At 42.1% G+C, this 576,716-nt stretch overlaps 9 protein-coding genes, 2 long non-coding RNA genes, 1 other non-coding gene and 1 pseudogene across 22 annotated transcripts; 9 read left to right on the top strand and 4 right to left on the bottom strand.

Moving 5' to 3' along the window:
* The first annotated feature begins 4,687 nt into the window (after nucleotides 1–4,687).
* Nucleotides 4,688–24,596, top strand: SAMD7 (sterile alpha motif domain containing 7). Its single transcript, XM_048865357.2, has 8 exons — nucleotides 4,688–4,988; nucleotides 9,085–9,211; nucleotides 10,618–10,754; nucleotides 12,044–12,122; nucleotides 13,662–14,344; nucleotides 22,212–22,333; nucleotides 23,102–23,212; nucleotides 24,276–24,596. The coding sequence occupies exons 1-8, from the start codon at nucleotides 4,886–4,888 to the stop codon at nucleotides 24,546–24,548; spliced, it is 1,635 nt and encodes a 544-aa protein (XP_048721314.1). The 5' UTR covers nucleotides 4,688–4,885; the 3' UTR covers nucleotides 24,549–24,596.
* A 16,690-nt stretch (nucleotides 24,597–41,286) lies between these two features.
* Nucleotides 41,287–80,211, top strand: SEC62 (SEC62 preprotein translocation factor). 2 transcript variants are annotated; one of them, XM_048865359.2, is made up of 8 exons: nucleotides 41,287–41,410; nucleotides 54,383–54,491; nucleotides 60,614–60,719; nucleotides 66,099–66,309; nucleotides 68,446–68,538; nucleotides 73,341–73,401; nucleotides 74,715–74,834; nucleotides 76,616–80,211. In XM_048865359.2, the coding sequence occupies exons 1-8, from the start codon at nucleotides 41,375–41,377 to the stop codon at nucleotides 77,086–77,088; spliced, it is 1,209 nt and encodes a 402-aa protein (XP_048721316.1). In that variant the 5' UTR covers nucleotides 41,287–41,374; the 3' UTR covers nucleotides 77,089–80,211. The 2 variants fall into 2 exon arrangements, with proteins under 2 accessions (XP_048721316.1, XP_074988221.1); XM_075132120.1 differs by lacking the exons at nucleotides 41,287–41,410; nucleotides 54,383–54,491; nucleotides 60,614–60,719 and adding an exon at nucleotides 61,870–64,955.
* A 37,025-nt stretch (nucleotides 80,212–117,236) lies between these two features.
* On the top strand, nucleotides 117,237–127,813 carry GPR160 (G protein-coupled receptor 160). Of its 2 annotated transcripts, XM_075132121.1 has the most exons (5): nucleotides 117,237–117,473; nucleotides 124,162–124,212; nucleotides 124,715–124,882; nucleotides 125,692–125,803; nucleotides 126,447–127,813. In XM_075132121.1, exon 5 carries the CDS (start codon nucleotides 126,501–126,503, stop codon nucleotides 127,506–127,508), a length of 1,008 nt encoding a protein of 335 aa, XP_074988222.1. In that variant the 5' UTR covers nucleotides 117,237–117,473; nucleotides 124,162–124,212; nucleotides 124,715–124,882; nucleotides 125,692–125,803; nucleotides 126,447–126,500; the 3' UTR covers nucleotides 127,509–127,813. The 2 variants fall into 2 exon arrangements, with proteins under 2 accessions (XP_074988222.1, XP_048721313.1); XM_048865356.2 differs by lacking the exon at nucleotides 124,715–124,882.
* Nucleotides 127,814–134,652: 6,839 nt separating this feature from the next.
* Nucleotides 134,653–241,936, bottom strand: PHC3 (polyhomeotic homolog 3). Of its 5 annotated transcripts, XM_048863771.2 has the most exons (16): nucleotides 241,576–241,935; nucleotides 237,989–238,181; nucleotides 234,892–235,050; nucleotides 232,318–232,395; nucleotides 229,082–229,240; nucleotides 224,360–224,458; nucleotides 175,220–175,460; nucleotides 172,842–173,716; nucleotides 166,591–166,741; nucleotides 163,047–163,300; nucleotides 161,905–162,064; nucleotides 153,801–153,915; nucleotides 147,028–147,178; nucleotides 146,705–146,936; nucleotides 146,386–146,503; nucleotides 141,961–142,094 (listed from the first exon to the last, which is right to left on the bottom strand). In XM_048863771.2, the coding sequence occupies exons 1-16, from the start codon at nucleotides 241,929–241,931 to the stop codon at nucleotides 142,073–142,075; spliced, it is 3,363 nt and encodes a 1,120-aa protein (XP_048719728.2). In that variant the 5' UTR covers nucleotides 241,932–241,935; the 3' UTR covers nucleotides 141,961–142,072. The 5 variants fall into 5 exon arrangements, with proteins under 5 accessions (XP_048719727.2, XP_048719729.2, XP_048719730.2 ...); XM_048863770.2 differs by lacking the exon at nucleotides 146,386–146,503 and having other exon boundaries at nucleotides 134,653–142,094; nucleotides 241,576–241,932; XM_048863772.2 differs by lacking the exon at nucleotides 146,386–146,503 and having other exon boundaries at nucleotides 134,653–142,094; nucleotides 237,989–238,136; nucleotides 241,576–241,930.
* On the top strand, nucleotides 184,752–187,118 carry LOC125642419 (A-kinase anchor protein 4-like). The gene has a single exon (XM_048863777.2). It carries the CDS (start codon nucleotides 184,752–184,754, stop codon nucleotides 187,116–187,118), a length of 2,367 nt encoding a protein of 788 aa, XP_048719734.1.
* LOC125642418 (A-kinase anchor protein 4 pseudogene) lies at nucleotides 213,762–216,247 on the top strand (annotated as a pseudogene).
* Nucleotides 241,937–249,299: 7,363 nt separating the features above from the next.
* Nucleotides 249,300–295,422, top strand: PRKCI (protein kinase C iota). Its single transcript, XM_048863906.2, has 18 exons — nucleotides 249,300–250,292; nucleotides 260,239–260,360; nucleotides 264,101–264,190; nucleotides 268,062–268,112; nucleotides 270,055–270,140; nucleotides 274,170–274,310; nucleotides 275,516–275,570; nucleotides 278,157–278,215; nucleotides 278,610–278,786; nucleotides 279,081–279,178; nucleotides 280,457–280,543; nucleotides 282,318–282,453; nucleotides 285,295–285,382; nucleotides 287,079–287,204; nucleotides 288,041–288,120; nucleotides 290,035–290,124; nucleotides 290,433–290,548; nucleotides 292,464–295,422. Exons 1-18 carry the CDS (start codon nucleotides 250,165–250,167, stop codon nucleotides 292,549–292,551), a joined length of 1,818 nt encoding a protein of 605 aa, XP_048719863.1. The 5' UTR covers nucleotides 249,300–250,164; the 3' UTR covers nucleotides 292,552–295,422.
* Nucleotides 295,423–300,491: 5,069 nt separating this feature from the next.
* Nucleotides 300,492–300,564, bottom strand: TRNAV-AAC (transfer RNA valine (anticodon AAC)). The gene has a single exon. It is a non-coding gene; the product is annotated as a tRNA-Val (tRNA).
* A 3,838-nt stretch (nucleotides 300,565–304,402) lies between these two features.
* On the bottom strand, nucleotides 304,403–310,913 carry LOC125642545 (uncharacterized). The gene is made up of 2 exons (XR_007358432.2): nucleotides 310,090–310,913; nucleotides 304,403–306,285 (listed from the first exon to the last, which is right to left on the bottom strand). It is a non-coding gene; the product is annotated as an uncharacterized LOC125642545 (long non-coding RNA).
* A 400-nt stretch (nucleotides 310,914–311,313) lies between these two features.
* On the top strand, nucleotides 311,314–346,138 carry SKIL (SKI like proto-oncogene). Of its 3 annotated transcripts, XM_048864165.2 has the most exons (8): nucleotides 311,314–311,420; nucleotides 312,995–313,386; nucleotides 313,866–314,979; nucleotides 321,369–321,466; nucleotides 330,376–330,614; nucleotides 330,855–331,096; nucleotides 335,910–336,134; nucleotides 340,691–346,138. In XM_048864165.2, the coding sequence occupies exons 3-8, from the start codon at nucleotides 313,873–313,875 to the stop codon at nucleotides 340,850–340,852; spliced, it is 2,073 nt and encodes a 690-aa protein (XP_048720122.1). In that variant the 5' UTR covers nucleotides 311,314–311,420; nucleotides 312,995–313,386; nucleotides 313,866–313,872; the 3' UTR covers nucleotides 340,853–346,138. The 3 variants fall into 3 exon arrangements, with proteins under 3 accessions (XP_048720122.1, XP_048720121.1, XP_048720124.1); XM_048864164.2 differs by having other exon boundaries at nucleotides 312,995–314,979; XM_048864167.2 differs by lacking the exon at nucleotides 312,995–313,386 and having other exon boundaries at nucleotides 311,316–311,420.
* A 5,792-nt stretch (nucleotides 346,139–351,930) lies between these two features.
* CLDN11 (claudin 11) lies at nucleotides 351,931–394,503 on the top strand. Of its 2 annotated transcripts, none has more exons than XM_048863430.2 (3): nucleotides 351,931–352,371; nucleotides 355,319–355,483; nucleotides 391,590–394,503. In XM_048863430.2, the coding sequence occupies exons 1-3, from the start codon at nucleotides 352,146–352,148 to the stop codon at nucleotides 391,739–391,741; spliced, it is 543 nt and encodes a 180-aa protein (XP_048719387.1). In that variant the 5' UTR covers nucleotides 351,931–352,145; the 3' UTR covers nucleotides 391,742–394,503. The 2 variants fall into 2 exon arrangements, with proteins under 2 accessions (XP_048719387.1, XP_048719386.1); XM_048863429.2 differs by lacking the exon at nucleotides 391,590–394,503 and adding an exon at nucleotides 366,669–368,014 and having other exon boundaries at nucleotides 351,939–352,371.
* Nucleotides 384,506–449,187, bottom strand: SLC7A14 (solute carrier family 7 member 14). 2 transcript variants are annotated; one of them, XM_048863427.2, is made up of 8 exons: nucleotides 449,094–449,187; nucleotides 423,700–424,156; nucleotides 405,013–405,249; nucleotides 401,320–401,537; nucleotides 397,589–397,735; nucleotides 396,433–396,641; nucleotides 395,188–396,065; nucleotides 384,506–387,929 (listed from the first exon to the last, which is right to left on the bottom strand). In XM_048863427.2, exons 2-8 carry the CDS (start codon nucleotides 423,998–424,000, stop codon nucleotides 387,607–387,609), a joined length of 2,313 nt encoding a protein of 770 aa, XP_048719384.1. In that variant the 5' UTR covers nucleotides 424,001–424,156; nucleotides 449,094–449,187; the 3' UTR covers nucleotides 384,506–387,606. The 2 variants fall into 2 exon arrangements, with proteins under 2 accessions (XP_048719384.1, XP_048719383.1); XM_048863426.2 differs by having other exon boundaries at nucleotides 448,712–449,163.
* LOC125642620 (uncharacterized) lies at nucleotides 448,578–531,898 on the top strand. The gene is made up of 6 exons (XR_007358452.2): nucleotides 448,578–448,680; nucleotides 477,061–477,137; nucleotides 478,090–478,280; nucleotides 527,575–527,735; nucleotides 527,917–528,027; nucleotides 528,516–531,898. It is a non-coding gene; the product is annotated as an uncharacterized LOC125642620 (long non-coding RNA).
* Nucleotides 531,899–576,716: the final 44,818 nt, after the last annotated feature.

Raw genomic sequence — 576,716 nt, 5'->3', positions numbered from 1 at the left:
ACGAGTGTGTTTTTTTTCTCTTTCTAATCTTCACTGGCCTCTGGGAAGGAGAAGATCCTGTGATCATTGAAACACATGCAGCTGGTGAAGAAAAAAAAAGGGACAGTGGTATTTAAAAAGACACATTTTATAGAACAATGGGTACACTCTTTCACGGTAAACCTTGCTGTTAACATTACATACATAGCACATGTGCTTTCGTTCCCATGTCGCATTTTGCCTCCCCCCACCGCGTGGCTAACCCCTCCACCCTCCCCGTGGCTAACAGCAGGGAACACTTCTGTTCAGCCACAGGCAAACAGCCCAGCAGGAATGGGCACCTCTGAGTGTCCCCTGAAGAAAAGCACCCTATTTCAACCAGGTGACCATGAATGATATCTCACTCTCCTGAGGATAACACAGAGAGATAAAGAACAGATGTTGTTTGAACGCCAGCAAACATACACTGCAATGCTTTGTTGTACAATGATTCCCGAGTACGTGCTACTGCCCTGGAGTGGTAAAGTGTCCTACCATGGAGGACGCAATAAGGCTGCCCTCCCCAGAAACCTTTTGCAAAGGCTTTGGGAGTACATCCAGGAGAGCCACGAATGCCAGGGCAAATTAATCATTACACATGCTTGCTTTTAAACCATGTATAGTATTTTAAAAGGTACACTCACCGGAGGTCCCTTCTCCACCTGCCCAGTCCAGAAGGCAGCCTTGGGTGGTTTGGGGGGTAATTGGCTCCAGGTCCAGGGTGAGAAACAGTTCCTGGCTGTCGGGAAAACTGGTTTCTCCACTTGCTTGCTGTGAGCTATCTACAACCTCATCATCATCACCTTCCTCGTCCCCCTCGTAGTGGTGGCTGAACCCCCTAAAATGGCATGCAGCTCATCATAGAAGCAGCATGTTTGGGGCTCTGACCCGGAGCGGCCTTTCGCCTCTCTGGTTTTCTGGTAGGCTTGCCTCAGCTCCTTAAGTTTCATGTGGCACTGCTTTGGGTCTCTGTTATGGCCTCTGTCCTTCATGCCCTGGGAGATTTTGACAAATGTTTTGGCATTTCGAAAACTGGAACGGAGTTCTGATAGCACGGATTCCTCTCCCCATACAGCGATCAGATCCGTACCTCTCATTCAGTCCATGCTGGAGCTCTTTTGCGATTCTGGGACTCCATCATGCTCATCTCTGCTGGTGAGCTCTGCATGGTCACCTGCAGCTTGCCACGCTGGCCAAACAGGAAACTGAAATTCAAAAGTTCGCGGGCCTTTTCCTGTCTACCTGGCCAGTGCATCTGAATTGAGAGTGCTGTCCAGAGCAGTCACAATGGAGCACTCTGGGATAGCTCCCAGAGGCCAATACCGTCTAATTGTGTCCACAGTACCCCAAATTCGACCCGGTAAGGCCAATTTAAGTGCTAATCCACTTGTCAGGGGTGGAATAAGGAAATCGATTTTAAGGGCCCTTTAAGTCAAAAAAAAAAGGGCTTCATCGTGTGGACGGGTGCAGGTTGACATCGATTTAACGCTGCTAAATTCGACCTAAACTCCTAGTGTAGACCAGGGCTAAGCCCATAATGAGTAAGAGCCATCATCTCTTTTGTAAAGGGACTGCTCAGTGCAACAAAAGCAAGTCTACTCACAGGATTGCAGGGTGGGAACTTGCCGCTTTATTTAACTATATCAGAAGGGGGAGGAAGGGCAGGGAATAAGGGAGAAGTGAAGTATTGTTCCATCCCATAATTCTCTAGATAACCCAGTTAACCCTATCATGACCACTTTACTGCAGTCTCATACCTTAGATTTTTAATTTAAAAAGATGATGTTAAAATAAAAAAAATGGTACAGAGTTTAAGCATAGAAGTTTCTGGTTATCAGGGTATAAGGTACAGATTATCAAGGGGTGCAAAGTTTGGTTTAGGATTCAATGGCGTAAGGAATACATAATCTGCAATATCCCCGATTGGAGGTAAAAGGTTAATGGGTCAAAGTACAGACATTGAGGTATGGGGCTATTTTGTTCATATAATGGCTATGTTCAGGTGTGGAGTATAATGAGTGGAAACAATGATGAGGATGGATTTACCCTCATTTGGTGAGATTTAATGTTCAGTGAGTTTATGGTTCCAGTTCATATGGTCCAATGGAAAAAGTCTCTCAGTCCCTTTCTTGTAGTTGATGCATAATGTCGTTCCGGCTCACACTTCCTGGTACTGTCAGCAGGCGGAAGGCGTGGGTGATCACCACGATGTCACACAGGTTCCCCATGCAGGGGATGTTGGCACCACCATGCCTGTGGGCGATGTAGACCAGCTCATTGCTGGCTCTCTGGGGAAGGAACAGCACTTCTTCACCAGCTGCCAGACGATCTTGTCTGCCTTGTTGAGGGGTACCTTTGCCACAGCGGCTCCCCTTAGGACGAACGAGATGCGGGGGATCAGGAAGGTGTTCAGGGCATTTATCTACTGCCACAGTGCTAGCAGGGAGGCATCGATCTTGGCGGCATCCTGCAAGATCTCCTGGATGGTGTCCTCAGGTGTCTGCCGGACACGGAAACCCATCAGCGTGCTGAGGTGCTGGTACACGTGCCCCTCTGCCAGGGAGATGACGGGCTTGCCCTGGGTCTGGAACCCCGTCGTCTGCACCGAGTCCCTTTTGCTGCCATCGATGTGGAGAGTTGCACACTTCTTTGCATTGAAGCGGAACCCCTTCCAGTCAGCAGCTCGACTGGTGGCATCTAGCATATATTGGAGGTTCTCTGGGTCGTCCGTGGTCAGGACCAGGTCATCCGCGTAAGCCAGGACACTCACCCTCTCACCGTGGAGGTTGAAGCCATCTGTGCCATTGGCGATCGCTCACAGCAACGGCTCCATGGCAAGGTTAAAGATGATGGGTCTGAGGGGACAGCCCTGTTTAACTCCACTCCGGATTGGGATCTCAGCGGTCTCCCCTTGACCGAGCGAATGGTGATGCTGCATCCCTCGTACACCTCTCGGATCACACGAAGGAAGTTCTCTGGCATCCCAAACTCCTGGAGGGTGGCAAAGAGGTGGTGGTGAGGCATGGACCCAAAGGCGTTAGCCAGATCAAGCCATGCTACTGTGCACTGCCTCCGTGCCCTTCTGGCCATTTTGATGGTGGTTTGGAGGACGAAGTTCTGTTCATAGCAGCCCTCACAGGACATGAAGCCTTTCTGGATGGAGCTGATGGCTCCCCCGCTCACCGACCACGCCGTGATCCTCGACACCAGGCAGCTGGCATAAAGCTTGTACATCGTGGAGCAGAGGGAGATGGGCCTCCAGTTACTGGGGTCATCCCGCTTGCCCTTCTTGTACACCAGTACAGTCAGAATTTAATTCTACAACCATTACTTACCCCACTGAAACTAATGGGAGGTTTGTCTGCATCAAAGCTGCAGGATTTGGTCCAGGGACACTTGTATTTTACCTTGTTTCCTTCCGCATGATTTGTTCAGCAAAGCTTTTAAGTTAATTGTGTTTTTGAACTCCTATCTATCCTCTAGTCTCTGTTCATTGCTGAAAGCAGGCTTTATGCTCCTTTAGAGGGAAAAAGTTAGCCTGAGCTATTGCTACTGACCATGAGACTGATGTCTCTGGATATCCAGACCTGTTATCTCTTGAGGAAAAAACAGCTAATATTTAGTATCTACCAATGTTTTGTTGATATTGCTTAGATGCAATCATCACATTCTTGAGTAACAGTTAAAATAGTCATTAAAATGGCTAAATAAATAGTAATAGTGGGTCCAAATCATAGGTATAGTTTGATTTCCATATCTGGAGGGCAGCTCCAGTCAGGCCAATGGGGCTGTGCATAGAGGCAAATTCCATGCCTGCCCGAGGCCTGCAGTTTGGGGAGGCAATATCCCCCCACATTTCCCCCCAAACTGTGCCCATGAGCCCAATCCTATTCCAGTAGTAGTTATAGCAAAACTCACAGTGAATTCATATGGGAGCCGGATCATGCCTAATATGAATAGTACAGCATGGACTTAACTTGCTAACTTTGGGCTCTATTCCCCAAGGGACGGTTGTGAAGAGCCTTGAGCTGAGAACTGCTGATTTAGAATGAAGTTAGTATAGTCTTGTGTTCAGAGATGAGAGCTCGGTCTGCCGAGTTTTGAGTCAGCACTCGTACAAACATTTTCTGTCTTGTTTGTCTCCTAACAATAAAGCAGAAAACATCTGATAGTTCTGAAGACCCAGACAGTAAAAAAAAAGCTTGTGGCAGCCCAGCAACAGGTAGGCACCTTAGAGTTATTTTTAAAGATAGCTTATTAAAAGTGTAGCCTAAATTTAGTTGTTTTTGTTTTGTTTTTTTACAAAGAACAGCAACTGTTGTGCTACTAGAGGCTTAGACTCTGGGACAGATTCTGATCTAATTAACACTGGTATAATTCTGGGGCACCTTCCTTCACTGAACCTGATGGGGATGGACTAGCTTTACCCCTGTCTCTGTGTGTGTTTCTTTGCTTTATTACCTATATAAATTTCATGGTGTTTTGGTTCACTTAAAAAAAAATCAAGGGGCTTTTGGAACACACAGGAAAATTAGTGTTGGTTTAAGTTGAATTTTTAAAAGTCTCAAAGATTTTTTTTTAACTTTGGAAGGAAATAGTAGCACTAGAATTCTGGCACCTTTGATATGGCTTCTAGTTGTGAAAAGATTCAGAAAGGCAAAATCCCACTTCAGATCCCACTTCTGTCATATGCCCTGTGGTACCTACAAGCACTGCATGCCGGCCTTGCAGGTCTATCTGTTTACCAGAAACACTGTATGTGGGACCTGATCTCTTTTAAACTGTTGAATATTTTATTATCTTCTTGGGCCCTTCTGACTTCATTCTTTACATTGGAAAAGGGAGGTCTGCTGCATCACCTCATAACATGACTCCCCGAGATCACATGAGAAAGATGTCTATACTTGGGGAACAAGGGACGTTGGACGAAAAGCACTTATACCGATTAGCAAGTGGCATGGCAGCAGGAGGTAAGCTAGAACTAGAACTTTCCAAGACCGTGTTTATAGTATTCACAATATGTATACAATATGTGAGGAATAATGTCCGACAGGTCTAATGTCCTGGAAAGATTCCCTCCAGATTCCTGACCAGGACTTGGGAAAAACTGAATAAATGACTTACAAAAAGTTCACACCACATTTTATATGGAGCCCAGTTTATGTTGGAGTGGGTCTTTGGGAGTTTAAAGTTTGATTCTGAGAGTTGCGCTAGCACCTGGGAGGGCACTGCTCCTGTAACTCCCATAGATCTAGGGCTCAATCCTGGAAGATGCTGGGTACTGAATGGAGCCCTGACCTTGCACCATTCAGTGGCAGCTTTGACACTGACTTCAATGACTGTAGGATTGTCTCTTACAGGAAGAAAAGGAGGACTTGTGGCACCTTAGAGACTAACCAATTTATTTGAGCATAAGCTTTCTCACGAAAGCTTATGCTCAAATAAATTGGTTAGTCTCTAAGGTGCCACAAGTCCTCCTTTTCTTTTTTGCGAATACAGACTAACACGGCTGTTACTCTGAAACCTCTCTTACAGGAGGCACTTATTACTTTGCAGGATCAAGTCTTTAGTCAACTATGAGCAAAACTGATCGTTATGTTCCCCAAGGCACAGTCTTTAATTTGATTCAAGAAACTCCCAGAACTCTGGGACATTATAACAGGGCATGCACAAGCTGTGTGATACAAACTTAGCAGCACACAATGTGCACCTATCTAACAACTTATGGTCATACAGGTTTTTTTTTTATAATAAATATGCTATTAAATAACGTTATGTTACTAAGATATTTTTGTTGGTTAATTTGCAGGGGGTAATAATTTTCCAGGGATATTAATCATATAATCTGAGGGGCAAATTTTCAAGGAATTGATGTCTCCTATAGGTACACATTGTACTACACTCTGGGAATGGTGCCCATTTTCAAAAGCTCTGTGGAAAAACAGGCTGCTTACTGGTGAGCCCTATAAATGAAAAGACCAAGTCCTGGATATGTACAGATGAGAGAATTTTCAAAGGAGGGTCTGTGACTGTGCCTTTGCAGCCCCATCCTGGCAGACCTAAGAGCAGCAGAAGTGTCACTAAGCTGGCCCTGTTCTCATCCTTGATTCTCTTTTGTTCCCAGAGTGCTGGTGGGGAGCTTGAAGCTTACATCTGTTGGAACATGCCCCAAATGATACTCTGTATATAGTGCATTTGAACCAAATCAAACATTAATGGTCCCACTTTATATTGGGGGTTCTGTTTATAAGGGGTTAACAAATCATTAATAGATGTACATATACAATGATGGGGTCTAAATTAGCTGTTACAACTCAAGAAAGAGATCTTGGAGTCATTGTTGATAGTTCTCTGAAATCATCCACTCAATGTGCAGTGGCAGTCAAAACATTGAACAGAATGTTGGGAATCATCAAGAAAAGGGTAGATAATACGACAGAAAATATCATATTGCCTCTATATAAATCCATGGTACGCCCACACCTTGAATACTGCGTGCAGATGTGGTCACCCCATCTCAAAAGAGATATACTGGAGTTAGAAAAGGTTCAGAAAAGGGCAACAAAAATTATTAGGGGTATAGAACGGCTTCCGTATGAGGCGAGATTAATAAGACTGGGACTTTTCAGCTTGGGAAAAGAGGCAACTAAGGGGGGATATGATAGAGGTCTATAAAATCATGAGTAGTATAGAGAAAGTAAATAAAGAAGTGTTATTTACTCCTTCTCATAATACAAGAACAAGGGGCCACCAAATGAAATTAACAGGTAGCAGGTTTAAAACAAACACAAGAAAGTATTTTTTCACGCAACACACTGTCAACCTCTGGAACTCCTTGCCAGCGGGTGTTGTGAAGGCCAGTGCTATAATGGGGTTCAAAAGGGAGCTAGACAGATTCATGGAAGATAGGTCCATCAATGGCTATTAGCCAGGATGGGCAGGAATGGTGTCCCTAGCCTCTGTTTGCCAGAAGCTGGGATTGGGTGACAGGGCATGGATCACCTGATGATAACCTGTCTGTTCATTCCCTTTGGGGCACCTGGCACTGGTCTCTGTCAGAAGACAGGATACTGGGCTTGCTGGACTTTTGGTCTGACCCAGGATGGTTGTTATTATGTTCTTATGTTATAAGCATGTCATAGACATGAGCAGTATATTATAGATGGTTATAAGCACATCGGTAGAAAGTGTGGAAGGTTTATAAGCCATGGTTATAAACAGCCTTTGGACTTGTTGGACTCTATAACAATTGATAACCATTTATTAAAACATCTATTAATAATTTACTAAACTTTTATAAACTATTACTCCAATGAAAGTGTGACCACTTTAATAGCACACTTCAATAGCTAGCACATTCTCAGGGTCTAAGGATGTTAAAGGTCCTTGGACCTGTGGAACTTTTAATTCATTCAAAATTTAAAAATAATTAAAAACAATCAAAACAAATAGTAAAATATATATTTCTCTTTTACCTCACTTCAGTGGAAGCCAAGGGTGCGCTGAAAATCAAGTACTTATGTCCTAATCCAAAACCCATTGAAACACACTGAAGCACAGAGAATCTTTCCATTGACTTCACTGAACTTTGGATCAGACTCTTATGAGATGCTCATATAAGGAATTCTGTATTTAGCTTTCGACACCCAAATCTGAAATAATTCCTGACTCATGCTCATTCCATTAGATTATGCTGTTTCATATCAGGACAGGATGGCATTTTTCTTAGATAATTAGAGTCTTCCATTTTTTCATAGAACTTCCCTATCACTAAAAATACAAATTTCCACAAACAGAGCACTTCCTATATGTCACTACTCCTTCACACTTTCATAGTGGTGAGGTATGCATCAATATGGACTGTATAAACTGTCACTGTGTTTACATGAGGCTCTGCACGTCTTGTTTATTTCTGGTGCAATTAAAGATTGTATAATATTAGGGCTGTCAGTTAATTGCAATTAACTCATGTGATTAACTCAAAAAATGAATTGCAATTAAAAAAATTAATCACGATTAATCGCCGTTTTAATCACACTGTTAAACAATAGAACACCCAGTGGAATTTATTAAATATTTGTAGATGTTTTTCTACATTTTTCCAATATATTGATTTTAATTACAACACAGAATACAAAGTGTACAGTGCTCACTTTATATTATCATTTTGATTGCAAATATTTGCACTGTAAAAATGACAAATAAAAGAAATAGTATTTTTCAATTCACCTCATACAAGTACTGTGGTATAATCTCTTTATCATGAAATTTGAACTTACAAATGTAGAATTATGTAAAAAAAACCTGCATTCAAAAATAAAACAATGTAAAACTTTAGAGCCTATAAGTCCAGATCAGTCCTACTTCTTGTTCAGCCAATTGCTAAGAGAAACAAGTTTGTTTACATTTGCGGAAAATAATGCTGCCTGCTTCTTGTTTACAAGTAGGATTGAGTGGACTAGCAGACTCTAAAGTTTTACAGTGTTTTATTTTTGAATGCAGGTTTTTTTGTACATAATTCTACATTTGTAAGTTCAACTTTCATGATTAAGAGATTACTCTACAGTACTTGTATTAGGTGAATTGAAAAATACTATTTCTTTTGGTTTTTACAGTGCAAATATTTGTAATAAAAATGATAATATAAAGTGAGCACTATACACTTTGTATTTTGTGTTGTAATTAAAATCAATATATTTGAAAAATGTAGAACACATCCAAAAATATTTAAATAAACGGTATTCTCTTATTGTTAACAGCGTGATTAATCGCATGATTAATCACAATTAATTTTTTAATTGTCCAATTGTGATTAATTTTTTTAATTACTCGCCAGTCCTATTATAATATGCTATATTGATCAATGAGATGCTCAGTGTAACTAAGGGGGGATATAAGGCTACATTTTTTTAAGTGGCAAGTACTTTGTGTCTTATTTTCCTTTTTAACAGGTAGAATATAAAGAAAGATTATATGCTAACTAATTATTATATTTCTGGTAAGGTTCATACTAGATATAGAATCACTTACTGAACTTACAATAGAATTTTATATGCTTTGTGTTAGAACTGCGACAGCGACAAGAAGTGCTAATGAGAAACCAGATGATGGCAGTAAACCCTCAGTTAATGGGAGCAGGCCAGCAGAGAATGCAGGCAATTCCTTCACAGTTTGAACCTCGCTTTGTAGACAGGTATTTCTCTCCACTTCTCCATTGCATTTAAAGAACAGCAGATCACCTTATATTTGTGAATATGTAGAGTTTTAAGATTTGAGATTATTTTTAACACTTTGGTCTCTAGTCTTTAAAATAGCCTTAATAACTAAGCTTATTAATAATAATGAATAATGAACTTAATAATGAAGCTGTGTGTATCTCCTTAGCTCGCCCCTATATATAAATTTAATATCCCTGTCTTTGGATACAGAATACTACATTGTTCCTGCTATGCTCCTATCCACCTTTGCACACAGCGCTAAGTTCCACACGGACAATTGCTGAGTCAGCTGTCTAATACCAGTTACTCTGCTCTGGAACATATTTATTAAGTCCCCTCAAATCCTAAGGTGAACATAGAACATTTTCTGACATAACTGATGTCCTATTCCATCAGTACCCAGAAAGACCAATATTGAAAAGACATGCAATTACTGACTCCTACTGCCAAGGACAGGAACGTTTAAGTTACTTCCCTAGGACATAATGCCCTTTCTGACCACTGCTGGTACAGACCAATCTGCCAGGAGAGATGTCCAAAGAGCCAATGGGCATCTAAACATTAAACAAACAATATAAACCAAACAGGGCATTAATTTCTTTGACAAATGTCTGCAGCCACTAGTACCTTAGGCTGTGATCTATTCTAAGGAGACTTGTGGTATGTCTACATTGAGATAAAAAAACACCCTGGCACCAAGTCTCAGAGCCCAGGTCAGCTGATTTGGGCTTGCAAAGCTCAGGCTGCAGGGCTCTAAAATTGCACTGTAGGTGTTCTGGCTCAGGCTGGAGTCTGGACTCACCTAAGCCCAAATATCTACATTGACATTTTATAGCTCCGCAGCCCAATCCCTGTGGGCCTAAGTCAGCTGACCCTGGCCAGCTGTGGCTATCCCACGGGTCTTTCATTGCAGTGTAGACATACCTTTTTGAGACTCTAAAGAGAGTTGTGGCTAGTCAGTACTTGCATGGGAGACCATGAAGAAATGCAGAGTGTTGCTATATGTGGCATGAATGATTCAGTAGATCTTTCCTCTGAGTCACTTAAGAATCTGTGCTCGAGGGCAGGGTTCGGACACGGTGTTATTGGTGGTGCTGTTTTTCAGCTGAAAGGTAAAATTGAATGTGACCATTTGGGCTTGTAAAATACTCCAAGGCCTTTTACATAAGAATTTAGGTGTTAATCTGAATTATTTTATTACTTCATTACTTTTTAGCAAAATTTTTTGAGCAAATTCTGCAAATAGCATCCCAGTTCTGCCTCAGTCAAATGTGCCAGTCCTGTTAAAGTCAAAGGGAGTTGTAAGTGAGTGTAGAACATGACACGTTAAGTTAGAGCATATACTTTACATATCTAACTGTAATTTTCTGTCTTTCCCTAGAGATTTGTTGCCTTCTACTGAAATGATGGCACCAGCTGACCCAAGACAGATCCATGTAGCTTCCCACCTTGGACCTTCGGTCCCACAGCATGCAAACATGCCAAACATACTGTCCAATCGGGTTTACCCTGGTCCAGGTAACAGCCAGTTGAATGATCCTGTGAAGTAATAAGGTACTACTGAAAAAGTGGATACTCCTAGCTTTTCATCAGGTTTGTCACTGATGGCAGTAAATAAGTTTTATTGTATTTACCTTTGTAAAATAGCCGTGAGAAAGGGAGCAGCCTGCCTAGCAGAAATCCCAATCTGCACAAATATGAGACTTCAGACATGCAAATTAGAATTTATTAGGTACACTGGGCTTTCAAGATCCCTGTCCATCCTATATGCTCCCTCCCCTTGCTTTTGCATTTTCCAAATAGTATGGTATTGTCCATCTCTCTCCATGTAAACAGAATGTTTTAGCCAGCAACATTTATCTGACTGGCAATGTTCTTTGTATTACACACATTTAACTCTCTGTAATAGGATGTTTTTTCGTCCTAGCTGTTTTAAGGAGCTGTTTCACTGATCACTTTATTTGATCCTGTTGCCGGGACACATGCTACCTGGATATAAATTTATTCCCATATAGGATGGCTACATATTTGTTTTAATAAAGTTTACATTTTGGAGCTCAGTCCTAAAGCAAGGGGTGGATACAGTAGCAAATTTCATGGCTGCGGAATTGTGCAACACATGTCATGCTGGGAATACGAAGTTAATAATGGATCATTTCTTGAGGTTCTTACTCAGGTCTGAGTGAAAGCTGAGCAAGGACCCCATATTTGGTCTAAGATGAATAAAAGGGCACTCAAAGCCACGAAGATTCAGAAACAGGAACTTTTAGTTTCAGCTTCTCTCCCTTCTCTGGGTCTCTGCCTTTGATTTACATTTGGGTCTGAAACGGGTCTCAGAGAGGAAATGCTATTAAAAAATTACATGTAAGACCATGGCAGCCAGGCTGTAAATAGACTTTTAAGGAGTATACTTACATTTCTTTCCCTTTTTTAAACTATCAGTTATTATGTACTCAGTTGGCCCTGCATGTACTTCAAAGACAGAAGTCATCTCATAAATGTCACTGCTCTGCCTTGCCTTAGAAGTATCAATGGCACGTGTTCCTGACTAAGGTCCTGATCCTACAAACACTTGTTACTGGGCTTAGTTATTACTACTGTTAATCCCGTTGAAAAGAGAAATGTTTGCAGCATCTGTCTTGAAGTTATACCAGTGACTCTGAAAAATATTCCACAGGGTACATTTTCAACAGGCCTTTTAACTGTTAACTTTTAACAATACTTTTAGGAGCATCCTACTTTAGGGCATGTGTGACGTGTGAGTGCAATTCTAAGCCTTTCTAACCATATATATTTATTTTTTCTAGGATATAGTTTTCTCCAGCCAGAATCCATTGAAGCTGTGGCCAGAAGGCAGGAGTTGGTTCAAAAACAAAATATTGCCAGGTACCTGAATATAAATTTGCACTGAGGTGAAGGCCTGGAGTGGAGAGAAAGGAGGCTGACTGGGATGCTTAAGCTGCAGATTTTGTAATACATAAATTTTGGTACCCCGTTAAAAGTAATTGCAGTACTTGTTCAAACCATCCAGATCTGTAAAAAATCCTCTATGTTTCAGGAAGCCAGGGACACAGAAAAACTTTCTGCTTGTCTCACTCATTCTGCTTTTAGCTTTAAATAGCAGATTTAAGAGAGGTTTCAGGCCAAAGCTGGAACATCCAGAACTTGGTTAAAGATTGGATATGGATCTAGACTTTGCAGCTTGGAACTCTGGATTCAAATACCATTGACCTTGGGAAAACTCAGAACCAGATCTGAACTTGGCAGCTTGGACCCATCACTCATAGTATTTTAAATTCTACAGCTGGAGTTCTGGGGAGGATTGGAAATCCCTACACCATGAACAGGATGACCAGATGTCCTGGTTTAGTGAAGCAGTTTTGGTGTCATAGATGATTATCTGGAAATCTGGTGATTTGTCCCAGTTTCAATGTAATCAGCTGGATTCCTTTTCCCATGTAGTGAACCCCTCACCCTAATCTTCAAAGAGGAACTTGAATCCAAACTAGGGTTACCATATTTCAAGTTCCCAAAAAGAGGACACTGCTGGAGAGGGGAGGGGAAACTGGGAGGGTTACAACTGGAGATGCTGGATGGAGTACCTGTAGTGGGAGTACTCACTAGAGGTGGGAGGGGAGCCAGTCACAGCTTCCTGCTTCTGCACTGGCCTGTCCCTAAAGGATCTAATGCCAGGAGAGGACTGGCATCGCAGAGTGGAGCTCTACCTCACCTTCAATATCTCCCTCCTTTCTCCGGCAAGCCACCCTATGCCAGATACAGTGAGGGGGAAGCTGGCACAGGAATCTGTTCCATTGGCTTTAGGTCAGTGGGTAGTTCCCTCCACAAAGGTAATTCTCAGAATGTCATTTACTGCCAGAATACAGCCCTTTGCACCATCTAAGCATTAGACAGAGACCAAGATGCATTGGAGAGTTGACACAAGATCTTTACTTTCTGATGTTAACTGGCTCCGGCAGTATAATCAAGGCCCCATGTACAATACGATTATATTGCTGCATCAATTGCCACATAAGTGCCCTTCTTCAAGGTGGTACATAATTTTCTGCTTGGAATCTAAGCTTTTTAAGTCTCTAGCCCTTGTGGTTGTGACTTGAGTGTAACTGATGCAGGGATGCCTGTGTTATCAACTTACAAATCATGCTTTTGTCGGAAAATATTTCATCCCTTATTGTGACAAGCATAATATTTTTCTGGGGGTTTTCTTTTGTGCATTTGACAGCACTTTGTCTATAGTCACTTTCTCTGTTTCCTCTGTTGTTCATATGGATCTTTCACACACAGCAACATGGGAAAGAAACATTTTTCAATTTGTGTATTATATCATTCTAGTTTAATCTGTCATTGAAAAAGAAATGACTAGAGAACTGATCAGTCCTCACTGCTAATGCTCTGTTTACCTCTTAGGATGGAAATGGAAATGAGTGCTATTTTTCAACAAAAAGAAATTGAGAAAGCTCATCGTAAAGGGCTACTAAGTTTGGAGGCACCTTTCCTTTATCATGGAATCCCAGCTAGCCCAGTTGCTTTCCGTGGCAGGAACAGACTTCCCGAAGGTCACCTTCCTAGCGACCTATATGTTCATCGAACCACCCTTGATGACCTTCATGGCAACACCATGCTCATGGCAACCAGCCCGTATCCTCCTATCAGCAGTCTGCAAAGGGAGAGAGGCCGCCGGCCAGGGAGAAGAGCTGGGAATCACAAAACTAGTGATTGCAATGCCAGTGGCGCCAAAAGCCAAGCTGAAGACAAAAATGCAGACTCTGCTTCCACCACTGCCGATGATGAGAAAGAGGACAAGAAAGAAACAGAGCTTGAGATGCTAAACAAACACGAGCAAAGCAAAACCCATGTTGAGCCATCTGCTACAGCTGTGAAAAGCTGTAAAGAGTATGAACACAGCCTGAGAAAAAGTTGTGCTACTCATGAAATTCCCACTGAAACAAATGGCTGCAGCAGTGCAAATGAGAAGGATCCCAGTAATGCTTGCACAGCCTTTGATGACAAGTACATGTATCCTCCTGCAATCCCATTCTCAGCACTGCCATATAGCTTCCCAGTACCCAGCAATCCATTACTGCCTCCAGGTTTGTCAAGTTGGCCTCTATTTTTTTTTTTATTGATTAGCTTTCTCATCATCCTCTCCTTATTTAAACCCCACTTACAATGATAGAGTCAGGGTTTCAAAATGTGGACTTCATTAATCAGGGCATGTGCTACAGCTAACATAACCTGATAAGTACACATCAGTGATGGCAAACATAGTTATTTCTCCCATTTATAGAGATCTTCACATGTTATTTGCTGGCATATGAAGGTTTCATTCTCTAAGGCAGTGATGTTCAATCTTGGAGAACCACATGGGAAGTAGATGGAGTTACAGAGGAGCAAAGTCACAAAGTAACCTCCTGATGCAAACATCACAATAGTGTGTCATGCCATTATGTTGTTGCAAAATGATCTCATCACATGCTGATGGGATGCTAACACATGTATCGTGTCAGGATAATGTTGTGGTTCTCTGCAACCCCATTTGATGCTTTCTATCCTCCCATCTCCTCCAGGCTCCCTTGTGGGATCCTGGCAGCAACTGCCCATTTGAGCAACACTCCTATGCGTGTGTTGGGCAGCACAGGGAGTCCTCACATCAGCTGCCCTCTGCTTGAGACCAATCCATGCCTCAGATTTGCTATGTACACACTACAGCTTACATCGGTAGAAATTATGTCACTCAGGGGTGTGAATAAGGTCTTATCTACACTACACAGTTTTGTTGACAAAAGTCAGCTTTTGTCAACAAAACAATGGAAGTTTACACACTGAAATGTTTCTCTCACCAATGTAACTCCACTGTTATGCCAACATAATAAAACCATCTCAACAAGTGGCATAGAGCTTTTTGCAACGTAGTTAGAGTGACACAGCGGCAGTGTAGACACCTCACTTGGTTATGTCACCCTAACTCACCTCCAGGAGGTGTTCCACAATGCCCATCATGACCACTCTGATCAGCAGTTCAAACTCTGCTACCTGAAGGTACACAGGTATGCAACCCTCCTCCGTTTAAAGGCCCGGGATTTTTTTAAATTCCTCTTCCTGTTTGCTCGGCATGAACAATTCACATAGCATCTTTCCAGCAGACCATTTTGGCTTTATGCAACAGACGTGCTTCCATGTGGAGTACACCAGAGCTGTTGGATCTGCTGAGTATATGGAGAGAGGAGGCTGTGCAGTTGCAGCTTCACACAAGCCATAGGAATTTCGATAGCTATGGACTGATTGCTGGTGGCATGCAGGAGAAGGGGCACGAAATGGACACACAGCAGTGTTGTGCTAAAATCAAGGAGCTGAGGCAGGTGTACCAGGAGGCCAACCATTGCTCTGGTGTGATGCCGAAGACATGCTGCTTCTATAAGGTGCTGCACGCCATCCTCAGTGGCGACCCCACCTTCACTGTCAACAGTCCCATGGATACTTCGAGGGGAATAGAGTCAGTGGCCAGCAGACTCAACTCCAATGAGGAAGTGGTGAATGAGGAGATGGAGATGGAGAACTATGTGGAGCACACGGTGGCGTTGTCTGGTGGTGTGGTGTGTCAGGACCTCTTTTCCACTCCAGAGGGGTCTAGCAGGTCCCAGCACTCCAGCTCTGGAATGAAGGATGCAGGAGATGGGAGCTCGGGAAAGTGCTCATTTTGCTTTCATGCTTCATAGTGAGAGGAGATTGAGCTCTTATGTACTTTGTTATATGGTAGAGGAGGGATAAGGGACAGAAATTAACACCAGAGCTTGTCCATCTACACAGTGGGGCCGTGGTGGAAAAGTTTGTTAATATACACGGGGATGTTTCTGGAATCCTCCATAGTGATCTTTAGGAATATTTCCTGTAGGTATTCTGCAATCCTCTGCCAAAGGTTCTTTGGGAGGGCTGCCTTGTTTCTCCCCACATTGCAGGAAACTTTCCCATGCCACCCGGCAATTATTTCTGCGAGGACCAATGCGGCACACAGACCAGCAGCATATGAAGCCAATCTGAAGCGACACGAATACAGGAGATACTCCCTGGCATCCTAGATTACCCTTAAGAGTGAGATATCAGGTTTGATTGCCCTTGCCTGTGGAAGAGTACCAAAATTCAGATTAGGTTCCTTACCACCTTATAATAATCCCCTTCACAAACCACCCTTTGTCCTTTCTTGCCCTTTCCGCCTTTCCCATCCCACCTCCCCGGGAACTCACCATAATTGGGACTTGCAGCAACCTGTGTGCTAGCCAAGGGGCTGTGAGAAAGAGGTGTGTGCGACTTTTTTGATTCAGAGGTGTGAGCGCACTCACAATACTGTCTTTCTTCACTGTTTCTTTGAGATCTGAAGATGTGCCCTTGAGAACACACTCCTCCACACCAGTAGAGTGCCTCCATCAGATAAGACAGCAACCCAGGAGGAGTAAGGAGGATATGTTTCGTGAAATACTGCAGTCAACAGATGCAGCACACAGCCAAATAAGAGCATTGAGGGAGACAGTGAAAGACTGAGGCTGAAGAATAGCCAGGAAAGGACACAGGGGCAGGATCAGATGATAAAGCTCATGGAGGACCAGATGGAGATGTTGAAGTCCCTCATTAGCCTGCACTCAAAGCTATCCCACTCAGTTCCCACTCCAGCCACTACAGAACTCTGATCCATGCCCTCCCTAAACTCCTGCACCGCATTCATCGTGTGTTCCTGGTCCCCCACAGTACCCCGTGCACTCCATGTCTGGGGACTGGTTTCCAATGAAAATGGGAATTTCACCCAGCTGTGAGAGCCGTAACCGTGAGATGTTCCTCATTTTTGTCCCCTGTTTGTCCAAAAGTTTGTGTTTTATTTCTATATTAAACTTGAGTCTTTGAAATACAATGAGTCTTTATTTGTGAAATACATATATCACTCAGTGCTTTAACATTGAAACACAGTGGCTATATGTAGGAATATTTGCTCCTTGCAATTAACGCTCAAGAAGCAAGCACTACAGGAGTAATTCATGGCAGCAAGTAAGCATTGCTTGGTCAAATGCATCACATACAGACACATTACTATGAATCATTGTTGATACATGGCTGTATTTTAAAGAATCCTTATTGAGGTCACAGGGACAAACCATCCCGATGTGTAGAAAGAATAGTAAATATGGCAGGCGACCAGCTTGGCTTAACAGTGAAATCCTTGCTGATCTTAAATACAAAGAAGAAGCTTACAAGAAGTGGAAGATTGGACAAATGACCAGGGATGAGTATAAAAATATTGCTTGGGCATGCAGGAGTGAAATCAGTAAGGCCAAATCACACCTGGAGTTGAAGCTAGCAAGAGATGTTAAGAGTAACAAGAAGGGTTTCTTCAGGTATGTTAGCAACAAGAAGAAAGTCAAGGAAAGTGTGGGCCCCTTACTGAATGAGGGAGGCAACCTAGTGACAGAGGATGTGGAAAAAGCTAATGTACTCAATGCTTTTTTTGTCTCTGTCTTCACGAACAAGGTCAGCTCCCAGACTACTGCACTGGGCAGCACAGCATGGGGAGGAGGTGACCAGCCCTCTGTGGAGAAAGAAGTGGTTTGGGACTATTTAGAAAAGCTGGACGTGCACAAGTCCATGGGGCTGGATGCGTTGCATCCGAGAGTGCTAAAGGAGTTGGCGGCTGTGATTGCAGAGCCATTGGCCATTATCTTTGAAAACTCATGGCAATCGGGGGAAGTCCCGGACGACTGGAAAAAGGCTAATGTAGTGCCCATCTTTAAAAAAGGGAAGAAGGAGGATCCCGGGAACTACAGGCCAGTCAGCCTCACCTCAGTCCCTGGAAAAATCATGGAGCAGGTCCTCAAGGAATCAATTCTAAAGCACTTAGAGGAGAGGAAAGTGATCTGGAACAGTCAGCATGGATTCACCAAGGGCAAGTCACGCCTGACTAATCTAATTGCCTTCTATGATGAGATAACTGGTTCTGTGGATGAAGGGAAAGCAGTGGACGTGTTGTTCCTTGACTTTAGCAAAGCTTTTGACACTGTCTCCCACAGTATTCTTGCCAGCAAGTTAAAGAAGTATGGGCTGGATGAATGGACTATAAGGTGGATAGAAAGTTGGCTAGATTGTCGGGCTCAACGGGTAGTGATCAATGGCTACATGTCTAGTTGGCAGCCGGTATCAAGAGGAGTGCCCCAAGGGTCGGTCCTGGGGCCGGTTTTGTTCAATATCTTCATAAATGATCTGGAGAATGGTGTGCATTGCACCGTCAGTAAGTTTGCAGATGACACTAAACTGGGAAGAGAGGTAGATACGCTGGAGGGTAGGGATAGGTTACAGAGGGACCTAGACAAATTGGAGGATTGGGCCAAAAGAAATCTGATGAGGTTCAGCAAGGACAAGTGCAGAGTCCTGCACTTAGGACGGAAGAATCCAATGCACCGCTACAGACTAGGGACCGAATGGCTCGGTAGCAGTTCTGCAGAAAAGGACCTAGGGGTTACAGTGGATGAGAAGCTGGATATGAGTCAACAGTGTGCCCTTGTTGCCAAGAAGGCCAATGGCATTTTGGGGTGTATAAGTAGGGGCATTGCCAGCAGATCGAGGGACGTGATCGTTCCCCTCTATTCGACACTGGTGAGGCCTCATCTGGAGTACTGTGTCCAGTTTTGGGCCCCACACTACAAGAAGGATGTGGAAAATTTGGAAAGAGTCCAGTGGAGGGCAACAAAAATGATTAGGGGACTGGAACACATGAGTTATGAGGAGAGGCTGAGGGAACTGGGGATGTTTAGTCTACGGAAGAGAAGAATGAGGGGGGATTTGATAGCTACTTTCAACTATCTGAAAGGGAGTTCCAAAGAAGATGGCTCTAGACTGTTCTCAGTGGTAGCAGATTACAGAACAAGGAGTAATGGTCTCAAGTTGCAGTGGGGGAGATTTATGTTGGATATTAGGAAAAACTTTTTCACTAGGAGGGTGGTGAAACACTGGAATGCGTTACCTAGGGAGGTGGTGGAATCTCCTTCCTTAGAAGTTTTTAAGGTCCGGCTTGACAAAGCCCTGTCTGGGATGATTTAATTGGGGATCGGTCCTGCTTTGAGCAGGGAGTTGGACTAGATGACCTCCTGAGGTCCCTTCCAACCCTGATATTCTATGATTCTATGATTGTCAAACTGCTCCTTCAAAGCCTCCACAATTTGAATTGCCTCCTGCTGTGTCCCTCTAATTGCCCTTGTATCTGGCTGCTCAAAATCAGCTCTGCCAATCAGCCTCAGCAGCCCATCCCTTGGGAAACTTTTCCCCTTTTGATTCACAAATATTATGGAGAGTACAGCAGGCCGCAATGACCATTGGAATATTTTCCTCATTGAGGTCTAACCGGCCAAAAAGACAGCCCCAGTGACCTTTTAATCGACCAAAGGCACATTCAATGGTCATTCAGCACCTGCTGAGCCTGTTGTTACAGTGCTCCTTGCTGCTGTGTATTCCCAGTGTAAAGCTTCATGAGCCATAGGAGCAAGGGGTATGCAGGGTCTCCAAGGATCACTATGATCATTTGCATATCCCCCATTGGAATCTTCTGGTTTGGAAAGAAAATCCCAGTGTGCTGCTTTCTACACAGTCCAATGTTCTGAAAGATGCGTGCATCACCTGACCACCCCTCACTGACATCAGTGAAAGGCCCTGGTGATCCACCAGTGCCTGCAAGAGAATTAGCACTTTTGGTTGATGTACTCTGTCGCAAGATGTTCGGGGGCCAAAATTGGGATATACATTCCATCTATTGCCCTGCAGCAGTTAGGGAATCCCATTGCCTCAAAGCCATCAATTATTTCCTAGACGACAGACCAGTAGCAGTCTGGAGTTGCCAGCTTCCACACACTGATTGCCACTCGCTCTTGCACAGTGAGGGCAGCTCTCACTCTGGTATCCTTGCACTTCAGTACTGGCGCAAGCTCCATACACAGTTCCAGGAAGGTGGCTTTGTGCATCTAAAAGTTCTGTAGCCCCTGCTCGTCATCCCATACATGCATCACGATGCGATTCCCCACTCAGCGCTTGTTTCCCGAGCCCAATAACGATGGTCCACCATGGCAACCTGGTCCGTGAATGCCAGCAGCAATGTTGAATTGTTTCCATGGCAGACAGAAAGGCAGGCATCGCCGATTCACTGTCTGTTTTGCAGCTCATGAAATACTGCAGGACCAACCGTATTGTGTTCATAATGCTCATCACCAGAATGGTCAGCAGCTCAAGATCCATGTTGTCAGGCAGAGATGGCGGGCACACATTTTACAAGGGCTGCTGAAAAAAGGCACAAAACGAAGTAGGAAGCCCATGGAATGGTGGGATGGAAAGTACTGCATCACAGGATTACGAGCAAGTCCCCATGATGCACCGCAATCCGTTCCCAGAGCTCCCAGCAGCAGAGGGCGACAGAGATTGGCGAGTTTCACTGTGGGATAGCTACCCTTGATGCAATGCTCTCTCTATTGATGCAAGAGCAACGACTGTGGATGTGCTCAGCTGACACAAGGACCATTGTGTAGACGTCCTCCAATGATGTTATTAAAGAGACTTATGATTGTTGACAAAACTTAAGTCGACTTAACTCTGTAGTGTACACCACCTAAGCGCTGGCATGGACAGCGCTATGTTGGCGGGAGAGCTTCACAGGATCACTGTTCTAAAGTTTTGCAGCCATTGCTAAGTGCTCTAACAGCAATGGGTCCAATCCTAATAAAACTTCCATTCACTTAAATGGCAGCCAGTTCAGGTCTTTATACTAAAACATCCAGAAATGCCAGTTTGTATTGCTGGAAAATGAATTAATTAGCTTGCAGACTTGCCTTACATGTTTGTTTCCTGTCTGCAAAATTAATGCAATGCCAAACAAAACAATACAAAAATTGTTGAAGTCTCTGAACTAGCCTCTCTCTTCTGCCCATACCCTTTCTGCATGCCTTTATAGCAGATACTAGTTGTGATGGGCTGAATTTTGGTGTGTAAATAATCTGTGTATAACAGCGGTTCTCAAACTTTGGGTCGGGACCCCAAAGTGGGTCATGACCCTGTTTTAATGGGGTTGCCAGAGCTGGTTTAGACTTGCTGGGACCCAGGCCAAAGCCAAAGCCTGAGGGCTTCAGCCCTGGGTGGCAGGGCTCAGGTTACAGGTTCCCTGCCTGGGGTTGAAGCCCTTGGGCTTCGGCCTTGGCCCCCCGGCCTGGGCAGAGGGGCTTTGGCCCCCTCCATCCGGGGTGCTGTGGCTTGGGCAGGCTCAGGCTTTGGTCCCCACTCCGGGGGTCCTGTAGCAATTTTTGTCAGAAGGGGGTTGCGGCGGAATAAAGTTTGAGAATCCCTGGTGTATAACATGCATTCTGACTTTGTTATATTTTTTTATGAAGTGCTATTTTGTCATTTTACAGATGTCCCTAGTACAGTGCTTTACCTAGAGACTGATGTGCCTTCAAACAGTATAGAAGATGTTGCCTTTTAGTATTTACCTGGAGACTGACACACATCATGCAGTTCATGCTTCATCAGTACTATGATATGAATGAGTGTGACACAGAGCACTCTTATCGGCTTGTCTGTTTGTTCACTTGAAATATTAGTCAGTCAAGTTAAAATAGTGGTAAGGTATAACAAACTGAAAGCATCAGATAATGTAGTCTTTAGAGAAAATGCTGCGGTGTGGTAGGCATGTACAGTACCATCAGCAGAGAAAATAAAAGTAATTGAATAAAAGAAAAAACAAAACTCTTCAGAATTAGAAAGTGATGAGTGATTATTTAGTATGTTGCTTAGGACTATGCTATACATACATGACCACATAGTATTGTTAGTATATGAAGTAGGTCCTGTAGATGTGTATAAACTCTTACTTTTAATAAGGTTTTCCTATTGTTATGCCTGTTGAGGTCATACAAACACAACATTTTTGTTTCCTTCTCAAAGGAGCGCATGGCCTGATTCTGAGTGGAGAAGATATTTCTTCCATTGAAGATATTCGCAAATGGACTGTTGATGATGTATACAATTTTATTATTAGCCTTCCAGGTTGTTCAGACTATGCACAGGTGACCATAAGTATTAATCATACTTACATTTTTAGATGTTTAAAGATACATGCCCTGGATTTAAAGTTCTGCTAACATTATTTTATCTACTGAAATTAAATTATTATTACTATTTATTATTTGCATTAGAGTAGTATCATGAGGCCCCTTTGTGCTAGCTAGGCAATGTACAACCGTGCAGTAAAAGACAGCATACAATGTAGGTTAATGCTTGTTTGTGGTTGTATGCTGCAATACAGAGTGTTCTATCATGGCGTAATCTGAAAATGTTAATAGGAAAGAAACTGTATAAGGAAGTGTTTTAATCGCCCACACTCTGCCAGTAGAGCACTTGTGCAACTTTCACACACGCAGAAGCAATTGCATGTTGTTGTGATGTTAAGCAATGTTTTAAGCAATAGTGAAATTACTTCATTCAATTTCATGAAAAATCATAAGCAGTGTAAACAGGAGGCTGAAAATCTGCATATTCATGGATAAAGAATGAATGACTCAGATGTGAGCCTCCCTTTCATTGATCACTTTTGTTAAAATAATAAAACTAAATAATGTTGCAACATTAAACAGCTGGAACTCTCTGAGAGCAACTGGATGTGCTGCAGGCACAGATGATGACAGCCACATCCATCTGCTCTCAGATTAAAATAAAGCTGAATTACTTCCATGTTACTGTTTCCTGCCTTTATTGTCTGGGTATTAGGATTAAAATAGAAGACATAAAATAGTCTGTTTTAACAAGCCATTGTGTGCATTTTATTGTTTGACAAGATATTTAAAGATCATGCTATTGATGGAGAAACCCTGCCACTACTCACAGAAGAACACCTGTTGGACACAATGGGATTAAAACTTGGACCAGCACTAAAAATTCGATCTCAGGTACTGAAATGCTAAATGGAGAGAGAATGAAAGATTTGTGTTTCATGGGAAAGTGACAAAATTTTGTTGATTTTCTTTGAAGTTTCACCCATAAAATATCTGAAATAGTATTGTGACAGGGTGCACTATCTAGTCCCAGTGGATAGCACATTAACTCCAATTCAGCTTCCCTTTGCTTTTCAATAGTGCCCCGGGGAAGAACTATGAACAGCTGCTTGAGAGACAGTGATGGAAGGGAATGCCTTTGGGAAGGTTGGGATCCATAGCCAGGGTCATAAGATTGGGTTGAAATTAGAAATGAGGAAGACTTGTCTGGTCAATTAGTCCATCTCCCCTATTTCCCTCCCTCCCCTGAGCAATGGAGGATTGTTCTGTCCTGTAAATTCTCCAGTACTTTGACTTTTCCTTTAAAATAACGCAAGTGATGAAGCTTCCATCACTTTCCTTGGGACAGTATTCCACAGTGTTACAGGTCTCACTGACAAGAACGTTTTCCTGCCCATCAGTTACAAATGTCCTGTTCTTAATTTCATCCACTGACTTCAAATTTGTTCTCATTTCTATTTGTCTCATCTATCTTTCTCCTAACCCATGTTCCTTTCCTTCTTCTTAACCCTTGTATATCTCTCATTCTCTTCTTATTAAACCTGTTTCTCTCTTCTCTTAATCATTTGTCTTATGTACCACCAATAGCCTGCATTATGCAGGCTAAAGCGCACCACCTACTGGGAAAGAAGGAATTTGTTGTCTAGATTCAACAGGGTGCTTGCTCCCCTTCCTCCACAGATTTTGCTGAGCACAGCCAAACCAATTCTGCAGAAGTTGGTAGTAGCTGAAACTGAGAGGCAGGGGCAGTGGAGGCCATTTCTGAACTTTTGCTAAACATCCTTAGATCTGGCCCTATGAGATGGCTGGAGGCCATACAACCTGAAGGCTCTGAGGCCATGTCCCCATCAGCCCTGTGAATAATCTGGACCCTACATTCAAATGTAAGGTTAAGATGAGCAATTAGTTAAATTGACATTATTTGAAGTAATTACTGTAATTGCTTATGTCTTTAAAGGTGAGTCGGCGGCTGGGCAATGTGTTCTACATGATGAATCTTCCTCTGCCCATGCCTCTTCCTTCTGCTACAAGCAAACCATCAGATCAGCCCACCAACATGGCCTCCCCTATGCACTGCAATAGCAGTGGTGATACACTGGGCAGTCCCTGCTCCCAGGACCCAGAAACTTCAAAAATAGTGGAGCAGACTGTTTCGGAAAACAGGGAAAATCCATGTGACACAGCTGGAGCCCAGGCTGACTTTCAGATGATCAATTTTCAGAAGAGCTGAGCTGGGTCCAACCTGCATAATGTTTTCAGTAATACAGTAGAACCCCTATGTTACAAATGGTTTCAAGGGACATCTGAAACCTTCATAAAACCAGGGATAGTGAAATAACCTCCAAATGCAGCAGGACTTAGTAAGGTATTTTTAAAAGCATTTTTTAAAAAGTGCAAATACACAGCAGTGCAATTAATTTCAAGTGCAATTCATACAAGTGAATATTAATGCAATTAAAGCCTAAATTTAAATCAAAACTCCAAAATTATCATTCGGAACTGTTAGGATTCAAAGAATACTGTCTTAGGGCTTGATCCCGCAGGCTGCTGAGTGCTGAGGAACAAGGTGTGAGAGGGAAAGGGATAGCACTGAACAATTGGCTTTTGCTCAGCATCTCTGTTGAGAGCCCAATTCTGTTTCCACAGAAGTCAATGGCAAAATTCATATGGAATTTAATGGGAGTATATGGGAACAATTTCAAACTATAGAGAACTTTGCCTAGTGCTCTGCAATTTGAGGAAATTTCAATGCCCTCCCTGAACTGAGCATTTTTGTGTAGTGGAGAAGTGGATGCAGGGTGTGGGTAGGGCAAACTGGTTAAATTCTGGACATTAAAATGATGCATACAACTGTCATATTCATTATTCTGGGATACTCCTGCTGCTGCCCTTGAGTTGTGTTTTGCCTGATTGCACATATGAGCTGAGTTTAGGAGAAAGTGAGAGCAGAGTCTGTCATGAAGATGAGCCAAGAAAGAAATGTTTCCTAGTTCTTGCATTGCCTGGCTCAATGCCTCACAGTCACAACCAATGATGGGCTCAGAATTCCTGCTGGCCTATTGACCTGCAGCAGCACCCATTCCCCAAGTCTTAATTTACCTTATTAGACCACTTATTAAAAAGCACCTATGCTCAGCAGCATACCTTTTGAGTATAACACATTTCAAGGGCGGTCACTCATTTTAATGCCAAAGTTATCTATGTTCTGCACTAATTTGGTGTCCCCTCACTTTTTCTGTTGAAAATGATTGACAACAGAACAAACAAGGATCATGAAACTGAGGTTTTAGAAAGGGATACATCTCACAGCATTTTGTGATGTTTCCTGCATTAATTATTTTGTGTGTTCCTCACTGTAGGTTTTTGTCACACACTTTGTCCCACGTTCAGGTCTTGGCAGGCTGAGAGGTACAGTCATTTGCCTTAATGGTGCTCTGCAATGCTCTTTCCCAGTCTCATCTGCATCCCTGAAGGACTGAGCCCTTATGCCAGGAAACACACACATTTTTTGGATAAAATGGAGTTTTGTAAATTGAGTGTTGATAAATTGGGGTTCTACTGTATGTCATTAACAGAGAGTCTCTTTCCCCTACTCTAGTTGATATGGCCTTGAGTAATTAAACAAAAGGAAAACTGATGCTTAGGACACCTCTAAGTGTCTAAGTATGTTTTTAATTTACCATGGTTGTGGGGGGAAAGTAATTTAACATTTTAAATTATGGGCACCTGTTCTTTTGTTTTATCTTTAAGTAAATTATGTTACGTCTTTGGTCTTGTAGATCACACCTTTGTGCATTAGATAATGTGTGACAAGATGCTAACAGCAGCAACTAAATGAAGATGCTTATCTTACTGTATTGTACTGTTCATATTGTGTGGCCTTTAGGAGTATTCTCTTTCTGAAACAGCGAAGTTTTGGGCTAAAAATTGTATGGGCCTGATTCTGCTTTCAATGGGAGTTCTGTTATTGACTTCTGTTGGAACAGGATTGGACTCTAATACTTTTGATATATTTGTGTATTTCTCTACATACTATAACTAGGGTTTCCGGTTTTAGGGCTGAATCAGTAAAACCCAATAAACCCTACTTATGCATATGTCTGATATATATATAACAAAACACCCCAAATTTGCCATTTTTGCAGTATTTAAAACTATTTATAGTGCCGAAGGACCCTAAAGTCCTCTCTCACAAGAGCCCCAATCCTAATCCTGTTGAAGTAAATGGGAGTCTTTCTATTGATTTAGGGTTTTAGATCAGCTCTTTGGAGATCATCCCTGGGAGTAAAGGGCTACAAAGGGGAACAATATTTGATATAATTCAAAGAAAACAATTTTTTAAACTGAGATAAAAAACCCCTCATATTGTTTACTCCTAAAATATGAGTCAAAAATTTCCTAAAAATAAACACCTATAATCAGAAAAAAAAACAAAATAAAAACCTGAAGCCGGAAAACCTAAGTATAACTCCGTAAGGTTCTCTAAAAAACAAAACAAAACAAAACAAACTAAGTAAGTGTTATTAAACTTAGAATGGCAATTAGTTTGCTGTTCAATTTTTCTTAGATAACTTTAGCAAGTAGTGACCTCTACCCTTTTCATTAACTTTTCTGTATTTTTCACAGCTAAAAACTTTCTAAGAAAGGATTTTGGGTGTTTTTGTAAAATAATCAAAATTTACTTTTAAAACTTTTAGATAAATGGCCACTGTCAACTTAAAAATCACATTCTTCATTCTTTCATTTGTGCTCTTGACAGCTGTTTATTTGTAGTAAGTTTCACTGTAGTCACTTTCTCTTTTGTTTGTGTAGGTTTTCAACACAGCAACAGGGGAGACAATTTTTTTAAAAAAAACAACAACAAAATTCAATTGTAAAACCACAAAAATTGTCAGGGAGACTCAGGGATAGGTGTAGTACCTGAAGTTTTTTTTTTTTTTTTTTTTTTTGTAAAATTGACTACATTTCCAGTTGGCAGTGTCCCTTTGTCTTATTAAAAACAATTAATGCAATGGTCTTCCAATTGCTCCCTTTCCTCTCATTGTATGGAACATTCCGTTTGTGACTTAATTTTAAGTTGCAAGACTTTCAAACTTGTACCTTCATGAAAGCCTTGCTGTTTTTCTTTTTATATAAAAAGCGTTTACACAGTCCCCATGAAATTCTCCTCCACATGGGAGGGTAGAGTTCTGCTATTCTCTCAGGTCAACTGGTCACAAGATGTCACTGCAAAGCTAAAAGAGGCTAAGGTGACATCTCTTTGCAGCTCAGCAGCACCTTTGCAGTATCTATTAAGGATAGGGATAGAAAGGAAGCCAGATTTATTTTTAAAGAAACCAGAGGGGAACTTAACACAATATATCCCGTACCCTAGAATAAGAAGATTTCAGATCCGGAGTTGAATTTTGTGGTTTAGGCCTATCTTTCTAAATGGGCTCAAATCTGAACAATTCATAGATTCATAGATATTAAGGTCAGAAGGGACCATTATGATCATCTAGTCTGACCTCCTGCACAATGCAGGCCACAGAATCTCACCCACCCACTCCTGCAATAAACCTCTCACCTATGTCTGAGCTACTGAAGTCCTCAAATCATGGTTTAAACACTTCAAGGTGCAGAGAATCCTCCAGCAAGTGACCCGTGCCCCATGCTACAGAGGAAGGTGAAAAACCTCCAGGGCCGCTGCCAATCTGCCCTGGAGGAAAATTCCTTCCCGACCCCAAATATGGCGATCTGCTGAACCCTGACCATGTGGGCAAGATTCGTCAGCCAGATACCCAGGAAAGAATTCTCTGTAGTAACTCAGATCCCACCCCATCTAACATCCCATCACAGGCCATTGGGCCTATTTACCATGAATAGTTAAAGATCAATTAATTACCAAAATCATGTTATCCCATCATACCATCTCCTTCATAAACTTATCGAGTTTAATCTTGAAGCCAGATAGGTTTTTTGCCCCCACTGCTTCCCTTGGAAGGCTGTTTCAGAACTTCATTCCTCTGATGGTTAGAAACCTTCGTCTAATTTCAAGTCTAAACATCCTGATGGCCAGTTTATATCCATTTGTTCTTGTGTCCACATTAGTACTGAGCTTAAATAATTCCTCTCCCTCCCTGGTATTTATCCCTCTGATATATTTATAGAGAGCAATCATATCTCCCCTCAGCCTTCTTTTGGTTAGGCTAAACAAGCCAAGCTCCTTGAGTCTCCTTTCATAAGACAGGTTTTCCATTCCTCGGATCATCCTAGTAGCCCTTTTCTGTATCTGTTCCAGTTCGAATTCATCCTTCTTAAACATGGGAGACCACAACTCCAAAAGGTGGGGAAAATTGGGATCCAAACTTTGCAGCTTGGATTGTGAAAGAAACGTGATCATTTTGCACATATGGGATTATTCTGCCCATAGCTGAAAAAAATAATTATTTATTAGTTTTCTATGCCTGAGAAATTTCACTTAGGGCAGCCAAAATATAATGAACACAGGTTTGCAGTGTGGAAATCCATGGTGGGATGAAGTGGGAAGAAAGAGGATTCATATAAACAGACACATCCATTCTCTTTATATACAAGGAGAAACCTCTAGTGTTGAATGTTCTCTTTCAAGATTTCCCTACCAACTCCAGAAATGAGAATGAAAAGCAAAAAAATTCTTCACAGCACTACTAGACAGGGCCACATATTCAGCCCTTGCTGTGCTTTTCAGATTATTCTTATATATAAACATTAGAGGCCTTATTGATTCTCAATACCTGCATGTTCTTTCTATATTTTTAACAAATATTACATGTTTCAGAGTAACAGCCGTGTTAGTCTGTATTCGCAAAAAGAAAAGGAGTACTTGTGGCACCTTAGAGACTAACCAATTTATTTGAGCATAAGCTTTCGTGAGCTACAGCTCACTTCATCGGATGCATACTGTGGTAAGTGTAGAAGATCTTTTTATACACACAAAGCATGAAAAAATACCTCCCGCCACCCCACTCCCCTGCTGGTAATAGCTTATCTAAAGTGATCACTCTCCTTATCTAAAGTGATCTAAAGTGATCACTCCCCTGCTGGTAATAGCTTATCTAAAGTGATCACTCTCCAAATCCAGGGTTTAACAAGAACGTCTGGGGGGGGAGGGTAGGAAAAAACAAGCGGAAAGAGGTTACCTTGCATAATGACTTAGCCACTCCCAGTCTCTATTCAAGCCTAAGTTAATTGTATCCAATTTACAAATGAATTCCAATTCAGGAGAGTGGGTTTGTGTGTGGGGGGGTAGGGGGGAGAGAGAAAACCTGGATTTGTGCTGGAAATGGCCCAACTTGATTATCATACACATTGTAAGGAGAGTGATCACTTTAGATAAGCTATTACCAGCAGGGGAGTGGGGTGGGGGGAGGTATTTTTGCATGCTTTGTGTGTATAAAAAGATCTTCTACACTTTCCACAGTATGCATCCGATGAAGTGAGCTGTAGCTCACAAAAGCTTATGCTCAATTAAATTGGTTAGTCTCTAAGGTGCCACAAGTACTCCTTTTCTTTTTGCAAATATTACATGCTGCACCAGAGGTGTAACTAGCAGTCTCAAATATGTACCCATATTGGCTGAGCTTTGTTACTTACTGGTGTTCCAGTGTCCATGCCACCTCTGTTCTTTTGTTCTGATGTGCCCCTGAAATCACAGTGGAACACAGATGATGCACCTGAATACATGTGGTGGCACTGGAAATGATTTACTTAATATATCTGCCACATTTGGCAGCAGTGAAGCAGTTAATGAAGGGGAGTATGTATGTCTTATATGTGTCCAAATTATTTTGCCTGTGTCTGCACTAGATGTGTAAGCTGGGGCAGGGACTGTGACTTTTATTTGTACAGAACCAAGCCCAATTACAAGGCTTAATAAATAAAGTTTAATACTGCATGTGTTGAAAATCAGTCTGTGCTAGGAATAATTGAATTAGAAATTCTTCTGACAAGAATTAAAAATAGAAGTTGGAAGGTCCATCAATACCAGTCTTCTCTCACCCCATATTGCAGAATTTTATTATATGAACTATGCCCATATAGTCTTAATAGATATTCTATTCTTAATAGTCCAGAATAAGGTGAAAAATCTCAAAAGGAAACTCAGTATGATCAGTGAGAGGAATTCCCACCTGACCCTGAATCAGATAATTATTGTAATTCAGTGCATCAAAGAAAGAATTGCCAGTTAAGAATCACATACCACTAATGTTTCAGGCCATTCAGTGACCGAACAATTGCCCATTAAAAAAAAAAATCCTAGAATTGTGGAATAGTCTTCACAGGACAGAGAATTCAATATGTTAATTTTTTTGCATGTGGAGGAGAAAATAGCATCTGAACTTTTTAACCTAAATTTATGTTTTTGGGCTGTCCACATATTCTCTTACTATTGCTTAGTTCAAACAGATCCTCACCTAAACTTTTTAGATCTCCTTTAAGTACTGTATTATGATCCCAATAAACTTCTCTACAAACTCTATAGGCTTCTGCTCACCAACCTGTTGTCACAGCTATGATCTAACATAACTTTTATCAGTTGAGCCGCTCTCCTTAGAATCTTCTCCAGAATTTGAGCATTCCCACAAACGTTTTACAGAAGGATACTTAAAACTGGACACAGCACTTCACATGGTACTTCCCTCAAATGCTGTACAATGGTATAATGGCTTCTCTTGTTTTGTTTGTAATATTTCTGATGCAGCTCAGGAACTGACTAGTCTTCTTTGCTGCAACTGAATAACACCTTCCCATACAGCTGACTTGAATCCGCATCAGCATAGGCAGCTGGTGGATCGGGCTAGAGGAGGTCAGTCCCCACAAATTGCTCTCTGCCAGGCACACAGAATCTTGATGCTCCTCATCTCTGCCTCTTACCTGTTTCCCCCTGGACACAGGATCAGTCACAAGGGGCAGAGCCTGGGACTCGGAGCAGGAGTCCATGCACCAGATCGCAGTGTCACCCAAATTTGGTCTGGCTGTCCCTTCATCATGCCAGCAGGGAAGGGGGTCCGCCCTTACACCACTGAGCTCTGGTTACTGCCTCCCCTTGGCAGAGGTATACCTGTCCTGCCCATGATCACGCCCCATTAGTGGAAGTGTGCCCTGCCCTCTGCTGGTAGGGGACCCTGGTCATATTGGCTCAGCTCCCAAACAATCAGCCAATGCGGAGGTGCTAACTGGAGCTGGGTGGCATGGGGCAGAGTTGGACTCAGTGCTGATGGGAAAACAGAGCTTAGCTGAATGGTCTGAGGCAGCAGCAGCTTCACTAAAAGAACGTGCCCCTCAGCACCCCTGCTCAATCTGGGGTTGCGACCCCCACCCCCTTACTTTAAGCACTTTCCTGGTGCTCAGATTTTGCTGGGCCTGGGTGCTAACAGGAATGGGCCATGTGGCTGTGGCTATCCCCTGCTCAGACCCAACCCCAAGAATATTTGCAACAGTCATCTATGCCTGTCAGTATATTCCAGCTCTTTACATGGCATCATACAGGTTGCTTTATGATTCTTAGAATCAAAATGCCTCACTTTATATATGCATACATTAAAATCCACCAATTGTTACTGTTTAAAGCTCTTGGAATATACTACCAGTTTTACCATTGGTTGTATGTAAAATCTCACATATGGGATGTCACCCCCAATTCCTAGTACCTATTTACTGGTTTTTATATGTAAAATATGCCCATCACATTGTGTCCAAGTGCAAATATAAAATGACTAAATTCATACACAATTTATTGACCAATATAAACAAAAGTAGAATAAATTTGCACCTCTACACTGTGAACTGTGTCCATCCCTCAAAATCAGATCCTTGAGATAAAAGCCTATGAAAATCGATCCTAAAATGGTCAAAAAACTGTTTCTGTTAGACCAGCAGAAATATACATAATAGAAACAAAGGCCATGACTCCAGGTTCAAGATGTTTAAAGCTAATGAGGTACCTGGCTCGCCTCAACATTCTAAATTACAAATAGCACAAGGTGTCATCTCAGTTAGGCAGATCCTAAACAGGAGTCATACACAGTTTTATAGATCATTGTCAATAACCTGAATTTCACTTGGAAGGAAATAGGAAGAAAAATCAGTCTGGAAAACTGGTGTTAAATTCTCCTTGCAGTTGGTCAGCTGCTTTCTGCAGCTGTTGTAGCTTCTGAGTTGTTTCTTGAGGGTATCCCCTTAAGTTCATTGCAATAATTAATCTGGGAGAATGGGTAACAGCAGCAAGGTCTACACCACAGAAAATGGTTACAGTTTTAGTTTCCTAACCAGACTTGGATGAAAAAAAGCATTTTCGGCTGTAGATACCACTGAGAATTCAGGAGCAAAGTGGGATCCAAAAGTTTTCTCTGCCCAAACTGCAAACCACATTGACAAAATGTAGTCAATTCTCCTCAATCACGGAGGCAGGCACCACTCCATCTTGCCTTCTGCTAGATGCTGCCCCATCCTACCAGCATCAATAATTTGTCTGGACTGAACTGCAACCATCCCACCCTATCCACATTCAATCCTAGCCAGGCACTGGAAAATCGATATACTACTCCATCTACGCTCAATAAAAATCAGATATAGAGCTGTGTGTCACCTGAACACTGATGGCAACATAGCCCTTCCTACAATGGCCTCACATACTGTACACATTAACTTAAGCAGTGACAGAATAGTACTGGAACAGTGGATCCCATATGAGAGAACTTTTAGGCATTTTGAACAATTCTGCAACCCCACAATTTAGGATGTATTTGAGAAGAATAAAATCTTCCCATTTATCCTAGCCAGTATCTGCAGGTGTGTCAACAGAACTTCCTGGGCACTGGTATCAAAAACTGCTGACAAATCTTTAAAAGAAAAGAAAAAAATGAAAAATCAGCTTCGACATGTACTTTGTCTATTTCTAGGACATCATCAGCCAATGAGACCACTCTTCCTGACATAATCAGGTCCAAAGCCAGACTGAAAGAGATCAAGGGAACTTGACACCAGGGGACACCAAAGTTGCCCAGCTATAACCTTCTTAATAACCTTCCTGGAAAGAGAAGGTTAAAGACTGGGCACGATAGAGTATAATTCACTTGCAGTCATGGTCTTCTCTTTGTATTTGATCTATACTTGTAATGCAATGCACGGTATGCATTTTAAAATATATTTCATGTTTTTTGGCAAATCTGCATTTATCACTTCAATAGCAAATTGCACAAGGATTTTTTGTTTTAATATGGAGCATTACTGTTCATGTTGTCTGGATTCTCTGATTAAAGTCTCCCTTTCTATATATACACTGATGCAATACAGCTTTAAAACAGCTGGTAAGGCTTAAAGTGCCAGTGATCTGCAGATTAAGTTGTCCCAAAGTATGTGTTACATGATGGACCATACTGGTTCCATTCTTTTGTCTGGGCCCTGTAGTGGGTTACTGAGTGACTTCTGAATTGTCCCTTTCAGTCAATTGTGTATTATTTGCCTTAAAGGATACAGAAAGCTGTGCTAGGATTTCCCTTAAAAAGAAAGCAGACCAGTTTGAAAGCAACTATGAAGCCAGGTTTATTTGCAATGTCCAGAGGAAGGAACTCCAGGCCTTATTGGAAATCCACATCTTCAAAGACTCATTGCCATTTTCTAATGGCCCATTAAGGCTGATTGCTTACTGTCTGGTGGGCATTTCCCAAGTATACACACAGATGTAATTGTTATGTAGTCAATATTTCTAACTTTAGATACAGAAATGATACATGCATACAAATTGGATAATCACATTCAGTAAATTATAACCTTTACAATGATACCTTACATGAGCCATCTTGCATAAAATATATCTGTTATGCCATATTCATATCATAACCATATTTTTATGAAGAATATGGGGTGTAATGTCACAATAGCCATCTTGATTTTTAAGAGCAGCATCATTTGTAAAATCAGAGTATGAGAACCCAGTATCAGGGCTTGAAAAGACGTCTGTAAAGACTGGTTCCATAGTTGTGGATGACATTTTACAAAGACATTGTCTGTGCCCCATGCAGCTTACTATCTAAATCAGATAGATACAATAAAGAACAATCTTGACTATTTGAACTTCACGTATCCAAAACCCACTTTGTAAACTGCTTGTATTCCCACTCTACTCCTAACACAATACACAAAATTCAGGACCTAATTCCTGAAGTCTTATGTTGCTGCCAGCAGATCCAGACTCCTCCTTACCTACAACATTTCTCTTACTATGCCCTATTGTCACACTCCAATGGCCCCCTCTCTCAAGTCCCCTGGGGAGGCAGATCAGTACTGTATGTTGCTAACGTTGTTGCAGGCATTGCAAAGTATTTCGGAAACGGTTAAAGGTGTGAGTGTGAGTGAAAGGTTCCTTTGCAGGTTACAAGAGGCCAGAGGGGGAAGGAGGAAGAGAGCAGAGAACGGGTTAACTCGATACCCCAGCTCGCTCAGTCAGGAGATAAGGCACTGACTCCAGTTCAAGGCCACAGCTCACAGCCGACGCTTGGCTTCCTGCTGAAAAAGACGGGGTCTAGAATCCACCGACCAGCTGTGAGAAAGGAAGATGCAGCTGAACAGACCTGTAGAGGCAGTGAAGGCCAGTGTCATAAATATAAAGGGAAGGGTAAACCTCTTTAAAATCCCTCCTGGCCAGAGGAAAACTCCTCTCACCTGTAAAGGGTTAAGAAGCTAAAGGTAACCTCGCTGGCACCTGACCAAAATGACCAATGAGGAGACAAGATACTTTCAAAAGCTGGGAGGAGGGAGAGAAACAAAGGGTCTCTGTCTGTCTATATGCTGCTTTTGTCGGGGATAGACCAGGAATGGAGTCTTAGAACTTTTAGTAAGTAATCTAGCTAGGTCTGTGTTAGATTATGATTTCTTTAAATGGCTGAGAAAAGAATTGTGCTGAATAGAATAACTATTTCTGTCTGTGTATCTTTTTTGTAACTTAAGGTTTTGCCTAGAGGGATTCTCTATGTTTTGAATCTAATTACCCTGTAAGGTATCTACCATCCTAATTTTACAGAGGGGATTTCTTTACTTCTATTTACTCCTATTTCTATTAAAAGTCTTCTTGTAAGAAAACTGAATGCTTTTTCATTGTTCTTAAGATCCAAGGGTCTGGGTCTGTAGTCACCTAGGCAAATTGGTGAGGCTTTTTACCAAACCTTGTCCAGGAAGTGGGGTGCAAGGTTTTGGGAAGTATTTGGGGGGAAAGACGTTTCCAAACAGCTCTTCCCCAGTAACCAGTATTTGTTTGGTGGTGGCAGTGGCCAATCCAAGGACAAAGGGTGGAATATTTTGTACCTTGGGGAAGTTTTGACTTAAGCTGGTAAAGATAAGCTTAGGAGGTTTTCATGTAGGTCCCCACATCTGTACCCTAGCGTTCAGAGTGGGGGAGGAACCTTGACAGCCAGCATGGAGGAAAACAAAGAGGACATCAAAGTCTAGCCGGTGTGTTTTGGGAAAGTTGAGGATACCACAGAAAGCTGGTTTGGACTGGTACAAAGAGCACCAGGAGCAGAGGTCACTGAACAAAAAACCCCCAGTGGATCCCAAGACTTAAAAACCCTCCCGAGAGCTGGAGCAATTCAGAGATTGGCAGCGGACGACCTGTGCACACAGGACAGAACTCCTGTCCACCCCTCCCCCTCTTCTTCTTATGTTACACCCAGGCCAGGCCAGCCTTGGGTGGTGCGTGTGTCAGTATGAAAGTGCGTTAGGGCTTGGGGCACTAATGCTTTCTTCCTTCCTCTGAGTGACGCGGGGAGCACCCATCACTCTCCACTGTTATTTTATTAATCAACCTTTAAAACTTAGACACTTGGTGTGTTCCATCATCTCCTCCCTTAACGATTCTGTGGCCTCAGCCTGATCACCTGACACCTCAGGCAGACTGGTAACAGAAATCTGTCATGCTATTCAAACTCCAGCAAGGCAAGAGCATGATCCCACTCTCCTAAAGACAATAGGTCATTGGAACAAGTGAGATACTCACATTATGAACTGACCCGTCTGACTCTTTTTACTTGTTGGGAGATAATAACTAAGTTATACATCTGGAATCCACATGGACACAGATCACCTTGAAAGGTTCTGCTACCTGCAATCACTCAGTTTTGACTAAGCCCTATCATACTAAAGTCTGGACACACCCCAACTCCATGAAGGTTCATACTACCTCTTTCAGCTGCACTGGCACAGGAGGTCACCTGGCAGCACTAGACTTTGTGACATCTGTAAAACAACGTCTCTCCATGGTCAGGTTCCACCATGGGAAATAATTGTTTTATATGCCACATATCCACCACCATAGAAGGCAATTATAGGGGGAAAGGCCAATAGGTCCCTCCTCGATTCTTGGTATGCATTTCTATTCCTATTTGGTTCATCCCTGGGAGTTCCAAAGTCCCTTCATTCTTCTCTGGGATGTCTCTACCACCTATCCAACTCCCCTTCAGTTCAAGGTTGTGGCCACAACAGTTCCTCTGTTTTGTTGGCCTTCAGGTAATCCTCTGTTTGTTGCATAGCCAAGTTCACCTAAGTCTGCATTCTTCCAGGCAGACTTTCCAAGTGCTGCTCCAATACCATGAATTTCCCAATTATACAGGTTTCAGAAATTGTGTAAGATGCCTTTTAATGAAAGGTCAGTATGTAGATTGAATTAAGAAACTTTGCTGTTCCACTTATTTAAATTCCTAATATGATCATGACTTAGTTAACAAGTCTGCTGTTTTAGCAGCAGAGACATGCTACCTCACACGCACAACAGAGAGGTATGGCACCGGACATAGTTTGCTGTTCCAGGGAGTGAGAGCATTTTCTTCCTAAAGCATTTTGTGTGTGTATGAATATGTCTGTAACCTGAGTAGCCAAAGCTTTCTTGCAGTATTAGCAGAAGGCTTCTCATAAGACAGATTTAAGTATTACATCACATGCCATTTGTCATTATTCTGCATGTCAAGTCATGTTTCCACATCAGTGTCCTGGCATTCCACCACTTCTGTGTCAAGTAAAGTGTTGTTATCCTTGGTCATTCAGGAGATGGGCAAAACCTCTTCCAGAGGTAAGTTAAACCAACAGCCTCAATTTGCACCTGCTGTTTTGTCACTTCAACAGCTAAGCATATTATATAATTATTAAAAGGCTACTGTCAACTTAAAAATCACACTTCTGTCTGACTATACCTTACCCACTATTTTTAGAAGAAACACGTAATTTTACTCTATCTAAAATAGATTAAAACTTTATTTCCCTATATTTTCAGTTTGTGTATAAGTCCCCACTACAGTCTATGATGAGATAACTGGCTCTGTGGATATGGGGAAAGCAGTGGATGTGATATATCTTGACTTTAGCAAAGCTTTTGATACTGTCTCCCACAGTATTCTTGCCAGCAGGTTAAAAAAGTATGGATTGGATGAATGAACTCTAAGGTGGATAGAAAGCTGGCTAGATTGTTGGGCTCAACGGGTAGTGATCAACGGCTTGATGTCTAATTCGCAGCCGGTATCAAGCGGTGCCCCAGGGGTCGGTCCTGGGGCTGGTTTTGTTCAACATTTTTATTAATGATCTGGATGATAGGATTAATTGCATCCTCAGCAAGTTTGTAGATGACACTAAGAAGGGGGGAGAGGTAGGCACGATGGAGGGTAGGAATAGGGTCCAGAGTGACCTAGACAAATTGGAGGATTGGGCCAAAAGATATCTGATGAGGTTCAACAAGGACAAGTGCAGAGTCCTGCACTTAGGAAGGAAGAATCCCATGCACCGCTACAGGCTGGGGACCGGCTGGCTAAGCAGCAGTTCTGCAGAAAAGGACCTGGGGATGACAGTGAACGAGAAGCAGCATATGAGTGTGCCCTTGTTGCCAAGAAGGCCAACGGCATATTGGGCTGTATTAGTAGGAGCAGTGCCAGCAGATCGAGGGAAGTGATTATTCCCCTCTATTCGACATTGGTGAGGCCACACCTGGAGTACTGCATTCAGTTTTGGTCCCCCTACTACACAAGGGATGTGGACAGATTGGAGAGAGTCCAGCGGAGGGCAACAAAAATGATCAGGGGCTGGGGCACATGACTTATGAGGAGAGCCTGAGGGAACTGGGGTTATTTAGTCTGCAGAAGAGTGAGGGGCGATTTGATAGCAGCCTTCGACTACCTGAAGGGTAGGGTTCCAAAGAGGATGGAGCTAGGCTGTTCTCAATGGTGGCAGATGATGGAACAAGAAGCAATGGTCTCAACTTGCAGTGGGGGAGGTGCAGGCTGGATATTAGGAAACATTATTTCACTAGGAGGGTGATGAAGCACTGGAATGGGTTACCTAGGGAGGTGGTGGAATCTCCATCCTTAGAGATTTTTAAGGCCTGGCTTGACAAAGCCTTGGTTGGGATGATTTAGTTGGTGTTGGTCCTGCTTTGAGCAGGGGATTGGACTAGATGACCTCCTGAGGTCTCTTCCAACCCTAATATTCTATGATTTTATGATACAATCAGTCAGATTAACTTGTAGGTTGTGTGGATCCGTTGTCCAGCAACAAGGGAAAGAAAAACATTTTAAAAAAAAAAAGGAAATTGTGATTATAAAATCACAGAAGTGGGCAGGGTGATTCAGGGGCAAGTATAATATCTGAAACTATTTTAAACTTTTTTTTTCTGTCTGGTTTTCAGTTGAGAGTATAATTTTCATTTGCGCAGGAATACAAACTGAGACAGGCTGAGCGCTTCCAGATTAGCAGGAATAACCGCGTACAAGGTTTGGTGTGGGTTGCATATTCTGGCACAGAACTAAACATGCTTTCCTAATATATATGGCCTATTAGTAAAAGCACGTGGTGAAACAATCTCAGATAAAAAGGTATTTGATTTTTATGTAAGATGTATATCTGCACCTATTGCTTAAACTATGGGCAAAGGTCTGACTAACCTAAACAGGTACAATGCCTTCATGACCTATGGACATATCAAAAGGCAACTACAAATAGAGGCACGATGCATCAGCTATCTTTGTTTTGCTCTAATCTCTCATCTAGGAATGCGTAGTCAATTGTCCATCCTAAATGTATGTGCCTATATTAAAAAGGATGGGTTATTACTAATCTAGCTTTGCGGCAGACTTTCAAGAGAGAGAATAACATCTATGGCAATTTACGGATACTTTTTGGTTTGTTTAATCTATTTCCTGGCATAAAATAGTGTACCTGGCAGAATGTACCTGGAGTGCTGCCACACACATTTGGTGCACCGTGATGTGCTTTGTACTGTACATGAATAGAACACATGAACACAGTAGGCAGAGATGAAGAAAAACACCTGAGTAAATATAGATTTAGGAGCTTAACTTTGGACCTTCCGTTTAAAAATTTTGACCAAGGATTTTTAGCCTTTTGTATACAAATTCAGGACCTTTTAAAAACAGGATGCCTCTAGCCAATGTGCAAAAATGGATGCACAATTGGGCACCTACATTTGCGGGCTCATTTCAGGCAATTGTTCTAAATTGTGATAGCTGCATACATCAGTTTGTGTATGCTGACACATAGTCGGAGTTGAAGGCCAGAAGAGACCATCCCATCAGATTCTAGGCTGACCTCCTGTTTATCACGCAGTTATCCCTTGAATTGAACCCAATAATCTGGATTTTAGACTAAAGCATTACAGTTCTCAACAGACTAAACTAGTGTCAGAGTAGCAGCCGTGTTAGTCTGTATCTGCAAAAAGAAAAGGAGTACTTGTGGCACCTTAGAGACTAACCAATTTATTTGAGCATAAGCTTTTGTGAGCTACAGCTCACTTCTTCGGATGCACTCAGTGGAAAATACAGTGGGGAGATTTATATACATAGAGAACATGAAACAATGGGTGTTACCATACACACTGTAACGAGAGTGATCAGGTAAGGTGAGCTATTACCAGCAGCAGAGCGGGGGCCGGGAGAACCTTTTGTAGTGATAATCAAGGTGGGCCATTTCCAGCAGTTGACAAGAACGTTTGAGGAACAGCGGGGGGTGGGGTGGAGGGGAAGGGGACTAAACATGGGGAAATAGTTTTACTTTGTGTAATGACACATCCACTCCCAGTCTTTATTCAAGCCTAAGTTAATTGTATCCAGTTTGCAAATTAATTCCAATTCAGCAGTCTCTCATTGGAGTCTGTTTTTGAAGTTTTTTGGTTGAAGAATTGCAACTTTTAGGTCTGTAATCGAGTGACCAAAGAGACTGAAGTGTTCTCCGACTGGATTTTGAATGTTATAATTCTTGACGTCTGATTTGTGTCCATTTATTCTTTTACGTAGAGACTGTCCAGTTTGACCAATGTACATGGCAGAGGGGCATTGCTGGCACATGATGGCATATATCATATTGGTAGATGTGCAGGTGAACAAGCCTCTGATAGTGTGGCTAATATGATTAGGCCCTATGATGGTGTCCCCTGAATACGTTTGTGGCACAGGTGGAGAATAGGAAGGGTGACGTGCACCAATGTCCCAAACTGGTGGTGACCCTGGGGATCATAGCACACAAGGGTGAGAAAAGAACCCCAAGGATCTAGCCACACTTGAATGGTTAGTTAATTAACGTGTTAACTAACACTACTGTGAGCGCTAGTGTAGACACCGCACTAGCACCTACCATCCCGTCCAGGGGCGCTAGGTAAGATGCAGGGTACATTCCCCTCCCCTCAGGCGGGACAATGAGGGAGCAGGAGCGCGCTACTGAAGGGAGACGCGAGGGAGGCCGCCCAGCGGGCTGCTCGCCCCCGCCGCGCGGGCCAGGGGAAGCGCAGGGCACGTAGCTCGAGCCCCGCTCTCCGCCAGGACCCCGCCAAAACTGCCTCCCCCACCCTAGCCGGCGGAGAGAGGCGCTCTCCGCCCCGTCCCGCGAGCCGGCCCCTAACCCAGCCCCCACAGACCCGTAACCCCTCCCACCAGTCGCGAGCCCCAACTTAACTACCAGCCCGCTCCGCCCCGCTTACATAACGGCTCCCGCAGCCTCTCGCGGGACTCCCGCCTCCACGTCACCGGCAGACCAGACGGCGACAACATGGCGGAGCGGAGGAGACATAGGAAGCGGATCCAGGTATGCAGCTTCCCGCGGGGACTCGTGGCGACCTCCTGCCCTGTCTCTGCTCCCGCTCGAGCACCCTGCGGCCGGCCCCGCTCCCCGCCCCCGACGCCTGGAGGCCCCCGGCCTCCTGCCCACCCTCGGGCCCCCCACCAGCCTCTCGCCTCAGCCCCTGACTCCCTCCCGTAAGGCCCTGCCCGAGTGCCCCTCTCCTCCCTGGAGCACTCCCGCCTGAAGCCTGCGCGCCCCACCGCATACCCCGCTCCCCACCCGCGTGCAAAGCCCAGCCCTGCGCACAGCCCACCTGTCCCACTGGCACCCTGCCTCATGTGACCACACACGGACCACGGCTGCATGCTACCCTTGTTGTGGTACCGTAGCAATACATCACCTCCGTGCTGGCCTGCGTGCCCCCACCCAGCTCCTGTGCATGCTCACATAGCCTCCCCCACCGACACACCTGTGCAGAGGTGCACCCCCAGTGCGCTACACCTGTCGCAAAAGCGCAGCTGTGCGCTGGCCATTGAATTAATGGGAATAACCATTTTCTTCCTTTTGGAGGAGGTGACGGAAGGGGTTTCCACATCCTGGAAACTGTCTGAATTTCTCATACCTTCTTGCAGCTTAAAGACCTATTCAGTTGTAAGCAAAAATATGTGGAAGGGATTTTCTTCATAATATGGCTTAAAACTTTTCATTCTTTTTCTTAAAGAGGCAAGGTGGGTGAGGTAATATCGTTTATTGTACCAGCTTCTGTTGGTGAAAGAGATGAGCTTTTTTTGAAATTTAGACAGATAAATGATTACTTTTGTGAATGGTGGGTGTCTTTTCAGGTACAGTAAATCATCCCTCCTACATCTCCCCCACCCCTCAAAAAATGCTGTCGTCTTTAGATATTAAAAAGTTTATTTAGACAAATACTAACGAAGTGGGGAGGAGCTGTTTTCAGTAAATATTCAAGGGGGGGGAATAAAGCATTTATTACAGCTGGAGCAATAAAGGCATCTGTAGTTCAGGTTGCCAAAACATATTGGGTGGGATCCACAATGCTACTTAGGTTCTTAAATCCCAGTTTTCGTGTCACTGAGATCCATAAAACACCCACTAAATGCTGTAGGTGTCTAAACTCATTTGGCACCTAAGTTTTCAGGGTAAGTTCTCCTTTGTGCCTATGTTTATGTCTCTGAGAGTGTACATGTCTGCCTTTCTCAAGGGGTTGAGACACCATCTCCTGCCTAAACCCCAGAGCAATTCACAAGATCTGGAAAGATAGGCATTTGGCTGCCTATCTCACATACGTGGCCTAAACTGGTAGGTGGCCTCTGAATCTGCTTACCAGATTGGGTCCCATTCAGTATCTGGCCGGAGGAGGAGGTAGTTCCCATCTTATAACTTTAGCCCCCTGGTTAGAGCATTCACCTGGGATGTGGGAGATTCCGGTTCAATTCCCCCTTCTCTAGCAGAGGGAGGATTTGGATGGGGTATCCCACATCTCTCAGGAGAGTGCCCTAATCACTGATGTTAGGTTCCCTCAATGTCTCCTGCTGAAGCTGGTCCACTGTGGATAAATAATAAGTGAGTGGAGCAGAGAGACTGAAGCTGGGGTCTCTGATTTCCCAGGTGGATGCCTTACCCACTGTACTACAGTCATTCTCTCCTCCTGTTTCTGGCCCAATGACGATTTAATGATTTATCCACAGTGGAACAGTCATTGAGCAAGAGAGAGTTTGAGAATTTACAAGTTATTTTGTTAAGTTAGTTTAAGTTAAAAACAAACCTTTAAGAAATTAAGGAGCTATCAGTCTTTTCTTTGTCCAAATGATTTTAACAATGGAATAATGCAGGCATTTCAGACTTCCCATACAGTTAAAATTAATTGAAATCTTGTGCAGGAGCACGGGGGAACCCTGGAAGCACAGAGAGTCTCACCCTCCTTCACATATCACCAGTTTCGCGAATACAACCCTCTCTCTCACTTAATAAGTCAATTGCAAATTAAGGGACATATTCTCCAGTATGCTTAATTCTGCTCTAATGATGCTAAGCAGTTGTAAAACCATCTTAATTAGCTGACGTGCTCTGGCTGTTCTGGTGTACTGGTGAATTTGCCCCTAAATTTCAAATTTCAAAAAAAGATTTGAGGTTGATACTACAGATCTTCAAATAATTAGAGATGATGTATGGTAATCTTCTTCTTAGGTTTCTTGTTTAGTATTCATGTATGAAAAAACCCTAGAGAAATTATGAGAGAACAAACTGCATTAACATGGAATTAAGTTTGAGCATATATATCAAATAATCAGTAACTTCTCAATTGAAAACATTATAGAGAAGTTGTAATTATCCTAAAACCAAGCATTACAAACACAGAAAATGATGCCATGCAGGGAGGGGAATATGTCAAAAAAAAAAAATCTGTCTTTAGAAATAAATTTAATCTGGGATCACAAATACTACATTACTTCAGGGCAGAGATAAGGTTGTTTAAATTTCTTCACCATGTTTTTTTTTTTTTTAACCTGAATATGTTTGGAGTTCTTTTAAATGTAACCTTAACTCTGAATTTCCTGGGTTTGTAATGTATCTTTTGGGAATAATTACACCATCCCTGTAATGTTTTATATTGTTACATTACTGATATATATTCCCTGGCAAAATATACTAAAATGAAGTTAAGGTTGAGTGTGTGTGTGTGTGTGAACTCATGGAGGCAGTGTTCATGTAATGAATTGTAGAGTCGTACAGTTTGTGTGTTTATTCACTTTGATCATCTCACGTGCCCTGTCCCCACTAATCTATCACACTGGGACTCATTCTAGCATGCCATGCCCATGATCAGTGTCAAACGGCTGCCATTAAAAAAAGAAAAAACGGTCAGAGAAATGTTTCTTCTTTCTTCCTCCCAATTTGGAATTTTCTGGGGGAAGAAAATCATACCTGGTTTGGCCCAAGAAGGGCAGGATTCATTCTTGTGCTTGTGACCTGTTCTTTTTTTAAAAACTTTAAAAGAAATTACTATTAAAAAAAGAAAACTGGAAAAAGCATATTTAGAACAAGAAAATAATTAGGTGCTTACAAGTTAGAATTGCATCCATTGCAATAACAATTTAAATATGACATTTAATGTCTGGTGTAATAACAACCTAAGGCTCCAATCCTGCAAAACTCATACGTGTATTTAAAGCATTTAAGAAGTACTCCTGAATTTAACAGGACTACTCACATGCTTAAAGTTAAGTATGTGTATAAGAGTTGGCAGGACCGAGGCCTAAATTTGTAACACAAATATATAGATAAACATATGTTGCCTTCTTAGCAGTTTCTCCATCATATATCAAACAGAATGTAGGAGATGAGTCCACAAAGAGAGTACTCTTTAATTCGCAGAGTTCTTAATTGGCCAAAATGAGTCAGTTGTTTTTCTTAGCTTCTCGGACTGATTTGGCATAGTTCAAAAAGGAACACCAGTTTTCAAAGTAATACTGCAAGCTGCCTCTATTAAGGTAGTCAATTTTTCCATTATAAATGTATATCCGATTTTCTGGAACCAAGGGTGAATCCATGAAGCAATGTAGGCTCCTAACTTCTATTGTAATCGGTGGAAGTTAGGAGCCTTAATATAAGTTAGGAGTCTACGTTGCTTTGTGGACTCCACCCTAACTGTTGATTATAGGCTGGTGTTTAAACTTCCAATCATTTGCCATCACTAAAAGTTTGCAGATGACACACACATTGGGGGAACGGTAAATATTGAGGACAGGTCACTAAAACACAGCAACCTGGATTGCTTGTTAAACTGGGCACAAACAAACAATATGCATTTTAGTATGGCTAACGTAAATGTATTCATCTAGGAACAAAGAATGCAGGCCATACTCACAAGATAGGGGAACTCTATCCTGGAAAGCAGTGACTGAAAAAGATTTGGTATCGTGGTGGATTATCAGCTGAATATGATTTCCTAGTGTGATGCTGTGGCCAAAAGGACTAATACAATCCTTGGATGCATAAACAGGGGAATCTCGAGTAAAAGTAAAGAGGTTATTTTACCGTTGTATCTGGTACTGGTGCAACTGCTCCTGGAATACTGTGTCCAATTCTGGTGTCCACAATTCTAAAAGGATGTTGAAAAATTGAAGAAGGTTCAGAGAAGAACCATGAGAATGATTAAAGGATTAGCAAACCTGCCTCATATTGGTAGACTCCAGGAGCTCAATTTATTTAACTTAACAAAAAGAGATGGTAAAGGGGTGATTTGATTTCAGTCCACAAGTATCTACATGGGGAATACATATTTTTATAGTGGGCTTGTCCATCTAGCAGAGAGGTATAACACAATCCAATGGCTGGAAGTTGAAACTAGACAAATTCACGCTGGAAATAAGGTGTAAATTTTTAACAATGAGAATTATTAACCACTGGTACAATTGATCAATATTCATGGTGGATTCTCAATCACTAGTAATTTTTAAATCAAGATTGGATGTTTTTCTAAACGATACGCTCTAGGAATTATTTTGGGGAAATTGTGTGTCCTGTGCTATACAGGAGGTCAGACTAGATTACTACAGTTGTCGTTCTGGCCTTGGAATCTATGAATCTAGACATAAAACAATGAAGGAGGTTAGCCTCTTGACTTAGGCAAAATAAGAAAAAAACCAAGTTTCTCATATCCCACCAGGATTTATTTCCTTTCCATAGTTATGTAGTCTCTCATTTTCCCCATATCTAAGTTGTGTTGTTTCTCTCCATCTAGAAATCCCACCTTCATCTCTTCCTTTTTACTCTGTTTCCACTCAGTGGTGTTTCCCTGCCACACAGCTCTCTTCTATGTAGTGTCCTGGCAGCAAGGTGAAATTTACTAAAATTTTGGTCTTTGAAGGATCAATAAAAAGGATTTTGGAGGTAAAGATTCTAGTAAATCTTACTTGGGTGGCAGTTTAACTGAGGTAATAGGAAGAGCACTATATTAAACAAAATGTTGAAAAGAGAAAATCCTGAGGGAATCAGATTGCTAAAAATGGTGTGATACTTAGTGATATTGAGGTTTCTGAAGACCCAAGACTTTAATTTCTCGAGAAAGCTGTGTGTGTGTGTGTATGTGTATGTATATATATATATATATAATAATAGGATGTATTTAAAAAAAATTTTCCTTTACAGTCTGCAGATTAACATCTGTTTAAGAAAGTCTAAATACATATGTTCAAAAAAGGTATGGGGGGGGAGTTATTGTGTTTTTCTGTTACCCAAGAAACCTGATCCAAGGTGTTCTTTCATCTCGTTAACAAAACAAACATGTTTTATAACCTACAATGAAAGTATTCACTTAAACACAAAGTTGTCTTAGTCCAGTTCATTTGGACAGGTGTTCAGTTGAACATCACAGCTGGAACTGCACTGGCCAAATTCTAAAGTGGATAATTATATCGTGCCTACCTAAAATTGTGCCTATACTTATTAAATGCCTCTCATCTTAGTGTCACTGTATTTCACAAATATTAGTAAATATGACCACTATTACATAGATGGAGAAACTGGGGCAAAGATTGTGATTGGTCAATGCCTCAGTCCAAGTTGGTGGCAGACTTGGGAATAGAAATCCAGATTTCTTGATTTTTCAGTCAGTTTCTCTAACTGCTATACACAGGCTTTTGGGATTCAACTAGATGAAAGATGTGCTGGTCATTATTTTTATGAAGCCGTTAACTTCATAATCCTACAGTTGGTTCTTCCACATTTGGGTTAGAATCTGTGGGTAGGACATTGTACAACAGCTTGCACCACTGTTTCTGTGGTTTACCCTTTCAGTGGATGAATAAAGGACTGGTTTTCAGAAGTGACAATAGAACACTTTTCACTAAAACTAAACCAACTTTCCCATTTGTTAGGGCTCTTTTCAGTTAGTTTCAGGGTGATTTTTTAAAAAAGGTCAGATGCTGGCTGGAGAGACAGGGAGGGAGAATGGCAAAAGGTAGAGAGGAGTGTACGCACAAGAGATGTCAGATAGTGGAGGAGGAAGAAAAGAAGAACAAGAAAAACAGGAGAAGTAGCAAAACAGGATATGAAGACAAAGATAATTTATTCCATGATAACCGCACTTACTGTCAGTCAGACAAGTAGTATGCTCTTCAAAAACACCAAGTCAGGTGTGGGGAAGGGGCCAAATCACCTGGCATAAGGCTAGGAGAAAAAATTAGGCATGACCTTTGCTTTTAAAATGTTGTCCCCTCCTCCTATTTTGTCATTAATTATTAATTTTGAAATATGATACTTTTAGTTGTTGCACAACAAAATTAAAGCTATGACTGAATATAATAAAGGAAAAAATAGATGATTCTTTTTTAGTGAGAGATATTTATATGGGACACAATGTCAATGAGCAATAGTAGAGAGAGAAGATGGGTGAGGTAATATCTTCAGTTGGACCAATAACAGATATTACCTCACCCACCTTGTCTCTCTATTTACCTGGGACCAATACGGCTACAAGAACACTGCAATGAGCAATATTGTTCATCCTTTTTTCTTAAAGGATGCATTTCTTATGGTTAAAATATAGTACCCAGGTAGTCTGGAGATCTTGCTTCTAGGCCTGGTTCTGCAACAGGCTTCCTTTGAGGGACCTCGGGTAACTCACATATCAGTCACTTAGTCTAGAGCAGGGGTCGTCAATCTATTGTACACGTGCCAAAGATGGCATGTGAGCCGGTTTTTAATGGTACGCTGCTATCTGCCGGGGACAGCAGTATGCAATTAAAAATCCTGCCCGGCCTGGCCTACTCTTCTCCGCCCACTGCTCTCTCCTTGCAGGGCAGGCAAGCTTGCCCCTCCCTGTGGCCGATCAGCTGACAGCCCTTGTTATGGAAGGGGAGAGGGAAAAGCAGAGCCGCAGCAAGCTCTCTGCTCCGGTGATGTTGGGGAAGGGCGTGGAATCGACATATCGCCTCCTGCCGTGAGCCGCTCAGGGCAGGGGGCTGGGAGAACCCCCACGACCCCAGCCCTCTGCCCTGACCCATGAACCCTCCTCACACATACCCAGCCCTCTGCCCTCAGCCCTGCAACCCCCACACACCCCAGCCTCATGCCCTGACCCCTGCACCCCCCCACACCCCGTGCCCTGACTCTTGCACATCCACACCCACATTCCCACCTGCACCCCTTGCACCAAATGGAAGCTGCCCAGGTAAGCGCTCCACACCCAAACCTCCTGCCCCAACCCTGAGCCCCCTCCCTCATTCTAGCTCCTGGCCAGACCGTGCACCCAGCCTGCTCCTTCACCCCCAGCCCTGTTCTCAGTGCACTCCCACCTTCATCTCAGAGAGAGGAAGAGAATGGGCCAGAACCAGGGAGAAAGTAGGTACTTACTCTGTATGGACAGGGCCGGGACCCCAGATGAGCAGCGGGCTGAGGGGGGCCGGCAGCCAGGACCCTGGCTGGAAGGAGCCAGCGGACGGAACCCCAGACCGGCAGCGGGCTGAGCCACTCAGCCCACTGCTGGTCTGGGGTCCTGGCCACCAGCCCCGCTCAGCCCACTGCCAGTCTGGGGTTCTGGCTGCTGCGCTTGCCAGTCGGAGTCCTGGCTGCAGGCCCCGCTCAGCCTGCTGCCGGCCTAGGTGAACGGAACCCCGGGCCGGCAGCGGGCTGAGTGGTATAAAATCAACATTTTAATTTAGTTTTAAATGAAGCTTCTTAAACATTTTGAAAACCTTGTTTACATACAACAATAGTTTAGTTATATTATATATAGACTTATAGAGAGAGACCTTCTAAAAAATGATAAAATATGGTATTGGTATGTGAAACCTTAAATTAAAGTGAATAAATGAAGACTTGGCACACCACTTCTAAAAGGTTGCCGACCCCTGGTCTAGAGTTAGTCTTAGTCTTAGCTTATCACTTAGGGCTAGATTTTCAGGGATATTTAGGTGCTTAAAGGTGGAGAGAGGCAGTTTTGTAAATCCCACTAAATACCTGAAGATGTAAGATAGACACCTAAATAATTCTGAAAATCTGACCCCTAGCCTTTGTACCTGAGTTTCCAATACTGACCTGCCTGATAGTTCTAAACTCTAATTAGATGCCTGTAAAGTGCTTTGAGATCCTTGGATGAGAGGTGTTTTAAAATAGCAAAGGTTTTTTTTTTTGTTTTTTTTTTCAGTGATATTTTTACCTTGACACATTTCTTAAATAAATGCTGAAAATGTTACACAAACCAACAAAGGCAAACAGAAAATAAATGTTCTTTCTCTAGGATACAGTGTAAGCTTTAATTTTTAATTTTGTTATTGTCTCCCATCTTTCATATGATTTAGTCAAGATAATTGAGTTTCACAAGCTTAGACATGTTGTGTGATTGAATTTTGTATAAAAATGTGTCCTGAATGAGTACATAATTTTTTGAAAGTGAAATTAGCTAGTTAATTTTTATTTATTTATATTTAACTCATAAGTGAAGTCTGTCCCAGATTCTAGCACCATTGTCATCCATTAAAAACACTCTGATCAAATACAATCCTTTTCAGACTAAACAGGAACACATTCTTTTCTCCACTAATGTCTCCCACCAGAAAGCAAAACATCTGGACAGGCAAGTGAGTGAAAACTGCAGTTTACCATAAACTCAACAACTCACAACTGTAACCTGAGCCTGTACATCAGAGGTGGGCAAACATCCGGCCCGAGGGACCCTCCTGCCCGGCCCCTGAGCTCCTGGCCCGGGAGGCTAGCCCCTGGCCCCTCCCCTGCTGTTCCCCCTCCCCCACAGCCTCAGCTCACTCTGCCGCCGGCAGCACAGCTGCAGAGCCATGGCCTGACCCTGTGCTCTGCTGCACGGTGGCGTGGCTAGCTCCAGCTGGGCGGCATGGCTGCCTGTCCTGGTGTTCTGGGTGGTGCAGCTATAGCGCCGCCAGCCACCAGTGCTCCAGGCAGCGTGGTAAGGGGGAGGGAACAAGGGGTGGGGGGAGTTGGATAGAGGGCAGGGGAGTTCGGGGTGGTGGTCAGGGGGCAGGGGTGTGGATGGGGTTGGGGCAGTCACAGGGCAGGGAACAGGGGGCATTGAATGGGTGCAGGGATCCCCGGGGGGCAGTCAGGAATGAGAGGAGGGGTTGGATGTGGCAGCGAGGGGCAGTCAGGTCTGGGGCTGGTCAGGGGACGGAGTGGGGGGGAGGGGAGTGGATGAGGCAGGACTTCTGGGTGGGGGGGCTCATCAGGGGGTGAGAACCAGCCCTTCGGACAATTTTGGAAACCCGATGTGGTTTCCAAAAAGTTTGCCCGCCCCTGCTGTACATGCTTACTTACTTTTATAAAATATCCATTACCGTAACTCCTATTAGGAGACCCATCTTGCAATGATTAATAGCTTATCTAAATAAATTTCTTTCAAATTCTTTCAAAATAGTACAGATCCTTAGCCCAAACTAAGTCCTATTTGTGCCACTATACTGAAGGATGCTGTGAAGGTGTAGTTGGGGAATACCCTGGTGACCCAGAACTGGTATAATAGAATGCTTGGAGGACTTTTGGGGGATAGCATGATGCTGTACTCAGGGGTTGTTCTGTTGACATAGGATCACCAGAGGACTGTGGCTGCTTTAATTTATGCCCCCCAAAGTGGGAGGAGGTGTTGGAAAGATAGTATAATGACACCTCTGCCTCCTCCCTAGTATACACTGAATAGAGCTCTGGTGTGCCTTAGGATCCATCCCAATGTTTTGAGTGTAAAAACAGCATTTAACTAAAATAATTTTAACACAGTTGCAGTACTGTAATAATAAGAGAGGAGATGTTAGAACAAGGGACTGAGAGTCAGGCTCTATATCTGACTTCCCAGCTCCATCACTTGCTGTGTAACCTTGGATCAGTCACACAGGGCCTGTTTTTTCAGACTTACTGAACATCCACAAATCCCACTACAGTTAGTGGGACCTTTGAATGTCAAGCAGCTCTGAAAATGAAGCTTGTAAATTCTCTCATTTCCTCATTTGAAAATTGAGTAAAATATTTACTCCACTTCATAGATGTTTTGAAATCCTGAAAAGGTGCTATAGAAGTACAAAGTATTATTACTAAATATTCATATGGATAAATTCAAAGATTATTTAGAAGTGTGATCACTTCTTTAGTGTTAGAAGGGCACCAAGATTCTTAATATTTTGTCTTCACATTAAATATCTTGTTAATGACAGTCCTCATTAGTTCTATTATGTTTTTCCAGAAACTTTGTTTATATTGTGACAGGGAAACATCCTATTTTAGGTCATGTCAATCATCTCACAAATGAGAAGAGCCCCAGTGAACAAGTCACACCTACGTGGGAACAAAAGAGAGAGAAGCTTAAGACCAGTTTAGCATGCACAGGTTTTAAAAACTTCAGAAGTTTTCAATTTGTCAAATATCTATAGCTCCGTTCTGTTTGGGTCCATGCAGAGCCATCATTAGCATCAATGGAAATTACAAATGCATGTTGAGGGGAGATTAGAGTACATAGGGTTAACGGTTTCATCTGGATCTTCACCAGGCCTCCATTTGCAGGAATAGTTTTGAACCTGCAATCATTTGAGGAAATAATTTAGGCTATTTGTGCTTGCAAATTACATAAGTAATCTGTTATTTAGGCATTTAGATGACATAAAATGTGCCTACAAGAAAAGGAATGTGCATAAATGGAAATTAGGGCTGAAATTCTGGCCCTGCTCAAGTTAATGGGAGTTGAAATATTTGTTGTTTTGATATTCTTAGGTCTGAAATAGAGGTCTGTCAAATTGCATCTTTAAAAAGAGCAATATATTTAAGTTTCTGACACGTTCTGTGTTTTGGTGGGTTTTTTTTGTTTTGTTTTTTAAATATATGCCCGTGTACACTTGGTGTCTGTCACTTCAGCTTTTTTCATTCAGAGGTCTGTTTTAACATTGCAGTACAAATCTGGAACTACAAGCAATGGGATGAAACTGAGAGGGAAATATGTAGGCTAATTATCAGGAAAAACTTTCGAAGAGTAAGAGCTATTTAACTCTGGAATGGCCTCCCAAGGGAGAGCCCTATTGCTTAGAACACTGAAAACTAGACTGGACAGAACATTAGAAAATGCACTGTAGGTAGGGAACAATCCTGAACTGGCCGGATAACAGGCAGGGGAAAAACATAAGCAAGACGAGCAGTAAAATTAAGCATTGATGGTAAATGTGAATGATGATGATTTTTCCAAGAGAGCATTTCCATACTCTGCATTGTGAAATAAGGACATTTGTCCTGTAGGGAGCTATTGTACTAAATATAAGTTATTTGATAGGGTGGAAACTCACAAATATTACAAAAACTTTAAGTGAAAATTAACCCATTGTATTTATTCCTCCGTATTTATAACATCAGTATGCATGTCAAAGTATCAACACAATAGAGCGAGTCAGTTCATATCAATTATAGTTGCATTAGTTATGTGTGGTGTTTGGGTATATCTATTTGTGTAGATTTTTTGTTTATGCATTGCTATGGGATAGATTTACAAAGATTTCAAGTGAAGATTCAGAAATCAAGTATGAGCATGGAGAAATGCTTCATTTTGCCTATATAAGGGCTAATGTACAATCATCCACTGTAATACAGTACAGGCATGTGCGTTCAACCTTACGTGTGTTGTATATATATGTGTGTACAAGATACATGCTCCAAAGGATTTAGTCTGGAAGATACTGGCATTCTGAGAATTACCCAGTACGTTCTGTCATTTGGTAAAGTGTGTGTCATATGTTAAGTGTAATTTCCTTTTCAAGTTGTCCATTCAGATAGGAAAGGCAACAGCGTGCTCAGGTGGGATGACCACTCATCAACCAATTTATTTTACAAGCTCTTCCTGTTTGTGTACAAATTGTTTAATTTTGGTAATACCCTCTCACTCTGTCTAAAACTTTTCAGTTTGGTTTTAAAAAAATACTTGATCTTTGCATTTCCATTTAAAGTGTTTATTGCAGAATTAAAATGTATTGCTATAAGTGCAAGACCAGAAGTGGTTCATGACAGGCATGTTATGGATTAAAAATAACTAATACATCTATAGAGCATTCATATTCCATACTGCCATGTAAGTGACCCAGCCTGTTCTAGTGCCGTGCTCTGCAGTCCTGCAAAGCAAGCACAGGCACAGAGATACTTTCAGTTTCATGACATAGCATTATTCTGCAGTGACTGATCTCTGAGTGTTATTTGGGTTGCAGATACACTCTAATATATCACTTTACATTCTTACAAATATGTTAATATTCACACATGCAAAACAGCTAATCCTTCTCCTCAAATGCCCATTTTTGTGAGGATAACTGAGGTTTCTACATCTTAGCCCAGCACATTTTTGTCTTGTTACTTCCTTTCTCCAAACTGGTAGCATCTCTTCAATTGTCTCAATTTCTGCTTGTAAAGTCATTCTTAAGTCATGTGGTATCACCTACAGCTACCAGTCATAAGATTCTGTAAGTGCCTCCCTACCTTTAAAGACTTCATCAGTTTCTACTCCTTTTCCACATTAGGTTCAAGCTTCTCATTGCATTAAAGGTTTTGTGCCACTCAGCTCTGCCAACATGTCTGCACATTTATCATCTGACAGTCTCTGACTCCTGGGTTCTCCATTTTATCTCTTTCCACTCTCAACTTTATAATTTCTTTCATGCGGTCCTATATGCTTAGAACAGCATCCCACCTTCCATGTGCCAAGCGCCTTCCTTCTCCTTCTCAGTTCCTCCTTTAACTCACTCTTGCAAAGCCTTCAAGCTTTGATCTCATGACGTGGTCTTCAAACTATCTCAGAACTGAACTTTTGGCTCAGTTTGTCTTATGCAGACTGAAAGCTCTTTGGAGCAAGGACCATGCTGTTCATTATTTATATATTGCCAAAAAAAACACTTGGTGCTTTTTAAAATAATTGAGATTTAAGTTAAAATGAAACTCTCTTGGCTGTGTTTAAACCAGTATTAATTTTATATTTTTATATTATAGGAAGTTGGTGAGCCGTTCAAAGAGGAGAAAGCTGTAGCCAAATACCTACGTTTCAACTGTCCTACAAAATCTACCAACATGATGGGCCACAGAGTTGATTATTTTATTGGTAAGATTATCTGTAACCAAATAATGATACTGCATATTTACTAATATTGTACTTTTTTTTTAAATTTAGGTTACTAGTATTTTTAATTAGTAAGCTGTGTAAGGTTTATAGCCCAGGAAAATTAACAAGGCACTTACTAGTCAGAAGATTACATTTACCAACCTGAAGCAGATGCAGAAGACACAGTCAGGAAAGCAGAAGTGAGGTCCAGAGTAAGACACCCTGGTGAAAAGCCTGGTCTGTCTTCCACCCCTATCTGCTGGTAAGGGAGGAGGATTGAGATTTCTAACAGGCAGTTGTCCCTGCACCCTGCTTGGGGGCTCTAATGTTCACGTTGGTCACTGAGTAGTAGGTGTCTGATAAATCTGACACCAGATCCCACCTCTAGCTGCTGAAAGGGAGCAGTAGCTTTCTGTCTCTTCCCCATCCTCTTGAGTATCCTGGTTGCTGTGAAAGGGACAGACTCTGCTACTTTACTTCCCCAGAGCCTTCAAGCTGCTGGGGGGAAAGTGGCAGCAAATTTCCACTACACAACCCCTCTCTTCGTCTCCAGTTTTTGGGTCTTTTTTCTCTGTGAATAAAGCCAGAGCTTTGTCAAACAGCAATAGCAGCATTAAATTAATATGATTAAAATTAATATGACCCCTTGAGGGGTCTGAATGGAAGCAGGAAACTAACCTGAATCTTGTTAATTTAATTGTCTTGCTGCCTCTCTGAGCTATGAGAAGTAGCAGAGGTACTATTTGCAGACTTTGCAAGACAATACTACATTGGCTATTCTGTTCTCATCCAGAAACTTATTTGTAATGATAAGGGGTATAAATTATCTTTTTATATGAAATTGATGGCATAGTCTCTCATAATCACTAGGGAAAGCTTCCCATATGCCATGGCCAGTGATTTTTTTTCAAACTCTCTATTTTTAGTTCACTTTTCATTATGAAGTAATGTTACAAAAATTGTGAGGGGTGGCATTAGGACTATGAGACAAGTCGTCCTACTTCTACTTATAACTTCTTACAGACTCCTTTCTGTAGCCTTGGTCGAGCTTCTGAACCTTCCTGCCCTAGTTTCTCCATCTGTAAAATGGAAATGAAGGTAATTACATACCTCAGATGGGTGTAGTGAGGTTCAATTAATCTTCATAGTGTTTTTCAAATATAAAGGGCTATGTAAGAGCTATATACTTGTATTATAACTTTCTTGGTAGTTTGAATGGTTATATTTTTCAATCACTTATTTTCCTTGTAACTTTTGGAGATGACATTGTATTACTGGTAAAATTTTATACAAAAATGGCAGTAATATAACAAATTCCACTCTCATCAAATGAAGGCATTTCTTGCTTGAGTGTTCAGTAAGTCATGCTGGTGTTTAAAATGTTAATCATTTGTTTTATTTTTTGAAGGGCATCCATCACCTCCTTTCTCCACCCCTCTCCCATCCCACCCTTAAAAGCCCCAAGTTAAGGTGACTGTCCTGGCTGAAGGGGTTAAGGATACTACTTTCACTTGTACCCATCCCCTACTGGCTTAGGAGTAAGGCATGTGTGGTGTGGTATCAGGATTACTCCACCTGTATTTGGTATAATGGTGCTGTAATACTATAGTAGTTCAAAGTCTCAGTTTTGCCTGGTTAGAAAAAAAAAGTGCTCTATTGTGTATCCCTCAGTGTTGCAGGGAAACCTCAACATGGGCACCCCCCTGGTGCCGACATTAGTAGCACAGGCATAGCCCACCTCAGTTTCCATTTCAGCTGCCTATGCAAATGAATATTGTCTCTCTCAGCAGCAAATTCAAACCCTTTTATTCATATAAAGTGCCACAATCTTCAGATCCTTCATGGTAACAACAGTTTCTCCCAAAACAGAACACAGCATTCTTCCAGGTTACAACATAGAACTCTTCAATCCCGTTCAGAGGTCACCATTCTCTGGTTGCCCACCTGAGAGTTGTTAACCCTTCAACCCCAGTTTCTTTATCCCTGTTCTAGAATCCTCACTCTCCAGGGCATTCACCTGAGAGTTCCAAGACCAGTTTCTTTCTCACAAGTCGTCTTGTATAGCCCCACATTAGATCCCTGCAGCATTCCACTCCCCAGACCTCCTTACCTATGAGTTTTACCTCTGGTCCTGGGGATTTTCTTCTCCTTGCATCTAGGTCTGGCTTACACTGATCAGACTGGTTCTTTCCCTTGTTCCTAAGGCCTCTGCACAAGCTTTCCTGCAACTCATAAAAGGTTCCCCAGCGCTAGTCAGTCCTCCCAACAGCTTTCCTCAGAACTTGTCTCCAGCAGCTCACAGTTACTGTTTTCCTAGAGTTCTTTCCCTCTAGCCACTCTTTGCTACTCTTCTGTTTCTCCTCTGGGCTCAGGCTGCTCATGCCTCTTCCTGACTCTGACATGCTCATACTCTCTCTTTGTCTCAGTCTCCTCCTTGTGATATGGCCTTGCTCTGAAGCCCAATTGGGAGGCACCTGACCAGTCACAGGTGCAGTGGGCCCCCCTCTGTCTTAAAGGGGCAAGTTTCACTGTGACATCCAGAATACAGCCAAGATGATCAGTGTATTCCTAACTGTTTGTTTTTTTTTCTTCTTCTTTTGCTCAGGTTCTCCTTCTAAACCATTTGTCTTGTGTTGATTAGGAAATAATTTAATTCTTACTGTGGGATATAAAACAGAATTGTAAATAGGATGAAATTCAAAAAGGACAAATGCAAAGTACTCCATTTAGGAAGGAACAATCACTTGCGCACACACACAATGGGAAATGACTGCCTAGGAAGGAGTACTGTGAAAAAAGGATCTGGGGATCATAGTGGACCATAAATTAAGTGAGTCAACAGTGTAACCTTGTTGCAAAAAAAGTGAACATCATTCTGGGATGTATTAGCAGGAGAGTTGTAAGCAAGACACGAGAAGTAATTCTTCCGCTCTACTCTGCACTGATTAGCCTCAGCTGGAGTACAGTGTCCAGTTCTTGGCATCACATTTCAGGAAAGATGTGGACAAATTGGAGAAAGTCCAGAGAAGAGCAACAAAAATGATTAAAGGTCTAGAAAACATGACCTGTGAGGGAAGATAGAAAAAATTGGTTTTGTTTAGTCTGGAAAAGAGAAGACTGAGCTGGGACTTGATGATTTTCAAGTACATAAAAGGTTGTTACAAGGAGGAGGGAGAAAAATTTGTTCTTCTTAACCTCTGAGGATAGGACAAGAAGCAATGGGCTTAAATTTCAGCAAGGGAGGTTTAGATTAGACATTAGGAAAAAATTCCAAACTGTCATGATGGTTAAACAGTGGAATAAATTGCTTAGGAAGGTTGTGGAATCTCCACCTGTCATAAATATGAAGGGAAGTGTAAACACCTTTAAAATCCCTCCTGGCCAGAGGAAAAATCCTTTCACCTGTAAAAGGTTAAGAAGCTAGGATAACCTCGCTGGCACCTGACCAAAATGACCAATGAGGAGACAAGATACTTTCAAAAGCTGAGAGGAGGGAGAAAAACAAAGGGTCTGTGGCTGTGTGATGCTTTTGCCAGGGACAGAACAGGAATGGAGTCTTAGAATTTAGTAAGTAATCTAGCTAGATATGCGTTAGATTATGATTTCTTTAAATGGCTGAGAAATTAAGTTGTGCTGAATAGAATGGATATTCCTGTCTGTGTCTCTTTTTGTAATTTAAGGTTTTGCCTAGAGGGATTCTCTGTTTTTGAATCTAATTACCCTGTAAGGTATTTACCATCCTGATTTTACAGAGGTGATTCTTTTTTACTTTTTACTTCTTCTATTAAAATCCTTTTCAGAAACTGAATGCTTTTTCATTGTTCTTAAGATCCAAGGGTTTGGGTCTGTGGTCACCAATGCAAATTGGTGAGGATTTTTACCAAACCTTCCCCAGGAAGTGGGGTTCAAGGGTTGGGAGGATTTTGGGAGGAAAGATGTTTCCAAACAACGCTTTCCTAATAAATAAACCCAGATAAACGTTGGGTGGTGGCAGTGGAAATCCAAGGGCAAAAGGTAAAATAGTTTGTACCTTGGAGAAGTTTTAACCTAAGCTGGTAAAAGTAAGCTTAGGAGGTTTTCATGCAGGTCCCCACATCTGTACCCTAGGGTTCAGAGTGGGGAAGGAACCTTGACACTATCTTTGGAGATTAAGAGCAGGTTAGACAAACACCTGTCAGGGATGGTCTAGATAATACTTAGTCCTGCCATGAGTGCAAGGGACTGGACCAGATGACCTCTCGAGGTCCCTTCTAGTCCTATGATTCTATGATTGAAAGAATAGTTCAGCAATATATTTTGCCATGAAGCTGTTCTAGAGTTCCAAAATCCAGTTCAATCACATGGAACACAGTTAAGTCCTTACTCCAAATTCAAGTTTGTTGGAAGTGTTTTCATTAAGTTTACACTTTTCTGGTATGATGCTCTGGCATTGTACGGAGCATAGTTATGACATTGTTTTTTTAAAAAAAAACCCTCAGTAATACAGATTGTAAAACAAAAATGTGTAATATGCCTGACTAAAGAGTGAAAAAATCATAACTCTTTTCCTAACTATACACACAAACAGCTGCGTTTGTGTTTTAAATTCATACAACCTCGAAGTGGGAGATCACATGGTATAATGAATACCATTAATAGAATGCTTCAGTAATGATTGGCTGAAAGCAATATAATTGGAGTACAGACTGGCAGACTGTTTGTGCAATAGCTATTGTACAAAGTGTAAATATTAAAAAAGAGGGGGGAAAAGGATGTATCATCAGTTGTGCCAGAGCTCCAGTCCGTGCAGCTGAAGGGTTGGACAAAAATAGTTCTCCTGTAAATTACCTTCTCACTAAACACCTGACTGCAGCGGCCCCCACAGAGCCATTTTGTAGCCAAGGAGTACCAGAGCACAGCAGCACTCCAGCCAGGCCTTGTGTCCCGAAAATGCCCTCTATGATGAGACTGGGAAGCAATGCTGTGGGGCTGGCTACATTATCTTTCCACCACCTGAATATTCCACTATGCCAGAGAAATTCCCATATTCTGGTATCTGGTTAAGATGGCTCGAAGGCTGCATTGTACTACCAGGGCAAAGTAACTTTATTGGGGGCCAGGATCTGTCCTGGAGCCTTTAAACTTCTAAAGTAACTAATTGGATCTCTCAGAGTTCCGTTATGAGAGTTGAGGTTTGGTTTTGTTTGGTTGTTTTAAGCTTTAAAATCTTCATTATGATTTCAGACACTCTTTCTGAGCCTGTGTGCACATGCTTACACCTTCGTACATGTTTGGACATTTGGTGTCTGCAAGCCAGTTTATACAGAAGGTGTGGGACAGCAATTTTGTGGGACAGGTTAATCAGAATTTTCCAGGATAAACAAATACCTCTACGCTTGTTCCTTTGATCTCATCTGCTCCATGATTAGTGTATTGCTGTTACTTTTAGAGCCTGGACATAACAATCCATTTCATATTTTGTGCCAGATTTTTGCTTTACATAGTTACATGGCTCCCTTTCATAGAATTTGGCCAAGAATATTTAAAAATTTAACTGTCACATTAAAAATAAAAAATCATGCCTTGAAATACATTTTTAAAATCTGACTTTTTTTAACTACTTACATGTTTTACTTCCTGTATTTCAGCTTGGCTAGTAAAAATGGACTAATCAGTTTAACTTTTTTGATTTTCATTCACTAGCAGCACAAACTACTGTAGAGGATAATCTTTTTTTTTTTTAAAGGTTTCTTTGGAATTTCTTAAACAGAAAATCCCCACACCTTAGTTTTGGAATTATAACAAAATTCTTATTTAGGATAGGATTTGCTCTTGCAATGTCCTGTTAAAATTGGTTTGTAATATAATATTGTAAAAAGTATGCATCTGAACCTGGATTCTTTATGTAGTCGAAGTTCCCATTTGTATCAGTGGGAGCTCTGTTGCAATAGTGTAGCCCATCTCTCTAAGAGTGGGGTGGGGGAGGGTTGTTTCATTATGCAGGTAGGATTTTTTTCCTGTATTTAGCAAAACTGAGAGAACTAATTACAGATTCTGTTTTTGTAGTATTTGGGTAGATCAGATATTGAAGTGAACTCTTTCTATATTTTATCACAGGTTTGTTTTTCCTTTTTTCCTTTCAGCCTCAAAAGCTGTGGACTGCCTTTTGGATTCTAAGTGGGCAAAAGCCAAGAAGGGAGAAGAAGCCTTATTTACAACTCGAGAGTCTATAGTTGACTATTGCAACAGGTATGGCCTTTTAGTCAAGATAAATAGTCTTAATAACAAGTACAATTTTCAAAAGCGTTAAAGTCCCATTTTCTGAAGGTCCTAAATCACTTGGGCCCTTTTGAAAATGGGACAGCTACTTTCAAAAATTGTTTTCACTATTTTTCTTAACCTTTTGTGTGTACCTTATAGTTACTTCAAAAGAGACTGCTGAAGCAATGTATGTTTATGATTAGAATGTTTGAAAAAATATTTGTGGTGTTGTATCAGTAACATAGAAATAATGTAGTTTAATAATTGTAATTATATCACTGTTAACAATTAGAAGAACTTATTGGGCCCGATCCTGTAATAACTGGTGGCTTTGCCATTGGAGCAGCACCCCTGGAGGAAAAAGGAGACAGTAAAATAATAGCTAAGTGAAAGTATCTTTCTCCCAATTTCACAAACATTGTAATGTTTATCTAGCAGAATAGCTGCTCTTTCAGATGAAGAAAGTATTTCTTCACACAACACACAGTCAATCTGTGGAACTCTTTGCCAGAGGATGTTGTGAAGGTCAAGACTATAACAGGGTTCAGAAAAGAACTAGATAAATTCATAGAGGATAGGTCTATTAATGGCTATTAACCAGGATGGGCAGGGATGGTATCCCTAGCCTCTGTTTGCCAAAAGGTGGGAATGGGCAACAGGATGGATCACTTGATGGTTACCTGTTCTGTTCATTCCCTCTGGGGCACCTGGCATTGGCCACGGTCAAAAGACAGGATACTGGGCTAGATGGACCTTTGGTCTGACCAATATGGTTGTTCTTATGTAAGAATTCTTGTGGGACTGCTGCTCTGAAGGCCTGGGCTCTATAACCGACAAATATCCAGCAGCAGTCGATCAAGAAACTGTCGGCTGCATTGGAGGGCAGCAAAGATAGATTTTAAGTTTCTACTTCATGACTTGTAGGAGCAAAATGAACTTTCCAGTAAAGACTGAAATTGGGAGAAGCTTTAAATGCCTTGTTGTTCTTCAAGTGATTGTCCACATGGATTCCACCTTATGCACACCGGATTGGATTTTTTTGGCCAGCAGTGCTTGTTGGGGGTGGGCCTGTGCTCTAGATGTCCTCCAGCCCCCACACTCAAGGGCATAAGGGCAGAGCGGGCCCAACAGTTCCTACTTATCAGTCACGGCCTTACTGGTGTAAGGTGTATGCAGCCGCATGCCTGGTGTATGCAGCCGTATGCCCTCAAACCAACGTCCTCTGCCCTCACTTCTAAAGTAAGATTGCCTTCCCCTAAGAGGGGGGAGGCTATAACAGGCAGGGGTAGAGGAACAGTTGATCCTGGCAACAATTTCCTCCTCCTCTGATATGGCAGCCAATCTCTCTACGTTGTCCAGCAGATGACTTTAAGGCATTCCAAAACTGAAGAAATGTATCGCCAAGACCCTTGACATCCCACGGAAATTAGTGCAAGAGAAATTGCAAAAGCTGCTAGACATTCTGCATCCTTCCATGTCTGGTAGACTCTATGCTTATTAACAATGGATTATTAGAACCTGCAGTGGACTAATGGCAGGCTCCAGCATCGATACCTGCCACTTCCAAAAACGTGGATAGACAGTATGAAGTTCCTAAGGGCTTCAAGTATTTTTATTTGCTTCTTAATAGGCATCAGGTTTAAAACAAATATAAGGAAGTTCTTCTTCACACAACACACTGTCAACCTGTGGAACTTGTTGCCATGGGACGTGGTGAAGGCTAAAAGTATAACTGGGTTCAAAATAGAATTAGATATGTTCATGGAGGAGGGGTCCATCAATGGCTTTTAGCCAAGATGGTCAGGGATGCAGCCCCATGCTCTGGGTGTCACTAAACCTCCAGCTGCCAGGCACTGGGACTGAATGACAGGAGACTGATCACTCAGAATTGTCCTGTTCTGTTCATTCCCTCTAAAACATCTGGCACTAGTCACTGCCAGAGACAGGTTATTGGGGTAGATGGACCATTGGTCTGACCCACTATGGCCATTCCTATAGTGCCAGATTCACTTGTCATAGTGGCTGTTACAGAACGATCCAAGCAGAAAGGGCCCCCAAAAACATCACCAAGAAAAAGGACCCTAAGAAACTAGATTTGTTCAGCAGAAAAGTTGTCTTCTCTGCCAATCTCCTAACTATGACTATTTGAACTGGGACAGATTCTCTCTGTTTATGGAAAGACTGCTGCAGGAGCATAAGGAAGAATTAAAATCCATCATGCGAGAGAGGCAGCTGATAGCTTTAACTTCCCTGTAGGCTGCTTTGGATGTATCAGATACGTCCGCCTGCACCATGGTCACATTGGTGGTGGTTCAGAATTGGGGAGGTCCAAAACACTCATCAAAAACTGATGAGGCCCTCCCCTTGTTAAAGGACTCCTGAGTCACTTTGCGTTCTCTGGGTTTGTACACCTCAGCCCCAAGAAGAAAGCAAACCAAACCTCAATATTCCTTCAGACATAGTCGCTCTGCTCCATACTGTTACAACTTTCTGAGGATATTGGAGCCAGTAAGGGAGAAGCAGAGCTTCCAGAATAGAGAACCCACTGCCTCTTCCTCTGCTACAATGCACTCAACGTCTTCCTCTCAACAGCAGTTTTCATGCCATAGTTGAGCCCTTTTGGCAACTGCCTGTCTTTTTTCAGGGAAGCCTGGGCTGGGATCATTGTGGACCAGTGGATGTGAGAGATTGCATGCAATACCTGTTGCTGACAGTTCCAGTTGCTTACTACCCTTCAGGTACCTTCCCCATTCCTCTTCTGAGACACTATCACAAGATACTGTTGAAGAAAGGTGGTTTCTCTCCTGCATCTCTGAGCAATGGAACGAGGTGCCCTTTGAGTTCGGGGTGGGAAAGGAGTTCTTATTCACACTATATTTTCATTCCAAAGAAGAAAGGAGGCTGGCATCCCATTCTGGACCTTTGATGTCTCATCAACTTCATCCACCATTTCAGGTTCAGGATGGTGACTCGAGCCTCCATTAGATCCTCAAGACTTTCATGGCTCTAACCTTTCAAGACACCTATTTTCAGATATCCATACATCTGGCTCATAGGAAATACCTCAGATTCCTAGTAGGAACATCTCATTACCAGTACAGTGTCTTGTCTTCTGGTCTTTCCACAGCACTAGTACTGTTCATCAAGGACTTGGCAGATGTAGCAGCTCACGTAAGGAGAGAAGGGATCCAGGTCTACCAATATCCCAGTGATGGGTCGATCCAGGAAAGATCACCGCAGCAAATGACCAACTTGATTAAAGTAGCCTTAAAGTTCTTTGCCACACTGACTCAAAGCAGAGAGTTCATAGAAGTCTTGTTAGATTTCAGGTCAGCAAGAGCCATCTTCTTCCACAAAAAAGATTTTACACTATTTTTGTCCTCAACTCTCATTTCAACGAATTGGACTGTTTACTAGACCTGAAACAACTTTTGGCCTCCTATTATTTCCATAAGGGTTTATCTAGCAATAATATCTGCACATCACCCTGCTATCCAGGACCAAACTGTATTTTTTCCATCCTAGAGTGGCTAGATTTCTTAAAGGCCCTATTCATTAGTTTTATTTTTTTACCCCCTCCAGTTCAGGAGTCACCAGCCTCTTGGGACCTCAATATAGTTTTAACGGGATTGATGGGTCTCCTTTTAGAGTCTTTAGGTGGTGTAGGGAACAGGTTGCTATCAGTGAAGTCTGCCTTTTTAGTTGCCATTACATCAGCTCAAAGGGTTGGGGATTCAGACCCTTATTGTGGGGACCCTTATTCTTTGGCAGAGGCTTCCAGAATGGATGCCTATCTTGGTAGGGCTGTCTTGCCATTTTTGTTTAAGTAGGATACCTACAAGCAAATGAATTGTTTGTTACTCACCAAGTGTAGAATCTGTGTGAACAATCACTGAAAGAAAGAGAGCTTACTTACTTTACAGTAACTGATTCTTTGAGATGTGTTGCCCAGGTGAATTCCACACCCTGCCCTACTTTCTTGCTATTAGAGTCCTATTCCTCTGGGATTCTGTTTTGGCGAAGGACCTGAAGGATGGTTGGGGTCGCTCCACCCTTATGCCTGAGGTGGGGGGTGGATGGGAAGCAAGGAGATCTAGGGCACAGGTGCGGCCCCAATGGACACTGCTGGCCAAAAGAATCCAATCTTACAGGCATGAGGAACGTGTGCACCAAGAGTGGAATCCATGTGGAAAACACATCCCAAAGAACTTCAGTTACTGTAAGGTAAGTAACTTTTTTCTTTTTCTTTTGAATAAAGAATTGAAGACCTGATTCTACTGCCATTTTGCATTAAATATTCCAACTGGCTTTAGTGGGAGTTTGTGTGTATAGGAACTGCAGGGTCAGGCTGAAAGCAATGCAGCTTAGGATCAGATTAGCAGAACTGGACTATTTTTCAAACATTCTTATTAAAATTATTCTGCCTTAAAAAGGAAAGCATGAAACCTTGCTTTTCTTTTTTTATCTGTTTAATTTTTGTTGTGCCTCCAGCTGTGTGTTTTATTTTAATATCATTCTGCATATAGTTTTTCCAATGAAGTAGTTCAGCTGATTTCTTTCCCTGTAAAATATTTAGGTAAATTTACCATAAATAGCTCTGACAAAGACACGTGATCTACAATAATAGATAAATGAAAGGACAAGAATCAGTTACTGGGTGAAGATGGCAATAATTCAAACTAACTAGACCACAATGTAAGAGCCAGATTCTCTGGTGTTTTAATCCCTGCCTCCTGCAGCCCCTACTCTTGTAGTGGCAGAGGCCATGACCACAGTATTCTATGCTGTGGCTATCTCAGTTGGCATATGCTTGATTTCTCAGATGTAAAAGTCTCCCCAACACTTTCCCCCTCACTTGGCACCAAGTTTATGCTTGGGACAGCACCAGAATGTGGTTGTCTAAGTGTGTTACCTTGGTTTCAGTAGTACATTTTGGGTCAACTTACAGCTCTGAACCACATAGCCTGGAAAGTTGTATGTCCACTTCTCATATCTCCTGCTGCTGTGGGAAATGTTGACATGTAACTAAAGAGAAATGTTGAAAGGAAGTGTAAGAAAAATTTAAATAATGGACCTGATTTTCCACTCTCTTGCTCCTGGTGTTGTCATCTACATCTCTGCAAAATGCAACCGAATCAGGAAGCTAGAGGTTTTACTTCCACTTTGCACAGGCTTACAAAGAAGGCACACAGGTGTGAGGCAGAGGAGAATCAGGCCCACTATGTTTATTAATAACCAGTCCTGCTTGGTGTGATATTGTCTTTGCATCATGCTGTCACAGATATCCAATAACATAACTGTGTTCTAAACATATAACCGCACCATTAACTCCGAATTGATTTCGTAATATAACCTTTTTATTGTAAGACTTCTAAAGAAACAGTTCTTTCACCGAGCATTGAAAGTGATGAAAATGAAGCCTGATAAGGACACAAAAAAAGAAAAAGAGAAAGGAAAGACTGAGAGTGGGAAAGAGGATGAGAAAAAGAGCAAGAAGGAAAGTGGCAAAGATGAAAAGACTAAGAAGGAGAAAGAGAAGGAAAAGAGAAAGGATGGTGAGAAAGAAGAGTGCAAGAAGGTAAGTGCAACCCAAAAAGAAAACTGTCAAACCTATTAGCAGATACTACTAACTACTGCGAAAAACCTAGTTTTTAAGAGGGTAAGGTGGTTCGACCCAAAATTTAACCTACCATCTCCTTGCTATTCTATTACTTACTTTAAATATCTGGATCTAAATTTTCCAAGGGAGCCCAACCTGGCCTCCAATTGTGACCTCATCATTTTATCGTAATGACAGAGAAGATGGAATTTACGCTAACAAACAAAACAATTTGTCTTTGGTTGAAACATGCAGTGATCCTTTGTACCAATTGTGATGGGATCCCTGGGGTACAACCTGGAACTGGGGTACCACTGTGCCCCCTTAACTCTCCAGCCTGGGCTAGCTCTCATATTGCTTTGCTAGTGATAAGCAGCAAACCCCTCCAGGCACTATCATCACTTAGCACAACAGCATGTGGAGCCCCACACCCAGCTAATTGCATGAATGCTCCCTGAGCCACTCATGAATCACACCGAGAAAGGCCCAGCAAGTCTCTTGCACCCCCAGAATATACCCTCTTGCCCAAGTCAGAAGCCTGACCAGTGTAAGTTTATTACCCAGTCCACTCCTCCCTCGATGTGGAGAGGACACACGCTAGCCTTTGTAAACTGAGCTGAGGTTTCTCAAGCACTTCAAGCAAAATACATTGTTTTAGGTAAAATGTAAAACAGCTTTATTAACTATAGAAAGATAAATATTAAGTGATAAGTGGTAGGCACAAAAGGTGAGAGATAGTTGTTATTATTATTTTTTGGTAAATGCATGGTCTAAATCTTAAATCTTAATAGACTAGGCAATATTTAGATTAAGCAGTTTTTCTGAACTCACTGGATGTTGCAGGTAGGTCACAGTTCGTAATGCACAGGCCTCTCCTTTAAGCCTGAGACCAGTCTCCTCAGTTCAAGTCTTCGTCTTCACAGCTTTCAGAGTAACAGCCGTGTTAGTCTGTATTCGCAAAAAGAAAAGGAGTACTTGTGGCAATAAATTGGTTAGTCTCTAAGGTGCCACAAGTACTCCTTTTCTTTTTGTCTTCACAGCGTTCTTGTTGCTTCCAGCGTAGGTGGGGGATGAGAGAGGTAGAAGCATGATGCCTCTCTCCCCTATTTGATATCCTCAGTCCATGTGCCTGGAAAACACTAGTCCAGATATGTCCTGGTGGGCTCTGCCGAGTCACAGAGTTGAGCAGTCCCGCATTGTGTGATGCTTGTGTAGCACTCTTACAGCATTGTAAACCCCTTGTTTACCTCTCCCCTGCTGATTAAAGGTCTCTTAACACCCTCCTGGGAGAGGATAACCTCCTTTGTTGTCACTGGAGAACTAGCACTGGACAACTCTCAGGGTATGTCTATACTGCCCACATTACAGTGCGGCCGCAGCAGCGCTGTGACGTGGGCAATATAGACATGTTTTATCGCCGAGGGAGAGTTCTCCTGGCAATGAAAAAACCCACCCCGAATGAGTGGTGGTAGCTTTATCATCAGGAGCGCAGCTCCCGGCAATAAAGCGATGTCTATACTGGCGCTTTTCAGTGCTAAAACTTGTTGCTTAGGGGTGTGTGTTTTCACACCCCTGAACAACTTAGTTTTAGCGCTGAAAGTGGCCATGCAGAGACAGTCTCAAACTTACAACATATTTCAGTAGCAACCATATAGCAAAATTACATAACTTCATACACACTAACAATATACATCCTTTGATAGAACAGTCAGGTTCACCAGATTGTGACCTTTCATATGATATCTTACATGGCATGTTTTGTATGAAATATATCATAATTGATATTCAACCCGGTCATATGAGGGTTCCAGGGTGCTGCGTTGAGGTGCAGAGTGCTACACCTATATTTTAACATTTGTATATATGTAAGACAGTGCACCAAATTTGTGTGTGCTGTTGCATGTGTAGAAATGGAAGTCCTATTTTGAAATGTTGGCTAGTAATAGGGAGTGCTTCTGCAGTAGTTTTCTTGTTCAGCACTCATAAGCAACTTTGTAATGAGGATATATGGATGCAGCCAAAATTTCAAAATGGAACCTATGAATCTGGAGCCTTTTACAGTCTCTAAATTCCTTTTTAATTATTCCTTCTGTTTCATGATTGATATGCTCTTAGGATGAGAGCCCAGGAACACCCAAGAAAAAGGAAACCAAGAGAAAATTTAAACTTGAGCCACATGAAGATCAAGTTTTTCTGGATGGAAATGAGGTGAGGTTTGTGTGTAACTTATATTTCTACACTTCCTACATTTATCGGTGACCAGTACATTGACAATAAAATACTGAGACTGATTGATTTCTCCAGACTTTTTCCTTCTGCCCTTTTGATAGTTACCAGCATGGGTGGAAACCTTGCTGGCCTTTCTTGCTAGTAAAGTCATGCCATATTGAAGTATTTTTAAACAAAAGTTGGAGCTTCAAATTCAGTTACAGGGAAGGGAGTCCAAGGTGGCTGCCATCTAGAAGCCTCGTGGTCTGAACATGGGACTGGGAGTCAGGCACACCTGAATTCTAAACTAGGCTCTGCCACCAAATTTCTGTGTGGCCTTAAATTATTTAATCTCTTCGTGCCTCACTTGCCTCTTCTTTAAATCAGATGATTTACTTCTCTAACGATATCAGACTGGATTCCTGCTCTTGCACTTATATCTTGAGACAAGAGGGAATTCCTGTACTTTTCAGTGATTTTGCCCATTTAAACAGAGGGAAATGTCTCATACGTGGGCCAATGAGACACAGCAGTCTGGAATGTTTCCTTAAATTCCTTTCTGATGGAGGTCAGCAAAGGAGTGTCCCGTTATGACTGGTTCCAGTTCCCTGCCTATCCTACAGACTATACATTGAGAAGAACTTTCTTCACAAAATTGGTGAGCACCTACAGTAGTAGTGGGTTTGTATATGTCTGGTATGCAGTTGATAAGTCACCTTTTCAGCTGTGAAGGTTACCAGTTACTGCTGTCAGGTACTTGGAGTCTTCACTACTAGATGAAGATGCTATCTGGCCTGACATTTATTAATCCTACTAGTTCAAAGTATATATTTTTTTCCCTTTTGGGAACATGAGTTTGTTTTTTACTGAAAGTTATGGCTTCATGGCCAGTACCTCCAAAGCTCCATAAACACTGTGATTTAGTATTATTTCTGACGCTCTTTCATTTCCATGAGTCTGTTACCTAATGTGAACTCCTGGAGAAAACATCTTTCATAAATTATTCTTAGCTAAAGCTTCTTTTAAGTAGTAACGCTTCTAGGAATCCATTCAGGAAAGTGATTTTTATGGCTTAAGAGAAGGGAAAATTATTTACCTGTAATTCTCTGAAGATATCCTTTGTGTTCCTACTTCCTACAGTTGGGAGATGAACCCTTGATGATTTACCTTTTGTCCATTTAGCTATTTTTTTTGCTCACAAATGATTCTCAGAGGTTAGAGAGTTCCATGCTTCCCACTCATTAAAGCATTACAAATGCATGCTCAAGTGGGACATTGAAGCACCACTGATTGGTCAGTAAATGAGACACAACTATCAGCACTGGAAAATGTTAGTCTTTGAGAGCTAGGGAAGTTTATTCCAGTCTCATGCTAAACTTCAAGTAGAAATATACAGCTAAATGGTGTTTTCAGCTAAGCCAGATAAGAGTTACTTTCCTTTCTTTACCTCTGATGGAGCTATGAGGATTAATGTTTGTAAGATGCTGAAAGTGTAAAGGGCTATGTATTATTAATGGAAAATAATATACTCCTGGGGGAATTCTGCGCCACTGCACTTGCGCAGAATTTATATCCCCCTCAGTTTTCTTTGCTTCCCTGCAGCAAAATGACTTTCTGATGGCGAAGCCACAAGAGCGGTCATATGACCCTCCCCAGCAGTATGTTTTGAGTGCCCAGGGCAGCTGGCATAGAGGTAAATCACTGTGGGGCAAAGGGCAGGACTGGGGAAGACCTGGCTGGTGGCTCTTACCCTGCGCTGGGCTCAGCTGCTAGTCCCAGCTGCGCTGGGGAGGACGGGACTTCCTCTTCCCCTGCACGGTATCTGGGGCTGTGTCAGATCCACCCCCAGATTTCTCCCCTGGCTGTAGGAAGCTCTGCAAACTCCCCACTTCCTGCACCCATCACTCCTCAGCTGCAGCGGGAGGGATCACTGTACAAGGAGCTGCTCCCCCATCCACCCAACCCCCATGCATCCAGACCCTCCTGCCAAGCCTCACTCTCCCCACACCCAGAACCCCAGCAGGCAATGCTCCCCCTGCACCCAGATCCCCAACCTGCTGAGCCCCAACCACCTTCACCTGGACCCCCCTGCAGACTCCCATTACTGTTGCACCCAGATCCCACACAGAACCCTCTCAACCCACACCTGGATCCCCCTACACTAAGCCCCTCCACACTTGGATCCTGCCTTGCTGAGACTGCCTGCCTGCACCTGGTGCACGTGGCACTGAGGGGCATGGTCCTGGGCTGTTTCTGGGGCAGGCCCGGTCCTTGAGCTGTGTCAGGGTTGGGTGCAGCCTCACTACTGAGTCACCTACACCTACTACAGGACAGGCCCAACAAAGAAAGTAACAGAACGCCACTAGCAATGACCTTCAGCCCCGAACTAAAACCTCTCCAGCGCATCGTCAAGGATCTACAACCTATCCTGAAGGACGATCCCTCACTCTCACAGATCTTGGGAGACAGGCCAGTCCTCGCTTCCAGACAGCCCCCCAACCTGAAGCAAATACACACCAGCAACCACACAACAAAAACACTAACCCAGGAACCTATCCTTCAAACAAAGCCCATTGCCAACTCTGTCCACATATCTATTCAGGGGACACCATCATAGGACGTAATCACATCAGCCACACTATCAGAGGCTCGTTCACCTGCACATCTACCAATGTGATATGCCATGATGTGCCAACAATGCCCCCCTGCAATGTACATTGGCCAAACTGGACAATCGCTACATAAAAGAATAAGTGGACCCAAATCAGATGTCAAGAATAACATTTTAAAAACCAGTCGGAGAACACTTCAACCTCCCTGGACACTCTATTACAGACCTAAAAGTCGCAATTATTCAACAAAAAAACTTCAAAAACCGACTAATGAGAAACTGCACAACTGCAATTAATTTGCAAACTGGACACCATTAAATTAGGCTTGAATAAAGACTGGGAGTGGATGAGTCACTACACAAACTAAAACCTATTTCCCCATGCTAATTTCCCCCCCCCCCCACTGTTACTCACACCTTCTTGTCAACTGTTTGAAATGGGCCATCCTGATTATCACTACAAAAATTTTTTTTTCCTCCTGCTAATAGCCCACCTTAATCGATTACTCTCATTAGAGTTGGTATGGCAACCCCCATTTTTTTTCATGTTCTCTATATATTGTGACGGGGCAAGGCCAGATGGCTATAGAAAAGTAGTGGGAGATAGATATATTGGCTCCAGGCTAAACAAATCCTTGGTACCAGGATAAGTGAAATGGCAGCTGCTCCAGTTCAATTAAGACACCTGGGGCCAATTAAGAACTTTCGAGAAGGCAGGGAGAATGCTAGGTTGATTGGGACACCTGGAGCCAATCAGGGGCTGGCTGAAACTAGTTAAAAGCCTCCCAGTCAGTCAGGTGGGTGTGCATGTCAGCAGCTGTGGGAGGAAGTTGCGCTGTTGAAGAGACTGAGTAGTACACACCATATCAGGCACAAGGAAGGAGACCTTGAGGTAAGGGTGAAGTGGAGCTTGAGGAAGTGAGGGCTGCTGTGGGGGAAGCAGCCCAGGGAATTGTACGTCATGTTTCTAAAAGGTCAGCTACCATAGCTGAAACTATTAGGGTCCCTGGGCTGGAGCCTGGAGTAGAAGGTGGGCCTGGGCTTCCCCCCCGCACCACCTTTGCCCCCTGATTAATCGCTGAGACTGGGAGACAGAGTCTGTGCAAGGAAGGATAACTTCTCCTTACCTCCCTCACTGGCTTATGATGAAAATGGCTCAGTAGACTGTGCCCCTTCTCTGTTACGTGAAGGGTCACAGTGAGCCTCTGAGGCTAGCGAAATCCGCCAGGAAACGCGGGACCCACGGAGGCAAGGACAGAGTTTTGTCACAATATATATATCTTCCTACTGTATTTTCCACTGCATGCATCTGATGAAGTGAGCTTTAGCCCATGAAAGCTTATGCTCAAATAAATTTGTTAGTGTCTAAGGTGCCACACGTACTCCTCGTTCTTTTTGCTGAAACAGACTAACACGGCTACCACTCTGAAAGACTGCTGAGTTTGTGTCCCTGGGTGGGAGCTGCACAGTGATCTCCCACCTCTGTGCAGCCAGTGGCCTATGCTCCCCAATGCTAAGCTGGAGCCTCCACATTTGACAAAATTTGCAGAATTTTAAAATACTGTGTGCAGAATTTTTAATTTTTTGGCACAGAATGCCCCCAGGAGTAAATAATACTAGTAAGTCGTCAAAATCATTAAAATATTTTAAATAAAGGCACCAACACACACCAGGGTGTGAACAACATATCCTAATAAAAGCATTTATCAGATGCTGGAAGCTCCCAGCCTTCATCCTTGTGCCTGACAAGATATGGCACCAGTGTAATATTTGTATTATACATCCTTCTCCAATAAAAGTATTATGCTTAGGCCTTCTGCTCACTGAGTCAGATTAAGGTCAGTGCATTGCTGAGGCAATTTGTGTAGGTTTAAAGGGGTGGTAGCCACAAGATTATAAATCTGCTTCTGCAGCTACTTCACTGAGCAGAATTGGCATAGACCTTGGCTTCATGTCTTATCCAAAAATACAGAACCTCCAGCAATACAGTGCCCCCTCACCACAATGCTGTATTGTGGTTCAGTGCTGACTTGGAGGACAGAGTGGCACCTGGTGGCGAGTGTAACCTAGTACTAGAGTAATATGGTAATACAGAAACGTGCAGATGAGGAAACTAATCTGAAAGCTCTTACCAAAGATCTTTATTTTGGAATATAATTTGTTAATTTTAACCTGATTATTCTTACTGCAGGTGTATGTGTGGATCTATGACCCAGTTCATTTTAAAACATTTGCCATGGGACTTGTTCTTGGTAAGTAAGAATGGATGTTAATGTGTAGTATAGGCTATAGTACCAAACAGGCACATCTGTTTCTTTCCCATGGACAAACTCCTTTTTGCTCTCTCATATTCAGACACAGAATTAACATTTTTATCAATTTGCACCTCGCTTACAGTTACACCTGCTAACTGCTCTGTAGATTTCAATTGCTTAGCACTAATAGATTGTGTCCTTAATAGGTACTGAACACTCACAATTGATACCCTTTCCCTTCCACCTCCCAGTATTATTTATGTAGATCATTGGCCCGAGCAATTTTTTTTAAGGTCTAGACTAATTTTAATGTTTACACACAGGTCTATTATTCTTCCTTAGATGCTGCTGTGTAAGGGGAAATAGAAAAAGTTAGGGCCTAAAAGGCACCCAACTTCCCTGAGTTTAGAAATCATGGTAGCACCTTTCTAGAGAATCCTGTTACACTTTATGCCTAACCACTATGGTGATGGGCACCTTCGAAATACCTAAGGTAGATGGATAAATATTTTTGATCGGTATGTAAAGGGCCTAACCATGCTACAACTAGTGGGGTTGTAGTGTACAGTATACTTTGTATATTGGGTTCTGTCTACACTTACCGGGGAATACTTACTACTTATATGGTGCTTTTTATCTTGAGAATTATACAGATCATCTTTTCAAACCATCTCTGAGGCAGGTAAATATTGTTTATTCCAATTATAAGATGAGGAAAACTGAGGCAGAGAGGTGAAGTGACTTGCCAAGGCAAGGCCACATGGGTAAGTCAGTGTCAGAGCTGGCATTAGAATGTAGGAGTTGCTGGCTCCCAGTTCCATGTTCATATCACTTCTCCATCAGCACAGTTCTCTAAGGAGATGATATAATTTATATGATCATGATATATTTAGGGCTTTGAAAGGTAATGTGCTTAGCTTCTAAAGTGGTGTTGGGAGCCAGTTATGTGATTACACAATCTTGTAGACTTCAGCAAATAGCAGGAGGACAGAAACTGCACAACTCTATGGAAGACAAGGGGGGTGAGGGTGGGCACTGAAAAACAAGCAAAAAATGAAAGGGTGGGGATATTCACTTGCTTGCTAAACTTAAGCCTGTTCTACTGGGTTTTTATGGCCTAAGCTGGTCGTTTATATATGTGTATTTGTGGGCCAAGAGAAATTGGACTCTGTTTCTGAATGGCACTCAAATAATGGGAATGCCTATTCAAAGTACTGTACAAACATTACTACAGGCAACACCACCAGACTACTATTGCCCTTTAATTGGTAACTTATCCATGTTTCTCAAACTCTTCTCTTCATTTTTAGTGATTGCGGTTATAGCTGCAACTCTCTTCCCACTTTGGCCTGCAGAGATGCGAGTAGGTGTTTATTACCTCAGTGTAGGCGCAGGCTGTTTCGTAGCCAGTATTCTCCTACTTGCTGTTGGTAAGTGTCATTTGTTTATCAATAGAAGTTACCTGAACAGGACAAGTAGGGTAAAATTTTCAGACATGTCTAAGTGACTTAGAACCCTTTCTAATCTATAAAAGTGGAATAAGTACTTAGGCTCCTAAATCTGTCAACTTCACTTTTGAAAATTTTACCCCTATTCTTTAAAATAGCCATAGACCAGTGGTCCCCAGTCTGTGAGACATGCACCCCTTTGGGGAGCATGGAGGAATATCTGGGGGGGCCTTGGCCAGCTCCCATAGGGAAGTAAGTGCCGCCCAGCCCAGCTCTGCCCTCAGCTCTGCTCCCGTCCACAGCTTTGCTCCCGGCCCCAGCTTGACCTCCCCACCACAGCTTCACACACACACACCCCCACTCCTCCCCGCCCACACACACACCCCCACCCACCCCAGCCCTGCTCCTGGCCAGGGGAGCATGAACACATTCCATTACTGGTAAAGGGATGCAGTACGAGAGGAAAAGCTTGGGGACCACTGCCATAGACTTACCTTATGTGAGTAGTTCCTTAATGGCTACTAAATGTCACTACTGTGGCATTGGAAAAAAGTGTTCCGCAGGGTCCATTTCAGGCTGCAGGCTTACACTAGCACGTGCAATCTTGATCTTGCATAGTGGAGATCGTAGTCCTTAGGACAGAACAAGCACTCTCTCCTATCAGAGCTCTCTAGTCCACTGTTCATGTTCGACCTCTCTTGCTACTTCACTCTTGTTTTAGGCACTAGTGCTGCTGCTGCTATCTAATGGGAGATGTGTTAGTAAGATTGGGAGATAAGAGAGGTGCCCAAGGTGGTGGGGTATTTAAAAGAAACAGTGGCTAAGGTGAAGAGAAAAAATCTGAGACAACAGGGAGGGGAAAAGGACCATCATCTACAAATTAGAGGCAGTGCTTCTTGTTGGCCAGAGAATGTGTGCTTCCTCCTGCAAAGCCAGTTCAGGCTTTGGGCAGAGGTGGAATCACCTTACCTAGAAACAGTGTGTTAGTTATAAACTTATGGGCATTGCATGTAGCTAGAATACAAAGGAAAGGAAAACCACTTGAGTCGCATTCAGGTACGTGTTGCATCTTGATATCAGAGGCCTGCGTTTTGGCCACCTGCCTTTCTTCTAGGCAGAATTAGATGCAGTGCCCTTAAGGAATAGCTCAGGACCAACACATAAGCACTTGCAAAAGAAATAAAACTGAGAATGTGGCTCACCTGTTAAGGATCTGGGCCCAAATCCTTAAATCTGAAATCAGTGGAAGTTAGGAGCCTAGCTACCTTTGAGGAGCTGGATGCAGGTAATAAAGCTTTCTTTTTGATTTGTATGGTGTGTAGCTGAGCAAAACAATGCTTAAAATGCAGATGGGAGATCACTGACCCTCCTATTTTTCATGGAGATTTACAAACTGTAATAGAGAAAACTTGGTCTTTGGCTAAGATCAGATGATCATATCCCATTGCAAGAGAATAGACTTTTCTGTCTATTAGCTCTTTACTGTTTCTAACTTTTATCATCAGACTTTTATTTTTGGGAGGGGGTTGAAGGATGGCACCGTTTAATTCTCCCCCTTGCTTACTTCTCCATCACCACCCTTAAGTATCAGAACATGCTGTTAGACCCATCCTTCCAGCCCAGGAATTTGGTTTCATTTGTATTTTGCGTGTTTTGTCTGTCCTCAACTTGATTTTGAGTGCAGCAGGGGAGAGGCAACTAATAAAAACAGTTGTGTTATGTTGTAAATATTTATATACAATATTTGGGCTCTCTCCTCACAGCCCGCTGCATCCTCTTCCTTATTATTTGGCTGATAACTGGAGGAAGGCATCATTTCTGGTTTTTGCCAAATCTGACAGCAGACGTGGGTTTCATTGACTCCTTCAGGCCCTTGTACACACACGAATACAAGGGACCAAAAGCAGACTCAAGGAAAGAGGAGAAATCAGAGACCAAAAAGCAGCTGAAGTCTGACAGTGAGGAGAAATCAGATAGTGAGAAAAAGGAAGATGAGGAAGGAAAAGTCGAAGCAACAGGCAACTCGGGAGCAGAAGGCTCTGGAGGAGAGCGGCATTCAGACACAGACAGTGATAGGCGTGAGGATGACAGATCCCAGCATAGTAGTGGAAATGGAAATGATTTTGAAATGATCACAAAAGAGGAACTTGAACAGCAAACAGATGAAGGAGATTGTGAGGAGGAGGAGGAGGAGGAAGAGGAAGAAGAAACTAGGTCTTTACATGAAAAATCCTAACTCACTGTAGTTTTGAGACTGAATGTGTAAAACAATTGGATTTTCTTCATTGGCTGATCACCAAAATGTAGTTACAGTAACATTCTTTCCATTTGTTTGCTGAAATACATGTTATCCAAACAGTTTTATATCTAGTATCTTCATTTTTAAAAAACTATTAGCTTGATTACTTGGTACAATCTGAATTAATACACCTTTACAAAAGTTTTGTCAATTTGACAAGTTTTCTGTCAGATCCTATGATTTGTCTAGATAGTCCTCAAACATACCGAACATAGTTTCCCTATTGTCATTTTCTGATACTTGCATAACTTTTCAATAAGTATAGCCTACTCAAAATAGCTTTGTAAAATGGTAAAAGTTGAATGACCAAATCTCAGATTATTCCTAGTATATTCATTTAATAGCTAGTTAAGTAAAGCACTTCTTAGCTGATGGCTCTTGACATTCTTCCTGATTTTTATAAAATTGTAAGAGAACTTTAAGACAACTAGTTTTAGCAGAAGGTAATTTTAAAGTATTTTGCTAAAGACCTACAAGCTGGTAGTGCTTATTTGGCTGCAGTGTTTTCAGTTGTGTACAAATTGTGTACCACCAATTTAAGAAATCCAAACTGTTTTGTACATCTGGTTCAGGGAAAGGTGTCATCTCGAGGAGGCAAAGGGAACAGCAGTTTGGAAACTCCAGCTGTCGACTTTTCCCCCTCACTTCCCCTGCCATCATAATTTTAAAATAAAGCAACCCTTTTTATTTTAACTGTTACTTATTATTTAGAAGTTTTATCCAAATTTCAATTTGTATAATTGAAGCCATTTCAGGGTGTGTTTATTAGAGAAATGCAAGATGGAGGACCTCACAGAATCTGTACATGATTGGTAGATTTGTCCCAGGAGCTTTTAGTTTCTTGCCAACATTCCATGTATTTGAGTGAGTAAATTGATCCTTTATTAAACAAAAGCAGATAACACAGCTGTCTGTATGCCTTAATGTTAATCTTAACATTTTCTATATTCAGAAACTGGAGTACTGTATTAACTGAGGAGTAGGCACTGCTTGAGAGTATTCACCTGTTCAGGAGTACAGATAACAAAAAAGCTAATTCAAAAGACAACCAAGATCAAATTGTTTTTAAAACTCCTGAAACAATTTGAATGTTCAGTTTCTCACACATCTCTTATTTGCTAGACTGTTGGAGGACATTTTGTTTAGTTATATAAGCATTTAAAAAGTTAAGATTTAACATTCTGAATTGTTCAGTTTCAGACTGAAATTGAAATAGTGAATACAGATGATATTCCTCCCTGACACCACTGTGAGGAAAGAATACTAGATATTGCTTGAATTTTCAGTAGCTGACAGATTTTTTTCTTGAATTGCTCTTTTCCATCACCAGTGTTTTGAATGAAGATGTTAATTTTTCTGGTTGTGCAAATATATACATTTTACATGTGCATTGATAAGGTCTGATTTGCTTACTACTTCTGAATATTTATTGTATGGGGAACAGAGATTGGATCTGTTATGCATTTTTCTGTTAATATGGAAGAAATTTTTGTTAACCTGTTCCCTGGCAATCTTTGACATTTGTGTGGTGTTGCTGTTTACAGTGACTTGTTTTAACAGATCCGACACTACCATCCACTACCTTATTAAGATGTGCATGTGTAATGGGATAGTACACTGGCTCAGAACTCTTCTCTCCACTCAGTTTAGCAATTATTTTGAACAACACACGGCCTTCAGGCAGAAGCTAAAATCTACCATGCTTGCAGTTCCAATCTCCGTTGCTAGCATTGGGAACTGACTGCAATCCTTTGTGTACAACGCTCTAGCCATTTGGTTCTATGATGTAGCTCAGCACCACCCTAAACACCCAGTATTATATATAAAATGGTAGACATACATCCTCCTTTCAGCTGAGCAGGAACAGCACGGAACCCTTGCTTTTACTGTAAAATGCAGGGTGGTAAAGCCATTTTGTAGTCGACGCTGAAGCTAAATCTTGTCTTTATTCAGGTGAAACTCCCATTGATTTCAGTGAGTTAAAATCAAGTCAGACTGACATTTGGCCTCTCTCTTGTTTTTAAAAACCTGGAGAACAGAACCTGAGGTAGAAAAAAAGTGTGTAATACATAAGCTGAAGATGGTTTAACTAATATTTGAATATAAGGTCCAGCATTTTTCCAAGAAAAAAACAATTAGGCTCCCCCAGTTCGAAGCCTTTAGGGCAATGTATTATAGCTCTAGTTCCCCAGCTAAAATGAAATGACATCTTAATAATCCTATTGAATATTAAGTTTAATCATTCTAAATTGGAATAATATTAAACACCTATTTAGTGAAGCTGTCACCTGCTGTCTGTGCAGTGACCTATTTGAAATGAGCTTGTGGTGGAAGTCCATTTCCTAGTAGACAGGTGTCTAGATCTCAAAACCCGTAACAATCCTGGGGCAGGAGAGTTCATAGCTTAACTAGGCATGGAACTGGAACTATCCTCCAATCCACTGGCTCCTAAACTTTATTGGTTCACATATCACCTTTAAAAAAGAACTTGTGAAGTGGGTGGAACATCCAGCTCATGTACACATTGAACCCCCGATTACCCTTAACCCTAAATTTGCAGTGATCAACTCACACAGTGACAGGGTAACGTGAGAAAGGGTGCACTATTGTTGGGAGCTGTTCTGTGGAGACACAAAGCATTTTGCCCAGTTCTATTAGATATTTCCACAAATACTAAATTCACTGCACTTATAAAAATTATTTTAGGGTTAGATAGGAAATGAGTGGCTACAATTTGATATGCCAGCAACAACTAAAGAAAAAAAGGATCAGTGGACATGTGACATTTTGCATACACACTTCCAAAACAGACACAGGGTCCACATAGAGATATGGACATAATGAAGGTACTGACCAGCATTCAGTTCTCTTAAGATATGTGGCTACTTTTTAAATCAAAGTATTTCAGAGTAAGTTGCTTCTACTCCCCTTACCAGTTTTGATTTAAACTTCATAATTTATATGCCTGTCTAGTAGGATGACTTTAATGGGAACAATTTTATTTATATTAGTGGAACATTTAAACAGTTACTCTATTAAAATTTCCTTATTGCAATACAATTTTAGTGGTCTCATTGATTTTTCTCCCTATAGCTATAACAAGTGTAATAAAGTTATTCTTTTTTGATAAAATGTGATTACCCTTGGTTTAACCAATTTTGAAAAATTATTAAAAATTTTAAACTTAAGCAGAAAACTATGCAGGTCAACATCTAGAGGAGATGTTATACTGAAACCTGTTCTGGGAACAGGGTAGACTAGAATTTTCAACCTAATTTCTCTATCAACTAGTGTACATTAATTTTTTTCAGATCTTTATCTGGTAATGTATACAAGACTCAAATATTCTTCAACTCATTCTCAAATCTGTACTGTATGCATTAGAGAGTATGGCAGTGGGGAGGAGGTTACTAGTAGCTGTGGAAACTGAGCAAATATATAGTTACTAGAAATTTAGTAGAATTTTAATACATATTAGACAAATGGGACCATGACCACCCTGTGATGTGTATCTCAGATTTTCTCTCAAGTATTTTAAATATTAAAAAGTCTTTGTTATTGCCTCATTTGAGGCCTGATCCAACTTCTAGTGAAGTCCATGGGACTTAGATTAGATCCATAGAGTGTAATGTAGCTTCAAGGAGAGACAAAGGGGAAGGGGAATGACTCAAATGACTGGTAAATTACACTTTAGCCAGGAGCCTTTTTTTATGTCTGATTAGGGAAAGAGCCTAATGGCAGAGATGCTGTAGGAATACAACGTGCTGACTCCCTGAACCTATGAGTTCATAATCCAGCTGTCTTGACTTGCCTCCTGAGACAGCTAAGTTACTTATGCATTTTACCATATTATGCTAAAATACAGAAACTTATTGCAAATTTAGTTGTATCTCAGCCACTCTGCCTCCACCTTTGATGAAGGACAGTCAGTGAATGCTGCTTTATAATTGGTCAGATTAGTTCCAAAGCCCATTTCTCTTGGAGGCAGCATGTTCATTTGCTAGTGTGGCTTTTTTAATAAGTCCTAATTACTTGGTTGACTTGAGTTTCATATCTGATGCCTTTTAATACATCTTAACAGCAACCCCAGAAACACTTGCAGAGGTGCTGGAACAATTTTTATAGTATGGTGCTCCATCTCCATTGCTGGCATTGAGAACTGAACTGTAGGCTTTTGTGTTCAACATTTTTTATCCATATGGTACATTATTATTTAAAGCAGTTGTCAAGCCTTTTGAATCCAGAACAAAGAGGGGATCAGTTCTATTCAATGTATAGAACTGGGAACTAGAAACCCCTGTATTCTAATCCCAGCTTTGATACTGACTCATTCTATGGCACCAGTCAAACCCATAGGGCCAAGTTCTTCTCTGTCAACCTAATCCAACACCATTGCAAGTTGGAGGAATGACTTGCAACTCCATTCCAAGTCATATGACTGAAGGAGAATTTGAGTCTTAACCTCTCTGCAACATGAGAGTAATATAGTAGTTATTTACCTGCCATACAGGGGCATTGTGAAGATGTACGAATCATCCTTTGTAAAATACTTGGAAGTCAAAATTCATTTTATTGCTGTGCACATTTTTATTGCAGAATTGGTATGTATGTGCCTTAGTGCTGAACTCAGTTTATCATTGATTTTGATCATGTGCCTTGAAAAGTTTGAGGAGAATTGCATAAAATGGTGCAAGGCTGTATTGTACACTGAGTTAGACTGTAGCTTTCTCATTTACAGACAGAGCAGGACAAAATAACCCAAGCAATGCAAATGAATGCTTGAGTCTGTTTTCAATAGACTTCCTGGTATAATTTCACAGTTGCTTCTTGCTTTGCTTTATAAAAAACATTGGATGATTTTACTCATAATGTAGCAACTGAACAAACCCATGAAAACAAAAAGGTATAGCTCCTGATTGTGTATGCAGTCCATTATTCCATGGGTTGATACAGTGGTCATTAGTGCTGAACTTATGTTTAGTTAGTGGAAAAAAGGGTTTCATAAAACGTTTATTCCCCCTGCAAAGAACTTCAGAAAAAGTGTTAGGGTTGGTGATGAGCATCATGCAAATAATTCCAGTATAAGTCTCAAGTAGAGAGGGGTGGGGAAAAAAAAAAAAGAGTTCTGTGCAATTGTCATGTTTCAGAGCTAGACCAAACCACTTCACAAAAGATAATAAATGTCATTATCCTTATTTCACAAGACGGGGGGAAAGGCACATGGGGCAGATCCTTAGGTATTACCCCATTCAGCATTGCAATGCCTAAATCCTAGGCGACCTGCCACGCAGTGGAATTTTGAGCCCCAAGTGCAGCACCCTGGCTCCCCCATACAATACACAGGAAGAGTTAGGCACCTACAGAAGGGATTTTTCACAAGCCAGCCAGCTGAGTGGGGAGCTACTGAAGTTAACCAGGAGTAAATTGTTGAGAAGAGGGGCTTAGGCACTTATGTTGCTGACAGACCAGAGACAGACACCTCCCTCTATTTGGGGTCTTCATCTGTGAACCCTATCTTAAAATAAGGCACCTAAGCAGCTGAATGGACTTAGAGACCAATGCCCTAACAGCTATTTCTCTCTCTCCTGCTCGCATTCAATACCTCTCTCACACCTGCCCTGTGTTTCCCTGTGCCCCCAGCTGTCTTCTGTGCAGTCCTCTGCTGTCCCTCTACCTATTAGTGGTCTGCCTCCACACGCATTCTCTGAGCATGCCTGCAGGGTCAGGCCCCTCTGGTGAGAAAGGCATTCTCCCACACCAGTTTGTTTGAAGCTATAAGATCTCCTGGCCTTTGGTTTGTGGTTGTTGATATAGCCAGGTGCTTATGACAGACAGCAGAGAAAGGTGCAGAATCATTTATAATGAACCCAGTTTGCTGAATCCCTTATTATATTTCCAAGATATGTGGTGCAAATCAGCCATGTATAATAAAATATAAAGTACACATAGGACATTTCAGCCTATCTGCTATACATGCAAAATTCTCATGTGACGGTATTACTAAAGATTAGAAGACAATTCTCATTTGGATCAACAGACAACCCTGCCTTATACCAGTGAAGCACTGATTCTTTTTTGAGTGCTTGTTCTCGTGGATTCTAATCAGGTGTATGTGTGTGCCGCATGCACAGTTGTCAGAAACTTTTCCCCTTAGCCCCTCCCGTCAGGTTGGCTAGGGAGCCCCCTGGAGTGGCGCCTTCATGGTGTTCAATATACAACCCTGCCGACCTGAGCCCCCTTCAGTTCCTTCTTACTGTCCATGATGGCCGTTGGAACGGTGCTCAGCAAGTTCTCCCTTCGCTTCTCTTGTTAGATCTAGTTGGTGTTTAGTTTTATTAGTAGGTGTGGAACGGGGTACCTCCCCAATCCTTGTCCCTTCCCTGGGCTCCGGGGCATGCTGCAAGCCCAAGGCTTTAAGCCATGCAGCACTTGTAATAAGTCTATGCCAATAAGTGACCACACAACTTTTGCCTAAAGTGTCTGGGGGAGGCATGCCAAACTGAAAGGTGCAGAATTTGTAAAGCTTTTCGGCCAAGAACAAAGAAAGAGAGCATGACTTCCACCTGAAACAGCTTTTAATGGAATCTGCTCTTCGCCTGCAAACGGCCGCAGAGTGCCAGGATCCAGCACCAAGCATGTCGGTACAGAGTGCCCCAGCATCCGTACGCGACATGGGGCTAAGGAAGGACTCTAGCAGAAGAGACCCTCGGCTCTGGCGCCACAACCAGGATCAGCGAGCCAGCACCGCTCAACTTCCCTGGTGCTGCACAAGAAGGCCGAAACAGGGGGCTCACTGGCCCTGAAAGCAGCAAGTCATTCAGGGGAGGCACAAGGGCACCCTAGAAAGGACCCAGTGCCAAGACAGCATGAGTCACTGCCATCAACTTTGGTGCCCCAGACAGGACCACCGGAGTCTAGCACGCAGCGACTCTCCAGTGGGCCAGTGCTAGGTGACAGAGCCACCCTCCACCCCGGATACTTCTGAAGCCACCAGGGACTTGATAGAGATGATGGTGGCACAGCACCCAGCTTTAAGGGACAAGCCTCTGGTGCCAATGAGGCTGGTACCATCTAGAGGCAAGCCAGCTATGATGGGCACTCCCAGTCCCTGGCTCAGCACCATCCTTGGCACTGCTTGACCTCGCTGTGGCGCTGCTCCCTGGCACCAAGCCTGGCAACAGACTCACCAGCATCGGTGATGTGACGCCCCACCTCTCCAACACCGCGGTCAGACTGACATCGATCCCCCACGCCAGGAGATGATCGGCACCGACCTACAGCACCAGGTCTTCGTCCGCCTTCGCTGGCACTGGACACGCATTACCCGTCTCCATCACTGGATTCCAGGCACCAGGCCCAAGCCCTTAAGCTCAGGTTGTGGCCGAGACATCTCCACCACAGGACCAGTCCCAGGTATCTACTGTAGTGGCCACAACAGTCTGTACTGACCAAGAGGAGGTCAGAGACTTAGAGGGACAGGAGGACCCAATACCTCCACTAGCCACCTCGTCTTCTTCCCCAGAGAAAGCTGTAGCGGGGCATCCTTCGGGGCCACCTCCAATAGATCACAGGGTGCACCAAGACCTCCTCAGGCGAATCGCCCGCAACATGGGGTTGCAAGCGGAGGAGATTGTCGAGACCAAGAACCCCATTCTCGCCCCCAAAGGTCCATCACGCGTGGCTCTGCCTCTAATCAAGACAGTGCAGAACAATATAAAAACTCTGTGGCAGACCCCAGCCTTGATCCCGCTGACTGCTAGAGGCGTTGAGTGTAAATACTTCGTCCCTTCCAAGGGATATGAGTATTTGTTCTCGCACCCACAGCCATGCTTGTGAGTTGTGCTGGCGGTCAACAGGAAGGAGCATCAAGGACCGCAAGGGCCAGCACCCAAGTCCAAGGAGGCAAAAAGGATGGACCTCTTCGGCAGAAAGGTCCATGCCACGGGCAGGCTACAACTGAGGATAGCCAATCAGCAGGCTATCCTCAATAGGTACAACTTCAATTCATGGACCGCCATGTTGAAGTTCAAAGACATGATCCCGGCAGACTCCAGAATGGAATTCTCCACTATAGTTGAGGAAGGGAAAGTGGCTGCACGGATCAATCTGCAGGCGTCCCTGGACTTGGCAGATTCGGCCGCCCATACCCTCTCCTCAGGAATAGCCATGCGACAAACACCCTGGTTCCATGCATCTAGGCTACCCCCGGAAGTGCAGCAAACTCTGCAGGACCTTCCCTTTGAGGGTGCAGGGCTTTTTTTGGAGCAGACTGACTCCAAGCTGCACAGCTTGAAAGATTCCAGGGTGACCATTAAGTCATTGGGGATGTACACCCCTGCAACCCAATGCAAACACTTTAAGCAACAGCAACACCATATCATCCTTAGCCGAGGCAGGATTTTTATAGGCAAAGGGGCAGAAATCACAGGCGCAAGCCTTCAAACCCGCCTTCAGCGCAGGATCAAGGCCCAACCACGCCATCGTTGGGCTCCAAACAAAGTTTTTGAAGGGAAGCCCGAGGACAGCGTGCTCGCCAATATCCTGCCCCGTGCTTCCTGAATCATCTGTCCCACTTCTACCGTGCTTGGTCGCAAATAACATTGGACCACCGGGTGCTTCACAAGATAGAAGTGGAATATTCTCTCCAGTTCGCTCCTTCCCTCACTCCCTCCCACCCCCCTTCCCCATCCCTCTTCAGGGACCCTTCTCATGATCAACTCCTTGTTCAGGGGGTTTAATCGCTCCTTGCCATAGGGGTAGTGGAGGAGGTTCCTCAAGAGCAAGGGATTCTACTCCAGATACTTCCTTATCCCCAAGGCGAAGGGAGGTCTCAGACCCATTTTAGACCTAAAAGGACTCAACAAGTTCATGTGAAGTTAAAGTTCCACATGGTCTCACTGAGCACAATCATACCTTCCCTAGATCCGGGAGACTGGTATGCCACCCTTGACATGAAAGATGCATACTTTCATATAGCCATTTGTCTGGGCCACAGACATTTCCTGAGGTTTCTGGTCGGCCACAAACACTACCACTTCATGGTGCTCCCATTTGATCTATTGACAGCCCCCTGAGTGTTCACCAAGTGCATGTTGATGGTTGTGGCCTTTCTCTGAAAGAGGGTATAGGTGTATCCCTACCTCAACGACTGGCTGCCGCAGGGGTGCTCCAGGGAGCAGGTGGAGTCCCAAGTCCGGTTAGTCAGAGACACCTTTGAGACTTGGACTCCTCCTAAAGGTCCACGCTTTCACCAATCCAAAGAATAGAATTAATCGGTACAGGCCAGAGCAATTCTGCCAGAGTCCAGATTTCTAGCAATGACAGGTGGTATACCACCACAACTGAAAGGGGATGCTGGAGTCTCCTCGGTCACATGGCATGCCAGACTGATGCTCAGGGTGCTCCAGGCATGGCTCGCCTCAACTTATTGCCCAGGTTGAGACAGCTTGGACCCAGGAGTGACAGTACCGGAGTGAGCTCTAGAATCCCTTCGCTGGTGGCTAGACCCTCGTGTGGTCCGTGAAGGAGTCCCATTCAGCACCCCTCAACCCTCCATGACCCTAGTAACAGACATGTCGGCTCTGGGTTGCGAGGCCCACCTAGAAGACCTACAGATGCAGGGTCGGTGGTCGCAGGTCGAGCTCTCACTCCACATCAATATCAAGGAGCTCAGAGCTGTGTGTCTAGCCTGCCAGACCTTCCGGGCCAGAATGCAGGGTCAGTGCATGGCGGTGATGACCGACAATACCACCGCCATGTTTTACATAAACAAGCAGGGTAGAGCCTGCTCCTTCCCTCTCTGTCGGGAAGCTCTCAGCTGTGGGATTTTTGTACAGCCCACTCCATTCACCTGGAGGCATCCTATCTCCCTGGAGTACGGAACAAGCCTGCAGACCACCTCAGCAGGTCGTTTCGCAACCATGAGTAGTCCATCCATCCGGACATCAAACATTCCGTCTTCCAAAGGTGGGGGTTCCCCCGGGTAGACCTATTTGCCATGAGGAACAACAAGAAGTGTCCAATGTTTTGCTCTTTCCAAAAACACAGTCCGGGCTCTATCTCGGACGCGTTCATGCTACCCTGGGCAGACCGTCGAATGTATGCCTTCCCACTGATACCACTTGTCCACAAGGTGCTGCTCAAGATCCACAGGGACAAAGTGGAGGTAATTCTGCTGGCCCCAGCATGGTCATGCCAATATTGGTACACGATGCTTCTGGAGCAGTCAGTGGATACCCCGATTACACTGCCGCTCTACCCCGATCTGATCACACAGGACCACGGTCACCTCCTTCACCCGGACCTCCAGTCCCTCCATCTCATGGCTTGGAAGCTTCATGGTTAAACCAACGGAGCTTCAATGCATGGAATTGGTGAGGAAGGTGCTGCTTGGTAGCAGGAGACCTTCCACCAGGGCTACTTACCTAGTTAAGTGGAAAAGGTTCTCATGCTGGTGTGAGCAGCGTCACGTACCTCCACTTCAGGCATCTATACCATTCAATCTGAAGCAATAAGGTTTGGCGGGATCATCCATCAGGGTACACCTTGTGGCCATCTCGGCATTCCACCAAAGAGAGTTGGGGCGCTCGGTATTCACCAGTCCTATGGTGGGCCATTTCCTGAAAGGCATGGAACGGCTATATCCACAGTCCCGACCGCTGGTACTTGCTTGGGATCTCAATCTGGTCTTCTCTGAGCTAATGGGAGGTCCCATTCAAACCACTGGCTACATGCTCCCTTCTTTATCTCTTGTGGAAGGTGGCATTCCTGGTTACCATCACATCAGCCAGGAGGGTGTCCGAGTTAAAAGTGCTAACTTCCGACCCCCACTACACAGTCTTCCATAAGGACAAAGTACAACTCAGGCTGCACCCCGTCTTCCTGCCCAAGGTGGTATCCCAATTTCACATTGGCCAAGACATTTTTCTACTAGTCTTCTATCTCAAGCTGCATGCTAATGCACAGGAACAGAGGCTTCACTCACTAGATGTCCAGAGAGCACTAGCATTCTACATTGAGTGCACAAAGCCTTTCAGGAAGTCGAACTAACTGTTTGTAGCAGTGGCAGACCGGATGAAGGGGCTTCTGATCTCCTTAACACATTTCTTCCTGGGACACGGACTGCATCCGTACCTGCTATGACCTCGACAAGGTCCCAGCCCCGGCTATTACAGCCCACTCAACACTAGCTCAAGCCTCTTCTGCTGCTTTCCTGGCCCAGGTGCCCATCCAGGAGATCTGCAGAGTGGCAAACTGGTCTTCGGTGCACATGCTTACCACCCATTATGCTAGAGAGGACAAAGCTTTCAGCAGAGTGGTTCTCCAATCAGTGATTCCTTAACTCTGACCCCACCTGTGGGGGAAAGCTTGGAAGTCATCTGATTGGAATCAACGTGAACAAGCACTCGCAGAAGAAAAAATGATTACCTTCTTATAACTGTTGTTCTTTGAGATGTGTCGTTCACATCCATTCCAATACCCACCCTCCTTTCCCTCTGTCGGAGTAGCTGGCAATAAGGAACTGAAGCGGGGTTGGGTCGGCAGGGTCATATATTGAGCCCCATGAAGGTGCCACTCCAGGGGGCTCCCTAGCTGCCCCAGTGGGAGCTGTTAAGGGAAAAAGTTTCTGACGACCATGCATATGGCACACACACACCTGCTTGGAATCGATGTGAACACCACATCTAGAAGAGCAACAGTTACAAGAAGGTGAGTAATCATTTTTTCTGCTTGCAGTGGGTATAATGCACTAGATCTCAAACCAGTCTCTCAGTTCATATATAGCACCCATCACCAGACTGAGCAACTTCAGAAACAAACAAGGAGAGAAAAGTTATTGGTAAACAAGTTATTTGAGTTAATGCTCCAGCTGCTGAACAAACAGCATTATAAATAACTGCACCTCTCACTTAGGACTTGTCCGCCTGCTAGCTCCATCTGTGTTTACCAGTATGATTCTCATCGCAGGGGAGGCAGAGACTTACAGTATGTACCTCTGCCTATCCATCTACCAAAGCTGTTACAACCAGATAAAGACAAGCAGAGAAAACTGCAGTGTCATAATATATAGAAGCAGTATTTACACTACAGATGGGGAAACATGCTGCAGTTATAAATGTTAAGGAAACTTGCTAGTTCAGTAAATGAAATACTGATCATGATTCAAGGCTGGATTTAATATCATTTGTGACCTGTGTGAAAGATGAGCTGCAACATGCAGCAGAAGAATACACCGACGTACAGTAGGGTTTACTGGTCTTCAACTGAGTATCTGGAAACAGATTACGACTAAGAGAAGCTTTTTGAATTAAAAGTTGACAAAGGAAATTGTTGAAGTATCTACTTAAGAAAAAACAATCCAGGAACAAATGGGAGGAAATAGGTCTGATCAGGAGCCCTAATTAATAGCAATAAGGAATCCCTTAAGGGACAGATTATAAGAAACAGAAAACACCCCTTTAATGGAACAGTAGTGCAGTATTTTTCTTAGATGTAACAATTTTTTGAACAAACACATGGCTCTTTTTTTCCTCAGTCAAATAAATAGTTTATTAAGTTTCCATTAATCCATTAAAACCTTTATCACCACATACTGTCTCAGCCCAACCACTTTGTTTAAAAAACAAAACATACTAGTTTCTCATACAATTCTCCTGACAGAAGTTCCTGCTACTCTCAGGTCCTTTCATTTCTCCCATACATGCTTACATTATTAATCCCTTTGGAAGTTTGAAGCTTAGATATGCTTCTGATCACCATCTCTTGCTCCCTGACGGTCAGATTATAAAATGTCCAACTGGGGGGAGAAGACTCTGTGAGCCTATGCAGAGGCCAGTCACAACTGCACTCACTGTTCTTTTCTGGGTGCAAGAACTGTTTTCAACTAGCCTCTTGAGCACAAGACACTCCAAAAAGAGGGGATTGGAGAAGATTAGGCAGCTATGAGAAGAAAACAGCTTGCACCTTTCTAAAGCATGGCACTGCAGCTGGGCTCTTTAGGAAGTTTAAGGAGATGTAGGGTCATACTGCATGGAACTATTCATTACCTCCAATATACCCCAGTGCCTAATGAGAATAACCTGGCCTGAACCAGCCAGAGCTAGGGATGATGCAGATGCAGCACACAAACCTCTGATCATGGAAGCAGGGAGTCCATTCTGCTTTTCTGTGCTAGTCCTTCCAAGCAATTTCAGAACAGTCTCAATGAGCTGCAAATGGAATCTCATCAGACCATCTTTTACTGGAAAGTTGGAGTCTGCAGTATAGAGCCTTGTTGGTGGAAGGGTTAAAGGATTGAAGACATGGAGGAGGAGGGTCACTGTTCCAGAGGAGGGGGCTCACTGGATAGACTTAAGTCTGTTTCTTTTCTGGGTGTTTTTCTTCCACTGGGGCTACCTGCTGGTTTGTTATTGTAGGCTTGTTGGCCCTGAAGTGTTTGTTTAGTGGGTGGGGAAGAAGGAAGCAAACAAACTCAAAGGACTGCATGAATAATGCAGAGAAAACCTTTACTGCTTCCAAGACGGAAGGTAGAGTTCCCTGTCCATTCCCCAGCATAATCTCTAGTTCATTCCTGGGAGAGGAAGAAAAAGGAAGGAATCAGCAGTGGTGGGGAAGTAAAGTCTGTTTCTACACACTGGTCAACAGGAAGCTGATCAACCAGCAAACCACAGCTTCTCTTGCAACAGCCTTTTGTGCTCTCTGCACTCATTGCAGGACAATGACGGTTTTTAAACCACACAAATTTGAGGAAGCTGTGACATGAAACACACTAGGACCAGATTCACTGCAGAACCCAGGCTGCGAGCTCCCAGTAGCATGCTGTGCATGCTAACTCCAACCCTGGCTCTATCAGGGCCCTGCCTTGAGCCAGTGCAACAGTACCTGGATGATGCACTGATTCAGCCCATCCCCCACTCTGCAGCTAGAAGGGTATCTGCTATGAAGCTCCAGCCAACATTTAAAGCTGCTCTCCCCTGGCACCACTTCCTGCATGCCAGAGCCCCGGGTGACTTCCCTCACCTGCCCACCTACGCTATCCCTAAGCAAATATAACAGCCACCACCCTAAAATGTTTCCACAGTTGCAAGCAGGTGTAAATGCCAACATCCTAAATCTGGAGGCTCAATCCAGCCCATTATTTACAAAACTTACTGATAGATTCTTAACAAAAAGCTTGTGGGCTTTGTTACATAGTTAAAATCAACATGGTGCTAAAGAAGAGATAGTGAAGAAGGGGCCAATCCTGTGCCGCACTTAGGGCTCTCAGCTCTCACTGCAATCAAAAGAGGCTGGCAGAGCTCAGCTCAGGACTTCACAGGGTAGGGCCTAAAGTGACCTCTCTTCTCAAGTGCAAGGTATTTAATTTTTGAGAAATTTTATTCTACGTGATCTATTTGTTTGTTTTAAGCACTCAGACATGAGACTGCATTTGGAGTGATAGCAATTACCATATTAATTCAGAGGAGATTAAACAAGCAATAAACGAACTTTCAAGCACCTACCACACTGACTGTTGGGGAAAGGGATGGATAGGGAGCCATGGGAAGCAAAGTGGAAGCAGCCTTGAGGCTGCTGTAACCCATGCTTGGGCTATAGCACTACCAAACAGCTCCAGAATACATGGAATGAAAAAGTGGCTTAAAGCCATCTTCCCCACGCCCCCAGCCACCAATCCATTCGTACACTCAGCACAGAGAAAAAACTGGGACCCAAGTCTCTTATGTAAGTTTTATAGCACTCAGATACCATGAGCTATGGTGATGCACACCTTCTAAATACCTATACAGGTCTCATGGATATTTCTAAGGCACCTGACCTTCATAGGCGCTGACTCCATGGGCTGGAGCACTCACAGGGAAAAATTGGTGGGTGCTTGCACCCACTGGCAGCTCTCTGACCTGCCCCCCCACCCCAGCTCACTTCGGCTTCCGCTCCGCCTCCTCCCCTGAGTGCGCCGCCACGTCCTGTTTCTCCCCCTTCCCTCCCAGTGCTTGCACCTCGAAACAGCTGTTTCACGCAGCAAGCACTGGGAGGGAGGGGGGAGGAGGAGGAACGTGGTGTGCTTGGGGAAGAGGCGGGGCTGGGGTGCAGATTTAGGGAGGGGTCCAATAGGGGCAGTGAGGGGGCGGAGTCAGGGTGGGGCCGGGGCGGCACGAGCACCCACTGGTGCCAACGAAAGTTGGTGCCTGTGTCTGTCTCTGCAATACATAAGTGCCAGCTATATATAGTTAGTGCCCACTCAGAAAATCCTCATTTGATTCCCAACTCTGTCAGTCTTCTAGTCCAGGAGCTGTGTCCCTATACCCCTGTGATGCTCTCTACCTCGGGGGAACACCCTGCACCCCCATGTTCATCTTTATAAAATGATTATGTGGTATCCAATGCAAAGTTTGTTATGTTGGGTGTCTTTGGAAGGCTCATAATGCACTGAGCATGGTTGTTATAGTGATGTTATAGTAATTATTACATTAATGTCATACTAAGGTTATAATTTCGTGTATATAGTTATGAGGCTGAAAATGTATCCTCGTGGCTTAAAGCAAGCCCAGGCAAAAACTTTCCAAGAGCAGAGAGGCCGTTCACACCTCGGCAGGGCATGTATGGGACAAACCCAGCCCAGCCTCACAGGAACAATGGACTCTGGCTCAGGTAGCAACAAAAGATTCTGTTAGACCTTCGAGGGAGTCACCCCCTTCCTTTGGGCAGTTTGGGAGTGCAGTGAGGTAATGCTCACCTGACTTTGAAGGGGGGGGGGGGCAAAGCCAAGAGGAAAGAAAGGACATGATAAAAGGGAGAGACATTTTGCCACGCTCTCTCTCTTCCACCTGTATCTGCAGACACCACCACCACCAAGTGACTGAACCACTGATCAAAGGGGGGAGCCTGGCTGAAGAGCCAGCCCATGGTGAGAGGCATCTAAGTTTGTAAGGGCACTGAAGGTATTAAGATTAGCTTAGAATGCATTTTGCTTTTATTTCATTTGACCAAATCTGACTTATTGTGCTTTGACTTATAATCACTTAAAAGTCATCTTTGTAGTTAATAAATCTGTTTGTTTATTCTACCGAAAGCAGTGTGTTTGGTTTGAAGTGTGCCAGAGACTCCCCTTGGGATAACAAGCCAGGTACATATCAATTTCTTTATTAAAGTGACAAACTTATATAAGCTTGCAGCGTCCAGTGGGCACAACTGGACACTGCAAAATGGAGTTTCCTAGGGTTGTCTCTGGGACCGGGGATACTGGCTAGTGTAATTCAATTGCAAATAGCTGGGAGCAGCTTACATGCCAGAGGCTGTGTGTGAACAGCCCAGGAGTGGGGGTTCTGACAGCAGAACAGGGTAAGGCTGGCTCCCAGAGTCAAGGATTGGAGTGACCTAGCAGATCACTGGTCCAGATAACACCAGGGGAATGTGTCAGTCCCCAATATTATATTATCTTCCTTTACACAAATGACTGCAGCCTCTCCTAGCATGTAGGGCCCTACTTCATTCTTATGATGAGGCACCTATGAGCTAGATAGAGGGAGCCCAGCACTTCTGTGTGGTTCCACAGAAATGCTGCCTACCAGAGCTCAGAGCCAGGGTATCAAGCTAGAAGCATTAAACTGTCAGAACACGCTTTGGCTGTGATTTCCCTGAAGATATCACACTTCTGCAAGCTGCCTGTGTAAGACATAGCCTTGAAAAAATTAACCCTTTGAGATGTCACCTATGCCACATCAGACAGATCTAGAGACCCAGGAGAAAGAGGAGAGAGGAAAACAAAATGTCCAATAGAATATTTGGGATTTTCACTTATACAGACAGGGACATTGAAAGGTCTGAATCTTCTCTTGATTCTGCACTGAGAAGAAACAGGTTTTAAAATAGGCTCCTATAAGTAGGGGAAATGTCTTGGTAGCTTCCCTGTTTAGGGAGATAGAGCCATTCACCTCCACTATTTCAGGAGACCTGTAAAAAATCCACATCCAATTTGTATAACATTGTTCCCGAGACATAACACTCAAAAGCTTTAAAGAGAACCCCAGAACCCTTATGAGATCAACAGAGGCTTCTATGGAAGCACATGGCCTACGTGGCGATAACCAGTTCTCACAATGACCTGAGTCTACCCAGTTCAACTCACAATGCATGCATGAATGAGCAGAGAGGATAACTTTTCCAAGAGGTTATCCATTCAGATCTAAAAGGGAGATGGGTCAGTAAGTGATCCTCAAGATTTCTGTCAATACAGGATCAATGCCTGACTGGAGGAGATGAGTAATGAGCCACTATCCAGAGACAAAACTACATTTAATTTTTGTATTTTTCTAGGTCAAAGCCATCTTTCTTAGGTACATTCCTTGATTTCAGTCCTTCAATGACCTGAGCTCTCACCCCACAGCTCAATTAGATGCAAGGGACCCCCCTAAAGAAAAATCCAAAAGAGCCACCCAATCAAAGAAAGAAAATCATTTTTGTTTTAAGTATAAATAAATGCTTAAAAAAAAATCAAACATAAGAAACTAGTGGTTCTCACCTATGCTGCATTTTATTTCCCTAGGATGGGGCAACATCCCACGGTCTGTCCATTTTGAGAGCACAGTTGATCAAATGGGGATAGTAGATCAAGATAGTGAGTCATAGACAATGATAGTAAGACAGAGTGCAATATGAACTTGGTTCTCTTCCTTCACACACCAGTCCACACACATGCACACACCAGTCCAGCCAAGTCACTTGGAAGGAGGCATCTTCACTTGAGATTCTTTTTAAGGCAGGTTTTAAGTGCTTCCTTACTGAGAGGGAGGATTTTGCAACACATTCCAATGAGACAACTAAAATCTCACTCATTCCAGTTGTCACAGTTCAACACAGTGGCACACGGGTCATATTACATAAGAACCTAGTAAGTTATGATAAGATGGAAAATACATGTGGCATATCCATTGATCAGTTACGCTGGAAGGTGCCTTTCCCCTAACTCATTCCTCAGTGTACTGCTTTGTTACGTTTTGAGATTGGTAATAGGAAGCAACAGGAAATGTCACAATGTAAATAAGTCAATGTTTCAGGTGACAACAAGAAAAGCCACACCACTTCATGAAAAGAAAATGTCACCTCACAAACTTCTTATGTAATTTGGTATGTTTTGTGAATTCAAGAATACAGAGAAAAAGAAACCGCGGTGAAGAGGTTTATTTACCTATCAGGGGATTTCAGCAATTTATTTATGTAAGCAGAGTCAGAATGAGCTCTACCCTGACATCTGGTGGTGAGCTGTGGAAAAGGACTTCAGGGGCTGATCTTGTTTGCATGGGCACACCCACCCTGCTTAACATGATGGTCTGCCTGCCCAAATGGTCACTTTGGCTGCTGTGGGATCCCCAGTCTCTTTGTTATTGGGGCAAGAGTAATAAAGGTTGCTATCCTGGTTATGTGAATCAAGGACAGCAGAACTGTACTTGGCATTTTATGACAGAGGGACTTGCCCTCAACTAAGCTGCACTCGCTAGGCAAGGACATGGGTTCCAAAACCCAGTGAATTGAAAGAGGTTGGGGACAGGTATTTATACCTGGTGGTAGGGGTGCTAAACACCAATTTCACCCTCTCCTTGCCCCACCGTGTAATATCAGAGCTAATTTTGATACTATTAGAAGTCTGGTTACAGGCTGCTGAACTGAATTCACTTGGGGAAAATGGTGTACAAGCACTGAGGCTTCCCCTATTATGAGCCGAAATCACTAAAGAGCTAAAATTACTAAGAGTTGAAATCACTGAGTGCTGTTATATGGGGGGCCTGAAGACCAGTCGGTGAGTGGCTAGCAGGACATGGAGCGGAGCAGATAGCACGGAGACTGGTGGCAAGCATAGTGGATAGCACAGCGGCTGGCAGAGAGGAGCGGCAAGCAGGATGGCTGGCGGAGAGGCGCAGCTGGCGGTGAAGACTGCAGCAGAACCCATGGAGAGGCGTGGCACTCAGCCGTTGACCTGAGCAGCAGAGCATGGAAGATGCACCCCCATACCTCCCGCCACTTCCACCCAGGCTGGGAAATGAACTCCGCAGATGAACTCCTGAACTCTGGGGGCTGCACTGACCCAGGTCAGAAACTGTGGGTGGGGTGACTGTTGGGTTGACGGACTTAAGACTCTAGGGGAAAGGGACATTGCCAAACTTACTTGGGGGTGGGTCTTTTGCTCATGGTTTGTGTTATGAATCCTGTTTGTGTTTCCCCAACATAATGCCACATTGTTTCCTTCCTTTATTAAAAGGATTTTTGCTACACTCAGACTCTGTGCTTGCGAGAGGGGAAGTATTGCCTCTTAGAGGGGGGTGGTATGTAACTGTCCCAGGTCACTGGGTGGGATCTCAAGCCGGTTTTGCATTGTGTTATTGAAACGGAACCCCTTGATACTGAACCCAGCCCTCGTTGCTGCCAATTCTGATGGGCAGAAGGGCTACATTTACTTTCAGAGCTCTGATCACTGATGTCATCCAGGTTTGTGCGTGCAGCCAGTTACTTTCTAGCTGCTAACTTCAGGATATATGACTTGCTCTGGTTTGTATCTAATTGCAATTAAACCTGAAGCACAATATTAAACTCTATATCAGGGCCCTATCCTGCAAACTCTTACTTGTGGACAAAATGTTTACTACCTCATAGTGTACAGCAATACCCAGTAGTAAGTGTGCTTGTTGCATGGGTACTTTTTGTAAGAGTCTCATGGAAATGGTGATCAGACACATGACTCTCACTAGGCTAGCTTGTGGCATCTTTCCAAACTACAAGAGTGATCATCTTTTTAAAATAAAGAATTATTGAATTTCTCGTTTTTCACAAGTTTATTTAACCACTGAAATGGAATGAAACAGGAAACAATAAAATTGAGCACTAATTCTTCTGAATTTACCTCCTATGAGTGCCAGAACGTCACTTGCCATTGGTAGGTGCTCTACGGGCATTAAAAACTTTCCACACAGAGTAAAACATGGACTCTCAGTCTAAAGTAATAAAGTCTCCATGAGACAGCAGAGTGTTTCTCCATTCTAATAGGCTACACCAACACTGAGTAGGGTTGCCAGGTGTCCGGTTTTTGATCGGAGTGCCCAGTTGAAAAGGGACCTTGGTAGGACCCCTGCCCCAAGCGCTGGCTCCACAGCTCCCATTGGCCGCGAATGGGAACCGCGGCCAATGGGAGCTGCAGGGGCAGCACCTGCGGACAGCGCACCACGCAGAGCTGCCTAGCCACACCTCTGTGTAGGAGATGGAGTAGGGACATGCCGCTGCTTCTGGGAGCTGCTCGCACCCCTGACCCCTTTCTGTGCCCCAACCCCCTGTTCCAGCCCTGATCCCCCTCCAGCCCTCTGAACCCCTTGGTCCCAGCCCGGAGCACCCTCCTGCACCCCATCCCAGAGCCCGCATCCCCAGCCAGAGCCCTCACCCCCCCCCCCACACCCCAGCCCAACCTCCAAACCCCTCAGTCCCAACCCAGAGCACCTTCCTACACCCCAAGCACCTAGTGGTTAGGGTATCCTGGGGTCAAGTCCCCCTGCTCCAATCAGTCTCATTATTTCTCAACAATGATACAGCTTCAACAGGAGAGACTGAAGGACTGCCATATCAGACTCTCTTAGTTCAGTGGTTAGAGCACTCGCCTGAGAGCTGGGATTTGAACTGGGAACTCCCTTCTCCTGCTACTGCAAGGAGGGGGAAACTGAACCTGGGTCTCCCACATCCTAGGTGAGTGCTCTAACCACTGGGCTAGAAGTTATAAGAGGACTGCCATCTCCTCCTCCTCTTCCTTTAGCTGACTTCTGAATGGGGCCCAATATGGTAGGCATACTCAGAAGGTACCTACCTGATGGGGCCCCAGGGGCAAGACTGGCAGTCGAATGCCTATCTTCTCCTGGTTCATGAATTGCCCTGGGGCTTAGGTGGGGGATAGGCATCCAGACACCTAGAGCAAAGCAGCCGTGCATAAGCCCAGAGGCAAAAACGTAGGCGCCTATGGAATTTTCACTTTGAAAAACTTAGGCAACAAGTGAACTTCAGTGCCTACAGCATTCAACGGGAGTTTTGTGAGTTGCCGTGTGGGACTTAGGCCCCTAAATCCCATTTTTAGATGCTGAAGTATTTTTGTGGCTCCCACCCTGAGTTCTTAGAAATGTAAACCATCAGTACAGAAAAAGAAAAATACATAACAGTGTCATAGCTACATTCAACAGAGGCAACTGTCCCTGGAATTCACCATAAAGGACTGAGAGGGTATGTACATAGTATAGAAACAGCACATCCAAAAATCCATACAGCCTCAGGTGCTTGGACACTGAGTGAAGTCACTTAAGTACAGTAGTTAGGTGTAGCCTATAGACCTAGCTTAAAGGTAATTTATGTATCAGTAATGCAAGAAACCTACAGACCTACATCCTGCTAGCTTGAGCAGTTATCATAAAGCTTTGAGGCCTATGAGCCTTAGCATGAGTGAGTTACCAAACAGTGACCCTGAGTTCTTGGGGAACCGGGACTATTACACTTAGGGGATTTTTTGTATAAAATGGAACCAGGTAAGCAAAGGAATATGAACTGATATAAGCTTTTTGATATTTTAAGATAGGAACATCTGCAGATATCTGATCACAAGAGTGCCATGGCAACTAATGGATGCATATTCTAATAAGCTTGAGGTACAACACCTAGTAACCTATGGAAGAAGGGCACTCCAACATTAGCACAGTGAGGAAAAAACAAACAAGGAAGGGTGGAGAACCCCGCCACTGAATGTGCAGTAGGCATCCTGGTGTCAGCGTAACACATTATAAAAATTGTATTCCAGCCCAGGTGCTTTGGGAGGGAGAGATGTAGCCCTTGGGAGGTGCCAGGATGATGACCACGGTTATGGCAATGAGGAAGGTGATGGTGATGAGAGAGATAATGTCTAACATTTCAGGTTGTTCTGCAAGGGATGGTGTGAGTATACGGATGTTCAAATGTACATTCTGTATTATCTCTATCTATCTTGCTGGTTAGAATGTTGGTGACTTAGCTAACTCTGCTAATACAACCATTACAGATACAGAAGGGTTTTTCTAAGTGTGAATGTTGCAACCGTACACATCGGGGTTCCCAAATGAACATTTATTAATAATTTAATAATACTGGCCCTGATCTTGGGACAAAAACCTATCAAACCTCAGAGTGTTAACTGGAAAATCTTAAAATATCAATGTAATTAATGTACAATCCATATATCAGGCAACATACGTAAAATAACAGATTCAGTGCTGATTGCCAATAGGAAACAATGTGTAAAGTTAACCCCTCCTCCTGTACCACTCTCTACTCTGCCTCCAACCTGTTCCATCCCCAAATAGGAATCCCTATTCTAGTGAAAGGCCCTCTCAGAGGATCAGGGACAAAGGTATGATGTTACAAAGGGAGCCAACTCCCTTATCTACACACTCCTGCTGGTTTTCTTCCTCTTCACAAGCAGAGGGGATAATTTGGCCCATTGTTATTTAAACAGCACAGTAGACAGTGCTATAACACACATAAAAAGACCAGGTCCCAGCCCTATAGCACTTGTACTCTGACAAACATGATGTACCAGACATCTAACAACACACTGTTGTGTGTTATTCTAACAACACACTGCTCTCCTGTACTTAAGGAGAATTCAAAGGGCATTTCAAGCATTAACTATTAGCTATGTAGGTTTCAGAGTAACAGCCGTGTTAGTCTGTATTCGCAAAAAGAAAAGGAGTACTTGTGGCACCTTAGAGACTAACCAATTTATTTGAGCATAAGCTTTCGTGAGCTACAGTGAGCATCACTTTATCGGATGCATACTGTGGAAAATACAGAAGATGTTTTTATACACACAAACCATGAAAAAATGGGTGTTTATCACTATAAAAGGTTTTCTCTCCCCCCACCCTATGTAGCTTCACAACATCACTGTGAGATGAGTAAACATCACTATCCACCTCATGTAGTGGAGGAAATTGAGGAATGGAGTAGACTATTTATGTCCTAGAGGCCAACGTATAAGCATCCTATGATGAAATCAGCACACATTAACATCACAAATGAAGGCCAAGTAGGCAGGCCACCAACAAGAACCAAAACATCGACCACAAGCCCAATAAACCTCCTGCAACCTTCCTAATGACAAAAGTGGAAACTATTCCCAGTTAACGCAAGGACTAGGAAAGGAATGGGATTAATACATTTTTGGGGGGCGGGAGGGATCAGTGGGGAGAGGAAGGAAAAACACATGGGGAATCAAAAGCCAAATAGGGATGAACGTGAAATAGTACATAGGCTTTGCATAGTGCCTTAACATCAACCCTAAACTGAGAAAGCACTGTTGTAGATTTGCTCCTAAGAACCAAAAGCCAGTCCCACCTAGCTGACTGTAACTTCAGGGCAGAGACATAGAACAAGAGACATTACTCAATTACTGAGAGCCTAGATTATGAAAGGTTTCAGAGGAACAGCCGTGTTAGTCTGTATTCGCAAAAAGAAAAGGAGTACTTGTGGCACCTTAGAGACTAACCAATTTATTTGAGCATGAGCTTTCGTGAGCTACAGCTCACTTCATCAGATGTATACTGTGGAAACTGCAGCAGACTTTATATACACACAGAGAATATGAAACAATACCTCCTCCCACCCCACTGTCCTGCTGGTAATAGCTTATCTAAAGTGATCAACAGGTGGGCCATTTCCAGCACAAATCCAGGTTTTCTCACCCTCCACCCCCCCACACAAATTCACTCTCCTGCTGGTGCTAGCCCATCCAAAGTGACAACTCTTTACATAATCAGGTCGGGCTATTTCCTGCATAGATCCAGGTTGTCTCACATCCCCCTCACCCCCATACACACACAAACTCACTCTCCTGCTGGTAATAGCTCATCTAAACTGACCACTCTCCATAGCAGTACCAAAATTGCAAATTAAGTGACTAGAGGCATAAGGAGTACAGCTCCCAGTGAAGTCACAACAGGAGCAAATGTGGTTCACTAGAAAGCAACTCTCTTCCTAGGAGCAGTCAGTGTAGGTAGATTGACATCACCTCACTTTTCTTAATCAAAGGAATAGAACATCAGCATGACAGCTTTCACAACAATGCAAAAATAGACACAGAGCTTAAACTACCTTTCCCATTTGAGTTCAGTGGAAAGATTCCCATTGACTTCAATAGACTTTGGATCAGACACAAACACAACAGGGCATTGCTTGGACCCAATGACAAGAAATTAACTCTAGCTCACCTTGTATAGGTGTCCAAGGAAGATCTTAAACAGTGGCTTCTTGGGAACCAGAAGGGAGAGAATGCCTTGGGAATGTTGGGCTCCACAGCTGGAGGTTACAGGACCAAGCTGAACTCCAGGAAAGGGCACTTTTCTGTTTACTCTGATTAGATTAATCTAATTAACTTCAAGTGCTGAAGTTCATGCTGTAAATCAGTGGCAAAACTGGGACTAGAATACAGTCCTGGCTCTCAATTCCATTTCTTATCCTTCTTCATGTCAGCTAAGTGCTCTCACTGCTAGCCCCTATCTCTCCCTTATCCTCCAACTTAGATAGTGATAGCCACTTGCTGGCCCTAGGTTTTGTAAATCTAACAGGATGATCATCCTCAAACAATTAGAAATTGCTAGTGACACCTGATACACTTGATCTCTGAGGGGTATTTCATTCATTTGAATAGTTCATACTTATGAAGGTCATTTATGAATATAAAACTCCTCAGCTACATCTTACATGCTGTAGTAATGCTTAGTTTGTTCTCCAGAAAAGATCAGAAAAGGCTTTTCAGAATAATGTGGAATTCTTGTGTGACATGCTTAGGGTACAATCACTTGAGGTCATTATACAACTAGAAATTCAGCTTATTCAGTTGCTGACAGTACAGCTATGAGGGAGGCTACAGTAGGATAAACTGAGTTATGACTAGAAGAGATTAAGAAAAAGAAGGGGGTCATGGATAACTTGACATGGGGAGATGGAACCTACTTGGCTCTGACGAGGTCAGTGTTAAACAAAACTGTAATGCTATTTATAAATAGATTCTGTATTGAATTCTTTACTGTCACTTTAACACAGTGAAATCTGAACCAGTGTCTCCATTTGCAGCTGAGAACAACAGGTGGTCAATCTAAAACTTGCAACTTCCTAATAATGGGCCAAATTCTTCCTTTTCTAGGAAGAAACTATACAGGAGAGGAAACTATACAAGGTCAACTACCTGCATCTATTCCAGAGGTGGGCAAACTACAGCCCATGGGACTGTCCTGCCTGGCCCTTGAGCTCCTGGCTGGGGAGGCTAGCCCCCAGACCCTCCTCTGCTGTCCCCCCTTCCCTCACAGCCTCATCTCTCTGTCCTGCCAGTGCTTTAGGCAACAGGGCTGTGAGCTCCTGCCGGGAAGCGTGGCAGGCTCCGGTTGGGAGGTGCAGCTGCCAGTCCTGCTGCTCTGAGTGGCATAGTAAGGGAGCAGGGAGTGTGGGGGGGGGGAGGTTGGATAAGGGGCAGAGGGTTCTGGGGGGCAATCAGGAGACAGGGAGCAGGGGGCAGTTGGATGGGGCAGAGGTTCTGGGGGGGCGGTCAGGGGATGGGGAACGGTGGGTGGGGAGTTGGATAGGCGTGGGAGTCCGGGGGGCTATCAGTGGGCGGGGGTGTGGATAGGGGTCGGGTCAGTCAGGGGACAGGGAGCAGAGGGGATTGGATAGGGGGTGGGATCCCAGGGGGGCAGTTAGGGGCGGGGGGTCCTGGGAGGGGGCGGTGAGGGGACAAGGAGCAGGGGGGGTTGGATGAGTCAGGGATTCTGAGGGGGGTGAGAAGTCAGAGGGGGACAGATAGGGGGCAGGGGGCCAGACTGTTTGAGGAGATACAGCCTTCCTCACCCAGCCCTCCATACAGTTTCAGAACCTTGATGTGGCCCTCAGGTGAAAAAGTTTGCCCACCTCTGATCTATTCCCTTCCAGCTCAGCTGTGTGGTGATGATCTCCCGTTGGCATGAGGAAATGGAAAACAGCATTAGGACTTAAGTGAGTCTATTCTCTGCATCGTAAGATAGTTTAAGGTTTCTATTTTGCAGTGTTGATGTGAAGCCTGCCATACTGATGTTTTTTCCTTAGGTTCAGAAAAATGAGGTAATCTCAGTGCAGCTAAACTGGTTGCTCCCAGGAGAGAGCTAAGAGTGATACCTGTAACTAGAAATCATGAGCCACACCTGCCCCTGCTATAAGCAGGCATAGCTTCCATTGATTTCACTGGGAGCTGTGATCCTTATTCCAGAGATGAATTTGGTCTAGTCTCCATAGTGTAGCAGTTTGAAAATTCACTGAGTATGAGATGTTACAAGAATGTTCCTTGTTTGGTGCCTTATATTTTAGAGTGAAGCTCACTTGTCCCTTTTTATAAGGGATGTCCTTCGATGCCTAACATTTAGCATCAAGAACCAAATCAACTAGTATAGATTGGTGTAGCTCCATTGGCTTCTACATATTTTCTGTATTTTAACAACAATCACGCAAAGGATCACATAATGATACAAATGTATGATTTTCTGCAATGGATAAAACATTGTGTGGGGCTGCCTCTTTACAATTAAGCTTTGTCTCATGTCCCTTTTCCAGCTGTTTTTTATTTCCTTGCGGGGTAAGAAGCTACTGTAGCAAAGAGAGGTAATGTAGCCAAGAATGCGTCAAGAATGGACTCATGCTTGCTTTCTAAAAGGGAAGAAGACCCTAATAAAGCTGGAAAATTCAGGAAGTCAGGTTAACTCAGGGCAAGAAACTTTCCATATTTATTCTACTGAGTTATGGGTATTTACATTAGCTGTGAGACCCAGGAAGAGGCAATCTGGGGCCCCTTATTTTAATGTTGGAAATAATTTTTTCCTCCAAAAATGGGGAATGGAGAATATGGCTATGGGAAAATTTTAAATGGGAATTGGATCAGATGGCTTATAAACCAAATTCTGCTTGTTACGTTGGTGTTCAGTACCTGGGTATTGAAGTCGGTGGGAGAACACATTGGGGTAATTATAACTGGCTTCACTGTGGCTGCACAAGGATGAGGGCAGAATTTGGCCCACAGCCTTTTAGAGATTCATGTGATTTTAGGGGAAGTCCCATCAGAAGGGTTTGAAAGGAGCTACAAAGGTTTCCAGTCTGGCTGTTCACCCAGGGAGGGGTCTCTAACAGCTGTTTATCCTACTGTGACAACATATTTGAACTGAAGAGTTAGATAATTGGTGATCTAGGTCAGTGATTCTCAACCAGGGGTCTGGGAACCCCTGGGGGAGCGTGAGCAGGTTTCAAGGGGTCTGCCAAGCAGGGCCAGCATTAGGTTTGCTGGGGCCTGGGGCAGAAAGATAAAGCACCACCACAAGGGGCTGAAGCCTGGGGCCCCGATTCCTGCCACCTAAGGACGAAGCTGAAGCCTGAGCAACTTAGCTTCGTGGAGCCCCAGGCAGTTGTCCTGCTTGCCACCCCCTAACGCTGGTCCTGGCTTTTATATGCAGAATAACCTAAGGCACAAGTGGAGTTTTATACCATGTTGGGAGGGCCTCAGAAAGAAAAAGGTTGAGAACCCCTGATAGAGGTGACTGTGTCGAGAGTACCCAGGGCTCTCTTTATTTAATGGAATACAAGAAGTGATTGCAAGAGAAACTACCTACTTCAGCTAGATCTACATTCTGGAATGGTGTCAAGTTACTTAGCATCTGTTGAGATCAAGGACAATGCATTGCTGCCCAAGTAGCTTATGTATATAATCACAGACTGATTGTCTAAGTGCAGTGGTATTCCTTGATCAGATATCTGGAAGGATTAGATAGGGGTCTTTCTGGAAGTCTAGCTTTGCAGCCCTTAATTCTAAAATACTTTGTTATTTCTGGTCAGGGGAGGGGGCAGTGCTTCTCCCTGCTATGCAAAAGAACTCCAGCATAACTGTAAAATGCCAGCAGTGATGAACACTGCAAATGAAGCAAAAAGAAAAGGAAGACTTGTGGCACCTTAGAGACTAACAAATTTATTTGAGCATAAGCTTTTGTGAGCTGCAGCTCACTTCATCGGATGCAAATGAAGGTGGGCAGAGACAGACAGTAATGCTATCTACCACTTAGGTCTTCTCTGACTTTGTGTGAGAGAAAGCAGCTAGGACACTTTCTTCACCTGCTTTCCCACCCACCCCACCTCCAGTCCCTTGCTGTGACCACATGCGATCCAACGTGACTCCGTTAATAAACCATCATTGCTTCTCATAAAGCAGGAGTAGAAATGAAACTCTACTTGTGCTATGGAAAGTGAGAGAACCCCCACCCCTGAGACTGAGCACGTTGTAGCTGCTCTGTTCCTAGCTATACCTACCCAGAGAAACAAGAAGCCAGATCTCAGAACAAAAGCCAGAGTTACGAGGGATATTCCATCAGCACGATACAGGCACGGGCAACAGCTCTTGAGGACACTAGTAAATTGGGAAGTCTATTTCAAGTCCTACATAGTTGTCTTTAAGGAAGTTTATTGAATGAAAATGGCTTGATTTGTTGCTAACCCAACAGTGTGGATAGCAGAGTGACTTCAGCAGCTCTCCTCAGCCTGGTATAAAGGTTGGATAGACCACTGGCTCCAAATTGCCCCTCTGCTCCTGCCACTATTGGCCTTGGCGGGCCATTCTGTGTTCCAAAGTAAAACATGCAGATCAGTGTGAAGAGATGTGGGAGATGGAGACCAAACTATGGCAATTAGAATAAGGAAATGTCTCAAAATGCAATTTCCTTCATATCAATGCTTGGTACTTGGAGAATTCTGGTAGGTGGAAGTGCCTCCTCCAGAAAGTGCAACTAAATGCTGCCAGGCAGGAATAAAGGAAATAAGTGGATTGTGCTAGAGATGATTACAGAGCAGCATCCTGAACCAGGGCACTGAAACTGACCACCTTCATAATAGACCAAGAAGTGGCAGCAGAATTTTCCTGAAAATAAACACACATGCATGCACACACAAATTCCAGATTCAAGGAATGCTTGACACAGGAAAAGGGCCGTGGAGTTAGTTAAAGGCATTCTTATACAAGGTCATTTAATGGTTTCACCATGGAAGACACTTTGTCTAGTAGTGAGAGCACATGATTTAAAACTAGGTCCCAAGGATTCTATTCTGAGTGCTGCCACTGATTTGTTAGGTGAATTTAGGCACAGAGAGATGGAGACTTTCCCAGATTTCCCCAACTGCCAACTGGATTTAACAAGACTTGCCTATGTTGGTAAAATGCTTTGAGCTCCACAGGTGAGAGGTGTGACATTACTGACGTGAACTGTGACTGTATAGATCATTGTTGCAACCAAAGTCCTGTAGTTGCACCAAATCTTGTACACAGGAGGTCATGTAAGGTGTCTATGGAAAGGTTGTAATTTGCTGGTTATGATTATGCTGTCTGTATGTGTGTATCATTTTTGTATTTGAAGTTATGAATATTGGCTATGTACTTATATCTCAATGTGTTTGACTCTAAGTAGCATCAGTGAAGCATTTGGTTAGCTTTCTGAGAAAGGACTATTCTGAGTAAGTGCCCAATCAAGAAACACTTAACTGACAATGGACTTTGGGAGATGCCAATCCACATTTGAGCTTTCCGGGGAACATTCAAACTAACATGTAAACTATGGCATTAGCCTGCAAAAAGCTGAATCATTCATGGACATGCGACTTGCCCAGATGGCTACAAACTCCATCTTGTTGCTGTGATTTTGCACAGAAGAACAAAGGGGTTTCCACCCACAAGAGAGAGAATACAAAAGGCCCAGGAAACCTCTCCATTTTGTCTTCAGCTGGCTCAAGAGATGGCCTCTCCACCCCAAAGAGATGCCTGAAAGAAACTGGAACAAAGGACTGTACCAACAGGGGTGTGAGTGATTGCTGGACCCAGGCCATAAGCCACAACGTTGGTCTGAAAAGGAATGGGCCCAGACTAGAAAGGAGTCTAGTCTGTGAAAGAAGCTTATTGGGACATCTCTGAGGCTGAGATTTACCTGTATTCAGTTTCCTACTATATTAGGCTTAGACTTGCATGTTTTGTTTTATTTTGCTTGGTAACTTACTTTATTCTGTCTGTTATTACTTGGAATCACTTAAATCCTACTTTTTATACTTAATAAAATCACTTTTGCTTATTAATTAACCCAGAGTAAGTAATTAATACCTGTGGGGAGCAAACAGCTGTGCATATCTCTCTATATTATAGAGGGTGGACAATTTGAGTTTACTCTGTATAAAGCTTATACAGAGTAAAACAGATTCATTTGGAGTTTAGGCTCCCAGAAAGACTGAATACTGGGTGCTGGGAAAGTCCCTGTTAACTGAGAAGCCCCTGGGCTAAGTGAATCTTAGTTTCTGTGAACTGCAGGGGGCTGGCCCAACCTCTTGGTCTGTGCTGTAGCTGACTGGTGTGTCCAGCTCAACAAGACAGAAGTGGAGGGAAGCCTTCTCTGGCAGGGAAGTTTGTTCTCAGTGGTATCCCAGCACATCTAGTGATAGTCTTGAGGGAGTTTCTGTGACCAAACCCGTCACAAGATGTTCTATAAAAGTGCAAGGAGGTAGCTATAGGCAGCAAATTGACAGGACTTTGTCTTTAAAGGAGTTAAGTATTTGTAAACTTTCTTGAAAAATATTAATGTAATGGGCTAAAGGCTCAGCATTTAGCTATACGAGAGCATGTTAAATAAGAGTTTGTGCTTAAAGAGAAGTCAAGGTTTCCATATGCACCGAAACAATCCCAAAGACTTTTATTTCTGAATTTCTATAGACACAATCGAAAATACCTTAATATCTTTAACATACCATCATCAGCAAGTGGCTTTAAAAAAATACAAAAGTCAATAGCTTGATCTGGAAACAGGAAGAAATTGGTTAAAGGAAATTCTTAACTCCATTTAAAAAAAAACAACAGAAGCTACATATCAAAGGTAAAATGTAATCAAAGTGAACTAGCTTTAAATCTGACACAGTTCCTTCCTGAAGCCATTCCAGAAGCTTTTGTTAATGTTCAAAACAAGCTACAATCTCCTAGCTTCATTACTAAAAGTCCTTAATCTCTCAGAACATCGAGGATGGGAAGAGGCAGCTTGCTTTTTGTTTTTAATGCTAACCATTCCTCTTCTAAAGTTACTGTAAACTGACCTCTGAGTAGTTATTGTGTTATAATTTGAAATACTGTACAGTCGAGGGTCACCCCGTCCCAGAACCATTGACCAAGATTTAATAATGGTCTGTCACAGTGGTGGTATAATTTACTTGGCAGGTGAGAGCTGGGTGGGTGTTATACCGTGAAAAAAGATTTAATGGTAGGTAAGACAATACAATTTTTTTTTTTTAAACAAACCACATACCAGGGATTTTATGTAAACCAGAACAACCAGAACTGGATTCCATCTACCTATAATAACGTTAAATATATTAATAATATATATAATAAAATGATTTCAATACACACACACACTAACTTACTAAGTGTACTTAACTATATATAACCCAGTCCCTCAATATATATCTGTATACACAGGTTATTATCGTATAGATTATTATTAGTTCAAGGTTCCCCTTTTCCCAATCTTTCACTAGGTGCTGTCTAATGCCCAAATGAGTCTTTGAACCTCAAGGGCCTCTCAGAACTTCCTGTAGAGATGGACTTGACTCCAGTGGTGTTTGCTTACGGAGGTACACAGTAGACCAGACCCACGGGATCTGAAGGACCTTTGGTTCTCCTGTTCTGGAAGTCTGGGACAATATGAAGCAGTGATAGGAGATGACTGGATCCAATGCTCAAGGAACATGCCATCAAATATGGGCTGACTTGACCAGACAGCTCTAAAACTAAAGGGCCCCTCTCCTGCCCGTCTGCCTCTCTCCTGCCCAGTCTCAGCCTCTTCATCCACTCTTGGTTTCTCTCAGTCCCGGTTTCCCTCTGTCCATGCCCTCCCTTCACCCTCTTTCTCTCAGCTACTCCCAGACTGTTTCTCTGTGTCTCTCTCAGGCTTCCCCTGCTTGCCTCTGTCCCTCAACAGTCCCCATTTTCCTCCAACTCACTTCCCCTCCCCCTGAGGGGAGGGGCCACCTCCCACTTTCCCAGAGGGAGGGACTACATCCTTTCCACAGAACAATGACATTGAATTTGCCCTGAACACACCCTAAATTGTATCTCCAGATAGAGTTGAATTTCTTTACCATATTTACAATCTGTTCAAAGAAAGATTCCTGAGGGAAATATCTTCTCACTTGTATACACAGTATTGTTACATGAAAGGGGTTACCAGCTCAATATGAAGTTCTCCTGTGAAAGAACAAATATGGTTATGAGATTAGATAACATTTGAGCTGTACTATGGATATGAAAACATTCAATAAAAGCACTACGTAATGTTAATAATTGTAATGCCATTGTAACCAGGACATTAGGCAGAATTCCCAAATTTGTTTCCTGGTTTTCTAATCAGTCTTAAGTGTGGAAACATAGAATATCAGGGTTGGAAGGGACCTCAGGAGGTCATCTAGTCCAACCCCCTACTCAAAGCAGGACCAATCCCCAATTAAATCATCCCAGCCAGGGCTTTGTCAAGCCGGACCTTAAAAACTTCTAAGGAAGGAGATTCTACCACCTCCTTAGGTAACGCATTCCAGTGTTTCACCACCCTCCTAGTGAAAAAGTTTTTCCTAATATCCAACCTAAACCTCCCCCACTGCAACTTGAGACCATTACTCCTTGTCCTGTCATCTTCTACCACTGAGAATAGTCTAGAACCATCCTCTCTGGAACCACCTCTCAGGTAATTGAAAGCAGCTATCAAATCCCCCCGTCATTCTTCTCTTCAGCAGACTAAACAATCCCAGTTCCCTCAGCCTCTCCTCATAACTCATGTGTTCCAGTCCCCTAATCATTTTTGTTGCCCTTCGCTGGACTCTCTCCAATTTTTCCACATCCTTCTTGTAGTGTGGGGCCCAAAACTGGACACAGTACTCCAGATGAGGCCTCACCAATGTCGAATAGAGGGGAACGATCACGTCCCTCGATCTGCTCGCTATGCCCCTACTTATACATCCCAAAATGCCATTGGCCTTCTTGGCAACAAGGGCACACTGCTGACTCATATCCAGCTTCTCGTCCACTGTCACCCCTAGGTCCTTTTCCTCAGAACTGCTGCCTAGCCATTCGGTCCCTAGTCTGTAGCTGTGCATTGGGTTCTTCCGTCCTAAGTGCAGGACCCTGCACTTATCCTTATTGATAAGTGCAGGGTCCTCATCAGATTTCTTTTGGCCCAATCCTCCAATTTGTCTAGGTCCTTCTGTATCCTATCCCTCCCCTCCAGCGTATCTACCACTCCTCCTAGTTTAGTAACATCCGCAAATTTGCTGAGAGTGCAATCCACACCATCCTCCAGATCATTTATGAAGATATTGAACAAAACCGGCCCCAGGACCGACCCTTGGGGCACTCCACTTGATACCGGCTGCCAACTAGACATGGAGCCATTGATCACTACCCACTGAGCCCGACAATCTAGCCAACTTTCTACCCACCTTATAGTGCATTCATCCAGCCCATACTTCTTTAACTTGCTGACAAGAATACTGTGGGAGACCGGGTCAAAAACTTTGCTAAAGTCAAGAAACAATACATCCACTGCTTTCCCTTCATCCACAGAACCAGTTATCTCATCATAGAAGGCGATTAGATTAGTCAGGCATGACCTTCCCTTGGTGAATCCATGCTGACTGTTCCTGATCACTTTCCTCTCGTGTAAGTGCTTCAGGACCGATTCCTTGAGGACCTGCTCCATGATTTTTCCAGGGACTGAGGTGAGGCTGACTGGCCTGTAGTTCCCAGGATCCTCCTTCTTCCCTTTCTTAAAGATGGGCACTACATTAGCCTTTTTCCAGTCGTCCGGGACTTCCCCCGATCGCCATGAGTTTTCAAAGATAATGGCCAATGGCTCTGCAATCACAGCCGCCAACTCCTTTAGCACTCTCGGATGCAACGCATCCGGCCCCATGGACTTGTGCATGTCCAGCTTTTCTAAATAGTCCCTAACCACTTCTTTCTCCACAGAGGGCTGGCCGCCTCCTCCCCATGCTGTTCTGCCCAGTGCAGTAGTCTGGGAGCTGACCTTGTTCGTGAAGACAGAGGCAAAAAAAGCATTGAGTACGTTAGCTTTTTCCACATCCTCTGTCGCTAGGTTGCCTCCCTCATTCAGTAAGGGGCCCACACTTTCCTTGGCTTTCTTCTTGTTGCCAACATACCTGAAGAAACCCTTCTTGTTACTCTTAACATCTCTTGCTAGCTGCAGCTCCAGGTGCGATTTGGCCCTCCTGATTTCATTCCTACATGCCCGAGCAATATTTTTTATACTCTTCCCTGGTCATTTGTCCAATCTTCCACTTCTTGTAAGCTTCTTTTTTATGTTTAAGGTCCGCTAGGATTTCACCGTTAAGCCAAGATGGTCGCCTGCCATATTTCCTATTCTTTCTACACATCGGGATGGTTTGTCCCTGTAACCTCAATAAGGATTCTTTGAAATACAGCCAGCTCTCCTGGACTCCTTTCCCCCTCATGTTATTCCCCCAGGGGATACTACCCATCAGTTCCCTGAGGGAGTCGAAGTCTGCTTTCCTGAAGTCCAGGGTCCGTATTCTGCCGCTTACCTTTCTTCCCTGTGTCAGGATCCTGAACTCGACCAACTCATGGTCACTGCCTCCCAGATTCCCATCCACTTTTGCTTTCCCTACTAATTCTTCCCGGTTTGTGAGCAGCAGGTCAAGCAAAGCTCTCCCCCTAGTTGGCTCCTCCAGCACTTGCACCAGGAAATTGTCCTCTACATTTTCCAAAAACTTCCTGGATTGTCTGTGCACTGCTGTAGTGCTCTACCAGCAGATATCAGGATGATTAAAGTCGCCCATGAGAACCAGGGTGTGCGATCTAGTAGCTTCTGCGAGTTGCCAGAAGAAAGCCTCATCCCCCTGGTCCGGTGGTCTATAGCAGACTCCCATGACTACATCACTCTTGTTGCTCACACTTCTAAACTTAATCCAGAGATATTCAGGTTTTTCTGCAGTTTCATACCGGAGGTCTGAGCAGTCATACTGCTCCCTTACATACAGTGCTACTCCCCCACCTTTTCTGCCCTGCCCTGTCCTTCCTGAACAGTTTATAACCATCCATGACAGTGCTCCAGTCATGTGAGTTATCCCACCAAGTCTCTGTTATTCCAATCACGTCATAATTCCTTGACTTCACCAGGATCTCCAGTTCTCCCTGCTTGTTTCCAAGGCTTTGTGCATTTGTATATTGGCACTTGAGATAACCTGCTGATTGCCCCTCATTCTCAGTATGAGGTAGGAGCCCACCCCTCACAGACATTCCTGCCTGTGCTTCCTCCCGGTATCCTGCTTGCCCACTTACCTCAGGGCTTTGGTCTCCTTCCCCCAGTGAACCTAGTTTAAAGCCCTCCTCACTAGGTTAGCCAGCCTGCTCGCAAAAATGCTCTTCCCTCTCTTCGTTAGGTGGTGCATGGTGCAAAAGGGTTGACTTGTCAAGTATTTGGAGGCTTTGCTCTGTAATGAAGAACAGACTCAGGGCCCAATCCTGCCCTCTAGTCCATGGGTCTAATTCCCATTGATTACACAAGAACGACAACCGTAACAACATCACTATCATGTAGGTCCAAATATATGAGATGGGACCCAGTGTTATGCATTCTGGAACTCTTCAGTTAGATTTAGTTACAATTCCTACCCAACACTCTGTAGTAATAGAAGTCCCTGGCAGTGGAGCTAGTATGGTTCCCCTGTGCTGAGGGCAGGGCGGATGTGGAGGGTTCAAGAATGGGATAACCACCTCATGTGCCAGAAAGCCCAGCTCCGCAGGGCTTTCTGCATGCTGCCGCACAGGAGCTTGGGGTTTGAGCAGGCAGATTAATTGTTAATCACTAAGCAGATCCACTGGCCTTCCCCACTGTATACAGGCACCGGGGTGGAGGTGCCACAGGGCCTACTCCAGTCCTGAGATTGGCGTAGAGGCTGAAGAATAGCTATGCTGCTGCTCTGTAGCTTTCAGGAGATAAGGAGGAATCCTCACATCTGCCACTTGAGTTAGTTGAGTTATTAGCACTACAGTGCTAATAAACTATGGTCACATAAACACCACCCTATACCGGAAACCTACTGACCGCTATTCCTACCTACATGCCTCCAGCTTTCACCCTGACCACACCACACGATCCATCGTCTACAGCCAAGCTCTGCAATACAACCGCATTTGCTCCAACCCCTCAGACAGAGAAAAACAGAGAAAAAAGATCTTTGTCAAGCATTCTTACAACTACAATACCCACCTGCGGAAGTGAAGAAACAGATTGATGGAGCCAGAAGAGTTCCCAGAAGTTACCTACTACAGGACAGGCCTAACAAAGAAAATAACAGAACGCCACTAGCCGTCACCTTCAGCCCCCAACTAAAACCCCTCCAACGCATTATTAAGGATCTACAACCTATCCTGAAGGATGACCCAACACGCTCACAAATCTTGGGAGACAGGCCAGTCCTTGCCTACAGACAGCCCCCCAACCTGAAGCGAATACTCACCAGCAACCACATACCACACAACTGAACCACTAAACCAGGAACCTATCCTTGCAAAAGAGCCCCTTGCCAACTCTGTCCACATATCTATTCAGGGGACACCATCACAGGGCCTAATAACATCAGCCACACTATCAGAGGCTCGTTCACCTGCACATCCACCAATGTGATATATGCCATCATGTGCCAGCAATGCCCCTCTGCCATGTACATTGGTCAAACTGAACAGTCTCTACGTAAAAGAATAAATGGACACAAATCAGATGTCAAGAATTATAACATTCATAAACCAGTGGGAGAACATTTCAATCTCTCTGGTCACACGATTACAGACATGAAAGTTGCGATATTACAACAAAAAAACTTCAAATCCAGACTCCAGCAAGAGACTGCTGAATTGGAATTCATTTGCAAATTGGATACAACTTAGGCTTGAATAGAGACTGGGAGTGGCTAAGTCATTATGCAAGGTAACCTATTTCCCCTTGTTTTTTCCTATCGCCCCCCCACCCCCCTCCGCCCAGATGTTCTTGTTAAACCCTGGATTTGTGCTGGAAATGGCCCACCTTGATTATCATACACATTGAAAGGAGAGTGATCACTTTAGATAAGCTATTACCAGCAGGAGAGTGGGGTGGGGGGAGAGAAAACCTTTTGTAGTGATAAACACCCATTTTTTCATGGTCTGTGTGTATAAAAACATCTTCAGTATTTTCCACAGTATGCATCCGATGAAGTGAGCTGTAGCTCACGAAAGCTTATGCTCAAATAAATTGGTTAGTCTCTAAGGTGCCACAAGTACTCCTTTCCTTTTTAGTGGAAAGACAGTTCTCAATGGCCCTTGCCCTGTTGTTAAAGCTGCTTCATGTCCTGAAAGTGTAATTACTGAAGCGCAGTAGGAACCTGATCCAAAGTCCACTGAAGGCAATGAAAAAAAACTAATTTTAAATCCCACAGTGATTGATCGAAGTGGAGGACATCCCCCCCCGGTAAAATATTAGCACCTAGAGCCCAAAATATTTATGGCAACTTATTTTAAAAAGCACCTATTTTCACTCCTTTTCTTTTTGCGAAAACAGACTAACACGGCTGTTACTCTGAAACCTGTCTTTCCACTGTTTATGGCATTACAAAACTTTGCACTGAATACATAAGCATTGTTTCTTGCACATTCATCTGCTCTTACTACAGTATTTCTTTCCCATTTCAAGTTGGAATATTTTTGTTTCAAGGGAAACACCTAACCATCTGAAAATCATATAATTCTAACATCTGGATTATAAAATGCTTCCTAAAGTGTAAACAAAGAGATTAGATGAAGGCTAATGGACACAGTTGACCTAGAGCAGACCTCACTTTTCTACAGACATGTTTCTAATAATAAATTCAAGATGTGCAGATGCCTACGTTGAGCAATTACAGGATTGTATTGCTTCATGTCTCATGAAGTGGAGCTGCTGGTCTGGTTCTAAGGAACTAGAGAGCTACCACAGGGCTGTTGTGGCTGTCAGGGATTGGCCAGTCCTAATGATTTTCTGACTACATGCCTTATGCTGGAAATCAGGAAAGAAGCAATGGGATTGGAGTTGCTACACTGGCCTTTATCTTCTGGTGATTTACCTGTCTCTACTTACGTCAGCTTGTTTGCTTGCACTGCGAGAGCCAGGCTCTGGTCCCAGCTTTTTATCTGTAAGCAGTATTTGTAGCTTCATCTTTTTCATTCTATGGATCAATTTATAAAATAAATCTTCTCCTGGACCAGCATCCCCATCCCTCACTATCTGGGTCTCAACATGTTTCACTGTCAACTGCTGGCAAGTTGCCTGCAGTTTGCAAGCTAAGGATCACGGTAACACAGTAGGAAATAGTATCCACACTCACCTGGAATTATCTTCTCTATCAGCTGAGTGCCTAGAAAAGGAATATAACAGCACACTAAACATTCAAACTCCAACAAAATCATTTCAAACCAAAATATGTACACTCCATATTCCCAATTTTAAAATTCCCAGAGCCTGATCCTATAGGTTGCTGATTTCACTTGGACTTGACTATTCACCGGCCCCATAACTGTCCCCTAGCTCACTGGTTCCCAAACTTTTTACTAAGGCAACCCCCCAACTGCAGTTTGTCTTTTATTGTGACCCAGCCAGGGTGGCCCAAAATCATAGGTCAGTGTTCTTTGCCTACTCTCGCTCCATGCCCTGTCCAGGGAGCATCCACCACGCACAACAGCACCCTGTGCCCCAGCACTGCAATCCTAATCCCAGCCCAGCACGGAGGGGAGGCCCCTGTATGTGGGGAAGGGCGGGGGAAGAAAGTGAGCTCATCCCAAAGCAGCACTCACTCAAATGTGGCCTGTTTGCCCCTTCATCATCACAGAGGGGCAGTGGTGTAACCTTGTGCTTCAGGTTGTAGTACCTGGAGTGGGGAGCAGGACCCAGACCTCAGGACTGGTGCCACTGCTATGGAATGAGTGCAGGGCAGTCTTATTCTACAACTCAACTCCCTTCCCAGCTCTCACCTCCTCACTGGGCCTCTGACAGGCTGCCTAGAGCCTTCTACAACCCACTGGTGGGTTAGGACCAACCATTTGGGAAACACTGCCCTAGACCATGGGTAGGAGCACTTGGCTCCCATCTCCCACTCAGGGAGCACAAGCACAGTCCCCAGTCACTAACTTCAATCTACCCAATAATCCTTCCATCAGGTTCCCTTCACAATCTTCTCCTCCCCACCCCAGTAGCTCGGACAATGGCTTAGGGTCTCCCACAAAAGACTGCACCTACAGTGAACACCTGTGCTTATTGCCACTGCTCCAATGGCCCTGGCTGGTCGGCAGAGAGAGGGGTCACCTCTACAAGGGGAGTTAAGCTCTAGAAGAGGCTTCCACGGGAGGTTGTGGAATCGCCATCGCTGGAGTTTTGAAGAGCAGGCTGGAGGAAACCCCTGGCGCACGGTTGGCGGAGGTTTAGCTGATTCTGTGGATGACCTCTCCAGGTCCCGGCCAGTCCTACGGGTCTCAGAAACAGGACAGCCCAAACCTCCCTGTTCCCAAAGAACCCCGTGCCCTATGCTCTGACCTTTGGCGCTCGCTGGGCCCTTCTCTGCTCCGGGGCCCTGTAGACGCGCACAACACTGTGAGAAAGTTGGGGGCCTGTTTTCCCACCATGGGGCCCTGGACTGAGGAGGGGAGAAACTAAGCAAATTATCTTTCCAGTCTGGACTCCCGCTCGCTGGGGAACGGCGTGTGCTGGGGCCCCATCGCCGCCCGCGGGTGCAGGGGGCGTGCGGGGCCAGCCACCCCCCCGGGGAGCGGCAGAGGGGCCCCGCGGGGCGGCTGCCCCCTGTCCTCTGCGGACACAACCGGCTCTGCGGTCCCGCCCAGCGCCGGCGGCGCCAGGCAGGGCGGCGGTGTGTGAGCGGCTCCGCCCCAGCAGTCCCCTCCCTGTGAGCGGCTACGCCTCTGCCAGGCCCGTCTCGCTTCCCAGGGCGGAGCCCGGCGGGAGCCCGCCAGCCGCAGCTGCCCCCCAGGGAGGCCGGGGGGAGCAACACGGAGCCCCCCGCGTAGCCAGAGCTGCACGGCGCAGCGCCGCCTGGGGAGCTGTGTGAAGCTGCCCCGTCCGGGGCTGGGGGGGCAGGAGCGCAGCAAGCCACTTCCCCCGGGCTGCCAGGCGAGGAGGCAGCGTCTGCAGCTGCAGGTGGGTTTGGCTCCTCCGAGCTCAGCGAGAGGGGCTTCCCCCTCATCGCCAAACCGCCCGCCCCAGCCTTGGCAGCCCGTCTGCCTTCCCTGCCCCAGCCGGTTGCGGGAGAGACCCCCCCACCCCTCGCTCCGACACCTCTCTTCACCCACTGGGGGAGATGCCCCCCCCAACTCACCTGCTGTGCCCAGACTTCAGGTTATCCACTCTGAGAGGACCCCTATCCCCCCCCCCCAACCCAACTCACCCAGCATGAGATGCTCCCTCCCCCCAGGTCCCAGTACACCCACTGTGAGAGATTCCCTTTCCTCTCTGCCCCCAGAAATTCTACTCTCCAGCTGCAAGAGATGTCCCCCTACCTCTGCCATAGACCTCAACTCACCCTCTGTGGGAGATGCCCCCTACCCTTCTTGCCGCCTAGACTTCAAACTCACGTGGCTGTGGCAGATGCCCCCCTCCACCTCTGTTCCCAGCCCTCAGCTCACCCACTATGAGGGAGGACCCCTACCCCTCCATGCACCTCTGTCCCAGCCCTCAGCTCACCTGCTATGGGGGATGCCCCCCTACCTACCACTTCCCCTCCAGATCCCACTTTCCCACTGTGGGAGATGTCCCCTCCACCCACCTCAACTCACTCCTTGTGGGAGATGCCCACTGTCTCTTCTCCCTACAAACACACTCACCTGCAACTTTCCTCTCTGTGAGCAAAGAGGAAGGAGTGCTCTCTGATCACCCTGGGCTTGGAGAAAGCAGGAGTGTGTCTGTCAGCCCCCAGCTGAGAGGATGGGCACAGGAGGGTGCAGCCTGGCGAGGAGAAGCATTGTGGGGTAGCAGGAGGGAAAACAGTGACACCAGGCAGAGAACAAACCCCCACCCAACACTGAGGCTTGTGGTGCTTCTGGGAACTGAAAGTTCAAGTTTAAGTCAGATATGAAGCTGACTATCTGTGAGAGCAGGATGCCACCACCCTGGAGTTAGGGAACTTCAGAGCATAAACTCTGACCCCTGACCATTAAAGTAATATGGGATTATCAAGAAACACAGTATGTGGGGTAGCCCAGTGGTATAAAGTCTCACAAAATAATGTTTCCTATTCTCAGATCTGAGCTCCAGATTTTGGTCCAGTTTACTTATATAGCATGATAATAGATATATTGTCCCCTCTGTAACCTGTTTGGGTTTCAGAACTCAGTTATGCTGAAGACAGACAAATCCTCCACATTCCAGTCTGGGCTTCTTTCTTACAATGCTGGTTATTCGCTCTGGAAAAATTTCTTTCCTAGAATTGCAGATCCTTTGCCCCTCTTCATTATCCTCTGGCTGCACTTTCAGACACAGTCCATTTGTTTTGTTGTTTAAAGGGCACCTGGCTTTAAAATCACAGATAGAAAAATTTGTTTACCCATTTTATTTATAATACTCTAGATTATTAAAAGCAATTTTATAAATATTTATTTTTTACCATTTCAGCTTAGACATGAAAATAGACTTGTCATTTCATCTACTGGTTCTAGGCTAGATCAAGGATGTCTGAGTGCCCAACTTGGCAGCAGAAAGTTTACAAAGTTTTAATTTAGTATTATGACTTTTTATGCATTAGGACTTATGCATTAGGACTTAAAATATGTAATCTTCTTTGGTGGCACACACTTCAAGGGACTATTTGTTAATAAATTTAAAATTAAACATTTCTAGTGTCAGATTTTGAAAAAGATTCCTTTTACAAAACCTAAAGTTTGGTTGGTACTGGCTACAACATAGCTTAATTTATGTAGTGTAGAAAGGAACTGTTTCCCCACAACTGGCCTAAAACCTTGCTAAGTCATATTTGATAGCCAGGTTTGATTCACACTATGAATTATAACAGTGCTGTAACCTTGTCACCTTAGTTCTATTTGTAGTGTAGATGGGGCCTCAGAGCGTTAAGGTAAGATGACAAGCCAAGCTCCTTGCCTTTGGGCTAAATTGAGAGAGGCCCAGACACATACAGAGACAAGGAAACTCACTATTGTTTCTAACTTCCATCCAATCTTTTTCTTTTGATGCTGATTCCTACCCCCACTCCTCCAAATGTGGCTGCATCTTTCCTAGTAAACTAAGATCTAATTCATCACCAGTACAGCTCCACCAGTGATGGTGTAGCCATGCGTGAAAACGCCTCAAGTCCTGTTGACTCTACAGTTTCTGCTATTGCAGAATTACAGCTACAAAGCTTGCTTGTGTAGAGGCAGCCCTGAAGTCTCTGTCTCTACAGTATAGATGCAATACAAATTTTGTTTTGTACTTGTGCATCTATGCTGGACCACACTTTACAGATAGAGGGTAATTCCATCATCTGTGATTTCTAAGAGAAGGAATGTCAGAGCAGAATATGCAATGGAACTCCTGGGTTTTCCTCCCAGTTTTAATGTTGATTTTCTTCTGTGGCCAGTCACGTACCTATGGGTTGGTTAGTTCACCCATTGTTTCTTCCCTAAACACTTCTCTCTGACCCATTGCTCTCACCACAAGACCAAGAAAAAGAAAAGATGAAGTCTTCCTACTCAGTGCAACCCACTTCCCTTGTGTCTAATATATCTTAACTGCCACCAAAACAAAGTTGTTTTTTATAATACAGTCAGGTTTGTTTTAAAGTGTTTGGAAAACAAAATGTTATGACTTCATGAATTGAGTTTCACCTACAGTGAACCTTTTAGGCCTTTTGAAAATAGTGGTTTATAATAGAAATGCTTACACAACTTAACTACTAGCTGGATAGTTGAAAAGGACAGCAACAACATTTGGGGCAGGGGCTATCAGCAAAAGTTCTCTCTCTTTGAATAAAGGACTCTGGTATTATTGTTCAGGAGTTAATACTACTAACCCCTTTGATGCTGATTGTTCAGCAGGTGGGAGAATTGACGTATGCAGAATAGTATAAATTATTTTTCATCCATTCATAAGTGCTTTAATTTATATTGTATAATGTTTGCTGCTCTTTCCCTACACACACACACCCAAAATTGCTCCTGCCCAACTTGTGCACATGCAACAGCCAGTACACAATTATAGAGGGAACTCTTGCATGATGTGCACTTTTGAAAATGTGAGCCATGTTGAACAGAGTAAATTGAGTTAAAGCCAAAAGCAAAAGGAGTTGTACAGTGAAAGATGCTATGAGATGAGATTAGAAAAGAGGTGGAAAAGTTCATGAGCTGGAATTATAGATCTATTTCAGATACCATGAACTGCAGTAGAAAAATCTCTTGCAACAAGAGCGGCCAAACAGGAAGAAACTGGTACTCAAAGACCAGGGGAAATAGGAAGGGGAATTCAAAAGACAGACTGGGGCAGAACCATAATTCTAGAATCAAGAGCAATATGTTGCACCTGTGGTTCAAAACTGCTGAGCACCTGAAGTTCCCAGTGACTTCAGTGAGATTTATGGGTAATAAATAGGGCTGTCAATTAATCGCAGTTAACGCAAAACAAATTAAGTAGATTAAAAATAATTGTGGTTAATTGCAATTAATTATAACGATAGTTATAATGTTAACAATAGAATACCAATTTATTTATGATAAATTTATGATAAATATTTTGATATTTTTCTACATTTTCAAATATATTGATTTCAATTACAACACAGAATACAAAGTACAGTATTCACTTTATAGTATTTTTATTACAAATATTTGCGCAGTACAAACCAAAAGAAATAGTATTTTTCAGTACACCTCATACAAGTACAGTAGTGCAGTCTCTTTATCATGAAAGTTCAACTTACAATGTAGAATTTTTTTTCTCATAAATGCACTCAAAAACAAAACAATGTAGAACTTTAGAGCCTACAAGTCCACTCAGTCCTACTTCTAATTGCTAAGACAAATAAGTTTGTTTACATTTATGGGAGATAATGCTGCCCGCTTCTTATTTACAACGTCTCTTGAAAGTGAGAATAGATGTTCGCAAGGCACTGTTGTAGCCAGTGGTGCAAGGTATTTATGTGCCAGATATGCTAAACCAGGGGTGGCCAACCTGAGCCTGAGAAGGAGCCAGAATTTACCAATGTACATTGCCAAAGAGCCACAGTAATATGTAAGCAGCCTCCCATCAGCTCCTCTCCCTCCCTCTCTGGCTCCCAGTGCCTCCCACCTACCAGCAGCTCCACCGATCAGCACCTCCCCCTCTCTCCCTCCCTCCCGATCAGCTGTTTCCTGGTGTGCAGGAGGCTGGGGAGGAGGGGGAGGAGCGAGGGCATGGCAGGCTCAGGGGAGGGGGCGGAGTGGGGGAAGAGCCTGTGGCAGAGCCAGGGGTTGAGCAGTGAGCATCCCCTGGCACACTGGAAAGTTGGAGCCTTTAGCTCCAGCCCCGGAGTCAGTGCTTATACAAGGAGCTGCATATTAACTTCTGAAGAGCCACACGTTGGCCATCCCTGTGCTAAACATTCACATGCCTCATCATGCTTCGACTTGTATATTGCGAATATTTGTAATAAAACATAATCTAAAGTGAGCACTGTACACTTTGTATTCTGTGTTTTAATTTAAAGCAATACATTTGACTGTAGAAAAATATTTATAATACATTTAAATTGGTATTCTATTGTTTAACAGTGCAATTAAAACTGTAATTAATTGTGATTTTTTAAAAATCTTGTGATTAATTGCAATTATTTTTTTTAAATCATTTGACAGCCCTAGTAATACAGTTATACTTAGGTGCCAAAGCATGGCTTTAGAGCATAACTTTAAGCACTCATCATTGAAAATTTTGATATGAAGGCTAAATTTTTCAATAGAGCCAGCCCTTCTCCTAATTTTGTGTGTGCAATTCTGAAAACACTATCACTTGTATGCACCAATGACTAAATTTGCACACAACATTTAAGGTGCAAGTGATTGTGCAAACAAAATTAGGAGCCATTTGTTAGGCGTGGACCTTTATTTGCCTCCTTATTTAGCAGCTTTTCCGTTCACCTTTAAAGTATTTTCATTGCTGTTTGATTAAAGGTGGAAAGATCTGTCCAAGTGTAACCAGGTTAAATGTGTCCCAAACTTGACAATATGCTTTCAAATGTACAATTATTTAAAAAATATAGTATAACTGTGTGTATAGTTTTCAGAGTAACAGCCGTGTTAGTCTGTATTCGCAAAAAGAAAAGGAGTACTTGTGGCACCTTAGAGACTAACCAATTTATTTGAGCATGAGCTTTCGTGAGCTACAGCTCACTTCATCGGATGCATACCGTGGAAACTGCAGAAGACATTATATACACACACAGACCATGACACAATACCTCCTCCCACCCCACTGTCTTGCTGGTAATAGCTTATCTAAAGTGATCATCAAGTTGGGCCATTTCCAGCACAAATCCAGGTTTTCTCACCCTCCGCCCCCCCCACCCCCCCACACAAACTCACTCTCCTGCTGGTAATAGCCCATCCAAAGTGACCACTCTCTTCACAATGTGTATGATAATCAAGGTGGGCCATTTCCTGCATAAATCCAGGTTCTCTCACTCCCTCACCCCCCTCCAAAAACCACACAGAGAACCTGGATTTATGCAGGAAATGGCCCACCTTGATTATCATACACATTGTGAAGAGAGTGGTCACTTTGGATGGGCTATTACCAGCAGGAGAGTGAGTTTGTGTGTGTGGGGGGGGGGGGGGGCGGAGGGTGAGAAAACCTGGATTTGTGCTGGAAATGGCCCAACTTGATGATCACTTTAGATAAGCTATTACCAGCAAGACAGTGGGGTGGGAGGAGGTATTGTTTCATGGTCTGTGTGTGTATATAATGTCTTCTGCAGTTTCCACGGTATGCATCCGATGAAGTGAGCTGTAGCTCACGAAAGCTCATGCTCAAATAAATTGGTTAGTCTCTAAGGTGCCACAAGTACTCCTTTTCTTTGTGTGTATAGTATATAGAAAGCCTTAGGGCCACCTTCTAACCTGAGGTATATATCCGCTAGCTGTCATTAAAGTGGGAGACAGTAAAATTTAAGCTCCAGATAACCCTGTCTTCTCTTCCCATTGAGAGTAGTACTTAAATTACACCTAGTTCACAAATATTCTCTATTTATGCAAAATGGTAACAAAATATGGATGGAGATTTAAATACAAATAAATCAGTTATAAAAGAGAATGAAAGAATAATTCTTTCTTTATTTACCTTAATGATCAGGGCTTGAGTTCTGGGCTTTCCCCCTGCAACAGTTGATCACACCACCCTAACACAGAGTGTATGCTGGCAGCTCTCTTTCACCTGAGGCAGGTGAAAAGACTGACAGACAGATCAGTGTTGTAAGAGGAACACAAAACCCTGCCTAAAGTCTTGGCAGGTAAAAAGCTTTTCAGCTCCCCTGGAAAAAAAATTGTTGTTGGACAATAAATTTTTTTAACTTGTTAAAAATAGAATGCTGAAAGCAGAAGTTGGTCTGTAGAAGCTGAAAAAAATTGAGAACTGAAGCAGAAGCCCTTGAGGGGGGAATTGGGATAAGGAAGAAGAAAGGCAAAGTGTAGGGAAGAGGAATGAAAATGTTTAATGAAAATGCCTAGATCTGATATATGAATTTATATTAAGATGATTATAAGTGTTATATTCATAGTATAATAGAGACAGCAAAGATTTTTTTATTTCTGGAAAAATGCAAACTGATCATTCTTACTGAATGAAAAGACAACTTATGTTCTCTCTCTCATAGGGCTGCTATGGACCATGCTTTCAAGAAACAGGAGGCTCTTTAATAATGATGGTAAAGTATTTAAAAAGCCTATTGCAGTTTAGTAATTCAGGATTAAGTTATAAAACTGCATATCACAGTAACTGAAAACATGACAAATTAATGGGATCCTACATAGAATGGAGAATGGGATTGGATTAGTTACAATAGGGAGAATATAAAACAAAACAATCTTGGGAAAGTGGTATTTGATTATTGTGGAAAAGCTGAGAAAGATATGTTTAAAGATGAGTTTAACTATGGAAGTGGTAATATACAAGTTCTCTAAGGAAATAGAACCACTGTTATTAAAGGCCAAATCCTACTTACCTTACTCAAGTGAGTATTATTGAAGCCAATTCAACTAAAGGGCCCAATTCAAAATTAATTGAAATCAGTGGGAGTTTAATTGGAACCTCACTTGGTGAATATGGCAAACAGGATTCGGCATATGCCCACCATCGCTGCCTCAGTTTTTTAACACAGGAAGATGCCCACTTTCAAAATAGCCACAGCCTCCCATTGTTCTCCACAGGAGTGAAACCAAGCTTCCCTCAGAGTGATGGTGGACCCGGACACCCTTGAAGACAGTTGGTGGCTTTAGTCTCTTAGTGAACAAAAGGAGGAGATGGCTGCCATTTTGAAAGAGGGCAGTTCATTGTAGAATTCTCTATAGTGGAATATTACATTATCTCTCATAAATGTAAACAAACTTATTTGTCTTAGCAATTAGCTGAACTAGAAGTAGGACTGAGTGGACTTGTAGGCTCTAAAGTTTTACATTGTTTTGTTTTTGAGTGCATTTCTGAAGAAGAAACTTATGAAGAATAATGGCAAAAAAGTTACCATTCTCCCCAAAATTCTTCAAATGTAGCTGATGCACAAAATTTGAGTTTTAATTATTTGAAATGTCTTACTCTGTTCTGAAACCATTAGACACAAAAAGTCTTGACACCCAATGCTAATATTTTATGGACCCACTTTTGATTACTTAATGGATTTAGTTGTAAATTCTCAGAAAATTAATTCTATATTCAAAGTACTGTAATTTAGGGAAGGATTCTCTTCTCTTGCTCTATTCTTCATATGTAACAAAGTAGTAGAACACTGGCTGAAAGTGAAAAACTTAACTCCACCTTAACTACAACTGGTACTTCCATACTACACATGCCTCTGTGCATAAGGGCCTAAGAGTGCTCTAGACTTGGGCTGCTGCAATCTGCAAGGCTTCCTCAGCAGATCAGGAGGAGCTACTCCTGGGGAAACTGTGGCTTAAAGTACCCCACACCCAATTTTCTGCAAGAGGCAGGCAGAGGAGAAAGAAAACAAGCAGACATCACCCACAGGGTTGTAGTGGCTTCTTTGTAGAAGATTGGATGAGGAGAGAAAGCCACTTTAAAAAAAAATGAAAGTGATAGTTATTAGTTTTGTGGGATTAGGAAACAGATTTAAAAAATTATATTAGGTGGCAATCTAATTCATTTACTCTTATTCACTTCTTTAAACACACAGATAAGAACAGTTGATCTTACCACATCCTGGTTCTCTAGGAAAAATGGAGGAAAGCAAAATGACTTCTTCAAGAGGACAGCATAAGCATGAGGATGTTACCATGCCGATGCAGGTGAAGCAGCCATCCCAGGCTCACTTTGTATAGAAATGAACATATGCAAACAAGTTATAAAAATAAACCCATAAAAATCTGAATGGAAAACAAAAAGTGAAATCACTCAGTAAAAAATAAAATCTAAATCTAAATTATTTAAGATGACAGATCTTTTAATTTACAAAACTAAGAACATTATAGAAGATAAAGGAACTTGCTGTCAATAAAATGGTGTTTCATATAAGCTTTATACACAATCAAAGACTTGTGAAAATTTAAGTAGGAGTTTTATAACTGCTCGACTGACAACAAAGTTATGATTGTATGCAGTGTTGTTATAGCCATGTCGGTCCCAGGAAATTAGAGAGACAAAGTGGGTCAGGTAATATCTTTTTTTGGATGAGTTTCTATTGGTGAGAGAGACAAGCTTTTGAGATTACACAGAGCTCTTCTTCAGGTATGGGAAATGTACTCAAGAGTGGCACAACTAAATACAAAGTGGAACAGATTGTTTCGCATAAGTGGATAACACATTTCAAGGGACCATTGAAAGTGAAGTGGCTCGTTAACATCCCTTCCAGTGGGGAAGTTATGATTGGCAGGAGAGTTACAACAGTAATCAGTTAATATACTTTAAGACTGTCATTAATTCTCTTTTCAGGTATGAACCATTGTGTCCTGTAAGATTTATTTTGCTGGCTCTTATCCTTGAAGAATGGCTGCCATGTCTTGTGAAAATTGTTCCTTTCAATACTACAGCCAACTCAATCAACCTCTTGAAGCTAGCTGTATGCTGCTCCTGATTATGCTTGGAAAAGTGTCCCTCAATCTCTTCATGTTGGGAGTTAGAAGACGGGATGTAAAACAAAGTTTTATGGGATATTTCTGTATTTCACTGGCAGTCCTTGACTTCACACTTCTGGTGAATATAGCTTTCATCTTGTATTTTGAGGACTTTGCACTTTGGGGTATGAGATTTACCAAGTACCACATTTGTCTATTCACTCAGATAATTTCCTTTACGTATGGTGTCTTGCATTACCCAGTTTGTCTTGTGTCTGTTCTAGATTATTACATGACTATAGCTCAAACCCCTAAACCTGCTAGCATAGGTCAAAGGCTATTTTATATACTTGCTGTGGTTTTTATATGGATTTCAGTCCTCTTTTATATTCTGAAAGTTCCAGCTGTCTCTGCAGAATTAGAAATACAGAACCACTTTTTTACATGCCCTTTCTATATCAGTGTTCAGAGCTACTGGCTATCATTAGCCATCGTGTTTGTCATATGTGTGGCTTTTGTGATTTGTTGGTCAGAAGTTATAACTATGGTGCGGTCTGTCAGGATTATTTCCTTTACAAGTGAGACTGTTTTAATCTTTTCATACGCATCTGACTGCAATTGTACAGTCTGTAAAAAGCAGCTTTTGACAAGACTCCTCATCTGCTTTCTTGGTACTTGGGCACCTTTTGTTTTCCTTCAGATGATCATCTTGTTGCTCGGTGCTCAGATTCCAGCCTACATGGAGATGAATGTCCCCTGGCTATACTTCATAAACAGCTTTCTAATCGCAACAGCATTCTGGTTTAGGTGTCATGACATTCGATTGACAGAGGGGACGTGGTCTGCAGATCCATTTGTCAGCTGGAAATTCTGCTTCATCCCATTTAACAATCAAAATACAGAGCAAGCTGAAAAGTCAGGCACAGTAATCATCTGTTAATGAACTGCTGTGTGAAAAGAATGCAAGTAAGTGCTGTGCATCTGAGGTGTCGGACAGTGCTATTTTGGGTCCTCTGTGAACACGTGTAAATGGATTATATAAGGAAATTCCTCAAACTATAATCTGAAGAAAAATTCACAAAATGCTCCAATATATAATGGAATATTGCACTACAATGTGGAATACTGCACTGTTTTCCAAGCTAGACTTCAAACAAAAATGGGTGCTTAATGCACAAAATATTTTAATGGAATTGTGTTATATTTTCAAATATAGTTGAAAAATCTGGGTAAATAAAACTGCCTGATTTTAACATTAAATGCTAATAAACAAAGTTGAGATTGTTTAAAATAAAGCAGGTCTGATGCATGAACTTCCATATTAAAAAAAAGAGAGAGATAGAGAGAGAGGAATAAAATCTTTAGCTAAACTTGAGACTTCTACAGCTGTGGATAGGGTGACCAGATAGCAACTGTGAAAAAATGGGACGGGGGTGGGGGGTAAATAGGCACCTATATAAGAAAAAGTCCCAAAAAATGGGACTGTCCCTATAAAAATGGGACATCTGGTCACCCTAACTATGGACTAGTATTATTTATTGTCAAACGTTTTAGCTTTAACTACCTCCTTTATAACTGATCAGTTCTAAAAAAGTTTAACTATTTCCTATTTAAAATGGAAGTTTCCCTCTTTGCTTAAGGAAAGAGAAACTGTCTAAAAGGAATGGATGTAACTTTTACTACCTTCTCCCCTCAAAAAGTAAATATCATGTAAACTATGTTTAAAACTGTCCACAAAAAAAGGAAAGGTGGGTGAGGTAATATCTTTTACTGGACCAGCTTCTGTTGGTGAGAGACAAGCTTTTGACCCACACAGACCTGAAGAAGAGTGTCTCAAATCTTGTCTCTCTCACCAACAGAAGATGGTCCAATAAAGTATATTACCTCGCTCACCTTGTCTCTCTAATATCTGGGACTGACACGGCTACAACTACACTGCATACACAAAAAAAAGAAAGACCAATAAGATGCACAATTACCAGGGTGACATTAAGTGTGACAGTTTAAACTTTTTGTAAGCACTAAATGTAACTTAGACATTCATAACATACAATTTGTACTGTAGAAGCAAGTGTTATTTATTTGTTACTTCATTGCGGTCTTTACATTCTATATTTAGCGTTACACTAACTTTACCAGTAACATCAGAATGCAGTGGCTTTCCTTAGTGTACAAATAAATGTAAAATTTTACTTTAATGTCAAAGGTTATCTTGTTTTCCATACAGTTATTTGGTACAAATAAATTAAACTGCTGATAGTATCAAAAATGTGAAAGAATGACTTATCAAAATGTACAGAGTAGGTGTGAAAGATCTGCAGCTGTATGTAAATCTGTAGAAAGAATCAGTGGATAAAATATGAGCTTTAGCAGAAAAAAATATTTTTCTGCATATTGTGTTGCTTCAGAAATTAGGTGCCAGTGAGAAAAGATAAAATGGAATATCTTCACAGAACATTAATAAACACAAAATAGTGGTCATTGGATAAAACAAATGATTCACCACTATATTAAAGTAGTGCTTAATGATACCAATGCTGATTGTTCCAGGCACTGTGCAAACACATAGTAGGCACTATGAAGAACATAGTCCAAATAGACTTCATGGACAAAGGAAGAAAGAGAGAAGTGAGTTGGTTACAGTGACACAGTAGACCAATGGCATAGCAGATCCTTAGCTAATGTAAATAGTTAGAGCTCTGTAATTTACATTGGCTGAGGATCTGGCCTCTGGTGTCTTGGCTCCCAGTCTAGTGCTCAACCCACTGGATGTCACTGCTTCTTTGTACTCATGAGTAGAGTTGACATAGGAACTTTATTCTGCCTGTCCTTTACATGCACACTATGTATGTATGTATGGGATGCTGTTCTGGGAAGGAGGAGTGCTGGGAAAAGATGGGGTCCATCTAAGAAGGGGAAGAGCATCTTTGCATGGAGATTCACCAATCTAGTGAGAAGGGATGGTAAATTTCTATAGAGTCATATGAGCAACAGGATGGCATTAAGTGAAGGAATCTGCTCTACATCTTAGATGTATATACACAAATGCAAGGAGTATGGGGAACAAACAGGAAGACCTGGAAGTTTTAGTGCATAAGCTAAATTATGACTTACTTGGCATCACACATTGGTGGGATACATCTCATGAGGGGAATGTTGGTAAACAGGGGTATAGCTTGATCAGGAAGGTCAGGCAGGATAAAAAGGAAGGAGGTGTTGCATTATACATCCCAGAGAGTAGTTATCGTTCCCACAGAGTAGTTATCAGTGGTTCACAGTCATGCTGGAAGGGCATAATGAATGGGGTCCTGCAGGGATCAGTTCTGGTTCTGTCCAATATCTTCATCAATGTTTTAGATAATGGCATAGAGAGTACACTTATAAAGTTTGCAGACGATACCAAGCTGGGAGGGGTGGAAAGTGCTTTGGAAGATAGGATTAAAATTCAAAATGATCCGGACAAACTGGAGAAATGGTCTGAAGTAAATAGGATGAAATTCAATAAGGACAAATGCAAAGTACTCCACTTAGGACGGAACAATCAGTTGCACACATAAAAAATTGGAAATGACTGGCTAGGAAGGAGTACTGCGGAAAGGGATCTGGGGATCATAGTGGATCACAAGCTAAATATGAGTCAACGGTGTAACTCTGTTGCAAAAAAAGCAAACATCATTCTGGGATGCATTAGCAACAGTATTGTAAGCAAGACACGAGAAGTAATTCTTCCACTCTACTCCGCGCTGATTAGGCCTCAACTGGAGTATTGTGCCCACTTCTGGGCACCACATTTCAGGAAAGATGTGGACAAATTGGAGAAAGTCCAGAGAAGAGCAACAAAATCTATTAAAGGTCTAGAAAACATGACCTAGGAGGGAAGATTGAAAAAGTTGAGTTTGTTTAGTCTGGAGAAGAGAAGACAGAGGGGACATGATAACAGTTTTCAAGTACATAAAAGGATGTGTGACAGGGCAAGGCCAGATGGCTACAAAAGTAGTGGGAGATAGATATATTAGCTCCAGGCTAAACATATCCCTAGTACCAGGATAAGTTAAATTAAGACACCTGGGGCCAATTAAGAGCTTTCCACAAGGCAGGGAGGAAGCTAGGTTGATTGGGACACCTGAAGCCAATCAGGGGCTGGCTGAAACTAGTTAAAAGCCTCCCAGTTAGTCAGGTGGGTGTGCATGTCAGGAGCTGTGGGAGGAAGTTGTGCTGTTGGAGAGACTGAGCAGTACACACCATATCAGGTATAAGGAAGGAGGCCCTGAGGTAAGGGTGAAGTGGAGCTTGAGGAAGTGGGGGCTTCTGTGGGGGAAATACCAGGGAATTGTATGTGTCATGTTTCTAAAAGGTCAGCTACCATAGTGGATACTATTAGGGTCCCTGGGCTGGAACCCAGAGTAGAGGGCAGGCCTGGGTTCCCACCCCCACTTTTGTCCCCCTGATTAATCACTGAGACTGGGAGACAACAGAGACTGTGCAAGGGAGGATAGCTTCTCTTCACCTCCCTTGCTGGCTTATGATGAAAATGGTTCCGTAAACTGACCCTTGTCCCTAGAGAGAGAAGGGTTATGTGGAGGGTCACAGTGAGCCTCTGAGGCTAGCAAAATCTGCCAGGAAACATGGAATCCATGGAGGCAAGAACAGAGCTTTGTCACAGATGTTACAAGGAGGAGGGAGAAAAATTATTATTCTTAACCTCTGAGGATAGAACAAGAAGCAATGGGCTCAAGTTGCAGCAAGGGTGGTTTAGGTTGGACATTCGGAAAAACTTACTGTCAGAGTGGATAAGCATTAGAATAAATTGCCTACGGAGATGGTTGAATCCCCATCAGTGGGGATTTTTAAGAGTAGGTTGGACAAACACCTGTCAGGGATGTCTACATAATACTTGGTCCTGCCTTGAGTGCAGGGGATTGGACTAGATGACCTCTTGAGGTCCTTTCCAGGTCTATGATTCTATGAAAACACAGAATTCCCAATAAGTTATTGGAATGTATTGGGGATAACTTTTTGTTTCAGAAACTGGAGGAAGTAACATGGGGGATAGCCATTTTAGAATTGATTCTGACCCACAGGGAAGAATTAGTTGCAAATCTGAAGGTCGAGGATATTTTGGGTGGAAGTGATCATAAAATGATAGATTTAATGATCCTAAGGAAAGGAGGGAGTGAGAGCGGCAGCATAAGGACAAAGGACTTCAAAAAACACTTTGTAAAACTCAAACTGGTAGGTATGATCCCATGTGAAAAAAATCTAAGGGGCAAAGGAGTTCAGGAAAGCTGGCAGTTTCTGAAGGAGACAGTATTCGACATGACTGCAAACTATCCTGATGTGAAGGAAAAACAAGGGAGAATAGTAAGAGGCCAATATGGCTCCATCAGGAGCTCTTTAATGACAAGAAAATCAAAAAGGATCCTACAAAAAGTGGAAACAGAAAATTGCTAAGGAGTAGTGTAAAAGAATAGGACAAGCAGGAAGGGACAAAACCAGAAAGACTAAGGCTCAAAATGAGTTACACCTAGCAAGGGATATAAAAGGCAATAAGAAGAGGTTCTTTAAATGCATTCAGGTCAACAGAAAGATGAAGGAAAGTATAGGTCCTCTATTTTGCAGAGAAGGAGAGTTAATAGCTGATGACATCAAGAAGGATGAGATGGTTAAATGCTCATTTTGCTTCAGTTTTCACTAAAAAGGTAAATGATGACCATATAGTCATATATATAATATTAACAGCAAGGGGGAAGGAATGCAAGCTAAAATAGGGAAATAACATGTTAAATTATATTGCGGTAAGTAAGATGTATTCAAGTTGCCAGGGCCTGAAGAAATTCATCCTGCGGTACTAATTGAAGCCATCTTGGAACTGTTAGCAATTATCCCTGAGAATGCATGGGCAATGGATGAGTGCCCTTCTTCAGTCTCCTGGGACAACATGGTACCTCTCCTTAGAAAGGTGAGCAAGAGGACAAGGGGAACTATAGATCAGTCAACCTAACTTCAATACATGGGGAAAATACTGGGACAAATTTTTAAACAATCAATTTGTAAGTAAGTACCTAGAGGATACCAGCGTTATGAAGAATAGGCAGCATGGATTTGTCAAGAATAAATCATGCCAAACCAACCTAATTTCCTTCTTTGACAGGGTTACTGGACTAGTAGATGGCAGGGAACAATAATTGTGACAACTTGATATTAGTAAGGCTTTTGACGACAGTCCCACATTACATTCTTGTAAGTTAGGGAGGGAAATGTGGTCTACATGATACTACTATAAGGTGGGTTAAAAGACTACAAAGAATAGTTATCAGTGTTCACTGCCAAACTGGGAGGGTGACCCATGGGGGTCAGTACTAGGTCCAGTACTAGTCAATCCGAGACGATCTGCAAATGCTGATAGTCGGGGTGCAGAGTGAGGGCAGCTGGCTTCAGCAGTGTTACTGAAAATGCTCAGTACAACCCACGTAGCAAATCTGTGGGGGCATGTGATCCAGCATGTCCCCACCACCACCCGTCGCTTCTGTAGTCAATATTTTCATTAATGACTTAATAATGGTATGGAGGATATGTTTATAACATTTGCAGATGACACCAAGATGGAAGGGATTGCAAGCACTTTGGAGGACAGGATTAGAATTCAAAATGACCTTGACAAATCAGAGACTGATCTGAAATCACAAACATAAAATTCAATACAGACAAATGCAAAATACTTCACTTAAGAAGGAAACCTCAAATGCACAACTACAAAATGGTGAATAACTGGCTAGGCGGTAGTGCTGCTGAAAAGATCTGGGAGTTATAATGGATCAAAAATTCAATGAGTCAACAATTCTGAAAAAGGCTAGTGTTTTGCGATGTGTTAACAGGAGTGTTGTAGGTAAGACATGGGAGGTAATTGTCCCGCTCTACTCGGCATCAGTGAGGCCTCTCCTGGAGTACTATGTCCAGCTCTGGGTGCCGCATTTTAGGAAAGATGTGGATAAATTGGAGAGGTTCCCGAGGAGAGCCACAAATATGATGAAAGGCTTGGAAAACCTGACCGGTGAAGAAAAGTTTAAAAACAAAACAAAACTGGGCAGGTTGTCTTGAGAAAAGAAGACTGAGTGGGGACCTAACAACAGTTTTATGTTAAGGGCTGTTATAAAGAGGTCAGAGATCAATTGTTCTCCATGTGCACTGAAGGTAGGACAAGAAGTAATTTGGCATAATCTGTGACAAGGGAGATTTAGGTTTGATAGTAGGAAAAGCTTTTGAACTATAAGTGTAGTTAAATTCTGGAATAGGCTTCCAAGAAAGGTTGTGGAATCCCCATCACTGGAGGTTTTTAAATAGGTAGGACAAACACCTGCCAGGGGTGGTCGAGATTTACTTGATCCTGCCTCAGCACAGGGGCTGGACCTGATGACCTCCCAAGGTTTCTTTCAGCCCTATGTATATATGATTTTATATATGTATTTTTTAAATACATCTATAAAATATTTATCAATACAGAATGGGATGCATAAAGGAATTGAACACAAATTAAAAGATTCTAATTAAGAATTAGAATAGGAGATTATTCCACAGTTGGAATGTTGTACATATCTTTAGATATTGATTTTACAGATATGGGGAAGGCAGGCAGGCTGATATATGGATCTTGGTTGTACAGAATGGGTAAAGAAACTAGACCTGTGTTTTGTTATTTAAGCATATTTTTAAAAAAAGATGCTCTCAGTGACATTTTAAAAATGTTTCATGATTTATTTGCCAAGATGTGTAAATATGCTTACTTTATATGCACCAAAAACGATACTGTATATGCAAACATTTTAAAAAAACTAAGTTGCAATCGGACAGCAGTCAGAAAGGACAGTTACTTCCTGGTTAAAGCGAGAGGTTTTTTTATAGTTGGAATATGAAAGCAAATGTTTTAACTAAAAATTATATTCCCTACCTTAGTGGGAAAAATATTAACTTGTAACGGCTAACCCAACTCAAGTGAATAGATGTTGGTTGTTCTTCTCCTGTCCTTAAAGCTTTATGTAGCATTTAATTTCTAATTTTAAAGTGAAAAAATAAAACTGATTAAATAATCAAAGTAAACAAATGGAAGTAGCTTTTATTTTTGAAGCATTGAACTCACAATACAACATAGTATTGAAATATAATGATATAAATAAATGATGCTGTAGGTTGGCTAGTTTTCCACTTAGACCCACAGGGAGCAATGTTATCACACAAGAATGTTCAATAAGAAAAAATGTGCAGATAACAAAAGGTGCAATTACAAGCAAATTTAAGCAGCATAGTATAAGGTGCTTTGATTCAACACTTGTATAATCAGATTATCCATTCACAGACATGTTGTTAAAGGTAAATTTTACTTCACTCTGTTACAGACTAACAAATATGAGAATCTATAATTCATTCACATGCTGGTTAATAGGAAAGTGCTTTTTTCTTTAAAAATGATACACAAAGTGAAGATGATATTTTACATAGTTCACTGTGCTCTTCAACAGTAAAATTTCTTTAACTTAATTTTGGATTAACATTTACATTATTACTTTAATTATAGACACTGATATTACACTTTAATTATAGACATTGATCTAGTTGCTGAATTTGATGCTACATATGCTAAAACTTCTTGATAAAGAAGAATCCAGTATGATATCACTCCATGATAAGAACAAACACATTATTCTCTTTTTTATATATATATATATATATATATATATAAATCCAAATTTTTTTGCAAACAAAAGTTCAATTGTCAGTTTTAATACATGACTTTACCTTGCATAAAGCTTCTCTCATTCACCGCGTGCCACATCTTTCTGAGGTTTCAATAACCAAAGTGTCCTTTTCAAAGATGTAACCAAAAGGAGGAGCAAAAATTTAAACACATGCAAAATGGTTGGGGGAAGTATGGTTAAAAAGCAAGTGAAATGCCTATGGTGTCATTTGCTAAATTACCAATAAACAGTTGAATTTTAAGAACTAGTGCAAACAGGAAAAGGCAATATTTAACAATACGTAGTTTGAAATGTTTGGCACCACAATCACAGGTTCATCCCTTATGCTGGCTTACACAGCATGGAAACGGTATTGTATTTTATGTTAAAAATAGGAAAATAACGAATACCTTCAAGAACAATCCTGAAAAACACCAACCAATAAACTTAATTTCTAGTTACTATTTGAAAAGATATAGGGCAAACCCTGCCCTACCACGTTTCTGAACGCTGTTTCTTCAGCCTATATAAACTGGATACACACCAAAAAGGGCTGATAAAATATTTACAAAAACCCAATGGAATTTAAAAATCAGCATATCTCAAATGTATTCATGCACCAGGCATTTAAAGATAATGAAATAAGTAAAACTTTACCTAATCCACAGGTTTATGTATGAAAATACTTCATTTTAACTTCATATGACAATAGGTGAAGATTATAAGGTTATGTCCTGTCACATCCATTTTAGCAGCTCCTGTTTAATGAGGTTAATCTAATCTCTAGTCCAGTAAGAATTATGATACATCAACTTCTCAAATGGAACATGAACTATAGATGAAATTTTAAAAAGTTAGATAAGGTTACTAACATTGACAAGTCAGATTTGGCTTTTAAAATCTAGATCTAATAGTACTTTACATACTTTATCTGTCCTGAGATGGCAGCATTCTTAATATTTGCTGCAATCATTTTAAAGCGAATGGCAATTTTTACATGGAAATGTGACAAAGCAAATCAATTTCAATTCACAAACTTTATATTACAAAGAATACTTTTAAAGCAAGATTTAGAAAACTTTAAAATAGAATACTTTTTTTTTTTTTTTAACCCACACACTTTGGGAAAAGGTATCAGATAGGATTTCAACCCTCAGGATGTCAATGTGTCCATTGACTAGATAACAGCAGGAAGACCAGCTTCCACATACCATCCTCCTACTGTGCTTTAACCCAGTGTTGGAGGAACCATCTTTAAATATGAAATGGTAGTTTTCTCTTTCTGCTCATTTAATCCTTGTTTTCTTATTTAAAGAAAGCAATTAGCATGTGGAAAAATTGTTCACTAAATCCTAGACTGAGATAATAGACTCATGTCATGTAGGATACCAGCTCGAGGATAACTATTTTTTTTAAAATCATAGTTGAACCCCAGTGACCTATGGTAAAACTATCTGTATCCCATTACCCTTCCACAAGCTATCTTCTCTCTCTACCCCATTTTCTTATCTTAGCTGATACTACAGTGGGAAGCTATAATGCTGCATCTTTGATATAACAATACAACTGCACACCATGATATGATTAACAGGATTACAGATTCACTGCAGAATCTAATATGTTGAGAAGGTGGTAACTGCAAATATTTCAAATACTGGCAAAATAATTATAGAAAAATCACTGCCAAATGTGCTTTGTGCATTAATTTATGTGCATGCTTGTGTCAGCATTAAAGTCCTCCTTTAACAGGCCACATGCCATCCAAATTCTGTATAGTCATCTAGCCATCATTATTATAAACACCCAATAAATTCATGATGTAGGTGCTACCCTTATTAAGAACTTTCTGTATCCATCTCATCTTAGATTCCATTAAGAAACCAATGAATGGACTCAGATGAGACCATGTAAATCTGCTCTTTAATGAGAGATTTTATTTGCTTTTCAGCTCCAAATGGAAATATTAGGTACTTATTAATCTTTTATTTTTCTTACTAATGCTAACTCACATCTCTCCTGGATCAAACTGGTTTCATCTGCAGAGCAGTTGTACCTAATAAACCATTCTATACTTGTGTCAATTATTTTTGTGCTTCTACTTCTACTTCCTCATCAGGAGGCTGAAATATGCTGATTTATTATGTGTGAACAATGCTGTACTTTTCAACTGCAGCTATATAAGAATACAGTACTTTAAAAATGTTCATTAAGTATGAATTAAACATTATACTTATTTAATATTTATTTATCATTGTACTAAGATATTTGTGCTCAAATTATAATTCATATAAAACTCTTCAAAAGGCTCTATTTCTAGATGTCTATTTTATATCTAGATGACATTTTGGATAATTTAGCAGCAAGTAGCTTGCATTGGAAGTCAGTCTGAAATTTTCACTCATCCTCTCAATTTCTCTTGAAATATATTTACCCCACTGATTCTTATGCATGTGCTTTTTAGGAAAAGCTGAATCCACATCTTTGTCAACTCCAAGTGAACTGCAAGCTTATTGAAAAATTTAAATAATATGCTGCTTATATATTACCTTTCTTCTCAGAATTTCACCATTTCAACATTAATTTGCCCCATAATAGTATCTGAGATGTATAAATATTACACAATTTATAGAAGGGTAAAAACTGAAGTGTAGAAAACGTAACCAAAGTTACACTGCGATTTTAACGTAAGAGACTTGAATAGAACTCTGAGAGCCTAGTTATCAGTCTCTTGTTCTAACCACTACACAAGAGGCACTGGTGCACACAGCCTACACTCATGATGTAAAAATCACATTTTAATCTCTATGGTGATGCTTGGGGAGGAAATCTGGCATAGTTTAAAACTTCTCCTTAAGATGTGTGATACGAGAAGACAGCACTATTTCTCTCACTCAGATATTATTATTTGCAATGCAATGAGAACACAAATTAAACAGAGTCAAATTCTTCTCTTCCATAAACAGGTGCAACTCTATAGAGTTGAATTTGCTTATGCCAGCACTAATTCCCTTAATCTTCCAAGACAAATATTAACTTGTCTAATTTTAGACACTTTTTTTCATTAAAAATAGTGAAACTCCCCTCTCTCTTTCAGAATATACTTGGCCATGTTCTCTAAATTACATTTAAAACAAAGAGGGGAAAATGAACTTTTAATCATGTTTACAAAGAAATTTTTGGCAAAACTGATAAAACGTTCTTACCTTGTGGCTCACACTTACCTGATAAGCACACTGCAAAATCTGGCTCAAACTATAACTTATTTCACTATAACTATATCTACACACATCTTCAATAAATAAGAGAAAAGACTTGCAAATACTACCAGTGAGATGTCTTGACTTAATTAAGGTTATTTGGTAGTGCTCAGTTCAGTAGCACTTTCAGATACTTCTCTCTTCAGCTGCACTGAAGACCTGATCCAGCACCCATTGAAGTCAAGGGGAATCAAGCTTCAAAGAGTGCTGGACCAGCCCCTAAATGCCAAAAGCTTCATCCTTTTAGCAAAATAAAGCACAAAACAACTAACTCATAAGTTATTACAATAGTAAAAAACAATGCTTGTAAAAACCCTACTATAATAACTGTACTCACAACTTGAATGTAGGTGTTGACAGGCCCTACTACATAATGAATAAAAATTAATATAAGAGTATGTCCAAAAGTGTATAGAGCCTTTAGAACACAAACATCTCTCCTCCGGTTCCACACAATTATTACACACTTAGGGCTCAATACAACTTCCCTTGTCTCCAGAGATCATCGGATCAGGCCCTCTTACTCTTAAATCATTGGTATTCTAACACTTTAACTGTTTTCTGATGTACAGTGGGAAGGTTTTATTTCATGTGCATCCTACTGCTTTCAATCGAAATAACGGAGTTGACTTTTACAAGGCCTGGCACATGAGAAATCAATGAAGCTTTTCTTAGTATAAAGATGCAACAACACCTCTCAAACATGTGTCTAACATTTCAATGTATAGAAGAATCTGAAAATGATACTGGGATTAAACTTTTTAAATGCCCCCACATTTTCAAAGCAATCTGCAGAGATTTAGCCACACAGTCTACTGGCTCTAATGTAAGTCATCTGACTTACACTGATATTAATTCCTCTGAATATGTAGATGTTTTATTCTATTTTAAATCTCTTTAAAATATTTCCAAACTGAAACTATAGCTCGTTGTGCAAAAGTGACTTTTTAAAAAATTACAATTACTTCTGTAGGAACAATAAATAACATCTAAGACTGAAAAATATGAACTTAGAGCTCTGTTCAGCCCCATATCCCAATCAACATTCAATAGTAATAATTAAAAAAAAAAAAACTCCAAGACCACACACACTAGAAAATCATAAGCTTCTTTTCCTTTTTGATCAACTAGTTTTGAAGCAGCATCAATTTAAAAAGTGATCTTACTGAATAAATTATGCCAGGAAAAGCTCCAGTGTGGATGCAGTTATACCAATATTAATTACTCTAATCCAAGATAGCTTATTTCACTTTGCCAAACCAGAATAAGCTATAATTTTATACTAATATAACTATCTACACTAGCTTTTTTGGTTGCACTGCTTTAATTATGTTAGCATAGTTAAAGCAGCAAAACTTTTAAGTGTGGACCAGGCCTACAATTCCAGTTCTCCAATCCACGATATTTTAAAGCATACATAGTGTTTTGTGGCTCTCCCAGCTCTATAAGGAATTATATATGAAGTGTAGCTCAGCAAAAGAGCCAGAATGAATGTGTACAGCAATCTGGGTTACTTTGAGCTCCTGGCAGTCTGTCAATAATTAGTCAACAAGGATTTATATATATTAAAGGCTAATATATATAAAAAATCCTTGTTGACATGCATATATATATATATATTAGTCTTTATATACATATAACTGCTAACTGTAGAAGTGTTTTTCTGAAAACTGTCCAACAATTCAAGATTAAAACAATAACCAAACTAACATGCATGTAACACTACAAACAACTGTAGATCTAGGCTATAAGCCTCACAATAGAAGATCACACTATCTAACATACTGTAATTCATTATCAATTCACAATTCACGTGTAACACATGTACTTTCTACATTGCCAAACAAAGAATAACACAGTAATCAGACAAAGATTAAAAAATTAGCCAATAGTATTTTTGTATATAAATAATTAACGCTCTCTAGTTTTGACAAATCCAAGAGATAAATATCAACATATCTTTAGTCTTCTACTAGCTTATCAAACAAGCACAGATAAGATAAAAAAAAGAAAAGAAAGAAGCTAAGCAGAACCCAAAGTAGCCATTCTTTTACCACTGAAATGAACACTGCCAACTATCTGCACAGTGCACTTTCAGCTAAGAAGTTTGATTTAACCACACTAGCATTAGCCAGATTAGACTGTCTTCCCCACACCACTGTGTGTACAGAAAAAAATAAATCTAAAAGTGCCTTGCAAAAAACCCCCAGCTTTTGGCTGTGTATTTTTCTAAATCTTTTGTTGCCCCACTGGGTGTTAAGCTCTCACCATACATTTTGCATTAAGTAGGTAACTTTGGGTAATCTTAACTTCCAGCTTCATAGGCTGATAGAAAATATCGGAACAGAATCTTTTGATACAGTCAGTTCAAGAAGTTATAATTCAATGCAGTGGTTCTAATGCTGACCTCTGGTAGATAGAAACAAAGTGTTATGTCTAATGAAGGAAAGGGAACTACACCATTTTCTGCAGGTCCAATTTGCTCTTCAAAGTCATCTGTGAAATAGGAGCCAAATGTCAGCACACCTTTGACTAATTCTTTCCTTTTAACCAGCAACTGTGTGTTGGTCTAGGTTAACTAGCAGCAAGCAAACTAGAAGTATAACAATTTAATGCTGTCTTAGTGCATACCAGCATACAAACAACAAAAGTAATGTATGTGCTTCAGCACTCTCTGGGAAGAGAGTCATGCCATTTGCTTGCCAGTAGTTCTACCACTGCGAATGTTAAGAGTTACGATGAACACCCTACATTTTACAGAATACTTCCAAATGAAGAAAATACTAAAATGGCCAACAGATAAGCTTTAGGCTGTAAGAAGAAGAGGTTTGTTACAAATTCCCTTCAAATGATATGCTCAAGACGAAATGAAACTCAGAGAGTGTCTAAATGCATAGCATTTTACCATAATCAGTGCTTCCACAGACTTTGTGGACTCTTCTGTTATTCCATAGTCTAAAAAATGCTTGTGGGAAAATTTGTTTTTCTGAACATATGAACAAAATTCAAACGATGATCAGATTGTGTTAAAAACCCCTTAACCTTGTATGATACAGACCATGGTTTTGGGTGTTGTTTTTTTTTGGGGGGGGGGGGGGGGGAGGGAGAGAGGGAAGAGACTAGTATCATCTACCACAACATATTACGTTTTATATGTGCCACTCATCCTACCTCACCCTTTGCTTTATTCTAACAATTCCCAAGCATTGCTTATAAATTTGCTAATTACTGGAAGTTTTGGAGGATTATATGATACAGCCGGAGGAGTAAATTTTAAAGTCATTATGTGGGGGGAAAAAAAGATATTTAGCAAAATATCACAGTAATAGGTATGCCATAGTATGTATCAGTCTGTTAGAGAGAAGCTACTGTCTAAAGCTTCCCATTAGGATTCCTTCAATGAGTTGATGCGGGCACAAATTTTCAGTGCAGGTCCCAGCTTAATGTTCATTGCACTCATAAGGTGATCCTCTTTCAACAAGAGAAGGGCCTGTCCATCGATCTCTTGTGCTCTAAATTCATCTGCAATATCTTGACAACCTGCAGTGGAATAAGAAATAGTAGGTTAGAAATAAATGCTGACAGATGCAATGGCCTTGTATACAGTGGAATTTTTCTGATTCATAATTCCCAATGGCTGTATTTTTCATTGGTGGAAGTTGTAGTGTAGATGAGAGTTAGACAACGATTGCAAGAGCTCCTGAATTCAGCTGAGTCCTATCTACATTACCTCATCGACTGGTGCTACCACTGGTGCAACTGTGCCCATTAGAAATTAAAAATCCTAGTGTAAAACAAGGCAATTTTTTCCTATTTTGTTTACAAGAATGATTGCCATGATCTCAGAGTCCTTTGATGCAGACTAAAGAAATACCTATTAAATAAAAACACAGAATCCATCTGGGTTCTCTCCGGCAAGAAAAGATGACATTAATATTCTGCAGGTGTGAACAGCTCAAATCTCAGAGGCTCAGAAAAAAATTACTTACCTATAATTTCTGAAATATCCCCGGTTTTTGGGTTCACATGTGCAACTCTGACTTAAATTTTCAGAATTTTTAGCTATGAAGTTTTATTAGAACTCCCCCAACAAAAATCATTAATATTACAGGCATTGATCGAAAGGCATACTCTATGTCTGAAGAAGGAAAGATAGTAGACTGGCATGTCAATGGAGGTGAGTTAAGGTAGTTGGGTGCCTTGTTTGAGGAGTACCATAATGCTGTGTTTCCCAGGTTTGTTTGTTTTTTTTTCTTTCCTTAACTAACAAGGTAACAAGCATTCAGCTCACTGATACATGGTTGCAACTTTAACACAGAAAATTGGGATGTTCAATGGGAAAGACTGTTTCAAATAACCAACAATCTCTCCCACAGATTGTCATTGGGGGAAAGAAAATGATTCTCTGAGAGATGTCCTGATGAACAGTTTTCCTAATCCCATTAAGTGGGGATTTCTGTTATATTTCAACCTGACCTGCAACATCCTTGCTATTTCAATGCCAGGCCAGGAATCTGTTAAGCAGAAACTGTCAATTATGCCAAATTGTATGGTAGTTGTGTCCTATGGAGAATGTATAAATGTCCTCTAGCACCTAGAAGACCACTCATTTTCAGTTTTGACTTGAAGATTCTCCTTTCCCACTATACCTCATATTTTATATTAATTTAAAAACAATAACTTATTTTCTTAATCCACTTGTCTGGCACATTTCTTTTTATATCCTTTCAGATGTTTTCTCCCTTAACCTTCCACCCCCCATTCCTGATTTTAATTATTACTCAATAAGTTTTACTTTCTTGATTTCATTTAATATTTTTGGCTTTTCCCTTTTATAAAGAATCTGTACAGTTATGGGGAAATCCTCCACATGGAGAAGTCCCTATTTGTGTTCCCAACAGAACCAGGCACCATTGTTCCTAGGATGAGAGCAAGTGACTAATTCTGGATCTCATTGTAACTTCATTCTTTTATAGAATTTAAATATAAATATTGTCCTCTTTTCAGTCTGATTTATAAATGAGCAAAGGACAGGTAAATAGAAAGTGGTGAAGAAGTGTTAGTTCAGCTTTAGTGGAGTGTCACTGCGTATGAAAGCAATAAAATTTATGAGCTGAAACAGGAAGCCCTCCATAAAGAGTAAACCCACTTTCTATTTCCTTTTTAGTATTCTATACACAGATTTGGTTATGTATCAAATCAATTGACAATTTATTAAGGAGATGAACGAGTTACAGTCCAGGGTGATGCAGATTAGAGGACTGTTGAGCTAAATGGCTAGGAAACAGGAACGTCTTGATGGAGAATTCCATAGCATAAACTATGCCTTCAGGAACTTTAAGCTACAACTCAGTAACACATTAATTAACATAGCTACTGTAAAGCAGCAGATTGTCTTCTGTTAACTGTTGGTATAGCACCTACCACAATGGGGCCTTGATACCTGATTGGGGTTCCTGGACACTAACAAGTATAGTGGCATAAAAAGAGGAAAAGAAAAATTAAGCATCTCATAATGATCTATATACTCTGATAACACACCAGAGAAAGGATTACATATTCTATTATCAAAAAGAAAAGGAGTACTTGTGGCACCTTAGAGACTAACCAATTTATTTGAGCATAAGCTTTCGTGAGCTACAGCTCACTTCATTGGATGCATACTGTGGAAAATACAGAAGATGTTTTTATACACATAAACCATGAAAAAATGGGTCTATCACTACAAAAGGTTTTCTCTCCCTCCACCCTACTCTACTGCTGGTAATAGCTTATCTAAAGTAATCACTCTCCTTACAATGTGTATGATAATCAAGGTGGGCCATTTCCAGCACAAATCCAGGTTTTCTCTCTCTCCTCCCCCCCCCCAACCCACTCTCCTGTTGGTAATAGCTTATCTAAAGCGTTTTACTAAGAAACCTGTTTTAAAGTCAGTTTTGGAAAATTGAGGGATTGGAGTTTGGATTATTTCAATTCCCTTACTCAAATATATACTAGCATTCACAACTGCCAAAAGAGTGAGTATACTGTATATACCTTGTATTGCACCCAGTTGGTAATGAGCATTTGGGGTTATATAAAGACCACTAACCTTGGAACAGTATATGTGAAAGTGGAACATCTCTGGAGGAGCATATGCCACAGCAGATCCAACAATTCTTCTTCTTCTCCAGGAGAAATTAGCGGCAGTAAAAATGTCACAGAAACCAATAGACCCTAAAAAAGCTCCCAGGGAATTCAGGAAAAGCTACGTATAGACACCAGATGAGGAGACCCTATTCTGTGCTTAGATTTCAGTTCATGGATTCTATTTAGAAGGCTGTAAATCAAAGGTATCTAATGGATTACCAAAGACAGAAACTGACAAATCAATGTTGTATAACAAGACTGATGGCCTGTACGGCGTGCATTAGATTCATAATCCAAAATAATATATGCAGTCCAATTACTATCCTGATTCTTTTCTGTACAAAGGTCAATCACCTCTGCCAATTCTGTTAGTAATATAGGAGAACATTTTCTAGAATACTGCTTGAAAACATACTGGAGGTATGACGAGAACCTGGAAGTGCCCAAAAAGATAAGAAATGTAGCCATATAGTAATAAGGAAGCTTTTTGGTATGTTGGGGCCCATCATTTGGATATCTAGAAGATAAATAATTTCCAAGGAGGGCAGAAAACAAGACCTTAGACTGGACTGAAACCTAATGTTAACTGTAGAGAAATTTCTGAACAAGTCTCATTTAAATTCAGAAATCAACATGTTTATCAAACATATATGAGGAACAGATTCAGTATCCTGTAGAAACTTCCTCAGGTAATTGTTTCAAAGTAGAGAACTATACATTAGGATTTTAAGAACAGTGTCCTTGTTTAGCACAGTTGCACAGGAATTTCTCATGCCTAGGCTGCTCTGCATGTTTTAAAAACGTACTGTAGGGTGATCCAAGGTAGATAATGCAGCTTAATATACATCCACATATTATAGTCACCAGAAGGAATGTACATCAAGGGTAATTTCTGTGGATTAAAAATTTCTACCTCTTTATAGAAGCATCACTTACTGTCAAATTAAATTCTTCTAAATTTGATTTACTTCATAAAAGACCAGTGGCAAAAAGGCAAGTTTTATCACCCAGGGATGAAGATACTTTCCCACAAAAAATCATCTTACTAAAATGTTTGTGTTTCAAGAGAAATTGTTTGCTATCACTATAAATCCCAGAAGCAAGTAAGCTAATAAGAACAGAGCCAACCTGAGTTTCAATGTGCAGAGATGTAAGAGGCATGTTTTGGTAAGAGAAGAATCTTTGATTGCTTCAGGTAGTGAGGTAGGCCTCATCACCAGAAAAGGGTAAGATATGTGCCTGAGCAAAACTACATTTCCCCAAGGGGGAAGCAGATATGGGAGCTAGTCACAGAAGAAAATGCCAAACAAATGTAAAATCACAACTATGAACACTGAGCTAAAAGAGAAAATATGTACATAACAAGACAGGAGACCCATCCTAGATATTAGAATGGAATATTACAATTGTCTGTACGATTTCCAATACATGCATCCTTAGAGGCTACATAGAAAAGGCTCTCTGTATTTCAGGTCCTCTGAAAAGCCATACAAACTGTGGATTTAATTTTATAAAGGAAAAAAAATGTAAATCAGTCTTTTATATTATAAAAGATCTTTAATGTTAATCTTTCAATAATATATAAGGAAAGAAGAGCCCCTTTCTTGCTTTCTCTTTTAAATGAAGAAAGAGTAAGGAGGGAAGAGATAGAAAGAGAAGCATAAAAGGGAGGAAGTGTGTCTGATTCAATCTCTCTACTGACCTCTTGAGAGAAATCAGACTGAAGGGAGGAACACCTTTACTCTCCATCAGCTGGGATGCCACAGCAGAGGTGGGACTAGTTCTATCGACATGGGGCTTGGAGGGGAAACCCGGTTGTGCTGAGGGAACAAGCAAGAGGAAACAAATCACATTCCAGCCTCTACTACCAATTAACTAGCATCTGAGTGCTGTTACAGTACCTCTCCCTCATAACCATGCTAAAAAAAAGCAAAGAGCTTTAATGTTCCAAAACTGTGTGTGTGTGTGTTTTTTTTTGTTTGTTTTTTGTTTTGTAAAGTGAAAGTATCTACATTACATACCAGGCAAAGAACGTATGAAGGCCCAAACTTCATCAACTGTCCACACTGATGGATCAGCTTGTACAGATGGTGAGAAGTCAATGTTCTCTGGCAGTTTTCTAACTTTTAGTTCCCTAAGTTCACGCTCTCTTTCCCTCTCACTTTGTCTTCGCAGACGAGTGGTCATGGCAGCTGGCACAGCATCATCATGAGAAGCCAAATCATCTTCTGCAGATGGATAAGTAATTGGAAGCTGGAAAATGTAATACAAAGAAACTATGCTATTATATTTCTTTTGCAATTCCTAAAATAGTGCTCTAGTTTTAAGCAAGTATTCCACAGACCTGTCTAAGGAAATGCTCTCGTGATGCCCCATCAGAGCCACTTGGTCGATGCGCACGTCGTCCAAGACTTTGGCTATCTGACTTCCGATTCCAACGACTGTTCTTGTCTGATGTAAACAGCCCAAATTTTTTAGTGCAACTTACGTTGTGCCTAAAGAAACAAAATATATTCAATAGTGTACTGATAACTCAGTAGAATTTTTTTTTAAAATCAATATAAACAACATTTTATGCTTCCTATGGAAATGTAGTCTGCTTGGTGGAACATGTTTGTTCCAATCCTGTTTCCCTAGAAAAGTTGGGGAGCTGTAATAGCGCTTGGCCTGCATGCTAATACTTGTGTACTCCCTGAGCCAGCAGTACCCATTATTCAGATTATTCTTAATTTTTAGTAGGGGCAGAATGCCTATTGAGCCTGTACATATAATTGCTATTATACAGATTACAGGCACGCATGAGCACTGATTTTTGCAGTGTGTACATTTTGGGGATAACTATACCACTTTTCCCTTCCTTATCAGAATTTGGCCATATTAATAAACAAAATATTTTGAACAGGTGGCACACACAAATCATGCCTTGACAAATTATGACCAAAAATGATAGAACAAGGTTACTTACCAGCAACTGAAGATCTCCAATATATTTTCTCTGCAGAGCCACACTGTAGGAGCCACAAACTTACTTTACAGATCATCAAACCATAACCAGCAGTAGCAAAAATCACCAGTGCTCAGTGCATTTCCCACCCAGAGATGTTCTGGCAGGTAAATCTTGTCTACACTGGGAAATTTATAAGATTAACACAAGTGGGAGAAGTCCCAGTATAGACAATCACTGTCTACACTGGGGCTCCAGCTGACACCGCCTTTGGTTTGAAAGGTCCTGCCCGCTAACTGTCCTTCTGTTTCTCTCAATTCAGAAGAGCCTAACACAAATTCTGAAGGTGGAGGGAAAATGTCTGGTATGGAGTGGCAGAGGTAATATAATTGGAGAACTTCTGTTACTATTATGAAATATACTTTTTTTTTCACCCCTCTCATGAAACCAGCTCCACAGAGCCCTATTCTGGAGCAAACAGCGGATCCTCAGAACAAGGGCTACATGGTACTACATGAACAGAGACAAAAGCACTGGTCCCCTCACATGAATATCCAACCTTGTCGCCAAACAGAGACAATTCTTTGTAAAAGCATGAACTGAACTTCAAAGGGCAGCCTTGCCAATTTTCACAAATGACATTAGTTTAGCCAAAGACCAGTAGCTGCCATTCTTCTAGTGAAATGGGCTCTAATGAAAACATTGCCTTTAAGGTATATCTTTCCTGTGGAGGTAACTGAATTAGACTCTCAAGTTGCTTCTCTTGAATTAGTTTAGCTTGAATAAGAGTAGCCAGACGGCAAAATTAATCTCAAGTTGTTGTGTCCATATTAGCATTGCACTCGTTCATGTGTTGCACTAAGATTTGTAGAGGCATATCCTATGGTTCTTTGCACTGCAAAAAGCTGAGCTGCTCTGTGACTTCTTTCCCAAAGAATTGTGGGAGAACATGTCTTTTTTCTGGGCACTGGAGGAAATTATGGGATGCCACTGAGGACTAGTGACACTGAAGTGCAGTATGGACTCAAATAGCTCCAGAATGGTCATATTAGCAGCTGTTGTCCTAACTTGAGCTCTAGCAGGAACCCCTGATGAGCCAGCCAATTCAAGTGAAAAGCAGCACCACACTTGAATTAAGGAGTTTTGTGTTTGCGTGTGGACGGGAAATACTCGAGTTACAACTCAAATTAACGGCAGTGAAGACAAGTCCTAAGTCATTCTGGCACCGGAACACAACAAATCTGAATACATAACTTGATCCATTTTGATGATTTCTAAACTTCAACAGAGACTTTAGGTTTCCTCACCAATGCCACGAACAAATTAGGTGACTTACAGAAAGGTTTATATGTATCTAAATTTAAAAAGAGATACACAGCATCCTTGTAACATCTAACCAATGGATTCTGAATCTGGCCTCTCATCATAAATCACAAGTTCTAGGAAATTAAAGGTTACAAACTAAATAAATGGTTTGGGATGAAATTTCCTGTAAGGTGGCATAAAGAAGGATCAGCCACAAGGGCATGGATTTATTGAGCCTTATAGCCAAAGTAATGGCAATAAAAATGCAAGCTTCAAAGGATAATGGCAAAAGCAGTCACTTATCAGCAGAGCTGGTCAAAATAGTTCAAATTTTGATGAAAAATGGCAAAGAAATGATTAAATGTTTGTGGTTCCTGCCCCCCACTTTTTAAAAATAGCTCAATTTATCAGTACACAAAAGAGTTGGTCGGATCAGATTGAAATCCTGAAGACTTCTACAGTTAAAAATTAATAAATACAAGTGTGACAGCCCCTTAAACAGTTTTTCAGTCTCTTCTCACCCCTTTGTATACTAACCCATAGGTGCATGGTAAACTTAAATGACTGCCAGATGTACCTTAGACAGAAATCATACCATCTTTCTCATAAAGAGACCGTAACCAAAAGTAACTGTGATTGGTCAATTAGCAGGATCAACATTTTCAGGACTTGACTACTCCTTTAAACATTTCCACTTCGAAGTATAACAATGACTAGTGAAATGCTTTCTGGATTTCAAAATAAACTTTTCAACCTCTGTTGAGACCAGAGATGGAATTCTATGCAGACTATGAATGACTAGATTGTAAAGAAAATTTAGCCAAACCCCTAAAGCAGATGCATAAGAAGTCTCATAAATGGCATTATGAAAGTGCATGAAGCCATCAGTCCTACCACTGTAAACAGATGCTTACTGGGAAGTTCTAATACGACTGCCTTTTGTAGAATCAGCCTTGAACCAGACAAGCAGGGATCCTTCTGGAATCCAAAGAAGCTCCTATACATTGTAGCATTTGAGCTGGACTCAATACAGACTTTTTTACATGTATCCTCATTCCAAAAGAGTTGAAGCATGTTATCTTGCTGATGTGACTCACACCTGATCTGACAGAATTCTTATGAACCACTTGTCCAAATAAGGATACATCTGTGAGCCTTAACAACAAGAGCAGACAGCCACAACTGCTCAGATCACTAGGGTGAGGAGCAGAAGGGTTTGGAGCCTCCTCATCATGAGGCATTATCTGAGGTCAGCGGAATCAAGAGATTGACAAATATTCCTCCATATTCCATTGCCTCTGGCTTGGGACATAAAAGCCCAGACAGATTGTAGAGTTATAGTGTGCATGCTCCTCACGCAGACACCAAGGATAGTAGTATGATCTAAACTGACACAAGAGAGAGGTGGAGGTCACATGGCAACTCTTGATGGCAGAAAAAGGAACAGAGGGATGGATGATTAGGAAGCAGGGCCTTTTACCCATACCGCTGTATTTCCAGAAAGTCTGGGGTACGTGTGCCCCTTAGTTTTTTTTCTACTGAAATGATTCTATGGCTTGTAAGACAAAGCAAGGCACTCCTAACAATGGGTATCTGCACAAGTAATTTCAGAAGGAGACCTTTCTGCTAAAATTTTGTTTTTCCTCACTGGCAAAAGCTTAGTGGGGCTCACCTCAGAAGCTTTTTGTGCATGTTCATATGAAGCTTTTATCAGAATCTAAACAGAATGATAGATTTTTCCCATGTCTAATTTCAATCTCCCACCAAGTATAGGACTATTCCCTACAGTACATATTCCAGTGCTTTATTCAATCTATTTTTAAGTAGCTCAAGTACCGGGGCTTCATTCAGACCACCTTGGGAGACTATTCCACAGACCAACAAACCACTCGGTCAGGCTATTTCCCTTGACATTCAAGTTTTCTGTTTTACTTTGATCTCATGGGCCCTAACTATGCCCCCTTGAAGAACATCAAATGACTTGTCTGACTCTTTGGCCTTCAAATATCTGTAACAGTTCTATTATCTTCATAGTCATGGGTTAGTTAGCCAAGCTATACATGTTTAGCTCTTTTAATATTTCATCATTAATCATTCTGGTCCAGCTCCTTAATTTTTGTTGCTCTTCTCTCATTTCTCTCAAATTTATCAATACTTTATCATTTTGGTAATGTGATGCTCAGAGTATCCATTACTGCCTTGTTCCTCTGTGTACACAACCCAAAAAGTGCATGGAACATTTTTCCTGCCACATCACATTTGTGACTCATTTAATTTGGTTAATAAACCAAGTTCTCAATTTAGCCTAAAGGGTTCACCATTGTTCCATTGCTTCAGACGGCAGGTAAATAACGGGGAATGGACTTTTCTACTTTCAGCTCAACTATTAAAAAACAATCACTAACTGGAAAATTTAATTCTGAGTATTTTCATTAAATTCTTAATGCTCTCTACACAAAAAGCAGTTTAAATTCTTAGCATCATGCAAAAAAACCCTGCAGTATTGTAATATCTGTAGTTATAAATGGAAGATATTTAAGATCATCTAACATTTCCCTTACAAGTGAAGGATTGTTCCCTACATTATGGGTCAGATTCTCAGACAGTGTAATTCATGCAGCCTCATTGATTTCAGTTGAGCTACGTTGATTCACATGTACTGAGAATCTGGTCCTATATTTTCTAATCCAACAATCTCATGTTCTTTAGATGTAGGGCTGCCAACTTTCAGCTCACACAAAACCGAATACCCTTGTCCCACCCCTTCTCTGAGGCCCCACCCCCAGTCACTCAATCCCCCACTTCCCTCTGTTGCTCGTGCTCCCCACCCTCACTCATTTTCACCAGGCTGTGGCAGGAGTTGGGGTGCGGGAGCAGGTGAGGGCTCTGGACTGAAGGTGTGGGTTCCAGGGTAGGGCCAGAAATGAGGGGTTCAGGGTGTGGGAGGGGGCTCTGGGCTGAGGCAGGAGGTTGGGGAGTGGGGGGGGTTGAGGGTGAAGTCTCCCGCTGGGGGTGCAGGCTTTGGTGTGGAGCCAGGGATGAGGGATTTGGGGTGTAGGAAGTTGCTCCATGCTGTGGCTGAGAGGTTCAGAGTGTGGGAGGGGGCTCTGGGCTGGGACAGGGGCGTGGGCGGTGTGAGGGCTCCAGCTGGGGGTGTGGCCTCTGGGGATGAGGGATTTGGTGGGTACAGGAGAGTGCTCTAGGCTGCGATTGAGGGGTTCAGAGGGTTGGAGGGGGATCAAGGCTGGGGCAAGGGGTTGGGGTGCAGGGGGTGTGTGAGGGCTCTGGCTGGGGGTGCAGGCTCTGGGGATGAGGGGTTTGGGGTGCAGGAGGGGGCTCCAGGTTTGGCAGAACTCAGGGCTAGGGCAGGGGGTTGGGCCTACCTTGGGTGGCTCCCCGTCAGCGGTGCAGTGGGGCTAAGGCAGGCTCCCTGCCTGTCCTGGCTCTGTGCTGTGCCCTGGAAGTGGCCAGCAGGTCTGGTTCCTGGGTGCGGGAGCCAGGAGGCTCCATGCACTGCTCTCGCCCACAGGCACCGTCCCCCCACAGCTCCCATTGGCTGCAGTTCCTGGCCAATGGGAGTGCGGAGCTAGTGCTTGGGGCAAGAGCAGTGCGCGGAGCCCCGTGGCCTCCCCACCTCGGAGCTAGACCTGCTGGCTGCTTCTGGTGTGCAGCCTGGTGCCAGCACAGGAAGGGATTAGCCTGTCTTAGCACAGCTGACCGGACTTTTAATGGCCCGGTCGGCACTGCTGACCGGAGTTGCCAGGGTCCCTTTCCGACCGGGCGTTCCAGTCTAAAGCCGGACACCTGGCAATCCTATTTAGATACCTCAGTGTCTGGAATCCTGAATTCACCAGAAATCAAAAAGAGTTTAAGTTCTAGTGTGATCACCAACATCAGCTCCGATGCACCTAGGAAAAGCAGAGTCACCAAATCTCATCTCTCCTTGGATCTATGGTACCTATGTCTAGCCTTGAGTTTAATAGATTCTATTTATTTACTCAACCAATTTGTGACAGAAACTGTCTGATGTTTTTACTCATAATTATCTCATTCAGTCTTCAACAATTTCAAAAGAAGATCAAATTAGAGAAAAATGACACATACTTTTCTGTTTTAGAACGGTCAGTTGATAAATCATGCTTTCCTCTCTATGCTCTGGAATTAATGAAAGCAGTTCTATGAAAACTGACAGTAAAATGAATTTAGCTTACTTTTTCATTCTAAATTAAAACTGATTTTAAACATTCAAACAAGCAAAAAACACAAGGTAAAACTTCTACAGCAAAAGACCACTAAAAGATTAATATCTCTAGTTAATTAAGTTAATAGTGTATCTGTAGACTTCAATATTAAATTTCTACCCCAGCAGCACTGACTAAAGAGCTCACAAATAAAAGTTTAATTTGTTTAAAAAACAAAGTCAAATATAATCAGACCACAGAAGGACCTGAAACCACCTGTTACTTTGTTAATTAAGTAAACAGGTAACTGCTGTACAGCTTGGTTTATTTGGAGCATCAGAGCAGCTTTAGAAAACATCAACTTAACTATACTTACTCATTACATTTTTTATTTCTCTTTTATGTATGTAAGTAAAGACTATTCCCACTCAGTCTAATAAAGATCTAACGCCCTACCTATTCTGTGCAGCATTTCAGCTATGCCAGAACACATCACTCTGTTTTCTGAATTGCTTTTTAGTATATTACACTATTCCCTCATCACTGTAGATTGTAAAATCTTTGGGGCAAAGACCCTGTTTGTTATTTAGCATGGGTAGTTTAACTATTTTTCAGGGCAATATACAATTTTAGTGTTATATCCTGATTAATAAATATACATCCATTAATAATAATAATGCAGAATACCTTTTGGCACAGGACATGGAGCAGAATCGCTTTGACCGTAGGAACTTATTAGAATATCCCATTTTTCCACAAAACTCACACTTCAGGAGATCATTTTCCATTTCATCTAGTCCCTCTAAAGGAAGGAGTGACACACACACAAGAAGTCAGTTTGAATGATTTAAACATGATGCCATTTAATTTCTCATCTCTTAAGGAGGTAAAGTAAAATTCAAATATCAATATCAACACATTTAACTGAATGCCTTTAAGAAGGTAAACAGACAACTGATGCCAAACCAGTAGATTATACAAATCATTGTTTGACTAGAGTGAAGTGTTAATTTATCTAATGAATTTAGCCTCTTTTGTTTTGTTTCATTTGCATACTATCCATGAGCAGGTAATGTCCTCAAATGTAATCAACCTTCCCCCCGCCCCTGCCCCCTACCACAGACCGATCACAAACAGTTCACTGTGAGCATTTGACAATCCATATTCAAAATTCAAGCTCTGTCACTTAGCTGTAATATGTCACATCATTACATAGTACTATTTCTCTTCCATGAATGGATAAGAATAACTCTTATAATCAGGAGGAGGGTTGGGGAAGCCACCGAAGCACTGAATCTAAGCTATGGAACAGATAGCAATTAAAGAAGAGAATAAGCCTATAGAAAGGAAATTAATATTATTAAGATATTTTCCTTTCTAAGCCACACAGGCCATGTCCAAGCCAGGATTCCTAGAAATATTAGGCTACTGTAAGATGTATTGCCTATGTTTAGTTTATTTTTTCTTTTCAGACTGCATAATGTAGTGACATGTGTGATCAAATCTTTGTCAGGCTCCTTTGATTGTCTTTGTGCTCTGCCAAGTGGTTCAGGGAATCCTGTCCTCTCCTGTATTAAGCAGTGTTCCCATCTTATATAAAATATACTTCATTTACTGTTTTAATAACATTACTTCACATATTTTATCTCCATAGTCAGTAATGCATACTGATCACCACACTCGGTGATATAATTATATGTGAATGCATGGTCCTGGTTACAAAGGAAGTGGTCAGAGCCACTAAAAATTTAAATATTTTTCAGTACTATACTTTGATTAATTTCAACAGCAAATTTTGCAATTTACTGACACACAAGAAAACTTAAGGCATTGTACCCAACCATATCATATAACCCATAGAAATTATCCTTCAGCCTCCTGCCCTCTCACCTAGGAAACTTAATTCCCCAAAATATTATAAGAGAAATCAGACTATGTATCATTCCTGGAAAGTTAACAAATCCAGATTCTGCTGGAACCAGGAGGGAAGCAACTGCCAAAGATGAGGACCTGTCATGCTGTAGACACTGCTAGGTCGACCCAGCTACTGCCTCTCAAGGGGGTGCGTTTACTTAAGTGATGAAAAAATCCCTTCCATTGCTGTACCACGTGTTGCTGCAGCTGTGTTGCTGTAGCCCTTGTAGTGCAGACATACTTAATGATGCAGTGACATCTGCCTGCTTTTGGAGAACTGGAAACAGCTTTTAGAGGTGCGATCTGCCCCATTCATATCAACAGATGTTAACTTGGATGCCTGTGAGAATATTCTAGATGTCACATTGTTGTTAACTTCAGAGCATGTAAGAAAGGAAAGGAGAAGAGCTGATCATATTATGGATAGCTGAACAATCTATTTTGACAGTTTATTTTGGTGCCACTTCTTCCCAAACAAAGAGGAGCTCAGCAGGGCCTCTGAGCCCCTCAAGGGGGAGCCAAGCTCAGGAAGCCCAGCAGGGCACACAAGCTTCATTGAGGGGAAAATAAGCCTGAGAAGCACAGTAGATCATGTGTTGTGCTGTGCAAATGGGTGTTTCCAAGTCCCACTGAAGAGGAGCCAAGAGCAAGAAGCACAGATAGCATGCCTGGTCATATTTTGACCATCTGCACAAACTACTATGAGCAGCATCTTACCTGGGTAGATCCGGAAAGAGTACCACCAGCTTTTTCCCCCCACTCCCCAGTCTGACCCCTGGCCTCAGACAAGTTATCCTCATGCACAATTATTGAAATATAACACTACTGGTGCTAATGATCAAGAGAGCAAATTTAACATTTATATTCTGTACGCATTCATGTGAGTAAAGCTCAACTGCTTACAAAACGGGTGCAAGCATGTTCAAAAACAAATTCATTTTAAAATGCAAGTGAACATATAAAGAGGGGGTTTTTTGTTTTAGTTTCTGGGCCCCCCCCCGTTATTTAGCTATTCCCCCCCCCAAAAATTAGGCAATTCACTGAATACATCTTACTTCTTGCTCTTTGTCCCTTTTCATTTATATTTAGCAACACAAAATTTCCACTTTGTTTGCAACTATGGTTGCTATTTTTTGGTTCTAGACTGTTCATGGAACTCTAATACTAGCTAACGAAGATTCTGGTATGGCAGTTTAACACAAGGGTCAGGTATCTGAACCTTTAATATTCTGACTGGGTTATATTTACTCATCGAGAATCTTGCCCAATGCTAACTCTGCTACATTGTCAATAGGATAGCAAACTGAAAAGCACTATTTCAACAAGAAGAAATCAAACAATGCTGAATAGATTAATGTGGGGAAAAAACTTTAAGGTCCCAGAATCCTAATATATTATTAAAGCTAAACTCATTTTAAGAATGAAAATATTACCATGTTATATACCAGTTTTATAAACTCATACAGTATTACAACTGCAGTAACAATGGAGAAAGGACCTCAATCTCATCTGATTAAAAACTGGAAAATGCATCAGATCTCATCAACTTTGCAACTGAAGTAATGAAAACCACACAAATGTACCCTCAAAATCAATCTCTCTTCCTACGGGAAAAAGGAATATACTGATACAATTCAACCTAGATCACGCTACCTGCAAAAAGAAGAAGACCCTTAGAAGACTGCCGGGAAAATGGGTAAAAAAGAAACTGTTCTTTTGCATATGAAGCACTTCTTCCTTTTACCCACAGCTTAACTGTTGAACGATAGGAAAAGGGATTAAATTATTTGATCTTGGTGTTTGTGAATGGCTCTCAATGCTGGGTAAACGTTTTCTGACTCATCAACTGAATAACTGCAGAATGTTTATGATACAACAACAAACCGTTAGAAATAATAACTACAATGAAAATGTTTGAACAGTGCTGTAAAATAGATAAACTGTCTGCTTGAAATCTGCTCAGGAACAAATGCTTATGGTTAAGGCTACGATTTAGTCACGGAATCCATGACTTCCAGTGACCTCCATGACTTCAGCGGTCAGGCAGCCCCACAGCTCTTGCCGCCACAGGTGGTGGGGGGAACCCCCATGCTCCACGCGGGGTCGGAGAAACCCTGAGCTCCTGGCCGCAGCAAGCCTCTGGAGCTGCGAGTGGTGGGGGTACCCTGCAGCTCCCAGCTGAGATGGGGGTGGGAGCACCCCAGAGCTCCTGACCCCCAGAGGCAGCGGCGGCCCCCTGGAGCTGAGGTGGCAGGGGTACCTCACAGCCCTCAGCTGCTGCTGGCGGCTCCTAGCCCCTGTGCAGCTGCCTTACTTCAGGTGGTGTGGGGACCCACAGATCCCCATTTTGTCCTGGATATTTTTAGTAAAATCATGGACAGGTCACGACTTCCATAAATTTTTCTTTTTTGCCCATGACCTTTTACTAAAAATATCCATGACAAAATCTTAGCCTTACTTATTTGGAATTGGCGGCTGTGATTGCAGAGCCATTGGCCATTATCTTTGAAAACTCGTGGCAAACGGGGGAAGTCCCGGATGACTGGAAAAAGGCTAATGTAGTGCCAATCTTTAAAAAAGGGAAGAAGGAGGATCCTGGGAACTACAGGCCAGTCAGCCTCACCTCAGTCCCTGGAAAAATCATGGAGCAGGTCCTCAAAGAATCAATCCTGAAGCACTTGCATGAGAGGAAAGTGATCAGGAACAGTCAGCATGGATTCACCAAGGGAAGGTCATGCCTGACTAATCTAATCGCCTTTTATGATGAGATTACTGGTTCTGTGGATGAAGGGAAAGCAGTGGATGTATTGTTTCTTGACTTTAGCAAAGCTTTTAACACGGTCTCCCACAGTATTCTTGTCAGCAAGTTAAGGAAGTATGGGCTGGAAGAATGCACTATAAGGTGGGTAGAAAGCTGGCTAGATTGTCGGGCTCAACGGGTAGTGATCAATGGCTCCATGTCTAGTTGGCAGCCGGTATCAAGTGGAGTGCCCCAAGGGTCGGTCCTGGGGCCGGTTTTGTTCAATATCTTCATAAATGATCTGGAGGATGGTGTGGATTGCACTCTCAGCAAATTTGCGGATGATACTAAACTGGGAGGAGTGGTAGATACGCTGGAGGGGAGGGATAGGATACAGAAGGACCTAGACAAATTGGAGGATTGGGCCAAAAGAAATCTGATGAGGTTCAATAAGGATAAGTGCAGGGTCCTGCACTTAGGACGGAAGAACCCAATGCACAGCTACAGACTAGGGACCGAATGGCTAGGCAGCAGTTCTGCGGAAAAGGACCTAGGGGTGACAGTGGACGAGAAGCTGGATATGAGTCAGCAGTGTGCCCTTGTTGCCAAGAAGGCCAATGGCATTTTGGGATGTATAAGTAGGGGCATAGTGAGCAGATCGAGGGACGTGATCGTTCCCCTCTATTCGACATTGGTGAGGCCTCATCTGGAGTACTGTGTCCAGTTTTGGGCCCCACACTTCAAGAAGGATGTGGATAAATTGGAGAGAGTCCAGCGAAGGGCAACAAAAATGATTAGGGGTCTGGAACACATGACTTATGAGGAGAGGCTGAGGGAGCTGGGATTGTTTAGCCTGCAGAAGAGAAGAATGAGGGGGGATTTCATAGCTGCTTTCAACTACCTGAAAGGGGGTTCCAAAGAGGATGGCTCTAGACTGTTCTCAATGGTAGCAGATGACAGAACGAGGAGTAATGGTCTCAAGTTGCAGTGGGGGAGGTTTAGATTGGATATTAGGAAAAACTTTTTCACTAAGAGGGTGGTGAAACACTGGAATGCGTTACCTAGGGAGGTGGTGGAATCTCCTTCCTTAGAGGTTTTTAAGGTCAGGCTTGACAAAGCCCTGGCTGGGATGATTTAACTGGGAATTGGTCCTGCTTCGAGCAGGGGGTTGGACTAGATGACCTTCTGGGGTCCCTTCCAACCCTTATATTCTATGATTCTATGATTTGTTAGTATACAAAGAACCCTGGAGGGTCCTGTGAAAAATGAAACAGTATTCAGTGTAACTACTAAATTTAAGATGACTTGCTAATTACGCCACTGAAACTGCAAATGCTCTAAAGCATACACCAGAAGTAAAAGTCCTTAATATTTTTAAAATCTCACATGAAGTAAAAAATTAGTAATTACCAATGAGTCAGGCAATTGCCATCTTGGTAGTCTAATAGCTTAATATAAATCAAGAAGTAGAGCGCTCCACACACAAACATGAGGTAGGAGATTTACAAAGCTGTTGCAAGGTAAGTTTTGTCATTTATTAGTCTAGAAAGGTATTGTATATAGTATTGTTAAATTAACAAAAAAAAGTCACAAGTAACAGAACTTACCACACATATAACAACTTTGAAAGCCTCCTGCCTCTCTTATGCTGTTCATGTCATCAGACTGTACTTCCTGCCAGAAGAATCAGTAAAATGGCAGCACTCACTGAGAGACACCAGCATCATTCACAATTATGAAGACAATAAAACAATGATAGATAGTTCTAAAATATTTTGTAAAATATTCTGTCAGTTATCATCTTTTCCTTTACCATACTCCATATCCCTCAAATGTTAAGCAACATGCAAGCCAAGGAGTTAAGTAGCTTTCTCAGGGAAAAAGACAGGGCTCTGAAGAATCTTGCCTACATGCGATACGGAAAGGCCAGGGGCTCAAATCTCATTGGTTGTACACATTATAGAGTACAGAATGTTCCACTGATGACTACCAAATAGCTGAACATGGTGAAATTGCTGTGTTTTTTCATTTTAAAATATGTAGGAAATGTCATTTAAAAAACTGCATTAAAAGAGTGTTACGGTTTCAAAGTGAAATCCTCAAACATCAGGAAATTACTAAGTTAAGGCTGTCCTTGCAAAATCAAAAAAGGTTTTGGAGGACTTTTATGAGCCATATCAGCAGTTGTGATCTCTCAGACTAAAACAAGTCAGAAAACCCTGAACTGGAAGCTTAAAATTAATTTTGTATTTAATTTTTAGCTATCATCTCACATGTTTTGACTTGCAACAGGACTGCAAACTACTATATCCCATTTCAATAAAGTGTTTCCAAGATAAGTAAGTTATCGATGTGTGTCTGTTCCAATGTGTTACTGTAATGAACTACTAAGATGAGAATTTACATCCATTTCAACCTCAAGGCATCAGGCCCCAAATAGCGTTTGAGCGGTGACCTGAATCTCAGCTTTAAATAAAAATCCAATAGTGATTAAATTTTCTATTATGTCAACATCAACAAATATTCCTCTTAGCTTCAGAACCGTTAGAAACACTATGCTTTTTCCCTCCCCAAAAACCTGCAATTCTTCTCTCTTAAGCAGTGGCAAACAATGATAGTAAAAACAATGTTCCAGAAGTTAATAATTAAATAGGTTGAATTCTGAGCTTGTTTGTCATTGAGATATACTATAAATACAGTATGTTTTCCCATCACTTCTATATCAGTTTCACTAGTGGGAGAACCGCAGACGTGAACAATTCCAATTGCTATAGAGGTCTCTGAGGCCCTTATGAGGAAAGATTAGAAAAAGATGTACATATGGTACAGCTTGGATAACAAACAACTCATTTGGGTCAGGGGAGAGGACAAGCTAACAATATATGGATATTTGAAGAACAGAAAGGAATTATGGTACAAGGAGGTATAAACTAGAAGCTGAGGTGGAAAATTAAGAAAATCATAGTACCAGAAACAACTTCCTGACAGCGTCAGCTGTATTAGTCTGTGGAAGAGACCACCAGAGGAGATGATGGAATTTGGGACTTTAAAATTAGACTGAAAATATATTAGAAAATGTAAGGTGGAGAATAATTCACCATTGACTGGGGCCTGGACTAGGAGGTCTAAATCTCTTCTCTCTCTCTGATCTATGATGCTATCCATACTAAGGCTTGAACACAGGATTTTGATAAATTGGAGAAGGTTCAGAGAAGAGCGACAAGATTGGTTAAAGGATTGGAAATCATGCGTCAGTGATAAACTAAATAGATTGAACACCTGGAATCTAACAAAGAGAAGGCTCAAGGCTGATTTAATCACAGGCTACAAATACCTACCATGGGCAACAAATATTTGATAATGGGATCCTCAATGTAGAAGACATAGGTGTAACAGGATCCAATGGTGGGAAGTGGAAGCTATACAAATTCAGAGTGGAAATTCAGACTGGTTATTAATCATCGGAGTAAGTTAGCCAGGGTTGTAGTAGATTCATTCTTGATTTAAAATTTGCCAGTGATGAGGAATGTTTTTTTAAAAGATATGCTCTAATTCAAATAGAGGTTATTTTGTGGAAGTTCTATGGCTTGTGTTATGAAGATCAGACTAGATGATCACAGTGGTCCCGTCTGGCCTTTGAATCTATGAACCATAGTACTAAAATAATCCATGTTAAAAAAATGTTTGAAAACCAGGGTTCTATCAAAACTTTCTGTAACTGTTTTACAATGGAGCTACTGTCAGCATGGTCTCTTTTTTGAGAGCTGTGCTAGCCCAAGCTATGCTATACTACTTAGGTAAGTCACATCTGATGAAGTGAGCTGTAGCTCACGAAAGCTCATGCTCAAATAAATTGGTTAGTCTCTAAGGTGCCACAAGTACTCCTTTTCTTTTTGCGAATACAGACTAACACGGCTGTTCCTCTGAAACCCGTCAACTGCATAGTTTCTTAAAACAGTGTGCATCCACACTGAGCACCATTACAATCTGTGTTTGGCTATAACTGTTTGAAAATGGTTTCAAACATCATCAAAAGTGTCGAAAGGATCTAAGATAGAGAAACAGTACAGATGTACAGACTGCAGTCTATGCCATAGCATCGACTAGAATAATGTGTATTAAATTAAATCTACGAACCTTCTGTAATTATGTCCTCTATCTCTGTGTCTGAGGAGTTCTCTGCATGTTTTGTATTGTTCTGCAGCTCTGACTCAACACACACAACACTCATGACCTGACCCTCCATTAGGAGCCTTTTCTTCGCAGGTTGCTCAACCAGCAGAGATGAACGACTTACCTGTTATAATAAAAACAGAGCAGTATGAAACAACAATTAGAAGAAAATGGCACATGGTATTTAGCACTTGTAGTTGAGCCACTACAACAGTGTTTGCATTCTTTATCCTGTTCATTGTTATGATACATAGTGCCACTCATGCACACATCATTTTATAGACAAATAAAAGGACAGGTTCCTGCCCTATGGATCTTACAATCAAAACTAGACTTAACACAGGAAGACACTATAGTAAGCAAACGGAGATGAGGAAGGTGAATGAGTCCATGAGAGTTATCCAATAAAGTGATCAGCAATGCAGAAGACATCACACTTTTCAAAACTACAGACCCAGTAGTCTGGAACTGGCCATTTCTGGCTTTAAAAGTTTCCAGTGGTTAGCAACAATCTGCTCTTACAGGGCCAACTCCTGTCAGTGTTTTGTCAGTGACTTTAATGGGATCAAAGTTTGTCCAACACATCTTAACACCAAAATCATAGTATATGCAGAGCACCATCTCAGATATCTACATCAAGTAATTTTTCTATAAGATGGATAAAAATAAAACTAAATATTATAAACAATACTACTAAAACTATTTCATCTCACGATATACATGTCCTCACAAAAACATATATACTTTTAAATAGCCCTCTTTCCCGCTCCCCCAGAAAAATTCTCTGCTATGGTTCTATTAAAAACTAGTAACCTGCCATTCAATTATACGGCTGGACGAAAAAAGTAGCATGAATTCGAACTATACACTTAAGATAAACCTGATTCACATATGCTGTAATACATGTAAATATGCAGATATAAAATATGCTGTAAAAGTGCTGTAACAAATTGGCTATAAAACAGAAGGAAAAGAGGGTCAATCCCAAAATTCTGAAAAGTTATTCAGAATACAAAGAACTTATCTATGTAATAGCCACAAATAACTGAACCAGATTTGTTTGCCTTTTAAAACATATATTAATAGCTTTTAACTTTTACACTTACAGGAAATGGCTCTAAACCCTCCTGAATCACAAAGCCCTCAATAACATGGGTCAGGATCTGTGGTTTAACAATAGCCTGTGGAGGTTTGTTTTCTAGGCTAGGAATGCTATTAGGCATTGATGTGATGTTACTCCTTGTGGCAGCTGCTGGAAGCAAAAGAGGAGGTGGTGGAATAGAGGCATGTGAAGGGTCTGATGGAGATTTAATTACTGAGGCACTGACTGATGATGCCATTGCAGGAAGTCCCACTTGTTCTGGAAAAAATAATTTAAAATAATATATTATACTTTTAATCAGTGTCCAGATATTTTCACAGAGTTATAGAAAGCAGAGATGGAAAACACCTACATTACTGCATTCCTGGTCTTGTCAATGCAGATTTTTTCCCTATGGTTTATATTATAAACTTTAAATTATACCAATGATAGGACAACTTTACTTTCCGTGGAACAGTCTTCCAAGGAAAATAAAGTTATTCTAATACCCTGCACCATTAGGACATTTTTCCTGACATTCAACCTAAATCTCCCTTTGTTCAGCATCTCCCAGCTATACCCACCTTTGTCCACAACAAACATCTTTAAAATATTTGTATCATACAATCCTTAGCCATCCATCTAGATTGTAAGTCCACAAGGCAGGAACAGAGACCAACATTTAAAACTTGGGAGTCTACAGCTAGGCTCCTAAAACCATATTGAAGCACTTCACTAGATACGGTCTGTTTTCCAGTGCTCTTATTGGACAAACCCTGTTCCTACTGAGCTGCAAATTCATAAACTCATTAGAAAGCCAGGCCACTTCTATTTAGGTGCCTAAATATGGATACAGGAGCCCAGCTGTAGGCACTCAGATTTGAAAATTTTGGCCTGTGTCTCCTAGTGGCCATCTAAGATGTCATGCACACTGTGATGGGGCAAAGCCAGATGGCTATAGAAAAGCAGTGGGAGATAGATATATTAGCTCCAGGCTAAACAAATCCCTGGTCCCAGGATAAGTGAAATGGCAGCTGCTCCAGCTCAATTAAGACACCTGGGGCCAATTAAGAACTTTCTAGAAGGCAGGGAGAATGCTAGGTAGATCGGGACACCTGAAGCCAATCAGGGGCTGGCTGAAACTAGTTAAAAGCCTCCCAGTTAGTCAGGTGGGTGTGCATGTCAGGAGCTGTGCTGTTGGAGAGACTGAGCAGTACACACCATATCAGGTATAAGGAAGGAGGCCCTGGGGTAAGGGTGAAGTGGAGCTTGAGGAAGTGAGGGCTGCTGTGGGGGAAGTAGCCCAGGGGATTGTACATGTCATGTTTATAAAAGGTCAGCTACCATAGCTGATACTATTAGGGTCCCTGGGCTGGAGCCTGGAGTAGAGGGTGGGCCCAGGCCCCCTCCCCCACCACCTTTTCCCCCTGATTAATCGCTGAGACTGGGAGACAACAGAGACTGTGCAAGGAAGGATAACTTCTCCTCACCTCCCTCGCTGGCTTATGATGAAAATGTCTCAGTAGACTGTGACCCTTGTCTCTAGAGAGAGAGAAGGGTTACGTGGAGGGTCACAGTGAGCCTCTGAGGCTAATGAAATCCGCTAGGAAACACGGGACCCATGGAGGCAAGGACAGAGCTTTGTCACAACACTTATGGTATATAAATAAATTCACTATTATTCTAATCTTCATCTCAGCGGGTTAATTATTTGTTTCAGTGCATCAATAATATTCACTTCTTGTCTCTTATTCTATACAAAAAAACCCTCAAAACCAACAAGGTCTGCATATGCCTTAAACTGAAAAACCACAAGTGTATTGCTGTTTCCTTTGTCCTTCCATGCCCTAGTCCCTCTTTATTTGCTGTCACATACACACATTCAGAGGTGTAATGGTCCCCTTGCCAGATACTTCTCTCATCTTTCCAGCCCAAGAAGCTGATTGGACTGATACAAATCTCTTAAGAAGACTTAATTAAAATAGTAGAATAACTTGCAGTTAAAGAGATTTGTAAATGTGTAATATATATTAGGATTTTTAATTTACTCTTATTCTAAACACAGTGTTTGCTCTGAAGTTTCTCATCAAAACAAATGAAGGCCTGGGATAAGATGGGGTTGAAAGTAACAGGAATTAAGTTAGGCATTCTGTAGTGTAGAATACTGACACCTGCTTTGATACTTTTTGAGGTTCTACAGTGGTTCTATGCTAGAAACAGACCTGTGGCTCTGAGGAAGAACACAAAGAAATAGCTGAAGGGTTGGAACCTTTTGAATGAGTGGCACTGCAGGTTTGCTTATGTAATTAACTCCTCTGTTTGCTGAAACTTGAAAAACACAAATCTGAGACCATTTCTTTTGGACTCCCCCAACAGACTCAGGTATGTCTGGGTTGTTTCATAACAATTACTAATAACAGTTATACAATACACACAAAGGGCGCTCTAGTTGGAGTGGGAGCAAAACAATAGTGGAACCTGTGCAAAATGACTTCTTCAGTCCAGGCAGAATCCCTTCTAGCCTTCCAGGAGGGCATAATACGCTGGCTCCTCCAGGCAGGAGTAAAGTATACTTGTACCTGATGTTGGCTAGTATTTGTTTTTGACTGAGTATAGACGGTAACTGATCCTGATACCAGTCAGCATTCTCTCCTAGCATGTGAAGGCAATAAATAAATCATGTCCTGCTGTCTGAGGGAAGAGACTTTTTTATGCTTTCTTCTCCCTGGTCTATTCCAGGACCTGATCCTACAATGTGCGGAGCACCTCCTGTGATGATGAAAATGCTCTGAACTCCCTCTGATTTAGGGAGGAATTGAAGGTACTCAACACCTCATAGGAGTACTCATCTACCTGCAGGATCAGGACCTAGTGCAACAGAATGGAAGATACAGACAAAGAATATTCTCTATAATTAAACTAAATATATTTACTGGTTCCTTTTGTCTCACAATATGCCATTCTCATGACCTACCAAAAATTGAAGTGAATTGGAATAATTACAATGCAGCTGATATCCTTATAGCATTTTCCAGATCAGCTTGTATGATCAGGGCTGCAGTATGTTGGGGGCAGTTCACAAACCAATGAAGATTACTACTGTTATTAATTAATGAATTAATTGTGGTAGTGCCTATGGGCCCCAGTCAAGACAGGTGTTCCATTTGCTAGGTGCTGTACAAGCAAATATGGAAGCAGAGTTGCTGCCACAGAGACCTTGTGTCTAAGAGGTCAAATGATATACAAGCTGTACGTCATTTATCTTTTTGTTTGTTTTTAATATAAAAATCAATTAAAATTAATCAAAGCATATTCTCTCTATATAAATAGCTTTCTTAAAATTAAAATTCTTTTTCATATATTTCTTTATAACTGAATATATCATTCTACCATCCTGCCTTCTAGTATATTTCATGAAGCTTCATTAACTTAGAGAACTATCTCATCAAACCGTAAAAACAGGTGAAAGTCAGATACTTTTGCTTTAAACATTTCAAGCTAGGAAAGTTACCTGATCAGAAAGAGATTCAGGCTGACCTAATTCCACCAGTCTCTGCACTTGCACTCACCTGACAAAGACTCCTCTGAAGCAAGCTCCTCGCCATTCCCTAAGGTTATGACTGGTGGAGACAAGGTTGGTGGGGTCGGGGTTCTAACCATACGGACGCATTCGGACTCCTCTGGCATCTCTTCCTCACACACGTTCTCCACTTGGTAAATCTGCATTGAACAGATCACTGGTTTAAGAAAGATTTCCATTCTTCCATAGCACCCCAAAACAGATACATGAATGTAATCTTGACAAACAAATTTCCAATTGATTTTTAAAAATATATTATCACCTGTTAATAATATATACTTTCATTTTTCCACACTACAGACATGCCCCTCCCCCCCATCTATCCATGAGTGGATTCTGATGGCATAGTAGTAATGAGAGCAAAACTATCAGCCAAATTCTAAGACATGTATACCATTCTCTTCACAGACAGGTGGTCCAGAGAACTTAACTGGCCCTCCCAATCTCTAATCTCTCTAGTCTTCCATGTTTTATTATATATATTTAAAGACTATCACTAGATTTAAGCAATAAAACAGAATGGCAATCTTGGTAAAGAGGACATGGATTGAAATCGCAACACTTTACATTATAAGATCCCTATTTTCATTGTTTATAATTTTGCCAAACTAACTGTTTCAGCTAAAATTTAATGTGCCAAGTGTGTCTGCCTCATACTGAATGTTTTTGGAAAGTTTCAGCAAACACTGTACACCGATTTCTCAGAATGAGTTTAGGGGAAAATGCAATGTTTTGCCCATGTTAAAAAAAAAATCTTATAACTGTTTCATTGAGAAGTTCTATCATCCCCATGCTTTGGACCAGAAGTACTTGAAATTTGGCAGGTGGGGTCACCTGGGAATGAGGGATGTGACTTTTAACATCCTCATGAAAGTCCACCCACATTTGGTCAGGTTATAAACCTCTGAAAATTGCAGTTTGCACATGGCCAGTGGAGATTTGTTAGAGTTAGGCAGCTAAATTCTCTGAAGATTCTGTCTGTACTGAGCATGCGCCATCCTGGGTGTGCAGGGTCTGAGTGAGACCTTCCCATCAATTTCTCCTCCCAGCTCTTGGGGCACCAGGCACAGGAACTGAGAGCACGATAACTATCTCTCCTGTGCTCACAATGCTCGCCCTGCTGGCGTTCAGGATGCATAGAAAAGGAGGGGTCCTACGGGAAAAATGTGAGATCATTCCATTAAACACTATCATAATGCATACGCACAAGGGGGTCAAATTAAAGATGGCACAGGCAACCTTAATTCTGCCATTTCCTAACTTTTGAGTGTTTGACTTTGCAAACTTAACATTCTTTTAATGTCATTTTTTTATACAATCTTAGGTAAAGAGTTTACAAATTATACCTTTTCATTAAAAATACAGAGATTCACAGTATCCAACAAAAAAGGCTTCATGTTAATAGGGGAAGTTATATTTTACAATCAATATTTCTGAACTGAGAGCAAGAATCAATTCAGTTAGGAGTCTTTAATGTACAAGGTCTCCAAAATTATGTGCAAACACCAGAGTGCTTTCCTTCTCATACAGCTGCATACTACAGTAAGCAAAACAAGGATTTCAAGAGAACATGCCAAGTTTGTCAGCTAAAGTTGTTATAAATGATTTTCTCCAACACTATAATGTACATTGAAGTGATTTACTGACAGTCAACTCAGGAGATTAGGGAGTTCAACTCCAAGCTGTCAAGAGACACCTTGCTTCCATCCCCAGGCCTTGTCCCTGCCTAAACTAACAGGTGACTGGGATTAACATTACCTTCCAAATGCAGATCAAACAATAACTACAGTAGTATTTTCCTCAGTCTGGTGATAGCCTGAAACAAAGCCTATGAAAGGTGTGAATTCCCCTGCACCATTAATCTCATTGGGGTGTTATGTCTAAAGCCTAATGATGATGCTTTAAATGTCAGCATTAGCTATTTCACAACTGATCATTTTAGTAGATGGTGAGAGTGAAGATCATGAGGGTAGAAGAGAGCTGCTGCAGAGATGAAATCCAGAAGGAAGAAAGAGAGACAGAGTTGCAGATGGAGAAGAGAGAAAGAACAAAAAAAAAAAAAGGAGGATAGAGAAGATAGAGAAACAAAAAGGAATGAACACCTGGGGTCCTGAATACATAATACTAAATAACATAATAAATAATGATAATTGGTAGCCATCCTCTGATAACATCCTTAGAACAGGACCTTACTCTATAAGTAGTCCTGTTAAAATCAGTGGGACTGCTCATCATGAGAAAGGGCACCAAAATCCAGTCCTAAAAGTTTACTGCTATATAAAGGTCATATTCTACACTTGATATTTGTGCAAACCTCCCATTCACATCAGGGAGTTCCACTGAGGGTAGTATACAGTCCTAAATGTATACTCTGACCCACAGATTATAATTAAAAATGGAATTCAGTCCTCCACATGGAAAGAGTTTGATACCCCTGTTCTGCTTCAGGAATATTAAGCACGGTCATACAGACAGACAATAGTCCTTTTCCACATAAAAGGTCTGTAAGAAAAATGCATATAGTTTCCAAGTATTTGTGCTCAGGGAAGAGGGGAAGAATTTAGAAGAAGTCCACTGTATAAATAATACATGTCTGAATACATCAGAATAAAAGATCAGAAGCAAATAATACATAATCTTGTTCACATTACAGTTAGAACTGTTGATTAATCGCAGTTAACTCATGTGATTAACTTAAAAAAATTAATCACAATTAATCGCAGTTAAACAATAGAATACCAATTGAAATTTATTAAATATTTTTGGATGTTATTCTACATTTTCAAATATATTGATTTCTATTACAACACAGAAAAGCAAGTGTACAGTGCTCACTTTGTATTATTTTTTATTACGAATATTTGCACTGTAAAAATGATAAACAAAAGAGTATTTTCCAATTCACTTCATACAAGTACTATAGTGCAATCTCTTTATCATGAAAGTGTACCTTACAAATATAGATTTTTTTTGTTACATAACTGCACTCAAAACTAAAACAACGTAAAACTTTAGAGCCTACAAGTCCACTCAGTCCTACTTCTTGTTCAGGCAATCGCTAAGACAAACAAGTTGTTTATATTTACAGGAGATACTTCTGCCTGCTTCTTATTTACAATGTCACCTGAAAGTGAGAACAGGCGTTTGCATGGCACTTTTGGAGCTGGCGTTGCAAGGTATTTACGTGCCAGATATGCTAAACATTGGTATGACCCTTCATGCTTCAGCCACCATTCCAGAGGACATGCTTCCATGCTGATGATGCTCGTTAAAAAAAAATGCGTTAATTAAATTTGTGACTGAACTCCTTGGGCGGGGGGGGGGGGGGGGGAAATTATGTCTCTCCTGTTCTGTTTTACCAGCATTCTGTCATATATTTCATGTTATAGCAGTCTTGGATGATGACCCAACACATGTTTGTTTTAAGAACACTTTCACAGCAGATTTGACAAAACGCAAAGAAGGTACCAATGTGAGATTTCTAAAAATAGCTACAGCACTTGACCCAAGGTTTAAGAATCTGAAGTGCCATCCAAAATCTGAGATGGACAAGGTGTGGAGCATGCTTTCAGAAGTCTTAAAACAGCAACCCGTCTATGCAGAAACTACAGAATCCGAACCACCAAAAAAGAAAATCAAACTTCTGCTGGTGGCATCTGACTCAGATGATGAAAATGAACATGTGATGGTCCACTCTGCTTTGGATCGTAATCGAGCACAACCTGTCATCAGCAATGGACAAATGTCCGCTGGAATGATGGTTGAAGCATCAAGGGACATATGAATATTTAGCACATCTGGCATGTAAATATCTTGTGACTCCTGCTACAACAGTGCCATGCCAACACCTGTTCTCACTTTCAGGTGACATTGTGAACAAGAAGCAAACAGCATTATCTTCTGCATATTGTAACTAAACTTGTTTGTCTGAGTGATTGGCTGAAGTAGGACTGAGTGGACTTGTAGGCTCTAAAGTTTTACACTGTTTTATTTTTGAATGCAGGTTTTTTTGGTACATAACTCAACATTTGTAAATTCAACTTTCATGATAAAGAGATTGCACTACAGTACTTGTATTATGTGAATTGAAAAATACTATTTCTTTTGTTTTTTACAGTGCAAATATCTGTAATAAAAATAAAGTGAGCATTGTACACTTTGTATTCTGTGTTGTAACTGAAATGAATATATTTGAAAATGTAGAAAACAACCAAAAATATTTAAATAAATGGTATTCTATTATTGTTTAACAGCGCAATTAATTTTTGTAATCGCTTGACATCCCTAATTATAGTAGCACTAACTCTCTTTGGAAATGTTCTTTGGAACAGATACAGTTAAATTGCTGGCCCATCAGAACTCAAGCTGTGACGGATACAAGAGACCCCTACTGAGCTTATGAAAAACAGCTGGTCACAGAATAGGAAACTGGGGCGGGGGCAGGGGAAGGACATCTTATTTTTGTATGTATATTGAAATATAATCCTGTACAATCCAAAGAAATTAAACACACTTCTGGTTCAAGTCAAATATTTTTCACAAGCTCATTGGGGATGATCCCAGCTGGCTGGCTGAACAGTGATTTATACTCTGCCTCTCTTACATATAATATTTAAAAGGTAATGAAGATGTCACAGTGTTTCCCTTATGTATTTTCACCATTTTTTTCAAGTCTAAATAAGCTTAGGCGCACTATTTATCTAATAAACCTTCTCTAAATTATCTTCCCTCCTCCACCATTATGTGAGCATAGAGGGCTTATTCATTTTCCTTGTGTGTACTGATAAGTATAGATGTTTGATTTCCATTCTTAGTTTTTCACCTTTGATGCTCTTTTCGGTGTAAATTCTCGCCTGTTTAATATTTCTTTAATTTTAATATTTCTAAATGTTTCTAATATTTCCAGTTTGAAACATAACACCACCCTTTCAATATTTAATAGATGGACACATGCAACACCACAAAGAACATATAGTGTGTGAGGAAATAAATGTATTTATGAATATATAAGAAAATATGCCTGAATGAAAAATAATATTTTGTCAGTGTGAATGAGTGAAAAAAATCAATGGAAATGCATAGGTGGATGGTGTGTGAATGAGTAAGTGCTTTAATTATGACAGCAATAGGAGCTGTCAAGTAGGCGCACATCAGGAAAACCAGATGACAAAGGTTCTAATCCAGCAAAACACTTAAGCATAGTCTTATCTTTAAACATATGAGTAATTCCACTGTCTTAAATGTGACTACTCATGCTTGCTGTTAAGCACCTTCTTAAGTGCTTTGCCGAATCAAGGTCAAAATGACTGAGCCACAACTGAAAACAACAACTAAAAAATAATAAGAGCTAAGACTAGCAAAGAACAACTTGATTAGGGCAGTGGCTGTGAACACAAAGTGGGCATAAACGTTCCCTAAATCTCTCTTGGTGGAGAGGCTTTTCAGTTACAGTACCAACTGAACTATCCAAAATTCAGTTACCCATAACTTGCTTTTATGTTCCCTGATGTCTATTATATTGAAAATTCCCAAAGCCTTGATTAGACAAATGTATCTGAATATTAAAATTGCACTGTATTTAATATAGAGGGCCAAAATTTCATAGTCCAGAGGGGAACTTTCCACTGGCATAAACCTGGTGCAGACAGCTCTTGCACCAACTGTTCCCCACTCCGGCATAAGGGGAAGAAGGGATTATGTTAATGACATTCCACGGGTATGGGGGAGCTATTAATTCCCTGAGGGACCTTATGACAGTGGTGTAAGTTACAGCTGCTCCTGTGCAGTTCTCTGTGAACCTCCATCTCCTTCAAATGAACTCAAGTAGAACTTGTGGTAGGATGCAGAATATGCCCTAAAAGGCTGTCTGGCATTTGGCTCATATTCCTGGGCTTCACTCAATTTTCACTTGGTTTTGAACAACAACAAAACATTTTCTTCAAAGGATATGGTTTCAAAATGGAAAAGTCAGTTCTGCAAAGAGAGTAATATAACTTGCTTATACAGCAATAAAATGAGTGTCAGACTGGGAGCCAGCTTTTCAACACACCACTTTGTTCAGGTGCCATGCAGTAATGCCAGTTTTACCAAACCTGTAAATGATTTTGAGAACAGATTCTTCTTTCCTTACACACACAAGAGATTTTTGTCATCTATGGCCATAATAGAATGTTGTTGGAAAAAGGGTTTTTCACTTTCAGTTAAACATCAAAACCAAAAAGAAAATTTCTGAGGGCTTACCACAGGGGTTTCAACAGGTACCGATGGTTGTACTTGAAGGTTTACTGCAACAGTCTGTGGTGGTGGAAGAGTCTGAAATGGCAGCTGGACCAAAGCTTCTGCAGCAGGAAGCTCCTCCTCAGAAACCAAAGTATTTTGCACCAAAACCTGGCCTTGGGATAGAATTTCAGGCTGCATTTGTAAAGACTGCACAGATTGCAAGGGCAGTTGCTGAATCTGGGTTGGAGATGTTGACAGATGTGGAGGGGTTGCAACTGGGATTGGCACGGACTGTAAGGTTGGATATTGCTGGTGTGGTGTTGGAGACACTATCTGCTGGCCTGGGGACATCAAGTTCGGCTGATCTACTGGTCCAATGTGTACTACTGGGGAAGGTGGAACTGTAAGATGGGATGGAAGATTAAGGTGTTGTGCTACTGGTCGTACCGGACTAGTAGTGGGCTGCTGTGGGTTTTGCTCTGACTGTAGAGCTGATGGCATAAGAGGATGTGGTTGTGACTGAATAAGTGCTTGTGGATGAATAATTATGGTGGGTGACTGACTAGGTGAGTGTGCAGGTGTAGGAGACACCACTACTGACTGCTGAGCTGACTGGGACGGAGTAGGAGATATTGTTAAAGGAGGAGGATGTATGTGAACAGGTGAGCAGTGTTGTGACTGGACACTATTGGGAACCGGAGGAAGACCATGGCTTTGGAGTGGAACATAGTGCTGTGATGGAGATGGTTCCTGATTGGGAGGAGTCTGAAGTGTGATTGGCTGAACTTGCTGCTGTTGTAATATCAGCTGATGATGGGAAATCTTTGGAGGTGGTGAATGAAGAGGTATCTGCTGATGTTTTATTAGAGAATGAGGTTGAATTGCAGAATATGAAGCTGTGAGGGGGAAAAAATGACCATTAGTATTTGTTTACTTAAGTTCCAAGAACATTACAATAAATATTTAAATGAGGAAAATTTTCACATCAGATGACTAAAGTCAGCACAGAACTTGACCAAGCCTTTCAGATGAGCACAACTTAGAAATACATTAGAAGATATCCTCTTCAATCATATACTGTGTCTCAAATATAACACGTGAACATAATGCATTTATTTTGGTAAATTCCAAAGTGAAATACAGCAATGAACAATTAAACAACATGTTTTAGATACATTAATGCTTTTATAGAAAGACATCTATCTTTCTGCCACCAGTTCTAAGACTATTGTTAATAAGACTTTTAGTTAAAAAATACCATCCTCAACTTTGAAAAGAACAGCGTTTACCTGCTTTAAAATAATTATAATATAAAAGAGGTAAGTACTTTAGAGTCAATAAGGTTTGATTAAAATTGCTAACTTAATGTCGGTCAGTGCTATTTAAAAATAGGTTTTTAAAAATATTGGACTGAAAGAGTTTTAATTTAGAACATTTAGACTAAGCCTGTAAAAACTAAGTGCCTAAGGTTATGCAACTAATTAATAATTAGGAACCTAAAAAGTGGCCTCATTTTCAGAGATGTACTTCCCTTCCTCACAAAGGAGCCAGTGACTCCTTGTCATAACTGCCTACCCTGGGAAATTGAAATGCCTGAGATTTTCCTCTGGGGCATACCCTTCCTTTTCTCCATACCTCTTCCCAGCCCTACCTGTTTTCTCTTTCATTTAAAAAATAAATTTTAAAAAAATTAGATATCAAATGATAAAGTAGGGGATAGGTTACTTTCCTGACTGACAACAATGGGGGTCAAAAATTCAAGAGCTGTCTGCCTTGCAGCCTCTCTCTCTCTCTCTCTCAAGAAGCCTGAAATTAAGCAGGTCTGGCTCACCAGCCCCACTCAGCCCACTTACCATGGCAAAATTTCTACTCTTTGAACCAGCCGGAATTATTAAATTATGCAATAGCCAACCTAAGTGCATAGTCTTAGCTTGGTTAACCTCATCCTCTAGCTCCCCACTTTTTTTCGTCATGCTCATTTTCTTGACTTCTTGTAAACTAGATTATAAACTCTCTGAGGCAGGCACAGATCTACCTATGAAGTTTATGCATTGTTGAGCACAATGGTGTCCTGATGATTGGGCCTTTGGGTGCTAATGCAACAGAAATATCGTAACTACCACCACCCTGGATAATACACGCACACACACACACACACACACACACACAATCATGCTCCTTTTTGAATTCTTTTTCTCTCTCTCCTGCCCTTCTCTGTGAAGGCATAGAGAATTCTAAGATAAATTTTTTTAAGCACCACTGAAAGTAATTATTCATCTCCAAGTGATTTAAGACCTCAAACATTCAATGAATATTTGAGACATTAGACACTTGCTTGTGGGCTCTAAATGACAGGGTGAACTTTTAACAACCTTTTAAAAGCTAAAGCTTAATCACACCTGGTGTTATTAATTGATGTATACTTGATGTCCGTGTGACAGATGTACTTCGACACTCAGAAGTTGGGCTCTCTCCTTTTCTGTTGCTGTCTGGAGAATCCAGTTGGCTGGCCTTGGTACCAGTTACAGTTTTATTAGTACACAGAGCCAATGACTGAGCTTGACTATTGCTCTTTGGTGGGCCATTCTGTGAACCACACAATACACCCAACTTCTGACTGCGCAATGTTAAGTTCTGAACCTGAGAAAAGAACCAAATATGAAAAGTATAGCTACAAATCTAATACATTAAAGACAAAGACGACAATAGTTATTTACTTTATCTGATGCATTTCATCAAATGATACCAAGATATCTGTAAAAAAAAAAAAACTACACAAAAGTTAGTATCAGGGCATTTTACAAATCACATAATTTCAGGTAAGACAGAAGACTACCATTCAATTCAGCTTTAAACTGATGACAAAGGAAATATCTTCCAAGTGCTGATCTTTACAAGCTTTATGGCAAAGGCCTCCATTCTTTCCAGTCTTTTGAAAAGAAACTGTAATGGTTGGAAAACAACTTTTCTCTGATTTGATTTGGAGTCTGACAAATTGCTCCAATATTGCTGTTTCTTTACAATTTAAAGAGATACATTATTGCATTTTTTCAATACTGTAAAGACACAATCACCAACATGTGTATATTAAGAGAGGTTGTTTAACTTTAGTCAGGGTCCTGTGTCACAAAACAGGACCATATTCTTCTGAAAGCATCCTTAAATTCAGTGGCGAGCCCTCTAATTGTGCAACGTTAATTTATTCTGTCACAATGAAACACCCTTTATTCCCACCTTGATGCACAATATACATAACTATGTCTCATGGAACATAATATTAGTCAATGATTACTTTCAAAAATGATTATTTTTGACAATGGATTTTTCTGTTATGTTCTTTAGGTGGCCCGGTCTCTACCCAGATCTCAGCTCCCACAATGTTATCCAGGCAATCTAGCTCAGAAGCTCTTTCTCTGCAATTCGTGCTGGAGAAAGGAGAGTTGGCAGCCAGTTTCAGTAACTCACATCTCCAGCTCTCCAGTTGTTGGCTGCTGTGCTATTCTCCAGGCAACCCAGCCTAATGCTCCCTGATTGTAAACTGGACTAACCTGTTTCCTCTATCCCTGGCTGCCTGGATACATGCAACAATGCAAGGAGTGTATTCTGTAATCCAGAGGGAAAGCTGGAAATCAAGAGGTAACTACAGGAAGGTCTAGGAATGGCTGCGAGAGAACAATACATGAGGCACATGGCTGCAACAAAGTGGCCAATTCCATGACAAAAATGCCAAATTTTGTGGCATCTTGGAAAAATATCTGACTCTAAGGCTACAAAATTAGGTCGAATTTATAGAAGTCGGCTTTGTAGAAAGCATTTTTACACAGTCGATTGTGTGTGTCCCCACACATATGCTCTAAATGCATTTAGTCAGCAGAGTGTGTCCACAGTACCGAGGCAACCGTCGACTTCCAGAGCGTTGCACTGTGGGTAGCTATCCCACAGTTCCCACAGTCTCTGCCGCCCATTTGAATTCCATGAAGAAATCTCAATGCCTGATGGGGCAAAAACATTGTTGCGGATGGTTCTGGGTACATACTGTCAGGCCCCCCTCTTCCCTCCCTCTCTCCGTGAAAGCAACGGCAGACAATTGTTTCGTGCCTTTTTTCCTGTGTTACACGTGCAGACGACATACCATGGCAAGCATGGAGCCCGCTCAGCTCACCATCACCGTATGTCTCCTGGGTGCTGGCAGACGTGGTACTGCATTGCTACACAGCAGCAGCTCATTGCCTTTTGGCAGCAGACAGTGCAGTATGACTGGTAGCCATTGTCACCATAATCCAGGGTGCTCTTTTAGCCGACCTCAGTGAGGTCGGTCAGGGGCACCTGGGCAAACGTGGGAGTGACTCAGTCAGGTCATTTCCCTTTTAAGTTTCATGGCGATTCAGTCCTGACAGCAGTCATACTACACCGTATTCTAATGAGCAGCCAGAAGATGACGATGGCCAGCAGTCATACTGCACCGTTTTCTGCCGAGCACCCAGGAGATGACCATGGCTAGCAGTCGTACTGCACCGTCTGCTGCCAGCAAGATCTATAAAGATAGATGAAGTGGATCAAAACAAGAAATAGACCAGATTTGTTTTGTATTCATTTTCTCCCCCTTTCCTCCCTCCCTCCGTGAAATCAACGGCCTCCTAAACCCAGGGTTTTGAGTTCTATCCTTGAGGGGGCCATTCTGTTTCTCCTTGATGCAAAGCCACCCCCTTTGTTGATTTTAATTCCCTGGAAGCCAATCCTGGAAGCCGTGTTGTCAGTCACCCCTCCCTCCATCAGAGCAATGGCAGACAATCGTTTCATGCCTTTTTTCAGTGCTGACGCCATAGCACTGGGAACACGGAGCCTGCTCAGATCACCGCGGCAATTATGAGCACTATAAACACCGCGCGCATTATCCAGCATGATATGTAGAATCATAACCTGCAAGAAAAGCAAAACCAGGTGAGGAGGAGGCGACTGCAGCGCGGTGATGAGAGTGATGAGGACATGGACATCGACTTCTCACAAAGTACAGGCCCCGGCAATGTGCACATCATGGTGTCAATTGGGCAGATTCATGGCATGGAACGCCGATTCTGGGCCCGGGAAACAAGCACAGACTGGTGGGACTGCATAGCGTTGCAGGTCTGGGACGATTCCCAGTGGCTGCAAAACTTTTGCATGAGTCAGGGCACTTTCATGGAACTTTGTGACTTGCTTTCCCCTGCCCTGAGGCGCAAGAATACCAAGATGAGAGCAGCCCTCACAGTTGAGAAGCGAGTGGCAATAGCCCTGTGGAAGCTTGCAATGCCAGACAGCTACCGGTCAGTCGGGAATCAATTTGGAGTGGGCAAATCTACTGTGGGGGCTGCTGTGATGCAAGTAGCCAACGCAATCACTGAGCTGCTGATATCAAGAGTAGTGACTCTGGGAAATGTGCAGGTCATAGTGGATGGCTTTGCTGCAAAGGGATTCCCTAACTGTGGTGGAGCGATAGACGGAACCCATATCCCTATCTTGGCACCGGAGCACCAAGGCAGAGAGTACATAAACCGCAAGGGGTACTTTTCAATGGTGCTGCAAGCACTGGTGGATCATAAGGGACGTTTCACCAATATCAAAGTGGGATGGCTGGGAAAGGTACATGACGCTCGCATCTTCAGGAATTCTGGTCTGTTTCAACAGCTGCAGCAAGGGACTTACTTTCCAGACCAGAAAATAACCATTGGGGATGTTGAAATGCCTATAGTTATCCTTGGGGACTGGCCTACCCCTTAATGCCATGGCTCATGAAGCCATACACAGGCAGCCTGGACAGTAGTCAGGAGCTGTTCAACTATAGGCTGAGCAAGTGCAGAATGGTGGTAGAATTTGGGTGTTTAAAAGCACGCTGGCGCAGTTTACTGAGTCATTTAGACCTTAGCAAAACCAATATTCCCACTGTTATTACTGTTTGCTGTGCGCTCCACAATATCTGTGAGAGTAAGGGGGAAACGTTTATGGCGGGGTGGAAGGTTGAGGCAAATCGCCTGGCTGCTGGCTACGTGCAGCCAGACACCCGGGCGGTTAGAAGAGTACAGGAGGATGCGGTGCGCATCAGAGAACCTTTGAAAGCTAGTTTCAGGAATGGTCAGGCTATGGTGTGAAAGTTCTGTTTGTTTCTCCTTGATGGAGTCCCCTCCCCCACCAGGTTCACTCTACTTTCCTGTACACTAAGCACCCTCCCCTCCCCCCTTCGATCTTGCACAGGCAATTACGCCAGTGTTGCTTCACATTCATGCATTATTTGTTTATTCATCACACAAACAGGGGGATAACTGCCAAGGTAGCCCGGGGAGGGCTAATGGAGGAGGGAAGCACCGGATGGGATGGTGGAGGAGGGAAGGACAAGGCCACACAGCACTTGAAAACTTTAAAAATGATTGAATGCCAGCCTTCTGTTGCTTGGTCATCCTATGGGGTGAAGTGGCTGGGTGGCCGGAGGCCCCCCCACCGCGTTCTTGGGCGTCTAGGTGAGGAGGCTATGGAAATTGGGGAAGAAGGCGGTTTGTTACACAGGGGCTGTAGTGGCGGTCTGTACTCCTGCTGCCTTTCCTGCAGCTCAACCATACGCTGGAGCATATGAGTTTGATCCTCCAGCAGTCTGAGCATTGACTCCTGTCTTCTTTCAGGAAGCCAACGCCACCTGCCATCTTCAGCCCACCATCTCTCCTCGCGGTCATATTGTATTTTCCTGCACTCTGAGATTGTCTGCCTCCACGTATTTTGCTGTGCTCTGTCAGTGTGGGAGGACAGCATGAGGTCAGAGAACATTTCATTGCGAGTGTGTTTTTTCCACCTTCTAATCTTCGCTAGCCTCTGGGAAGGAGAAACATATGCAGCTGGTGGAGGGAAAAAAAAAAAAGGGAGAGTGGTAGTTAAGAAGACACTTTTATAGAACTATGGGTACACTCTTTCACGGTAAACCTTGCTGTTAACATTACATAGCGCATTTCATTTCAAGGTTGCATTTTGCCTCTTATTGAGGGTATGCCGGTTTGGTGTGAGAGATCTCTCACGCAGGGCTGAGCAACAGAATTTGGCTTGCAGGCAGCCATGGTAAGCCACAGTCTTTTGGCTTCTTTAACCCTCATAACATGTGGGAATGGCTTCAAATAGCAGCGCCCTCATTTCCCATACGAAGTAGCCGTTGGGTTGGCCATTAAAAATGGGTTGGCAATTTTAAAAGGAGGAGCTGCGGTTTCTGGGTTCATGTGCAGCAGAAACCCAACTAACCCCCTTCTCCCCTGCCCACACACACCCAATTCTCTGGGATGATGGCTTCACCCCTCCTCCCACTGCGTGGCTAACAGCGGGGAAAATTTCTGTTCAGCCACAGGCAAACTGCCAGCAGGACCGGGCACCTCTGAATGTCCGCTTACTAAAACCACCCTATTTCAACCAGGTGACCATGAATTATATCACTCTCCTGAGGGTAACACAGAGAGATAAAGAACGGATGTTGTTTGAATGCCAGCAAACACCAGGACCATTCGCTGCAATGCTTTGTTCTGCAATGATTCCCGACTACGTGCTACTGGCCTGGCGTGGTAAAGTGTCCTACCATGGAGAACGGAATAAGACTGCCTTCCCCAGAAACATTTTGCAAAGGCTTTGGGAGTACATCCAGGAGAGCTTTATGGAGATATCCCTGGAGGATTTCCGCTCCATCCCCAGACACGTTAAACAGACTTTTCCAGTAGCTGTACTGGCCGCAAATGCCAGGGCAAATTAATCAGTAAACACGCTTGCTTTTAAACAATGTATAATATTTACAAAGGTACACTCACCAGAGATCCCTTCTCTGCCTTCAAAGTCCAGGAGCCCGCCTTGGGTGGGTTCAGGGGGAACTGGGTCCAGGTCCAAGGTGATAAACAGATCCCGGCTGCTGGGGAAACTGGTTTCTCCACTTCCTTGCTGTGAGCTATCTACAACCTCCTCCTCCTCCTCAACTTCCTCGCCCGCAAAACCCGCTTCCATATTGCCTCTCACTCCTTGGACAGAGTCAAAGTATAGGGTTGGGGTAGCTCTGAACCGGAGCAGCCGTTTGCCTCTCTGGTTTTTTGGTAGGCTTGCCTGAGCTCCTTAATTTTCACGCGGCACTGCTGCAGGTCTCTGTTATAGCCTCTGTCCTTCATGCCATTGGAGATTTTTTCAAATATTTCGTCTTTTCGAACAGCGTTCTGCCTGCACCGATTCATCTCCCCATACAGCAATCAGATCCTGTACCTCCCGTTTGGTCCATGCTGGAGCTCTTTGGTGACTCTGGGACTGCATGGTCTCCTGTGATGATGGACTCTGCATGGTGATCTGTGCAGGTGAGCTCGCCACGCTGGCCAAACAGGAAATGAGATTCAAAAGTTCGCAGGCCTTTTCCTGTATACCTGGCTAGTGCATCTGAGTTGAGAGCGCTGTCCAGAGCGGTCACAACTAAGCAATCTGGGATAGCTCCTGGAGGCCAATACTGTCGAATTGTGTCCACAGTACCCCAAATTAGACCCAGCAAGGCCGATTTCAGCACTAATCCCTTCGTCGGGGGTGGAATAAAGAAATCGACTTTAAGAGCACTTTAAGAAATCGACTTTAACTATTCACTGTTTTTGCAACCACGAGGGATAGAAACCATTTTTAAAAAATGAAGACAGCTTCTGGAGCATAATGCAGCAAATGCCACATCTGCAGAACTGCAACCTTCATTCAGCCTTCTTGTCCATATGCATTACACTACACGCTTTAATTACGTGACCACATACTATTTTTCTCCAGGAACCTGTTTCATTCAGTGCACAGGATAGATGGCACTCAGTTAATGAGCAGCCTTTCAATATTTTTTTTCTTCTCATTATTCATTGTGTGGCCCCATGTCTTAGTTATTGCACACTATTCAAACCCTGCTCTGAAGACAGAATTATTAATTTCCTCCTCGGATTTTCTATGGTGTTCATCACTATATTATCTGCATGCTTCACAAATAATTAATCAATCTTCACAACACCCCTGTGAGGTGAGGAGGTGGTATTATCCCCATTTTACAGGTGAGGAACTGAGATACAAAGAGATTAAGTGAAAAGTTTCCATTCATTTTGGGTGCCCAATTTGACACACTTAGGAGTTATGGTGTCAGGACCCAAGCCTACCCACAGCAACACCCCAGTCCAGATTTTCCCCTTCTGCTCTGCTTGGAGCAAGGAGACTCTTTGGGGAATTTAGCTGATAAGCTCTGGCAAGTCTCTAGTGAGAACGTGAAAACCGATTATTTTTCCAAAGGTTTATATTTTGGTCAAATTTCAGTGGATTTTCACAGGGATAGCAAAAGGTACATCCCTGATATAAAGATTACCTCCTTTCAACTCTCTGCTCCAAAGCATGTGTACTCTAGAGCTTCTCGAAGGAAATATTTCTCAAGAATTTTTTTACCAGGGCAAACCAACATATTTTTCTTGGAAACGACAACCATTTGGACTGAGATTTCAACAAACACAAACAGAGATAGAAAGAGAGTGCTTGGGGCAGACACCCAGCATGGAAAGTTTCAACTTAAATGGTAAAAGTTTTGCAAAAATTATAAGCTACTGAAAACAGGGTCTTACAATGGGAAGTGTCATGCAACCTTAATCAGAGGCAACACTACATCCCCACCAGTAATATTCAATCCTTTTGTGAATCCTATAAAGTCCTTAGCATCAATGATATCTCATAGCAATTTTGAAGTATTTTCTTTTACACATTTCAAATGTGATCTTTTTAATTCCATCTCATGTCTCCTTGTTCACATATTACGAGAAAGAATAAACAGACACACCCCCAGTTTATCTTTAATACACTGTTCACTATTTTATACATCTCCATGTTCTCTACTATTCTTCTCTAAACAATCCCAAACTTTTCAATCTCTCATCCTTCCAAAAACACTTCCATGCCTGCAATCAATTTGGTTGCTCATCTCTGAACCCCTTCTGCTCCTGTTTTGAGATTCATTATGAGAACTAAACACAATATCCCAAACAATTAGATCACTTTTACCTGGATACCTGTGCCTAGCTTCAGGCAACCAAATTTTATCAGTTTGACATCAACCTAAAATGGATATATGCATGGTTACCAGGCAACGAGAGGCATTTTCCACATACCCAGTGAACTAAGGTATCAAAGAAAAGAGAAAAGAAATACTATTTCTAAATATAAATGATACTTTAAATTATTTAATTTCAGAGAGTATTCAGTTATGTTAGTGGTTCCAGAATTTTGCCAGCATTTAATTCTTATGGAAGCTTTTATATTTTTATCCCCTGGGCCTAAATGACTCTACTACCTGTACTTGACCAGGATACCCCACTTTTTCTGCATCATGTTACACCTGTTATCTGTCAAATGAACTATAATCTACATATTTAGTTGGTATCTGGTGCTATACACTAATTAGTTGTGAAATATTGGGCAATATTTTTGAACAAAATGTTTTATACAATTATGTTGTAGGCAATAACAAAGGCAAACTGAGCTGGAAAAAAACCCACATAATGGAAAGAAAATTGCCGCTGTTATGAGTATTATACAAAATACTGAACTGCTGACAGTGACAGATATGTATGTATGTAATTATTATTTGTAGTATAATCATACCTAGAGGACCCAACCTAGATTGGAGTCCCATTGTGCGAGGCATGGTACATACACGTAGTAAGACACAGCCCCGAAGAGCTTACTATCCAACTAGACAAGACAGGCAAAAGGTGAAAGAAAGGAAGAGTTATCCCCAATTTACAGATGGGGAACTGGGAATTAAGAATCAGACTGGTTAAGTGACTTGCCCATGATCTAACAGGAGATCTGTGGTAAAGCTGAGAACTGAACCTAGATCTCCCGAGTACCAGTGCAGTGATTTAACAAGAGCATCCATTCTTTCCAGACCTACAAGGTATGCAATAATCTACAAACAGAAATGTCACCGGGGAGATTTAATATTAATCTCACAAACCTATGGTAAATATTTTATTAGGGAACAATCCTGCACTGGCAGAGAGATAGATCAGATGACAAAAAGTCTTTTCTCAATATAATTCCTACGATGTTATGATTTTTCAATCATCTGACAATAGAGGGATTAGGAGCTAGTTTGGTTTTATAATCTCAGTCACACTCCCTGTGTTTCGATTTAAAGATTTTATTTTATTTCAGAGTAGAGGAAAAAAGAAAGATACACAGGCTAGTCCTAAGGAAAAAAAGGAAGGAAGAAGACAAAAGGAAAAGAGGGGAAGAGAAAAGGAGAATGAGAAAAAAAGCGGGGAATGGAAAGAGAAATAAGACACTTTTCAAGTCTAGAGGTTTTTTGTTCAGCTGTTATTGGTGAGCACTGATCTTTGTGATGTCACCACCTCAGGGAGAACACCATGAGACTACCACCATCTTCATTCCCTCTTCTAATCAAAAGATAACCTCTGTCTTATACTATCAATATATTCACAGTATATCCAGAAAATGCAGCTTAATGCAAGTTTCTTTGTTAAGTGGTGCTGACTCCTTGTTTGATTATGTTTACGAAAAAGTGTTTTTGTTTATATGGAAAACAAAACACAAAGAGTCTCCATTCCCTCAGCGCACCTATCGGAAAACACCCTCCAAACCCAAAGGACACAGGTTTAATAAGGGCTAAAGGAAAAAAAATGTATAGCAGTCCACTGCTAAAGCATTGCCAACGCATCATTGGTTGTTGGTGAAACTGGTTCTTTATGATGTCACTGCTGCTATAGAAACCATTAGTCAACACAGGTGAAGATCCCATCTGGCAGTAGAAGAGCATGGAAAGCTGAGAGAGGAGGCAACATCTCGAGTCTGGCAGGGTCATCACAGCAGCTCAACTGAAAAAAGAACACTCTACGGTCCTGGGTACGGTCCTATTATCAACCTGCAAAGATGTCTCAGGAAGTTGACTGGTTACACAGCCAGGCAGGTGTGTGTAAAGTAGACCTCTACAACCCTGATGAACAGAAGGACCAGGACCGGAAAGTGATCTGTTTTGTAGATGTCTCCAGCCTGAATGTAAAAGACAAAGATTCAAAAGCAAAGAAAGCTGCTAGCCAGTCCAGCAGCATGTCTGAACCTTCAAATGAACTTGATCTGGGCAATCTGGAGGAAAAAGAAGTCATTGTAATAAAGGACAACGAGAAGCATGATCATTCTAAAACTGAGGGAGCAGTATGTCTTTTCAAACAAGGTTCAACTGATGAACTCAGCGTTGTGAGCTGGCTCAACAATGACCTTCAGAAATATGCAGTTGGATTCCAGCATGCACTGACCCCTTCAGATGCCCCTCAGAAACGCAAAGTTAGCCAAACCTTCAATGATCCATCGTTGTCCCAGAACAGTGACACATCTTTAAAGTCTGCCGGTGCCCAAAAGGGAAAGAGAGATCCAGATGATGTTTCATACTATGTAAATAAGCTCTGTTCTTTGGTTGTTCAAATGGCTCGTAAAGAGATCACAGATAAATTGGAAGGCACTGCCAGTAAGTTTATACGTCAGGGGATTCATGGTTCAGGGAAAAATAACAATTCCCGTGGTTCTGTGAGCAAAATCGCATCACAAATGGTGAATGAAGCTGTTGAAGCAAGCACACAGGACCCCCAGGGTAAACTATCATCCCCCAGACCATCTCAAGAAAAGACTACCAAGAGGGAAGATACTTCAGGTTCTAATAGAACATCGCTCTTCTATGGTGAGATGTCTAATCAAAATGGCTATAAACAGGGAGGAAAACCTGGAGATAAACAAATGTGTCAGCAAGCAAAACAGTCTGGGCAGGATGATTCTGGTACTTCTGTAAGCAAAGGGTTAATGGTTTATGCAAATCAGGTTGCTTCAGACATGATGTTCTCATTTATGAAGACCATGAAAGTCCAAAGGAAGGATGGTAAGACAACCCCAGCTTGCGTAGTTTTGAAGAAAGTAATCCTCAAACATACCAAAGATGTCATATCAGACTTGATAGACTCAACCATGAAAAATCTGCATAATGTCACAGGGGTGCTCATGACAGACTCTGATTTCGTTTCCACAGTGAAGAAAAATCTTTTCAACATAGGAAGTCAAAAGTCTACTGAAATTTTGGAAGCAATGGTGAAACGCCTGTTTAAAGCCCTAGCAGGGGATGATAAGCAGTCCAGGTCTCAAAGCCTAGCATACACATCACTTAAAACAGGCTCCCAAGACAGCAAATCTCAAGGCATGCAATTTACAGCAATGAAAAGTGAAATGCATAACCAAGGGAAGGACAAAGACCGAGGAGCCAGCAAGGGTCAATCATCATCAAGCAAAGCTTCAGAAAAGCATTGCTCAATGGATAAGTACGCAAAAGACCTCATTGTGACTGCATTAATGTTGATACAACAACATCTATTACAACAGACAAATGGCAAAGACTCAGCATGTGAATCAGGTGCCAGTTCGTTTGGATATGTTTCTCGTGATTCTCATTTTGAAAAGGCTGGGAGCAGCCATAGTTCCAAGTCCCTTTCAATGGCTGCTGGATCAAGGTACTCAGGGGCAAAGAATGACCACCAACAACTTGACTCCCAAAAGGGGGACATATCAAGTATCCTGTTATCAATCATCCAGAAGGTCTTATGTGAGGCTGGTTTCAATATAGATGACAATTCCAGTGAAACAAACAAGAATTATAAAGAGGCTGCCACCAATGATAGCAAGTGCAGCAAAAAGGCCTTATCTAAACAGCCCAATTCAGCCATGGATCAGTTTGACAATATGGATCAGATGAACAAGCAATTTATTGATCAACTGGTGGAATCTGTAATGAAGTTGTGTCTATTCATGGCCAAAAACAACAGCCCAGATTTAGCTATAGGTGACCTGTTGGACGAACAAAATGCATATGGTGCTTCATCCTCAAAAACGCCAGCAGCACCCAGGAGAAATTCACAATCCAAGGGTAATGGAAAACAGCTATCAGGTTCATCATCTGGTTCTGAAGTGATAGTGAACAACCAGAATACCAACAGCAGCACACTGAACAAAGAACTCCAGGCTATCCTCCAGTGGATGGCTGCTTCCCACTTCAACGTGCCCAACCTGTCATTCATGAATGAAAATGAAGGGGATTTGAAGAAGCTTCCTCTGTTGGCTGAAAAAGCAGCCAAGAAGAACTATAGTGTTGGGGATATTCTCCAAGAGGTAATGAGGTACTTTGAAAAACAACAGATGGATGCCGCTGTGGGAAACATGCCTCGAAGTGGGCTGATGGACTGGTTGCTTGCTAACCTGTAAGCAAGTGCCGACTCTTCCTCCCTCTCATGTTACTTTGACCCAGCCCAAGCGCCTAAATCAAATCTTTGCTGGCGCAACAAATAAGAACATCACAACCCATTTGCAAGAGACAACACTGCATTGAATTCAACAGGTTGTCATACACTAGCTGGGCAAGATCATCAATAAAAAAAATTTAAAAAGGAAGACTATTTTATTAAGCACTTCAACAGAGTGTGAGAAATACAAGGCACTAGTCAGAGCAATAAACCTGCTTCCCCACAGGTAGATATGAAAACTAGAGTGGGGTGAGGAGGAAATTAAAAGATGGGAGGCAAAGTGGAGCAGTAATGGGGGTGGGGGGAAGGGTCCATCAGAGAGGTTCCTTGTTAGAAGCCTTTCTAGAGTATCTTGGAAAGGATAGTTGTTGTGATTTCTACCAGGGTGTTGTCTCTGGACACTGCTTGGACATTTTATCTTTCATATCAATCTTTGACTAGTTGGTGTCTGATAGATTGGAAACTCCACCCCCATCTTGGACAGAAAAGGAGCTTTCTGTGTCTTCTCCCTTTCAAAGACTACTAGCTCCTGCAAGGAATAAGGGAAAAATGTCTCCACTTCTCTGTCACTCTCCCAGGCTATTTTTAAAATCTTCCTTCACAGTGAATAACCCCAGTGCTTGCCTGTGCTGTTACTCAGAACTTCCTCAAGCAGCATCACATTAAGATCATTTTTGCCAATTTTACTGCTGTCCACTGTCTTCCAAATAGTAGTAGTGAAACTGACCATAGTCTTATTAATTTCACTCTGGTACTGTTTAGTAAAGTAGATGTCTTCAAAACTTTAAGGGCTAGAAATTTCATTATTTGAAAAAAAAAAAAGTTTAGATTCTGTGGAAGACGGTATAGATCCCTTCACAGTAAGCTTCTCACTTGCCCTGGTGAGTCTCTATTTCAAAGTTCTTACTTCTGTAGACAGCATGTATTGTAAAACACGGCAAAAATGGAGTTTAGAAACACATCTTATATTGGGAGAGTGGAGAGATGAGAGGATGCAGTAACCAATTACTACAAATCTTTGAAGATTTCCCAAGTAGGAAATTATGCAAAATAAGGATTAGTTCTTGCCTTGACTTTTATAAGCAACAGTACAAAACAAATTCATCAGATGCTTTCTAAATACTGTTCCCCACCCTGACTACCGCCTTCAAAAATCCCTCCTGCTGTTAAAGCTTTTTTGTGTCCAATTAACATTTTCTTAGCACCAGAATTTCTTATTAGTTAATTACACAATGGATATCTAGTAGGCATCCAACTGGAATAAACCTGGAATACAGGTTTTGCTTCCATCTTTTTGAACATTGTATAGTTGATATTTAGGAATGAAATTAGCCTATACAATTTACATTGTCTATTATTATTTATACTGAGTGAGTAGAAATTAGCTACTTGCCACAGGTTCCTGGACTGGGACCTGGAGAAGAGGGAGGGTCTGGGTTTCCCTACTGGTTCACTGGAAAAGGTGAACACCCTGAAACACCCTGGTGCAAAGGGGAGGAGAATTACTGAGTTTGGAGCTGGGCCCCCTAAGATGCATTGCTCTGCACCCTGCAGAGCCTGGGAAAGGGTGAAGAGTCTGCAGTGGGTGTGCCCAGACAGAGGAGAAGAGTTATATTATATTTCTTTGAGTTTACTGGACTCTGTTTACCCTGGAAGGGTCAAACTAACCATGGACAGAGGGCTGAGTCATGAGAAGAGGCAAACCACCACAAGGCCAAAGCAGCTGTTGGCAGGGGTGGAAGCCTATATTGCCACTCCCAGCCACAAGGGGGTGCACCAGCAGTTAAGTCCATACCTCCACACTCCTCAACTTCCCTCTCACAAGTGCCCAACATAATGTCCAGTACCCTTATGCCCTTTCTCTCCACACAAACAAGCAATTCACCCCTAAGATAAATAGATGAAAAAACAGAGTTGAGATGATGTAATATCTTGTAAGTACTGTGAGAAAAGTGGGACTTCTGGAAGGATTTAAATGAGGAAAGGGGTGGTGCTCAGGAGAGAGGTTCCATATATAGCGGCAGACATGGAAGTTGTAACTCCCCACCTGCCCCCAATGGGCAGTGTATCTTTAACAATTACCTTTTAAAATTATAGGAATCATATGCAACTGCAAGCACCATACAAAAGTTTTAGGAAAATGACAAGACAACTGCCTACAAGACCCTGGTTTCATAACAAATTCCTTTATTAAAGCAATAGAATATTGACAATGTTCTCTTCTGCCTGAGAGATATCAAACCGTATAATGTGGCAAAACCATTAACTTTATCACCTGAGAATCAAAGGAAACACTCTCTCGAGCCTAACAAACATAGGTTTATCTCTGTAAATATGATTCTTATAACATTTAAACTCTTAACAGAGATTCAAAGGAGAGATGCTAAGGGAAAATTGTCCTGGAATTTAAGGTTTTTTCAGACCCATAAACCAGGATTTTAGGAAAAGTAAACAATATATTAACATTCATCTGAAAACTAATGTAAAATGGAATAGTTTTTAAAAGGTTGCCGTTTAAAAGCTTTTCAAATCTTTATACCAAAGGCATACTTTCTTCCCAAACTTTCAGAACTACCATCTCCCTGCTCCCCACAATAATTTCAAGTAAATTACACAAGTTTGCTTTGGTTCTGACAAGTTACACTATATCACCATTAATTTAACACTGTACTTAAACTACTAATTGTCATTTGGAAAGATATCCAGAATAGCACTGTTTAGAGATGTTACATATGAGGAATAGTTAGCAATCATATTAATAAATGTTGTTTAACTTTTTGATACATTTTTGTTCAAGACTTTTAATCCTACTTTAAACAGAAAATATCTCTATTTTATTAACTCTCTTTATTCTCATCTTTACATTGCAGCATGAGTTGCTTTTTTGAATTGCAGGGAAAGAGGAAGAGCAACAGTAACAACATTTAATACAGCAAAAGCTCTTAGTTGCACATTAAGCTGTATTTTCAAATGTCTGCACACTTAAAAAAATACAAAACGTAAGTGGGAAGTATACCCACCGAACATTTTCAAAGAGAAGTACAACCAGAGTGCAGTCAGCAGCATCTGGCCTGACATGTGCTCACTAGGAAGGAAAGGACAGGTAAAAACATTGCAATGAGCTTCCTACTTACTGACCACTCCAAATCACCTGCCTTTCAGTGGTTTATTAGACTAGCTATTTTACACACAAGCCAGACACACAGTCATTTGAAAGCACATCATGGCTGCTGGGCATAGCACCAGCAATATCCTTACAGCTCACATATGGTCCAATCCCTAACAGGACCAGGAAAGGAAGCAGAGATGAAAACTCTCAGGTCTTGTATTTTGAACAACTAAACTCCTAGCAAGAGTCACCAAACACAAGGAAGTAGAAATAAAACCAGTTAAACTGCCATTTTGAGTTTCCAGGGGATGGGGACACACATAAAGGATTTATGCTGTGCCAGTCAGGGGGAGGAGAGGAGAGGAGAGGAGCCATCGCCATATGTAGATAGTGATGTGAAATATGACTAATACGTGTAACTAGATGGGAATTTGCAAGAAACACTGTTGGCATCAGAAACCATTTTATTTCCTTCATCTGTCTAGAACAGTTCAGGAGTTATAGTCCAAACATATCAATTTATTAGGGGAAGTGTCTCTCTCTCAAAAAAAGTGAAGTCCAAAGAGAGTAAACTCATAGTGCAGAGTGGCCAATCGATCCCAGGTGACACAGACTAAATTCATTTTTGCATCAGGAGACTTTTCAAGGACTGAGGAAACCTATGGGAGCAGGAAAGGGCTATGATCTATGAATGTATAGCACTCTTGCAACACTAAACACCCAACACAGAAGCAATGGCACAGATAACTAGGAGCATGTCATGAGTAGAAAGCTCTCAAAAGGTAGACACTGTCATGGCAGTTGAACACCAGGGTGGTAGGGTCTGAAAGCTGATTAACACAATGGACTATAGTCACAGTAGAATCCTTATATGGGATACCATTGGGAACAGTTCACCTCAGAAGTGAAATGATGCACAAGACACTGCTCATCCTTTAAAAACTGTGATAATTACTGCTGAATCACATCTTCCCCCCCAAAAAGAGTAATTCTGCAATTCCACATACTGTGCAGTTCAACAACCCAATACTCTGGCTAGCTGCTATGTTTTGTCCAGGGGTTTCTATGCCAGAAGTGAGAGCAGGCCATTGTGGGCTGCTGCCTGGCCTGTTAGAAGGGATTCTGACTACTTCTGTGGGGACTTGCTAGCTATTTGAGTTGCCTGCTGTTCCCTGAGATATATTTCTCACAGAGGATCCCTCACTCAACACCTACTAGCCCTTACTCCCCATATCTCTTGAGCGGCAGTTTTTTCTGGCTCTTTCTTTCAAGTATGTCCATATTTGTTCTGCGGTCTTTGGGGTCCCTTCCTTTCAAGTTCACCCTCCTCCACTGTACAGGAGGGAGAAATGGTTAAACTATGTGGAAGGTAGAAATGTAAAAAAATATATAAAACATGTAAGTCACCCCAATATTCCCCTCAAAACTGAGGCAACAGCTGGTGCTGTGCCCTACAACAATGTACTGAAATAAAAGTATCTGTGGCTTGTGTAAATGAACTCCTTTAGAGGGATGTCGAAAGCAGTCTCACCACTTATGAACCCAGACCAATTTTTAAGCTCTCAAATACAAGTGGCCTGATATTCAGAGGTACTGAGCATTCACAGCTTACAATGATGACAGTGAGAATTGCTCAGCATCTCTAAGAATTAGGCCACTTTTATTTGAGTGCCTATACATGGATTTAGGTGCCTACATTTAGTTCTATCATTTTGGCCTCTGTCACTAAGATTCACCCATACATGGTCACCAGGCAGTTAGAGTCATTTCCCATTTTAACGAGTTAACTAAGGTTGCAGAAAAAAAAGAAAGAATACCATTTCAAAATATAAAATAATGCTTTCCGCTATATTATTTCAGTGATGTGGGCTAGTAATGAGCGCTGCACTGGGGGCTAGGAATATTGAATTCTAATCCTGGCTCAAAGACACACCCCCTTAGTGGCCTGGGTTGTCCAGGCTAAAAACAGAAATAATACCTACCCTTTCCAAAGAGCTTGAGCAAAGGGAGAAGCATCCTGGAGGTCAGGGAGACAAATCTGAAGGTCTGGATAAATACTGAACTCTTGGTGCCTATCTAAACTGAAACACATAGCCTTCTGAGGTTCATAGACTGCTATGTTAAAGCTTAAGTGGGGACAGAAGAACATTCATACTATTAGTACTACTAAACATTACAAAGAGCCTCACATGTTTTACTGACATATTACTAACGAGTATTAATAGTTAAACAAAGGCACAACTGAACCACTACTGAACAAAAATTGTTTACCAATAACTCCCAATGCAGTGTATTTAGTCCAGTGAAATATCACCTCCTCAAGGAAAAAGGAATGTTTTCATCCTTGTGAGAATGTGGCTTTGAGCAGAAAACTGGTAAGCACGTAGACTGATTCAGGTGGAAATCAGATACTACATTTGACAGAAACTTAGGGTGTAGCCTAACCAGACTATGTCTCTCTAGAGCATTTAGTCCCCCCACTCTCCTGCTGAGGTGATGGCCACTAAAAAGGCTAACTTCGCTGACAGGTACAAAAGCAAGCAGGAGGCTAAAGACTTGCATGGAGGGCCCATACGAGCAGACAAAACTAAATTCAAATTCCTGGTGCACTTGAACTTGAGCAGACAGGAACAATCTATTCAGGAATCTTGTCATCGTAGGATTAGTAAAAACAGTTCTACCATCAATTTGAGGGTGAAGTGTAGCAATTACAGTCAGATGCATCCTAGTTGGGCTGAGGGCTAAAGCAAACGCTAAGATATAAAGTAGGGCTGTAGATTAAATCGCAGTTAACTCACACTATTAACTCAAAAAAATTAACTGTGCTTAAAAAAATTGATCACGATTAATCGCAGTTTTAATTGCACTGTTAAATAATAGAATTCCAATTAAAATTTATTAAATATTTTGGATGTTTTTCTACATTTTCATATATATTGTATTCTGTGTTGTAATTGAAAGCAAAGTGTATATTATTTTTTATTACAAATATTTGCACTTTAAAAATTATAAACAAAAGAAATAGTATTTTTCAATTCACCTCATACAAGTACTGTAGTGCAATCTCTTTCTCGTGAAAGTGCAACTTACAAATTTAGATTTTTTTTGTTATATAACCCCACTCAAAAACAAAACAATGTAAAACTTCAGAGCCTACAAGTCCACTCAGTCCTACTTCTTATTCAGCCAATCACTAAGACAAACAAGTTTGTTTTCATTTACAGAAGATAATGCTGCCCTCTTCTTATTTACAATGTCACCAGAAAGTGAGAACAGGCATTTGCACGTCACTTTTGAGGCTGGCATTGCAAGGTATTTATGTGCCAGATTTAAACATTTCATTAAAGTGAATGTTAAAATTTTATAAATACAGAGGTTGAGAAAAGAGTGTCTGTACATCTGGGTATAGTGCTTAGATTATCCACAAATATAAAGTTTGTTTTTAAAAGTCATATGATACATATAGTACATAATCAGCAATAACCCAAATTTAGGTGAATTAATTTAAGAATACAGTTTAGATATTAGCATCCAAGTATTCGGGTACATCACACATGAAAAGTTGTAGAGATTTTGTTGTAGAAAGCAAAATATATCAATGAGTGAAGACTGTCCCTCAGTAATTGAGCATTTAGAAATTGTTGTCTATTTAGAAGACACAAAAAGTATTTCAGTTACTTTCCTGACTGCGCTTCTCATAGGCACTCCAGCTTCTCTCTCCTGGTATTACTCATGTCCGGTGATGTGTTCTATGTAGATGTCCCTCGACCACCTGATGAAATCTGACACCACGAGTTGCCGCATCAGCTGAGCGTCGTGTCGACTGATTCCGCATTCTCTCAACACTCGCTCGTTACTGGGGTCCCATGAGCCCATGGCTCCGATGATCAACACGTGTATCTGAACCTGGTAAACCCAGCTCTCAAGGTTTCAGCCAGAGGGGAGTATTTCTCCTCCTTTCGAGCTTGGACATTGTGGAGGGCTGGGGTCCTGTTTTCGAGGGCACTGTGACGTCCACCATGATGATCTTCTTCTGGTCCTCACTGGTCATGACGATGTCTAGCCACATTTGGCTGTCGGTTACAGGGATGGTGGAGTTCATGGCAACCCTTCCTACAGGTGGTGGGATGGCTCTAATCAGGTGATCTTGGATGGCGTTGTGTCACCGCTCCCAGGCTCTGGAATGGGGCTTGCAGCTACACAGGAGGTGGGACACTGTCTGCTGGCATAGCTGCACTTCTTACATCGTCTGTCCTGATTCCCATGGCGGACAGCTCTGTTCAGTTGAGCCAGGCCCCGTGGATGAACCACTAGTTGGCAAATCAGGTGAAGCTGCCGCCAGAGAGGAAGTGATTGCTGGCATCCCACCTGCACGTCACCTTGAACCTTGCCCTGGTCCAGCTTTTCTACATACTGGCAGCAGACGGCATCCTTCAGGGTCCTCTCCAGCATGGTTCTAGCTTTCAGAGTGATTTCACAGGATTATATGGTCTGTGTTCTTCACCTGTGGGACCAGGAGTCCCAGTTCCTGGCATTCTTCGCACCACATCCAGCGGCAGCCAATATGGTTCTCCAGTCGACACGTAGCGTTGCGGACACAAGTCTCCCCCATCTCTTCCAAATTCACCTTCCTGTGAGCCGCTCAGGTAGGTGGCAACATCTTAGTTGGAGGGGGTCCTGGCAGTTCACTTTTTGATTACATCCTGCAGGGCACTTTCTGTGATGTTTCTCACCATGGCATCTGGGCACATCAGGAGACAGAAGGTGTGAGTGATCACCGCAATGTTGTACAGATCACCCATACAAGGGATGTTGGTGCTGCCCTGCCTGTGTGAGATGTACACCAGTTCATTGCTGGTTCTTTGGGGAAGAAACATCCACTTCTTCACTAGCTGCCTGATGCTTTTGTCTGCCTTGTTCAGAGGTACCTTCACCACGGCAGATTTCCTCAGGATGAATGAGATATGCGGATCAGGAAGGTGTTCAAGGCATTGATCTTCTGCCATGGTGTCAGTAGGGAGGAGCTGATCCTGGCCACATCTCGTAGAATCTCCGTGATGGTATCCTCAGGTGTCTGCTGTACGTGGAACCGGTGGGCGTGCCGAGACGTTGGTATGCTTGCCTATCCTTGGGGAAGATCATAGGTTCACCCTGGATCTGAAAAGGCATCACCTAGACAGAGTCCCCCCTACTGCCATCAATATGCAGGGATGCGCACTTCCTAGCATTGAAGTGGAGTCCCATCCAGTTAGCAGCCTGGCTGGTGATGTCGAGCTTTTGTTGGAGATACTCGAGGTTGTCTGCGATCAGGACCAGACTGTCTGTGTAGCCCAGGATATTCACACTGTTGCCATACAGGTCAAAACTGCCTAGACCACTGGAGATAGCTCAAATGAGCGGCTCCATGGCTAAGTTGAAAACAATGGGGCTGAGGGGACAATCTTGCTTCACACTGTTACGGATAGGAATTTTAGGCGTCTCTCCTTCTATGGAGCAGATGGTGGTGGTGCAGCCTTCAAAAAGTTCCCAGATCATTTGGAGAAAGTTTTCAGGCATCCCAAACTCTTGCAGTGTGGCAAAAATGTGCTGGTGGGGTATCGATCCAAATGCATTAAGCAGGTCGATCCATGCTATGGCACATTGCCTCCATGCCCTTCTGGCCATGTGGATGGCAGTCTGAAGGACAAAGTTGTGTTCGTCACAGCCTTCACAAGACATGAAACCTGTCTGGATGGAGCTGATGGCTCCTCAGTTCACAGACCAGATGCTAAACATTCGTATGCCCCTTCATGTTTCGGCCAGCATTCCAGAGGATATGCTTCCATGCTGATGCTCATTAAAAAAATAATGCATTAATTAAATTTGTGACTGAACTCCTTGGGGAGAATTGTATGTCCCCTGCTCTGTTTTACCTGTATTCTGCCATATATTTCATGTTCTAGAAGTCTCAGATGATGACCCAGCACATGTTGTTCATTTTAAGAACACTTTCAGTGCAGATTTGACAAAACGCAAAGAAGGTACCAATGTGAGATTTCTAAAGATAGTTACAGCACTCGACCCAAGGTTTAAGAATCTGAAGTGCCTTCCAAAATCTGAGTGGGACGAGGTGTAGAGCATGCTTTCAGAAGTCTTAAAAGAGCAACACTCCAATGCGGAAACTACTGAACCTGAACCACCAAGAAAGAAAATCAACCTTTTGCTGGTGGCATCTGACTCAGATAATGAAAATGAACATTGTCGGTCCGCACTGCTTTGGATTGTTATCGAGCCGAATCCATCATCAGCATGGATGCATGTTCCCTGGAATGATGGTTGAAGTATGAAGGGACATATGAATCTTTAGCGTGTCTGGCATATAAATATTTTGGGACGCTGGCTACAACAGTCCCATGAGAACACCTATTCTCACTTTCAGGTGACATTGTAAACAAGAAGCAGGCAACATTATCTCCTGTCAATGTAAACAAACTTGTTTGTCTGAGCGATTGGCTGAACAAGAAGTAGGACTGAGTGAACTTGCAGGCTCTAAAATTTTACATTGTTTTATTTTTTAATACAGTTTTTTTTTATACATAATTCTACATTTGTAAGTTCTACTTTCGTGATAAAGACATTGCACTATAGTACTTGTATTAGGTGAATTGAAAAATACTACTTTGTTTTTTACAGTGCAAATACTTGTAATCAAAAATAAATATAAAGTGAGCACTGTACACTTTGTATTCTGTGTTGTAATTGAAATCAATATATTGAAAATTTGGAAAACATCCAAAAATATTTAAATAAATGGGTATTAACAGTGTGATTAATTGTGATTAATTTTTTTAATCACGCAATTAATCAAGATTAATTTTTTTAATTGCTTGACAGCCCTAATAAAGAAGTAGTCCAGAATTCTTTGAATCATAGTTTGAGTATGCGGGATATTATGTGTAACCGCCCAGATGGAGGATTACCTACTCTTGTTTTCTACTATTAAGGAGGACATTCTGGACTGCCACTGAACAGTATGTGTCCTCTGTTGTCAGCCACTGATAAACCATGCTGAGAGGTGTAGCACCTGAGGATTTGGGTGCAGCACACAGCTGTGATTCTGAGTTATCAAGTGTCTGGTTAGTGACAATAGCAAGGGTTACCTGGGTTAGACAGCTTTTGTAGATCACAATACCAGGGCTGCCTGAGCTACAAGAATCAATTTGCCTCAATCTTGTTTCAACTTGACAATGACTCTGGGAATAAGGGGCACTGGTGGATATGCATACATAGAAACAGGAAACCATTCAAAATTGGCCCAGGGCTATGACCTACTCTGGAACAGAACTGGAGAAATGTTCTGTTCTACTGAGTCACAAACAGGTCCACCTTCAGAAATCACCATACAAAAAACACTCAAGCTAGAACCACTGTGTTGAGAGACCATCTGTGGTCTAATTTGAAGTATCTGCTCAAGCTGTCCACCAGGCCATTTGAACACCTAGCAAGTGAGAGGCCCTGAGACTGACCAAGCTCCAACATGCAGAAATTCCACAACTTGACTGCCTCCTGGCACAGGCTGTCTGACCTAGCGCACATAAAATACCACTGTAATGTTGTTAGAGAACCTGGACAGTCCTGCCCTGAATGTGAGGCAGGAACTGCTCACAGGCACAGAATATTGCACACAACTCAAGAACATATGTGTAAGGTGGCCTCATGGGCAGTCCACAAACCCTGAGCCTGAAGATCTCCCAAATGTGCTCCCCACTCATGGCTGAAGCGCTGTTATCAAAGTGATTGAAGGGAAAGGTTGAGAAAAAGAGACATCCCTCTCCCCCATACAGTCTTGGCTCATCCACCAGTTCAGAGACAGCTACACTGTCTAGAATGCATACCAGCCTGTCCAGATACTGAATCTGAGAGTGACAAACTCACATTAGCCATGTCTACTTTTCCCTGAGGTAGAGCTGGGCATGAGGGGTCACATAAGTACTGCTGCCATGTGACCTATGAGTCTGAGGCAATTCCTTACTGTGGTTCCTGGCTGATCCTTGAGCAATGTATAGAGGCCCAATATGATCTGGATTCTGGGGAAAGGCAGGAAAGCCCTGGCAAAAATTTAATCCAGGACCACTCTAATGAACTCTATTCTTTGTAGAGGTGATAATGTTGACTTTTCTGTGTTTTCTAACTTCAGGCCCAGGGTGCTGTATGTTCAGAGAGTGCGATGGATAGCAGCCTCTACTTGGTGTCTGGAGTGATCTCAAAGCAACAAATCACCCAAGTAGGGCTACACAGACATCTGGCTGGCAGAGATAGGCAGCTACCACCATACACACCACCATGCTGTAAACCCACAGTGCTGATGATAGATAAAAGGACAGAACAGAATAGTGAACTGTAATGATCTCATATCACGAACCTTAGGAACTTCCTGTGACTCGGGTGGATCACCACACAGAAGTAAGTGTCTTGTAAAGTTGAGAGTACCACACCAGTCTGCTGAAACTAGGGAAGGGATAACAATAGCAAGGGATACCATACGGAACTTTTACTTCTTGTTGTATTTATTTAGGTTCAGAAGATCTAGACTGGGTCTGAGACTCCCTTCTGGCTTTGGGTATTGGAAAGTATCAGGAATAAAAAACCCTGCACCAAAGAACACAGTATCTTGCACTTGTTATCTCAGTAGAGACTCGTGAGGGGGTCCATGAAGGAGGAGTGGGAAGAGGGAATAGAAAGAAATTTCAGGATATATCTCAATACCACTGTGCATAGCAGGCTGAGTTAAATCCAGTAATACTGAGTCAAAAGGCAGACTGGTACCGAGCATCACTAGCATCTCTCATATGTGATCTGCTCTTGTGAGAGAGTGGAAATATTGATTTGTATGATGGGGGCATCCCCCAAGGCATTCAATACAGCCAGTGAGGAGGCTGGTATGGCCCCAGACCGCAGTTGTGCCTGCACCAATTGTCCTAATCTCTGGCTCTAATCTCCTCATATCTCCTTTTGTGGGTATGAGAACAGGGTCTGAAGGAAACCCTAGACTGTCAATAGCGTGAGATCCAAAAGCCCACTTCGGATTCTGACAAAGAAGTGGAATATTCTGAGAGCCAACGTGGTGCAGTACTGGGAGCAGCTGTTGGAGACTGTGACCAGGATCTATTCCGGGAACGTGGTACCAGAGAAAGCATGGACAGCTTCCTAGCTGCTGGTATTGTGTGACAAAACAGAGATAATACAGCAGTGGAGGAGCCTGAAGAAAGGGTAGCAGGACTGTGGTTGATGTGCCCACAGCAAACTGCCAGAGCTGATGACTACGGTACCTGGAATGGTGCTGGATGAGGGTCTTCACCCTGAATTAACAGCAACGGTGGCCTCAAATGCATAATCCGCCACACAGGCCTCCAGCATTGTCAGTACCAATAAAGGCAGATGTCCCACCATGATCAGAGATGTCCGATATAGTGTCAAAACAGAGGAAGTCGCCAGTCTCAACGGTCCCTTGGAGGACACCAGAGTTAACGTCTCAGGTCAATGAGAGAAAGTATGAACCAATAACAGAAAGTGGGGAGCCAAAGGGCATGCTCTACCATTGGCACCAGAACGAACCTCCATGGAGGAATCTTTCACTGCAAATGTCAAAGAGCCCAATACCAACTTCTTCTTATCCTTCTGAGGCTGGAATTGGTCTGATGTCTTTGACCTTGAAGAAGATGGTCCCAGTGATGGGGATCTCCTATGGCTCCTATTTGCCAGTAAAATGGGGAGTACTCTGGAAAGGAGTTGTCAATGAAATCCCCTTGGAGAACAAAGGGGTTTCAGACACTGGTCTAAGGGAAACCTCCATAAGAATATATCAAAGGTGCTCTTCCTGCAGCTTCTTTGTCCTGGTCTTGAAGCCCTGGCAAATTGAGCACCTGTCTCTTACACGGCCATCATCCAAGCACTTTAGAGAGCAGGAATGAGGATTACTGCCAGGCATCAGCTTTCAGCAAGCAGAACAAGGCTTGAAACCTGGGGACGTTGGCATGGGATCCCGTGGTACAGGGCAACAGCCTGAAGCTTGCCTTACTCAGAAAAATTGACAGAAAACTTCTAACAAAAAGGAAAATAAGAAAAATGTGCAATGAACAAAAACAGTACCACTAGGAAGAATAAGTATGTATCCATAACTCTGTTCCCAAAGAACGAGGCGGTAAACACAGACTGCTCTGACTACAAACCATAAGAAGGAACTGAAGGAGTGGAAGGGTGTCACCATCCTTTACCGTCCGTTTGGAATACAAGGAGCCGTGCTGTGGGTGGGGCTGCGTCTGTGGCTACTATTAGGGGAAACTCTGGCACAGGTACACAAGACATGTAAATACCTCCAGTGTAATGGACATATGCAAGCACTGAAAGAAAGTTTATCGTATTGCACAACATATGCGTGTACCAAAGACAAATTGGGTTGGAAAATAGTAAAATAAAAGGAAAAATACTGCAGTATGATACATAATACTTAACAGAAGTACAAAAGGGGTTATTGATATACAAGAATTTTTTAATTCTGGGCATCTCAGAATCTGGAAGAATACTGACAAATTGGAAGGAGTTCAGAAAAGAGCAAATTATTGGAAGGCTGAAAGAAATGATTTATGAGGAAAGATTAAAAGCACTAAATATGTATCTCTTGGCTACATTAGACATAAGAGGAACATGTTGTATGCAGTGTAGTTGTAGCCATGTTGGTCCCAGACACAAGGTGGGTGAGATAATATACCTTTTATTGGACCAACTTCTGTTGGTGAAAAAGAAAAGCTTTTAGACCTGAAGAAGAGCTCTATGTGGCTCGAAAGCTTGTCTCTCTCACCAACAGAAGTTGGTCCAATAAAAGATATTACCTGACCCATCTTGTCTCTGTAATCAGAAGAACATAACAGCTTAAGTGTAAGAGTGTCAACATCAACAAATGGAGAGGAATTATTTAGTGTGATACAGTGCAGACTGGAAGGGATAGATTTTAAGCACTGCCCTGGATTACAGTTTTTGGTTGTACTGCAACCCGAATTAATTGATTCCAGCTAACTCAAATTAGCATTGTAAATGCTAGTCTAGACACTCACAAATATTTGTTTTTGGTTAACCTGAGTTACATCACAAACAAAACTGCAGTCTAGACAAACCGTGGAAATAAATGGATAAAAATTAATAAAGGAAAACTCTAGTCAGATAACTAACTCCCTGACAGTGGCAGGTATTAGAATATGGAGAAGTATGTATCCTAAGCTAAGTGGTAGAAGCCACAGCATTTGAGACATTTAAAATTGAAGAAAGCACTATAATCAATAAGGAACAATCATACATTGACAAAGGAAGAACTAGATGATTGAATAGGTTATGACTATCTGAGATTGCTTGATTTATTGCACCAAAAATATAACTTCACCAAGAGTCACATAATCTTCCTTAGGTTATGTCTACATAGCAGCTGGGAGATGCGAATCCCAACTTGGGTTAACATACCTGTACTGGCTCTTCTTGAACCAGTATGCTAAAAATAGCAGTGTGACCACGATGGCCATGGCAGTAGCTCCAACTAGCCACCTGAGTACAAACCTGTCTAACGTTCTAGATACGTACTTGAGTTGCTAAGCCAGGGGTGGGAAAACTTTTTGGCCCAAGGGCCACATCGGGGAATAGGAATTGTATGGCAGGCCATGAATGCTCACAAAATCGGGGTTGGGGTGCGGCAGGGGGTGCAGGCGCTGGGGTGAGGCTGGGGATGAGGAGTTTGGGGTGTAGAAGGGTGCTCTGGGCTGGGACCAAGAGGTTCAGAGTGTGGGAGGGGGATCAGAGCTGGGGCAGGGGTACAGGAAGGGGTGCAGGTTCCAGCTGGGGGTGCAGGCTCTGGGGTGGGGCTGTGGATGAGAGGTTTGGGGTGCAGGAGGGTGCTCCAGTCTGGGATCAAGGGGTTTGAAGAGTGGGAGGAGGATCAGGGCTGGGGCAGGAGGTTTGGGCGTGGGGAGAGGCTCAGGGGTTCAGGCTCTGAGCGGCGCTTACCTCAAGCGGCTCCTGGAAGCAGTGGCATGTCCCTTCTCGGCTCCTATGTAGAGGCGGCTCTGCACGCTGCCCCATCCACAGGCACCGCCCCTGCAGCTCCCATTGGTGCTCACAGGAGCCGGAGCGGGGCCATGCCATGGCTTCTGGGAGCCATGTGGTGTGGCCCCCAACCCAGCGTCCTGGCCGGAGCGGGGCCGAGCCGTGTGGTCCAGCTCCCGACCCAGTGCCCCGGCCGGAGCACTGAAGTGGGGCCGAGCTGTGTGGTGCGGCTCACGGGCCGGCTTAGAACAGCTTGCGGGCCATAGTTTGCCCACCCCTGAGCTAACCAAAGCTGTCACCTGTGCTGCCATGGCCACACTTCTATTTTTACTGTACTAGTTTGCGCAGAGCTAGCACATGTATGTCTACCTGATCTGAGAATCACACCTCCCAGCCGCCATGTCGACATACCCTTAGACTTTTTAGGAGACCAGAACTTGATGAGCCAGACATTTCTGAAAAAACTAGGGAAGACATAGCTGTTCATTGTAACTGGGATCACTGTTGCCATGGTCACTAAGAAACCAAATCATCTAACTCCCAATGATCTTATGTCATTGTCAAGGTTCCTCCCCCACTCTGAACTCTAGGGTACAGATGTGGGGACCTGCATGAAAACCTCCTCAGCTTACTTTTACCAGCTTAGGTTAAAACTTCCCCAAGGTACAAATTAATTTTATCCTTTGTCCTTGGAATATCCACTGCCACCACCAAAAACTCTAATTGGGTTTACTGGGAAACGTAGTTTGGACACGTCTTTCCCCCCAAAATCCTCCCAACCCTTGCACCCCACTTCCTGGGAAAGGTTTGGTAAAAATCCTCACCAATTTGCATAGGTGACCACAGACCCAAACCCTTGGATCTGAGAACAATGAAAAAAGCATTCAGTTTTCTTACAAGAAGACTTTTAATAGAAATAGAAGTAAAGGAATCTCCCCTGTAAAATCAGGATGGTAGATACCTTACAGGGTAATTAGATTCAAAACATAGAGAATCCCTCTAGGCAAAACCTTAAGTTACAAAAAAGACACACAGACAGAAATAGTCATTCTATTCAGCACAGTTCTTTTCTAAGTCATATAAAGAAATCATAATCTAACACATACGTAGCTAGATTACTTACTAAAAGTTCTAAGACTCCATTCCTGTTCTATCCCCGGCAAAAGCAGCATACCGACAGACACAGACCCTTTGTTTCTCTCCCTCCTCCCAGCTTTTGAAAGTATCTTGTCTCCTCATTGGTCATTTTGGTCAGGTGCCAGCAAGGTTACCTTTAGCTTCTTAACCCTTTACAGGTGAGAGGATTTTTTCCTCTGGCCAGGAGGAATTTTAAAGGGGTTTACCCTTCCCTTTATATTTATGACAGTCATAAAGCCAAATCTAACAGGAACTGGGCTCCCTGCTGGTGATCTAATGAAGTCAGCCATGATAATCATCATCCTCTCTATGATGAAGGGAGCAGATTACTTTCTTGCCTTACTGTTGCTTTGTATTGTATTGTAGGGTGGCATGGGTAAAGACTAAGTAGCAAAATTCTCTAACATGGTGAAGAGGAAGAGACACAATAGCTTCAGCAATTCCACAACAAATTTAGTTTCATGTTGGGCATGTCAATTCAGAAGAAAGTAAGTGCAAGTTGCCGTGTCACAGTCAGCATCATGTGCTATTTTGTCTCCGCAGCTGTAGTTCTGCAGTGGTAGTGGGAGCTGGGATACTTTCTCACATCCTGTTGTTCACTTTACTCACTCTGGCATCACTCAAAACACTACAATATTTATCTTATGTCACTGAGAAATTGTTAGGACTTGAGGATTGAGATCTAAGGATATGACAAAGGGTTTTTACAGTTGCAGTTTAGCTAATACATAGGTTGAAAGAGCCACATACCTTTGGGCACCATTACAAAGAGTTTTCAAAAATTGTGAGAATATTTTATCTTGTAAAAACAAATAAATGAAAGTCTGAAGGATGCTGCCAACATGCTGTGGCCTGTATGGAGGGAGACAGTATTGAATCATAGAATATCAGGATTGGAAGGGACATCAGGAGGTCATCTAATCCAACCCCCTGCTCAAAGCAGGACCAATCCCCAACTAAATCATGCCAGCCAGGGCTTCGTCAAGCCTGACCTTAAAAACTTCTAAGGAAGGAGATTCTACCACCTCCCTAGGTAATGCATTCCAGTGTTTCAGCACCCTCCTAGTGAAAAAGTTTTTCCTAATATTCAATCTAAACCTCCCCCACTGCAACTTGAGACCATTACTCCTTGTTCTGTCATCTGCTACCACTGAGAACAGTCTAGATCCATCCTCTTTGGAACCCCCTTTCAGGTAGTTTAAAGCAGCTATCAAATCCCCCCTCATTCTTCTCTTCCACAGACTAAACAATCCCAGTTCCCTCAGCCTCTCCTCATAACTCATGTGTTCCAGTCCCCTAATCATTTTTGTTGCCCTCCACTGGATGTTTTCCAATTTTTCCACATCCTTCTTGTAGTGTGGGGCCCAAAACTGGACACAGTACTCCAGATGAGGCCTCACCAATGTCAAACAGAGGGGAACGATCACATCCCTCGATCTGCTGGCAATGCCCCTACTTATACATCCCAAAATGCCATTGGCCTTCTTGGCAATAACGGCACACTGTTGACTCATATCCAGCTTCTCGTCCACTGTAACCCCTCGGTCCTTTTCTGCAGAATTGCTGCCTAGCCATTCGGTCCCTAGTCTGTAGCTGTGCATGGGATTCTTCCATCCTAAGTGCAGGACTCTGCACTTGTTCTTGTTGAACCTCATCAGATTTCTTTTGGCTCAGTCCTCTAATTTGTCTAGGGCCCTCTGTATCCTATCCCTACCCTCCAGCATATCTACCTCTCCTCCCAGTTTAGTGTCATCCGCAAACTTGCTGAGGGTGCAATCCACACCAACCTCCAGATCATTAATGAAGATATCGAACAAAACCGGCCCCAGGACTGACCCTTGGGGCACTCCACTTGATACCGGCTGCCAACTAGACATGGAGCCATTGATCATTACCCGTTGAGCCCGACAATCTAGCCAGCTTTCTATCCACCTTATAGTCCACTCATCCAGCCCATACTTCTTTAACTTGCTGGCAAGAATACTGTGGGAGTCTGTGTCAAAAGCTTTGCTAAAGTCAAGGAACAACACGTCCACTGCTTTCCCCTCGTTCACAGAACCAGTTCTCTCATCATAAAAGGCAATTAGATTAGTCAGGCATGACTTGCCCTTGGTGAATCCATGCTGACTGTTCCGCATCACTTTCCTCTCCTCTAAGTGCTTCAGAATTGATTCCTTGAGGACTGCTCCATGATTTTTCAGGCACTGAGGGGAGGCTGACTGGCCTGTAGTTCCCAGGATCCTCCTTCTTCCCTTTTTTTAAAGATGGGCACTACATTAGCCTTTTGCCAGTCGTCCGGGACCTCCCCGGGATGATTAAGTCATAGGCCTCCAACAGAAAAGGCCAAGACTTCTGTTTGTGCAAGATTTTTAATGTGGGAACAGGGGCAGCTAATAAACTCTCTCTTGTTTTTCTGCAGAAAAAAGTAAAGTGGTATACAAGGGAGGAAGCTAGAAGGAAGGAGAGAAGAGAAATGAGAAAGGACCAAATAGCCACTGTGCCAACTGGAGAGTCCTACAATGGGCAGCAGCAGGAGGGGCAGAACCACCTGAGTGATGCATCATGGTCTACAGTCTACAAGGAGAGTCAGCAACAAGAGTCTCTGGACCACCCAGCCCTTTTTCTCCACAAGGACAGCCACTAACACAATGCATCTCAGGCTGTGCACAAAGAGGAGCTGAAAAAAAGAGTACCAGACTTGTACTGTGTCTTCAGATGTATACTACCAAGAAGAAGAGGACCTGAAGCAGTGGCAGGCAACTCCAGCTACCATCACACCCTACAGGAGCGAGCTAACAGATCCTCAAACATTTGCGCTGCTGTACTCTCTCTGGAGCACTGCTGAGCAGTTGGTGGATGAAGTCTATTAGAGGTGGAGAAGTATGTTTTTTACATATTAAATAAAAAAGGGAATAGTGGATTTAGTGGATGAAATTAATGTAGTAAATGTAATATATCTGGATTTTATACAGTTAATCATGGATTTGATCTATTCTCTCCTGAATTCATACTCAGAAAATTATGAATATTAGTTTGCAACAGACAGTAAAAATGGTGGAATTTGGTACTGGACACTCAAAAACATCAAACTATAAAGATATATATAGCTAAATAGCTCTGATGAGACTGCTAAATTCTGCACTCGGTATTGAAAAGATATTGACAAACTAGAAGGATTTAGGAAAAGAGCAACAGCAATGAATAGAGGACTAAAGGGAGAGGTTTATGAGGAAAGATTAAAACAATTTAATGTACATAATTTAGCTAAACAATGATTAGAAAGGGTAAATAATAAGGATATAGATTTTCTTGCATAAATATAACTAAAAGAAATTAGATGAAATTAAAAGACAAAATGAGGACACAAACACTTCCTGCTAGTTAAATGATCTTACAAGGGAAATATGGGAAGCCACATAATCTGAGAGATTAAAAATTATCCTGGACAAAGCCGTGGAAAATGTTTTGAGGGATCAATCCTATTTTGACAGAAAAACGGACCAGATGACATCATCTCCACCTCTGACATTTGTTTCTATGACTTTTCAATAGTCTGATAATAGATATCTAGAGAATAAGATCATTTAGTATAATGTCCCAGTCATTGTTCCTCCTTCCCTTTAACATGTTTTAATTTTATATTGCCAGATTAAAATATAGAGTGTAGACAATGGAACTGCATTTTTCAGGCCAAGGAAATTTCTCTGAGATGTTATATTTGAGGTGCTGGATAAGGCACTCTGTCCACTCAGAGTGTGCCTTCATTGATGAAAGGAAGAAAAAAAAAAAAAACGTGTGTTCTTAACTTGGGTTAGCTAATCAGCCAACTCAGGTTTAAAACAGCAGTGAAGACATGGCAACTCTGCTTTTAACTTGGGTTAGCAACTCAAGTTCCATCCCAGGCTCCCATATAGGTATTAACTCAAGCTGCTAACTTGAGTTAAAAACAGAGTCACCATATCTTCACTACTACTGTAACCCGGGTTAGCTAACCTGAGTTGGTTAAGAACATACTCGCCTCCACAAAATGAAGACATACCCTAAGAATCAGGTTTTTCTAAGATGTCTCACTCTGTGTATTATCATCATTTATTGGTGTTTGCGTTTCCCCAGGCAACAAACCAGGAAAAAGATAGGGATAAAGAACTTGACCAAGAAAGCTTTCCAAGAATGGATGACAACAGGTCTGTGGATGGAGAACTGAGACACGGAATATTCAAGGAAATGGGGGATCAAATCATCTAAGTTGAGAGGTTCCTAAGCATGTGCTATAACTCCCAACATGAGCAACAAGAAAAAGAGGTCAGTTCAAGCCACACAGGAACATCCCCATCACCCTTCAAGGAAGAATGCTCTGAGGATATAAATGAGGGGCACATCCCTCCTAAAGAACAGGAAAATCACCCAGGCTCTCCAACATCAGTCTAATGGAGCCAAGGGGGGGAAGCTTGTTGCACTTTCCCGCCATCTAACTTCTTTTCTGGTCTGTCAGAGCAACCCAATGATGCCCTGAGGCAAACAGGATTAATCACCTCACCAAAACACAGCCCGCTGATCCCATTCCACAAAATTTAGCTCTTTTATTTCCAATACTCATTGGCACATCTTTCACTTTTAATGGCAATCTACAATAGCTATTCAAATGACACTTGCTGTTCCCAAATCTGCCTCAAGACAACCTCAACAGCGCTGTATTAGTTAGATAATCAACTCAGATCTCATAATTACAACCCTGTTGAATTAATAAAAATTAACTACTTTCTTAAAAATCAGATAAATATGTGACTGGAAATGTTGTGATCTGGATACATGATAGTGCTTGTTAAACAGTATTCAGAGCATTGCAAGCCCATCAAATATTGGCTCTTCTTTGGTTCTTGGTTCATGAAGCATTCATGAACCAATCTCAATTTTTTTCATATCTGTTCACTTGAAAATATTCTGCAAATATTACAAACAATTGAGTTTACAGATTATTTACAAAATCTCTTTGGTCATCATTGGTAATTCACTTCAGTTAGCAGAGTTTGGATCTGGTCCATGATTGAATGGCCTACCTTTTACAAATTGGAGCCATGCCTCCAGAACTCATTGTGGCTTTGATTCTCTCAGGTAGAGGATGGACTCTGGGTGGAATACTTCTCTTGCTGTTGCCAATATTGAATACCACAGTAGCTTCTGACCACCACCACTACATTCAATGCCATCAAATTGGGCACCTACCAATAGTCTATTGGCACTTGTGCATGCATAATGTTTTCCAGTTGTATTATAATGGTGCCTCTGCCTCTTACATGTTCAACTGTGTGCTCTGTAAGTCCAACTGTTGCTACTGTAAGGCACGTGTCTGGCCTTGTTTTTCTGGTTTAAACTCAACTATGTATATTATTTAGTTCAGGGATATTCAGACTGAGGCCCTGGAGCTGCAAGTGGCTCTTTAATATGTCTCCTGCAGCTCTTTGCTGCACATATTAAAAAACTGTGTGATTTAATTAATTATTAACCAATCCAAGTTATTAACCAATCAGGATGCTTTTACTATGTTATTAACCAATTGTCGAATACTGGGTCAGTCATTTTTCTGTGAGTATATAGTAAATGAAACAATGAATTCACACTACTAGGGCTTTTTTGTGTAATATTGATCACTAATTTGGCTCCTGAACCACTACGGTCTGAGTATCATTGATTTAGTTAATGATTTTGAATTGCACACTATTTTCTGACCATCACCACTATGGTATTCAATAATGACTGTCATCTCTAAATCTATCTGCCACATACCAATAGCTACCACTATCTGTCTATGGTGGTTCCCAGCATTGAGTAGGGTGGGAGGAGAATTTTCGCCCATGCCTATGTCTGCCTTGGTAGTGTCTACATTAAATAACTGTATCTTTCACTGCCAACCAGAGGATTAACTCTCTGCTTTGTAGCTTAACTAATGTTTTGTTCCCATAAAAAAAAATTAATTATTGGTGATCGTATCAACACCTAAGCCACATCATGACTAGAAAAGTGTTCAGTGGAGGAAAGAAGGATTCTGTTGCCACAAAAACAACACAATGATACCATGCAGAAGACCACGGCCATTTGTAACATGGACACCACCAGCTTAGTAGTACAGTCATCCTCACAAGCAAGTACTGCTGCTGCAAGCAGTAGACTGCAGCAAACAAGCAAAACAAACACCACATCACCACAGCAATTTCTGGATACAGTGACAGAAGATAAAGTAGAAAGACTGAGGAGAGAGCATATGGTGAACTCCCAAATCCAGTCCTCAAACAAGATGAATAAAGAGTATTCAGATGTATTTGGCTTTTATCTAAACAAGATCAGATAAACATGCACTAGGGCCTGCTACTGAAGACCATATGCTCAACATTTTGTATTTGCATGCTTTTTGTATCTGCCATATTTTGTTTATTTTAATGAATGGCTGTCTCGCCACACGGCCTATGAAGAAGCAAGTATGCCTATCAGCAAGGACAGAATCCACAGCACTGCAAAGCCATTCAATATACACACTAGGGCCCCAAATCAGCAAAACTTAAGCACACGGGTAACTTTACACACAAATAATCCCATTGACTTCAGTGGGACTATCCATGGGCTTAAAGTTAAGCTCTTGTTTAACTAGGCACCTAGAGCAGCAATCATCTTGGTGGTGGAAAATTGTGGTAAGTGAGGCTAGCTACTCACATCTTTTCAAATGCCAGCACAGGGTTTGTATTGGCAGATATCACCTAGTGTTATGCATATCCCTTCAGCACCCATGAGGCCTTAGACTTGTCATCCATGAGGCTGTCACAGCATTAGGCACACCAAATGCATTTGGTGAATGAGGGTAAATATCACTTTATGAGAGAAATAATTTATAACATCATATTAGTGTTATAACCTTGGCTTTTCCAACACACACAGATGTCCTTTGTGATTCAGGTTGCATCTGCAAATACACATTTTTACATTTTGACAGTATATGAGAAATGCAGTGAGAAATCACTGAGTGCTATTACACCTTGCACATGTTTTCTTTAGATTGCTACTGCTTCTGCAAATGCAGCCTGCATCACAAAGGGCATTTATGTGACTTGTGTTATTCCTTATAAGGTTATTATAAATCCCACATAATGTAATTCACTATTATTCAGCAAATGCACAGTGTGTGTGTACATGCTGCTGGCATCAGAGATATGCACCCTGTGATCAGGTGAAAGGAGGGTATTCATTTTCTGTTGCCAATGTGTTTCACTGCAGCACCCAGACCATTCCACATAGTGTAAGAGGCTCTGTCGGGACTCTACAGTTATCACGCAATATATCATATCATTCAGAAAACATGTCACTATGTATGTGGGAGTTGCTGTTGCTTCCTGCAGCACTGTGCCATCCTGTATAAGTGATGACATTGTTTCAGACTTGTATAATAAAAATTTTGGCTTTTTCAGACTAGAAAAAAAAGGTATGTCAGAAAATAGTTCATCATTTCATCATCCCCACTTACAAATGAAGTGTGTATCACAGTGAATGAATGTTTAAGACTACACACACTATATGAACCCTGTAAACAACAAACCCATGTATTTCTGGATGTACATTGATGAAAATTAATGAACCATTACCTTCTATCCAGATGATAGTCATGGGTGTGTATTGCATAAAAGTGAATAAAAGTATATTCTGGGTGTGCTACAGTCTTTCCCCTACCAAAAGCTCGACCCTTTTAAAACATTTAATTTCATAACACACTGTATTAAGAATAAGATATTGCATAGCTGTGGCCAATGGCAAACTTTATACATCAAAATTTAACTGGCACTTTGTCTGCAGAGAGTACCTTCCCTCAGCTGTACCTATAAAACACATGAAAAAGCAGACTGGTCAAGCCATCAGTAGTATGAGATGAGGGATACCCTATCACAAGGAAAATCCTTGCCAAAACCTCCACTAGCAGCTACAGAATGCGCCTTAGCCAACTCTGTCTCAGTGGGAACAGGTGCATCCATGGCATGGTCTTCCTCCCCAGCCACATCATGAACAGGAGATTCTCACCCAAAATCAGAAGCAACCTATTCTTCCAAAAACCCAACTGAAGAAGGAAATTTGTCAGCACAGTGTTAAGGAACAATGGCTGACCATTGACAGAAACATTCAAATAATCCAGAAATGCCTCTGACTGGTCATCTCTATCTACACTTCCCCACTGCCTGATATCTTCAGCCAGCAATTTCTGTTTCCTCTCTATTTGCTGACTGGCATTGGAAGCCACCTGAAGTCTGCACTTCAAGCTGTGCTGCTGCCTTGCAAAGTAGCTATTCAGAGATATGCTATGTAATATGATCACTCCACATACACATCAAATTATGGTCCCAGAAGTTGATGGAAATGTCATCACCTAGGCAACATCTAGCCTCAATCCTCCTCTTGACTACTGATCAGTATGTGTCTGCTGTATGAAACTGAGTGACAAAGAAGTACACTAATTAATCACAGGAAGAATTTCTTCCAGTCTCCCATAAAAACTTCCTATTTAAGTAACCTTCCTACTCCCATACTGTTCTTAGATAAAGACTGTATATATACAGGGTGGCAGGAAAAGGACTTCTCAGCAATAATAAAATGAATATGTTCATATGTAAACAAACATATGTATAGTCATACTGAATTTATTCATGCATACTTGCATTCATTTAAAATAACATTGTTTCCTTTCAGAAATTTATATATTCATGACAACTAAAGGGCACTGATTCTGTTGAAATGAACCAACTTTAGTATTGGTAAAGGACATATTTTAATATTGGCTCAGCTCTATAGGAAGTCTGTTCTACCTAAAAAGAGCACCTTCTTAATTAACAGATAAGCCTGTGTGTCTATTCAGTCATATCATCTGTCTTCAGTGAAAAAAGTAAAGGTTTGAAGGGTTGGGGTTTTCTTTTTGTGTCACACCCCCCCCCCCCACCAGCTTTTTACACACACACTCCATAGCCTTGCAAAGGCAACATAACTATGAATAAAGATTCCAAATGTAAATACCCCAACTGATTTTAACGGGATTTGACTCAGACCCCATGTTATCTTGTTCATCATTATAATTGTTTACAAAATTCAAAACAGCTACACCTGTGCAATCACTAAAGGCAGAGAGGCTGCATAAGGCATAATGTAAAGATTATGGAGTTGCACAAGCATCACAGAACATAATTGACATTTATTGCTAGTTGTGGTGATCAGGAGGGAAAGTAATCAGCCTATCAGATTCTAGACTTTTTGCAGGACAGGCAGTTAGGAAAAAGCTTTTTACTTGAAAATTGAGCACATTTAATCTAGAATGAAAGTAAAACAAGAAATATTGAATCCCATAATCCCAGAATGACAAAGTACATTTTCAGAGTTGAAACAGATATTAATAATGCATGGTTGTTCACAATGTATTTTAAGGTAGATAAAATGAAAGCTTGTGTTTGAACATGCCAAAGTGCTAGCATGTCTCATGAACATCTATCCTTTCAATACATATAGAAAAATCCCTAAATATTATTATCCATACAACTGCCTCCCTCTTAGCACCAAAACTACCACAGCAACTATACTGTCATGGGCACTTGTTCTAGCCCCCATTCCCCAATGAGTAGAGTAAGTAACAAAGAGAGAAGTTAATTTTGCTTTGGTTTTTGGGACTAATAAAAAAAAATTTAGGATTGGACAGGACAACAGCATATGTCACATATTTTAAAACAGTCTCAGGATGTCCTCCAGAAAAATATCTCCAAGGTGTTTGTCTCCAGAGGTATCTTCTCCTTTAAAGCTGAACTCTGTGTTGTATTATCAATATACAGATCTCTCTCTCAGGTGTAAGTATTACTATTTCCAGCAAAAATACAGCTTAATGCTTTATTTGTCAAGTCATAGGTTGCCTTTATCCTTGGTTATTGTTATGAGACGTGCTTCTGTTTATATGATGAAATAGACAAAGACACCACCCTCTTCTCTTGCACCTCCTGTATCTAAATCCAACTTCCCCACAATGCAGGACAGACTTCTCACAAGCTAAAAAGGAAATAAAAATTATAGCAAGTCCGTGTTAAATAATTGGAAACACACCACTAGTTGTTGGCAAAAATCTCTTCTTTATGATGTCACCACTACTATAGAAACGATGTGTTAACAAAGGTGAAGATACCATCTGGCAGTAGAAGACCATGGCAAGTTGAGAGAGGAGGCAACATCTCGAGTCTGGCAGGGTCATCATAGCAGCTCATCTAACACAAGAACACTGGTTACAGTTCTACTTTTAACCTGTAAAGATGTCTCAGGAAGTTGACTGGTTACATAGCCAAGCAGGTGTGTGTAAAGTAGACCTCTACAACCCTGATGAACAGAAGGACCAGGACCGGAAAGTGATCTGTTTTGTAGATGTCTCCAGCCTGAATGTAAAGGGCAAAGATTCAAAAGCAAAGAAAGCTGCTAGCCAGTACAGTAACATCTCTGAACCTTCAAATGAACTTGATCTGGGCAATCTGGAGGAAAAAGAAGTCATTGTAATAAAGGACAATGAGAAGCAAAATCATTCTAAAACTGAAGGAGCAGTATGTCTTTTCAAACAAGGTTCAACTGATGAACTCAGCGTTGTGAGCTGGCTCAACAATGACCTTCAGAAATATGCAGCTGGACTCCAGCATGCACTGACCCCTTCAGATACCCCTCAGAAACACAAAGACAGCAACACCTTCGTTGATTCATCGTTGTCCCAGAACAGTGACACATCTTTAAAGTCTGCCGGTGCCCAAAAGGGAAAAAGAGATCCAGATAATGTTTCATGCTATGTAAATAAGCTCTGTTCTTTGGTTTTTCAAATGGCACGTAAAGAGATCGCAGATAAATTGGAAGGTGCTGCCAGTAAGTGTATACACCAGGCAATTCATGAAAATAACAATCCCCGTGGTTCTGTGAACAAAACTGCATCACAAACAGTGAATGAATCCACTGCAGCAAGCACACAGAAACCCCAGGGTAAACTACCATCCCCCAGGCCATCTCAAGAAAAGACTACCAAGAAGGAAGATACTCCAGGTTCTAAGAGAACATCACTCTTCTATGGTGAGATGTCTAATCAAAGTGGCTGTAGACAGGGGGAAAAGTCTGATAATAAACAAATGTGTCAGCAAGTAAAACAGTCTGGGCAGGATGATTCTGGTACTTCTGTGAGCAAGGGGTTAATGGTTTATGCAAATCAGGTTGCTTCAGACATGATGTTCTCATTTATGAAGACCATGAAAGTTCAAAGGAAGGATGGTAAGACACTCCCAGCTTGTGTAGTTTTGAAGAGAGTAATCCTCAAACACACCAAAGACATCATATCAGACTTGATAGACTCAACCATGAAAAATCTGCATAATGTCACAGGGGTGCTCATGACAGACTCTGACTTTGCTTCCACAGTGAAGAAGAATCTATATAACATGGGAAGCCAGAAATCTATTGAAATTTTGGAAGTAATGGTAAGACGGCTGTATAATGTCCTTGTAGCAGAGCAAAACGATAAGGGACAGTCCAAGTCTCACAGCCTAGCATATTCCATACTGAAAACGGCATTCCCATCAGACTCAAAATCTCAAAGTATGCAGTTTGCAACACTGAAAACACAAAAGAAGGATAGGGAAAAACCAAAGCCAAAGATGTATACCTGTGCTGAGAAAGTGAGTGAGCACATAATTAAGGAGGGACTAACCATGTTGCATTCCAAACAAACTGCAAGCAAAGCTCCAGAAAAGGTAAGAGGGAATCAGGAAAAAAAGCCAGAAAAGGTCAGCACCTCAATAGAGTCACTAGCAAAAGACCTCACTGTGACAGCATTAATGTTGATACAACAGCACTTAATCCAACAGACAAACAGTGGCAGAGATTCAACCGCTCATGATTCAGGCACTTCTTCACTTGGGTTTGTTTCTCGTGAATCTCATTTTGAAAAGGCTGGGAAAAGCCAAAGCTCCAAGTCTCTTGCAATGGCTACTGGGTCAAGGAATATTCCCCAAGAGCTCAACTCCCAAAAGGGTGATATATCAAGCATCCTCTTATCAATCATCCAGAAGGTCTTACGTGAGGCTGGTTTCAATATAGATGACAATTCCAGTGAGACAAACAAGAGTTTTAAACAGGTTGCCACTACTGATAGTGAGTCCAGCAAAAAGGCCTTATCTACACAGCCCAGTTCAGCCATAGATCAGTTTGACAACATGGATCAGGTAAACAAGAAATTTATTGACCAACTGGTGGAATCTGTGATGAACTTGTGTTTATTCATGACTAAATGCAACAATTCTGATTTAGCGATAGGTGACCTATCAGATGAGCAAAATGCAGCTGGTGCTTCATTCTCAAGAAACAAATCCACAGCTTTTGATAAAGAAGGGTCAAGGGAAGCTTCACAAGTGAAGTCAAGTGGAAAACAGCTATCAGATCTATCATCCGGTTCTGAAGTGATAGTGAACAACCAGAATACCAACAGCAGCACACAGAACCAGGAGCTCCAGGCTATCCTCCAGTGGATGGCTGCTTCCCACTTCAATGTGCCCAATCTGTCATTCATGAATGAAGAGGAAGGGAATTTGAAAAAGCTTCCTCTGTTGGCTGAAAAAGCAGCAAAGAAGGGCTGCAGCGTGGGGGATATTATCCAGGAGGTAATGAGGTACTTTGAAAAACAACAGATTGATGCCGCTGTGGGAAATGTGTCTCGTTATGGATTGTTGGACTGGCTGCTTGCTAACCTGTGAACAACTGCCAACTCTTCCCTCTCATGTTACTTCAGCCCAGCTAAATGCCCATCTTAACTCCCTGCTGGAATAACAAGAACAATACAACTGATTTTCCTGAGACAACACTACACTGAATTCCTCAGGTTGTTACGCACTAGCTGAGCAATATCATCAATAAAAAAAATACCACCCCTATTGCCATTAATTCTTTTATTGAGCACTTCATCAGACATTTAAAAATTGCCACACACATACTAGCCTGAGGACAGTACTGGAACAAAGGTAGATAAGATAGATAAAGCGAGGAAGGTATCCACCAGCAAGATGCAGAGGCAATGCCGTAATGAGAAACCTAGCTCCCCTGCCATAAGCTGTTGGAAGTGGAAGGGTACTGGAGTTTTGACTAGGGTGGTGATCATGGGTCCTGCTCACAGGTTTGTCTTTCATATCATCCTCTGACTAGCAGGTGTCAGATAAAAACTTATCTCCATCGTCCATTAGTTGCTGGAAAGAGCTTTTTGTCTCTTCTCCTTCCTCAGAACCTGCTGGATGCTACAGGGAGTAGAGGGTGGGATTGAAGAGATCTGTGTTCCTGTAGCTACTTCCCAGTCACATTTGTGTGTCCTCCCCAGTGAGTTTGCCTCTGCTCCTGCTTAGAGCCTTCTAAAACAGCTGTAGCATAGAATTAACACAATTCTTGTCAGTTCTGCTATCCACAGGGTTCAGAACGGTAGCAGTAAAAATGAGCAGAGTCTTGTTAATTTTACACTGCTGCTGTTTGGCAAAGTTACCAACAGCAGCAGAAGCAATGGAGCCATCTCTTTGCAAAAAAGATGAAGCAACATTAATTTATGCTCTGTTCATATTTGGAAGGATTTTTCAAAATCAGAAAGGCTAAAAATGTTGGAAATTTTAAAATCAAAATTTAGATTCTGCAGAGGTTAGTGGATCCTCCTTGCCCAGAGTGAGTCTATTTTTCAAGCCCCATACTTCAAGGGACATAGTCAACTTAAAAATAAAAAGCATACATGTATCTGTAAATATATATGTAATATTACAATAACTGAAAGTTTAGAGATTTTTTTTCCAATTTATTTACCTTAACTGTACAAAAATGGCTGTCAAATGAAGTTTCACTATAGCAGTTCCCCATTTGTTTAGATACAATGTAGTTGTAAAACCTCAAACGAGCAGGGTGGCACAAAGACAAATGTGGTCCCTAACATTACTTTTAACTTTCTTTTCCCCTAAACCAGTGTTTCCCAAACTTGGGACGCTGCTTGTTCAGGGAAAGCCCCTGGCGGGCCTGGCCGGTTTGTTTACCTGCCACGTTCACAGGTTTGGCCGATCGCGGCTCCCACTGGCCGCGGTTTGCTGTGCCCGGCCAATGGGGGCTGTGGGAAGCGGCGGCCAATATGTCCCTCGGCCCACGCCACTTCCCGCAGTCCCCATTGGCCGGGCACAGCAAACCGCAGCCAGTGGGAGCCGCGATCGGCCGAACCTGTGAACGTGGCAGGTAAACAAACCGGCCAGGCCAGCCAAGGGCTTTCCCTGAACAAGCAGCGTCCCAAGTTTGGAAAACACTGCCCTAAACAATTAATTGATTTCAAGTTGACACTGTCCCTTTAAAGCAATACAGATATTTGCCCTGAGATATACACCAAATTGAAAAGAGAGATAGGGACTATTAAGCCCACTTCTTCTCATGATACTATATACCATACATTAATATCAAAGGAAACATTCCCCATGTCAGAGACAACAGGTTATCACAGAGGAGATATTAGGGAGTTTAATCCCGGAATTTAGGATCTCCAGGTATTTTTAGTCCTATAATCCCAGGATTTCAGGAAAAATGAGAGATAAACAACTACTGTGCAGCTGAAAACTGATCACAAAGAAATAAGTTCACGAAGGGTTTTCTTTACAAACGTATCACGTTTCCAAGCATTTATAGCAATGGCCTCAATTCTTCCAAATCTTTTGGACAGAGAATAACTTTCCACATTTACTGTGGGGGTTTACAAATTACTTCAATTTTGTTGTTTCTTTATGACAAAATATTAACATAAATGTAGTTTCCTTCAAAAAAAGGATTCAGAATTGCATTATGTAGAGATGCTTCAATGTTGCATTTTAATGTTTAACTTGGATTAGCACAGGCACAGGTGGTAGCACCATCTATTATTAAGGTTGCCCAGCAGTTGCATTATAAATACCTTATTTTGAGTTGCATGTAACTTTGTCAAACTTTAAACAGTTTGAGCTAAATTTTTCAATGCCAGATGTCTACCTCTGACTTTTGTTTTGTTTTTGAAAATTTTAGCCAAAATGGTTCAGCCACTTCTGAAAGAAAGCCTAGGGGAAAATACATTGTTTTGCCCAAGTTAAAAAATTCTGGCAGCTTTTTCTTGGAAAAACTCTAGCGTCTCTGTGCTTTGGAGCAGACACATGAAATTTGGCTGGAGAGTGAACTTTGTTTCAGGGTTGTGCCTTGTGCCCAAACTTGACCAATTTACAAGCCTCTGGAAAAAAAATGACAGTTTACACATGCTCAGCTGACATATCTTAGATTTTAGCAGCTAAATTCCCCAAAGATTCCATAGACACTGGGCATACTCCAGCCCAGGCTGAGTTTTAATTACGGCGCAGGTATAGCTCTGGACTGCTGCAGGTTATGCCAGGTCCAGATCCGAGCACCTGAGCTGAAAGCAGGGAGACTGTCTCTCCTGCACTGTCATTGACTCACCTGCTGGGTCCAGGCAAGCTGGAGGAATAAGTTGCCTGGCTCAAATGCAGAGGGGACAAAAGCCAGACCTGCAGGAGGACTGAGGGAAGAAACTGGAATAAGGAGCCTGGGGGTGAGGGGACAGAAACTGGGACAGACTGAGAAAGGTGGGGGAAGGAGATGAAGACAGATCTCACAAAGATGGTGGGGAAAGAACTGGGACTGGCTGGACAAGGAGCTGAGGGAGGGCATTCAGACTAAATCAGGAGCCCAGGGAGGAAGAATGGGACTAGGAGCCAGTGGGAATGGTAGAATGGAAACTAGGACTGGGAGTGTGAGATGAGAAACCTGAGGAGTGGGATGAGAAGCCTGAGGAGCAGAGTTTGGGACTGGTTAGGTGATGAGAATGAGACTAGAACAAGGAGCCCAGGGGGTAGGAAGAAACTGGACTGAAACAGTGAGAGTTTAGAGAGGATGGGGCAGAAGGGGTCCCAGTGAGGAGGGGATCAGAATCTGTGCCCACTGAGGCACATTCACGTCCAGAGCCTGGAACAGAATCCAAGATCCCACTGCAGTCAGCAAGTATCTAAGAATCCCTCCCCTTCCAGTGCTGCTCCACACAGAGGATGACAACCTATTACAGCTATCAGTTACTCCTTAGCTCAACTGGCAGAGATTTGTGTGGTGAATCTAAAAGTTCCATCCCTGCTGACCACCAATGTGGGTGTCAATATGATGCCAAATGATGGAATTTTTTTCCAGTCTGTTTTTTTTTTAAAAAAAAAAAACTAGGAAATTACATGCACAAACTACATTAAAAGAATTAGGTTTTCAAAATCAAGCACTCAAGTTAAAAAATGCCACTATTAAGGTTGCCTATGCAACCTTAATTCAGCCACCTTGTGCACATGCATTCTGAGAGTCTTTAATTACTTGATCGCATACCATTTTTTCCAAAGGACTCATTCAGTACACAGAATGGGCCTGCTCTGGGGGTGGAGCAGAGTTGTGAAGTGAAGGAGACTGTTGAGGCAGGCATCCTACAGACATTTGTTGCAAAACTAGGAAGGTGCATTGTGAATGAGACAGGGAAGTGCAGGAAGAGAAAGGATGGTCTCATGATTAAGGCAGCTGAATGCTGCCCTACAGAAATAAAGTTGATACCTGCCTCGACCACAGAGTTCCTATGTGATGTCAATCAAACCACTTAAACTGTACTTTTCACAGGTGGTCACTAGTTGTGTGTTCCTCATTTTCTGAGTGCCGGACTTAAGACCCTGCAGTCTGATCTGCAGAAGTGCTGAACACTCTCAGCTGCAAGTGAAGTTAATAGGAGCTGTGCTTCGAACATATGAAGTGATATATAATCAGGCTTGGCAGAAACTGATTTTTTTATCATTTTAATGGACATATCAATGTTTATTTTTAAGCAACTTTTTCAATTATCATCTATTTAAATTTTGACAGTTGAGGAAATTATACGGTGGGTCTGATAATTATTTAATGTCAGTAGATGTTGAAATTCAAAATGTTAAAAAGCTATATAATCATTAAAACACAAATTCTCAGCATATGATGTCAAAATGTTCAATGTAAGTACCCTTAAATCACACTCAGTCTAATAAGTTCTCAAGCAACATTTTTCTTACTTTGGTTACCTGTAAATTCCAATTACCAATATAAATATTTTTGTTGGTTTGTGTGTGTGTGTAGTGAAATTGACATTTACCAATAAAAATTAATCCTTCCAAGCCTTATTAGAATGCTAAGCATTCTGAAAAATTACCAATGGGCACCCAAAAGTAGTAGATATTTTTCATAGAAATGTAGGGCTGGAAGGAAGCTGCAGAGATCACCTAGTCTAGTCCTCTGTGCTGAGGAAGGACCAAGTAAACCTATACCATTCCTGACAGGTGTTTGACTAATCTGTTCTTAAAAACTCCAATGATGCGGGACTCCACAACCTCCTTTGGAAACCTATTCCAGTGCTTAACTATCCTAATAGTTAAGTTTTTCCAAATCTATAACCTAAATCTCCACTGCTGCAGATTAAGCCAAATACCTATTGTCCAGCCTTAACATATTTGAAGACTGTTATCAGGTCTTCCCTCGTCATCTTCTTTTCTCAAGACTAAACATGCCCAGATTTTTTATCCATTCTTCATAGGTCAGGTTTCTAAGCTTTCTATCATTTTTGTGGCTCACCTCTGGACTCTCAGTTTGTCCATATATATTTCTTAAAGTGTGGCACCCAGAACTGGACACAGTACTTCAGCTAAGGCCTCACCAGTGCTGAGTAGAGTGTGGGACATTTATCTCTCGTATCTTACATACAACACTTCTTTTAATACACCCCAGAATTATATTAGCCTTTTTCACAACTGCAGCACATATCTGAATCATAGTCAATTTGTGATCCACTATAGCCCCAGATCCTTTTCAGCAATATTACTGACTAGCCAGTTATTCCTCATTTTGTAACTGTGCGTTTGATTTTTTCTTAAGTGTAGTACTTTGCACTTGTCCTTATTCAATTTCTTTTGCTGATCTCAGACCAACTCTCTAATTTCTCAAGGTCATTTTGAATTCTAATTCTGTCCTTCAAATTGCTAGCAAACACTCATTGCTTCATGTCACCTGCAAATTTTATAAACACACTCTCCGCTCCATTATCCAATCATTAATAAAAATGTTGAACAGTACCACACTCAGAACTGACCCCTGCAGAACACCATTAGATATGTCCCCAGAGTTTGACAGCAAACCACTGATAACTTTGAATATGGTCTGTGAACCAGATTTGCATCCACCTTATAGTAGCTTAATCTAGACCACATTTCCTTCATTTACTTTTAAGAATGTCATGTGTGACTGTCAAAAGCGTTACTAAAAATCAAGATATATCTATTGCTTCTACCCATCCACCTTTCACCTGCCACACCTCACCCCAGAGAGGAGCAGAATCATAGAATATCAGGGTTGGAAGGGACCTCAGGAGGTCATCTAGTCCAACCCCCTGCTCAAAGCAGGATGAATCCCCAACTAAATCATCCCAGCCAGGGCTTTGTCAAGCCTGACCTTAAAAACCGCAAAGGAAGGAGATTCCACCACCTCCCGAGGTAACTCATTCCAGAAGAAAAGTCCTCCAAGTGGCCTGGAGTGGCCAGTCAGGGGCCAGGAGAGCCATATAAAAAGGAGTTGCAGAGACAAAGGCAGACAGTTGTTGCAGGAGCTGGAAGAGAGAGGACCATATTCCTGGCTGGCTGAAAGAGCAGCAGGACCATGGACAGTTCAGTGCAGGGACCAGGGGCTCCTGGCTGGCTGTGGGGATTGAGCCAGAACTGAGCCTAGGTAGCGCTGCAGGAAAACAGAGTCTCCCAGGAAGAAGCCCTGGGGAAGGTACAGCCCCATAGAAGAGCCAGGAGAAGGTAAAGACTGTATATTCTGGAAGGAGTTTGTTCTGTTCCACCTACAGACAGTGTGTGTGTGACTCAGCCCTGCGGCTGAGTCACTGAAGACCCACTGAAGAAACCATTGACCAAGGACAGGAGGCACTCACAAGATCTGGGTGCCACCCTGTTCCACAAACTGCAGGCGCATGCACTTGACCAGGGAGGGCCCCTTGTGTGAGGTGAGTGATGACCCTGTTACAGTAAATTGATCATTTTCAGGGCCTGAGTTCTGTACAGTAAATAAGACACAGGCCACACACTGAACAGTGGGCAGAAAATAAAATATTGAATCACTGTTCATTAAGTATTATCCACTAAAGACTATTATAATGCATACACATAAGGGCTGAATTAAAGTTACACAGGCAACAAGTAACCTTAAATTGTGGCATTTGCTAACCTTTGGTTGATTGAATCTGGCACCTTAATGTTCTTCTAACATAATCTTGTGTGTGCAATAGGTTTATACAATTTTTTTTTCCAACCTTTAATGAGCTTGAATTGTAGACAATGCATAGAATGAGTGTTACATATCCCCAAGGACAAAAGCCTTGGAGTAGCTGAGCTTCCACATTCTTTATTATTGTATTCTGAGCGTAAGTTGTGGGGTTTTTTTTGAGTCTGAAAAGGTCATTGTGGCAAGTCCAATGCAACATCAGAATATTCTGTAATTGAAAATAAGCCTTTCTTGACTATTGTTGAAACCTGAATTTCTATTTCAGAGTAGCAGCCGTGTTAGTCTGTATTCGCAAAAAGAAAAGGAGTACTTGTGGCATCTTAGAGACTAACCAATTTATTTGAGCATAAGCTTTCGTGAGCTACAGCTCACTTCATCGGATGCATAAAAGTGGAAAATGCAGTGAGGATGTTTTTATACACACAGATCATGAAAAAATGGGTGTTTATCACTTCAAAAGGTTCAAATGGCCCACCTTGATTATCATACACATTGTAAGGAGAGTGATCACTTTAGATAAGCTATTACCAGCAGGAGAGTGGGGTGGGGGGAGAGAAAACCTTTTGAAGTGATAAACACCCATTTTTTCATGATCTGTGTGTATAAAAACATCCTCACTGCATTTTCCACTGCATGCATCCGATGAAGTGAGCTGTAGCTCACGAAAGCTTATGCTCAAATAAATTGGTTAGTCTCTAAGGTGCCACAAGTACTGAATTTCTATGTTCATTGTATGGTAAAATTACATCTAGCCACCCCTCAACAGAATAGCCTGGCCCCAAACAATAAATCTACCACCATGCAAGCAAGATCTTCTGGACATTTTCTCCAACCTGTTAGTAATACCTCCACCTTATCCAAGATCAGTTTCAATCAGCTCTCCCATGAACTCATCAACCTTGATCAGACAGGGAGAGGGTACTGAGACTGAACCCTGGGATCTGAAAGGATGGTCCGAATAGATCCAGGTTCTATTAACATTACTGAAAACCCTGCCACTTTTCAATTCTGTGGCTTCGTACACATTGAATAATAACACATGCCAATATGTAAATTCATATTTGTAAGATGTAGTAATCCTTTCTACTAAATTACTTTTTTTTAAATTAGGTCAAAAAACAATGGAACTATATGAAGAACTGTCATAAATGTAAACAACATGAGAACCAAACAGTAAGGTCTTGATCTTTAAAGGAATGCATCTGCCTCATAGCAAAGCAAGACATACAATGTAACCTACAAAATAACTATTGCTAGGTGAGTTGTGGAAGACTGCCGTTAACTAATTATTACTGTAACAAAAAAAATGTATCTATGGTTTGTAACATCTGAAAGCCAAATATTCCATGTATTATGTTATGACATTAAAGAGAGCACATTAAGGACTTATAGATACTATTATAATATAAACATGGAAAACATATACACATTGATATTTCACGTAGGGCTCTAGCTCAGTGAAATGGAGATACAACGAATCCAGGCAAGCTCACCTGAGTAGCTGCAGACTGACAGGAAGAGGAGGAAGATGATGAGACAACAGGAATATCAGACTGGACAGCAGCCACAGTGGTAGCAGGAGTAAAAATCAGCTGGGAAGACAGAAAAAGAAAACTGAAGAAAACACAATTTACAGATAAAGTAGTCAGGTAACAGTAAAACCTTGAAATTTACGAAATAAAATGTTTTATAGTAGGGAGTAAAATGTGTTACACTTAGGGATGCATGAATTCTAATTTAAATTTTTGTTGTCTTTAACTCAACTTTTTTTTTTTAAAGCAAATGTTTGTGGTATCTCAAACTATACATTATATAAACAAGTATTTTTAAAAAATTGTTCTGCATTTTAAGGATAATAATACTTTTGTACTTATAGGTTGCCTTCCATCCAACTGCCTCAAAAGAGGCTTACTTAATCTTTCTTCCATTTTACAGAGCAAGGGGGTGAACAGAGGCACAAAGTCAAGCAACCAGAGTCAGATAAAGATATGGAATGAAGCAGCAACAGAACCGGACATGTCTTGACTCCCAATAGTCTGCTCAGACAACTGGACTACAGTGTCTCAAAATGAATTTTCAAATTAGAGAATATCATGTTTAGTAACACAAAGAAGTGACTCTTTTTTCAAGTATACACTAAGTGTTTTGTGGGGAAAAAACTGTCACAGCTAGAGACTGAAATCCTCTGTTCATTAAGATAACATACCATACAGATAACACCAATGGAAGCTTCCCCACAAAGCACCACCAGTATGTCTCAGTCATGACCTGCAAGGACTTTCTCTAGGGACAGTTCAGACTCTGTCCATTCTATCCTCTCTAGAGCCAGGTGCTGAGATTGCCAACAAAATTGCAAATGAGTTCTAATGGTGGTGGGGGTTTGGTGTTGTATATTGTCAACATTGTTTTAAAAATATTTCAGTTCATCCACTGCAAGAGACAGAATAATTTGTAGGTGTAATACTAGAATTCCTCAGAAGAATTACTCTTGCAAAAAAGGCAAGAAAGAATGCTTTTAAAGGATAGCCAAAGAGGTTGACGAGGATATCCACTCTGAACTAAGCAGACTACATGTCTGTTAAAATGAGACCATGGAACAGTTAATTCAACAAACAAGGTTTCATAAAAAATAAAAACAAAATGGCCCAAACCTAAGGTTATGATTCAGGAAAAAGTCTTCAAGATTGGGCCCTGTAACAGAGTCCTGTCCCTTTAAGGCTAAAGGAAGTAATGTGAGAGACCAGTCACCCCATTCCATGTGTCTGGGGATGGCAGAGGAAGGCTGAAGGAAACCCAAACAGCCACTGGGTCAGAGGAAGATAGTGTCTGAAGGGGGCAGGGATAGGAAAAACCCAGGTCATTGCTCTCTATGGCAGCAGGAAGGCCTAGGCCCATGAGCCTTGTAGAGTGAGAGGAGCAAGGCTCCCTACCCAGGTGTTTAGGATAATTAGACCCACATGGGAAGGGTCAAGGGAGTGGTCAGATGATGGGGATGGATGACTCAAAAAACAAGGTTCCAAGCCCAGTCAGGGAGAGCTTGCTGAAGGGAGGATTTAAAGGACACCGTCCAACAAGGAAGATTGTGAAAAGCCCTGAACTAAACAGGGGAGTCTGCGGATGGAGAACACCAGCACTTGAAGCACACAGTCCCAGAAAGGAGGACTTGGGGGACCCTGAACCTAGGGTTGGATGAAAAGGCAGCTCTTTTGAGAGCTGGGTTAATGTTTAATAAATTAGAACCCAAAAGAGTCAGAATATTGTTCCTAAAGACTTTGGAGTGTAAATGAATTATATCTGGAAACTGAGGTAGGGGACTGCAGTGACATGCCACACTGCATGAGGGTGAGCTTGGAGACTGCACTCTCCTACAGGTCTTAAACAAAGATAGTATTTTATATTATAAAGAGAACTGTATCATAACTAAAGAGACATGAAAGCGTATCTTCTGCACTTTCCACATCACATCTGAATCTCCCAAGACTCAGTAAATAGCTGCTCTCAAATATCTAAAAGGGAACTGAAATGAAAAACTACTGATATTGTATGACTGCTGTACACTACAATAACTTACATTATTTACTTGAATTGAGTGTCAAATGTTGAAATACCAATATCACTGGCATTGGAGTGGGAGGGAGGGAACTTGAGTAAATTAGCTGTTCACAAGAGCTAGACAACACATACTGAAAAGTTAAATAGATATACATGTTGTGACATGATCTGATTAAATTATGACCATGCAAATCATTGTTGCTACCACTGTTGTAAAATTGCAGCAAATCTTATACAAAGTGTGACACGTGGCCAGAAAGGGTTAAGCATTCTATAGGCTAAATGACCCAGAGTCAACCTGTAGAGACATGTTAGAAAAGTATGTGAATGGTAATTAGGGCCACTCCATGCTAGATAGGCTACAACTTTGAAATGCAAACCTGTATTGTTAAGAATTGGATGTGCCCCATTCTTTGCAAAAAGAAAAGGAGTACTTGTGGCACCTTAGAGTATATAAAGTCTGCTGCAGTTTCCACGGTATGCATCCGATGAAGTGAGCTGTAGCTCACGAAAGCTCATGCTCAAATAAATTGGTTAGTCTCTAAGGTGCCACAAGTACTCCTTTTCTTTTTGCGAATACAGACTAACATGGCTGTTACTCTGAAACCATTCTTTGCAGTTCACCCTAATTGAGTAACTCCAGTGTGGCTCCCCTGGGACTCTGGTCACACAGGTATATATTTTGTCTTTTTCCATCCTATTCAATACATTAAGTATCCACCATTAGCTTTATACATCAGTCTCTTTGAAACTCCCTTTATTTATTTTTTGCAAATTGGAGACAGCTCCTTCCAGATGTCCACAATACACTGGTAGCATATACTAGATTGCTGCATCTATGGTTTTAATTACTTTCTCAATAAGTATGTAGGAAATTTAATAGGATAAGAAAAAGCTCTACCAGGGTGTACCTATATTGTTTTGCAAATCTCAGGGGGATGAGGGGATTTTTCCTAAATATAATTATAGGTCCCAATCGTGCAAGTCTTAGGCATGTACACTGAACCCTCACTAGAATGCGAGATTTGGGATCCATGCGTGGTACCATGTTATAGTGGGGACCACGTTAAAATGAATTGCAATTGAAGTAATTCAATTTGGGATCCATGGCCACAACCACGTTGTATGTGAATTCGCGCGAGGGTCCGGTGTACTTAACTCCACTAATATCAAGAACCCCTATTATGGAATGAGATCTGAAGTCGATGGGGAGTACTCAGTGCACAAAGCACATGCGTAAGTCCTTGCAGGACCTGGGCCATAGCTTGCATGCAAACAGAAATATCTCTGGCCCCACACCAGCACTGAATACCACCTGGATGGACCTGTGCACTTGTGCAGAGCCCCAATGCCTTCGGTGAGGCTCTGCACAAGGGTAGGGGTCTGCCCATGCAAAGCCCACTGCAGGACAGGAGCCTGTGTTTGCACTGTGAACAGCATTAAATATTTTAAATCTCCATAATTAAGGTTTTACAACAGTCATTTTCTTTCACTGTAGAATTATTCAAACTTTGAAAATTACCCTGTTTAAAAACATGAAAATACAACACTGACAGGAAATTGCAAAAATCAAATGAATCCCATATGAATCTTAACAGAATGAAATCTATAGACCCAAGTCAGTCTCCAGAGGCAATACTCCATCGAAGCATATTCTTAGTTAAATGTGAGAAAGCTTTAATCAAGAGCCTGTGAACTCTGATGTTAGAAACACATTAGAACAATCTGCTGGGAATACAGACGGCTACTGTATGTCTAGTCATATATCCACTAAAAAAGGACAGATGTTCTTGTCCTATTTTACAAATGTTCAATCATCTCATCAAATAACATTGAGCTGTTCTAAAGCAGAATTTCTTTTTTCTGCTCTTAAAGGACTAAACAGTCCCTTTGTCTCTGTGGCTCACATTGCTCTAAGACGGGGTGGGCAAACTTTTTGGCCCAAGGGCCACATCGGGATGCGAAAATGTATGGAGGGCCGGGTACGGAAAGCTGTGCGTCCCCAAACAGCCTGGCCCCCGCCCCCTATCCAACCCCTCCCACTTCCCACCCCCTGACTTCCCCCCTCAGAACCGCCGACCCATCCAATCCCCCCTGCTCCTCGCCCCCGACCACCCCCTCCCAGGACCCCCCGCCCCTAACCGCCCCCCCAGGACCCCCCCATCCAACCCCCCTTGTTTCCCCCCCCAAAACTTCTGCTCCATCCAACCATCCCCTGCTCCCTGTCCCGACTGCCCCCCGGGACTCCCTGCCCCATATCCAACCCCCCAGCCCCGGACCCCTTACCATGCCGCTCAGAGCGGCATGTCTGGAGCCGCACTGCTCGGCCAGAGCCAGACGCACTGCCCTGCATAAGCGCGCAGCCCCGCCGCACACAGCACTACCAGTGCAGCGCCATGGCTGCGGGGGAGGAGGGACAGCAGGGTATGGGGTCAGGGGCTAGCCTCCCCAGCCAGGAGCTCAGGGGCCAGCCAGGACGGGCCCACGGGCCAGATGTGGCCCGCAGTTTGCCCACCTCTGCTCTAAGAACTATTTATGTACAAAAATAAGCTACCAAATTCCCAACACTGCCTGAAGCTAAAGATACCTGAACCATTTACAAACAAACAAACCAGTAAAACTTTCAAAAATTAACTGTGAACACGGCAACTTGTGAAACTTACCATTTGTGCTCGGAGGTACATTTGAGCCTGGCTTGCACTCAGGGTAGGAGAAGTACTCCCCAGCAACATAGTCTGTTGGGTTATACTGCTGCTAGTGGTATTGGAGGTCTGTGAACGGCTTATTAATTGTGGAGATGTAGGAGAGGTGGAAAGGTTAATCTAAGGAAGTAAAAACGTTACTTTGGTCGTGGCCCTTCATCCTAGGTTTTAAAGTCAATCAGCCTTACCAAATACATAAAGGCAGTTGTGGCATCCAAGCTGTAAAGAATTCAGCAATATTTTGATCTAAAAAGTGTATGACTGCTACAGATTCTCATCAAAATAAGTCAGCTACTGTGTGAACGCTCATGCAGTACCATTTTTTATAAGTAGCAATATTAATGTGGCAGTATTATACATTTTCATTGTAATAATGCAATTTACATGCAGCCATGCTTGGGCAGTTCAATCCATGAATTGAAGAGTTACTTGTCACCATAAGTTTTATTTTTAGTTTTGCATTGAACATGAAACAGAAATAGCTAAAGCATATACAATACAGAAATGTGTGGTCTGTCACTAGTTTAAGGCACCGATTCAAATCAGTGGCATCAATAATCCACACTGCAACACGATCTACTCCTTTTCTCACACCTTCATATTCACGTGCTGCCCCTGTCTAAATTAGGATGGAAAACAAGGAGTTATTTACATATCACTACAGAGGTGCATGTTTATATAAATGAAGTAAACAACAAAAGAGTTCACACAGGTAAATTTTCAAATGAAGAAATTCACAGTATTTTGGTAAAATTGTAAACAAGTGAAGATAAAGAAGAATGTGAAAATGTTGGCTTAAAATTTCACAGGTTCAGAGATAACTGGCTTCAAAGAATTGTGCATTGGCATAATTCACCCGGATACAGGTTCTAAATAATTAATGATTCGTGTGTACATAAAAAAAAAAAAAAAGTAAATGTGGGGCCTAGGTTGCATGAATGTTATTTTGAGGAACACAAGGCCATTACAAACAAATCCTTAAATACCATTGCCAATTTAAAATTTACACTGTGCATTGTATTCTTCACATGAAAATGCATAATTCCCAATAATGAATGTTTGGTTTAATGTAAGCATTCTTAATGAATGATAAACTGTCATTGTTGGATCAATAGGTGTTTTTGTGAGTTGTGAATGGAAGTTCTAGCTAAAGAATGAATGCACTGGAGAAGACAACAATTAATTTATTATGGTTGAACAGAAACAAAAACTAATTAATGAAAAGGTTATTTAACTATGGATAATTTACCAGAGAGTTACCATGACATGAAGAAAAGATAACATAGTTTTCATCTGATGATGCCAGTTGTTTGTACTATCCAAAGAATTACACTTATTTTATGCTAAATGGCCATAGAACGTTAAAAGTCAAAGACTTAGTGTGAAGTGTAGCTGTGTCAATCCCAGGATATTTAGAGAGACAAGGTTGGTCTCTCTAAATACTTAGTAGTCTATTATAATTGTTAGTAATCCAACCAATTATTATACATTAGTTTAATATAAAGTGAGTTACTACAAAGTAAAAAATAAGATTAGCAGCTCAGAATTAAGCTCACAACTAGGAAAAACATTAGGATACAAATATTTTGCAAGCATAGTAATCTGTCACATCTAGTTTTTCAAAGCTATTCCATTATACAATATTCAAAAGTGGAACCTACTGAAACAGTTAAATCTGTCTTCCTGAGACTTACGATGTTTTGACTTTGAAGATATTACACTTCCCGGCATCGCCACATTAAAATTTTGCTATGCTTGTACTGGTTTTCAAGGAATCAGAATCTTCAAATTATGTGTAATCGCTTGTCTGATCTCTGTATACAGTTATCATGAATGCATACACAAACCAAGTATCTATATGAGAAGATGGCCAGATATACTTAATTGGCCAATTTGTATACCTAAATGTCATTGTGCATTTAAATTGAACAATGACAATACCTAGCGTTACAAAATTAGAAATTTGATGCAACAGTGAGCTTCTGAGATTTTGAAAAATTAAACCTTATGTTTACTTTAATCTGTTCCTCAGCATTTCCAATTAACAGATGCAAGTTAACAGACTGACAAGCACTTGTGTAATAGCTCCCTACTAAACACATGTATTTTATGAGACCATAACTGCAAAAAGCCTTATGTCATACAAATAAGGTGTGGCGTTTTAAAGGAACAGCATTGAAAATCTGTAATAGTAGAGGCCAAACAAAGTGTATCTATTTTTGCACTACGCCAGTGATTTTCAACCCCTGGGGTTCCACAGACTATGTCTAAGGGCTCCGCGAAAGGCTGCGGTTACCATTCAACAGTGGTTTTCAACCTGGGATCTGCAGACTGTCTAAGACTTCCAAATGGGTCCACACCGCCATTTCAAATTTTTTTAAGGGTCCGCAAATGAAAAAGGGTTGAAAACGACTGCACTAAACACAGTGGCTTGTAATTCATAAATAACAATTGGGTATTTGTGTACTTTAACACTGTGCCTCAATCAGAATCTGAAACAATAATTAGTATAAAGGGTAATATTGTGGAAACTAATTAATCTGAACAGCTACCACAAATAGATACTTACTGAATGTGGTACAAGCCAGCAATTAATATTTTAAGAAAAATATTAACATTTGGGTGTCTAAAGTTAAGTGCCTAAATCCATATTTAGGCATGACTAAAAGTGGTCTACTCTTTTAAGGTGCTAACTACCCACAGCTTGCTCAGCAGCTCTGAAGATCAAGCTACCTTTATTTAACTACCCACATATGGGTTTAGGTGCCTAATTTTAGATTTTCAAATTTGAAAATTTTGTCCAATAACTGTAAAATATTATGCAACTTAATGTTAAATTATGCTTCCTAGAAATTGTACTTAGTATTTTCTTAAGATAAAGGTTGAGATTTTCAAAGGGGAATTGGGCAACTAACTATCTTGGATTCCTTTGAAAATCCCAGACTAATTGGGGTACTAGTTTAAACACATGATGTCCTTTTAGAGGAGTGTATCTTACATTAATTAATGATTCTATGATCTAATACATCTTTTTTACCTCTAACTATTAGTCTCATTATGTACCTACTTCTCATTATGTTGCAATAATTTTAGTCAGATTTATTTATTTGAAACATGAAAAATATTTTCTTTACAAGAAGTTGCATTATAGCCATTGAAGGCTAGGATGGGATATAGAACCTTGTTTGATTACATACCGAGGTCTGTGACATGCTTGACTGCTGAGTGACGCTCCCAGTAGGTGATGCACACTGCCTTCCACCCGACAGGCTTGCCTAAATAGCAAGAATATATGTTAAATACGTCAGCTAAGCGGAAATAAAAAAAATGTTTAAACAGATACTATTACATGAGCCAACAGAAACCCACCTCTAGTTTTACCCTTTCTCTGAATTACCAGTAAAAATAAACAAATTTTACCCAGTAGAGTTAGGGATATGTTTACAGCACACTGTACTCCAAACTATGGTCCTAAACTGCCCAGGGTCCTCAATTCTCTCTATTGTTGGCTACCTTTGAATCTGTTTACAACTTTTCGCTTTTATTTGCATGGCAATCTTGTTTTGCTTTTGGGGGTGAGAGCAGGGTTACCTGTAATATGGATAACAGCCTAAAACATATCTGAACAGCAAGGAAACAGGATCCACTTTCTAATTAAGAATGCAATCCCACTATGCTTACTCACATAAGACAACCCCCATATATTTTAATATGTACTCACATGAGTAAGGATTACCAGGTCAAGTCCTGTGTGGATTGTATTTATTTGTTTTAAATTCAAGGTCCTTTATTGAACATGGATGCAACATCAGTTACCTTCTTCTGAGTCATCTCAATTATAAGTTGAGATCATATGACTATCTCAGGCAATCAGCATGATCCAGCGGAAGAGGTACACGACTGTGATCCAGCAACTCCCGAGTCCTAATCCTATGTCTAAAATAAAGCTGTATAGCCTTGGAGGTCTTTAACTCTTCATGTCTCAGCCTCTCCATGTGTAAAATGATAATCACCTCTCTCACCAGGGTACTGTTCCCTTTCCAATAACCACTGAGGTCAATGGAAGTCTTTCCACTGACTTTAATGAGCATTGGAGAAGGCTTTTTGTGATGATTAATGCTAAAGCCTCTGCAAATGGGAACAGAACATGGCATTGTCTCGTACTTTCTTTTCCAATTTCAGAATTACAACTAAGGTTTATTGTAACTTATTATGTACCCATATTCCTCGGCATGATTCACTAAAATTAAGTACCAAAATAAAATATAAAACACTAATTATTTTTATTTTATCTGTATTAAGGACTATTATGTTCCTTCCCCTGCATCCATATTTTGGAAAGGGCGGTTGAAGAAGTTTGGATTTTTCCTGTTAACATCATTAAGTCCTTTACTTTACCAAAATACACTATACAGTTAATTATATAATATATGTAATGGACACCCAGAGCATAGGATAGGCACCTAATGAGATTCTTACAAAACTAAAAATATTCAAGTGGGTTTGCAGTCCACACAGAGACAATTAAAAGAATAAAGTCACTAAAATACTACAATGAATTATTGTGAGATATTTAGACATGCACAGTAAAGCTGTTGTTTATGTTTGGTAATGGTTTACATTTTTCATCCTAGAGTATTAGTTTTACACATGTGACCCTGGGAGCCCTCATTGCCAACTGGCAGAGGGCCCATCATACTGTAGTGCATATCAGGCCTCACACACACAGTACCCACAATGCACTGGTGTCATAATACGTATCTAAATGGTGTCTTGTAAGGTATTATATGTAAACTGATGACATGCTGGTTCCAAAATCATTGTATGATATGTACAGTTTGTGTACAAAGAGTTGTGTGTGTGCTGGAAATATGGGCTTGGGAGGCAGTGCATACACTAAACAAAGGAACGTGGATTTGCCTGTCTCACCATCTTGATTGCAGGCAAAGGACAATGAAAGTAAATTTACGTATAAGGTAAACAAAGCCATCAAGCTAACAAATGGAAGGAGGAGGTTAGTGAGCTCACCAGGGGACAGAACCTGTACCTAGGATGCGTTCCTGGCTCTTAAGGCAGAGACAATGGCCTTTGGGTAACATAAGGGGAGCAAAAAGACTTTTAAACTATCCATTATTTAAAGGGACATAGCGTACAGTACCCTTTCAGCCTGTGACAGTTGGATCCTGTCATCCGAAAGGTTGGGGATGCTGGTAACCTGATATAAGTAAGAAAACTGCTTAGGCAAAGACTGTATCCTGCTAAAATTAAGTTTTAGACAATATAAAGTATGTTTTGTTTTGTATATAACCATACCTGTCTCCTTCTCTTGCTTAGAATATCACTAAAATCTCTTCTTTGTTAATAAAAACTTTTTCTAAGTTTTACTATGAATCATCTCAGTGCCATTATACTGAACTAAATGAAAGTCTTCAGCTAAGTAAACAGGCTAATATGTACACTGTCTCTTTGGAGGAAGAAAACTTAATTTAACAATTTCTGTGAGTGTCTAGTGAGAGAGACCACACACTGAGCGAGGAACTCAGGAACTGAGGTTCATTGATTATTACCTGCAAGGCAAGATTAACGCTGGCAGAGTCTTGAGGAGTTTGCTGGTGAAGCAGACAAGTTGCTTTGGCAGGGAGTGGGGACACAGTTTAATCTCCAGCAAAACTCACTCTTGCTGGGGGGGGGAGGGGGGGGCAGAGGGGTAACATGGTGCCTCACAGTTCTGGGTGTCCTAAGCAGAACATCATAACATATTTAAGTCTCACCTGTGGAACAGCTGCCAGACTCTGAAACTGGGTACTGCTTAAGTGCTGCTGTTGTAGAGCAGCAGTCTGCAGCATTAAATGCTGCTGTTGGGCTGCATACATCTGCTGAAGATACTGAGCAGCTGAGCTAGGGGGACGATGCAAGGCCTGTTGAATAACCTGCAATATACCAATACATAACAAACCACAATTACAAAATATTGGGGCTGTCAAGCAATTAAAATAATTAATTACAATTAATCACACTGTTAAACAATAATAGAAAACCATTTATTTAAATATTTTCGGATGTTTTCTCCATTTTAAAATATATTCATTTCAGTTACAACACAGAATACAAACTGTAGAGTGCTCACTTTATATTTATTACAAATATTTGCACTGTAAAAAACAAAAGAAATAGTATTTTTCAATTAACCTAATACAAATACTGTAGTGCAATCTCCATCATGAAAGTTGAACTTACAAATGTAGAATTATGTACAAAAAAAAACTGCATTCAAAAATAAAACAATGTAAAACTTTAGAGCCTACACGTCCACTCAGTCCTACTTCAGCCATTCGCTCAGACAAACAAGTTTAGTTACAATTTGCAGGAGATAATGTTGCCCGCTTTTTGTTTACAATGTCACCTGAAAGTGAGACCAGGGGTTCTCATGGCACTGTTATAGCCAGTGTTGCAAGATATTTTCATGCCAGATGTGCTAAATATTCATATGTCCCTTGATGCTTCAACCACCATTCCAGAGGATATGCACGCATGCTGATGATGGGTTCTGCTCGATAACAATCGAAAACAGCGTGGACCGACGCATGTTCATTTTCATTATCTGAGTCAGATACCACCAGCAGAAGGCTGATTTTCTCTTTTGTGGTTCAGGTTCTGTAGTTTCTGCATAGGAGTGCTGCTCTTTTAAGACTTCTGAAAGCATGCTCCACACCTCGTCCCTCTCAGATTTTGGAAGGCACTTCAGATTCTTAAACCTTGGGTAGAGTGCTGTAACTATTTTTAGAAATCTCACATTGATACCTTCTTTGCATTTTGTCAAATCTGCACTGAAAATGTTCTTAAAATGAACAACATGTGCTGGGTCATCATCCAAGACTGCTATAACGATAAATATAGAATGCACGTAAAACAGAACAGGAGACATACTATTCTCCCCCAAAGAGTTCAGTTACAAATTTAATTAACGCATTTTTTTTTAATGAGCGTCATCAGCATGGAAGCTTGTCCTCTAGAATGGTGGCTGAAGCATGAAGGGGCATATGAATGTTTAGCATATCTGGTACGCCAGCTACAAAAGTGCCATGCAAATGCCTGTTCTCACTTTCTGGTGACATTGTAAATAAGAAGAGAACAGCATTCTCTCCTGTCAATGTAAAGAAACTTGTTTGTCTAAGTGATTGGCTGAACAACAAGTAGGACTGAGTGGACTTGTAGGCTCTGAAGTTTTACATTGTTTTTGAGTTATGTAACAAAAAAACCCCACAAAACTACATTTGTAAGTTGCACTTTCACTACAAAGATTGCACTACAGTGCTTCTATGTGGTGAATTGAAAAATACTATTTCTTTTGTTTATAATTTTTTCAGTGCAAATATTTGTAATCAAAAATAATATACACTTTGATTTTAATTACAACACAGAATATAATATATATGAAAATGTAGAAAAAATCCAAAATATTTAATAAATGTCAATTGGTATTCTATTGCTTAACAGTGCAATTAAAACTGGTATTAATCATGATTAATTTTTTTGAGTTGATTGTGTGAGTTAACTGCGATTAATTGACAGCCCTACAAAATACTCAACTATTTTAATCTTGTTAGTGCTATAATGGAAGTTCACCATTGCAAGAAAATAAAAAACAAACAAACACTCCCCCACTCCCTGAACACCTGCATAACACTAAACTTCCTACATAATCAACGTTCAAGTGAATTATAGATTGTAACTAACACACACATTCTGGTCTATAGTATAAGCCTATTCTTTGACAATCCACATTATATAGCACCTTTCAGCTCAATTGTTCCCAAATCAATTTACAGATAAAATACATACTATACAGCCCTACTGAAATGCTGGCTCTTCTGAGGTAAATGACAGATAAGCAGATAACTGGCACTAAGAAACGTTGCACAACAGCCGGGATTAGAGAGAAAAGACTGGCAAGAACGCTGGGTCAACCTTCTACACCTACTCTTCAAAAACGTGTCATAGGGCCTTTGGGATAAAATTCTAGCTCCAATGAAGTCAATGGGAGTTTTACCACTGACTTCAATGAAGCCAAGATTTCATCATTAATGTCTATGCACATTGGTTTTTAAAGGTCTTATCAGAAAAACCTCACATACAACCTTACAAAATACACGGTACACAATTTATCTATGCAAAAGACCAGAGAGCTGAGCTGACCCTTGTCATGACAAGGCTGTGGTTCCAGGGAATCTAGATATTTCATCCACTCCATTACTTATGATCGTGATAACAAAACTAGTCTGTATAGTGCAAGATTCAAGTCAGCAGCAAAGTTTCTACCACTGAAAGTTTTTTGTAAACAATCACTATTTCATGAAAACACTCAAACAACCCAGACAGTGAGAACCAGAAAAGAAAGAATGAAACTTTTAACTTACTAGCATGCAGCACTGCCCGATTTATTTTTATAAGCCAGTATGTTGCCTATGTTTGAGTTTTTAATCAGTAAACATTGTTTATGAAATTCTTTCTATTTCTCTCTACACTACATCAGAGGTTCTCAACCTTCTGAGGCCCCCCCAACATGCTATTAAAACTCCCTGGCCCACCTGTGCCACACAGCTGTTTTTCTACATATCCAGTAGATTAAAAGCCAGGGCCAGCGTTAGGGGGTAGCAAACAGGGCAGGGGCACAGGGTGCCCAAGTTGCTCGGGCTACAGCTTCAGCCTCGCATGGCAAGGCTCGGGCTTCGGCTTTCTGCCCTGGGCTCCTGCAAGTCTAACACCGGCTTTGCTCTATTTTGGAGGCCCCCCTGAAACCTGCTTGTGGCCCCCTGGGGGCCCCAGATCCCTGGTTGAGAACCTCTGCTCTACATCACAGCCCAGTACCTGTACAGCATGTCGGTCGGAGCCACTATAGACAGATATCTGTGGTGGTTGTGTCCGAGAGGAGGAGGTGGTGGTGATGGTAGTTGTACATGCGGAACATGTTGTTGCATTGGATTCATTCTCCATAGCAGTGCAATGTTCTTTCAGTCTGGCAGGAAATTCAAGCAGTTCATTTATACTAGTACATGATGTACTGAATTTAAAGAAAAAAAAATCTAAAATTATTCCAAAGAAATAATCATGGACAATTTATGTTAATTCCTAAGAAAAGGACTCATTGTATATCACTTATGGACAGGCAGACATAGTTTTAAGCTTGTGAAGGTATTCTAATTATTAGGTATAATACACTTAAGCTACATCAAAAACTCCTAAAGTAGTAGTTTACTGATGTAATTACCATCAAAACTGAATACCACCAAGCTACACATTATATCACCATCCTCCAAAGAAGCACAGTGGGAAAGCCACTGCCTACTCACATCATGCACCTGCACCAAGATAAAGTTTCTGAAAAAAAAAATCATTGGTGGTTAACTTTAGCCCTCAGGAGACAAGACTGTGGGAAAATTGCTTTTACTTCTCCGCTGCTTTATGCGGAAGAGCAGTGTTGTACGAAGGGAATCTTCTTATCTATTCTGGCCTCTCTTTACCCACCATCTGAAATACAGATTCATTCACTTAATGTAGACTTCCTCAGCTTTCCTAACCAACCTTTCTTTCTTTCTTCTGTAGAAGATGACTTCTCTTCATAGAAGCCGTGTTTAAAATTTAAGTAAACTCACTATGAGTTTCTGGTGGAGTTAACATTTTTGTTCGATTTTCTGTTTCAGTATGGTCAGATCAAGAATAAATAGCAGGACTACTATTTTTGGAAGGAGTAGGATCATAGGAGAACATACTTTTTCTTTTACTTTATGTTTTTAAAAGAAGGTAGCAGAGCACAGAAAGCAGTCCTTCAGAAAGTTGCAGTATACTGCAGACGAACAGCATTGCTAAGAGCATAACAAAGCTCTGTAGAGTGCTTACAGTACATAACTTGTAATAATCAATAAATTCTAACAAACATGTGACAATCTAGGACTTCACACTTGTCACTATGCTGCTTGCCATGGCCATTGGGAACCTCATTGCAGTAGTGGGAAAACAACTCAGAATTCTTGCTCCAAAAGCATAGGCCTCCTACCACTTGAACTGAAAGAGAATCTCCAGCTGTAAAATGGGAATAATGATACTTGTTTGCAAAGTGCTTAGAGATCTACTAATGAAAAAGGATATGTAAGAGTTAGGTACAGTATCGTCATCATTAGGTGTTATGTATAGGGCTTATGGTACAAAGCTGATCAGTTCTGATACTCTCCAGCAGAGGACAACACCCCTATGTGCACATGCCAGTATCATTCAATATTAAGAAAAAAATGTAACAGGTAAGAAGGCAATTAATATAGAGGCAAACTTTACAGTATTGTATCTCCCTCCTGTGCAGGATCTTGGGTTCACTTCAATGAAACATTTACATTTAAAATTTCTCTTTCCGATTTGAGCAGAATCTTGTCTAATTCAACTAAGTTATTAATATAGGGAATCACTCTGGATGTTTAATTTTCATAATTGATAAGTATTTTGAAGGTACAACACTGGCTATGTGTGTGATGTATCCGCTTCTAGTGGCTGATCCACAAGAGGCCAACAGGCTATGATTTCTGCAAGATAAGAGTTACTCCTTTAGCTTAAATGGTCCCACTTGCTCAAAAAGAGCTTTATTACGCTCCCAACTTTCCCAAGCATTCATTTGTAGAAAATTAATGCAATAATTATATGAAGAAAATATACTATAATTATGCAGAGTTTTTGTTATGTTTAATTTGAGATCCAATCTTAAACCCCCTGGGTGCATAACTCACTCAAATCAACCCTGCTCTTGTATTTTTTGCCACTGATTATGTGGACAGGGCTTAACAGAACAGGGTCCTTCATTGGTGGCACCTAGGTGCGACCACAGTACAAACAATAGTAATGGAAGCAACATGTGGACATTTTGTGTGTGTGAAAGAAAAAGAGAACATTATCTTCTCTATTAATCGGTTGCAATGTAGAAAGAACTACAGGTATTTCATTAGCTGACAGATAACATGATCTTTTGTTAGCTCAAGTGACAGAGACCTACCATTTTTGAGAAATTTGTATTTTGGGGGCTGAAGAGCCTGGAATCCAGAATCAGTTCAGCAGGTGGGTGATGATTTATGACACAGAAGATAACCTCTCCATATTGAAGGTTGAAACCAAAGTCCCTTTATAGGACTGACTTGATCGCATTGGCATAGAGCTGCTACACAAGAGATCTTACAGTGGCACAGCTGCCTCGGTACAAGCTCTCTAGTGTAGACATAGCCTTAGACTAAAATTTGGAGCAACCCAAGCAACTAAGCGAACCCATAAAATTACCAGATGACAGAGGCATCAAACACCAAGAATCAGTAGAACAATAGGTTTCAAACAACGGTTTCAGCCGTGTTAGCGTGTATCCGCAAAAAGAACAGGAGTACTTGTGGCACCTTAGAGACTAACAAATTTATTTGACCATAAGCTTTTGTGGGCTACAGCCCACTTCATCGAATGCATGCAGTGGAAAATACAGTAGGATGATTTTATATACACAGAGAACATGAAACAATGGGTGTTACCATACACACTATACTATAAGGAGAGTGATCAGTTAAGGTGAGCTATTACCAGCAGGAGAGAAAAAAATCCTTTTGTAGTGATAATCAAGATGGGCCATTTCCAGCAGTTGACAAGAACGCATGAGGAATAGTGTGTGTGTGTGTGGGGGGGGGGGGAATAAACATGGGGAAATAGTTTTACTTTTTGTAATGACACATCCACCCCCAGTCCTTATTCAAGCCTAATTTAATGGTGTCCAGTTTGCAAATTAGTTCCAATTCAGCAGTCTCTCATTGGAGTCTGTTTTTGAAGTTTAATCACAAACCCAAGTAAGATTAGCAGAGTCCATGAAACTGCCTGATGAGGCCTAGCCACCCCAGCAGTCTCCACCTTCCCCTATGCCTGGGCCGTGCCCTCAGCAGGCTGCCCTGTGGTAGAAACAACCCTCCCCCGCGCTCCTGCCACTGCCCTCTCCGTGCCACCACACACCTTAAGACAACCACGGTGCTGCCCCAAGACACCCACCCCACGACCCCCAGCGCTATACAGCCTCCCACCACGGTACTGCCACCTCTGGGCCAGGCCACCGCATCCCACCTCAGGCCAGGTCACCGCCCCCTCAGGACACCCACTGTGCCACCACCCCCACAGTGCTGTCCTGTGGGGCGGGCTGGCCAAGACGGGCCCCTGGTGGGGGCAGCACGGCAGGCAGGAGCCCTTGAGCCAGGAGGTGCCCGTGGCCCAGCGCCCGGCGATGCCCTGCCTGGCACCCGCTGTCAGACGGGAGAGGGGAACGGCTCCCTGCATGAGGCTAGCCCAAGGTCGCCGCGTTATCAGGTCCCAGTTCCCGGCCCGGCCCCGCCCGCTTTCCCCTCCCCCATCCACCCGAGCGGGACCGGATTCGCCTCGAACGAATTACTCACTCCGCTTCCGCCATCTTCTCTCCTCCCTCACGGGGAGGCATTGCGCATGCGCTCCGCCGCCGGGAGGTCGAAGTCGGGGGGAAAGGGGGAGTTGTGAGCCCCGGGCTCCAGACGTCCGGCCCCAGTGCTGCAGGTACCTCACCTAGCACCGCGGTCCTGCTTGGAGCTGTGTGGGCGCCAGAGTGCGGCAGACAGCCGCTGCTCCGCGTCCTACGTCCCTCACGCTGCCCAGCCCACACCGCTTGTGTTGTCAATAAGCTTCTCCTAAGTCGCCACAGGCTTAAAGCGGGAGTGGGAGGCGGAGGGCTAATAGCCGTGGCCCAGGGTCGTGGGAGTTTCGAGGGGACTGTTACCATTTTAATCAAGTCCCGTATCCCAAATTGCCTCCGGCCAGGGCCCATGAAAGGTTATCACGGGTCATGGTAAAATGGTGGCCGCGCTTTAGCCCAACACAATGGCACTCCCTCCAGTCCCCCTCCCCAGTGTTTGTTTTTGGAAAAATCTAAAGCGTGCACAGGAGACAGGCTGGTCAGAATTAGAGGGTAACTAGAGCAGGGCGCTGAGAGAAAGGGAAACCTGGATTCCCTGCCCTGCTTGGCTCACACCGTGCACGTCACTTAAGGCCTGATTTTCAGAGGTACCAGCCTTCACATCTCCCCCAGAAATTAATGAGACCTGCAAGAGGTTGACAACTCTGAAAATCTTTGCTCTCAGTTTCCCCCTCGTTAGATCTGTATAATTAAATGTTTCTCTCAGAGATGTTGTGAGGGCTAAATTAGTTAACATTTGAAAATCACTTTAATCTGTAAGTATTTTAAGATCCTTGGATAGAAGACACTATAGAAATGCAACTAATTTATTTTTAGTGTTGAACAAATATATATCATATATTAATTTCCCCTTTGATACCACACATTCAATGATGATGTTGTGACTCATGATCACATTGGGTTGTGTTGTGACATTTTCACACCAAGATAATGACTGCATAGCAACAAAATGTCATCACCTTGCATAGTGACATGCTAACTCAGTGATCAAGTTAATTCCACCAATCACATTCAAAAAAGCAGGTTTCAGAGTAACAGCCGTGTTAGTCTGTATTCGCAAAAAGAAAAGTACTTGGGGCACCTTAGAGACTAGCCAATTTATTTGAGCATAAGCTTTCGTGAGCTACAGCTCACTTCATCGGATGCATACTGTGGAAAATACAGAAGATGTTTTTATACACACAGACCATGAAAAAAATGGGTGTTGATCACTACAGAAGGTTTTCTCTCCCCCCACCCCTCTCTCCTGCTGATAATAGCTTATCTAAAGTGATCACTCTCCTTACAATGTGTATGATAATCAAGGTGGGCCATTTCCAGCACAAATCCAGGGTTTAACAAGAACGTCTGAGGAAGGGGGGGGGGGGGGGGGGAGGAATAAAACAAGGGGAAATAGGTTACTTTTTATAATGAATCAACCATTTCCAGTCTCTATTCAAGCCTAAGTTAATTGTATCCAATTTGCAAATTAATTCCAATTCAGCAGTCTCTCGTTGGAGTCTGTTTTTGAAGTTTTTTTGTTGAAGGATAGTCACTTTGAGATCAGAAATCGAGTGACCAGAGAGATTGAAGTGTTCTCCGACTGGTTTATGAATGTTATAATTCTCGACATCTGATTTGTGTCCATTTGTGTCTGGACAGTCTCTACGTAAAAGAATAAATGGACCTGCAGAGAACAGTGAGTGCAGCCATTTATGGATTGTGTAAAATTATAGGGTGAAGAAGTTAAAAAAAATACCCTTCATATTTTCAGTAAATACTTTGTGAAAATTTTAAAAATCAGTTCTTTTAAAAAAACTTTAAAATGACATTTTAGAATTTTTTAAAAAATTTCCATATTTTTAGCAGGTATAGTGGTACTGTATCTATCAAATCCGTGCATGATTTTAATCACTGTCTGCTGCCAGAGAACTATCTTTTATTCTGAGCCTGATCATGCAAAGTGCTAAACATCTACAGATTCCAAGAGCCCTCAATTCTCACTGGGTGAAATCCAGATGCCATTGAAGTCAATGGGAGTTTTGCCATTTATGTCAATGGGGTCAGGATTTTATCCATTCACTTCAAAGGAAGTTGAGGGTATTCAGTACTTTCTAGGAGGTGCTTAGCACCTCACAGGATATGGGCCTGATTTTGTATCCACTGATGTCAAGGATGAGGAGGGTCTTTTCATTGACTTCAATGGAAGCCTGAATGGGCCATAGCCACCCTGAGAATGCCACACTTAGGGCAGACTGCAAGAAATACGGCAGACAATCCCCCAAACTGTCAGTTTATTCTATAATTTTATTAGCCAAGCCAGTAACAAAACAGCTTCTGCAATGCCACACTGGTTAACAAGAAGCCAACCATAGTCACCTTTTGGCAATCCTGGATCGCATATAGACAGCCAAATGGAGTATAGAGAGGGGTTACTGAAAACCTGATTCACCCTATGGGAGATTGGTCCTTTTGGATTGGTTAAACACTTATCCCCAGGTCAATATGAGTCTCACTAATCATGCTGGTGCCAATCTTTTAATAACGAAAGCTAAAGATTTAACAATAAAAGGAAATAGAAAGAAGAGGGTTACAAATGGTTAAAAGATCAATATACATACAAGTGACTTCCAGTGTTCAGAGTTCAGGATCACAGCAGTGATGGAATAAATTGCTGGCTTGTAAAAGTCTCTCTGGAATCTTCCCAACAGGTCAGAATCGAAAGGCAGCTTAGATGTAAAGTCTGTTGAAGTCTTTCCATGCATTTTCCAGAGTATTCCAAATAATTATTTGGAAGATCTCCATCTGACAACTTATACTTTCCTTGTTCAAAGTTTAAGCAGACTCGACATGGCAGGATCAGGCTCATGGCCATGGAAAATATGTCACGGACCGTGAAATAAGCCCTGCCCCATGAAATCTGATCTTCTCATGCTGCTGGGAGTGCCCTCACTTCTGTGCTTTAGCAGCTTCAGGACTTGGCCCAGGGCTTTCACCCTGACGGCTTCTGACCAGGCTCGGAGCTTCCACTCCTGCCAGGGCTCTGGGCACCTGGGCTTGGGGCTTCTGGCCCCCATGGCTGTAGCTGGAGCTTCATCACGCATTTGGGGGCCCCCAAATTGGCGAGGGCTCCTGCATTAATCTGCCAGTGGACTAGTAGTTAGGAGCCCCCAGCTGAGGTGCTCCCAGCAGTTGGGACCCAGCTCTGGGAACCTCCCCTAGCTTCAGGAAGGTTGGTAGCTGCTGTCTTCAGAGCCCAGCTCTGAAGGCAGCATAGAAGTGAGGGTGGCAATCCTGTGACAACCCTACAACAATTTTCAAGCCCCCCCACCCCAATTATCCCATTTTGGGTTGGATGTAAACATCTGAAATTGTTAAATTGGCTAATTTTTAAACCCTCTGGTCGTGAAATTGACCAAAATGGTCCCTGAATTTGGTAGGGCCCTATTTATAGCTTTTCTAGCAGGTTGACAAACCTCCTAACAGATATTGCCATGGCAGGGCCTTCCCCCGAGAAAGAATAGGTCATGCATATATTATGTGGACCATTTCTTTGAAGCTAGTCTTCTACTTCCTATTACTTCCAACTAATTGCTTTATGTGAATAAGTGTAACAGGTAAACTAGTTATACTTATTCACATAAAGCAATTAGTTGGTCCTTCATTATAACTAGGGCTCTCAAGCAATTAAAAAAATTAACCGTGATTAATTGCACGATTAAAAAAAATAATCATGATTAATCGCACTGTTAAACAATAATAGAATACCATTTATTTAAATAGTTTTGGATGTTTTCTACATTTTCAAATATATTGATTTCAATTACAACACAGAATACAAAGTGTACAGTGCTCACTTTATATTTATTTTTTATTACAAATATTTGCACTGTAAAAAAACAAAAGAAATAGTATTTTTCAATTCACCTAATACAAGTACTGTAGTGCAATCTCTTTAGCATGAAAGTTGAACTTACAAATATAGAATTATGTACAAAAAAAACTGCATTCAAAAATAAAACAATGTAAAATTGTAGAGCCTGCAAGTCCACTCAGTCCTACTTCAGTCAATCACTAAGACAAACAAGTTTTGTTACAATTTTCAGGGGATAATGCTGCCTGCTTCTTGTTTACAATGTCACCTGAAAGTGACAACAGGTGTTCGCATGGCATTGTTGTAGCCAACCTTGCAAGATATTTACATGCTAGATGTGCTAAAGATTCATATGTCCATTCATACTTCAACCACCGTTTCAGTGGACATGCATCCATGCAGATGATGGGTTCTGCTCAATAACAATCCAAAGCAATCCAAACCAATACATGTTCATTTTCATCATCTGAGTCAGATCCCAGCAGCAGAAGGTTGATTTTCTTTTCTGGTGGTTCGGGTTCTGTAGTTTCCGCATCAGAGTGTTGATATCACACACAGAATATCAGAGTTGGAAGGGACCTCAGGAGGTCATCTAGTCCAACCCCCTGCTCAAAGCAGGACCAATCCCCAATTTTTGACCCAGATCCCTAAATGGCCCCCTCAAGGATTGAACTCACAACCCTGGGTTTAGCAGGCCAATGCTCAAACCACTGACCTATCTTCTGAAAGCATGCTCCGCACCTCATCCCTCTCAGATTTTGAAAGGCACTTCAGATTCTTAAACCTTGAGTCAGTTAGAAATCTCACATTGGTACCATCTTTGCATTTGTGAAATCTACAGTGAAAGTGTTCTTAAAATGAACATGTGCTGAGTCATCATCCAGTGGGAGCCACGATCGGCTGAACCTGCGGACGCGGCAGGTAAACAAACTGATCCGGCGCACCAGGGGCTACAAGCTACTACAAGCTAATCTGGTTACATTGTTAAACTTATAACAAGGTATAGGTAAACACAGACAAATGCATTTGGCATCTACCTTTGATTTCTTTTACTACAAATGAATTAGTTGATGATGGCTAGTCTACTACAGCATTTCTCAAATGCAGCCACCAGAGGCTTTTCTAGTGGCCACAGCCTCTTAGGCAGTGATTGGGGGGTGGGGGTCAGGTGCAAAGCAGTGGCCCCTCCCCCAGGGCCATCAGCAGGGGTTTGGCACTTCCCTCCCTCTGGAGCCACAAACGCCACAGGAACAGGCAGCCGGTGTGAGTTCCCCACCTTTCCAGGGGCAGTGAGGCTTGGGCTTCAGTCCTGGGGTGGGGGGCAGCAGGCTCTGGTCGTGGGGGTTTAGGCTACAGCCCTGGACCCTGGCTGTGGGTGCCAGCCCTCGGCTCACCCCCCACCACACACACACACACACACACCACCTCCGACCCCCACTGCCTCCCCTGCTCCCCATCCATTGCCCTTGGCCCCCGCTGTTTCCCTAACAACCTTCCCATCCAGGGCTTAATTTGTCCCCTGGCTTGCCAGGGCTGAGTAAGTCTGCTGTGCAAATTGATATTTGTATGTTTGTTAATATCACTTTTCACAGCCTCCCAGCTAGCTAGTAAATCTGCTGTGGAAATTGATATACAAATTTATAACAAATTGATAACAAATATTACTTTTCACAGCAGCAGACTTACTAGCTAGCAAGTTTTTTAAAAAAGCAACCAAAAAGCAAAAGAAACAACAACAAAAGAGACAAGAATGTGCAAAACGCCTTATTTGAGTTTCTATTCTGTTTAGATCTAGTAAAGAATAGAGACAACTGTACATTATTTTTAATAATTGAGTCTGCAAAAAAAACCTCTACAAAATAAATTTACAATGATTTGGACATGTATATGTGCATATTTATTTGTTTTTCCTAAAGTTAAGTATTGTAGGAAAAATTGTCAGAACAGCCACTCGCAAGAGTTGGCGGCTGTACTCTGAGGCCACCAAAAAATGTATTTTGAGAACCTCTGATCTAGTACATCTCCTTGAAATTTACATACAAGTAGATTGACTTGATTACAATTGTAATGCCTTCTGTTAAATTGTTATGGAACATACAATATGGGTCATCAGGTTGGTTGGTCTGTCAGTGATACAGTAACAGAGTGGGATAATTTAAGATTTTGCATTACAGAAGCATGGCAGGCTGATACATTTTGTCTGATGCCTGGCAAGCCAAGGGTTAAAATCTTGTTCCAGGTAGTTAGCAACTAGATTTGTAATAATTTCCCAGAAAACAACTGTTTTCTTATCAAAGCTGATTGGCTGCAGTCACTTGATTCCCCTCACAGGTAAGGTAGTAAATTAACAATAGAGAATGAACTAGAAAATAACATACTGGGACCTGGAAGAAGCAGTAGATGAAGCACGTGTTTGACTAAATTACAGGTATTGTTACCCTATATTATTTGATCTCTAGTAAATGCAAGTCTTAGGGTAAGGCTATACTACAGAGACTATGCCAGCATAGCTATGTTGCTGTAGCTGTGCTGGCATTACCCCGTAATGTAGATGCAGCCTATACCGAGGGAACAGATTTTTCCCGTTGGTGTAGGAACACGACCTCTCCGAACAATAGTAGCTACATTGACAGAGGAAGACATAACTGTGTCTACACTAGCAGTTAGGTCAGCATAGCTACATCAGTCATGGATTGTTCACACCCTTGACCAACGTAGCAATGTTGACCTAATTTTTAAGTGTAGACCAGGCCTTATTCCTTTGTTTAATGCTGGTGAATGGAAGTTCAAAATTACGTTAGGTCCAGATCTGAATGTGTGGATTCCCCCCCCCTTTTTTTTTTTCTGGAGGTGATTAACAAGTGCACTGACCAGCTTGTCACAAACTGTTGCATTATCCTATAATATTTCACTCCACCGACCTCAAAGCAGTGACAGCAGGAACAACATCTGTAGCTGATTGTCAGGAAAAAAAAACAAACAGATCTAGAAACTTCTAATTGTATGATTGCTTAAAAGAAATAATTTAGACAAAGAGCTACCATAGCTCTATGTTTCCTTCTGGTAAATTACTGATGATATGTTTTGCTGCCTACAGAAACAGGTTTAAAATTACACCCATATTAGTGGATACATGGGAAAAAATGAGAATAGATCACCCAGGCTTCCTGAGTATTCTACATTACTGCAGAACACTCCTCACCAAATTACTTGTCTCCCTTGAAAAATGGAGTAGATTGTCCTAGCAAATTATTGATGACACTTTATCCTGTTGCACCTGAACGCTGTAGTGAACAGTGTAGTGCATGCAGGTTTCAATCATTTGTTGAATTCAAACCTGTTAATTAATCATAACCTCAAAACAGTGGTAAATCACATCAGTGTGCTAAAAAAGGATTTTTGCAGTGAGTTTCAGCAAATGCTGCTCTAGTTGTCACTTCTGCTCCCAAAACAACTGATATATTACCATTAAAATACCTCACCCCCCATTTATTTCTCTATGTAACATCTTTTATTGGACCAATTTGTTAGTGAGAGAGAGTGAGCTTTCAAGCTTACACAGAGCTTGACTCTCTCACCAACAGAAGTTGGTCCAGTAGAAAATGTTACCTCACTCACCTCATCTCTGTAATATTCTGGGACCAACGAGGCTACAATGACACTGCATTAAAACAGGAATTGGATTAGGCTCAAATCCAGCAAAGCATTCAAGCACGTGCACAACTTTAAAAAAAAAAAGTGCTCTTCTTGATTTCACACACCACATGAGGGAGGAGGCGGAAGTAGCAGTTGTGCTGGTACAACCTACCAAAGGTAGCAAGCTCCCCATCCTTAACTCCTCGAAGTGAAGAGCACTACACCCTTAAGAAACCTCTGTCAGACACTTCTATTTCACCCCAGGCAGATCCTTCCCTATAAAATCCCAACAACCTCTATGCCTTCACCCACACATACTACTCAACTATGGCAAGGGTAGAGAACAGCAGCAGCGCATGCCCCCTGATTCTGAACCTTAGTGACTACAAGCCCCAGAATTCCGTATGGCTTTGCCCATTCCCGCTGTAATATCCCCCTCCCCAGAAAGCTATGGACTGTACCAACTGCGGATAACAGATCACTGCTGTTGCACACCTTCACTTTACAGAATACGAGAGAAGGTGGTGGCAGTTCCTGTCTTTTTCTGCACAGTTTGTCTCCGGATAAATCGCTCTGGTGCCCGTTTAAGGAGATTGGTGTTTGTTTCCCCCCTTTCCTTCCTCAGAGCGTAGAACAGTCTCCTCAACAGGTGCGCACTGGAGGAGACCAAGGAGGCAATTGATAGGGGGATTGAGTGGGTGGTCCCCTTGCTGCTCTCGCCGGAAGTAGTGGTGTGTCGTCCCCCCCCCCATTGCTGTGGAGTATAGGCTGATCCCGCCTCTTCCCCTCACCGGACTGGTTTCTCCTCATCTTGCTTCCCTCCAAGAAGTGGTTTGTCCCTGCCTCCCGGTATGGGCCCTGGGCTCTGCCCGTCTCGGGCGGGGCTGACTCTGAGGCGCTCGTAGCGGCTGGCCGGAGGCGGGGCTGAAGAGCTTCCTGAAGCCTGGGCGGCGCGGCGCGGCGCGGCGCTTGTGCCACTACAGGGGCCGCTCTCGGAGTCGCTCGTTTCCTCCCTTCCTGCTCCTCTGGTCGCCTCGCGGGGCCGGGGACATGCCGACTCAGCGGGACAGTAGCGGCAGCAGCAGCAGCACCACCATCATGTCCCACCCGACGCTGGGCGGGAGTAGCCTCGGCGGGGAGAGCGCCCACCAGGTCCGGGTGAAAGCCTACTACAAAGGGTGAGTGAGACGGCCTGGGCGGGGTGCCTGGCGGGCGGGGTGCCTGGCGGACGGGAGCTCGGTGGCTTGGGGGGGGGGTACCCGAGTGGGGGGTGGGGAGCACGGGGTGGGAGTGGAGTCTGGGGGCCAGGGGGTTGATTGGGGGGAGGGCGGTGCCGGGGCGGTTGCAGGGAAGCCTACGTACGGGAGTGGATGGGGGCGGGAGCGGGGCAGCGGCCTGTGAGGGGCGGAGAGAATCATAGAATATCAGGGTTGGAAGGGACCTCAGGAGGTCATCTAGTCCTCAATCCCCAATTTTTGCCCCAGATCCCTAAATGGCCCCCTCAAGGATTGAACTCACAATCCTGGGTTTAGCAGGCCAATGCTCAAACCACTGAGCTATCTCTCTCCCCCTGAGGGATAGAGCTGAGGGACAGCAGCGGTAGGTGATATTTGTAGATCCCTGGGGTGGTGGCTACCGGCACTGAATGGGCAGGTAATGGAGCAAGGCCTCAGGGGAGAGGGTGAGCCTACAGGCGGGGCGGGGGTACCGGCAGTCTCTGCAGAAGCTTGGCGCCAGGGGAAATCTGGGGTTTCAGCGTGTGCCTGCAGTGATTATGGGGGGATTCCAGAGTTGCATTAGAATGGGAAATCGGAGGAAGCAGGAAGGAGTATTTACTGAAGCTGAAGGGGATCTAAGGGAGATGGGGCTTTGCGGGGGCGGGGCACCCTCGTGTAAGTTAGGAGAGAACTATCATGCTGACTAGATAATGTGAACTTTTGGGCTGGCAGACTTTATAAATCAGTGATTTGAAAATACTCATGTTTTCTTCCTAATGGTGAAATAATGGGAATGCCCCATTTTTTGGAATGTTATTCTTGGCTGGGTAGGAGGTAGGGGAGTGTGAATTCTGCCTATGCTGTTGCTTTTAACAATGTTCGGGGTGGTTTTTTGATGCTAAACTTCTGTCCCTTAGCTTATGCAATACATCTATAGACAGTGTTAAACTGTGCTTCAGGAAGCGCTGCCAGTTGCTCCAAAACTTGCCAGTTGCAGTATTTTTCAGAAATGGTTCTTAAGCACTCTTTTGAACACAGTTGGAACTTAACAGGGATTGTGCTCCAGGGAACATCTTGGGGGTGGTGGGTGGTGTCAGGTTTCATGAAACTGCTTGTGGGAAGAGGCACTCAGGGGAGAAGTGAAGAGATGAACCCATTCTGACTCCAGATCATCAGCTGTGCTCATTACAGTGGCATTACTCACAAATATGAATTTACCTGGGATAACCTTTCCCTTTTCCCTCTTCCCTCCCAGATATTCTAATACATTTTTCAGCAGCTGACAACTGTTCAGAATGAGCACATTCTGCTTGATTTACTTACAGTATTTTTAGAAAGATTTGAATTTATGTACTAAGGTAGTGCGTAGGGTCACAATCTCTGTTGGGACCTATTGTGCTAAACGGTGAACAGAAACCTAGGAAGAGACAGCATGTGCCCCGAAGAAATCACAATCCAAATAGCTAAAACATCGGTGAAAGTTCATTTCAGATAGAGGTACACATGTAGAGACCATCACATTTCTTGACAGAAAGTTGGATGAAGCTATAGCAGCAATTTTACTAAGTTTGTAGTGCTTGCCATTCAATAATAGTGAATATTTAAGGTATGTCTGCAGTTTCATAATTTTAGAGGAAAGTTAAAAAGCCATGTGTAGACTGAGCACCATAAACCTTTTCTGCGTTTGATCGTTGTCACTCAATTTCATTCCTGACCTAATGTGTAAAGAAGTTTTGTTTCTGGGCTTCTCTTGAGCAAGGTCTGTCTTAATTATGCCAATCGGTGTGATTATTTGAATTGGCATCACTCAAAAATAATTGTTAATGTCTCATTTATTTACTCTACCTGAGTGGTGTTAATGCAGTCAGTAGTTCATTACTAAATATGGAACTAAAATGACTCACACAGGAAGTTGGTTATAAACAAGCTATCTGACTGGAATGCCTTAGTCATGATTTGTATTAAGGTCTTACATTTTGACAGGGTTTTTTTCATCATGGGATCCCCTATTTTGATTTCTGCTTCCCTGCAGTCAAAATACTTTCGGCAAACCTGCACGCTTGCAGACTTTTCACCTTGCACCATTGAGGAACTGTTAGTGTGCAAGATATTCCCTACTCCTATTCCAGGCCTCTACAGGCTTCGGAGCTGAGGACCTGAAACTCTGAACCCCTGTGTGCAACATAGCTTTCTTCAGCAGTGACAGTAACTCAAGATAAAACAGATCTTTTACTCAAACACTTACTTGCTAGAGTGGTCATTGCAGTTAGAGCATAAAATAAATTCCTCAGAGTGGGAGTTGGCAAGAGATACAACTGTTGCTAATAGGACTATTTGGCTATGTTAAGCACCTTACCCATATTCTTATTTACTTACTAGTAAAAAAAATTTTTACATGGTACTTGCACAGTGACATTAATAAAGAGTTCAGAAACAACAAATTAAAAGAGCCAGCACCCGTTGTATAAGCATGTGAGCTCTCGTGTACATTTTCACCACTTTGTGATTGGAAGTTCGTTGTGATGGGCCCATACTTTAGTGTACTTAACCGATTGTGTGATACCAGTTATCCGTGCTGTACAATAATAAAGCTATATGATCTCAATACTGTAGAAGTAGAGGAATAAATTATTAGTGGCATGGTTTAGAACAGCTAGAAATAGGTCATGCAGTAATTTATGCTGTTGTATGCAATGATGAATCCTGTAGATCTATCATTGTTAAAGGCAAGTCCTGAGGAGGAACCATTATCCATCCAGGTTAAGAGGAGACTGCAGGAAGTGCTGAGTGGTGCTTACCTTTAATGATTGGCGTAGATGGAGTGTCAGAAAATTCTCTACCTATTTTTCAGCAGCATAAACTCTAATTTAGACCAGGCTTAGAGGACAGTTAGATGACAGGATAAAGATGCTTCAGCCCCCTCAACAGTATAACTTATGCCAGTGATGAAAAGTTAAATTCCCAGGAAAATTAGTAGTCTGTTTATAATAGATCATGAAGATATCCTAAGTGAATGCATAGTAAAATAAACGGAATTCGAGTTCTAGTATCAAAACTAATTCATCATTAAATATACTGGGGATAATGAAGGACCACAGAGCATAAGTAGTCTTGTCCCAAGAACAAGCAAGAAAATATCTGTATCATGAGCTTCATGGTATGTTAACTTGCCTTTTCTTTTTTACATTAATATAGCAGCGTTGAGTAGGAAAGGGAAATAACTGTTTAATATATAACCAAGGAGCCAAAACATAACTCAGCAGACACTTGAATTTGATTTTGTTGTGTATCTTCATTTTAGAATTCTTTTCTGGATTGTAGTGGTATTGGGCAAATTATAGCACATGAGTTAGTATGAAGTTAGTAGAGCAGAAAGTTTTTCTCCACTGTCTTGACCAAACTTCTTATGGTCTTCTGTGGAGGAATATCTTAAGAGGAGTAAACCTTTTACTCTTTCTTTTCATAAATTATCTGTCGGTGCTGTAAATACTTCACTATAAAAATTAATCTGGGTAGGAGGATGACTGGGTCTTCAGGCATGGTGAGCAATTAAATCTCACTGTGCAGGAGTACGTGATCTCCAGACCTTGAAGCATCCATTATGAGAAGGGTCACTTTAAATCATGCTCTAAAGAGTTCTGATTTAGTACTGGATGAGAATATTTAAATAGGAGACTGATTCTGGGAGTCTTATATTGTGACTTTCTGAGTGATGTAATTAGACCTCCTCAAAAGCATGAATGTTTGATGTGGGAGCATGATAAATGCATGGAGGAGTTTTTTTCCAAAGCATCTAGATGTAAGATTCTAAAGAATTTAGTCTCTATCCCCACTGTGCATAGTAGTTAATCTTAGGCTTCCGTGGGAGACCAGTGGTATAATAAACAATGGGATAAATGTATCCGTTAGATAAAAAAAATTTTTAAATCCATTAAAGCTGTATATCAAAGGCTGTATATAAAATGACCGTTAAGGATAATGAAGAAAAGCCATTTGATCTCGATTGAAAAGTGGGGGGGGCAGCAACAAGGTATACAGCATCCCTTTTTAGATACGATAACAAATCAGTCTGTTTTGAGTCTTTACTGCACTGAATTCCAGGAAAGACAATAGTGATAAACACAGTTTTGGTGTAGCTCATGATTTACTAACTCTGTTGGAGAGGCTACTCATGTGAAATGTTGCTTTAAGTTTTTTTTTCCAGGGGTGGAGCAGGCCTCTTTTATTTACTGAAGGAGGATCCTATTCATCTTAAATGTTTACAAAGAGAGCTTTTAAATATTTGTTTTAAATGCAAGGTATTCAGGCCATGGTCTCTCTCTGACTGTATTTGTACAGGTCCTTGTAAAATAAGGCCTTTATTTTTCAGAGTTTATTATTTTAATTTCAGAGCCCAAATCGAGTTTTTATAGTGGAGGTGTTTACACCACCATTAAGTGTTAGCAAATAATAGAAATGTAGGCCTCGAAAGGGACCTTGAGAAGTCATCGAGTCGTGGCAGGACCAGAAACCTAGACCAGTGGTCACCACCCAGTCGATCGCGATCTCCAGCAGTGTAGCTGGGCTGCCACTAAGGCAGGCTTGCTCCCTGCCTGCCCCGGCCCCACACCGCTTCTGGAAGCAGCCAGCATGGCCTCAGGGGCGGGGTGGCAGGGGTCTCCCTCTGCATGCTGCTCCTGCCGGCAAGCACCGCCCCTGCAGCTCCCATTTGCCACAGCTCCCCGTTCCTGGCCAATGGGAGCTCCGGGGGCGGTGCTTTCAGAGAGGGGCAGTGCACAGAGCCATGTGCCCCCACACCCCCTCCCCAGGGGCGCGATGGCCCCTTCCGGGAGCGGCATGGGGCCAGGGTAGGCAGAGAGGCTGCCTTAGTGGCAGCCACACTGCGCCACCAACTGAGAGCCGCCGGAGGTAAGTGCTGCCTGGCAGGAGGTCTCACCCCAGCCCATAGCCCCCTCCCAGAGCCTGCACCCCATACCCCCTCCTGCACCCCAAGCCGTAGCTGTGACCCCCGTCCCAGAACCAGCACCCTGCACCCCAACACTCTGTCCCAACTCAGAGCCCCCTCCTGCACCCAAACTCCATCCCAGAGCCTACAGCTCCTGCCACACCCCAACGCTCTGCCCCAGCCCAGAGCCTGCATTCACTTTTTGGTGTAACTGTCACTAATGGTGGCAGGATTAGTTAGAGCAGGTTGGAAGATTTCACTCCTGCACAGTGGGGGTGTGGGTGTTTGTTTTAGGAATACCTTGTTTAAATTTGGACCAATAATCCTCTCACTGGGTAACAGCAGAGGGAAGGGGACTTACCCCACTCTGCCATAAGCCACTGCAAATGTCAGGACAATCCAAACTGGCATATGGATTTCAGAGGCTTAGAATAGTTGTCTTCTGAAACATAGTTGACTCTCAGTCTTAATTATGGCAGAAGCTGCCTCTCCTTTATGACAGAACAGCGCTGTGTTACAAAGTCTGAAGGTAAATACAGGCAATACCACTGAGTGTCCCATTCATCTCCACGGGGTGTTTGCTGTGAAGCTTCAGTTTTACTCTTTGCTTTATAGAAGGGTTTACAGGCTCCAGCTAAGGGCTTGTCTATGTAAGAGATATCTGTATGAGGTATTTCCAGTTATACTAGTATAAACTATTATGGTTATACCCACGGCTTAAATTCTCAGAGTATTTCCCAGAGCTCCCTTTCCACCTACCAGATAGACAAAAAGCTGCTTGAGGAGGCTCCACAGCTGTATCAAGTTGTTTTCATACTTTATTTTTCTTCTCTGACTGTACTCCTGAGATCAGTTGCAGGATGTCTTCCTCTCCTAACCTAGGATCTCGCATATGGCTCAGCATTGAACATTGTGAGAGACAGTCCTACCAAGCTAATGAAAAGTAGTGTTGCACTATGGTCTGCACTTTCAGAGATTATATTCATGTGCGAGAAACCGCATTCACTTGATGTTATCAGTAGATATTGATGCACTTTACAAGAGATTTTACAGGACCTGGCATTGCCTTCTGGTGACTGTACTTTTACTCTCTGAACCCACATGCTACCACTCTCTTATCCAGTTACAATCTGTAGCAGGGAGCGTGGACTTCACATTCTCCATGGAGTATGTTGGCATGCTGCGGCTAGTTCCTAGGCTATAGAAATTTAACATCAGCAGCAAATTGCTTATCCGTTTCGTTTATGAGCCTATGCTGCAAACTTCTGTAGAATTGGGATTGGTTGATTGATGTGATGTCTTGAAATTACATCACAGCTTCAGCTTCTCAGGCAAGCCTCTCTTGCTCCCCTGGTGCTTGCAGTCTCTGCTCAAAAACACAAAGTGTTTTTGACTCTACCTCAGAGTTTTGTCTTGTGCAGTTTGGATGTTGATTTCCATGGACTGCAGCTCAAGTGACAGTTCCACAAACTCTTGTAGAGCGTCAGAAAATATGCCCAGGTTGAGTACAAATTATGTAGATGTCAAGTGTTTCTGGAGTCTGCTGAGCATGTCTTTTTTTTTTTTCCCCCTTTACTTTGTGCTTCTGCAGACTGCTCTAAGTGAAAAAAGAGACTGTAATTCTTCCAGATCGCTTTCAATGCATGGCTACTTGATGCAACCCACCATGTTCCCAGAACGGGCCCAATTTTCAAGATTTCTACATGCAAAGTTGCCGTACATTCTTGAGTTCCTTTGCACTTTTAGGGGAGGCATAGTAGAGAGTACAGTTTGTCCATAAACACTTTAAAGTGGTTGACTCCATGAATATCTGGCACGGCGATGTGAACAGAGTGTTCAGGGCAGAGCAGTGCAAGACAATTCAGGAAAATGCAGCTGTATCAGAGCAGCCACTCCACTCTTCTGACCTAGCATAACTGCAGCTCCATCACAAGCAAGAGCCATCAAGTGCTCCTTTAGGTAAGCCTCTGTGAATCCCACTGCATCCAATTTTTGGAGTAAGATTCTGGCAATGATTGAGGCATCAGTGGCTAGAAGCTCAATTAGGTCAACAAAACACATTCATAGGCTGCTCCATCTCCTCTGTTGCAAATCATATGTAGATGCTAACAGTGTAAGCTTGGCTCAAAGTAGTTGACTCATCAATCATTACTGCGATTTTTGAACTTACAAGATACTATATTTTAAAATATTTTTTCTTCATTTCCTCCACAATGTGCTGCTGTACGCTAGTGCAGGTGACATTTGAGTGGAGAATTTGCCCCATATTTAGTCTGTTTAACTTCTGCAGATCAATTTGTTTCAGAATTATAGGAGGGACAATTTTGTTTTACCAGTTTGTACGCAGTATGGAATACTTTGCAAGTTGGTTCAGTATGTTGCGACTGCCCTTGCGCTTGGCATGCTATCAATTTATCTTTCTGTGCCTCACTGTGAATACTTTCTGTGGCTTTGTGACTGAGACTTTGAGGAAAAAGATATGAGCACAGAGGCTTCATTTGTTTTAATTTGCTGTCCCCATAGCTTGAAATATAAGAATTAGCCCAATCTTCAAGCCATGATTTCTGCTCATAGCTCTGAAAACTGTACATTTGTTTAGATGCTGCAACCCAGTTAATCTTTTTTCTAACATTTCGTCATGGGTTTATCCTCCCCTCCCCAATTCTTTCTCTTGGCTGTCTAACCAACACAGCAATAGGTCACTCCTGCCCCATTCCTGTGCGTCATAGTGTTGTTCTTGCTCTTCAGGGATACTCTGTGCTGTTTCTTCATCTTGATGAACAACTTCCCCACTCTCCTCCTTATCAGACAGTTTCTTCTTTCTTGTGAAAAATATAGTGCGTTTATTTTTTTTGATTCATGTTGGAAAATTGAGTACTGTACACAGATATTAACCACACATGCAAGTCAGATGCGATTACCCACTGACTTTTGCCCTCATTGATTACATCAGAAAGGCGTGGTAGTTTATATTCTGTCAGCCACCCATATCTGTGGTCTGCCAGCCTATGAAGGGCTCCTCCTGCTCTCCATGTACAGTATATAACTGTTAATTTGTCATAATTACCATGAAAATAAATTGTTGCATAATTTTTATTAAACATGCATTTTGTATTGCTTATACCAGGGGTTCTCAATCTTTTTCTTTTTGAGACTCTCTGTCCCGCACCCCAACATGCTATTAAAAACTCCAGGGCCCACTGGTGTCAGGGTGGCCTCCGGGTTTCAGCTGCTGGGCTGGAGGAGAGGGGGGCTAAGGGCTTTTGCCCTGTGGTGGGGCTCCGGGCTTCAACTATGGGGCAGCGGGGCTCTGGGCTTCTGCCCCATGGCCCCCTGAAACTGGCTCATGGACCCCAAGAGGGCCGCAGATTGAGAAGCGCTGGTTTACACCACACAGCATCAGGCTGGAGTTAAGGTTTGAAAATATTTACTGGAGCTGCGCTCCGTACAGCTCTGGCTGAATTTAAGTTTTGGTTACACCAGTATAGACTTGAACTGAAAAAAGCCAGTCTTATTCCAGAGTATTTTAAACTGCTTCTGAAAGGACATAACTTTAAACCAAAAAAGGGTACACTGTTTTATACCAGAGTAAGTGTGTCCACTCAAGCAAATATACTGGCATAAGTTCAGTGGTTTAAATACACACCCTACTTTGTAACAGTATAACTTTTCTGGGTAGACAAGTCCTCAGACTAGGGCCATGTTGTGCTAAGTACCATAGATTGTTCCCATCGTGAAGAGTTTAAGGTCTAAACAAGGCAGAAAAAGGGTGGCAGAAGGTGATGGCTTAAAAAGGTCATGTTAGATCATTAATATATAGAAACCATCAACCACAAACATAAATTGTGGAAGTAAGTGGCGGTGCTATTAGCTGCTTGTCATTTTAATAAAAATACTTGGCTTCTCTGGGATGCATGTAGAGCTTTGTTATGGTACCACCATTGTTTCCTACCCCTGTTCTTCACTGTCAATGGCTCATGTAATTTTTTTCTTCTTTTTCCTGCTGCTCACCTTTCTCCCAAAACACACTTTTTTTGTTCCTCCATCTGTGTTCCTGTTCTTTGCTTCACTACTTCATGCTCCCCCCTCCCCCCCCCCCAGCTGCTTCCAATAGTTGGAGCTGGTTTCCCACCTATTTGATAGATTATCCATTTCAGATACCTTCTTAGAACCCACTTACTTCATGAATCCTTCCTTTGCTGGCCTCCTGCCCAGTTATTACTGGAACTGTTAATGTTTTGTTTCATCTGTCAGTATTAGCTCAAAAAGGGGGCAATGATTTCTTCTGTCTTGTCAGTTGCTATGTACATCTACAGACTATATGAACATTTCATAGCTTGTTGCACATTTGTTGCAGAAAGAATTTATAGATTTTATTTCACTATAATATAGATTCATGAAACAAACAAGCTTCTTATGTACTGCTTAACTAACCTTAACAGAATTTTTTTTCTTTCTAGCTATAAATTGTAGCATTTCCCTCTTCTCAGTCCAGCTTCTGTTGGTACTGGTTAGTTGCATATATAGCTAAAATCTGTCCTGTTGATAAGTGATTGGTGTTTTCATGATGTAGCATGCATGTTGGAATGATGTAGCATAGGGCCATACATCTTAATCTTTCAAAAGTAGATGATTACTCTTCCAGTTTTCAAACAGGTAATAAAATCATTTGAAGCCCAGGTTCTAAATTGCGGAAAATAAACTGGAGTGCTTATTAATTCTGTTTTAACGTCTTACAAAGGCCAAATTATTTCCCTAGCACTGGTGTATTCATGTTACACATGGATTAAAACAGATAAGAGTACAAGGAAGTACTTTAGGATGATGAACTTTTTTTGGAAGACTTTTTTGGCATTGGCAAACCAAGCAGTAGAGTTCAGGAAATGAATAACTCTGTAGTCCTGCATACAACATTGTAGTTTCTGAGTTTGAATAATTTTGTTAAATTTATTTCTTATTCAGGGACATCATGATAACCTATTTTGAACCTTCCATCTCATTTGAAGGACTGTGTAATAAGGTTCGAGACCTGTGCTTCTTTGACAATGAACAACTCTTCACTATGAAATGGATTGATGAAGAAGGTAAAGTGACATCACATAGTTTTGTCTTGTGGCAATTTAGATCTCCATCCTTCTCCTACATAAATTAAGAAGGTGTAACTGAGTTCAGATGACAACCAGTCCTCCCTTTCCTCTGTAAACTTATTTTCTTACTGAAAGTATTTATTTATAAAACATCCATAATGGTGGTATCTGGATTCTATACTAAATAATTAGTTCAAAACAAAAAACATAGTAATCTTATTCATAGCTACCACTAGGGTCAAATGTTGCAGAACCTACCCACCCTTCCTTCCTCCAACCCTAGTCTTAAACTATGGAAATGGACTTAAGCATCTTATTCACACTATCTTAATGCAACATATCAAATCCTATTGAAGTGACCCCCTCTGCCCCCCATTGTTTTCTGTGAGCTGTCAATCAGACCCCTTGATTCAAAACCTTATTTCTTCAGGGGAGAAGAGTGGTGTTGTAGAATGAAGGAACAGTAGTAACAGTTCAGCACATACATCTTTCCGAGGAGCCGACTTGTAGAAGAGTAGTATACCTCTACCATTATACTGATGTGGAAAGTTTGTTATGAGTGCATGCTGGGGATGGACACTAGTGACTATGACTACAAATAATTTTCTGTTTTCTTTTTAAAGAGAAACTGACTCTGTGCACAAATATCTACAGCTGTATGTACAAACTAAATAGATGAGATTTCCATTTTGAAGAGAGGGCCTATAAAACCATAAGTTTTCTTTTTTTTTGAAATGTGCAAAGGGAATAGTTTAACTTCTGTATATAAGGAATTTTCTTGGAACTTAATTTTTGTACTCAGTCTGAATTGTAATATCGGTATATTCTGCCAGCGGTCTTTAGCCCTATCCTAAGTTAGAGAAGGGTGAAAAATTGGGCTTATTAATAGTGCTGTGGTTATGCTGAAATCTTTTAGTTTCATATGGTGGGATTTTTCAAAAGCATTCAGCATTGGCCTGACCACTGACTTCACTGGGAGCAAAGTTCATCTCATGCTGATTGCGTTTGAAAATCCCACCCATATGTACTAAGTATAGCTCTTCAGTATACATTGTTTGCCTGCCTGCCAAAGAAAACCCTTAGTCAGGTTAGTTTTCCTAGAAACTTGTAATTTAGTTTATTGCACAAAAATTCCTTTCCCAAAGCTTTTTTTGAAATACCCTCAATACAGCTTGTTTATACTACTAGTATGTAAACTGACAGCTTATAATGCACATGCTTTTACTTTCAATTATTTTAGAAAAAAGAAAAGGACTTGTGACACCTTAGACTAACAAATTTATTTGAGCATAAGCTTTCGTGGGCTACAGCTCACTAGACTAAATTATTCATGCTTCTTGGGAATATAATACAGGAAATAAGGCATTTAATAAGCAAGCAGTGAAACTATGGCTTAAAACTGCCTGAGTAAACAGTTTTATTTGAGTCACACTCTCTTATGCGATTTTTCCTTTGTTTGTTACTAGGTCTAATTTTTTTAGCTCTTGTAAAATAAAAAGCTTGATGTATTGTAACTTCTATTTTTTTTCACACATTCATACTATTATACAATTCATTACTTCCAACTTTCTTTGAATGCATGCAAAACAGCAAATGTTGATGTTACTCCTGAAAGAATACTTGCTGCTTATTCCCTGTAAAATCCATCTCCTTTTTTTCCTCCCTTCATAGCTTTGTTCATGTGCTCTTACGAGATTTCCTCTATTTATCTAATAGCACTTAATTGAATAACCTGCCATGATTCTTAATGTTGGGAGCGCACAGCTGAAATCTGTAGGTCATGTCAGAGCTAGCATAACTTTTTTTTTTTTTTTTTTTCCAGAAAAATTTACTCACTGTTAATGCTCTGTTAGCCTCTCACTCTAGACCTTGGATGTATACAAGCGGATGGGTGACCTATTTATGTTGTGGTGCAATAAGTCACTATGCCCTTTTGTAAATAAACATTTTTATTGTTCGTCTTAAAGTTTAAAGGAAAGATTGTGTGAATGTGGTGGGGAGAACAGCACGTATTTTCCTGGCACACCTAGAAAAAGCTATTAGTACAGGTTTTGAGAATGAAACATTTACCATCTATCAGAAGCATTATAGGCATTAAATCTCCTTAGAGATATTTAATAGCATCTTCCTATTCGCTTCTTGTATTTCTGAAACCTGTTCCTGTTTGGTGGTAGAAAAACTGGTTTGGTTTGATATTGCAGTACAATTGAATAAAAATAGTTCCTTTTTTTTAAGCCTCTGGAGCACATGCACTTATGCAGAGAGTGGGCAGTTCCATGTCCCACAAAGGAACTAATTTCTCACATTGGATGTAGTGAGACGTGACAGTCTGGCTTTAAGAGCATATAAATTATTTTAGTCTTGACAAATCATAGCTGGCAGGAAAGAGGAAGTTTATACTTGCTGCCAAAACATTTTAGTAGGTGATCATCTAACAACAAAAATTGCGAAGGGTTGGGACGTTACATGTGATATCAGTGATAAAATCACATGATCATGAGAACGAAAATTAAAATATAGTCAAATCCACATTTTCTGTAGGTAAATGTAAGGTAAAAAATGGTCAGGTCTGTTATGACATCCCCATTCAGCTGTGATTCATGCTGCAAAAGTTAGGGCGAATAGTCCCTTGTGGGCCAAGGGGCGGTGGGAAGAGGAGAACAACTACATATTTATCATCCTTCAGATTTTGAGTTTAAGACTATCATTCATTTTATATCTTCATCCAGGTTAATTTGAGGAAAGTACTAGAGTATTGGCTGCCTTTTTTTTCTCTTCACTTTAAGGTTTTGTGTCTGATAGGAAGGATGGAGAAAATATAAAGGCAAAGTTAACCCAGTTTTAACATTGTGCATTTATGAAATATTAGAATGTGTGTGAAATCTTGAGCGAAATCTTAATAATCTCATGTGGTGAAGTAGTACCTACTCAGGCTCATGAACCCCAAAACTACTCAATATTTGAGAGCTTTAGTGTGCCTGCCTCTTACTGGGCATCCCTTTTGAGGCTGAGGCAGTCCTGATTCTGATGGAAGTTGGAAGTGCACATACCTGCTGGAGGAGAATCTTCTTTTTTTCCAGCTTGAACTAATTTGTTGAAGAAAGATCTAGAGATAGCAGACAGCCTTCCCATGCGATTCATAGCTCCCTTGAAAGTAATGCTGTGCTACAACTACAATAATCTTTTCTAGCATCATAGATACTAGATGTATGTGCAAGAACAGCATGATGTTTAGAAAGAAGATTGTCTACACAGTGCCAGTGCTGTTTGAAACATGACTACATCAGTGCACACTAGGGAACTTTTTAGTGCACACCAGCAGGGCCCACATGTACACTTAGTGCATGACACACTGGTGCACACTGAAGTTTTCATCCCAGCTGGTACGCACTAATGCACAGTGTAGACACGCCCTTATATCTGTAGCTCACATTTAGTCCTACCCAGTCTAAATGGGTGTGATAACAGGTCATATGTGTAAAGACTTGTAAATCAAAATAGTTACTGAGTAAATAGGTCTTAACTTCTTCTTTATTCTGGAGGGAGTTCAGATGGCGTCTCTAGAATTTGATTCTTTCAGGATGACTGTTGAAATATTAATATTGAGGCTGCTAATATTAATCTAGATACTAGCATAAATATTCATAGTATTACTGTGATTTAAAATTAAGTGCTGCTAGTCTTGGGAGGACTCCATCACAATGCTGTATTCTCAAATTGAATTGATTCTTTTTTAGGAGACCCATGCACAGTTTCTTCTCAGCTGGAGTTAGAGGAAGCCTTTCGGTTGTATGAACTAAACAAGGATTCAGAGCTTCTAATTCATGGTAGGATAGAACTTGCTGTCTTTCTCCTTACACCCATGGGCCAGTACATATTTTTTTTTTTTCTGTATACGTTGATACTTTATGGCCTATCTCATAATATCTGAATATTGAGGATCCTTCTCTATTTTGCACTTTTCTCCGTCTCTCCATCCCAAACATCAAAGCCTCATATGGCAAAAAACATTCAGTGGCCTCATGGCAAAAAACTGCCCCAAACTCCCATCGTAGTATGTCAGCACTTCCTTAATTGGAGGATACATACGTCTCCTTGTACTACATTAATTACACCAAAATGAAGGATGGAAGGGTCTGGCCATCACCACTGCTTGCCTGTTTATAGTCACAAGAGACTGAGCGATGTATATCATGCAATGTCCTAACATATGTTTCCTGTTCAGTGCTTTAGAGTAGGGGTTGTATTATTAGGAAAAACAAATTTCACTTAGCTCCATCCACAGTCCCAAACTATCTTTTTGTTAAACTTGAAATTCTTCGGAAAGTGATGGGTCACCAGAGAAATGATGATAGTATGTGCCACAGAATATTTGGCCCCTGCTTCAGTGAAAGTGAGACAGCCCCAACATTCAGTGCCAGTCTGCTTGGAAGGAGGGGAAAATACCTTCACAGTCCTGGATTTGGGAATCAATTTATTTCTGTGCACATGAGCAAGAATCATAACTTCTAACTCCAGTCATACTTGGTTATTGCTGTTGTCCTAATTACTGTTTCATTTTTCAAGATTCCTAAAATGATGGATCTTTCTACCTCCTAGGACAGAATTCCTAATGTTAACTATCTTCACTATGGGAAGGCATGGGGGAAGAGGCAAAATTCCATGTATTTAATGTAGTATCTGGCATTCACTTCTGAGAGTGTCTGTAGGTCAAGAAGTAATGGGCTTAATCTGCAGCAAGGGAATTTTTGATTAGCTATTAGGAAATTGCAAACCATAAGTGTAGTTAAGCTCTGGAATAGGCTTCTGGGGAGGTTGTGGAATCCCCATCATTGACAGTTTTTAAGAAACTTTCAGGGATGGTCTAGGTTTAATTAGTCCTGCCTGAATGCAAAGAGCTGGACTTGAGGACTTCTCCGGATCCCTTCTAGTTTCTACTTAGTTCAAATAGATCATTACCCAAGTCTTTGCATACATGGTGACATACTGTAATACAATGGCTCTCATCCTTTCTAGGCTACTGTACCCTTTTCAGGAGTCTGATTTGTCTTGTGTACTCCCGAGTTTCACCTCACTTAAACTACTTGCTTACAAAATAAAACATAAAAATACAAAAGTGTCTCAGCACGCTATTACTGAAAAATTGCTTACTTTCTCATTTTTATCATATAATTATAAAATCAATTGGCATAAATATTGTACTTACAATTTCACTATATAGTATATAGAGCAGTATAAACAAGTCAGTATAAAATTTTAGTTTGTACTGACTTCACTAGTACTTTTTATGTAGCCTGTTGTTAAACTAGGCAAATACCTAGATGAGATGGCATACCCCCAGAAGTACATGTATCCCTGGTTGAGAACCACTGCTGTAATATGCTTTCACTTCTGCCTTGACTCCACTTCAGTTGTGACAGGCTGAAGTGATTTAAACTAGCACCATGTCTAACTCTGCTCAGTGGTCTACACTAGTGCTTCCTCTGTTACTATTTCCAGTGGAGAGTTCTGGGTGCTAGGCAAACTGTGAAAAGTACTAGTGTAGGCAAGACCATAAATGCCTGGTTATTAAAGCACCATAAGGTGAACTGTCAGGCTGGAAGGAGGTTACTAGTGGAGTTCCTCAGGGATTGGTTTTGGGACCAATCTTATTTAATCTTTTTATTACTGACCTTGACACAAAAAGTGGGAATGTGCTAACAAAGTTTGTGGATGACACAAAGCTGGGAGGTATTGCCAGTACCAGAGAAGGACCGGGATATCATACAGGAAGATCTGGATGACCTTGTAAACTGGACTAATAGTAATAGGATGAAATTTGATAGTGAAAAGTACAAGGTCATGCATTTAGGGCTTAATAACAAACAATTTTGTTATAAGCTGGGGATGCATCACTTGGAAGTAACGGAGGACGAGAAGGACCTCGGAGTATTGGTTTATCACAGGATGACTATGAGCCACCAATGTGATATGGCCGTGAAAAAAGCAATGTGGTCTTGGGATGCATCAGGCGAGGTATTTCCAGTAGAGATAAGGAGGTGTTAGTACCGTTATACAAGGCAGGGGTGAGACCTCATCTGGAATATTGTGTGCAGTTCTGGTCTCCGATGTTTAAGAAGGATGAATTCAAATTGGAACAGGTACAGAGAAGGGTTACTAGGATGATCTGAGGAATAGGAAACCTGTCTTATGAAAGGCGACTCAAAGAGCTTGGCTTGTTTAGCCTAACCAAAAGAAGGCTGAGGAGAGATTTGATTGCTCTCTATAAATATATCAGCGGAGGGAGAGGAATTATTTAAGCTCAGTAACAATGTGGACACAAGAACAAATGGATATAAACTCGCCACCAGGAAGTTTAGACTTGAAATTAGACAAAGGTTTCTAACCATCAGAGGGGTGAAGTTCTGGAACAGCCTTCCAAGGGGAGCAATGGGGGCAAAAGACCTATCTGGCTTCAAGACTAAGCTTGATAAGTTTATGGAGGAGATAGTATGATGGGATCTTTGACTATTAGCAGTAAATATGCCCAATGGCCTGTGATGGGATGTTAGATGGGGTGGGATCTGAGTTACCACAGAAAATTCTTTCCTGGGTGTCTGGCTGGTAAGTCTTACCCACCTGCTCAGGGTTTAGCTGATCGCCATATTTGGGGTCTGGAAGGAATTTTCCTCCAGGGCAGATTGGCAGAGGCCCTGAGGGTTTTTCGCCTTCCTCTGCAGCATGGGGCATGGATCACTTGCTGGAGGATTCTCTGCACCTTGAAGTCTTTAAACCACAATTTGAGGACTTCAGTAGCTCAGACATAGGTTAGGGGTTTGTTGCAGGAGTGGGTGGGTGAGATTCTTTGGCCTGTATTGTGCAGGAGGTTAGGCTAGATGATCATAATGGTCTCATCTGACCTTAAAGTCTATGATTCTATAACGTGGGGTATTTATGGTTGAGGTTCCTGAGCTCGGGTCCGTGGCCTGCGGGTGGTCTTGAGAGCTTTCTGGTTACATGGTGCTGGCTTCTCAGTTACTGTTGCTCAGTTACCTTATTTGACATGTAAAAATACACTAAACAATTTCCTAATATTACTTTGCCATGTAGGCAACTGCTGTAGCTGTCACATGGACACTACGACTAAAAATGAGTTGAGATGTAGCCATCAAACATGTTAAAGTGTACTTAATGCTTATAGTAAAAGTCTGATCTATAGATTTGGTAGCAATACAGCTCTTCTGATGAGTACTTGAAGCCAGTTTTTGTGTCCGTGATAATATCAGATGAACAAACTTGCATTAATCATTCATGTTCTTGTGAGGGAAGTATTGTAATCCACATTTTACGTGCGGAAATGAAGCCAGAATTCTTATTACTTGCCGAAGGTCACAGAAGAAGTCAGGATAGTCTTAGAATGTGGGAGTTCCTGGCTCCAATTCTTTGTTTAAGCCTAGCCTCTAGCATAGCAAGAGGTCTGCAGTGAACTAATTCAGTACAGGTTGGCTTACGGAATGCAGGAGACCTCTTGAGCAGCTGTTTAAAAGAACCTTTTTCAAGGAACCTCATTGGCTTTACACCATAGATCTTTCATTGTCCTTGACATCCTCTTTCTTCCCAGATGATACAAGTGCTTTTCGTATCTGTTGTATATTTTGAAAATGTATCTTTATATCTGAAGTAAAAGATCAATCTGAAGCATTACTCTTTACCTTACAGTGTTCCCTTGTGTACCAGAAAGGCCTGGCATGCCTTGTCCAGGAGAAGATAGTAAGTAGGCATTTTTGTAAAGGAAATACTTTCTGTAAATGGTCATTGTATGGTATCCCAGAACATACGCTGAACTGATTAAAATAGTAGCTTTTTATTTTTCCTCTTGATAAGCTTTGATATAGAACCTAAGAAATTGAAACGGAAATGTGGCTATTACTCTTCTCGACAGGCTATCCGGTTTTCTGCAAAGATGGATAGCCATGATGACTAACAGTGCTGTCCAATCTTATTAGCTGAAGTGGCCAAAAATCAAACTACGTTTCAGGCACCTTTCAGGCAGTCTCCCGTTGCTGTCTTTCAGTGGACTCTGAAAACTGTATATGGTGCTGAAAATGCTTTGCAATTCAATGAAATGGTGGAAGACGGAATTACTGTTTACCTCTTAAATTATACTCTTGGGAATTCCTCGTCGTGCCAATTGAAATTAATATTTTGATTAAGATTGGATTTGCCCAGATAACTTTTGAATGGATTATGCAGCTGAGGCTTTCCTTCCCCATGCTCCCCAATATATTTGATTTTACAGTGGTTTGCATTCAACCGCTGCTCTTAAATTAAGGTTGCAGACCTGCCCATACATCTTTGGATGTGGTCCCACCAGATCAGCTTATCATGTTCATAAGGCAGTGTGAGGAATCTTGCAGTGTTGGTATGTGACATACCTTTTCTCTGACACCACAGAAGACAAGTCTCCCAGAGGTTGGGACTTTCAAACACATTCCTACGCAGCTTACAGAAAACTAAGAGTTTCTGGTATTTTGCAATTAGCTTCCTGTGCTGAGAAAATCTCATGAGAACCAATTCAGACCTTTACAACAGAAGTAAACCCACTTGATGCAAGTTGCGTGTTTTCATCCAACATGAACTTGTTCAAATTTTTGTGCTGGAAGGCACATTGAGTTAATATTGTAGGTCTTGCTACACTCAAAGTTGTGCTGTATTTTGTATCACTCCTGGATAAGAATTTACCTCATTTGTAACCACTCATGCCTCTTTGTATTACTTGATCCAGCTTGCCCCCTAACATGACAATTTTCTTTTACATGTCAGCTTCTCCTGGACAGTTACCAATTTGCTGGTTGAATATTGTAGGTGGATCTTTGGAGTTCTTGTCACCAGTAATGAAGTGTCATATTTTTTTTTGTCTTCCTGGGTACAGCAGTGGTTGTCAATTTATAGATTCAGTTCAGCTCCTGCTCTTGAAATTTGAGGTCATGTTACCCAAGTGTTAATTGTTAGTTCTCTACTAGTTCTTAAGAAAAGCCTCAGCTTTAACTTGGGTGCTTAAAGCTATAAAAAAGCATACTATTGGTATGAATGAAACCCATTTAAAATTTATTTGGTTTGCTTGACCATACACATGGATGATAAGTGTGACATCACTCAGATTTTTAGAAACTGGCATTCCCAAACGTAAGTGGATTTGAAAAACAACTTAAGATGCAGTTCTGTGTGGTTCAGTGTGGTCCTAATGTGGTACTGCCAGTGCAAAATGCATTGTATGATGGCAGCTGTGGGCCTAAAATATCAGGGGATTATAGTGCAGCAAACAAAGTGTAAATCAGGGCACTCCTCTTTATTCTTTCAATTTAAATAAAATAGTTGGTTTTTTATTCAAATATTTGTAATACCTGGACAATCTCCATTCTCTTGGCTCAGTCTTGAATGCTTTTAGGCAATAGCAATTATTTGTAATTACCATCAGGGTTTGGAGGTTTTGGTTGGTGGGGGCAGCACTCACGTCAGTGAAGAGGTTTTAGAGTTCTAAATTGTAGTTTCTGTTCATGGCAAGACATTCCCATTGACATCAAATTCTGCTGGAGTAGAGACTTACAGGATTGGGCCCTTTATTTGTAAATTAGTGTATAAAGTGTCCATGAATGTGTTATGGTGTAATGTTCACACTTGCATGGATATAATTGTATTTTACTTATCTTAGAATCTATTTATCGTCGCGGTGCCCGGCGGTGGCGGAAGCTCTATTGTGCAAATGGTCATACTTTCCAAGCTAAGCGATTTAACAGGGTAAGACTTTCCATGGGTAGTTGAATGGCATGTTAAAACCTTGATGCACTGGCCTTCTCTTCTGTAGTTGTACTATTACTGCCTCCAAAGATTAAAATGTTCATTGTCTAAAGAAAATGGACTTTGCCCTCAGTGTATCAAATAAGGTGGTTCCTTTTATATAAGTTCTGATAACCAGAAAGTATACAGAAGTAACTCAAGTTTACATTTCTGGCTTCAACACCTCTCATTTCTTTGTTTATAGTGTAAGTAGTTTTTTTGGTTAATCTCTAGTATTTGGTCTTTTGATAACCCTGTGCTTTCAGTAAAATTTGCCACTTGGGCTATTTAAATGTTACACACTTAAATAGGTAAATTATAACCCAAATTCACTGATTATTTTTTTTAATCCAAAGCACACCAAAAAATTTATTATTTCAACGGTACATAACACCAATATTCTTTTAATTTTGTTTGCAGAGGTTAGATGCCAGCACTGATTTTAAATGGCTGTGAGCTGGCAGAGCACTCTGGGTACTGAGCTACCAATAGGCATTGTCACTGTTTTGAACTCTAGGAACAAACAAGTTTGAGTCACTTGTGTTACAGGGATTTCTCTTTATGGTTTACCAGTAAGAACTAAGGTGTTCAGCCAGCCCAGCCTCCATATGCTGGAGTAAGAGGAATCAAAAGTAACAAGCATGTATTTGTCATATTAACTGTAAGAAATTATTTACTTTCTAGGTACTTTTTTCAGACTTGTTTAAAACATTTAAACATGGTGTAAGAAAATCTGCAATGTGTAATGAGTAGTATTTGTATAATACAGGTCCATAGACAATATATCTTCTCCCCTTCACCACTGGACTCAAACACATGGAATTTCTCTCCAACTCCCTCCTTGACCCTCTCAAAGTCTGGTTTCTGCTCTTTGTTCCACTGAAGCAGCTCTTTCCAAAGTCTCTTGAGTGACCTCTAACTAGCCTCCTCTATGGTTGTTTGTCCCCAGTTGCTTTGTTAGTGTTCATTTTGTGGATTGTCCTCTTCCTGTTTCTATCAGTGAGTATTGCCCAAAGCTCAGTTTGTGAGGCCCTCCTACACACACCTCTAAGTGTACTGAAACTGCTGCTTATGTTAATAGCTTTATTACTACCTTGTGCTCCTCATCTATTATACCCATTTAACTCCTGGGGGAATTCTTCACCAAAAATAATTCTGCACACAATATTTTAAAATTCTGCATATTTTGTTTGTCAAAATAACAATATAATGTCAGTTTCAATTATTTTGGTAATTTATTTCAGAATACCTGTCAACAAATAGGTCTGTAATAATACAGACAACAAAAATTCAGGAAATGCTTTTTGACAGTTTCCTTACTAGGCATATTAATACAGAACTTTGAGTAGTAATTCCTTTAAACTGTAGTACAGAAACGTATTTCCTGCACCCCTCAAAAGCAGTGCAAAGGGAGTCAAGGATAATGAAAGAGCTAAGGGAGCAGAGTTGCCAATTTTCTGTTGGCAGAAAGCCGAAAATCCTTGTCCCACCCCTTCTTCAAGGCCCCGCCCTCTGTTCACTTCTCCTCCTCCCCCACCCCCAGTCACTCACTCATTTTCACCAGACTGGGGCAGGGGGTTGGGGTGCAAGAGGAGGTGAGGACTCTGGCTAGGGGTGTGGTCCCTGGGATGGGGCCAGAGATGAGGGGTGCAGGAGGGGGCTAGGAGTTGGGGCTGAGGGGTTGAGTGTAGGAGGGGGCTCCAGGCTAGGGCAGGGGGTTGGGGTGTGGAAGGAGGTATGGGCTGGGAGTGTAGGCTCCAGAGTGGGGCCAGAAATGAGGGGTTCAGGGTGCAGGCTGGGGCAGCAGATTGGGGTGCAGGAGGGGGTGAGGGCTCTAGGGTGGGGCCTGGGATGAGGGGTTTGGAGTAGTAGGGGGCTCTGGGCTGGGGCAGAGGGGGTTCAGGGTGTGGGAGGGGGCTCCAGGCTGGGGCAAGGTGTTGGAGTACAGGAGGAGATGTGGGCTCTGGGAGCAAATTTGGGTGTAGGACAGGGCTGAGGTCTGGGGCAGGGGGTTGAGGTGTTGGAGGGGGTTTAGGGTGTGGGCTCCGGGCAGTGTTTACTTCAGGCAGCTCCCATAAACTGCCAGCATCTTCCTCTGTCTCCTAAGCATAGTGGTGCAGAATTCCTCCAGGACTATCATAGAATCATAGAATATCAGGGTTGGAAGGGACCCCAGAAGGTCATCTAGTCCAACCCCCTGCTCGAAGCAGGACCAATTCCCAGTTAAATCATCCCAGCCAGGGCTTTGTCAAGCCTGACCTTAAAAACCTCTAAGGAAGGAGATTCTACCACCTCCCTAGGTAACACATTCCAGTGTTTCACCACCCTCTTAGTGAAAAAGTTTTTCCTCATATCCAATCTAAACCTCCCCCACTGCAACTTGAGACCATTAATCCTCGTTCTGTCATCTGCTACCATTGAGAACAGTCTAGAGCCATCCTCTTTGGAACCCCCTTTCAGGTAGTTGAAAGCAGCTATCAAATCCCCCCTCATTCTTCTCTTCTGCAGGCTAAACAATCCCAGCTCCCTCAGCCTCTCCTCATAACTCATGTGTTCCAGACCTCTAATCATTTTTGTTGCCCTTCGCTGGACTCTCTCCAATTTATCCACATCCTTCTTGTAGTGTGGGGCCCAAAACTGGACACAGTACTCCAGATGAGGCCTCACCAATGTCGAATAGAGGGGAACGATCACGTCCCTCGATCTGCTCGCTATGCCCCTACTTATACATCCCAAAATGCCATTGGCCTTCTTGGCAACAAGGGCACACTGCTGACTCATATCCAGCTTCTCGTCCACTGTCACCCCAGGTCCTTTTCCGCAGAACTGCTGCCTAGCCATTCGGTCCCTAGTCTGTAGCTGTGCATTGGGTTCTTCCGTCCTAAGTGCAGGACCCTGCACTTATCCTTATTGAACCTCATCAGATTTCTTTTGGCCCAATCCTCCAATTTGTCTAGGTCCTTCTGTATCCTATCCCTCCCCTCCAGCGTATCTACCACTCCTCCCAGTTTAGTATCATCCGCAAATTTGCTGAGAGTGCAATCCACACCATCCTCCAGATCATTTATGAAGATATTGAACAAAACCGGCCCCAGGACCGACCCTTGGGGCACTCCACTTGATACCGGCTGCCAACTAGACATGGAGCCATTGATCACTACCCGTTGAGCCCGACAATCTAGCCAGCTTTCTACCCACCTTATAGTGCATTCATCCAGCCCATACTTCCTTAACTTGCTGACAAGAATACTGTAGGAGACCGTGTCAAAAGCTTTGCTAAAGTCAAGAAACAATACATCCACTGCTTTCCCTTCATCCACAGAACCAGTAATCTCATCATAAAAGGCGATTAGATTAGTCAGGCATGACCTTCCCTTGGTGAATCCATGCTGGCTGTTCCTGATCACTTGTTTTCTCTTGTCATATACGTAGATTGAAAGCAATTTGTTGCAGAGACCATCTTTTTTTAAGGGTACAGTGGCAAGTATGATGAGGCCCTGATTGGAGTTTGTGTTCTACTGCAGAGGTTCCCAACCTTTTTCTTTCTGAGCCCCCTTCCCTCCTGCCCCACAATGTGCTATAAAAACTCCACTGCCCACCTGTCATAACTATTTTTTTTTTCTGCATATAAATGTCAGGGCCAGTGTTAGGGGTAGCTAGCAGGGCAGTTGCCCTGAGCCCCATCCCATAGGGGCCCCCACAAAGCTACATTGCTCAGGCTTCTGCTTCAGCCCTGGTTGCAGGACTCAGGGCCCCGGGCTTCAGCCCCATGCAGTGGGGCTTAGGCTTTCTGTCCTGGGCCCCAGCAAGTCTAATGCTGGCCCTGCTTGGCAGACCCCCTGAAATCTGCTCACAGCCCCCCCGCGGAGGCCTGGACTCCTGGTTGAGAACCACTGTTCTACTGTAATATAAACAATGAAAATGCTGCTGGTTGTTTTCCTGTTTCTAGTGTTTATTTTTAATCTGAATTTTGTTGATTTGTCATCTTAGCGAGCTCATTGTGCCATCTGCACTGACCGAATTTGGGGCCTGGGGCGTCAGGGATATAAATGTATCAACTGTAAACTCCTTGTTCACAAGAAGTGCCACAAACTAGTCAACATTGAATGTGGCCGCCACGCACTACAACCAGTAAGTGAAATTATCTAGTAACTATTCTGAAATAAAACTTCATAGCATAGTGGAATGGTAACTAGGGAAATGGTCTCCAAACTCTGCAATGCTGAGGACCTTAGTGGCAATTGGACAGGAGCCTGATACCTGCACCCAACTTGCATATCTATGTATCAAAAATAAATGTACATCCCTGCCTGTTGCTTGTATCTGTATTTATTTAATTGATGCTACTTGTATAATGCTCTACATCTTCAAATGCCATAGGGGAAAAAAATATGGTTCCTCACATATCACTATTGAGTGGGAAAGTAGGTCTCCAATTTTACAGATGGGAAAATCTGAGGCACAGAAGTTGCAGTTTGGCCAAAGCCACACAGCAAGTCAACTATGTTTAGCCCATAATATCATGATAACTAGGATTACCTGTCAGACATCATCAAAACATTGCAGATCAGTTTGTCTTCACCCTGCAATTAAAAAGGAGACAACTACAGCCACATCTTAAGAATTCAACAGGCTGTATTTTGGGCATCCCTGAACTAGTCAAATGACTAGTAAGGCCATTTGAACTTTTCTTGTCTATCCCATTCCCACTGCTCTATTTTTTCTCTACTGGAGTAGATTGCTATTTCAGTATCTGTCTGAAGTATGAATAAATCTGGATCTATGTAGAATGAATAGAATAGTTCCCAAATAGTTGCTGCCTTCATGCATTTCTGATATACTTTTTTTTATAGTGAGGATAATTAACCATTCAAACAATTTATCAAGATTCATTGTAGATTCTTCATCACTAACAATTTTTAAATCAAGATTGGATTTTTTTCCTAAAATATATGGTCTTGGAATTATTTTGAGGATGTTCTATGGCTTGTGTGAACAAGAGATCAGACTAGATCACAATGGTCCCTTGTGTAATCTGTGATAACTATTTGAATTATGCCAATATGGATGCTGCTTAGTCTAACTTTTAAATTTTAACTAGAATATGTTAATCAGATAGCGATCATATATGATAGTCTGGGTTTTTTTAAGTAAAATGTGAAAGGAATAGGAACTGGAGTCCCCTAGTTAAACTTGGCTCTGTCTAAAAAGGAGTCTGAGTCTCGGACTTAAAGGGACAAATGCCTCTGCTCTTCCATTTTCAGTCCTAAAGATATAGTTAATTGTTACAAACTGTAATAGGCAAGAAATGAACCATTACTGTGAACATTTTGTAGGAGCCTGTAATACCTATGGATCAGTCATCAGTGCACCCAGATAACATAGAACCAGGTAAGATGAATGAATAAATGTATTTTTATATAAAGTTTCTGCAATTTCAAGTACTTTAACTCTGAAATAATATATTAATTCAGTTTAATTATGATTTGTTAAATAATTTAAAACATTTCATGTGAACAAACAGAATAATTTTATGTAGTGTTGTTGTTGCCATGTTGATCCCAAGATATTAAAGACACAAGGTAGGTGAGGTAATATTTTTTTTATTGGACTAACTTCTGTTGCTGAGAGACAAGCTTTCAGGCTACACAGAGTTCTTCCTCAGGTATGGGAAAGGTACTTAGGGATTGTCTTCATGTACAGCAGCACAGCTACACCAGTGCACCTGCACCACTGTAGCGCTTTAGTGAAGATGCTACTATGCCTATGGGAAAGTTTCTCCCGTCAGCGTAGTTAATCCATCTCCCTGAGAGATGGTAGCTATGCTGACAGGAGAAGCTCTCCCATCAACCTAGCACGGTCTACACAGGGGGTTATGTTGTATAACTACATTGCACAGGGGTGTGGATTTTTCACATGCCTGAGCGAAGTAGTTATACCAATTATAGGTCTGTAGTGTAGAGCTGGCCTTAGAATGTTACAACTAAATACAAGATCAAACAGATAGTGTAGCATAAGTAGTTAGGACATATTCTAAGGGACCACTGAAGGTGAAGTGGCCTATTAACACCCCTGTAGTCATAGGACAAAAAAGGAGAGTTAACTGGTTACAGGTTGTTGCAATAAACCATAAATCTGCTGTCTTAAGACCATGCTTTTTTTTTTTTTTTTTAAAGCATCTAGCAAAGTTATGAATTTAAGCTCCCAGGCTTGTCTTTTGAAAGTGTTGTGCAGGCTTTCCACTCAGGATGAGGCCTGATAAGTCAGAGTGATCAATTTCTGAATTGTTCACCCACTTAGGTGATATGGTGTGTGTTGTCTTTTATCATTTCCTGTGATAGTTCATTTGAGATCAGTGACTGTTTGGTTTTACCCGAATAGTTGTTGTTGGGGCATTTAGTGCACTGGATGAGGTATGTCATGTTGTGATAGGCATGTGTAGGACCCATGGAAGGTGTGTTGGGGTGGTGGTGATCATTGTAGCAGTGGAGATGTCTGCAGGTTTTGCATTTGTTCTGGCAGGGCCTGGTGCAGCTTTGACTTAGTGTGTCCTGGTCTGTGGAGAGCTTGCTTCTGATGAGGTTGGGGCATTGTTTGAAGGCCAGAAGAGGAGGTTCAGGAAAGATATTTTTTTTCAGGATGGGATTCCCATCATATATGGGTTTTAGCTATTTGATTTCCCCATATGGGTTCAAGTGTGGGGTGGAAGGTGACAACTAGGGGTGTGCATTCGGAGGGGTTTTTTATTTCTGAATTGAAGCAGGTTGTCTTGGGGTATTTCGGTGGAGTGTCCTTGTTTTTGCTAAAGATAGTTTTGAGTGTATTAAGGTGTATTCCCTGGATTTTCTCCTCAGAGCATATTCTGTGGTATGAGTGCCTGGGTGTAGATAACAGATTTCTTGGTATGTTTGGGTTGGTTACTGGCTCTGTGAGGGTAGGTCTGGTGATCTGAGGGTTTCTTGTATATAGCTGTCTGTATGGTTCCATTGTTGAAGCTCACTGAGTTTTCCAAGAACTTGATGCTAGTGTGGGAGTGTTCCAGAGAGAGTTTAGTGGATGTGTGGTGGTGCTGGAAGTTGTGGTGGAAATTTGAGGGTGTTTGTCATCTGTCCAGAGCACAAAAATATCATCCATGTATATCAGGTGTATCACTGGCTTCATGGTACATTTGTGTGAGGTATCATAGCTTGTAGTCTGATACCTGATGGGGACCCCATTTTGAAAAGCTAAGGAAAACATCCCTTACTCTCTTCTGTTTAGGGAAAGAGGCCTGTTTTTAATCCTGTTTATTTAATGCACGTGCACAGATCTTTGTACTACACCTTAATCTCCTATCCTGCTGTTCAAATCAAAAGTTTAAAGATGGAGAACAAATATTTCCCCATGTTTTAGGTTTACACCTCTCTGTAAATAGGGTAGCTCTTCAAAAGAATGTGGTGGGTGTGATTTGATTTCTACAAAAATAGAGAGAGAATAAAGTTAACTAGTAGTTAGCATCATGGCAATGTCTTTTATACAAAAATCAAGTTGGAGGGGTATCTAAGTAGGAATAGTAATCTTCACTTTCAAACTTGGATTTAGTCACTATTCTTACCAGTAAAACCAGAATTTAACAGACGCTCCATCTTTTTCTCTCTTTACCATTCTCTGTCTTCAGAAATCACTGCATGAGATCAGCCCAGATAATGCAAGCTACCATATGTTTTAGAGATTCAAATTTTTAACTTGGAGTCTTGTATTAATTATGAATGAGAGATTCTTCAACAATGTGGTGGTGAAATAGTGTCCAAAGCTTTTTAGCTGGTAAACCAACTTTTAAATCAATATACTCTATTTTTCTTAGAATATTTGCTGAAATCTTTTCTGCTACACTGTAATCCTCTATTTTTGTGCACGGAAGTTTAAAAAATAGAGAATATCTGTCTGTCTTTCATTTAATAGAGTGAACACCTTCATTTTTTTTGCTTGTTCTTTTAGTGATTCCATATAATCCTTCTAGTCATGAGAGCTTGGACCATGTTGGTGAAGAAAAAGAGGTAAAGTGTTTTAGAGCAGTACACCTAACTATTCAAAGGTCTGGAAGTGTATATCAGTACTAACTTTAAAATCTTAGCACAAAGCGACCTACATACAGATTACCTAATTTATCTCATGTGCAAACTCAAGTTAGTCCACACAAAGTTTGTGTTTAGACACAGAATTCAATATGCAGGAAAAACTTCAATATGAAACTGAAAGGAGAGATTAAGCATTTTAATCTACAAAGCTGTTCTTTAATAATTATCCCTCCACCCCCCTTTTTATTACTGCTGCAGCACAGTAAATAAGCTATTTGAACCCCCAATATTAAAAAAAAAAAAAATCTGCAGTTACCAATATATTATTATAATGGCAAGGTTGCTTAGTTGTGTTTAAAATCTTTATTTATAGGCGATGAGTATTAGAGAAAGTGGCAAACCTTCCTCCAGTCTGGGCCTTCAAGATTTTGATCTGCTCCGAGTTATAGGAAGAGGTAGTTATGCTAAAGTGCTACTGGTTCGATTAAAGAAAACTGAACGCATTTATGCAATGAAGGTTGTGAAAAAAGAACTAGTTAATGATGATGAGGTAAGCAATGTTTCTATCAGTGGACTAAATAATACTTCATTTAGAAAGAACTTGCACACAGTACCCGTAAGAACTAGATTTTCAACCTTACTATAATCACACTATATATTATGCATAAGGCTGCAAGTTTGTCATGGAGGTAAATTGATACAAGTCTGTCTTAATTTATCCTGAAACTAGATGCAAGATGTAAACATTTCAGTGTGTCTGACTGATACAGTTTTAAATAGTATTTGACCTAAGAAATGCAAAGAAGAACATTGTTTTCTAAGCTTGCGATGTTTTTATAAATAGGATATTGATTGGGTACAGACGGAAAAACACGTCTTTGAACAGGCTTCAAATCATCCTTTCCTTGTTGGACTACACTCTTGCTTCCAGACAGAAAGCAGGTAAGGTCAGAAACTATTTGACACTTCATGATATTTTTCATACTGGTAGGTATCCCAAAGGGCTATCCAAATACTGAATGCAGAATAATTACTAAAAACTATAGCACCATAAATGTCTGTGGTGTTTTGTAAACAAAAGGATTCTGAGAAGAAGGGAATTTGACGGAGGGATGTTTCCTTCCTTGAAGAAGGAAACTGTCCTAAGCATAGGAGACAGTATGATAGAAGAAAAAGCCCAATATGGGAGAAAAGAAGTAGGAACATAGAGAATGAGAGGGAGTATGAAGAAATGAGAACAGATGTAATGTGGGGGGGATGATGTTACATCGGGCCTCGAAGAGGGAAAGGAGCTTGAATATGATGCTGTTAAATAGGAAATGAATGAAGGAATTCAAAAAGGAGTGGTGAGGTGGCAGGAGAGATTACTTTAGTAGTGGTATTTGATAGCTTGGATATGAGAGAGAAGGTTAAAAATAATAAAGGCAAAAGATGGCCAAGATGGCTTAAGCAGCAAGGATAGTGAGAAAATTGCATTTTGTTTATGTTGTATTAGAGGGACCTTGTGGGAGACTGGATATATGGGTAAGAAGTCAAATACAACACTGGATAAATGAAGGATAGTTGGGTTGTCAGTGATGGAAATCATGAGGAAACATAAGTTCAGCTTTAAAGTTTGTGATAACTTTTGAGATGTGTCAGGCAATGAGAGGCACAGCTGGACTAAATGGTGGGATTGGGTGTATAGAGGTCGATTTGGGAACCATTCACATAATTGGGCGTGGGTAGTTCAGACAGAGCATTGGTTGTTCAGTAGTAGGATTCTTAATTCAAAAGGAATTACTTTGGGAACGCTCTACAGGAGGTCAGACTGGATGCTCACAATGTTCCCTTCTGGCCTTGGAATCTATATAATTGTTTTTGTATAACACTTATAAATGTTGTTAAAGAAACTTAGAAATCCTGGTGGTTTGGGAGAATGGGAAGAGTTAATTACCTTCCTTTAATAATAAAGGAAGCCCCAGGACAAATTCTGTTTGTTTGGCTGTTGAGAGAGGCCCTGAAATATGGAGACATGAACATAAGATGTTGGAATGGGAGTAATCCATTCTAATCCATATTCTGAGAGAGAGAGAGAGAGAGAGAAGGAGAATCCTTGCTAGACCCTTTCAGTTCTTCTGTTCAGAAGTTATCAAGCTCCAAGAACTGTGAGGGTAAAAAAGATCAAATGAAAAGTTGAAACAATCAATTTTTGCATTAATATACCTTTGTGTGTTTCAGATTATTTTTTGTGATAGAGTACGTAAATGGAGGTGATTTAATGTTTCATATGCAGCGGCAGAGGAAACTGCCCGAGGAGCATGCCAGGTATGTTTAATCTGAGAGAATATTGTTCGCATGAAATCTGTGTTTCTGACATGATGCAGCAGTGCAAAGTTTGTTGACACTGGCCTCCCAACTCTTGCATCCTCCAAATGGAAAGGAGCTAAGAGATGCGATATTTGTCTAAAAAAATTCTACTTTTTCTGTTAGATGAGTGCCTATAAGTAGCTATTTAATTTTTAGTGCTTTAAGCTACAGATACCTTTTAAATTCAGAATAAAGACCGTAATATTAACCAGAAGTCCTGTTCACACTAGAATCATCCTGAAGTCTAAAGAGTGACTTTGTAATTTTAAATTACAGAAAATAGAATTGGAGAAATGTAGTGCTGGAAAGGACCTTGAGAGGTCATCTAGTCCAGCCCCCTATGCTGAGGCAGGACCCAGTAAACCTAGATCACATCTGTTTGTCCAACCTGTTCTTAAAAACCTCCAAAGATGGGGATTTCACAACCTCCCTTGGAAACCTATTCCAGTGCTTAACTAATTTTAAAATTACATAGTTTTCCCTAATATCTAACCTCAATCTCAATTACTACTTGTCCTATCTTCAGTGGACACTGAGAACAGTCAATCATCGTCGTCTTTGTAACAGTCTTCAAATATGTTAAGAGCTATCATCCGCTCCCCCTTTGTTTTTCTTTTCTCAAGACTAAACATACCCATTTTTTAACCTCCTCTCTTACATCAGATTTGTCTAAACCTTATCGGTTTTTTGCTCTGCTCTGGGCTCTCTCCAATTTGTCCACATCACTCCTAAAGTGTGATGCCCAGAATTGGACACAGTAGTGCAGGTAAGACCTCATCAGTTCCAAGTGGAGCGTGACAATTACTTTCTCTCTTAAACCTCTGAATATTAGCCTTTTCTGCAACTGCATCACGTTGTTGACTCTCATTCAGTTTGTGATGCACTGATTCTCAGATCCTTTTCACAGTACTATCACCTAGCCAGTTATTCCCCATTTTGTAGTTGTGCATTTGATTTTTTTTTTCCCCTTCCTATGTGAAGTACATTGCACCTGTCTTTATTGAATTTCATCTTATTTATTTCGGATCAATTCTCTATTTGTCAATGTCATTTTGAATTCTAATCCTGTCCTCCAAACTGCTAGCAACTGCTCCCAGCTTCATATAATCTTCAAATGTTACGTGTGTACTCTCCACCTTATTATCCAAGTCACTAATGAAAATATTGAATAGTACCAGGCCCAGAACTGACCCCAGTGGGTCCCACTCAATACACCCTCCCAGTTTAACAGTGTACCATATAGATTGTATATTGATAACAGTTAAATAAAGAGGGGTGTGTATGTGTGTGTATGTATATATAAATCTTCCTAACGTCCAGCTCTGCAAACTACTTCTGTGATCTGAGGGTTCAACTGAGTTCTTTCTATTTATGTATCATCACTACTAAGAAAATTCTTCAGCCCCAGTTTACATCTGTGCAGCTTCAGTGGGGTCACAAGTGTGACTGAGGTCAGACTTTGTCACTGCAGCATGAAGTTGGTGAACAATTCTGATGTGCAAAAAGGAATAGAATCCTATTCTCTCTTACATGTATTGGCTCTGCAGGGCTATCAGTAGTGAACGTACTTTTGCACTTATAAGCATCTATGACTGAATAAACAGTATTGGTTTTCAGAGTAGAATTACACAAAGGACACTTTATTGCTGCACTATTTATTATGCTGTAGTTGTAAATCTGTTTTGAAAAACTGAGGGACCTTGTGTCATCAATGTATCTTACTTCATTCTAGGTTTTATTCTGCAGAAATCAGTCTAGCATTGAACTATCTTCATGAGCGAGGGATAATCTACAGAGACTTGAAACTGGACAATGTGTTACTGGATTCTGAGGGGCACATAAAACTCACAGACTATGGCATGTGCAAGGTGAGGGAGAATTATTTCCAAATAGATAAAATGTGAAACTTCTTGCTTGGGTACCTTGTAACTTATGGTAGCTTATTAACTGACTAAGTCTGTTATCAACTTATATACAGCTCATGTGGAAACAAAAGGCTTTATCCCATCTGAAATTAAAAGGAGGAAGGAAGAACAAGAAATGCTGAACTACTCAGATGTGTAAACACTCCTGCCTACAATCCACTGTATATTGGGATCTAAAGCTAATCGCAGAATGTAGCAGGATAAAATAATAAACTGAAAATGGAAAAACACAAAATGAGCGTATTACCCCAACTCTCTGGCTGTGAATGTTTCAGCCTTGTGTTACTTTAAACAGATGAACCCGAACACATTAATTCTATGTACACGCAGATGGGAGTAACAGTTTCCTGTGTCTCCTAGCCAGGAGATGTGTCCACTCAGTCTTCTGAGAATGGGAAAGAAGTCCAGTTCTATAAAGGGCCTTGGCCGCCTCTCCCATATCCCAGCATGCGCCAGCCCAAACAGAAGGAACAGCCTTTTGATACCTGTCTCGGAGGCAGGTTAGGAGCAAGGCCCTTTCTAAAATGGTCATCACTGGGCTGCTGGGCGTTGCTTCCGCACCACAAGAGAACTGCCTTGCTTAGTTTTTCCCCACATCTTCCAGAGGAGTTAAATATTCAGACCAGACTGAAGATAATTCCAGGGAAAAAAATTAAGGCACTACTTCGCTTACAGGCAAAGCAGACAGTAAGGTATGCTTGGGCTACAGAATGAGGATAACAATTCTTTCAGACACTGAGGGGAGAGAGAGGTCTCATCCTAAAAATAGCCACGGAAAATAGGTCATGTAAGGAATATCAGCATGTTTCTTAAAGACTGCGTTACTCTCCCCTTTCCAAAATAGCATTGTCCACTTTCATGCTGTGGATGTAATACTGAAACATGAACTTGTCTTTGCTTGTTGTGCACTTTTCAGTTGTAAGCTGGTTGTTGGGCACTGGAGAAAAATAAGTTGCATAGCAGGTGCTTGCCAGGGAAATACAATCACAACTTGTGTGTGGAATTCAGCTTTCAAAATGGTCTAGTTTACTTCTGATTTAAATGATGTTCTTATAACATGCTTAGGATTGAAAGCCTGCGTCTGCTTGCATGAATTCACTCATTTAATTAAAATGATTGGCAATTAGAATTTCCTCATTGACCACCATTCTGGGTCCATTCCCCTAAACTGGATCCTCATCTCAGAAAGTTTTATTTGTGCTTTTCAGGTGCTTCAGTTTTACAGGGTAGAGCATTCAAGTTTCAGCTATCTTATTAAAGGCCAGGAATGGAGCTCTGCATATGTGCCACTTAAGCTGGGCTCAGTGTGTGTGTTTTTCAGGGAGGAGTAAGAACTACATTGTCTTAAACATAGTGTTAAAAGCTTTTAAGCATTTTGTCATTCCAAATCCATGGCAGCTTATAAAAAAGTGTTTTTTGGCTGCCTAATCATTGTTTATGGGGAATGTCTCTTTCTGTAGTGGGTCTATTTAATGTATATAGAAGCAAGCTTTCAGTCTTAGGGTCTTTCCTTAAGGTTATTGGATGCCCAAATAGCCATGGCAGCAAAAAACACCCTATCCATATGTCATTGACCAGAGGATTGTGCTTCAATCTATTGGACAGAAATCTGGACATGGCAATCAGAGCTGTTGCTTTCAAAATCCTGAAAAAACACTACTTTTTTCCTTTTTGTTGTTTTTCCTTGGGGGGAAAAAAGGCTTTATGAAGTGAAACCCAACATGCTATGACTTAATGCCATACATTTATTCATTAAAGGTAAAAATGCTCACACTTTCTGAAACAAAACATAGTTCCCAGTCTATTAACTAGTTAGATCTGCCACTCTGCTGTATCAGCCCTTGGATACCAGTACTTTTCTATTTACTTGTTCAGGCAGTAGGCTGTTAGTGTCACCCAAATCAAGACAAATGTGCTAAAAGCACACTCTGTTGCAGAACTGGCTGGAGAACAGTGCAGGTGTTTTTAAAACAGTCAAAATTCTGAATTCAATGGTGGTGTGGTCAGGAACGTCACGTCTACGATTTCCCACCATTTTGATGCAACCAATTGTGATACACCACTTCTGCAAACAAAGGTTTGGGATAGGAATCTGGAGTCTGTTTTAAATGCTTAAAAAACAAACAAACAAAAAAAAACTCGTTACTTTCCCTCAGCCATACTTCAACATCTTCTACCTGTCCTGGGCTTAACCTCTGACCTTCATTGTTGGGATCAGTCATGTTGGCTAGTAATAGGAACAGAAGCTTCTCTGAATTGTGTTGTCTGTCATTTTGTGGTTTTTAGCTTTTTAGGTTAGATGAAGCCAGATTTCCACTGACACTGCAATTGCTTTAAATTGTTTTAGATCTATGTGGTGCCTTGCATGCCATGGGAAAGCACTGCAATCCATTATACCTTAAACACACATTTCTGACTGGTAATTAAGATAGTGTTGCCTAAAACATGATTTGGTTTTTTAATGCATTCAACATAGTGTTTTTGTAACTTAAACATCTAGTGTTTTAGAAAGGGAATATTTAATTTCATTCTTTGACCATTATTAGAAAACAGTGACAGGTGCAATGAAGACAGAGCTTTTCTTAGTGCACTGTACACTCTGCATACAGATCTATTTTTATAGAAGAAATGCATGTAATCTGCATACAAAGCACTATATAAGTCTAGTAACTTATTTTGGTATGGGTCACTACACAAAGTATAGTTGTTTTATATAGTAAACAGAAGTAATTTTTAGCAAATGGTATAAAACTTTCCCCTCTGTTTTTCCTTTCCTTTTTTTAGGAAGGATTAAGGCCTGGAGACACAACCAGCACTTTCTGTGGAACTCCCAACTATATTGCTCCTGAGATTTTGCGAGGAGAAGATTATGGTAATTTGATTTATTTCAGTGCTGCATCATAAAATACTTGAGCTGTAATGCATTTCTGTTAACTTCCTTGTAAAATGATTTGTGGAAGAAAATAAGAATCACCATACTAGATCAGACCCATGATCCAGCATCTTGTTTCCAGCAGTAGTCGGCACTAGATGTTTCACAGGAAGAGGCAAGATATCTCATTTTAGGCAGATGCGGAATAGTCTCCGCTCTCTTTCCCACCCCCCCGTTAGCTAGTGGTTTAATCCCTTATAATTAGCATTAAACCCTGAAGCATGAGGTTTTAATATCTTCCACAGTTTATTAACATTAGCTATTATAACTCTGGATTGTTATCCATATAAATGTCCAGTTAGTCCCTTTTTCAATCTTGTTAACTTCTTGGCCTCAATGACGTTCTGGGACAGAATTCCATGGTTTAGTTATGCATTTTGTGGGGGGAAGGGGGGAATTCCGTTTTGAAATTGCTACCCTTTAATTTCATAGAATGTTCTCTTGTGTCATGAGACAAGGAACAAACTCCTAATCTCCTGTCTCTATACTATTCATTATGTATTTTCGTCACGTCTCGTCTTATTCATCTTCCTTCTAAGGTAAAGAATCATTCTTCTCGGGGTCCAAGATAAATTTGCCTCTCTCCTGTCTCAGTGGTAAAGCATTTGTTAGCTTAGAACTTGATCATTTGCTCCCTTTTTCACTGTAGCTCTCTTATAAACCTAAGTATTGGGTCACAGATACTATCAAGTAAACAGGTACTTAAGCATTTTAAAATGCTTTATCCATATAAACCTAAGTAAAATGTATCTAGTGACCTTTAATAGCTATTAAAATTTATACAAACACAGTATGTACAAGTTCTATTGTAGGTGTAACACTTTTTTTTTCTCTTTCAGGATTAACTTGGCCACTTTTATAGTTATACTAATACAAAAGGGTATTTTGCTAGTAGCAGACATTTCTGGAACATTGCATTACTTGCATCTTATGTTTTTGGCAAAAGCCTGAGGCTCACCCTATAACCTATCACAGTTGCCTTCCTTCCAGAGGAGGGAGATGGCTTAGTATTGTCTTGTTAGGTATGCTTAATTTTCAGTGACACAAGACCCTTCCTCTTTTCTGCCAGATTCTCCCCAGGCTAAGCAGGCTATCTTTATAGCAGTCCCAGCCTTGAGGAGAATCAAGATACTAGAACTGTTAATTGATCCCTGTCTTCAGCAGTGAACAATAGAATATGTGATGTCACCTGCCTAAATAACCATTGTTGTTTGTTGCAGTGTTTGACACAAATATCTGTGTAACCTTCCACCAAAAAATGCTGTTAATACACAGCTGAGGCTGAGAGTTTTTTATTCCCCCTTAAATACTAACATTACTACTTAAAGTTGAGAACCTAATCTTTAAGGTTCCAGCACCAACCTTTTAAGTCTCCATTCCGTCTCCTTCCCGAGTACTGCCTTCCATCCTGCACATAATGAACCAGAGGACTTCTGTTGCCATTGTCATGCCCACCTTAAATGTACAGTAGTCTTTAGGTCATAACTTAACCATTGCATGCCTTTCTGACTATCAAGACGTCCAATTATTCATTTGTAAAATATATCTTGTTCTTCATATAGTTAGCATTGATACTTATTAAAATTAAGTCCTCCCTGATAAAATAGTGCTTATTCTGATTTTTTTTAAATCCTAGGCTTCAGCGTTGACTGGTGGGCATTAGGTGTACTTATGTTTGAAATGATGGCTGGCAGATCCCCATTTGATATTGTTGGAAGCTCCGATAACCCTGATCAGAACACAGAAGATTATCTCTTTCAAGGTGAGTAGTGGTGAGGTTTTAACGTACAATAGATTCTGCTTATTGGCAATCCTTTGGCTGACAGCAAAAAGTTACCATTATCTGGCAGTTGCCAAAAAGCAAAAGTTAAGTTTGTAGGGCTGCAGCTGAAAGTACTGGAAAGTGCCTTACCTGGCTGCAGCCCTGCAAATCTATCTGTGGGGAGGATGGGTGCAGCTCAGATGCCAGGGCCCTCCCTGAGGAGGGAAAACTGTGGCCAGGGCAGCAGTGGGGGTGCTGGAGGACCACTGAACTGCACAGTACCAATCTCCACTGCTGTCCTGCCGACAGCCTCCTCTCCCAGTCCGCAGCACTGGGTCTCTAGCAGGGTTTCCCCCATTGGGTGTGGATGCAGGCGTCTCTGCCCCTTACCTCCTGTGCAGTCCCTGAGCACAAACAGGTTTGTGGGACTGCAGCCACGAAAGGAAGCGCTGGTACATGGCAGCACCAGCTGCACACAGGTTTTTGGGGTTGCAGCCAGGAAAGGCATTGTCCAGTGTTTCCTTCCTGGCTGCAGCCCCACAAACCTGCCTGTGGCTATGTCCCGTACTCTCTTTCTCCCCCCCCCCCCCCCCCCAAAAAAAAAAAAAATCAGTAAGTGGCTTGCCATTGCCAGTATCCTTAACATTAGTTAATGGGATGGGATTGGTTCCTGACAAAATGTTGCTGTTAACAGGAAGTTGTTTATATTAGTGTTGCTATTAAGCAGCATCCACTTTATTTAGTGGTTTTTGTTGTCTCTACAAAACACTCTTTTACAAAGAAAAGAAACTTTAACCATACGAAGTTCTGATGTCTTAAATTCTCGATTCTTCTAGTCATTTTGGAAAAACAAATCCGTATTCCACGATCCCTTTCTGTTAAAGCAGCAAGTGTTCTAAAAAGTTTTCTTAACAAGGTAAGATCTAAAGCCCTATATTTGAACTAAGGTTTTTCAAGAGCTCCCATTGTCAACTTACACTTACGAGGATATAACTGAAATTAAAATTGCCCCTGAGCTGAAGCTCTGCAGACAAGGTCTAAGCCTGTTCTAAAGCAGAATTCTTAATAGATGGAACTGACCTACGTTTGGCTGATTTTTTTTTAACTGTTTAAAAAACCTGAAACTTTGTAAATATTCAGACCTAATGGGTAAAACACAAAATAAAAGATCTAGAAATGCACAGAATAGTCATATTAACCAGGCATTGAGGAAACAGATACTTTTACCATAATTTTTGAAACATCACTTCTGAAATTCTGTGGTACTTATGGTCTGCTAGATCATAATCATTCTGAATGATTGGAAGTAGGTGGACTTAATGCGTGTGGAATTTTGCATTGAAACAATATGGCCAGAATATTTCAGAAGGGAACTTCTGAGAGACCACTTAAGACTTCTTATTTCAGAACAAAATGTCTCCCCCCATGTTAGTTAGTGAAGGTCTTGAATGCAAGTTTCTGGGCTTGACAAACTTCCCTTTCAAATGTGATGACAAAGACCATGTCATTTAATGTCTTTGGTATTTAAAAATAAATTTTGCTTGGAAAATTGACATGAACTGGCGGCAAATGCTTATCAACTTTTTCAATAAGTTAAACGTGTGTTACAGCAGTGGTCACCAACTGGTCAATCACGATCAACAGGTTGATCCTAGAGGATCTCTCAGTCAATCGCGCTCTCCGGTGGCGCAGTGTGGCTGCCACTAAGGCAGACTCCCTGCCTACCCCAACCCCATGCTGCTCCTAAAAGTGGCCAGCGCAGTCCCGGGGGCAGGGGTCTCCCTCTGCACCCTGCTCCTGCTTGCAAGCACTGCCCCCGCAGCTCTCATTGGCTGGGAGAGCTGCGGGGGGCGGTGCTTGCAGAGAGGGGCAGTGTGCAGAGCCATGTGCCCCCTCCCCTCTAGGTGCTGCAGGAGCACGTTGGGCCCCTTCCGAGAGAGGCATGGGGCAGGGGTAGGCAGGGAGCCTACCTTAGCCTCGCTGCGCCCACTGCCAACTAGGAGCCACTGGAGATAAGTGTTACCCGGCAGGAGGCCGCACACCAACCCCCATCCCTGAGCCCCCTCCCAGAGCCAGCACCCCAAGCCCCCTCCTGCACCCCAGCCCTGAGCCCCTCCCGGAGCCAGCACCCTAAGCCCCAGCCCTGACCCCTCCTCCCAGAGCCCGCACCCCCTCTTGCACCCCAATACACTGCCCCAGCCCAGAGCTCTCTCCTGCACCCAAACTCTCTCTTAGAGCTTTCACCCTTCACCCCTTTCTGCACCCCAACCGTTTGCCCCAGGTTCAACTTGGGGTCTTCTAATGGGGTTGCCTGGGATTGTCAGACGTTCTCCACCTATGAAAATTCCCATATTAAATCCAGTTGTGACCTGGCCAGTATAGGTCTCAAGCATGCAATATATTTTGATATTTGCACATTTTAACTACAGGGGGGGGGGGGGGGGGGCATATAACCAAATACAGACGCTTGTAACTGAATTACAGCATATATTAGGCAATTCTTCCTGTTTCTGAAGGCAGATGAAGTGAGCTGTAGCTCACGAAAGCTCATGCTCAAATAAATTGGTTAGTCTCTAAGGTGCCACAAGTACTCCTTTTCTTTTTGCGAATACAGACTAACACGGCTGTTACTCTGAAACCAGAGTAAAACAGTTGCAGATTTAAATTTGAGAATAGGGCTACTTTGGCCAGTGCGTTAGCCTAATACACTTGCAGCTTTGACATTAGTGTGTCTTATGAAATCTACAATGAGTAACTTTAGCCTTTTATGCTCAAGGTCACATATTCTCCAAATAATTTTTCACTTTGAAACATTTTCGTTTTTCCATAGGATCCAAAGGAACGTTTAGGCTGCCATCCTCAAACAGGATTTGCAGATATTCAGGGACATCCATTCTTCCGCAATGTTGATTGGGATCTGGTATGTAAACACTGATGGGTTTGTTTCTTCTGGTATGTGCAGTATAACTCTGAAAGTTTGTCTTAACTGAAGGTTAAAAGGGATGCCTAATTTTTTTTAACTGTTTTAAACTATTCTGTGAAGAGAGGACGTAGATTCCATTAACCCTTTTACACACTAATCATATTAATTTATTTAATTAATTTGCTGGAATATTTGTAAGAGACATGAGAAATTTAAGTAATGTTTTCAGAACTCAGTCCTTTTTTAAACATAAATGTAATCTGTCTGATAGGCTGTTACTCATACATACTTTAAATTATTTCTAGATGGAACAAAAACAGGTGGTTCCTCCATTTAAACCAAATATATCAGGTGAATTTGGTCTGGATAACTTTGATTCCCAGTTCACTAATGAACCTGTCCAGCTCACTCCAGATGACGAGTAAGTAACTCAAACTTAACAAAACCTTTTTTAAAAAAGTTAGTAAATTATAATGGTGCAAGATCAGTTTGATTGGCTTTATAAAAGATGTACCTACAGGGTTTTTATTGCAGTCTGCTGCTAGGGTGTGGGAACTTCCATTCAGTGTGGTTCTCTCTAGACTTGGAAAAAGTGAACCGAATTTTACACCAAAATCATTACAAAAACTTTGGGAGTGAAAAAGATGCTCTCAAAGTGTTTAAAATTTTTATGGAGACAGTCAATGAGTGCTCTTTTGGAGGTGGAGGCTTGAGGGTATCCTCTTCGAAGAGACCTTTTGCTAACACAAGCACAGGTGTTTGATTTTTCAGTGTGCTGGGTCTTGCTTGACCCTTAGCTCTGCTCCAGACCCTGCCCCCACACCACCCCTTCTTCCAAGGCCCTGCCCCCTCCCCCAGCACGTCTCTCCCTCACTCCTCCCCATCCCTCTCAAAACCACCTGCACGCTGTGAAACAGCTGATTGTGGTGGGGAGGGTGTGGGAGGCACTGATCAGCAGGACCTGCTGGCAGGTGGCAAACACTGAGTGGGCAGGGAGGGAGCTGATGGGGGGGCTGCTCAGCACCCACTGTTTTTCCCCCGGTGGTGCTTTAATCCTGGAGCACCCTCTGAGTTGGTGCTTATGAACACACACCATATTTGCAGTCTGGTAGATCTTTAACCAAGATTTGGGGGTTTTAATTTCATCATTTGATTTCTTGGGACGCTGCAGTCTTAAGGGTACATCTACACTACCCGCCGGATTGGCGGGTAGCGATCAATCTATTGGATTGATTTATCGAGTCTAGTGTAGATGCGATAAATCGATCCCCGATCGCTCTGCCGTAGACTCCTGTACTCCACCCTTAGTAATCAGCCTAAACCAGACTGCTCTCTTTATTTTAGGAGCATGAGGGCTTTCTATAGTATTTAATGAAATAACTTTGGAACATTATGCATGAATAACTTGTAAGCACTACCAGCCGATACAAATGTTCCATACCCTCACTTATTGTAAATAAGTATCTTGCTTGAGATAGTTGAGTGAAGATACACTGAGAGGAGTAGTAACTAATTTCTTAATTTTTTTAAGACACCATCCATTCTAGAAGGGTTTAACCTAACAGACCTGTAGAGAGTGCTGTGCCAGGAGGACCTAAAGACAGGAGAAGCCAAGTCAGCTCTCATAAATGGAGCCAGCCTCGTACCTCTGTATGCAGTAAGAAAAGGAGGACTTGTGGCACCTTAGAAACTAACAAATTTTTTTGAGAGCTACAGCTCACTTCATCGGATGGATTCAGTGGAAAATCTCCCCACTGTATTTTCCACTGAATGCATCCGATAAAGTGAGCTGTAGCTCTCAAAAGCTTATGCTCAAATAAATTGGTTGGTCTCTATGGTGCCACAAGTCCTCCTTTTCTTTTTGCGGATACAGACTAACACAGCTGCTAGTCTGAAATCTGTATGGAGTGTTCAGCCCCCACCTCTCTTTGGTAAAGAGCAGAGACAGCAGGAGCCATGGGGAGGGCAGAATGTGGTATGAAGCCAGAAGTCTCTTTGTGTTTAGAGGCTGGCAGAGAAATAAGTTTGTGTGAGGATTTTGCTGCACTGAGATGGAGTGGCTGGGCCTACTTTGGTGCCTGGATGAAGACCAGAACAGGGCTGTTGCCTGTTCTCTTATGCACCTGTTCGTTGCTTGCTTCCCTGCAACTTCTTGACTCCTGTTCCTCAGAGGACTACAGAAGAAAGCCCTCCTTAGGGTTCTAAAGTTTAAGACCAACTCTTTATGGTTTAGTTTCCTCATCCTTTTTATACAACTTTGATACTCTTAGTTGAGTAATATTGCAAGTAGCAATTTTGTGTTAACTCAAGATACTAACTAGTTTTTATTTTAACAGTGATATTGTGAAGAAGATTGACCAATCTGAATTTGAAGGCTTTGAATATATTAATCCTCTTTTGATGTCAGCTGAGGAATGTGTCTGATCTTTCGTTTCTGGACTGTGCCATATATTGCACCTATCACTTGTTTTCTGCATGGATAAACAAATTGCCATTTGGTTGCACTTGCATCAAATGAAAAACATTTTACCCTTGCCACCAGCTGTGGAGTCAGATTTTTAATCTTGGTTGTTACAACTTGCTATCATGCTGAACTTTGTGTTAGGCTGCAGAAATTTTTTGAAATGTTAATCTTCCAACAATCTTGCCAAAGTCTAATTTTAATATAGAAGCAGCCATTGGTTGCTAACTCTCAGCTAGCGATTTTTCTGTTTCAACTGCTGTAAGTAATGTAGCTGTCTGCTTAAGGAAAAATCTTCTTACTGCTTTAAGAGCATGTGTTGCATTAGGGCACATAATGAAACAGCATTAAAAGCCATTATATACTTGCATTTTAACAGCAAGACTGACAAGACTTTAGCCCTGGTAACTTCTAAAGCCTCTCTCCAACCTTGTTATGTACACTGACCTTTTCAGGTTTACAGTTGAAGCTGTAGTGTTGCCCCCATACACTCAAATGACAGTAGGACAGCAGTTCTTTAAAATGGGTAGAGTGAAGGAGAGTGGCTGCTTTCTTGGACTAGGGAACATTGATTCTGTTCCAAGAGAAGATTATGCTCGTGTAATTGAATGAATAGATTCCACTCCTGAGCTACTTCTGATTGATAACTGGGGGTATCTCTCTCTCTCTCTCTCTCTCTCACACACACACACACACACACACACACACACTTTGCTATGTGAAAAGTGAGTGCCTTTCCAAGCCTCTCCCTTTCAGCAAGGGCTGTAAGTGATGTAAAGTGTCAGTTTAAGTGAGTGGAACTCACTTCATACTTTTTTTAAAGGAAAAAATCTGCACAGAGAATTCTTTTTAGCAGAAATTGGCAGCTAATATTCAAGAATGTAGGACCTCATGTTATTTATTCCTTAAGTTTTGGTAGATCTGAAATGGTTATATTATAGCTACAGCCTAGCTAAGGAGAAGACAGTAAAATTAATAGAATCTTATTGCCATGCTGTTGGAAAAGTGTTCACTCTTCCCAGTGGAAAAAAGAGTGCATGTTTTTTATTCATGTAATCCAGTATCTGAAAAGTGGAAGGGCTAGCCACAGTGACTCCTGAACTTTTTTGGTGTTTTTCAATTATGAATAAGCTCTTCCAAATCTTAGGTGTCCACAATGGACTTAAACTAACTGGCAAAAAAATTGGAATAAATGGAAATAATTTAAACAAGAAGTGACTTGACCAGAAGTGTGATTCTTATAAATGTCTTTATGGATACCTAAATATTCAAACTTTTTTTTTTTTTGAATCTTTGAGGGATATATTGGCTGAAGAGATGCCAAATATATTTTATGCTTGGTTTTAAAACATTTTTAAGTAAAAGGGATATTAAGAGACAGTCAAATCTATATAAATTCTCCTATAAAAGGCTTAAGCTAAACTGCTAAGTTTAGTAAAAGCAGAGTTAATAGAACACTATTCTGAAAACACAGCATACCTTAGGGCTTGTCTACACTGTGCTGGCAAAGCACATCAGGGGGTGGGATTTGTAGAGTGCACTAATATTCTGTACTGTGTACACCCTGCTAGTGTGCTCTAAAAGGTACCTAGTTTGCATTGATATAGTTGCAAGTGCCATGTAGACAAGCCTTTAGCAAGAGTTACCTAAGGTTAATGAGCTTCCCCTCTGCTGCTGTTTTCCCTTGAAAGCTATAGTGCATTGACACTATAATTTCAGTCTTGGTGATGTGAATTACCTTCATTTGTACACTTAAACTGTTTCATACACTGACTTAGTAGCTTTAATGAGAGAGGTTGACACTACGTGGTTCATGCCCATAGTACAGTACCTAGCTCACTTTTGTTTACAAGATACATTGTAAGACTAATCTTTTAAAAAATATATTAGGCTACATTTTCAAAACTGACAAGCTGTTTTGGGTGCCTCAACTTTTGGGAAGTACTGAGCCTGGCCCCCCTAGTCTCATGAAAATAATGTTCCTGTAAGATGTCTCAAGTTGGGCCCTTAAAATCAGAAGCTGCTCTTTAGGCTTTAATCTATTTAAATCTTAAAGGTTTTTTTCCACTACACAAGTTAAATTTGGGATAATCTTGAAGTATTTAGCCTTTGACTTGTAAAGTCGTCGTCTGTATAGAAGTCTGGAATTTGTTGGTATTAAACTCGGAGGCTGCTATCCATGAGGAATGGACTGGACTCTGTACAGTGACTCAAATTCATAGGATATTCAGTGGAAAACAGTTTCATATAGGAAGTGCATTTTCAGATTTTCATCATGCACATAAAGATGAATGGAATTCTCACTTTGAAGTTTTTGTGCTTCATGCAAAAACTTTTTTATAGATAATGTTACAGAAGTTACGCATTTTTTATTTATGTATTTTAACCTTAAGATCTGCCTTCTGTTTTAGTATCAACTTAATTAACAAAAAAAGTGGTAAATATTTTAAACAATTGTCACTGCAAGTCTATTTTTTACTTTCTCTTCTAAACTCTAAGTGCCATGACATTAACTGTTAATTTTTTTTAAGTTGTTAAATGTGTAGAGGCTGTCTTAGCATATTCAGCAGGGAAATCAGGCATGGACAGTCAAGTACAGTAGGTTATTATATCTTGTAAAGATAAACTGTCTACATCAGGATCATGTGTTTATGTGGAGTAACCTCATTTCTGTATACAAATTGGACTCTGGGTGCTCTTCTAGTTGAATACTGTTGCTACTGTATTTTTCTGCTTCACCTAGAACACTGTTTTGAACATTATACTGTGTAATCATTTCCTGTATTTGTGCACACTTTTTTTTACTTGTCTTTAAATAAAACATTTATATTAGGGCTCTGAATATTGTATTAACACCAGTATAACGCACTCAGAGGATGATGGATAGTTTCATGTAACTGGATTGTATGCTGTAGTTGGAACCTCTACAGTTTTATCCAAGTCTCTTCTGCAAGCAGTTCCCACAGCACACTGACTTGCATTTCATAATTATGTAGCCATAGACCTTCACCCAGGGAAGTCCTGAAATAGTGACCCAACAAAAGAATCAAGTTTGTGTGCAAGAGAAAGGAGCAAGGCTTAGGAGTACTTAGTGGTGCTAGCCAGTGACTGAGCGGCTAGCATATATGACAGGTTTGGGGATAAAACTGACAGTTTACAGTGCTATTTCAAATCAGAAAGAATGGGATAATTTTGTAGCTGTTATATGGAGATCATGTTGCAACTGTAACCAAACAATTTGATTAGTGCTGTTTACAAAAATATTACATTAAAAGATATTATGGCAAGGATATTGTGTTTTTAAGAGTGCCAGATCATACTCAGTTCAGCCCAATTGTGTGCTTGAGTACATCCAAGGGCCCCAACAAACAGGTTCCATTCTGCTACCAGGAAAACATCTTTTTCTGGTTTCTATGTGGACTGTGTTGCAGTAACACCCTTGGAAAATTTTACTTCTCCCTAGGTGAGTGCTGCAGCCACCTCCTACACTACCTAACTGCCTCCACTAAACATCATAAAAGCAAAAAGCATTCTTTCTCACCAGGAAAGCATCTCATTCTCAAGATAAGTCTGACCGGCTTCTCCTAACCTGTGAGACCAAAACATAGTCCAAGCCTATGTCCTCCCTGCCTTCAGAACCTGTCACTTTCCAATATTTGAAGCTGAGCGTTGATGTTAGAGCATTCCCCTGGAGTTTTAAAGGACTCAAAAGACACTTGCCCTCCTTGTGTGATCCTATGATTGATTAGGGTGTGAGGTTGTCAACCTGTGTCTTATGACCACCGCACCCTTCCCATATTAAATGGAAGGGGGGATCTGCAGGGGTCCTATTGTAGGAAAAAGTTGAGAACCATTGCTCTTGAATTTCTTTCTAGGTGTGATTTTTGAGTTGCAGTGACATCAGCTAGGATAGGTGAAACCACAGATTTTCTTGCAAAATTGTATTTAACTATATTTTGCCACGACACGTACTGGTACTGAGAACTAATGCAAGTACCAAAAAAACCCCTCCATGTTTCAAATTGATCAATTCCTCCTGTCCTTGTGTCCCATCATGAAATAAAAGGATATACAGAGGTATCTAAACTCAGGCTTCAGTCATTTTGCTAAAAATAACTTACTGTATATGATTCACATTGATACAACTTGACATTTTCTCCTTCACAGGTTTTTTTTAAACAGTCTCTTCTTAGACTGTCAAGCAGCTAACACGATTTTATATGTACATTGTAACATTCTAGTTACTATAATTTATCAAATCTTTAAATTGGGTGATATTGTTACATTACCTTCTGGGGATGGCTTGGGAAGAATATCAAGCTGTACATTGGAAATAGACACAACAGAAAACAAGTAATGCAACTGTTCCAGATTTCTATTCTGGTGGACTTGTGAAGATTTGTGCATGGTATGTGTCCTCAGAATAGTCTATCTTCTGCATAGAAATATTGGCTGTGCTTTTCCCACAGATGAGGAAATTGATCTAAATGACTTGTAAAAGAACAACAAGCTTCTGCTTATTTTTGCAGTGTCTAGAAAGAAAATTCACCTTCAAGTTTTGTTCACTTTAGAAATTCACATGGACTATTCTTGAATACTCCTGTGGCTGATGTAAGATTGACATCAAGTGCCAGCACTACTAATTAAAACTCGTGGAATAATGAATGACAGCTCTCTGAGCTCAACACCTATTCTTCAATTCAGGGCTGCATGTTCCTGCACACATTTGAGATCTCTAAGAGCCCTCCACCAAGAAAGACAGACAAGACTTGACCTTCCTCCTATTTCAAAGGGGAAGAAAGACACTTAGAACAATCTTTTGGGGGACACTAACAAAGTTTTATTAAGCCTACACTATCAATTATTTAATAAGCACTTGATACACAGTTATTCCTAAAAGATCTGATCCTGCATGCTGCTGAGCACCCTAAACTCTGTTGATGTCAGCGGAAGCTTGCCTCTAGGAGCTTTGCACCACTTCACAGGATTAAGCCATGAGTGGGGCCTACAACCGTGTTACGCAAGTCAAGTGCTGTAGATGTTACTGCAATATTTATAATATTACATCTTAAACATTACTAAAGCAACTGTTTTAGCTTTAACTTGTCAGAAAAAAGGACATGCTAACAAATACTTGCTTGACTAGAAAATGCATATTTTTGTCCTTTATCTCTGTGTTCAATTAAATTTTATTTTGGCAATTTCAGAGATTATGTATCAGGAAACATTAGCAAATGCTAAATTTCTCTGTAGAAAACTCCCTTTGTTCACAAATGTGCCACTTGAATGGAATCTGATTCAGAAAACAGTGTGACAAGATTTTTTTACACATTTAGCAGTTTGACAAACAGTTTTAGTATGTGTGTTAACCAGCTCACCTGAAAGATTCTTTTATTTTAAGTCTTAGTACAACATTAATTGACATGTCACTTTGCAGGCAGTAATTTGGAATGAAATTTTTCACTTACGCATTAGAAATGCAGATCAGTTGTCTCACTCTCTCCGCTTCTTAGTGTGTGGGTGAGAGGTATCGCCCACCAGAGACTACATTAAAGAATGTTAAAGGTGACCTGTAATGGGTTTTTTAAAAAGTGTACTTTTTTTACTTTATTATATTGAAGGCTTAAATTTTTGTGGGTGTGCTCTGCTTATTTTTATTTTAGAAATATTAGGCACGTCATCTCTTGTCTTCATGACTTTTGTAGGACCTCTTGGATGTCTTAGACATGGATCCGTTATCCCACTTCAACTGAAAAAAAAAAACACCCCTTTCAGGCTATATCAATACATCATATAATACAGAAAAAATCCTATTTATGTATTGCCTTTAAAGGTCTCCCATAAAGACATAAGTTGAGGCTGCTTTAGACTTAAACATATCAGTATTTTGAATACCTGAGGGTGTCTGGTTTTGCATTGCACTGTAAGACTGCCTTAAATATGAGTTTCCTTAGTATCCTAAGAAATTAATTTTAGTTTATGCACGAAGAGGTTAGTAGTAAAAACACAATTCTTTTTTTTTTTTAATGCAACTTGTGAACAAGAACTGTAGGCAAATGTCTTTATGTAACACCATTTGTGCCAAAACACTTTACACACTTTTATATGTACAGGAATTAATTTACAGAAAAATGGGATGGCCAGGCATCCAACTGTACAATAGGACAGAAGGCTAGAAAAGTTTTGGACAAGGATAGCTAACTCTTACAAATTCATGAAAACTAATGTCCAGGCAGGACAGTTCCCATCCTCAATATCCTTCAGGTTCGGGCCCAAAGATGGGTAGATCCCAAATATTTCTATTTGCTATAATCCATTGCTAGGGCCCTGAATCCCTACATATTACATGAACACACAGTATTAGTACTATTCCAAAGTTCCCTTCATAGAACTAATTAGTGTCCTAGCCACAAGAATTTTACTTAATGAAGGGGAAAAGAAAAAAATCTAAATGGGGATGATCTCCATCTTTTAAAAATGCTTTGACATCATTGGAATCTTTGTAAGTGAAACGTGGTAGAAGTTGTATTTCAGTGATTTTCGTTCTCTGCCACTTTTTCTGAATTCTATTTCTTTCACTCTCCTTTTCTTTTGTCAGTTCACATTCACTTCACTTAGGAAGGAAGAATCATGTACACAACTACAAGATGGGGAATAAGTGGCTAGGTGGTAATACTGGGATATGGGGCTTATATTGGATCACAAATTGAAAATTCCACAGCTGTGGAAAAGATTAATATTGGGTGTATTAACAGCTGTATGTAAGGAATGGGAGATAGTTGTCCTCTTCTAGTCAGCACTGGTGAGGCCACAGCTAGAGTATTTTGTCCAATTCTGGGCACCACGCTTTAGGAAAGATGTGTCCAGAGGAGGGCATGTGGGGAACACACAGGTTCACATGTAGAATTGCAAATGGAATTTTTGTTTATTTTGGTTTGCAAGTACATCTCATTGACTTTTGGTTTTGACTGATACTTGAAGAAGGGGTAATATGACCTACAGCCAGCAGGGAAGCACCAATTCAGACACTGGTGTCTAGCCATTCTGGTTCCATACTTACTTGGCTTCTAATGTTGCTGGAATAGTCCTGCAGTGCATTCACATTGGCAAATCCAAATAATTTCAATTTGCTATGCCTTCTATTTCTGTTATCTAATATTAAAAATCCTTCCCTGCCCCCTTCACAGGAAGAAAAAAATATTACGTGTTTAAACAAGCTCCAACATTTTGCTATATTAATTAAATTGTCTCTTTGGGCAATGATAGATTCAGCATTTCTTTGAGACTACTTTAAGCCCTGGCATTTTCAATTATGCTAGTTTTTCAGCCTGCAGCAAAACAGTATCACTCAAGCCTGTGTATATATGCCCTTCCCCTACTGGCACCTGTACCAAGCACATATATTTCTACAGCACCTCCTGCTTTCCCAAGGAAACAGTCCAAGAGAGGTATAGCTTCACATAGTGTAGGTGAAAGTAGATAGGGGTATATCAGTCTATTGTGCGTATACTTACATCTGCTTGTGTTCTTCCACCACAACTGTAGATTTTTCCAGTGTTGGGCACATGGTATATGGTTCATAGAATCATAGAATATCAGGGTTGGAAGGGACCTCAGGAGGTCATCTAGTCCAACCCCCTGCTCAAAGCAGGACCAATCCCCAATTTTTGGCCCATGATCCCAAATGGCCCCCTCAAGGATTGAACTCACAACCCTGGATTTAGCAGGCCAATGCTCAAACCACTGAGCTATCCCTCCCCCCATAAAACAAGAGTCAGACATTGGTGCTACCAATTATTAATTTGGTGTCCAATCACAAATACTTTGAATTCCAACTTCATTGGTAGCTTTGGGCACTCAACAAATCTCAGGAGGACCTGAGTATCTTTCAGAATTGGCAAACTGTTTCCGCTAGGTTTCGAACCGGGGACCTTTCGCGTGTTAGGCGAACGTGATAACCACTACACTACGGAAACTTGCCCTTGTTCAGTCCATAGCCCTGGTGAGATCTTCCATGGTGCACAATTCCTCCAGGAGCTGGCAGACCAACGGAGTTTCATGGTTTGTGTTTTACTGCTAACATGTGCCTGGATTGTTGGAATAGCTCCACTTCTGCATATTGGCTTTTTGACCTGCCAACTGTTATTCAGAGGTGATTTAAATATCTCCAGGTCGACCAATCCCTCTCCTCACATGCAGGAAGGCATTCTGCAACATCACCGTGCATTTTAACATCCTTGCTGAGTATTTTGAGACATGTGCACTACATTTCCAGTTGTGTAGGTGTCGGTTACGTTTTAAGCAGTTCTGTTGCAGCTAGGAAGCTTTTCCGTGATTTCAGATTGCTAATCAGGTGGATGAACAAAGGGGAAGAAGTTTAAAGAGACAAAAAATGAGTGTATTCAGTGGTTGTGTTCTGCACTAAAGGAGATAAGAGGTTTTGGTAAGTTTTCTTCTTTTCTCTGACACACATGGAATGGAACGAATTCACCCCACGAAAAGGGGTAACTCTTTTTGGAAGCATTCAAATGTTTGTGGAATGAATCTGTTTCAAACATGGACAGTTGGATGCACATAATATTCAATAATTTGGAGGCTTAAATCCTTCAGCAAAGTTAAGCCTTTGTTTTGGCACCTCTTCAACCATAACTTGTTAGCAAGTTAAAAAAGTATGGATTGGATGAATGGACTATAAGGTGGATAGAAAGCTGGTAGATTGTCGAGGTCAATGGGTAGCAATCAACAGCTCAATGTCTAGTTGGCAGCCGGTATCAAGAAGAGTGCCACAGGGGTCGGTCCTCGGGCCGGTTTTGTTCAACATCTTTATTAATGATCTGGATGATGGGATAGATTGCACCCTCAGCAAGTTCACGGATGACACAAAGATGAGGGGAGAGAGAGATACGCTGGAGGGTAGGGATAGGGTCCAGAGTGACCTAGACAAATTGGAGGACTGGGCCAAAAGAAATCTGATGAGGTTCAACAAGGACAAGTGCAGAGTCCTGCACTTAAGATGGAAGAGTCCCGTGCACCGCTACAGGCTGGGGACTAACTGGCTACGCAGTAGTTCTGCAGAAAAGGACCTGGGGATTACAGTGGATGAGAAGCTGGATATGAGTCAGCAGTGTGCCCTTGTTGCCTAGAAAGCAAACGGCATATTGAGCCTCATTAGTAGGAGCATTGCCAGCAGATCAAGGGAAGTGATTATTCCCCTCTATTCAGCACTGGTGAGGCCACATCTGGAGTATGGCATCCAGTTTTGGGCCCCCTAGTACCGAAAGGATGTGGACAAATTGGAGAAAGACCAGCAGAGGGCAATGAAAATGATTAGGGGGCTGGGGCACATGACTTACGAGGAGAGGCTGAGGGAATTGGGCTTGTTTAGTCTACAGAAGAGAAGAGTGAGGGGGGATTTGATCGCAGCCTTCAACTACCTCAAGTGGGGTTCCAAAGAGGATGGAACTAGGCTGTTCTCAGTGGTGGCAGATGACAGAAGAAAGAGCAATAGTCTCAAGTTGCAGTGGGGGAGGTCTAGGTTGGATATTAGGAAACACTATTTCACTTGGAGGGTGGTGAAGCACTGGAATGGGTTACCTAGGGAGGTGTGGAATCTCCATCCTTCAAGGTTTTTAAGGCCCAGCTTGACAAAGCCCTGCATGGGATGCTTTAGTTGGTGTTGGTCCTGCTTTGAGCAGGGAGTTGAACTAGATGACCTCATTATGGTCTCTTCCAACCCTAATCTTCTATGATTCTATAATAGGCCTACCTTTCTGCTGTCATAGGCCTGTACACTATGGTAAAAGTAAAATTATGATCCTGTGTTGCTGTTGAAACATCTACCACTGAATAAAGGAATTGAGTTCATGCTCTGTTACGGATTCATGATTCCCTCATCTCTGTCAGAGCCCTTTAGTGATAGAAAGGTCAAGTGGTTTTCCTTTTCTCTAGGTTTCAAAAATAAATATAATCATTATTGGCTTTGTGATGGCAGAACTATTGTTCTACTCTCAGCAACAACTGTTTATACACAGTTATACTGAGCCTCTTTCTACTATTTAAACGTTCTAGATATTTATTATTTTTATATTACAATTGCACCAAGGGGTTCCAATCAGCAGAGAATCCCTCATTAGCTGCTGTAGAAACACAGTGTACCAGTCCCCATCTCAAAGATGTGACAATCTAATCATAAATCCATGGTGTGCCCCCACTTGAATAGTGTATCAAGTTCTGGTCACCCCATCTCAAAAAGGATATAGTGGAATTGGAAAAAGTTCAGAAAATGGCAACAAAGCTGATCAAAGATACAGAATGGCTTCCATATGAGGAGACACTAAAAATATTAGGGCTGTTCAATTTAGAAAAGAGACTAAAGTGGGGATCTGATAGAGGTCTATAAAATCATGACTCGTGCGGAAAAAGTGACTAGAGAAGTGTTATTTGCCCTTTCCTACAATACAATAAACAGGGGTCACCTGATGAAATTAATAGGCATTAGGTTTAATACAAACAAGAAGTAGTACTTTTTCCACACAAAGCACAATTAATCTGTGGAACTCATGCCCACGGGATGTTGTGACAGCCAAAAGTACAACTGGCTTCAAAACCAAACAAGATAAGTTCCTGAAGGATAGGCCCATCAATGCCTATTAGCCAAAATGGTCAGAGATGCAATTCCATGCTCAGGGTGACCCTAAACTGCTCACTGCCAGAAGCAAGGAGGGAAGAAAGGGTGGATAACTCCAAATGCCCGGTTCTGTACATTCCCTCTGAAGCTCTGATACTAGCCACTGTTGGAGACAGGATACTTGGCTAGATGGACCTTTGTTCTGATCCAGTATGGCAGTTCTTACATTCTTAGGTTCTTAAGCTTAAGATCAGATGCAACAAGTGGGGTGTTTTAACATACAAAACTAGAGGAAGTGACAGCAATATACACATATTTGTGAACACACTAGCTAAGTGCACAATTCATAGGAATTTAAGTTGCCATGCAAGGTGGAACAGCTTCAACAGGAGATTGAGAGAGCCCCTCCCCAGAATACCTTATAGCCCCATAGTTAAGGCATTTATCTGGGAGTTAGGACACATGTATTCAAGTCCCTGCATAGAAGCATAGAGATTTGTACCTAGGTCTCCCACATCACAAACAAGTGTGCTAACCATTCAACTGTTGGGTACAAGGAAAGTACCTTCTCCTCCTTGGCTGTGTTTTGTGCAGGTTAGGCATGTCTGAGAACTCCTACCAAACCAGGCTCTGCAAGCAAATAGGCAAGGTCACATCTTGTTTGCAAATCCCCCAGGAACTCAGGCATACATTAGGCCACCAAGCAAACCAGTAACATTGGGAGTGAAGTGGCTTTGCATACGCACACCAACAGAAATGTGGGCACCTACATTTAGGGTCAGGCAGCAGCTGAACAAGGATTTTGAGGATCTATATTTTGGACTTAGCTAAAATGGCAGTTAGGTGCCTAAATCCCTTTGTGATTCCAGCTCTTGTAGAAGAAAGGGACAAATGGACCTGAAGGTTTATCAAAGGTTGGCACAATTGGTGGAGTAAAGGGGTGGTTGACAATGTGATAAGATAGAGGTGCTACGTATGGCAGGGTTAAACTGTGACGGGTCTTAACAGGGGAGTCAGTAATTTCCATCCTGCAGCCAAGGAAATCAAAATATTGTACAGTAGAACCTCAGAGTTATGAATTACCTCAGGAATGGAGGTTATTCATAACTCTGAACAAAACGACAGGTTTCAGAGTAACAGCCGTGTTAGTCTGTATTCACAAAAAGAAAAGGAGTACTTGTGGCACCTTAGAGACAAACCAATTTATTTGAGCATGAGCTTTCGTGAGCTACAGCTCACTTCATCGGATGCATACCGTGGAAACTGCAGCAGATATTATATACACACAGAGATCATGAAACAATATCTCCTCCCACCCCACTGTCCTGCTGGTAATAGCTTATCTAAAGTGATCATCAAGTTGGGCCATTTCCAGCACAAATCCAGGTTTTCTCACCCTCCACCCTCCTACACACAAACTCACTCTCCTGCTGGTAATAGCCCATCCAAAGTGACAACTCTCTTCACAATGTGCATGATAATCAAGGTCGGCCATTTCCTGCACAAATCCAGGTTCTCTCACCCCCCTCCAAAAACCACACACACAAACTCACTCTCCTGCTGGTAATAGCTCATCCAAAGTGACCACTCTCCCTACAATGTGCATGATAATCAAGGTGGGCCATTTCCAGCACAAATCTAGGTTTTCTCACCCCCACACACATACAAACTCACTCTCCTGCTGGTAATAGCTCATCCAAAATGACCACTCTCCCTACAATGTGCATGGTAATCAAGGTGGGCCATGTCCAGCACAAATCCAGGCTCTCTCACCACCCCCCATTTCCCCCCCGGGACACACACACACACACAAACTCACTCTCCTGATGGCAATAGCTCATCCAAACTGACAACTCTCCAAGTTTAAATCCAAGTTTAACCAGAACGTCTGGGGTGGGGGTAGGAAAAAACAAGGGGAAATAGGCTACCTTGCATAATGACTAAGCCACTCCCAGTCTCTATTTAAGCCTAAATTAATAGTATCCAATTTGCAAATGAATTCCAATTCAGCAGTTTCTCGCTGGAGTCTGGATTTGAAGTTTTTTTGTTTTAAGATAGCGACCTTCATGTCTGTGATTGCGTGACCAGACAGATTGAAGTGTTCTCCGACTGGTTTATGAATGTTATAATTCTTGACATCTGATTTGTGTCCATTTATTCTTTTACGTAGAGACTGTCCAGTTTGACCAATGTAAATTGCAGAGGGGCATTGCTGGCACATGATGGCATATATCACATTGGTGGATGTGCAGGTGAACGAGCCTCTGATAGTGTGGCTGATGTTATTAGGCCCTGTGATGGTGTCCCCTGAATAGATATGTGGGCACAGTTGGCAACGGGCTTTGTTGCAAGGATAAGTTCCTGGGTTAGTGGTTCTGTTGTGTGGTATGTGGTTGCTGCTGAGTATTTGCTTCAGGTTGCGGGGCTGTCTGTAGGCAAGGACTGGCCTGTCTCCCAAGATTTGTGAGAGTGTTGGGTCATCCTTCAGGATAGGTTGTAGATCCTTAATAATGCGTTGGAGGGGTTTTAGTTGGGGGCTGAAGGTGACGGCTAGTGGCGTTCTGTTATTTTCTTTGTTAGGCCTGTCCTGTAGTAGGTAACTTCTGGGAACTCTTCTGGCTCTATTAATCTGTTTCTTCACTTCCGCAGGTGGGTATTGTAGTTGTAAGAAAGCTTGACAGAGATCTTTTTTCTCTGTTTTTCTCTGTCTGAGGGGTTGGAGCAAATGCGGTTGTATCGCAGAGCTTGGCTGTAGACGATGGATCGTGTGGTGTGGTCAGGGTGAAAGCTGGAGGCATGTAGGTAGGAATAGCGGTCAGTAGGTTTCCGGTATAGGGTGGTGTTTATGTGACCATTGTTTATTAGCACTGTAGTGTCCAGGAAGTGGATCTCTTGTGTGGACTGGACCAGGCTGAGGTTGATGGTGGGATGGAAGGAGCAAGGGCATGGCAGGCTCGGGGGAAGAGTTGGAGTGGTGGCAGGCCCTCAGGCAGAGCAGGGGGTTGAGCAATGAGCACTCCACAGCAAATTGGAAAGTTAGCATCTGTAGCTCCAGCCTCTGAGTCATCGCCTATGCAAGGAGCCACATATTAACCTCTGAAGAGCAGCATGCAGCTCTGGAGCCACAGGTTGGCCACCCCAATCTAGACCCTAACAGAGGGTTGTCTAACCTGCTCTTAAAAATCTCCAATGATGGAGATTCCACAACCTCCCTAGGTAATTTATTCCAGTGCTTAACCACCCTGACAGGAAGTTTTTCCTAAACCTCTCTTACTGCAATTCTAGCCTATTGCTTTTTGTCCTATCCTCAGAGGTAAAAGAGAACAATTTTTCTCCCTCCTCCTTCTAACAACCTTTTATGTACTTGAAAACTGCCCTTCCAGCTTGACTGTGAACTATAGATAACTACTCTCTGGGAATGGTTTTCCAACCAGTTATGCACCCACCTTATAGTAGCTCCATCAAGGTTGTATTTCCCTGGTGTGTTTATGAGGTCATGCAAGACAATATCAAAAGCCTTACTAAAGTCAAGATATACCACATCTACCGCTTCCCCCAATCCACAAGGCTTGTTATCCTGTCAAAGAAAGCTATTAGGTTCATTTGACACTACTTTTTCTTTACAAATCCATGCTGACTGTTACTTATCACCTTATTATCTCCTAGACGTCTGAAAATTGGTTGCTTAATTATTTGCTTCATTATCTTTCCAGGTACTGAAGTTAAGACGACTGATCTGTAATTCCCTGGGTTGTCCTTATTCCCCTTTTCATAGATTGGCACTATATTTGCCCTTTCCCAATCCTCTGGAATCTCACCCATCTTCCATTACTTTTTGAAGATAATTGCTAACGGCTCAAATATCTCCTCAGTCAGCTCCTTGAGTATTCTAGGATGTATTTCATCAGGCCCTGGTGACTTGAAAAAATCTAACTTTGTTTAATGGCAGGTCTACACTACTGCTTATGTTGATATAACTTATGTCAGTCAGGGGTGTGAAAAAGCCACCTTCCTGAGCAACGCAAGTTACAACAACCTAAGCGCTGTCCACACGAGTGCTATGTCGGCGGGAGATGCTCTCCTGCCGACATAGCTTCCAGCTCTTGCAGAGGTGCAGTAATTATGCTGACAGGAGGGCTCTCTCCCATCAGCATAGAGTGTCATCACCAGAAGCACTACAGCAGCGCAGCTGCTTCAGTGCAGCTGTGCCAATGTAGCACTTCTAGTGTATACTATCCCTAAGTAATTTTTAAAGTATTCTTTCCCTATTTTCTGGCATTCATTAAATTATATGTCCAATTGCTACTAAAATTTTTGGTGAAAACTGAAACAAAAAAGTCATTTGGCACTTCTGCCATTTCCACATTTTCTGTTATTGTTTCCCCCCCTTGTTGAGTAATAGGCCTACCATGTCCTTAGTCTTCCTCTTGCTTCTCATGTATTTGTAGAATATTTTCTTGTTACTTTTTATATCTCTAGCTAGTTTAATCTTGATTTGTGCCTTAGTCTTTCTAATTTTGTCCTTATGTACTTATTTGTTTATATTCATCTTTTGTATTTTGACCTAGTTTCCACTTTTTGTAAGATTCTCTTTTGAGAATCATTGAAGATCTCCTGGTTAAGCCAGGGTGGTCTCTTGCCGTACTTCCTATCTTTCCTATAGTTTGCTCTTGTGCCCTTTTGTCTTTGAAAAACTGTGAACTTCTGAACTGTTTTTCCCGTAGACTTGCTTCCCAAGAAATCTTACCTACCAGTTTTCTATGTCTGCCTTCTTGAAATCCATTTTCTTTATTGTGCTGTTTTCCCTCCTACCACCTTAGAACAGGGGTCGGCAACCTGCAGCACGCGTGCCAAAGGTGGCATGTAAGCCGATTTTTACTGGCACGCTTCTGCCAGTTGGGGTCCCGGCCACTGCCCCCACCCAGCCCGCTGCCGGACTGGATGAACGGAACCCCAGGCCAGCAGCAGGCTGAGCGGGGCCGGCGGCTGGGACCCCAGCTGGCAGGAGCCGGTGGACGGAACCCCAGATCGGTGGCAGGCTGAGCCTCTCAGTCCACCGCCGGTCTGGGGTTCTGTCCACCTGTGTAGTGTATTAAATTTCTCCCCATAGGAATGTGCTACTTGCGGAGCACCAGGACTGGCAGCCGTAAGTAGCACACCGTAAGTAGCACACTCCTACGGGGAGAAATTTAATACAGTACACCGCAGTAGGGAAGGCTGCACCTCCCCAAACAGCCGGCCCAGTTCTCGCCCCCTGACTGCCCCCCTCATAACCCCTGACCCATCCAACACCCCCCCCGGCTCCTTGTCCCCTGACCACCCCCTCCCAGGACCCCCTGCTCCCTGACTGCCCCCCTCAGAACCCTCCACCCATCCAACCCCACCCCTCCTTGTCTCCTGACCACCCCCTCCCGGGACCCCCTACCCTTAACCACCCCCCAGGACCCCACCCGCCATCCAAGCCCCCCTGCTCCCTGTCCCCTGACTGCCCCAACCCCTATCCACACCCCCGAACCCTGACAGGCCCCCCGGGACTCCCACGCCTATCCAACCACCCCTGTTCCCCATCCCCTTACCATGCCGCTCAGAGCACCAGGACTGGCCGCCATAAGTAGTACACTGTAAATAGCACGTTCCTATGGGAAGCAATTTAATACACTACACCTGGCCCCGCTCAGCCCGCTGATGGTCTGGAGTTCTCAAAATATGTTCTCTCACCCCTTATAAAAAATTACACTACAATTAGCTTAAAAACTTGAAAACTTAAAAACTTTGTATATTACAGTAATCATTAAAAAATGTATAATGTTAATAAATACATAGGTTTGATGAAACAAAGTAGTTGTAATTATGTGCCTGTGCTTAATTTGTGTTTTCGATGATTTACCTTCTAAAAAAAATCTCGCATGTCTCGCACCCCAGGTTAAGAACCACGGCACTAAACTGATAAGATCTGCATTTTAATTTAATTTTAAATGAAGCTTCTTAAACATTTTAAAAACCTTGTTTACTTTACATACAACAATAGTTTAGTTACATAATATATACCTATAGAGGGAGACTTTCTAAAAACGTTAAAATGTATTACTGGCACATGAAACCTTAAATTAGAGTGAATAAATGAAGACTCAGCACACCACTTCTGAAAGGCTGCCGACCCCTGCCTTAGAATAATGAACTCTATCATTTCATGATTACTTTTACCTAAGCTGCCTTCCACTTTCAAATTCTCACTTATTTGTTAAAATCAAGTATAGAACAGCTTCTTCCTGAGTGGCTTTCCCTACCTTCTGAAATAAAAAATTGTCTCCAATACATTCCAAGAACTTGGTTGGATAATCTGTGCCCTGCAGTATTATTTTGCCAACAGCTGTCTACATAGTTGAAGTCCTCCATCACCGCCAAGTTCTGTGCTTTGGATGATTTTGTTAGTCACTTATAAAAAGCCTCATCCACCTCCTCTTCCTGGGTAGGTGGTCTGTAGTAGACCCCTACCATGACATCACCCTTATTTTTTACCTTTTATGCTTACCCAGAGACTTTTCAACAAGTGTCTCCTATTTCCATCTCACCCTCAGTCCAAGTGTATACATTTTTTATATATAAGGCAACACCTCCTCTCTTTTTTCCCCCGCCTATCCTTCCTGGGCAAGCTGTACCCTTCTATATCAAATATTCCAGTCATGTATATTATCCCACCAACTCTCTGAGACATCAACTATGTCATTCATGTTCATTGACTAGCATGTCTAGTTCTTTCTGCTTATTCCCCATACTCCTTGCATTAGTATACAGACATCTAAGATACCGATTTGATTTCCCCTGCGTTCTCTCTTCTCTCCCTCTTATCCCTGCTGTAACAGCCCAGGCTCACCCCAGATTCCAGTCCTTCACCCAGGTCTCCATGTTTGTCTCACAATGGAAGAAAAGGGGAGCTGCATTGTATGTGTGGGGAAAGTAAGGAGGGGGTCATTTTGGTGGAGGGGAAGCATCTGTGAGGAGGGCCCTGGAAGGGCTTCTTGGGGGCTTGTTGCCATGGGCAGTGGGGAAGGAGATGGGCTTTGTTTAGGAGTCAGAGGGAAGGTATCTGGGTGGGGAGATTATGGTGAAGTAGGAACAGGCTCTCTGTGGGAAGGTGGACTCTCTGGAGGGAAACACCTGGGGGAAGGGACTCTGTGGGAGAAGGTCTCCCTTGGGGGTGCAGACAGAGCTCTTGCTGAGAAGTGGGATACCTGTGAGGTGAGTTTCTGGCTGGGGGAGGGTTGAGAGCGTCTCTGTGGGGTGAGGGGCCTCTGAGTGAGGGTAGAGCTGGCTGTGGGAGAAGGGGGTCTCTGTGGAGGTCAGGGCTCACTGGGCAGTGCGAGGCCTGGGGTGAGAAGAGGCTGGGGTCTCTGGGAGCGAAGGAGGAGGGGAGCAGAAGGCTGCTGTGGGGGATAGATTCACCGTGTGGCAGGAACCCCTGAGAGACCCTTGAGGGATGAGGAGTCCCTGTGGGAGGCTGGGGGTTCCTCACAGTAGAGGTGGGGCCTCGGGGGGAGCATGGGGCTCTCTCATGGAAGGGGGAGGTTTCTGTGAAGGAGGGGGAGGGTGTCTGTGCGAGAGTGGGGGTCTCAGAGGGGGTGTGGTCCCTCTGATGGGTTGGGGGGTCCCTGTGAGATCGTGGGGATTTTTCTCACAAGGGGCGGGGTCTCTCAGCGGTGGGGGGGGGATCCCCGTAGGAGCGTTGAGGGTACTCACGAAAGGCGGCTGGGTCTCGGGGGGGGGTGGGGGGGAGCTGAGGTCACTCACGGAAGTGGGGGGGGTCCCTGGAGGAGCGTAGGGTTCTCTCAGGGAAGGGCCCTGGGGGCGCGGCGCGCTCCCTGGGGGAACGTGGGGTCACGGAAGGGGGCGAGAAGGCCTTATGGGCGCGTGGGGGTGCCCGGCGTGGGGAAAGCGCTGCGCAGTGGGACGGGAGCTCTCCGTGTGGAGAGGAGGGAGGAGGAGGAGCCCCTGGCTTCATTCCACCAGCTTTTCGCTCGCGGGGGAGGGGGAGCCGCTCGCCGCAACCGCGGCGCTACCCCAGACAGTAGGCGGGGCTGGAGGCGAGGGCGCGCGCCCGCCGGGTTGGTGCCCGCGCGCCGCCGTCTCCGCAGTGAGGTCACGAGTGGGCGGTGCGTGCGCGGCTTCTGCTCTACTGTTGGGGTGTCGGAGACCCCACGATGCAGGGTGAGCCCCCGGGCGGCGGGGTGAGGGGACCTGCCACAGACGCGGAGGGCAGAGCGCCCCGGGGGTGGCGGGAGGAGGCTGGGGGGCGCAGCCGGGGGTAGGAGGAGTGTGCGCGGCGGAGGGGGGGAGGGGAAGCTATTCGTGAGCGGGGGTCGGAGCGTCTGGGAGGGAAGGGGGCAAACCCAGGGGAGGGGAGGGTATTCGTGAGAGGGGTCGGAGTGTCTGGGGGAAGGGGGCGAACCCAGGGGATTGTGTGGAGAGGGGCTGATTATGCCTGCGGTGAAGGAGTGTCTGTGGAGGCTGGAGGTTTAGTCCATAGGCGTCGGTGGGGGTGGGAGCATTATCCCTAAACTGGGGGAGTGTCTGTGGGGGATGGGGCTTAGTGGGGGGGGAGAGGGAGGGGTGTTATTTCGTGGTTGGGTGTGCGTTCAGGGAAGGGGGGACCCCATGAGGAGCGGGGGTCATAATGTGGGGAGTCACTGAATGAAGGGAATTGTTCCTAGTTGGGAGGGGGGTGTTGTGTGTGTGTGTGTGTGTGTCCTGGGGGTGGGGTGGTGAAGAGTTGCGTGGTGGGGTTTGTGTGAGGTGGGTTTGTGTGTGTGTGGATTGGGCCGGGGAGAAGTTGTGTGTGAGGTGTGCCGTTGAGGGGTGGGATTTCGGGGGGCTACACGAGAATTGGCAGGGGGTTGGGAGAGTCAGTGGTAGGTTTGAATGCGGGATCACTTCAGTATTTGGGGTGTCTGTGGAAAGGAGGAGAAAAGGGTAAGTCCTGTGTTTGATGGAGTCTTGTCAGAGGAGAGCGTGGGTAATGGTTGAGTGAGTGATATAGACTGAGGTGGAGGTGAGTCATGGGCGGGAGGGGGAGGCGAGTCTGGGTGGAGTGTGAGAGAGACGGGATGGTGGTGAGTGTTGGGGTTATTCCAGGAAGGGTCAGTATGTCAGAGGAAATTATGGGGGAGGGGATGTTAATCTAAGGGAGAATACAGCGCATGTGAGCTGTGGAAAAACACATAAGTACAGTTTGGCTCAGAGGAAGCAGTAGTGGTGAGTGTTGCATGGCGTCTGGTGTGGGAAAGGGTCTAGGCTGTTTCAGTTTAGTTATGTTGGATTTGTTTGGATGCACTGAATGTAAAAAGTGTGAAGGTTGAGGTTAGGAGAAAATACTTTCATTTCATATACATATTCAAAGAAAGAGGGGCTAGTTGTCCCCTTTCCCTGTGTTAATCTTCTCCTACTTTGCAGTGCATGGAAGAGAGATGTGGTAATCCCCCTTTTTTTTTTTTGGATTCTGTCCTTGGGGTTTACAGAGCATTGAATAGGGTGAGGGAATAGGTGATTCCCCTCTGTGTCCCCTTTGCCACATGTTTGCAGCACTCTGAATGAGTAACATTGCAGCTGCCATAATAGGGTTTATGATTTTAAATCAAAGTTCTCTGCAAATTAGAGTTATTTAGGGAACATATCCCTACCTTGGTATATTGAATCCATTTCAAGATGAGAGACTGTTTTAGATAAAGATTGTATTCTTCAAATAAATTTGAATGATGATTACTGATCTTTTCCTCTTTTTACAGGTTATATAAAAGGATTGACAAAGATTTGTATTATTAGCCCAAACAATGAATCTTGCAGATGGCCTGGATCTTATTTTCATTGTCAGTAATTTAGGGTAGGAAAACTGACACATGCTAGGATAATTTTTACTGATGCCGACCTTGTAGGGATGTTTAGTTTCCACCAGCAAACCTGGATCAGCCTTTAATTCGTGGATTTATCACTGAATTACCATAATACATTTCTCCAACACTAGAGGTGTGATTTAAACTTGGCTGCACAATAAATAAAGTGACTAAGCTCTGTGTTGGATCCTGTGAGTTGAAAGGGATGTGCTGCGTAAATTGTACACCCAACTGAAATTATCTTTTGGAAGATTTGCATTAAGACCAGCACTGCTCAGTGAAAACAAGTGAGCATTTTTGTATTTTAATACTTAAATGCAAACATATAAGAAAAGTCAGTATGTTTTTTAAAAGAAAAACTTGCAAAAAAAAAGTCTGGTTTTGATCACCAAACCCCAATTTTTCTACTAGATTAATTTAATAGAATGATCTATATATAGTGGTGTAGGGGTATGAAACTATACTCTTTTGTATGTACATTGTGCTGTCCATTTAATAAAAGAGAACTCAACAAATATTTTTAAACCCCCCAAAAAACCTCTTGTTAACCCTTCCACCCTTTAATTTTATGCTGTTACATGCAAAACGGGTTACATTTGTAGCTCTTGCAAGGATTTAATCTTTTAACCTCTATAAGGAGGTGGCACAACATTTGCTGGGCATGATATAATTAAAATAGTTGGAAATTGGTGTGTCTTTAAGAAAAACAAAACAAACACAACTAGGAAGATGCACATTTCAAATTTATTTATTTAAAATTCTGCAGTTCAGTGATGGAAAGTCCACAAACAGATTTCTCTGTAAGTCCAGTTTCTGACCAAAAAGAGAGTGAAGTCCAAGAAGATGGCAGTCCACCAGTAAAAAAAGTAATGACAGAAAAGCATGTAAATAGCAAAGTACAAGCTGTAGTAAATAAGATGCCAACAATAAAGAAGGAAAACATGGATGAATATGAAGACACTCCCATGGAGTCTGATGGAGAAAATGCCAAACCGAACAGTACTACACTATCTGAGTCTTTGAATTTAAATCCTGGTTTGAAACACACATTGGCACAGTTCCATTTAAGCAGCCAGAGTTCACTGGGTGGACCAGCAGCTTTTTCAGCTCGTTATTCCCAGGAAAGCATGTCACCCACTGTCTTCGTGCCTCTTTCATCACCACAGATACTTCCTAGTCCACTGCTCATTCCTTCAGACAGTTCCACAGAGCTCACTCAGAGTATATTGGAGGGAGAATCTATTTCTTGTTTTAAAGTTGGAGGGGAAAAAAGACTCTGTTTGCCTCAAGTGTTGAATTCAGTGCTCCGAGACTTTTCACTACAGCAAATTAATACAGTGTGCGATGAACTGTATATATACTGCTCGAGGTGCACTTCTGACCAGCTTCATATCCTGAAGGTTTTGGGGATCCTTCCATTTAATGCCCCATCCTGTGGGTTGATAACACTGACTGATGCTCAAAGACTATGCAATGCTTTACTACGTCCTCGCACTTTTCCTCAAAATGGCACTCTGCCTCCTGCAAAAAACACATTGGTCCAATTGAAAGAGACTGGCAGTGCCTTTGAAGTAGAGCATGAATGCTTGGGCAAGTGCCAGGGTTTGTTTGCACCTCAATTTTATCTTCAGCCGGATGCTCCGTGTATCCAGTGTTTGGAGTGCTACGGAATGTTTTCACCCCAGACATTTGTGATGCATTCGCATAGATCTCCTGACAAGAGGACCTGCCACTGGGGCTTTGAATCAGCCAAATGGCATTGTTATCTTCATGTTAACCAAAAATATTTAGGCACTTCAGAGGAGAGAAAACTGAAACATCTTTTGGAGGAAATGAAGGAGAAGTTTAGCATGAAAAATCAGAAAAGAATTCACTCCAAAGTAAGTTCAACTACTCTTGAAAAACTTCTGGATCAAAGATGAAATATTTATTTTTAGAAGTATGTTCATTTTTATCAATATGAGTAGGTATCAAACCAAGTATAAGTTAAGGCCACTATAGATCTTTAGCATAGATAATACAAAGCAGTAGTGAATATTCCTTTTGTGTTGGGATTTTTATGGTGGTAGGAAACTTGCCAAAAAACTGTTAATCTAAAAGGTAGGTTTCTTTTTCTTTAAACTGGCAAAAGCTAGGAACTTTAGAGCCATCATGGAAACACTGCGCTACTTTTCTCATTTCAGTTACCAATTTTGTGTGATGTTCTATGTAGTGTGTGTTGCCATGGCTAAGCAAAGCAGGAGGGAGCCTCAGAATGGAGCGTCAGCTTTAATTCTGTTTGTGTCAGTTAAAGCGAGTTTGTTAGCTTACCAAGCACCCACTAGCATGCCATGATTTTTCAATTAATGTAATGGTGCATTGATAAGATACTATTTAAAAACAGAAGACTTTGGTAATTTTTTTCTTCATTAAACAGGTTATATATAATATAGATATGCCATAAATGGTTTTTTAAGCAATCTAACAATTCTTTATGCAAGCACCTTGAGCTACTATGGAGGGACTTGTAATAAAAATATGCAAATAGTATTGCTATAAGTCTATACATTGCTTCACAAACATAGAGCTAGTCTGTGCCACAAAGAGCTCATAATCGAATAATACAATTATTAGCCAAAACATTAAACAGTCCTAGTGAAGGAATTATTAGTGCTTGAAGAAGTGTGTTATAAGAGATTTGGAGGAGAAGTGAGGGTAAGTAATGGGTGAAGATAGGAGATTGTTTGAGGCACTGGTTTCACTGATGTTTGTGTGCAACTATTAATTTTGCTGTAGAGAGAGTTTAAACTTTGAAGGTTTTGAAATGCTTCCCTCTTCCTGTTGGGATATATTGTGTTCTTTGAAGCATTTACTTGTCCATTTGCAAGCTACGGGCCTAATCATACACCCATTAAAGTGAGTGCAAGTTTTGCCATCCAATTCAAGGGAGAAGCAGATAGTCATGAACGTTACAAGTAGTTGGCACCCCTTGGAAACAAGTTCTGAGAAACTATCAGTGTAGGGACCCAGGGGCTGCCCACTTTACAACAGTAACGTGACAGTTATTAATAAGCCAATAGAGAATTTTGACATTTTAACATTATAACATGCCTGTAACAAATTCTCCTTCCGCACATACAATTATTACTAAGCGTGCACAGATGTTCATAGTATGGTTGGTGGTGTGCTTGCTCCTAGAATGATTAACCACTGCATCACTCTCTCATTGCAGTGCCACACACTGGTATAACACCTGCAAAAGTACAAATATGCTTTCTGTGCAATCCCTCTATGCCTTCTATCTCTCAGTGACGGTTTTGACAGCCTAAAGCACTGGCTCTGTCACTTCTCAAGCTGGTTATGCGCAGGCCCAAAAGTAACAAGGGCGATCTTCAGGTGGTTTCTGCTGTGTCCAGTCCATGAAACCCACATGCTCAGAGCAGATCTGAGGGTAGCAGAGGCAGTATTCAGTTTGTGTTGTCTTTTCTTGTTCACCCCAGCAGAATTCTTCTCAGAACTTCTATTTCTTGCTGCTAAAGGGAAACAAAAGAGAATGAAGCATAGTGCACCTGCAGAACAGGAAAACAATAACACAAACTCAGTTTTAAAAATTACTGAATAAAGAATTGAAAGTAATAAAATCAAGCTCCTTGAGCACTGCCACTTCCAGACCCTGAGTTGCCTCACTTTTCTTCTGAACTTTTCACTGTCCAGTTTCATTCCCCTCACAATACAAGTATGCTTTGATCTCACCTATCTTAAAAAATAAAACCCCCTCGATCCGACCTGTTTCACCAATATTATTTCCCTTTTCCCCTTCACCTCCAAGCTAACTGAATTGACTGTCTACAGCTGATGTATTGACTTTCATTCAGCTCAGTTCTTGACTCTCCACAATCCAATTTCCACTCTCCATTCCATTGAAACTGCTCTCACTAAACTCTCTAATGATCTCTACAAGGGCACATGTACACTACAAGTGCTACAGTAGCACAGCTGCAGTACAGCAGGTATGCTGCTGTAGCATAGATACTTGCTATAGCAATGGAAGGGGTAAATAAAAGGGCCCTCCAAAATATATATTGGGACCAGTGCAGTTCAACATAAATAATCTGGAAAAGGGGATGAACAGTGAGGTGGCAAAATTTGCAGGTAATACAAAATTATTCAAGATCGTTAAGTCAAAAGCTGACTTTGAAGAGTTACAAAGAGATCTCACTAAACTGGGTGACAAAATGGTAGATGAAATTCATTGTTGATAAATGCAAAGTAATACACTTTGGAAAAAATAATCCTAGCTATACATACAAAATGTTGAGCTCTAAATTAGCTGTTACCACTCATCAAAGAAATCTTGCAGTCATTGTGGATAGGTCCCTGAAAAGATCTGCTAAATGTGCAGTGGCAGTCAAAAAAGCTAACAATGTTAGGAAAGGGATAGATACTAAGACAGAAAATATCATAATGTTACTACATAAATCCATGGTACACCTTCACCTTATATGTTGCATGTGGTTCTGGTCCCCCATCTCAAAAAAGATATATTAGAAGTGAAAAAGGTTCAGAGACAAGCAATGAAAATTATTAGGGTGTGGAACGGTTTCAGTTTGAGGCGATAGTAAAAAGACTGGGACTGTTCATCGCAGAAAAGAGACAACTAAGGGGAGATATGATAGAGGTCTATAAAATTATGAATGGTATGGAAAAAGTGATTAGGGAAGTGTTATTTACCCTTTCACATAACACAAGAATTAGTGGTCGTCCAATGAAATTAATACAATTTAAAACAAGGAAATATTTTTTCACACAGTGTACAGTCAACCTGTGGAACTCATTGACGTGGGATGTTGTGAAGTCCAAAAGTATAACGGTTCAAAAAAGAATTAGATAAGTTAATGGAGGATAGGTCCATCAGTGGCTATTAACCAGGATGGTCAGAAATGCAACCCCATGCTCCGGGTGTCCTTAAACCTCCAACTACCAGAAGCATCTGGCACTGACCACTGTCGGAGACAGGACACTGGGCTAGATGGACCATTGGTCTGACCCAGTATGCTTGTTCTTCTGTTCATATGTAACTTAAACTCATCATAGCCAAAGCCAAGCTGGCATCTCCCCCAAGCCATTGCCTTCCTTTCCTTTCATGAAGGCCCAACTGGCCTACGTGTCATCACAGCCCTATTTCTGGACCCACATATATAGGCAGTGTCTAAATCTTGCCGCTTCTTATGTATCAGTTCAAAGATCTAACCCCTGTCTATCCAGGCTGCTTAAACTCTTGCCTTGATCACTGTAATCTCCTCCTCTCTGGCCTTGACTGCTGCAGTTGTCTTCTCACCCATCCCCACTTTGGTCTCCCTTTAGTTCATTCAGAATGCTGGTAGGATCATTTCAGTAGCTCATTGCTCTGACCACCTGACCCCTACCTCTTTGCATCCCTCCCATTGACTATGCTTCTGATGAAGGATTTTAAAGGTAACGACTATTTAACCCCACCTTACCAAGATCTTATGTTGTTGACCTTCACCTTTGCTCTGTCCATGATCTCTGTTTTGATTGCCTGCTAGTCTGCTTTTCCCACACGTGCCGCCACACTGCTCATTAGGTATGGGGAAAACTCCCAGTCACAATCTGCAGAGTCAACCGTTTTTCTTCTGAATCTCTCCTTAAATCCTACCTCTGCAGTAGTACTTAAAAACAAACCAACAAAAAACAACCAACCAAAAACAAAAAACAAACCAAAAAAACCCCATTCAAACCGCTGCCAACTGATAATGGCTTAGCAGGTTATGAGCTGAAACCACTACCTACTATGCTCATTTAACGGATACCTTGTCTTCCCATACCATTACATCGCCATTTGTCTTTCATTCACATGTTATGTCTTGTCTTACCTTGTGAGCTTTTTTGAGACAGAAAGGGTCTGAGTTACTTGTTTGTACAGTACCTACCACAGTGGTCTTCAGATCCCTGGCTGAGGCCCTAGATGCTACCATAATACAAATATAAATACATTTCTTCATTTTATATGCATACTTTTATTAAGTTTTTGGCAATGACTTTATTTGTTTTGGGCTTTTTAGAAAAGAGCCTGGAAGCATTTGTTTTATATAAAATCATTTTTATATAGCTTTTACAAACATGAGTAAAATGAGGTCAAATTTTAGGCTTACCAGCTTTGATAATGTCTTTTTATGTACAGTACATTCAAATATTCATTAACTACTTAAAATCTGTGATTTGGTTGGATGTGCTTATATGTGCATATACAGTCTATATTTAAATGGACACTTTCCCTCAGGGGCTGAAAATGTTATTAATAGTTTGGTTTAGAGTGGCTGGACCTGGACAGTGAGTGAGAGAAAAGGAAAATATTTTAATTATATATTTAAATGTATTTGCCAGAGGCTTTACCAAGTAACATTTTCATTGTATTTCGAATAATTCAGTTGTGAAATAGACACAAAGGAGAACATGTACATTAAAAAAACTGGTCTGATAGCATAGTAATGTATAACATAATTGTATAAAAGGTCATCTATAAGTTAAAACATCTGATATAAAAGGTGGAGATAATGTAATCCAGAAATGGTAAAAGTAAAAATCATGCTGTACAATAGCTACTACATAAGTAGAAAAATGAATATAAAGTATTTAAATTATCAGAATGACCTGACTAATAGACTGGAATCCAGCTTCTCAGGCCATTTGTGTGGAAGTTATGTGTTCTCTGTATTTCAAATCCTTTACATTTAAGGCAGTATTTATTGTTTTAAAAGTTTTTACCATTCTGGGACCTAGCTCCTTTGCGACCTACATCTCCCCAATGTCCTGTCCTGAGATCAGAAGGGGGCATTCTTGATTTTAGTTCCTAAGATTGAACTTGGTGTACTGGAGATTCTGATTGGAGGGTTGTTGGCTACGGAGCTTGCTCTCTGTCATGGTCTGCTAGAGTTCAAGTTTGACGCTACATGGCGAAGTGCAAAGTACACTTATCTAATCAGGTATTCTCTCAACAGCTAAGGATGTAGTTATGCGAACTTATTTTTGGGATTCCTACTGTAAAGTTGTGATATATTGGTAGATGATATATGTGCACACTTTTAAAAAAAATTTTCGTAGATGTTAAAATATGTGTTGCTCATGTGTGTATCAGACTCTTCTCTAGTAATATTACTGCTTTTTGCACAGTGGAGCATTGAATATTGCCAGAAATTGATAAGGAATGTTTCCCAGGCTCCATATTCTTGAAACAAAATGAACAAAAATTTCTCTTCAAATATGAAATGAGGAAGGCTTTTACAATGTCACTCCTTGGTAATATCTAAAGTATGTCAGTATTTCAAGATAACATTGTTTAGTCATGTTATTGTGGTGAATCTTTCCCTCCTCTATAAACAAACGTCTATGACTAGTAAAATCCCCTAGTGTGTGATTGGAGTAATTTGCTCTTGCTTTTTCTTTGTAGACTTCATTTTGCAATAAAGTGTGTGACAACTGTGTAAAGTGAGATGAACATTTCATTGCAGCATAGGCCCTGTCCTTGCCCTCATTAGCAATCCTGGGTTCTACTTCCCTTTACTACATATAATTATAGTATGCTTCTGGCAGAAATTTGGAAGGCCAATGAAATCTTTGTATGGATTTTTAGGAGTTTTTCCATGCAGTTCAGTATGTAGACTTGGCTCGGGGATAAAGTGCACATTACTACTTTTTCCCTCTTGCTTTCTATATATAGCTAATATAGATATTGTTAAAGTTGAATTATGTGTAATACAGTACATTTCTAAAATAAATAAGCAGCATCTTTTAATAAAGAAGTTAATATCTGTAGCTTTAAGGTATATATTTGCAGTGTAGACACCCATTCTGTCTTTTTGCATGCCATATTTCAGTCTAAGAGTTATCAGTTACTGAAATGCCATATGTGAAAAATAATCCATTTGTGTTGTGTCTCTGAGCCAATTTTAAACAAGCATTAGTGAATGTTCTATGTTTATATTTAATGCAGTTTCATCTTTATCCATAGTTGGATGGGACAAATTAGAGGTCATGCAGCTTTCCTTGCCCCGCATTGCTGCTCTTCATTGGCCTATATTTCCTTTCTCCTCTCTCTGTTCCCTCATCTGCCTTATGCTGCCCAGCTTGAAATAAAATGAGTTTATTGTATAAATGCCATTAATAATTGAATAACATTTTTACTAACTCTTTAGCAAAGCTGACTTCTTAGAAGTTGAAAGATGAGTAAAAACAATCCTAAATTGGTTTTATTTATTTATTTTTTCTTCAGTCAGATCCTCAGCAAAGCCTAGAATTGCAGCAATGGTATCCAGTTATAAAGCATGAAGCAGACCCTGTTACTCAGTCACATTCTTTCATCCATCCCAGGTAACTGAACATCTTCTACAGAAATGTGTATGTTAAGTCTAATAGTTTTTAATTATTCAAAGATTATTTTAGGTTTTAAAATGTAATTATAACTTGTTAACTGAAATTTTATGGGAAAATTGCAGCATATTACACAAGGATAAGTTAAGTCTACTGGATTTTTTTAGTGTAAGGTAGTGAAGTTGTCATGCTTAGTGCTAATAAACAAATGATACATCACTTAATAGTAACTTTGTTTTGCTTAATAGAGATGTTTGAGCATTGTTGAACTGGAAAAAATTGGAAAGTGCAATCACACTGAGTCACTTTTCAAAGTAAAAATGGCTTTGTGATGGATGCTAAATTCTAACCTCTCTGTAACTTAATGTGTGTGTAGAACGCCACACACCTCATTAATGCCATAATTGAAATATAATTTTCATGTGTAACTAGGACTAAATCTTTCCATAGTTTGTATTCTACATTGAAGCAAGGTGAAACCTCACCCTTCTGATGACATGTCTGTAAAATGCTGACTACTGCCGTTGTTTAGTCGATTCCCTGATTTCACAAACCAAGCACATTTCTTCAGCATAGCACTTGTTGGTTCCCTGATTTCACAAACCAAGCACATTTCTTCAGTATAGCACTCACTTCGTCCTTATAGCAGCCAGAAAAAGTGTTTTTTCTTTGAGTATGTGTTAATGTGTGCACTGTAGGTGCACATGTGCCTCATGTGTGTGAGATAAGATTCCTTTGAATAGTCATGTTTATGGGGGCCACTCATGCACCCTGTGCCTCCTTGTGTTTCTGAGTGAGGGACATAAAGGATGGAGTGGCCTTGAACCTTCCTTGGTTTCCTCTTACTGCCTGTGGTAGCGAAACGGATTTTAACAAGTGTCCAAACCAGTACTCTTGAGAGCTTCAAAACCTCTGTTTTTCACAAAAATGGGTGAAGAACTTCATCTTCTTTACCTTTTCATATTGGACATTTCCAGAAGAAAAGAAAAGAACTCCAACATCAATGCTCTTCCCCCCTGCCAGACACACCGTGTTATGGCTAGGTGAGGAGCTTTGCAGCAGCTGCCTCTTTTCATGGTAGACTAAGCTATCAGGGTTCAAACCCTGCTTGTCCTGTGATGGCCTCATCCCACTTATGGATGGACTCAGTCTATGCCTTTCCCCCTCGGAAGAGAGCCACATCCCAGACAGGTGCTCTATGTGCTGGTCTTTCCCCTCAAGGATTAACAAGTCCAGTAATACTCGGCTCAGGTTACATCTGCTAGAGCAGTCCATGCAGGTCACTTATGACCCAGAAGAGATGCTAACAGCTTGACCTGAGCCAAAGAAATAATTTGCTAATACTCCTCAAGCAGACACCATACTCTGGGGTTTCGAAGAGAAGGATACATTGAAGAAGGAGCCAACAACATTGGTACTGATAACTTCAATGATGGTGACTTGGCACCAATTACCTTGGCACCAACTCTGACAAGGCCAGCATGTGTGCCACTAACACCAAAGGAAAACTCTGAGAGGGAAAGCGGGTTGGAGTGCAAACACTGTGCCAAGCACCACATCGGACCCCCTCACAAAAAGGACTCAAAACCCTACTTCTCCAAAGGTAAAGCTTCCAAATTCCTGATGGTTCCCAAATTGGACAAGAAAAGCCAGTCAGCTGATGTAGCAAGTGGTAAAGAAGTCCTGGTGCTGGCCTCACTATTGACCTCAGCACTGGTAGCCAAACCTGTCAAGGGTTTGAGCTATACCTAAATAGAGGAACTGGAGACATCCACTGCTCCAAACAGCGACCAACGCAGGCTCTCCTAGCACTTGAATTATGCCACTCTACAGCCCCGCTGTTTGAGGAAGTATACTCCATTGCCAAATCATTCTTACCGATGTTGAATAGAGATCTCTCTCCCCTACTATTGGATAGTGACCCTAGGGAGAGTTCTGGAGGCCACTAATTCTGGGTCCCACTTCTGTAAAGCCATGAATGGCACTGGGTCAACCATCCTCAACCTGGCCAGCAACTTTATAGCATGTCACCTTGGCCATTCTGGCCGTACTGAGGACCAGTGTCAGATATGTTCCGGAGCAGATGCCTCTCTCATACATTGGTGCAAAGGACATCTTACTTCCAAGTAGTATCATTAGCCAGGCAATTCACTCCAGAACCAGAGGTCTGCATCCAGGAGCAGGTGACAACTGAGGGACAGCAACAATCTCACTCGCTACCTAAGGAATCATTCCTGTCGTCAGATAAAGCAGTAGTACCAGCAGTCAATTTTGAGGCTTTCTGGGACCTTTGTCCCAGATCACGGAGATCCTAGACATTGAAACCACAGTCATCCAGGGGAAGTCCCACAAACTTTTTCATATACTGAGCTCTACAACTCCATCCAGGATCGCTTACCTTTCAAATAGGGTATAGCTGAGCTGGCAAAGGGACTTTGGCAAACACTGTCTATTTTTCGTCCCACATCTAAATGAATGGAAAAGAGATACAAGGTACCCCTGAAGGGCTTTGAATCTTTCTATGCCCACCTAAACACGGGGTACAGAGGATACACCTAAAGGTAAAGACCCTAAGAAACTGGAATGCTTCGGGTTCAAAGTATACTCTTTTGCCGCCTCACCACAGTTCCAGGTTGCGAACTACCAGGCCCTGTTTGCAAAATAACTTCTTCACGTGGGAAAGGGTCACTCCCTTCCTAAGATCCCCCAGGAGAATAGGGAGGAACTAAAAAATATCAGTAAAGGGTCAAATGGTTGCTAGAATGTCATTGCAAGTGGTCTTGGACACAGCTGATATCAGCATGGGGTGGAAGATCGATGGCCATGGCCATTATGATCAGGCGGTCCTCATGGCTTCTAGCATCTGGTGTACCAAAAGAGGAATAAACTACCATAGGGGACATGCCCTTTAAAGGGTTGGAGCTCTTTAGCCACAGAACAGAGAAAGTGCTCCCTTTATGTGCGGTCATTAGGGACTTAAACCCTGAGTCCCTCCTGAAAAACATAAATACCAGCCCCAGAAGTAGAGGACGGTCCTATTCTCAATAGGTGTTCTATTCTCAAGCTTGACAGCCTGAGTACCTGCCAAAAGATGCCCATTGTCAACCTCTTTAGTCACACATCTGGCAGTCATAGAGACAGCAGGTTTGATAGGAGTGTCGAGAATGACACTGGAGCCAATCCAGAGCTTATTGCTACCTTTGGGAACCCCTTGCCATTGGGCGTGGGATGCTATAACAGCCTACAAATGGGTGCTAGATATCATTGCCGAAGGCTACTATATCCATTTCTATTCCTTGCCTCCACCCACCTTTCTTCCCCATCCCTCTGCAGGGACCATTCTTGTGTCCTCATTGTTTCTTCTAGGAGCCACAAAGCTAAATTTCCTGTAACTGTGCAGCCGCACAGCAGGCTATAAAGGGCTGTGCCGGGGGGAGAGGCACCCCTCACCCAGCCCAGGCCCTCTGGAACTGCTGCAGCTGGGGAGAGGAACCCCTCCCCCAGCCCAGCCCAGGCCCTCCGGAACTGCCACAGCTGGGGAGAGGAGCCCCTCGCTCGGACCAGCCCCGCCGGAGCGCCTCCCCCGGCCTAGCCCAGCCCAGGTCCGCCAGAGCTGCCGCGGAGAGGAGCCCCTCCCCTCGTCCAGCCCAGGCCCACTGGAGCTGCCGCAGCTAGGGAGAGGAGCCCCTCCCCTAGAGCCCTCATCCTCCCACACACCAACCCCCTGCCCTGGCTCTGAGCCCCCTCCTGCACTCCAGTCCCCTCATCCCCAGCCCTACCCCAGAGTCTGCACCCCCCCAGCCAGAGCCCTCACCCCCCTGCACCCCACCCTCTGCCCCAGCACTGAACCCCCTCCCACACTCTGAACCCCTCGGCCCCACCCCCACCACACATCGCCTCCATATTGGTGCACATAACAAAATTTATTCCACACATAGACTTAAAAAATTAGAAGGAACACTGCCACAGAGGTACCACTTCTAGGATATAGTAGAAGAAGTCTCTACTCCCAATATTTCCATATCCCAAAGAAGAAAAGGGGTTGATCGTTCAGGATCCAAAGTTGTAGGATTGAACAAATACATACACGGCCTCATATGCAAGATGGTAACACTTACCTCCATCATTCCATCTCTTCAGGCACAAGACTGGTTCATGGCTTTCGACTTACAGGATATGTACTTTCACATAGCCATCAACCTGGCCCACAGAAACTACTTGAGGTTCACAGTAGTGCCAGATCTCTACTAATACAACTACTGCCATTCAGACTGTTCACAGCACCAAGAATCTTCACAAAATGCCTAGCGGTGGTAGTGGCGCACCAAGAAGACAGGGCATCCATGTCTGTCCTTACCTGGACTATTAGCTGATCAGAGACAGGTCCCAGCAGGGGATGATGATAAACCTTGAATATGCACTCTGTTTGCTCAGATGAGCCTCATAGTGAAGTACTGAAAAATCATCTCTCATTCCATCACAGATGATAGAGTTCATGGGAATTATGATCAATTACAGGTAAGAGAGAGTGCATCTTCTCGAGGACAAATTCCTGTTATTGCAATTACTACTACTCAAGATAAAAATCAAGCTTGGCTACAATGATACTGGCCTGCCATGGAGGGTTGGGCCATATGTCAACATGCACATACATGACGCTGCTTATTTGACTTCTTCTGTGGCTTCTGTAACTCTGGCTTATGTCAGTCTACTCTCTGGTGATATGCTGGATGGACAGAAAGATGTTGTTGTCACATCATGTTGTTGCAGAACTAGGATACTGGCTAGAACTGAACAGTGTATGAGGAGAGGTACGATTCTCAGTCCCCTCTCTGACAAGGACTTAATCACTGATGCGTCAGGAATAGAATGGGGAGCCCACCGGAACCACGTACAAATGCAAGGGACATCGTCCCTAGCAGACATGGCATACTATGTAAATGTCTTAGACCTCTGAGCCATCAGGCTAGCCTCTGTGGTTCTTCACTTCCTGAGTGTCAGCAATAAGCTGGTGGACTTGCTGAGAAGACAGTTTGAGACTAGTCATGAGTGGTTGCTGTAGAGGTCTGTCATAGAGACTAGTCCCTGGGCACTTCCCATGATAGACCTGTTCACCACCAAGAACAATGCCAAATTCTTGAAGTTTTGTTCCAGAGGTGGCATGAGTCTGGGGTTGTTACCACATGCCTTCCTTTTTCATCTGGTCTTTCAGTTAATCCCCTGATCCCCAGGATCTTTTCCAGAGTCAGATGAGAGAGAGCCACAATCATTCTTTTAGCTCCCTATGGGCAGAGGTAGTTGTGTCTGACAGACCTGCTACAGATGTCTGTTCAGCTACCAGGCTTCCCAGACCTAGTTTCACAACATTACAGTGAGATAATATATCCAGACATGAAGTCCCTGCATCTAACAGCCAGTTTCTGAAATCTGCAAGGCGGTCATGTGGAGTTAACCTACTGACTTTTGTCAAGCATTAAAGCATTAAAATGCCAAGTTCAGGAGAGAAAGACTACAAACTCTGTTGGACTGATGTAGGTGATATTCCTCATCCCACTATCCAGAGGGATACTGTTTGCCAGTCACCTACAATGGGGTTCACACTGACACAAATTCACAGAAGAAAGAATAATTTCTTGCCCTGCATTAACTGTGGTTCTTAGAGATGATGTAGTTAGTGGGGATCCTGTGGCCCTGCCCTCCATCCCTACTTTCAGAATCCCCTATTGTCACAGTCTTTGAATTTCAAGGGAACCCAGGGATGGTTGTGGCCACAACACCCCTTTTGTCCTCCTGTGGGAGCACAAGGGGGCACTTGTGCAGCCTCAGTAGATGCATTTATTTAAAAAAAAAATCAGTCTTGCAAATGCACTTCTGCAGTGGGATCCACGCTGACTACAACATCTCAAAGAACCACAGTTGCTGTAGAAAGAAAAGGAGTACTTGTGGCACCTTAGAGACTAACCAATTTATTTGAGCATGAGCTTTCGTGAGCTGTAGCTCACGAAAGCTCATGCTCAAATAAATTGGTTAGTCTCTAAGGTGCCACAAGTACTCCTTTTCTTTTTGCGAATACAGACTAACACGGCTGTTACTCTGAATCGAGTTGCTGTAGAGTATGCGTCCTTCTATTCCCCTGTAATTTCCCCCTTCCCCTCCCATGTGTCATTTTCCTTCAAATCTGTTGTGATGAGCCCTGCACTTATACAATAAAATCAGTCAGAGTTAGAGGTGTATGTCAGTAGTATTGCCAACCCCAAATGTTCAAAAATTTAAAGTCAAGCTCCAGAAGATCATGCAATTGGCTTAAAAATCATTATTGGGAAAAAAAGTCATGAATTTGGGGTTCTTACTTGTCTTCTGGTTTCTTAGCTTTAGGGTATGCTTGGTTCACATTTCCAGGCTTACTTTTTAAAATGAAAGCTGAGATACTCACTCACATAATCACTTGACTCCAGGAGCTTGAGCTTTAAGACAAACATCAAGTATTGTGAGACTTATGATAAATAGAGTCCAGCACCGATATAAAATTTGTATCTGCATCCGAGTCATGATCTGCAAAAATGGTCCGGAGATATAAGGCAGATATCTGTGGATTTGCAGGGCTCTAGCGATAAAATCACATAGTGGGCAAAACTGGTGATGCTGAACAGGACTTTAAAAAATCAAATTCATGGAAGTTCAGGTACGATTCTCAGTGATTTTACACATTTTTTTTCAAATTATTTCTTCTGTTCCCCACCTTCTTTATCTAGAGTTTCATTTATATATTTAAGAAAAGAATACCGAAACACTGTATGACTAGTGTGTTAGCTTGCATTATTATCTAATTAAACTTTTTATTTCTGAGCGAGACTGACTGATTTGCAGTTTTTACATTGCATGCTTTCTCTAAAATATGCAACTATGAGAAACAGTAAGGAAAATAGGTGGAAACAGAAAATATACTGTGTGGCATTGTTTTCCTTTCAAATGGCCACAGCTCCAATAGCATAGCAACATTCTGTGTGTCATAGTAGGCGGTATATTAGTGCTTAGTACAGATTCATACTTAAATCTTTTTAACAGATAATATCAATGCAGACCAGTGGCTTTCCTACTGTCTCCTGATTAGAAACCTGTCAGAACATAATTTCCAGTGGGAGAGTAGAATTATTAGCATCTTGTCTGTTCAGTAATCTTAAATATAAACAAAAATTTAAAAACTTCTACATTGGTTTGTCTGAGGCACAATGTTTTGAAAAATATGACCTTTAATAGTATAAGCTTCTCTTTTGGTATCCTCCCTGACTACTATTCTGTATCGTGATGCACTGATACACCAGACCTAAGTTCCCTCTAAGCTGCACGGCCACGCAGCAGGCTATCAAGGGCCATGCAGGCACGCAGCCACAGGGGCCTGGACTGGAGAAGAGAGAGGTAGGGGATGTGCAGGGCTGAGGCAGGGAGAGGTGCCTCTCTCCCAGCCCTGGAGCTGCTGCAACTGGGGAGAGGTACTTTTCCCCAGCCCTGGGCCGCTGCAGTAAGAGAGAACTGGGTGGAGTCCTCTCTCCCCACTACAGCCCCAGGGCAGCCTTCACCCCCCTGTACTCCAACCCTTTGCTCTAGCCCTGAGCCCCCTTCCGCACCCCAAACCCCTCATCCTCAGCCCCACCTCAGCGCCTCCACCCCCAGCCAGAGCCCTCCCCGCACCCAACTATCTAACCCAGCCCCGAGCCCCCTCCCACACTCCAAACCCCTTGGCCCCACCCTTGCCCCACATCACCTCCATATTGGTGCACATAAAATTCATTCTACAAATGGATGTAAAAAATTAGAGGGAACATTGCACAAGACCTAATCATTAAGATTGATGGGAAGAAGTTTTCTTCTGAACTGAAAATGTGAATTCTTTCTGTGAAAGAATATATTTGCTGTGTGACTGATGTACTGGTGATTAATATAAATTTCTTTTTGGTACTGAATGAAGTAGTTTGGGAGATTCCAGCAGTGCATTGTAAATAAATCTGGCTCTCAAAAATAATTTTCAGAGAAGAAACGACCCTTTTAACAGCCCACTTAGTTAACTGAGTAAGGAATATGATTAATCTCTGAGTGCAACTGCTGATTTCACCTTGGTAATCTTCTTTAACAACTTATTACAGTGACATACTGTTAATGTAAGAGTTGTAAGAGTTCTAAGGTGTCTTGTAACAGTCTAGAGACTGTGAACCCAGTTTTTAAAAGAAGAATCTTTAATGGAATGTCCATATCGAACATTTGAATCCTCAGATTAATACTTGAGAAATTAAAATGGTCATTTAACATGCATAAGTGCCTTTATAGTTTTAATTTTATCTTTTGTATCCAATGAGTAATTTGTACATCATGTTAAAGTAATCAACTGAAAATTGGATTCCTCCGCTTGATTTGGTTCTGAAGATCCTAGATTATGTAATCACTGCATAAAGATTCAGTAGATAGCTATGCTTTCTATTATACAAGAACAATTTAAAAGGGAACATAAGAACGGCCATGCGGGGTCAGACCAAGGGTCCATCTAGCCCAGTATCCCATCGTCCAACAGTGGCCAATGCCAGGCGCCCCAGAGGGACTGAACAGAACAAGTGATCTATTCCTTGTCGCCCATTCCCAACTTCTGGCAAACAGAGGCTAGGGACACCATCCCTGCTGATCCTGGCTAATAGCCATTGATGGACCTATCCTCCATTAATTTATTCTTTTTTGAATCCTTTATATAGTCTTGACCTTCACAACATCCTCTGGCATTCATTTATTTTCTCTTGCAAATTTTTTATACTTATGAAACATTTAATATTTGAAATCATCTTAAATATAACTTACTGCTGCTTTAATTCACATTTGTTAAATCTTAGGGTTTTTTTGTTAATTTTGCTATTCTACTCTTTCAGCCATTACCTTTACATGTGTGATAAAGTGGTTGCTCCAAATGTATCCCTTACATTGCAATGTAAAGAAGCTACAAAAACAGCAGTCAAGATTTCAGAAGTAATTAAATCTTTACCTGGACAGTCACAGAAACCATTCAATAGTGTCAAACACAAAAAAGCTGCCTCCTATCCAGAGCTCTCTCTTGAAGAGCAGGAAAAAATCGACTTAAAAACTAGCACAGAACTGCATAAAAGTGTGGGTGAGTAGATAATGAAATTTGAAACGTGCTGTCATGTTCTTTCAGTTTTTATACCCAATAATATCTACTTTAGTAAAGATCAAAGGCAAGCCAATTTTGTAATTTTCATATATTACTGCATTCTTTTTCTACATTCTTATGCATTTTACATAATCTTATAGGTTGTTTTGTATTTTTGCAATCTGGAATTTCAACAAACAAATTTCTACAAGTGTTCTGCTACCTTTTTGTCTTCTAAAGATCCACCTATGTCAACTAATTGTACAAGAAGAGGGAAATCTGAACATGCCACTTCCAAAGCCGCTGCAGAATCTAACCAGGTTGAAGTAGGCAATGGTGCACAAACCTCATCCCCAACTCCTATCAAGGACATCAATTGTGAAGATGACAAGGGAAGAATCATGGAGGAAGTAATGAAAACCTACCTTAAACAGCAAGAAAAACTGAATACTATTTTGCAAAAGAAGCAGCAGCTTCAAATGGTATGGTACCAACCTTTGATTTTATCACCAGAAAACTGTTGTTCCTTTTAACTTGTTGGTCCCAGAATCAGTGCTACTGTTACAAATAAAGCACAAGTGATACTTCATATTAGGAACCTGACATTCACTATATTGTCTTTCTAATGTACGTTATGTTAACATTTACAGGATAAACTATAAAACCATTTTTAATTGATTTTACCGAGTTTCAGATCTTGGTACACGTGTATTGCCACTTGGGAGAAAAAAACCCACGTGCTTCACTTTCTAATTAATTTTTGGTGCTTAGATATTTCTTTCAATGTGCATTGCATATTTTAATAGAATTCTTTAAGTATAATTGTCAAAATCCTCTTTTTAACCAAAATAATCCATAGGTATTCTATGGTGTTAATTTGTAGGTTTGGAGGTTAAATACTCAACCAGTATATGACCTTAATAATTAAAGTATAGCTTAATAGCTGACTGTATTCAAACCTTGTGTTTTTTCTATCACATGCCAGATAGTTTAAGATCTTGCTGCTGTCTAAACCATTACCGGAATAGAAACTTCCTTTGTCTACTATTGTTTCACTAGCAGTTGACATAATTTACTCTACATTTAACCGATGAAATGAGCTGTAGCTCACGAAAGCTTATGCTCAAATAAATTGGTTAGTCTTTAAGGTGCCACAAGTTCTCCTTTTCTTTTTGCGAATACAGACTAATGCAGCTGTTACTCTGAAATCTACATTTAACCATTTCAAATGAGCTGCAAGTTGCTAGCTAGTTGAACAATAATTATTTGACTCAGTTTTGAATAAAATTTAAGATTACCTCTCACATACTGTCAGATCATGTCTTAGGCTTTTGACCTATTAAGTAAAATTAACAAAAGGGAAGAATTCTTAATGAATAAAACTATGCTTTGAGTTTATATCTGTGGTAGAAAAATTGAGGAGGTTTGGTCAATAGAAAAATCTCAACCTTCTTCGAGCTATCATTGGCATTTAGAATTGGCAGATAACAAAAGCTTTGACTTTTATCTTTGTGTGTGGTACAATATGGTACACTTACTTTTGAAATAATGTATCAATGCTGTATTCATTGATAGCTAAGATTTAATTCAGCAATAATAAAATGTCATTTCCAGAGTAGTGTAATATATTTTAAAAAACAGTTCAGGTACTGTACTTAAATTTCTTTTTTTTACAGGATATTTCTGTTGTTAACTAGAATTAAACAGCATTGGCTTTACAAAAATAGTTACCTAATATTCTTGCTAAAGTTGTATTCACACAATTTTTATGCATGCACACTACATTTGTATACCAAATTTTACACTAGGCCTTATGTACCTGAAAATATAATTTAATAATAAATGAGACTGAAATTCAGCCCATTGCAGAAGTTAAGGGCTTGCATGGTGCCCAAGGCTTTGTGCTGGCCCTCTGCAGTGGGGTGAATTTCATGCTTATTTAGTTTAGTATGAAATAGAGTTTTGTGTTTGTTTATACCTGAAGTTTGCATCTACATTTGCACAAGGACCTTTGCTCTACTTGAGTCCCTCTTAAACCTTGTGATAAAGTTTAGCACTGTCATTGGTGTATAGGTCCTGTTGACACTGTGGTAATCTTTACTCTGAATGAATAAATATTAGCACTGATCCTGCAACTGGTTCAGTGTGGGCAGATCCTTGTTCCTACACAGAGTAAATTGCAAGATCTGGGCTTCAGTAATTTCACTGTGTTAACTCTCTAGTTCAGTTAGCAGGTAAATACATTCTCCCCAGCCATACTCACATCGTCATAGAATTACAGATTAAGGCCACAAAGGACCTTTATGATCATTTAGTCTGACAAAACATTGAACTTCACCCAGTAATTCCTGCCTTAAACCCAATAATTTATGACTGAACTAGACCATATCTTTTAAGAAAACATCAAATCTTGATTTAAAGTCTTTATGCAATGGAGAAAGCACACATTTGATAAGATGTTCCAGTGGTTAAGTGCTTTCATTGTTTTTTTTCTTAAAAGTGCATGATTTCCCGTTTTAATTTTTCTAGCTTGAACTCCTGGACACTGGATCTTGTTATGTCTTTGCCTGCTAGATTAAAGAGCCCACTAGTACCAGGAGTCTTCTCCCTTTGTGTAGGAACTTACAGACTGTGATCAAGTAGCCTCTTAACCCTTACTTCAGTAAAATAGATTGAGCTCTTTAAGAGATTGAGTCTCCGTCTATAAAGCATGTCCTCCAAACCTTAAATTATTCTTCTAGCAATTCTCTGAACTTTTTCCAATTTTCAACATCATCTTAAGGTGTGAACATCAAAACTGAACACACTGTTCAGCAGTAGTCCCACCCAGTCCATATAAAGAGATGACATCTTTTTATTTCTATTTGATATTCCGCTTTATACAGCCAAAAGGATTTTGTTAGACTTTTGCCAATGCATATCGAAGCTCATGTCAGTTAGTTATCTACCCTGATCCCTAAGTCCTTTTCAATGTCACTGCTTTCCAGGATTCAGTCCCCCCATCCCGTGAATATGGCCTACATTCTTCCATCCTGGATGTAAGATCTTGCATTTGGCTGTATTAAAACTCAAGTTGTCTGTTGTGCCTAGAATACCAAGTGATCTAGAGTGTTCTGTATAAATGATGTCATTATTTCCACTCCACCAATCTTTGTGCCATTTGCAAACTTTATCAACAGTGATTTTATCTTTCTTCCAGATCTTTAACAAAAATATATACTGAATAGCGCAGTGCTAAGAATTGATCCCTGTAGAACCCTAGTAAAAACATGCCACTCATTGATGACTTCCTACTAACAATTGTGTTTTGACATCTGTCAGCCAGTTTTTAATCCATTTAATATGTGCTATATTGATTTTTATAATTTAATCTTAATTTTTTTCTTCAGCACCAAGAGCTAAAAAATAAACATTTGTCAAAAACTATTAAATAGTGTTTCAAACTCCAGTAGGGTTCAATCACTTCTCATCAGGCAAGTCTGTCTTTTCAGGTGGATTGAACATGGGATTCAGCAAAGGATTGAGTTGCTCTAGGTCATTGTTCATCTGTTATGATTTTGTTCTAGATTTTTGTGAAATTTATTCCAGGGTTATTCATTTGTGGCTAAAAACACTGCACTTGATTGTCCTGGGCCTCTCTTTGGCCCATATACTTTCTGTTCCTTTGTGCTCCAAACCATCAACTTTTCTGTTTAGTTGGTTGTGGTTTGGCTGATCCCACAAAGGTTTTTACCACCATATGATGGCTTTTGAAATTTTGACTCTGATCCCATGCACCACAATATAGTTTTTCACCAGTCCTTCCCTCTAGTGCCACAGTTTGGTAAATGTTTGGTTTTTATAATGGGCACTAGCACCAGGTACGAGACTTATTTCAGAGGTGCAGGGAAGTTTTATGGTTCAATGTCTAGGGCACCAGACTTGGAGTCAGGAGGTTTGGGTTCTGTCATCAGCTCTTTCACTGTCTCACTGTGACCTTGTGCAAGTCAGTTTACTTTTCCATATTTCAGTTTTTACAGCTGTAAAATGGAGAAAAATGATAGTTATCTACCTTTGTCAAGTGCGTTGAGATCTGTGGATGAAAGATGCTATGTATTGGTATTTAAACAAAAATAAACTTTTGTGAAAGTATAAATATTATCTTCCTCTCTGGTTCCATGTAGTACTTTAGTTTTAAGTTAACCACTTCTGCCAGCTTGAAATATGATTATATTTACTGTTTAGGCTGCTTACAATGGTTTCTCTTTTGTGGTAGCTTTTTAACTAAATATTCCAGCAAAGTTTGTCTGTTTTTCCCTTTGGAGCAGAAAAATATCTCTCCCCTTGAAAGTCTATTGTCATCACCAGTTCGGCTCTGCTTCTTTGTTAAATTCAAATTAAGGCAAGATTAATTTAAATACAGAAGATTTCTTTCCCTTCTATTTGTGGTAGCAGAGACCTCCGCAGCTCTCCATAGCTAGCCTTAAAACCCTCTCTTCCATAGATACTTATCAGAGAAATAGTAGTACAGGGACTGAATTGAAGAAAAAGCTAAATGTAATTATCATAAGCTCTAATCACAAACTAAACTCTGCCCACTTCAGGCCCCAAAGCAAGATGCCACTTACATCAGGTTGTTCATATCTTCATAATGTGATTCTCTCTCTTTCTTGCATGCTTTGCATGCATTTATGTCAGTTGATCGTTGTCTTTGTTTCATGTTCTTTGACCAGCGATAAAGTAGTTAATTTGCATTTTAACACTGGTATAATTGACTTTAGAATCAACACAACTGAGGTAAAATGGGACAGCTCACGCCTCCCAGAGCTGCTATTTCAGGCTGCTTGCAGACTCTGGTATATATCACTAGTTTGATTACACCTGGTTCAAAGACTTAGCTTTCATTTAAAAAACATATTCAAACTACAGAGGAAAAGAAGGCAATATCCAGAAAAAATACTGACTTGCTAAGCTGCCACAAGGCAGCCCATTTTGATCTCTGCATTTTTATATAAAAGAACAAATGTAATGTTCTTATTATTTTAATAGGTTTATAAAATGAAATTGCTGCTCACATAGGTTCACTTTTGCGACCTGTGAATTTGTTTTTGGAAGCTCTGGGTGTTTGACAATACCACTTTGTTATATTGCATAATGACTACAGAATTCAACACTCCTATTTACACAGCAGCAAAGTGGACATTCTGTTTTTCTCCTCAGTATTTCCAGATACCCATTTAAATTAATAGAAACAATGATTTTGATTGTAGTGATTTTAGAATCACTCTGTGTATAATCGTCATCATTTCTTGACAGGAAGTGGAAATGTTAAGTAACTCTAAAGTTATGAAGGAACTAACTGAGGAGCAGCAGAATTTACAGAAAGAACTTGAATCTTTGCAAACTGAGCATGCTCAAAGAATGGAAGAATTCTATGTTGAGCAGAGAGACTTGGAGAAAAAACTGGAACAGGTGATGAGACAAAAGTGTACCTGTGACTCCAATTTAGAAAAGGACAAAGAAGCTGAGTATGCAGCACAGGTAAGGAAAAAAACACTGCTTGAAATCTGTCTTGTGTTTTGTCTAGCACCACCTACTTAATTATGAAATTGCCAAATAAAGTTAATTGTACTAGGCTGTTGGCAGCTCAGCTCTTAAACTTTTACTATGAAGAGTGTGTTACCTGTACCACTGCCAGCTTTCATCTTCTTTGGTCTTTCCTCTCTTGTTCACCTAATGGCAGCACACCTCACCATGCCTGCTGACCAGAGTTGAAGGGGACATAGGGTACAGAAACTCTTTATCCTTCATCATCTCTCCCTAGAGATTATGCAGTTCTCTTCTTTTTGGGGATGCCTGCATTAAATGACCCATACCACAGTAATTTAATAAAAACAAGAATTTTTAAAAATGAGGAGAAAATGCAATTAAAACAAAAATGGTTTGCTTAATACATTTAGATTTGCACTTGTAAACTAAACAAAATAAAATATTCTTATTTTAGTTGTGGAGAAAAAAAGAATACTTATATTTTTTGGAAGTAACCACTTCTCTGGCCACACTTTGGTTAGACTGACAGCTTCCCTTGGTGTCAGAGTCCACTATAGGATTAGGTGAGGCTACCTCTACTTTTCATAGAAGCATTTGATTAAGAGTCCTATTGGAGAGGAAGGCCATAGTCTGGGTTCTTCATCCCATGATGTCTCCCGATTCGTTACCTCTGGAAGTTCCCCCAGCTTTCCTGTCTCCAACGCCGCTATGTCAAAAGCTGCTATGTCAAAAGCTAGACTTTCACTTCTTTAGACTAAATAACTTTTAATCTATATCATTGTTCTTTTCTATAGGAGCTAGCGTCTGTCATCCTGCTGGATACATCAGGCAGCATGGAGTCTGACTCTTCTAAATATTTTGTTTATTAATTTTGCTTGCCATGAAACTTTAATTATTTCAGGTCTCAGATCCTCTGTCATAGAGATCTAGTCATCCTAATTATTTAAAAACAAATTCTAAAACCCAAAGTCGATAAATTTTGTGGTCAACTTGTCAGTAAAATTATATTATACTTCCCTTACTATACTAAAACTACCACCAGATGAAAAGCAGCCACTGGCTGAATGAAGAAGTGTTTGATTTAGGATCAGAAATCCTTTCTGTTGAGCTTAATTTCATGACATTCTGCTCAGTAGGATTCCTAAACTCTGCTGTCAGAAATAATCTTTTCGGTGTGTAGTCCAATTTACTAAACATCTGGTACAAGCCCCATTACTGCAGATAACAGCGTATTCTGATTTATGAAGATAATTATGTTCCGTGTGTTTTTTGTATAGTTTACATTCTTTGGAGGGCACGAATAGTAAATTATTCTCCAAAGGGTTTTTTAAAAAGTTAGATTTATGAGGCTAAACGCATTTTTCATGTAAACTCCCAATTGTTTAGCTGTACTGTCCCAATTGTGGTTCAATGGGACAGTACAGCTCATTCAAGCGTTCTTGTCTAATTATTTCTACGTTACTAGCAATTGATTTTGGCCATACCCGTCAGCATCAGTCACAGACGCATCTGAGTGAAATATAATTCTTCTGAACAGTGATTTCTTCATAGGCTGGATGTAGCATTCCAGAGATCCTCAGTTCACTGTTTCTATCATAGAAAGCATCTGCAGGCTCTGCTCTCTACCTCTGAGAGCTTTAAATTGTGAGAAATACCCTTCTGCTGGGAAACCAAGAAAAAGCGGAATTCAGAGCTTACCTGGATCATTGTTCTTCCTTCTAGACCAGCCTGAGGGTGTTGTGGGTGGAAGTCCCTTCTTCCTGGCTCCCTCAGTCTAGTCTAATCTGCCATTTTACCATACTTGCCACCAGTTCCCTACAAAGTACGGTGGAGTAGTTTAGCCAGTATCACTAGACTGCCAGTGGATCCTTCCAAATGGCTGGAATCCTGCAAGAAAGTGAAATCAGAGGCTCTCTTCCTGGCTCCTGCACTGCATACATCACAGTGGCATTATGCATACTATTTCATTGCACCTGTTACCTGCTCTCCACAAAAGCACAGTAGTCAAGGAGTTCATGCTAACAGCCTGCCACTTTCAAAGGACCATCTAATTGGCCTTGATCATGAAGAAAGAGGTCAGTACTAAAGGAGAAAGTGCCACAAATGGTTCTAAATGGCATGGTTCTAAATTCAAAGCAGCTGGGTCATCTGTGCCTGGCATACTTCAGAACAATTAGAAAATGCTTACACCTGTGTCAGTGCCCAGCTCATAGACTCATAGATATTAAGGTCAGAAGGGAAAATTATGATCATCTAGTCTGACCTCCTGCGCAATGCAGGCCACCGAATCTCACCCACCCACTCCTGCAATAAACCTCTCTATGTCTGAGCTACTGAAGTCCTCAAATCATGGTTTAAAGACTTCACGGTGCAGAGAATCCTCCAGCAAGTGACCTGTGCCCCATGCTGCAGAGGAAGGCGAAAAACCCCCAGGGCCTCTTCCAATCTGCCCTGGAGGAAAATTCCTTCCCAACCCCAAATATGGCAATCAGCTGAACCCTGAGCATGTGGGCACGATTCACCAGCCAGATACCCATGAAAGAATTCTCTGTAGTAACTCAGATCCCACCCCATCTAACATTCCATCACAGGCCATTGGGCCTATTTACCATGAATAGTTAAAGATCAATTAATTGCCAAAATCATGTTATCCCATCGTACCATCTCCTCCATAAACTTACCAAGTTTAATCTTGAAGTTCTCCAGATTTCATAAGGCCCTTTTGTTAGAGATAAATTATTGGATTATCTATATACATGAGTCAGATAGGGAGCAGGAGTATAACTGTCATCACTGCTTAAAGTACCCTTCTGATCAAGCTGGCCGAGCTCCCACAAAAAAAGCCAACGACATCAGCAGGCTTCTCCAGTTCCCACTTCTGTCCTAAAAAGAGTTTTGTGGAAGGAGAGGAATGGAGGGGAGGAAAAATCTAGACTAAGACACCTGAATCCATGATCATTCCTTTGGGGGGGAAAGGAGTTTGAATGTAAGAGACACTCTAAACAAAACCCAAAGCAATGTTATATTTATATTACAGTTCTATAGTAAATGGCTTCAATGTCTGATTGATTTCTCTCGTTTCTGCTCTTTGTTTTTACTGCATTAGGCTTAATGTCACTTTTCAAAAATGCGTCCATATCTTTAAAAAAAGAATGGGGAGACTCAGGGATAAATTAGTTCAGTTCAGTCTTGGGAGATATTTCTTTATCTTCTTTCACAACACTCATTGTACATGGAACACTATTCCTTAGCAGAATAGTGTGGGGGGGGGGAGGGGAAAGGCCTTCAAAGGTCACCAATTACTAAGTATTTGGAAAATTGAAAAGAACGCAAAAATGTCATGTTTTTGTCAAAATGTCCCAACCAGCTCTAACAGATCACCTCCTCAAGCTATCAGTTCAACAAAATCTTCATCAGTGTCATTGCCAGAAATGAACAAAGAATTCTATGAGAGAACTTGTAGCCTGGCATTATTGTATCATTTGCATAACTGGTCATCAGGTTCTTCAGTTTACCTTCAATATTAAGTAATGCAATATACTGAACATATTGAATTGACTGTTAAGGAGAGAAGTGTGTGCGTGCTCATGGCGACCAAGTTAACTGGAGGTATGAGTTTCCAGCATGATAGACATGTGACATTGAAATGAAAGTATATAATCCCAAGAATATAGTGTATGCACTAATCAGTTTGCCAAGAATGATTTGGTATTATTGGGGTCATTATCTTTGCAACAATAGGTGACTTCATGTTGCAAATTAATTTAAATTCTCTATCACTCTAGTGAGTTTGAACTATAACTATGAATGTCTTGGCTTTGGGGTATTTTACATTATATTTTTCACTTAGCATGGCTTTCTTTGTGAAGTAAGCACATTGATTTTATATTATTCAAATATTTGTGCTATATGTATGCTCATGTTTTAACTTATACGTTTTTATGTAGGTAATTTAAATAGTCATCTTCTCTTTAGTTTGCACAGTTCTCTTTGGTTTGAACTAAAGGTAATTATAGCTGACCATACCATCATGTCTTATTCTGGTGACATCCTTAGTTATAGAGGCACATTAAAATTAATGCTTACGGAATAAAGTAGCATTTTGTCAGGCAAGACAATTAAATGGAGACAACAAAAACAGTGGGATACAATATGGGATATGAAAAGCATCTGGTACTGACCACCGGTAGAGACTTAATATCTGATTACATGTACTAATGATATGATGTGGTATGACAGTTCATATACTAATATGAAAACATATCTAAATATACACAATGTGGGGATCTACTTGTATTGTACCAGGGTGGGTATGCAAGTATAGTACTACACTGTTGCCAATAGTGTACTAGTACATGGCAACTTTTTGAAAAAGATTCTTTATTTTAAAAAAGTCTTTGTGACCTGATCTGAGACACATTGTTCATCTGAAATATTTTTATCTGATACTTACAACGTTAATCAGCTGGTTCATTAAATGAATACTTGGCCTTTACAAATATATATGTAAAAATTGCTCTCTCCTTTCTTTTTAATTATTTGTGCAGTTGGCAGAACTGAGACAGAGACTGGATCATGCAGAGGCAGATAGACAAGAGCTCCAAGATGAACTGAGACAAGAACGAGAAGCAAGAGAAAAGTTAGAGATGATGATTAAGGAATTGAAGCTTCAGATTTTGAAATCTTCAAAGAATGGAAAAGGAAAATAGAAGTTGGTAGCGGGAAACTCACTTGTACCCTTCAAACCGGGTTTTTTGTAGTTGAATTGTGCGCAATTTATCTGTATGATAAGACAAGGTATTTCTAGTTCCCAAACTGAAAACCAAGGTGATGATATATATCTTGATATACATTTTTAGATTTTCTTAACTAATGAAAATCTGCATTTATTTGTACTGGTGTTTTTTCTCAGACAGCTATTAACAATATGAAACCTTTTGTTTAAGAACAGTCAGTTTCTGCCTATATTTCTAATGCAGTCTTGAGGACTCTGCACCTTTTGAAAGCAGCATTGTATGTTTAAAATATACTGTGGTCATTTTTATTTTGCTATCTATTGGATATCCAGTTATAGAAATGTATTTTTTTTAATTATGATCTTTTCTAAACTTAAAATAGAAAAGCAGAATTTAGGGTTACAGTAAGGAATTCAGTGACAATAAGGGCAGCTTTTCATTTGTAAATTAATGCTGCATGTTTACATGCTGATAAAGGGAGATTTGACCATCAGAAATATAATAGCCAGAGGTTTTTTTCCATAATTTCATCTGTAAGAATTTTCAAACTGTTGTTTTTAATAGTTGCTATTAAATGTCCATTATCAAGATGAAAGAATTTCAAAATCTAAGTTGTGATATTCTGTTGGCATTTTGGAGGATGATAACATTATGCATTTCAGTGTGAAAAGGAACAACTGAAATGGAATCCTGTGTATTTTAAAGTTTAAAAATCTCCTTCCCTCTGCTCCCATCCCATCCCATCCCATCTCTCTCTCTCTCTCTCTCTCCCCACTTCCCCCGCCCCCCAATCCTTTTCAGGTAACACCTATTGAAGAAAGTCTTTAAAATAAAATGGGGGCTGTATTGTAGAAACCCTGAACATTTGGATAATTAACATTGTTTTGAAAATATTAATGCTCTGGAGAATAACAATTGTTATCATTCATATATGTTAGTTACTTTGATATCCAAAAGTCTCTCTTCTCTACAGATTTCTTTTGGTATGTAGAAACAGGCCTTATTGACATTTAGGTAATTAGTAAAAAGTTTTAAAAAAACATCAAATTTTGAGCTATGACACTTTGAAAGTCATTTTGGTACTTTGTGTGGTTAAACAACATGGCAAATATTACCATAATCTTCAAAAATACTGCATGTTCAACCATAATATTTAAAAATGGATAGAAGTACAGAATCCCTATATTGGTATACTTGACATTAATGTTGAAAAATCCTGGTCACAAAGGATTGGATTTAGAATCCCTTATTATTAGAATCCTGACATATTAAATGCATTATTACAAAATTGGGTGAAAGAATACAGTCTCTTACTTCTTTCCAAAAAATTTGAAGGATCTCTCGTGACAGACTTTAGTTGTTGTTGATTAGAAATACTTTTAGTAGTTCCATGTTCCATAATCTGAGTCCACTGTTAACTGAAATAGTTTTGCTATAGTTTTGTGTCTTTGTTTTTCTCTCCACAGTTAAATTAGTGTTAGATAAAATCATGAGTAAAAATGTCTGCTTCCATTTTTGTTCTGAATTAGCTAAAATTAAAAACTTTGCATGCATTTTAATTTTTTCACAAATGTAGCAAATATTGTACAAAGAAAGATTAAGTTGGCATATGTGCCATATACTGCTTGTTCAAGTTTGGAGAGATAAAATTAAGAATATGTGTTTTAGAATTTTAATAAATTCTTAATGTCCCATCTACACTGAGGATTAAAGCAGGTTAAATGAAGCAATTTGAAACATCGTGTCGCTTGCTATTATGGATTACAGAGCACAAAATTTTCACTCTGGCATCTTGGGATCATTCTTTTAAAAATAGGTATACCTATCTACCCTATCTGGGTAAGCCAAACTATTTAAAGGGGACTATGGGGTGGAGACAAAAGTGCCTGATTGCTCCTTATATGATTTTGTATTCAAAGTCATGTCTATTTGCTTTAAAGACCCCCCCCAAAAAAGTCTTACTACTATATACATAGTCAATACAGCTATGAGAGAGTGAGCTGTGTTCTAGTCTAGTTTACATACCAAAAAAACTGCTGAACACATTCCAACTGCAAAATCCTTATTATTAGATGTTGGAGCCTGAAAGAACACAGCTTGGCTCTCAGGTCTCAGTCTGTGAGTGCCAGTTAACAGCTGGGAAAAATACCCTGTTTTCTGGTAAACTGAAAATGTTTGATCTGAATGTCATTGAGGCAGTAAAGAATCCCATTATGCCATTTTTACTTACTTTTCAGAGTGCATCTTGCACTTCAAACCATGTTGGCTCACATAGTTTAATCATCAGTGTAGATAGGACCTAAAGGGGTTGTTTAATATTCTTATACTATCTGATTTACCACAGTATTTCATGTGTTAGTTGTTGAATGGGTAGAGTCCTCACTGGATAATTACAGTAGTAGTAGTATATCAATTTTCACTTTTAGACTCTTGTCTACACTAGGTGATTTCTGCAAAATTTCCCATTGTTGTTGCCACTATTTCAACTTACCAGTGGTAACACCCGTGGGAGTCCAGTGCTACTGTAGACAGGGCTCCATGGATCTGCCAGTGTTGTAATCACATGCTGTCTAACTCTGTTCAAAACCCGTCTAAATGATACAGTGTTTAAAATGCTAGTGGCTACAGTCTATACTAGTATTCCCATTACTGCAACCAGAGGTGGAGCTGTGGTAAGTTTTAGCAAAACAATTCCCATTGCAGATATGGTCTCTTAATTATAAAATAATTGGCTCAAAATGCCACTTAAAATTGATTAAAATCTTTTAAAAGGTAACTTTGTAAATATACCATTTAATTCTAAAATTACAATAAGTTTTAAATTACTGTAATCCTCCTACATTGAGTAAAGAAATAACCATTTTAGGTTCTTTGCATAACACAATTCCACATGTGTAGACTTAATTTTATACAGATTTTAGGTAATAAAATATATACAAATGTGCCATAGGTTTTGTGTCCATAGTAATTGAAAGATAGTTTTCTAGTAAATTGTAAATACTGTATAAGTTTTATGTTGAGCTGTTTTACTGACTTAGAGTAGTTATGATAAATTGCTTATTTGACAAGGTATGCAGAGACTTGGAATGCCCATTTAGAGAGACTGCTGGCAAAAGTTAATCTGTCAATATGAACTTGGTTTCTTAATCTTATGATGCTCATTTTATATATTAATAGTGCAATTTGTTTTGATTCTAGTTTCTGTATGTTGGTCTTTTACACAGGAAGTTTGTTTTCCAGATTTTCCTGATACTAATTTTTTAGAAAAAGACTAAAATGTTCTTAATTTTAAAAGTTTCATTAATGAACACTTAGAAGCAAAGTTGCCTAGAGCACTTTTGGAAGAAAATAATTAGTATTCAACATAAATACCTAGTTTATTAATATACATTTTAATTTAAAGGAAAACTTTCATATATTAGGTGCACTCCACTCTGCAAGAGAAATGTAATGACTTTAGAAGAGTAGTAAATCTTTTGTAATGTTGGAAGCTGTAAAATCACCCAGATTCACAAATGCAATCATTTAACACTAGATAAAGAGAGGTTAGCAAAATCTTGACGTTAATTCAAAGAAGCTTTGCTTTAGTTTTTGTTATCCTTTAGTTACCCTTTAACTTTAGTATGTGGCTAAATATAGTAATTGTTTTACATTCTTGAAGTAATTTTATTCTATATTTAATATATTAATAGCTTAGGTGTAAAATTATTTGTATATAGTAAAGGTAAAATGCAGTTAGTGAAGTAGGCAAAGTTAGAGGGCGTATAAAGCTACTGGTATGTTGGCCTGTCAGGCACTGCTCAGGCCCACCTTTTGGAAGTCACGAACAACTTTTTATTCATACATTCTTGGTTTTAGTTTGAAAAAAGCATTAAATTAAATTTGAAAAATTAATTTTTCAATTAACTATAATGATGGGATAAGAAATTTTAGAAACATTTTTGTAGTATTAGTTGTAAAGTTGGCCTTGAAATACTTTCATAGTCAGCTTCCTAAAATTTACTTCTTGTTAGTAGGGTATATATTTTGACTAGTCAGTAAAAATATTGAATTTGTATTTTTTCCCCTGCACTTAATCTATGTAATTAATCCACATGACAGAACTTTTTATAGTATGGTAAAGTTAACAAAATACTTAAGTACACCTACCTGTAATTCTGTGCTTGCAGTGGTTAAGTAATTTTATCTAAGCTGTCAACAGTAAAATATCTTAGTACAAAAAGCTGCAGATTTCAGTAATGTTACATTTGTTTGTTGCATTTGTAGTATGAGAGGCAGTTACACATTTTCCTTACTGGAATGTTGGTTCTAGTATTTTATATTGGTTACATTTCTCCTTTAGTTCAAAAGGACAGTCAGTTTTCTGCCTAGTAGCCACTTTTGTGAAAGTAAAAGTCACCAACTTACCAACTGCATGGTAAATTTAATGATATGTCTCCATTATTATTAAGGATAGAATTTTTGTTTTCTGCTGAGTTACTGTTCCAGTTGGAAAATGCTTGAAAAATTGGTGGGTTGAGACATTTCTTCATCAAGCACAGCAGATCAAAAGGTTTTAAAAAGAAAGCAAAACACTTGAAAATCAACTAAATGTAATAAAAATCTATAAAATATTTTTCTTCAAATGTAGATACCTCACTTGAAAACAAGGAAAGCACAGTTGTACTGTATTTAAAATAATTCTAGGAAATATAAAAGTTTGTCTAAAAATGTTTTGCTGCAGTTATTGTTGCCTTCCAGGGTTATAAGGTCTGTGATTGACCAAATCTATTTTTGTGTTTTCATGCTCACTATTGGAAGTATTTATTGATGCTGACATGGCAGTATAATTAATCTTTCAATTACAAAGAATAACTGATAAAACATTGTAGAATATATCTCTAATCAAGGCAACAAGTGGAATAACTATTCTGAAATTAGTAAAAAGCCTGAGATAAAATGATCAGTGCATTCAACAATTTTTAATTTTCTGCCAATGATGTACAGTTTTATGGTTAGCATTGCTGTGGTTGCATTACATGACATGCAAAGCTGTCCTCTACCTCACGTGAGATTAACCAATATTTTATATGGTTTTAGTAAAACAAGATGCATCTATCTGGTCACTTAGTTTACAAATTTTGAATTATATTTATTGAAACATGACATACTGTGCTCTTAGCTTATACCTCAATTGTATTTTGTGCTGTTTTCCATTTTCATGCCTTGTAAATATTCTGTATAGATTGTGCATTCAAATACAAATAAAGAACTGTACTGTCAAAACACTTGTTTTCATGGTATTTATTTACAATGCTGTGTGAACTTAACCTTTGTGGAAGGCCTTTCTGAGTATTATAGTTCTACACAGGACACTGGAACATTCATGGCTTGTTTTCAAAAAACACCTAACCTTCCTGCTACAAAATACGTAGGTTGGGGGAGAGGGGGGGGTAATGCTAGGGCTGAAATCCAGGTCCCCATTAAAAGAATAGCAAAATTCCCATTGACTATAGTAGGACCAGGATTCCAAAAACTTTTGCATTCCTAAAACTTGTAGGTCCACTTTTCCGTAACTGTCCCTGTCCTTAGCATCAGTATATTACTTGGGAATTATGGAACCAAGATTCTATATACCTGGAAATACTGGTATTTGTTTTTATGTAAATGAAACATCCTTTGTGTGCTTGGCAGATTCTCTCAGGAAAACAGGCCTTTCCCCTATCTAGCTACTGTAAAAATACAGTATAGTCTCTCTTTGGGAAAGTGAAAACACCAGAAAAATTGTTTTAAAAGAAAATTCCACCCCTTTCTTTGCAGCCTGAAAGTGCATAAGGTAAGCACATGTCACCATATGAAATATGTTGGTGACAATGGAATTTAAAATCACAGTTGGCATTTCTGAATCTTCTGATGCTGGGGAGCCATTATGCTGAGTAATTATTTGTATCACTGTTAATGTGGGAGTTGTAGATCAATTTTCAAAATGCTTTAAAATAAAAATGTATAAATCCTTTCTAGTTTAAAACCACTATTAAAATTATTTTTAATTTCAAGATCATGTTTGATTATAATCTAACATGTTTTCATAAATCAGTGTCCTGAATGTCATTTTTCTGTCCCCAACCATCAGAAAGCTCAAATACCAGTAGTAAACTTTAACATGTTGGGACCTGTTCCTGCAAATCCTCTGTGCCCAGTTCTCCTATTAAAGCAGAACATATTCCTATTGTAACATTTAGGGCCTGATTCACAGCCTGTTGAAATCAGTGGGACTCTTTCTGTTGACTTTAATGGACTTTGGGTCAGGCCTTTTTATGTACTCCTGCACTGACTAAGTTTAAAACAAAGATTCTAGTAAAATGATTTTACTTTTTTTTTTTAGTTAAATAAAAATTGTGTGTTTTTAGTTGACAAACTATGGAGAATTTCTAGGTGATTTTTCTCTCTTGCTGAGGAAATGTTAAAATATTTATGCTGTATATTATTTTTGTTCTTGTGAGAGGAAAAATGTCTTGTGATTATGGGACTGGACTAGAACTTGGCAGATCTTGGTTCTGCTCTTGACCATCACAAAATTTTAGTGTGGTTGTGGGCAAGTCTCTTAATTTTTGATTGTAAAACAGGGATGCTTTCTTATCTCACAGGGATAAATTCATTAATGTTTGTGAGGAGCTCTGATATCAGAGTAGAAAAAGTGAATCAGTAGCTGTAATTAGATTAATGCAACCAACAGAGTAAACCTGCTAGCACATACAGCTTTGTGGTTTTGCATCTTGTGAGCAGTCAATATACCTGTTGCATGCTTTTTCTAGGTGTCCAGATTAATTAGCAGTCATTAATTCTGAAAAGTTTTAGGAAAATTACATGGAGAAACAATCCAGGAGTGAATCGCTTGAATGATTTAAAAATTCAGACTGCCATCAAAACTAATTGCAACTAAGATCACTTGTCAGAGCAAACACTGAATGCTGATCCAGGGAGCTCTCCTAAATAACAAGGCATAAAGTTTAGAAGCTTTAAAGCGTTTACGCTATTGTTGCCTAAGTAATAAATATTGACATTAATGGCAGCTGCTTTTAAGTTGGCAAATTCATTTACTTTTTAATATTAAAATTACTTATTCACTCATGTCAGTCAAAATATTGTCCTGAAGAATATATATTAAATGCACTATGACAGATCATTCTTTGTTGTTTGTGGTTTGTTGTTTTATTGATTCTGGTGTCACAATCCTGGTACAAGAATCTGGGTGTTGCTCTGACCATGACAAGATATTGAAACTTTAAACAGATTTTTTAAAGATGCCTAAGGTATTTGAACACCTTATTCCTGTTAAGATTAATGGGAAATGGACATCTGTATTCTCTGGCAGGTTTGAACATTTGTGTTATTGTTTTTGTGCTGTGTGCAAGAGGTATTTGCCCTAACCACCATGCAAAAATGTGAATGGTTGCCCTGTTTGAGATTAAATGTGTAGCGAAAATGTAGGGAAATGCTTCTTGCTTTGTGTTGAAAAACCCAAATACACTCAGAATTTCTTAGGACAATGTATGTTGGTATGATATAGGGCATTTGTTTGGTTTTTAAACCCCAAAGCCAGTCAACCTACTTTTCATCAATGTTTCAGTAGTAATGCTCAGTATGTTTCTGTTGTATTCCTTGGTTAATTATGAGCTCAAATAATATCTTGACATTTCCATAGATCTTAGAGATGCTCTCCAGTTAAAAACACATTTTTAAAAGGTGAATTTCCTTACCTGTATTACTAATAGCAACTTAATACTATGCTGTGGCTGCCCTTAAGCAGTTGCAGAGTGTTTTGGGGAGGGAGCTCAGGGCAGTTTTTCCCACACCCATGCAGGAAGTAATTAGAATATGGACACAGTATTTCTTGGAGCAGTATGTCTTTTGGCTAGCCAATGTATCTTGCTTTGAAGGAATGTTTTGCAGGATTGCATGGAATTTTCCTGCTTCCATGTCCCTTTGCATGGCTTTCTCCACGTAAGAGATCATTCTGTCCTCTGAAAGCACTCCTGTTATCTTGCATCATGCCCTTCTAGCAGTGGGAATAAATGAAGGGATGTTAATAGCTGCAGAAGATTGTCTTGTCAAAAGCTTTAGAGAGCTGCATATGGTAAACCGCAGCTGCTTCTCATAAAAGCAGATTTGTGCTCCATGCAATAAGGGACCATGTTACAGCTCTGGAATAGTATCAGACCTGGGTTCTACCCTGGCTGTGCCAATGACTTGCTATGTGACTGTGGGCAAGTCACTTCACCTCTCTGTGACTCTTTTTCCTCCCATCCTTTGTCTGTGTTTGTCTAATTAGATTGTAAATTCTTCCGAGATGGACTGTCTCTTACTATGCATTTATACAGTGCCTAGCACAATGAGACACAGATCTCAGCTGGGGACTCTAGGTCATAATACACATAATAAAGTGTTTCAGTGCCAGAGCCTTGTCTATGTGAAAGCTACTTAAAAACAGGAAGTATGTTATCCTTTCTTTATGATCTAAAAAGAAATTAGAAGGATGTCCTATCGAAAATGTCTTTGGCATCTCCTACCTTTTAACACACTTTAGGAGAATTTAAAGACAGCCCAGGGAAACTAAATAGGAAAGGCAAAAACCAGGAGAAATTAATCCTGTTAGCTATTGAGTCAGAAACTGGTGTTGGTCACTGAAGCTTCCACATTGCCAGCCCTTCTCAGCAAGGTGACCACTAGCAACAGTAGTCTCAGAAACGGCAGCTACTCATACCAGGAAGACTATAGTATATAGGAAGGCTACATATAAACTAAGGACCTTATCCTGCAAATATTCACTAACGTGCAGTTACTGCCATGAGTACTCGTGGGACTACTCACTGAAGCTTTTGCAGGATCAGGGTATAAAGCTGTATTTTTTTATTGTCTGCAATTCTGGGATGCTTATCTCCTAATGTGACTTTCCATTTTTTAGAGTTCATCCACTTTCATAACAGATCAAGGCAACCTATGCATGTTTTAATAGAAGTCTATAGTTTTCAGGTTCATTTTCCTGTAGTTTCACAAGTCCCATCTAATAAAGAGACCACCACCACAGAAGGATTTCTTTTAGAAGGTGTGTTCTTCTTGTGCTCTGACTCCTTGGACCACAATTTTTTTCTCAAATCCTTAATTTTTTATGAAATCTACAACAAATTCTGGACAGCATACAAACAAGAATTCATACTTAGCCATGTCAAACCAAACAACGCAGAAATCCATATGCAACAGCGTTGTTAATGTAAACATACCACAAAAATATGTATTTTTACTAAGTCCCCCTCATTCTGAACCTTATATTATTGTTTATATAGTACCCACAATGTGCTAGCAGCTGCTTTACAGACAAAGGCCCTGACCCAATGAGCTTTAAATCTAAATAACATACAAAGAGGAGCTGGGATGCAATAAAAAAGTAAAGTGATTGACAGGGGAAGCTTAGCATGTGTCTTGTTAGTTCTTGTGCTTTTGCGTAGTTTATTTGCTGAGGTGTAAGGCTAAAAGAACTTTTAGAAAAAGACTTGAAGTTCTAATATTTTTCAAAGCTGAAAAATAACTATATATCTGACAGGGAAAACATTTCATTTTAATTCTGTCTAAAACAATTATTAAATTCATGTTTTCTCTCTGTTCATACTTATTTCTAAGATTTGAAAAATGAAGATTTTGGAGGTGAGATTCTTGTTAGAAATTGACTAGTTCATCTCTTTTTAAAGCCACGGGGCATGACTTCTCACAAGCTTGCAAACACTTTAACAAACTATGTGCCAAGGAAGACCTGCTCCAAACAATCTGAATTCATTAGATTTCTCCACTGGAATGACAGCCCATGGCTGCTATTTATTATCAGTATCTAAATGGTAGGGATCAGCTCCCAATGCTTTCCTTTAACAGCTCTAAACACAAATTAAGAGGACAAAGCATTTGATGTAATCTTACTTCATGTTAGATTCTTCCCTTACACAGTGCAATGGTAAAAAAATTCCACTAGTGGTCTCCACAGGCACATTTTATTTGTACAGACCCAAAGCTTCACAATTACACTCAAATCTTCTCTTTGACAAATTCCAAACATTGGCTACTGGAGCACTATGCAGTTCTGCTAGAACTCTTCTGGCATTGGAAATACTTTATGCTTTTTTGCAAATAAGTATAAGAATAGGAAGATCTCCTGTCTCTCTCAACCTTTCTTGACCTGGTTCAGACTAAGAAGGAAAAGTGAATTTTTTCTTCTTTGACATTTAAAAAAATGTATTGCTCCTCTCTTTACAGAATAAATAACCTGAAATCTACAAACCTAAGTAATTATGAGTGAAAAATCAGTTACTCTGGGTCTCACAATTCAGAAGTGGAAATAATAAGATGCTGGAAAGTAGATCAGTGAGACATTTTGAGTCTGAATTACAAAGTACTTTGAGAACTGGGGCACAGCAGAGGTAGTGCAGAAACTTGTCTGTCTTTTCTTTCCATCGACAGAGAAGGCATCAGAAAAGATCCCAAGGAAACATGACTGATCTTCACTAGGCTGCTTACTACAGACAGCTTCTGTTTTGGTAAAAGGATCAATTTCTTCTTTCCAGTAACTTTATTTGCCAGCTCTATTCCCTCCCTCCCTCTCCAGCCCATTCCAACGGGAGTGTCTTAGTGTGATGACCTGTAGTCAGCCCCACAATGTTGCTTAACCTCCACTTTCTTCTGCATTTCCAATAGTCCAACTATTTGATTTTTTAAAAAAATTAAAGCTCTGGCCTTTCCTTTTATTAGTTCACTTAGCCAGAGAGAGAATGTATTTATAAAAATACAAAGCCACACCCAACTCTGTTACATTCTGATGGGTTTAGTTCTCTGACAGTAACATAGGACCCCCAAGGCAAGGTAATAGAAATGGGGTAAGTCTACACTTCTGAAGCCTTCTCTTCTCCCTGCTCTCTGATTGGCTAATTTGTCTTTCAGCTCCTTCTTGATTAGCTGGAAGAAATAGGGCTCCCTGTGTTACTCCTCCCATCTCTGTCAGTGGGGCTGGCAGGAGTTCTGACCACTCCCAGAGGCTGAACTGATCAGAGGCATCCCTGCCACTAGAGCACCACTCAGGATCTGCTTACACCAAACTCCAGTCCTATCTGCTGACAGTTTAGGGCAGGTCCCAGCACTTGTTTTGTTCAGCACCAAGGCTGCTCCAGCTTACAAAGCCCAGTCATCTCCTTTACTCTTTACTTTTTGTGCTTTTCCTTTCAGCTGCCTGGCTTGACAGCTTAACATGGTTGCCACCTGCTTGCACCTAGTTGGATTTGTCTCTAGTTTTGTTGGCTGGATTGGTGTGATCGTGGCAACAGCCACCAATGAGTGGGTCGTGACTTGTGGCTACACCATCACCACTTGCAGGAAGATGGATGAGCTGGGATCCAAAGGGCTGTGGGCAGATTGTGTCATGGCAACAGGGCTCTATCACTGCAAGCCACTAGTGGACATCCTCATATTGCCAGGTATGGGCTCCTCACTGTCTCCCTTTTGGTACAGAGATGAAGGGAGAAGTGCTGCTCCTCTTGCGACAAGTCCTGCTCCAGAGTGAGACCATGGCAAAACTCCAACTGATTTCAACAGCGCAGTATCTCACCCACTAATTATAATACACATAGAATTCAAAATTCTACTAGATTGATACTATCCTATATTTACAGCTAATATTAAAGATAGATTATGGCTAATATTTTAATTATGTCTTAAGTATGATTCTATTTTATTACACTGTCAATGATCCATTTTATTTTTTATTCTTATTTGCTATCATTCTTGATACACTAATTCTTTCTCTCTCTCTCTCGTGGTCTACAACTGAGTCTTCTGGGTGCTACTGCCATACAAAGAATACATTATAATAATAGGATATGGCCTAGAGTTTTGAATTATACAATTATTTCTATTAACTTTAGGCTTTGACTTCAGATAATAATAAAGTTCTTTAAATAAATAACTAAGCTGCTCTTACAAATATTATAGATCTACTGTATTAAAATATTGATGAGTATAATTAATTTTTAATGCTAGATTATTAACAGTTTATTTTAATTTAGAAGACTTAGTCTTGATATTCAAATGCTTTCTGCTCCCATTAAGACTATACAATATAGAACTTTTAATTATAGAGTTATTCCTATTTGCTATATTGAATTATTGTTGATATTTGCTAATTGTGTAATTTGCTAAACTAGTTTCACACTAAAGTCCAAGTTAAACATGATGCGTCACTAAGTTTGAATATGTCCTTTTGTGCTAACTAACCAAACTTCTGGACCTTAGCATATGGATTCTTTGTGCAATCTTGGCACCTGTAAATAGTTTAGCTAGCTGGTAGCATTATCCATTTCCATGACCGTCAGTTTTGTAACACTTTTTTATTGTTCTGTGCCTTTGGCCTCCTCCCTGCAATTCAGAAGGGGTAGGAGGAGGTCTGCCAGCCACTTTTCAGTGAATTGTTTTTCTTTATTCACATTTTTACAAGGTGCTCTGAAGTGAGTTTCAGTGAAGGTGGAAAAGCCCTGGATTTGTTTCAGATATTGTCAGTCAGTGTTGCAGAGCACTAAATTTGGCTGATCACAGGGTTTCTTGCAGTGTCCACTACCATAGTAACTAATTAGACTCCGCTCATATTTCTGTTTTTTTCCCTGTGCCTTAGTTTTTGGTAAATTTTCCTTCTTGTTTATTTTTAGTATAGTGCCACACTGCCCACAATATACTTGCTGCTGTAGAAGTCACTGAGAAAACCCCTGCCTGGAAGAAAAAAAGATTGTGCTATTAAACTTTCATTAATAGGTAAATAAATCTTTTAGCAGCAGAAAACAATGCCCCTCTTCAACAAAAATAACATCTCACAGGCCAAAATACTTCTTGCAGTAACTTCTTTAATACCAGTGAGTATACATCAGGGACTAATGTATCCTGATTTGTCTAATAGCTGAAATCCACACAGTACCTCTTACTGAATGAGTTAGAAGGATTTAAAATGAATGCGTATGTATGTTTAACTGGGACCGATTCTACTGAAACCACACCGGGCTTTTCAGTCTTGTTTACCATACACCTTTTAAAGAGTTTGTTTTCAAGCAGATGTTCAAATGTACACAGAGTCTACATGTCCAAGAAGAGGAAAATGCTTGAACCCTGGTTTCTCATCTGCATGATAATTAATTCTGTGACTCTTGATTCAAGGCACTGTTTGCAGAAATACTGTGTGGTATCATCAGAGTTCCTGAACTCATGAATCCTCTCTCCTATGGCAGTGCTGTCATTTCCTTCTGTTGGACAGGATGGGAATGGAAGCTGGGAGTATGTGTGCATTTCCCCTAGAACCTCCCTATCCCATTAAGACTGTGTCCGGAGCAGATAGGAGACTTCCAAACAATAGGAACAAACTTTGTACCAAAGCCAAACATGTGACCCTTTTAACAAAAGCAAATTTTAGCATTATTATTATGTATGTAATTACTTTGTTAGTTATAATAGGAGTGTATGGCATTTCACAGACAAATATAAATGACACGTGCCTTGTCCTGGGACACTGACAGTCACCAGCTCTATGATCTCCTGCTGTCTTGTGTTGAGCTGTTGTTGCATAGGTTAACAGAAGCTCAGTAGAGGACATGGTTTACCTGCCTGCTGAAGTGGCAGGGAGTTCAGCCTATTAAACCCCTGAATCCTGTGATGTCCATATTGGCCTGAGGGATTTGTGGAATTTCCTATTTGTTAGAACTGGTGCCCATCTCTCAATCCCCCGTCTAGCCTGGCTGACCAAAGCCTCTGGAAATTTGCCTCCACTGTGTGTGGGGCTTCAACAGCACTGGAATATTATACAATGAAGTACAGAGTGGAGCTATCTACTGAAGTTCCATTGATTTGGTGGGGGGTCAGTGCCATGGGTCAGCTGGGTATTGCCCGTCCTCACTGCTGGAAGTCTAATCCCCCTAGATACCTCCTAGGAGAGGCTACCATAGGGTTATGAGAAAGAAGATTGATGTTACAGAGTTGATCATTTCCTTACTTTATGCTCCCTTCAGGATCGATTGGGTTTTGTCCCATATCTCAGCTGTGTCGGGGTGGTTTTATATCCCTGAGTTATAAGAATGTAAATGACCCAGATTGCTCTCATTTTGCAGACCACCAGGATGGGCTTTGTGGTGTGGACCATGGACCACTGTCTGAGAACTTCCATTTTAAATTTCCGCTGTTAACCAGGTTCATTTCTGTGTTAGGGATTGGGAACCTAGGAAAATTCCTCGCAAGCCAAATTCTTCCCTTGCTGTCCTCTCCTCTGCTCCCCAGCTCCATAGCTTCTTGGTGCTTAGGTAGTTAGTAATATAGGAGTGTTTGGCTGAATATCTCCTCCTGTTGTTTTTGTTTATTAATCAAGACTCTGCTTCCTTTCCTTGTCAACAGGCTATGTCCAGGCATGCCGAGCACTGATGATTGCTGCCACAGTGCTGGGCCTCCCTGCTGTTTTCTTGCTGCTGACTGTTCTACCCTGTATTCGGATGGGTCATGAACCTGGAGCTGCCAAGTACCGGCGTTCCCAGCTGGGAGGAGTCCTGCTCATTCTCTTGGGTAAGGTGCACATCTGGCCACTGGACATACTTCCCGTCTTTTGATTTAAGGATAACATGCTGTACAAACTGAGTAGGCAGGAGATTACCTGATCTATCGCTCAGAAGACATGGCTGTCTGGGCTTGGCCTAACCACAGCCTGGACAAGTGGACTAACTACATAGTCTGTTGGAGAAAACAAATGCATAAACATGAGGAGGAGAACAAATAAAAGAAGCAATGAATGATGGCGGGGGGAGGAGAAGGGTTTCTAAACCCTACTGTGTATTGTCTTAGGGAGTCCTTTGGCATCTTGCTCCAAGTAAAGCACCCAGCACGAGTCTGCAGTAGGGTGATCAGTAGTGACAGACACACAGCTGCCCATGGGTGATTGATTTGGCTAGCTAGCCTGCAGTAGTGTTACTATGTTTGCGGGGTAAGGCAGGGGAGAGCGGGAACATGAATTAGATTCCCATTGCCAGGGGTGCTGGAACTGGCGGTGCTGCCGCATCCCCGGCTTCAAGTAGTAATAACAAACGCATGGTTTACATCATCAGTACCCCCACTATAAAAAATTGTTACAGCGCCCCTGCCCATTGCCCCAAAGTTGCCTAGAGAAAAAGATTAGCCCCCAAATTCTCGTCTTAGCTCTGTGCCTGTGAAGTGTCACAGGTGGAATCACATAAAAATAAGTTGAGTGTAAGGGTGAGGAAAGCAGGATTAAGAAGGTACAAGTCTTGCAGGCATACTGGCTTCAATAACAGGACAGGGTATAAAGTTGAGGGCAAGGACATGTGCCCGCATACCGTCAGCAGTTCTTCCCTATGTGGCCCGTCAGTCTTGCCCTTTCCCCCTTGACTCTGAGTTACTCTCACAATTTCTTCCCTTTCTCCGTAACTGAGTGGGAGATTGTTTTGACCAGAATCAGACTGTGAAGCTCATTGTTCCAAGTGTAACACCTGTGTATTCTTGAGGCCTCGTCATCTCGACAACAGCCTCGGTGTCTTGTTTTTATCAGTTTGTTTAGCAGGGGAGGAGGGGCGAGGGAAAGTGGCCTCTTTGTGCAAGCTCTGCCTCGTCCTTGGCTTTCTCAGCGTGGCAGCCAGCACTGACATCATGCAGTTGTTGGTTTTTTTATTTTGTTAAAGTGAACACTGGGTGTAGTTGCCACAGCAGAGGTAGTCAGTGCTGGGGCTTGGGAACGGATGAGCGGCTGCAGCACATGCCAGGGCTGGGGATTGGAGCACAAGGGTTAGTCAGTTAAAGAGGAGTGAGCACAGCAGAACAGCTCCAGTCTCCCCCGTCCCCTCCCCTCACCCCCAGTTATGAGTTTAGCCTTTAATTTGCTGTTCATTCTGCAAATAGTTCCAGCAACTAAACACTAAACACCTATAAAAACACCATGTGACTTACTGTTTTTGAAGAGCATCCTGGAGAAGTCCTTTTGAAGTCCTTGGAAGAGGGGCAGCTCCTCTCATCTCTGAGCTGAAGGGAATCCCTTCCATAACTAGACTGAGTCTCCATGCCTGCTCAGTCCTTGGGCTCTCTCCTGACCATTCCAACAAGAGTATGATGGTAGGTTTTGCCCCTGTGTGGCGCACTGGGAACTGGGCTGAGTCCCCACACTCATTTAACAGGCCCACTGGTCAGAGGATAATACTGTAATGTATACTGGTTTCAGAGTAACAGCCGTGTTAGTCTGTATTCGCAAACAGAAAGGGAGGACTTGTGGCACCTTAGAGACTAACCAATTTATTTGAGCATAAACTTTCATGAGCTACAGCTCACTTCATCGGATGCATACTGTGGAAACTGCAGAAGACATTATATACACAGAAACCATGAAACAATACCTCCTCCCACCCCACTCTCCTGCTGGTAATAGCTTATCTAAAGTGATCACTCTCCTTACAATGTGTATGATAATCAAGGTGGGCCATTTCCAGCACAAATCCAGAGACTGATTCCATGCCTGTGATGCTGGGGCCTGTAGCAGTGCATCTGGATTTTAAAAGGATACTGTCACAAATGATGTCCCTAAAATCAGATATATAGGCCCTGTGTGGGTTTGCAGGTTTGCCAGACCATCCCTATTGTAGGCAGTCAAAATAGAGGGCTAATGTAATGTGTGAACTCATCACTGACCACAGTCTAAAACCTTGAGCACCAAAATAGCCAACCTTGGCAGAGGGGGATCCTGGTGGAGGGGAGAAATAAGAGGGGGGAAATAGTCCTGGCTTGTGTGTCCCAGCTCTGTGGGGTGCAGTGGTTGGCGGATCTGAGTAGAGATGGATCCGCTAGCCCCACCATAAAATTGGGATGAAAGAGGTCTGAATAATGGATCTTTCAGTTCACCACCAATTCCAAATAGTCAGCACAAAAATTTGTTTGGGGTCAAGCAGATGTTTCCTTGACCTGAAACAAAATGTTTTGTTTAGCTTTTGAACATTTTCTAATGTTTTTAGATTTAAAAAAATAAATTCAAGGAAAATCTCAAAACAAAAAGTCATTTTGTATTGAAAAATCAAAACAGTTCATTTTGAAAATGCTAAAACCAAAACATTTTCATTTTTATAGATTTTTTTTTTGACCAAAACAATTTGGCCAAATTGACACAAATTTGTGAAATATTTCAGTGTCACCAGTCTGCATTTTTCACCTAAAAAAGTTTAGGTTGAAAAATTTAGCCTCACTCTCATTGGGACACAGGAGACCAAGCAGAGCTGGATGTGAATTAGGAGGTTCCAGAAATCCTGTGCCTGCATCAGGACCCTCTGGAGCTGCAGATGATGAAAAAGGGTCTGGCTCATAATTCTTTTCTTCTCGAGATTTCAGTTACTTTCTCATTGGGTGCTGCCAGCCAGGGTAGACAGACACAGACTAATTCTGCTTGAGCTAGCGCACCAACAATAACAGTGTGGATTTTGCAGCATGGGCAATAGCACGGGCTAGCCACCTGAAAACAGACCCAGGGCGTGGGACGGGCTTGTAGTCTGGTGACTAGCTCCTGTGCTGCATTGTCCACACTGCCATTTTTAAGCATGCTAGCTTGAGCTGAACTAGCATGTGTTATCTACCCTGTCTGGGACGTACACTCCCAGCTGCAGTGTAGACATACTGTACGTTTCCAACCTGGCGACTCCTTTGAGAAAAGAAAGTGTTAATGTTAAAATGACATGGACCAGTTAATACTCCTTAGGCATGATTCTGATCGCTCACTGATTTTTCTCCATTGCGACCAATGGAATAACTCCTTATACACACTCGTGTACATGAGATCAGAATCAGTCCCACTGTCTGTAAGGGCTCAGTCCTGCAAGGTGTTGACTACCCATGTCAATGGGAGTGGAGTGTGTTCAGGAGGATCAAGCCCTGAAGTGCCTAGCAGATGTTTGGTGCTGTATAAATAAAAATAAACAAATTTCCTAACCCATGTTACCAATAATACTATGGCGGATTAAAACCGAACATATTTGCTTTCTCATGTTGTCTGCTCTAACCCCTTTGGCCCTAGTGTAGCACCTTCCACTACAATGTTGCTTACTCTGTGCATTTCACTCAGTTCCACCAATGAAAATATATTACCGTAGTCAGTTTTGCTTTTTATTCTAATCAGTTTCAAATCACTTTCACTTTCTGGCTCTCCTGCAGTAGCCCAGTGCTGCAGTGTTTAAATTGTGTGGGCATTGCAGGGAAATGTTTAAAATAAAACTGCTTCAGTTAGATTACAAAAATCACAAATGGATCATAAGCTTTTTAAAATAAATTTTTACACCACCTACATTTTCTCGGTCAAATTTGGCCAGGTGTGGTGTCCTTGGAATGTGAATACTGGACACAAGTACATGACTTTAGTACCACTGCAGCTTAATGATTTGTCCCTCTGGAAAACAAATATGGTGTTGCCAGCCCATAGCATTCAACAGTCATGAGTCAGGCCCCAAAAATCATGAGATTGAGTTAAAATGGTTGTTTTTATTTGCTGTCGGATTATCGAACCTTTGTGGTTCGCGTTTTCAGTACAGGGGCAGGGATAGCTTGGTGGTTTGAGCATGGGCCTGCTAAACCCAGGGTTGTGAATTCAATCCTTGAGGGGGCCATTTAGGGATCTGGGGCAAAATTTGCGGATTGGTCCTGCTTTGAGCAGGGGTTTGGACTAGATGACCTCCTGAGGTCCCGTCCAACCCTGAGATTCTAGGATTCAAGCTTTTTTGAACAACCATGAGGACTAAAAACTTGCTTTTTTCTTAAATGAAGGCTGAAAATATCTCACTTAGTCACATGACTCCTGGAAGAAAGGCTTTAAGAATAATACCAAATTTGGTGAAATTTGAGCAGAAATCACAAGAGTTGCCAACACTGTAAATATCCCTATTAATTTAAGAAATTGATGTGCGTTTAGCACTGAAATTGTTAAAAAGAAAAACAGAGGTCGTGTTACACATTATGGAATTTAAAATAACGACTGAAAACTTGCCAGGAAAATAGTGGGCTCAGATATTCCATTGATTTAATGTCCACTGAAAATAGCAAGGCTGAAGTAAGAACAATTGTACATGTGCACACCACTCTATCTTGTGTGCTGATGTATATTTTTATGTCTGCTTTAATCCCGTCTGTACTAGGGAATCGATCTGTTGCTGCAAACAGCTGTCAGAAGTGGTTCCCTCTGATTCAGTGCTGAAAACAGTTCAACTGCTAGTGTTGATGGAACAAAAAACAGATTTGCAGCCAAACTGTTGGTACTTGTTTTATGGGGATCCATTGCTGATAACAAAAGGTCAATTTCCTAGTGTAGATTGGGTGGGGTCTGAAATAAAGGATGGTGAAAAAAAACCAAATACCTACTATTCTGATTTTGAAAATTAAGAAAACTGGAAACTGCATTGGTTATTTTATACATTGAATAATGGAAAGTCTGTAAAAGATTAAATTGGGGTCAGCCAGTTCTCTCATAATAGCCCCATTCTTGGAAGTCTGATAGTTTCGAATGTTATAAAGTCACATTTAAAATAAAATTATCGCAGTCAAGAAGGAAAGATTGCCTTTTATTTTTTAATCTCAAATTTCTGCTAATCCTCGCACACTCTAAAGGAAAACTCCAGATTGTTTCCCCTTTGGGAATCCAGAATCATTTCATTTTGTTTTAAAAGAAATGTTTAATATAAAAAGAAACCCCAACATTCTATTAAAGAATTGGGAAGCTGCTATTTGGGTAGAATGAGGATCATAGAAACTCGCTCTGGATAACACTGAATAGGAGAGAACAGGAGACATTGAGGCAGATTTCAGGGAAATTTCCATGTGCAGTGACATTCTCTCTCCCTAAGTGTAACACTGTCTTAATATACACTGTCTTTACTTACTTCTTCTGTGGATACTTTCCAATGCTTTTATAGTAAAGCAGATAGTGGGGACTCACTCCCCTTGACAGTATGTCAAGCTAGATTCACACTACTCTATCCTCCACACCAGCCCCCAATCCCCTTTTATGCTCCCTATTTAGGTGAATGTACCACCCAATTAAACTAAGTTTATAATGCAGAAGATTAAGAGTTTCAGTGCAGTGGTCTGAACCCCTGCAAGCACATGGCCAATCGACACATTAATGGCATGGTTGGGATTTAGTGTGGAGGACATGACAATATGAATTTATAGTAGTATGATGGAGCAAGTATAAATGTATGGCATGTCAATGCCCAGTCTCATTTGTGAGAGGTCATGGGCTGGCTTAGTAAAAATCCTAGGCAGTATTAGCAGAAAAAGAGAAGTAGGGGCAGTTTATATTCAGACAGCTTGTAGGGAAACCTATTTCACTAAACCCTTAATCCTGCCTAAAAATTACCTACAAAAACTCCTGCTTTTTCCTTCCATTGCTATACAAAGCAAGTTTTCTTGAATCCTACTCTGTCACTTCCAGAGTAAAATCAGAGCCCGCTGACTTGTAGAAATATTGAAATTGTGGCATGTTCTTTCCCAATATTTTTGGGGGGATTTACATTGAAATGTTACCCATGCAAAGTATTGGGAATCCAGCAGAGTTTGAACACATCCCTCATCAGGATCAACAGACTCATTTAGAACTGGTGGCAGCTGGTGACAACCAAATGTGGGGAGGTGAAACTGACCCATAGAGTGTCTTTGATTGGCTTGTGTTGCGCAGAGTTTCCCAACATTGTCAACATCAAAATAAGGTGGTTTACACATAGTTTATCCACATATACAAGAGATGTTATTGTTTCAATGACCCTGAGAGCTCTTCTCATATCAGAGCAAGTGTTTTCTTCTGTCCTGTGTTGTGGGGGAGAGGTCTGGAAGGATAAGGCTCTTACAGTCTATGGATATAAATATATTTTTTTTACCCAGTGCCGACAGAAAAGAAAAGATGATTGTACCCTTCGTGGGCAACAAAGAAGCTTTTTACATGAGCCATCAGATGGCTTTGCAGATTCTCAGTTGATACATTCATGTTTGAAAACATTAGAAGCTCATGGATTTTCTTGTTTGTAAGAATCAGATAAAGCTGACCTACATGCAGGACAAATTCAAATCCTCCCCACCCCCCCAAATATCCTTTAAAATCCCCTTGGTCTTTCTCTTTCGGGAGGCTCAAAATTATTATTGGCTTTATTAGCATTCTTCAAATGTTCCTCTCTTTTCCATAAACAAATATTTTCTCTAATAATAACGGCAGCCATTGGGGTTGCAATCTCTGCTTTCCTGGACAGAGTCTCTCACTAGTTCTCTGCTTTAACCAAACAGTTTTCCTTTTTCTTTCCCCACATCTTTCCCCTTGCAACTTTAATTTTTGACACAACCTCAAGATATCTTTTAACACGGTTGGTGGAAATCTGTAACTCTGCCATAGTCTTGTTATTGTTTCGCTCTGATTCCCTGATAGCCACAAGGACGGAGTCCAGCACAGCTTGCTCTTGCAGGAAATAAAACATTGGCAGATTGATTCTTCTCAGATGTATGAGCCATAAAGAATTATTGTTTTAGGGCCCAATCCTGAGAGTGCCTAGTATCATCAACTCCTATTGCCTTCAGTGGGTGTTAAGAGCACTCAGTGTTTGCAGGATCAATGATAGACCCTTAGTGAGGGTGATTATTATGAACTCATATAGCAATGAGCATGTTCAGAATGCAGGGGCATGTTTTCTCACTGCTTTCAGCAGCCATGATCATATTATGCCAAATGGTATTTTTTGACCCTGGTTGCCTATAAAGTGCTGCATTGTTTTTCAGTTGGTCACTTCTGGCTTTTAATGCCCTTAAGGGTGTGGCTTCTGGCTGTATGTGAAACTTCCTCTATAACCTAGGGACATCTGTGTTCACACGCCAACTGCTTCATAGCATCACAATCACGCTGTAGACTGGAAAGCCATTGTACCATTCCTGCAACTTTATGAAGAAGTTCTATAGAACTTAATTTTAAAAAACCCCTTTGGAGTAGATTCTTTTGACCATGCAGTAGAATGTAATAGATTTCAATCCTTGTTATAGAATCCTACTGGATAGTTCAAAAGCCCAGAAAAAGGATCTAATTTTCTGTTTAATTCTATAGGTTTTTAGAGTAACTTCTGTAGACCCCTGTTGGTTCTGTCCCTACTAAATTCTATAGCTCTTCTCCCACAGGGAAGTGGAATTTGCTCCACAGTTAAAATCTGTCTCCCCTTTCTCTGACCCCTTAAAAAAAAAAGGCTGAGCTTTTTCCCCCTTGTGCTATTTTTTAACCTGAATATTGTTGTCCATCTCTCCTTTTACCTTTCCCATCTCCATTCCTTTTTTGGACTTTTTCCCTTGCAGCTGATTCCTTCTTGTTGCTGATTCTAATTTTTCTGAGAGTGTTCTTAATTTGCCTATATTATGTTATGTTATATGGTGCCCTGATTGGTGAGGCACTTCCGAAATGCATATATTCCTGTCCATGTGGGACCTTTCAAGGAGGAGTATTATAATGAGAAAGGGGCCTGAGTCTCTGCTCACTTACTCTGGGGTGACTCGATTGACTTCCCTGAAATTGCTCCTGGTACAAACAAGAAAAGAATCAGGCCTAACCTACATAGCTTATAATTAAGGAATAGGAATAAAAGGCGAGAGTTTTGTTAGGGTTATTTTCTTATGGGTCGGAGGCATATAGTTTTCATGTGAACTGAAGTCAGTTAAGTTATATGGATTTACACCAGCTGAGAATTTGGCTCATAAATCAGTGGAGCTATGTTGATTTATTTCAGCTGAAGATCTGACACATACATTTTACTTGCTTGCCAATAGATATTGCTTTTATGTTTGAACTGGAGATGTGTTTTCTCTGCCCTCCTATGGAATTTTCCTTATTTCTGAATACCTTCAAATCATCCATTCCAGGGATGACTTTTATCCTTGGGCCATAACTATACTTAGGCTTTGCAGAATTTAATTTTTATTTTAAATCATTTTAATGGATATATCAATGTTTATTTTTAAACATTCTTTTCTATTTAAATTTTCCCAGTAGCTGAAAAATTATGTGTTTTAAGCATTTTTCAATTTTTATTTATTTAAATGTTCACAGTTGCGGGAAATTATGGGAGGCTCAGACAATGTGTGGTCAGACAATATGAAGTGAGCTGTAGCTCACAAAAGCTTATGCTCAAATAAATTTGTTTGTCTCTAAGGTGCCACAAGTACTCCTTTTCTTTTTGCGAATACAGACTAACACAGCTGCTACTCTGAAACCAATAATTATTTAATAGCAATAGAGCTTGAGATTCAAAAAGTTAAAGCTTTATAACTGTTAAAACACAAACTGTCAACATCAGATCGAAATATACAAAGTAAATATCCTTAAATCAAACTCTAATATGTTCTCAAGCAGTGTTTTTCTTACTTTTCCTCAATTTGTGTATTTATGGTGAAATTGACATTTATTGATAAATACCTAATCCTTCCAGTTCTAATTATGTTGCCTTTGGAATGCATCAGATTGCACCAAATGGCAAGTGTCTTTTTGGTGTCCTTTAAATGCCTGTGAGGATATTCCTACTTTCTCTCTTCCACACTGCTCAGATCTCTCCTGTAAGGCTTTTATCCTCCCACGTTCAGGTTCCCACCCCTTCTGCAGGTTACTCAGTTCAAATACTGAAGATAAGGTTCATGAGAACCCACAGTGGGCCTGAAGGACAAAGTGGGGGGGGAGAGAGGGCATGCTACTGTTTTCTCAAGGGAAAATAGGTTACGCCTGTCATATCTAAACTCCACACATTTAATACACAGACAGGGCAAGACTCTGGTCTCTGTTATGCAAGTGCAAAATATTCCTTCTACTGTGCAATATAAAAGGACTATGAAGTATCCGCATACTCTAACTTCTGTGATGTGTTTATGAAAAGGGCACATTTAGCTTCTTTTCAAATCGGTAGGAATGATTTTTAACATCTGTTTATATCACAATCGCGTCATTTTGCATTCTATGTGATCCTGCTCTCACTGAAGTCAATGGGAGTTTTTCCATGGACTTCATTGGGAGCTAGACCTTGGAAAGTAACTGAACTATTGAGGGTGATCTTTAAAATCTTAAATATAGCCTTAGCGTGGGGTATATAAACGGAGGGAAGCAGAGGGAGAATTAATTTGCCTACTTTGTCAATAGCCCACGGAGTCTACGCACAAATGTATTCTATGTGCACTAACTGTAAAATATTCAGGGTAGTTACTCTTTATTTGTTGATATGGATAATAGTTTAGAAAATGATACTTATTTACTAGCGATGATCCTCACCAATTGGAAACTCCCTGCATAATTCATAGCTTCATCATGTGCCTCACCCAACTGGCTGTATTTTGGGAGGATGGTTTTTATGTCAGTAGTGTTGTCAAATCTGTGGAGACACTAGGGTTGGGATTGTCTGTAGCCCTGCATGTTGTGTATTCATTTACATCCGTGTAAAGTGGGTGGTGTTCTGATCTGGTAGCACTTTGCTCTGGTGTAAATGACTACATGAGCTGCTGGGCAATGAGAGTCCGGCTGCAAGTGTTTTGCTATATTGAGTTCTGGTTGGATTGTCTGTTGATATTATGAATTTTGAAGCCATTTTACCAGTCAGATGCCAGTGCCTTTATTTGTTTTCTTCGGCACTAAAAGTAACAAAGTAAGGCCTCAAAGCCATTTAAAGTATACCCACTCTCCCCTGCCCCCGCCAACCCAAAAGTTAACTTGGAAGAATGGGTAGTTCACTGCTTATCTTTAGGGTTATTGGAGTCAATTGCAAGAAGTCATTGAAGTCAGAAGTCATTGACTTCTGTGGGGTCAGGATTTCATACCCACTGTTTCTTCCTCTGTTATTGTGCTTTTAAACTTACTGGCAAGTGACTTTCATTAGTAACACTGAATGGTTTGTAGATAGGCTTGAAAGGGTTAAATTTGAACTGATAAATATTGGTAATTTTTCTCCTCCTCCCCACCCCCTCAAAACTGCATCATAACCTGAATTTCATTAGTACTTGTGGCACCTTACAGACTAAGAAATTTATTCTCTAAGGTGCCACAAGTACTCCTGTTCTTTTTGCGGATACAGACTAACACGGCTGCTACTCTGAAACATGAATTTCATTGTTAACCATGAAAATAGAAGCAGCATTAACTGAGAGGAAGAGAGAGTGAGGACCTGAAAAGGAATTTGCTATCCCATCCTGCCTAAAACCGAAATATTAAGAAGTGAATATTGTGAAATATTGTGATCTGTAAGTTTATTCCTGAATCTGTTGCACATCTTGACATTCACTGAATGTTGATCGTTAAACAATGGTGAGTGACCCTGAGGTCTTAAGTGTCCTATAAAAATGTGCCAATGGTTCAAGGTCTCCAGCAATAAAAGCTACTGTGATCTGCCAGGTTCCTAAAGGATTGAAAACAGAATCCTTCCAAATTTGCGGTGAGGTGCCCATTGCCCTCCTGGAAGGGCAGTCATGTCAGTGGGAGCTTAAGGGCACTTGCTGTCTCCCAGGAGGTGCCATGCAGGATCAAGACCCAGTTCTTGAGGTGCTAAGTAGCTTGCAATTTTTATTGACTTTGGTGGGAATTGCATTTGCTCAGTCTGTCTTGTGATCAGGCTAGCGGCAGAAGCCTGTGCCTCACATTTATTTAACGTAGCTCACATGACTACATCTATGATTGGATTGGATTGATGTGCTGCAGTTACTGTTGTTTTTAATGTCTCCCCAGCATTGTGTGGTATCGTTGCTACTATCTGGTTCCCTGTGTCTGCTCACCGTGAGACCACAATTGTGAGTTTTGGATACTCCCTTTACACAGGCTGGATTGGATCTGCCCTTTGCCTCTTTGGTGGCTGCGTCATCGTCTGTTGCTCAGGAGATGCTCAGTCGTTTGGTGAAAACCGTTTCTACTACGCATCGGGATCCAGCTCTCCTACCCATGCTAAGAGTGCTCATGTATAAGCAACCATGAGACTCCCCAGAGCCTTCATCATCACATGCTTTTACTGGTTTCAGAGTAACAGCCATGTTAGTCTGTATTCGCAAAAAGAAAAGGAGGACTTGTGGCACCTTAGAGACTAACCAATTTATTTGAGCATAAGCTGTAGCTCACGAAAGCTTATGCTCAAATAAATTGGTTAGTCTCTAAGGTGCCACAAGTACTCCTTTTCTTTATGCTTTTACTGGTGGACTTGGGTGCTTTGGGTTTGTTTGTACTGTTACACACCATTGCCAAGCTCCACAGTGGAGGATTTAAAAAAAACACATCATGAGTGCCTGATATTTTAAAGTATGAAACCCCCACTTTTGCCTTAAAAGACACCTCTAGCAAATCAGACCAGGCCATGCCCCATTTATTTCTTGCTGATTATCCACCCTAACCTCTTGCATTCATGATGCTCTTGGTAGTTCCACGTTAGCTGGTGGTTGTTTAGTTATTCTTTTTTTCCAGCTCCCATGATTATGGGAGTGTGGAAGAGACACTTTCCCACTGTTAAAGTGACTCTGATAGCTTCTCTGAATGCATTACCATAGACTTCTCCCCCACTCAAGGTCACTCCTTTGGCAAAGTTAGGATGGAAACGGCAGGGACAGGGAGAGACTCTGTGCATTCCAAGCACACAGATGTTTCTCTTTTGTAAGATTGGGGGTGGAGGGAAGGTTGTTTGCCTTTCTCTGTAAATACTTCTTTTGGAATTTGATCATTTTAGTAACAATGTTTTTCTAAATTCATCAGTATGAAGGAAATGAAGCCCAAAGGTTCGAATTACAAGGTAAATGGTGCATTTGTATATAGCTTTAAATGACATGAGGGGGCTCTAATCCCCACTATCCATGTTTTTTTTGTACAGATCGGTTACTAAAAAAATGTATTTTTACATTGATTTTTTTAAAAAAACATTCTTTTCTTTATTCCAATTAATTTGTGTTCTGACTTGCATCCTTAAAATGGAAGTTTTTTTTAACACACAGTATAATGTACCCGTTACAAATACAGTAAATTCCAGTGAATACTGATGATGCCTTTGTACTTTAAATGAAATATTGTACAATAAACAAAAAAGTATGTGCAAACACTGGCTTTTTCTTCCTCCCTGTGTGTCTGCAAATATCTATTCCCTGTTATGTTTTTATTCAGTTTTCCCAGTGATTCTGAAGGATTTTCTTCGTGATTCAGGGAGAGTAATTCTACTCTGTAGTTGGTCTGTACTGCTCAGTATCGTTCTGATGCTGTGTTATAATGATCAAAACCCAAGTGTCAGACTCCCTGTGCAGGGGGTATTTATTTATAGTACCATTCATTCCTTGCATTAACATTCCAAATGATAGCTTGAGTCAGCATAATTATCAATAATCTTTTCTATGTCTGGAAAATGTAGAAATCAGTATTGTTAAGGTGATACAACACACTAATGTGGACATAGTTATACCATTATAAAAGTGCTTATACGGGTATCGTTTAAAAACTATACCAGTAGAAGCACATTTAGAACAGAGTAAGGGCATGAACTTGGGCCCGTAGAAGTCAATGTTATAGCTCTCATTGATTTAAATGGTGCAGGATTAAGCTCTAATTGCATCCTCGCTGGAGGCTGAACTGATTTAACTATATTGTTAAATCACATCGTTATCTGAAATAGTTGAATCAATTCAAAAACTGTGTAGACCAAATCTTGGAACGAGAAAAGGGAATAGCTCTGATGTTAGCAAATGCAGTAGTGTGTACTTCACTCAAATTACCTACCTTGCGTTAAAATGGTAGTGAAGACATGGCAACTCTGCTTTTAATTTAGGTTAGCAGCTCGAGTTCAATCCCAGCTCCATTATTGTCTTGAACTTGAGCTGCTAACCTGAGTTAAAAGCCAAGTTGCTGTGTCTTCACACCTGTTTTAACCAGAATTAAGAACACACCTTTTCTGCAATGTAGACATACCCTTAGTGACTGAGCGTCTGATCCAAAGTTAATTTGAAGTTAACTTCAGTTAATAAAAAGAAAAGGAGTACTTGTGGCACCTTAGAGACTAACCGATTTATTTGAGCATGAGCTTTCGTGAGCTACAGCTCGAAAGCTCATGCTCAAATAAATTGGTTAGTCTCTAAGGTGCCACAAGTACTCCTTTTCTTTTTGCGAATACAGACTAACATGGCTGTTACTCTGAAACTTCAGTTAATGGCTCCCACTGACTGAAATGAACTTTGGATGGTGCTGGAGATAAAGACCTTGAGCTGGGTTGTTTTCTTTCACCCCAAAATAACTCCGCTGATTTCAGCAAAGTCATTTCCAGTTCGTCCCTGTGTCAGTAACAGAAGAATCTCTCCTCCTGTGTGTGTCTAAAAATTCCCTGAGGGCCTAATGCTGCAGTTCTTAGTGTGCTAAGGCAAAATCCGGATTGAAATCAATGGAAGTTTTTACTGAGGGAAGATTAGAGCGTGTTGGCCCTTCATGTTTTATTAATGTACCCATTGGTAGCAACACGTTTCTTCATGTTCCTGAGACTCCAGTACAAAGGAAATGCCTTTTTGAAGTACTCAAGGAAATCAAATAGTTTTGGGTTTTTTTCTCTTATGGCTGGTATACATTAAACAAAACATGGAGAATTAAATGGAATTATTTTACTGGGGGAGAAGGAATCCTAACTATTTCAAGCACATAGGTGTGAACCGTAAGAATTTTCTTGAGCACCAATTTACTCTAATATTTTTACCAATAACTTTAAGATAATAAGAGGCAACACTTTTCTAAGCCATTTATTTCACACGACCAAACATTGGTTGGAATGCTAACAATGTGAGGTGCCTTCCTTTTAGAGCACACTGCTGATTTCTGTTTTGATCGTTATTGGGTAATCTTTGACAGCAGGCGATTTCACTTACTGCTCTGCTTTTACAGATCTGCATTCCTGACTCCAGCCTAGGTTGACTGACTACACGCAGCTAGCAATTTACCTCTGAAGAATGATGAGGAAGGACAAGTGCAGTGTCTGGTCTATGCTGGCATTTGGCTTGCTTGGAAAGACATTAAAGATAGAAGGGAGGGGGTTGATCTGAGCACAGATCTGGGAGCCAGGAACTCCTGAATTCCAATCCCTGCTCAGACACTTGTTTTCTTCATGGCTTTGGGTGTGTCACTTAACCACTCTGTGCCTCAGTTTCCCTGTCTATGAAATGGGAATAATAATCCTTCCTCATAGAGTTGCGGTGAGGCTTAATTCAGGTTTATGATACTCTGTAGAAGTGCATATTATTACAATAATTTATTTATTATTCACTAGTGTTGGTAGTGGAGATGGAAAGGCAACTGGTGTTTCCTGACTGACCTCAGGAACAGATCTGTCAATAGGGAAGAGCACTAACGAAATCATGCGTGGTCTATATAGTAATGAAAACAAATGGTAGCTATTGGCAAAGGTAGTGAATGGGGACTAGACATGAAAAATGACTAGGGCACTGGAACACATGACTTATGAGGAGAGGCTGAGGGAACTGGGATTGTTTAGTCTGCGGAAGAGAAGAATGAGGGGGGATTTGATAGCTGCTTTCAACTACCTGAAAAGGGGTTCCAAAGAGGATGGATCTAGACTGTTCTCGGTGGTAGCTGATGACAGAACAAGGAGTAATGGTCTCAAGTTGCAGTGGGGGAGGTTTAGGTTGGATATTAGGAAAAAAATTTTCACTAGGAGGGTGGTGAAACACTGGAATAAAGTGTTACCTAGGGAGGTGGTGGAATCTCCTTCCTTAGATTTTTTAAGGTCAGGCTTGACAAAGCCCTGGCTGGGATGATTTAATTGGGGATTGGTCCTGCTTTGAGCAGGGGGTTGGACTAGATGACCTCCTGAGGTCCCTTCCAACCCTGATATTCTATGATTCTATGACATCTCCTGATACCCAAACACTGGATGGTCCTGGGGATGGCGTGTGGATGAACAAAGGCACAATCCTTAAGATCCAGGCCCTGCAGTTAGAGAAAGCAGAGCAGAAAGCAGTGGCTAATTTTGACCAGTTGTCTGCACAGGTGGGGGTCAAAATGGCTGAGCGTGTCTCAGTTGAAGACTCAAGAATGGGGGAAATTGGCGTGTCCACCTGGGGAGGAGGTTATATGACAGAATGGGGGGAGAATGTTCAGAGGAGGTAGGGTTGGAAGTGGGGATGATTAGGAGGAAAGGTTGTTCAGGTGCCATGAAAGTTTTGGTGGATCTGGGCCTTGTTGTGCCATAATCCTTCTCTTCCAAGGTACTTAGAACAACACGGCTCACGAGGATGCGACACTTCAGCTCTCTCCCCCTCTTCTCCTTTCCTGCAGAAAGCCATGCTGGAAGGCTTAAAGGGACTGAAAATGGGGCATGGCACTAACAGGTGAATGTACTGTTACCACTCTCAGACTTTAAATGTTTTTTTTGAAATGCATTGATTAGAATGAGGCCGAAGCCATGACACACAGGCTGGAGTGGAATTCCCCCAAACTTTGGGGGAGGGGGTTCAGACCCAGAGCTCTATTTTAGCCTCCTCTCCAGGGCTGACTCAACACAAATAGTGTTGGTACTGAGCTGCCTTTGGGGCCAAACAGATCCAAATGTGGTTTTCTCACACTGCATTTTGTTGTGTTGTATTGTTCTATATAATGTACACAATGTGAACTGTAACTCCCCAGTTCTTTGGCAGAACACTTGTGCTCATTACATCACAGGCCTGGTACAGTTAGTTGTTGTATACACTCAAGAGGAGCAATAAGTGCGGTCTTTGATATGTGGGCACCATGAAAGACTGTCTAACACACAGATGTGCAGCGTTGTGGAGACCGGCCTGTGATTGTGGACTGTGCATTGGGGAATGCTGCTTTATGCTGAATAGCTCCTCCTCAGAGAGCCAAAGGAGGTGATTGCCTCTTGGAGAATTCCCACAGCAAAGGCTGTTGGAACACCAGCCTACAAACCAGGAAAAGCCAGAGACCTGTTGATTCCCAAAGCTTTAACCAAACTCCCATTCAATTTGTATATTTTCTGTGAATAAAAATGTGTCTCGAGTTGTTTAAAAGTAAACTGAGGATTAGAACAAAGGATTATGCAGCTACGTCCTGGTGCAGGAGGAGTGTGTCTCTATTAGGTGACACAAATTGCAGTACAAATATGAATAGTGAAATGTAAAAACTAAATAGTGGCATTCAGCAAGAGCTTTCCATTGAGGGTAGGGCTCATCATTCCAGGGGGAGCTCTGAGAAGCATGGTTCCTCACAGCAAGGACCTCCCAGTGTTCCTCCACAGCCAGCTACCAAAGTTAAATTACAACAGTTCTTCTGCTTGGGGTCTGCAACTTCTACGTGGGTGGCACAAGGGCGTGGGGAGGATGCATGTGTCTCATTGCTCACTGACACAGGGGCTGGTCATAGTCTGGCCTGACATGTCTCTTTGTTTGGATTGGAGCTCAGTCAGTGACCTCACTTTGCTTCATCTTCCCCATTAACCCCCTGCCATACCCTCACTGCTCCTTTTTTATAGGGACCTGCTTAAGGCACACACTGGCAATAGTTTTACTCTGCAGCCAACTATGGTCCAGAATAGTGGGCGCAGCTGTCTGACAGTCAAGAGATCCAGGTTCTATTCCTGGCCCTGCTACTGGCTTGTTGTTTGGGCAGAATTCCTTGCCTCATCTGTAATTTGGAGAGAATGTAAGGTGTGGATGAAAAATATAAAGTGCTAGATATCTTTATTCCATTAGAGTACAGGGCCCCTCTTCAGCTCAGTTTTGTTTTATGGCCTTTGTTTTTAGTAAACCTAAATGCATGTCATTAGTATAACAACAGCTTGCTTTGAAAAGAGCCTGTGCATTTCATCTACTCTAATTTTTCGCAAGATAGAGCCAAACCAGCAGTGGAAAATGAGAATTGTTCCTTGCAAATCTCAGAATCAGAAATACCCTGCATGCAAAGGCATATGGCCCATAGCCAGCACTGATTTAATTTAATGGCTGTTGAATGTTGTCCAGATTTCTTTGCTTATATTAGATTATAAATCAATTAGTAACATCTTCTTAGTGCTCTTCGTAAATATACAGCAGACCCATGCAGTCAAATGGCTCCCCTGGACCCTCCTTGCTCTCACTGGTGTGATCTGCATACCCTGTAAGTCTCTGCTTCGCAGTAATGCAAGTGTCATTTTTGTTTTGGGCTTCAATCTCTCATCTGCCTGAACTATTCAAAGGTAGCTATTCCATGATAGTCCCAGACTGTAAGGTGCAAAAATGTTACTGGTCCCAGCATAAAAGTGGGTCAGTATTTATTTTCACAGATCCTGCCTCACAGATCTTTACCTTTCTTTCTTTTTACCTTGTGTTCATCATGTGCAGTGAGAGGGAGCAGCTCAGGCTTTTAACTTCTCTTGCAGTTAGGAGCTGTTAAAGGGATGATTTCAATTAAAAGATGCTTCTTGGTTGATGGATGCTTAAGTTTGTTTTGGAACATCAGGATTTTAAATCCAGAATTTTTGATTTGACCGATTGTAGAGCTGGAGCAAAACCTAGATCTGGATTTGGATTCTGAATCCCCCACCTGCAGAGTTTGGAGCTGTCTGGATCCAGATTTTTGGGTGTGGCTGTTTCAATTAGGGCTGTGTAAAACTTTCATACTCAAAGCACAGACCATCTGGTTTGGTTTCAGGTTTTATTACAAACACAAATGTCAGGCCATATTCACCAGCTGCACAAACCTTTCTAGGCTGAGTTTCAGGGAGAGCCTTCGCTGAGTGTTAAAGTGAATGGAGAGGTAGAAAGGGATGAGTTTGGAGATGAGTTGGGCCCAGTTTCAAGTGTTGAAGGCCTATTTATGGTTTGGGGTGGAAACCATGGAACACTCTGTTGCTTCATCTGAGTTTGACGTTGAGAATTGGGTTCATTCAAACACAAACTCACAGTAAAACTTGGAGTCAGTTCCTCTGTTGGTGGTGGTGGCCTACAGTAGATGTACCCTAGCTAGTGAATCAACAGGCACCAGAATGGAAAGAGAAGGTCATGCAAAGCAGAACCACTGTCCTCTTTCCAGCTCTCCGAGAGGCACACTTCAGCCATTGCAAAGGGCGGTGTTTGCATTTTCTTGGTTTACAGGTTGATGGTGTTTGATCCCAAATCAAATCCACAGAAGCCCCAGGGAGACCATTCTGATGCAGGAATAAAGTTTACTACAGGGAAGAAACAGACATAGTCAAAGCAAAAAATGTGATTTTCTGTAAACTCCAGTGTCCTGCCAAGTGGTTGCCAGGATATTGGTGTTGGCTGAGATGAAGGGACAGCTACTGGAGGAATCACAAAGGATCAGATGACAAATACCTGTTTTTCACACTTCCAAAGCCTCCCTCTGTCCTGGCAGAGTCTCCAGCTCCTGCATACCTCTGGGCTGCCTGGGCCAAAGATTGCCTTTAAGAAACATTCTCAGCTCTTGGCTCTTATTTACTGAACTAAAACCTCAAAATATAGTTTTCCTGGGTGGAAGAAGAGCTCCATACTGGGTGTAATACCGGCTCTAAGAGCTAGGCAGTTGAGTTATTCACTTGGTCGCGGCTGCCCTCATCACACAATTAATGATTCTCAGTGCAGCTGGGAGGTCAGAGAGGCAGTATGACCTACACAGCAAGAATCTCTCTCTGCTGAACACAAAACTCCCACGTGAGGGTTTCTCTGAGACTGTGCCAGATGCAAACCATCACCTGTTGGGTATGTCTCCCAGCCTGAGTAGCGTGACTGACGCTAGCAGGGCTTGAGTTAGCATGCTAAAAATAGCAGTGTGGATATTGTGGCTCAGGCTGGAGCTCAGGCTTTCAAGCCTAGGGCATGGTGGGATTGACAGCCTGAGCTACAGTGTCCACACTGCTATTTTGAGTGTGCTAGCTTGAGCCCAGCTAGTGTGACTATGTCAGTGCAGGCTGGGAGGTGCTGTGTAATAAACGGTAGAGATGACAACCCAAGTAGGGGAGCATGTACTAAAAAGAACAGACATGCAGTTACCAGTCTACAAAGTGGATGCAAAGACGAGTGGAGGGAAATCTTTCTAACTCTCAGCTGAGGCTCCAGCTAAAATGAAACAGCAACAGAAGGCTCAGGTTAATGCATTAATACATAGCAGAGCTCAGGCAAGTTGGCAAACCAAATGTTTCAGGAACATTTTATGAATTTAGGTTTTAAGATGTTGATGAATTTTTCCATTTCAACAAATTCCAGCCAGCTCTAGAGCTGCTTCAAAACAAAAACTGCTTGATTATAGGAATGTTCAGGGTTTTGCCTTTATTTTTGTTAAAATGAACTGATTCTGGGTAGAACAATTCAAAAGTAGAGCCTGGCCCCTTGGCCTGCAGGAGCACCTAAACCCACAAGTTCTGAACCTGTGCGTCGTGACCACCAGGGGGCATCATGAGCAGATTTCAGCAGTTGCAACCACCCTCATGGCTAGAGGAGAGGATGAAACTTTTTCTCTGTTGTAACATGGGGTCACAGAATGGAAAAGACTGAGAACCAGCGGCCATTTGGGCCTTTTACCCCCACCTCTTATTAATACAACAGCCCATGCCCCAAGTACCATGACAAGGCCTTTATCTGAGCTTGTCACTGTGAATCTGCTGATAGCATATGGTTTGAAAGGGTGGCAGAATGGAAAAAGACAGACACTATAGACTCAGTGAGCAAAGGGCAAAACAGTCAGGGAGTGAGTGGTGTGTTTCTCTTGCAATCCCGACAAGGCTTTTTGTGTATCCTCTCATCCTGCATGCTCCCAGCTGTGAAGAGGAAGGGGTGGGACCTGCAACTGCCACTTTGAATTTACTGGTCTGCATCAGGGTTGATGCAATTGGTCTTGGTTGCGAGGGGAGGGTAAAAGAACTAGTCTAAGAGGCAGAATATAACACTGACTGTTTGATACTTAAAACTTTAATAGTCAACCTGCTGTCACTTTCTTAGGTTTTTATTGTGTAAACTAATAACCATTTTTCACAACAATGCAAGTAAATTCCAAAATCAGCCCATTTAAATGTTTCTTCTACAAAGGAAATTTTGGAGCACGTAAGGCAAAGTTTGTCTATATTTAACTTCAATTTAGCATTGAAAAAATATCATACCTTCAGATACTCATCAGTTTAACAAAATTTATATGGGATTTTTTTCTTTCCTTTTTTGGTGTAGTCTTTCATTTGAAAGCTTTACATTATTATGGAAATTTATACTAAGACACAGGTTTCTCTGGCTTCCTTTATAAATTCATTTTTTAAATGTAAAGGCACACAATAAAGCTTTATGCATTTATTAAAATATACACATTTTGGTAAATTTAGATTTCTTTTCTTGGTATCTTGATAAGTTTATATATATATAATATATATATAGTATCAACAACACTCATTTGAAAATAAAAATCACTCCATAACACATCTGCATATTTTTTTTCTTTCTTCATGACACACCACAAGTTCCCATTGTACAGTGCACCAATGGGGTTTTGGAAACCACAAATAAAATAAAATAATAATATCACAAACTTGTTAACAAATACATCAATTCATACCAGAACTGCAGAGAATTGTTACACCAGAAAATACCATCTGCATAAAAGCAAGTTATACATCATAAGACCAAACAAAATGAAAAAACGTAAAGATCATTTACAAGCTGAATTTATAACACCTGATGTCAGTGTGTGATTTATTTTCTGCAGTGAGGATGCTAGAATGCTGGGTCTTGTAATCAAATTGTTGTAACCACGTGCTGTGAAAAAGTTGTAGAGGGACTAAAATCTGAAGTTGGCCAAAAAGAGTTGAAGTGTTTATGCTTCACCAGTATAATATTCTGGTTCCTTTGAAAGGGAGGTATTATGATCATCAGGATGTAGTCACCACTTGAACAGAGGGAATGAAGTGTGTAGCTTCCATTAATGTTAATTGGAATTATAGGGTACGTATAGGCTTGCATTTTTTAAAAGTGCCCATTAAGTTTGGATGCCCCCATTTCTGAGGACCCAATCTGAGACACTGAACATGGAATTACACCCACATCTCCCATTTGACTTCACTTGTTTGGTGTGCTCAGAACCCCTGAAAGTGAGGACCTTTAAGTACCTTAAATTGGCCACCCAAAAATGGAAGCACCCAGAATTAATGGAGACTTCAGAAAATTTTGGCCTTGATTTTTTCCCCTGAACATCAAAGAGCCCCAAGATTCTGCTACTAGGGGAAACATGGATGACCTGCAACCAGAGATGGACCTGGACCCCAACTTTCAGGGGTTCTGAACTTTCTCCAAATTCGTGGTAGTTGGATCTAGGGTTTGCATTGAGGCCCATCTCTGCCACAAATTGGTAATTTCCACATGTGCTTATACACCTGTCCATTGGTAGTTTTAATTATTTGAATAAGGGAAAATATTATAAACCATACGGCTTGACATTGGACTATGCTAATTGTTTCTTAATCTACTCCTAGGAGTTATAAAGGGGATTACAAATTATATTAATCTGTGCAATATATTTAGAAAGAGCCTATTCTTATGGAACACAGCCTTCTAGTTCTTTCATTACAGTTTTATATGTGTCTTATGCTTTCCATACTCATAAATACTACTTCATTATCCCTAATGCTACCAAAATCAGTACTGCAGCATAAACTTTCCTCCTGCATAAGCTCTTTTCTTTCTTTGTTTTTAGATGAGAGTGGAGTGGATGATTCCCTCTAATGGCCCATGACATAAGAGGTGATTGTGAACAAAATGTTCAGAATTTACAGAAATTCACAAATCTGCCTGGAAAAAGAAGGGATGGATGGATACAGAAATGCTAGAGTCAAGTATAGGGATATTAATAGCCACAGGGCTGTATCCAATGGGCCCTGGATTAGTTACACAAGTATTATTAGTGATTGCATGATAACAGGTACTGTTACTGGTGACTACTCTGGTACAAGCTATTTAGACTGCATGGGAATATAGGCCTTCATTCAGCAAGGAACTTTGGCATGTGTTTATGGTTAGGCACATGCTTAAGTACCTTGCAGAACTGGGGCTGCAATGACTATTTTAAAATATTATCTAGTACAGGAGCTGGTAGGAAAATAAGGCATATTCTTTCTCCCTGAAAATGTTGGGACAAACCTGCTTAGGTGCCATCTATCTGTCTTAGGTATTTCGAACACATTTTTCACCATGATATCTAAGCATCAGATTTAAGTGAGATATTATCTTTTCAGGAGCTGCTCAGCACGGTTCAGGATCAGACCCACACAGAGGATATCACTGTTGATTAAATAAATAAACACACTGAAACTACAGATTCTCAGTGGGTGGGAGTCCAGGATTCCTTCTTGTAATTTGTAATATATATATATATATATATATATATATATATATATATCTAAAAAGTGGGTACCCGATGTAGATTTATGTGGTTGTATTTTCAAAGCCCCTCAAACTACACCTGCAAAATGTACCACCCACCTCACCATGCATCTGAGCCGCACCTGCAAATACAAACACTGATTAGGTCCTCATGCCACAGGCATCAACAATGGCACATTCACATTGCATGCATGCAAAAAGGTGCATGTGAAAATTCTGTCTCAGATCCTGTGATCTTTATTAAGGGCAAAACTCCCATTGGGATGTTTGCCTATGTAAGGGCTGCACTTTGTGGGTGCTCTATACGAAGGCCCTTTGGAAATGTACTCAGATTTTCTTTTGGACAGGGAAGAACATTTGTGGAAGAAACATAAATACATTAAGTTAATGAGGTAAATAGTTGAATAACAATTTGAGTTTATATTAAGGATGTGATTTTGTTGATACTTCAGTTTTTAAAAAAATACACCCAACCAGTATATGTTCTGAGGCTGTTTTTATCACAGGACTCTGGTGACATGTACAAATCATGCAAGCTTTGCTCTTGCTTCTGTTCAAATCAGAAACCCTGGATGAAGATACAGCCGTATATCATTTAAGAAGAGTATATAGTCTCACACACTCTCTCTCTCTAATAGACTATACTATGTATATGTGTGTACAGATGCACACAGTAACTTACACAGAATTTTAAAAGCATTGTAAAAACAAGTAAAAGCTAGGAGATTCAGAGTCTACATCCTTCCTCTCAAATCTAAATATAAACATGCTTGAATCTAGCTGAGGTTACATTGGGGCTAGATCCGCTTTGACTTAACTCCTGTTAAAGTCAATAGGTATCTGTGGGTAAAAGTGGGACCACTTTGTCTTGCCTCAAACAGATGAAATTATATACAGGACATTCCATCCTTAATTTCCTTGATTTAATTATTTATTTCTCATAAATGGAAGGTTCTTTTAGATTTTCTGTATGAACGCAGGTGTTTGTAAAATCAATTAAAATTAAATATATTCTATTGGACCCAATCCTCTAATAATTAGTCACATGAGTGATTCTTACTCACATAAGCAGTTCTATTGACACTGAAAGGCTAGACTCTGATTGCAGCTATACCAGTATATAACTCAACTGACAGGAACTCTACTGAGATCATTGAAGTTATTCTGGATATTTACTGGTGTAACTGAAAGCAGAATCTGGCCCCCAGGGACTACTCATATGAGTAAGAACATAAGAGCGGCCATACTGGGTCAGACCAAAGGTCCATCTAGCTCAGTACCCTGTCTTCCGACAGTGGCCAATGCCAGGTACCCCATTGGGAATGAACAGAACAGGTAATCATCAAGTGATCCATCCCCTGTACCAGGGATGTAAGGGTTGCAGAATTGGTCCCATTGGTTTCATTGAGGAAGTTGTTGTGAATGAATGTGTATGTGTGTATTAAAACATGGCTCCCATGCACTTCGAGTGCATGTATCCAAAATCCTTCAGGGTTTTTATATGAAATTTGTTTACGGTGCAAATACAGCAACTTTCAATTGCCTAGGTGAATTTGGTACAGGATACAGCACTGAACTGAGCCTGGCATAGCATGGGCAAGTGCTGTGCAGCCTTCACACACATCTGCCTTTGAACCTCAATCCTGCTCTACAACCCCCTCTCCTGGCATTCTAGCCTGGGACTCTGTCTCCAGCAGTTTGTCAGTTGGGCTGTGGACAGATGCTGAACAGGGACTTGGATGAGACCACCACATTCACTTTCCTTTGTTACCTATCCCAGGATTTTAACCTAGGTCTCAGGAGGATAAAAGCTAGAACATAAGATTGTCCATATTGGGTCAGACCAATGGTCCCAATATCCTGTCTCTGACAGTGGCCAGTACCAAATGCTTTAAAGAGAATGAACAGAACGGGGCAATTGTCAAGTGATCCATCCCCTGTCGTCCATTCCCAGCATCCGGCAGTCAGTGGCTCAGGGACACTCAGAACATGGGGGTTGCATCCCTGGCTATCTTGCCTAATAGCCATTGAGGACCTATCCTCCATAAACTTATCTAATTCTTTTTTGAACTCAGTTATAGTTCTGGCTTTCACAACATCCCATGGCAATGAGTTTCCTAGGCTGACAGGGCATTGTGTGAAGGCTAGTGCATTAATGCACTGCACCATTTCAACCTTTCTGACATACACACCCTCTCTCCCCCACTAACTATGATTTAAACAACATCATCACCACTGCAGTGTGGTTACTCAAAGGCACTTACCCACATTATGGCAGGAGCATCAAAATCTGTATCTGGAATTCAGCTATTCCACCAAGGCTTTGTCACTCACTAGGTAGTTGAAATTGACCAGTTGAGGGTAAGAGCCTGTTATATTGGAAAATCTCATACTTCGTTAATTTTTAAAGGCCTCTCTGAACCGACAAGTGAAAAGTTTTAGAGGGTGAGTAAAAGTTTTGGCAAGATCAGTTAGTCAGTTTTGCCCCCAGAGTTTTATTTTTATTTATTTATTTTGCTAAAAAGTAGCAAAGTAACTAAAAGAAAGAAAAGAAAAGCTGTTGTGTCCCAGAGATACCACCCAGAGACATTTTTATGACCAGTTGTTGAAATAGGGGATTAACACAGAAGCTGTAACATTCAAATTCCACCCAAATTTGAAGATATTTGGACACTGAAGGAATTTGGTTGAAGTCCGTCTCTGACAGAACCTTTCATGGTGCTAGTGAGCTCAGCTGTGCAATTGTAAAGGTAACATTGGAGGCATATTTGGGCTTCTAAAGTTAGAATTTGGCCTTTCTAATAAGTTCCTTGTCCTAGTTACCTTTTTCAGTGACCTCTTTTTGCTTACTAACTACAGCTGAGTCCATAATTGATTTTTGTCAGTTTGGTGACCGGTGTTCAGTGTAGCTCAGTTTAGTTCATTTAGTTTTCAGGGTTTTTCTTAATTATTTTTTGGGGTGTTTTTGTTTTTTAAATAACTAGCTAAATTTCTAAATGAAATGGAAAATCCAAACGTCATTTTGAAAATGTTGAAACAAAATTCCCATTTTGGGGGGCCAAAACTATTCACCTAGTTCAACCCAAATTTGTGAATCCATTTGGTTGACCTGAACCTGCATTTTTCAGTGAATAAACTATTTGCTTGAAAATTTTTACCTAGTTCTACTCCCTACTGTTTGATCATTGATTAATGGACCAAACCCTGAAGACCTTCCTTAGTTCTCATTAAGTCCTTATGCCAAGAAAACTCCCTCTGACATCAGTGTTTTTTCTGTGTGTAAACTAAGGGACACAACCTCCCTTCCTCTCTCCCTGACCTTGTGGAAGCCAGTGGGTGTTCTGCAGGGTTCCAGCACCACAGAGTTTATTATTACTGTGTATAAATTGTTTGTATAGCACCCTGAGCAAATTGGCCGGGAGTCACATTATAAATAAATGTGTTCCTGTTTATGGAGAATACTAGTGTTATTTAATTTCTTCTGCCGCCATCAAGAAAGGATCTATTCCTCTTTGCAGTTTCCAATGTGTCTTAAGTTTTTAAATGTGACGGCCGGTGGCATTCCAAGGTGTCCCATTTAAATTTCAGCTTAGCTGTGTGCTGATGTTAGAAAGTCATAATGGTGACTACAGTCTGTGTCCAGCTGGGCTTTCATCTCAGAGGGAAAAGTGAGATAATTACTGCAGTTTAACCTGGAGGAGTGGAAGCAAACCACATGCTCCACAAGAGAAAAGTGTGACTAGTTAGCTGACTAAGGTCTATCAGGAATGGGGTTAGAGCTTGTGCCACACAGTTGCGGAACAAGAACTTTTGTGATCTGTGCTGCATTGAGGCTGTGCCGCCTTATTGCATTGCATGGAACCTGTCATCTACTCTTGTGTTGGTAGCTGAGACAAGTGGTGTAAATCTAGCTGCAGGATTTGCTGAGTGATCATAGCAATTCCTCTGCCTCTGTCTAGAACTCCATCTTCCTTGACAGGAAAAGGGGCTGGTTTTAGTGCCCAGATTTTACAATGTTCCTTTTTATCCTGCATGTGTAATTTTTCAAAGGGGGAGGGGAGAAAAATACTCTAATTAGACCCTTCCTCTGGCTTTTTCCAAGCATTCTGTGTTATCCACCTTTTCCAGCTGCACACTCTCTGGGGCAGGGACTATGTCTCCTACAGTGCTGAGCACAGCTGGTCCTTAACAAATCAATTATACTAACCAGCATGAAAATGGTAAGGAAGATTATTTAAAGTCCTATAATAAGTAGAAAGAACCTTCACAGCTGCATATGTACTTAGTAAGCTATTTAAGGTATGGATTTTGTTCTGTGTTTGTACAGTGCCTAGCATGGTAGAGTCCTGCTCCATGATTGGGGTGCCTAGATGCTATGGCAATACTAACAAATAAATAATAATGCAAAGGCTACTAATACTGGCCCAGATCCTAGGTATTTCTCTCGCCTTCAAAGGAGATCAGCCCTGGCTTAGGTCTGGGAGATCAGGCATGAGAAGCAGCTGATACATGTTTTGGAGCCCTGGAGCCACCAACCCCCACAAATGAGTTCTACCCATTATCCCCCACTGGTCACTTGTGGATCTTCTATCTCCCCTGCACATGGTCTGCAGAACCTGCTGCAGATCTGGGTCTGCAAAATGGTCTGTATCAGTGAAAGAGAGAAGGGCTCAGTCAGAACCCTTGAGCTACTGGGGATGGGATGAAGGGCTCTGTGCTGCCTCCTGGCCCCCACCCATGACCACCTAGGGGTATGTTTTTTTCTTTTGCTGATGGGCACCCTTCTGTTTTGGAGACGTCAGCCATCTCCTGTATGTGGGTGGAGGTAGGGGGGTGCTTAGTGCCCTCTGGCTGAGCTCCTCAACTGTTGGTCTGCAAGCAAGACCTGCCCCTTATGCAAGGACATGGCCTCTTCCTAGCACCCTTACTGCCTTACATGGCAGGAGGGCGGTGGAGTCACAGGCCTTGCCCCCAGAAGGAGAGGGTGGATCTGGGCACAGCTTTATCTTGGTCCAGAGGGTGCTCTGGGTGCAGTTCTCAGGCCAAGCTTCACACAATCAGGATCTGGTGCAGTGTATCTGCTGGGCATAAAATCACCCCTACTGGAGGGCCTGCTCCTAAACTCACCCCAGGAACCTCCCTGATTTCCATGGAACTACCTATGTAAGTAAAGACTGTTTACACATGTGTTGTAGTGTCAAGCCCTTACTTGTCTGAATTACTGTATCTCTCAAGCCCCAGCATTATTTACTCTGATTCCATCTGAGCGAAAATTTGCTAAAGGCGCTTCGTTCATGCTAATGTGGTGCGAATGTCTTCCTATTCGAATGGTAAAGTGACAGGAGTAAAATTCACCTGACTATGCACAATGTCGTGACTTTGCTAAGCATTGGTAGGAAATAGCAAGGGGAATTGTGGTCCTGATTCTCTTCTTGATTACACCAGTGTACATCTGGAGCAATGCTAATGAGGTCAGTGGAGTTCGCTGGATTACCCTGGTGCAATTGAGGGGGCAGAAATTAGCCCTGTAGCTTTCAGCAGCTAAGAGACTAGTCATTCTCATGTATTTGATATGAGCTGTTAATTAAAAATAGGTTTTGGATAAAAATCTTTTTTCATGTATTGCAATAATTTAAAACCAGATCTGCTATATGGGCCATTGAGCTAGGAATGGATCATCTGTAAGGAAGTTGCTGATCAATAATTTACACTAGAGATGCCACCCCACGCTCTGAGTGTTTCTAGCCTGTTTGCCAGAAGCTGGGAGTGGACAACAGGAGCAGGGCTAGATTAACCTTTTGTGGGCCTGGTGCCAAACATAGTTGTGGGCCCCCATTGAGGCAATGGAGCATGGCGCGGGGAGATCAGTCCCCAGACCGAGGGGCCAGCCAGGGGCATGGCATAGCATGCTCCGCCCAGCCCAGTGTGAGGGCACTATTTACAAACCGGCAGTTGCCACACACACAGTGGCCCTGTGATGCCAGCATGCCCCTTCCTCTCGGGGGGGGGGAAGGGGGGTGGCCCATGCCGCGCCACAGAGCCCTCTGCCCGACACCCCCCCGACTCCCCCTATGACCAGAACCCCCCCAGACCCACTATGCCCTGTGCCCCCCGACCTCCCCCAGAAATGCACAGCACCCTGCACAACACCACCCCTGCCTAGCACTCCCCTGCCCACAGCCCCATCACAACTGTCCAGCACTCCCCCCCCGACTCTCTATTGCCCCAATACACACTTGTTCCCTGCCCCCTTACAGCCCAGCACCCCAATCCCCCGGACTCCCCAGAGACCCACTCCCCCATGCCCTGCCTCCTGGCTGCACTCACCGGCCCTGCTGGGAGTGGACTGTGTCTGCTGGGCTGAGCTGTTAGTGCAGCCAGGGCTGGTCCTGGGGCCGGGAATTGCTCTGTCCCTTCAGGAGTGGTGCGATCAGCCAGGCCAAGGCCTGCCCCAGATGCACTTGCCTGGAGGGGCCCAGCCAAGCCCCCGACACTGTCTGCCCCTCCCCCCCAGGCTGAGACTGGCCAGGCGGCTCAGCTCTGGGGAGACAGGCTGGGCCCCACAGGCCTGGAGCCAGAGGTGCACTGGGGTCCTGCCAGGGGGCAGAAGGGAACAGAGAGATGGAGTCAGGGGTCATGGAGGAGTCCTCGGCCAGGCGGCAGGCCGGCCAAGAAGAGCAAGTGGTGGGTGTGGGAGGAGCGGGGTCTCAGGGTGCAGTGCAAGTGGAGTAAGCCGGGGTCCCTTCTGAGCATGGGCCCGGCTCCATGGAGCCACTGGTGCCATTGTAAACCTGGCACTGGACAGGGGATGGGTGACTGTGTGATTGACTGTGCTGTTCATTCCCTCTGAAGCACCTGGCATTGGCCACTTTCAGAAGACAGGACTCTGGGCTAGATGGACCATTGGTCTGATCCGGTAGGGCCGTTCTTATGTAAATACACAGTGTGATAAGAACCATAACAGGAGTTTTTTAAAGGGAAGAGACAATAAAACGTTTCTCCTTGGCTCTGAAAGTTGTTAGAATCCAAATATGGTAAGAAGAAGACATTAGTCCTATATGGTATGGGTGTGAGCTACATCAGAGACAAATGGGTGAAATCCTAGCTCCACTGAAGTCAATGGCAATGCTCCCATTGAGTTCAATGGGGCCAGGATTTTCAACCAGACTCTCTGCCTCTGTATTCCACACCTCAAAGTCATCCAGGATGCTCCAGTTGATAGTTTTGTGATTCAGGGGGCTGGTGGCAGACTGTTCTCAGAAAGGGGGCTCTCAACCCTGGAATGTACTGCTCTGCTGGTCCCTGAGAGTTTCAAACCTGCCTAAGGGATTGAGAGACACAACTCATTAATTTCAATTTGAATTGTGCATCTAAATCCCCAAGGCTGCTTGGAAAATCTCTATCTCCGGCTTTGTTCTGGTGAGGTGAGTGCCAGTTTGGGTGGGTGGTGTTCCACTATGACTCTGTATTGCTTTAGGTTTAATGTGATTGAATATTGTGTACATGTGCCTAGTAGTACTGATAGGTGCATTGAGCATATTGCAATTAAATGACTAAATAAACAAAAACATGGATGGGAGAAAGTGACTCAGAAATGTCCAATTTCTTTGTCAGAACAATTCCTACCAGAGTTTAGTTAACTATGTTTCTTTTATATATTAAAAGGAAAAGACATAGCAGGCCAAAGTCATCCCTGGCTTCAGTGGAGTTACACCACAGGTGAGTTTGGCCCAGTATGCTTGTGATTAGATATGAGGAGGCTGTGTTATTCCTATTGGGTCTGATCCTTCAGTCCTCACTCAGGCAAAACTCCCATTCACATTGCTGGGAGTTTTGCTCAGGTGAGAGTGAGAGGATTGGGCCAGTTCTCTACTAGTAGCCAGTGGATTAACTCTCAATAAACATTCATCTCCTAAGAATCCCTGCCTTGTGTTACATGAACTCCCATCTCCCTTTGCCTATTCCATTTGGTTTCAAAGTGAGGCGTGATCCTATGGAATTTCATTAACTACAGTCACTAGCTGCACTTCAGTATTTTTCATAGTAGCACCCAAGAGTCCATTGGTTAAAAATCTCAAAAACATATACAAGGTAAGGATCCTTAATACAAAGTATAGTTTACGGCAAGGAATGAGATTTCAATGGCCCCGTTATCTACAGTTGCCACAAATATTGTCCAGTGATGACCTAAAGTTAATGACTGACGTGACATGAAGTAATAGAAACTTTATCTGAAGAACTGAAATCTGAATGACAATCTGGACTGTGCCCAGTGGGAACTATTATGGATCAGTGAATCAGTAGAAGACACACAATGATGGAAATGGAGTCCAAGCCTTGGTACCTATGGTGCCAAGAGAAATGGAGTTTGATATTTATGAGTATTTATAGAGGAATGAATTAAGTCTAGATGAGGAGTGATTAAGGATGGGCCCAAACCATAAAGCTTAGATCCAGATCTGAGAAATTCAGGTGTGCTGGGATCTGAAGTTTTGATTTGGTCTGTCCTAGAGTGTGGTGCAAGCAATGGAGATTGCATTTTAATCCCAAAGCTTGTGGTGTTTGGATTCAGGAGGTTTGGTTCAGGCTCATCCCTAGTCATGATGTGTGCAGTGACTGCCATGGTACTGAAATGGAGGATGAAAATGTTGCTCTGTGAGACTAAGATCCCTGGATCCACTTTCAATCTACTCCTGAGATTCCCTTGGGAAATGTTTTACTGCTTCAGTGTGCTTACACCTCTCTAGCAAAGGTTTTCTTTCTATAGGTTCAAGGAAAAAATATACTTGCTAAGAAAATGCCAAATACGTTGCTTCACGCCAGCACAGTCATGGGATAAATATTCTCTATGGAAAGCACAGAGAATATGTCTCATGCCCCCACCAATCAGCTGGTCATGTAACTGCTCACATGAAACCCACCCTATTTGGCACATCTCTCATTTAAATCACATTGTCAGTGCTGCCAAAAGAGGTCAATAGGATGCTTAATAGACTTAGAAAGAATCTGCCAGTCAGCCAATCCATCCACATGCTGGCCCTCTTGGTAACATTCACCAAGATAGGCCGTGCTGGTGGACTCGGAATGGGTCACTTGCTTGTTTTGATCAATGTGACAATCTCAGAATTCAGGATAAACTTTTTTATAGAACTATCCTGAAGAGTAAAAAAGTGAGTGAGTAAGTGATGTGATTCTGGGCACTGAAATTTTAGGAAGGATGGAATTTAAAATGAGAGCCAAAGAAGCCTTCACAATCTAGCCCAAGGGTTAGGTTAGTGAGAAATAGCATTGTGGTTTTGTTTGTGTTACGCCTATTCTGGTGAGTAGTCGAGCTCATCGTTTGCAATCAGGGCCTCGAAGTTCTGTTTGTGTTTGCCTTTGCTTTTCGATTTGCTACTCGTCCGACTGCTTTCCTTTGCCTCCGACATCTGCTGGTAAGAGAAGCCTTTGTCTTCTGAAGGCTGCCAGTCCTGGTAGTTGTCACTCTCATTAGCATAGGAAAAGCCTTCTTCGACCGAGAATGGGTCAACGTCCACATCATAGCGCTGGTATGTGCTCTGATGAAGGACCTCTTCCCGGGCGCTGATCTCCAGTGTGCTGTTCCACATACCGTAGCCAAAGTAAATGAGCAAGCCTGAGGGAGGTGGGGGGAGACACAGAGGAGTACAACTGTTAACCATCTGAGAAAGGAAACACTGTGGAATAAATAAATGGTGTGTTCTAGCTAGTCAAAGATTAAACAGTTAAACACAATGATCTTATAAAATTGATACTGTGATGTTACTGCACAGCTCTTTGTCTCTCTATTAGCAATATGGAATACATATATTTTAGGAAAAAGGAAAGGAGTACTTGTGGCACCTTAAAGACTAACCAATTTATTTGAGCATAAGCTTTCGTGAGCTACAGCTCACTTCATCAGATGCATACTGTGGAAAGTATAGAAGATCTTTTTATACACACAAAGCATGAAAAAATGGGTGTTTACCACTACAAAAGGTTTTCTCTCCCCCCACCCCACTCGCCTGCTGGTAATAGCTTATCTAAAGTGATCACTCTCCTTACAATGTGTATGATAATCAAGTTGGGCCATTTCCAGCACAAATCCAGGTTTTCTCCCCTCCCCCCCACAACCCCACTCTCCTGTTGGTAATAGCTTATCTAAAGTGATCACTTGTTAAACCCTGGATTTGTGCTGGAAATGGTCCACGTTGATCATCATACACATTGTAAGGAGAGTGATCACTTTAGATAAGCTATTACTAACAGGAAAGTGCGGGGGGCGGGGGGGGGGGGAGAGAAAACCTGGATTTGTGCTTGAAATGGCCACCTTGATTATCATACACATTGTAAGGAGAGTGATCACTTTAGATAAACTATTACCAGCAGGAGAGTGGGGTGGGGGGAGAGAAAACATTTTGTAGTGGTAAACACCCATTTTTTCATGCTTTGTGTGTATAAAAAGATCTTCTATACTTTCCACAGTATGCATCCGATGAAGTGAGCTGTAGCTCACGAAAGCTTATGCTCAAATAAATTGGTTAGTCTCTAAGGTGCCACAAGTACTCCTTTTCTTTTTGCGAATACAGACTAACACGGCTGTTACTCTGAAACCTGTCATTATGCAAGGCAATATATTTTAGAGTGGCGGGAAGAGAAGAATAAGAAATCCTGTATAGTTGTAAAGACACAGAGTTAGGTACCATTGCTTCCCCCTGGGATATGTAGGTCACATATTTGGGCCAGATCTCCAGCTGGTGTAAATCAGTCTAGGTCAAGGGACAACATTGAAGTCAATGGAATTACACTGATTTGCACCAGCTGATGATCTGGTCTATGCAATATCAGACCTCCAAAACCATGAGATGGGTTTATAAATCATGAGATTTTAAAATAATACAATTTGGATTCTTTTCATTTGCCTTCTGGTTTTTGAACCTTTGGGGTTCATGTTTTCAAGCTTCTCTCTGCAAACACAAGGGCTAGAACTATATTTATTGTTTTAAATGCAAGGTGAAATTCTCACATAAACACTTGACTCCAGGATCTGGGACTTGAAGAAAAACATCAAATATCATTAGACTCATGATAAAATCCCCAAACTGCATTTTCATACCTTTATCCACCCCAGCTACCCTTTCTCTTCAGTCTGTTCAGTGTTCCCTGCATTCCCACTGTCTCTCTCATACCGTTCATTGCACAGAGCCAGTATGCTTCACAGTCATAAGGTTAAATATGTTTGATGCTAAAATGATACAGAAATCCTGCCCTCCTGTTGCTGATAGGAGTTTCTTTTCAAGCTTTTCTTTCTCACTCTCTTCTCATGTGACGGTACACAATCTCTGCATGCCACCTACCATGAATGTTTTTTCCAGAAGCCAAGGTATATGGAGATTTAAGATCCTTAATTGGTAATGGATTCAAGAATCCATCTACTGCAGATGTGTTCCTGCAAGAATTTCATCGGCTCAGGTCTGTCTCAGCTCTGGCAGTGGTTGACATCATCATGTGAGATAACAGAGTTCACACACCACTACTGCAAGTCTCACACAACAGCAGAAGTAAAACAAACTGTACCCACTTCAGCTCTTTACCATGGAAACTACAGGGGAAATAATTAAATTTAAGAGAAGCTGCCTTTCTTTAGTAATTGCCTGTGGCTGGTAACTGAACTGATGCCATGTAAGCCACAGGGGAAAGTTAATTAAATCTAGCAGACTTTGTTGCTGTTTTGAAGTCACCCTTGATTTAAAGCTGCAGAAGGAGGTCATTATATTCCACAGCTTCTTAAGTGACAGGGTACAGTGTATGGCTATTTCTCCTGAGAGTCAACAAACATTTGTGTGTGTGACCTCCAGCCTCAAAATCATGTGTAGCAGCTACTGCAAAAGAGCTATATTTTGTAAAACAGGCTCCTCCGAGATAGATGTCGCATGTTCTAGGGTGTGAACTGCCTGCAGAGGTCAGGAATAAATTATCTCCCATGAACAACTGAATATGATCACAGAATTTCTGAAGCAACTGGATGTTGGCCACTGCCAGAAGTAAAGTACAGTAGAGTAGAGGATTGCCAATCATAAGTGTTCAAAAACAAGGAGTCAAGTCCATGAAAAAAAGAAAAGAAAAGAAATCATACAATTGACAATCATACACTAGACTTAAAACTTAATAATTTGGGAGTTCCTTTTATCTTGTAATTTTTGAATCTTTAGGTGTCATATTTTCAAGCTTTTCTCTGCAACTCTGAGGCTAGAATCATAAATCTTGTGATATTTGGTGTTTTTTCTTAAAGCCCCAGCTCCTGGAGTCAGGTGATTATGTGAAAAGCTCAGCTTTCATTTGAAAAAAAAAAAAGAAAGTTTCTATCCATCATGACTGTGGAGAGAAGCTTGAAAATGTGAACCCTAAAGGCTCCAGCACTACAAGGCAACCCAAAAGACCCCAGAATATATTATTTTTCTTAAATCTCATGGTTTTTAAGCCAATCTCATAATTTTAGGGGGTAATGACTCATGCTTGGGGTAGGTAATACTTAAAATACTGAAAATTCCACTGACTCCTGCTTGCATAAGCTCAGAATTTGGCTGTTTTTACTAAAATGCTCACATGAAGCAAAAAGGCTTTCTGTTCCTGCCACTGAGTTCCTCATCCCCAGTCAGTCTGGAGTATTAAAAAATAGATGAGCCAGGGTCCTGGAAATCTCCTGATATGGTTTAAAATTATGGATCCTGCACCACCAGATGGTCTGTTTGTTCATAGAAATTTAATGAAGCTGCAGGCCTGAGCCCTGGGAAGTGCTAGTCTGCACTCAGTCCAATTAAATCCTAAAAATACATCTTGTGAAGCTCTTTTGTGAAGCCCTCTGCTTACTTTACTGCTCAGCTGCACAGGGCTGCTTTGAAATAAAAAAGCCAAACAAATTAAATTGTTTATCACTATTTAGATTCTGGGTGAGTGCTGTGGAGCTACAGAATGTACTGCACTATTTCTGGAGTGCAACAATTACTCAAGTGTGCCTGATTGGGAAGTAGGGAGAGAGAGAGCACCTTTGGGACAGGACTGCTCAGTTCCCAGGGCTCTCAGGACTCAGGGGAACCTCTGGAATTTACGTAATTGACCTCTTTTCCAAAGATTCTGTACAGTTCCCCCTTTCTGAAGAGTACAGAGCAAGAGGGCGCTCTCTCTGCACAATACACTCCAGATCCTTAGGAAGAAGTTGAGGTTTTAGGATTGTCACCTGCCCTCATCTTGGCTTTAAAGCTGAGGTCTTTTTCTTTTCTTTTTTTTAAACCAGAGCTCAGCTGGAATTCCCATCCAGAAGCTGAGAGCGCAGGTCAATGCTCCATTGGCTCTGCTGGGCCTGAAGAGGATGACACATCCTCATCTGATGCCAGAGAGAATCAACTTCATCCAGTGAAAGTGAATAAAGTCTCACATTGTAATTAGGAACATAGAAGACACAGGCACTGCCGTATTGGATAAGACGAGTGGTCCTTGTATCCCATTAGAGATGCTTCAGAGGAAGGTGCAAGATACCCCATCTCAGAGAAATCATGGAATAACCTGCACATAGGAGAAGTACTTTGCAAGCCCCAGGCAGTTAGTGGCTGTGCTATGCCCTAAAGCATAAAGAGTTATATCCCTTATGCTTATTTTATCTTAATGTAAGGTAAATGTGGCTGTTCTTGTTATTCATACCAATGTCTCATTCTTTTTAGATACTGTTAAGTTCTTGGCTTTGGTTATGCACTGTGTAAAGCAAAACAAGTATTTCCTTTCCCAGTTTTAAATGTGTTTCCAATTATTTCATTGGTGTTCCTTGTTTGAGTGTTATGCGGGAGCAAATAGGAAGCATCTAATGCCCTTCTCTGCACCACTCGTTAAATGCTTCTATCACGTTACCTTTTATTTGTCTGCTTTCTAAACTATAACGCTGCACATGGCGGTCTTTCTGTTCCTCTAGCCATTTCTGCTGTCCTTCTCTGTACCCCTCCTGTTTCTGTTACAACCGTTTAGAAATGAGTGACCAGAACAGAATACAGCATTTTCCTATATCAAGAGCAGAAGGGCTTGTCTTCACTGCAGAGGTAACTTGAGTTGTAAGTTGAACGGAATGTTACTCCTCACTCGAGTCCTGTCCACACACAAAACCCCTTAGATCAAGCATGGTGGTGCTTTCAGCTCTAGCTGCCTGGCCAGTCAGCGGGTATAGGCTAAAATGTCTTAGTGCTAACTTGACTCCTTTATAGCACGGACGCAGCTTAGCTCCACTTGAGTGCTGCTAGTCCTCCAATGCCTTCTAACAAGTTCTTCCCCGATTCATTAGGAAAGGCTCAGGGTCCTACAGAACCATGGGATGTACCCCCAGGAGTCTTAGAGCCATGCACAAGTGATTGCAGCATCAGTGGAAACACAGCAGCATGAGCGTTGTTTTGCACTGTGGCTGCACTCCCATGAGCCAGGCTAACTCAAGAGGAGAGACTTGAGCGTAGCTAGCTCCCGTTAACTCTGCAGTGAAGATGTACCCTAAATGGTGCAGAAGTCTGGCCTGAGATAAGGAATGTTCAATCAACTCCTGATAGCTTGGGAGTGGGCAGAATATACTATTGATGAAGCTAATTCTTTGGCTTGTTACTTAGGCCTTTTGGAAAAATTGAACCCAAATCTGGGTTCAGTAACTCTTGTGCTGACTATGGTCCTGATCCTGCAATTTGACCCACATGATCCCTTGCGCCTATGGAGAGTCCCACTGAAATCAACAGGACTTTGCAGGCACAAGGGGCCCATCCACGTGGATCGGGGGCTATGACTAGAAATGTTGGAAATGAGCTGTTACACTAAGTAACACAAGCTTATCAATTCTGCTATGTGAGTTACCCAGCTATTCTGCAATGAAGAGATCAGGACAGTGCTTAGAGCCAGTTTAATTTGGCTGTGCCCTTCAGCAGCTATACAAGGGAGAATAATTCATTTCACTGAATAAACCAATTTATCTCTAGCCATCTCTCAGGTGCTCTTCTCCTGCAGGACATTCCATCAAACAACTTCAGGGGTTCATTTATGAGAAACCAAAATTTGAACAGGTACCCAAATTATTTTTGGAAAAAACTATTAAAAACTGGATTTAGTGCAAAGTCTAACTCCTAAAACAGGCTTGGGAAAGCAGCCTCCAAACTATGCAGTGCAGGTGAAAGATCAACTGCTGAAATCTGCCCTGGCCCTGCAGTTCTGTGATGACAGATAAGGGAGTGAGACCCACACAGCTTTCATGGTGGGTGGGACAACCGGTCCCTCTGGATTCTTTTATAAACAGGAAAACCTGCCTGCTGCTGATAACATATGTGGAGGGGGTTTTCATTGTTGATTGTTTTTCACTTTTAGTCAAATGGAGTAAATTTCTACCAATAAGAGCCGTTGATAAGGCCAGGTTTTACAGCTGCCAGCTGGAATGGAAATGTTCAAGTGGCACCCAGCGGCATCACTGTGGTAAATGCTGAGCTGCTCTTCTTTCCCATCACAACCCCTGGTAGGGATGATGATGATGAGAAGAAGACTACTTGAATCTGGATTGGGCTGACACATGGCGGACAAGCCATTGGCTCGGATGTCAATCATTGTTCCTCTTTAAAAAAGGCTGTCTTGTAAGCTGAATAACACTTAGCATACAACTTCCCAACTCTCGCCCTGTGCCATATGGCCACAGTTGCAATCAAAGTAGGATCCTGAGCTCTGATTGGATTGGGAAGGGGCTGTTGGCAGGACATTTGGGGCAGGAACAGTCTTTTTGTTCTGAGTCTGTACAGCACCCTAGCACTATGGGGTCCATGACTGGGCCTCATAGGCCCTACCACAATACAAATAATAATATTCCCCATGAGGGGACCTTGACTCTGGTATTCTTATCCTGCTTTGGTTCTCTATGGCCCAGATTTGTTAATCTTCTGGACATGCTATATGGCCTGTTTTTTTCCCCTGGACATTTGGAGAGGGTGGGCTGGTGGATGTGGGACTGTTCTTTTGATTATGATGATAGTCGGGGGTATTTATAGGGGGGACAAATGTAAATATTTCAGTGGTGGGAGAGGAGTTTATTGCAGAGATGATCATTTTAATGTTGATACTGAATGTCTGAATGTTTGTAGATGTGCCCGGACAGCAGAGTGGGAGGTGGAAAAAAGCAACCATAAATAAATAAATACAAACATAAACATGAATGCTAACCTTTAAGTGCTGGCTTTAAGAGAAGGTGTTGTACGATGGTTAAAGTGGGAGACTGTGAACCAGGTTTCCTGCCTTCTAGCCTCCAGCCTGACACTGGCTCACCCTACAGCCTGCATAGCTGGAGTTGCAGTGTGGTTGGCTGCATAGATGGTCGGATGGCAAGTAAGACCTGGATTCTATTCCGGATTGTGCCTCTGCCCTGTAGGGTGACCATGGGCAAGGCACTTCACCCCTCTGTGCTTCAGTGTCTCTGTTTGCAATATGAGGATAATGATGCTAGGCCACTTCCCGGGGGTGCTGAATTAATTTGAGTTTTGAAAGTGTTTTGGGATCACAGCTGAAAATGCTGCAGAGAATTGTACTATACCCTAGCTGCAGCTCAGACTGGTTAGAATGACAGCGTGGCCCAATTTTTCTAATTAGTAAAGTTCCCTTTTTGGGTTTTTTTGGGGGGAATTTATATTGTATTCAAAAAATCTCCCCCAAATAAGGGGAGAACATGGGAAAAAGAAAAAATGGGGACAGAAGAACAGAAAGTAAAGAAAAGGAGGGGAGAGGCAGGAAGAGTGGGAGGGAGGAAAAAGGAGAGTGACATCTAGGTTTCCATCTGCCAGAGAAGTTACTTTTACAGCTCTTTTAAAACAGAGTCACTTAAAAGATCCAAGACTTACCCACAAAACACCAGACAGCAAATCGGAGCCATGTGATTGTGGAGAGCTTCAGCATGAGATAAATATTCACCAACATGGCAAATGCAGGGACGAAAGGGAGACAAGGTGCCATATATGGCAGCTTTTTGGGGTTTTCTGGCTGTTGCAAGATCACAAATACCAATGCAATGATGAGCAGGACCATCAAAACCACCAGGAGAATAGCCCACCAGCTCTCGTCATAGATATAGTCTGCACCGAAAATTATGAAAGAGCAGAAGATGAACATCAGGATGAAAAGTAGGAGCACACAGGTGGTGACAGTGCGGCCAGTAGCTGCAGTCGGGCGATCCATTTTCCCTGGCAGTCCCAGGTGAATCCTCATTGTGTAATAACGTGGCCCTATTAATTTCTTCAGCTTGATGAGATAAATGTTTTCAGACTCATCTGCCTCGATTCCTGAGGTCATGTCAACTGTGCCATAGTTGGGGTGGTTGATGTTGTAGGTGGGTTTATCTGCTTTCCCAATTAGCATCTCGTTGTCACCCAACGACGGCAGATTTTTTGCACCGCACGTGTTGGTGAGTGGGCCAGTAAACTCCTCCCCTTCGCTCACTGGAGAGCAAGCCTCCTTCTCACAGTCAGCTAGAATCCCTTCCTTCTTCTTGGTGTGTTCCTCAGAGAGGAATTTGACAAAGCCGTCAATGTCGCTCTCTGGCTGGTATCGGAGAAGCAAGACACAAACAGAGACCAAAGTGTAGGCCAGGAGTGTGCCGATGGACATCATTTCTATCAGGTCCCTTAGGCTGACCAGCAAGGAGAGCAGTGCTGCTAGAAATCCTGAGACAATACAAGCCACCACTGGAGTCTCCGTGTAAGAACTCACATGGGACAAGAATCTAGAGTGTGAAACAGTCACAGAACGTTAAAACTGCACACAGTGGAGGCTCCCTGTGACAGTAACGCTTACCTGGATGCAAAGCCGCGGTACTGGGGTTTGGAGCTAGACTAAGCTCTAGTATAATTGCTTCTCTGGGTAAAATTCCAGTGCCTGACCCTCCCAAAGAAGTGGCTATAATGACAAGGGAACTACCCTGAATTTTGGGTAGCTTGTAGCTCCAGGCAATCTCAGTATAATCTGAAGTGCACATCAGATAATTTAGGGTGAAATTCCCATTGACTTCAATGAGAGCAGAGCCTTTAACTTGAACTCAAGTCACAAAGCATCAGGGGGCAAAAATAAATGACAGCAAAAGCATGACTCACCTGAAGAGCAGCCCATCACCAGCCATGGCATAAATGACTCTAGGCATTGGGAAAAGGGAGCCCAGCAAGCTCACGGTCAATCCTGCTACAGAGCCAATGGCAACGATGAATTTAGCGGCATAGAATCCGTGGGCTACAAACATTTCCATCAAGGGGGATTCAGAATCAATGGCAGAGTATGGCACCATCAGAGTTAAGATTACACTCACCTATCAAAGACAAAAGAAGACACCGAGGTAGGAGTGGAGGAGTATAGAGGGTTGTTCTTGACTGCAGCTTATATTTCTGCCGAGGACCCACAATGGACGAGATCAGTTTCTCAGTGATGAAAGTCAGAAATATTTAAAATGTGGTTTCAGAAATGGCCACACATCCTATGTTTCTTATATAGCATACTTAAACCATTATTTGCAAAGGACAAAATATGGCCTTCACTGCAGAACAATTATCCAAATGAAAAATAAATGAAGGGACTTGGCTGGTAACTGCCATGATTAAGGAAAGAGGATAGCCTGGTGGCCTTTGGATAGGTTTTAGGTAAAACAGTTAGAACAACATTTTCCCCCTATGACTCACTCAGTTTTGTTCCATTACCCTGAAGACAGATGTGTGTTTATTTGGATGCCGAGAAGCAGAACAATGCTTCTGCCATTTCTATGCTTGCCACCCACACCCGTTACTGCCTATGATCTATGGTCTATGCTGCCTTGGGCAGTGTCCCAAATTTGTAGCAGTGGAAGTGGTTCCTCTTCCAAAGATGCAGCTTGGGAAATGTGTCCTGCATCTCTGGTGCTCTTCTTTGTTTTGCTGCAGTCTTACACACTGAGCTCCCCTTTGTATCGGATGATGTAGATTATGCATGGGGAAAAGACAGGCTGTCACATGCTGTCACATGCTCCATGTAGCTGGCACAGGAAATGGGATCCCCATCAGAATGAAACTATCTGAATCCTCCGCCTGGAAACAACAGACTGGGAGGTCAAAGGGCAGCCACAGAAAGACATTGATATAGTCAGACACATCCACAGCTGATGTAGTCATGCACATCCACCAGAGAAGGAAACATTTGTTACATGATCTCACTGGCACGTTATCTCACTAAAGAAAGCAGCACAGAAGCCACAGTAGAGAAACGTTGTATGTATTTGGTACTTACAGATACATATGCTGTCAGGCACGTGACCAATGAAGCCGTGATCGCATAGGGAATGGAGGTGTTGGGACTCTTAGCTTCTTCTCCGGTGGTGGCGATTATGTCAAAGCCAATGAAGGCATAGAAACAAGTAGCTGCGCCTTTTAGCACCTGCACAAATAATTGATTTAATCAGACACATGAAGGAAAACTAGTAGAATGAGAGATGCCTCCTTGTATTCCCCTCTCCGCCCCCATCAAGGGCTGGAGGATCCACTGTACTTTTACATAGGGGTGAGGACAGAAGGGTCACCAGGGCCATGGAGGCCTCCAGTAGCAGCCATGGAGAAGTTCCATTACCAACCCAGTGGCCTAAAGGGAGGCTTTCCCTTAATACTTCCTCCTACAGAGTTTCCCAGCGCCGAGCCGAATTATTCCTGCTGGGGAGTGGATTTTGGCTTCTGTGAGAACATTGAAATCAGTGCCTATTGGACCAAATCCTACCCCCCTTTAACGTGAGTGGAAGTCAATAAGCCTATGTAAAGCAAGGCAGATGTGGCTCAGAGCGTATCTAAGTTTTCAAACACGGATGCTTAAGCTAAGGAACCCGGTTCCATTTCAACTGGACTTTTGGACACTTAAAGGTTGATCTGAGTGCCCAAACTGAGCCTTCTAATTTGGGGCCTGCACCTGGGAGAACCAAGAATCCAATAATTTAATCTAGTGCTTCTCTTTCAACAAGCAGCTTGAACATCATGCCATACAATGAAATATCTAGAAATAAAAGAGCATTCAATAAAATTAAAACAAAAAAGTTAAACCAAGGCTAGGAGAGCTACTGGATTTGAGAGTACTCAGATTGTTCTCCACCCTTTGAGGCAGGAGGCCCTGTGCTGTTTGCAGGCTGGTGGGGTTTGGGTTTTCACTAAAAGAGAGTCATCTGCAACTGACTAACGCTTGACACAGATCTGTAGTTATGCAGCCCCTGAATCTATTGACAGATCCTGACAGTGACAGATGAGACAATTAACCAGTTTTATATAGTCACTTGCTTTCATGCTATTAGAATCCAAATCTGATTAAATTAATAGGGATTTGTAACATTCTCACACAGTACATATTAGCAAACTTTTTAATGTGACAGCAAAATCTGCTGATAGACGGACCAGAATAGATGTAATCAGATGTGTGGAGCTTTCAAAATAACTTCTGTTTTGTATGGAAACTGCAGCTGGGCTAGCAGCACCCACTGGGAACCCTTGGATGAAGAATTATTTTTACTGTTAAAATATTTTGTGTTTATTTTCTTTAAATATACAATATTATCAAGGACAGTTATCAAATCAAGGAAACAAACACTGAAGCTTGTTGAAACATTGCAAGCTTGTGCAATGGCTGAAAATTACAAATAAATGGCGAGTTGTGATTCAAATGGAGAGCAACTCTTTATTTAAATACAGACATGGAAAGAATTTGCCTTGGCTTTCTGTAAGGTATTTTATGCAAGACTGACAAAAAAGGTAATGATTTTAAAGTGTTGGTATCTCAGATAGACACAAGAAGCGGGTTAGTTTGCAATGTCTATTTATCTATCTATCTATCTATCTAGCAGTGCACTAGAGGGTAAAATTCACCTCTCTGCAGAGGGCCTCTGCACCACTTAAGCCTCATTTAAATCCTATTTTAAAGGACTTAACTGGCCTCATTGAGGCCTCATTGTGGCCCTCTGCACAAGAGTGAATTTCACCCTAAACACAGAGACTGCATGATTATTTTTACAAAATCTAAATTGGGGGCTCAAATTTAAGCTGATCCAAAACCCATTTAATGGGAAGGTTCCCATTGACTTCAATGGGCTTAGATGAAGCCCCTTATCCCTTTAAATTCTGTACTTTTGCCTTGAGTCTTTCATAGGTTTGAATACAAGAGAAATGGCTGTTTTTTCTGTTTCTCTTTGTTTATTGTTCCTAATATGTGGTGTAAAAAGGCCAAGCAGCTTCAAAAGATAAATGTAATATATGCTCTCAAGGGGACTTCTTTCTTCTCTTTAGGTTTTATCTAGCAGAAAATATTGATTTATTTAAGAGAAGAGGGAGGAAAAACATCAGACAGCCCAGGATCCTCTCTGATAACCAAGAATCTTGGTTTACTTTACTTTCTTGCTTATTTTTCTGTACAAAACCTTATGGAGTTGAACAGTGTAAATCTGAGAAATTATCTTGGCCTTAGTCCAGCTGAGATATTTTCAGTCTCTGCTCATCCTTGGATAAAAAACAGTTCAAGCAGGCTGAAAAAGCCAAATCTGTCCAAATTCTCAGTAAGCTGTGAGCTAACATCCATAAAATAAGAACTGGCAGGTGGCATTATGAAGTGCACAAAACAAACAGCTTAGAACATTTTTACTAAAGACCAACCAAAACAAATATCAGTATGTTTCCCCCTCTTTATAGAAACTGCACTAGCCCTCCCTTAACTCCTTTTCTATCCATGGCTACTGTATTTTGGAATAACATTATAACAACATATCACTTCAAATGGCTGGCTCTCGAGCTTAGAGTTATGAAAAAGTTCTAAGCTGATTCTGATGGAGTGGGGGAAGACTGGACCACAAGTGACTTTTTCAAAGACAGGCAAATGTTGTCATTTGGGATTTGGTTATGCAGATACAAAGAGGGTTTGGATCTAGATCCCAATATAGACCAACTCACCACATTCAGCTGGGAGAGAGCAGGGCTTCAGTAAAACACCTTGGGTAAAAGGTTCAAAAGCACTTAAGTCACTTGGATCCTGATTTCCATTGGAAAAAAATCAATGGGATTTTGGTTCCTAAACCACTTAGGCACTTTGGAAACTCTTACTCTTCAGTTTATTGCTGTCAGTCTAGCAGTTTGAGGTGGGTCAGGGTTTGGTCTCTGGATCAGAGCTGGGACCTGGATTCTGTATGGTTTGGACTCCCACGGTTTGAGGGGGTTTGGAAGAATGGTCCCCGTTTTGGCTCATCTTTAATCTTTTTGAAAGTCCTTCAGTTATTGCCCTGTAAATCTGTCTCTGGGAGTTCAGTATACAGCAGCGCTGGCCCTCCCTTTAGAGAGCTCAGACAGCTCCCTCCCCACCACTGACCAGACTTCCCCTCTTTCTCAGATGTACCCACAGTGCACAGAAACTACCTCAGCTGCTCCTATTTACCTGTGCTCTACCCCCTCTGACTGTGGTCCTCCCCAGACTCCCCAGTTTATCAGGCCTTGTGACCTCTCTCCATGGCCCAAGGAGCTAGGAGATGAAACCAAAGTGGTGCTTTCTAAGAAGGAAGCAGGGGAGGGGAGGGTGGCTAAAGACTTCTGTTGTTACATAGTCTGAGGAGCAATATGGGCCAGTGACTAGAGCCCTGGACTAGTTGTCAGAACACCTGGGTTCTGTTCCCAGTTCTGCCACTGACCTGATGTGTGTGACGTTGGGCAAGTTGTTTCACCTCAGTTTCCTCTCCCAGCTTTTGTCTGTTATATTTTGTTAGTGCCAGCTCAGAAGAGCTGATAGTCTACCCTGGGGCTCTGATCTAGACTACACTGGGGCTCTGATCTCAGTTGGGGCCTCAATGTGCTATGTAATACAAATAAATAATGATGACCTGCTAGCACAGCAGATGGGAATTGGAGTGGTGTGGCTTATATGGTGCGGGCACTATATGACCAGCTAGGATGCTTCAGTTGAAGGCCACTGATGACCATAGCATACCAGATTGTGTGTAAGACACTTACCCCAGACCATCCAAATGGCAAGAACTGCCCTTCAGACCAGTTGTCGCCATTGACAAAGAAAAGCCCAGCGATCATGATAAAGATCCACACTACCAGATTAATTGCATTGAGCATGTTGTTAAATCCCACAGAGTTCTTCACCCCCATGGCCACAATGATGGTTACAATGACAGCAATAACCAGAGCGAGAAGATCTGGATATGATTCCTCTCCATTCCCTGGACAAACAAAACAAAATACATGTGTAACTTTTCACACACAGTGAGAGAGAGAGACAGAGACAGAGACAGAGAGAGAGAGAGAGACAGCGAGGACCTCAGGAAAATCCCCTCCCCTGCCTTCTGGATTCTGGAGCAATATAAAAATGTGTAGAGCTGCTCTGATCCTAATGCAAAGGATTAACGGTTATCAGTAATTAATGTGCAGCAGCACCTCGGCTTACATTAGCTACGATACGTTTCAAAGGCGTTCACCCCCAAGCTTATAAAATGATTACTAGCTAGGGTCAGGAAGACATTTACACCATTTCATAGAATGGCACAACAACCAGGTGTCTTGCCGTGTTTTAGAACCTTCCTAGGAAGCATTTTGTAAGAACCAGGATACTGGCCTATTGGTTTCTTCTAAGTACAGCATTTCCCAGTGCTTTCAGTCATGTGTCAAATTGTTTACTGTGAATGGATTACCATTTTTCATTCAGGATAAAGGACACACCTCCATTCCTTGCCCTGAAGTCAAAGGGAATTGTGGGTGAGCAAAGAACGAAAGTTCAGATCCTAAACTGTATGACCATGCCTCCATTTTCCAAAATCACCTAGTCATCCACTCTGCGAGCCTCCAATTAAAAATGAATCAAACATTAATTTTGTATGAAACATTTATCAGAACTGTGATCTATTGCTACTCATTAGCATCTGCCACAGAGTAGTACTGGGTCTGCTAGACAAATAGCGAAATCACTGAAATTAACAAGCAGTTACTAGATTTTTGTGCTCCAGGCAGCTGGTTGGTCCCTGTAGAAGGAAATCTAGAAGGTGATGATTAAAAATGGCTCTGCAGCATGGTTCCTGTCTGCGGAAGCCAGGTTGCTGAATCCCTGAACCCTGAAAGCCCTCCACTGGCTTCACAGACTGCCATCTGCGTCTGGTGAGTCACTCGGCATTGATGATAACAGGGGAATGTAAAATTAAACAGCATAATGTATATATTATGATTTAGCTTTAAGACTGCCATTGGCTGGGTGCTCAGAAGTGTTTGTTTTCATTACCTTACAGATGCAGCCCATCTGATTAACCAGGAATTGGGGTTTGGAGCAGTTGCTTTGATTGCCAGTCTACTAACACTGCATCTGTGTATGCACTTTCTCACCTGCTGCTGTACTAGATTGGAAGCACACTGCTTCAGTTAGCAGTTATCTTCATCAACGTGTGTGTACGTGTGATAGGCACCCCCCTGAAACCATGTAGTGTTCTTATACCACAGTAATCAGAGAGAACTTTAGCAAATGCAGAGAATAAAACACAGGTTGTTTTCCATCTGATGGGTATAAATTAGAGATGGGCTTAGATAGAAGCCCCAAACCTGTTTCCCGCCCAAATTGCAGGGAAGTTCCACTCCAGATGCAGTTCCCAGCTTCACCCCTTGAGCCTGTCTCTAAGACAAGCTGAACTAGAACCCTGGATTGGAACAAGCCAAGCTTTGAGACTGTTTGCATTTAGAGCAAAACATGTTGCTTCAAACCCATTGCTAGTACCAATAAAATGATTTATTCTGGCCCCCTGACTGCATCAAGGAATGCTCCCTCCTGCCAACGAATGTTTTCCAATTGTGTCACCAGATGGAGAACTCCTCAGGGGTGAGTGAGCCAGGCTACGAATTCCATCACTAGCGCAGGGCAAAGCAGCCTACAAAATGCTGTGGAAAGAGTGGAACGGTGAGCACTGCAAACATCAGCTGTTGATCAAACGGGGCAGTGAGAAGGATCCAGGATGAGTGGCACTTGGATCACGTGTTGTGTATTTCCGTGGGTGTGATCATGAGAGTGCAGCACTGTGCCTGCTTGTGGGTCAAGAGGACCTTTGCTATAGTCAGCCTGAGCCTGTGGATCATGTTCCCTGGAGGCACCTTCCTCAGTTTATCCAACTCTTCTTGTAATCTTTAGTATTCGGGGAGTTTTGGAGCTGGAATCACTAGCGGCCCCAGGGCATTTGCAAACACCAGACTCTTTTGAGAGGATCCCGGACTGTTTGGCTTTTTAAATACTGTCTCCACTTTTACACTGTGTTTTGTGACTTTTTAAACTGCCCTGTGTCTGAGCAGCATCCCGTGTATATCAGCAGGAGAGAGTCACTGTGTGAATGAAGGGATTAGCAGCAGTATTTTGACATAGTCACTTACAAAGGTCTTTAACTCCTGGATTAAGGTTCCTCCATCATGAGCCAGTGAAGAAACAACAGGCTCCCACTTCCACCTGTTTATCTGCATTAATCAGTAAGGGTCTGATCTTGCAAAGTGCAGATTTCAGTGGAAGTTGAGGGAGCTCAGCACCTTGTAGGATTAGGCCTTAGGTGAGGAGGGAACACTCACCAGGATTGGTTGGCCGTTTCAGACATTCCCTCCTGAAAACCCACCTGTCACAAGACAATCTCAAAACCAGGCCAGGATGAGGCATGGGACAATGTCAGGGTCAGGCCCAGGCCCAGGTTCCATCTGTGCCTGGTTTTTCTCCTAGGTGACTCTATGCTACAGCAAGGCCTGATGGGAAGGGTGAGACAGAATAAAAGACAAGCCCTCCTTCCTGGTGTAAAGAGGGAATGGGACTTGGGTGGCTCCCCCGTACTTAGGGCCTGGTGGTCCCCTGCTAATAGGAAGGTGAGGAGAGTCAAGGGAAGGACAGCAGTGGGGTAAGGAAGCTCTCCAAGGCTGGTGACCTGGCCAGTGCTGGTGTCATTCCCTGCTGAGAAGAACTGGGAAGGGAGTCCAGGAAAGATGCTAAGAAGGTCCAGGGTGAGGTAGGGAAAGTTGGATGGAGGAAGCACTGGGAATTGTGAGCAGGGTAGTTTGGAGCGGACAAGCAGTTTGCATGGCACAGGGTCACAGGGCCTGAGTCTGGAGTAGTAGAGAGCCTGGGCTCCCTTACAGTGCCCTTGGGGTGATGGGAAGCCCCTGAAATGAAGGGAAAGGATTCAGAGAGAAGTCATGGCCTTGTGAGAATAAAGGATGGGTCAGCCCCTGGTACAAGAGGAGAAAGTGATGCCTGTAATCAAGGAACAGGACTTGCAGGTCGCACAGACCCTAGGCAGAGGGCTGCTGCCCAAGAAGGGGGAGGGACTTGTTTTGGGCAGCTATTAACTGGGCTTTCTTTTGAAAGACTTGTGCTTTAGCTATGGCGCCAAAAGCCCAAAAAATAGCCAGAGGAGGGCTCCCTCCAGAGGAGAGAACCAGAACCACAGAAGGAGGGGACCTTGGGCATGGCAGCACACCTGATGTCAGAGAGGTAAGCTGCCACCTCACTCCAACTCTACTGGGATGCCCGCAAGTAACTACAATAGCAAGACTGCCATTGACAGAGGTAATAGTGAACAGAGCATGCGATCCTTGTCTGATTTCCAAGGAGGTTCCAGTTGCCTTTTAGGTCCCGATTAACACACGTAACTACACATTATATGACAAGAGTATTAGTCTAATTCTTACCCAGTCCATTTAATGTTCCAACACTGTCAACCATCCAGCGGCTGATGGTGTGATTTGCCAGGGAGTCAAACATGCTGCTCAGGGCACTTGCGCCAGCTGCTGTGCCAATCAGGTACTCCAGGATCAGGTTCCAGCCAATGAAGAAGGCCACAAACTCCCCAACAGTCACATAGCTGTAGGTGTAGGCAGAGCCTGTGGTTTTCGGGACACGCACTCCGAACTCAGCATAACAAACACCTGTTCAGAAAGCACAAATGGCCATGAGAAAATACAGAGTGCCGGACAAGAAGAAGGAAGTTAACTATGGGCTGGGCTGTGCCCAGCCCTTACATGGGTATTCAGTGTAGGGTGGGGAGGGAAATGAGCATGGCCTGCGTAAAGACCGTGGGCGCAGTTATCGTCCCTCTGTTCTGCGGAGTGCAGGGACTACTCCTTCCCTAATCCCCTCTGGTGCAGAAAGGAGTAGGAAGGAGGTTGGGCCACAGCTTCTGGCCTGCAGAGCAGGAACATGCTTAGCATGTTCTGGGCACTGTCACACACTACTAATATACCAGAAATAATCCTCCTAGGCAGCTCAGTCTGGCCTCTGAAAGGGTTAGGTGCAATTTTGTGTGCATACTCTCAGCAGGCTTTAAGGCCAGAAGGGACCAGCCAGTCTGACCTGCTCCGAACACAGGCCAGAGATCTCCACCAAGCTCCTCATGATCTCAGGGGCACATGAATTTGGATTTGGGTGGGCAAAGCAGGAGGCTGGGTAGCAGCTGAACACCTGCAAATGCAATCTGTGCATACATATCCCGCGTATGTGTGCATGCCAAACGTGTCCTATCTGAGAGAGTGTGGCAACTCCTGGGAGCTCAGAACTGAGTCCATCCATAAGTGCTGCTGGTAAACACACAGCATGGAGGGTCAGGGTCTTAGGCTGGCTCCCGAGACAGATAAATATTTCCACGCATGTTATTCAACCAGGCAAAATTAGATTTAAAAAAAAAGCGAAGAAATCCAGTGGTAACCATCTGCTTCTCCCTTTAACTGTGGGCTACAATAGCTCTGAGAGCTGGGTAGTAATTTACTATGCTGTCTATTGCTTGTATTGAGAATGAGTATCTGGGATAAAGGTCCGAGGTACAGTCGTCAACCCCTACCATCTGCGAGGAGCTGAAAGAGGATATGGAAAGTCAGACGTTTGCCAAGCCCAGGTCTTGGCTGCTGCTGTTAGAGTAATAATAGCCTTAGGCTTTTTAAATCAGATGCTTCTCATGCAGCTTTGGATATAACAGGGATCAGTCAGTCAACCATTTCTTGCTGTGTCTCAAGAGGACTAATAATTATGTTGTGAATAAGGGAGAGATGAGGCGGGGAAGAGGGCAGTGGGAGCGACTGAGCAAGTCATGCTAGAACTGCATGACTGTGTATTCCCGTTATTTATTGAGTGATGACGGAGTGCTAGCCCTGTACAAAACTGGCAGAGGACATGGTCCCTGCCAGGAGCTTCCAGTCTAAGGGCCTGATACTCAGAAGTGCTGAGCACCTCAGGCCTGATGACGTCAATAGAGCTGGGCTCCCTTCTAAGCAGCTGTGACTCCCTTTGTGCTTGTTTATGAGCATCAGTAAAAGACAATGAGTGAGAACAAGGAACCATTTTACTCACTTTCCATGCAACTCATGTAGTGATGGATCTGGAACTGCAGGGGCAGGCTCTTTAAGAGAGTCCTTGCTCTTGCCGCAACTATCTCTATTCAGTCAGGATGGTGTAACAGAGACAAGGAAAGTCTTTGTCTCCAAGGGGTGTAAGCATTTTTAGTTAAAAATCCATTTTCCATTTTTTTTTTTAAAAAAGGGGAGGGGGAGAGAAATTCAATGGAAAATTTTCAGCCAGCCCTAATAAACAGTTCAAAACACCATCAGCAAACCCATAACTCCTCCACAAGCACATTACACATGCTGCCAGACCTTGGTCACATGGTATTCTACCAAAGACTATGATGCTCTGAGGCTTGTGGAGGGTTATTCTTCAGTTCCTCTAATGTGGGTAAGATATTACTGACATGCTGCACTTTATGTGCAGCAGCCCGGCTGTTAATTGTGGGCTATCTCAGATGAGCCATGTACCATGCCAAAGAAAACAGAGGTTTAAAGACCAGCTGCCTTGTAACCCAGGAATGGGAAGTGCTATATAAAAGCACTTCCCATTCCTGGGTTACAAGGCAGCTTTATATATAGCTAAAGCGGCTCAGTGGTGTCTTTGCATGAACCGTATGGAGTGTAGTCGTTTTGGTAGAGATAGAATTCTCCCTTCTTCCTCATCCAGCCCCAAACCATGTGGATTCTACCTTCCCCCCAAAAGTCTTATTCCTAGACTCTATTTCCTAAGTTCTTTTCTGTATATTACTAACCTTAGCAATATACTGCAATGCCACCAGTACCTGTGGGCCTTAAATGTGTACACAAATACTAGTCAAGCTAACCGGTGTCCTGTTTGTGCACGAGGGCAGAAATGGTTTATTTGTATTTCTTACAGGCCCTTACCACCATGGTACTGGAGGTGCCCTGTGTACGGTTAAACAGAGACCAAGGCCTTAGACAGATCAATATTCCATGAGAACCAGCATCCCCTTCAGAAGGAGGAAGAGGAATGCCATTGCCAGCAGGCTAGGTGAGAGGGGAGGCAGATTCAGAAATTATGAAAAAGCCTGGACAAAGCAGTGAACTTTATGGTTCTGTCTGCAAGTGGCCAGGTTTGGGCTCAGATCAGTTTCTGAAGGGAGCAAATTCCAGAGAAGAGGGCTTGCTGCTGAGGATGCCCTAGGCCCATCCGAACAAACACAGGTTGAGTGGCGGTCTCTGACATTTAGGGCTTTGTAGACGGTGACCAGAACCTTGAATATCGATGGAGGGGTTTAACTGTCAGCCACCAATGGAACTCTGAGCACAGACATCCCCCTCAAATACATGTACAGGCAGACACAGAGGGTGCATGTGTGTCCTCTATGGCAGCAGATTACTGGGGCTATCACCGATTCAGTGCTATTCTCTCTCTGTTACGATGGGCAAGCTGTTATTAACTCTTGCTGCCAGAACCTTACTGCTGCAGAACATACTTCCAACTCAACTGTTTTATTCCACCGTTTACTGTTTCATAAGTAGTTACATGCCCTTGGCCAAACACTGGCCAGGCTGTCTGTCACAGGGTACTCTTGGTAGCACCGGGGGCACTGAAGAGGTTGCAATACTGGGAAGACTGTAAGCTTGAGTGAAATTAATTGACCAGTTTCTCTTGGCATTGCTGACACCTGGGTGGTAGTTGCTGGGCTAATGAGACAAGTGACTCAGTAATTGGGAGAATATATAACGGGGAGGAACAGGCAGTAAAGGGGGATATTTTGAGGAAAGAAAGTCATGTGGCAGGTCCCTCTTGTGCTGTACTCTGTCCTGCTGGGAAACTAAGGATTAAAGGTACCTATAGTTGAAAAGATACAGTGTGCTTATGACAGGCTAGGCAGGGCTGCTCAGTGGATAGCTGATGAGATAGTGTTGTATTTGGGCACCTGCTAAAGACCCCAGCCACTGGAAAGTCAGCAGGGAGACAGAGGCTGGGATTTTCAAATATGCATAAGAGAGTTAGGAGCACAAGTCTTATTTCATTGACATGCAGGCTCTCTTGAGAATCCCACCCAGCAGTTTCTGCTTCCTGTCTGAGTTTTCTCCAAGCCTGCAGAAAGGCCAGGCCAAAGAGCACTCTGTAGTGGGAGCCAGGGGGAAAGGCTGAGATTAGGGGGCATGGTGTATGACCTTGCGTATGCCCAGGACCTGGCAATAACCACTGTGTGCTGCACACCCAGGCAGGCAATTATTCCTATTGAGCAAGAATCTGCCCAGGCTGGAGCTGAGTGTGAGAGGAGTGTACAATAATGCTGCTTTTGCAGGGTTGTGTTCTATTGTGCTTCATGCTAGAATGAAAGATAGTTGCTAATGGTTCTGAGATTGCTTAAGTATCCCAAGGTGAATTTCTGTCAGGCCCTCCTGAGTTGAATACATCTAACGTCTCTAATAATCTTTAACCTGTTCTTTCCCTGCTTTTGCTTGTTCCTTCCCCCTCACTAATATTATCATTTTACCCTGTCTGCCTTTGTTTCCCACCCACCCCCATCTGTTATATCTAATTTGGCTGTCAGCCCTTCTGGGTAGGGACTGTCTGTGTTTATACAGTGCCTAACACAAATGGGTCCCAATCTCACCTGGGCCTTCTAATGCTCTACTACAACTAATAGTAATAACTAGACCCTGAATAGGGCATTTGCATGAGTGTTCTTCAGGTCTGACAAAACTGCAGTTAAGATCAGTGAACAAAGGTCTCCAAAGTGCACCAAAGCTACACCCACTGGAAAAAAAAATCCACAGACCAGAATCTGGTGGATTGTCTGAAGGATTGACCTCTGTAGTCCTGAGAATGCCTAAAGTGGCTGGATGCTGATTGGTGGGAACTCTTCAGCATTTTCCCAAAGTGTCTAGACCCAAGGACACAACTTATTTATTTTTTTTTATTTGTACTACTGTTCTGCCCTCTGTTTAATGGGAGTGCCATGGTTGTGTCAAGGGCCAGGGTCAGACTCCAGTGCAGTGGGGACCTTTTCCAGTGATCAGAAGGGATTTTCCTGCACTTTACAACTTCCCCCAAAGTAATTTGTACCAACTTAACATTTGAGCATGACTTTATTTCTGTTTAGCATGAACTTTCCTGCATAGACCTTGCCAGGTGTGCAGCTGCTTACAGCAGTGATTCACTTGAAAGAAATCTCTTGGAAAGAATGCTTTATCACTTTCATCCATCACCTCGGTGAATGGAAACAGGGCTACCTCCATATAGGGTCATAGCATTTAAAATCCAGAAAGGCACAGCTGCTGGAACGAGGGGTTCTGGGAGTGCTCCTGCACCCCCTGGCTTGGAGTGGTTTCCATCATCTACAAGACTTGCAGTTTGGTTCAATGGCTTTCAGCACTCCCACTATACAAATTGTTACAGCACCACAGCAGAAAGGACAATTGGATCTAGCTGGGCCTCCGATATATCACAGGCCATTAAATACAGTACTACCCCTGCACGCAGCCTCTCAACCAGAATTTTAGAGCAAAACATTACAGCTGTCAGAAGATTAAACTATTGTGTGCCACAGGCAGAGAACAGGAGGGACGAAACTGCGTCACTGCCTGAGGCCTCTACAGTGCCAGGGAGCTGAACAAGTTTTGGCGAAGGCCAGTTGTGTAAAGGGGCATGTGGAATTGTTGGCCAATCAAGTACAAGTAGTCTGATCTTCATAAGGGATGAATTTCCAAGTCCGCCCCACTAAAACAGCTCCCCACATTCTGCATATCCAATGACAGCCCAATCCTGCAAGCCCTCAGTTCAAACACTTCTTGTTGCCTAGAATTGGCGTTCTGAGAGCTTATATGGTCAGGCCCCAAGTGCCCATCCAAATTACACAGAATCATTTTAGAGCTTTCCCGTATCTCTTTAATGTCACACCTGTGATATGATACTGTTGGCTCTGGAAGGTTACACAAGAGTGGTAGGGCCTGGGGGCATTTTGTCTGACCTGGTGCTGAGACGGCTGGAATGCCTTTGCTGGCATGGGAGAACCACTGCTAAAACCAGAGGTCAACACCTTTCACAGGAAGGAAGTTACCCTTTGCGTCCATAGTCCAAAAGCTAGTACAGATGGGAACACTGTCTTCCCTGAGGGCAGCTTGGCTTCACTCCCACTATGAGCATTAGGAGCCAGTGGCCATTGTGAAAGAGGACAGTTTTGTTTTCCACAGAAGAACATTATCTGTTAACAGAGGCTGAGGAACAATAAGCTTTCAGTTATGAAAAATAACTGACAAATGGCCATTAATCACAAAAAGCAAAAAAGCTTCAAATGTAGCCAGTGTAGGAGACTTCAGTGAGCTTTCACATATTCTTCAAGCTTCCCATATTATTGTTACATTAAGATCACTGAGGACCAAAAAGAGAGAGACCTGAAACATGGTGCTGAACTTTGTAAAGAACTCATTTAAAATTTGTAACTCTAATTAACAGATTTACTTCTAAATTCTTAGAACATTCATTCTGTACTTAGAGTAAGTGTTGTAATTTTAGGAGGGATATGCTGTATTCTTCATATTTAACAAACCAAGTTGTTGCTTTAATTGTGTAACTGCCACCTGTGCTTTCATAATAATTGTAGTACCATGTTTTACTTGAGCAGTTGAACAAGTAAAACATGATGTATAACCATTATTGAGCATTGTGTAGGAAAAGGTATTTAATGTTTTACCAGAAATTACTTTTCTTTGCAAATTCAAAACAGTGTTTTGTTTTTAATCAGTTTGGGATCTGAAATGAATTTGTAATTTTATAAAGCCAGAGCTCTTATAATATGTGCAGCTTTTAAACATTCAGTGTGAACAGAAAACTCTTGAATCTTTAAGTTAAATGCAAGGCACTTGTTCTTGCTATTGGCGTTCTTGTATGTTTCATACGCTTTTTAACTTGAATAGATAATAGTGCTTTTGAAAATGACACTTGGTTTTTCTGAAATGCAGGCTAAGTTGCAAGAACGAGAAACCCTAATCATCCATCCACATATAAAAAATCATTATTCAAAGCTGATTAAAAATGCATGCAATCTGCAAACATAAGACATTAACAGATTACTACATGCCTGAAAGGTTTATGAAACAGATGAGTTAATGGGGCAGGTATTCTGTTTTGCTCTTTGATGGCTTTAAAAATCATAATCCTTCTTTGAGGTAAGCCAATGAAAAGACAACATTCAAGGAAGATTGTGCCAGTACGAGTATGTATCAATAGGAGTGATGACTTCTTAAGATGACTAGATTTGAGGTTTCAATTATTCCACTAGAGTTGCCACATGGAATGATGAGAGATTCTTTTATGCATTAGTTGTAGGCATCATAGATATACTGCCATTCATAAATACCCCCCCCACACACAACTCATTGATTTCAGTGGGAGCAGGACTGGACCTATGTTTATAGTATATGATCTAGCGGATAAGGTACTGGAGTGGGATACAAGACCTGGCTTTGCCACTGGCTTTCTCGGTGATCTTAGGAAATTACTTCACTGCTCTGTGCTTCAGTTTCTCTGTGCATAAAATGAGGCACATGATATATTTACCACCTTTATATGGGGCTCTGAAACCAGTGGAGGAAAAGAATTAACTTTCTATTCTGATTTTGTGCCTCTACCTTCTACTGGATAGAATTGGAACTGATCAAGCATGTATCTCAAGCCAGAGGGCAACCTCGGGCTTTTGAGGTAGAATCCTGTGCATTGAAGCAGAAGGGTCTGAGATCTAACTCTGGTGGTCTGGCAGCAGACTGGAAATGTCAAAGTCCTGATTGGGTTCATACAGAATGTCAGCTCTAGTAGGTGGATGAGGCAGCATTAGTGTGATCTGTTGGCTATTGCCAACCGCAAGAGATCAAAAAACATGAGTCAGGCCCCCTAAAGTCATGATTTAGCCCAAAGAATCAAGAATTTTTGTAAAGATCATACTTTTGGTCATTTGATTAGACTTTTTTAACCCCCCCCCCATCCTCAGCATCTGTGTGACAATTAGTATTGCAGCATGGTCCCCTCTCCCTTTGTAGGCTGGGTATGGCAGTTCTAGAGGCTCTTCGTCCCCCTCTGCCCCATCCCAGGCAGATGTGGGAGGGGGGAGGAGCAGCTGAGCTGTCCTGTTCCTCAGAGGAGGGGCAGGAGCAGAGCTGCACTGGGCTCTTTGCTCCTTCCCCCTGTGAGAATGGTGAGCGAAGGGGAGCTGCCTGCTGGCTTCCAGCAAGGCTGAACTTATGAGATGCTCCACGCCCATCGCCAGAAGAGCTCCAGCACCCTCTGAAACCCTGTTACTCATGGAAAAAATCACAACAGTTGGTAATACTGTGAGTCACCCGACGCACAAATGGGCGTTGGCAGCCAAGTGGCTCATATGTTCGACCATATCTGAAATATATGAAAAATGATGGGGACCCCAATATATGCATGACTCCAAACACACTCTTCTTGCCACTCGAATGTAGGGTGTGAGCACTGGCAGTTCCAGAGGAAGTGGAACTAGTGCCCAGGGGAACCTTTGTAGTGGTGGCTGGAGTGGGGGGAACCAATTAAAATCTGCTGTGCTCCAGAAGAGGCTGCCTGCAATGGCTGATGTTTAAGGAGTGGCATGACTGGGGACCATCTAATAAAATGGTTTCTAATAAGCTTCTTAAGAGAAGTGCTGTGCAAAAGTCCTTAACACCCACATCTGTTCTTTCCACTAGGAAAGAGCAACTATAAAAAACGTGCTCCTCTACAGGTTGTCCTGCCCCCTTCCACTGATGCCATGGGAGATGATGTGTCGGTAGGCTTTCCTGCTGGCTCCCTCAGCAGATGGAGGGGGTGGGTTGGCCAACTCCAGAAGATCTTGGCAGGAAAGGATTCAAGCCATAGGCAACCCAGAAGACAGCAACAGGTAAGCGAAAGTCTCTGGGGCTTGGCGAGAAGATCAGGAGGGGAAGAAAAGGATGAGGAAGCGAAATCAGGGGATGTCATCAGGTTTGTTAGGAATTATTGGGGTTCTTATCCCTCTAAGTCTCCCTCCCTGCTAAATCTCCCAGTGACTGTAAAGAGCTGAGAAGTCAAGTGACCCAAACATGCTACTTCAGCTTTGCAAAATCTATTGCAGGCAGAAGTGTTTTACATAGGAGCTGGGTCTGCCAGTTAAACATTGTGCAGTGTTGTCCTTCCCCCAATGTAAATCAAGAGTAACACTTCTGAAGCTAGTTGAATTACACTGGTGCAAAAATGGTGTATAAGGAGATTGGTTCCCCAACTTCCCCTAGTAGTGTTCTCTCATTGCGCAGGAGGTCATGAATGTTGTGTTTAGAAGCATTCTATCAGGACAACTTAAGCTGAACACTTCAGTTTTGTAAAATCCAGGTCTCATAACCTAATTTCTACAAATACATTAATGATTTTTCAGTTTGTTTTTTTTATTGTACTTAACCTAGACATTGCAACATCTTTCTAATGCAGGAGAGCCAGAAAGTGAAACTGACTAGAAACAAAAATCCTTTTAGATCATGTGTTCCATAAATATACTCAACAAGAGAGGATCACTTATGCCCCAGTCCTCCAGACAGTTGGCATGTGGTTAACTTTACTTGCGTTAATAGCCCCACTGAATTCAATAGGACTCTTAACTGATTCCCAAGTGTAAGCATTTGCAGGATTGGAGCCTCGTTGTTTGGCTTTTTGTAAATCAAAACAAAATTACTCTGTTACTAAAATAAAAATTGCTCTTTGCAAAACACCTCCCTGAAAGCAACCTAGTATCTCCATTAGATGCTGTTTCCCTTCTTATTGCTAAACAAGGTTCTGAGGGTTCCCAGTACTGGTGGATTAAAGACTTTCCACAAATCCAATTATTTTGCTCCTAAGCCATTTTGTGTACATGGCAGGAATACAGTACTTTGTTTAGTGACATAGGAAACATTCATGCAGACAAAGCCTTGCTCCAAATTTGTAAATGCTCCAAATGTTTGCAAACAGAAGATACGGTACATCTCCCTGCAATATTTCTTTGAATTCTGAATTACATTTTTTTCCAATGGGGAGTGATTGCTGGCTTTCTACAGAAAACCTACCCACAAAACAACTGGTTGGGAGAACAATCTTTTTCACAGAAGACCATTTTTCTTCCAGACATTTTTTCTTTTCCCCTTGAATCTCAGCTGTAGCTTGTAATTAGTATAACAATCATTACACTGGTATAATTATATGGTTACTGATATTATTCAGGAGCAAATAAATACAGCTGAGTGGTTCTGGTTTTCAGCAGACAGGCTATTTAAATAAATTGTATAGCTTTATTTTAAACCTCCATTCTTTGACTTCTTGTTTGGGCTAAACCTTACATGAGGCAGCCAGCAGCTTCACATTGAGCATCAGAGGTACCTAGTCTTGCAGTAAACAGTGGCTCAGGGTGGATCTGAGTGCCTTGAGTAACAGATAGCATCCTGCTTTGAGATGTTGAGGACAGGATGTGTCTGGCACAGGTGACTTACTGCTTTTCAGCACAGAATGCCTCAGGGATGGGCTGTCTCAGGACTCAGCTAAGGTGCTATCCTGCTTCTGAGTTGGAGCTGTTTGACACACTGCTTCTGTTGCTAGCTATTCTATGTGGCTGCTGGAAACAAACACGTGTTTAGCTGGCTTGTGGGCTAGACAAGTAGATGATGCTCATGGATCCTGCTGCCTTTGAAATGTGTTGTCCTCCTTCCTTGCTTTCATATGGGGGATGGCCTGAGTCAAACAGTCATTCAGATCTAAGCACTCTGAAGAAGTCACCTTGAAATACAGCCTAGCATCCTCAACCTGAAGAATGTCGGGATTTACTGTACAGCTTCCTGGGTGGTTGGGATATGTTTATAAGCTATAAGTGAGGACACAGGGATAGCCACTCATCATGATTTACAAGGGGCGGCTGAGGGAACTGGGGTTATTTAGTCTGCAGAAGAGAAGAGTGAGGGGGGATTTGATAGCAGCCTTCAACTACCTGAAAGAGATTCCAAAGAGGATGGAGCTCTGCTGTTCTCCGTGGTGGCAGATGACAGAACAAGGAGCAATGGTCTCAAGTTGCAGTGGGGGAGGTCTAGGTTGGATATTAGGAAACACTATTTCACTAGGAGTGTGGTGAAGCACTGGAATGGGTTACCTAGGAAGGTGGTGGAACCTCCATCCTTAGAGGTTAAGGCCCGGCTTGACAAAGCCTTGGCTGGGATGATTTAGTTGGTGTTGGTCCCGCTTTGAGCAGGCGGTTGGACTAGATGACCTCCTGAGGTCTCTTCCAACTCTAATATTCTATGATCAGCTATCCCACCACTCTGCATGACAAAAGATGCATCATAACTGAGACTTACCTGATTTTAACTGGTATGGATGCTGAGAGCTGAATGCTCAAAAGGAATTAGGCTCCTAATTTCTATTTAAAGTTCAGAACCTTGCTTATTAGAAGGTGGTAGCCTCTATTGGCGCTAGTTAAGGGGGGTGTGCACACACTTTCTGGTGGTGTCCATACTAGCAGATTTTATATACACATGAATCCCGTAGAACCTATTACTGGTTCAGCAGATCCCATGTTAACATTGGTGAGAGCCCTAGGAGTAGAAGAGGTTCCTGGGCTTCCATGAGACAGTGGCAAAAAATCTACGCCCTGTGTATACACCAGTATTTATCTGGTTGCTGCCCTCAGTGCAACTGTACTATTGCTGATGGTGGCTGTGATGTTAGCACTAATTTTTCCAGTGTACAGAAAGCCTAAGACAAACTCGTTAGCTCTGAGGCCAGGCGCTGACTACTTTTGATATGAAGAAAGCGATGTTTTGGACAATGCTGGACACGTGAACGCTTTTAGAACTTCTGCTTTTGCTCACCTGACAGTTACTCCTCTTGACAAATGGGAAGACCAGCCACAGACACTGATGGTTCAGTATGAATTTATTACCAGCAGCGATGGAGGAAGCACTGAAGTATTTATGCTACCATATTTGTTTTGTAATTGGTATGTCTTTTAGCAAGCAAGTGCAATCCTGGTACATATGGCTGGCTATACACTTAAATCCTGCTGTAAGGATCCATTCGAGCAACTCCTAACTTACTCCTATCCAAATGGTCACTGCACTCTGATTCCCAAGAGGGAACTCTATAAATAAGAAATGCATCGAAGAGATCTCCATCCTGCAAAGACAGGACAAGTGTTGCTAGGCATATTAATACCAATGCAGATCCGTCAGATAACTGGCTCTAACAGCTGCAGGTAAAGCATGATACAGCCTAAGTGGCACTCGGAAGTATGAAACTCTTCCTTACTTCTGAATGCAGCAGAGTACCCAGCTGTGTTGAGCCAACACTGGCTGTTAGAAGTCTTTGCATGATGCAACTTTATGATGGGTTTGCTTTTATGGGGGTATTGGGTAGGAACCTGCATAGTGGAGGAAAGACTTTAATATGGCACAGTGACTGCAGATACAATTAAATCTCACTCAGTTTTTTAAAAACTAAGGCCTTAAAAAACAAAGCAAAAAAACCCCAATTATTCTCCAAGTGCAACTGAACTCTGAGCTAAATTCTACTCTCCCTTATATTCTTCACTCAAGTTCACAGGAGTTACACCAGTGTAACAGAGAGAAGTTTCACCCTACATTGTAAGGTGTTCCTAGAACCACCAGAGAGGAATAACAGACCTGGGTTCTGGCTTCTTAGCGTCATTAGAACCAAGTTCTACTCTGTCCCTCTGGTTTAAATCCACAGTAACACAGGTGGTGGTACATTTACTTCTAATGTACTTACCAGTCAGTGTGGGGTCGTCTTTTGTATAAGCAAAAGGCTGAACCATTTGCTCTAGCAGGCTTTGCAAACTAAGGGGTTGTCTACACTAGGGATTGTTGCACAAGTGCCGCTGCACTAATATAGATGCCTAGTGTAGGTGCGCTGCATTGATGAAAAATAGGCCTTGCAGGGGTGCGATTTATTTTAGTGAGGGAGAACCTGCACCTTTTGTCGCAGGACTGGCTTGTAACTTGAGTTACTGTTGGTTATAGGAAGCCATTTAGCATCTGTTGGAAACAAATACACTCAAAACCCAGCAGGGAGCAGCCTGCTGACTAGAGGATGAAATACTAGAATCATAGAATTTCATTGCTGAGCCAGCTGATCCACTTCACTAGCACATACCATATTTGGGAAGTGCCTTGAGGTCCCTGGATAATACTGCTATATATGGGCAAAATATTACTACTATTTATCTGTCACCCATGAACATTAGGAGTTCTGCTAGATGGGACTGGGTTCAAAACCAAATCAGTCCTCTATCTAGAGAGACCTCAACCAAATCCCTTGTATCTGATCTGACCAGCCTCCGCCTTTGGAAAAGTTCAGATTCTACCACTTTGAAGCTGAACCAATGACTTTGTATCAAGTGGAACTACACTGATTATGGAATAATTCAGGAACTTTAGAAGGGCGCTAAAGAAGAGGAAAATCCATGAGATATTTTCAGAGATCCTTCCAGTCCCATGAACAAGAGAGGAAAGCAGAAAATACTGGAGATGAACCATTGGCTGTATGACTGGCATAAAGCAGAAGGTTTCGGTTTTGTGGTGCATTAGGCCCTTTTCCAATGGGAGAGAAGGCTTTTTTTTTTTTAAACCTGCACCTTGTAAGTAGGGGGTGGGTAATCTTCTCAGAGGGAGAGTAGCAGGGGCAGCCAGAAGGGTATTAAACTAACAATACCCATGGAGGGTGTGAAGAAGACAAATGCAGTTCAAACTCGGCATGTTCCAGACAAACTGATTCAATGTGACAGAATGTGAAAAGTTTCAGTTGCTTATTCACCACTGCTAGGAGACTTGGTAACAAGCAAGAAGAGTGGACCATTTCACTGAGAAGAAATCTGAGATGACTGGCATTACTTAAACCTGGTGGGACAATTTGCATGATTGAAATGTTAAAATCATTGGTTATAACCAGTCCAGGAAGGATAGAGTGCATACGGGGGGTGAGGTGGGGTTTGGTGGGGGCACTCTGCATTAGAGTACCTCTTCTAGAGTTTCTGATAACTCAAAAGTGCAGGATCTTGAATGCATATGGATCAATGTACTGACTAACAAAGCCCAGGAGGAGTACTGATGGCAGTTTGCTACAGATCATCTAATCAAGCCGGAGAACAGGATAAGTTAGACATCTGTCCATAAGGTGTGGAAAGATACCGTTATTGGGGGGGGCTTCAGTTTAGGAGACATATGCTGGGGCCCTCATATAGCCCATAGTAAAATATCAGGTTTTTAAAAGTATAATTTTCTAGCATAAAAGGTTTTACACCCAACATGAGGTAACTATTTTAGACTTTATGATGGATAAAGATGAATTCATAACTGGATTGGAAGTTAGTGGCTGCTTAAGGACCAGTGATCATGACCTCATGACATTCAATAAGGGCAAAGAGCAGTCAGTTCCAACAGTAATATATTTGGTGCATCAAAAAGGGTTAAAGCAGAGGAAAAATTTCAACAGAAAATGAACAAAAATTGGCAGCTCTTTAAAGAGTTGTAGATGGTCAAAAAGCCACAATTTCTAAATCACAAAGGACAACTTTGGCTTAAACCCTATCTTGATTCAGTAGTGAAGTGAAGGCAGCAATTAGAAAAAAGTAATCTCTATTTTCCCCCTTTGTTATATAGCAGTTGATATAAATTTCAAGTTAAGCATAGAAAGTTGTTAAGGGAAGCTAAAGACATTGGGGGGGGGGGGGGCGGGAGGAATCTATGGTTAGCATGGCTAAGGACAAGAAGAAAGCTTATGTATATTGGTAATAAAAAATCCTAGCAATGGTATAGGCCTTATATTGGATTGAAATGACACAATTAATGATGCAGAAAAGACAGCAGTGTTTAATGTTTCTGTTCTGCATTTGGAAAGAAGCAGGAATGTTGTATTTGTATCATATGAGGATGATGAAGTACATGCCAGTCAACTGGAAACCAAGGAGGGTGTTAGACACCTACATTAAACATTTTAAAATCAACATGTCCAGACAACTTGTGCCAAAGAGTTAGCCAAGAGTTCTGACCTACTGATAACTTTCCCAATATTCCAAGATTTATTCAAAGTTCCAGAAGACTGGAGGAGTGGTAATAGTCAAAAAGGACAAGCAAGATCACCGAGGTAACTATAGCCCATTTAACCTGACCTCAATTCTGGATAAAATAATGGAACAACTGATATTGGATTCAGTTAATAAAGGATAGGAATATAAATAGTTCACTGAAAATTAAACACAAATGTCTGAGTGCAGTACCGTATACATTTAGAGCACTGCTAAATGTTAAGTGAAACCTGAACCAAAATAACCAGCTACATGTACAGCCCTTTCTAGCTTCTTTGCCCTGATGCAGTTTTACTTTCCAAGTTTGTGTTGCTGTTATAAATAACAGAACTGTCAACAATCAAACAAGGAAATGGCTGAAGAGACGATCAAAATATATTCCTATTAAGAGAATGTTTTCCCAGGGCTACAAAGGCAACTCAAGAAGAACAGTAAATATGGCAGACTACATGCAAGTAATATTAAGGTTAAGACATAATCCCCCAGAAAGTTGCAAGATGCTGCACCCTTGTACCTAGGGGAGAAAACCCACTTTGAAGCAAGCATTACTTTCACTCTCCAAATAGACTTATTTCAAGCTCTCCAGGCTTTTAAGTTTACTGTGGCTGAGGCAGCATAATTGAACAAGTCTGAAGAAGAAAATGTGGACGTCAGGAAATAATAAAAATGTCAAATTCTAGCTGCTATCTCTGAGAAAAATAGGTAGTAAGCTTGTTGTTTTGTTGTGGTTGGGGGAATTGGAGTCTTGTTTGATCTCAGATAAACATTCAGATCTTCCAAGCAAAAAGCCTGCATTTAATAATGTCTAGTTTTATATTTGTTCTGGAATCCCACCATTTATTTATTTATTTGGTCTCCGCTTTCCATTTTTAAGGGAAGGAGAAATGCTAACTTCCAGAAAGCACTGCACTTGAATGGAAAGTTTTTATTCACGTTAGTATCTTGTAACTTTTTGTCAGCAGACAGGGAGATAATAGAAATGAAATCTGCATTGATGGTATATGTGAAATGAGATGGCTGACTTCAGTGCAGTTTCTAGTGGGACAGAGTCACAAATATCTTCACAGCAAAGGGCCTTAAGGCTAGACTTTCAAAAGAGGTCAGCAGGGTGGGTGCTGAGCTCTTGAAAAATCTAGCTTCAACTATGGATATAAGGCAGCGGTGGGCAAACTATGGGCTGCAGGCCACATCTGGCCCATGGGACCATCTTGCCTGGCCCTTGGCCTCCTGGCTGGGGAGGCTAGCCCCTGGCCCCTCCTCTGCTGTCCCCCCTTCCCCACAGCCACGCCATGGCATGGGCAGCATGGCTGGCTCTGGCCAGGCAGTGCGGCTGCCAGTCCTGCTGCTCTGAGTGACATGGTAAGGGGGCAGGGAGTGGGGGGATTGGATAATGGGCAGAGGGTTCCAGGGGGCGGTCAGGGAGCAGGGGACGGTTGGATGGGGCAGAGGTTCTGGGTGGTGGTGGTCAGGGGACTGGGAACAGGGTGGTTGGATAGATGTGGGAGTCCCAGGGGGCCTGGCAGGGGTGTGGATAGGTGTCGGGACAGTCACGATTAGGGGTGGAGGGTCCCAGGAGGTGACATTCAGGGGACAAGGATCAGGGTGGGGTTGGATGGGTCGGGGGCTCCGAGGGGGGCAGTCAGGGGGTAGGAAATGGGAGCGGGTGGATGGGGGTGGGGGCCAGACTGTTTGGGGAGGCACAGCCTTCCCTACCCGGCCCTCCATACAGTTTCACAACCCCGATGTGGCCCTCGAACCAAAAAGTTTGCCCACCCCGATAGAAGGCATTTGAAAATCTGTTCCCTACAGGGCCTGCTTGTTAGTCTCAGTATTAAGGCCAAGGAATGGATGAAGTATGAAAACTAAGGTAAGTGCCCTTTTTCAGGGGTAGTGCTGGTTAGGACTGATATACATTGGCAGACACAGTGATGGGGGATATTGCAGGAAGTACCCATGCGGCTGTCCTTCAGTGTTCAGGCCTGCCAAGCTGACACCCTTCACAAACAGTAAATCCACACTCACAATTTAATACTGATATTGTTGTTACATTTCCATGACCAATAAGAGTTCAATTTGTGGTTCTTATTTTGGGGGTGGGGTGGGGTATGTGCATGTGTCCACAACACTCCCCCCTGCAAGATGGAATTGTATCTGCTAAGTGTGCATAATTGTTGCCTGCTTGAGTTAGACTCCCAAGGGGGACTTAAGTATTGCAATGCCTAGCTTTTAGGTACCCAACGCTTGTTGGCATTCATCACCCCAAGTTAGGCACCCAGGCTCTCCGTATGCTCTGTGTGTCTAAAAAAGAGACTCTCCAAAGCTAGCATGCTGAGTATGGTTAGCTTGGGCAGCTCCCCAAAGAAATACTGAGAGAGGTGCAGCCAAAGCCCCACTCCTGAAAAGGATTTAGTCTCCTCCATCTGGCCCAAATTTAGATGCTATCTCTAGTCAGGGTTCACAGCTGTGAGTCCTCCTCTAGAGCTAGACATGGAAGTAAGGCTGTAGAGGCCTGTGAGTTCAAGTGTAATTTACATACCCTGGTGTAAATCAGCAGTAAATCTGTTATTGTGGATTTTAACCAGGGTGACAGAGTAAAACTTTGCTGTAATGTTAAGAAACCAGAACTCAAATCTGCTACTCCTCTATGATGGTTCCAGGAATACCTGACAACATAGGGTGAAGTTCTCTCTCTAACATTGGTGTAATACCCGTGGCCTCCAGTGGGAGCTGCTGTCTTATAAGGAAGAGGAAAACTTAGCTCAATGTGTAGTTGTAATGGAAGAGAATAAAGCTATTACTATATTTTCTAAGGCTTTAGTTTTAAAACCTCAGTGAGATCACTTTAATATGACAGTAACTGTTAATACAATAAGCCTTGGCCACTGCTTGCCATTTTTAACGCAACACCCATATAAAAACAAACCCATCAATATCCGATTCTGCTATTTAATGCAGAGACTTCTCTTAACAGCAAGTGTTAAAACATCTTTACAGTTCAGTGGTAGTGAACAGACAAGGACAAATGCCAAAAATAATGAGATCATGTGGAAAGCACAGATCAATCCATATACTTGGCTGGATTCATTTACTTCATTCTCTTCCTCCTTGGAAGTATCCAGCCGCCTTTGGAAGTGTTTAAATGACTTATTACGGGTTTGTTTCTGCTTTGTCATTAGTCGGTGCTTGGTTTATGAATTATGACATGTAAATTCCGGCTGGTCTTTTAAATGTAATGGCTGAGGACTTCAAGTCTACTGTACATACAGGCCACCAGCCACGTATCAAAAGGGAACTAAGGTTGGTCACTACCATCTTATTCAGGATATACCCCAGCAACCTAGAGATTAGATGAGACGGTCTCTTCCTAGCAATTCCCCTAGCTCTTCAGCCACTCTAAAATACTTTCAGCTTGAAAGTCTCTTTTTGTTACAGAAGAAGCCTAAACATAAGGGTTAGTATTTATTTTCATGTGGTTCTTGTCCCACACATGGGGAGACAATGGATGTTTTTGGTCAGATTTTCAGAGGTGTATGCCTAATTTGCATGCATACCTGAGATAAATGGGCATGCAGACACATACCAAACAACCCATAGGCTTGTGCAGTTGCCAAGATGGGCCCACTCTCCTAGCAACTGTACGACAAATGCATGGAAAGGGTTCTTCCCCCACATGAATTCTGACAATCTGGATCTTTATCTCTTGGTGACCTGATCCTACAAGGTGAGATGGATGCCCTCATTTGCCAGTGGCTTCAGTGAGAGTTATCTATGCTCAGCACTTTGCAAGCTTAGACCCTCTGTTAAAAATAATTGCATCCTTAATGTGGAAGGCAAAACATGCACCATTAAATTAGGGGATCAGCTCTCCCTGACTGACTTCAATGGGACTACACACAGGAGTAAGGGTTGCAGGATAAGGTCCTAAGTAGAAGCCACCATTTATTTTTATCTCTTTCAACTGATATGAATGACTCACCTGACAAAATGGAGGCAACTGCTGCAATGATGAAGGAAACAATGACCCCAGGCCCAGCCATCTCCTTAGCAACCAGCCCAGACACTACATACATTCCAGTGCCAACGCAGCTTCCAACTCCGAGGGAAACCAGGTCCATTGTAGTGAGCACCTGGGCCAGCTTGGTCCCATGAGAGGTGGTGGTGCCCGTCCCCTCCAGCATTGACTCCACAGGTTTGGTGCGCAGGATCCTGGAGTGCATGGCGTTCCATGTGGCACCCCACTGGATCCTCCTGGGGTCCAAATAGGAGAAGAAGCTCATTGTAATGGTGTGGTATTGAGACAAGATAGACTTCAGCAGGGTTCAACAACAAACTTCAACAGCATCAACTTCGGCTAATACCAGCCCTTTTCAGAGAAGGTGTAGCACAACTCGAAACCACATTCTTGCATACAAAGCTTAGTTTGCTTTTTGGGTCTGTAAAAGAGAAGAAACATGTACTCGCACTAAAGTTTAGGGGAGCTCCTAGAAAAACGATAGGATCAGCCTTCTCTAGGAGTCAGATTGGGATTCAAGAAATTGTAGTTCAACTGGAAGCTGTGCTATAGATTTCCTCTGTGACCTGGGGAAAGTCATTTAGAGGGGAAATTTCAGAAGTGCTCAGTGTTGGCCTAACTGCTCCCATGGAACTCACTGGGAGTTTTACAATTCACTTTCATGGGAGCAGAGTTAAACCAACACTGAGCATTTCTACAAATCCCGCCCTTAATGCCTCTGTGCTGGTTTCCCTAATTGTAAAATGGGGACAATACTACTCCCTTTATCTGCCCTGTCTATTTAGATTGTACACTCTTACTGTGTATTTGCAAAGCACCTAATGCAATGGGGCATTGATCTCATTTGGGACCTCTAACTACAACTGCAATACACACTAGTCAGTGCCTGAGAATATATTTTGTGGACCGCTGCCTTCCAGTGGATGGAAAAAGAACTGCTCAGCTATGTTTCCTAGATCCAATTCTGCTAATAGAGAGTCTCTCTCTTAGCTCAAGAGGTAGAGGCCTGTGCTTTTGCAGCAGGTGTTTTCATCCATGTAGTCACTGTGAAAATTCCTAGCAGCCACAGAATGGAGCTAAGTGATAACCGAGCATATGTAGCTGGCTATGGATTTGGTACACCATGCACCAGGTGGTGAAGAGGATTAATAAATGCTGCAGCTGAACATTATGATGTTGTGTCTTTGGTCATCTCATGGGGTGCGATTCAATATCGTGTGCTCATGACCCTGTAAGACTGGAGATGGCCAGGAGGTGTCTTTGCTCCACGTATGCCATATTTTATACTGATATATGTGACTGGCTGAAGCTTAGTAATGTGTCTGAGCCTTAAATGGACAGAACATGAGTTTGTTTTCCATAAAATAAAGAACTGCTCCTAGAAATTGGACCGCTATCCAGGCATGAGCATTCTTGCTTGGTCAGCTTCACTCAGATTTGCCTGCTGCGGCATCCTTACTGAGACTAAGAAGAAAATATTTTAAGTGGACACTGCTGGATCAGCTTAGGCCCAAAATTTAAGTTTTGTAAAAACAAGTTTTTACAAAACCCATCACTTAAAAACCTCTTCCTGAAACAGTTTATTTTTTAAAAGTTCTCTTGCAAACCCAAAGATTGCAGCATCCTGCATATGGGACTCTGCAAATGAAACTGAGTATAAACAAAAGTGAAATTAACTAGACTAGTTCTGATGTCCAGCCTGAGAGTAAGCAAAGAGCACCAATGATGGCTAATGACATTTTTAAAACTGCGCAGTGTTGCCAACCCCAGGTGCTCAAAACTCATGAGTCAGGCTTCTAGTTTCTGAGCCTCAGAAACTGCAATTTAAAGCTCTTTCCCACAACTGTGTGTGTAAAAGCTGAGATTCTCATGCAATCTCAATTCTAAAAGCTCAGACTTCCAGAAAAACACCACAAGTCACGAGGCTTATGATAAAATTGTGAGTGTTGGCAACTAGGTTTAGTGATCTAAGGTGTTGTTGGAAATCTTTTTATAAATACGAATTTTAACATGATAGTGTCCTTAAATGTGCTCAGGAGACAAGGCAATTGTGTTTTCTTCTACATATCCAAAATAAACTTTTTCTTTAGACAGCCTATTTAATAACACCACATGGCTTATTTAATAAACATAACCCAGCATTCATTTTATTTTTTGGTTGATCTAAATTCAGAATTTCCTCAAATTTTCCCTCTAGCAATAGTGACCTGAAAAGAACTCTCTACACAATCTAAGTAAATTAGATTTTAAAAAATCACCCCTCCCACACTTGAAGAAATTTTGTCTTTTGGGATGGGAGTTAAAATTGAGGTTCTGGCCCTGGTCATTAAAGAAGTTGTCGCTACTCTGTGTGGGCCAGATTCCAGGCTAGGTAATTACATTCTATCTGAATTCCCCCTTCAGTTTCTGTTGGAAATGACGGGACAGTGCCTCAACTGGTGTAAGTCAGCATGGCTCCATTGACTTCACTGAAGCTAGACTGAATCCACCAGCTGAGGATCGGACATAATCTTCTTCTTTCCTTGTTGTCCCAAGGTTTGATCCTCAAACTGCTGAGAACCTCCAGGTCTTCTCTCAGGAATGGGCTCCTGAACTAAAATGTTGCTGTGTGACATGGAACAGCTGCTGTGTTCCACCAGGCCTGCATTTCGGTGATGGGTGAAATTATTCCTGTAAATATGTAAATATAAAGTCTGCTGCAGTTTCCACGGTATACATCTGATGAAGTGAGCTGTAGCTCACGAAAGCTCATGCTCAAATAAATTGGTTAGTCTCTAAGGTGCCACAAGTACTCCTTTTCTTTTTGCGAATACAGACTAACACGGCTGTTCCTCTGAATCCTGTAAATATAGTAACTGCTGTTAGAAAGTCATTTACCAAAAATCACCACTCTGCTTTCTCAGAGAGACAGCCATAATGGCCTGTAAGTTCAGCAATATATAGCACCCTCTTGGATACTAACGTGGTAGGAAACACACTAACTTATTACAACTACGGTCTGTAGCTTGTACGGTGCTTCTGCCAGGATTTACCATGTCTGCCTGGCACAAGCTGCAGAAGCAAGTCGTGTAGGCCTGCCCTGTGTGTCCTTCTTGTCCCCATGCCCTCTGCCCAGAGCCAATTTTTCTCATGCTCCTTCTTCCTATGGTTCTCTGTCTCCCACTGCCTCCCTATGCCGTGGTTTTGCTGTCTACTTCCCATTTGTATTCAACCACAGTGGACCCTCCATTTTTTGGCTGCCCTCCATTCACTTTGTCCCATATCCTGCTTTCTTCTCCCCGCTGCTCCCTTACCAGGTCATTGTTTCTCAGGAGCATGGAGGCTGCTCAGGGCTCCTTGCACTGCCTTACATAGTACTTCCACTCACTGGTTTCTCTCTGAGACATTAGCTGGACCTGCTGCTGAAGCTGGTACACGTAGTGATTGTTGCTTCTGCACATAGGCAAACACAGCCCAGGCATGCTGCAACTCAGACCCACCATAGACGCCATTGCCTCCAAGTTTTCCCATCAGGCTCAGGAACAATGTCCTGTAATGTCCCACCCTGTTGTTAGCCCCGTCTTTAGAGCCATCTGGGCTCCTTTGGGCTTATAGACTCCTTGGTTTTAAGGCCAGAAGAGACCATTAGCTCATTTAGTCTGACTTCCTGTATAACACAGGCCATAGAATTTCATCCAGTTACCCCTGTACTGAGCCCAGTAATTTGTGTAAGAACACTGTGTACATCTAAGTTATGTTGTTTATGTAATTTTTCCTTGCCACAGACTTTTGAACGCTGTTCTTGGCTCAGAATAGATGCCATGTTCCACCCCAGAAATTGCCACACTTGTATGGTGTGGGGGAGGTGATGCCTAGTTGAAGTGCTTTGGTATCCCCAGGGTGGAAAAGTATTGCTATTATAAATGTATACACAGCTGGCTCTTAAATCCAGTTATACCTTCAGGTATTTTTTTCTGCACTTCTCTTCGCCCATTGTTGCTGTTTATCAAACTATTTTTGTATAAATAGAGGCTGTTTTATATCCCCAGCCACCGCCACCTCCTGCCTGACTTGAGGCCCAGCCATGCAGAGTGCTGAGCACCCTTGGTATCTATTGAAGCAAGAGGGGTTGAGGTGACTCAGCACCTCACAGGAGCTCATCACTTCACTTGATGAGGTCCTATTTTGTAATCCACAATGCCAGGGTTGCCTGTATTGCAGCTGGGAGAGTCCGTGCCCTCTGCGCTGTGAAGCATAGTCTCTTTGTTTATTTGCACTGCTGTGAGTGCTGAAGTGGGCTCCTAGTCTTCAGATAACTTTTAAAATCTGAACTGGGTGTTTGTCTCTCTCGCTCTTCAAATGAATCTTCTGGTGGTCTTTGTACAGCTCACTCAGTCCACAGCTCTCCACGCCTTTTATTCATATTGAAATAGTAACTAAAGCCTGCTCTGCACAGGTAAGTTGCACCGTTTTAACTGAATCGGTTTTCAAACTGGTGCAATCCCTCCTGTGGACAACTGTATTTTAGCTTAAGAGTGGCTTATTTTGGTTTAGTTTATGCTTGTTCCTAATTAACTTAAGCTATACTGAAAAAGAGACTCTTTAAACTGAAATAAGGGTGTCCACACAGGGTTTTAGATAGTTTAATCTAAAGGACAGATTTGAACCAGATGCAATTCTCATGTAAACAAGCCCTCAGCCTCAAAAAATCCCCTCTGGGTAAGTAAATACTGCTATGCCCATTTTACAGAGAGGCAGATTGAAACACAGAATGGTTATATTTTCAAAAGTGACCACTCATGCTCTGTTCCTCAGTTTTGGGCATCAAACTAGAAGGTTCCCAAGTTGGGTACTCGAAAATGAAGCCATTCAAAATCAAAGGCCACTTTTGAACTGCTTGGCCAAAGTGACTTGGCTCAAGATTGTACTTCAAACCAGTGGCAGAGGAGGGAGTAGAATCCAGGAGGTAGGCTTCAATTTTCCCCTGCCTTAATAATCAAAAGTGCTGTTAACAGTAGAAAAACAATTAATTGCTCAAAATACATAGATTCTGCATGTGAAGTGTTTTAAGACTATCTTTCAAAGGATTGGGTTGGTTTTTTGGAAACACAAAGGTTTAGTAAGAAAATCGGTGAATAATAGTAACTGATTTCATTTCCTTTTTATAACACTATAGTTGGATTTAGTTGCCGAAGTGGCTGTTTTTAATATTTCTGCAAAAGTCTTCCTTTTCAATGGTTTATAAATCTTCACATAGACTAATTTTGACTTCCTGTTGCTCAAGAGAGCTTAGTTCCTTTACAGGACAAAAATTTGGTTCTCCATGAAGGAGCAACTGTTTCTGTGCCCTATTAACTTTCTGCTGGATAAATATTGATTTTTTTTCTCCTCTCCCCCCCCCCCCCCGCCCCATGCACAGTTTGGATTTCCAAACCATATGCTTTGGCAGACTTCTGGGGGGGGGAGGAATAATTAGCTAAGTAATTTTTAAAGTCAACAAGCACTGCCTCCAGCTCTAGTTAAGTTTTGTTTTCTCTTTTCCAAATGCCTTGCTGCTTTCATGCTATAGCCTATGCTGAAGCCAAAGAGGCTATAGGGATATTCAGTTATAGACTGGGAAAGTACAGTTGGGCCTAAAGTTTGGATCTGAGCCACCCTGTAAGACTCTGAGGAAGTTTGGATTCAACCTGAGAGTCACACTGTGCAACTCTTATTCATGAGTGGCACCTTGCTCCAGGAAGAGTCCTATTGACTACAGAGGAAGGTGCTATTCAGCATGAGTAAGGATGGCAGAATCTTGTCCTCACTGGCTGACTTTCTCTCTCGGGCTGAATGAAACCCCTGAGACAATATCTTCAATTTGTAGCAATGTTTGGATCTTGATCCCAACTTGCAGACAGGCCCATCATTACCTGAAGGTAAAATACACGAGACTGATTCAAGGTCACAGAACTTACTGGGATACCCTATGAGCAAAGGATTGCACAATGACTTGAACAGAAGTTGGAGAGGGTGAAGAGAAGAGCCACAAAAAAGATCTGAGGGCTGGAAAAAATGCCGCACAGTGAGAGTTCAATCTGGGGAGCTCATCAAAAAGAGGATGGAGGGGTGACTTGACCACAGTATAAAGCACCTTCACCAGGAGAAGAGTGCCACAAGGACTCCTTATTGTTTTTTCTGATATCAGCAGAGAAAGGCATAAACAAGAACCAGTGTCTGGAAGTTAAAGCCAGACAAATTCAGACTGGAAACAAGGAGCACATTTTTAACCGTGAGGGTGATTAACCATTGGAACAAAGTACCAAGCGAAGTGGTGGTTTCTTCATCCCTTCATGTTTTCAGACAAAGACTGGATGTCTTTTCTGGAAGAAATACTTTAGTCAAGTTATAGGGTTTATACAGAGATAACTGGGTGAAATTGTGTGGCCTGTGTTATACAGGAGGTCAGATCTAATGTTCCCTTCTGGCCTTAACATTTCTGAATGTTAGAGTGTATTTGTTTTGGGCTGGCCAAAGCCCCTAAGCTGTGAGTTGTAGCTGCATAGGCTGCTCTTCATTCCAAGGTGCAAGTATCCCCTTTCTAACCAACATAAAATGCCGGCTTTGGTATCTCCTGGCCGCCTGGATCTACCTCCTTGTCTGGGATGGGGTCTGTGATTCTGTCCAGCCCAAACACAGTATATTGCAAATGGGTTTTTGGGAATGTCCATGGGGACACAGTGAGCATGCTCCTAATGTTAGGAGCAGGTCCTTCTGTGGCTGAGAATTTTAAGGGGGCTATGACTGAATATGGCTTTATGTAGTCCCTTTCATACTCAAGAGAATTACATACAAATTTGTTACATACTAATGTTGCAATGATCTCCTAGGTGGAGACCGTGGCCTTGTCCACAAAGTGTTTTATGTTGTTACTATAATGAAAGTCCCGATGAAATTATATTCAAGTGATATATATACAGACACTGTAATTAGCTGTCTAGTATATCTATGTTGTGTTTGTAGGTCTGCACCTGGCTTTTCCTGGATGGAATCAGAACTTCTCCACTGTGTTTCATAGGCCCCATAGTGATTTCAGCTAATAGTAATAGCAATGATAGAATTTAGGAGAAACTAAATCTCAGCCATGAAGTTCTACACAGCATCAGATTTTTTATAATCCTTTTAAGAATCATTAAGGAAGGAAGTCTCAAAGTACTGAAATGCACTAACTTTTGATAACTGCAGTTACGATATTGAAATATCTGGAAGCGTTTCAGATAAGCACTTTAATTAAACTATATCAGTACACTGTTTCTTTGCAGATTTAAAAGCTTCCCTTTTGTCCTACTTGAAAGCCTAGGGAAAAAAATCTCTTGGACGTAAAACACTATACGAAGCAGTGACAAATAGCTCATTTCTGGTCTGCTCTGCTAATTTCTTATAGCCTGCTATACACGTTAAAGTAACAGTCTGGGAAGGTTTGCTTTGCTCTGTGTTGTGCTTTGATCATTTCTGACTGGCAGAATCCCCTACCTCCAAATAAGGCAGATCAGCATACTGTATATATTGGGTATATAAAGCTGTAGGCCTTAAGAGACTTGTCTTCATCCAGAGCCAATAGGAAAGATAACAGCCATGAGTAAAATCCTGCCATCTGAGCATCTTTTCATTATAAAACCTGAAAGCTCAGGAGAGCCTCTTTCAGTGTCAACACCAATAACTTGCAGCAGAAAGCAAACTCTCATTCAGTGAGTTCTAACTGGATTGCCAAGCCATACGCCATTAAGCAGAATGTCTGCATTGCCAACCAGTCTGAGTCAATTCTTCCAGCCTGCATTCTTATGAGCTAACATTTACTGCTGCAACCACATGCTTATTAGCAAGTGGTGTTTGTACTGCAACACTCTTCTTCATTAGGGTAAATTGACTAAAACAGCAATCAAATCAGCACTATCGGTCTAGGTATTTACAGGCACAAATCTTCTTTACCTTATGGATACATTTGCTGAATTATTCATAATGCAAACCTCATTGACACCCTCATTAACTGTCTTGTCTGTCATTTAAACGCTTTTGATCTTATCAGGGGGATGGATTGTGCCCCTATGGGCCCCTTCTACATATGGGTCTGCCCCTCTCTGGCAGAAAGGGGTTGCTGGTTTCACAGCACCACCCTTACCTTTGCCCCATGCCAACACCCCTCTATGGGAGCTCTGTGCAGACTGAGTTGACAGTTCAGGGGATGGGGTATTTCAGGGGAAGCTGCTCTTTTTGAGGACCCCAGTATTTGTGCATGAAAATCGGGTGGTAGTGTAGAATCTCCCCCTGGGTTCCTTCTGGAGCTGTATTGCTCAGCATCAAGGGGACCCACCCCATGGTAGCAGTCCGCTGAAAGGGACTGTAATGCCAAAGAGCAGAGGAGGCAGCAGCCATCCCTGATGAGGGCCTCTTGTTACAACATGGAAGGGAAACCCCTTCCTCATAAATCCCCTACATTCACAGGGTTGGGATGTGGAGAAGCCACCAAAACCTGCAGCCTCAAACCTCTCCCACCAGAGAGGATGCTTTAAGGACCATGCCAGGAGCTGAAACTTGGAGTCTTCCCATGTTCCCGGCCCCATGTATCTTGCTTGGGGGGAGGAGAGGCAGTCTGAGCGTGTGTGACAAACAGGTTCAAAGGAACTGGTACAGAATGAATCTAAAAAAGAGAAACTCAACAGCAATAAAAGCATCAAAAGGCAAAATCATCGGGGCCTTACTCAAATTTTTTTTACACTGAAGCCAATTTTGAGTTTGTCTGAGTAATGTTGGAAGGTGGGTTTATTTTCCTCCCTGTCGCTTCCATGAATGGAAGGGACCCTCTGCACATCTCTCCTCCCCATCCTGTGCAGAAGTGGGGCTCAGTTACCTCCAAGACACCTTCCCCTCTACCACTCTCTCCCCCTGCAAACTCCATAGAGGGTGCTCTGGGATCTGCCCTGTGGGATGAGGAGGGGATGGGTTGGAGGCAGAGATGAAAGGGTTGGGGACAGGGATGCATATTCTCCATCTGGCCCTGTGAAGATTGCCAGGAAAGATAACAAAGCCTGGGGCTCTATTTCTTTTCTTCTGGGCTTCTTCCCAGGGTATGTCCACACTAGGAAAAAGGGTGATTTTTACCACCCTGATAACTAACACGAGGTAAAATCCTAGACAGCTTGCAGTTTTAACACGTATTAATAGGTTGATGTAAAGACTGGGGCAGGGCAAGGGGAGCCTGGAGTTTGCCTCAACCAGCTAACACATGTGAAAACTACAACTGCCTTGTTCATACTAGGATTTTACCACGTGTCAGCTAATATGTGGTAAAAATCCAGCCTTCTTCCTAGTGAAGACAAGGCTCAAGTGGCCTTATAAACAGTAGTGGCCAGGGAGAGCACATGGTAGCCTGGCTCCATTTGAATCCCAATGTGCGGGGCCAGAAGGGGAACCACAAGGGGCTACAGCCAGTGCGGATAGATGAGGCCAAGTGCTATGTTAGCCCTGGCATCCCACGGATTCTGGGAGAACGCTGAGTGTTAATATCCCCCAAAGAGTTCAAATGGACCCTCAAATAACTCTTCTGGTGGAGTTCTATAGAATGTAGTAGAAAATGATAACCGTCCTGTAGAATTTTTTGAATCACCTACTGCATTTAATAAGACTTTTTTCTTTTTTTTAATCCCTGCTATAGAATTCTTTAGGATGGTTCAGTAGTTGACTAGAAGGATATAGTTCACTAATGAATTCTAGCCCCTTTTACCTTTGATTCTCTGTCTCCTGCTCTCAGTTGGGAATGACTGGGGTTTCAATGCCACGCTTCCTATGTTTCCCTCGTCCCAGTGGGGCTGTCAAAAAACTGACTATACTCCGCACTTGTGAGAGCTGGCTTCCATAGCCCCGCCCAGTGCTGAGCGCTGGCCTGCGGACCGTGGAGCGAATTAGGAAACCGTTGTCTCCGGCACTGAAGGAGGCTTGGGCTTCCAGCCCTGAGCTAGCTGGTGCAGACAGACACTGTTCCTGAAAAGAAAACCTGTCCACTTCCCTGCGCAAGAGCAGGCCAAGCTGCTCAGCCAGGAAAAGCCCTTGCTTTCTGCCATGCTTTATGTCAGCTACTCCATCTGTGAATAGTCACAATAAAATCAACTTGCTTCCCTTGCTGGGGGAATGTCTGCTAATGTAAAGCTCGATATATTGTAAGTGCGCAGCTTCATTATTAGTATCCTCCAGTTGTTTGTGATTCAAGAGGTGGGGAAACAGCAACGTAGGGACTTAGACCATAGCAGGGCAATAAATGTGTTCCCCCAGCGTGGCTGGGGCAGGGGTTGGATCACTATTCAGGCCCCAATCCTACAATGAGCTCCAGACAGGCAGACTGCCATTGGTTCCACATGGGGCAGGGACCTTACTCATTGCAGGACCAGGGTCTTTAAATTACTAAGACAAGAGGCGGACCGTATTTATATTGTTTTTCAAATCTAAATTCCCCACCTCTCCCTTAATGCTGGTGATTCAAGGAAAGTAGAACGTGGATCCAAACTGCCTGGTTCTGGTTTTGCAAAACTACCTGCTAGTCTATCTCTGGCCCTATTAACCCTGCCACATCGGCTGCTATTACAGTAGTGGCTCGAACAGTGGCTTCTCAGGGAGAAGTGCCAAAAAAAAGAAAGTTCTTGTGTGACTTTGAGCCTCAAGACAACATGTAAATATGAGGCAAGTGAGAGTCTTCAGTGCCTTGCGGCTGGCTAATAGCAATAGCCCAATGAGAGCTCTTTAAGGCTGGGTCTCTGCTGGTATTTTACTTGAACTCTCCCACTGTTGCACTAGAATTAGTGCCACACCACCAGTGGTAGCATTGGTGGGAGCACTAGTATAGACCAGGCACTGGCATTTTTAGCACCAGGTCATCTAGGTCTCCCCACAGCAGGTTTAAACGCCACAACGGTTAAACTTCTAGCAGCCCGTCCATCCGAGCGCTTCCTTCGTTATGAACATCAGTGGAGCTGCAACAATGGGAGATTTTAAGGGGGGAAAGAATAGTGCAGACAAGGTTGTTAGTTCCTGTCACAACAGGCGCTGAAGTAGAGGGGCTTTAAGAGGACGTTTTCTGTTGTTTTTTAAGTGAAAAGTATCAGGGATGCAAAAACAAAGCACCAAAAAGAAACCCACTGACGGTAAACTAAACATGACAACTCTCACTGCAATTTCCCCACTAATCCTAGCAGGGAGCCAACCAGGGGCTCTCTTTAAGATAAAATGGGTTGGATTTCCCCTGGGTTTGCACAATCAATCGTGTTATTACAAAAGTAATTATAAAAATCCCAATTGCACTACACTGTAGCGAGATAACCACCACAAACACTGAGTGCTTTTTAAAGAGAGACAGCTATGCCACAAATATTACCTGTAGTCTTCAGACTACCTAGTATCAGAGAGAGATGTGCTCTGCACCATGGTATGTTGCCATTTTGTCATGTGCGGGGGTTTGCAAAACTCATCTAAAAACTCAGAAAGACAGCTCTGAAGAATTTGCACAAAACACCATGTCCGTATCTTAGGGCTATTTTGACCTCTGGTGCTAGCAGCAGCTGACCGCATTTGGATGAAACAGATGGTCCAGCATTAAGACACAATGGACCCCAGTTGCTAAGAAAGCACTAGCCCTGACATGAGGCGCATCAGAACACAGGAAATGGAATTAGCCGGAGTCGATAATCATAGACTCTGGGCGTGCCCCTGACATAGGAAAAACTCTCCCTCCTGCCAATGGGCGTTTTGCCTGCCTTAGGACTACAGGAGGAAGGCAGATGCTTTTCCCAGCCTGCTCTCAGACACAGCCTACACAGTCTGTTGAATTCAACCTTGCCCTTTTCCTGGATCCTAGTTTTATTAACAGAGATTAACACTAAAATAACAAAGTTCACCTCAAACCTTCTCCCTGGGCTTAGCTGGGAGTTGACACTAGCTACGGACTATCCATAAATTACAGAACACATTTTTTGGTGATTTTCAAGACCCACCCCCTTGTCAAATGTAAGAAATGGAGGAACCCCCCCACCCCTAATGCATTATGTAATTTATGGACAGCCCCTTAGCACCTGACAGGATTGCAAAAATGAAACTGCTGAGAGGTAGTATTACCCTGATCACTTTGTTCGTATGTTGCAACACTACACCACCCTTTGTCTCTTTAGATTGTAAGCTCTTTGGGACTAGACCTCTCCTTTAGCATTGTAGTGCCTGTCTGCTTGTCTAGGTGCCTAGCACATTTTGGGTGCTACTATAATATAAATATTAATAAGGGCTTTATTTTTCCCTTGAGAAGAATGATTTGCTCTCATGGATGTCCCTTATAGCCTTATCTGGTGGGTTTTTTTTGTTTGTTTGTTTGAACCATTGACTTCACAAGGAATGCGAGCTTGACATGTTAAACCAGACTACAAATGGACTACACACTGCTTGCTGAGTTAGCACAGCTAGGACCTGAGATGAAAGACAAGAGAAACAGACATGAAGAAATGCACCAGCTTGGCTTCTCTCCTCTCTTTATTAATTATTAGCCTGGTGATTGTGATGCAGGCTGGTTTGAATGAATAGAAGCTATTGATTTTAATACATCTCCTAAAGCAGGGAAAGTAATGACGTCAGTAATGCAATTCAGTTTGCCTACAATAGAATTAAGTGAGTCAGACAGCAGTTATGAGCCACTGTAGATAAGGTGGAATGCTCCTGTTGAAGGATCTCGTCAAGTTAGTATTTTCCCTTCTTATGTACCTTTTCAGTGTACTCTGGTTTGTTTTTTACTATGTCAGTGCCTCGCTGTGATACCACAATAAAAGTTGTGTCATTGTTTCCATTATAAACCTCTCTGTTAAATTAAGGCAGTGGTTTTCAACCTGTGGTCCACGGTCCCTTGGGGGTCTGCAGACTATGTCAAAGATTTCCAAAGGGGCCCACACCTCCATTTGAAATATTTTAGGGGTCCACAAATGAAAAAAGGTTGAAAACCACTGAATTAAGGGATTTATCACCCAAAGACACATCCTTGAAATCAATAGGGCTCCATGCAGGTGTGGGGCTCCACCCATATAGTTCCTGTTTCAGGATCTGACCCTGAATGCTTAACATTGATGTGGGGCTGAATTTTGACATATAAACTCTCAGCCTGAGTGGAGTTGTTTGTTTTAAAATACAAATTTTGGTTGAAATCGAGCTAGTGATTTATTTTAAGCTTAGTTAAGTTTTCTTCTCCATCAACTAAACCGTTTTTTTTTTTTGTTTATAGTAAAATGAAATTTTGGGGGATTTAACAACACTTTGTGCTTCTATAGCACCTTTCATTTCAGTACCTTTATGTGATTTACGAATGTTAATGCTGCTGTAAGATGGATGAGTATTATCCCCATTTACAGATGGTGAAACTGAGGCACTGAAGGTTTCAGTGACATGACCAGAGTCACAAGGCAAGTCAGTAACAGAACCAGAAATAGAACCAGCACCTGTTCTGTATTTCATGAGTAATCAAAATAACATGCATGAATTGCTAATTTTAGCAGATTCTTCTCTCGCTCTGTTTCTGTCACTGACTTTTCTCTCCACACCCCACCAGTGAGTTGCTTGGGCTAATCATCACTCTGTTTGAAGGAAGCTGGGTTAACTAAGGCAGATTAAAAAAAAAAGCAGTTTGACACCTCAGTACTAAAATGAGCACTAGGATGGGGAATTTGGGCAACTAATTACAATGTCCGAGGTTAAAACTGGCATTCTCCTTAAAGAGCTCAGTGGTGAAGGTCATTAGGTACCTACATCGATTGCTGGTTTAAGCTTCCATGCAATTAGATGCTGCCCACATCACAAACAATTTGTCCAGACTACACTGGTCCCTTACAATAGTCTGCATTATTGCTGTAACAAAAATACCATGTGAGAAAGAGTGTAGGCATTGTGACATTCTGACAGAAGAGGCCAAAGCTGTTGGAGTCAGTGAAAGCTGGATCATTCAACCATGTGGGCTGAAGTCTCTGGGAACTGATTATAGGTGAGAAATTGCTTGAGGCCAGGATTGTAATCTGTTAAACTTTAGACACCAGAAAAGACGTTTTATTTTGTATTTGTTTGTAACCATACCTGTCTTTTTTTCCCGCTCTTGCTTAGTATCACTTAAATCTCTGTTCTTAATTAATAAACTTATTCTTAGTTTTATTATAAACGGTGTGAGTGCTGCTTTGTTGAAGTGAAGTATGAATCTGTAGCTAACCTAACATGTACATTGTCTCTTTGGAGGCAGCAAATGTAACAATTTCTGTGAGGGACACTACAGAGAGATATCTCTGCGGAACTCGGGAACTAGGGTTCACTAACTGTTGCCTTGAAGACAAGGTAAAGACTGTCAGAATCTCAAGGAGTTTGTGGGTGAGGTAGTCAGACTGGGGTGGCAGAGAGCTGACTGACAGTCAAATCTCCTGCCTCAATAGGAGAGTTTGGCAGAGTAGCAGCACAGTGGCTCACAGTTCTGGATGTCCTGAGGAGAACATCATAGGCATGAATATTAGTATAAAGTGGTATCTGCACAGACAACTCTGTCTGCAAGCCCAATTCTTTGAGCTGCTTTCTCTTAAGTGTCAGCTGTGGTTAACATATATGAGCTGGAGAATGTGCCATTGGCTCTTTGACAATTTGCTACTTTATTCTATCCTAACATGCTTGATGTGTTCTGAAGTATCAGTAACTAATAACTCTTACAACACCTGCCCAATAATATAAATTGACATTTATTTAGAGGCATTTCTTTGATGCTCACTCAGACAGTATCTTTACCTCCCAGTAAACCACATCCCATATAACTCTAGGCACCAGATTCTCTATTACCCTGCACATAGTATAGTCATTTACACCTGTGGAAAGCTTGTTTAAAATTCTGATTTGATTGCATTTTACACCAGGGTTCACACCCACTTTGCACAGGTATAAATGATTAAACAAAGTGTAGAGCCATGAAGAACCACATATAGTGTACTTAAGATAGACTTAAAAGATTGTCTTAAGACTGAATATGTTCTAAGAAATGCACTATGCTTAAAACATTCCATTTGAATTTGCAATGGAATATTTAGTGACAAAAAAGGAATCAGAATGGCAGAAAAAGTGATATAGTCAATTTACACATTTGTTAAAAAGGTCTAATATGTCATTGCTGTCTGAGATTGCAAAATAAAAGTCTTAAAAGAATAATAGTACTGCTAATGAACATACATAAATAGCACTAGAATAGTGGTTTGAGTTTAGGATTGGGAATGAGAAACTTCTCAGTGCTACTTCGGATACAGACTCCCTCTTTGATCATAGGCAAGTCACTTTCACTTTTAATCTTTCAGTCTCACTTTTGCCGTCTGTACAGTGGAGACAATTGTTATCTTGCAGGGGTGCAGTTAAGATTAATTAGCTAGTGTTTGCAGAGGAGGTTGAAGCACCTCTGAATACTGTATCAAAGACAGTAAGGCTTTACCACTTATACTACATTCTATTTAGGAAATAATTAACTTTTTATACTTTCCAATTTTCATTTGCTGCACTTGAGCGAATTTGTATTCCACATGTAAACACTATTATAATTTACAACTGTCAAATACTGCAGCCCTATACTTCTCTGTGGTTAGGGGTTATAAAGAGAATGATATTTAAACAAACGGGTCAAGATTTTCAAAAGAACGAGTGATTCTGAGTACCTCAAGTTTGGTGCCCAATGTGAGATCCTTAAATGTGAGATTTCCAGAAAGTGTTAAGGGTAAGATTTTTAAAGGTATTTAGACACCTAATTCCCATTGATTTCCTTTAAAAATCTGGCTCTAACAGCTAAACTCTGAAAATCCCATCTCTTTAAGTTATCACATATGGGTCACCCAAATTCTGAGGCACTAGATTCAAACGACAGGTTTACACTTTGAACCCACCAGCTCTATTTGGGGTATTAGAGATTCTGTACCCGGTAATGCAGAGACATCTGAAAAAAATCAATGTGTAATATTTTCTCATTTCGAAGTATCTTCATAGTAAGCAGTCTGTTTTCAATTAAACGTGTGTGTGATTTTAGTGGCACAATTGCCATTAGTATTACTTAGAGATGAGTAGCTAGAGATTTGTGTGTTTGGAACTGTGAGCCTTTAGCTATTTGTCAGGTTATACTTTTAGTAATTATTGTCTTGGTGAGAGCCAATTTTATATAACACATCTCACTATACCATGGTGGTCAGGCTGCCATTTAGTAGCACTGATCCAATCATTTTAATAGTAAGAAATAATTACTTATAAGTGTTCATTTTTTTAAATAATTGCATTTCCTTCAATATGCAGCATGAAGGCTTTATAATTACTTTGCTGCTCTTTGTTTTCTTTGCAGATCCATTTTTTCTCCTCATCTTCAAATGAAAACCATTAAAATTTACTTGAGGCTAATCATGAGAGCTGTTTCATTTGACATAATTCACAAAAGTTTATTTATTAATGTGTGAAGCATTCTAATTAAACGGGATGGATTTTTACTTTTACAAAGTCTGTATTGGCAGTGCTGTCTGATACATCATAATGACAGCTTATTTCTTTCCTGGATGTCGTGAATTTCAGTGGCAACAACACAGTTTATCTTGTTCGGGAACGAACTGGCATGACACTGACATTCCACCTTCCAAACAAGAAAAGTAACGATCAGCATTTAAAACACAGGCCCAATATCAAGAGGGATCAAATACCTACAATTCCCATTGAAATGAATGAGATTTACAAGTGCACAGCACCTCTTAGAATCTGATCAATACGACCAGTCTTATTCCTCCTCCCACCCCTTTCTCATGCTGACCTCACTCTTTGAGTAGCTTTATTGAAATTAAAGCCTGCAGTTATGGCCTGATATAATACAAAATACCCAGTGTTGCCAACTCTTGTGATGGGAGCCTTGAAATATTTGGTCTATTTCTTAAAGCCCCAGCTCCTGGAGTCATGTGATTATGTGAAAAATCTCAGCTTTCAGTTTTTTAAAAAGTGAATGTTTAGTTCTTGTGGTTGTGAGGAGAAGCTTGAAAATGTGACTCACCTGCATCCAAAAGGCTCAACCCAGAAGGCAAATAAAAAGAGCCCCATATATATTATCTTTAAAAAGCTCCTTTATTTTAAAGCCAATCTCATGATTTGGGGGTCCTGACTCATAATTTTTGAACAACTGGGGTTGGCAATATTGTGTATCTGTGGCCTTCTGGGGAATACAAGCTCTAGAAGATCAAGAATGCTGGAGACGGGCAGAATTATTCAAAGGAAAGGCTGATCTGTTGTGCATTATTCCATCCTGAATAACCCCACAATGGTGATATATGGAAAAAGCACATGCAAACCTGCTCCCTGTATTCAGGAGTTATCTGCAATTAGTGAAAGGGGAAAATGCCATTTTCCTTTATCTTAGCAGCGTTTACCTAGGGCAACTTTTGTGCTTCAGAAGGCCTGTCTGCCACACAAACTGTCAGTGTCCTGAGTGGGCCTTTTGCTTCCCTCTGACTCTTTATCATTGATTCTGTTCTTTCCGTTTTCAAATGCATTAGTCTTTTTTTGTGCAGGGGTGGGGGCTGATTCATTGGTTATCATGTTCTATCATCGGTTATACCACTGTAATTGATTATGCCTTGCTGCCCTATTTCCATGCTTTTGCCAATCAACTAATTAATGCAAGAGATGGCTGAAAAAAGGAAATTCCTGAAAACATAATATGAAAATGCACTTTTTCATGTATAGCCTATTCATTTCTCCAATGCAATCATATAATACATGCTATATTGCCGATGGTTATGCATTTCATACAAGAAAAAGCAAGCCTGTCTCTATCCCTGTCTCTATTTCTGCCATTCTGTAAGGTCATGGCTGTTGGCCCTGATATGCCATTTTTCATCTGAGATTGGCACTGGGCTGGCAGCACTGGACATGAGTATATGAACGGCCACTGCAAAAGGATGTCACAACACTAGTCATGGCAAGTCAGCAGGAACTGTAGGAGTAGTTGTTTTCTTCTGGAGGCAGGCAGATCTTCTTATAGGAAGTATACATTGCTTATTTGCACCTATTGGAACCATCGTCAGCCTTGTGTGCAGCAGGTAGTTTTAATCCGTCATAGCTCTCCATGCAATTTTAAGGGTATTGGCATCTCAGTGAAGTTTGAGGGAGCTGAAGTCCATAGTATCGTATGACAGCTGAATTATCTCCATCACATAGTAATGAGCTGACTCTGGCCCAGAGGCAGAGGGTCAAATATAAGGGCTTGTCCACATGGGGAAGTTGCCCATAATAGCTATCGCAGTCATTACAAAATAACAGTAGATGTGTCCACATGGGGAGCCATTCCAGAATTGTGCTTTAAATTCACACCCTAGCTTATTTTGGAATAACTTCCCCTTGTAGACAAGCCCTAAGACGCAGTCCTTGTGGGAACTTGTGTACTTGGCTCTGGCTTGCTAGGAGACTTTATTGCTTCTCTTTTTGGACTTTGCAAATATTATTGTTTGGGGTTTTTCTTTGCTTGTGTTATTCTTTTGCACAAACGGAGGCTGCTTTTTGAAAGCTTTGCTCAGTTTCCAGGAAACTGTTGCCCTGTTAGGGGAGTTTGTGCCGTTCATGCAGGGTGGAATTCACTTCACTCGCATAAAGCAAGAATAGCTGAGCTCCTTGCATGTGAGTTTGGGGGTGGTGGAGGTAAAATCCCCTCCCCCCAACCTGGCACTGTAGCATAGTCTCAACCTTCACACAGCAGCTGCTACAGCCAGTGGGTTGGAGTCATAGCTGGAACCTCTCTGCAGCACTTGTGCTGGGTGTTAGGGTCACTGGCTCTGCAAATTCCATGGCCAGTGTTGCACTCTGAACTAGCTACTCTGGGATTCAGATACACACACAGCACACAGCTTCCATTACAGAGCCTCACTGCTCTGTTTAAATAGTGTGGAGAGCCTAACACTAAAGCCCTCTTTATCCATGTAAAGAGGTTGAGGACAGACAGCAACAGTGCAGGCTTGCTTTCCTGCCAGAATAGCGAGCTCCATCTCTGATTTGGAGGGACGTCTTCTAGACATGAGATGGCTGGCTGTTCTCCATACTATTATGGTCCAGTTCAACAAAGCACTTAAGCATATACTTCAATAGTACTTTTGCATATGTTTAAATTTAAGTCTGACATAGACATAGGGATCATTTTGCAGTCTTTACTCTGGCAACAGTCCTTTTGAATCTAGTGGAAGTTTTGCCTCCATTAAGGCCAGGAGGATTTAGCTTTGCTTTCAATTTAATATTTTATTCAAATTCAGAATGCCACAGAGCTATCTTTGCATTTTAATATCAGTGATGTCTCCTTAAAGATTCAGTCTTGGAGCTCCATATACCTGCTCTGCTCTACTGAGCTTATTTGTGGGTCAGTTACTCATTTTGAAAAACACCTGCCTAAAAGATTCAGCAACTAAATCCCCCCTACATGCCTGTAACATAATACCAATAACTATTTTATTCAGCAATAAGCTACTTCCCTGCTAGGAACAAACTACCTGGCCCTGTAATTTTAGAAAGGCTCATGAATTAGAATGCAGTGTTTGAAAAACAGTACTGTAAAAGCTGTTCTTTTGTTCACCTGCCAGGTAGAGTTAATTTATGGTATTATGTCTTTCAGTAAATTATTGATATAAAAGTAATGCAGAATGACAATAAAACAATAGAATCACGTGGCTGAATGTAGGTCTCCTACATGGCTCCATCTCACTGTTTTTATTTTCTATAAATGCCTGGGCTTCACTTTGATGGTTTTATTGCAGGGAAGAACAATGGTCTCGTAACAACATTCCAGTCTAGCCAATACAGAAGAGAGAAGAAGTGTCAGCATTAGTAGGGCCCACAGCCTGTGTTGAGATCTCGCTCAATAACCTCAACTCTGGGCAATATGGTTAATGGTGAGATGCAGGAACCACACGTCATGAAAACATTTACTGAATGCTAGCAACATTGTTCTCAATTAACGTTCATAACTCCGCAGTATCTCATGGCTTGAGTGAATAATATTTTATGAATCTCTTCTGTTTGTGCCACTAGGTCAGAATCTGCTCTCATTTATACCAGGAGTAGCTCCAATTATTTCATGGGAGTTGCTCAGAGTTTACATTGTGGTAATTAAGATGAGTATCTGGTCTACTACTCATTTGGATTCTGTGAGGCTTTCCATTATAAATCTTATTTTCAGAAATTTAGCCAAAAAATTGCCATAATTTTTGATTTTGCACCTTTGCATGTCCTTAGCTCCCACAAAGAGAGCTTTACTCACAAAAGGATTGTACGTTCAGGCCTACGTAGAGCCTTAAACTTTACAGTGATGGATCCAGTGTGGGAGTTAATTTCTTTAACCAAGTCTGAAAAAACATAAAAATTACTCTTTTAGCTGGAGGTATCCTACCACCTCGCCCAAATGAGAAATGCTTGATTCTTATTAACATTCTTATTACTAAAGAAAATATTTAATAATTTAAACAGAAAATTTCCAGGTAGTTTTAGTTTTACAATGGACAGATGTGTTCAGGTATTTCAGGGCTGGGGCTGGGAGGGTCCAAGTTAGTTCATTCAACTATTTTCATTAAAATGTCATAAGGATTTTTAGCCTGGAGCCCTAGGGCTATATTCAACGCTATGTGACCCTTTGCCAACCCACTAACTTCCGAGGAGCTGCACCAGTTTACAAGGAGCAATGAATTTGGCCATTGAGGCCTGGCCCTGCTCTCACTGAAATCACTACCAAACTCCCATTGTCCTCAAAGGGAGCAGGATCATGCCCTTATCTGGCATGTGCAACCTCTGGATTAAGAAAATGCACTGTTTTGTATCCAAAGAAGGAAGAAGTTTCTTGGGTCAGTAGTCTGAAATGTGAGCAGGATTTACACACTAGAATATGAGCCACTATGATCTACAGTGTCCAAAATAAACTCTGCTTCTAAAAAAGGAACACAAGCTTGTGTATATACCTTTACAACAAATTCTTCCCTGCTGCCCTGAAGTCAATGAAGCTGCACAAGGGATGAATTTGCACATTGGTCAGATGAGCCTAAAGTTATTTAGATCAGTTTAAAATGTGTGTTCGCCCAAGAGGCATATAAGTTTTTTTTTGTTTGTTTTTGATGCATACAAAGAAAAGTTCCTTTTAGGCAAAGTTAAAGTTTTGAGGCAGTCTGAGGGGAAAAGTAAGGTATTCAAAGTTGAGGTGGCTTCTCATTCATTCTCCCCTCAGAGTATGTGCTGAAGCTCCCACTAGGAACGGTGTGTGAGCACGCAGTGGGGATTTTTACCTTGGGGCCTGATTCATCAAGTTTAAGCCCAGAAAGGACCATTAGATCATCTGGCCGCCTGTATATCATAGGCCTTTACATTTCACCCACTTACCTGTGTACTGACCCCAATAACACGCGTTTGACTAAAGCATAACTCCCAGAAAGACATCAAGACGTCATGATAGGACGACATCAAAGATGGATAATCAACCTCTTTCCTTTGTAGTTTGTTCCACTGGTTAATCACCCTCACTGATAAAAATTTATGCCTTATTTCTAATTTGACTTTGTCTGGCTGCAGCTTCCAGCCATTGGTTCTTGTTCTGCCATTCTCTGCTAGATTATTTTCTACAGTATTTTCTCTCAGTGAAGATATTTATACATTGTAACAAAGTCACCTCTCCATCTTCTTTTTGATAAACTAAACAGATTGAGCTCTTTAAGTTTCTCTCTCAATGCAAGGCATTTTCTCCAGCCCTTGAATCATTTTTTAAAATTCTTTTCTGCACCCTCTCCAATTTTTCAACATCCTTTTGAAAATGTGGGCACCAGAAGTGGATACACTATTCCTGTATCAGTCTCATTATTTACTGCTCTGACAATCTTTGTGTCATCCACATACTTTATAAGTGTGATTTTTACATTGTTTTCCACATTATTGATGAAATGTTGAGTAGTGTTGGGTCTAATATTGATCCCTGTGGAATCACACTAGAAACACCAACATTCAGTGATTCCAAATTTACATCTACTTTTTGAAACCTGTTAGCCAGATCTTAGTCCATTTAAGGTATGTTTTGCTGATATTGATAATGCTAATTTTTTAATCAGGCATTCCTGCAGTACTAAGTCATATTTAGACTTTTGTAAGGCATTTATCACATCTTTATCAACCCAACTTATAGTGTCAAATGACAAATTTTGGCCCACTGAACAAATATCCTGCCATGGTAAAATGTACTTGTGTACTGTTGAGGGATATTGAGAGGATTAATTCATTAATGGGCCAGATTAATGCAGTTAATATGTGTCAGAGGGAGGGATGCATCCCTAGGGAAGACAGCTGGGGCTATTCCCATTTGCCCTTCTTAGAGTTTCTGCAGGATTTGGGGAGCAACTTTTAATCCTACTGGGGGAGCAACTTTAATTCTTACTGCAGGAGTCCTGCTGACACAGCCTCAGTGGGGATGCACTAAGTCATGGTATGTAAACTGACATTTAGCAGGCAATGTAAGTCGCAGTGGAATGTGGCCCACTGCTTGTAAAGCGGCCTAAAGATGGTTGGATATTCAAAAGTGCCTAAGCGCTTGTCTACACAGTGATGTAATGTGGTCTACGGGGGTGTGATTTCTAAAGGGCACTAATGCGTTGCACATTAATTGGGCCATGTAGACCCTGCTAGGGTGTGCTAAAGGTTCCCTAGTGCACTTTACCATAGTGCTGTTTCAAGCAGTACTACTTTAAAGTGCAACAAGGGTCTTTATGTACCAATTAATGTGCAACATGTTAGTGTGCTTTAGAAATGACACCCCCGTAGAGCATATTACTCCAACATACAGACAAGCCCTAAGTGACTTATGAGCAGTGGCTTAAGTGCTTTTGAAAATTCCATCTGAAAAGTGGTAATAAGTACTAAATAATATGGAATCATGGAATTACCCCAGGCTTGAATGTGACCCTCTTATAACTCTTAAAGTCAATGGGAGTTATGAAAATTGATGGGAGGGTGTCAAGCCCTAAATTTGGGAAAATATCCTTCTCTGAGTGATGTCAATGGGTTTTGCAATCATAGGTCAAGGGTAGTATGTGATAGTCATAATGTTTAATGCCTTGATTTTTTTTCCAGCTTCAGTCATAATGTTGTTTAATGCAAGGTGTTTTTTAATACTTGCATTGTCACTATCTAGTTGATCCTTTTGCTGATCCAGGAATGGAGATTTCAGCACCTTGAACAGCACCCATGCTGCCTCCTGTATTACTATATAGAACTCCTGGGTTTTTCCAGTCATTGGCGTTTGTTAATAATACTTAGCCCTTCGATAGCCCTTTTCCCTCTTCAAAGTGCTGTGCAGACATCAACTAATCTTCATAACACTGCTCCAATGTAGGTAAATAAATATTATATTCCCATTTTACATACCCATAAATAGACAGAGAGAGAACTCACAGCTAGGATGTGAATAGAGTCAAATCCATCAACAAAAAACATCTCTTAAAGAAATGGATGAATCACTTTCACAACAAGAAAAATTAGCCCCTTTGGCTAAGGTTCTGTGTTTCGTCAACAACACCTAATGTGATGACGACGTCCAGTTCCTTTCTCCAGTAGAGACCTGTCTGATGGCAAAGGAGATCACATTGATCCTGCCAGATATCTGCAACCAGCTACTCACTCACTTAATTTCCTTCCTTACATTTTCTCTTCCCCTCACCTGATTTGCATCTTTTATATCCCCCACTCCCTTTGGTCCCACTAGTCCCCTGTGAGCGTGCGCTCTCTCTCTCTTCTTACAAGTTCTGAGAGAGAGCGCGCGCTCGCTTTTCCTGGGTACATATTATTTAATTCAGATCAGTCTGTGTTTATCCTTTCACTTTGTGCTCTCTTACTCTCTGTTTCCTATTAATCCTGAGCTCATCAGCCTTAAACCCATCATGTCCTCTACTCCCCTTTACAGTACAGGCTACTAGCACTTTTAAAAATACACATTTCTCCTCTTTAATCAGTCTGGCTAGGTCATTAAGAAGTCAGTTTGGTTTTCATCATTTTTGTTTCCTCCTAGCTTGTAGCAGGAGTAGGTACCAAGGCAGCACCTTCCCTTCTTTAGTGTTCTGGCCAAGGCTAGGAAAAGCTACGCCGGTGAATGGGAGGCCAGGAAAACACTATCCCAGGTGAATTACTTCTCAGCTTGTGCTGGATTCTCATTTCCCAGCAGTAGGGAAGCCTATATCCAAAGCCCTGGCTGTCTGCTTCTTATCCAACAGTGATGCTGCTCTGAGCCAGGGGTGCAAGGCCTCGGCATCCCTTTAGTAATTGGCAGTATCTAGGGCAGCGCTTACCAGGGGCAGGAGAGGCGAGGGGGGTACCTTGACTTCCAAACACACGGACCCTGTTCCCTCCCAGGCCAATGAGCACCCGGGGGGGGGGGCAGAAGAGGAGGGGGAAAGAGCCCAGACATCACCCTGCACCCCCCATACACACCTAGACACACACAAAAACAAAAACACCCCCCCCACACACACAAAAAACCCTCCATTTGTGAATGGCTCCTCCTCCTAGGATCAGGCTGTCCCTCAACTTCCCATGGGCGGGGAGGAACCAGCATAAAGAGAGGGGACCCCCAAACACCACAGCACTAATGGGCGCCCCCTCCCCTCCAGGGACGTGGGCAACCTCTGAGCCTCTTATGGAGGGTGAAAGGGACAACCCCTACCCCCTAGCTACCAAAGCATCAGGAGTGACGCCCCATCCCCCGTACTTCCCCCTCCACCCAGGAGAACGGGCAGGTCAGTCCGGCTCCTTCCATCCCCTGTTCCCCCCACCTCTCCCTGCCAGCATAATCCGAATCCCAGGCAACGCTGACGGGCAGCCGGGCCGAGGGGAGGCGAGGTGGGACCCCGAGGAGAGCAGGCCAGGAGCCGTGCGGTGGGTGCCCAGGGGGCTCAGCAGCACTCACCCACTGGAGGAGGACGCAGGAGCTCGACTCAGCCCAGCTGGCGCGGGGCGGGCTGGCAGCTCCGGGCTGTCTCCGGAGGAGGATGCGGGAGCTGAGCCCGGCTGGGGCTGCGGGGGGGGGGGGTTTGCAGCACCCGCAGCTCAAGGAGCCCGAGGATGAGCTCGGCTGGAGCAGGGGGCGCGGGGGGGCGGCTAGGAACGGCAGGTTTGCAGCTCCGAGCTCCTGCTGCCCTCGCAACCAGCGGGGCGGGGGGGGGGGGATCCAGGGGAGAGGCGGGGAGGGGGCCGGGCTTGCACAGCGCCGCCCGGGCTGGAGGAGGCTGCAGGCGGCTGGAGAGGGGCGTTAGCCGCTCCTCACTCCCGCGGGCGGGGGGCCCACCTACCGCACCGGCAGCTCCACTCTGCCTCTCGCCGGCCAGCAGGGAGCGGGAGGCCGGGCGCTGCAGCGCCTCAATTATTCAGCGCTCCCCAGCCCCTGCCCCGTCCCGCCCCGCCCCGCCGCCGCCACGTGATCCGGGGAGCGCCGGCGGAGCCGCCCGCCGCCCCAGGCGTGATGCAGCCGGCGCCCCCGCGGAGCCGCAGCTGCAGCGCTGGGTGAAGGGTTCCTGGGGGCTCTGGGCCCGGGGGACCAGCCTGCTGCCCTCGTGGGCGGCCCCGCAGCCCGGAGCCTCCCTTGGGGTCCCCCTGCTTAGCCCCCCATCTCCAGGGTCGTGGGGGTGGGAGTCCCTGCCTGAGCCACCCGCGCGGTGGGGGCTGGGAATCCCAGTTGATTCCCATCTAGTGGGAGTCTGCAAGGGGGCGTACTCCTGCCTCTGTCCCCACCCCATCCGCCTGGGTGAAGCCTGGCGATAGGGCTGGGAGGAGGGCAGAAGGGAACAGGTCCAGGAGTTTTACTTGTCTCTGAGTCACGCTCCGACCGCCGATTTCTCCGCTCACCCCTTCTGTGGTCCAACCTCCTAGCCCAGGAGTGAGCCGTGTCATCACTCAGGGTTGTAGAGTGCCCCTACCAAGCCAGCGCTACGCCCTGTATCATCTCTTCCCACGAAAATGGCCATTCATCATTTCCCCCACTCCAATCACAAGTGTCTGGGCAGCATCCGATTCCGCTGAAAATGCCAGTGAGAACTAATGCCTGATACATTTCCCCACACACGTAGATATTTAGGGCTAAATCCTGCAGGTATGTAGTGTAAACTCCCACTGAAATCAATGGAGGATCTCCTGGGTAAGGACTGCAGTTTTCCATAGCTGCCAAGGTGTGATGGGTCTGGCATGACAACTATGGTAGAGGAAATCCCATAGCCTGCTGCAGAAAGAGCCTTTTCCAAATTAGCTTGCAATTGAAAAATGGGCTATAAAATGTACTTCCTAGAGATTGGCTAAAAGTAGACAACTCAGATCAAGATTTTGAACACCTCAAACATGGGGAAGTGTTTGAAGAACATAAGTATGGCCAAACTGGGTTAGACCAGAGGACCATCTAGCGCAGTATCCTGTCTTCCAACAGTGGCCAATGCCAAGTGCTTCAGAGGGACTGAAAAGAACAGATGATCATCAAGTGATCCATCCCCTGTCGCCCATTCCCTGCTTCTGGTGTTTGTGTAACAACTGGCCAAATGTGTCTTTGTCACCTCTGGTGCCTGTAGTACATGAAGAGGTTTAGCAGTCTGCTGCTGCTTGAGCTAAAGGTACTCCACATTCATAGCCAACTCTACCGCTCAGAATCCTATCAGACTCAAATCTCTTCATACAGTCTAGGCACTAGAGGGGGATTAAGACACACTAGGCCAGTGTGTCACTTTTTGGTCTAGTTAGGCCTATTTTAAAGTTAGGGGCCTGTCAGGATTCCCTTCCCACTCTGAACTCTAGGGTACAGATGTGGGGACCTGCATGAAAGACCCCGTAAGCTTATTTCTACCAGCCTAGGTTAAAACTTCCCCAAGGCACAATTTTTTGCCCTTGGACGGTACGCTGCCACCACCAAGTGATTTAACAAAGAATCAGGGAAAGGACCACTTGGAGTTCCTATTCCCCCAAAATATCCCCCCAAGCCCTTACACCCCCTTTCCTGGGGAGGCTTGAGAATAACATCCTAACCAATTTGTTACAAAGTGATCACAGACCCAAACCCCTGGGTCTTAGGACAATAGAGAAATCAGTCAGGTTCTTAAAAGAAGCATTTTATTTTTTAAAAACGTAAAAATCACCTCTGTAAAATGATGAAAAATAACTTTACAGGGTAACAAAAGATTCAAAAACACAGCAGAGCTTCCTCTCGGCTTAGTTTCAAAGTTACAAAAAACAGCAATAAACCTCCCTCCAGCAAAAGAAAAATTCACAAGCAGAACAAAAGATAATCTAACATGCTTTGCCTGTCTTTTACTTACAATTTGTAATATGAGCGACTTTTAGGATGGTTTATAGGAAAAGGAGTTTTCTGGCCTGATGCTTCTCTGCTTCCCAAGAGAACACACCAAAACAAAACCTTCCCCCCACCCCCAAGGTTTGAAAGTATCTTCTTTCCCCATTGGTCCTTTTGGTCAGGTGCCAACCAGGTTATTTGAGCTTCTTAACCCCTTATAGGTAAGGAGGAATTCGAGACTACCCTTAGCTGTATGGTGATGAAAGGGCCATATGCAAAATTATATTTTGAACACTTCCACATTTGGAGGTGTCAAGATTCCTTCGCCACTCTGAACTCTAGGGTACAGGTGTGGGGACCTGCATGAAAGACCCCCTAAGCTTTTTCTTACCAGCTTAGTTTAAAAACTTCCCCAAGGTACAAACTTTGCCTTGTCCTTGAACCGTATGCTGCCACCACCAAGCGTGTTAAACAAAGAACAGGGAACAAGCACACTTGGAGATGTCTTCCCCCAAATATCCCCCCAAGCCCTACACCTCCTTTCCTGGAGAAGGCTTGATAAAAATCCTCACCAATTTGTACAGTTGAACACAGACCCAAACCCTTGGATCTTAAGAACAATGAAAAATCAATCAGGTTCTTAAAAGAAGAATTTTAATTAAAGAAAAGGTAAGAGCATCACCTCTGTAAAATCAGGATGGTAAATACCTTACAGGGTAATCAGATTCAAAACATAGAGAATCCCTCCAGGCAAAACCTTAAGTTACAAAAAGACACAAAAACAGGAATATACATTCCATTCTGCACAACTATTTTACCAGCCATTAAACAAAAGGAAATCTAACGCATTTCTAGCTAGATTACTTACTAACTTTACAGAAGTTCTGAGTCTGCATTCCTGATCTGTTCCCAGCAAAAGCATCACACAGACAGACAGACCCTTTGTTCCCCCTCCCCCCCCCCCGCCCCTCGATTTGAAAGTATCTTGTCTCCTCATTGGTCATTTTGGTCTGGTACCAGCGAGGTTATCTTGGCTTCTTAACCCTTTACAGGTGAAAGGGTTTTGCCTCTGGCCAGGAGGGATTTTATAGCACTGTATACAGAAAGGTAGTTACCCTTCCCTTTATTTTTATGACGGGGGTATTTAGGGTTATGGCTCAAGCTTCTCTCTAATATTTCCTTTTGCACTTTTCTTGATCTAATTTTTGTACTGAGTTGTCTCCACTCTCCTCGGGTCTCTCCATAAACTTCTACTTTCCATTATTCATAGCCTTGCCATTTTGACCTAAAATCTAAGATGAGGATCAGTGCTGATGCTGGGAAGAGGAGCAGAACATAAGAACGGCCATACTGGGTCAGCCCAATGGTCCATCTAGCCCAGTATCCTGTCTTACAACAGTGGCCAATGCCAGAGACTTCAAAGGGAATGAACAGAACAGGTCAATTATCAAGTGATCCATCCCCTGTTGTCTGGTCCCATCATTGGGCAGTCAGAGGCTTAGGGACACCTAGAGCTTGGGGTTGTATCTCTGACCATCTTGGCTAAGAGCCGCTGATGGACCCTATCCTCCATGAACTTATCTAATTCTTTTTTGAACCCAGTAATAGTGTTGGCCTTCACAACATCCCCGGCAATGAGTTCCACAGTTTAATTGTGCATAGTGAGAAGAAGCACGTCCTCATGCTTGCTTTAAACCTGCTGCCTATTCATTGGGTGACCCCTCGTTCTTGTGTTATGTGAAGGGGTAAATAACAATTCCTTATTCACTTTCCCCACACCCTGCATAATTTTATAGATCTCACACTCTGTTCAATCCTCTTTGTACTTTGGGAATGTTTACAAATTTCAGTTTGCATCAAAATGCTCTGAAGTGTAATGTCGTCCATTCCCAGCCACATACGTTGGAGTGGTGCCAGAGATAAGGAAGTGGAGAGGACTTGCTCTTCTTCCTCCAAACTCTGAAAGAAAAATAATTCATCAGTAAACCCAAGAATGTGGCCTTTCTGCCTCACCTCCCTTTGGGAAGCCAGGCCCTTCCCTGGCTGAATAAGACCTGCTGGAGGCTGACTTAGTGCCAGTGGCTCTCAGCAATTATGCTACATGATCCACTGGCTATAGATATAGCTTTCTCATGGTTTTACAGGTTGTAACACCATCAACTGAGCAGTATTACCTGGGCTGTTCAAGTGAAGGCCATTATTTCACAACCCCCCACCAATCCCACAGCTCATGTCTCCCTTCATCGGTCCTGAAATTCCCCCTCTTCTTCCTGGCTTTATCTCCCATTCCCCAAACCCTCAAAGATTCATATTTCAGCCACCCAACTACGGAACACTAGGCAGGATTCCCTTTCAGGTCACTTGGTCAGCTGGAGACGTCATCACTGAGTGACACGAATCATTCCTTTCCTGCAGCACTACCAAAACCTGTGAGATCAAGATGCAGAGAAGTGTGGAACACAAATTAGCCCACTCACAACTGGCAATTTTGCAAACACTGGTGGATTTTGTTCTCTCCCTTATTCTTTGGTTGCACTAGAGCAAACTTCAGAGCTGGAGTTGCCACTCTTTCTGCGTCTCTGTTGTTTCCCTTGCTCTCCCATTCTATGTTGCGTCCCTTCCTGTTTGTTTATTGTTCATACATACACCTCCTTTTAATGCATCCCTCCTGCCCCAGCTGTTTTGCTCAGTGTGTGGACAAGAAAGAGAAAATAGACTGTATACAAGTGCTGATCCCTGATCTTGTCAGTTACACTTCGCTGCTTCAGACTAGGGTAAAGCAGGAGAGGAGCAAATCCAAGTGAATGAATTTTACTCCTCCTCTTGGTACTCTGTATCAATATGCAGCACTTCTAGCGGTGTTGTGGATTATAGCTCATGGTGTTCCTTTTATGCTCATGTCCGATTCCTTTGTGGCTGCTCAGTGTGTGACTAAGTGCTACTAGGGTATGTATTTCTTCAAAGATTATGTTATTGTCACCAATTCAGGCCACATTCTGCTCTGAGTTTCCCTGAGTATAAAGCCAGAGTAATTCCACTGAGTTTAACTAAATTTCTCTAGATTTAGGCTCATGTAACAGAGAGCAGAATTATGGCCTCAGAAGGCCTCTTGGTAACAGTATACTTTTTTCACCTTTGGTACATTTCAGCTTGGTATGTTACAGTTTGGTTGAAGTCTAAAAAGAGAGACCATTCTATACATTTTAGGGCCAAAACTATATAACATGTGAGTTACGGATCATTGTCCAATATCTGATCATTTTTAATCCTAGTCCTTCTGTGCCTGCTCTCTCCCATTGCTTTCACTCTGTTGCATAGCAGTTCTCCAGTCTCTCTATTGCCACTCAGTTCCTTGTCTGTTTCCTGTATCTTTGCCAGTGTTTCAACCCACACTAGCTGTGACTAGCTATCCACACCACCACCGTATGCTGTTGAAGGGGTGAGGGCTTTGTCTGAGATCTGAGGCCCAGTTAAGATCTTCCTGATTCAAATTTTGAATTCCTCTAGTTTTTTCACTTCAAATTGCATTGGAAGCTAGAATTTCTCTGGCTGCCTCTCAAGGCTGCAGTGGTCCATAAACTACATTTGGCTCCGTCAGGCAGATAAGAATGTCCATGCTAGCTCAGACCAATGGTTCCTCTAGTCCAACTTTCTGGCTCAGAGAGTGGTCAGTAAAAGATCCTTCAGCGGAAGATACAAGAATTCCCATAATGGCCAATTATGCAATAATATGCCTATGGCAGAAGTTTACTCTTAACCCCAGGTAGTCAGCAGTTTATGTCCTGCAGTATGATTTCTCTTATACATTTTTATCATACCTATTGTAACAGTGGATAATATTTTTCCCATTCACTGAAAATGTCTAATTCTTGTTTTGAATTCTACTAAACTCTTTGGCCTCAATAACACCTTGTGGCAGTGAGTTCCAAAGGCTAACCACACATTTTGTCTTTTTGTTTACCAGGTTTAACCATATTGCCTTTTTAATTTCATGGGGGTGGGGACCCCCTTGTTCTTATATTGTGACATTGAATAAGGATAAACCTGAACATCCAGTTAATGTTCTCTCCTTCATTCATTATTTTGTTTACCTCTATCATGTCCCTTTTCATCTGCTCCATAATTGAACAATCCTAATCTTTTTACATCTCTCAGTACCATCAACTCTCTGGATTATTTACTTGTTTTATTAATTTAGGGCCACACAAATTATCTTAGTATGTTTACCTTCTACCTCCTCAAGGCCTTTCGATATCCTCGCTTCCCAGAGCCTCTTTCCCTGAAGGAAATTCCTCAATCCAAGGCCTAGCCCTGATTACTTCATCCTGCTCTCTCTACCTTGGAGTGGTTGCTTTGATTTACCTGTCAGCATCAAAGCTGACCGGCCGCTCCATATTGGCTCACCTCTCTGTTCATTGAGCTCTCTCTGTTGAACTCCACTGATATTTTTTCTCTTTTGGTGACAGCTCCTCTCAATTCCACGTGCCTTAGAGTTGTTTTCTTCAACCATTCATAATCCAGACCAGTCTCAGAACTCGATGCCCTGATAATCCCTTTGCTACTGTTCTGGCCTGCCTCACCTCCCGCTTCTTTCTGGCGAAGCCTGATGCAAGGATGGCCTAATAACATTAACTCTGTTCTACTCCCAGTTCCAGGTTGAATGAAATGCTCTCCTACCTTATTATAAATAAACTGGAGGTTGGGGGAGTTTTGCATTGGGATTTGAGACCTGCTCCTGTGGGTGCCCACTCATGGTGGCACAGGGAGATGCCTCAGCCAAGAGGCTCTGCAGGCCAGTTTGGATCGTAACCCTGGGGGGGGGGGGGGGGGGGAGAGTGGAAGGGGAGCCCTCAAGGGCAGGGAGGCCATTGGGTAAAGGAAGTGGGAGCGAGGACTCAGATCCTTTCGCTAGCCCACTTCACCAGGGTAGTGCAGAAGCCAGGAAAGTTCCCCACAATAGCGGGACTATTCCCCCGCTTACACTTGGCTAGTGTTGATTTGCTCTGAGGAAAGATTGACATTTTTAGAGAGAACTGTCTATTAGTGCAGTGCATTCTCTCCATGAGCACCGATCTGTTTATGCAGAAATCATTTATTATGCAATCACTGTGAAGAAATGATCAGAAGCGATTAGCCAGTGACTGATTCTTTATGTTTGATGAGTCAGGCCACTAGTTTGACAAATGTTTTTACACTAATTTGGCCCAAAACTTACTCAGCAGGATAATTCAATGAATAGCAGTAGCTTCTGGACATCTGTTGCAAAGTCCAGATAGCTATGCCTTTGAATAGAGACCAGATGGCTGCCTTCATAGTAACAAAAAGAAAAGGAGTACTTGTGGCACCTTCGAGACTAACAAATTTATTTGAGCATAAGCTTTCGTGAGCTACAGCTCACTTCATCGGATGCATAAAGTGGAAAATACAGCGAGGAGATTTATATACATAGAGAACATGAAACAATGGGTGTTACCATACACACTGTAACAAGAGTGATCACTTAAGGTGAGCTATTACCAGCAGGAGAGCGGGGGGGGGGGGGGGTGGTGGGGGAACCTTTTGTAATGATAATCAAGGTGGGCCATTTCCAGCCGTTGACAAGAACATCTGAGGAACAGTGGGGGGTGGGGGAAATAAATATGGGGAAATAGTTTTACTTTGGGTAATGACCCATCCACTCCCAGTCTTTATTCAAGCCTAAGTTAATTGTATCCAGTTTGCAAATTAATTCCAATTTAGCAGTCTCTCGTTGGAAGAGTATCCAGTTTTGAGAGCCCATTCTTAATCTTTCCGTTTGCTGTAGAGGATGTTGATCAGGTGGTTCCGCAGTTTCTTTGAGAGCGTGTGGCACAAGCTGTCAGCATAGTCTGTGTGGTATGTAAATTGTAATGGATTTTTTACCTTCAGTCCTTTTGGTATAATGAATTGGAATTAATTTGCAAACTGGATACAGTTAACTTAGGCTTGAATAAAGACTGGGAGTGGATGGGTCATTACACAAAGTAAAACTATTTCCCCATGTTTATTTCCCCCACCCCCCACTGTTCCTCAGATGTTCTTGTCAACGGCTGGAAATGGCCCACCTTGATTATCACTACAAAAGGTTCCCCTCCCCCCCCCCCCCCCCCCCCCGCTCTCCTGCTGGTAATAGCTCACCTTAAGTGATCACTCTTGTTACAGTGTGTATGGTAACACCCATTGTTTCATGTTCTCTATGTATATAAATCTCCCCGCTGTATTTTCCACTGAATGTATTTTTCCACTGAATGCATCCAATGAAGTGAGCTGGAGCTCACGAAAGCTTATGCTCAAATAAATTTGTTAGTCTCTAAGGTGCCACAAGTACTCCTTTTCTTTTCCCTGTATGCTGTATGTAGCTGTGTTACGGGCAGGCTTGGCAAAATTGGATTTTTTTAAAATATAATTTTGATGAATAATAATGACATTCATTTTAAGCATTTTCCCTATTTTTTATCTATTTTGAATTTTCACAGGTTTGGAAAATTATCATGGGGTCAGACAATAATTATTGAATAACAGCAGATGTTGAGATTCAAAAAGTTAAAGCTTTATAAATGTTAATTAAAACAAACTGTCAACATCACATGTCAAAATATACAAGGTAAACATCCTTAAATCAAACTCTAATGCATTTTCAAGCAACATTTTTCTTTCTTCGCATGTATGTAAATTTTGATTATTATCAAAATATTTTCAACAGTTTGTGTGTGTGTGTGTGTGTGTGTGCAGTGAAATCAATGTTTACTCACTTTTACCAAGAAGAATCTAATTCTTCGAAGCCTAGTTACGGGCATGTCTGGGGGAGTGTGGCTCGAAGGCCCATTCTGGGGACGGCCAGGGTCAAGGCCAACAATGGAGGAAGGGGCAACTCCCAGGAATCAGAGAAAGAGTGATATAGGAAACACATGAAATACATAGATGGTTTTTGCTTCCTTTTGACTCTGCCATTAATTTTGTTATGACTCTCTGGTCACTTGGATGCTGTGTTCTGTGGCTTTATGCGATGCACAGGGATATTAGATCTGTCTGCTATATTTGGCAGCAAAAAACTACTCAGCTACAGGCTTGTGGTTTTTTTTTTTTTTTGTTGTTGTTGTTAATTTTTTAACTACTTGGCCCTAGCTGGGGTGGATGTTGGACAACATGTTTAGTCTTGACTCAAGGCAATGGAAAGGGTTGATCCATCCTCGGTGAGCAGAATCTTTGACAGACTGTTTGCTTTTTTTTTATGTGCATTTTAAACCTGCAATAGCAAGAGGCTCAGCTGCATAGAGGAAATGGAGATCAGACCTGTGCAGAGAAAAGGTTAGGATCAACCCTGTCTTAAAAGATGACTCAGAAATCATGACCAGATGCCCTTTGTGTGACAGACACTAGTATTCATAGGACCACGGAGACTGAGGAGACTTGCGGTGACACAGCCTGCCTGCCACACCCGGATGAAGTGATGTACTACTGTATTCTGTAAGAGGAAAGGGAGAATGCTACATTCAGTGTTACAGCAGCTGGGCTCCTCTCTAGATTTGTAGGCTGAGTACAGGGTAGTTTAAAATGAGCTGTTTTATGTTCTTATCGGAGGCTGCAGTTGGTTAGCACTGTGTTAAGTGTCGTCTGTTAAATGGCTTTCCCTATGTTAATAATATTTAGCACAGTGTTATACAGCACTGTGCATCTGGAGATCTCAAAGTGCCTTACAAATGTGGGTCAGCATTGTCACCCCCATTTTACTGACAGAGAAAGAGAGGCTAAGAGACAGAGCTATTAATAGAAACCAGGTGAATCCCTGGCCCCATTGATTTCAGTGGGAATTTTACCATTGACTTCATTGGGGCCAGGGTTTTACCCCAGATCCCCTGACTCCACTCCTGTGTTGAGGCTACCATATCACATTACTTGGAGAAGGGATTCTTCATCCAAACATGCCTGAACTTCAGCTTCAGATCCAAATGTACAGTTCAGGTCCATTTATAGTATTTATTTTGGCCTCTTTCGTATCTGGAGGGGAGCTGGTGATGTGTGTTTAAATGAGTGGTGGCCCTGGAGTAAGATAGCAGTCACCGTCAGTACTGCTCTTCCTGCACCATATAAACATCTGAGTTAACCTAAGGGCAAGTTCAGATAATGGCCAGTGCAATATGAACCTGAATGTCTGCATCATGTGATGTGGATGAGGTGGATATGAGGGGGGGACGTGATCTCACTTATCACCAGAATCTGTAGGGCTGGGTAGTCTCGGGAAGGAGCTGGTGCAGCCTGGTGGTTATATAAAAAAAGCATCATATTTTCCAGCTTGACTCTCCCACATGTATTCAGACTCAGAGTGCAGCAGGGATGCAGATAAATGTTTTGAGGAAGCTAGGATATAGTGGCTGCTTAGAGAGAGCAAGAATTAGGGGGGGATTAAATGAGTCAATGTTATGACGCTGCAGAGTGTAATTTAAAAGATCAGATACCTTCTTTTTCCTTAGGCACAAAAACAGCTTTAAAAAATGCAGGAGTCTATTTGTTGCATATCAGTTTTCTTCAGTAAATGGTTTGATATTAATTGATTGGTCCATTGTTTCTGTTCATGGTAGCAGAAAAACATGACCTGTCAAAATGGGCACATATACACATGTCAAATCGTCTCCTTCAAATGAAGACTTTTTAATCAAGTGAAACGTGGACCAAATCCTACCATTGGATATATGTATTCAGCTCCCACTGACTTCAGTTAGAACTGCAATGGTGTAAGTGAGGGAAGAATTTGTTCATTTATGTTTATTTGATTTGAGAATTAACAGTTTAGGTATCAGAGTAACAGCCGTGTTAGTCTGTATTCGCAAAAAGAAAAGGAGGACTTGTGGCATCTTAGAGACTAACCAATTTATTTGAGCATAAATTGATGCATCCGATGAAGGGAGCTGTAGCTCACGAAAGCTTATGCTCAAATAAATTGGTTAGTCTCTAAGATGCCACAAGTACTCCTTTTCAGTTTAGGTATCAGACCACAAGGAGGATTTCTATAAACATCACAACTTTTTGAAGCTTATAGGAACTATCTCACTTCTGTCTAATTGTGTAGCTATGGATAATTCCCTTAAAGGAATTATTAATGCAAGTCTACTCCCAATGATCTTACAGCAATCTGCTTTGGATTTCATGGACCATACAATCTGCTTAAAGGGACACATTAAAAAGAAAGCAAACATTTTCTTACCAATAATTTTAGATAAATTAAAGTGAAAACTTTGCAAATCTAATTTTCTTGCTTTTGGTTTGACATTTTGCACAATTAAAAGAGATTAATTGGTTTCACCTCCCCCACACCCCCGCAACATGCTGGGTTGCAAAATTGGGGTTGCACACCCCACAAGGAGGTGTTTGTTCAACACCTAGCGAGATGGGGTCCTGGTCCATTGCTTGGGCTCCTAGGTACTAGTGCAATGCAACGTAAAAAACCATTTCACTTAAATTAAACCCCCCCTGATTTTTAAAGGTTCTATTTATTCTTTCTATTTTAATGAACACATTTCAAATGTTGTATCAAATCTGCCAGGCAGTATTTATTTAAATGGTTTTGCATTGATCTGTCACTTAGAGGTTTTCAGGATTTGTTTGGCGGAGGATGCATGGGATATGTTTTTGGTTCTAAATTCATCCGGGGTGTAATGCCATTGAGTTCTGTGGAGTCACAGCCGGGAGGAATTTAATCATAATACCAAATCAGTGTGTTACTTAAAATATTCTAAAATCTGAGGTTCACATCAAATTTGAATTGATGTAAAACATATTCTGTAATTGTTTAATGGCAGCACTGGATTCTGGCAACTGAGTGTTTATCCAACCCAGTGTTTATCTGCAAGTACTTGTGTACACTGCAGGTTTGATGATTTTTCCATCCAGAGAAGATTGTTTTGCGTATCATTTTAGTGTTATCTGTATAATCAGTAAAGATGGGCAGAGAATTAGGCTTCAAATTTCCACTTTGCAGCATGCACTGGAAATTATTCTATTTCCTTTTTTTAGCATGCATATGATATGAAAGTGGCTCATGGCTCTGCTGCAGTTGGTAATTGTTTCATGTCTTATGGAAACCTGTGTAATTCTAGAGGGAACCATTTGAGTTGATATTTAAGCAGAAGCTTGTCAGATGTCAGCAATGACTTCAGAGAGAATCTTTCCACCCTGATATCAATGTAGCTACTGTAAATCCTTTAGTTTAAAAATGTGGTAATGCTTTAGGGCTCAGTTTTGACACAAGGACTCATTCCAATGAGCCCATAGTAAGTGGCAGCATATAGCTGTCACACTCCAGCAGCCTCCCAGGGAGGAAATTGTAGTTCAGTGAGTTACAATTCTTCCCTGCTTCCCCCTTGCTTCTGGCAGTAGTAACTTATTGCTAGCCTATATTACCAATAAATTACTACCCTCTTCTACCTCACAATGGTTCATCTGTATAGGCCAATGAATGTTGGGGGGTGGAGTCTATCGATTACCCACCCATTCCTGCCCACATCTTGCTTAGCTGCTCTGGGGCCAGAATAAGTGGTGTGTATCTCACCATACTCTTGCATAGTCAGATACAAGTTCTACGTCGTAAATCTAAGACTATACGGTGAGTTCTTACTCCCCTGCATGAGTGTGTATCCAACTTACAAGCTAGCCCTTAGAATAATGATTTTATCACAAATATTATTACTAATGTAGACTTATTGTTTATTTTTCACCTTTCATACGAAGACTAAACTCATTCAGCATATTTTTTGTACAGGGTAAAGCTGGTTGAATACTGTAAATAAATGTGTTTGGGAACACTGATTTGAATTTTGAATGGCTGACTCAGCTCCAGTTATTTTTGCAAATACCTACAGGGATAAGATGTTAATACCTGTGTTTGGGGAGTAGCTGTTTGAACAAACACCTGGTTTTTGCATGCAAACAAGAGGTCATTTACTGTTCATTTTTCTCTGAGTGTAAAAATTTTCAAATATCTAATCAGGGAGCAGAAACACTAGCGTGTGACTCAAGTAACCAATCGCACACCATGAATAGAAAATAGTAGAAGTGAATGGTTTGCGAATAGCCCATAGGCTGAAATTTGTTGGCATGAACTAATTGGCAAGTCCTTAAGAACACTGGATCCCTGTTCAGAAAATAGGATGAGTCTGTGAATAGAGGGGGATTAAAAGGGCTATATTATTTTGATAGTTTATTTGCAATTAGTAATTTTACAAGCTCCAGTAAAATGATCACTTTCCCTATTGTTGAGGGGTGTATGTGCATGTGTGTAAACAGTGCACAACAACTTTTCAGGACAGAAGGTGAAGGATATTTTATGCAGTTGAAACTACTGTGGAATTTTGGGTAGCCTGAATGTAAATTCACAGTTGAAATTCAGCTAGGACATACTACAGAGGGCTCTCCACTTCTCTGGGTCAGGGGCTCAATACTGATTAAGGAGAACGGTTTCACCTATTGAATTACCCACGGCATATTGGCTGAGGTCTAGTATGCAAGAACTGACTTGGTCTGATGCTGCTTAGCTTATGAGAGATCTTGATAAGATCAAAGCCTCTGGCAACATAGGTTTAAGTTTCATTTAGTATTCATTATATCATTATCAGAGATAAAGGAGCTGGATGGCTGAAGGGGCTGTTAATAGGCCATAGAGCACTTCACTACATGACCACTGGTTCAGACAGTATCTAGCCCAGGTCAGTAGTGAGTAAAAATCACCATGTGATGGGCGTACAGTGGTTTATGTGAAATGAATTGCTGCTCTGTCTAGTTCCTCTTGGATAGGTTTCCACATCACAGAATGATTATCACAATTGTCACCCTTGTTGCGAGGCCAAAGATTGAATGAGAAGGAAAAGTGGCCTGCCCTATTACCCTAGGTAAGGAGATGATCCCTGTAGAGAAGGGCTGTGGCACATTGGTGCAGCAGCGTGGAGAAGCTTACACTGCAGCTGCCCTCGCTTGACATGGTTGAGGATAAGCAGAAAATGAATCTCCACCTCAGCCAGTCTGGCATCGGTAATGAGTTTTAAAATAAACAAGGAAGTTAAGTGTTGAAGTCAGTTTGAACAAGGCTGTGGCTGCTGTTTCCTCAGCTCTGGAATTTGCTTTCCCCTTGCATCCACACCTGCGATTTCTGTCAACTTAGGCCCTCATCTCTGTAGTGTCTGAGCACTTCTCAGTCACTAATGAAAGTATTCTGACAACACACCTGAGCCTAGGCAGGTGGTGTTATCCTCCTTTAACAGATAGGGACCAAAAGCCTGTAGAGACTGAGGCCTTGTCTACATGGCCCCTTTACAGCGCTGCAACTTTCTCGCTCGGGGGTGTGAAACCCCCCCCCCCCGAGCGCTGCAAGTTTCAGCGCTGTAAAGTGACCATGCAGACAGTGCACCAGCACTGGTATCTACTCCCGTAGGGGTGGTTTTTTAATAGCGCTGGGAGAGCTCTCTCCCAGTGCTGGTGCCGCGACTACACAGCCACGTTAAAGCGCTGGAAGAATAAATAACTAAATGAGCCAGATGTTTTATCTATAAAAATGAAATCTTACGTTGCTGTGTATTTCTTTTAATAACTTAAAGTAATACAAACTTATGGTGCCTTTTCTTTTTTGTATATTGAGGCAAATAAGACAAATCATTAGCATGCTAAAGCAGAGATGCAGATCATGGCTATAAATATACTTTAGGTGAGCTTATGTGGCTTTGGAGGGGTGGCATCTTGCTCTGGGGGATCTCCGTGCAATTTACCTTACATTACGTATGTCATCTGCCAGTTAACAATAAGAGACTGATGTTTAAGTAAGTGGGGGAGAAAAAAGGGAATGCTGAGGACGTCAGGGAGTTATTTTTTTCCCAGAATGTGTAGATAGCGGTGAGAAATTATCCAATATGCAAATTAAATTAAACTCTTCAGCTGGATCTTATACTTGGAGAAAAAAAAAAGTGCAGGGTATTTTAAGAAATGGTTTCTGAGGATGGGTCAATTTTATCCCGGGTATAACCATTGAAGTCACTGGAGTTGCACCTGCTTCCATCAGGGCTAGATCTGACACATTATGATTTTGATTATATTATTATTTATTTATGTCCTGTACATTAACTTTTCACCTTTTCAAAGCTGCCTCTTAAAAAATCACATCAAAAAAAATCAGCTGGGAATTTTCAGCAGATGAGTTAATGTCTGTTGTGAAAAGTTAACCTTTATTTCAGATGATGTTTTCCAAATCACATAACTAGTAACAAATTGAGCTGGAAACATGGTTAAACAAGCAGCCACTCCAGCCTTCTCCATAAGGAGCATGTAGAAAATTGAAAAGCATTTTTTTTTTTAGTACAGCGAAAATGGGTTTCAATTAAAAACCATGAGGAATGAGTGAGTAATTTCTTAATGCATTCAGGCTGTAAATGAGAAATGAAAACATAAATTAGACAAACCAGATTAATCCTTGGTGCATTCTCACTATCTATAGAAAACATACACAGTGCTGCTTAGGTTTTTGTTTGTGTGTTTTTAAATGGAAACAATGGGAGATCTACGTTTACCTCCGTGACTTAAGAGATCAGAGATCAGCTTACACCATGAAGCGTGAGATTCGATTACCCTTATCTTAGTCTGTATAAAGTATCTACTAACTGCTTGTCATAAAATTGTCTGCTGCTGCAGTTCAGAGGTGAATGGAACCCCATTTCCATCCCTCTCTCTATTGTAGGTCTACAATAATCTCCAGGACCCAGCAAGGAATGGGAGAAAGAGAAAGATGATGTTCATTTACATAAGCTTCATTTCTTCTCAAAGCAGCTCCATGGCTGCTGGCTGTGCAGTGAGCAGCTCCCTATTATGTACCTGCTAGAAGAGTAAAGGAAAGGTAGGCACAGTTGAATGGCTTTGAGCTCTTCCTTTGCAACATCAAAAGTAGACCTGCCAGTCAGCCATATGAGTTCTGTGAGCATGTGGAATCCCCTTGAGATCAATGGCCATATGCTGAGGGGTGGAAACAGTGTGCAGAAACCTAGGGCAGGGTATATAAAATACAGGAGCAGTAAAGGAAAAGCAAAACAATCTAATCAGCTGAGGTGGTGCATAATGTACCACACAGTTATGGGGAGAACCTCTAATTTATAATGTTCATCATTATCTCTTACACATACATTGTCACAAGCAATTAACATATGACAATGCTATGTTATTATCATAGATCCTTATAAATATTCCTAATTTTTACCCAATTTTTTTTACCCAATTTGTTCCTTTCTTTGTTGTAGGTGAAAACTAGATGTTCAGCCAGTGTGTATAGTGTTGGTCTCTATTTGCATTTCTGCCAGTTAGAGGTATTTCACTGCAACGCACAATAAAAATTTCTTACAGCAAACACTGGAGATTATAACATATTAATCTGAAATCAGTGTGTTTGTATTGTGCTAGGTGATGGCACTCTAGCTAATATCTGAAAGATTAATGTACAACAGACCTGCTCTGTGTATTAAGGTCAGAGGGGGGAAAACTTGCATGGTACTATTTGGAAATGGCACCTATCAAGTGTCAAAGAATATATGGGGTCGCCCCTGACCTCTTTATAACTGCACCAATCAAAAGTGACATTTCTTTTTTTGTGAACTGTCATTCAAACATTTCTGCTCTTCCCTGGTTCTGAAGTAACATCCCCTGTGTTTGACAGTCCTGTTTTGAAAGTGTTATGGTCTTGTTTTCAAACATTGGTGCTTAGCTTGCACCTGAAAAATGTGCCCCTTCACTTGTACAAATGGACAGTTATGCTGAAGAGCGAGTAACTGTCTTAGTTTCCTCATCTTCAAAATAGGGTTAATAATACCTGTAGCGAAACACAGGGGTCTTGGGAGACTAAATTCACTAATATTTATAAGGCATTTTGGAAATCCTCAGATGGAAGGTGTTATATAAGGGCAAAGCATTATTGTAATTTAATGACTGTCATTTTAAAGTATGGTTCTCCTCTGAAAAGTGACTATGCAAAAATGGCACTTACTTATACATAAGGGATTAGACATCCTTAGTATTCAGAATCCTATTACTTTTTACACCTGCTAGCCTTGGAGAGCAAACACAGCTAAGGGAGAGTGAGCTGGATTCCATTCCTATTTTTGTATCAGCAAGAGAATTGTTCAATAAGCTTCAATTGGTTACCCCTGTGTAAACCCACTGAAGACAATGGCACAAGTGACAGAGGGGGCATAATTTGCTGTGTACAACCTTTATTACTAGTGGTAATGTGTGGAAAGGAAAGAACTGAGCTTGACTCAGAGACCCCAGGTTGAGTTTGTAGAGCCAGCAGTGAGAAACAAGATCTGTTCACTTATAAACTGAGTATACTTGATTTGGAATTTTTTGAAACAATAAATATGGATCTCTGCGATGCCAATGTCATTTTTACTAAGCCACTTTTTGCAGTAGAACTGCGCTTCAAGGACACACTGAAAAAAATCACATTAGTTTCCTATGATCATCTCTTTATGTTGCCAGATCATAGATTATAGTTAACAGACTGAACACAGACTGTCAGTTCATTTTAGTTTTTTGTGTATTTAATTTCCTTGAATGTTTTCATAACACAAGCAGTAGTAACAATCTGCCAAAAATTTGCCATTGTATGTGTACCATGTTATGACTTATAGCACTACAGTCCTCCTTAACAGGTGGCATTTATTAAATAAAACTAAAAATATAGACACAAACAAGTAGGCTTCCACTCATCTTGAGTTCCAGCTTTCTCTGTCTTGTTTACCAGGGATTACATTCTTCCTGAAACTCTATTCAACACACAGGAACATGTAATGACTGAATAACATAATGTAAGTAAACATGCCAGTGTAGCACCTGCTGTTGAATTAAATAGGTTCCATGTGCATATATCTAAGGACAGAATTTTATTATCTTGAAGATGAATTAAACCCCAGAGGTGTCTACAAAGCTTAAGCTTTTAGAGCTGTAACATGGAGGTTAGAGTCCAGGTTGATGGGAGGTTTGATGGGGAAGCTGGTTTACGCTGTCTCACAGACATAAGGTTAACATCGTGTATATGTAACAGTAACACATGGAGTAATCTCTCTTTTTCTAGCTGGGTGCAAGCTGCTGTCTGCTCAGAAGATGGAGAGTACAATTTGATTTAGTTTTGATATTTCATACAGTTGAAAAAATTATCTTAGATCTTTGAAGCAGTGAAATTGATCCTGTTCTTTTCATGTATGTGTCTTTCCTAGCTTGAGGTTATTGCTGATTGTTTTCTTCACATACGGTGTCTAGGTGGACTGAAATCCTTCCAGTCTCAGGATTATATTGTTGACAGCCACAAAACTAAGCAGGATCCATTTCCAGGGTTTGCTACAGTAAGAAAGTAACTCTATTTGAACCTTCATTAAGCGAGCAGAAATGCCATGTGCCCTTGCACAGTACACTAATCTCTAATAACACGTTATTGGATTATTATTTTTGTTGGTATGCTGTGGTGTTCACTGTACCATTAGAGTGGTACCTGAATCTATCAGTACCATATGCTGTGTGCCTAGTCCTGCATAAACTCATTCATTCACATCTCACCAGCAATCTCCCCTGGGGTTATATATATAATCAGAGTTCAAAGTGAGACGTTTACTAGGTTCTTTCATTCTTGATTGAAGAGCACAAGAAATACCATCCGAATAGCTAACCATGTTGGCAACCCAGGAGTAGAGTCCTAAGACTGAGCTGCGCTGGGGACTGAACTAACCTCTCATCCTTCAAGGCATGTTGGCGAGGCAGTGTAGGGACTATAGAGTTTCTCATAGTGTATGTCTTGTTAATTGTTGTTAAGCCCTACGTAAAGAGCCCAATCCTGCAGCCCTTTCGGACTTGACTTTAATAATACTACAGTAAGCACATGACAAGGGCTGCAGGACTGGGCCCTAAGACTGGGGGTGGTGGGGGAGGGAATCATGATTTGGCCACTTACAAAGCTATAGTTATTTGTAATGGAAAAAGTCTGTCCATTTCAGAGCATGCATTGAATACTTAGCTTTCATAGAGAATCTTTCTCTACCATAGAGCTCAGAACACTTTTATAAAGTAAGTATCATTATCCTTACTTTATAGGTGAGGAAACGTTGGGTAGGTCTTTTCACCTCACTATTATTGGGAAAATTAGGAGTAGAAACCTGGTCCCCTGGCTCCCAGTTCAGTGCCCTATTCACCGGTATACGCTGACTTCCAAGGTGTGAAAACGAGGAGGATTCAGCCCCTGTAAAGTGCTTTCATTGTAATAATGGACGTTCAAAGCACTTAGCCAAGCAAAGCAATTAATGGTTGATATGTGAGGTTAGCCTGAGTGAGGACTTCTAGCATGGGTGGCGGGTATCATAGGTGGGGGGGAGGCTGTACCTCCCCAAACAGCCTGGCATGGCCCTTCCCTTGCTCCACCCCCCAGGCCTCCCTCTGCAGTTCCCCCGGGTGGTGGCCCCAGCTGGGGCCGTGCGGGCCGCCCTCCTGGCACTCTGGGGGCTAGGGCTGCACCGCCCGCCCTCCCGGTGGCTCCAGAGGGATCGGGGAGGCCAGCCTGGGGCAGGGGCTGTGGCTGCTCTGGGCTCTGGCAGGGGGTAAAAGGGGCAGGGCCTCAGGTGGAAGGGGCGGGGCTTGGGCTAGCCTCCCCCAGTGGGCGGTTCACACAACATCCTTGAGTTCTAGCTTTGGGCTACTGTACCAAATTCTTCCCTGATTTATCAAGCTATCCCATTGGGTTGAATGGCATAAATCAGAGCAGGATTTGACCTACAGGTTATTGCATAACAGAAAACAGATAATTTGCAGTTCCTAAAATTAAACTAAATTACCCTTAATTTATCGTGAATGTAACATTTGACTGAGTCCAATTTTCCTAATGCTGGCACTTGGCCGGATGGATTTTGTTTTTTGTTTTTAAATACAATGAACTGACCCTCCAGAGTTACCATTCATACACTTTAAATCTAGATGAGCCTCCATGTTTTACTTGGCCATATCCATTTATTAAATATTACTTCCCATCTGCTGTGGAATTGTCCAAGTATTTGCAAGGGAAGCATTTGGGAGACAAAAAAGAGCCTATGCTATATCTTAATATTTAATGTGTCTAAGTATTCAGACCTGGTATGTTGCTCGTCAGCTGCATTAGTGCACAAGAATACCAGAATCTGTGGAGCTCCTTGTGTGTTTATTTATGAAAACAAATGTGCATTTTAGCTAAACAACAATCTTACACCTTAGATTTAAAGGATCCATTCTTCCTTCTGGTAATTAATGATTTTGAAAGCAGGCAGTGCTGGACCGTCTCTGTTAATTAACATCAAATCTCATGGAGTGAAATTTGCAATGAATAAGTGATGTTCTCTCTGCCATGCTATGCCTTGGTAGTAAATTCACTGCTGTCAGGAACTGATGCTGCTCTAGCTTCTAATCCAAAAGGTAGCAGATGTCTGTGAGGAGGGGGGAGGAACTCTGAGAACAGAGCTAAGGTTGGCTCAAAAGGTTGTTGCTGAATTACAGCCAGGCCTCTGCCTTTCCCAATGGAATATGTAACTTCATGTTGTCCGCTGGAAAAGTTAGCGGGTAATTCATATCTGCTAGGAGATACAAAGTGACCAAATTCAGCTGTGGTGTAAGCAGGCTGCCTCCCGTGAAGGCAGTGGAGCTGTAGTCACTTAAATGAGAGCTGAATTATTTGGTTTTATTTGTGCCTTTTCCTGACACTTTCCCAACAGAGGTTGTAATTTTTAGTCAAAATGTAAATGTAGAGCTGTCCATTTTAATCCCTCTATAATTACAGTCTTCAGTAACCCGATCATCCTGTGCACCACATATTTATTTTTGCACATTTACTGCTATAGAAATCTATTAAAATTCAATTACAAGTCAGCCTGGGGGGGTTGCTTGGTTTAAAAGGGTTTTCTTTCTCCTACCACTATTATTTCTGATACACTAACTATGGATTTGTAACCAGCATGATAACCTCTCCCCTGAGCTTCCACTCCAGAGGCATTATAATATTACAGGCAAGCAAAATGTCTCCAAACACCAAAGCACCTGTGACTCAGACTGCATGAGGGGGAACAGAGCTTTGGATTATTCAGAAATTGTTGTTTAATCCAAAATACAGTGAATCACAGGAGACTCTGGGCCATATCCTCAGGAATACAGTATAACTCCATTGAAATCAGTTGATCTATGCTGATTTGCACCAGCCAGCTGATCTGGCTACCAATTACTACTGCAATTCCACACTGGTATATAGGGTTGTGCCACAAGGGGAACATAAATACACCATATGCAATGATTCTGGTGGGTACAAAATACAATAGAAGTATACTGTAATTTTTAAAGTAAAAATTAAAAAAATGTCAATAGCCAATTAAATTTAAATGACTAGGAACAGGAATGGTTCATAAAAGAATTCTCATTGGTGGGCTTCTGCCCTGGGGATGCTTTTGAAAACATCACCTTTTCCCTCAAGTGGGAAGAATAAACAGCATTCATGTAAGCATCTCGCCTGCAGCCATACCATGGCAGCCTGTGATCATTTCAGACAGCACATGCTAAGCAGGGTTTGGCCTGGTCAGTACTTAGAGGGAAGATCTACAAGGAAAAAACACAAAGGACCTGGTTCTCCTCCATTTTGTGTGATCAGCTACACCTGTACAAAGTGGGTCTAAAACGTTACCAAAAGAATAGTAATACTGTTGCATGGGTCTAAATGATCATACAAGGTGTGGGCAGTGGAGAATTGAGTCCTCTGTGCTGCCGGAGGCAAGTTTGGTTACTCTGCAGGGGGCATTCTGTCTTCTGAATCTGTGGTAGATCAATGCCCCAGGAGTAAGGAGGTCACTGTGTTGATGCAGTTATGCCTAACTTGGCATCGCCAAGGAGTTATGCTGGGGGGTCTGGCCTTCTGTCACTTAGTAACTAACTTCTAATGTGTTTTATTAAACAAAATGGTTGAAAGCCCAACTTATTTTCTTAGATAAGTATGAAAGACGAGGGTGACAGATACAATTTTTAGATGAGGTGTCAAAATAAAGGATCTCCTGATTGTGTATGGTCATTGTTTCCAGGACACTTTTTGTAAGAGTAGCTTTTTCATCTTAACTGGTTGTCCAGTTTGGGTAATGCATTCTGCCTTCTTACTACTAAGGGCTTGTCTACATGGGGACACTCAGGAAAATTAATTCAAGTTAACTAATGGTGTGAATTTAAAGTGGATAAGTTAAACTGCATTTAAACCCCTGTGTGGACTCTCTTGTTCAGAATTAGAATGGCCTTAATTTGCTTTTAGTTTAATTCACATCCAGTCATTTAGGATTAACTTTTCTTATAAGGGTATATCTACACTACGAAATTAGGTCGAATTTATAGAAGTCAGTTCTGTAAAAGCGTTTTTATACAGTTGATTGTGTGTGTCCCCAAACAAATGCTCTAAGTGCATTTAGTTGGCGGAGTGCGTTCACAGTACCGAGGCAACCGTTGACTTCCAGAGCATTGCACTGTGGGTAGCTATCCCACAGTTCCTGCAGTGTCCGCCACCCATTTGAATTCTGGGTTGAAATCCCAGTGCCTGATGGGACAAAAACATTGTCGCGGGTGGTTCTGGGTACATATCGTCAGGACCCCCCCTTTCCTCCCTCCCTCCGTGAAAGCAATGGCAGACTATCGTTTCTCACCTTTTTTCCTGGGTTACCTGTGCAGAAGCCGTACCACGGCAAGCATGGAGCCCGCTCAGCTCACCGTATGTCTCCTGGATGCTGGCAGAGCGGTACTGCATTGCTACACAGCAGCCACTCATTGCCTTTTGGCAGCAGACAGTGCAGTATGACTGGTAGCCATCGTCGCCTTACTCCAGGGTGCTCTTTTAGCCCACCTCAGTGAGGTCGGTCAGGAGCGCCTGGGAAAACATGGGAGTGACTCAGCCGAGTTATTTCCCTTTTAAATTTTGTCTCACGGTGATTCAATCCTGCTGGCAGTCGTACTGCACCATCTTCTGCTGAGCACCCAGGAGATGACCCTGGCTAGCAGTCGTACTACACTGTCTGCTGCCAGCGAGATCTATAAAGATAGATGAAGTGGATCAAAACAAGAAATAGACCAGATTTGTTTTGTATTAATTTTCTCCCCCCTCCTCCCCTCCATGAAATCAACGGCCTGCTAAACCCAGGGTTTTGAGTTCTATCTTTGAGGGGGCCATTCTGTTTCTCCTTGATGCAAAGCCACCCCCTTTGTTGACTTTAATTCCTTGGAAGCCAACCCTGGAAGCCGTGTTGTCAGTCGCCCCTCCCTCCGTCAGAGCAATAGCAGACAATCGTTTTGCGCCTTTTTTCAGCGCAGACACCATAGCACTGGGAACATGGAGCCCGCTCAGATCACCGCGGCAATTATGAGCACTATAAACACCGCACGCATTATCCAGCATGATATGCAGAACCATAACCTGCAAGAAAAACAAAACCAGGCGAGGAGGAGGCGACTGCAGCGCGGTGACGAGAGTGATGAGGACATGGACATCGACTTCTCACAAAGTATGGGCCCCGGCAATATGCACATCATGGTGTCAATTGGGCAGGTTCATGGTGTGGAACACTGATTCTGGGCCAGGGAAACAAGCACAGACTGGTGGGACTGCATAGTGTTGCAGGTCTGGGACGATTCCCAGTGGCTGCGAAACTTTCACATGCATAAGGGCACTTTCATGGAACTTTGTGACTTGCTTTCCCCTGCCCTGAGGCGCAAGAATACCAAGATGAGAGCAGCCCTCACAGTTGAGAAGCGAGTGGCAATAGCCTTGTGGAAGCTTGCAATGCCAGTCAGCTACCGGTCAGTCAGGAATCAATTTGGAGTGGGCAAATCTACTGTGAGGGCTGCTGTGATGCAAGTAGCCAACACAATCACTGATCTGCTGCTATCAAGGGTAGTGACCCTGGGAAATGTGCAGGTCATAGTGGATGGCTTTGCTGCAAAGGGATTCCCTCACTGTGGTGGGGCGATAGATGGAACCCATATCCCTATCTTGGCACCGGAGCACCAAGGCAGCGAGTACATAAACCGCAAGGAGTACTTTTCAATAGTGCTGCAAGCACTGGTGGATCACAAGGGACGTTTCACCAATATCAAAGTGGGATGGCCGGGAAAGGTACATGACGCTCGCATCTTCAGGAACTCTGGTCTGTTTCAACAGCTGTTGCAAGATACTTACTTTCCAGACCAGAAAATAACCAAAGGGGTTGTTGAAATGTCTATAGTTATCCTTGGGGACCCAGCCTACCCCTTAATGCCATGGCTCATGAAGCCATACACAGGCAGCCTGGACAGTAGTCAGGAGCTCTTCAACTACAGGCTGAGCAAGTGCAGAATAGTGGTAGAATGTGCATTTGGGCGTTTAAAAGCACGCTGGCGCAGTTTACTGAGTCGTTTAGACCTCAGCGAAACCAATATTCCCATTGTTATTACTGCTTGCTGTGTGCTCCACAATATCTGTGAGAGTAACGGGGAAACATTTATGGCGGGGTGGGAGGTTGAGGCAAATCGCCTGGCCACTGATTACGGGCAGCCAGACACCCGGGCGGTTAGAAGAGTACAGGAGGACATGGTGCGCATCAGAGAAGCTTTGAAAACCAGTTCAGGAATGGCCATGCTATGGTGTGAAAGTTCTGTTTGTTTCTCCTCGATGGAACCCCCTCCCCCCTGGTTCACTCTACTTTCCTGTAAGCTAAGCACCCTCCCCTCCCCCTTTCGATCTTGCACAGGCAATTACGCCAGTGTTGCTTCACATTCATGCATTCTTTATTTATTCATGACACAAATAGGAGAATAATTTCAAAGGTAGCCCGGGAGGGGTGGTGGAGGAGGGAAGCACTGGATGGGGTGGTGGAGGAGGGAAGGACAAGGCCACACAGCACTTGAAAACTTTAAAAATTATTGAATGCCAGCTTTCTGTTGCTTGGGCAATCCTCTGGGGTGGAGTGGCTGGGTGGCTGGAGGCCCCCGCATCAAGTTCTTGGGCGTCTAGGTGAGGAGGCTATGGAAATTGGGGAGGAGGGCGTTTGGTTACACAGGGGCTGTAGTGGCGGTCTGTGCTCCTGCTGCCTTTCCTGCAGCTCAACCATACGCTGGAGCATATGAGTTTGATCCTCCAGCAGCCTGAGCATTGACTCCTGCCTTGTTTCAGCAAGCTGACGCCACCTACCATCTTCAGCCCACCACCTCTCCTCGCGGTCATATTGTATTTTCCTGCACTCTGAGATTGTCTGTCTCCACGTATTTTGCTGTGCTCTGTCAGTGTGGGAGGACAGCATGAGGTCAGAGAACATTTCATTGCGAGTGCGTTTTTTCCACCTTCTAATCTTCGCTAGCCTCTGGGAAAGAAAAACATATGCAGCTGGTGGAGGGAAAAAAAAGGCGAATGCTAGTTAAAAAGACACATTTTATAGAACAAGGGGTACACTCTTTCATGGTAAACCTTGCTGTTAACACTACATAGCACATGTGCTTTCATTACAAGGTTGCATTTTGCCTCTTATTGAGGGTATGCTAGTTTGGTGTGAGAGATCACTCACGCAGGGCCGGGCAACAGAATTCGGTTTGCAGGCAGCCATGGTGAGCTACAGTCTTTTGGCTTCTTTAACCTTCATAACATGTGGGAATGGCTTCAAACAGCAGCGCCCTCATTTCCTATACGATACAGCCGTTGGGTTGGCCATTAAAAATGGGTTGTCAATTTAAAAGGAAGGGCTGCAGTTTCCGGGTTCACATGCAGCAAAAAACCAACTAACCCCCTCTTCCGCCCCCCCCAATTCTCTGGGATGATGGCTTCATCCCTCCCCCCACTGCGTAGCTAACAGCAGGGAAGATTTCTGTTCAGCCACACGCAAACTGCCCAGCAGGACCAGGCACCTCTGAATGTCCGCTTACTAAAACTACCCTATTTCAACCAGGTGACCATGAATGATATCACTCTCCTGAGGGTAACACAGAGAGATAAAGAACGGATGTTGTTTGAATGCCAGCAAACACCGGGACCATATGCTGCAATGCTTTGTTCTGCAATGATTCCCGACTACATGCTACTGGCCTGGTGTGGTAAAGTGTCCTACCATGGAGGACTGAATAAGCCTGCTCTTCCCAGAAACATTTTGCAAAGGCTTTGGGAGTACATCCATGAGAGCTTTATGGAGATGTCCCTGGAGGATTTCCACTCCATCCCCAGACATGTTAACAGACTTTTCCAGTAGCTGTACTGGCTGCGAATGCCAGGGAAAATTAATCATTAAACACGCTTGCTTTTAAACGATGTATAATATTTACAAAGGTACACTCACCAGAGGTCCCTTCTCCGCCTTCAGGGTCTGGGAGCCCACCTTGGGTGGGTTTAGGGGGTACTGGGTCCAGGTCCAGGGTGATAAACAGATCCTGGCTGCTGGGGAAACTGGTTTCTCTGGAGCTATCTACAACCTCCTCATCATCATCATGTTTCTTGCCCGCAAAACTCATTTCCATGTTGCCTCTCACTCCTTGGACAGAGTCAAAGTATAGAGTTGGGGTAGAGTTGGGCTGCACCCCCTAGAATGGCTTACAACTCATCATAGAAGCAGCATGTCTGGGGCTCTGAACCAGAGCGTCCGTTTGCCTCTCTGTTTTTTTGGTAGGCTTGCCGGAGCTTCTTAATTTTCACGCGGCATTGCTGCGGGTCCCTGTTATAGCCTCTGTCCTTCATGTCTTTGGAGATTTTTTCAAATATTTTGGCATTTCATCTTTTCAAACAGAGTTCTGTCAGCACGGATTCGTCTCCCTATACAGCGATCAGATCCCGTACCTCCTGTTCGGTCTATGCTGGAGCTCTTCGGCGATTCTGGGACTGCGTGGTCTCTTGTGATGATGGGCTCTGCATGGTGACCTGTGCTGGTGAGCTCGCCACGACGGCCAAACAGGAAATGAAATTCAAATGTTAGCGGGCCTTTTCCTGTATACCTGGCCAGTGCATCTAAGTTGAGAGCATTGTCCAGAGTGGTCACAACTGAGCACTCTGGGGTAGCTCCCAGAGGCCAATACCGTCTAATTGCATCCATGGTACCCCAAATTCAACCCGGCAAGGCCAATTTCAGCTCTAATCCCCTTGTCAGAGGTGGAGTAAAGAAATCGATTTTAAGAGCCCTTTAAGTTGAAAAAAAGGGCTTCTTCGTGTGGACAGGTGCAGGGTTAAATATTGATAATGCTGCTAAATTCGACCTAAACTCGTAGTGTAGACCAGGCCTAAGTGTCCCTGGGTAGACAAGTCCTAAATTTCCTCTGCTGTTTCAAATGGATACGGTATTCCTCTTCCTCTCAGACTGTTGTGTAGCACTGTTAAAATAATTGCTGCATTCCGCGCCTGAAGAGTCTGCATTTTCAATTATCCTTCTATGTATATAGTTTGTTGAGCACTTTTGGGACCTTCAAGATGAAAGGCGTGTTTTGTTTTTCTTTTTGATTGGGCCACCTCCAGCATCCTTCCATAAATGAGAACATAAGAATAACCATACTGGCTCAGACCAATGGGCTACCTAACCCAGTATTCTGTTTTCCGACAGTGGCCAGTGCCAGATGCTTCAGAGGGAATGAACAGAACAGGGCAATTGTCAAGTGATCCACCCCTTCTTTCCAGTCCCAGCATCTGGCAGTCAGAGGCTTAGGGACACTCAGAGTATGGGGTTGCATCCCTGCTAATAGCCATTGAGGACCAATCCTCCATGAACTTATCTAATTCTTTTTTGAACCCAGTTATAGTTTTGGCCTTTGCAACGTCCCCTGGCAATGAGTTCCACAAGTTGATTGTGCGTTGTGTGAAGAAGTACTTCCTTATGTTTGTTTTAAACCTGTTGCCTATTAATGTCATTGGGTGACCCCTGGTTCTGGTATTATGTGAAGGGGTAAATAACACTTCCTCGTTCACTTTCTCCACACAGTTCATGATGAGAGAACTTGACTCAGTAAGCAGCTGACAGATGAGCTTTCAAAAAAATTCTTACCAGTAAAATATCACGTAAGTAGAATCCCTTTCATTCTCATGGTATGCTTCTTACCAAATAGTGACTCTGATGTGAAATGAGCTGATGGTTCCAATTCACTTCCTAGTCAAGCTTGACTACTTTGACATATTTAGATAAATGAATAAATGGGGCAGAGTTGGATTGTTGAGTAATGATGCTAATTTATATTTCTATAGCACCTAAACTGACAGTTAGTACTAGCTGAAACTACTAAACTCCAGTTTGCAACCACTAATTTAAAATGCATTGCCTTGAACAACAGATTGCATAATATAAATAAATGGAGCATCACATAAAGCCCAAGTAAATCAGCATCATGGTAGATTTTAGTATTGGGGTAAGTGGTTGGGAGACCTGCATTGAGACCAGACTTCTCACACTAGGATGACTAAAGTTAGGCCTTTAAATAGAAGTGGCCTGATATTTTGGAAGGGCCGCGCCCTCCCCCCGCCCCCCGCCACAGTTCTCATTTGACATTAGTGGTCAATCTGTCTAGACTTCAGCTGGAGGTTTAGGTGCACAGCATCTCTGAAAGTCAGGCTACTTGCATGTAGGCACCTAGATATGGATTTGGGTGCCTAATTTTAGGTGCCCTACTGACAACATTCTGGCTCAAATGTCAAATTGTAGTTTTGAGCTAAAAAACTGGAGGAAAATTAGCAGCCAAAGGATGGATAGTTTAACAAATAAGGCACTCATCACATGTGTGCTATCTGATCATTTATTGTGGCAGGATGTTAATATTAAAGCCCAGCACCAATACACAATAAGCCTCGTGAAGCACAGCACATTGTTAGAGATTACTCCCCCCCCCCTCAACTGCGTACACTGTGTCTCTGTTGGACATGTCTAGGTAAGAGGTGAGGCAGTGGCCAGTCAGGCCATGCTACACATTTTACAGGCAGGAAGCAGATACTTCTTCCTGAGCATTTAATTTTTCCACAGGAGAGCTGCCCAGTTTCAGCCAGAGGCTAGAAGGAGATGTGGATTTTGTTTCTTCTCTTTTGCTTTCTTCTGTGCCTCCTGAACTGCCCGCCTTTTTCCCCTGACGCTCACCACCCTCGGTCCTACTGGGGCATTTCAAAGGACTTGAAGAATGAAGGTGATGCAGGTCAGGATGAAGTGCCTTGGCGGAGGTATGATGGAAAATGCACACTGCACTTGCCCAAACTGTCCTTTGTGTAGTCCGTGCAATGAGGTCCAGGGTCTGCACCACTGAAATCAATGAATTTTCTTATTGAATTCAACAGGAGCAGGAGCAAGCCTCTTGACTCTGAAACAAAGACTATTGACTTCACTGGAAGCCTTTCCATTAAGTGGGATGAGATTTGGATCAATCCCTTGCTTTCATTAGCACTAGTTCACCCACAAATACATAATAATCATGTTTTTGTGCCCAACTTGTGAGCCACTTCTGTTTGTATAAGCTTCATTTCTATAAGCCTTTTGAACATAAAGGCTTTTATGGCTGTAGAAGCCTTTCCCATAACACTTGTTTTCCTTTAATGTTTTGGCAGAAAATAACATACTTTAGGCATTACTTAAATTTTGACTGAAGACCTCATTACAGCCAAAAAAGAATGTTACAAGCATAATTGCTGGCCTTGCTAGCAGGGGTAAAAAGTGTAAGGATCATGGCACTGCATGAATAAAAACAAATTGCAAGAGATCATGCTGTCAAGAGTCCAGTATGTTCAATATTGAGGAGCTAGCCCATGGAGAGCATAGTACATCACTTGCAGAATTCTGCACTCCGTTCTGTAAGGACCTGATCCAAAGTCCAATGAAATCGGTGGAGACTCCCATTGATTTCCATGAGCTTTGGGTCAGACCCTAAGTGAAATAGGAAGTGTAAATTCATTAGCATAGCTTGTTAACATAAGCCATACATTCTGAGAACCAGCATCAGTAAGAACATGTTAAAGAAAGCACTGCAAATGAAGTTAAAGTACATTGTTTAAAATATTGGCTGTGGCAGAGGGAGATCTCTGAAGTTGCTATCAAAGGGACCAAATGATTCATAACAAATTAAAAATAGTTGAGTCTGCTTCAGATTAGGCACCAGTTAGTAAGCAAACATGGGTAGCATTTAGTGTGTTTTAGTGGCCTACGTGAAATGAGCCAATGGCTTCAGTCCATTTTCTAGTGGACAGGTGTCCCAATCACAAAACCCACCAGTAGAAGTGGCACAGCTGGCACCCTTGTTGGCAGTTTCAGCATAAAGACTAAGAATGGAGAATTAACCACTCTTTCTCACCAGAGGTGATCCTTCCAGGACAGGGTTTTGGATCGTTGCTGGCTATCTGAAGAAGCTTGGACCATTGCTGCCCATTCAGAGGCCTTCAGATTGTTAATGCCAATCTGGCACCTAGCTGAATTCACTTGACAGATAAATTTTAGAATTAGAAGTCCAGGATGCACTTTTAAAAGTGCTCTGAACTAATCTGATGTTGCCAGCATGCATCTCTTTGGCACTTTAAAAACAAAGAATTGATCACAGAACCTTGACTATGAGGTGCTTTCCATTTTCCAGAAGACTTGCAGTGCTTTACCATCACAGCTTATTCTCTGGGATAGAAGAGGTCACAGACTGCAAGGAGCTGGCAGGGAGGAGGTAATTTTTGGCAGAGCAAGTAAAAATGGTAAAGAGCAAAATTAGAAAATTATAGAAAGATTGCTAGCTCATTGTGAATTTCTGCTGGGTAAAGGCGTGTTGACTGGCAGCTCCTCCCATCCCCTTCAGATCAACATTTCTAGTGTGTTAGGTCATTTCCTTTTTAATTTTATTTTAAAAGAGATGGTGCTGAACCAAAACCCTGGCTCCAAACATTTTTGAAATCAGGGTAGAGGGGTTCAGAATCCAAATCTGGATCTAAATTATGCACTTGGCCTCTATCTCTGTATTGGGCCTGTCAAGGTTCCCTCCCCACTCTGCACTCTAGCGTACAGATGTGGGGACCCGCATGAAAGACCCCCTAAGCTTATTTCTACCAGCTTAGGCTAAAAACTTCCCCAAGGTACAAATCCTTCCTTGTCCTTGGATGGGTACTGCTGCCACCACCAAGTGAGTTAGACAAAGATTTAAGAAAAGGACCACTTGGAGTTTCTGTTTCCCTAAACTATCCACCCAAGACCCTTCACCCCCTTTCCTGGGGAGGCTTGAGAATAATCTACCAACCAAATAGGTAAACCAGGTGAGCACAGACTAGACCCTTGGTTTTTAGGACACTAAAAACCAATCAGATTCTTAAAAAACAGAACTTTATTATAAAAAGGGGGAAAAAAGTAGAAAAAACACTTCTGTAAAATCAGGATGGAAAGTAATTTTACAGGGTAATAAGATTCAAAACACAGAGGATTCCCCTCTAGACAAAACTTTAAAGTTACAAAAAAATGGGATAAACAGAAGGTAGGGACAGGGAAACAACAAATAGGGCTGTTTTAAAATAAAAGTTAATTGGATTCCATGTTACTTAGAGTGGTTCTAATTAACTTACATTTTAAAATCCTATTGGTCCTTTCCCCCAACATCTTGTCTACTTGCCAATCTTTCCTTAGACTGTGAACATCTCAGAGCAAGTACCATCCCCTTCTGAATGTCAAGAATGTACCCAGCACATTGTAGTCACTACTATAAATAAATAATAATGCACACTAATTTGGGAGTCCAGAGGTCATGAATTCTAAATATGGCTCTACCACTGACTCACTGTGTGTCTTGGAGCAAGTCTCATCACTTATCTGCCTTCATTTCCCTGATTGGAAGATTAAGCTACTACTAACTTGCTTATCTCACAGCACTGTCATGAAGATTAATTAATATTTGCAAAGTTATGCATAAATGCCAGATATTATCTCTTGCTTTTAAAATACTTAGGTTGAAACACTATATACATGTTAAAGATTTTAATATTGTTTTCAAATTAAACTAAGAATTGTAGGTCTGATATTAGAATAAAAAATATTACTCTAATAACACTGAAGTGAAATTGAACTTGATCAGTCCTTACTCTGCTTTCCTTTCAGCTGAAAAGATGTTCCTTTAACATAGACATTTTTATTATGAATGGATTGCACTGTCTGAGTTGTACAGCACTGAAATATGCTCTGTCCCATTTTCCGGTATTAAGAACATAAGAACGGCCATACTGGGTCAGACCAAAGGTCCATCAAGCCCAGTACCCTGTCCTCTGACAGTGGCCAATAGCAGGTGCCCAAAGGGAATGAACAGACAGGTTATCATCAAGTGATCCATGCCCTGTCACCCAATCCCAGTTTCTGGCAAACAGAGGCCAGGGATACCATTCCTGCCCATCCTGGCTAAAAGCCATTGATGGACCTATGTAGATCCCTTTTGAACCCCATCATAGTATTGGCCTTCACAATACCCTCTGGCAAGGAGTTCCAGAGGTTGACAGTGTGTTGCGTGAAAAAATACTTTCTTGTGTTTGTTTTAAACCTGCTACCTATTGTGTTATGAAGCAACAATAGTATAAAGCAGCTCATGTTGTCACTTCTAATATTGTTTTCGACCCAATCTCATTTTCCCCTGTAGTTTTTAAATGTGTCTTTAAAAAGAAAACATCTTTGTGTTAAAGATACAGTTTTGGCCTTCACCTCCTCTCTTTTGGGTTCTGCATTGCAGTCTCTTTTGCGCAGGTGGATTTTGCCGTCATAAACACAAGCAGTGACATCAAATGATCAAATATAGACGGTCTTCTCCTTTTGATTGGAGATTGCATTGTGTTGCCCTACTTGCTTACCTCTTTGGTTTGCCTTATTGGCTCACGCACTAAAATAATTGCAAATCAGAAACAGATTGTGTAATTCACAGAGAAAAATACTGTGGCACTATCCCATACCTCTTCAAAAGAGCAAGGTAAGTGAAAGGGAGGCTAATCCCACTTAGTAGCAATCTTTTCTTTAAAAGAGGAAAGACAAGAAGAGCTAACCCTTCCTTCAAGGCTGCCCAGAGCAAGATAAAATGTTAGAGAAGGTATTCTGCTTGAAACACAGTAGATGATGTTGCTAAGACATGACCACATCATTCATCTATTGTCGTCTTGAGCTGATGCTATTTTTCTTGAGTAAACTAACAAAGGGAAATTCCTATTATATTTGCCGAATGAAGCTGTTTTATTTACTGTCCTTAGGAAATCCTACGTTTAATGAATGAATAATGGTATGAAATTTTCAAAAAAATGCTTTTAAATGGGAAGTATGTCAGTGAGCTGCTGAGAATTGTTTGGTGAAAATGAAGTTAGTAGCAGTGAAAGGGGCTTGACTATCTGCCCTGGAAACTGAAGTCTTGTATTCACCCACAGATTTGGTACAGCATGGATGGCTGGAGTTTCAGAGGATTACAACCATGGATGAAAGAGTAGTTCAGTCTCCATGTTCATTTAGCGGATCCTTGACCTTTCCTGTGACTGTCAGCAAAAGGGCACCAGTTAGAGCCAATTGTTACGGTTTTCTGACACCTCTTCATCATGAACGGGAACCAGACAACTCTGAACTGATTTTTAACAAATAGGGATTTCTGCTCTGCTGCTGCATTTAGGTGATTACTGTTTGCATTTGAACCCTGTTGGGCTTTGTTAAAGCACCAGTTTAAGTTGGACAGAGCTGGAAATGGACAGCACAGAGCTATAATATTGGAATGGCTTATGTATAAGTCAAGGGCAACAAGATTGGGATTTACTAGCCTTGAGAGGCAATGATTGAAGTGGCTGGTGAGTATCTTCACCGAGCTAATGGCTATTATCGAACCAACCTTGATGATCAATTTGAGGTTATTGGACAGACCAGAGCCAGGCGATAATTTTAGATGAAGGAGTGTATGACAGGAGAGGTGTTTATAGAACAGCTGGTGAAATAAGTGGTGTGAGCTTGCAGTTGAAGGGAAAGACTCATGTAGTAGTCATGTATTTAAGTTGGAAACTGGACAACTATATAGAGCTGAACATACTCTGGAAGGGGTTTTCCAAAGCACTCAGGAATTTAATACTGTTCTCGTTGAAGTCAATAGGAATTTTACCATTCACTTAAGTGGGAGTGGAATGAGACCAATACCCTGGAAGACCATTACCAAGTGTTTGTTTTGGGGAGCAGCCAACTTTTTGCCTGATTATGCCTCCCCTCTGCCCCACAATGGATGGGGCCTTTTTGCACCTGTGTTTTTCCCAGTCCTCTGGCGCAAAAGTATTTTTTGTTTGTTTAATTACCATCGTTCAACTTTTTTACAAAGTTCTCATGAAATGGTCAAGACCCAGCAAGGAATATTCAGTCCTACTGCAAACTCCACTGAAGTCAATAAAGCTATTCCCCCCGCTCCCCCCGGTGAACTGGGCTCAGTGGACCTACAGCCTGCTCTAGCCATACATGACAGTGTCATACTTCTAATGACTTCCCGTGTTGAGAGAGGAGCAGAAATGACTTTGGGGCTTGGTTGCATGACTCTGGCTATGCTGCCAAAGGACTGAAGAGCTCCCAAGAAATTAAAACAGGTACAAAAGCAGAGATTTGCCCATTTGTTCATGTAGAGTGGCATGAGTGTGGGGAAACTCAAGGTTCTCTCTGTACAGCCTGTTTTTCTTCAGCGTGTCTTGATAATTCCTCAGAAGAACTGGATACTGCAAGCTGTGAACTGCTCTTAGAGCTGTCCTAGGTACATATGTGGCCCTCATTCCTGTAATATCTGAATACCACACACTGTATTCTCACAACACCCTGTGAGGTACACCAAGTGTTCTAATCCCCACATGTAAAATGGGGAAATGAGGCACTAAATGACTTGCCTGTGGTCACACAGGAAGTCTGGGGTGGAGAAAGGAATCAAATCTCGGTCTCTGAGTCCCAGGTTAGCACCCCAGCCACTGGGACTGGAGCCCTGAAACTGAAGATGAGCGCATGAGCTAGCTCTTTAGCTAGTCAAACAGCACAGCTCCATTGAAGCCATTAGTGCTATGCTGAGTTACATCAGCTGAGGATCTGACTCCTGATCTTTAACAATGATGCAGGCTATGATGATAGCAAGAGAAGACTGGTCACCTTATTCTTAGCCACAATGACTCATTGGTCAGAGAATGAGGAGAGCATCATGCGTAAGTGCCTGGAGAAATGCCAGGGAGCAGAGCTCTGACAGATTGATGCTGAAAACCTCTACTTGCTTTTGAGAGACTGGCTGCCATGATTCTCTTAGTTTTGCATTAGTAAAGGGACAAGGCTTCGACTTTCCTGAAGTGGATCTTTACTGTATGACTTCAGTTTCACCCAGGCATAACCCCACTGAAATTAATGACATTGTACAGGTGTAACTGAGGGCAGAGTTTAGAACAGGTGGCTACAAAAGCTTGCCCCTCTTTTCTTAGGGCCCTTGTGTGCTTAAGAGTTAAAGCTATAATCATTTTTTCCTCCAATTGTCCTTTATTGAAATGGGCATAGCAGTAACAGTCACCTTTGAGAGCCTGCATGTTCTTTACAGCTGTCCCAGCTTTCTTGCACATGCTCAGTTGAGAACTTGAACAATATATATGGGGGTTTCTCCTCTTCTGGGCACTGGGAAGTATGTCCCCATGTTCTGTGGTCAGCTGGAGTGCATTAAGGATAGAAGGGATCGCTCCAGTTCTTGAATTATGATTTGATTCCAGTGCAGCTCTCAGAGCTTCAGGAACTAGATTTTCCCTGATTAGACTCTGATGGCCTGATTTTTGGAGATTCTAAGCAACCTATGGCCCCATTAGGTCAGTGGCAACTGCAGGTGCTCAGCGCTCTTGAAAATCAGGCCACTTTAGTGCATTTTGAAAAGTGTCTAGGTTAACATGGCACCTTCTTGATTAATTTTTACTACTCTTTGTTCGATTAGCCTGGCAGAGTCAACAGAGTGAGTAGGAGTCTGTTCTTCCTTGTGCATCATCCGCAGGATAGTTCACTAAGTTCCAACTGCAAGCTCACCCGTATGAGCCTGTTGAAGATAATGCAATGGCAATTGAGGGCAGAATGTGATCTGCAGAATCTCTATGACTAGTGATAAAGTGTGAGTATGAAAGAACCCAATTTGTCTTTTCGGATCTTGAGATAAGTTTGTACGGCTCATACTTAGTCCACTTCACAAGTAAAAAGTGGGTTTTCTAACTGGATCTGAAATCATTGGGAGGCAATAACCCCATGATGCCATTCATACAGCATTATTTTTCAGAGTAACTTAAATGTCACCTTAGCAGAGCGATGACTCACTGGTGCAGCGCCTCCTGCTGGTCATCTTGGGAATTAGCTCTTCAGCCTCAGAGTGCCCTCTGCTGGCCGGTGTCTCGCCTGCCTCAGGCCCCTGTGTCACTCCTGGATCCCAGTGCACCTTCTCCTTGGAGTTCTGGCCCCCACAGTACCCCCACTCTCTGGGTCTCCCCTCCCAGAGGAACCCCCACCCCTCTATACACACCGTGCCTCAGTGGCTACTGCCATTCATCATCTGGCCCCCTCTCACTGGGGCAAACTGCAGTCTGTAATGGCCACTCATCATTGGCAAGGGGGTTGGACCAGCTGCCTCTGCCTATTCCCTGGCCTGCACCTCTGTAGCCCCAGTACCTCTTCGTAGGCCTTCACCAAGGCCTGCAGCCTGGGGGTTTACCAGGTTGGAGCTCCCCAGCTCCTCTTGCTCTTGCTCTTCCCCAGCACTGCTCTGCTCTGCTCCAGGTACTCTATTCCCAGGCAGCGAGGTCCTTTTCTCTCCACAGCTAGAGCGAGAGACACCCAGCTGCTCCCGGAGCCCTTATAACAGCCTAGCCTTTTTCCATCAGAGCGGGGTAACTGCCCTGCTATAGTCACAAAAGAATTATTTGATTTTTTAAAAAATATATATCTGACTTCACTAAATATTCTGAAGAATATCCAACTCATGCAATCGGCCATCGATGTGTGTATGATTATGTCTTATCCACAGTGGGGCCTTATTTTCAGAATTCTGATTACTGACCTTTAAAAATTACTCATAGAAAATTAGTATCTTGTTAGGATGGTACAGAACTCATCAGCTAACCTTTTCAGTCTTGATCAATCTTCTGTGGCATCTGGCAGTTACTTGGCTATTCCAGGTACTCTCTCCACTCGAGCTATGTGTAATAATCTCCAGGTCAGGTTACATTGCTCTTATTGAAACTATGCCTGAATTCTGAAAAAAAACACCCCTATTCATTATCCAGTTGGGAAATAGCTAAATAGTAATCTCCCAGTGCTCTCTCCTATACAATGTGGGATTCTGATTGTTCATGGGCTTTGAATATAGGGTCTCTACCAATTCAAGCCCCCTTCCTTTGCAGCAGTGAGTGCCATTCAGTATCTTGCAGGTACAGGCCCTCAATTGCTTTTGTCCACATTATTGTATGCTGGGGAAGATGAGGAAGCAAAAGAAGCTTGTTAGGGGAAAATACTGAGGCAATGAGATTTAGTTTATTCTCCTCTCTCACAAAATAAGCAGGTGGCCAAAAGGTGGGATTCCCAGGGGCAACACAAGCTTTCTGTGTGTACTAGACCATGCCAAGGCTTAAAATTTTTTCCCGCAAACAGCAATTCCTGTAAACTTTTCTGTCTCACAAACACCATCCCTGAGCTCTGTCATCTCTAACGAGGAGTTTCAGCAAATGAACTACTGAACACACCTTCTCTTTTTTGCACCACTGAAAATGTAAGGGGGAAAAAAAATCAAATTATCCGAAGCACCTTATCGACCTAGGAACCTGGATCCCATTTTCAAAAGTGGCTGAGGCAATTCCCCATGGCCACTGGGGCCACCACACTGCTGCTTCTGTAAGGTAGGGTGGCCAGAAGCTCTGAATATGTCTGTGTTGGGCATATGGTACAGGATTTTTTTAGTGGGCCACATCTCCATGTCCTCAGACTACGCCCCATCTCTGTGTGCATTATATTCACTAAATAGTGTGGATGAGTGTCTCTGCTCTGTTGTGCGACTAAGTTTCCCTTTGAGAGCAGGGGGATTTAGTATTTCACTGACCTACTGTGACCCAGTAACTGTTGGATGCCAACTGGCAGAGGGCATAGGGAGTGCATAGAATCTTACAGGGATTTCCTGCATCAGGCGCTTGCATATTAAGTTTACCAAAATGTGGCATGTGAGGTCTCTATCAAGATTCAATAGCCCACTGGTCATCATAATCATTGCAAAATGTACGTAGAGATAATGCTTAAGGAATTATGTATACATACTATTATAACTTTCTCCCTTTCTCTATCTCTGGTGTGTTTGTGTAATGATCAGGATGATGAAGGACCCATAGTTCAGTGCCTGAAGCTACATGATTTCAATGCCACACTTTGCTATTTGCAAGAGAATGGACAAGCATTCCCTCATCTCCATATTTCCTTTAGTTGTATCACAGGATAAAGCGTGACATAAATACAACAAGACAAGTCATAGGAAAAGAGAGCCCCTATTGTCAGATTCAAGATGTCTAGCGTTTTGTGCAGTCAGCCATTTAAATCTGTACCTGCAAGCTGGGGTGGAATCATGCAAAGTACACCCCACTGGACTATATGGGAGGATATACACACACACACACACACTCCAAAAGATCAGAACAAGCAAAGGCCATATGTTGGCAGTGGTGTCTATGAGTGAGAGCAGAGGGCTGGGATTCAGACTCTTGGGCTGTATTCCTCCCTCTGACACTGACTTACTCTCACTTAGACCTGTGCAAAGGTTAGATGCTAGAGGGGTTCTCAGAAGAAAAATTTTGGTGGCCTCAGAATGTGGCCACCAACTCTTGCTGGTGGCTGCTCTGACAAATTTTCCTAAAATACTTAATTAACTTAGGAAAAACAAACAAATATGCCCAGATACATGTCCAAATCATTGTAATTTATTTATGTAGGGTTTTTTTTCAGACTCAATAATAAAAATAATGTACAGTTGTATGTTGGTGCCCCTGGCCCTACTGCCTCCCCGCATCCTCCACAGATCCCCGCTGGTCCCTGCTACCTCCACCCACTCCCCTAGTCTCCCCATTGCCCTCACAGGCCCTGCTGCTTCCTCCCCACATTGCCCTGAGCTTCCTTCCATGGCTTCATACCCCAGACTCACCCTCTTGATTCTGGTGCCCAGTAAGACTGGCCCGGCTGAAGCCCAGAACCGGAGTCTCATGGCTGGAGCTGGCAGGGAGGGGAGGCTGAAACCCACCCCCGGAACCGACAGGGACAGGGACGGAAGCCCATCGCTGGAGTCCCACAGCTGAAGGGTGTGTGTGGGGGGGACGGGACTGAAGCCCGCCCCTGGGCACTGCAGAGAGAGGATACTGTTTTGCCCCTTCCTCCAACTCTACCCAGGAGGCTGTTGTGGCTGCAGGAAAAGCCCTGGTGGCTACATGCAGCCATGGTGGCTGCATTTGAGAAATGCTGGGGCCTGCAATGAATGGGAACCAGCAGCAGTCAAAGAAGCTTGCACATCAATAGTTTTCTTAGTAGGTCTTTTTCTCCCATTCTGTTGGATTCTATTCAACTGCACAACAGGCATGAAAGCTTTCTGTAAACAAGCTATTGTTCATGTTCCTCATTAGTATAGTCCACAGTGTTACAGAGATTCAAAACAGTTTCTTTAGAAGGCACCTTTCCACTCCTTCCATTTAATTTAATATCCTTCCCTTGGGTAAATCTGACTCTGTGTAAAATGGAGATGATAAATACTTCTCAACCTCACAGGGGCATTATGCAGCTTATTTATTTAATGCCTGTAAAGTGCATTGAGATAATCCAGTCTCAGACTGCTTTGATGCCTCCTTTAACTTTGAACTTGGCCCAGAGATGTGATAGGTGCTCTAGAAATACCTAGAGAGGGGGATTAGATAGGACATCAGACGAAAGGTGTCACATAGTGATTAAGTGCAAACTATTACTGTTGACCTCAGTGTGTGTTCTGTGCAGAGAGCAAAGGCAGGATCTAGCCCAGAGTCCTTTACTACTTTTCTAAAAAGTTAGCTAAAAAATTTCAACCAGGAAAGTGTTATTCTCTGGTCATTGAGGATGACTTTCTAATGGTAGCAATGTCTTTTTCATTACCCTAACCTCTTTAAGTAGGAATGTCTCCATTGATAAGTTTCAGAGTAGCAGCCGCGTTAGTCTGTTTCTGCAAAACAGAAAAGGAGTACTCGTGGCACCTTAGAGACTAACAAATTTATAAGGTGCCACAAGTACTCCTCTTCTTTTTCTATTGATAAGTTATCAGATGGTTGGCACTATGTGAATGAGTGCTTCATACAACTACTGTCTAAACAGGAGCGAAGGTTCAATCGCCTTCCACCAAAAAGTGCCATTTTCCAGCCCTATGTTTGGCTGCGGATGTTACTACATAATTTAGTGTTCAGGAAAAATTCAATTTAGGAATAAACCATCTCCTGAGAACACCCTTCACACGTAGGGTGACCAGATAGCAAATGTGAAAAATTGGGATGGGGGTAATAGGAGTCTATATAAGAAAAAGACCCCAAAATTGGGACTGTCCCTATAAAATCGGGACATACGGTCACTGTATTCACAGGACCTGCTTATCACATATGTGTGTAGCCCTGAGGAAACAGGTGCAAGTAAGCAGTTTCTAAGGAACCTAGCAAATGGCAAATCTTCAAACCATCTACCTAGCTCTGTTATGTCGGGTATCACCATGGGACTTATGTCTGTCACATGAGCTTGGAAGCTGTATGGTTAGGGTGGGAAGGCTGTGTGGGTGTGTACAAGTATCAAATTGCCGGCAACACCAATGATTTGACACTGCATAGAGTGACCCTTCTTTTACTGAGCCCTGAACGAGATGTCCCATTTTTTGTAGCTAGGCAGGGGATGTGGAACCCATTTAGCACCCCTTATTATGCATTTCATTAGCAGCAGTACCATAGTGATACAGGCCCCAATTCAGCAAAGCGCCTAAGCATATGCTTAAGTCCATCCCTATTCAGGAAAGCAGTTAAGCACATACTCAACTCTTGCTGAAGTCAGTGGCCCTTAGGCATATTCTCAAGGGATTTGCTGAACTGGAATAGATGTGGGCATTTGCTTAAGTGCCGTGCAGAAGTGGGGCCACTGAATGGAACTATTCTTTGAGGCTCCTATTCTGCAAGCAGATGTCTAACTGTAGGCACATAAGTAATTCATGTGCAGTCAATGGGACTATCCACATGCTAAAAATTAGGCACCTGCTTAAGTACATTGCAGAATGGGGGGCCTTAGTTATTTCCCCTCCATCCATTTGAGCCAGCATTCTCCTTCCCAAATGCAGAGTACAGCAGAGCAGCCTGTCACTCTTTCCCGCCCCCGCCACTCACTAAAATGTGATAACATCTTAAAAACAAAATGGGTGTCAGGATAAAATAATTATATGCTTAAAAATAAAAAAAACCTCAACGTATTTCTTTACCGCTGCTATAACTAGCACCTTGGAGTATAAAACGTGTAGCTGTGACATCACTCTGAATTTACACCAGGGAGCAGTGTTTTGCCCAGGGTTTGTAACAGTAGTGTCTTGGTAAATGAAACCCCAGCTCCTGCCAGTGTAGGGCACAGTGCAGTCTGATGGTCCTTACAAGATGGTCATGCAGAGGGAAGGGAGCTGCCCCTGACAATCCCTAGAAGAGCCCGTCAGGAGGCAGTACTTCCCAGCTCTTCAGAGCTGCTCCTTAATGTTCAAGCTGAGATCTAAATTCCCACTGCAGTGTCAACAAGAGCCAGCAAAAAGATGTTAAGGAAATTGAATGCAGGGATTAGTCATCGTTTTATATAACAGCCATGCCCATGCATGGAGGGCAAGAGAACAAAAGACTGCTGCAAAGATTTGTATACAGCTGATTAGTAGTCAAAGACAGGAACTTCTTAGCCCCTGCTTAGTTACCACACAGGTCCAACCTTGTTATACTTCACTCAGCGGCTTGTAGGGAAAGCAATGTCATGTAATGTCGGAATCTGAAAGGAAAAAGTCAAAGGATAGTTTTGCTTTCAGAATTCCTACTCTGATTTCAGCCCAATGACTGGGGCTAATACCCACTTGGCAGCTCTCACTGCCCGCCTGCCACATCACAGACATGCCATGTGATGCTCAAAGCTAAAGGAACATCAGAGCAACTAAACTCAAGGAAAATAGTAAAAAGAAAAGGAGTACTTGTGGCATCTTAGAGACTAACAAATTTATTTGAGCATAAGCTTTCGTGAGCTACAGCTTACTTCATCGGAGGCATGCAGTGGAAAATACAGGGGGGAGAGTTTATATTCACAGAGAACATGAAACAATGCATGTTACCATAGGTTTCAGAGTAACAGCCGTGTTAGTCTGTATTCGCAAAAAGAAAAGGAGTACTTGTGGCACCTTAGAGACTAACCAATTTATTTGAGCATGAGCTTTCGTGAGCTACAGCTCACTTCATCGGATGCATACCGTGGAAACTGCAGCAGATATTATATACACACAGAGATCATGAAACAATACCTCCTCCCACCCCACTGTCCTGCTGGTAATAGCTTATCTAAAGTGATCATCAAGTTGGGCCATTTTCCAGCACAATGGCCCAACTTGATGATCACTTTAGATAAGCTATTACCAGCAGGACAGTGGGGTGGGAGGAGGTATTGTTTCATGATCTCTGTGTGTATATAATATCTGCTGCAGTTTCCACGGTATGCATCCGATGAAGTGAGCTGTAGCTCACGAAAGCTCATGCTCAGATAAATTGGTTAGTCTCTAAGGTGCCACAAGTACTCCTTTTCTTCATGTTACCATACACACTGTAACGAGAGTGATCAGGTAAGGTGAGCTATCACCAGCAGGAGAGAAAAAAAACCTTTTGTAGCGATAATCAAGGTGGGCCATTTCCAGCAGTTGACAAGAACGTATGAGGAACAGTTGGGGGGAGGGGGGAAATAAACATGGGGAAATAGTTTTACTTTGTGTAATGACACATCCACTCCCAGTTTTTATTCAAGCCTAAATTAATGGTGTCCAGTTTGCAAATTAATTCCAATTCAGCAGTTGCTCGTTGGAATCTGTTTTTGAAGTATTTTTGTTGAAGAATTGCGACTTTTAGGTCTTTAATCGAGTGACCAGAGAGATTGAAGTGTTCTCCGACTGGTTTTTGAATGTTATAATTCTTGATGTCTGATTTGTGTTCATTTATTCTTTTACGTAGAGACTGTCCAGTTTGGCCAATGTACATGGCAGAGGGGTATTGCTGGCACATGATGGCATATATCACATTGATAGATGTGCAGGTGAACGAGCCTCTGATAGTGTGGCTGATGTGATTAGGCCCTGAATAGATCTTGTAGGTGTTTCTGTCCCACCATCAACCTCAGCCTGGACCAGTCCACACAAGAGTTCCACTTCCTGGACACTACAGTGCTAATAAGCAATGGTCACATAAACACCACCGTATACCGGAAACCTACTGACCGCTATATTTACCTACATGTCTCCAGCTTTCATCCAGACCACACCACATGATCCATTTTCTACAGCCAAGTTCTATGATACAACTGCATTTGCTCCAACCCCTCAGACAGAGACAAACACCTACAAGATCTCTATCAAGCGTTCTTACAACTACAATACGCACCTGCTGAAGTGAAGAAACAGATTGACAGAGCCAGAAGAGTACCCAGAAGGTACCTACTACAGGACAGGCCCAACAAAGAAAATAACAGAACACCATTAGCCATGACCTTCAGCCCCCAACTAAAACCTCTCCAACGCATCATCAAGGATCTACAACCTATCCTGAAGGACGACCCATCACTCTTACAGATCTTGGGAGACAGGCCAGTCCTTGCTTACAGACAGCCCCCCAACCTGAAGCAAATACTCACCAGCAACCACACAACAAAAACACTAACCCAGGAACATATCCTTGCAACAAAGCCTGTTGCCAACTGTGTCAACATATCTATTCAGGGGACACCATCATAGGGCCTAATCACATCAGCCACACTATCAGAGGCTCGTTCACCTGCACATCTACCAATGTGATGTATGCCATCATGTACCAGCAATACTCCTCTGCCATGTATTGGCCAAACCGGACAGTCTCTACGTAAAAGAATAAATGGACACAAATCAGACGTCAAAAATTATAACATTCAAAAACCAGTCGGAGAACACTTCAATTTCTCTGGTCACTCGATTACAGACCTAAAAGTTGCAATTCTTCAACAAAAAAACTTCAAAAACAGATTCCAATGAGCGACTGCTGAATTGGAATTAATTTGAAAACTGGACATCATTAAATTAGGCTTGAATAAAGACTGGGAGTGGATGTGTCATTACACAAAGTAAAACTATTTCCCCATGTTTGCTTCCCCCACCTACTGTTCCTCACTCCTTCTTGTCAACTGTTTGAAATGGGCCATCCTGATTATCACTACAAAAGGTTTTTTTTCCTCTCCTGTTGGTAATAGCTCACCTTACCTGATCACTCTCGTTACAGTGGGTATGGTAACACCCATTGTTTCATGTTCTCTGTGTATATAAAATCTCCCCCCTGTATTTTCCACTGCATGCTTCTGATGAAGTGAGCTGTAGCTCACGAAAGCTTATGCTCAAATAAATTGGTTAGTCTCTAAGGTGCCCCAAGTCCTCCTGTTCTTTTTTCGGATACAGACTAACACGGCTGCGACTCTGAAAGGAAAATAGTGTTGCTGTGTCTTTGAGTGGTGCTATATATGGAATCAAGTTCTGTGGGCCCAATCTGGCAGGAGTTGAAGGTGCTCAGCGCCTTTCAGGACTGGGCCTTAAGTAAACAAAAGTAAACTCACTGTGAATCAGGAGCAGTGCACCCTGACTTGCAGTGCACCCCAGACAACCCATATAAATCACGGCAGAATCTGTCCATTCCTGGTTCCAGCCCTGATTTACTATGTAACGTTGGGCAAGTCACTTAACCTTTCTGAGTCTAGTTTCCCCATCTGTTTAAAGGGGATATACCACCTACTTACTTCACAGGGGTATGTGAGGTTTAATTAATCAGGATCGGAGTATAGCTTTTAAGCCAAGGCCCCTTTTGGGAGGGAGAGAAGGGTGTTAAGTGAAGCCACATCACAGCAGTAGCCCCCAGAGGAATTCTACTGACTCAGCCAGCATTCCTTCAGAAACTCTGGGAGAGCGCATATTAGAGCACAGCTCCACCAGCTTTGTAAAGGGTATAGCATGTGCTCCCCTACATGCCCTGCCATCTCTGTTTGGTGGTACAGAGGCAGGCTGGTGCCATAGCTCCCTCCAGGAGGCTAGCACTGCTGGTGCTGCTAGCCATGAGTAGTGGCTCATATCAGACATCTGTGCAGGGCCCAAGAGGAGGGATGAGGCATCTTGCACGCTGTCTCTCCCTTCACTCATCCACTTGAGGGCAGTTACAATCTAGCACTTAACGTCTATAAAGTTCTGTGGGGTCTGCACAAGGAAGTTGCTATGGAAAGACAGAGCAGTGTAACAGGAATTTACTGCGCTATGAATTAATGAACTCAATAGCTGAATTTTTAAGAGGTGGTAAATCACAGAGCAAAAAATTTCCTAACTTTACCACTTTCTTTAGAACTAAAAACAAAATGTGAGTCATTGTGAAAGGTGCCATATGGTCAGCCCTGGGGCAGGAAGCCACAGAACCTGGGCAGCTTTCTCCACCCCACCAGCATGTGTCAATTATGACCTGGAAGGCCTGCTTCTAGTGGGGAGGTATGTATGTTGTTCAGTCTCTGTGCTCCATTCAGCCCTGGGTCTTTCTGCTGAGACCTTCAGCGAGGAAGCCAATTAGTGGCAATGATGCTGGTGAGTTTTCTGTGTGTGACAGGTCCACTAAGAACCAAACTGAGACAGTAGGTGAAATTCTGGCTTCACTGACATCAGGAGCAAAAGTCCCAATGATTTCAATGGGTGAAGGTTTCACTCAGTACGATTATTATTTAGTATTGGTTCACTTTGCATAGGAACTACACTACATTTAGCATTTACCTTTTACTTGGCATGGGGAGGATCAGGTTACTGTGTAAATAAGTTTAAGGTTTCACTTCTTTATATTTCTCTCCATATAAGTCAATATAAGTAATATATCGGGATGGGAATAAAACCTTAGTAAAAACAACATTTAATCAAGTAGTGTAACTAGAAGAGTTAATAGCAAATTTACCTGCTGTTATTAGTCTGTTTGACTTGGATGCCTGCCTATTAACCTATTGAAAATAACCATTTGGATGATGTCAGGATATTACTTTCAGAGAACAGTCAACATAGTAAAAAGAAAAGGAGTACTTGTGGCACCTTAGAGACTAACCAATTTATTTGAGCATAAGCTTTCGTGAGCTACAGCTCACTTCATCGGATGCATACTGTAGAAAGTGTAGAATCTACACTTCCTCAGCATGGCTTGTCAGGAACCATGCTCCCTCCTCCCTGCCCTGAAATGTTCTGAATGGAACGCCACTAAAGATAATACAAACAGCATCAGTGTTATTTCTGCAGGGGACATCTCTGCAGACATGAAGGAAAGCATGTTGCAATGTTACTAGTTCTTTTCCCTCCTCCCCACCACTTCCCTGTCCTTTGGTGTATTTCTGCTAGCCTTTCTTCCCAACACTCAAGTTAACAGAGGGGAGAATATGGGCCCTAAAGAGCACAGCCTATTTCCCCTGTTAGGCTACTCATGATATCCAAATAGTGAAGAGTGTTTGTTAAGAGTTATGTCTGGCCAAATTCTGAAGCCCTGACTCAGTGTTCACGCTATCCCTGCTCAAGCAAATTGCCATTGTAGTCAAGACTAGGAATTGAGTAAAATCTCAGTCAGGGCATCAGGATTTTGCACATTTACTAAAGTGGAGATTTGCCTGAATAAGAATTGAGTAAAAGTGAGTAGAAACGGAGTGAGGGCCTCAGTGTCTGCCCTGCGGATTTCAGTGGGAATTGCAGGTGTTCAGCACCTCTCAGGATTAGGCTAATTGGAGCCAATGGATCTCTGCCTGATGAAGGACTTTAGGATCTGACTCACAGTGGCTGAATTCAGCTGAGTCTGAGACACTATAGAGGAGGGCCAGAAAGCAAGGAGCTTTGTAGTATGGATGGTTATGAGGGTGGGTTGTTTAAGGGGCTTTTTCATTTATTCTCCTGTGCTGTGACTATATAGGACAAATATCGAGGGGGTGGAGGTGGGAGGAATATTTGTGACAACAGAAAACCCACAAATGAGATCAGAGAATCATCCCTGGCTAAAAGGCTGTGATGCCAAGGGGCTGAAAACTGCCAAGCATTATGCACAATGCATGAACTCAAGTGCTCTACATTGTACAGCTCTAATTAAAAATGTTCATGTATGTGAACTAGAACAAAGATGAAAGCTTTCATCCAGAATGAAATGTGGGCTCCTCACCAGCAAGGCATAAAATTAGCTATTCAGCTTCCTGCTAACCAGAGAACAAGCCCCAATCTAAATTGTTAGTACAAACCAAGCCCTGCTCTTGAATGGAGCCTCTAGGCAATGCTGAAATACAAATGATAAATAACAGTGAGTGTCGTATACATTTAAAATGAAAGCAGGTCCCTGTGAAGAACGTGGGAGATAAGTCGTAAAAATATTACCGATAAGTGAACCTCAGTTTCCTGGTTATGGTGTTCCTTGTTAAAGGATAACTAAGGTTAAGTCAATCTTAAGTGGTTTTGGCCATCTGGACAAATTAGTCAATGGCTTTATATAGCCCAATCGCTGGAGCACAACTGACAGTATACGTGTCAAGGCCTTTGAAATTTTGTCTTTGTCCAAGTTGGGCACAGCATACCTTAGCATAGGGCCAGGCCCCTTAAGATGGGAAACTTTAAACAAAGAACTTGAAAACTGTTAAAAAGAGCAGCCCTGTTGAAGAGTATGAGAGGCAGGGTCTTCAGGGAGAAGACAGAACTCCAAGAAACGGAGATACTTAGGATAAGTTGGGCCTACTTAAGTCTTCAGAGAAATGCTAAGCTTTAGGTAACACCAGAGACGTGCAGACCTTTTTGTTGTTTTATCCCTTTTCTCTCTGATTGCTCTGTTCCTATATGGATAAATAAATAATACTTTGTTTTGAAGTAGCTGTCGGGTGTCACTGCATTTTCCTATTTATCACAGCTCCTGAAGGAAAGTCTCAGGCAGGCACCAAATGCAATTGGGCCTGCTAAGGAAACATGATTGGTAACCAGGGGAGCTGTAGCCTGGAGACACAGACTAGAAGTGGGGTGAATCACAGGATTCCACTCTTGAGAGAAATGCAGGCATAGAGTGACAGTCAGACAGCAGAGCTAGAGCTCATGCTGAACTGTGACAGCCCTTGTCCCAAAGAACTTGCAATACAAGTGGGAACAAGACATGCCAGGTGGATGTAGAACACAAGCAGAGAAGAGGAGGGACGAAACTAGAGTGATGGTTATAGGAGCACCAGGTTGCATAGATTAACTCTGTGTACGGTTTGGAGGCTTCATGATTTTTGTTGTAAGTGAACAAGAGATATTAATGGATAACTAACAGGCCACCTGCCTACCCATTGTCGTTACATGGTTTACTACAGTCATCATAGGACAGGGAGGGCAGGATAATGGATTCGGGGATGATATTCTGTGCAGAAGAAACAGCATAGAGGAAGGAGTTGGGGGAGAGGTGGACAAGCAGGATGATGGAGACTGTCATTATTGGCAGAGAGAATGGAGCAAGCCGTGACATGGTGAGATAAGGAGGATAAGCAGGGAGGAAATAAGTTGTGAGGGGACTGAAGTTGCAGGTGAGAGTTTTGTGTTTCATGTGGAGGGGAAGGGGAGCCAGTGGAGGGACTCAAAGGAGGAGCGTGACATGGTCAAACCAATGAGCCAGCAGAATTATGATATAACAATTTTATAATATTAAAAGCACTTATTGGATTTATGCCTTATATTACTAGTATATGTATTTCATTTCATGCTAGGAATGATACAGCATGTTGCAATTAAATTATGATTGAACTGATGCTGTCTAAAGAACCTTTTAAATGCCAGATACTACGTCAAGAGAAGTGTTTCCCACACAGACATTGGTGACATACGGTATCTAACAGGGTTATTGGCTGTGTCTCAAAGACATGAATTACAATGATTCCATTTGGCATCACACTGTACCTGACAAAATTCATGGATGAGAAAATCAGTGTCTCATGCTAAATTGCATATAATTTTAAGGTCTTCAGAAGAGCTGCTGAACTATCAATGGAAGATTATAATATCATTTGTAGCTGTAATTAAATGATAATTCTTGCATATAATTTAAAGTGGCCTTTAGAAATGGTGGGTTCATTTTCTCACGTAGGGCAGAATACCCAGGCTGAACAAGCTGAGAAATATGTCTCCTAGCAATGCCCATAATCTTTGGGGGTGTTTGGATCTGGATCTGAACTTTACAGCTGGCCTCCATCTGTGCTTTACCTTGAAGCAGAATCTGATATCTGAATGCCCTCAGACTATGAAGCCCAGATTTGTATGCAGTTCCATGAAAGAAATGCTGCTTGCAGATATCTGTTGATATATTCTTTAGAGAGAAAAGGTGGGTGATGTAATATCTTTCATTGGACCAATGAATAAAAGATATTACCTCACCTACTTTATCTCTCTCTAATATCCCGGTACCTACATGGCTACTACAATAATGGAAGATAAATTCCTTGGAATGGAATTCAGCTTGTTTGGCTGAGTAACATTGGCTGAGGCTTCAGTGCGGTGGGAGAGGCCTTCTAAATCGATGTGATCAGAAGACTGGCTGTTTGTGTTGAACATTTTAAAACGAAAACAAATGTCATTGAACCTTTTCCATTTTAACAGATGGGTTAGTGGTGCGTGCATTGGATACAATAGCCAATGTACGTCATTCCACGGGCACATGATGTATTTGCAGGCAAATAATGGGCCTGATTTGAAGTCAATGGCCCAGTATTAGCAGTTTATTAAACCATACGGTACAAAGTGCTGCTAGGCTCATATTGGAACACAGGGATTCTGTCTTTCAAATACTTTTGAATATTTCACATTTTCTGTCTCATTCATGGCAAGTTTGCCGTCTCAAATATTTATGACCCATGACGGCTCTGTTGATGTATGCTCCTGTAGTTCCTCTGCAGCTCAGCACAGAATGATGAGGTGTCAGCAAGGAAGCACATGTGCCAGAGGGGTTAGTGCCCGCTACACTATCATGGTAGAGAACAGGTATTTTTCACCAGGGGGTTTGTAATTTGATACTACAATTTAATGTCTAAAAATTAAGGCTTTGCACTTATTTAGTGCTTTCCACCTGGATAGCTCCAAGCACTTAAAGTCCTTATTTTACAGATGAGGAAACTTCTTCTTAGAGAAGGTGATTTATTATTATCATTTCTTTGTAGTGCAGCAAAGCCTGGGATCCCCAGCCTCAGAGCAGGACCCCATTGTGCCAGGCTCTGTATACCACAGCATAAAAGATGGTCCCTGCCTCAGAGTCTCCAGTCTTGCCCAAAGTCATAGAGAAGTCATGAATGAACCCCAACTTCCTAAGGCCCAGTTGTATTCTCTAAATACTTCCCCATAATGCACTGCAGTACTGTATCATATAATACAGTTTTACTTATTCACAAATCACTACGCCTGAGACTCCCAAATCCTATTAATTGGGTCATTTTGGGCCTTACCCTGCAGTCTTTATACCTTTGTGTCATTGCTTTGGAATTAGGCCTATAATGACAGCAAATGTGACAGCTGAAACAATTAGAAGACAAAGTGCCAGAAAAATATTGCTAAACAATCCAAAACCCAGTCTTCTCAGTAAATATTAGTTAAGTGTCACATTGATCTGATCTAAGGTCTTTACGTCATGTCCACCATGGTAGTATCTAAACATAAGCACAATTAGTAGCCAAGAAACACAGTAAAATAAATAAGAAAATTAAACCTGAAGTTTTCAGCTACATCATATTTTCCCAAGGGAAACTGTGGTATAGGCTGAAGTTAAAACTTGGTTTCACAGGTATTATCTCCTGTTTTCTTTGATAAGGCAGTTTTGATTTTTTTTCAAAAGGCAGAGGGAAACTGCTAGAAATAGAAGGAAATTAAACTAATGGTGCAATTTAATCATTTTCATGTTTGTTTTTTGGTAAAATTCATTTCCATTTTATTTTTTTGAAAACAATTTTAAAAAAGCTAAAACAATAAAAGAACAATGCAGGGATGATGTGGTGTTGTATATTGTAAATTTACTTCATGGGCCATTTACAATAGATAAATCTATGACAGTGTTAAATTACCCATCATTTTCTATTTCTCATGGGCTGGTATAAATTCAGCGCTACTCACCCTCCATTGTTCACTTATTGCAGGCAATGTCCTGCCTGTATTTAGCTCTTCATTGGTAACATTTTTTTTAGAAAGTATTCAGTTATGATGCCTGAGGGAAAAAATATCTTTTGAAATTATTCAGTGCTGTCTTCCTGTGTCTGTGGGCAGCCTGAAACAATGTCTCTGACAGAAGTGAATTGCTCCATTCCTCTCAGTAGTCACAAGTGGAAAAGAAGGAAGCCAAACACTTCAACCACTACTGTATGCCAAAAACCAAGTGCCCCCCCCCTTCCCACCCCCACGCCACCCCACCCCACCAGCAGCTAAACCCTCTTGCCTTGCCAGCCACGCAGTTATGTGTTCTTACCACAAATATTCAGGAGAACGTTGGAAATATAGGAAGCAGCCTAAAAACAATCCAAACCCACAATTCTTATTGAACTGAAGATGCAAACAAAGAATCCAAGAACTGCTGTACTGCAGAGTGTGTTATTCATTGACAGATTTAATTCAATAAAACCCCTCTGTTTCTGAGTTTACTAGAAACTGTGCAGAAATTTCATCATGCAGCATTTGACATACTTATTGAGCAGAAAGCAGAGTTGAGAGCCCACTTTCCAAATACCCCTGCTCTGGTTACTACCATGAAATGAAAAATATGGAGTGGAAAGAATAGTTTGAGCTGCCTTCCTATTCAAAGACCCTTATCCAGATAGATCTTCAGTTACAGTAAACTGCCACAGGGCCAAATTAAAGCAACCTGAGGCTCAAGGCACCTATATGGGGATTCCCTGGCCCCATCCTCATGTGAAAGCCCCACCCATGTACGATGATCCCACCCATCATATCAGGTTTCAGAATTAAGATGAATGGGCAGTTCACACCATTTGGAGCTATTGTTTCAGGCTGTCTGCAGACTCAGACAAGCATCAGTTACACTCAGGTCATATTTTAAAACTTTTCTTTGCATCCAGAAGGCTTAGGAACATTTTTTTAAATGAAAGATGAGATTGTGATCTCATCATATGACTCTGCAGCTGGGGCCCTAAATCTGGGCCTGATTATGCCTTAATCTGGGCTTGAATTGGCAACCTCCAGTTTGTTGAAACATAACAATTTATCTTGGAAACAGTAACATTTTCTGGTTTAGCTTTTGTTTCAGCCTGTTTCTGTTTAGTGCCTCTTTTGCTAGGAAGCAAGAGCTAACAATTAACTCCTGGCATTTCGATCTACAAGACTCCTGTTGCTAGAGGAGCTCTTCCTACGTCCTCATCTGGGACTTAAATGGCTAGCTGTGTGCACCAGCAACTCTGAGAGCGATACACAGTGAGAGGTAGCAGACTTCTCTTTGGGGTCCAAACATCAACCTGGCTCCTCTGCTAATGCCAAGCATGACTACTACGGTTGGAGATGCCACTGTGGGTTCAGTTCATAAACCTGTAGCCCCCTGTTCCCAGCTGAAGGAGTAAGCAGCAGTTCTGAGAGGTGAAAAAGAAATTAGCAGGGGGCGCAAGAAAAATTCTTGGGAGCAGATTCCAAAAGGCCAGAGGGCAAAGCAATGTGCCTTACTCGCCTTCGAGCAGCCCAGATGGGGGAAGGGGACAGCACAAGCTGGAGGAGACAGGAAGCACAAAGGAGCATGCATGCTTTCAGGCAGACAGTGCCTGAAAAAGGTAAAGCAAGGCCACAGCTTACCTTCCCTCAGATCTCCTGCCTGACTTAAAAAATGGAGACAGAGGGTATGTCTACACTGCAATTAGACATCCGCAGCTGGCCCATGCCAGCTGACTCAGGCTCACAAGACTTGGGCTAAGGGTTGTTTAATTGTGGTGTGGATGTTCAGGCTCAGGCTGGAGCCTGAGCTCTAGGACCCTTCCCCTTTGCCAGGTCCTAGAGCCTGGGCTCCACCACGAGGCCGAACGTCTACACCTTGTTTACGTAGCCCCTTAGTTCAAGCCCCGCAAGCCAGAGTCAGCTGGCATGGGCCAGCAGCCGCAGGTTTTTAATTGCAGTTTAGGTATACTTTTAGAGACCTGCTTCTAGAAAGCCTACCTTTAACAAGCTAGCTAGGCAGTAGCAGCCTGCTGTCAGCTCCTCAGCCCACAGGTCTGACTCATGGTTGGCTTGCCACTTGTGCACTGTAGTTGTTTTTAAAAAAGTGGGTGTAAAAAGGTCTCAAACCTGAGTGATAATGAATAGGAGAACTGGATAAACCCACCTTCCTTCAATGCCTATGGAAAGGCAGCATTTCCAAATCAAATCTTCCTGTCTGGCAAATCTCCTTATCACTTCTACATTCCACCAAGGGCAGTCCCAAGAGAGCTGTTTTCCTTTCAGAGCAATGCTGAACAGCAGTCATAAAAAGGGAAAGCAGTCTGTTACTTCTGATCTCGCTGTGAGGGGAAGAGTTTGATGGGATGCTGTCAACTACCTGTAGGCACTAAACTTACAAAATAGAAATATTTTTATGACTTTGAAAAAGCTGAAGTGTAAACATCTCCCCACAGTACTCTGAACACAAACAAAATGCCACCCACCTGCCTCAATGGGTAGGTGGGTAGGAACTTGAGTGGGCTAGCAGTGAAAGGGGACAGCCTCAGCAGCGAGGGAGGGAGACACCAGGTAGCTCTTTCCCCACCTTGAAGTCTAGGATTGCCACCCCTAGGGAAAGATGTGCTCTGCTTTCACAGGACTGGAGAGCAGGCCAAGACCAATGGCCGGCAACTGACGCAGATGAAGGGTTGCAGGATGAGGGGATCAGCTTGGCAGGAGCCAGGACATTTTGCTTTATGGATGGTGGTGATTCAGAGGAATGCATTCCTCCAGTTTGGGATCCTGAACCATTTGTACAGGAGGTCCACAGGAAGGATTTGTGTCCAGATTTGGGGATAGCAAAGGTCCAAACGTCAGCAAGGTGGACAAGGATGACTAGGAGCAGGTGAGAGTCCCTGGGCCTAAGCCTCACTCCCATAACTCACCAAGAGTCCAGACAGCCTCCTTGGTATATGGTGGTACAGTTTGGCAGTGGCCCACAAATAAGGAAGTAAGGGGTTGCGAGCCTTGGAGGTCACGACTGGCTGCCCAGGTTGCTCCTTCCTCTGACTCTCCTCCTCAAGGGATGTCGGGTGATCTGGCAAAATCATTGGCATTGGGGGCTCATAGGCTGGCCAGCCTGCCTGAAAAAAGTGGGCCCCTCTCAAACAAGTGGGAAATGTTATCACAGGTTTAGGGCAGGACTGATATCGTACAAAGGGATATGGAACAATCAGGGAGGTATGGAAGCTAAAGTCCCTGGATCTTATGCAGGAGCTGATCAGTCCCTTGGGAATCATCTTTCTAAAGGGGTTAAGGAAAAGATTTGGAAGGGGGAATTCATAGATTTATTTATCTTACTGTTTAGGGAAAAGCAGATGGAAGAAAGGGGGCAAAAAGGACAGAAAGGACAAGGACAAACTCTTCAGACCTAAGGTGCCTCAAACTCTTGAGATCTGGTCTGTGGCCTTTCACATTTATGCAAGTATAGGAGGAGCCCCAATAGATGTATATGCTTCCTCAAGTATGAGGACTTAAACAGTGAGGGCCTATGCTATATACGGTGGGGTAGCATGGTTAAGATATGACAGAGGGTCACAAGGAGTCGGAATTACCCTGGGGTAAAATAGACTAGGAACTTTGCCTGGAGTGTGTGACTTCTTACTGCTCCGCCTAGCCTGGCAGGTTGCCAGTGCCAAAACATTGGCTTCAAAATGTGGCTATAAAAGGGACTACCTTTAGGCCATAAACTTACAAAGTAGAAATGGTTTTATCAATTTTAAAAAGCTGAAGTGTAAACGTCCCCCATGCAGTGTTGTGAACGCAAACAAAATGCCACCCGTCTGCCTCAACAAGTTTTGCTCCCAGTGCAGGTACAAACACCGCTTAGGAGGTGTGGGGGTCAGCATAGTGCCCTCTCCCGTTTATGGAGGTAAAGGGCAGTTCCAACAGGGTGGTAGGAGAGGGGTGCACAAGGACCCAGTGCTTCAGGAGATGCTACAGGAGGAGGAAGTAACCATGGGAACAGCTCCTTCTACAATTAAGTGCAGGTTTTACAGAATTTGTTATTGGTCTACCCCAACAAAAAAAGATGCTTCTTATTTAGGGAATGGATTTTTTGACTGGTTTTCAAATCCTGTATAAAGGAGTGAGGTGCTATTACTAAAGAAATTCTCCAGCCTCCATTTTTGTATGCCTGATCTCCATTCTGGACAAACAGGAGCTACTCTACCCTAAGGTGGAAGCTGCTCAATATTAAGATAGGGTGAAAAGTTCAGTCAACTAGTGGCAGGCCCAGAATTTATAAGATGTCACCTTGGCAAAAAGCCAAGTATGTAGGGGTCAGCAGAATCATAGCTCTGAGGTAAAAAGTAATGGTGAGCATGTGCAAGAACATGCCCAGGAAAAGATCTGACAGCCATGGAGCACAGTATATAAACCAGACACTCAGTAGCTTAGTCAGTGGACCAGGAGAAGACAGACAAATTGGAAGCTGACCTAGTCATCATACATCACTGCTGGCTCAGTTAAACACCTCATAAATGGGTATGATGTCAGCGCGTTGCCCAAGGTATGGGTCTGGTCCCTGGTTTTCCTGTACTCAATCTCGAGCCACTTAATCTGCTCTGTGACAGTGTGTGTATCCCACACCAGCCCCTAGAGAGTTGAATTAGGCCAGATGGGTCCAATCAACCAATTAAGCTACAAAGTGGGGGAGGAGGGGGTGATTTAGGCTGTGTAAAGGCCACTATTTAGAAGGAAGTTCACCTGTGAGGGAACAGGCAGGGCTTCTATAAAGCTGGGAGGCAGCAGGGAGGAAGCCTGTAGTCTGTCTTCCTGAGTTAAGGGTGGTGGTAATGGTGATAGCAGCTCCTGAGAAAGGGTTCCCCTACTAGGCCTAGGAGAGCGGGAGCTGAGTAGGAAGGCTGATGAAAGAGAAGCTTAAAGAAGCACAGTGGGAATTAGTCCAGGGGGCAGAGCAGTAGGATTGGTGAAGTCCCAGACCTTAACTGCTTGCTACCTGGTCCTGGACTGGCACTCAGAGTAGAGGGTGGGACTGGGTTCCCCTACCATCCACTGCAGAATGGTATTGCATGGGGCAGTTAATGAGAGGACTGCAGGGTGACCTAGTCAGGGCAGCAGGCCTGAGGACTGCCTGATGCTGCTGGTACAGAGAGACTTTGAGGGACTACCCTGGAAGGGCAAATCACAGTGGGATCTGGGCAGAGAGCTGAGTCACAAGGCAGCCATACTGCAACTCTGTGAATGGAAGGAGATCTGCAACAGTGGAAAAGAAGAAACCTGGCACTGAACCAGGTAGAGTTAGTCCCCAGAATTGCCAGAAGGAGGTGCCACCCAGTAGTGAGTAGAACGCCCAGTGACACTCTTCCTGCACTGGTCTGGTAAATTTGCAACTCTGCTAGCTTCTTTGCTTTTTGCTGGTATATATGGTCATTCCTGGTACGTTTACTGAACTCCACACTTATGCCAGAGATTTACCAAATCTGGCTGTGTTCCCATGACCATGAAGCAGCATGCTTTACAAAAGACTTCTTCTGTTCAGCCTCCATTGCAGACACAGAAGGCTCTCTGATGGTGTGTTTGCTGTGGGATGCTCAGAAAACAATGGAAGAGTTAAACACTGGCTCGCTGAGTTGCTGCACTTCACCAAGGGGCGTTGCTTCTGTTTTCCTGGAGTTGACTGGAGATCCTTGGGATAGGAAGGAGAAAGGAAGTTGGGATACTTTTGGTGGACTCCCAAGACCCAAGTTGGGGGTAGGTCTGCAGCTACAGTGAAAAAACAACAGGGTTTGAACTCTCCAGCCCTGCAGGAGCCTAGGACCCTAGGTCTGAGCCCAAGTCTGAGAGACTTGTATATAGACAGGAAGTGGGGTTAGGCTCAAGTCTGAGCCTGGGGTTACATTGCAGTGTAGACATACCCTTAAAGCAGTGATACTCAGACCTTGCGGGTCTGGGAGCCAAATTAGTGATGAACATTATCCAAAAGAGCCATAGTAGTGTGAATTCATTGTGTCATTTACTATATTGTGCTCACAGCAAAATGACTGACCAAATATTATTTTATCAACTACACTGGGTTAATAACCTAGTAAAAGTATTCTGATGGGTTGTTAATTAAATCACACAGTATTTTAATATCCTGTGCTGCAAAAAGCTGCAGAAGACACATTAAAGAGCTGCTTGCGAGCCTCAGTCTGAGTATCCCTGCCTTAAAATCTTCAAGTGTATATAGTAAGGGCGAAGATCACCACCGAAGAGGCAGCAGGGAGAGTGGCAGGCTTCTTCCAATACTAGAATTGTACATGGATGTGGCACCAAGAATGCGAAGGGGGAATACAGTTTTATCCATCCCCTGTCCTACCCCCAAGGCTCATTGGTAAATGACTTTATCAACCCCCAGCTGTGTTTGATGAGATACACCTCCTAAAATGAATGTTCCCAGAAGTTAAAAAAAACTTCAGATGTTGGTGATGGGCTTTGGGCTCATGGGACATTTCAAGCACATACCTAAAATGCTTTCAATTACAAAAATTATGGCTAAATGTATAGCCTAAGTATTTTGTGGTTAAATGGGGACCACACTATGCCCCTCCCACCCCCACAAAAAAATCCCGGCTCTTTCAGGCACTGTGGTTAATCCCAGAGTTTACTATGCTACCACATGAGAGAGACCAAGTCATAAGTGACCTCAGATATCCTGCTTCTGGACTGGTAAAGGTTAATGATGTTTAAAGCTTGAGGAGGGAGAGAAAAGCAGGGATGCTTGCATTAAACTTAAGGTGTGTCTGCTTGCTTTATATCCTACATGCACATGCTTTCTCAATGGAGTGAGAGAGCAGGGATTAAAAAGGGAAGAGATGATGGCCAGTCCCCATGCTGAACCTTTATTGAAGTTTGGAAAAAGTTCAGTTCCCTTTTTCAGTTGCTTCTTGTTCTTGTATAAGGGGGTGTTTCCAGGTAGCAAGTGTGCCCCAAAGTGAAACTGAGGGTGAAAACCACTTCACAGTCAGTACCTGCAGCTCTTCTTGTTGAGATGTGGAGGTAATCAATATTGTAATCAGTAATGAGATGTGGAGGTAATCAGCCTTTCTGCCAGCTGTGGTGTGTGTGAATATGGATAATGTTGTCCTCTAATGAGTGAGCCACAGAGAGGCTAAGGGATTGTTACTACTAACAGCTGCAGCAATGCTCCTTTGCTTGTGGTGGCCTGTATTTTGGAACTGAAAGCCCAGGGATCTAGTCTTAGCCTCCTGACTTCTGTAATAATTGTGTCCGTTTCCTGCAACACATGGATTCCTTACAACTCTCTGGCTCAGGCCCAATATTTGCAGGTCTCCCTGGTGAGAGACTGGTGGTGTAATGCTCCTAGTCTAGCTTTGAAGACTCAATGGGTTCCAGTAGTTTAACATTTGAATGGAAGGCTGTTTCACTGGACCAAACCACTCAAATTCTGGGGGATGCAACTCTTCCAACATCCATGACTATCACTCTTGTTGTTGGGCCACTTGATTTTATAGACATGGACTAAGTTTTGCCTTAATTTATACCTGTGGAACCCTGGGCAAATAAGTGGAGATGCATGGATGTAACTGAGAAGCTTACTCTCAAGGGAGAGCCACTCCTCTTGACAGAAATAACTAGGGATGGGCCTGCCTGAAGATCCAGACCCAAATTTTGTGTGTGTGAGGAGTAGGGTTGGAATACGTCTGAATTTTATAACTGGTCCCTAATTTCTAATAGGCTAAACCAAAACCCTGGATGTGAATGCTAACCTTTGGGGGCAGAATGGGGTGGATATGAACTCCAGATCTGTTTTTTGTGGCTCAGGCCCATTTCTAATAATTAACCTTTCTGTAGTGCTCTTCAACCTGTTCTGTGACAAAGGAAATAGCAGAATGACTTCAAACACAGTCTCAGCTGAACTGGCACCAACCTCAACAGCTGACCTGCTCCAATAACTCTGCATAGCAATGGCTTTAGGAGAGGAGCTGGAACATACTATGCCCAACAGCATGGGGAGTAGAAGTAAATCAGAATGTAATCACAGAGGCTGGAATTAGGGTTAAAACACCATTATAGATGCAATGCTGTATGTTTGGAAACTGACTCTCTAGAAGAGAAACCAGTTTATTCTTCCTAATTCTCTACCACCGAATCCAACTGTAAATTTCAGGCTCCACAGCTTGTGCTTCTCTGCATTGCATGTTTTGAACTGGGTGTCCTCTTGTTTGAAATGCCTTCTTGCAGCTGATGAGCATCTGCTTAGTACTAGACAAACACCACCAGCTTTATTTCCTGTTTGTTTGGTCTCAGATCCCCAGCTTGAATTGAGTATTGCAGCTCCTCACTAAAGGAAATGTAAATAACTATGAAATTTAATGTATTTTTAATTACCTGGAGTTTGCCATTTTAATCTAGTGAATTCCCTTTTTTGATAAAAGGAATGTTACTGTGGAAACCAGATCCAACAGAGAAGGCATCTCCAGCCTGTATATGGACAGATAGGAAATCAATGCAAGAAAAGGGCTTTCAGTCACTGTGCACAGAACATGATGTTAGAATGAAAATTCAGTCCTGAATTCGTAGCTTTTTAAAATGCAGACGAGGTGTCATGCGCTGGGGACATTTCTTTGATACTTATATGGACCCCATGACTGTAATCCAAACTTCTCACAATCTTTCATGTGTTTATCCACACAACACTCTTGTGAGATAGGGCAGTGAAGTTATTTTCACTGTACAGATGAGCAAGTGAGGCACAGAGAGACCAACTGACTTGCCCAAGGTCATGCAGGAAATTGAGCTTAAGTCTCCTGAGTCCCAGGGTAGTGCCCCAACCACAGCAATTCTGCAGCTTCAAGGCAGCAAGAAGCCTTAACGAAGGGAATTTGTAGTATAAACTTATGGGAAGACAAGTAAACAGAGTTTGCAGAAGTGCTATTTTTGTAAGCAAGCTTCAAACTGAAATATAGAAGCTGTCATTTTCCAGTATTAGTTGGGAACAGGAAATAAAACAAAATGGAAAATAGACCTAAGGCTCTAAATCAAAATGAGGATTTATGTGGGGGCTTGCAAGCGAAAACTAGACACTATATCTCAGAGTATGAGAAATACACATGATTTATCGTAAGATATCTTCCTCAAGCATAGTTCAAGTGGACTTAAATGGGTTTCCAATATATCCACTAAAATACAACTCATCAGCATCAGCTGTGTGTTTATGAACTGTGTGCCTCTCGTTATTGTAGTTGAGATTTATTGGGTCCATGGGTGTGCACGCACGTGCGTCTTAAGTGTTAAATCTCTTCAAGATTTAGAAGCTCATTGAGCCTTGAACTGATTGAACCAATAAGGCCAAATTCTACCCTGCAGTACACCCTGTGTGTCCCCACTGAAGACAGTGAGCATTGCTCCTGTGCAACTGAGGGCAGAATTGGAGCCGTAGATTGTCTTGTGGTCAAAATACACAAGATTAGAGAGTATGACATCAGTTATAACCATGGTTTTTGGATAGATGAGGTACTGGTAATTGGATATAGAACTACTAACCTCTAGGCTACTAGATCATATCTGTCTTGGCTCATAGAAGAGCACCCAACACCTTGAGAAATGGCTCTGAAGTGTACTACCTATTTCAGAATGTATGCCCCTTGGCCCCATCTTCCTCTGTGTTCTGTCTCACACCAAGCATGCTGAATATAACATTAGTGCAAGTAATGCAGCCACAGCAAGGGGCAACTAAAGCTATTAGTACTTCATTCCTAGTACAGAGAAACAGCTCCATTGTATTTTAATGATCTCCTCTAGAGTTAGTTCTAAGGATCAGATACCAATACCCTTGTTTGCAACAAGTAGTACCTTATTCCAGCAGCAGTCACAATCCAGTTTACTCCAAAGCATGGAGCAAGGTGCTACTCCGTGTGAGCAAAGGATCAAAATCTGACCCTAAAAGACAACTGGTCACTTTGGACTAGATTCTTGAACTGTCACCCTTACTTTACAAGTTGTCCCACTGATTTCAAGGTGCTACTCAACATGAGTAAAGATGGCAAAATATAGCCATTCAGTGCCCCGGTGTTTCTTTTTCCCCAGTCAGATGTCCAGAGTGAAGAGTTCAGAATGATGCCGTCTGGGGTACGGAATAGACATGTCCGCAGCTTGGATGTTCTAATTTGATTGTGCACATGACTGTATCATGAAAGTTTTAGTTACCAAGTGGAAGTCCTGATATCTAATTTCAGTGATCTGTAATAGATGGTTAGAGTGCTTTAGTGAGATTTTGCAAAAGAATAAACATTCATCTCACAAGTAGAATGAAAAACTAATAGAGCTGATTTCCATTATATGGAATCTTCCTCTATTATAAGAATTAGAAGTGAATCTGGAAGGATAAATCTCACTTTATCTTAATCTGTTAGTCCACTCTGGTAGCTAAACTGTGTGTCACTATTTGAGATGGGCCTGAGTTGTGAAGTCTGGATTAAGATGAATTTCCCTCTTTTGAGGGTGGTTAGATCTGGTGTTCTGGATCAGCTCATTAGTGAGAGAGAGAAGCACCAGTTTCAAATTTTCCATCCAGACCTGAGTCTAAGTTGCCCCAAAGATTGAAAAGGGTTGTGGGGACAGGTTCAGATCTAATATTCCATTTCAAGCCCCTGTCGTCTTGTAATTTATAAATCTCAAATTTATTGTAATGGAAAAAATAGCTGTTTTAAAGGGTTGACTTTGGAAATATCAGTGGAAGAAACTTGTGTAACTTTTTTTTTTACGGATTCAATCCTCAGACTTTCTTTAAGGTTCTCTTAGCTAATGAATCCAAATCCCTGTTGGTTTTTCCTGTGTGGTAGGCATCATTATAAAATGGACATTTCCTGAGATAGCTAACTTAATGCAGTATTCCCATTCTAAATAGAGAGAACATGTGGCAACACCCACATTTTCAGGGCATCCATTGCGAGACAATTGTCTCGTTTCTTAATTTAATGGATTAAATACATCAGTACACAATGCACGTGCCCTTATCCAGATGAATGGAATTATTTTACCTATCTCATCAAGTGTAAATACATAAGATTGTCACTGGCAAAGTCTCAGTAATTACAGCATAGTAAAATGAATGAATATGAAAATGAATAAAATGAATGACACTTACAGTAACTGAAATTAAATGTGGTTGTCTTGTCCTATAAATGTAACAGGCAGAAAGAGGATGTAAAAAACCCCATCACAAGTAGTTTATTATAGGTAGTTTTTTGATCCACATAGTGGTCTTACTGACAACTCCATATTCTCTCAATCTTAGTATAGTATAATATTTCAATGAGTTCAAGTGGAAAACCAGTCATGGCGGGGGGTTAGTCCTGCCTACAGATAAAGAGAAGCCTAGAGCTTGTTCCAAGCAATCTACATGGTCAAGTAAAAGAGGCCTCTTCCACTTAAGAGCAAATTTTCCCAAGCTCAGAAGCTGATTTTCAAAGAATAAGCTCCCACAACTGGGGCTGAATTTTTATAAGAGCTCAGCTCCCATGTAGGCATCTAATTAAGGGACAGACCTTAATTGCAGCACCCAGCAGCTCCCATTGTGACACTTTGTGGCCAGACTTTCAAAAGAGCTCAGCACTATTTTTTTGACATCTGCCCCGTACTGTAAGGCACCTGGGATTAACTCCACTTCAGTAGCTTTCATCCTCGGCTGTGGGGCTTGGGTTAATTTTGTTATTCCTCTCTCCCACCCAATCCAATATCATTCTTTTCGAATAAATGTCTGTATTTTAGAGACTGTTAACCTGGCCACCTCTCATAGGTATATTACATTGGGAAATAAAAGATTTGTCTCCTCAGAAGGAGTGGATGGAGCAAGTTTCCTAGACACTGCCCACTACTCTCTCCTTGGGGCCTGGACCCCCTCCTCATTTTGAAAGAGAATGAGCAGGAAATCATGTTTACATTTCCTCTCTCTGAGATATTTGGGGTTTTTATCCCCCCTGTAGGAATGGATGACTATGGTCCTTTGGGCGCTGAGCACTCTTGTTTGGTGTTGGAGTCAAGGGAAGCCTAGGGCATTTGGTACCTCACAGGAGGTATTTCACCATTTGTAAGATCAGGTCTGAAGTAACTTTTCCAAAGCCACAGAGGGAGTTGGTATTGATCCTTGCATTAAGAGCCATACTTCCTTTACCAGAAGAAATGGAAACCGGCCCACAAGGATGTTCCAATTTTTAGTCAGAATGTTTTGGGGTTTTTAACATCTGAAAGTTTCCTCAAATTAAGAGATGCCAATTCTGGGCCTGAGAAGCAAAGTGCTAGTCTCCTCAGCTCCCATTGACTTAATTGGGAGGTAAGGGCTCTCAGTGTGTCATGGGTCAGTTCCCAGACTGCTGCACTGGGCAATTGGGGTGGGGGGAGGCAAATATAGTGCCCATCTTTAAAAAAGGGAAGAAGAATAATCCAGGGAACTACAGACTGGTCAGCCTCACCTCAGTCCCTGGAAAAATCATGGAGCAGGTCCTCAAGGAATCCATTTTGAAGCACTTGGAGGAGAGGAAGGTGGTCAGGAACAGTCCACATGGATTCACCAAGAATAAGTCATGCCTGGCCAACCTGATTGCCTTATATGATGAGATAATTGGCTCTGTGGATATGGGGAGAGCAGTGGACATAGGTCTTGACTTTAGCAAAGCTTTTGATACGGTCTCCCACAGTATTCTTGCCAGCAAGCTAAAGTATGGATTGGATGAATGGACTAGAAGATGGACAGAAAGCTGGCTAGATCATCAGGCTCAACGGGTAGTGATCAATGGCTTGATGTCTAGTTGGCAGCTGGTATCAAGCAGAGTGCTCTTGGGGTTGGTCCTGGGGCCAGTTTTGTTCAACAAGTTCATTAATGATCTGGACGATGAGATGGTTTGCACGCTTAGCAAGTTTGCAGCTGACACTAAATGACACTAAACTTGGGGGAGAGGTAGATATGCTAGAGGGTGGGGATACGGCACAGAGTGACCTAGACAAATTGCAGGATTGGGCTAAAAGAAATCTGAGGTTCAACAAGAACAAGTACAGAGTCCTACACTTCAGACGGAAGAATCCCATGCTCTGCTACAGGCTGGGGACCGACTGGCCAAGCAGCAGTTCCCCAGAAAAGCAACTGGGGATTACAGTGGATGAGAAGCTGGATATGAGTTAAGAGTGTACCCTTGTTGCCAAGAAGGCTAACGGCATATTGGGCTCCATAAGTAGGAGCATTGCCAGCAGACTGAGGGACATGATCATTCCCCTCAATCAGCACTGGTGAGGCCACATCTGGAGTATTGTGTCCAGTTTTGGGCCCCCCCACTACAGAAAGGATGTGGACAAATTGGAGAGAGTCCAGCAGAGTGCAATGAAAATGATTAGGGGCCTGAGGCACATGACTTACCACACTAATCAGAGGAGAGGCTGAGGGAACTGCGTTCTTTAGTCTGCAGAAGAGAAGAGTGCTATCAAATCCCCCCTCAGTCTTCAACTACCTGAAAGGGGGTTCCAAAGAAGTTGGAGCTCAGCTGTTCTCAGTGGTGGCAGATGACTGAACAAGCAGAGTTGCAGTGGGGTGAGGTCTAGGTTGGATATTAGGAAAAACTATTTCACTAGGAGGGTGGTGAAGCATTGGAATGGGTTACCTAGGGAGGTGGTGGAATCTCCATCCTTAGAGGTTTTTAAGGCCCGGCTTGACAAAGTCCTGGCTGGGATGATTTAGCTGGGGTTGGTCCTGCTTTGAGCAGGGGGTTGGACTAGATGACCTCCTGAGGTCTCTTCCAACCCTAGTATTCTATGATTCTAGGAATTGGGCCTGCAGTTCAGATAATCGGTCATTCTAAGTGAAACTGATTTAATGATACTACTAAGACTGAAGTACCAACAAGCGAAATGGAGGAGACCCACCAATACAGCATCATTAACTCTGCATTGGTAGGTCTGGTAGTAATGGCAGCTGCCATTACATCTTTTAAGTGTTAGCTCACTCCTGGAGAATGCTGTGTGGTGATAAAACCACATTTGCTGCAGTAACTGCACACAGTGGAGACGATACACATACCAGGGCAGATTTTGACCTTTTGCCACATTTGATACTCTTTCCATTTTTCTTAAATTGTGTTTTCACTTTCTTGATTTTTTTTCTCCAATTCTGTTCACAGTAAGGGGATATGTTTATGGCCTCTAAGCATCTCTTAGGGTAAGAGAAGGGTCTGAATTTTTCAACTTCAGATGCAAAGAGAGGTGCTACCCCTACATCTATTTTTATTTATACAATACCTTTATCTCTTACAGCACTTTTCATCAACTGTGCTCAACATGCATTACAAAGGAGGTCAGAACCATTATCCTCATCTTACTGATTGGGGAAACTGAGCAGCAGAGAGGGGCAGTGATTTGCTCAAGCATCAGAGCCAGAAATAAAGCTCAGCTCTTCAGAGTCTTAGTCCAGCCACTGCAGTATACTTCATCTCTCTAGATAGGTAGTTGTATTGTAACAAATTGAGTTACAATGAATCATAATCAGATTTGTGGCCAATAATTCCACTGTTCAAATTATTTCAATTTGAGCCTGCATCATCACAAATAACTTTATGAAAAGTAATGTTCCTGTTCTGTACGTAATTTCCAAACATCCTTATCTGAGCCGACAATTATGGGGAAGTCAGTATGCTGGGGATACTTAACTCCTATGCATAAAACCCTCAGTGCTTCAATGTTGCAATATAAGGTTAAATTAAAATCTTGTTCCTGATGCATACTACCTGGTTAGATATGAATCATTAGTATAAAAACAAATTTCCCAATTATACTTTAATTGTGAGAGAATGCAATTAATTTTGTACAGTTATTTTATCTTGGTTTATGTCCGTGCCCTCTCTGTTCCCTAGAGCCATGCACCATTCTCCTTTGAGGCTGTTGCCAATGTTATCTTTGCAGCTGGTAAAGGTGGTGGTCGGTGTATGGAGCTAATATTTAGCAATGTTCCCAACCCCAAATTGAAGTACAATAGGCGTGTATGTAAAAATGGTGCATCGTTCAGATGCTATACTATTTGCTAACAAAGGCAAATAGTATAACATTAGCAAAAATCATCCGTAGTAGTAATGATGATTTTGTTGCCTGCCAATCCATCATTCTGTAGATGTTGTAGGTGGTTCACATAAACATACCATACTAAAACAGATAAAAATAAAAGGCTAAATTTTCAAAAGATCCTCTTAGCTTGTGCCTGCAAAATTTGTGTATTGCGTAAGTGGGTACTTATTCCTTCCATTAGCTACAGGGTTTGAATACATAAACTGGTATGGGCACAAATTTTGCACATCTCATTTAAGAGGCTTCTGTGAAAATCTGATCCATAAAAAACACATTAAAGCATAAAAATAACATCATTAGTTACCGAAGTGAGTGTTTCTACAGGTGTTTACCCTAGCTTAACTAAATCAGTTTAAAAATCATTTCAACTTAAAATGATGCAATTTCTGTGGGTAGACAAAATCTGAGTGTCCAAAACTTGGCCCTTTCCTGGGGTTTGGAAAGGATAATGTAAAATCAATAATCTGCCATAAACCTTAGCCTCAACTTCCTGTGAACTAGTGTTCCTAGAGTTTTCCCTCTAGGATTTCCTCTCTCCTAGCTCCTTAGTTTCCTCTCCTTAGAAAGGCAGGCTTAGTTACCAGGTGGAGTTTTAGTTTTTATTATTATTATTCTAGTAGTGCCTTGGGACCAACTGTGAACAGGGCCCCATTGTGCTAGGCACTGTACAAGCACAGCTAATGAGCTGCAGCTGCCAGCAGAACTCGGCCCCTTTCTGTAGGGGTTCTAACATCTGCTGCAAACACGGTGAATCAACAGACAAACCCTACCACCTTGATACCAGAGGGAATTCACTGCTAAAAACATTAAGAGAAATAAATCATGCAAGTTCTCGGCTCCACTTAGTGGGCAAAGAACAAACAGCACTTTTCAAATTACCAAATTATAAAAAAGGTTTATTAGAAGAATGCAGCTTATCAGCATGTAACAAATAGCTTCTCTTTCTCCCTGTAAGACCATTTTGAAGTTCTGGCAAATCAGGATTGGGTCTATGGAAAGTTAGAGTGAGCTGCTGAATGGAATTACCTGCCATCTTTTGGCTTTCTTCATGGAGCTGACTAAGAAATAGCTTTGAATAGATTTTTTTTTTCTGCTGAATAAAGATCATTTAATTAAACCAGTAAAAAATGTAACTATGGCCTTCTCTCCAGCTTCTGTGACACTTGCATGCTTGGCTCTCACACTAACGATAAAAGCAGAGGAACTCTGTTGACTTTGGTGGATTGATTCTAGATTCACACCTTATGACTGAGAACAGAATCTGGCCCAGTATGTCTGTAAAATGCCGTGGGCACTAAATAGCAATAGGTAGGCTTGACTGTAGAGGAGGTTCTGAATATGGCCCAGATCCTGCATGATGCTGATCATCCTCACCTCCCAAACTCTGCAGCGAGAGCTGAGGTTGCACAAAAGTTTCCCAGACATTCTCATGGTCCTTAATAAGAACATCACAGTTTTAAAACTGTGATTTTGTCTGGTGAAATCTCTCTGAACAGTCATCTTGACAGATTAAGGAAATGTCAGGGATTTCCCTACACCCCCTCAGTTTTGTGAACTAGTTACATGCAGTGTTGCCAATTTAGTGATTGTTTGGAAATGTGAATTGAAATTGAAACATATTTAAAAGCATATACAGTGTATCTGATAAAGTATAATAGATTTGAAAAGTATGAACACAGACTAGCTTCCTTATACAGCTGTTGCTCTTATGACCATGTCAGTGCATTCATTTTGGTGATGTTAGCCAACCTAATAATTTCAAATTATGATTTGTAAGCAAAGTCTAAATGAACTCTCCCTGACAGCCAGTGATAGGCTGGGGGGAAAGGCTTCAGGACAAGACTGTATTTACATTCACACCTAATCTACTAGGTATCCAACAAACAGAGCTGTGTTGCCCAAGTGATAGATTTTTGGCTGGGGTTGGGTTACAAATCACTTGAATGGGGTAGAAATGTTGTTCTTTTTGTATGAGTAAAGGGCAGTAGAACTGTACTTAGCCTGTGCTGACTGAGGGCATCAAGAGAGGGTGGGGGCAGGTGTTTTGCTTGATGGTCTGCCTGAGTCACAAGTACTATTTGATGTGCCCCTCTCCACTGTTTAAAGACAGAGCTGATTAGGCTCCATAGATAGTCTTTTGTTCTCTTAAGTGACCACTACAGCTGAAATCACTGAAAATCAGGTCTAACTGCTTAGACCTGCTGTGGGACAGTGCTTCTGTGGAAGAGACAGCCCAGTCTGCACTAGCAGTGAGGTTCCCCCACTGAGAGCTCAGCTGAAATCACTGAGAGCTGGGTGGAACCTCAAGAGACCAACTAGCAGAGGTCACAGTGGCAGATGGCGGCAGAAGGTGATGGCGCAGGGCCATTGGCAACAGAGCAATGGAGTGAACGGTGGCACAACAAACAATAGGGGCCAGAGCGAACAGTGAGCAGCTGGAGGAACGAGCAAGGTGCCTTTTGCCCCCCACCTGGGATGTGAACTCATGTGAAAGCACCTCTGAACTCAGTCTCCACTGACCAAGGACAACACCAGTGAGTGTTAATGGGGCTGTTAAGAATGTTGGAGACACAACACAGTTCATGTAAACAAACACGGCTGTGGCATCATACTTTCTATTTAAGCAAGAGATGCCACACGCTACAAACTGGAGGCCAATGTTAAGTGCATTGTCACTTGTTCATCCTGAAGTTGAACACTGGTTCTGAACAAGACCAGCAAATGCTCACTATCTTTCTGCAAGAAACTCAACTGACTGGCTAGAAGCATTTGGTGCAACAGCAAAAGACTCAACAGTTGAAAAAGTGAAGAATTCTCTCACCACATTCAAAAAATTTGTATACATGGCTGATGAATGCACCAATACAAATGGTCATCAAGTATTAAGTCATTGTGTATGTTATCTTGATGTCAGTGGTAGGCCAGTAGATGCATGTCTAAATGTTCAAGTTATAGAAGACAGATTGGCTGCATCTGTGACAACTCACATCTTAGTTAAATGCTTGTCAATGGGACCCCAAACAGATGGCTGCTTGTGCATTTGATGGAGCTGCAAATTTCTCTGGAAGACATGGTGGAGTACAAGCTTTGCTCAAAGAAAAGTGTAACCCTAATCTCCTATACACACTGCAGAGGCCATCTACTCCAACTAGCACTAGTACAAGCTGCAGACTCTTTAAAAAACATTAAAAAAGCTATAAATGTCTTCATTATATTCTTTTTTTCAGCAAGAGTCCAAAAAGACTGAATATCTTGGAAAATATAGATCAAATTAGTCCAACCTGGGAAAACCCCCTGGCTTTCTCATGAGTGATCCTTGGCTGTTGTCTAAAAATTACTCTAGCCATTATTACTGGCTTTGGAAAGTATCTACCAAGATGGGATGGATCTAAGTAGTGAGGCTGGTGGATTACTTTTTCTAATAAGTTCAGAGAAGACTATTGCCATTGTCTCTTGTAAGTCTACTGTTACTTGGGTCATTAAACAATGCCATCCAGGCATCTGCTACAACAGTAGTAGATCTTTGTCCAGCAATAGAAGCTACATTTGGATCAATCAGAGAGCTATCCATTGAAAAAGTACTGGAAGAAGCAAAGACTTCAGTCCAGAAGTTGACTAATGAAGATATTTATATTGAATCCTTAAGTGAAGAGGACAAGAAGTGTTTGTTAAGACAACTGAAAGTACACAGACTCGATTCTTAAAAATCGACAACAGCGACTTCTAGATTCTACTCAACCTCTATGTAGCTTTTACAGATCTGTGTCTTATAAAACACCTCCAGTTGAGTGGAGGGAGGCACTACCATAAATGGGGCTGCCGTGTGCTCAGGACAGAACAGAGAATTTGAATACAGAGTGGAATATCATATGACGAATGAATGAAGATTTGACTTCAACTTCTTTTTTTATCACTAGTGGCTTGACCTGATCTTTATGCTATGTTTCCTGGGCTGAAAGAAGTAGGAATTCATCTCTTGCTACTCCCAGTCACAACAGCTACAGTTGAAGTGTTCTTTTTAATCATTTGAATAGAATTTTGTGTTTTGAAAGAAGTTGCCTTCTGCCTGATCATATGAATGAACTAATGAGCATATCAGTTGAAGGAATGGAAGTACCAGACACATGAGAAGCCACCAAAGATTAATGCATTGCATTCAAGAAGTTCATTAACAGAGTTGTGCAAATTTTATACCAAGAAGGATGTAGTGCTTCAGAGAAGGCTTGAGTAGCCAACTTTAATTTGTGATTTTAAAATCTAATAATGGTCATGAAACACTTTTTCAGTTTTTTACTATGGTGCCATACAGCCCACCTTCACCCTCCACAGTCTCACCTCCCCCCCCTTAATTTCAATTCTTGGGGAAAACACTGGGGCATGTCCTTCCATAAAATTTCCACTAGGTACATGCTGTAATTTTCACCTGAATAGCTGGCTTCCAGATCTAGCATATTTTGACCTTTTTGGCATTTCATTAAAGAAAATGTTTGATATGGTTTAATTAAGTGTCCCCTAGTGTGATTTCAGTTCAGCTGTGCCAGATACTCCTCAAAGCAAAGCACCTTCTGTCCAATTAGATAAACACAGTTCCCTCTGTGACTAAGTCTAGTTAAGTGGAAGATAAAGCAGAAGATCAACACCTAGCTTTCAAATACCCCTAATTTCAGTCCCAGAGTTCCCTACGCTCCACAGAGATTTTGTGTCAAAAGTGAGGGGACAATTGTTTACATCAGAAATTAAAGAATCATGAAACTGAGGTTAGAGAGAGTAACTTACACAAAATGGATGAATCCCACAGCATTTTCAAGCTTCCTCCATGAATAATTTTAAAAATAAAACTCATTAAGGAAATTCTGAAATTAGTGCACTTGCAGCCATGGATACAGATTGGTAACATACAATAGATTTGTGTTTCTGTGCTACCTTGGAAATCCATAGTCACATACTGTTAGAGATTCTGCCACATTGGATCAGTGGGAATGATGTTCCCCACCACAATCAGTAGGACTGAGGCGACTAAATACCTTTCAGGATCTGGTCTTAAATGGCTTGAGAGGTGATTGGAGGACTCTCTTTTTTGTAAGACTAAGATTCCAGGCAGGAAATCAGGCAGCCCCCCAACAACCCCTTTCTAGATGTAAAACTCAAGACACTGCTGTGCCATTAAGAAAGAAGGGACCTGTAATTTTCCACCAGTGAAGCTCCACCTGTGGTAGCAATAATGGAGGCTGTAGTGTAGACAAGGCCCAGGTGTTTCTAATGGGTTCTTGGTAGCCCTTGCTACCCTAGTGTCCACTGTAACCACCTCTATGGAAGAAGATTACAGAGAGAAGAGGTGGCTTTTCCCATGTACAGTTCCTGAGCCCCACGCAGTGTCCTGTGAACTGGAGGGTGGGTGCTACAACAGTGGCTATATGCTCTCCTGCTATAGAGGTGAGATCTGTGTATTGAAGGTCTCTTCCTTTCTCAGTTCCTAAGAACAAATCTGTCCTAACATAGCGTGTTCAGTGCAATATCAATACTCAGTATGTTTTAAAATGTACTTCTGAACAATAGACTAATAAACCAGGATTTCCTCTTAGAATCGCTGTTAATACTTGCAGACTTCTTATGGGTTAAGACTGATCTAGGATGAATTTACCTAGGAAAATGGGACCTGTAATCTTCCATCAGTGTAGCTTCCTGGATGGCATAACAAGGGTAAAATGTTTTTCCCACCCAGTCTCCTAAGAAACTGAAGTGAACACCCTGACTCTTGGAAGAAGTGCCATGGCATTTTTAATGACCATGGTGATCAGGATTTTCATGTTATATCTTGTCTAAAGGACAGTGCTTCCACAGAAGTGTCCCCTAGTACTATGCTATAGCATTGATTCAGCTGGAGAAGTGCCATCTGCCCAATCATCAGCTCCATTTTCTAAAGCACTTACAGCAGGTACCTTATTCTTGGGAGGTCTTCCATCTAGGAACTGATTCAAGCCACCTGCCAATGCTGGTTCATAATGATAGAATATCAGGGTTGGAAGGGACCTCAGGAGGTCATCTAGTCCAACCCCCTGCTCAAAGCAGGACCAATCCCCAAGTTTTGCCCCAGATCCCTAAATGGTCACCTCAAGGATTGAACTCTCAACCCTGGGTTTAGCAGGCCAATGCTCAAACCACTGAGCTATCTCTCCCCCGCATAATGTGAAATCTCAGGTAATCACAGCACATGCTAGAGTAGCACCAAAGAGCCAGATCTTTGCTTTGAGTCTAGTCCAGGGCAGGCTGCGATTACCAGAGACATGCTCGGTCAAGTCATTTGTTTTGCTCTTGTCCCATTCCTCTTCTCATTTCCTTTCTGATCCTTACTGCATATTTTTTATTATGATTATTCCTGGATATGGCACAGTCACTCACTGTCTTTAAAGACAGTGCACCAGACTCCTAAACAGCTGCTGTTCCCATGACTCAATATTTTCCCAGCTTCAATCCTGTTCCATTGCTGACACAACCCTGATAAAAGCACTCGGTGGTGGTGGTGGTGGTGGTGGTGATGAGCACTGTGATAGCTGCACAGCAGACATTGGACCCACAGTCCATTTTTTGGCAGTTAATTAGCAGCTCTGCTATACACATACACAAAAGGGAAAGTTTTAATTAGGCTCGTAAAGGAAGCTGGAAAAATTGGCCAGGAAAGTAGCTTCTCTGTGCATATAAGTGTAGGGTAAACTTAATTATAGCCAATAGAGAGAGAGTGATGCTAAAACCTAACTGTACTGCAGGAGGTTAAGAAACGGGCTGTGTGACTGTGACCCTAAGACAACCCCAATGCCAGATGTCAAGGGGCTCCTTGGTATGTAACATTAAAACTCAGCTGGCCTGACCAGCTCAGTACAAACCTGCCCCCCCCACCACCACCACACACACACTGTTGTCACAATGTTTATTTAAAAGGGGTCTTGTGATATCACTTGAAAACTAATCACACTGGTCACTAATATCTGTGAAATGTATATAATGTTGTATGTGAAATCATGGATGCTCTCTGATATTATGTTTTGGAGTCTGTAAGGGGGCAAAACCTTTCTCCCCTCCTCCTCATAGAGAATGGCCAACACCTCTCGAACTTGATCACAAATCAAGCCAGATGTGGCCAAGAACAATGGATTATTCATTTGCACTGGGGATCACAGAAAGATTGCAACAGTTAACTTGGCATGAGCTCCTGGTGGACACAGAAAGCTGAGCCCCAAGGAGGGCTTCCTGACTTTGATAACAGAGATAAACATTGAGGATATAAAGAACTACTGAAAGCCTTTGGGGTATCCATCACTTAGGGGACAAATTGGAGAAGCACTCTCTAAGCTCATGAAAAGCAGACCACATTGGCCTGGCTGGCAAGAGTAGCTGGAAACTGAGTATAGGTGCTTGGACAAAGATTGTAACTGGCTGAAATTAAGTTAGTCACTGAAAACATGTTTTGAGTTACCTGTAACCATTCTTGTCTCGTCTCTTCTTATCACTTAAATATCTGTTCTTTAATAGACTTCTTCTTTGTTTTATGACAAAGCCATATCAGTGGCACATATTAAACTGAAGGGTAAAATCCTCATCCAAGCAACCAGGCTGGCGAGTGTACTGGCTCTTTGGAGACAGTGAACTTCTAGGAGGGACTGGACAGTGCAGGGGAGAGGCTTCTGGGAGACTCAGGGCTGGAAGGGTTGTTGGTGTCACCCTGTAAGGAGTAAGTAGGCTGATGGCAGCTAGTGTGAAGCACCCAGGGTTATGGGGCAGGCAGTGACGCAACCCTTAACTGGTCTGTGTGAGTGTCAGTGACACTCTAAGAAAGCAACTTGAATAGAAAAAGATGGGAAGGACTGAGGTCGACCATGAATCCACCCTCTGCAATTCAGTTAAGGCTCTTCAGGGTGGGTGTATCAATGCAGGATGAGGCACTTCATCATACCCTTTGTATTCCAGCACCTCCCCTGTTTTGTAGTCAAATACAACCTGCTCTTTACCTGAGGTAATTAGCTTCAAATACCTTTGTGTCAAAGGTAGGGAAGTTCAAAATCTAATGAAAATAGATATGTCCCCCTGAATCTTTCTAATTCTGCCATGAAATAAACTAGAAACAAACATGAAACTGACGAGTTGTCTTTCATTGTGTGTGCTGAGCAAAATGCAAACGCTGAACACCCCTACTTAGGATGAAAGGTAAATTAGACTTTAGATGCAATTTTAATAATCTAAAATAGTATTTCTGATTATTTGCTAGGGATTGACAATGTACTCCGTACTTAGCAAGCCATAAAAGTGCAGATGGTTTCTGTTCTGACAGAGACTGACACAAAAAAGGCATCTTGCTCTGAGAATCCAGAGTATGGAGCTTGTGGTTTCCTTTTATAGTCTATAAATATTCCATTATATTAACTGATAATAGTTAAGTCACATGAACATTTTTAAGGTTTTTATTTTTGACAGACTCTCTAAGATAATCTTCATTTTGTTTGCCTCTTATTTCTTGAATAAAGCCTGAAGTGGTCAGGTAGTTTTTGAACAATTTGAACCCGGTGAGGCAGAGAGAGGTCTTAGTCTGCAAGGTCTGTTGTGGAGAGCAGTAGGGATAGCAAAGTGGCTTTTTGCTAGTGGGAGTCAAGGCTACTGGGTATGTGAGTGGTGTGATGGTGGTGTACCCTCTGTATTCACTGGAAGTTTCAAGCCCCTTGTGCCCTCAACACTTGCAAGAATTCAGGATAAAAAGGGTTGTGGCCGTGTCTGAGGAGATGTGCTTAAATAAGCTCCCCAGCCTACAATTCTTCATGTTCCCACTCTGGCCTTACTCCTGCTATTAGACAGGTGGTGTAATGCAACATCTGTGCAGCAGTGCCCTTATTAGCGCAGGATGGCATGGTGCTGAACTCTCTAGTCCTGTTTCCTCCTCTGCTTGAATTTACAGGCCCAACACCCCACAGCGGTACTGTGCACAGTACCAGATTTACCATGGCTCTGGGCCCACGGTCCAAAGGGGGCCCGGCCCGCTCTTCTCTGCGCCCCCGTGGGGGCAGACGCTTGGTGCGCTCGCCCACCTCCCGGGTTTTCCAATAGGTGCAGCCGGGCAGGTTCTGCTGGCAGCCAAGCTCCTCCCCCGCCTCTTCCCCCAGTGTGTTATGTTCCCTCCTCTCCCACTCTCCCTGCTGCTGATCAGCTGTTCACCGGCAGGAGGGAGGGGGAAGAGCGGAGCCTCAGTTTGCTCGCACCTTCGGGGAGGAAGAGAAGAGGTGGGGCAGGGACTTAGGGAAGGGCATATCCCCTCCAGCCCCCTGCTGTGAGCAACCCCAGCACCCCTCCACCCCCTGCCCTGACTCCTGCACCCCCTCACACACACCCTGACCCCCCTCAGACCCCTGCCCTATCCCCTGCCCCCCCACCCCATGCCCTGACTCCTGAACCCCCCACATCCCCACTCCCATCCTGAGCACCAAATGGGAGCACCTGCACCCCTTGCACCAAACAGGAGCTGCCTCAGGTAAGCGCTCCACACCCCAACCTCCTGGCCAGACCCTGCACCCCAATGTTTTTTTTATAGTATTTGGAAAGATAATTAAGTGGTCCGTTGAGACCCTCTGTTCTTGTAATCTAACTTATTTTTCCACACACCACTTTAAAAATCACAATCGAGGTACCTCACTTTATTTCCACTTACTTGCTATTACTTATAGGAGGAGGATGAATGAAAAACAGGGGTGGAGGGAGATAAGTGTGTTTTTTCTTGGCTGGGTCCCAAGTAGGGGCCCCAAAAATGAAGCTGAACACAGGGCCAGGGGTCCTTACTAACTCTAAATCCACCACTGGCTGTCACATCACCTGGGCTGGGGATACTGTGTCAGCTGATCCCCATAGTCTCCAACCTACCTGGGCAGTATAGCAGACATGGCCCTGCCCATTAGCTCCTCTCCACTCCCTAGCCCACCCACCCCTTGCTTCCCACAGCTTAAGGCTTAGCCCTCTCATTTTTAAAAAAGATTGCTTGCCCTTCCCCCCCCCCCCCCCCCCCCCCGGCTTTTGTGGCAGCCCTGTTGCCAGGCATCCAGTTTTAGACTGGAAACTCCAGTAGAAAATGGGACCCGAGTGTCCGCTTAGCAGTGCTGACTGGAAACTAAAAGTCCGGTTGGAGGAGTAACTGTATTAGCCTCCACTCCTCCCACTCCCAACACCCACCCCAGGGGGCTGGAAGAGAACTCGCCTTGCTGCTGCTGGATGTCACGGAGTGTGGGGGAGTCAGGGTCCTGCACCCCCCACTTCCTGTGATTCACCGTGACTCTCAGCCAGCCAGTAAAACAGAAGGTTTATTAGATGACAGGAACACAGTCAAAGCAGAGCTTGTAGGTATGGAAAACAGGACCCCCCAGTCAGGTCCTTCTTGTGGGGTAGCGAGCCCAGACACCAGGGCTGGAACTCCCTCCGTTTCCCCAGCCAGCTCCAAACTGCAACCCCCTCCAGCTTCTCCTCTGTCCTTTTGTCTCTTTCCCGGGCCAGGAGGCCACCTGATCTTTTTGTTCTCCAACACCTTCAGTTGGCACCTTGCCGGGGAGGGGCCCAGGCCATCAGTTGCCAGGAGACAGGGTGTCAGCCATTCTCTGTGCAGACAGCATCACACCTGCCTAGGGCTCTGCAACAATCACACACCCTTATCCCACCACCTAGATACTTAAGAAATGCATAGGGGAAACTGAGGCTCCCACACAGTATTCAGAGAAAACATTAAGAACATTCCCACTTTGTCACACTGGAGGAAGGGCAGCTCAGTGCAGAGAGAGACACAGAAAATGGGCTAGAACCAGGGAGAAGGTGGCCGCTCTATGTGGGCAGGAGCCGGGGGGAGGGGGAGAAATCCTGTTTACCCCCTCCCCAGCCCTGCCATGCTTGCAGTTTACCCCGGCCCCTCCCTTGCTCCAGGAACCAACCCTAGCTCCTGCCCCACTGTGCTTTTGCCCCCAGCCCCTTTTACAATAATTACCCAGGGGGCCCACAAAAAGTTAATCTGGCCCTGACTGTGCAGGATCAAGTTGATTGGTACATAATACCACACATGGCAAGCCATTGTTTACACATATACATGGTTTTACTTTGCATGACAGAAACATTTCAACTTCTTGTATTGTTCTCTGCTTCTAACTGTCCACTCAGCAGCACAATAATGCTAGAAATCCTAACCATCAATACATTTGTTGTGTTGTGGTGCATTTCCATATATGTAATATGAAAGTGTGTGTTTTATATTTCTCAATATTCCTGTATAGGAAAATGAATTAATAAGCTGATTGCTGGGTTTTGCTAGCATGTTTTTTTTACAGCCTCATAAATTATTCTGTACTTTCCATACTCCTCTCTGTAAGACAGAGGAAAGCTTGCTCTGCTCTGAACTCTTCTAGTCATCTCTCATAGACTTGATGCATGTTCATTATTTATTTTCTACCAGAATGCAATGCTCCCCAGGCTAAATAACATAGTTTCTTTGGGCCAAGTGGTTAACAATTTCCAGGGAGAGGGGAATGAACACAATGGTGTGGGGTTATCCTCTCTTTCGGACATGTATAAACAAGGTTTTAAATACTACAAATGGATATAAATATATCGTGTGCTGGTGCAGTTTCAGACTTGACCTCTGCTGTGTTCCCCTTTCCCCGGAACATCTGAAATAATACAGTGAGCGTAACTAAACCTCACAAATAGTGCCAGTGGATTTTTCATCCTTTTTGCCATTCTGGTGCCTGGTTCATTCTGCAAAATTGTTTTAGGAGCTTTGCATCCGTGTAGGTGTCTGGCTGTTAGAGAGGTTATTTTATTAAGGTGCATATCAGATAGGCTGCTGTAAAGTTTCCTGACGCTCTCTGAGGTAATACCGTTCCAAAGTACCCCTGCAGCCTAATGACTGATGGCCACCATCCTCATTTATCTCTCGCCAGAATTATTCCTCGGTGACTCCTTACTGCCATTTGTTGTAGACAAAGCCTTGTACTTGTAAGCAGATACAACGGAGCAAAGTTCCATCACTCATCATCCAGGGTGCAGAGTGCAGGATGTCACCCACTCCCTGCCAAAGTCTCAGCCATTTAACAATCAGCTGGTAAGATGATAGCATTTTCATTAATTGATCTGAAGTAGCTAAATATGAGGATATTTTGGGGGGGGATTTAACAGTTGCTTTGCCCCCATCTTCCTGAATACGCAGGGAACAAAGAAAGCTACCCATTTTGTCCTGAAATAGCAACAGCTTTATTTCAGTTCTCTTCCTCTGGTCTCTGCAGGGCGTTACCGCTCACAAGTCCATGGGAGTTGGGTGCCTAACTCATCTTTGTGCGTTCCTTTGAAAATCTGCCCCTAAATCTTCACCACAGCTCTTTGAGGTAGCTCACAAGGTAAAAGAATGACCTTCATTTTGTTTTCCATGGCGATCTAGGGGACAAAGAGGTTAAGTAATTTGTCCAGTAGCAGAGCTTGAACTAGAACTTGGGAGCTCTCAGCCCAAGCTTTTGTCCCCCAGATCCCTCTGTCTATCAGCTGGTGGCTCTAAATTATGGCATTGCTTGCCTCCTGGTGACAGCTGATGTCTGAATGCTGATTTCATATTGCAGTTTTATGTCCTTTCTGAGTCCTTTAAGCAGTGGGGCTGAGATCACCAATCAAAACATATCTTTTTGTGATTTTAATTATAATTTTCATGTCACAGTGGAACCAGATCTCTTGTGAAAATTAAATCTGTGACTTTACTCGTAAAAGTAATGTGTGATCCTGGAACGTTTAAGTCATTGTCTATTATTTTACCTAACAAGTGCTTTTTTAACAAAATTATATTTTTTTTGTCAAATGCGCTTATTTTCCTCACCCTTTTTTCTTTTCTTTTCAGTGGCCTAAATATGCATTCAGAAAAGTTCATTTCCAGTCTCATCCCATCTATGTGTGCAGAGAATGCACAGGTATGGATATTTCAGCAGGGCTCGCCTTTCCCTTTCTCTAATAAACCTGATTGTTCTACCTCCACTAAGGGAATATCTGATCCTTGCTCTAAGGACCACAGCCAAGATTTTCAAAGGGGCTAGAGGTTTTGAGTGTCTCAATTTTTGGGTACCCACTGAGACACCATAAAGGGGTTTGATTTCCAGAAAGTGCTGGGCACTCACCCTCTGAAAATCAGGCCCCTTTAAAGTGTCTCCAGCTGGGTATCCAAAATCACTAGTCATTTTGAAAATCTTGGTCCAAGTTCCTGATCTTGATAGCAGTTCTCAAAGTCTGAGGACCTAGTTCTCCCATGGCCTGCACCTTATGCAGTCACTTGCATCAGTGCAAAGTAAGTGTGAAACACTCATTCTACATCTTCTTTCAGCACAAGGTGCAGAACAACAGAGAATCAGGCCCAGAATGTCTCTTCTCCTTTGTGATTCTAGAATGATTGGCTGGCATGCCCTTCAGAGACTGCACACTTTGGGCTAATTTCAAAGAGCTCAGACATGGTGACGTAAATTACACATTGGCAAATTGCTAAATGGAACCTTGCTGGTGTAATTTGCTCACTAAGGGGAGATTGACACTGCTGCAATTGATGCAGCGGGGATCGATTTAGTGGGTCTCGTGAAGACCCGCTAAATCGACAGCAGAGCGCTCTCCATTCGACCCTGGTACTCCACCTCTCCGAGAAGAGTAAGGTAAGTTCCCTGGAGAGCATCTCCTGTCAATGCAGCGCAGTTAAGACACCAGGGTAAGTCGACCTAGGCTACATCAACTCCAGCTACGTTATTCACCTAGTGGAAGTGAAAACAACCCCTAAGAGTAAAATCCTAGTGCTACTGAAGTCCAGTAGCAAAACTGCCATTTGTGACACTATGCCACATATTCTTCATAGAGATATTATTGTGATATGATTATTGCATAACTATGATGTACTTTTTGCAAGATAGGTCATGTGAGATATCATTGAAAAGGTTATGATTTACTGAATATGATTATCCTATTTGTATGCATGTATCATTTTGGTATCTGAAGTTAGGAATATTGTCTGTGCATCTATTACAAATGTGTTTACACCTGGGGAACGCCCACTAGGCAGAATGCAATCAGTCTAGATGGCTGCCTGGGTCAGGCCTTTAGGGAGAACAATGGGTCTTAGAAGAAGCTAATCTTCCACCGGGGAGCCTTCCTGAGGATACTGCAAACAGCCTCCGGGTCATGGCTGCTATGACCATATGGGGAAATGTGACCAAGTCATCTGGTACTGGACTCCATCTTGGAATACCAGTGTTTTTCCGGACGTGGGAACCAAGCTTGGAGACAAAGGATTCCCATCATAAGCAAAAGCTATTTAAGGCAGGGGAGTGATATCATCGGGGTTTTTCACTGACTCCCTGCCCAAAGGAGACTCTTGGAAACACCTGAGGAACAAGGACTGAATTGGTGGAGAAGTGTTGGACCCAGGCTAGAGGGATTTCTAGCCTGTGAAAGAAATACCTGGGGTTTTTAAGCTGCAAGCAAGGGCAGCTGGCCCCTTAAAAATCCCTGCAAGCAGCTTAAATCATCATTTAGGGTGAGAAGTTGCTATTCATATCCAATCTCTTTAGTATATTAAGATTAGATTGCATTTTTGTTTATTTACTAGGTAATCTGCTTTGATCTGTTAGATTTTAAGTGATTATAAGGGATAGTAATCTTTTGTAGTTCATAAACTTATTTTTGCTTTGTCTAAAACCAGTGTGTGGGAGTCATAACTGGGGGCAGAAAGCTGTATATATTCCCCTCCACGCTGAGGGAGTGAGTGAATTTCATGAGCTTACGCTGTGCAGTTTTCTGTGCAGTGCAAGATGGTATAATTTTGGGTTTACACTCCAGAGGGGGGTGCATGCCTTAGGAACTGGGAGGTGCCTTAGCCGATCCTTCCCATGCAGAGCTGATCTCAGCATCTGTGTGTAGTTGCAGCTGGGTATGTCCCTACCTGTATGTGTGCTGGAGGGGCTTAAGGGCTTGTCACAGCAGTTCAGTGTAAAGGAAGCCCGGTCAGGTGGCTTAGTGGTACCTCAGTTCCAGGTGGCACCCTGGGGGAACCTGTCACACCACTGACTTCAGGGAGGCCAGGATTTCACCCTGAGAGCTAAATTCTAACTTTACATCTGCTCCTGGCCCTTTAGGCCCAAAATCTGCACAGGGCGTATTTAGCAGAATTTGGCCAGAACTCATTACAAGGTAGCCATTAGTGTTTAAGGTGGGGGCACTTCTCAGCTGAAACTTTCCATACCTTCTTTGCTTTTTTTCTTTCTTTCTGAGGTTACCTTCTCTTCCAGCCTCACAGCTTCTAAATTACACCAATTTAGACCCACTTTCCTCAGTATAATTAACACCATTTTACATCTACTCAGAATGTTGTCCTTTGTCTTTGTGTAACTGGAACCTAAGGATTGATATAAAAATAACAAAAATATGAACAAGGACACTTGACCCAAGGTCCTTAATATAGATTTCCCAGTATGATCCCATATCATGCAATCCAAATAGGATATGACTGGATTTAATTACTGTACTGGATTGCATTCCTTTCTACATGTAATTAAAATCAGATTAAAATAAGTGCTTTACATTTGTTTAAATGAATTTAATAATCAAATATTAATGTTTATAACCAAAATAAAGTAACTCCATTAAAATGGAGAAAGATCTTTCAAGCCAAAAGCTTTTGCCTCTGTGTAATGTTTTTCAAATAGGTTTCTGTTAACATCTGATCTTTATTTCATACAACTTTTATCTTTCATCACCGAGTCCTTGGAGAATGTTCTCTGGAGCTTTTCATAAGACAAATTGAAGTAGCAAGAGTGTGCAGCATTGAGTGCATGATTTTGCAGGCTGTTCTTCAGGAATAAATCCATCCAGAATCTTGATATTTCAATCTTCCTGTCCAAAAACATCAAGCTTTATCTACATTGTCTTGTGGGTTTTACTGCAATTTTATTACACATGAATGATTTAAAAGATAAGTTTTTTACAGGCTTCTATCCCACTGGAGCTATGTCCATATTAGAGATTGGCCTGGATCCAAACCCTCTAATCTTTGAGGAAGGCTGCGTCTGAATCCAGAATTTCAAGATTGAGTTTCTTTGTAATGACTGAAGTCCCAAATTTTGGAGAAGTTTGGATCTTTAATCTTTAATGATGATGTGTAGTGTACCATAGTTGAATGCGCATATCTCTAAATAAAATATACGGAACAATATATATTTCAGGGTTTAGCTATGAGTAACTGCCATAATAGTGAAATATTTGTCCTTGTCTACACTGATTGTAAAATTGTGATGGCATCATGAGTTACCTCAATTGTTAAAACTGTTTAAACACAATAAAATTTCAATGTAGAAAAGGACTTATTTCTGTTCAAATTAATACACTAACTCTGTTGTGAGCTGGGATTTGTTGCAAAGCTTTGCAATGAAGTGCTGCTAGAAATGTACACTAATTTTGTTTTAAAATACCTGTTTCAGTTCTGAAGTTCTCTGCCATAGTTTATAGGACGTATACTGTATACAAAGCACAACCAGTTCTGATTTAGCAAAAAATCAACCATTTTAATGACTCAATAATATTAAGCTGAAGACCTGGAGGAGACTTTAAAATGACTCCTTAAGATAGGATTGCCTATTAGCAATAGACTTAGTGCAGGTTTCACTGTCTGTATATCGGGCCTAATTCCCCTCTTGTTAATTTCATGACTGTGTGACTGCATTGACTTCAGTGAAGTAATTCCTAATTTATATCCGTGTGCCTGAGAACAGAATCAGATCAGTATTCATTAAGCTGCATTCTCTTCTCATTGATTCTCTTCTTGCTGGTGTAAATTAGAAATAACTCCACTGAAGTCAAGAGAACAACTTGGGTATAAACCTGGTGTACCATAAGACACAGTGGAATCAGGCTTTACATTTTCAATTCTAGACACCTATAATGTGCACACCAATTAACACCCTGCATAAAACATGCAGTTGGATGCACAAATGGGTAGCTGCATGTAGAAATGTCCATTTATATGTGCATCCATTCATTTCTCTTCCCACGCTGATGTAAATCGGAGGTGACTCTGCTGACGTTGGAGGAGATGCAGTGTGAGGCTGTAAATGAGGAGAATTGGGCCATGTGCTTGCTGCTAGGTGGCTGTTTGCATCTCCACATGCATATTTAATGGAAGTCTTTGAGTGCATAAAGTAGGGACTTCCTCAAAGTCTGGAAGTGTTTGGAGCTGGAGTTTTTGTTCAGGACCATCTCCAGTGCAGAGCTACATGACGATAGTGAAATATTCCCTGTCACTGCATGATGGGATAGCAAGACCGTCACCTGTACTGTTGCCTTGTACACAGGACTAGTATTAATTCAACTGTCCCTTTACCCATCCTTGATGATATGAACCATGGAACAATTGAGACAGCCATGGCAGATACCAGCTCCTGCTCTAACGTCTTTTGCTTCATACCAAATGTTTATAAAATGTGACAACTTCTCTATGGTGCATGTGCAAAAGCGAGGAAGCCAAGTGAAACAAAACTATTGCACTGCTAAAAAAAAAGAGGTGTGATCCTTTTATATTTTACTTAGGGTCCCTTTTGCCATTACTTTATTTGTAACCCCAGCAGTTTTCTTTGTTTTGCCATTACATTATGGTAGAGGTCACCTGCTGAGGGATGCTCACATATGGTGGAGGGTCAGGCAGCTGAGGCAGTTCTGAGTCATTTCTGCAAGCTCCACGGCCCCTTGTTGCTCAACTTTTCTGTGGATGTTTGGTCTCAAAACCAAGTCTCACTTCATGAACTAGTTGTCAGCACAAAGAGCACCAGAGACTGTTAACCCCTTCCCTGCTGGGTGTAGGCACCAGCTGAGTCAACAATCTCTCTCACACTCACGCACAAGCTCTATGCTCAGTGGATGTACATTGTCCATGCTCTGTGTTGCCGCTGTTTACTTTGTTTTTTCATTGTTGTGTATCCCAACTCACAGCCAAAGGAGGCGACTCTTCCCAGTTCTGGTTTCAGCTCTTATCGCGCCCAAATTCATAGCTGCTATCACTCCCAGTTTGGCCCATCTTGGGGAATGTCGTTAGAGGTGTATGGATGTAACAGAGCAGAATCTGGCCCCATTAATGGTCTCACGGCCCCCCTATACAATAAGTATTTATTATCACCACCATTTTACAAATGGTTAATCTGAAACACAGACATGCACGGTGATTGCATGGGATTCCTGGCCCCACTGTGACTCTGTAGCAGAACTGGAATTACAAAGCTCATGCTCAAATAAATTGGTTAGTCTCTAAGGTGCCACAAGTCCTCCTTTTCTGTTAGCGAATACAGACTAACACGGCTGTTACTCTGAAACCAGCCTAGAAATCCTGACTCAGTCCCCAGTGCACAGTGTCTAGGAATGTTAATTCCGTAGGATTGTAGTTCTGTCCCAAATTCAGTATAGTTAATATGGTAACAGAGTAGATAACAGCTTACAGGATGCATGAGAGCTTATCTAGTTTACAGCCTGCAATGGCATTCAGCACTGAGTCAGAAAGCAATTTTATGCCTGAGGACTCTGACAGGAACTCTACAACCCCTGTGAAGAAATTGACAAGTAATTGTGATGAGGAGGCTGAGTCAGAGACTGATGCAGGAGCTGAGATAGAACTCTGGCATGAGCAGATACATGAGCTTTGAACCCTAGAGATATTAGAGAACCCAGCAATTGCTTATTGCAGGTAACCTCCTTAAATGGAATGCCTGCTGATGGATCAGACGCATGTAATTTCAACCCTGTTCCACTTTTTTCTATTGTTCATGACAAGCTCTTCTCACAAGATTGCCCAGACTAACAGTCAGCAGCATTTATTAACCAGTACTGTTGTGGTATCAATGATATGGGCTAGATACTGCAACCCTTACTCATTTCTTAAGCAGTGAATGGGAATTATGAAGGATCGGTTGTCGGGTAGCTGGGATTGGGTGGAGGAATGGGGTGAGGTATAGAGCCCCCATTTTGCAGCCCCCAGTCAGTAATGTATTAAACCATTTTTTGCACTTGCCCTACGAGAACTATTTTCAGAAATCATAAACACATTTGTATAATACACAGTAGAACAATACAAAGGAAAGAGCCAGCTGATCCTCCCAGGACAACCTGGGAGGCAGTGACCATGAGATGGTTGAGGTCAGGATCCTGACACAAGGAAGAAAGGAAAGCAGCAGAATACGGACCTGGACTTCAGAAAAGCAGACTTTGACTCCCTCAGGGAACTGATGGGCAAGATCCCCTGGGAGAATAACATGAGGGGGAAAGGAGTCCAGGAGAGCTGGCTGTATTTTAAAGAATCCTTATTGAGGTTACAGGGACAAACCATCCCGATGTGTAAAAAGAATAGTAAATATGGCAGGCGACCAGCTTGGCTTAACAGTGAAATCCTTGCTGATCTTAAACACAAAAAAGAGTCTCACAAGAAGTGGAAGATTGGACTAATGACAGGGATGAGTATATAAATATTGCTCGGGCATGTAGGAATGGAGTCAGGAAGGCTAAATCACACCTGGAGTTGCAGCTAGCGAGAGATGTTAAGAGTAACAAGAAGGGTTTCTTCAGGTATGTTGGCAATAAGAAGAAAGCCAAGGAAAGTGTGGGCCCCTTACTAAATGAGGGAAGCAACCTAGTGACAGAGGATGTGGAAAAAGCTAACGTACTCAATGCTTTTTTTTGCCTCTGTCTTCACGAACAAGGTCAGCTCCCAGACTACTGCTCTGGGCAGCACAGCATGGGGAGGAGGTGGCCAGCCCTTTGTGAAGGAAGAAGTGGTTAGGGACTATTTAGAAAAACTGGACGTGCACAAGTCCATGGGGCCGGATGCGTTGCAGCCGAGAGTGATAAAGGAATTGGCGGCTGTGATTGCAGAGCCATTGGCCATTATCTTTGAAAACTCATGGCGATCGGGGGAAGTCCCGGAAGATTGGAAAAAGGCTAATGTAGTGCCCATTTTTAAAAAAGGGAAGAAGGATGATCCTGGGAGCTACAGGCCGGTCAGCCTCACCTCAGTCCCTGGAAAATCATGGAGCATGTCCTCAAGGAATCAATTCTGAAGCACTTAGACGAGAGAAAAGTGATCAGGAACAGTCAGCATGGATTCACCAAAGGCAAGTCATGCCTGACTAATCTAATTGCCTTCTATGATGAGATAACTGGTCCTGTGGATGAAGGGAAAGCAGTGGACGTGTTATTCCTCGACTTTAGCAAAGCTTTTGACACGGTCTCCCACAGTATTCTTGTCAGCAAGTTAAAGAAGTATGGGCTGGATGGATGCACTACAAGGTGGGTAGAAAGTTGGCTAGATTGTCGGGCTCAATGGGTAGTGATCAATGGCTCCATGTCTAGTTGGCAGCTGGTATCTAGCGGAATGCCCCAAGGGTCGGTCCTGGGGCTGGTTTTGTTCAATATCTTCATTAATGATCTGGAGGATGGTGTGGATTGCACCCTCAGCAAGTTTGCGGATGACACTAAACTGGGAGGAGTGGTAGATATGCTGGAGGGTAGGGATAGGATACAGAGGAACCGAGACAAATTGGAGGATTGGGCCAAAAGAAATCTGAGGCACAACAAGGACAAGTGCAGAGTCCTGCACTTAGGACGGAAGAATCTAATGCACCGCTACAAACTAGGGACCGAATGGCTAGGCAGCAGTTCTGCAGAGAAGGACCTAGGGGTGACAGTGGATGAGAAGCTGGATATGAGTCAACAGTGTGCCCTTGTTGCTAAGAAGCCCAATGGCATTTTGGGGTGTATAAGTAGGGGCATTGCCAGCAGATCGAGGGACGTGATAGTTCCCCTCTATTCGACATTGGTGAGGCCTCTTGTGGAGTACTGTGTCCAGTTTTGGGCCCCACACTACAAGAAGGATGTGGAGAAATTAGAGAGGGTCCAGCGAAGGGCAATAAAAATGATTAGGGGACTGGAACACATGAGTTATGAGGAGAGGCTGAGGGAACTGGGATTGTTTAGTCTACGGAAGAGAAGAATGAGGGGGGATTTGATAGCTGCTTTTAACTACCTGAAAGGTAGATCCAAAGAGGATGGATCTAGACTATTCTCAGTGATAGCAGATGACAGGACAAGAAGTAATGGTCTCAAGTTGCAGTGTGGGAGGTTTAGGCTGGATATTAGGAAAATCTTTTTCACTAGGAGGATGGTGAAACACTGGAATGCGTTACCTAGGGAGGTGGTGGAATCCCCTTCCTTAGAAGTTTTTAAGGTCAGGCTTGACAAAGCCCTGGCTGGGATGATTTAGTTGGGACTGGTCCTGCTCTGGGGAGGGGGTTGGACTAGATGGCCTCCAGAGGTCCCTTCCAACTCTGTTATTCTATGATTCTATGACAATGAGGACTCTAGCTTTACAGCATCGTGTGCTTTTTTGTGTTTATTGAAGCTTTTTCCGCAGCACAAAACTGTATAAACGTTCCACAAAGAACCACTGGGGGGCTGAAATATCAACTGGTAGAACCTTCTGGATGAAGGTATGTGATAAATGAAGGAGGTGTCGGGGGAGCTCCCTTTTATAGACCCAGCCCCAGCCAGTTAGCTATAAAATCCCTCTTTAAGTAGAGAACAGCTACTACCTGTAAAGGGTTAAAAAGTCTCCCTGCATAGGTAAAAGGAAGGGAGGGAGCACCTGACCAAAAGAGCCAATGGTAAGGCTAGAACTTTTTAAAATTGGGGAAAAAACTTCGCCTCTGTCTGTCTGTCTGTATTGTTCTCCCGGAGAGACGGGACAGAGCAACTATCCTGTAAGAAGCTTGGGGCCAGATATGAAAAGTCATCTGAATCATACCTAGAAAATACTCACTTGAAACCCCCAGATATGTAAGTAGATCAGGAAATGTCTAGGAAGATGCAATTAGATTTATTTATTTTTATCTCTTTATGGTTTGTGGACTCCTCTGTGCTAACCCCAAATGCTTTTGTTTTGCTGGTAACCGTTAAGCTGGACCTCAAGAATGTCATTCTTTATGCTGAATATTTGTGAGGTTTTTAAAATCTAGCAATAGCCTGAGTTTTCAATGTATTTTCTTTTTGTTTTTAATCAAATTTACTTTTTTTAAGAACAGGATTGGATTTTGTGTCCTAAGAGGTTTGTGCACATGTTGTTTAATTAGCTGTTGGCAACAAATGATTTCTTTCTCAGCTCTTCCCTGGGAGGGGTGTGTGTGTGTGTGAGAAAGGGCTTGAGGGTACCCTACTGGAAGGAATTCCCAAGTGCTCCTTTCTCGGTTCTGCACTTGGGTGGTGGCAGCATCTACCCATCTAAGGTCAGAGAAAAGCAGTAATCTTGGGAGTTTAATACAAGCCTGGAGTGGTCAGTATTAATTTTTAGAATCCTTGCGGCCCCCACCTTCTGTACTCGAAGTGCCAATCAGCCTTGGCAGGGTAATAGACTGATTTTCAGAGCTAGTGGCCTCTGATGAGAGCTTTTGAATCATTACCACTTGCATTTCCTTACTGGAGGAGATGGCAGAATCTGCGTGGGAAGACCTTGAAGAAAATTAAGCACAGCTTGATAATTAGCATTAACTACCTAGAGTTGTGGTTGATCACAAAGAAGGAGTTGAGCAGTATTCTGGAAAAACCATGTTTGGTGTCAGAGCAACAGCATCCTGTTCTTAAGGAGCGTCTATGGGTTAACACTGTCCTACAGAAGAACATGGTCTGTGTTTTTAATGGCCGCTGAAAACCATGACAGATTAATATTCAACTACTGTAGTGAAGCAAGCCAGTCATTCAATAAACTTCATGGATAAAATGCAACAGTTTGTTTTATTGCTACTATAGGGCCATACTACAGCTGCTCCTTTCCAGAGTATTAGTGCTCTCATCTTTGAGGTTTGCATCTATAGATGTGTCTCTGATGCTATAGAAAACTCAAGACGTTTCTCATTGGTTGCCTGGGTCACTTGACACTGTTAATGATCACTAGCTGAATTAGGGTGACCAGACAGCAAATATGAAAAATCGGGAGAGGGGCTGGGGGGTAATAGGAGCCTATATAAGAAAAAGACCCAAAAATCAGGATTGTCCCTATAAAATCGGGACATCTGGTCACCCTAAGCTGAATGGTGCTTTACTCCTTCAATGTACAGTTACAGTAACTTGTAAGTTGTGTATGAGAATGGCCACCAAATAAGGCAAGACTGAGATCTTTGTTTAAAGGCGAGTACTTGGTTGCACTGAAATATGCTCTCACTCTACTACATTCCTTATGTACGGCTGAGCAATCCATTATGCTCACTTCAAAATATTCAAATCTCCAGGTTTAGATGAGCCACAATATCTGCCATCTCCCTAAATACCCATATTACAATACAGCAAAGCAATGATCACAGCTCATTGCAATGAAATGTCACTAATTTGAAACACTGAAGGTTTGTAGATACTTCACTGTTGGAAAAATTAGGCAATGACCCGATCCTGCAAACCCTATTTCTTGGAATGAATCCTTACTCATGACAAGAGTCTCCTTGAATTCACTTAAGTAGCTATGTGAATAAGGTTTTCCAGATCAAGTTCTAAACGATGGTGTGGTCCAAAGCGTAGTGAATTTGAAGGCAAGACACCTATTGACTCCAATAGGCTCTGAATGAAGTGTTAAGAATATGGTGACCACTGGAGAAAATTTTCCTTAAATATATAGGGTGGAATCCTGGTCCCCTTGAAGTCAATAGGAGTTTTACCATTGATTTCAATGGGACCAGGACCACTCATAATATAGTATCTATTCTCCCTTATATACATATACTCTATTCTTTGTACAGATTTTTTAATCTTTATAACCTTAATCCTATTCAGCTAAGAATAAACACCAAACCAGCAGGGATTTATTCATATGACAAGTGCATTTATTATATGAATTTAGTTGGATCAACATCTAATGCATGACTTTTCTTCACTAGGGGCTCAAATGTGCAATGACTTGAACACCACAAATTCCTGAAGTTTCCAAGAAATGTCCTGGTTTAACATTAGCACAGTATCAGGGTACTGTGGTGTTAGGTGCTGTACAAACATAGAGGTAAATGTGGTCCCTACCCTGAAGAGTTTACAATCTTTCTATGTTTCAGTTATTAGCTCACTGAAATAAGACTAATGAAATGTGGATATATGTTACTGCCAGTATGCAAATACCATTTTTTGCCACTAGAGATAAAAATAAAGCCATCAGATGGCATCTGTTAAAAAGGTTGCAAACTTAAACAGCAATGCCAAGCATTTTGAGACAAGAACATAAATGGATTCATGGCTAAACCATGGGTCAGAACCTCAGCTAGAGTAAATTGATCTAGTTCCATTGAAATGAATGGAGCTATGCTGATTTACCCCAGCTAAGGAACTGTCCCTATATAAACACAATTTGGATAGACTGTTTTGCTTTCATTCACACAGATCCACCATGCATACATTTCCTGTGTAAAATTACCTTTTATTTTTGATGAAGGCAAACAAGAAAGAACAAAAGTGACATCCTGATGAGAGATGGGGTATGTGTGTAAAAAATCTTGTCTATTTCAGGTTAAAATCAGCTCTGCAAACTAAGTGGTTGATGAAGTCTCCACACAAGCAGAAATTTAGGAATTAGAAATTGAAAGCTGCAGAACACAGAAAACAAACAAATCTACCCATAGTTTTGTCTGTATACAGCACAATTACGGGCTTAATCTGGATCCATTTTAGAACTAGCCCAGATTTAGCCCTAATTGTAAAGCAGCTACTTATCAATAACCTTGTAAGTAAAATGTGAAACCTCCTGGTTTTTCTGGAATTTATTTGTGACATATCACTGACTTGCTGCCCATCTCTGTTTAGTGAACAAAGAAATCAGCCTTGCAGCTAAAGACTCAGAAGCATTTCCTGGTATTACGCAGACTCTGTGCTGGTTTTTTCCCCCCTTCATCTTTCATAATGTTCTGTGCAGAGTGTCCTTGGTTCCTACTCCGTAGATAAACCATCCATAGAGTGTAACAAAATATTTTAATCTGTGCAGCCCCTTTCAGCCTACACACTGTGTGACTTTTTGGAAAAGCCAGTCAGGCCTACGTACAAGGATATCCAATAATAAGAAACATGAGATTAAATTGCTGCAAACAAACTCCTACAAATGAATCCTCCTCTTCTATCAACAGGTTCTAATGAAACAGAGGCAGTTTTGTCAATGTTATCTTTGGTCTGTTTATGCAGAAGGAAAAAAAGTCTCACCAAGAGGTTCCTTGTTGATAAACAATAAGATGACTTGAATAGGACCAAATTCTGTCCTTGGATGGGAGTTTTGTGCATGTATTAGAGAACAGAATTTGACTCTTAAACTTTAAGGTCTGGACTCTCAGCTGATGTAAATCAACATTGGTCCACTAAACTCAATGGATACATGCCTGTGAACTCAATGGAGCTATGTCTCTACATCGAGTGAGGATCTGGCCCAAAATTAGTGCACTGCAGTATGAGAGATGTCCAAGTAAGGAATTTACATCCACTACCTGCTCCACTATCTGCCTTTAAAACCAGGTCAGACACTGGTGGATGGCTTACAGCACTGTGTTTGGCAGGTCCTGAAGGACAAAGAAGGATGAGTGTAGTAGAACTGTTGGTAGGATACATGTAGTTATGAATCCCTCTATAAGGGTTATACAGTGAAACAGGGGTGCTGGAATTATTTGTATAGTGTGTGTGTGTGGGGGGAGCTGAGAGCCATTGAACCAAACTGTAAACCCTGTATATGATGGAAACCACTCCCTGCCAGGTGGTGCAGCAGCACCCCTAGTTCCAGCACCTATGCAGGGCAGGAGAGCTTGGTGGCTGCTTTTTGCTTATTCAGGAGAACCCTCTTATAATTAACTCTTGCTTTGTGCAGAACAGTCACTGTAGGTAAAACACTGCTGTGCAGGGCTGCACAAGGCCTGATCACTATGCAAGTCCTATTTAGGCCTGGTGTGGGCCTCAACATGGGCACGAATTTCACTGCAGGGGACATTGTGTAATTTTAACAAGGGAACCTGACAGAACCTCTAATTTTTCCTCTGTCTGTTGGGAGCCAGGTAGGATTTCCCAGTGACTCATCCAGGGTAGGTATCAGCAAAGACTCCTCTGTCCTCTCCTGGCAAGCGATGGGGGAAAGGTAAAGTCCTTTCCTTATCACCTCGAGCTTCTGCTGGGAACACAACCAGCCTTTCAACTGTGGGGAGGGAAGGCTAAGTCCTCTTCTCTTCCTGGTACTTAGGCTGAGCAGGGTGTGGGAGGGTATAATGACTTTAACAGGAAACATCCAACATTTCCCAGATGTGTCCAGTGCTGCATGTACCATAATAATGGAACCTTCTTCGCTACAGGTAGAGTGAAGCTTCCCTGTAGGCGGAATGAAATTCCTTTCCATTGTACTGAAGCATTGAGGGACTTTCATTCCACTTCACTGTATGCAGAGATGCACTGTAAGCGGACTCTGCTGTCTGTGTCAGCTCTGATTGTGTGTCCAGCTCTGCTGTCATGCAGGTGAATGTAGCATAAGTGGTGTAGCATGATTGACTCACTGAAATGTGAAATGAAACACAGTAATTGTAGAGAAGGAGTTTTTTGGGCCAAGGACTGTGACAGTTTTTGCATTGCATCCAGTATGATGGCGACCTCATCCTGACTGGGACCTCTGTGGACAAGAGGGGCTGTGTGCAATGTTAAATTCTCAGCTGAAGGCAAAATTAGTTAAAATATTCTGGAGCCAGGTTTGTCAGTCCTACCTTGTCTGCTTGCCTTTTGCAGTTATGTTGTTCAAAGTAGTGTGGTAGATGGAAGCAAAATGAATGTGATGCTATATGGAGTATCCAGGAGTCAGGTACACACTGACTTGGAAGCCATACAAATTCAGTTTGTCATGAACATAATGAAATGCAGGAAGCATTCTGAGCTTTTCCTGAAACCCTTGCGTAGTACACAAGTGGCTATGTAATGCGTGCTACTGCATGAAGAGGAAGGATCTGATTTGAGCTACCTTGTTCTGTCAGTCGTCTACACTGCAGATATCAGTTATGTATTCTGAGAGAACCCTTTTCTTCTGCACTTTCTACTGAAGTGAAATGGCAGCAGCCAAACTAGAAAGAACACTTCTTGGCTAACTTCCTGTATCAGGAACCTCCACATCTAACTGATGGTTGTGCCCTTTTATTTTCCCTTGCGATAGGAGCGGGAGCACTATTAGGTTAGGGCAGGCGACCAGGGATTGGTACAATTCCTGATTCTGCCGCTGACTCCTTGTGTGCCTCAGGCTAGTCACTTAGGCCCAGACCCTTTATCACCTATTGATTTCAAGGGATTTAGGTGCCTAAATATCTTTGAGGATCTGGGCCTTAATCTCTCCATACTTCACTTTCCTTGTCTGAGTCTCATAAATTTACGAGGGCTTTATGAGAATTCATGTTTGTAAACCACTTCAGTGTCCTATGATGAAAGATGTGAAAGTGAAAAGAACTATAACAAACTGGCTAGTGGGTATATAGACTGCTACCTTCAACTGTGTTTCATATGCTGCATACTGCTAAGAGCTAAAGGTGATTGTCTTTTAGTTCAAGCTGTAGGATCCGGGACTTTTTAGAACAAGAGGATCTGAATTTTCTCTTTGTTACCTACATGAGGTTCCAAGTAGCCTTGGTGTGCATCACAGTGCCAACCAGGAACTATTGCTGGCCACGGATTTGTCACCGTATTATTATTTCTCCAGCTTTCTTGGGTTAATGTCCACCATGCGCTTTCTTTGGCAGCTTGTTCCAAATTCTCACAAGCCTTTGCATGGAGACATCCTGTCTTGAATTGCCTGCATTATGTTAATTCTCTTCCTTGGCTTCAGCACATGTAACAGCTTTTCAAATTAGTTTTGATCACATATAAATCTGAGAGGCATCAGTCTGTTCCTGGACATTTATAAACCTCTCCAATCCTTCACTTGGGCCCTGTTCTAATCTAATTACATCCTGCGTATCTCTGCTTTTAGCATACTTCTTATTAAAACTCCCATCATGTGTCCCCTTCTTGCATTTCAATTGTGCAATGTAGATATTCTCCTTGCTAGACTGGTGGGGAGGAGCATGGGGGTGGGATGCACCTCAGGAAACCTGCTTCATAGCTGGGGGAAAAGGCATGCAACCCAGATGGAGTAGAAATAAGGCAGGGAGTGTCTAAAAGAAACAAATTACGCACATTCCAATTTAAAGGAAAAAAGAATCTCAGAGAAACTGGGTGCATAAGTTAAAGCAGCTCCGAGCCGCTTTAATTTGCGTGACTGGCACTTTAGTAGCAGATCCCCTGGGGTTTGCTAACCATGGCAGTGTGACAAAGGTCATGTACTCGCATGAATGAACCGTTCCTGACTAATTTCTACAACTCACTGAGATACTAGCAGAGTTTCCCTCAGGACTAACATGCTTGTCATCTCTTTCCATCTTCCTCCAAAATGAGGAAATATTGGGGCCATCGCAAGAAAAAATGCCACTTGTCATTCACACATCTGAAACCTTCTGCATTGCAGGAGACTAGAATACAGTGCTGCATGCCGACAGGGTGCCTGTTTCTGTTAGAATTCTCGTCTCTAATTCCGCAGCGCAATTAAGAGTGTCTAGGATCGTTTACAGATACAGTGTGCCCCACTATTTCTGCTGTCAGAGATAATAAACAACAGTTTGCCTTTATGAATGATATAACATCATGTGGTAAATACCAAACTGAATAATGATGATAATCCCCTGGGCCTGGCACACTCTGAAACAAAAAAGGAAGGGGAGACCCTGCCCCACATATCTTATAAAACAGCAGAGGGAGGAGTTAGGAGCACAAAGGCAAATACAATCAGATCAGCTGGCTGCTTGAGAGAGTAACACATGGCTGGTGTTGAGGGCAGCTGCACTGGGAACTAGGAATTCAGCTCCCCCAATAACTATTCAGGTCAGCTCCGCCCTTGCCCACAAAGGGAAGGGAAAGAGGAAGCACATCCCCTTCCCAGTGCCAAAGCCTCAACCACCTATTGCGGGATAACACCCCATATGGCCTCCCACACCTTCCTGGGTGACAGGTGTCTTCTTAGCACTACACAGCTGTCAGTACATCCATCTAGTGGCTCCAGCCTCCATATGATATAATCCCTACAGCTAATGGGCATTCCTCTTTAATTTAAATGCTGTAGATCTGTGATTTTGGGGGAGTGGAAGGTTTAGGGTTCTGACCTCTGTGCTGCATACATATAGTCCAGCTGGCAGTTTTGATGTCTGTTCTCTGTGGCCTCAGGTCAGTGACAAAGGGAGTGGGAAAACGGGAGCATTAAGCCTGATCCTTTTCTCATTTAACTTGATGGGAATATCTCCACTGACACCAGTGAAGACTGGATTGGAGTTGAGAGGAGATACCAATGAAAGAGGTGTTCAGAAGCAAGTACAGAGGGAAGGGTTTGAAAGCTCCAAGACAGGTGTCCTGGGGATACTTGCTTTGATGGAAAATATGTAAACAGATATCTGTGCAAAAGTAATTACAGCGAAACAAGTTCTAATAACAGTAAAGATGAGAGAAGGGGTGGCTTGGATTAGTTTGCCTCCTACTCCTTTCGGACCTGATCTTTCCTCATTGAAATTGGTGGAAGTTTTGCCATGAATTTCAGAGGAAGCAGGGCCTTGTTTGATACCTGCTTTTTTATGATGGTCTACTCTCGGCTGTTGGAAGCCTTGTGACCTAAGGGATCTTCCATTACCAGCACGGTTTCAATGGAAGCGGCACTCAGAGTATGATTTTGTATAAGAGTTCCCAGTTCCTCTCCGAAGTTTATGGGGCTTATTACGACTTTGACCCAGCCTGCAGCTTTTCATCACGTTAGTACAGATTTGTCATTCATCTGCTTTCTTTCTCATTTACATCCACCTTCTCTTCCCCCTCCGTCTACTAGTTGTGCTTATTTTTGCTTTCCAGAAAGCTTTCATGGACAAAACACTCCAGCATAACCGCAATTCTCTTTTCTGTGTATAATGGGCCCTTCATGCCAGAGTTCTTCCTTCAGTGCTTGGCATCTCAAGTAGATTTAAATGGCTATTCACCATCTCACTGTTGACTGTCTTCAGGCCCTGGATTTTGTGAATGACCATTGCTCTATGAAGCGAATACTGTTATGTTGCAGCCTGCCTGTAGGCTATTTGCTTCTTTTTATAAAGAATGACTTGAGGAAATAATGGTTTATTTATCAAACCTAAATTTACTCCAATGGCCCTGTAATCTGTGCTCAGGCAATCCTTTAAACCAGTGGTTCTCAACCAGCAGTCTGGGGACCCCGAACGGATTTCAGGGGATCCGCCAAGTAGGGTCAGTGTTCGACTCGCTGGGGCCCAAGGCAGAAAGCTGAAGCTCTGCCATGTAGGGCTGAAGCCCAGGGCCCTGAACCCTGCCACCTGGGGCTGCAGTCGAAGCCTGAGCAAGGTAGCTTTGCAGGGCCCCCTGTGGTGTGGGGCCCTGGGCAATAGCCTTGTTTGCTGCTTCTGCTTTTATACGCAGAAAACATTTTTTGTGGCACAGGTGGGCCATGGAGTTTTTATAACCTGTTGCGGGGGGGGGGGGCGGCTCGGAAAGAAAGAGATTGAGAACCCCTGCTTAAAACATTCCCAGGGCATTTCATCACAGTGATACAGGAAATATATACCATATAGTAAACTAAGAGAAATCAAGGAAGTCAGCTGCTTTTTCCAGTAAGGGTTAATTAGCTGGGGGAAAGGGTTTGTGTGTGTGTGTGTGTGTGCACGGGCACACATACACATGCTTTTTTATGCATGAGGGCCTGACTTCTATCCCAGCTAAGGAACCCACTGCTAGACAACATCATAGAATCATAGAATATCAGGGTTGGAAGGGACCTCAGGAGGTCATCTAGTCCAACCCCCTGCTCAAAGCAGGATGAATCCCCAATTCATTTGCCCCAGATCCCTAAATGGCCCCCTCAAGGACTGAACTCACAACCCTGCTCAAACCACTGAGCTATCCCTCCCCCAGGTCTCACATTCACATGCAATTGTCATAGGACCCCAAGGAAGGGATTCTGTTGTAACCATGAGATCATTACAGATGGCACTTGACTATTGGATCAGTATTCCCTGTCTTTTGGGGTTTCCAGGACAAGCTCCACCCAGTGGGGGATGAGGGAGTATGTAATGCCTTGGCCCTCTTCTGGATAGAACAGCAGGACTGCCGATCAAGTGATAGGGCCCTCTGTTTTGGAGCAGAAGGATTTAAGTTCTATGCTCGCAAGTCGCAGAAGTGCATGTGACCATGAGCTAAATTATTGGCCATGATGGTGATGAGCTAAATTCTCCTCTCAGGGTACGTCTACACTGCACATTCCTTATGGCAGTGTAGAGTACATACGCTACATGCCCCCTCAGCATGGGTATAAATAGCAGTGTAGATGGTGAGGCACCACTAAGGTAATTAAAGCAGACACCTCTGAATTCTTGAGGCATGTACCCTGCTCAGCTCTCTGTGCCCAAGCAACGTCTCTCCTGTCTACACAGCTGTTTTTAGCAGTGTAGTGTCCCCCCGTCTCCCATCTAATCAGGAAAATTGAACTCCTCGTTTCCATGGGAGGCTGGGTCTGGGTTGTGGGAGGGCTTTTTTGTTTATTTTGTTTTGTTCTGTATTTTGGGAGTGGTTTTTGCACTTGTAAGTCAGAAAACTGCTTGGGTTTGGTAATAGCTCATATTCTTGGGTTTGATTCTCTTCTCACTTAAACTAGTTTTACTCTGGTGTAAATCTGCTGATTTCAATATAACTATCTACTCCTGACTTAGGGCTCTTTTACATAGGGCAATTTACCCGTGTAATTGCATGGCTGTAGTTATACCAGTATAACATACGCAATATAATTTTCTAAGACATTCTTAGATGAAGCGTGGTACTTTATCCAATTGATAAAAAGCCATTTGGACTGAAGAAAGAAGGAAAGGAAAAGGTAAGGGCCCGATTCTCCTCTCACTCACTAGAGTGAGGGCTTGTCTACATGGGGAAATATACTGGCAGAACTATAGTGGTACAGTTATACTGCTACAGTGTAAGTATGTAGTATATTAGTGTAAGTAACTCAAACTAAACCAGAAAAAGACATGCTTATTCTGGTATAAGAATACCCACTTGAGAAGTTATACTGGTATAACCAGCCTCCCATGGAAATGGGGAGTTCACTTTTCCTGATTAGGGGACAGATCATGGAACTTCATATTCATACTGGTAAGGATTTACTTATGTGCATAGTCACATTGAAATGGTGGGATTACTCATATGAGTAAGTGCTCACCGATGTAAGTAAAAAGTTCACAGTCTGGTCCCAGATTCTAGATATATTGAAGATAACTATTATTAGTTTGAAGGCACCCAAACACATGCTGAACACTTTACAGGAACATAGAAAAAAATAACCAAGATTCCTGCCTAGAAGCACTTAAAGTCTTATGGAGACATGGTGCCACGGCAGTGTGAAAACAATATGGGGGAAGGAGTGAGGAATAACAAGTGTGACAGCAATAATTTTCACACGGTGAATTGGTGTTGGGATGTGCACATCTTCAGCACATGTAACGATATTATATATGTGGGGCAGATTTTCAGATGGTGTGAATCAGTGTAGTACCACTGAAGCCAATGGAGGGATGTCAGTTTACACTTAGAGAGACTGACATATATTTATACGCTCAACTCTAAAAGGCAATAGAGCAGAAGTGAGTTTTACTTGCTACCCGGTGAGCCAGCTTTTTGCTTTATTTTGTACCCCATTTTAACTTTGACTTAAATGGCACTGTCACGGTCATGAGGAGCTTTGGATTTACTGTCAGTACCTAGTTGCCACAACAGAGTATAAATTAAAGATAGGCCCTAGCTGAAAGTTCAGACCCTGATCCAAACAGACACTAAGCTCAGCCCCAGGTACTGGTTCAGGCCCACTGCTAGTAGAAACAGAATGTAAAATTAAGGGAGTTAAAATAATGATGGATGAGAAGACGCAAGTGCTATTTTTTTTAAATGCAGGACACATACTGCAAGATATGCATAAAGGCAAACGTATTAGGTATTATCTTTGAGCAGAATTGCACTGTTTCTGTCAGACACAGATCTGTATATCTGTTTTAGGTATGCTTGTTGTTTTGATCAGTTATAGGATCAGAGCCTCAGCTGGTATTGATATAGTTCCATTGATTTCAGTTCCGCTGATTTCAGTGGAGCGTCTCCAATTTAACAAGTTGAGAACCTGGCCCTTAATCTGAAGAAATAAATGTAGCACTAATCAGTTTTATACATGATCCCATGGCACCAGTGACTGAGCCTTTTTTTTTTTTTTTAACGGATCAGGAAAGAGTGCATATCCTAAGCTCACTACACAGGAACCTGTCTCTCTTCCAGGTCATACTAAACCACAGATAATAATCAAGTGGACTGAGAGTCAGTTGCATGGCAGCAAATACGAATGCTCCCAGGATGGTCTGTCCTGTGATGCCTGTGGTGCATCAGCATGTCCTCTCTACGTGCCATGTCTGATCCGACAGAGCAATGTGCTAAAGGGCTTCCTCAGAGCATTTCCTAGTAGCATTTCTTTTGTCCCCTAGTTTGTCTAGTTTTAATTCAGATAGCTCAAAATTATGTTTTTCTTTTACTGCTGGAACCCAGTTACAATGCCTGAGACCAGAGCATCTCTATAAGAAGCAGTGTCATTTAGTGGATAGGTCACTGGACTCTGAGTCAGGAGAAAAAGATTCTAATCTTGACTCTGTTAGCTGTGTACCCTTGGACAAGTCTCTTCACTTCTCTGACTTTGCTTCTCCTCCTACCCTGGTCTGCCTTGTACTTAGATTGTAACTTAGCTGACAGGGACTCACTGTGTTTGTACTGGAGCCATGATCTCAAAAGGGGCCTCTAGTTACCACAGTCATAGTAACTATAAACAATATTTATCTTAATGTATAATAAAATACTATATTCTGTAGGACCTTTTAGCCCCAATGATCCCGTAAAGTCACATGCAAACTGAATCGAGGAATCACTTTATCCTCTGGTGATGGTCGCTGTCGGAGTTAAGCAAATACTTCCCAATTAATAATTTATTATCATGGACCAAGACTCCCTTATGCTAGGTGCTGTACAAACACAGGACAAAAAGACATTCCCTGCTCCAAAGAGATCACAATATAGGTATAAGCCAAGAGACAAGAGATGAATATAGACAGGGGAGTACAAGGAAATAGACAGTGCTGGTCAGAATGACAGGCAGTGGTCTCCGTGCACCAGCAGCCTAACTGCCGCCAAGTTTTTTTGTAGGCATCATGGCAAAAGGGAGTTTTAAGGAGGAAGCTGAGGATGGATAAAGAGGTGCCTTTGTGGATGGCTATGGGGCGCTCCTTGCAAGCGTGAGGGGCAGTTTGGGAGAAAGCACAAAGGTGCTTGTTTGAAAATTTTACAAATGGATGATGGAAGCTGGCACCATGGGCTGATCAGAGGCAGGAGCCGACATCTCACTAGCAGATGAGAGATGACAAGTCGTGAAGAGCTTTGAAAGTAAAGGCAAGCAGTTTGTTTGATGCACTAGAGAACGGGAAGCCAGTAGAGTCATTCAGAGAGAGGGGTGGCATAGAAAAAGCACCACACTAGAAGAATGATCCTTGCAGCAACATTCTGAATGGGCATTTGTCAGGGCCAGGGAAAAGGATGTTGCAGTAATTTAAATGTGAGATGTTGAGTGCCTGGATGAGTGTTTTAACTGTGAGGATGGATAGGAAAGGCCATATTGTAGAGATGCTATGTAGAAAGAATCTATAAGTTTTAGCCATAACTGGATGTGAGGATGCCCAGATTACAGGCCTGAGTGACAGGCAGGAGGGTGGTGCTGTCTACAGTGATCTATTAAAGAGATGAGGGGAGGGATGGGGAGAAAGATTAAAAGCTGTATTTTAGCCTTTTGAGCTTGAGCTGACAGCTAGACATCCACAAGATGTCCGAGACAGGCTAAAGTTTTTAGTTAGGCAGATGGAGGCAGGGCTGGAGTAGCAAGCTAGATCGGTGAGCTGTCAGAATAGAGATGATAGCTGAATTTGTGTTCGTGGATGAAATTACACTGAGGTAAGGTGTTAGAGGGAGAAGAGAAGGGGACTAAGGACAGAGCCCCCTGGAACCCCCTCAGAAAGTTTGAGGGGAGATGCACAGGATCCTCTGAAGGAATGAGTGACGCGAACCTATAGAGGACTGAGTCTCAGAAGCCAACGGAGGACAAGATTTCAAGACGACCATGGTTAGTGGTGTCAAAGGCAGCTGGCAGGTCAAGGAGGATGAGGATAGAGTACTAGTTCTGAGTTTTGGTTAGGACTAGGTCATTGCAGCCTTTGACAAGAATGGTTTCAGTGGAATGCAAAGGGCAGAAGCCAGATTGCAGGAGGTCTAGGATGGTATTGGAGGAGAGGATCTCCAGACAGCCATTGTAGACAGCACGTTCAATGAGCTTAGAGATGAAAGGCAGAAGGAAGATAGGGCGGTAGCTGGAGAGGTAAGTGGGGTCAAGGATGGGGTTTTTAAGATGGAAGAGAATAAATCATACTTGTATTGTGAGGGAAAAGAGCCTGAGGAGAGTGTTTAGCCTCCTTTTCTGCTCATGGAATATTCATGAGTGGGTTGTGATTTCCTTGTATTTATCTGTCATTCTAAATTTGACACATTTTTGGTAATGTTTTTAACTCTGTGGATTAATCAGCTCAGCTACTGTATTTCTCAGTATTCATGATTCCAGGCATCTCATTTAACGGCTGGTCAGATAGGCCATCACATGGCCTGGTTTCTGTTGTTTGACTGCATGAGCATTTCTACTGTGATTTTTTTTACACCTACACACTTAAAATTCAGTCTCCACAGAAACTCGCTCCTGTGATTTTTGGGGAGTTTCCCTGGCATGAACATTCATGCCAGCAGAACTGTAGCTACTGGTGGGAAGGAAATACAAATGGGGTGTGAGTATGGCCAGAGGAATATTGGGGTAGATATTTGCAGAAGGTGTTTTGCAGCATTTGCCCAGGTCTGCACTCTCTTTACATATATTAGACTTCAACACCTGAATAGGGCCTTGAATTTGCAAAGATTTATTCACATGCTTAATTCTACATATGGAGTAAAATCTTGACCCCATGGAAGTCAATGGCAATACTTCCATTGACTGTAATGGTGCCAAGATTTCACTTGCTGTGTGTAACCTCACTGAAGTCAATGCATAAGCACGTCCCTATGTGTTTGCAGACTGGGGCCTTTTGTTGTTGTTCACAGTGCTGAGCCTGTGGTCAAATGACTTTTTTCTGATGCTCTGGTCAGGTTTGTGATTCACTCAGTCTGTTTCCCTGTACAAATAGCAGGAAGGGCATAGCAGGATACTCCTGCATGCCTCCCGTTTCCTTTGATTTGTGAGTGACCACACTCAGTCAGTGCTGGGTGATGGAAATTAGAGCAATCACTTCCCTTCCTGATGGGGGTGGGCGTTATTTCCTCCCCATCACCACAGCTGGGCCCTTCCTTAGACCACACAAGCCACACTGTAAATAAGAACAAAGAAAGAGTCAGCAGGGGAGGTTGAGAGATTTATCCATTTATTCTAACTCCTTTTTAACACTAATTTGGATACAGGACCTGTTTGTATGCAATCTTACCGGTTGTTTTTTCCAGGAGATACTGTACATGGAGATACTATATAATAGAGTTTTAATAGTATAGACACTATGTTTAAGCTTACACGCTTAAGCACTCAGTCAGCAACTACCAAAGTTAAGGCTGCACATGCAAGCTTAAATCTGTCCCCCTGTGCACATGCATTAGGGTACAGAGCCAGATCTTCAGCATAGTTAATGGATCTGGGCCAATTTACACAAGCTGAGGCTTTGGGCCACTGTCTTTAATTGCATGATCTCATCATATTTATTAAATATAAAATCATACAGTTTTTGTCTAAACCCTTAGATACCCATGTTTAGTCTCTTGTAGCATTGTTTACTATTATGTATATGCTGTTAGTCTCTTGTAGCATTGTTTACTATTATGTATATGCCAAACAATGTTTGTTAACATCATTTGTGTGCAAAATACACAAGGAAGGTGAAATTAACTCCGTACAAAAAGCCAGCACAAGGTGCATTCCCACCACTTACATTTCACTGAAACTTTGTTTATATGAGGGCTACAGCTGGACTTAAGTGGTGCTTCATCTTTGCTGTAGCCCCATGCACAGAATTTTACCCTGAGTGCGGTTACGTTCCTGCGAATCTCTCCTTCGTTTACTTGTGTACTTTATGAAGTTATGGGGTGATAATGCATTGTGCTGTATTATTTGAGAAACAGTATGTGAAAGTCTGTATTGTGTATGTACACAAGGGGGCAGAGTAAATGTTGCATGAGAAACTTTGACTTTGGAAGGGTGTGATTTTGTGTCTTAGTTTTGCAATTTTAAAAGTTTTCTACTTAAAGAAAGAAAAGAATCCTATAATTAGAACTATTTTGTTGGCCATTTGGAACTCCCATGCAGCATGCATGCTGACTGAGACAAGGGCTTCTGAAAAGTCCCACTGTGCAACTTCTAAGGTTGTACAACCAATGGTCCTGTCTAAGTGAAGGTTTCATCCTACTTCTATTGTAAGTCAGTCGTGATCTTTTCATTGACTGCAGTGGGACATGGATGAAGCCCTGAGCATGCCACTGAAAACTGTTCTCTGCCTAACGGCCTTAATGCAGAACAATCAGTAGACAACATAACAGGAATGTTAGCCTTACATAAAAGTAAAAAAGCTTTTCCAGGATCCATTGGTTCTCAATTCTCACCGATTAAACTAATCCATGCAAAATTGTAAACCTGGGTAATTTTGTAATCTGTGTCTGAGCTGGGACTACAGAGCCTCTCAGAGAGGGCTTTAAGATCTGACAAGTTAAAAGCTTTTTCTTAACTAAGTTATCCAGTCACATTACAACAACTGCTTAACTGTATCATGAGGCTGCTGCAAAGTGAATGTAATATTTATGCCTATTTTCCAGACAGCCAGGTAAGAGAGTCTTATTAGTGTCAGAAACATGACTGCATATAAGAATCACCTCATGAAATTTCATCTATTTTTGGTTGCTCGATGCTCATGTTCCATCTCCTGGATATGTCACTTCTTGTGTGGAAGTGAAAAATGGATCTGCTGTACAAAAGAATGAGCAGCCAAAACCTGAAGAAAGCAAACATTTCTCATTCAGCTCTAAGATGGACAGCACCCACAAAATCTGGAGCCAGATTTTCAATTAGGCAGCAAGACAAGTGTCCAGATTTCAGCAGAGCTCAGCATGTGGAGAGTTGTTGGGTGCTGAGCTCTTAAGAAAATCTGGCCTGACTTGTGGGTGCTGAGCACTTGAAAACTCTGGCCATAAGTGATTTTGAAAATCTGGCCCCACAAGCCTTACATCCTTCCTGAAATAATTTGAAAATACCAGATGATTAGGAACCAGCTAAAATCATATTGGGAGGATTAATGCATCTATTTTCTTAATGAAAAATAACTATTGTAAACCTTTCAAAATAGATGAGGAGACAGCAATGAAAGCTTCCCTAGAGCTGTCAGCAATAACTACAGATCCAGCCACAATATTGTGGGGGAAAAAATGATAAAATTTACTAGGGACAGCCAGTGAAAGAAGGGAACCTGTTGCTGCTAGTGTTGTGATTTCAACTTCCAGTCTGGTTAGGTGCATTAGGAGCTACCCAATACCCACATCCCTGAACAGAGGAAGCTCTCAATATTCAGATCTGCCCTGGTTGCATGGTGTACTCCTTAAAAGTTAAGCATGTGCAAAAGTCTTAGCAGAATCAAGGCCTGTGGGCCAACTTTAGCAGAACTGGACCCTAAACTAATTTGAAGGGATTATTTCCTACACCACTGACATGCAGCCATCTCCTGGGGGGAACCTGGCAGTTGTTTAGCAGCAAACAACAAGACTGCGTAAGAGTTTAGGACAGGAGATGAAGAATATTATACACAAGTGGAACTGCAGGGAGAATTTTAGGGACTGTTTGTACAGCCCTTATTCATGCAGCTGCTTAGTCATGCACGTAACCCTTCCCCCAAGTCATTAGGAAATAATGGAAAGTCAGTGGGGCTACCTACCTGAGAAAGGATTGAATGATCATGTCCTAAACTTGCTCTGTACAGCATGGGAAAAAATGACAAAAAGGTCCATATTAGAACATCCTTACTGGGAGGGAAATCATTTCCAAATCAGGTTACTATTTTCAGCATATCATAGTGGAACAGACTGAAATGCAAACTTTCATTTTGAAGAACTTTCTGTGGGAAACCCAACATGTTTTTATCAAAAAAATTAGAACAAAGATTTTTTTTCCCATTTAGAAATTCCCACTTTTCCAACCAGCTCTAGGAAATGAGAAGTCCTCCCCAAACAGAAGAGATAGTGAAGCAATTCCTTTGTCCAAAGACATGGGCTCCTTTATGAAGACTGAAGATGTGCTCAGTTTTCTTCTCCTCACGTTCCCTCTTTTTGCTGGAGGACTTTAGGAAGACATATGGCGAATGGTGACTGGCCCGGGGGGTGTCATCTGAATCTCAGTCAACATCCCTTCCCCTCAGTTGGTAGCTGAGGGAACTACAGCACACCTTTCAGGCTCTTGTGGAGTCACCATCCTGGTCCTCCAAGTATCTCACCAAAGTTCTTTAACAAATGAGAAGAGGGAAGTCAGAACCTGATGTTACTACTGCAAAAATCATGTAACCATAGAGCAATCACCATGCTCCTGCTCTTCCCTTAGCCAAATCCTTCCCTCCTGGGCTGGGCAATACAGAGCTCAATGAATGTTGCCACCAGGCCCACCTACTGCAGTTTCCTATCTCCAACACAGCAGAGCTGTCATGCTTCCATTCTGGGGGATTTCTGAATTTCACCCTGAGTATTAAGACTGCTCAGTTCCTTCATGACGCAAAATAGGAATTTCTCTCCATTCATATTTATAAGTCAGTTCAGGAATGTAGCTGGCTAAATCCTTCATAGCATATGCATTAATTATGGATTTGGTGAGGCCTCATCTGGAGTTTGGTGAGGCCTCATCTGGAGTACTGTGTCCAGTTTTGGGCCCCACACTTCAAGAAGGATGTGGATAAATTGGAGAGAGTCCAGCGAAGGGCAACAAAAATGATTAGGGGTCTGGAACATATGAGTTATGAGGAGAGGCTGAGGGAGCTGGGATTGTTTAGCCTGCAGAAGAGAAGAATGAGGGGGGATTTGATAGCTGTTTTCAACTACCTGAAAGGGGGTTCCAAAGAGGATGGCTCTAGACTGTTCTCAATGGTATCAGATGACAGAACGAGGAGTAATGGTCTCAAGTTACAGTGGGGGAGGTTTAGATTGGATATTAGGAAAAACTTTTTCACTATGAGGGTGGTGAAACACTGGAATGCGTTACCTAGGGAGGTGGTAGAATCTCCTTCCTTAGAGGTTTTTAAGGTCAGGCTTGACAAAGCCCTGGCTGGGATGATTTAACTGGGAATTGGTCCTGCTTTGAGCAGGGGGTTGGACTAGATGACCTTCTGGGGTCCCTTCCAACCCTTATATTCTATGATTCTATGATTCTATGGGAAAGCATCTGAGGATTCTCATAGTTTACAGCAGGCCCAACAGCTCTCTGGGAAAATTTTAAAAAGATAACTTTGAGCCAGTCAAATATTTGAGACTAGAATTGAATTGGTCTTATACCAATTGTCAGTGCATTACTGACTCAAAGCATCTCAAAGCCCATTACATACATAATGGATTAGGTTAGGTACCAGTATTATACTGACTGTAGAGGCAAACATGGCAGCCGTTATGCATTCACCCTGCATATAGACTTGGGTATTAAAATCTGTTTTATTGGCCAGGCTACTGGGGATATTCTATCCTTCTCTATAAGTACCAGGGGTTCTTTAACTTCTGCTTGGATACATACCGGAGACAAAAGCAGAAAAGACTGTGATTTGACAGCCCCTAGAACAGAACAGAACTCGCTTCATAGTGCATGGTAGAATCAGCACTGGCTATGAACATAAGACCAGCTAGTTCAAAAGCACAAATGCTGCTATGTTTCAGAGTAGCAGCCGTGTTAGTCTGTATCTGCAAAAAGAACAGGAGTACTTGTGGCACCTTAGAGACTAACAAATTTATTAGATCATAAGCTTTTGTGGGCTACAGCCCACTTCATCGGATGCATAGAATGGAACATATAGTAGGAAGTGTGTGTGTGTGTGTGTGTGTGTATATATATATATATATATATATATATATATATATACACACACACACATACAGAGAACATGAAAAGGTGGAGTAAGAGGCTAATTAATTAAGATGAGCTATTAGCTATTAGCTCATCTTAATTAATTAGCCTCTTACAGTTTGTATGGCAACTTCCACCTTCTCTATATGTGTACATATATATATATCTTCTTACTATATGTTCCATTCTATGCATCTGATGAAGTGGGCTGTAGTCCACAAAAGCTTATGGTCTAATAAATTTGTTAGCAGCATTTTAGAGACTATCTTATCCATGTGGGTCGCCCGTAGAGCTTGAGCTTAATTATTTCTTTTCTCGCCTTGATTTGGACAAGGACACAGTGGTCACCTTTGTTGTACACTTGTTAACATGATTAATAGAGAAACACATGTGGGATTTTGTTTGTCTTGTCACCAAACTATTCTGTTCTAAAGGAGATTTAATTAAGGTTATGGTGGACAGTGCAACTCGCTGAAGGAATTATAGGTGATAACAATCACACTTCAAAGGCTGGTCTGACTCCAGTGGTGTCAGGTTACTTTTGCAAGCTCCACTGCATAGTGTAGAAGGTACAGCTGTGTAATTACATTGATATAATGAGACACTGGACCTGTGCCCATAAATTATACCAGATTGACTGAGTAACAATCACACAGCTCTTTAACATAGTGATTATTAGGGGCCTGAACTAAAACCATGGAGCCACAGCCACTGAATTTTGGGATGTTTGGAATCAGAACCCAGATGGATCTAAATATTGCAGCTGTACCTTCTCTCTCTGATGAGCTAAACCAAAACCCAGGACCCAGACTTTGAAAGGAGTGGGTATAAATATCCACGCTCAGAAATTTTGTGGTTCACGCCTGTCTCCAAACAGAACTTGGGATATCCAGACTGTTCATCATTTTATCTGGTTACAAAACAGGGTTGAGCATGAGATGTGATTTCTGCATAAAAATTAGAAAAGTGCCTGTCTGTTATCTTAGGACCTTCCTCACAACACCCTAGGAAGGTAAGTCAGGATCGCATGCGAACTCCAAGTTGCAGAGGGGCTAAGTAAAATAGCCACGGTTACACAACCGGTCAGTGGCAGCCTTGAGAATAGAATTCAGACCTCCTGTGCCTGAACCACAAGGCCATACATTAGCTTCCTACTGTAACTATTTAGACACTCTTTACTACTGTGTCAAATATAGTGGCTGATAATAACCAGGGAGAGAAAAACTTTATTCAAAGAAGGAATCTCCATAAGACTTAGCTCTTCAGGAAAGTTCCAGATACACACATCTCCCAGCAAACAATTTGAATCTAGCTTGCAGCAAGAGCTGAGACTGCAGGGTCCTGAGCACATCCTGAGAGGAACTGTGCACCTTCCAGTCTCATTGCCTTCAGTGGAAGCTGAGAACACTCAGCACCTCTGACGAGCACTTGGCACCTTCAAGGATCAGGATGTAATGTTGCTAAGCAACAGCTAGCTAACTGTTCTCTCCAGCATGTTTTATCTCCCTGCTCTCCTGCCCCAGTTGACTTCTGTGGTTACCTAAACATCCAAACAGCTTCCTTTCCTTAGCAACTCACCATGAAAACTGTTCTGCCCTGCGCACAGCATGCAAATGAAAATCATCAGTCCTGGAAGGAAATTGTAAGTTGCCGTTAACTATCCTTCTTGCTGGTGTCTATTAGAAACCACTCTTCTGCCTAAGTTGACCACGCTCTTATTGACCCATCAATATTTTTAGAGTAACAAAATTATGTTGTCAGATATTCCCTTGCTAGTACTAGTGTCCACATTAATATTTCAGAGGAGGAGAAGGAAAAGCTAAAACCATGTAATCACAGCCAAGCTATGTTCCAGTGGTGGAACATATTGTACTCAAATGTGGCACTTTAACAACTGAAACTGCAGATGTAGGGATGGATGCAGCAGAGGCTGTATTAGAGGCACTTTTAACTGTCACAGTGACATTACTTTGGGAGACCCAGCACTGCTCTCAATTCCTCTCTACCCATCTAGCTACTTGTACCTCACTGCTCACCAAAGTATCTGAGAGCCCATGAGTCAAATATCAGTTCCCTGAATTAATAGTAGCCCCTGCATGGAGGAGTGTTTTCCAAAAAATTGGATGTCTTGAAAGATTGTTAGTATCACATGATGACTGATTCTATTCTGGCCTGCACCAGGAGTGATCAAACTTCCTTGCTGTTTTGTGTTTTGAAGTGATTCAGAAAAGTACTTGACCACATGCTTAACTTTAAGTATATGCAAAAAGAAAAGGAGTACTTGTGGCACCTTAGAGACTAACCAATTTATTTGAGCATAAGCTTTCGTGAGCTACAGCTCACTTCATCGGATGCATTCAGGGGAAAATAGTGAGGAGATTTATATACAACTCCAATGAGAGACTGCTGAATTGGAATTAATTTGCAAACTGGATACAATTAATTTAGGCTTGAATAGAGACTGGGAGTGGATGTGTCATTACACAAAGTAAAACTGAGAGACTGCTGAATTGGAATTAATTTGCAAACGGGATACAATTAATTTAGGCTTGAATAGAGACTGGGAGTGGATGTGTCATTACACAAAGTAAAACTATTTCCCCATGTTTATTTCCCCCAGCCCCCACGGCTCCTCGGACGTTCCTGTTAACTACGTGTGTGTGCAGGGTTCCAGTCACACAATTCCCTATGTCAAATTCATAGAACGCTATAACTGACTGTTCTTGGAGAGATGCAACTATGCAATTATTTATCTCACCAGTACAAAGCACAGTTAGTTCAAGGTTGTAATGGTGGCACAGAAGCATTGGAGAACTCATTTTGTACCCATTTGTTTCATATTGCACTCTCTGTCTTTATGAACAGACAAAGAAATATAGCTACTCAGTATGTCTTTAATGACTTTCATTTAAGAAATGAAACTAGGGTTTGGCTAGTCCAGTTTCAGAGACAGGCTCAGCCAATCCTTATGCTAATAATATAACAAATCTTGCTCAGTGTTTGTCAGAGATTCCACTCTCATATTAAAACTCCAGTCCTCTCTTTTTCCTTCCAGTTCTGCCTTTGCTAAGTGTCTGTGAAGTGAATTGCAGAAAGCATTACTTCATCAAAGCTTAATCCTCCATGCACCTTTCTTTGTGTATGTTAATGAATTCATCCAAATTGTGCTAGAAGAGACCCCGGTAAAGTCACAGAGGCACAGCGGTCATTAGGAAACTTAATTCTTCAAGCTGATCCCAAATGATTAGCTTTCGTCTATCTTGGTGCTGAAGATTTTAGGATCAAATTCTGGCAAGAACAAAGAAAGTGACATGACTGTCTCCTAACCAGGTGAATTATATAGGCAGCAAAAATAGCGTTCATGTATTTTGGCCATAAAATTGCAGCCTCTCTGCACAATCTGTGTGTGTGATGGTGTACAGAAACCACTGCAAGATCTGGGAGCATATATATACAATCTGCAGAGTTTCCTGGCTTCTCAGCAGCCCCCCTGCTGCCACGGAGACAGATTGGCGGGGAGGGAGGAAACCTGCTTGGCCTCCATCAAAATTTTATTGAATGTTTCAATTTTGAGTAATTGGCATTTTCTGACAGAAAAAATGTTCTGTGGAAAAACTTCCAACCAGCTCTAGCTCTCAGGGAGTGGTAATTATACCACTAATAAATTACTCCTGCCTGCACCCCTCATGCACTAGCTCAGCTACTTTGGCCAGTGAGTTGGTTTTACTTGTTCCCCATCAAACTGTTTCGGGGAAGGACTAAGTGAGTCTATAGCCCTGCATACGCCTATGAATTCGGACTGCATTATGTGTAGGGGGGAAACTGTCTGATCATGGGGGGACTTCAGTTTGAGTGACACATGCTGGAGGTCTCGTGCTGCCTTGGCATTTCTAAACATTATAGACAACAATTTCCTAACTCCAAAAGTGGTGCAGCCAGCACAGGGGAATTCTGTATTAGATCTTGTCATAACTGATCACAGAACTAATAGTTAATGGTAGCTTTAGATACAAGTGATCATGACTTGAACACCTTTATAATGTGTAAGCAGAATGAAGGCCAGTAATATATATATGTGGTTCTTTTAATAGGGCCAATTTCACAAAGATGAAAACAATTGTGAGCCAAATCACCCGAGAAAAATATGAATTATAATTGGGAATCATTTAAGAACACCTTACCAGATGCCACAATCCCACAACTGAGGAAGAAAGTCATGCTGGTTAAAAAAAAAATCTGGTTTAGAGGGAATATGAAGGCAGCTATAAAAATAATACAAAAAATGGAAGAAAGGGGAAGTTGAGAGTAAAGAATATTAATCAGAATTTAGAAATTGTAGAAAATTGATAAGGGAAGCCAAGGTACACAAGGCAAAATCTATGGCTAGCAGAGTTAAGGACCATAAGGAGTTTTTAAAATATATAAGGAATAAAAATAATCCTGACAATGGTATTTGTCCATTAATAGAGGGAAATGGTGGAACTATCAATAATAATGCAGAAAAGGCAGAAATATTCAATAAATATGTCTGTTCTGTATCTGGGGAAAAACAGATGAAGTAGTCTCGTGATATGGTGATAACATTCTTTCCAGTCTATTAGTATCTCTTGAGGATGATAAACAGAAGCTACTAAAGTCAGACATTTTAAAATCAACAGGTCCAGATAACACATGGAAGAATTTTAAAAGAGCTGGCTGAGGAGATTGCTGGACCATTAATGTTGATTTCCAATAAGTCCTGGAGTATTGGGGAAGTTCCCAAAGGCTGGAAGGAAGCTAATGTTGTGCCAGTTTTTAAAGAGGGTAAACAGAATAACCCAGGTAATTATAGCCCTGTCACCTGACATTGATCCCAGGCAAGATAATGGAGTGGCTAGTACAGGTCTTGATTAATAAAGAACTAAAGGAGAATAACATAACAGAGTGTTATGGAAAATAGATCCTGTTAAACTACTTGACATTTTTTTGATGAGATTACAAGTTTGGTTGATAAAGGTAATAACGTTGACATAATATACTTAGATTTCTGCACAGTGTTTGACTTGGTACCACATGACATTTTGATTTAAAAAAAACTAGAACAGTGTAAAATTTAAATTGGGACACATTAAATGGATTAAAAACTAGCTAGCTGATATGTCTCAGAATGTAATTGTAAACAGGGAATCATCACTCAGCGGGTCTGTTTCCAGTGGGATCCTGCAGGGATTGGTTCCTGGCCCTATGCTTTTAAATTTTTTTTCCAATGACCTGGAAGAAAACATAAAATCATCACTGATAAAGTTTGCAGGTGTCACAAAAATTGGGAGAGTGGTAAATAATGCAGAGGACAGGTCACTGATTCAGAGCGATCTGGATCGCTTGGTAAACTGGGCACAAGCAAACAACATGTATTTTAATATGGCTAAATGTAAATGTATACATCTAGGAACAAAGAATGTAGGCCCTATTTACAGGGTGGGGGACTCTATCCTGGGAAGCAGTGACTCTGAAAAAGATTTGCCGGTTGTGTCGGGTAATCAGCTGACCACGGTGACACTATGGTCAAAAGAACTAATGACAGGTTTCAGAGAAGCAGCCGTGTTAGTCTGTATTCACAAAAAGAAAAGGAGTACTTGTGGCACCTTAGAGACTAAAATTTATTTGAGCATAAGCTTTCGTGAGCTACAGCTCACTTCATCAGATGCATTCAGTGGAAGAACTAATGCGATCCTTGGATGCATAAATAGGGGAATCTCAAGTAGGAGTAAAGAGGTTATTGTACCTTTGTATTTGGCATTTGTATGACCACTGCTGGACTACTTTGTCCAGTGGCAGTGCCCCAATTCAAGAAGGATGATGATAAATTGGAGAGGGTTCAGAGAAGAGCCATGAGAATAATTAAAGGATTAGAAAACCTGCCTTATAGCGATAGACTGAAGGAGCTTAACCTACAGGAGAACCTCAGAGTTATGAACACCTCGGGAATGGAGGTTGTTTGTAACTCTGAAATGTTCATAACTCTGAACAAAACAATATCGTTGTTCTTTCAAAAGTTTACAGCTGAACATCGACTTAATACAGCTTTGAAACTTTACTATGCAGAAGGAAAATGCTGCTTTTATTTATTTTTTAGTAGATTATGTTTAACACAGTACTGTACTGTATTTGCTTTTTTTGTTTTGTTTTGTTCCTCCTGCCGCCTGATTGCGTACTTCCAGTTCCAAATGAGGTGTGTAGTTGACCGGTCAGTTTGTAACTCTGGTGTTCATAACTCAGATTCTATTGTATTTAGCTTAAAAGAGAGAAGGTTAAGGGGTGACTTGATTCCAGTCTATAAGTATCTACATGTGGAACAAATATTTAGTAATGGGCTCTTCAGTGTAACAGAGAGAGGTATAACACAGTACAATGGCTAGAAGTTGAAGCTAGCAAATTTCAGACAGGAAGTAAGACATATATTTTTGACAGTGAGGGTAATCAACCATTGGAACAATTTACCACAGGTTGTGGTGGATTCTCCATCACTGACCATTTTGAACTCGAGATTGGCTGTTTTTCTAAAAGATCTGCACTAGGAATTATTTTGGGGAAGTTCCATGGTCTGTGCTAGACTGGAGGTCAGACTAGATGAGCATAGTGGTCCCTTCTGGTCTTGGAATCTATGAATCTGTGATTATGAATCTATGTAAGGTCTGGATTGTCCAAATAATGGTGTAAAGAGAGGTTCTTACTCCATCATGAAGGTGTCTGGTACATGTTGGGATCTAACGCTACATATTTTTCATCCCTTCTTTGTGTTTTTATTTTTAAAAAAGCTCGGCACAGTAGGCATTGCTGGTCTGCACCATCACAGTTGATACAGCGACATCCTGTGATTTGGATATTACAAAAATCACGCATGTTAGCAGTGTGTCTTCCTCTTATATTGTTTTGTTTTCGTGGTTATTTTTGCATGTGCAATGAAGAAATAAGTCAGAGTAATCTCTTCAGTATTTGGATTTTGAAATATGTTAGCCGATGCAAAAAATATTTAGAAGTTGAAAAATGGTGTTCCTTGTCAGGAATAGGTATTATGGAAGAACCTTAAAATACTGCGAGTCATACACACTTACACCACTCTGATTTAAAGTCAGCTCATGGAACTATCCAGGAAAAGGTAAAATTAGTTGTGGAAAATACTCTCAGCTGTAAAACCATATTGTGATCATCTGGAAACTGGCTGGACAATTAACTTTTCCCCATAATTCTGCACTCCTTTCAGTTTTTTAAATGTTAATTACTAAATCTAATTTTTAAAAGTTGCTTACAAGGCAGTGTTGCAGAACCTGAAAATCATTCATTGGCTATCAGGAACTCTCTAATCCAGCCTTACTCAGAGGTGTACTAGCTCTTTGAATTGGTAGCAGGAAGCCAGGGAGGAAGGAGGCTGGGAAAGAGTCTAGGCAGAAGCTCCTTAGTGAAGCAGAGAGAAAGAAGCATTTTCTCTATTCAGATAAAGTTCCTTGTTCAGTGTTAGAAGAAAGTGAGTCTTTCTAGGATTTGTTACTGTTGCCATATGACAGCATGAATAATTTTTGCTCATGTCAATTTGTCCTATTAGGGGACTTAGTTGTCAATGGGACTGTTCCCATAGGGATTGCTCACATGACTGAGTGTTGCAGAATCAGGCCTTATATTTGTAACTTCTGTGACAACTGATCACAATGTTCTTTTCATGAATGCTGAGATGTACTGCATGTAAAAAAAGGATTAGACAAATGAAGAGATTCTATCCCAGGATCACAAAAGCTGTTACTCAATTAAGTGATGGAAATGTAATGCTAGATGCTAAAGTTAAAGCAAATGTAGTTTTCATTTAAATAAGTACGTTTTAAGAGTATGTCTGCACAGGAGCTGGAAGGCGTCATTTCCAGCTCCAGGAAACACACCCGTGCTAGGTCTGATCAAGCTAGGGTGCTAAAAATAGAAGTGTAGCCACAGTGGCGCAAGCACCTGCTGCTGCGGCTACACTTATATTGTTAGGGTACTAGGTCAGTTAGAGCTAATGTGGATATGTCTCCTCAAGCTGGAAAATACACCTTTCAGCTCCAGTGCTGACATACCCTAAGAAAGCCAATAGCCAGGATAGGAACTGTGGATATGTGGGCTGAGAGACAGCTAACTCATGAACCTGTGGTATGCCTAAGGTTATATATCTAGGAACACAGAAGACCGGTCACACTGGCAGGATGGGGGACTGTCTCCCAGAAAGCAGTGGCTGAAAAGAACTCCGTGGTCATGGTGGATAACAAACTGTAATTCTGTGGCTTAAGTGGGCTAATGTGATCCTTGGATGTAGAAAGAGGGGAATCTTGAGTAGGAATAGGGAGGACCTCTATACATGGCATTGATGTGACCATTGCTGGAGCACTGTGTCCCGTTCTGGCATCCACACTTCAGAAAGCTTGATGAAAAATTAGAAAGGGTTTAGAAAAGAGCTACAAGAATGATTTAACATCTGGAAAACCTGCCTTACAGTGAAAAACTTAAGAAGCTTGTTAAAGAGAAGGTTATGAGGTGACTTAAAGGTAGCGTAGGAAATTCTTAATAAGGCAAGTTCTTTATTAGCTTTAACAGTTATAGCTCTAGGTTAGTATCCTTTTCTGATCTCTCTCAAGGACCTCAAATCACCTGGATCTCCCAGCTGGCAGTACAAGCTGATGCTTATATAGTATCATATTTACAGTACATCCCCAGGAGGATGGAACGCTTCGATCTATTCAGTAATAATGTTCAGTTCCAGTTATTCTGGCACCATGAGTTTAGACTTTCATATCAACCCCATTCTTTATTTCAAGGCCAAACATCTACGTCTTTTTGCTACACGGCACAAACATGTTCTTTTAAAGTAAAGGGTGGGTGAGCATTATGGTTAAGGCCTGGGAATGGCAATCCAGAAATCTGGATTCTTTTCCCCTTCTGCTATAGATTTCCTCTGTGAATCTGCACAAATCATTTACTCTGGGACTTAATCTGCCCATCTGTAAAATGGGGGCATACATATTTCCCTACCTCACGTGGGTATTGGAAGACTTAAACCATTAATGGTTGTGAGAATGCTCAATGGATTACTATCTCACTTTAAGGAAAACCTTCCTGTATTTGTGTTTTTATCCCTCAATGCCGAGTATTGATCAGGAGTTGGGGGAAGCCAGTTAAGAAGCTTAAGCCTTTTTGTAAATTTCAGGCTTTAATGATTTACACTAGATCCACTTGAGTGCTAGTGACAGCAGATAAGCAGATGGGTCTGGGGAAAAAACAAGATAGGGAGATGATCAGAGAACATAGAAAGCATGTGGCAAACCCGGACTTCACATTCCTCATTCTATTAAACACTATGATCATTTGGAGCGTCACAGCTTCAGTGAGGATAGACCTCAGGTCCTCCTTCTCTTGAAGCACAGGTTCCTACCACTTGAACCAAAGGAGAATCTCACTCAGACTATTTAGACCTCTGTGCTGAGTCCTCTCTTGCATAAAAGAAAGTATACTAGTCCCTTCCAGAGACTCCTATCCTCTGGGCTCAGTCTGAGGAGCACCAGCAGAAAGCTTTAGCCTAGGGCTTCCTCTTCATGAGCCCCAGCTCTCAACTTCATCGGTCACCTTTCTGGAGGGTCACAGGTATCAACTCTTCTCTTCAAGCCTGATGCTTAAGGCAACCCCTGGGGAATGGGGCCTGCCAGTGAAGGCTTTTAACCCCCTTCAGCATTCAGTCATGAGCAGGGTTCCTCGCCCCTTCACAGGGTCTGATACACAGATCTGGTTCCATCCATCAGGGGGCAGTGGTGCACCTACACCCAAAATCCTTCACCTCACTATTATTGTGTAATCACATTAAAGGAAAGATTTAGGACTCCCCAGAATGGTCCACCCCAATTATTACATGAAGAGCTCACCCCATTTAATGTTTCTCATGTTCACAATTTCTGTCCTCCTTCTGGCTCTAATATGTGGCTGGCCCAGTGCTTGCTCTACTTGCACTGGCTGTGGGAATACATTGGTGCTGTAACATGGGATAGGATTTTAACTGACTCTTGACTTGATTGCACATTTGAATTATTGTCAGAGGAGTCTTTTTTGATGAATATGTAGCACCAGGGCATACATTCCAAAGAGGAATGGGTATCTGCTCTCCTTTCATTATTCAATAATGCAGAAAAGCACACACTGTGCTTGGTGAGTGCAAACAACGAATGCTATTTCCTTCCTCATAATCTCTTTCCTCCCCACAGGATTAAAATGGTCAAATGTTGCCTAGCAGTAAGATGGGGAAAATGTACTGATATAGTTACACCTGCATGAGTTCTCTAGAAAAGGTGTAATCAATGCTGGGAAATCCCCTGTCAGTCTCGTATCTCTGCTACTATGATTTGTAGCCCCAGATCAACTAAATCTTCTCCCCAACCTCCGATGGTTCTAACTGAAACCTAGTGGTGCCCATTCTTCACCCTACATTGGTCAAATAGGAGTCCAGGGCAGAAGTACAAGACACTCCTTTGTTCTTTGTTTTGTCAACTCCATGACATTGATTGATTAGTTCCAGTAATTTCTTAATATTGTCAGAATTCTTAAACCACAATTCTAAGTCTGAAAATTTACTTCATGATAATGACATCTTGAGGTTTGGTATTTCCAGATAAAACTGGACCAGCCTTCCAAAGGGAGTAGTGGGGGCAAAAAACCTAACTTGTTTCAAGATTGACCTTGATAAGCTTATTCAAAGGATGGTATGGTGAGGTTACCTGCTCTCAAGGCCAAATCCCAACTCTGGCACTTTGAGTGCAGAAGGTGGGGGCCCACAAGGATTTAAAAAATTAATACTGGCCATTCCAGGCTTGTATTAACTCCCAAGGTTACAGCTTTTCTCTGACCTTGGCTTGGTAAATGCTGCCACCACCCAAATGCAAAAACCCCCCTTGGACCCAGGAAGGAGCACTTGAGAATTCCTCCCTGTGGGGTACCCTCAAGCCCTTTCATGCCCTCTCTGGGGAAGAGCTGAGGGGGGAAAAAAACAAAGGAAATTAGCTGTTGCTACCAGCTAATTAAACAACATGCACAAACCTCTTAGGTCACACTGGTGGGGTGGAGTGGCATGCTCTTAAAAATACCAAATTTGGTATGATCTCACATATACCATGCATCTGAGGTCACGCAGGTGGGGTGGGGTCATGCCATTCCCAGAAGTATCAGAATGTCTGATATTCTGGGAATGCATGATTGGCTACCCTATGCCCAGCCAAAGCCCTCTTCTCACATAGGCCAAATTCCTGGGGGACTCACATATACCCTAGTTTTAGGGGTGGGGCTGTTCAGCTATCTCTCAGAGCTATCTTAACTGAAGATGGCAGTTACACCCACTCCATAACAACAAGGTTTAAATCAACCCACAACAGAGGGTTCAAAACAGTGCAGTTAGGCCCTGGAATTACATGACAGACATCAAAATTCACAAGAGACCAAGGCAGGTGAGGTAATATATTTTATTGGACCAACCTCTGTTAGCACGAAAGCTTATCACTTTCAGAAGTTGGTCCAATAAAAGATATTACCTCGCTCACCTTGTCTCTCTAGTATCCTGGGACCAACATGGCTACAACACTACAGCAAACAATCAAAATTCACTTCAGTTTATAACTTGGCTTTCAAGTTCTCGGAACCAGGGTAAGGATAGGTCTAAAGGTGCTGACTAAACAACATCCTATGGGAGAATCACTTTCATTTTTATGCATAAGAAGGGTGGTTTTCAAAGGCACAAAGGGCAGCCCTCCCCCCACTATTGGAAGTCAATGTGGCTTACTTACCAACCTGTATTGGCTTTCGGTGGCCATCTCGCTGCCTATTGTGCCTTTGCCCAATGTCCCCTCTTTGTTTGTAAATGGTTTGGTTGTATTATTTAGAGAGGGTCAGGGGAAAAACAAAACAAAAAAATAACCAAACAGATTTTGAATCCACTCCTGTTGCCATTGATATCGATGGCAGAAATTGCATTGTTGTTAATGTGAGAAGAACGGGGACCCGTTTTCTGGGTCTGCTTTATTTTATTTTTTTTAATATTTGTGTATCCATCATTATAAGTCACTTCTGATGCTTAAAAAAGTGTGAGCTGCTGTGCATATAAAAGCCTGGGGATCAAATCTTCAGCTGGGGTAAATCATTTTCTCTACTGGCATCAGTAGAGCTTTGCTGAGTTATATCAGCTGTGAAGCCAACTCTTGGTCTTTGAAAACTCATCAAAAACTTGGATATGCAATATTGACTAGACTGCCCAGATGTGGCTCAAACTGCAGAAGACACATCCCACTAAAGTGTGCCATACAAAGCTGTAATAAACATCTAGGCATAACCAAGCACTCCTTGATCCGCCGTAAAATTCAAATATTTCCAAATCCTCCGAAGAATTCTATACAGCTCCACATAGGTGCTGGAACTAGGGGTGCTGAGGGTGCTGCTGCACCCCCTGGCTGGAAGTAGTAATAACAACCCAAATACATCCTTCATCGCCCCCACTATAAAAATTGTTCCAGCACCACTGCAACTCCATCAATCAGTTCTTTTTTAAATTCAGCATCATCTGAGCACATTCCTCCTTCACAAATTTAAACCCTATGGAACCCTCAGATAGCTTTCTATGTACGTATTGGCTAGTATCTGCATGCACAGCCATTTTTCTGCTCCTTATCATTAATAATAATAATAATTAATAGCAGTGTTCATTTAGGTGCACAATGGTTAGCCAAATGCTGGTTTTCTATTACTAATCTATTCATCACACCAGTTATGTGTAGCTAATCAATTTAATGATAATCATTCTTTACTGACCATCGAATTATTATTACAGATGGAATTTTCACTGCAGTAAGACCACGTTTTACTTCCCTGTGATATCATTAAACACACTCTCTCTTTGCCCTTTTCCGTTTTTGTTTTCACATTTCTGGGCCACATACTTGGCTCCAAGTATTCAGGGCAAATAATATATTCCTTTAGTTCAGCAAAGATTGAGATTGTTGATATATTTTAAGTTTTGGAAACAAGCAACCTATTTATCAAATTCTGACCATGAGAAATATATCAAATATGTTATCAAACCTATGGGAAACATTTATGGAAAATGAATGCAGCATAGTTTAATCTCTATACACTGTAAAAACAAAGACTTGCGGATTGAATTCCAAAAGAAAAGGTAAATCATAGACCTGACTAAATGTTTTGTAGCAAATAATGAATATGATCAATGTATCGTGATTTGCTGTTTGTGCATAAGCCATTTATGATTTTCTCAAATTTGTTTGAAATTATTCACAAAATTATTTCGGTAACACATTCTTGGTCCATAAATCGTTTGCAAACAGTTGACTGTAAGTATTTCAATATACTAAATCTTAAATGTAAGTCTATTATTAGTTGTAACTGGGCACGTGCATTTCATGGTATAGATCCCTAACTGGCTATGTCAGAATGATATTCCTGGTGTGAATACTTTTGGTAATGATTTCACATTCTCTTTCCACTTAGCTTTTTCAATTTGGGTTGATGAATTTGTCTGACAGTAACCTGGGGGCCCAATCTTACAAGCACATACTCAGATGAGTAATCCTATTGACTTCAGTGTGGTTACTCATAGGAGCAAGGATTGCATGCATGCATAAGGGTTTGCAGGATCTGGACCTGTGATTGCTGAGCCAGGTTTTCTCTTGCTGGGAAAATTAACTAGTCTATGTCTATCTGATCAAATCGTTTGTGGTACCTCAAGACCCAATTGCTGGTGTAATGACATGGCTACTGCAAATATGCTCTGCTCACCATTGTATAGAATCAGAACTGCTCAGCTGAACATTCAGAGGTCCTGTGTTGCTGACAGCTAGTGGATATTTTACTTTAGCTCTGTTTTAATGGTTGGGTGCTAAGCTTTTGAAACAGGAGTATCTGGGTTCTATCTCCAAGGCCACTGTGAAAGGCCAGTTAGCCAGATATGGAGCTTAATGACAACCATGAAGCCCTAGATGACCATGGATTTGCTATTATATTAAGTCTGTTACTACTTTTAGGATTATGACCTGACTATAAGAACAATGGATTGACAAGCTACTTCGGCACTTTACTTGGTTCATTGCTTGGAACATCTTTTTGCAAAGCCTGTAAGCGTATTGTCTACTTGCTATTTTATCTCCTAAATTGTGCATAAAAGAAGGTAACAAGTAATGTTGATATCCAAAGTGGAGGCATGATCAGTATATGCCTGGAGCCTGAAAAGGGATGTTCCGATTCCAACTTTGACACCTAACTGCCTCTCTGGTGTTGTGTGAAGTTAATGGAAGCTCAGCACATGTGGAAATCAGGCAACTTATGTAGATGCCTAAATATCAATTTAGGTGCCTAATATTAGGAATTCAGGTTTGAAAATATTGGCCTTATCCTCTCTGCCTCAGTTTTCCCATCCATAAAATGGGGGATAATGATATTGGCATATTTACCTCCCAAAGGAATTGCGACGTTTAATTATTTAGTTAAGATTTGCAAAGGGCTTTGAAGATGTGTGCTGCAATTTTCAAAGCTGCCTAGAGGATTTTGATACTCAAATCCCATTAGTTGTAATGGTAAATTAGGTATCCAAATAATTTAGTTGGCTTTGCAAATATCAGCTATAACATGTACATAAATTGTAAATATTCTGTTTATAATTGTAATAATTTTCCACCTGACTGCATAAAAAACTCACAAACACAAGACGGAAATCCAGGAGGATTACAAAAGTCATAATACTTTTGTACATTTTCCAGATGTACAGGCCTCCTTTTGTAATACAACAAGGAGTGTGGCCAATGTCTTTAAATACATAACTACAATATAACTTTTACGGTATCAATTCCATGTCATTGTGATCTCAAACGGATAGACAGTAGTAGAGAGAGTAATGAGGATTTAAACAGCAGACACCGAGCTTGCTATTTAAAAAGCCTTCTGTGTCCCTGGTGGAATTTACTTATGAGGACTAAAAGACTATGAGAAGAACCCCCAAAGTCCACTGGAACGAATGCCATTTTTCATGCCCTACTTTTGATTTCACAGCACGAAGTGAACTTTGATTAGCAGAGTTTGAGAAAACCAGGCTTCCTGCTAGAGATGAGTAAAAAAGTTTTCTGTATCATGAACTGTATTTTGCATCTGTCACAGACATTTCAGCACCTGCCAAAACACTAGTCCCTTTGCACCATTTTATTATTTTTTATAAACCCTTCTGATTTCCAGTGCTGAGCTCACTTAAGCTGGTTTAAACCAGGAATGACTCAACTGACATCAGTGGAATTACACTGACGTAAATCTGATGTGAGTGAAAGGCCCCCAGTTTTCATCGGTACTAGTGTTACATATGATCCTCATCTCATTCCCCCACCCAGCCTGATTCTGAGAGGTTCTGAGCATCTCCAAACTGAATGGGAATTCTGTCTGTTCAGGATCAGGCCTGGAGTCCTGAAACTTAACTGTTCCTGTGCCCACACCCAGCCATTAATTTATCTAAGTAATTAGTAGTTATGTGACACAGATGAGCAAACTTTGTTTACTTTATTCCCTAACCGCAACTCCTACTCTCTTAAGAATCTTTCAATGTTTATTGTTTACCCTTTGAAGTCAGACATTTGACATCAAACTAGACTTTCTTTCATTAGTTACCCACAAGAAAATATAACATGACTGGTCCAGCATATTCATGAGTTACTTAAATTTCTACAGATTACAGGAAATACCAAAAACTTACGCTCTGACCCCGATTTGTTTTTTAAATTACCCCGAATTACCACATATCTATCTATCTCCCCAATCTTCAGAAGATAATTACTGAAATTATTCTGAAAAGAAAAGGTAAAGGAAATGAGGTTTGGGGATTGATTGTTCTTTAAAAAAGCAGAACTTTCATTATGCGCTTTGATGTGGTACAGTTCTGTTTGTGCTTTGACTTTTTCCTTTCTAAATCCTATATCGTTTAGTTTCCAGTGAAGTTTAGCTTGCCCAGGTATTGTATAATTTACTATGGCCAGTGCTACCTACATATTCTCGTACCCTTTGCAGTGAAATTTTGCCAAAGAAAAGTGACCTTGGTGAATATTTAATATGCTTATTTTTTATTTAAATTAACCGTCGGTACTTTGTGAACATTTGCAACAGGAGCATAGTAACTCTCCTCAACTTGCAGCCTTTATCCCTCTGAGCTAGAAGGTCACATATTTTCAAGTCTGCTACCAGGAACTGGGCTCACACCCAGTGCTGACACTGCTGGATAAGTGTTGTTCTACTGTTAGCCATGCTGTCCTTTTGGAATGGGTGAAAAACCAAAATCCTGTTGTTGGGTTTGTGGTCAAGCTGTTTATATGGAAAATTTAAAGAAGCTCTTTTCTCTTTAAAGAGACCAGGTGGATTGTGGGAATTTTGAGAAACTAGACTTTAAGCTAGCAACCTATGCAGGAGAAAAGCTCTTGGTAAGGGCACTGACCTATTTTCTTACCATGAGTAAAGACACTTTGTGATTCCAGTCCCCACCCAAAAAACATATACATAAGGTACGTAATACGTTCTGCCAGCTCTGCTCAGTGTTGACTATTGTTTCACCTGCTTTGAAACAGGAACTGAGATAAATGACATGAACGATTATCTCCTCTATTTCATTTTAGCTTTTTAAAACTCTTCCAGGTCCTCCCACAGCCCAAAGAAGGTGTGAAAGAGATTCAGAAAGCCCAAAATAATGTGGGGCCTGATCCTGAGAAGGGCTGAATGTTTCTTTTCTCCCAGGTGCATTGGGCCCTGATCAGGCCCTGATCTCACAGGCCATGATCCAAAGTCCAGTGAAGTGAATGGGTCTCTCCATTAGCTTCAATGGGCATTGGACCAGGCCCACAGTGGGTAATGTTATCATAGATAGGTAGTCTTTGCTATCTGTCCTTCCTGTAGGAAAATCTGACTGTCCCAGTTTCAGGGTAACTGCTTCTAGCCTTCACCTCTCTTGAGCAGAGACCCATGTCTCTCTCCCTCCTGACTGGAGGCTTTAAGGCTGCACAGATCTCTGCCTTACACTGTGAGAGCCTCAGCAAGCCAGTCTGCCTGTGCTTTGCTTTCTCTCTGCAGGCTATGAATAGGGTATTGACAGCAGTTACAAGTCCCCACACAGCTCTTTCTAAGCAAGCATCTTTCTTCTTAAGGTAAAAGCATTACAGAGAAAATCTTAGGTACAGATTTACAGAGGTCACCTATAAGTCTTATGGGGCCAAAGTAGGCCAAGCCTTTTGCAAGGGTTGCGGCATTTGGACAGAAGGTCCTGTCTGTTTGCTTGATCAGAATGAAGGCCCTGAGTCAGTTTAAACACAGCCTTTTTATGCCAAAAGCCCTGACTTTGTCTGTTGGTCTCTGGAAACTCCAGTTTGAACCTGTATATGCAAGTCTGCCAAGGGGTGGTACCACTGTGGTGCCACAAGTACTCCTTTTCTTTTTGTAACCAGAGTGATTCATCTTCATCACACCTTGTGACACCCTGGCACCCCTTTATTCACCACTGTCATATAATTAGGATATGTTTTGCAGAAAGTATGCCTTGTGAATATCATTCTAAAAGTCTTGATCTGCTGTATATTAATATCTCGTTGGATCGTATGTGCTATCTTCGTATGTGAAGTTATGAAGTTTGGCTAGGTATGTGTTACTGAAACACGTTGTGAGATGGAAAACACCCACAAGCAGCCTTTCAGGTACAACAGTAAAAAGGCCAAAAGATGTTAATGGCTTATTGAGGAAATGCACACAAGCACAAGGATTAGCCCAGGAACTGTGTACAACAGAAACCTCTCAGAGATAGCACTACACAATGGGAACTGTTTGACCCAGGTCACAGCAAAAGAGCTTTCCAGCAAGTGGGAAGAAGATATAAAATAGGGAAATGACATCATGATGGTAACTCACTCTCCCTACAACAACACACCTGAAAAGACCTGAGGAACAAAAACTGAACTGGGGGAAGTGAAGGACCTAGGCTAAAGGGATTTCTAGCCTGTGTATGAAAACCTGTGAAACCCAAGCTGCAAAGCAAAGGCAGCTTGAGCCTTAAGAATCTGCCAGCCTGTTTATCACTCAGGGTGAGTATTTGCTAATTCGTATGCTACTTATATAGTATGTTAAACTCAGTTTGTGGTTTTGTTTATTTACTAGGTAATTTGCTTTGATCTGTTTGCCATCACTTATCACTTAAAATCTATCTTTTTGTAGTTAATAAGTTTATTTTATGTTTTAATCCGAACCCGTGTGTGTTTGACTAAGGTGTCTGGGGAAAATCTCAGCTTGGTTACCACAAATATGCATGGTCCTCTTCACATTGAGGGAGAGGCGTACCGGGTGTTAAACTCATATACTGTCTAGATTTGACCAAGGGAGGACGGTATTGCTCTGGGGTCCTAGGCCGGGAGGCTGGTGGTTAGAGAGCCTGCATGTAACTGTAGCTGGGTGTGTCCGTACCTGTGTGAATGAAGGTGAAAGTGCAAGCTTGGAGAGCTTTGCATCTTGTCACTGCAGCACAGCGTGAGAGGGAGCCCAGGCTGGTGAATCAGAAGGCTCAGTGGTACCCCAGTTCCAGGTGGCATCCAGGGGGAACCCGTCACAAACTCCCACTGTTCTTACTCCTGGAGGAGCTGTGGCAGCACCGCATTCCGTGCACCCCACAGGGTTGCACACGTAAATCATTCATACACTTAATACAACATGTTCCCCAAACTTATTGCATGCAGTTGTAGCATCTCTCACACTTACCACTAGCATCTTTTCCACCTCAGCAATAGTTTCTTTGGCTCATAGGCTGAAATTCCATCTGTCTCACACAGGCGAAAGGATGCCAACAGTTTTGTAGCTGGATCTCAGATATAGCTGAAATCGATGTTCTTTAGAGACAGTTCCCCCTAACACTGACAACGTCTGCCTTTTTTTCTGGTCAAAGTGATTCAGAAAAAGATTTGTCAGGTTCAAGATCCTTTCAACAAGCACATTGTTGTCAGCTTGCATAGTTTAATTGGGAGTCTTTCAATATCTGTGTTTAAAGCCCCAGGTCCTGAAAGCATGTGACATGAAGACCTCTGCTTTCATTTAAAAAGCAAAATCAGCTTCTAACCCTCATGGCTGCAGAGGAAAGTTGGAAAACATGACCTCTAGAGGCTCAAAAAACCAAAAGATAAAAAAGAATCCATATCTTTTTTTTTTTAAATGTATGATTTTAAGCCAATCTCATGATATTTGTGGCCTACTCTAATCCCTACTCATGATTTGTGAATGCTTTGAGAAGGCAGAACTGCAAACATTGAACCAAAAACAAAGTGTGTGTGGGTGTGTGTGTGAGAGAGAGAGATCATAAATAAACAGGCAACTGAAGCAAGTGTTATCTATTTTAAAATGCACATTGCAGTCTGGATATTCCACAGTTATAGACTCAATAAACATTTTAGTTTTTGGCAGTTCAGCTGGGTCAATGGGGTGTAGTCGTATTGAAAACAAACAGCAACTCAGTCTAACTGCAATAACAAAGTCTTCATAAGGATGAGTCTCATCTTCATTTTGTTTTCATTAATTTCTTTCAGCTGCAACATGGTTCCTCATGAAAATACATCATATAAATATAAACCCCCTTGGGCAATCCACAGTCACTTTCAAATTCCA

This window comes from Caretta caretta, chromosome 9, assembly GCF_965140235.1.
Source record: "Caretta caretta isolate rCarCar2 chromosome 9, rCarCar1.hap1, whole genome shotgun sequence".
In the NCBI taxonomy this organism is placed as follows: domain Eukaryota; kingdom Metazoa; phylum Chordata; order Testudines; family Cheloniidae; genus Caretta; species Caretta caretta.
The sequence above is the reverse complement of the archived record's forward strand: the minus strand, read 5'-3'. Positions and strand labels throughout refer to the sequence as shown.

Coding starts and splice junctions, on each gene's coding strand:
- CLDN11 (XM_048863429.2), top strand. CDS start 352,146: ATGGTTGCCACCTGCTTGCACCTAGTTGGATTTGTCTCTAGTTTTGTT. Junction 352,372..355,318: donor GGACATCCTCATATTGCCAG/GTATGGGCTCCT, acceptor CCTTGTCAACAG/GCTATGTCCAGGCATGCCGA. Junction 355,484..366,668: donor AGTCCTGCTCATTCTCTTGG/GTAAGGTGCACA, acceptor ATGTCTCCCCAG/CATTGTGTGGTATCGTTGCT.
- SLC7A14 (XM_048863427.2), bottom strand. CDS start 424,000: ATGAGCTTCTTCTCCTATTTGGACCCCAGGAGGATCCAGTGGGGTGCC. Junction 405,250..423,699: donor AGTTGCCTCCATTTTGTCAG/GTGAGTCATTCA, acceptor CTTTCTGAACAG/GTGTTTGTTATGCTGAGTTC. Junction 396,642..397,588: donor GCCTGACAGCATATGTATCT/GTAAGTACCAAA, acceptor TGTCTTTGATAG/GTGAGTGTAATCTTAACTCT.
- PHC3 (XM_048863770.2), bottom strand. CDS start 241,931: ATGGTAACAGTCCCCTCGAAACTCCCACGACCCTGGGCCACGGCTATT. Junction 235,051..237,988: donor CCGACCGACATGCTGTACAG/GTACTGGGCTGT, acceptor GGTATATTGCAG/GTTATTCAACAGGCCTTGCA. Junction 229,241..232,317: donor CAAGCATGTCACAGACCTCG/GTATGTAATCAA, acceptor TTACTTCCTTAG/ATTAACCTTTCCACCTCTCC.
- SEC62 (XM_048865359.2), top strand. CDS start 41,375: ATGGCGGAGCGGAGGAGACATAGGAAGCGGATCCAG. Junction 41,411..54,382: donor GACATAGGAAGCGGATCCAG/GTATGCAGCTTC, acceptor TTTATATTATAG/GAAGTTGGTGAGCCGTTCAA. Junction 68,539..73,340: donor TTTTTCTGGATGGAAATGAG/GTGAGGTTTGTG, acceptor TTCTTACTGCAG/GTGTATGTGTGGATCTATGA.
- SAMD7 (XM_048865357.2), top strand. CDS start 4,886: ATGACTCCCCGAGATCACATGAGAAAGATGTCTATACTTGGGGAACAA. Junction 4,989..9,084: donor AAGTGGCATGGCAGCAGGAG/GTAAGCTAGAAC, acceptor GCTTTGTGTTAG/AACTGCGACAGCGACAAGAA. Junction 22,334..23,101: donor GTTGTTCAGACTATGCACAG/GTGACCATAAGT, acceptor TTGTTTGACAAG/ATATTTAAAGATCATGCTAT.
- SKIL (XM_048864165.2), top strand. CDS start 313,873: ATGGAAAGTCCACAAACAGATTTCTCTGTAAGTCCAGTTTCTGACCAA. Junction 314,980..321,368: donor AGAAAAGAATTCACTCCAAA/GTAAGTTCAACT, acceptor TTTTTTCTTCAG/TCAGATCCTCAGCAAAGCCT. Junction 331,097..335,909: donor AGAAGCAGCAGCTTCAAATG/GTATGGTACCAA, acceptor ATTTCTTGACAG/GAAGTGGAAATGTTAAGTAA.
- PRKCI (XM_048863906.2), top strand. CDS start 250,165: ATGCCGACTCAGCGGGACAGTAGCGGCAGCAGCAGCAGCACCACCATC. Junction 282,454..285,294: donor CAGACTATGGCATGTGCAAG/GTGAGGGAGAAT, acceptor TCCTTTTTTTAG/GAAGGATTAAGGCCTGGAGA. Junction 290,125..290,432: donor GCAATGTTGATTGGGATCTG/GTATGTAAACAC, acceptor AATTATTTCTAG/ATGGAACAAAAACAGGTGGT.
- LOC125642419 (XM_048863777.2), top strand. CDS start 184,752: ATGTCTCAGGAAGTTGACTGGTTACACAGCCAGGCAGGTGTGTGTAAA.
- GPR160 (XM_048865356.2), top strand. CDS start 126,501: ATGGCTGCCATGTCTTGTGAAAATTGTTCCTTTCAATACTACAGCCAA.